Source organism: Micropterus salmoides, unplaced genomic scaffold (assembly GCF_014851395.1).
Source record: "Micropterus salmoides isolate LMB-PRFRI ecotype aquatic unplaced genomic scaffold, ASM1485139v1 Ms_hic_scaffold_1, whole genome shotgun sequence".
Taxonomy (NCBI): Eukaryota; Metazoa; Chordata; class Actinopteri; order Centrarchiformes; family Centrarchidae; genus Micropterus; species Micropterus salmoides.
Window position 1 is genome coordinate 40,498,769 of NW_024040040.1, and position 500,379 is coordinate 40,999,147.

At 40.9% G+C, this 500,379-nt stretch overlaps 19 protein-coding genes, 3 long non-coding RNA genes and 2 other non-coding genes across 37 annotated transcripts; 13 read left to right on the forward strand and 11 right to left on the reverse strand.

The window, feature by feature from the left end:
- Positions 1 to 12,546: 12,546 nt before the first annotated feature.
- Positions 12,547 to 13,259, forward strand: LOC119899783. Its single transcript, XR_005443912.1, has 2 exons — positions 12,547 to 12,667; positions 12,878 to 13,259. It is a non-coding gene; the product is annotated as an uncharacterized LOC119899783 (long non-coding RNA).
- Positions 13,260 to 18,024: 4,765 nt separating this feature from the next.
- Positions 18,025 to 76,290, reverse strand: cunh8orf34 (chromosome unknown C8orf34 homolog). The gene is made up of 15 exons (XM_038727635.1): positions 75,810 to 76,290; positions 63,760 to 63,904; positions 63,430 to 63,561; positions 61,253 to 61,372; positions 60,990 to 61,018; positions 59,934 to 60,097; positions 56,754 to 56,920; positions 39,976 to 40,111; positions 35,409 to 35,494; positions 35,234 to 35,307; positions 28,758 to 28,884; positions 24,658 to 25,148; positions 22,626 to 22,722; positions 19,273 to 19,311; positions 18,025 to 18,457 (listed from the first exon to the last, which is right to left on the reverse strand). Exons 1-15 carry the CDS (start codon positions 75,876 to 75,878, stop codon positions 18,450 to 18,452), a joined length of 1,884 nt encoding a protein of 627 aa, XP_038583563.1. The 5' UTR covers positions 75,879 to 76,290; the 3' UTR covers positions 18,025 to 18,449.
- Positions 76,291 to 76,621: 331 nt separating this feature from the next.
- On the reverse strand, positions 76,622 to 164,120 carry prex2 (phosphatidylinositol-3,4,5-trisphosphate-dependent Rac exchange factor 2). Its single transcript, XM_038727647.1, is given in 42 exon segments — positions 76,622 to 77,688; positions 79,588 to 79,655; positions 82,670 to 82,772; positions 86,090 to 86,280; positions 86,635 to 86,701; positions 96,006 to 96,120; positions 96,275 to 96,418; positions 96,541 to 96,643; positions 99,005 to 99,151; positions 99,310 to 99,407; positions 100,185 to 100,226; positions 101,176 to 101,304; positions 103,537 to 103,627; positions 104,553 to 104,635; positions 105,240 to 105,334; positions 105,489 to 105,668; positions 109,456 to 109,663; positions 109,783 to 110,005; positions 113,846 to 114,007; positions 115,628 to 115,812; positions 116,441 to 116,558; positions 117,969 to 118,105; positions 120,256 to 120,341; positions 120,445 to 120,593; positions 121,655 to 121,747; positions 122,054 to 122,196; positions 124,013 to 124,085; positions 124,866 to 124,941; positions 128,690 to 128,739; positions 128,835 to 128,938; positions 129,951 to 130,051; positions 135,377 to 135,518; positions 136,096 to 136,245; positions 137,752 to 137,855; positions 138,794 to 138,927; positions 141,901 to 142,044; positions 142,046 to 142,063; positions 142,982 to 143,083; positions 145,202 to 145,306; positions 146,858 to 146,980; positions 148,012 to 148,083; positions 163,706 to 164,120. Coding segments are annotated over 42 exon segments (4,842 nt in total). The 5' UTR covers positions 163,844 to 164,120; the 3' UTR covers positions 76,622 to 77,642.
- A 16,291-nt stretch (positions 164,121 to 180,411) lies between these two features.
- Positions 180,412 to 199,549, forward strand: cpa6 (carboxypeptidase A6). The gene is made up of 11 exons (XM_038727662.1): positions 180,412 to 181,364; positions 184,372 to 184,447; positions 190,641 to 190,765; positions 192,990 to 193,104; positions 193,451 to 193,552; positions 193,660 to 193,764; positions 195,301 to 195,411; positions 195,913 to 196,003; positions 197,164 to 197,366; positions 197,557 to 197,641; positions 198,475 to 199,549. Exons 1-11 carry the CDS (start codon positions 181,249 to 181,251, stop codon positions 198,687 to 198,689), a joined length of 1,344 nt encoding a protein of 447 aa, XP_038583590.1. The 5' UTR covers positions 180,412 to 181,248; the 3' UTR covers positions 198,690 to 199,549.
- Positions 199,550 to 200,569: 1,020 nt separating this feature from the next.
- Positions 200,570 to 252,924, forward strand: arfgef1 (ADP-ribosylation factor guanine nucleotide-exchange factor 1 (brefeldin A-inhibited)). Of its 6 annotated transcripts, none has more exons than XM_038727676.1 (41): positions 200,570 to 200,898; positions 220,058 to 220,088; positions 223,757 to 223,913; positions 224,153 to 224,299; positions 225,656 to 225,835; positions 226,342 to 226,395; positions 228,411 to 228,777; positions 229,418 to 229,543; positions 230,496 to 230,770; positions 231,239 to 231,372; positions 233,324 to 233,356; positions 234,223 to 234,457; positions 235,092 to 235,191; positions 235,478 to 235,617; positions 235,758 to 235,866; positions 238,080 to 238,281; positions 238,382 to 238,493; positions 239,726 to 239,931; positions 240,054 to 240,138; positions 240,263 to 240,428; positions 240,916 to 241,067; positions 241,154 to 241,282; positions 241,378 to 241,536; positions 242,011 to 242,155; positions 242,345 to 242,435; positions 242,811 to 242,851; positions 243,006 to 243,175; positions 243,710 to 243,861; positions 244,933 to 245,105; positions 245,308 to 245,468; positions 246,258 to 246,388; positions 246,558 to 246,687; positions 246,881 to 247,016; positions 247,372 to 247,510; positions 247,902 to 247,974; positions 248,199 to 248,358; positions 248,441 to 248,580; positions 248,717 to 248,888; positions 249,096 to 249,234; positions 250,896 to 251,013; positions 251,526 to 252,924. In XM_038727676.1, exons 1-41 carry the CDS (start codon positions 200,775 to 200,777, stop codon positions 251,745 to 251,747), a joined length of 5,916 nt encoding a protein of 1,971 aa, XP_038583604.1. In that variant the 5' UTR covers positions 200,570 to 200,774; the 3' UTR covers positions 251,748 to 252,924. The 6 variants fall into 6 exon arrangements, with proteins under 6 accessions (XP_038583604.1, XP_038583613.1, XP_038583627.1 ...); XM_038727685.1 differs by having other exon boundaries at positions 230,523 to 230,770; XM_038727699.1 differs by lacking the exon at positions 226,342 to 226,395.
- A 49-nt stretch (positions 252,925 to 252,973) lies between these two features.
- LOC119909448 (centrosome and spindle pole-associated protein 1) lies at positions 252,974 to 266,758 on the reverse strand. 2 transcript variants are annotated; one of them, XM_038727715.1, is made up of 30 exons: positions 266,647 to 266,758; positions 266,017 to 266,091; positions 265,844 to 265,922; positions 265,652 to 265,749; positions 265,466 to 265,546; positions 264,708 to 264,809; positions 264,186 to 264,547; positions 263,989 to 264,066; positions 263,330 to 263,421; positions 263,135 to 263,243; positions 262,979 to 263,036; positions 262,356 to 262,666; positions 262,140 to 262,264; positions 261,052 to 261,163; positions 260,770 to 260,878; positions 260,252 to 260,399; positions 260,018 to 260,164; positions 259,868 to 259,938; positions 259,511 to 259,654; positions 259,251 to 259,400; positions 259,060 to 259,158; positions 258,921 to 258,981; positions 258,666 to 258,789; positions 258,009 to 258,148; positions 257,149 to 257,286; positions 256,996 to 257,030; positions 256,817 to 256,880; positions 254,476 to 254,585; positions 254,127 to 254,280; positions 252,974 to 253,639 (listed from the first exon to the last, which is right to left on the reverse strand). In XM_038727715.1, the coding sequence occupies exons 3-30, from the start codon at positions 265,890 to 265,892 to the stop codon at positions 253,446 to 253,448; spliced, it is 3,465 nt and encodes a 1,154-aa protein (XP_038583643.1). In that variant the 5' UTR covers positions 265,893 to 265,922; positions 266,017 to 266,091; positions 266,647 to 266,758; the 3' UTR covers positions 252,974 to 253,445. The 2 variants fall into 2 exon arrangements, 1 of the variants encoding a protein (XP_038583643.1); XR_005445435.1 differs by lacking the exon at positions 254,476 to 254,585 and having other exon boundaries at positions 253,504 to 253,639.
- Positions 266,759 to 266,875: 117 nt separating this feature from the next.
- cops5 (COP9 signalosome subunit 5) lies at positions 266,876 to 271,955 on the forward strand. The gene is made up of 9 exons (XM_038727721.1): positions 266,876 to 267,014; positions 267,116 to 267,262; positions 267,519 to 267,753; positions 268,865 to 268,993; positions 269,410 to 269,475; positions 269,738 to 269,823; positions 270,012 to 270,123; positions 270,830 to 270,978; positions 271,642 to 271,955. The coding sequence occupies exons 2-9, from the start codon at positions 267,126 to 267,128 to the stop codon at positions 271,730 to 271,732; spliced, it is 1,005 nt and encodes a 334-aa protein (XP_038583649.1). The 5' UTR covers positions 266,876 to 267,014; positions 267,116 to 267,125; the 3' UTR covers positions 271,733 to 271,955.
- A 2,201-nt stretch (positions 271,956 to 274,156) lies between these two features.
- Positions 274,157 to 280,475, forward strand: ppp1r42 (protein phosphatase 1, regulatory subunit 42). Its single transcript, XM_038727722.1, has 9 exons — positions 274,157 to 274,265; positions 275,217 to 275,436; positions 275,518 to 275,684; positions 275,802 to 275,940; positions 276,863 to 276,979; positions 278,685 to 278,802; positions 278,987 to 279,118; positions 279,523 to 279,610; positions 280,028 to 280,475. Exons 2-9 carry the CDS (start codon positions 275,305 to 275,307, stop codon positions 280,110 to 280,112), a joined length of 978 nt encoding a protein of 325 aa, XP_038583650.1. The 5' UTR covers positions 274,157 to 274,265; positions 275,217 to 275,304; the 3' UTR covers positions 280,113 to 280,475.
- Positions 280,476 to 281,990: 1,515 nt separating this feature from the next.
- On the forward strand, positions 281,991 to 283,531 carry LOC119909507 (transcription factor 24-like). Its single transcript, XM_038727765.1, has 2 exons — positions 281,991 to 282,655; positions 282,931 to 283,531. Exons 1-2 carry the CDS (start codon positions 282,230 to 282,232, stop codon positions 283,039 to 283,041), a joined length of 537 nt encoding a protein of 178 aa, XP_038583693.1. The 5' UTR covers positions 281,991 to 282,229; the 3' UTR covers positions 283,042 to 283,531.
- mcmdc2 (minichromosome maintenance domain containing 2) lies at positions 282,480 to 295,681 on the reverse strand. Its single transcript, XM_038727727.1, has 15 exons — positions 294,627 to 295,681; positions 294,324 to 294,454; positions 294,181 to 294,240; positions 292,583 to 292,778; positions 292,271 to 292,393; positions 292,036 to 292,137; positions 290,507 to 290,635; positions 290,162 to 290,399; positions 289,855 to 290,060; positions 289,589 to 289,758; positions 289,014 to 289,193; positions 288,788 to 288,927; positions 288,255 to 288,364; positions 287,826 to 288,020; positions 282,480 to 282,562 (listed from the first exon to the last, which is right to left on the reverse strand). The coding sequence occupies exons 1-14, from the start codon at positions 294,721 to 294,723 to the stop codon at positions 287,854 to 287,856; spliced, it is 2,049 nt and encodes a 682-aa protein (XP_038583655.1). The 5' UTR covers positions 294,724 to 295,681; the 3' UTR covers positions 282,480 to 282,562; positions 287,826 to 287,853.
- LOC119909516 lies at positions 284,531 to 287,734 on the forward strand. Its single transcript, XR_005445468.1, has 7 exons — positions 284,531 to 284,678; positions 285,684 to 285,725; positions 285,825 to 285,886; positions 286,121 to 286,195; positions 286,863 to 286,924; positions 287,158 to 287,208; positions 287,392 to 287,734. It is a non-coding gene; the product is annotated as an uncharacterized LOC119909516 (long non-coding RNA).
- Positions 295,682 to 295,754: 73 nt separating the features above from the next.
- sgk3 (serum/glucocorticoid regulated kinase family member 3) lies at positions 295,755 to 311,009 on the reverse strand. 3 transcript variants are annotated; one of them, XM_038727744.1, is made up of 18 exons: positions 310,804 to 311,009; positions 307,465 to 307,519; positions 304,663 to 304,842; positions 304,430 to 304,513; positions 304,136 to 304,208; positions 303,916 to 303,991; positions 303,602 to 303,677; positions 303,229 to 303,281; positions 303,045 to 303,102; positions 302,600 to 302,683; positions 302,376 to 302,507; positions 301,710 to 301,822; positions 300,814 to 300,850; positions 300,266 to 300,352; positions 299,837 to 299,932; positions 299,524 to 299,679; positions 299,241 to 299,330; positions 295,755 to 296,618 (listed from the first exon to the last, which is right to left on the reverse strand). In XM_038727744.1, exons 3-18 carry the CDS (start codon positions 304,756 to 304,758, stop codon positions 296,448 to 296,450), a joined length of 1,482 nt encoding a protein of 493 aa, XP_038583672.1. In that variant the 5' UTR covers positions 304,759 to 304,842; positions 307,465 to 307,519; positions 310,804 to 311,009; the 3' UTR covers positions 295,755 to 296,447. The 3 variants fall into 3 exon arrangements, with proteins under 3 accessions (XP_038583672.1, XP_038583679.1, XP_038583665.1); XM_038727751.1 differs by lacking the exon at positions 307,465 to 307,519 and having other exon boundaries at positions 303,229 to 303,278; XM_038727737.1 differs by lacking the exon at positions 307,465 to 307,519.
- Positions 311,010 to 314,494: 3,485 nt separating this feature from the next.
- mybl1 (v-myb avian myeloblastosis viral oncogene homolog-like 1) lies at positions 314,495 to 327,686 on the forward strand. 3 transcript variants are annotated; one of them, XM_038727780.1, is made up of 16 exons: positions 314,495 to 314,886; positions 317,608 to 317,707; positions 317,993 to 318,064; positions 318,298 to 318,390; positions 319,158 to 319,378; positions 319,469 to 319,667; positions 319,767 to 319,841; positions 320,138 to 320,248; positions 321,311 to 321,544; positions 321,637 to 322,029; positions 322,161 to 322,300; positions 322,496 to 322,610; positions 322,774 to 322,890; positions 323,068 to 323,172; positions 323,452 to 323,643; positions 323,980 to 327,686. In XM_038727780.1, exons 1-16 carry the CDS (start codon positions 314,864 to 314,866, stop codon positions 324,103 to 324,105), a joined length of 2,316 nt encoding a protein of 771 aa, XP_038583708.1. In that variant the 5' UTR covers positions 314,495 to 314,863; the 3' UTR covers positions 324,106 to 327,686. The 3 variants fall into 3 exon arrangements, with proteins under 3 accessions (XP_038583708.1, XP_038583716.1, XP_038583722.1); XM_038727788.1 differs by having other exon boundaries at positions 321,655 to 322,029; XM_038727794.1 differs by lacking the exon at positions 320,138 to 320,248.
- A 2,390-nt stretch (positions 327,687 to 330,076) lies between these two features.
- On the reverse strand, positions 330,077 to 332,760 carry LOC119883296 (SH3 domain-containing kinase-binding protein 1-like). The gene is made up of 3 exons (XM_038693914.1): positions 332,593 to 332,760; positions 331,517 to 331,596; positions 330,077 to 330,809 (listed from the first exon to the last, which is right to left on the reverse strand). The coding sequence occupies exons 1-3, from the start codon at positions 332,758 to 332,760 to the stop codon at positions 330,551 to 330,553; spliced, it is 507 nt and encodes a 168-aa protein (XP_038549842.1). The 3' UTR covers positions 330,077 to 330,550.
- Positions 332,761 to 337,025: 4,265 nt separating this feature from the next.
- On the reverse strand, positions 337,026 to 338,363 carry rrs1 (ribosome biogenesis regulator 1 homolog). Its single transcript, XM_038727804.1, has one exon. It carries the CDS (start codon positions 338,334 to 338,336, stop codon positions 337,275 to 337,277), a length of 1,062 nt encoding a protein of 353 aa, XP_038583732.1. The 5' UTR covers positions 338,337 to 338,363; the 3' UTR covers positions 337,026 to 337,274.
- Positions 338,364 to 358,209: 19,846 nt separating this feature from the next.
- Positions 358,210 to 359,785, forward strand: crhb (corticotropin releasing hormone b). Its single transcript, XM_038714539.1, has 2 exons — positions 358,210 to 358,398; positions 358,857 to 359,785. Exon 2 carries the CDS (start codon positions 358,877 to 358,879, stop codon positions 359,384 to 359,386), a length of 510 nt encoding a protein of 169 aa, XP_038570467.1. The 5' UTR covers positions 358,210 to 358,398; positions 358,857 to 358,876; the 3' UTR covers positions 359,387 to 359,785.
- Positions 359,786 to 360,892: 1,107 nt separating this feature from the next.
- On the reverse strand, positions 360,893 to 366,736 carry trim55b (tripartite motif containing 55b). The gene is made up of 8 exons (XM_038727813.1): positions 365,339 to 366,736; positions 364,750 to 364,919; positions 363,842 to 364,016; positions 363,538 to 363,633; positions 362,605 to 362,838; positions 362,480 to 362,502; positions 361,947 to 362,071; positions 360,893 to 361,855 (listed from the first exon to the last, which is right to left on the reverse strand). The coding sequence occupies exons 1-8, from the start codon at positions 365,465 to 365,467 to the stop codon at positions 361,695 to 361,697; spliced, it is 1,113 nt and encodes a 370-aa protein (XP_038583741.1). The 5' UTR covers positions 365,468 to 366,736; the 3' UTR covers positions 360,893 to 361,694.
- A 349-nt stretch (positions 366,737 to 367,085) lies between these two features.
- Positions 367,086 to 367,158, reverse strand: trnaa-agc. The gene has a single exon. It is a non-coding gene; the product is annotated as a tRNA-Ala (tRNA).
- Positions 367,159 to 367,631: 473 nt separating this feature from the next.
- trnay-gua lies at positions 367,632 to 367,722 on the forward strand. The gene is given in 2 exon segments: positions 367,632 to 367,668; positions 367,687 to 367,722. It is a non-coding gene; the product is annotated as a tRNA-Tyr (tRNA).
- A 12,384-nt stretch (positions 367,723 to 380,106) lies between these two features.
- pde7a (phosphodiesterase 7A) lies at positions 380,107 to 400,212 on the forward strand. Of its 3 annotated transcripts, XM_038727822.1 has the most exons (13): positions 380,107 to 381,141; positions 391,957 to 392,017; positions 393,624 to 393,656; positions 394,894 to 394,983; positions 395,922 to 396,085; positions 396,200 to 396,263; positions 396,796 to 396,992; positions 397,171 to 397,302; positions 397,392 to 397,483; positions 397,634 to 397,778; positions 397,859 to 397,955; positions 398,111 to 398,191; positions 398,279 to 400,212. In XM_038727822.1, exons 1-13 carry the CDS (start codon positions 381,004 to 381,006, stop codon positions 398,548 to 398,550), a joined length of 1,566 nt encoding a protein of 521 aa, XP_038583750.1. In that variant the 5' UTR covers positions 380,107 to 381,003; the 3' UTR covers positions 398,551 to 400,212. The 3 variants fall into 3 exon arrangements, with proteins under 3 accessions (XP_038583750.1, XP_038583759.1, XP_038583768.1); XM_038727831.1 differs by lacking the exon at positions 393,624 to 393,656; XM_038727840.1 differs by lacking the exon at positions 393,624 to 393,656 and having other exon boundaries at positions 394,897 to 394,983.
- Positions 400,213 to 400,379: 167 nt separating this feature from the next.
- mtfr1 (mitochondrial fission regulator 1) lies at positions 400,380 to 405,439 on the reverse strand. Its single transcript, XM_038727853.1, has 8 exons — positions 405,315 to 405,439; positions 404,556 to 404,663; positions 404,164 to 404,262; positions 403,248 to 403,381; positions 402,887 to 403,122; positions 402,477 to 402,729; positions 402,022 to 402,202; positions 400,380 to 401,825 (listed from the first exon to the last, which is right to left on the reverse strand). Exons 2-8 carry the CDS (start codon positions 404,589 to 404,591, stop codon positions 401,778 to 401,780), a joined length of 987 nt encoding a protein of 328 aa, XP_038583781.1. The 5' UTR covers positions 404,592 to 404,663; positions 405,315 to 405,439; the 3' UTR covers positions 400,380 to 401,777.
- Positions 405,440 to 405,719: 280 nt separating this feature from the next.
- On the forward strand, positions 405,720 to 414,507 carry armc1 (armadillo repeat containing 1). Of its 2 annotated transcripts, none has more exons than XM_038727861.1 (7): positions 405,720 to 405,921; positions 406,855 to 407,066; positions 408,158 to 408,249; positions 410,143 to 410,335; positions 410,859 to 410,975; positions 411,452 to 411,526; positions 412,172 to 414,507. In XM_038727861.1, the coding sequence occupies exons 2-7, from the start codon at positions 406,905 to 406,907 to the stop codon at positions 412,361 to 412,363; spliced, it is 831 nt and encodes a 276-aa protein (XP_038583789.1). In that variant the 5' UTR covers positions 405,720 to 405,921; positions 406,855 to 406,904; the 3' UTR covers positions 412,364 to 414,507. The 2 variants fall into 2 exon arrangements, with proteins under 2 accessions (XP_038583789.1, XP_038583796.1); XM_038727868.1 differs by having other exon boundaries at positions 406,858 to 407,066.
- Positions 414,508 to 448,973: 34,466 nt separating this feature from the next.
- Positions 448,974 to 478,281, forward strand: LOC119909621. The gene is made up of 4 exons (XR_005445505.1): positions 448,974 to 449,083; positions 474,444 to 474,616; positions 477,221 to 477,321; positions 477,418 to 478,281. It is a non-coding gene; the product is annotated as an uncharacterized LOC119909621 (long non-coding RNA).
- Positions 478,282 to 493,441: 15,160 nt separating this feature from the next.
- On the reverse strand, positions 493,442 to 495,471 carry bhlhe22 (basic helix-loop-helix family, member e22). The gene has a single exon (XM_038727873.1). It carries the CDS (start codon positions 495,224 to 495,226, stop codon positions 494,420 to 494,422), a length of 807 nt encoding a protein of 268 aa, XP_038583801.1. The 5' UTR covers positions 495,227 to 495,471; the 3' UTR covers positions 493,442 to 494,419.
- Between the last annotated feature and the right edge of the window lie 4,908 nt (positions 495,472 to 500,379).

Consider the following 500,379-nt stretch of genomic DNA (forward strand, 5'->3'; position numbering starts at 1 on the left):
CTGTAATGACTCTTCTGTGGGTCTCATTAGGTCCTGACCCAGCGCTAGGTTCACTTCCCTGCATGATGTCACATCCAGGCCATAGACATCTCAGTGTTGGATTCAGAGCCATGTAACAAATCACTGACATAATGTTGATCCATATTACTATAAATAATACTTTTGTGCCACCGGACTGAAATGACCAACGACCGTATGTGAATAAAGAAGTTGGACCGTGCCTGATTTGAAATCCTGAGGAAATCATCATCAACAGATGGTTTGGTTTCTAAAATCTATCAAGCTACCAGCTATCAAAAGAGTGCACGCACGCACACCCCCCTTCGTTAATGATTGTGTGACTTGAAATGCCTCTAATACAATCAGATATGATTAGGCTCTCCTCCGAAGCCAAAGTAAGCAGCAGTGTCCAGCTGAATGGACGCCATTGAGCAAAGCCTGCGTGTCAAAATGTGTCACTCATCAGTATTTTCCTCCTCCTCCTCCTCCTCCTCCTCAGTCACTCTCCTCTCTGCCTCTACCTCTCCTCTGACAGACAGGTTCAGGGCAGGTCTGGGGTCGACAACATGTAACCCAACGCTGCCCAGCACTCGCTCTCTCACTCTAATGATCTTGGCGTCACTCCCATTCCCAAATGTTGGTTTAACCTGATGTTAATGTGCCCATTCTGCACTTCTGAAACCAAGTTTTGTTCCACTAGGTATATAACACACATCTAGCCTGTGTCACCTCCGCTGTCAACTGTGGTTTTTAAGTGGCACTTAAATGAGAAAGAATGCATTTGTACATCTTTTTGCTCGTCACAGTGGGTAAGACAAATACTAATACCCTGGCGACCTTAAGAGTGTTTTTGGTTTGTGGAACATCCATTTTCTCTATACAGTGATAGATAGGTGCTAGTACTTTTTTAATACCATCTCTTGTTGAAAGACAAGGCCTGCTTTAGGGCTTTACATTCCAAGCAAACTGAAAGCAGATGCTTTTACTTGAACTGACAGTGACTGTTAATATCATTCATTACATTTCATTCCATGTCCCTGTACAGAAATCAGTTATTCTCTTCATCTCTGACGGTTATAAGTCATTCCACATCATAGACTGTACATAAGTGGACGTAGTCATCGTGACGTCACTCAGTTTGCGGACTGCTGTTTTGAAGCCTCGAGTCTGGCCGATAGGGCGCCACCATGTTGATTTTTTGCAACCAGTGGCACCAGACGTGACTATATTTAGACGAGACGGTGGAGCTAACGGCCGTGTGGAGCTAGCTAGCTTGCTTAGCTAGGTGCATCTGTAATTCACGTTAACTGTCATTTTAGGGCTGACAATTTTGTCTAGTGAACAACAGGCTTAAAACTAAATGTACTCACTAGAAAGTGAACAGCCAACTCCTAATACGCTTTTCAATAGCGCTGGTTAAATTTACACAGTGCCGTGGGTGTGAGTCACTGTAGCCTGATTGACAGGTCGCCATGGTAACGACTTGTCAATTATAGATAATCCTGCCCTGAAGCATACTCTGCTTTATGGTCTATTTTTTTATTTAGAGCATAAACTCATTATGAAAGTGTTTACTGAGGTAATAAATCAGCTGAGAAGTAGGGTCATTTTGCCATTATTTGTAATGGAGCCGGACTTCTTTTTGCAACTAGAAGAGTCGCCCCCTGCTGGCCATTTGACAGAACGCCAGTTTCAGGGACTTCCGCGTTCGACTCAGTTTGCTGACCGGAAGCTTCCCGCTTGTTCCACACTTGCTGCTGCTCTCAAAGTCAAATCAACTACCATTGTTAACTGAAAGGGACAGCCAACAATATACTGTCGAAGTGACAGCCAGAGCACTGTTTATTGGTCGTTCTGTCTAAGTTATCAGAGGCAGTTCCCGACCTGTACTGCCATGGAAACTTGCTTGACCTTTCACCCCTGGTCGCGCTACACCTGTCAGCAAGTCACAACTGCACCCTCATCTAATTTTATCCTCACTCTTGAACAAGATCCTGAGATATATAAAATCCTTCCTTTGGTTGAACAACTCACCCCAATGAGGAACTGGAATTATTAGACTCAAGCTAGTGCTAGTCGGTGCCTTTAGTAAGCTATTTATGCGGATTTACCTTTGCACTGGAAGGAGAAATTCCATAAGTATCAGATGCTGCATCAATTGACTTGGTTTAACCTGCCCAAGACCACTACAGTCCCCTCCAAAAGTATTGGAACGGTAAGGCAAATTCCTTTGTTTTTGTTGTTCACTGAAGACATTTGGGTTTAAGATCAAAAGAGGAGTATGAGACAAGAGTTCAGAATTTCAGCTCTCATTTCCTGGTATTCACATCTAGATGCGTTAAATAACTCAGGACATACCAGCCTTTGTTTGAACCCACCCATTTTTCAAGTGAGCAAAACTATTGGAACATGTGACTGACAGATGTTTCTTGTTGCCCAGGTGTTGCCTTTTAGGTTGATTGTCCAAACATTAAATAGCTCTGCATGACTAGTCAAAGTTTTCATCCTTGGTTCAAACCTATAAAGACTGCATTTCCTGTTAGAGAGGATAAACCAACATGAAGATCAGAGAGCTGTCTATGGGAGAAAAGCAAGCCACTGTCAAGCTGAGAAAAGAAGGAAAATCGACCAGAGCCATTGGACAAACATTGAGCATAGCAAGCACAACAATTTGGAATGTCCTGAAAAAGAAAGAAACTACTGATGTACTGAGCAACAGACGTCCAACAGGTCAGCCAAGGAAAACAACAGTAGCTGATGACAGAAATATCGTGAGAGCTGGGAAGAAACCACCCAAAACATCAGTAAGTGACATCACCAACGACTTCCACAGTGCAGGGGTGAAGGTATCACAATCCACTGTTCGAAGAAGACTCAGAGAGCAGAAATATAGAGGCCACACCACAAGATGCAAACCACTCATCAGCAGGAAGAATCAGAAGGCCAGATTGAAATTTGCAGATGAGCCGCAAATGTTCTGCAACACAATTTTTTGGACTGATGAGACCTTTACCAAAGTGATGGAAAGGCTAAAGTGTGGAGAAAGAAAGGAACTGCTTATGATCCGAAGCATAGAAGCTCATCTGTGAAGCATGGTGGAGGTAATGTTATGGCTTGGGCGTGCATGGCTGCTTCTGGAACAGGCTCATTAATATTTATTGATGATGTAACTGCTGATGGTAGCAGCAGAATGAATTCAGAAGTGGACAAACTTTGTCAGCAAGTTTACGGAGAAATGCATTGAAACTAATCGGGAGGAAGTTTATCATGCAGCAGAAAATGACCCAAAGCACACTGCCAACAAAACAAAAGGACTTCAACAGGGGGGAAAAAAGTGGGAGGTTTTAGACTGGCCAAGTCAATCACCTGACCTTAACCCAGTAGAGCATGCATTTCACCTCCTTAAGAGGAGACTGACAGGAGAAACACCCCGAAACAAACAAGAACTGAAAGAAGCTGCGGTAAAAGCCTGGAATAGCATCACAAATAAAGCATGCAACAGTTTGGTGATGTCGATGGGTCGCAGTCATGAGGCAGTTATTGCAAGCAAGGGTTATGCCAAATATTAAATGTTACTTACTTTAATATTATTTGTTCCATTACTTTTGCTCACTCAACATTGCTGTGGTCTAATACAAACGGTGATATGTCCCAAGTTGTTTAACACATCTAGATGTGAATACCAGGAAATGAAAGCTGAAACCTAAACTCTTGTCTCATAATCATCTTTTCATCCAAATGTCTTCAGTGAATAACAAAAACAAAAAGAAATTTGCCTTACCGTTCCAATACTTTGAGGGGATTGTATGTCTGTGCGTCCTGTGCATGTGTTGGTCCTTTGAAGACAATTTTTGAAAGGCCAACCACACAAATCCATATTCCCTCTCCTGGACCAGATACCTTATCATGAAAGAGGGACCTTTGTGCCCCTGTGACCCTGGGAGCCATGCTGTCTAGATAATTTAGCTTCTGGCAGGGTCTCCAATAGCAAATTAGTCCCAGGCATGAGGCTGGACAACAAGTGAAAGACAAACACCTACTATATGACAAAGGTTGACGTGCGCATTACTTAAGGAATACCAGGGGGAGAAATTACTTTTTCCTATTAAACGCAATGTGTTGTACAAAGGTAACGTAGATATAATCATCATATGGTGGGAAAGACCAGCCAACCAGTCATGGAGAATCAGTTTCAGCGCTGTCTCTCCTATTACAGTGCATTGGTATTAACTTCAGGGTGTATTGAGGTTGGCCTCTGCATTAAGCCAAAAACTGTTTCTTGGAGGCACTTTGTTTCTCTTTGAAAATGTGCTGCTGTTTTGTGAATCCCCCCCATGGATCTCAAAAGAAAAGCAGAAGTAGTCTGCTTGGAGAGAAACAAACCCAGATGATTTCTTTAGTCCAGGCTTTGAAGTTTTATAGTACTACAGCTCTATGGAGCCTCAGAGAGCAAGGCCAGGATGCGCCTGACTTGCATTAGACAACTATAATACAGACCACCATTTCATATCAATCTAGCACATGCTCTGGACACACATGCACGTGGTCAGTAAGATCATTACAATTAAAAAATGTTTCCATTCCCAAAGTCAAAAAGGGAGAGCAATTGGTGACAGCATGGGCCAATCACATTATATTGACCTCATCCCCCCCCCCCCATCTGCACACACAACTTTCGCTGCCTGTCTCCAGCATCCTATTCAGACCCTTTGGATGAAAGCCCTAAGTCTTCCCTCATTCAGTAAGATGCCTATCCATTCTAGCTGAGGTTTCCATGTCTGTCCAAACACAGAGAGGCTAGGTCAGAAGAAAAGTCCACCAGATAGAAATCCCATCTGTTGTCCTCATCCATTCTGCGGGTCTGGACATGAGCAAACAGCTTGCTTTCACCACCCTGGCAACGCTTTTCACTTCACACTGGTGAATTGTTTGAGTCCCCACACACACACACACACACACCTAGGGTTCTTGACAGCAGACCCAACACCCTCTCATGAATTGAGAGAGATAAACGTTTTAGTAGTCGCACACATAACAAGACTTCCTGGCTCTTTGTGATGCTGGTAGCAAAGCCCGGAGATACTGACAGGAGGAAACCCCATTTTCTGAACAGATGAGAGCCCACCGGACCTTTAACTATGGCGCAATGAGAATACATTCGATGTGTGCATATGGTAATCATTGTCCAGACATAAACACTTGGCTTATTTTAAAAAAGGTTAAAAACTCTTAAAATAACATATTTAAGATATGCAAAAAAAACATTAATGCAAGAAAGAGTGGTCTTAACCCAATCTCTTTTCATCTTCAATATTCCTCGTGACTTTAAATTTTTTTTTTTACGAAGCAAAAAGGAGCTTTGAAAATGCCGCCAAGCTATTGTTTAGTCTAAACTTGACTTTATTATTGTAAAACCTAAATATATATTTTCACATGTTGAATGTTGACCAGGTCAAAATTTAATGGAACAGGTGCGTAATTTGTCAGTGGTCATTACACCGTTTAAATGCAAAGGCTGCCTCTGTCTCAGTTCAAAGCATCATTCCTCTTTGAATTACATGTCACACAGACACAGAGCAGTGCGATGGGAAAGTTCAGTCCTCAATTGGGGAGTTTGCTTGGACAGATTGGACAAATATTTCTTTTGTGCGGTCGTCTCCTCGCCTCTGTTCGCCCCTGACAGCCACAGAAGAGGGAGTGAACAATCCAAACTGCGCTACATTATGGGCTGGGTGGCTGTTATATCCATGACACATCGCTGTCTCTCCAGCTGCCTGCCTGTTTACACTTGACCACTAGCTGTAGGTATCAATTAGGTTTATGGGGAAAAAGAGGCTAATAGTATAGCACATGCAGAATTAAGGTTTCTAACTATACTACATTTTTCATGTAAAGAAGGGTTTTTGCCTCCCAAGAGAATAACATGTCTAGATAAACTGCAGAAATGACGGCAAAGTGATGACACAAGTACAATAATCAATTTTAACATCATGCTGCAATGAAAAAACATAGGGATCAGTATATGGTTTAAGGTTATTTAAAGGACATATAAATTCAAAAGCACCAACTTTAGCTTGAACGATGACGTCAACGAGGAACAAGCCTGGGTTTAAACTCTATCCTCTTTTCATTCCAAGCAAAACTCCAGCCTTTTTGCACCATATGGGGCCATCTAGAGAGTCAAAGGCTCTGTAATAGCACACCAACTGCAAGGACAAACAGCAGCCCAGACCACATGTTCCTGTAAATCAAACCCCGACTGCTCTTCTGTGTCAGCGTCTGACATCCAGCACTAAAAGCGCAGGTGAGACCACTATGATCACTTTATAGTCCTGCTTCACAACCTGCTCAGCAAAGCAGAGACAGAAAGACGTGGTAAATCTGACCAGGAAGGACCCAAAACTGTACTACCTAACTAATGAGCTACAAGAATTGGCAAGCCAGAGTAACCAACTGCTGAAATACTTTTCCTTAGCTGAGCATCTTAACAACCATCCAAGAAACTTGGACCAAATTAACCAGTAAAGTATGCATCTTTACCTTAAGAGGTTTTTTTTTGTCAACCTATAAAGCTACGTTGAAAGGCAGTATGAGGTAAGTGCTTAAAAATATACTAAAGTAAGTCCCTTCAGGTTAACTTTGACAGTGGGAACAAATTATGATTTTCAATTATTGATTAATCTGACAACTATTTGCTTGATTAATCAATTAGGCTAATAATTTAATCCATAAAATGTCCACCTCTGTTCTTAGTATTTTGTAACCTCACTCTGTACCCTTTACATTGTAGCCTCCTGAAAGGACGGTTCACCCTTAAATTTCACACCCAAAACAGAGGCAAAAAAAAAAAATAAGATAACCTGTATCTTTCCAAACCTGTTAAATGCCAAAGTTTAAGTTGCGTTTAAGTGGACATTGAGCTGTTATTACAGAACATTCTCCAACCACAGATTCTTTTAGCACAAACTAGACATGTGATTTATACCAGGAGATTAACTGCCAGAGCGAGGAACAGGGGCTAACATAAAGAGTCCTTCCAACAAGGCATTAGAAACACTCCAGGAGGAGATTTAGGTAGCCTCCTTCAGCAACATCATCTGTGCCCTCTTGTGGAGATCTGGCACAGTTCAACCTCCTCACACTTCTTCACTGCCTGTTTGATCAGAGGCAAAAAAACAAAAAAAAACGACCACAGCTGCTGGCAAGATAAATTTTCAACAACCTTCTCCTCTTTTCTCTAGTTGCTCTTCTCTCTTTTCTCCCTCAAAACTGTTGGCAAGTCCCGAGCACCTCTCAGCTTTATGGAAATGTATCTGAGAAGCTAGTATCAGCCCCCAAACCCTTCATTGTTTGGCCTAGACTTGAAAGACTCTCAAACTTCAGTGTGCTAAGTCCAACCATGAGCTAAACATTCTCTGACATCATGGAGGAACATTAAAATTGTTCGGGTTATCACTGATTCCTCTTCATTCATTTGCTGGCCCCCTTTTTGAGATGAGCCAGAGTGTGACATAAATATCAAAAGCAATTTAAAGAGGGATTTTACAGGCAGATTTTGCCCCACAGAGATTATGAAAGAGACAGAGGACGAGAGAGAACAGAACAGTACACAGAAGTCATCGGCTGTAAAAAAAAAAATAAAAATAAAATCATAACCGTACTAGGTCCAGAACTGAATGATTTGATAACTGCCTCTTTTAGGTTGTTAATGTAAACTTACGAGGTTTCAAATGAATGGATCACTGTAAAGCATTGGTTTGAGAGAGAGATTTTCAAAAGGCCGTAAATGAAAGCAAGCAGACCTCTCAATTCATAAATATCGGACTTCAAGTAAGACTAGTGGATATGCTCTCTATAAAAAGCTCACAACCCATGTCATATACATTCTGTATAGTAGTGGTGATGTTTCTACCCATTTAGCACAAAGTTGCTTTGGATACCAAAAAGCGGTGTTTCCCTCTCCAATAAATCAATTTTATTTTCATGTTCACTCATGTGCTGACACCAGTAAGATCATGTACTATTAAATCGGCCTGCATGCCTACCCTACATGTTCTATAGACTCACACTTGTGGGTTACAGACTTTTACAAGACAGTACCATTTTTCCGCCCGCTTCTCTAGATCTTTTTGGTCCCTTGTACTTGTAAACAAGGAGGCTGAAAAATTGTTCCAAAGCGGGCGGTTGAGGTAGCCTACCTGCTGTGTAACCTTCTAACAACATTTTCTTTTGAGTCAACCCTATTCCCGTGGTTCAAACTACCTGCTGAGGTTCCAGGAGGTCAATTTAGACAAACACTACATTTACAGACTTTTGATTGAAATGGTGCTCAATAAAAAGGGAGGTTTAAGCGGTCCTTAGGGTGTATATAGTGAAAAAAACAATCTGGGACAGCTGGTTTAGACATCCAGTCATTCTTTGTTGAAAAAAAAAAAAAAAAAATCATAAAATGGAAACCCAGAAAAATGGAAAGCATTTTGTACAGCCAGAGCAAAACACATATGACTCACAGACACAATGTCCTCCTAGCTCTGCTGTAAAAAGTGCAGGGACTTTTGTATATTGATACTCTTAACATCTTAAGCATGACAAACTCCCTCAAAACAACAAATGTGACTTGTTAATGTCTGTCCATCGTGCTCCAGTTCAACCAAGCTGAAACTAATGTATCATGACCCCTGAAAAATTCCACCTCGCACTGCAATGCTGGGAAATTGAGATCAGACTCTTGGCAGCGTTGGTCTTTGATGAGGGGAAACAGCGTCATCTTGGTGATTGGGAAATAAGAGAACCAAACACTTCCAATGCTACACGCACTGTGACAATTAATCTGTCCTTAGCCAGTTTCCCTGCTATGACCTACAAGCCAGAGGCCATCATCAACTGACTGAAGCTAATGCCGATGACAAGTATGTGCAAAAGGAAAGGCAACTAAAGACCACTCATACACCACTTGCCAACTAAAGGACACGACACATAAGAGGAGAGAACAGAGGGAATGAGAGAAAACAGAGGAGCAGCAGGTGTCAAGCAGCTTAAAGCCGTCAACCTTCTTCTGGCATTAGTACAGACATTTTCTGGCCCTCTGTGGTCAGACATCCACTTGAGGTTATTGAACAGAGCCGATCACACAGCTCCTCCTCTCCCGACTGGCCAGTAACAGCATCATCATTCAATCCTTCTCCACCCTTTTCCTGCACGCTGTCCCTTGGAGCCCTGATGAAGTAACATGGACACTACAGAAGGGCCTTTATTGCCAAATCAAATGATTCAATATTATTTCTACCGCTTATGCAGTTTCTATAACGGGAGGTTAAGAGCAATGGGTTATCTAGAACTTAGGAATTCATTACAGTAAGAAAGGAAGGAAAGGAACAAAGGCAAACAGTATTTTGTTAGAAACACTCTTTAATCATTAAAGGTTTCAAAGATCACTTCGAAATCAATGTTTTTTTGTTTTGTTTTTTTTAATAGTGCCAAGGGCAGACATAACCAAACCACAAATGTTCCTCATCATTTACAAGGCCATGGTATCATTTAGATCTGACGATTTATCAACATTTCTTGCGTAGTCTCTCCATCTAAACATCCTACACATATTAATCTCCGCTTAGACAAAAGAAACACAGTAACATGACAGCGCTTTTACTAGAATATGAATCCAATTAGCATCTGTTGGGAGAACTGATGTTGGTTTAGTGTCCTCTGATCATGTTTGATTGGTCATGGCGAATCTCACAGATGAGTAAACACATGGACTATACAGCATCTGGATTAAGATAATAACTATTGCAAAAGAAATCAGCTATGAAGAGGTTTTCGGGAGCCTATCCATGTTCTCACGGTACTAACCCCCTAACCCTAGATCTGGGGAACATATGACCCTGGGAACGTAGCACCATTTGTCATGTTCCCATTATGTGCCATATCAATCTGGGGAACATAGGGCCGACCCCATTTTTCCCTTTTTTTCCCCTTTTCTTTTCTTTTCTTTTCTTTTCTTTAACCTTTATTTAACCATGAATAAGATAAAATCTCTTTTTCAAGGGAGACCTGGACAAGAAAGACAGCAAAACAGCATTTAAATGTTACATTGACACACAAGACGTTTACATTTAAACGTCTTCCAAGACACCTATACATACACTTAAAGAGTCTATGGGAAGCATCTACACTCCTCTTTAAGGACATGTGCATCCAGGGACTGGTACCCTAAAAATCTTTTGTAAGGAGTTCCATGTTGAGGGTGCACAATGTGAAAAGGCAGTATTTCCTAACTTGGAAACAACCCTGGGGACTTTTAAGCAGTGGCCTGCTAGTCGGTGTGTGGTAACTACTGACCGTAAAGTTAAAGAGGCTACAAAAGGTATAATGAGTAATTTTCACAGGATTTCCTTGTAGATAAAACGCACAAATGTAACACTCTCCGTGTAGCTAGAGAAGGTCATTCCACCATTTCATTAAACTACAATGATGGGTAAACGATCTGGCATTTGTGATAAAGCACAACGCTGCATTGTAGGCAGAACGTAGTGTAATCATGTGCTACTTCTACTTAATATTTGGGCAAGACAACAAAAAATATAGATACATTTGCTACACAGAGTAAATGAGCGTGAATCTATAAAAAAAGGTGAGGCAAAGGATTAAGGCTCCACAGACACATCTTACCCAGTTGTCCACCAGCAGCCTCCGGCAGAAGGCTTTGATGAATTTGTGAAAGCACAAAGAAGTATGCTGGCAGCCAATTAGAATAAAGCGGCAGGAGATTGTATAATAAATCACAGCTTGAGTAAAAAGCCATGTGCAGACTCAATAAATTCACTGAAACTTTATATGTTAATGAAAACACAAAAGTTCCGGAGGGATCTTTGGCGCTTTTGGAGTACAGGATAGTGAAACCATCAGCTCTGATGGTGAAACAAAATCCAAGAACAACTGCAGCAATGGAGGTGTTCCATAGTACCCTGAGGGAGATAGAGCTGGATGTTGGAGACAAAGCAGTTTGACAATAGATATGACTGGGTTCACAGTGCCCTCATGTCCCTGCCACAACATTTTGTTTCAATTCCACTCCAGACAGGACTAAAACACATCCACTCAAGTAAAACACAAACATTTCCGAGATTAGAACCTCGCGTTTGAAACAATAATAAGACAAATACGAGCTCAAAGATTCAGAGACGAGCATGAGTTTGGATGAGTCATCTGACCTAGGTCTAAGCCTCACCCACCACAAGGCCTGCCAATGTGCAATACAGAAAAGATCCCCCAAGCGTCCGAGACACTGACCACATCATGGTCAGGGAGAAGAACCATGAATTAGTCTGTCAGGAAGAAAAGGGAGATACAGACAAGACAGCTCAGACTACCGTTCTCACTGACAGAGGTCTCACAAATGAACCTTAAAGCAGGAGTATGCTCAAGCCTCCGGGGCCTCCTGTGACTTTTACAGAGATTTGACAGAAAAGCCTCACAATCAGCCAGAGATCACAACAGGATTTCTGTTTATCCATGCAGTATATAATCCTTCTGGATTTTTCGAACAACTCTTTGGAACATCATGTATTTCATGTGGTTCCAAAGGATCATGGCAAGCATTTGCTAATCCCAGTAGTGATCTTTTTCTTTTAAAGACAACACACCAAGCCATTTCCATGTCATTTATCATTAAAAAAAAAAGAGAGAGACTGACACAGTGATCTTTATGGAAAAAACACTAAATAAACTAATGTCTGTATTTACATATCATGTGTTGTAAAACGTTTGGCCAATAAATGGGCCACAGTAAACAGCTGTAATGTTAGGAAAACTATTCAGCTAGAAAAAACACAACACTTGTTTAATCCAGACAGTATGTCCTTCAACACAAGTCCTGCCAAACCTAACAGCCTCAACTATCCACACAACAATGATGGATATCTTCTGGTTTACAATGTTGGGGTAAGGATGGTCGAGGAGGACTATTTTCATTCTGCTGCCTGTGGTTTAAACAATTCATACTTGGATGTGGAATGGATTTAAGATGTGTTCCTAACACTTAAAACAAACTTACATGCTACTCAAATAAAACACAAAAACCTATAGTAATTTTACATTTACATTATATTTTCACTTTACATGCAGCGTACATGTTAGAGGGATGGATTCATAAAACTACTACACAGCTACAAAATCTGCAAAGTCCCAGTGCTGATTTTTGTTGCTCCATATATTATTGAGCAACAAATAGTATTGCTATTTAGCAATACAGATAAAGCCCAGCTTCTCAAACAGTATACAACAACATGAGTGAAGGCTAAATGTCCCTTGTGGAGAAAATAACAACAATAACATGTTGAAACAGCAAACCCTTTAACAAACAACAGAACTCAAAGTTAGCTTAACCTATCTTACCTTAAAAATGCACTTTATCTTGAAACATGCTGCAACGTAGTAAACGGGGGCCTTTCATATGGACGCTGAACCTCTAGCGTAAAATGCTTACGCTTTGTCACGCTGTCTGAAAGCGTCAGTTATGACGCATTGAGATGACAGTGTGTTGGGCCGTGCATTTGACTTGCAGAGTCAGATACTCGTTCTTCCAACAAATTAAATCACAATCTAAACTATGAAGGGTCGTTAAGACAACACTTACCGGTGGAACAAAGCACCTGGTGGGCCGCAGGTATGTAATCGGTTAACTCAACTTGTTGGGTAGCCGGCAGAAGTGATATATTTAATTTTAACTGAACGCCGTCACTGCTTGAAGCCCGTCATAACTGGAAGAAGAAGAGCAGCCATCTTCTTATAGTTATTATAATACATATTTTTCAAGCAACATTTCAAACAGAGTTGCAACTTTGTACACTTGTTTCAATTCTTCTTTATTGTGCAGCAGGTGGAATATTTTTCATTCTGGTTGGATTGTCTTTGAAAAATCTGGAAATGTCATCAAAACATCCGGAAATTTTATCAACCAACCTGTTCACACCATGGACTTGAAAGTTGTTCCTGCAGCTGCAGAATGATGATAATCACATCATCCTCATGAACCAGAAGGAGAGTGAGGAGTTATATGAGACATAATACAACATGACTGACATGTGGAGTATTTCAAAAAAAAAGGTGCAAGTACATCCATAAATACACAATTATGCAGATCAGCTACCAAAACAGTGCTTTGCTGTGCTGTGTAGTGGCTGGTTATATGACCCCCGGGCCTGGAACCAGAAATGTATTTTTTCAGAACATTGTCAAATAAACAGCTGTAAAACTAACCATGCTCAGATATTCAGAAATATTATTTGAATACACATAATTTCAACCATTTGTTCTAATAGTGGCACAATTTGACCAAGTAGTGATTAAGAAAATTATTATTTTGCTAACAATCAACATCAAATCCCATGAAGCTTTGAAAGTGCAGACATGGCTGCACATTCTCTTATGTGTAATGCACACAGTCAAGCAACTTTTGTTGTCAATCATGGTCATTTTAATCATGATGTATAGGGCTGAAATCAACAGCCAACTTTTGTTGTCAATCATGGTCATTTTAATCATGATGTATAGGGCTGAAATCAACAGCCAACTTTTGTTTCCCACTGATGTTTCTTATTCATCATCAGCTCCCCAAATGCTGTGGGGTTAACAAAATACATGCTTAAGATTGGGGTAATAGTACACCCATCATTCCAGTGGAGCAGAACACTGGCTGTGAACATGAACAAGTCTGCGCTGACAACAAGTTGTGAACTAAGGATCTGCTCAGCAAACAATGGCAGACTTATGTTAAACATTCAGAGATGCAGTAAAAGTTATGAATGACTACACACGTTGTAAAACCAAGTGTGAGCTACTTCTACCTTGGCTTTAAATAACAAAACAGAGCAACACTTGCATGTTGATGACAGACTTAAAGACAGCTGAAGAACAGAGAAGGCTGATTTCATTAGCTCTATGAGAACAGGCTGTTCAAATCAATGAGAACAGAAAACAAAATCCAGATTGATGATTATGTTTTAAATCACCATGAAAAGCGGCCAACCACGGTTGGTTCTGCAGGGTAGTGAAGTGGTAGTTTATCTTGAAGAACTAGCTATTTATTCAGATTGCTTTCTCTTAATAGTATAATCAGAGAAATGTATTGACAGAAAATTGTCTAGACACATTGGCTTTTTATTTCAAGCAACGAATGATACAGACTTTATATGCCTTCAAAGCATACCTCTCTCCCACCACAGATTTATTTGTGCTGTATGTCAGGATAAATCCCAGTCTGTTTAGTTGTAAATTAAGACCTGGGTCAGTCTGCTGACCACTGATGGTGGTCTGGATCTCCCAGTAAGTACAGTAATCTCTGCTGCTATTCCTGGGTGGCCCCGTAAACATACTTTAAGAAGATATTGGAGGTTTTTATACTCCAGAGAGATAGTATTAATCTTATGAAACTTGATCTCTCTGATTCTCAATAAGATGATATATGTAGTTTGAACTTAATGATTATATGTGAGCAGCATAAAATGAACAATCATCTTTGGAATAATCACTAGGAATTCATATGGCTACAATCTGAAATATGATACTATACAAGAGAGATGAGGCATCAGTAATGGTCCCACCATTTCATCATTAAAAGACACACTGAGGCATTCATAGATACACAGAGAGGGGGGGTGCATCAGAGCACTGTCTTTGTGTGACATCTGCGGTAGTAATTTAAGTCTTCATCTCTCAAACTGTCTTGCCTTACTCCAGATCCCCTCATGCCTTGATATTTTGCTGACTTAACAATTGAAAGACGTATGAACAATGAGAAAATATTGATAGTGTAAACGGAGTTGGTGCGCTGGTGATCTGCGGAACAAGAACACATGGCAATCACACTCCCAACTCCTCTCCAACAAAGTGAAAATGGAATAAAATGTAATGTAAATGTAATTCCCCTTTTTCTGACAGGAAAATATTGTTTATAGTGATATAAAGATTATATCAAGGCACCACTGTGAATTGATTATGCCTCTTCAACTCAAAACCACATCCTGTTTGAAATTCATTAATCCACATACCATGTTTTACAGGATGGGGTTTTAAGTGATTAGTCTTCTCACACATCCTTTTTACAGGAATCCACCTCGATGAAATGAGACTGGAGTAGTTTGTTGACCACATCCCGAGAGACAGACTGCAAAGTTGGCAGTGTTGGGCAAGCTACTTGGAAATTTTAGTGAGCTAAGCTACTAGCTATTCTACATTAAATTAAGCTTCACTACACAGAAGCTACGCCCCAGGGAAATGTAGCAATCTAAGCTACATCAACATGGCTAAAGTAGCTTAGTTACATATACACACACATATTATATACACTGCTCAAAAAAATAAAGGGAACACTTCAACACTTCAAGTCAATCACACTCCTGTGAAATCAAACTGTGCACTTAGGAAGCAACACTGATTGACAATCAATTTCACATGCTGTTGTGCAAATGGAATAGACAACAGGTGGAAATTATAGGAAATTAGCACCCCCAATAAAGGAGTGGTTCTGCAGGTGGTGACCACAGACCACTTCTCAGTTCCTATGCTTCCTGGCTGATGTTTTGAATGCTGGCGGTGCTTTCACACTAGTGGCAGCATGAGACAGAGTCTACAACCCACACAAGTGGCTCAGGTAGTGCAGCTCATCCAGGATGGCACATCAATGCGAGCTGTGGCAAGAAGGTTTGCTGTGGCTGTCAGCGTAGTGTCCAGAGCATGGAGGCGCTACCAGGAGACAGGCCAGTACATCAGGAGACGTGGAGGAGGCCGTAGGAGGGCAACAACCCAGCAGCAGGACCGCTGCCTCCGCCTTTGTGCAAGGAGGAGCAGGAGGAGCACTGCCAGAGCCCTGCAAAATGACCTCCAGCAGGCCACAAATGTTCATGTGTCTGCTCAAACGGTCAGAAACAGACTCCATGAGTGTGGTATGAGGGCCCAACGTCCACAGGTGGGGGTTGTACTTACAGCCAACACCGTGTAGGACGTTTGGCATTTGCCAGAGAACACCAAGATTGGCAAATTTGCCACTGGCGCTCTGTGCTCTTCACAGATGAAACCAGGTTTACACTGAGCACATGTGACAGACGTGACAGTCTGGAGACGCCGTGGAGAACGTTCTGCTGCCTGCAACATCCTCCAGCATGACCGGTTTGGCGGTGGGTCAGTAATGGTGTGGGGTGGCATTTCTTTGGGGGGCCGCACAGCCCTCCATGGGCTCGCCAGAGGTAGCCTGACTGCCATTAGGTACCGAGATGAGATCCTCAGACCCCTTGTGAGACCATATGCTGGTGCGGTTGGCCCTGGGTTCCTCCTAATGCAAGACCTCATGTGGCTGGAGTGTGTCAGAAGTTCCTGCAAGAAGAAGGCATTGATGCTATGGACTGGCCCGCCCGTTCCCCAGACCTGAATCCAATTGAGCACATCTGGGACATCATGTCTCGCTCCATCCACCAACGCCACGTTGCACCACAGACTGTCCAGGAGTTGGCGGATGCTTTAGTCCAGGTCTGGGAGGAGATCCCTCAGAAGACCATCCGCCACCTCATCAGGAGCATGCCCAGTTGTAGGGAGGTCATACAGGCACGTGGAGGCCACACACACTACTGAGCCTCATTTTGACTTGTTTTAAGGACATTACATCAAAGTTGGATCGGCCTGTAGTGTGGTTTTCCACTTTGATTTTGAGTGTGACTCCAAATCCAGACCTCCATGGGTTGATAAATTTGATTTCCATTGATAATTTTAGTGATTTTTGTTGTCAGCACATTCAACTATGTAAAGAAAGGAGTATTTAATGAGATTATTTCATTCATTCAGATCTAGGATGTGTTATTTTAGTGTTCCCTTTATTTTCTTGAGCAGTGTATATTACGCATACACACACACACACACACACAGAATAGGCCTAGTTTATATTGAACTAACTTCATTCCACAGTACCAATAGAAGTAAGACCTTCTCCAAACTGTGTGTGTGTGTGTGTGTGTCAGAGCTAAATCACACAAACTCTCCTACTTACTGCTATATCATTGCAGCTAAATTTCCTCATGCAACAAACAGAGAACCACTGTTTTGTGCTCTGGCAACATTGCAACCTAAACATTAATGGCAATGGGCGAGAACGAGAGAGAGAGATACAAATCTCATCTCATGGAAACAAGTTTGTGCGACTACATATCACAGTTTCCTCCTCACTAGAAGAAGGTGTCCAGGCTGGACCCTGATCCTTCTCACAAGAGGTGTTACAATAACTATCACAATAGAAAGTAAACTCAATCGCGCGTCTTTATGCCCCTGCAGCAAAGTCGCAGACATCAGCCCAGGGATCGGTATGTGATGTCACCGTCACACGGAAGCACTTCTGCCGGCTACACACACAGGTTCATGTGTGGCGGTGGCGTCACGTACTGATCCTTCAGAAATGCTTGGGAAAATTTAGCGTGTGAGGAAGCTAACGCGCTACTCGGTCAATAAAAGAGCTTCGTTACTGAAAAGCTATTTGATTCAGAAAATAGCAACGCTACCACCAAGCTACTGAAAAATTTAATTAGTAACTACTTGTAGCGACGCTACTGTCCAACACTGAAAGTTGGCATTGGGAGGTGTACCATACCACAAAACTCAGTAGGCTTTGAATGTAGGGATCAGACTGTGTCAGGCTGGAGGGTGTGTCCTTTGCGTGTGTGTCTTCAGAGCTGACGTCGTCTGTGTAACACTCCAGACAACCACAGTTTAACCAACAAGTGCCCAGGCAAACACACAGGAGCAATGTAGTCATGGTTAGAACAGCGCCACAGTACGTGTGAGACACAAAGTTAGATGGAGCATGTTTCTCAGAAAGACTGGATTACACAGAGACTGTTATGCCAATTTAAAATTTGAATTCAACACCTCTTCTAGTGTTTGCATGTCATAATTCATAATGATCTAAATACAAAAGGAAGCACATAACAAGGTGAGATTCTAGGGTAAAGAACAAAATGGGGACATCATTTTAATTAATACAACAGTATTCCTTTTATTCCCTCCATAACTTGTGTGTTTGTGAAAAACACTAAATTTTTTAACAGTGCATATCAATAAATGCTTTCTTAACATGGGTGTGCTGCCCTCACAATGTGAATATGGACTATGCCTAGAAAAAAACGAGTCCGTTAACAACAAAATGCATCTGTTTCTGGACTCCACATGGAAGTTCAATAGCATGCTATAGAGCAAACAAAAATAAATGTTATATTTCATACTCTGAAGTAATATTTCCACAATTTATCATACAGTTACAGTACAATGTCTATGAAATATCTGTGAAAAAAGTATACAATCTTTTTTTCAATCATATGAATTATAAAAATAATTGTCTCTACACATATTCAAAATGTCCAGTGGTTTGCATAATAGTTTGATTGGATCAGTGTCTCTGGTCTTCATCACTACAGGCCTGTGAAAAATGAAAGACAAAAACATCAGTCTCCTAGAAACCAAAATCAAGACACATTTAACCGCTAATAAGAATAATAACTGGGGCAATTACTATAAAACAGCCATTTAATATCTGAACATGTCATAGACAAACATGAGGTGGAAAAAGAGGCCTGCACAGTGGAGGTTCCAACGACCATATTTCGCAATAAGTTCTGGGAGAGCAGTGATTGAGGCGACTTAAAGCAGCAAGCTTTGAGTTTGGTTGCCGTGGCAATGCTCTGGCGTCTCTGATAGCCAAGCAGCAGCAGCAGCATGCTCTCAGATCTCTCTCCAGGCTGGCACACTGACACTGGGAACTGTGGGCACCTCCAGAGCCACAAGAAGGAGAACCGCAGACAACCTCAAACCAGACAGACTTTCTCCTTCTCCCATATGTTGACGCTGAGAATTGACGCTGTCTGCTGTGTGTAAACTCAGAACCCAAGTGACTTAATGGAACTGGGCAACAGTGTTCCTGTCTCCACACATGGCCAGCCTCCACCAATCACATTTCAGAGCCACCATGTCCTCCATGTAGCCCGTAACTGTAATTGAATGGACCATAAATGAAGGTGGAGGCTACAACAGTAAGTCGCCCATTGGTAGTTATTTGGATAACATGTTGTGGCTCTACAAATGAGGTAACTGACAGACATTGAGGCTCTATAAACTTAAGGCAGTCGCTTACAATAGCAAAACTGGTTTCTGGTGACCCAAATGATACAGCACATTCTGAGGCGAGTGTCTCTCTGGGCTTTAGACAACAAAGCCTCTAACTGTCTACATTCTCACCTGAAAAGACAGATCTCTTATTGGCATCTCGTGCACCACCTGTGAAAAAATTGAGACAGAAAATGTGTCATGTAGAGCAGCATGATGACACTTCAAAGAATAGTTAGGCATTCTGGGAATCAGCCAGTTAGCTTAGCTTTGTACAAAGACTTGAAACAGTGGAAACAGCTAGCTTATCAGCACTTTTTCTTTCTACAGAAAGAACAATTGAGACATAACGTGTTAATTTGTGAGCTTTAGAGTTGCTGGTAGGTGGATTTTGGAACAAGCCAGTGGTAGGCTAAGCTAACTGTAGCTTCATATTTAAACAGATTGTATTAGAGTGGTATCAATATTGTCAGATAACTTTCATCAAGAAAGATTAAAAGCATAACAGTAAGCTGATTCTACACTAAGTCAATTGCACACTTCATTGTTATGTAACTGAAATTAATTCAAACTGAGTGGAAATAGTTTTTAGGGAATACTATGGGTCACAGAACTCTTATGGGATTCCCATGGGATGGGTGTCACTTTCACTATTCTTCATGGAACTGGAACAGGGAAAAAGTCAACAAGTCAACAGGAGTGGGTAGGATGGGAGTCAAAGATCAGTCTTTATATATAAATATGCAGTGCTAATATTCTAATTTTCTGATTTTAATTTTTATTGGGAAAGGGATAGATTTTTTTACATGGGTTTGGGATGGGACAGAAGTAAAAATCCACTCCAGTGTCACCCTCTAATGTAAAACATTACTTTTTCCCCTCATAATTTTTAGTAGTAGTGTAGTGTATATGCTAAGATGGTCAACATGTCCACTAGGTGCAACATATTATGCTTCTGCAGGAATTGGGATTATCACTGTAATGTAATGACAGAAACTACCTTTAAACACTGTAAATATTGAATCCTATGAGCAATCTTGGCAGGTAATATACTGATTTACTTCCACTGTACAAGACGTCAGTGTTGAATTTGTTAATGTGCTGAGTGGAACAGCCACAGCCATTAGGAATAGAACGCTTAGGAGTGCGAAAAAAGACAGACTTCTTTCATCTCGATTGTGGTTTGTGTGGTTGTCTTATTGTGGAAGTTTATAGAATAATAGAAAATAGCTATGGATTTTTCCCCATTATTTAACTCTCACCATACACTTGGTGCCAGCTCAGACACATCTGCTGTGATACTGGGAAGAGGGTGTCACTGCACTAATGAGGTGAAAGTCATATTCATGTACACACATGCACATACAGGTCATTGGACAGTCTCAAATACCTAGAGAAACAGACATGTCCACACTCGCATTTGAATTGAAAAATCGCATTTGAATTGAAAAATCATAAAATGGCTGGAAAATAAAATGTAAGCAAGTCAAAAAAATTCAAGATATTGTTTTTTCACCTTCCTGCCAGAAAAAATTTAGTAATTTTGTATTGATTTGATTTGGGGTAACTTGGATGTCTCAACAAATAGGCAGAAGATGGTTTCTCAGATTGTTACTTTGTAAGTCGATTGTAAATTTAAAATATTGTAATATAAAAATATCGCTGAAAAGAAATCTGATTAAGGGGGTAAAAATGCTCTCTGAAAACAATTTTGAATGTCTAACCCTGACTAATGCAATCACTCACACATTCAATACACACACACACACACACACACACACACACACACACACAAAAACAGATTTCAGCTAACAGTCCTGTGGGTCCTCTCTCACGCCAGAAAGTGCTTGGTCACATCTTGTGGCTGTTCGGTCTCTTTTTCCTCTGTCAGTCTCTCCCTCCCTGTCTCTGAGCCACCTCTAATTCAAAGTGCGGCTCATATCCTTTCTCAGCACATGCCATTACCATGGCTTAGAGCAGCCCCTCAGGGGCTATTAGGAAAATGTATCCATTTATTTTGCAAGATACACATTTGGAAAAACAACAAACCTCTAGAGGAACTTGTCAGAAGGGTTATATTTCCATGTGACAACCATTTGCCTGCTTGATCTTTTGTTTGACTGGAATTCTTGCATCATAACATAAATGAAAGCTGTTTTTTTTAGTACCAGATGCACTTGATTTTCAGTTTGAGTAGCTTGTACTTACTGTTGTTTCCTGAGAAAACAGTGTTAATTTAGGAACATTTCTGAAATCATGGCATATATCATTTTTGGACTCAATCATATATTAACTGCAGATGTTGGCAGATTTGCCCCAGTAGTGGTGGGATGTAAACATGGCAATGCCAGTAAGTCTACTTGTATTACCACTATATTCCCCAGAGGATGAACCTTTAACAGCATTTATCCGTGGGCATACATATCAACTTTGCAGACCATGTCTCATAATAATCTAATAATTATTATCTTGCCATGAGCACATTCATGCTCCAAGAGGGGGAGCTATGGATTTTAGACATTAGAATATGTTTTTTCTTTTAGTTTCACCAAATGGACAATTGTTACACTTTAATTCCCTCTACTGGTAAGACTAAGACTAGCAAAATTCTCAGTACATATTTGTTATGTCCAAAACTTTTGTACCCCACACAGACTTACAACTACTGGTTCTGCAAAAAATATGTAAATGTTAACATAAATTGATTTTTATTTAGTCCAGCTACAATAAAAATTCATACAAACATCTCAGACCATCAGAAGTTTCATCATATATTCACTTATATTAAGAGAGCATTAATTTGACAGTTTGTTAGTGGACCTCAGTGAATTGGGAACTATTAGCCTCTGACAATCAGACCATATTGCCACATACGTTCATGTGATTTATGTACCAGAACAGGAGGTCTGATCTAATTATGTCATGTTCAAAGCCAGAGTAATACGTTGTACTGTATCCCAGCCAGACCACTACTATGACTAGATTTACGACTTTCAAGTAAGAGCCGTTCATGTCTATCGACTGGATCTTGATAGAGATATATTTCTTCCTTGATGCCAGGAAAGAACATTTTACATGACGTTTCCCCCCATGAAACCCCCCAGGATTTCACCCAACTGTGAGATGTGGACATTTTCATGTGTCAGCCCTTGTGCTCCATCTCAAACTTTTACAAGGAATCCTTGCACATTAATCTCCACTTTTTAATAGATCTGTTGCCATTTTAATGCATTAGTTACTCACTGTGGTAAAGTGACATTACAGTAATGAAATGAACCTCACGTCTTACAAAGAAGAAAACTGTGGGAAGGTAAAAACATTAGAGGGGCAATTTGTGAACTGTGGATTCAACTGAAACTTCCAGCAACTAAACTGAACTGTGAATGTTTTCTCTCTTGGTAAATGGAACCTGAATGAGGAGATAAACAATCAAATGAAGGCTTTAAAAAGAAACAAAAGAGAGAAGAGCAAGGTGGGTCACTCACTCTTATCCTGTTCAGGAGGCTCCAGGATGTCACTGTCTGTGTCACTGGGAATATGCCAAGGCTGTCTGATGGCCTGTAACTGCTGGTAAAACTCATCCTGATATGGAAAAATAACAAAAAACAGAAATGATGGAAGATATTGTTAATTGATACAGTAGATAATGGACTGAAGAAAACAAACAAGGTCAGTTTGGTAATTAATCCATCTGTTTGTCCATCTACATATTCTGTATGTGTTCAAAGTCTTGCAGTGAATGAAAGGAAAACATATGTACAGAAATATGTATTCAATCCAGCTGCGAGATCTCTTCAAGCAGTTTTAGATTTCAAACATCAAATCTAAACTAATTTGTAAATGTCCTCACATTCAAACAGACGCATGTTTCCTTTGTCCTGTTTAAGGCTCTAAAGGTATTACATTAAAAGTGAGAAATGACCTCATGAAAAGGAGCAACAGGTCAAAAAACTGAAATGTATAAATATCCTTTCAAAGATGTCAAAAATTGACACACACACACACACACACACACACACACACACACACACACACACACGACATAGCAGTACTAAAGCTGTTTTTTGAATTATTACTACTTATACTTAGTCCTCAGGACAAAACATTAATAGAAAAATTGTCTCACGCTACCTCTACAAAAGCCTTTTTTGTCTTCTTATTTTTCAGTGGTAAATTGATTGTGCCCAAGTACACAAGTAGTCTAGAAAGTTGTAGTCAAGACAGACAAGAAAACAAGCATATACATCTTTTCATTCTTGTACTGTACATCCAGTATGTAAAAAGGAACCCTCTAAAACAGGCCTCTTTTAGGGACTTTACTCCTTGTACATGGGGCCAGGTGGTCTCAATAAAAGCAGACTGGGTGCACTGGTGTTTCGGATAATCTCACTAGGTGTCAACTAGCATAACTGTCTACAGAGAATACAAAGGGACTGCAAAATTCCTGCCCACCATTAATAAAGCCTTTTAAAAGTCTCATATTTAACAGCTCTGCTGTTAAGTAAATCATGAAAGGAATATTAGAAAGAAATACCATTGAAAGTTCTCCTTTTATGCTAGACTCCTTTTTCCACAATGAAATGACATACTACTGTATGGACCTCCATGACTCTCCACTAAACCCCACACGAAGAGTGTGTGTGTGTGTGTGAGTGTGTGTGTGTGTGTGTGTGTGTGTATACACACGTGTGATATTGTGTGTTCTGGTGCTCTCAGTCATAATCTTTCTGTGTAAAGGCTCTTATGTTCTACAGCCAGCTTTACTTGGGCGTTGAGCCTATTTGACACTTCGCACACAAGCTCACTGTCACCATACTAAAACATTACAATAAGGTTGGAGTCTATAACACAGAGTTTATGACAATTTTACTCTCATGTTTTACACACTGAGTGTGTACTTGATCTGTTTTATTGCTAGATAAATCTTACATGAGAGGACTAGCTAAAATGTGAAATCTGATTTCACACCAGGGCCTTCAAATATACTGTGTCAATTAAAGGAATAAAGGTAGAGGAGATGAATACCACTCTACATGTGTCTCCTCTAAATATGAAGCTACAGCCAGGAGATGGTTATCTTAGCTTAGCATAAGACTGGTATCAGGGAAAACAACTTGCCTGGCTCAAAAAATATATACAAGACCCAAGAAAAAATACACATATAATGTGTTAATTAGTGAGCTTTAGAGGTGCAGGTAAGCTTGTTACCTTCGGACAGATCCAGGCTAGCCGTTTCTCTCTGCTTCCAGTCTTTGTTAAACTAATCGAACCGCATTCTGGCTGTAGCTTTATAGCACATTTCCCATAATTGCTTAAAACTGACAGTTACAGCACTGACACTCACAACATTAACCAAAAATTAAAATTAAACATAAAATTAAGATTTATAGTATTCCTTTTTTGGTTTCTTTGGTATAAATGTAACAAGGCCCTCCTAGTTGCCTCTCTGTCAAAAATAATTGACCTTGTAAAGTCTTTGTGGAGGTTACTGGTATAACTCTCAGTTTTGTGTCTTACCTCAGACAAATAGGCCCGTAGGCTGGCACCAAGGCTGTCTGTAGTGCTTAGTCCAGGAGGGGTGAGCAGCGGTCGGGGATGTGTGGGCTGGCATGTGGGTGTCACAGGGCGGCTCCGTGACCTCCTGAAGGTCACCTCTTTATGAGATCCAGAGTTAAAGTTGGAGCGTGTTAGTAAACTATTTGGTGTCAGGGGCCTGCTAGGCGTTCTGGGAGTTTGAGTCCTGCTCCCAGGGTTGGTGGGAGATTGAGTCCGACTCATGACCAGCGAGGTTGGCTTGGGGCTAAGCAAAGGGAGGCCCACACCACAGGGCTTGCCTGAAAGACTGCCAGATGGAGACTGGGGTCTGGAGACCAGGCTGGGGAGAGGAAGCGTGTCGGGTAGTGTTCTGTGGCGCAGAGGGGTATGCAGCAGAGTACTGTGCGGATTATTGGAGCTCCGAGAGGTCATCTTCCCTACTTCTGCCAGCTTGGCCAGGTCCTTCTCAACCTCTGAAGGGTAAAAAAAAATAAGGGAGATAATCCAAGTCAACATCCAGATAAAGTAGCTGAGGGAGTGAGTTGGTATAGTTTCCTCATTTAAATTCTAGTTTTCCTACATATTTAAATGAGAATGTTTAAACTGTTTTATATCTATACAGCTGTAACACAACAATGCCTGTAACATAAATCCCAGATAACTCTGGTAAAAGAGATTCCAAGAGAAAGTCAGGCTTATTTTATTATGTACTCACTCAGAGGCTGTGCTTTGAGTTAAGTATGCTGCATGTCCTACAAGACTGATGATTCACAAACTTTACTGAGCACTAAAGTGGGCGAGACTGCTTGGTTTAATCCTTCTTCTGGGCAATGATGACAATATTTATAGCCTGTAAATTGTGGTGAATCCAGCTTTCTCTGTCAGAAAAGGTTCCAAGTTGATATACAGCAAGCACACTGGTAAAAACATTTTTCCTGTTCCTGACAAAAAACACATTTGTTTGCCTCACTGGTAGTCTCAAAAACATTTCTGTTTGTAAAAGAAGTAACTCTGCCAACTTCTGCGATCAACACCAGGGTAATTTTTTCCGTGTTTTAGGCTTTTGCTCAAAATCTTGGCAATTGGGATTCAACAAAGCAGCCTGGGAGTTATCATTTGAGAGGGATCATTTCAGGAATGACTCACCGGTGTTGTGTATTTCTGGAAGACTGTATATGTGTGACGTTAAATAAACAACAAAAGGAAGCATGACAAGTATTTCACAAACCTTGACTTCCTTGTTTTTGAGCAAACAGCGCTCTCTTCCTATACAAACAACATTTTTCCATGCTAAAATGTGAAGCATATGCTGCTATTCACTGACAAATATCCATGTAGTCAAAAATGTCTGCAATACTACTCTAAATTCAGCTTTAGGATATTATTTACATGGTTTAAAATCTATTCCAGACCGTTTTGTATACATCCGTTTTGTACCGTTTTGTATCCTTTGGGGAGCTAATACATTTAATTCCCTGACATGCATAATTAGATTGTTGTTTCTGTGCTTAATCAGCTCCGATTGTGTGGAGGTCAATCTTTACAGTCAGATACAATGCAAAGCACATACTGCTTAGTGCCGTACCCCTGTGCTCAATCTGCATGTGTACAGCATGACATTGTGTCTGTGTTGCTTTAACCTTCATACATTCTACACATGTTACTTCTCTAAATAACAAGAAGGAAAACTAAAGATAAAGGTTCGTGCTTGGCCTCGATCTGACTGAAAGTTGAAAGATAATCAACTTTGTGGGGTGTTCAGGGCATATCATGACATCAGCTCGTGGCAATGGCAGGACTGCAGTATATAACATTACCATAAAGAAGCTTTGCTATTCAGTTGAGGTTCTGCATGAACAGCTAGATGCTGACCATCAGACCTGCTGGGGTGAAAATGACTCCGGATGGCAGTGAAATACAATATACTGAAGAAAAATTGGTGTAAACGGAAGTTTCGCATATGATGATTTCCCAGTCAGAGCCCTTTACTACCCACACCAAGTCCACCCCGACTGATGTTATCATTATATTGTAAACAGGATATGTTCATTAGTAATCTGTTCCCATAAAGTTGATATTTTCATCTCAGGTTATTTACCAGTATAATGACAAACACCACATGTTTTTGTTCTAAAAAAAATCTTTCTCCGCTCCGTAAATGGTTGCTCCACTCACGTTGTTATTGTAAACCAGTTGCTTCCCCCAACTTCCTGGCATTAATGAGTAGCGTATCGCAAGCAGCTTTATTTTGAAATTGTGTGCAGAAATACTATGAGCCATCTCACAGACACTGATATAAAATGACAGCTCCCGGAGATCAAAGAGGTAGCATCAAAATACATATGGTATAAACCTCTGATAAGTTTACATCCAGCCTTTCAGTAAGAAGAACTGGAAAAAGGAAAAACAGGAGAAAGTGAGGCAGAGAAAGACCGAGACAAGAAGAAATAGAAACAGATCAAATCTTTTAAAGTCTTTGATCAAGCAGCTGTTGCACGGGGTAAGAGACTATAGGACCGCAGCATGCTATGCAACCATTCAGAACTCATACAAACTTTATTAGGTCCCTCCTCTAAAAAATAAACGATCCTTGGATAGATAAATTATGGTAGATATGATAGATAATTATAAATTATGAATACGTTGTAATTAAAACTGGGTACTGAATCTCAGAACCAAAATGTATCTGTATCATTAAGTATTAAAAATACAGTCTTGTTTACATTTACTTCAATAATTTACTTTCTCTAAATCAGGAATCTTCTAGGTTGACTTTATTTGAGCTCATTGAGCAGCTTGCCGAGTTTTGTAAAGTTAAAAAAGGGGTTAAAAATTGTCATATTATGTATGATATAGAAAATTTTAAAATACCAATTCCTAGGTGAAACTGCATTTAAATGAAACTGTATCTAATAATGTCAATAACAAATTTAGTGAGCAGTGTGGAATTTATTTATGTGTTATTAAAAAAAAAGAAATTTATAACAAAAGGCAGACTTGAGGAGATTTCACAACCACATAAATGGGGTTACAATATAAGATAAAAAGTGAGTCTCTGACTCTAAACATGGAAAGTATTAGCAGCTAATAAAGCCTTGAAATAGTTGAATTAGCTAGTTGAACAGCTTCACTGAATTGCCTGGTGGGAGCCCTTGGCCTGAATATTCAGTAACTCAACTAGAAATCAATGCCATGTGAGGACCTCTGGGGCAAAACAGAGTGTGTTGTTAACACACATAGCCCTCTTATAGATCCTCCTAAACACCAGCGTGCTGTTTTGTTCTGTAGGTACTTAGGAAACAAGTGTGTGCAGTGCCAATGTGCAGATGATCAGAGCAGCTGGGACCACTGTATAGTGACAGTAAGTTCCTTAAGCAGGACCAATATGCTTCATAGAAGTCTGGTATGTGAAGGCGCGTACGAGGTCTTTACACACAGTGATGCTGTCAAACAGAGCGGGAGGACATGCATAAGCAAACAAGTGGGTGACACATGATGGTTAATGGCGACATTCCCTCTGATCTCCACTCCAGGCTTTCATCTGATTCATAACTGGATACACATTTGATCATCATGGCAACAAGAGGAGTCTCTGAGTCACCCAGACGTCACATATATCAAAGATAAACCTTGAACTACATTAGGAGTGAATGATTTCCAAAATGCCACACAAATTCCCCAGCACAGTTCAGCTTCAATCACTTCCAAATGACTCAGCAGAGCTAAAGATATCAATTGAACCTATCAGAGCTGGAGTTGAGATGGATTCCTGGCATGTAGAAATGTTAGTTATTTCTGTTTAGTCTTGACACATTTTTAGCAGGAATGAGATTTTAATTAACCCAAGAAAATTCTTTGGCCAAAAACATTGCATACTTTAGCTGGACTCCCCCTCTCCCACTCCTCATAAGTGCTCTCTAAACCTCTATTTCATAAGTCTTTAAGTTTTATATTCCAAAAAAACTATTTGATCTGACTTACCCACACTATTAATCATTAAAGCCTCTAATAAATACAGAGCCTAACTTATATATGCACAAAGGCACAGCACACATACATGCACACCACACAGAGCTGCCTACCAGCGAGCTGTTTGCCCATGTTCTCCAGCTCTTTAGAAAATAGGGAGTCACCCAGTAGCAGGCCTGTCTGCCCGACAGAGCTCCCACCTCTCTGAGCCTTCAGATCAGCCTCCCAGACAGCCTGACGCTAGTTAGAGAGGGGAACAGAAAAGAGAGAAAGTCACATTAGACGAAAGAACCTTCAATTAACTCTTTATATAATTTTCAGCCATTGCTGGAAATATCTGAGCCATATCTGCCGGAAAAAAGGGGCAATTATTATTTTATGGGCTTTAGAAAAACACAAGAAACCACAGCAAGCGCAGATGAAAGCGTAGAACATGCAGTGCACTCTGTTTGGTGTATGCGGGACGCTAGACTGTCAGTAGCGGTTCAAGACATTTTTGTATAACCATCAGTAAAATCTATAGGAGCTTGTATGCACACTAGTATGCCTGACAGCAGCACATCTTGCACCAGCAGTTAAGGAACAGTAAATCAGCCATATTGGATAGTTGAAGAAGAGCACACACCATTCGTATTATACAAAAATAAGATGATCATATTCCAAATCATAGGAAAGAAAATAAATTCTACAATGGCAGATTGGATCACTTATGGTATAGGGGTTGCTTTGGCTCATATTGTTCCTACCTCTTCCTGGCCAAGTGTATGCTTTGGAAAGGGACCTGTTAGAGAGACTCAGGTTGCCAAGTCCTGTAATGGCAGCACGCCTAATCCTCCGATTTATTCCTTTGATGGGACACAAGTGGCCAGATGATCCGTTAAGCTAGTGGACCATGCAGACACAAGCTTCAAGCACAGGTGAGACATAAAATCTGTCAGCCATAATTCCACCTCCTGTAAGTTTGGTTTACACTAGATAAGTTATGATACCTCAGATGCCAGCACTTACATCATTTGATGTGCTAAGCTCTTAATAAGAGACAGAGTTGACTTGACAGAGTGTTGACACATAGTAAGGGTCTGGGAGATCTGGAGATATACATACAGTGCAGTCTTCCAACAAGATATAAAGACAAACATGGGTTATAACAGGCTACTTATTTTATGATTTTCATTTTGAAGAAGTCTGTTTCCAAAGAAGAGGTAGGATGAAAAACAAGTGAAGCTGCTGTCCTCAGATAAAATGATGATTCCCATGGTCTATGGCATTGATCTTTGTACATATACATCTCTTATACATGAGACATTCTGTGGCAGCAGAACCACAACACCACAAGCCAATCCTTAATTACAGTCCTCATAAAGCAGCAAGGCGGGTTGAACATTACAACTGAATCTCCAACTTTATTTCTTTCTCTTTGGTGGTATCCCCCCAAATCCAACAGCGTGACATCATTGTGTCCCTCTCTCCCTCTGGGTCTTCTCAGCTCTGGCAAACAAGGCCACCAACAGATTCCTAGTTTAAGTTTCTCAGATGCATTCACATATGTTTTATTATACTATAAGTCACATTATAATATGTTACAGCTATAAATCTTTTCACCTTAGTAATATTAAAGGGTCCACTGGGCACACATTGGTATCTTAAGAAAGCTCAGAAGGACAGTTGATACATGGAGATTTACCCTTATCAGTCATGTCAACTTAACAGCTTAACATTTGCATTGCCCCTGCCCTCAAGCTCCTCTGTCCACCAAAGGAAAGACTAAAATGTAATCAGGACTATATATCCTGGAGACTGCAGTCCGGACGTTAATGCTGGTGGTGCTGTACAGGCCCATGGCCGGGAAAAACAGGATACACTGAGTCTGCAAGTAATTTACCTCTCTAGATAACATCAATAAATAAACAGACATTACAATCAAAAGATGAAGGTTAATTCATCAAGTTTGGTAAAGGCATACAAATTTAAAGTCAGATGGAAGACGTCAACATGTACAGTGCATCATCATAGTGCATATTAAAAAGTCATGTACAGCAAGGCTCTACACAACAGATAGGGGCAAAAAAACAAACAAAACAATGGACTTGATTACAAACTAAGTGAACAATGAAGTGATGAAAAGTGATTTTCCTTCCACAATGTTTAAAGCAACTATTGTCCTTATCAGCAACAATGTACAAGATGAGTGCAAATGAGAACCTTTTTTCCTTTGTTTGGATGCTTAGATTGGATGCTTTAATCTGCACAGACAAAGAGATGAAAAGGAATGCCTTTTCATCGCCAAACTAAAGACCGGCTATGGTTTTCCAATGACTTACGAGTATATTAATGTCAGTGGCGCAAAGCCCCAGTTGTATAATCTCCCTCCCAGTATGACAAAACTAAAAGACCTAAAAGAGAACAGGGGAAAACCCCTCTGGTGATGCTTCTGCCCAACTAACAAACAAGGGTCTCGGTTCTTGCCAAATTGATTCCATGTTGAAAGCACATAAGACAGAAAGAGAGAGGATGGAAGTCTAGAGTTAAACATTTTATAGTCTGCATGTGTGCAGCTATACGTGTGTGGTCAACAGTAATAATCACCACAATCTTGGGTTTGGTCCAACATTGCCCTCCGAGCAACAAGAACTGTTCGGGATGTGTGCACGCAGTCACAGACATCAAAATGTGATGTTTGAGCCTACAATCTGGCTTTGCAAAGCACAATTGATGGACTTTCTTCTTGTGGTCAGGCAGAGTAGCATAGGGACTAATACTCACACATACACACACACACACACACACACACACACACACACACACACACACACACCCCACATAACACAGCCACCCACAGGAACATGTATACAACAACACAGACACAGGTGAGCAGCATTCCTTTCCGATTTTTCTGCTTGGGCTTCACTGTACACCTGTTTTTGTCTATATATGGTCAATGATTTCAGTCCCTGTTACTTGCAGCAGCCATTTTACCAATAGCTATGCATGCCTCTTAAAAAGAGTAAGCTTGTCCCTTTGGTTCTATGACTCATGTAATACTACAGCACCTTTCTCTAGCACTGAGGATGATTATAAATGTGCACTTTAAATTTTGTATGACTACCACTTCATTTAAGCAAAGTTTACGCTCAATTATGTAAATCTCAAAACCATCCAAAATGTGAAAATCAGACGCAATGACCAACGGCAGCCCAGCAAAGGACAGTTTAACCAAACATAAAAGTTTTTGGTTTTACTGCTTACCAACTCTGAAAACATGCAGGGAGAGATTTTCTTGTTCAAATACATCAGACAGACAGGAATTATGTATATATTTCATTGTCTGTCTTTCCTGTCACATTCCTCTTAAATCATCCAATGAGTTGATCCACTACATTTGACTATAAGAAACAAGAGCTACTGTATGTAACATCTGATTTTGCAGGTGTTGGCCTATATACAGTAGCTTGCATAGCCATGCGAGGCTACGGGATACAAGGACAAACACTTAACTTTTAATGAGCTCCTGTTGTTTTGGCTCACAGCAGAATCACCTAATGGATTTTATGGACTGTATACAGGACTCACCGGCCCAACCACTGAGTTAGCACGGCCAAAAGCAAACAAGATATTGACAATAACACAGATTTTTTTTTAAGCACTAGCAACGACAGGTTCTATGATATACTGTCTATCCCTTGGTAACCGAAGAACAACAAACAGAGAAAATGAAATAAGTATTGTGCCAATAGGAGTGCAAATGCAGGAAATCATAATGTTAGTTGATGTAGCAGCTAGATTGGAATTATAACCTTGAAGATAAACATAGGCAATTCTGATGCTAGTCTGCGGCAACAATCACATTAACAAACAATGTTGTTACAGACCAAAAGCCTTGGTGCCAAACAGTGCATTTACATGATCATTAATTTTCCAAATATGTGTTTATAGTAAAATAGTGTAAAGTTCTAATAGTCTAACCTTCTCACTGAATTAATTATTGGGGTTTTACCTTAATAGTGTCCCAAATATACTTATAGGTGTATTAAACTAATAGTTCTTCGCACCTCTTAGTGGCACTGCTAAGGGAAGGTTTCTGTTCCTTATTATTTTTTTTGTTTGGGGGGTGAGCAAGATACTAGTTACACTACCTCAACTGTGGGACCCATGGTCTGTTCTCGTTTGTTTGCGTCTGTTTTTTCATTTGATGGTTCATGTGCTTTGCCCTTTTGTTTCCTTGTATTGTGTTTTTTTATTGTTAAATTCTGAAAAGTCCACTTAAAGCAATATATGCTTCACAATAAAAACATTTCCATTATGTAGTCTCTCATCCTAAAAAAGGCAGGACATCATCTTTTCATACCAGAATGCATTGGTTAAAGCTGACACCAGCTAGCTCCCATTTTTTCATATTTATGATATGGGCTTGTTGTTGTAAATGGGATATGGTGTTTACATAAAATATTTGAAAAGAAATATAAATGAACCATTAACACACTCTGTAGTTGCATGTGATAACAAACAAAACTGGACAAATCTCTGATTTTAGAGCATAGCTCTCATGCAGAGGATAACCATGCATGTGTAACTGTGGAGGTGCGGGGAGCAGACTGGTGCCAAATATAATAAAAAAAACATACAGTAAATAGTTTGAAATTCTGCCAAAATCCCCCTGGAAACCAAAATACACCATCACAACATCCTTGCCTTGTATCATACATGTAGCATTGCATCACACTAATTATCTTATTTCTACCATACAAATGAACAGTTTCCCCCTGACAGATTTTATGATGGTAACACCCATATAACTCAGAGCTAAATTTGATTAAAACATATCACTTAACACTTACAAAGGAAACTTTAAAAGAATTATTTAGGAAATTTACTCTGGCGATTGCTTTAGGAAAGTATTTGTTTTTATGGGGCAATTATCACCTAAAGGAGCTGGCAAAGGCAGGGGGCCTGTCGGACTAATAATGATAACCATTAACAGTGTTTACTTTCCAACATCATCAACGTTTTACTGGCCAAACCAGGGCAATGTACAGTGCAAGGCATACTCCATTTAACAAAGAAATGTGCTAATTAAAACCTAGAATTACACACATCGTTTCTTTAACATTAAGTCCAACAAGTGAAGAAACAATTAGACACCTTTCAACCAATCCAAAGAACACTTGTGTTCAAAATATATGTAACTAAGAAAGTACTGCAGCATGAGATATATTATATAATAGGTTAATTTATAAAAGGACACACAATCATCTACAGAGGTTTTTATCATACTGTATGACTTTAACCGTAAGCTCATAAAAGCATTTTTTTTCCATAATGCTTAGTGATTGTGGCCCACAAGCCCCTGAAGCACCAGTTAAACTAACAAGCCATTACAAATTGCATGTGCCTTTCAAAGACAGCCAAACATAAGCAATTAAACACAAAACAACCGCATTAGCTACAGTAGATGACAGGAGACATTTGCACTTGCGGCTTCCATATGGGACACATTAGTACCTTGTTCTTAAGTGTGCCAGACAGGGTAACCTATGGAGATGTGGTGTAAGGGGAGAGATGGAGTGCTCAGTCCCCAGTTATTAGCAGCTACAAAATAAAGGCTCCATCTATGTGTGAAGATCAGCAGTGAAGAGGACATTAGATTTAACTGTAAGTTAAATCATTAATCTTAAATCTTTGACTTAGATGTTACTCAGTTATAAAATTCACACTGTCTATCATCTGGACAATCCTTAGTTTTTCACTTGAAACATTTAAGAAAATTAGTATAACAAAGGCAGTTTGATGTTCTTAGGTGCACGGTTTCTCTAATTTCTGGATAGTGGCTTATGTTTTGGCCTAATCCATCAAAAATCCGGCTTTGATTCAATGGGGCCTTCAGTCTCTAAAGGTCTGCTCCCAGTTAGTCTGGAGCCTCTCTGCATCTGCTCCACACACGGAGCAATGCCTTGGCTCCAAACCCCTTTCTTTCTTAAAAAAAAAAAAAGCCGTAAAAAGCCTTGTCTAACACTTAGATTGGGCAATTATAAAAAAAAGGTACTGGCTTTTTTGGGGGGGGTAATTATATAAAAAGTCCCAGCGTCTTAGCTGACCGCTTTATTAACAGCATGTGAGTGTCTGCCTGTGCCTGAGTCTGGTGTGTACCACATTAGGCCTCTATAGATTTCTTCCCCTGGAGCAAGTAAGGTTATCACGCAACGCTCCTATTGAACGCAACTGTGTGTACTCCTATAACCCACTAATATTTAGATCTATTGTATAAAAACTCTAAATCAGCCTCAATTGGCGTTGTGTCACAAGATATTCTTTTCATTTATACCTTTCAGATCGCAGACAAAAGCCCTGAGAGGCAAGCAAAGTGATACAGGGAGGTTTCTAATTGGGATATCACTATCAACTGTTGTGTAAGCTTAAATGCCCACACAAAGATGGATTAGTTTTGCCTAGGTCTTGTCCTATTAACGAAGGGCTTGGGGTGGTTTTGGCTCAATCTCGGACAATAGAGGCTGAGGAGGAGAGAGCGACGTGGTAATTGATGGCTGTAAAGTGATCTTAATTGTTTGGGGATGGATGTAGGGAATACACTTACAGAGGCTGACACTTGAGACAAGGACTCGCATTCCTGCAGCCGTCCCGCCACTGTGTCCACCCCGGGCAATGGAGCTGCTCCAGACGACACACGAAGAGAAGGACAGAGCCAAGCGTGAGACCACAAGAATGTAAAAGCTGGTTACTTTAAATTTGAGCTGTGTAGTGCAACTTACAGGAGATGTCAGGTACAGCTTGTTCAGATATGTGAGGCCTGTGCTCCTCTTCAGATCTGGTGTCTGATAGACTGTCCCCCTGCAACCTAGAGAAACACATACACAACACTGTCAACAATCGCATTCGAGTGCGTTTAAATAATCTCTGAAATCAGCATTTTTTCCACTGCAACCCTGCAATGCATGTTTGGAAATTGAATGCCAGATAACGAAAAGACAAGCAAGTCTCTATCGGTCTGAGGTGATGAGACAAAGAGGAAGTGTTTAGTGAGTTTGTGATCTCTTTTCCTGCAAAATCTGGGGTGATACCAATAAAAAAAAAAAGAGAGAACATGGAGGTTTGTTTTGAGGCACAAATCTCTTCAGTTCTTCATTGCAGCTTCCCACTGGAAAAGAATCTGAAATGGTCCTTAGTTTGTTGATATGAAAGCACAGTAATGCATTCACAGACACATGGTGCAAGGATATAATTGTACACAGCTCACTTGTTTCAGAGGCAACTTCACTCTGCTTACTGAAAAAGCAAAACTGAAAAACCGGTGCACAGATTCTGTTTCTCCTTGCATCATTCGTTTACTGTTCTTAATCATAATGTGTTCTAAGCCCCTATAGCTTTTTTTCCCCCCCAAGATATCTGTTTGGACTGAACTGGAAGCGGGTCTGAGAGATCTGGATGTCTGTTAGGTACAAATAGACTTAAGTTTCCCTGCGATGGGAAAGTATAGGTGTGTGTATGTGGGTGAAAGACAAACAGCGATTGAAATGTCTTTTCAGTGGGAAGATTAACATGTTACTCGTGACTTTTCACTGCATTTATACTCTTCTGCAAACTCATTCGCACATCAGTACAGAATTAAACACAGCATTTATTTTTCTAAAGCATAGTTTTAACGACCGTAAATCATACAACATATTATCTGTAATTACACACTACTTTAGCTCCAAATGCTTTCACTGCATGTTATTTTCATGTCATTGGTGCAACCATTAGCTGAAGACAAAGGAAAGCAATCCATACGCCTTCATGGCACGGCTGCATTCCGCCACGGCCGCAGGGCCTCTTGGTTTTTATCTCTACCATGAGGGTAAAAGCAGAGCACAGCTTTTTAAAAGTGTGCTCTATTTATTTCCTTCTTTATACATCCTTCTCCTTGTCTCTCATTCTCTTTAATGGTCTTTATAAGACCATTAAAAAGCACCCAAGATGACTATCACAAGACCTTCCCATTCTCTGAACAAAAGCTGCTCATAGCCACAAGTCCTGACTACCATTCCCTCAGTACATTCCTGATATGAAAGCAATTAATTTAATGAGAAGTACAAGCCCAAAAGAGGTTTGTGGAGATCTATCCATTTCCTTGGGCCTTGGACCGCCAACTCCGCCGGACTGTGCCCAAGATCTGGAATGCGTTTGCACACAGGAGGTTTTGCGGCAGGAGCACATTGAAAGAACTGATCGGGTGCATGAAGGAGGTGGATGAAATGGTGTGACCACAGCTATAGCCCAAGAGACAGAGACATGCCCACAACACACAGGCCACACGGCACTTTACACTTCAACCAACCAGTATAGAGCCAGAGGAAGCAGTGTGTTTCCAGACCTGCCACTGCTGGTTAGGAGCCACACAGGCTGACTGGACCGAGTGGTGGTGTGGACAGTGCCTGGACAGAAGGAAACGAAAAAGGACAATGGCCTTTGTGTATGAAGGCTGTGAAAAATCTAAGTTTGGGGTCAGCCAGTTCAAAAAGAAAAGTGATACTACCATGCAAGTATTTCTTAATTATGCAATAAAGATGATATACATTATACACAGTATTTCATAATATTTCAAGCTCTTTTTAAACAAAGGGTTTTCTTATTTTAAAGATTTCACAAATTAGCTGAATGAAAATAAACTGACCCCAGTCCTGGAGTCCAAAATTGGCAAATATAATATTTTCAATAATATAATGTTTTCTTAAAATAGTTTTGTCTGTATGATGTTATTGTGTAGTTTAAGCCTGCAGTAAATAATCTACATCTTATGTACATACAGGAGCACTGCTGGAAATCGATAAATGCCTTCACGCTGTGGGTGTGAAAGTAAGCGCCACCTCTCCTTGGCTTTGGGTGGTACATGTTAAAGCCAAGTGGCTCAACAAACAGCGGGAGTGAATACTGTACTACATGCTTTTGAACAAAAATGTGTAATGCACAGAATGCTGGACCTCACATGCTGAAAAAAAGGAGCTGAAAAATGTATTTGCCTGAGGGGTGACTGGTATGTGAGGAATGAGGAACTTGGATCCGAGTTCACAGATCCATAGAGGGACAAGCAACCCTCTACTATCTTTGAGAGATTTATATAATATATAATATTATCTTGGTCATGAATTTAGAGACCTAAACTAACTGTAAAAATAACTTTAAGTTTAAAACTTCAGCCAAAGTGCAAGGTCAGATCTGTACAGTAGTACTGTCTGCAGGTGTAAAACACAAGGGCACTAACTGTCCCACATATGTTAGTGTTCTGAGGAGTCAGTTTAAAGGTTGGCCCCATATCGAGCCATATTTGAAAGGTGTTTCTGGTAATCCCATCAAGACAGAGTGCTTACACACAGAGTATAAAGCCTCTGTCAGAATTGCCCCTCTCCAAAGTTCTCCCTGACCTCTGCCTCCACTAGCTTCTGTTAACTGAGGCATTCTGTGTGTATGCATGCAAGGACATGTGTGGACAAAATATCTGTATGTGTGCATGCATGCATATATTCTGCACAACTCCTGATTTCAGAATTACGTGTCTCCAAAATAGCACAAAATACATACCATGCGTGCAACACTTTTCAAGCTTAGTGATCTGTTTATGGCCCTTACACTCACCAAAAATGACTATGAACGACCACGACTCCTTCGCCAATAAAACTTGGGAAGGATTTTGTGGTCAGGTTATAGAGGACGAAGCAAGAATTTGGACTGAACCAGAAGGAGAGAGGATGACAGAGAAGGAGAACAGATGTCTGACATTTCAGTCACGAAGAAAACTCGGCGCATGAGCCAAAAACGACTCCAGATACAGATGCTGCTTTGCTCTGCTGCTGATCCGACCCAGGGACTCTGTGATAAGCCAAAGGTATAAACTATTTGCTTCAAAAACATCCAGTCGATAAACTGCCAACAAAAAAAATGCACCAATGCCATTCATCCTCCTGTAGAACCTCTAACAACATCCCGCAGCCTGTGCATGGAGTGAAACTGATAAGCAGCGTGAATGAAAGAAGAGTAGGAAACAAACAAATTCCAGACCCCAAACAGAGGAGGCCCGTGCAGGCAGATGTATGCCTGGCGTCTCATCGAACAGATACCCTTTTATCTTTGACTGGCATCAAGGAATAGTCCTGCCCACACCTGCCTATGGTATCACACCCAACGCTCAGAAATTTGAGCTTTAGGACTGATGCTATGGACCAGGGGGTACAGGAAATGTGTCAGAAGAGAAAAGTGATAAAGAGAGAAGGTGTGATAACGGAGACAATTATCAGTGCTTGAGCTGATATGTGAAAACAAGGAACACCGGAATGCACTTCTGATTTGATATTATTCTCTGTTCTGAATGCTGAGGTATGCTACCTCTGATACAGATGCAGAGAGAGTAGGTGGGGGAGTGAAGGGTACGGCATGAGCAGAAGTCATGACTCAGGATCAGAGGTGGGTAGAGTAGCCAAAAACTGTACTCAAGTAAAAGTACTGTTACTTTGCAAAAACAAGTACTCAAGTAGAAGTAAAAATGGTCATCAAAACAACTCCTTGAGTAAGAGTACAACAGTATTTACTCTTACTTATAACAGTAGTTTGCCTTTTTTTATGTGTGCATAATTTGGTCTGCCTTCATCAGGCTACACCAATGATAGTTTGATGCAGACTGCTCGTACACTGTTAGCTTGAATATTTCCATCAGTAGTAGTGGTAGTTCTTTAGCATTTAGGTATATTACGTGTAGCTATTTATTTATTAAACATATTAGAATTAACACATCAGACACTGCTCTCTGTCAGCTCAGTGTCAGCTTAAAAAAAACTAACAAGTACAATTTACTCAAAAAAGTTACTTGAGTACATGTAACTCATTACCACCCACCTCTGCTCAGGATAAGAACAAGTTTGGATGAAGGAAAGAAAATAATCGATTACAGTAATAGCCACAACTTTCCGTTGGATAAAACTTATTTGAATTCATAATAATTTAAAGCCTTAGAGCAATAGTTTGACATTTTGGGAAATGCACTTATATACTTTCTTGCCGAGAGTTGGATAAGAAGATCGATACCACTTTCATGTCTGTCCGGTATATCGAGATACACCTTATGCTAAGCTGAACCAACCGGCTGCTGACTGTAGTCATATTTACCGGACAAACATGAGAGTGGTATCGATCCACTCATCTAACTCCCAAAAAGTCACACTATTCCTTTTAATCCCTGTAAGAACATACTGACTCTACGAGCTGTGTTGTTTAAAAAAAACAAACAAACAAAAAAAAACACACACTCTCTCTCTCCAAGGCACCAGATAAGAGTGTGGAAACATTTACCTGGCACACCTAGAGCAGATGTTGAGTGTAACTTTGGCCTGCGGTTCAAGCTGATAGGAGCTGCGTCCCTGGCTGAACTTACTGCCGGATGGAGCCAGGGCCATCACACCCTCCATCCGCAGGTCATCCAGGTCCTCTAAAGGAGGGAGGGAGCCAAAGAGACACAAGGAGAGGGGAGAAGGAGCCAAGGAACAGGGAGAGAAAACAAAGAGGGAAAGAGGACAGTCATTAATCATGCGTTGGTTTCTTCCTTTTCAATATGATGCCCAGTGATGACAGTCAGCTTAGAGCCAAAGGAGCAAACAAGCACATCACGATAAATAAACATTCTCAGCCCAGCAATGCTGCTGTGCACACTCACATACACACACACACACACACACACACAAAAACAAAGTCAGAAGAAACAAAAGTGTCACAGAGCTCTTTGTTATAGGGGCGATGTGGAAGAGTAGTCGACGACAGCGCCACATCATGGCAGCACAGAAACAGGAAGGGTACACTAACAAGCCGAGGGCGAAGGGGACAAAGAACAATGAAGTTGGCGAGGAAAAATGAGCGGTGAGAGAGAGATGGAGAGCTGGAAAGTTGGGTTACGTCTGATCTCTCCCTGTGTCCTTGACAGTGCGCACACACATAAACCCTCTTCCCTCTGACTCTCAAAAGAGGTCCGTATGCATCACACACACACCAGTATTGTTCCTCTTAACCTCTTACTCTGTTTTTCTCTGCAGCTACAACAGTTGAACACACACACAGATACAGAGATAACAGTTTTTTTTGTCCACCGTTATCCGCTCCGTATCTCTAAATACAGCTGCTCCCTGTGTGATGACATGATCTCCACATGGAAAAATTTAAAGTTTGCAGTTTGGATGTGATACAAGACTAAACAGGATCATCGGCTATCACATCAGAGTGCTACATTTTCAGCATCACAACAAAGAACGTGACACGCTTCTTAAATAGACCCTGCAGCAAAGAAAGCATACATCACGCCAATATAAAGATTTACAAAAGAACAGAATAATAATATTATATATATAATAATATTAAGTCAGTGTTTTCTGTTGCAAAGCAGAGAATTGTAACGGTTCGTTAAATATAACAGAGGATCAAAGGAGATAGACTGGATCAGCCAGACCATTTTGGTTTTGAGTGCATCCTCAAGAGATAAAACATATTGCAGTACTTTCCGTGTTATGAGAATGAATAGCAAGTGGGTGTCTTAGTTGGTTAAGTGTGCTGGTCAAGCTTTTTAAACACATGTTGAGACACAGAACATTTTGACCGGTCACCATAACAACATTTGTCCCATCCTTCCCATCAGACCAGAATCATTCAGGAGCTTTGCCAGTGAGGAGGGTCGCCTTCAGGACACACAGTATATTCTCCCCTCTCTACCATTGTTTCTGCTATTGTACATAACTGTGCAGTACCGTATGGTTCGTGTCTGTCTCTGTGTATGTGTGTGTGTCTCGAGTCATTTGAAACCAACATTGATACTTTTCACTTGGAGATCACGTTACCTGGCCCCTGGTTTGAGGAGAAAGAATGGGCCTCACACCTTGAAAGAGGAGAATGCATGACTAATCACCTGGATTAGATAAGATGACTCTTGCTCATGAGAACTCGCTCCCTCCATCCATCACCGTGGCACAGGGCCAGAAAATCTCACCTGTCTCCTTTGGGTGTCAGGAAATCATTCTGACGAGACACCTAAATGTAGTGCTTCAAGAATAGATGAATGCGCAGTCTGGATTTTCTTATGATTTCACACTGTTTCTCGTGTGTTTCAGCAATGACAGCAGTGTGGCTCTCTCTACAGCTAGCCACTTTGGTCCAGACTGCAATATTTCAACAACTATTGGTTGGATTGCCATGGAATGTGGTACATTTATGTCTGTTAGAAATGTTAGCATGTTAACATGCAAAACTGCTACATATCAGCATGTTAGCATGCTAAAGTTAGAATTCAGCTCAAAGCACTGCTGCATTAAGTACAGTCTTGCAGAGCTGCAGGCATGGCTGTAGACGCTTCTTGTTAACAGATACCACAGCGAGTGCATAAATAAGTAAATTTACCATATTTCACCTCCTCCTCTCTCTCAGCCCGGCTACTCTCTATGCAACTTTACTGCTCTTTTCTAATCACATGTAGAGCTTATCTTTATAATAACCTCATAAGAAGAACAGTGGTGAGTGACAGAGAAATTAAAGGAGTGGCAAGCATTTTTTATTATTTATTAGAATCAGATCATTTATATTATTTATTGTAGGTTGTCTTGACAGATTTCCTGTACCTACGCCGGCTTGCTCTTCTGAACAGCCCGATAGGTTAACATGAGCACCGAAATGAAGCGGGCAGCGCTTCAACCTCTTGTGTGTCTCCAGACAAAGACAATTTCACACCTAGTCTGCCCAGTAGAAAAAAATAGCGGTGACAGGAGATAAATAAGTAGAGGTAACGGAGAAACGAGAGGTCGCGAGGGAAAGAGAACAGCTCATACAGCAGTATTGATTGACAAGCCCTCAGCGCAGCTCTACTTCGTCATCCTTTCATGTTGGACTGAGGGCACACTGAACGCTGCAGTGACTCACTATCGCATCTCGAGGCACAAGTGATATTACAACACACAGAAATCTTTGACATGACGACAGAGCTGTTACTTCTCCACATTCTGTTGATCATGTTGGATAATTTTTTGAATGTTTTAAACTAAAACTCTGGCCAAACCTTACACATTGTACTTTTAACGACAATAAACTGACAAAAGTTATCATGGTGTACTCTGTAATATAGTCAGAACTACTACATGTTGTTGTCTATTGCCAAAAACTATTGGCAAAAGATCTGAATTAATATGTCTATTCATGACCTTCAATCTGGAAGTCAGGAAGTTTCTTGGTTTTCTTACAGTTAGATCGCTAACATTAGTTATGCCACTCACATGGTGTTCAGGCTGTCTGAGAATGAGTGTTGTTTCAGTGTTTCGAGGAGGACAGATACTTTCCAGTAATACCCTTAAGCAGGGCAATATTAAATGTCCCATTCATCACGGTATGCATTGGAGGGGGTGGGGACAGAGAAAGCCACCAGCAATGTGGGCAATTTACTGGTCGTGGGAACTGTTCAAGTTTGGGCCTTCACCTTTTCCTCTTTTCTCCTCGTCCATTCCCACTTCTTCCTCTTGAAACTATTTTCCCTTCTTTTGGCAACTGACTAATGCAGCATGCCAGATTTTCTCTGGGTCATAGCCTGTGATACAAATCATTACTTGACACTTGGAAACATTCAAGTGCAAGATTGCAGCTTTCATGAAATACCAAAAGAATAACTGCAACTGGCTTTGACCCCGAAAGAGAACACGACCTCAGTGTACACAGCTGCTTGTCACCTCAACTCCTGCTTTGTCTTTTGACTTGTTCCCTTAAGGTCAAGATAAAATGACACAATAACGGAGCAAGAACTCAGGAAATGTCAGAAGGAGAAAGCTAATCTCAAAAGGTCACGGAGGTAAACAAAGGCTTTTTTTCCTCTCGAGTGCATCCCACACAGAACAGATTAGTCCGGGTCTGAATAAAATGTAGCAGAAGCAAACAGAGAGGGAAGTGTTACTACTTGTCTGGTTTTGTACGCTTGTTTGTGGATACGGATGAGTTAATAGAAAAAGGTTGCTACTGTACAAGTGCACTTAGCCTCCACTACCCTGGTACACTGTTGCTTCTCGCTGTCCATGTATAGGGTGCTTGGTAGCTTGCAGGTATGAAACGGTGTGACTTTATGAATTTGCCTGGATAAATGTTGGGTAAAAAAAGGTAGAATTGTCTTGAGTTGAATTGAGTTTTTTGTCTCACCGAGGCTTTAGGAGCCGGTGCAGCCCTTTATCTGTGCAACAGCAGTCTGAGTCTCAGCCATGTCACCCTTCCATGAGGCTGAATCCAACTCTGGGTAGGGAGAGGTGACAGATTTCTGTGTTGACACCACACTAAGGAGGGCCTGTGTATAGAGTGCTAAAGTGATAAATATGCGTCTCATGGGTTGGGGTTTGGGTGTTAGCATTGTAAATGACTGCTCTTAAATGCAAGCTAGTATTCTGACACATATGTTCACAATGTATCCTAGAGGCCCGAATATGACGGCAGAAATTGCTTGTTAATAGGCAAGAAAATTTGATTTTTATGGTCTCAAACAAACAAAAACAGATATTTCAGATCAGAGTGCACATTTAATTGAATTAATTAATTAAACATTTTAATGTGTAGCAGATCCTAACTACACTTTAAATGTAGTCATTGAAATTACGTTGAACCAATACATTACACAAGCTGTGTTGCAAGTTTCCAAATCATTGCTCATTCAGTGTGCAGAAGTATTCTTTTCTTCTCCGTGTCTACTTAGTCAAACACATATGACTAAGTGCATCCTCTTGACGTCCCCAATAGAACCCCCAGCATGCCTCCCACACAATACCACCATGATAAGTTTACAGTGTCTCTCCCGTGGGACCAGTTTACCCTGAGACCATGACAGCCTCCCAGGCCTCTGTCTAGACACAACAAACATCTGTCCACACTCGCCCGTTTGTAAGCCCGTCGCATTTCCACTCCCTGGGCACCGGGGCAGCCATGCGTGCTCCCCCCTGTCTAACGATGAGACATGGCAGATAAATAAAATGGGTCTGTACTGGGGGTAGGTGTGGGGGAAATGGAAACTATTCGAGCGATGCAATCCCAACAAAAGGCCTGAGCGATGAGGAATTCCGTGCCGCAATCACTCACTCAAACTGAAAGCCAGAAAGGGGCAGAGCAGGGCACACAGATAAAGTGTTTGTGCGCTTTCTCTTTCCAAGTTTCCATGTAATTTAATGTTGTTTAGATAGCAACGGGCTGACTGGCTCTTTGCTGCTCTTCATAAAGGTTGAAAACAGAGCTGACGTCAATTACCTCTCAGAGTTTGGCTTCACAAATAAATCATTTTAAATATACACCTTCTCGGATGATGTATGGGGTGGAATCATCGAACGCGCTACCCACACGTGCCATGGGGAGACATGCACCCCCCCCCATCTTCCGTACCAAATCCAAGGCATTTTGTCAAGTTCTGTGAGTTATTATGTCTCATGTCTCTAAGTGAAATAATTGAATTTTCCATTCTTTCATGAACAGTGACGACGTCTCACCACATAACACTGGGCTCTAATTAATAGTCTGTTAGTGCTGGATGCCTTGCTCCTTGCGGTGTACAGTCAAGAGCTGCACTCACTCACACAGACCCACATGTGTGAGCAACATATTAGATATAAATAAAAAGGCAGCACATACTCAACCCGACACATACAGTGACACTTGCAGACCTCACACTTTTGTTACCCTCACACATACAAGCAGCATTTGTTTTTCATTAAGCCTCGAGCACAAAGCCGCCACTCGGCGGTTTGTCGTCACACAGACATCTTTGATGTGAGTCGTGGCAGAGACGCATTTGTTTGGCTTTGTAATAAAAACAATATTCCAACTTACATTTCATAATTATGTCTCGGCTTTCAATTGCGCCCTCCTCCCCTCCTGGCCTAAAAATATGTCTGCTAGGCTCCAAGCCCCCACAAATCTTAGGGCAGCAGTAAAAACCCTGATCAGAATCAGATGGGGACACACGTGAGCAGGGTAACATCACAGCTCTGAAGCCTGTGGAAAGTCTTATCGCAGACGTTGGTGCAAACCTCCTTTTAACTCGCTTTCTAACCGCAAATATTGCAGATTAGGACATCACTGTCGACATAGCAGAGCCTGATGTATTGATGCATTACAATGCAGTCATTGTAGTTGGAAATGTGACTTCAGCGGTCTTGTATGTTGGAAATTTCAAAATTACTATAAGAAGGCATTTTTAAAATGTATTACACAGTAAATCTATCTAAAGTTCAAAATTATACTTTTAACCACTTATAAAATAATTAAGTAATCCATCAAACAGGAATGTGCCTGCACAAGAAGACTCTAGAGAGTCTGTTGATGATAGAAGAGCAAGTTTAATAAAACAAACATAAGATGACTGATGGGATAATAGTTGATGTAGTTCAAGCGAACTCTCCTTTGTCTTTAAATGTCTATTTCTTTTGGAGATCTTTGTTTCCCTGCTTGTTTGTGATAAACGTAGATACAGCAACCACATCACTTCACACAGACAGAGGTGCAGCTCGACATTTGCATTCTCTCTCTCGCACACCTGATTACACACCAATTACCGCATGACGACATCGACTCTATAACTCTCTTATCTTGTTGTCTCTTAAATCTTAATCTTGCTGTCTCTTAAATCTTAATCTTGCAGCTGACAGGAGCCAGAGAAAAGTTATGGAACCTTGATTTTTCATTTTATTTTACTTTTTACTCTTGGATAAAGATGCACACAGCACTAATAACACAATGCTTTCATTTACGCAAATCCCTTATCATTCCTTGAGCGTCTATCTGCCATCTTCTGCTTCGAGTCTGGCTACAGTAGCCACAATATAGCATCACCGTGTCCATTCAGCTCCCTCTCATTCAGATTATCTGCTCAGTGCATCTACTGTAAGGCGCTTACACACACCAAAGATACGTAGGTTGGCTGGTGTTTGGCAAAGTTCTGCATAATGACTACTGCTAGATTTATGGTATGATCACAGCAGTCTACTTGCCTATTGATAATTGCTTCCAGTAATACCACCCTAATACCACAGCAATTTGCCTTTCGATTAGTGTATCCATCTGCACCGTGGAGACTTTTACAGGCGTCAAATTGGGCGCAGTTAGTCTTTTACTAGGGACATTCTTTTCCCCCGTCAGGCCGGCGAAACCTTCAGAGGTGAATGCAGTCCTTTCAAGCTTCTATTTCAAGTGAAAGATTTAGTGCTGAGGCAACTCACACCACTGACATATATGTTCTCATCCACCTCCTCCCCTTCTCTCAGTGCACCACGATGATACTGCTGTGTTGTTGTTGGTTTACATTGTTTCCAGGGCAACTGTTGTGTCTTAGGTTGTTTGGGTAAGGATGAAGAGGGGCAATAGGGGTGATGGGTGTGTGTATGGCGGGGGGTGGGGGGCTTGTTACTGCTGCTGGCGTCAGGAAGTGCGTGCCTTGTCTGCTAACTTGGGCAATCTGAATGTTGGCCTAAGGCAGGACAAAGACAGAGCTCTTAGCCATGCTACCTCTGCAATCAGCCCTTCACGTACAGGAATGCACACGTACAGCTACAGGAATGCACACGTACAGCAGGTTACATTACCACAACAAGAGGAATGATAGTAACAATGTTAATAACTGTGGAAAGTAACAAAAGCATTTACTAATATTGTAATACTACTGTATTTCACTTTTCACATTAGCCTATGCTACTTTACACCTCTACTTCACTACTTTCCAGAAGAAATTTTTTTTGAAGAATAGTTTTTGCTCCACTACATTAATTTCGAAATTATACTAGTTACTGTGCTGATTTTACATTTTAAGTTAGTTTGTGGTTTAAACTACCCAACAACATGTAAAACAGGTAAATTTCACTTTTGTCTACAGCTATACTAGCAGCTCTGTGAGGGGGAACATTTAAAAAAATAATAATACAAAAAATTCTCATTCAGCTGACACATTTAGCCAAAGCAACTTATAATCGCTATTTATGTCACAGGTTGCATGCCAGGGCTCTCAAGCCTTACGCATTCACTGTAAGGCACACGTATGTCAGCAAGTACACACGATCACTTGTATTTCTCACTCTGAGAAGTAGGCTAAAGATAAAGCCCACGAAGTTGTCCCACTGTATGCAATTAATGGATCATAATTTTTTTCTGCCGAGTTCATAGCTTTCTCTGTAGCCTACAGCCAAATTCATGCTAACTGATTACTGATGCAGTCAAAAACTCTCCAACCTCTTTGCAACCAGAAGCTTTGGCTTTTTAGCCAGTGGTCAACAAAGTAACTTAGGCCTATTCAGATCCTTTTTTCTTAATAAAAGTAGGCTACTAATACCTCACGGACTGTTATACTATTATATATCATATCATTAGATTATTATTCCTCATGCTTTAATGTAGTTGGTTGAGGTTGAAATATTTTGTATCAGACTGCAATTAATGATTAGTAGAAAGTACAAATACCTATATGTAGCCTACATAAGTAGAGTACTACTCTGTTACTGTCCACCACTGGGCTTAGCTTTGGCTACCTGAAACTAAGGAAAGGACTAGAGATGTTTTTCTATATTTTGGCTCTGGACGGAAAGCGTTCATCCATCATGATAGTGAAAATGGCTGGCCTTGAGCCACAGTGCTTTAAGTGGGAGCCCCCTACCCCTGTCATCAAGCTTTAAAATGTGCAACAAACAATTACAACACAAAACACCATTCAGAAGCTGAAATGTGTAGCCTACTCACACACACAGCTTGGCATACATGCGTAGGGCAAGTTCTACAATCCTACTGTAGGCCTATGTGTATAATATATATTGAGCACTGCTGTTCAGTGGGCTTGTTTGGGGCCAAATTTCTTTTTATTTTCGATACATTTGTATATTTGAAATGTAAGTATATGTATAAATATATCTATAAATAGTCTTATCAGATTTACCCATTGTTATAATTTGTATTTGTTTGGGCCAATTGTGAACTAGGCTATAGGTAAAATTTAACTGCTAGTTTGAGAGAATTGGCTGGGCCACTGCTGCAAATATTTGAGTAGCTCCTCCTATAACATGTTATCTTACTCCAAACTTTTGATAAAACTTAGAAGCCCTGTTGCACGCCTTTGGAGCAACTAGGGGATAAGTGTCTTGCTCAGGAATACACTGGTGGGTGTATCTCAGTGTTTTCCACACCCAATTCATGTGTCTTATCCACTGACCATCACCACCACGGGAGCATGTTCCCAGGGTTCTATGCTCCCATGGTTCCCAGATCAAGATATTTTTTATCTGACACAGTGAAGAAATCTTTTAAAGGGAAATATGTTCTCAGCAATGTTTCGTTTCTTCCCCCTATGTTAAATGTTTAATGAATGTTTCCCTGGGTCACAATGTTAAAATCACCCACCTACAGCTTATACCCTACTGATGTTACACTCCTTGAAACCTGCGCCTTTAAATTTGAGGGCAAGATAGTTTTCTTGACTTTAGACAATAATATCCCCACAGTAGCTGAACTGATTCACCATTCAAACTGCATTTAGTCCATACTAATCTCTTACAATGTTAATTATGCTCATAAGACCCTGCGAATATAGAGATGATCCCCTGTTGGATTGTACTCAGGCACAGTGTTTCAGCTAAATGCTAATGTCACAGTGTTAACATGCACACAATGAATATTTTGACAATGTTGTATTGCTACCTTTATTTAAAAAAACAATCTGAATATTTCACTCACCACTGGTTTTCAAAACATCAGTTCTATTATATCTTTCTCACAGGAAATGTCAAATACACAGCAAGAATTTTCAGGGGCTATTTATAATATTCACAACAAAATTTGTCATTCATATCTGCCTTAACAGCTTTGCTCTGTCACCACAGAATGTAATTTAGTAGGAGTAAGTAAATGTTCAGGCCCCCTTGAGTCCTTAATCACCCTCAGAGGCAAGGGGTATATATGCAGTAGCGATTAACTGATGACAAAGATTTTGTTTTTCCACTTCAATTTCAGGGCGGTAGAGAAAGTTAAGATTTAGAAAAAAAATTGTCTCACTTTCCCTCACCTACTCTATTTGACTTTTTTTTTAAAACCTTGCCACTGTAACATACTGCAGGCAGCACTTGATCAAGGAAGATATAACATTCTCAAACAAAAGAGCCACACACAGGCACTGTAACTCATCCACCAGATACTGCTTTATTCTGTGTATCAAAGATCAGACGTAGCTTTATCATGCCTCCATCCTGTCCCCATCAAATCCTCACCGACACTGAATCAGCGAGAGTGGGTAAAGCTACTCTCAGGTCCTCATCTCCTGTTTCAGGAATCCAGAGTGGGTCAACATACTAAAAGGGTCTGTGGACTCATGGGGGGGGGGGGGGGGGGGGGGATGGGGATTTCTGTGGTGTGGATGTTTCACACTGAGAGAAGCTTTGTTACCCTCTACTGCAATGTACGTGTGTGTGCATGTGAAATTGGATGGTACAACCATCCAACAGGGTCCATATAAGTAGAAGGCATGCGCGCCGAAAGTAGGCGGTCCAAGGGACCATTTCCCAACAACTGGAAAACTTTCATATGCGTAAACCAACCATTTTACTTCGGACTGCCTTCTCAACGATGGCCAGTAACGTTACAAATGTTCGCTTCAAAACTGAAGCTCAAGCATGGATCAATACCGACTTCAAACTTACGTTTTGCCATTTTATGTTGCTTTACTGTTATTTTGCAGGTTAGTCTGTTGAATTTAGCGTTAGCACGTTCACACCTAATATGGCTAGCATTGATTATACACAGGCTGAAGCAATGTTGGAGTACTGAGGTACAGTATAGATAAATTCTGTGAACTCAAGCCTCATTTAAAGCCACTTAAAATACCAAAGTAGCAGGGTGGATGTGGTAAACCTTTTTTTCACATTGCATTTTTTGGAACTTAATTACAATGCTAACTCAGCTGGCTTTGCTGTTACACAAAATGGTAGACTACTTGTTCATGTAAAAGTTCACATAAATTGGAACTTGTTCATGTGAAGTCTTTGGTAGAAGGTAATGTCTGAAAGTGTCTACCAAACAAAACTCTTTAACCCCTTGTGCACTCATGTTCCTCTTTAATTACTCAATAAACAGCCTTAAGGTGAGAGAACCAACTTTAATTCAAGCAACAATATATCACAATATTAAAAGAATTCAGCCAGATATATGGAAACTTTGGAATTGAGTCTTGAATTTAAAATACAGCTCAGTGAGTTTAAACAATTCTTCACTGAGCAACCTGTCTGTAGGGCCTGAAGGGGAAGGTAGAGTTAAAATAGAGAAAGATGTAAGTCTAAAATTCATATTATAGTTTGACTCTCCATCACACAAACATCGATGTTGCTACAGGGTAGGATATACAACATGTACTGTAAAACATAGCAAATTTCTCTATAGTTCCCTTGTATAAATATTAAATGTATATGATATGTTTTCGATACCTACAGCCGTATAAATAACACTTAATATATAAACAAAAGTACATTTTGAGAATTCAAAGGATCTGTCTATGAATGGAATACTTCCACCAAGGATCACGAGAACACTAACTTTACAGTGGGGAACTGGCTAACTTGTCTCATTAACTTACCATAAAATAACACTGCAAGACCACAAACAGGGTGTTTCTCCCCACACACCAAACTAAGCTTGTTTCTTTTGTAAGATCAGTATAAAATTGCGGCCTCACAGTCCAGCAAAAAGCTAGAATATTGACATTTTCCATGGCTTTACAAGAACAAGTGAGTCATATTCATTTTCAATATGGTTTTGACAGTGGTAAAGAGTGAGCACAGAACTAATGAAAACAACTGGGAAAATACAGTGCCATCCCTGAGAGCAGTTAGAGAATCAATAAGACTTAGCTTCTAAGCTGATTTTAGTTTCTCTTTTTGGAACAATCTGAACAAAACAAATCAACCTTAAGCCATGTCTTTGGTATTCATAATTGTATTCAATCTGGCCAACCTTGGCTAGCAGTACTATAAACCATTCCAAGTGAATCTTATTGTTTTCTCATAAGCTCCTTATCCAGGTGCTGGCAAAAACACACCAAAAACCCTTCTGCTCAATACAGACATGGGGATTTGTTGCTAACTTTCTTTGTATCTTCTAAGCCTGCTTTTATTACAGATCTTATTCTCTCACAGAAGTTGTAGTTGCCGCACAGTAGGACAAACCGGTGCTCCTTTCCTGCCTCCCAGTGGATATTTAGCAATAAGTCTTCACTGTAGCTCTGAACTTTACTCGTCCTCCAGAGGTTTGGACATGTGATGACTGATCACAGCCACACCATGGGACCTGTTAATTTCTTGCTAATATAATTGCTCTCCTTTGGGTAAGGTGGATTTCTCTGTACACCCGCAATCAGCACAACAAGGAGGCTCACAATTAGCAGGTGTGATGAACAAACCTCTGCTCAACTGATAATACAACAACTACACGGATAAACTACTGATGTGCATCTGGAGATAACATATGTTCCTTTAGAATGAGTGTAGAACTGTATGGTATAATACTGCAATATATACCAAACAAAACATGGTGGGACTTGCAAAATGCCTTGCTAAATGCTTCACAGAGCTGGACACCTTCATCTAAAAGCTTTATTTTACATACTAGATTAGTAAAGTAAAGCCTATGTATATTTTTTCCCCACTTTACTTCAATTCAAATGTACTTATTTGAAATCTAATACGTGAACTGTTTTACACACAGCAGCTGTAATACAAATTTTAGCCACTAGATGTCATTCTAAGCAAATGCTTACCTAGATAACGTGCTTATAACAATCTCTGGTACTGAAGGTATTGCTGCACGTGTGGCAATATCTTCGTATAAAGCTATGCAACTTATAGCCTTCTAGTGAATATTCATTAAGAAAAGAAAAAAAAAAGCATTATTACATGATTATTATGAAGTTAGAAAAAACAATCCTATGTATGGAGATTCTTCCTAAGATGACTGTAAACACTGCAGCTTCAGTGTATGTAGCTTTTGCTATGTGTTGTGGAGAAGAACTACACTGATTTATTTGATGATCCACTGATTTGAAGTTTAACCTATTCAACAGCAAGCACCCTGGTGTAGCGTCCTTGAGCAAGTAATCAAATCTCTACTAGCTCCAGGAGTAGCCATGTGTTTTAACCTTCATGTGGATAGCAGCAAGGAAAAGAGATTAAATATCTCCTTCAGGGATCAATATACTATCACAAGATCACCCTCCCTGCCAAGGATCATCCGTCATCTTTGGCATGCATTTGGTCATAGCCACAAACTTTGTGCCAAGACCCTCTTTCTAAATGAGGGCCACAAATCCTCTGAGGGTCACTCATTTCTCCAAGTCCACCAGCGACCACATGCAGCATGTTAGCATCGCTTTAATCAACTCTACAGTGGCACGGCAAGCCACTCAGAGTGACAGTCAATCAAGCAGCGGCTGTCCCTGTGGAGAGCACCATGACCAGGCCTTGACAGAGGATCAGAAATGACCTCGCTGCATTATTTCCTTTGAATTACTGCCCTGGACCGTAGTGTAAAAGCCACTGGGGAAACATGCCTGCCTTTCCGAGCTATGATTAAGGGGGGCCATCACAGACCATCAACATCTTGCTTTATGGCTGCATCTTTCACCATTATATACTGATGTCCTGGGTCACAGCTGTGTTTGGCTGAAAGGAAAGCAAAGCCTGGTGTATACATAGTGTCTGTAAAAGATCTCTTAAACTTATTTTGATAGAGCATTTAGAGCAGACAACTACATGGAGAGCAGGAATAGAATCAACTCTGATAAAAGTTTCACTTTTTTCACTGCAGATCCGTGCGACTACTATAAAATCAATTATCATAATACAATAATAAATGTGTCTGAGGGTCACTGGCACAGAAACAAATTTAAAACTGGTAGATGCTGAGACAGAGAATTAATCCAGCCAGACAAAATGTGATGGTCTGTGTTAGTTCTCAGACTCTCAATTAACTGATTAGTCAATCAGATTAATAAGCTCATTTTAGACATAAGTCTTGGCTTTGGTGACTTATTATATAGTATTTTGATATTACATATGCTAAACAAGCAGTTAATTAAGGATAAGGAGGCTAAGGACAATCAGTTGCAGCTCCCTGTAACCTGTAGGCCACTCGGCCACACATCAATAAAGAAGTGTGACCCACTGGATGACCCTGATGAAAAGATCCTGCTAACAAGCATGTGCATCAGTGCTGTGACAGTACAATAGAGAGCAAAGCGATATGTAGCTCTGAGGAGACTGGAGAGACCCTGAGGCACTATAATCGGGGCCTATGTTGTGAAGACACAAGGAAATAAAAAAACACTAGGTTGTGTGTAATTTCTCAAAGAAATACTGTATGTCAGGCATTTGTAAAGAAAACAAGTCACTTTATAATGTTTTATTTGTAGAAAAGCTGACTTCCCAGTCTTAGCTACGGCTTTCCACCATTCAGATTCTGCTGGATTCTTTTAAAGAGCTACTAGCGCAGTAAGTCTTATCAGTGATGCTTTAACTGTGATGTGTGTATGGCCTTCCTTTACAGTAGTGAAAGCTAAGACAATCACCCCTGCAGGTAGGGATTTCTACATAGCAGAGGCAAAGTGGACGAACAGAAAAAGGAGTGCTTTAACATACAAAATAGTTCAGGCAACAAATTCAATTTGGCATGAGGCCTTATACCCTGTGTCTGCACAGACAGGGCGATGGGCTCTCAGACCCTCCACTGAATAAAGGCAAAACAAGACTTAATATAACCAAAAACTCTTTCCACCCCTTTTGTCACCATCTCATCCATCTTGTGTCAGTACATAGAGGTATGAAGGAATGTACACAAACACACACACACACACACACACACACACAATAAAAGAAGCTACTTTGGGATTCTTCAGTTGTCCGAGTGAATACCTAGACTCACTGGCTGAGAGCATCTGGCCAGGCTGTGTAAACAGGAAGCATAGTTTCCATTAACAGCTACTACTAAAGTGCTCTTTGGTACAGCACATAAACTGACTGCGGCTTTGCTCGGCCAGCCACTACATACAGTAAGTACCTCTCTACAGGTCTGCATATGTGCAACAATTGCTCCCCTTTCAAGCTGCTCACTATATTCATTATAAGAACATTTCAACAACTTTCATTTGAATAGTTTACTTTTCCTTAAATGCAGAATCTACTTCTCTCTCAGTAAGAGTTTTTCACATTATTGCATTATTTGTCAGTGACAGAGAGACATAGGAAAGGAAGGTGAGAGAGATAGAGAGACATTAAGCCAAGGGCCCAGGCCAGAGTCCAACCCAGGCCACCGCACTAGGGCTTATCTACTTTTACCAACATGCTTTTCCACAAGAGAAGATTTCCCAGAGAAGATGAACATGGTGCATTTGATTATATGCATGCAGACAAAGAAAATAACTGCATATACTGAGAGCATAGTAAGAGCAACAGTTTTGTGTTTTTCCAGCTGAGAAAAACTTGGAGCTCATTTCTCCCAGTTCTAGTTTAGTGTGCAATGTGGTGCCGCTAAGAAAGATATGATAATTAGTCATTTAGCTGCTGCTTTTATCCAAAGTGACTTAAAATTGATATATATGTTAGAGGTCGCACGCCTTGAGCAGCTAGGGGTTAAGTGTCTTAGTCAGGGACACATTAGGGGATGTCACAGTGGGAATCAAACCCGGGTCTCCCATACAAGAGGAATGTATGATAAATGATATTTACCATTAATGCTTTTAATATTTTATCTTTTTCCAACTATGAAATTGTAAAATCCATTGTGTCTGCAGTGGTAATTCTAACATATTTGACCATATATCAAGTAGATTAAATGAAAAGCAACTTTCAGAAAATAACTACAGTATTAAATGAAGAACAAGGTACAACACAGATACAGATACTGTAGGTATTTTTTTAACATTGCTGAAGTGTTTATCTAGATTTCTCTGTTAACTGTCTTTCCTACATACATATAGCTGGAGACTGTTCTCCCATCTTTTTGATCTTTCCAGGTCAGAGGTGTGTCTGATGCTACCTCAAAGCACAAAAACACTCTTCATACTTTTTAAAACACATCTTAAAGCAATGTCATTGTAGTCTGACTTACTTATGAATGTCAAAGCAGATTTTATCATGAAAAAATGTAGATGATCAAAGTGTTGATGAAAGAGTCAAAACACTAATGAGCTCTGCAAAGAGAAGGACTCATTAAACATGAAATGTCAGCTTTGATTTTTTTTCTAGTCTTCATGTAAGCGAGGCATTTGTCGTCCTACTTGTCTAACTGTTGCGCACGCACACACACACACACCGTTCCCGATGTGTTCCCGGTGTGTGTAAGATGGTAAGAAAACAGGTGTCTTTCTCACACACCAAGTGGGTGTCTGCTGATACACACAGTAAGTCTGGCTCAGAAGCAGGTCAGTACTCTGACTTTGATTAACAGAAATAAATGGTATGCAACTGCACAAGAAAACCTTTCATGTTGATTCTTTGCAGTGCTCTCCCTTTACTCAGTTGGGTGCTTCTGTTAGAGGTGGTGAAATAAGTTTGTTCACTGCAAAAACTAAAATCTTAGTAAGATAAATTATCTTAAGTGAATGCAAAATATACTTGTTTTTTGTCTGACAAGATATTTCTTCTTACCAGGCGGCTTTTATGTTAGAGAATTTCACTTGTTTGAAGTTTTTTTGGCCTTAACTAGCAAGTGAAATATTCTTGTTCTGTTGGCAGATAATTTTGCTTATTTTAAGTAATATTTCCCCCATTTTAATGCTTTTTATTTCTTGTTTTTGAGAGCTCAGTTTTTGCAGTGTTGTGTTGCCCCATTTTGTAGTTACAGTGTCCTTGCAGTTCTTACATATTACCGTGGTTTGTTGTACATCTGATCTTCTGTAACCAGATCACTTCCACCCAACTGAAGTCGCTCCATTTTTGGAAGGGCAGTGCGTAACAGTATGACGTCATTACATCATCAAGCAGATTATTGAGTTATTATTATTATTTTTTTTATGAATTACACCGATATATTGTGAACAATATAATATGGCACACCACTAGTGACATTACCCAGAAGCTCCATGGCATCGTCCTCGTCCTCCATCTCTTCCTCTGTGACGGAGGGGGCAGGGCTATGGACCGAATCAAAGGAGTCTTGGGACAACATGGCTGCCAGGAGCTTCTTGTGATGTTGCTGCTGCTCCTTTAGCCCTTTGGTCTTTGCTTCCATCTTCAGGCTGAGGAGGCAAACAGAAAAAGAGTAAGGAGAGCAGAAAGTAAAAGCTCAAAAATTTTACACTCCTGTAACTATGGAAGTTATAATAACAATGATCTTATAGTAATTACATACTCCGTATCGGAGCAGGCTCAGGCTTTCCAGCAAATACAAAATGTTGCATTTGCCTCATTGGTGTGCAGATGTGTGACTACATTTAAAGTGTGTTTCAACACTTGTTGCACTTGGCAGCCATTCCATGGTTGTTACAGATAAAATACCACACAATCATGTAGCCATGCAGGTGCAGTGTGGTAGCTCTAAAAATAAACCATTAGCAGTAATATTTAGGTACATTAGGTCAAAAAGAGGGCCCGAGCAGGTGAGGTTTTATAAGCCCGTAGCTATAAGGTAAATCCATCCCTATCCATGCATTCGCATTTGTGTCACTGCTTACTGCAGCACTCATAGCAGCATATTGATTAACAGTTCTCAGGCTGTTTTTAAATATTTAATATAATACATGGGTGGAAAGAAATCAAACGCTTCCCTCCATATTTCTTTTCCCAAAAGCGTTATTCATTTCCCAGGTGAAATTGTGTTACCTCTGTCAAGGCCTTGAACATTGAGAACGGCTGAAAAATTACCAAATAATGTCTCCTTTCTATACAGATTCGCTTATGAAGGCTGACTTCTGATTACCTCTACATTGGAGAAATTAATTTCCATATCCCACAGGCTGAGGGCATAGATTAGAGCGGCGGAAGAGTATTAATTTGATGCTTATCTCATTTTAATGACTTCTATTAACAGATAATGGGTAAGGGTCATCAGATGATATTTCTTACACTCTCTGTATGATATTTCTGTGATCATCTGCTAATATGGACAAGGAAAGGTGGTTGGTGTGATTCTGCACATGTGCTTTTTTCACAGCTGTTCTGTTTTTCCTTTATCTAAAACGTACTCTTTTAGGGAACAAAGTTTACCCGTGGTTGCAAACAACCATTTTAAACTGGAAGGTAAACTTTTACATACTGTTGCAGAGAAGAGTAAGTTCAGGACAACAAATCTTACATTAAAATCAGAAAAGTAATAAAAAAAAATATAGAGCCGAGTAAGTTTTATTACTTTTATGTGTTGCACCATATTATGGGCTCATATCTCTTATGAAAATTTTGGGCTCACTATGCCTGCTGGCAGCTTCACCAGTGTCAGCTATTTTTATTTCCCCGCCTAAGAGACCAAACCAGTCATTAAAGACAATAAATATGACCACAAAGTCAAAGTATGTGCAAGACACAATGCTGGCTTGCCCCTCAGGATCACTAACTGTTGGTGTTAAGAGAAAAAAATAACAATATATATCATGAAGGTTAGAATAAGAGAAGTACAGTTTATTGACAGACATGTACAGTCCCATTCCACTGGACAGACTGTCAAATAAGGCATTTCCTTCAATATACTTCTGTCACAGTTGCATCTGATTCCCCATGAGCCCCCTGCACTTATCCATCTAAACTTTACAGCCAATCATACAGAGAGCCACCTGCACCTGTCAGCTCTCCTTATGGTCCTCAGTGGCAGGTGGGCTGGAATGAGGGACAGAAGCAAGAATATTGAAAATGAAAACAGTAAAACTTACTAAGTGAGAGGAGGAAGATGGACTCATTTGACTAATAAGGTCAGATACATGAGAAAATGTGAGGACCCTAGCCTGAAAGTGTGAGCCACAGGGGATGGCCTATTAAGGCTCAAATGGAATTGTAAGAGGGCAGTGCTGGTCTTTGCCAGTTTTCCACTTGCTTAGAGAGGATACGAATTATAAACCAGATCCTACTTTTAACTGGATGTTAAAATTAGTTTTTATACCCCCACCCCCAGTAAAGTACAACCTCCAACGCAGCTCCTGTCAATCTGTTGTTCACCCACTATCTTTGCCTCATATCTCTTTGCCCCCCCCCCCCAGTTTAATACCTCTGCCTCACACAATATCCTAAAACAGATCTTAAAACAGAGACAAAAATAATTTATTTATGGTTTTCCGATCTCCCTGTTTTTCACTTTGTGTCTTGGCCAGAAAGCAGATCAGATGATGAGAGAAATCCCCACAGAATCTAAAGTGGGAGCAAGTTCCCTGTAAACGCAATTCAGAGTTGATATAAATGATCAGATCAGCCAAATACTCCTCCAGTTGATGAGAGAAGGAGCTATGATTATTTTGAGATGCTGCACCATTCCAAACACACACACACTCTCTATAGGTACATGAAACATCTCATTTACAAAACACACAGAGAAGAGCTCATCAGTGAGCCCACACACATCCCTATCTCCCAGCTCAGACTTCTAACTAAGTGATTTCTCCCTATAATCCACCCATACAGTAACTTAATGAGATTAACACTGTGTATTTCAGCTCAGGCCCGCGCATGATTTATGGTTTTATATCCGATCCTCCTCCAATTAGTCACATCAGCAGCTGCAGTGCATGTGACACGTGCGTGCACGCACACACAGTAATAGTAAGATCTTAAAGTCCAAAATGCACCAGGCTATTTTACTTGGATAGTTTTGCAAACACATTTAATATTTAATTTTAATTTAAATAAAAAAGAAAAAAAAAAGAAGCTTCCTGAGAGGGCAACAAACCTTTTAATAGTTCAGTGCATGACGCAGTTATATTGTCAAAGACAGGCCATTTTTAAAATAACAAGCACAAAATTCCTTTGGCCTTGAGCGTACAGAAATGAGGTTAGCTTTAATTTGAAATTGGGTTGAAGCAGTATCATGGCAAGCATGTTTGATCGCGCCTTTGAAATGGGATTATCAAACCCATTCAGATGGGCATTCCTTAGGCAGCAGGAGGACACAGTTAGAAGTCTACTTCCTCATTTTTTAAAGAGCCAACAATAGCTTTGTGAACTTTCTGTTCAAGTTTTAAAGTTTTTTGTTTTTGTCATTTAAATGACTCATACAAACACACGCTTGCACACACTCCCTCATAGACTACACATATAATGCCCATCACCAACCTCCCAGCAGGACTGCTGTCTCCACTCCAGCACACTTCAGTTTTAGCCCGAGGGACGGGGGGGTGCAGCATCTCAGCAGCTAACGGGTCCGCATCCTCTTCTTCCCGACCAACCCACTCCCCCACCACCCGAGGGCGCAGCACTGAGTTATAGCCTCCCAAGTTCTAAAGGAGCAATACAGAAACAACAAGAGGCAAGACAATAGACTAAAGGGGGCACACAGAAAATGCAGATTTAAAGGGGCTCAGAGTGGAGTCAAAACTGCTATAAAACTTTAATACTATGCACTTTTAACTCCAATATAATGAAATTATAAGACTCTTCACAAGACCAAGTGTGTCTATTCTTCGGCACCACAGTATTGTCTGAGATCTGTCTCCCGCCCATTCTGCTCCCAAAGCCAGCCAGCACACATTTACAACCCCGCTCAATGAGCAAATAGGCATCTGCTTGTCTTTCACTAAATCCAGTCTAGGAAGGTATCAAAATACTATTGTCTCTGCATGATCAGAGAAGGCGTTTCGTATTCACTCCTTGCCCTGTCCCACAGAAAAGAAGAAAAATCTCTAGGCTGAGAGCCAAGGATATTGGACACGTACTGCTGCACTGAGCAAAAGGTGAAGTCCCTGTCAACACATATGTTGTGTTTCTCATCCAGACTTATCATTTCCAAAATCGCTCTGCGCTTCTCCAGTCTGGGCAGCCACTGCACTATTGTACTGGGAGAGAATTGGGGCCAGGCAGGGACAAAGACGGAGCTCAGACAAAGCTTCATGTGTAAGATGCACACCAAAGCAGCACGGGAGAGGGAGACGGGGGACATGGTAAGTGAAGTATCACTCTCGCATATCACTCCCATGAGATAGCAGTTCAACCTCAGAAAAAGAGCTGTGCTGCTCCCTCAGCCAAGTGAAAGTGATGAAACATGGCTTTTATTTGATGTAGCGTGAGCGATGCTGCAGAGTGATGAGTGACAGAATTCTATTTTCATTACTGTTACTGTAATGCCAGTGTGTATAGGATGGTTGATAAAAACACTAGTCAAGCAATGTCTACCTGGTCGAGCTCATCAGAGATGGCAATGCCTGCAGAGAAAAGAAAATGGTTTAAAGCACAGAGAAGCATCTAATGCAGCTCAAAACCCATCTTAGGCTGCTTCTGAGCTTACTGGTGGGCTTGTAAGATTAGCCGCGGAATCCAGTTTCCTCTCAGGATTTACAGTGACATTTACAGAAAGATCTACACTTTAGTTTTTTTATGTTAAGATGTATTGAACACAGCTCAATGTTGTGTGTACATGCCGATTTTCAGCCACTCACTGCGTGACAGACTCTCCAGGGCCTTGCCCAGCTTCTTGCTCTCCTGCAGAATGTGGCTTAGCTCATCAAAGTCCCGGCTCTCCCTCCAGTCCCAGGACGGGCACTCGATTGACCGCGGCACTGGACATCACATGCGTATACACAAAACGTACAATTTTTGTCAGACCTTCTGAAAGCGCCATGAAGATTGTAACTTCTGTAAACAGCAACAATAAGTCCAAAAATTCTAAAAAAACAGAAGAGAAAAAAAAACAACAACAAAAACCGCAGTGCGATTTGATCTGTAAATGCCGCAGCTTGATGCATATTTGTCCAAACAGGACTTTATGAATTACTGCAGGATGGAGTGGAATGGAAATACTGGCAGAAAAGTCAGCGCGTCTCTTCTAGAAGCACAGAGCTCGCTGGATGGAGGCCAGGGGACAGTGTCTGTCAGTTTCTTTGATTAACATTCAAAATAACTCAAACAGGAGCAGGAAATGACCCACATACTGTACTGACATCCTGCCCACGTCCTCTAGTGGCATCCCTCAGCTTCTATATGATGGTTCATTCATAAACTGATTCTGACATTTATGAAAATAAAAAAAAAAGGAGTACGATATTCTTCATAAAGGAGAGGGATTAATTGTAGTTCATCCATATCTAATGTTCTTATGCTCCAACACAGCTGAATTTGAATTAACATGAAAAACCAGTGGGTTATGAAGAGATGCCAAACAAATGTACTGGTTGTCTGCTAGCCACTGTGCACTGCTTCAACAGACATGTTAACTAGAATGCACTTGGCATCCTGCATGTGTTTCGTTCAAACATGCATGAAATATATTCTAAAGCAGAGTGTAAGCACCACCCTCCTGTTTGCACACACACACACACACACACACACACACACACACACACACACACACATAAATAAACTTGAATGTGAATATTTGACAGCACTGCTGCTACAAATTTGCCATCCTCTGCTCTTGTTTACCCTGACTAAGCTGCTTGGCATTGTAACAACCATAAACACAGAGCAAATGTCTCTGCCGGAAGTAATGAAAGATTTGTTTTTCCTCCAGTCTGTATTTAGCAAAGAGTGCCTCTCTGTCCTCTCTCTGCTCGCCTCTGTGTGTTGTGCTGCTGCTGCAAAGGCCTGTGCTGTATCTTAATAGCCTAGATTCAGGGTTAAGGATTCAATTCCCGCTGGAGCCGCCCAATAAAGCATCAGTCAAGTAGATGTGAGGCCAAAGCACAGTAACCCTTTGCCAAACTGTACACAGAAAGAAAGAGCAAGCATGTTGGTGTGACCACTGTGTATTTAAGACAGCTTTTGTGTTGTTCTTGCTACACTCCACAATAATGATTGAGCGGCAGTTCTTTTGATTTAAATTTTTCACGAGCTCTGCGCACCAAAACACCTTTGCATGTATTTTTAATGTGATTTGACTTTAAAATGTTGCTTTGAAGGTGTCTTACTCTGAAGAGGGAGCGAGGATGCTGCTAACACACATAACTTAAGTACACCTCGACGTGCTGAGTGTCACTTTCTGACTTCTGTCTCTCACTTGTTTTCTTTCACTCACTTCATGCACTCATCCCGACGCCCGTTTCCTCTTGATTGTGAGAAATGCTCCGACCGCAGCCTAAAATAGACTTGGTCTGGCAGTGACGGAGCACAGTGTTAAATTATTGAAGTAGTCTATGGCTCTGCTTGCTCCTCCATTTGACCTAGCCTCATTGTCTCTCAAATGTCATACTTCATTCAAACATCATAGCTCCAGTAATTTATTATAGCACTAAAAAAAATTTACCGCCAGAAAAATCTCCTCATCTGCATCCATTCGGCATTAATTTAAGAACTTTGCGAACAATTCATCTTCAGTGTGTGTGTAGCAGTGCTGCAGCAAATGTGTAAAAAGTGCCACTTTATAATGAACTCCTCTGTAGGGCTCTGGAAGGCTGAAAGGAGGATGCTGGACTATACACTGTGACTAACTTTAATTAGATATAATTATGTCAAATTAAAAATGGAGATTAAAGTCAATGGAGCGTATAATTGGGATACAAGTAATACAACAAGTATCAAATCCGTGCAGCTTCATATTCTGTGTAAAGTGTGTGTGCAATGTAATCACAAAATAAAAAAAAGAAAGCAAAAAATGTTGCACAAAAAAAGAAAAACTTACAGGATTTGGACTCTGGCGAGGGAGGAGAGATACTTGAAACGGCCAGGTCACTCTTGGATTTTTTTGGTTTCTTTGGGTGGATTTGCCATGGCTTCTCATAGTTGCTGTACTCCCTTCGAGTGTTTTTGCTTTCTGTTGGGAGAGATAAGCACAATATTTGCTCAGAATGCCCTGTTACATAAATTCTAGAAAGTATAAACACAGGTCAAGTTTACTCTGCAAGCTTTGTTGTCTACCCAAATTCAGAATATACAGTATGTATAGTTGGGAGGAGTACAAAGACAAATGTCTCATTCTCCATGCATGTGTGTACATTATGCGGGCACTGACCTGGGGAGCTCTGCGCCCACAGTGCTGCAGAGCCAGAGAGAGCTCTGTGCAGCTTTCCGGGGCTATCTTGCTTGGTCTGCAGGTGATCAATGAGAAAAGGGATTGGATGGTCTGGAGTCTCAGTTATCAATTTGGTCATCAACTCCTACAGGAGCAGAGTAAAGCAGAGAGCAGTTAGATGAAAGCGGCACTACAAAAAAGGAGTGAGAGAGTATTGGGCCAGTGAAGTATCCACCATGCTGAAGTGGAAAAAGGCAATCAATACCTTCAGGCGTTGGCTTTACTATCAAGTGAGAAGAGAACTGGCTAAAGTGGTGAGATAATCCCCTTATCTTCACTACAGTTTCAGGATTTTGCTACACCAAGTGTCACTATCCTAAAAGAATAATAAGTCAAGCCAAACAAGGCAACACTATGTCCCCAAAGATGGGAGCATCTCCCTTCTGTGTCAATTAGTAACAAACATGTCAGAGAGCTCATCAAAATCTGATCAGTCTGTCACGACACGAGGACAAACAAGTAAACAAACACTGCAGCCTTCGGTCAGTCTGCATTGCTAAAATTGTGTTATGGAGCAAATAGACAGACCGTTCCCTTATGTTTTAGGAAATCCAATGAGCAGCATCTGACATATTGGGACTGATGGAAGAAAGGACAAATGTAGTAACGTACTTATCAGGACTGACTAAACTGAGGAGAAAGACACCATTATTTCATTCCCACTGGCAAATTACTTTGTCTTACAAAAAAATAGATTTGAATATTTATTACTGGTAAACATTAATAACTTGACAGTCTGATTACTAAGAGAGACAGAGTTTGCAAGTAGGTAAAGTTATGAAAAAGTTAATTATTTCGTGAGGAGATGACATGTTTAAAAATGGAGGCGGAGAAAGTGATATTCATAGGACAGGAAAATGGACTAATGGAGGAAAGCAGCCAATAAGACGACAAGTGCTGCAGAAGGTAGAAAAGAAGGGAACCTTAGGGAACATTAGGGAGCCACAGTAACAGGTGCTGAGGGTAAAGGCCACGTCTTACTCCCCATGCTAATTTAAAGTCCGTCTAAAGCACAATGGGAGCTCAGCATCAAATTCACCAATCATGTCAGAACTAATCATGTCCTATCTCGAAACTTTCTTCTTTTTTTTTTAAACTGACACCGTAGGTAAATACAAATAAATACATGCGATCTGAAAAGTGTGATTCCCCCCCCCAACAATACCAAAAACTACTTTTGGCACCAAAGCAAAACTGTTTTATTACAGCTGTAATACTTTCTCTCCGAAGCTGAAGTGTGAAGTGAAAAGGGCATATGGCTGGGTATGTGAGTCCGTTTGAGTGTGCTGGCATGATATGGTCTGAGAATGAACTCTGTTTGACCAGCCAGAGCAGCTGAAGCTGACGATTACTGCAGAGAAGCAAAGAAAGTCATTAGTGGACTGCAGTGAATTGGCAGTAATGCATGCCTGCCATGTGTATGTTAGTGAATGTACTATGCATTTCTGTGTAAAAAGCACAAACAGAATTATGTAGCCCCATTCTTTGGTGGCTGGTGCGCGTTTGTCCTTGTGGATTTGCTCATATATCTGTGTGTGCGCATGTGTTTTTCAGGGTGCAGGGAGGGATACAGGGAGATGGCCTGTGTGTGTGTGTGTGTGTGTATTATCGCTGGCTAGCTGTGCTGTCTGTGCTCAGAAAGCTAATCAGGTAATTGGTCAGGGGGACAATCCTGCCCGGCTCCAGTGTCTACAGCAGCTCTGACAGCAAAAAGCATGCGAATGGACAGGAAGTGTGCGGACATGTTTCTCAGCAGACTGCCGGCCTAAAGGAATGGAAAAAAAGTCCTCTGCCTGCACGGGATAAAAGATAAAGTGATCTACAAGCTATGCTATCTAACAACTATGTGATATCTGAGAAATAGCAATATAAAGAGAATACAAGGCCCACTAAGAGTTTAGTAAAGCATCTCTCTTCCAAACTGCAATGGATCTCTGTAGCCTGTGTATAAACCACTAACGATGCTAAGATGTAAAAGTTGTAATTAGTGCTTAGTAGCTCCTGTGGGTAATTTAACTAACCTACCAACAGGAGGTCTACAAATGAAAGTTGTAATTTAGTAGACTATACAGGAAGCCAAACTAGCAGAACTCTGTTAAGAACCATGGGGTTTCCAGGTCTTAATAGTTTTTAGTGGGGAAGGGGTAAAGGAAAGGATGTGCAGTTATTTTTATGGATGACTGCCCAATGGTAATTTTCACGATTGTGTTTCCCAGTGGAAATCACACACTCACACATGCAGATGTAAAGAGAGAGTAATACAGGTGTGAGTTGGATGCATGAAGCAAACCAGAGACAGATGGACAGACAGTGTGGATTCTGGGGATTGTTAGAGAAATGGCAGCACGTGTGGGTGCATCTGCATTCCGCCCACATCTGCACTGTTGTGCCAACATACACTGACTGCACATCCTGAGTGTTTTGCATTCATTATGACACAAGCTGCTGAATGAGCCAATGCACCCGTGTAACTTTGTATCCTTCAGCATCACCAATTACATCATAAAAAGGCAAAGAGACGCACTATAAGTAACAGATCCCACCATATCTGCATATAGGATATGCATACATTACATAAGTCACATTTACAGCAGAGCAAGGTAACCGTATCTGACACTTTCACTTTCTATGGTAATGAGGTGCTTTAAATAACTTGATTCATGTTGGATCAGCCTATGCCTTTTGACTCATAATCATATTTTCTTTGGCAGGGACCATGGTAAGATGTAGATTCAAATTTGGGTCAACATTTCTATATACAAGTAGACTTTAATGCCATTTTGCTTGGAGTGACTTGCATCAGCAAAACAGCATCCCTAGCACATGTTTGCATGGGTGTGGGAGAGAGATAAAGAGAGGCAGAGAGTTTCAGCCTCTGCATCCGTGTACTATAACCAGGCCAACAGGTGGCGTTCGCAACTGAGACATGCAGTCCATATCGGAGCTGATCTGTTGTCTGGGCGAGATATCTTTGTGCCCCAGGCAGTTTGGTTTGGTGGCGGTAATTGACAAGCTGTCAGCCAGCCAAGAGACACCCATGCCCTTGGAAGTACCCCCCCCCCCCCCCCCCCAAGGAGATGGTAACAATACTGATGCTCTCTGCATCCCTGCAACTTGAACACACTCCCCAAATTTAAGGAGTTGAAAAAGGAGAGGACGGCAAACTGGGAGGTTTGAAGGTCAAACACAGGTGGTAGATTGAAGGACAGAGGGAGACATCCACAAAGGAAGTTTCACAGTAGTGTGAAGGGCAGAAAGATGAGAAAAGGAAGAGGGAACACTAAAAGGGTGACGAGTAAAAACAAATCAGAGAGGGGACAGACAGAAAGAACACCCACCCTAATCAAGTCTCATTATGAGTGTGACAAATGCATCCAACCTTAAGATGTGCTTCTCTATTTCTGACCCTGGAGACTTCTGTGAAAAACATTTTCTCATGTGGGAATAAAAGGAGGTATCACAAAGAAAAGTGAGAGAGTAAAGAATAGGTGGATTAATTAATCAGCTCACACGAGTAAAGCTTAGGCCAAGTTGCTTAACTCGGCCTAAGCTTTACTCGTGTGAGCTGATTAATTTCCACCTCAGCTGTTGCAGACTCTTGGTGGACTGTCAGCTAGGGATGTCCGACTGTTTGGATTTGAGGAGACACTGAGCCACTGGCACACAACATATACTCTGCACGAGTCTGCTTTCTATCATATCTTCATTCCTGAGAGGCAGGAATGTTTCCATTACAACCTCCTGAGAGGAGGCCACTGTGTCCAAATATACTGTATGTGCGAGGATAGTCACAGGAATATTGCAGTGATATACTGTACACATTAATTTAAAATGCATCTTCACGTTTGCCTGGTTAAAAATCATTGCCACCTGCAGGATATTCTAAAATAAAAACCTTCAACATAGCGACTCTGAAGCTGTGGCTCTGGTCAGATATAAAACCTGATCTTTTCTTCAGACTTGTCCTTGCATTAAAAAAATTAAATGCAGCAACAGCTCTTCGAAGACTCCCAAGAGGGCTCCCTGTCCCTGTACTAGAGGCCACAGACTGTCATTGATTTACCTGCTGTTTGTCAATGAAATATGGGAACGCAAAGTCATATAACAAGGTACAAAAGGCGACGTCTGTCCAATGTGCCTCATATACAGAAAGAGGTCATCATTGGGGAATAGAGAATGGTGTGATGAACCAATTTAGGTTCAGATGAGTAGAGAAATTCAGAGAGAGAGCGAGAGAGAGAGCGAGAGAGAGAGCGAGAGAGAGAGCGCGAGAGCGAGAGCTGGAAGAGATCCAGACCTTGAATAAGCCAGCAGACAAGAGCAGAAGAGATCATGTGGAAGAGGAGACTGTGGGAGAGGGAATGTCACCTGACCAGCCTGGCCCTACCAGATAAAAGCATCTCTTCTGATGAGTATTATCTGCCACACTGATACACCCAAGAAAAAGATGCCTTCACTGACTCGATCCCGCGACTCTGCCTCAAGTCCATTTTCATCACTGCGCCCATGGTTTGGCCCATTTAATTTCTCTGGGGGTATTTTGAGCATGGTTCACAATTAGCAAATTACTCAACTAATCAAGTGTCATAAAATGTTTCGACCACAATGTGGTAATTTATGTAGAGACAAAACTTAATATTCTTAAGTTATTCTTATATTATTCATAAATGTTTTTCATTAAAGTTAAACATAGTTGGTCTTGATCGTTTTGCTTTGTCACATGTTCAACAGGAAGATCTTTTCTCTCACATTTTGATGTTATTCCTCTATATTCTCATATTTATGGTACTTCTTCCTGTTAATGTTCTCCGTCACTTCTGCTTCCCTACATTCACAAATCTGACGTCACCATATCTGACCAATGATCTATCGAGTCAAACGGTCCTTGGATACTGTTCTTTAAATGTGACTGCTTCCCTATCACCACCATGACCTTCAGGATGTTCCGGGCGTTTCAACTGCGAGTTTCCATCATTCACCTGCAGGCTGTACTCCACCACCAACAGTGACTACACCAAGAAGCTTCACATCTCCCATCTTTCCTAACCCCAATAAATGCTATACACATCCGTTTGGTTTCTTCTTTAAAAAGCAAAAGTTAATCTGTAGGCCTTTTTTCCAATTCTATCTTCATACAATTCTCACATGCCCATGTGTACATAGAGAACATTACTGGTTGTTGCAAAATGCCTCTGCGTGTGCAGAGATCCCTACCTAAAACACTTACAATAGAAGTGATGAGTGACAAAATGCAAAGAAACAGAGGAAATTCCTTACCAAAAAGACAAAGTTAGAAATAGTGCTGTGTGAAATGGCCAAAAATGCTATCACAATGAAAACATGTCATACCAGTCGATAGATAATTAGCATGACGACAAATGTCAAATTTTCATTATTTCTTTCAAGTTTAAAGGCTGATTTTTGCTCCTGAATAAAAATTGAAGAAACTGATGGTTAATTGTGTAGTTAGACTTTTCTTTATGGTAAGAACATGACAAACACTTGATGCCAAACGGTGGATCACTTCACAAAGCTGAGGTAGAACATTCAAAACTATTATGATGAAATCTTTTTTTCAAAAATGTGATGGGTTAATCTTTCTTCAGTCCCTTTTCCTCAACAAAATAACTTAATAGAAAAATTAAGTTCTAATTTGTTCGTGATTCAAATGAAGTCCATCAAACATTTATTTATGATATATTGAACATTTGTTATATTGTAATTGAGGTAATTTATATTGCAATAATTGTCATGTTTTTATTGCCCAGGCCTAGTTAGAAAGATACCCCCTTGATCCAACTTCCTAGGCCTCCTATGAACTATAAAATAGAAAAATGTGGATTGTGGATTCTTAATAAGCACCCATATGTAGTGTATAGTAAGTACACATGTACATGGACACATTTCAATCCCTCTTTGGACAAACACGCAATCAATGGTCACCAGCTGAACAAATATAGGGTAGCTGTCAAGGTTCTGTGTATCAGATGATCAGCTCTCCCACACCACCAGCATGACTATCAATTACACACAGCCATCAGCATCCTGTAAGTGAACATGATAACTTTATTAGCATGCACCATAGCCATTGTGCTCTCTCCCTTTCTCTTTCCCGTACACACTCCCTGTCCCCGTCTTACGTTGCCCGCTCTAAATCTTCCTCATATTGGGATTTCACTCACCGTCTCAGTGCCTTATCTCCCAGATATATTTTGCCTTCCCTATTCCTGTACTCTCCCAGGACCAACCTGGCATAAGGCTGCCTATTCAGCTGCCTGTCTTGTAGTAATTACTCTAACTGTGCCTGAAGAGACAGTGAGTTGTATTAACCCATGCATGACCAAATTGTGTGGCATCAAGTCATCAACCTTGATAAGACCATCACCGGCCCGAAACAAAAAGTGGCATCTAGAAAATGAAAACTGAAGCTATGCTGTAACTGACTTGATGAAGGCTGTGGTTTGTCTGGTATGTGTTTAGAATGTAACCAATGACAAACTGTTTCTCTCCTCCTGAATTTTAATGGTGCTATTCCATTGTCATCCCATGTACCCCAGAGACAATAAAAGTGAAAGGCCTTGTTTCAATTTACACATGGTGCCGTAACAAACTATCACGGGAAATTGCAAATCATTTTACTCTAAATTGATTGTATTGACTTTTAGCATGACTTCACATTTGCTTAATTGTTTTTTTAATTAAAATTAGAGTGAACATCTGTATTAGGATATTTAAACATGCTAAACATAACCTAGATGATAAACTCTGAATAAGTTTAAATCATATTTCAATAATAGACTTAACTATGCTTAGTCATGACAAGGTGATGAATCTGCCTTCATCATACCACTGAGCACCTCACTTCTCAAACTGGACTGTATATCATATGGCCTCCATTTTTCTGTAATAACTGACCCTGCAGATTCTTAAAATAATAAACATAAATGAAATAACAAAGCAACCCACAACTGAGATTAAATTGCTGGGTTATTATTAATATATGTGTGGGAGGTTTGCCAATGACAAAGCTACCCTGTCAGACGAAGTGTTTCCAGGTGTGTGTATAGATGTAATAAGACCTCTGATGGATTCTTCTGATGCAAACTGAACCTCTCTCCTTCTGCTAAATTGTCTGTGTGTGTTTCTGTTAATGCGTCTAAAAAGGTCAAGAACAACAAAGATTTCAAAGACAAATGCCAACTATTTGACACATTCCTCATTTTTCCTTCCTTTTTTTCCCCCCTTGCAGCTGTGCACAAATTATATCCACTGCAGATCGAAATTCTCATATAAACCATTTAAGTAGGAACAAAAAACTAAACTCAAGGTATTGGCTGAACTGAGTGCAAAGTGAATACCAGTGATCTTTTTTTGTCTTTACAATTTGTAAATTTCTACTGTGTAGTAGTGATATCTAGTTTATCACTCATCAGTACTTCATTAATATCAACAAGTAATCATAACAACCCCTGAGTTGAGACCAATACTCAGTTAATAGATATTAATCAGACCTACAGTGAGGAAAATAAGTATTTGAACACCCTGCTATTTTGCAAGTTCTCCCACTTATAAATCATGGAGGGGTCTGAAATTGTCGTCGTAGGTGCATGTCCACTGTGAGAGACATAATCAAAAAAAAAAAATCCAGAAATCACAATGTATGATTTTTTAACTATTTATTTGTATGATACAGCTGCAAATAAGTATTTGAACACCTGTCTATCAGCTAGATTTATGACTCTCAAAGACCTGTTAGTCTGCCTTCAAAATGTCCACCTCCACTCCATTTATTATCCTAAATTAGATGCACCTGTTTGAGGTCGTTAGCTGCATAAAGACACCTGTCCACCCCATACAATCAGTAAGAATCCAACTACTAACATGGCCAAGACCAAAGACACTAGAGACAAAATTGTACACCTCCACAAGGCTGGAAAGGGCTACGGGGAAATTGCCAAGCAGCTTGGTGAAAAAAAAAGGTCCACTGTTGGAGCAATCATTAGAAAATAGAAGAAGCTAAACATGACTGTCAATCTCCCTCAGACACTGGGGCTCCATGCAAGATCTCACCTCGTGGGGTCTCAGTGATCCTAAGAAAGGTGAGAAATCAGCCCAGAACTACTCGGGAGGAGCTGGTCAATGACCTGAAAAGAGCTGGGACCACCGTTTCCAAGGTTACTGTTGGTAATACACTAAGACGTCATGGTTTGAAATCACGCATGGCATGGAAGGTTCCCCTGCTTAAACCAGCACATGTCAAGGCCCGTCTTCAGTTTGCCAATGACCATTTGGATGATCCAGAGGAGTCATGGGAGAAAGTCATGTGGTCAGATGAGACCAAAATAGAACTTTTTGGTCATAATTCCACTAACCGTGTTTGGAGGAAGAAGAATGATGAGCACCATCCCAAGAACACCATCCCTACTGTGAAGCATGGGGGTGGTAGCATCATGCCATGTGTTTTTCTGCACATGGGACAGGGCGACTGCACTGTATTAAGGAGAGGATGACCGGGGCCATGTATTGCGAGATTTTGGGGAACAACCTCCTTCCCTCAGTTAGAGCATTGAAGATGGGTCGAGGCTGGGTCTTCCAACATGACAATGACCCGAAGCACACAGCCAGGATAACCAAGGAGTGGCTCTGTAAGAAGCATATCAAGGTTCTGGCGTGGCCTAGCCAGTCTCTAGACCTAAACCCAATAGAGAATCTTTGGAGGGAGCTCAAACTCTGTGTTTCTCAGCGACAGCCCAGAAACCTGACTGATTTAGAGAAGATCTGTGTGGAGGAGTGGGCCAAAATCCCTCCTGCAGTGTGTGCAAACCTGGTGAAAAACTACAGGAAATGTTTGACCTCTGTAATTGCAAACAAAGGCTACTGTACCAAATATTAACATTGATTTTCTCAGGTGTTCAAATATTTATTTGCAGCTGTATCATACAAATAAATAGTTTAAAAAAAATCATACATTGTGAATTCTGGATTATTTTTTTTAGATTATGTCTCTCACAGTGGACATGCACCTACGATGACAATTTCAGACCCCTCCATGATTTATAAGTGGGAGAACTTGCAAAATAGCAGGGTGTTCAAATACTTATTTTCCTCACTGTAAGATTAAAAAAATTCTGCAGATTCTTTCATACAATTGAAGTGATTCTGTTATGATGACAAATGCCAGACAAGGGGGGATTTTTATCCTTATCCATGCTTGCTGTATCTTTTCATTATGTGCATTATACGGAGTATAACAAAGTATCCTGAATGCAACTTGCTTTAATGGCTATAGTGACTATTATTCTTCATGAACACAGATATGGAAAAGGTCATGCTGCACTGAAACATTCAGTGACTGGGAAAAAAAGAGTAGGTGTTAATTAAGAACGTGAACTTACAAAAATGGGCAGGTGGCTGACAACAATCTCGAGCGCAATTATGTCAATTATTATAGAAGGCGGCTTCATTTTTTGTAGACTACTCCATCTGTGTTGACTTAGCTTGCTATCTCTGCAAAGCAATCATTTCATTAGCAAGGGGCGCGGAAAAAACCCCCCCCAAAAAAAATCAATTCGATGGCAAATCATAACCAACGTCTCATCAGAGTGAGTAAAAGAACCCCCGCTCGCTGTTACACAGACTGTTTAATACTGCAGCTGAGTGCTGGGGGAATGAGGAAGAAGTGATGGTGCTTTGCAGACGAGTGTTTGAGAGAAATAAAGAGAAAGAATAGTTTTTGAGGTAAAGAAATTGATTAGGTGGTGGTGTTTACATAACATAGACTAAGAACCCCAGGGTGTTCATTTGGGATAGATTTGAGAGCTCAGGGGAGGGAACACTATAGACATATCCATACTGCATAGCTTAGATTCTACATAACAGTGGTTGTCTGAGAGAAAAACAACATAAAAACAGGGCACCAGCTGCTTGTGGTGGGTCACCAGCACGCATAAAGTTTACACATTTATGGTTAAACAATTCCAAAGCCTTTTCTAGCATGTAGGGCATCCGATATGGCAGTACATGGAATTTTCTCCACTGGAAGGGAACCCATTAGGCAACTGATCCCTGATACTGATATTTCTACACTGTGCTGTTGTGTTTGGAAATTGTTGGAATTGGAATTGTCATTTTAACAGCCACATTTAAGTGTTGTTCTCATGTTTGAATGATTATCAAACTTTCAGTGAGCTTCTTTTTGGTTTACGTAGTGCAGAAGAACTGCTATATTACTACCTCTGCTGCATCAATTCTCTAGATCTGATCAAAAAGAAAATTACAAGCTGAAATCCAGCCTATTTCTTAGAGCTTTCTCATGAGAAAAGCTTGTTTCTTCACAACTGAATACACACGGATGGGTTTTCTTTGGGCCGTGGGTTTTTTCAAGTGCAACACCAAGGTAGGAGCTACATAATTTTCTCATCAGGAGAGTGGCAGACCCAGGAGAGTTTTCACATAATTCTCCTCTCACACCACCTCTTTCTCACTCCCTTTAAAAAAAAACCTCAGTCTTCCCTGAAGATATACAGAGCACAATGCAGCCTCACAATAGATCAGTCACATTCTAAATACTGTGAACAACTCCGCACCGATCCACAAGCTTGTTGGTCAGAATAAAAACTACGTGTGGTATCTCGAAGGCTGCAATACACATCATGCAAGAGCTATAAGATCATTTCTCTTTGGAACAAAGGTGCTTTTGATCATTAGCACCACAGGCATGACCTTTACATAAAGCACTTTCCTTTAATCATCCTCAGTTGTCACATAAAAGGATACACAAATGAATTGTGCACAGAGGCAAAAAAAAATTGAGAAAACACAGACAGGAGGAGAACTGAGGCAGAGAAAAGAGGGGCAGACAGGTGGAAGGGGAGGATGGAGAGAGGAAAAACAAACAGTGCGAGCACACAGAGGACTGTCATTGTGCAGTTGAGCCTCACTGACTGCTGTGGCCTCTCAATAAGATTTCCCGTCATCTTCGCTGGTTAAACACTGCTGTAGGCATGAGTCTCTGTCCATGGTGCTGAAACAAGCCTCACTAACTGCTCTTCAGGTCTGTTTAACATGCAGTCCTGTTTGTGTGTCTGTGTATTTGTCTGTGGAGCTACTCCATATCCAGCCAACACGCAGAAATGAAACGTCAGCACTTTACAAAACATATCATGTGACTATTGCACTGCACTATGGTACACTTGTTTCCCCAGTTGTCAGTCTTGTTTAACTGAGTGTGACACACTCACAGATCTGCTGCATCTCTGGCAAAAGCCAGTTCAGCTGGACAGTTTGACGACCTCTACTCTGATTATGCCTCACACATGGTCCAGCTTTCAGCAAGAAATCCAATAGCAAACAAAAGGATGAAGTCATGCTCTCCCTTCTGTTGCTTAGATGCCACACACTGAGAACACCCTGGGATGAAAAGGAGATCCCTTGACTTGCAAACAGACAGTGAGGCAGGTAGTTAGTTTGGCTGTGTCCTCTGTAGCAGAGAGATCCAACCCTGCTGTGCAACATGAACTGGCTTCCCTAACTGGCCATAACTTCCACAAACTGTAACAATGTCAAGCAGTGGCAGAACACATCGTCATCTTTTGAAATGCAAACCACTGATGGAAAAGGCTGAGCAAGGAGATGTAAGGGCAAACACAGCAGCAAATATTCCTTTATGTGTTACTCTAATTTCACACGGAGCGCTGTGGGACGTGTCAGGGAGGTATCAGAAACTGTGAAAGTGTAAAATAAACAAACAAAAAAAAGGGTTTGCAATTTTACCATCATTGCTTTAATGTCTACAGTTTATTTGTGTGGTGCAGGGAGTAACAATCCAGTTCAACATTCTCAATTACTCCAGTGTGTCAGCTCACATTGCAGATGTGCGCTCGTATCATTTTGCACAATTCTATATAAAAGCGGATTTAATGCAGTTTGGTGCAAAGCAACGGTGCTTTAAATTGGCTGCCAAGAACTTCAGAGTTCATGTGTGCACTCACCTCAAACAGTGGGCCGATTTTATTCTTTTCCAGATACGACTGAATTCTTGACTGTTGCGGAGACGCCATGAAGAAACTGTTGTGCCTCGCACGAGCTTTCAGCAGGATGAAATCATGAGGTGAGCCAGTGTCATTCGTCCTTCAAGATGCGTCTCGGCGAGTGAAATGTGCAAAAATGTCCCCAAAAGGGGCTGCGGTGGAGCCGCGGCAAGTTCCGACGGGGTTGCGTCAAGTGCGGAGCAGGCGGCTCTGAGCCTGGCTCATTGTGGAGACTCAGCCCGGGACCATCCCCAGTTTGTCGCCTCACTGACTCTCTGGCGGCAGCTTCACCGTAGAAGCCAATGGCACGGCCGCACTGTGACAGAGAATACAAATCTTCCGCTCACTGGCTGCCAGCAGTGTTAACTGTGCCACCGCCACTCCCATTTATCCAGCGGGCGCAGCCGCCTAACCCACCGTGTTCAACGCGATTATGTGGATTGTATTAACATGGAGCAAAATGTCCACGCTAATAGTTTGCGAAATAACACGTGCACTGATGGCGATTAACGCAGATGCAGTGCGTTCTGCTAATTACTGTAAGCAAAGTTGAAAGTTCAAGAACTCTTTAAAAAAATCTGTCATTACCTTTGCTGCAAATTAAGCAGTACAAATAGGCTACATAAGCAAGTTCCAAAATAAATAGTTGCAAAGTTTTGCATAAAGTAATCTGTCTGCTAGACTAAGATTGATAGTTCAATGTATGGTAATACATTCTAACAACAAAACCAAGGTGATTCGATGGTGCACAAAAGGTCATTTTCAAGCGTCCATCGATTGTTATCAATTTTTAATATATTTTACATACATGACAGCATTTTAGTTTACTGCAGCATAAATCAACCATTTTCACCTGGGTTAAACAGAGACATACAGTTTATAGGAAACATTACAGGAGCTTATTGATGCAGTTTATTACCACTTGTTTGTTTGCATAGTAGTGAGCTAGAAATCCATCTAATACATCCAAAGATAAGTAACACAGAGAGACACTTTAATCCTGAGTAGTGTCAATTTAAAATAACAGAATATATCTCATAGCTATACTTCCAAAAACCTATTTCATGTTAATACAGATGGACTGTTGAACATATTCAAATGCATGCATGCAACAGTCTAGAAATCCAAAAGACAATTGAAAACTTTTAGCACATTCGCACACTAAAAATATGTTTATTTACAAGCGAATAAACATCATGCAGAGTGTTAAAATAAAGACACATTCATATGGTTATCCAATACTGAGAGAATTGATAAAGCGTACAAGTCAGAGTTGAAGACAAGCAGACAAATTATTGGCCAATTTGAACACAATACAAAGCCACATTTCATCCAGTATCCTTTTCATCAATCCTATCTTGCCTATTTCATATGCAAATTAAACTAATAACATGAAATGTAAATGTCCCTCATGAAAACAAAAATGATTTTCAGCCAATAATATGCAGGCAGTGAACTGATGGGATTCATTCCATTTCATTGGGCTCATTTAAATGCATTCTCAGAGTATAAATCTTTTGTTTTCTCACTCTGAATCGTTGTCTTGTCAGATGCAGTATATGAAAAAAAAACACAAAATATGTATAAAGTACAACAGTGTACAAATATAAAGTATTAAAAATACTATTTACGGTTTTAAAATTCTATTTACACTTTAGGCAGCTACTCTGGCCAATAACTGTCTTTAATTAGGATGATCCTTCATTGGTGGAAAGAGGACTTTATGGGAAAAGGATGCTTGGGACTCAAAGCTCCTCAAGACTTCTTCTTCAGCATATTCCTGGATGCAATGCATTATGGGTCGCCATCCGGGGGTGGAGGCTGGCACAGTTTGTACAACCTGATCAGAGAAACATACACGCAAAATGGCATTTAATTACATTCCATAAACACAAAGCAATGATCTGCAGATGATCTGTTGAGAAATGTCACTTCTCTAGGCTACAGGTGTTTGTTTTGGTGCAATGGAAGTATAACCAGAAGTTTAGCTGCAGTCTCAGGAAGAAAACTGTCAACCCTGGAAAACATAATTATCCTTAGCAGCGCACATCCAGCTTTGCGCTACAAAGTCAAACAACTATGTTCAAACAGTACAAAATGACTTCAGAGTTCAGCTATTACCTTCACATATGCTGTTGGTAGCAAATCAACTAAGAGCTTAAAAATATGATTTTAAAAAGGTACAGTTCTCGTATGCCTAGTGTTTTAAATGCCACACTTATTATGCAGTGATTACAGTTGTCTGCATTTGTAAGAGTATATGAAACACTGCATACTGTTTGACTTTATTCGTTTTTCAATCATTACAAAGTCCATAAAAACTCTCATCCTACACATGCACTTCTCACAGTCAAACACTCTATGGTTTGTTCTTCCTTAATGAGCAGCAGCTATTACTTTAAAATGACAATGGAATTAATTTGACAAAAAAAGGAAATTAATAGATAAATTACGTGGTGTCAGTGTTCCCTGAAAGGTATGAAATCAGTCCACTTTTGCGGGTAATGTTCAGCAGTGATTTATATGTATTTTCTTCCAAAATATTTTTCAAACAAATAAATGCTCCTATAATGTCAATCTCTGTGTGGTTAGTGTAATTCAGCTTTTTCTAAAGTGCATGTATTTGCACAGTGCTGTAGGTCTGCGTATGTGCTTTTTGTGCAGGACTGGGGCCAAATGGTTCCATTAGAAGGGAGCTCCCTGCACTCAGTAGCCCCAAGATGAGAACAAGGACTGCCTCAGCCATTTGGCTGTGACATATAGGCTTTTGTGTGGCAGGCAGCCCTTTGAACCTTTTAGTGAAATTGACAAATACAATTAAGTAGCGGGGATGATTAGTGTTGAGACATTGTGGTTCGGAGCGCAAAAATGCTGCAATTGTTACCGTTTGAGTGACTGCTGCAGAATATGTAAGTGTGCTTTGTGGATCATGAGACAAGCTGATTGTTCACTGGTCTGTACTGATGATGAAAAGGACACTAAAACTTTAGTGTGAGTTTACCCTGCAGCCATGTGATGTGAAGTTGGTCTCATCAAGGCCGAAAGATGTGAGTGGTGCGATCAGTTATTTAAATTAAGGAAGACAGCAGTGCTATATTAGGATTCAAGAAATACAGCTGATATTGGAATGAATTATACTGAGATAAGAAAAACATTTATGAATAATACAAACTGAAGGTGCTGTTGAAAGTCCTTGATTCAAGTAAGCTCCAACATCAGAGATTCAAGAGTCAGCACAAGCTATGGTATGCAGTGGAATTTTTAAACCCGGAAAGATGCACAATAAAAAATAATTAGCCAAATTAGCCATGTCCGTAACAAAGCCAGCCTTATCACAAACTATCCAGACAATCCCTGTCTATTCACAGTCATAAAGAAAATTTGACCTAGAAGTTTTATGCTTTGATTGAAGACTCTGAAAACTTTCAAAGAAAATTCAGAAGAGTCCCTGTTGCCATATTTATTATGTGAATAACTTTAAACAAAAATAAATGCTACTTCATGCTAACTGTGGCCTATCTTTCTCTCGTTCTAAGTTGATTTTAATGGAAACAAATGGCGGCCAGAAGTGGGGAGATCATTAAAAAACTATACTTTAAAAATACGGCCCGCAGTAATGTATGTGATGTATATGATTTGTAGTTTATGAGTAAACATGCAAAGCTTTCTTAGTCCCTTTAATTGCCTATGCTGATGTTGCCCCACATACCACATAAACAGGGTGTGACTGCAGTTTTACCTTGGGACTGATGACGGTGTGCGATCCCTCACTCCCAGATTCTTGGCAGAATTCTGAACTCTTGCCCCCTAAAAAACAGACATGAACAATTCATGACATCATGGATCAGGCTGAAGGGCAACAGCCAAACATATGAGCTAAGAATAACACCAAAGAGAGGAGAGCTTAAGCATCAGAAACACATGTTTTAAAAGTCTGCTGGGCCCACAGATGAAATACAACTGGACACCATCTTGGCTGAAATATGTCTCTAGTGCTTCATAACATTGAATTTCCCCTTGCGAGTCATTCCTGTCAGGTCTTGAATGACTGGTGGTCACCTATGAGAGAAAGGGATAAGTTCATCCAGCTGCTGTGTATCTTTAGTATCTTTCTTCTTTCGACTAGGTTTGAAAAAGAGCATATGCAGAACAGTCTTTATAAAGAAATAAGAAGATGAACTGTTCCTGTATGTGTTGGTGTGTTACACAGTTTGATTTACGCAGTCAGGAGTATGTCAGCTCTTTGCTAACTTTCCTGTAGTTTGCCTGCTGTATGCAGAGTCGGCAGATACCTAAATGTGGGGGGCTATGGAAGCAACTCAGTCTCTCAATTTAGACATGAACACCTGCACTCACAAATGGTGCCCTCTCTCCTTCTGTGACGCACACACGCGAGCAAAAACACACAATCGAATCATTTCTCATAGAGGAGACGCTGATGACCTCTTCGGATAGAGAGGGAGCGACTGGCTAAAAGTGCATTAGCTGACCTCTCAGTTACAACTCTGCCATTTGCCTTCGTACTGTCTGCCCCGAGTTACGTCCAGATAGAAGGATAGCATCAGCAATTATTCGATGCCTATCACAGCCATCCATTCTGATGCCCCCCTCCAAACAGAGATGTCTCTAAAGGACATTAGGGGACATCAGAGGAGTAGATCAGATGAGTTAGAGACAACTGTGGAAACAAAACTCTCTACTTACTTCAACAAGTAGAAGCTTGATTTACGTATGTGAGATCTCTGAAACTAAAAATATCTGATTGTGCCTATGAACAAATCAAGGAGACAAAACTTCCCGACCAGGCAATGGAACTTTGTCAGCATGATAACGTCAGCATGGCAAAATGCGATTAGCAGGTAAATAGTTTATGCATGTTCACCATCTTAGCATGTCAACATTTGGTAATTAGCAGCAAACAGTTGCGTTTTGTGAGAATGTCACTGGTTTTGCAGGTATTTGGTCGTAAAGTCTTGGAGAAATTGAAGGTTTGACCTGGTGATGGAGCCAAAAGGAAAAGTCATAGGATCACCAAAGTCTATAGGATCCAGCCTTTGGAGACAATAACTGTCTGTAAAAGATTTCTTGTCAATCCAACCAATAGTTAGATTGTAATTTTTTCACATTTCTGCATTGCTAAAACCTGATAGCTGATCTGCACCCAAAACTGAAACTTAATATTCTGCTGAGGCCTTAGAACATCAATGAGAAAGTGAAATAAAAACCAGGGATTACCAAAAAGGAAAATTTTATTCAGTGTTGAATCTAGCTCATTCCATTTCATCTGTCTTGATCATCCCTGCCAAATGTTCTCCGGATTTGCAAATTAAAATACACTGAGCATTTATAATTATAAAAATATAAAAATGAAAAAGAAAGTCTAAAAGGGTGATACCGGGGCTTATCTTCTTAAGATAGTTATATATATTCTTTCTATACAGTCCAAATACTGGAAATTGCTAGGGAGAGGTTTGCAAATCTTGCAAACTGTAATTGGACCCATTTTGCCCAATCACTCATGCATTCTCATTCTCAATGATGTTGTCTGGGCTTGATGGATGGATCCTGCTGAGATCGGATGCTGTGCAGATAACCTTTTTGTGAGTAAGTATGACTATTCACTGAGGAAGAAGAGGCGTCATCTAAACCCAGTGTGATATTCATATTCATCAGATTCATCAGCTGATGTCTGTGAGCAAGGACAGACACACACACACACACACAGACTCCCCACTGCTCTCTATCTGGCCTAAACAATCTCTTCTCAGTGAAGTCTAGGTCAATGATAACGCAAGAAAACAAAACATGTCTAATGACAGACAAAACATAATGAAGAGTTCTGCTCTATCAGGAAGCAATTCTGATGCACCATACCTGAACCACTGTATATTCCATTACAAATATTTCAAACCACACCCTCTACAAGATGGATTTTTTTTCCAGCCACAGTACAGTAGCGCTCAAGGTCACACAATGCACAGAGTTGCATCCTCCTGGCTGGCAGCCCAGTTCTCTGAGTGTAGAAATTAAATGCCTCTCCTCCCGCAGGATCTCAGCCTCACGACTAACCTCCCCCCTCACTGCAAACAGCAATATACCCTACCACTCACAGAACTTCTAATGAGAATCTTGAGATATGGGCCAAGATATGGTCATGGCTGGAGCCTTCTGTGAGGTGAGAATGTGTACGCACTGAGAAAAGTAATGGGAACTCCATCCCTTGAACCCAAATAGACGTGCAGACAAACAAACAAGCTCCAGACTCTCAACCATTCTGTTCAGTTTCTCATTACCTTTTTTTTTTACTCCCTCAGATTCATATTCTAGTTGCAGCGAATGCATATCTGATAAGATTGAAATCAGATAGCGGGGAAAGAGGCAAAAAAAATTATAATGTAGACAGGGGCAGAGCTAATGATTTTTGCTTGTGGACATCAGCAAACACTTCTTTCACCACCCAGAAAATGAACTTACTGCTGGCTGCCTTTAAAAATTCTTAATGAGAGAAATCAAACATTGACCACGGAAGCTAAAATGGCATAACTGCTCCTCTATTGGCACTGTTAAATCCATTGCTAATACTGTTTTGGCAGCCTAGTTTGACTCAATGAAGCATACAGTTTATCTAATGATTTTGGATGCAGAATTTGCGCAGTGGATTGAAGCACACATTCACTCCAAGTGAAAGAATGTCACTGCGGGGACTGAAGCAACAGAAGACGTAGCAGTAATAACAAGAGGCTGAGTGGGAATAAATAGAGAAGCTAAATACACAGTGACATTGTGCATGTGTGTAAAACATGCATGTGCAAAACACATACCTGCTTCCTCATGACATCAGTGGCCTGCATGATGCAGCGGGGGGGCAGGCCGTGGTTTCGGGCCAGCAGGATGGCCTGCTCCAGTGTCACACTCAGGGTGCAGCTGTTGGACAGAGAGGAAAGACATAAGGTCAAGCTCAAGCGTACGCTCTCCATGTGCATATTTATTAGATTCTCACCAAGGGAATGGATCATGCAGAATGTTGCTCATGTTAATGCAGTTTGGGGAAATACAATTTTGTTATGCCAAAGACATAGGGTATTTATCTTCATATTTCACAGATGCTGTACAATCCAAGCATACAGTCTGTATTTTATACAGTATCAAGAAACACCTTCTCTGACTCATCACCGACTCATTCTCAACATGCTTTCATGGCAATAAAGAAGTCTTCGCAACAGATGGAGATTGAAAGCGAGATCTGAGTCTGAAACAGACATCAACTGCAAACAAAAGCATGCCAAAAATCACAAGTCTGGGCTTCATCCAGATATGATGAATCTCTGGCAGAATTCAGTGCACGCATTTTTGCTCTTCTTGACACCTTGTCATTGCCATCATATTCCTCATGCTTCACCTTCACTCATCTCCTCACTAATGAATCATTTCACTTGCCGCTGAAATGTCACTCCCAACGAGGCAAACACGCGGCAACAGGAGAATCCCAACCCTCTTCATCTTTGCTTCAGACCGAGCAGAAAGAGAGGATTAAACCTCGTCTTGGACTTGAGGAGACTTCCCGGTCCCCTCGTCACCAGGATTGATACTTGTTGCAGCCAAGAGAAAAGGGGTCCAAGGACAAGTGAGCGTGTCTCCTGTGGCAGAGGCTGATAACCCCTCACTGGCATAAGGGTGTGATGTGTGTAAAATGAGTGTTGACGTGAGTCTGTGATTCATTAGTTACAGTAAACTTTGTTCCAAGGCATATAAATAGACACAGACAGAGGCAGGCAGACAGCAGCATGTGAATAAATCCTTAGAGAGCCAGTGACAGTTGTCAAGGCTGCTGGTGACCTTTCTATGATAACAAGCTGTACTAGTATATCGATCCAGGGCCTTTTCACTGCAAATTGAACTGTCCAAAGTTCCAATGCTGCCAGGCTCAGTTTCATTGAGTAACATTGCCATGGGGCTGCTGAGAAATCTGGGCTGTTTGTTTAATATCGCCTTCTCTCGTGGTAGGGTTTCACACTGACTGAGACCAAAACGTTTTCTTTTTTTCTAAAGAAGCAAATGTGCAATGAAGGACGTATTGCTGATATTATTTTGGTCAATCACATCCAGATTTCAGTCCCCATGAGTTCCAGATACATAAGTTTATGACAGCGTAATATGATGTGATAAAAAGTAATGAACTCAATAATCATCTTCAATGTGCGGCAAAAGATACTCGAGTAGAAAACTGCAAAAGATGTCTTTCGTAGGCCACCCCAGAATATTTTAAGCACCCATTTTGAGCTCCCCACACCGATAAAAGAAGGGTGGGGGGGAAGTCCCCCACAGAGGATCTTTAAATATCTCTTCAGCTGGAGCAGGATGAAGGAACTGCACAAAATGTGTGTGTGTGTGTGTGTGTGTGTGTGAGAGAGAGAGTGTGTGTGAGAGTGTGAGAGAGAGAGAGAGAGGCTGCATAGTTCCCCTTTTCATTAGGGTTGGTGAGATAGCGTGAGATGATTTATATCCATCCGTTTCATGTTGTTCCAGCCCATTTTCCATTTACACTCCTCCAGAGCCAAGCCAATACTGATAAATGAGAAGAAACAAGAGAGCGACAAACACAAAGAAAGGCAAAGAATGACAGAGAAGGATGCAGAAAGAGGAGGGATGAGCACAGAAGACATGTATACAGGCCAAACATTTTTATCTGAGAAATAACCACATGTACATGCTCAAACTTTTACTTTAAAGGAATAAAAAAACACAAGGAAAAAATGTCAAGTCTTTGAGCGAGCTAGTGCCTTGGAATGTGGATTAGGCTTTGATACCCCCCTGCTATCGTTTTTGTTTTGCTGCCAGTCTGTAATGGTTTCTTGTGGGGGTGACAAAAAGATCTGTAGAAGAGAGGAGCGCAGCATATTACAAACTGCTGATGCCCCAGAAATATCACGCTTTCACTGTTATTAAAACTCATCCATCAAGTCAACTAATCCAATAAATAGTGCCTAAGAAGGCTGCCACACTGATAATACAATTTCCACATTACTAATCTACTGTCGTGGTTTCATTGGTTTTTCAATTATACCAGAGTTAGTTTTACATACAGAGATTCATTTTTAATACTTCAATGTTTGAAATTATACAGAGAAAGCATTGAAATTGGTTTATTCATATATAATCTGTATTCTGTCAATAGTAAGGGGGGATATACATAAACACCTTGACTGCCAAAGTTAATGACACTGATTTCAGGCAAAGCCTTGCTAAGTCACTCTCTTGTGAGTCCAATACACCCATCAGTCTCCAGATTTGGAGGGCAGAACAGTGTTTAAGGAGGAAACCCGTTCACAAATAACCCTAAATATGGCAGGCCTTGTCACCTGCTGTGTAACGGTACACTTAGCCTGCCTGTCTGGGTGAGTTGTGGCTAGTGTGTATAATTGCACAGATAGCACACACACACATATACACACCCAGCCTGTGGGTTAATAAAGTAGCAGCAGTCATTGCACAGACAGGGACTTTCTATTAGAGCTCAGGCAACCAGGCGGCTCCATCCACGGCACTTTATCAAGCCATCAGTCACATCCATCGAGCATGAACGTGCATGCATGTGTGAGCCTGTGCATGTGAGTGAGGCAAAAAGATATGAAAACTGTCATGGGGTAAAGTAAGAGGGTATCAGAGAGATGGGTGGGCGGGTTGAGAAAAAGAGCACTGTAAGAGATGAAAGATGAACGCTGGAACCGGGGATCGGTGGTGACAAACGATCAGGATATTTCTGTCCTAATGCACTGATGAATCGTGCCCTCAGCAGCAGGTGAATTAGGCAGCCATATATAGAATTCAATGAGAATGGAAGTAATTGACCTGTCTCCTTCCTGGGCAAGTTGCTATGCCTACTTAAAAGTCCCTAATCTGGTCTGAGAAACAATGGGCCCTATTAACTAGAATATCCTGCTGGTAATTAATGCAGAGAAACGTGTATTAATAGAAAAATCCCCACGGTGTGTGAGGAGTGCAGTGTTCTCATGAACTTGAGAGGTAGACAGAGGATGAAAGAAGGTGCACAGAACCAGAGAGAACCTGTGGTAGAAGGTAAAGGTGAGAGGAGTGTTAAAGCAAGAGAGATGAAAGAGAAAGGAAAACTGCAAGAGGGCTGTCAGGAAGAAAGAAAGAAAGAAAATGATCAGCAGGAAGGTGGAATTGAGCTGGAGGCAGTTCATACAGTACATGGACAGTACATGTGCACACACACTCACCGATGAACGCCGCTGTTGCACATGACAATGTGTGTGGCTCCCAGCCGTGAGCAGAGCTCAGAGGCCACAGTGAGCAGCCCCACTCCAGAAGCCCCGCAGGCGGTGTACTGACAGGCAGCAGTGCGGCGACAACTGATAAAGCTCTCCATCAGACGGTACAGCTCCTCCAGAGCATTAAGTGGACGCATCAACTGGGCAGAAACAGAAAAAGGAGAGTGGTTAGTGCAGAATCCAACGACTGTCAAGCTTTTGCGATTGTGCTAGTAATGTAGTAACGTTCACAGATTTACAATAAAAACCAGAGCTGCACACTAGAACACGTCAGCTTCCTTAACTACAGGTAATATTAGGTATTTCCAGTTATGATTTGGGAAACATTTGATTCAGTCAATGCCACTTCAGTTGCTTTACAATTGCCATTCTGGGAGTTCCAACATGTTGCACGTGCAAGCACTTCCACATTTCGGCATTAAGATCTAATCCTGTTCTTCAGTTTTTCCATGATGTCATGAATACAGCATTAGGTTGTGTGAGGTTGTTATTACCTTATCTATGAGGGCAGCTTTGGGCGCAGAGCTGGGTGGCATGTTGGACTGATCCAGGTAGAAAGCCCTAGGGGGAAGAACAACAGTTTACATATGGAGTGATTATAAGTGGATATTTGCACTGCAGTGGGAGAAAAACACTGAGTTTGTTAAGTATTAACATACTGCAGTAGACTAACACAAGTTGTTTTTTATTTAGAAGCTGCTTGAAAAAACACGCTGTGGCATTCTTTCCCCTGCACCATTAGGTCATCCAGAGCGCTGGCTGCCTTTCTGGGAAAAGTAGGCCACCTGCTCATTATGGAGCTCCACCATCTGACTATCAATCATGAAAGTAACTTGGGCCCAGCTCAGCAGAAACACAGACTAAGCATCTCTTGTCCTGGGCATCACTCCAAATGCCACTGCCTCATTCATTCATGGAGTACAGTCAATTTGGTGTTATTTCCCTTTTTCGTCCACCGGAGGCAGCACTGGACTGCTGTCCCTCTGCAGACACAGAGGATGTATGCCGCAATGAGTCCATAGGAGGTGGAGTGCTACTGGTGCAAACTCAGCAGTCTGTAACTCCATCAAATCTCAGTAATCCAGCAGTGTGCTAAAAATAGGTACATTACACCACATTAAACCCCTTTGTAATAAAATCACATTCTCCATTACTTCTTGCCCGAAGCAATAATTATGTACAACGCGCACGGTCATCTGTACAGTACACATTTATGAAATTGCAAATAGTGAGAGGAAAGTTCGATTTTAAGAGAAAGTAAAGACAGACTTGTGGGGGGAGGGGTGGGGGGGTTGTTTACAAGAATCAGTGAAGCGGGCCTCATTCATCTGCATTCGCTCTGCTATTAAGTGATTAAAATCAGGCCAAGGAGGCATCCATTATGAGTGTGATATTTCTGCCTGACATAATATTAATGAAATGAATTAATCAGAGCAGAGTCACCACATTCCTGATTCAAGATTTTAAAGTGATTATAAACCAGCCGAGTATTTAGTTAGTCAAGTATTTAATTTACCAAAGTCATACAGTAGGAAACCAATGGGCAGTACCAAGGTATATACAGGACACATGACACAGCCTTTAAGCCACCATTGTACTCTTCCTTCATCCATTTAGGCTAATGAGGCTATGTTTTATGTCTCCAACAGCATGTTTCCTATTCAATTTAGCTCATTCACTTCTATGTATTATGCACCACCTCTATTCTGAGATACAGATGAGTAACCTGACCATTTTATACCTTCACTTGTTGAGGGTTTTCCAAGTATTTAATTCCCATCCAGTAAATTATCCTTTAACCTTCTGGAGTGCTCTACTAAATGACTACAAGCAGAGTTTGCTAAGGGTTCAGATGGAGCTAACAGCCCATGTAATTGGTTCAAGATGGCCTTATCATTCAAAAGATGCTCACGAGCTACACTACTTATAAGCATGGAATACCTCTTCAGTTCCTCTCATACAGAGCACTTAAGCTGACTACAGAACAATCACTAAGGGGTAACAGGCCAATGTTTGGTTGGGTTGACTGTCTGAAGCTCTAAATATTTGATTTTCTCATTAAAGTTCCTACAGTAAACACTTGGCACATTACGTCTGCATGTGTGCGCTATACCTGTGAGTGTGCGGTGTTGCTCTGGAAAAACAAACGGCTGTGTAAATGTAAATTACATCCAGCAGTTTCCAGACAAAACACCATCCTTTTAACAGGTCAAACAAAGAGAGAGCCGAGATTCAGAAGAGCAATACAATGCTGCAGAACACTACGAATACAACACCACAGAAGAGAGTTTGTAGGAAATCAAAGACTTGTCCTGAAATAGTTTCAATTCTGGCTATTACTGCAGATATGGCCTGTTATCTGTCTACTTTTACTGTGAGTCCACTCACCCTTGTCCCTTTTGCTTATCAGTCGGCTATTCAGACCTTTATCTTAAAGGTCTATAATAGAATTTGTCTGAGACGAGTCGACTTCTTGGTCGCCCAGCTCTACTGCATCTGCACGCATTTCTTTATCTGTTTTAGACCAAATAAAAGCACCTCGTCTTGCCCTTGCACACCTCTCACAGAAGCGAGGTCATAATACCCGCTGATTATCTCGTCCTCTTGCTGTATGAGTTGTTCTAAAAATACCATCAGCCACAGCTTGAGGAGCAGGGCGGACTCTCCTGGAGGTCTCTAATGACAAAATAATAGGAGTCTGACTACAAGTGATGTGTGGTTTAAAGAGGACCTGCATTTCATCTGAGCTGATGATGTTTCGTCAGAGGTTTGGAAACCGAGAACTTTAGAAACATTTATTATGGAGAAAAAAATTAATTTTAAGCCCACACACAGTGTGCAAACACAACATTGTGTGGCTAAGAACATATCACATATTCCTTGGGTATAAGGTCTAAGCCCTCTGGGTGTCTATTATTTCTCAGGTTTAAGCCAGTGAACTCCAGCTCCTCCAATTTAATGGCAGGACATCATTGGCCCCCACAGGCTTTTGCCCAAACTTGTTATCATATGTTCTTACCCACTGGCATTCTCCAAGATTAAAGTTAAAAAAACATTTTTAAATCAAAAAATCAAAACTCCAACCCACCAATTGTCAGCCTGTGTGTATCAAAAACAAAGGTTTATGGAAATTTTGTGTGATGGGCTCACCATTCTGTTTGTTCTGTTCAGAGCATTTCCCCGTTCATATTTTTGCTTTCAGTACAAATCAAGAAAACCATAGGTACAGCCTGCTTCTAGCTCTTTCTGCAATAACTAACCCCCACCAACCACACACACACACACACACACACACACACAGACAGCCAATCGTTTTTTTTTTACGTGAGACTAATGGAGAATTTGGCTGCAGGCCAAAGATGACCTGCTCTGTGTGTGGCTTTATTTTATTGGGCCAATGAGAGTACTTATTTCTCTTTGTTTCTGCTTCCTTCATGACAATAGGACACTCGAGGCCCTTTACAGCACAGGAGCATTAGTAGTCAGCTGCGGCGTCAAAGAAGAAGGATCTGAGGCACAGATGTTTTCACAGGAGCAGCGTGGGAATGGGCACATTAGCATTACATCCTCCATTCAAAAAGTACAAAAGAAACAAAAAATGATCCCTGAAATACCTTGGGAGACATGAGAAGAACGTTTAAATTGAGCGTTGTCTGTGGATTCAATTTCACATCTGTTCACTCACGAGGACACAAGTGTCTAGGATTTATGGCATTATATGTGACCCTGCAGAGGTGCATGCTGGGCCATGTAAATCACTCACGCTGCCTTGATGAATGACACTCACCGTTATTAAATCCCCCGCAAACCCCTGCAGTGTGTGGCAGAGCTGCCTCGGGGCTAATAAGGGCGTCCAGGAGCCCTTGCATGCCACACGTTGTTGCTTCTGCACTGACACCAGCAAGACAGTGTGTGAAGTTTGTTAGAGGTAATTTCCTTACCCTATGCCTCTTTCCTATTTACATTTCCAGCCAATATTTATGAGCAGCTTTATGTCAACCACAGTTACAAATAGGGAAGCACGTGCCAGCAGGAAGAATACGTTAGGTCTATGTAAGTAACAATGGCATGTTTAGTTTTTTGGTTCAATAACAAAAACTAAAGACAAAACACATAATTAAATCTCTAAAAATACATTATTTCACACACGTAGAGTGAATTTAAATCAAGGGCTATTTGCAAAGTCATTAGTGTCAGTCAAGGCCAGAAAACAAATGTCCTGTCCTTGACACTAAAAAGCAGATTAGTGTTAATGGGGTCTTAGTGTCAGAGTCAGCTGAAGACATATTATCACTCATCATCATTGTCATTGAAGACACATACAGTTACTACATATATTACAATGTAAAAATAGCAACTGGCTTTAAATGGTGAACAGATTTACGACCCTGATGCTGCACATAAGTAGATGCAAAGTATTCCTGGCTGATTGTTTTTTTTTTTTACTTGCTGAAAGATGAGTCAAGGTCTTTTTTACAATATCAAGCTTCACTAAGTGCAGAACTATCACCATTACATCTGCTCAACGATTGAATCAATGAGAAATGATAAATAGAAGCGAGTCTCTGATGCTCAGCTTTACTAGGCTTTATAAAAAAGGGGTTCAGTGCACACTAGCTGGAGCAGAATGAAGCCCCACCAGCTTCCTCGGTGCTCTGGTGAATTGGGACTCCCAGTGCCAGCGCAACAACTGTAGCATTTTCATCACTTCCTAAACTGGAGGAGCGCAGAGAGAAGAAAGCTCTGTTTATGTTTAGAAAAAAAGATATGACCATATTGCCATTGCCTCCCCGCTGAAGCTGGTATAATATCCATGATCAGATAGATTATAATTGCTCAGATAGGATATTAATAAGATATGGTATTTGTGTTTTCTGTGAGAAAATCTCAAATGACTTCTCAGGTTACAGATGCAGAAATTAACACATTCACAAAGGAATTTGGGGTTCAGTGTCTTACCCATGGATAATTCGAGAGTGAGGGACACGCGGACCAAACCACCAACCTTCTGATAAGATGATGGCAGCTCTACCCCCTGAGCCACAGCCCGCCAATACTAATACATGTCAGCTGGAAGAAGTGGGAACTTGCTGCAGTAGCTACTTCTATATTAATCATTACCGCATAGCCTTGCCCCAGGGAGAAAGAGAAATACCATCAATTATGTGAAGCAAGTACGCTGCTCAAGCTACACACTAGTGGAACTGTTTTGATGTTGAGCACAGCGGTGGGTTTGTGTGCCTGAACAACTTAAAGCGATTTCGCACTATATGTCATCTCTTGTTGAACATATATTGTGGAGGTGTCCTTGGAGAACAAACAACATGATTTACACAAAGCTAGCTGTCAGGAAGACTTTTATATATGGTTGCAGTTGCACATGTGTGTCTGCTTGTGAGGATCAGAAGTGGACACTTGTAAATGTAAGACTAACAAAGCCTAACCTGAGATAGAGGTCATTACCTGATCAGCTAGTAGCATTAATCATGTTGTTGTGCATGCAGCACTTTAATTTGCAGATATACGTTCTGAACGCTAGGTCACGTCTGAACAGGAGCTAGAGGAACGGTCTCTGCTCCAGCCACAGGGCAACAGAGATAAAAGGATGGAGTGAGGGAGCTTGCCACTCTGTTGAAACTGACTCTGACCTGCAGTAAGCATTGAGCATTTTTGCTTAATCAAGACAAATTGCACTGCAGCAATGTGATTACTAATTTCCTAAAGTTGATGGAAGAGCAAACAGTGCACAAATGACCTACATGCTATGCTGTGTGGTAATGATTGATGACTGTTTGACTAACAAAGCTATACACAAGTGTGTAGTTACAATAATACCTACCATTTGTTGGACACTGCCATTCACCCAAATTTAATGCTTATCTTTCAGCCACCATGCCATTATTATACACCATTTGTCAGACTGTGTAGAATGCCTGCAGTGCGAGGTCTCTGTCTCAGCTGTGCCAGAAGATATCGATTTTAAGATGACATGACACACATATACGATTCACCGGCAGACAACATGCAGCACATGCTGGACTTTCTCCTTTGTTCGTCCACAATGCTGTATGTACCGTGCTCCTTAAATCAATAGCAAGGCAGCATGCGAGAGGAAATCCTAATTCCTGAAACCTGTCAATACGAGCAAAGTGAGAGTATAACCCAGGTCTGCAATAATCTCTCCCTTTGAATTATACATTTGCAGACTCCGTTCTGGTTCTCCCCTCTCCACTCTGCCCTCTTCCACTAACCCTCCCTAGCACGCTTTCCTCCTCAAACCCATCATATTCATCGCTCCCCTGAAATCCCTTCCAATCTTTCCAGCCTGCTCTGGCGATCTATATTCCCCTTTCAATTTCAGCCTCTTCCATTCTGACGGTTGTCCTAAAGGAAAAGACGTTTTCTGTTTACAGCATTTTATTTCCTCCCCTTTTCAGATGTTGTTTCTCTCTAGTAGAGAGGAGAAAACTATGCATTAGCAAATTGATCTCACAATTTGGGATAGTAAAAATGAGCGACAATTGCTTTATCCTTCTATTAAATTCAACAATGCCTTCTTGCTTTGGCACCATGAGAAACCTGCAGGAGAATTAAGCAAACAACAAGGCTATGACTAAGGAAACTGTCAGTTGGTACATGAGTTTTAAACCTCTTCTACCTAAATGCACATGTCAGCTGTGATGGTTTATGAAAGCTTGACAACGTGTGTACGTGTTCTGGCTCTACATACCGCTGACTCCTGTGGTATCAGCCATGTGCTTGTGATTTTGGCCCGTGAGTTTATTTTTTGCAGAAGACTGGAATGACTTCATCAGAGCTATGGGTTTACTCGGATCATACTGTATCTAGGTGTGGGTAAGAAAAGCATAAGCCAGAGACAGAGAGGCTGCTGGGAAATCTTACAGTAACCCTTAAGTGGTATTATTTACTGCTCTGAAACTGGATAATGCCCTCCACTGACGTCTTTGCGTCAGTGGAGGAGCGAGACCCAAAAAAAGAAGAAGCAAGTCCTTGCATTCAAAAAAACGCTCTCTTTTTGCTTTGATTGTCACTATGAATTGCACACATATGCACACACACAAGTTGTATCCACTGAAGAACATGACTCATCTCCATATGGTTCCAGGGGTTCCACGGCATAATGAGCAACTTTCCTCCTCGTTAATTTAATGGAGTATAAATGAGTGCTTTTGGGGGGTAGACAACGTTCATGAATCTCTGCCCTGCAGTTCATTCAGTTCAGTATTAGCAGTAGCGTGTGCTGTGCTGTTTCTGTCTGTCAGTCAGCCTCTGGCTCCGGCCCATAGTGTGGGTTTAACCCAACACTGCTGTGGCCGGGCTCCAAGGATAACGAGGTGCCTGAGGTTGGAACGCTGCAACTGGGAGAGGAGTGACATCACAGGCTGGTCTGTGGTCAGCCGAAAGGCACATGGCAGCCGGCGAAAGAAAACTAGCGGTAATATTACATGCAGAGAAACACTGTATTCACCAACTGTTGAAGCCCAGCTGGTAATATTTACTTCACTGCAATTGATACAAGGAAATACTGTGGCTGGGAGCGAACAGCATGTTTCTGTCACCTGCTAAAGTTTTGCTAGTGTTCACTGTATTATTCCACGTGCATATGCATGACTCAGCAGCGATGTTGAATTTAAAGTATTACTTGGAGAGTGATGTGGATAACCCTACAGCTGAAACGATTAGTCCATCAACAGAAAATTAATCAGCAACTACTATTATTATCTGGTTCCAATATGGAAGGTAGGTAGATTCATCTATAATAAAAATAAGAGTTAGAGCCCTAGCTCCTGTTCCCTGTGAGTTATATTATATTTAAGATTATTTGATTATTTTTACTGATGCATGTGTAAATAGCATTTTACAGTTGTAGTTAGAGATCAGAGTGTAGCTTTAAACTACTTTATATACTGCAGGGTAGTTTAATCTACATATAACAACAATAATAACTTTGTGTGTCTTTGCCTTTTTTGAGATATTCTCTTGTCACTATTTCTGTGACTTTTTGAATAGTTCCATCGGTACTCTACATGTGTCAACTCACTAACTAATTTACCCACTGTACTACAGTATATACACTGGAATTCTGTGCAGTTTTAGGCTACGGCATTTAGGGATATTGCAAAGAAGAGTGCATATTTGGAAGAGTCCGGTCTTCAGTTTCACAGTTTCAGTCTAGTTGGGGTTTTGAAGCACACATACCTACCCAGCACCCCTGAAGCTCCCCACATCACCAGGCTCACTCGTTTGCCTGTCAGCACACATCTGCTCCGTGTTACTGCTGAAGCCTCTGCTGTCAATTCAATTAGGCCCTTTCTGCACAGGTCAAACTGTGCAGAGATGTACAGTAAACGTGCATACATGCAATAACACAGGCTATTCTGAATGACATGGCTGAATTCCAGTAAAGCCCTGCATGTACAGTTTGAATATTTATAACACACAAGTGTATGAAGATGATTTAATTTAAAAGGTGCTAAAGGCACATAACATCTGTCCCTGTGGTATTTTCATTAGAATAGTGACATTTAGAGATTGATCATGAAGTCCTTCCTGCAGTCTTCAAACACGGACTCAATAAAACGAAAGAGATACAACAAAATGCCAATAAGCCACTATTAAAAGGTTGTGGGGTCCCAGAGGATCTAGCAGACAATATAATTACACAAAGAGAAAGAAGGACAGTTAGAAATGACCCAGCACAGCTTGGCATCTACAACTGCGCTTTGGGAAATCTGACACTCACAAAAATGAATGCTTGAAATTCTTTTTCACTCCTCAAGCTAAACACTACAAACAAATGGAAAAGATCTACACGGAGAGCAATCCCAGTAAATTAATGTTTTGAGAAGGATCGGCACTGATGAGACACATGACTGCTCGAGCTGTACATCATTCAACCCCCAAAAGCAGATTGTCCCTAAATAATAAGATGAAGTTTTGCTGTGAGCTCTGCTCTGCGTTTAATTATCCACACAATCCGAAGCAGGTGTTTGGTTGCAGCCCACATGTTAACCAGTCACCCTCCTAAGTATTCAATGAGGGATTCAAACAGCTTCCCAAGAGTATGACTGATGCATTCTACTATTATTCAAGATAGTGTCCAATTTACAGACTTCAAGAGAATCAGGTGTAAGTGTGTGTCTATAAATCTATCACACTCTCAGCTTGTAAACCAATGTGCACTGTAACCAATTTAGGACATTCTTAATCACACAGTCGCTAAGATTTTCTCAGTATGAATTCCTAATGTGTCTTGTGCATTCACAGGCACTCACATCCTTTTTATACACACAGCTGGTTTAAATGTGATTTCCAGTCTCTAGAATCACATGGTGGCATCTAATAGGAAACTACATTGATATTCAGAGAGTATACTGTGTAGGTCTGACGCTCACTCATTCATTCGGGGGAGATGAAAATAAAGCAGAGCCTTCATTTTCATCTCCCAGAAGTTTGAGCTTCTTCGTATCCATTTCCACCTCATTAAATTATCCACGCCTGGCCAATCACCAAGGGGCTCGGGCGGGCAGCAAACCAATGGGGTGTGAGGTAACTGAGTGCAGCAGCTGTACAGAAGCACTACATCAGCGCTGGTGACATGCTGGGCACTCTCATCCAATCACTGCTGCCCCCGCTGTGTGTGTTCGCAACCAATCATAAAACATTCCCACTGTGTTTCTCCCAGCCAATCAAGTCGAGGCCCTGCTTGGAGTTGGGAGTCAAGCCCGATTGAATTGGAGGTCGCCTTGATTTAGATTATGATCTAAAGCAATGCCAAATCACAACATGAATATATGATATATATATAAGTGATATATGTGTGTATATGTCTTGTATAACATACCTCAGTCTCTTGTAGTACTGTTTGACCTTATCCAATGAGGCAGCATTGATTTGGGCCTGGTATTCCTCCACTGACACATTGTCTCTGTAGTAGTAACCCTCCATACTCTCCAGCGCTACAGAATGTTCAAGCGAAAGAGTAAAAGATAAAGTGATAAAAGGCGCTGTATATATACAAACATCTATCTGCCAGTGTTTACGATCATCTACAAAGCGGCTGTCATCTCTGCACTACACGCTGACTTAAAGTTCTAACCAGGCTCACTGTACCTTGTGTGAAGAGCACAGGGTAGATTTTGATGCCTCCTCCGTTTTTCAGCCTTTGAGGCAGCTGGGAGAAGTAGAAACTCTCAAGGTAGAAGCAAACCTTCAACGTCTGACGGGTGCCTTCCACCTGGTATGACATGGGCATGTCTGCCAGGACAGAGGAGAAGAGAGGCGCACTATTTCAATTCATTCATTCACTCATTTTTAATCAAACGTAGCATTAGCAGTGTAAAGACTGTAAGTCAAATGAATGCTAAAAGTATACATACTGGCCACCAGTGGCTCCCCTTCAAATTGCTGGAAGTAGAATGTGACCTTCTCCAAGTCAATTAGGGCCACCTGAGTGTCCTCCAACATGGCCTGCTCGTCAGTCTGAAGAGAGAAAGATGGCATACTAGTAAGAGTAGAGGGGGCAAAAGTATTTAAATTATTTTCTTAAATAAAGTTAAAAGTAGCTTCACAAAGATGACAAACTGAAAGGGCAATTTAATTACTTTGTCTGTAGTTCTTTCCTAGGAAAAAAGGCAATTTTTCGAACTGTGTGACGAGATGATTTCTAAGTTTGCTTTAGCTTGTTTGTGTTTGTTCATATCTCTAAATGTGCGTGCGTGTGTGCATGTTTCCATTCCAAACAATCACTCAGCATCCTCACACGCAAACAAGCACATCTGCTCGTGGCCATAGTGATAGCGGCTCCAATATTTAGGATTGTGACAACCTGCACTCCTCCATCATCTCCTCTTTCGTCTTTCGCTCTCCTATCCTGTTCATCCACCACATGCAGAGGGATAAACAGAGCGGTGGCGAAAGAGGATTAGGGCCCTTTTCTAAAGACACATTTGAGTTGGCCCGACATGTGACAAAGGGGTATCCGTCCGCTGTGCATGGGCAAGTTTATCTCACAGGGCGTCACATAAATGCCTCCCGACACACATTCAGTATACACAACAGAAAAACGCAAACACAGAGGCACACACACCCACAGCATCCCCAGTTCGTCTCATGCTGCCTTTCATGTGGTGCCCTAAAAAGGAGCGTGTTGAGATTTCCCTGGAATCACCTGCAGGTACTGAGACTGTGTTTTGTTCCACAGGGACACATGAAAGGGAAATGTCTTGAGAAATAAAGGGAAAGAGAGAAAGAGAGAAAGAGGGAGACAGCACAGCAGGAGGAAGAGGGAAGAGCGTCAATAAGTTCTGGGGACCTAACGTAAGCCACACCCCCTAAATAAACAGTCATCCAAGATACACTTTTAAAGTACTTCCTTTGTTTCTAATTCCCAGTGACAGAAGACAGGAATAGAAACTAAATCTAAAAAAAAAAGTTTTTTCTATCTGGTTGATGATGCAAAAAGCAGTAAAGAAAAACTGATGAAATAACTTTGAAAGAATATATTACAGTCCTTTAACTACTCAAACTGGAGTTTCAGTTTCTGTAATATGTTTGAAGACAACTTTGAAATTACTTAAACGTCTTGGAGGGAAAGGTTAATATGGATTTCAGTGAGGTCGAAGTTGTGTGCTTGGCTCGATTTTAGCAATCCACAGTGGCTGTGGTATAATGAACTCTGCTTTAGATGGTCTTTTCGCTGGACTGACTTCATATTCATGTAGGAGAACAGAGTAGCCTGACACCAAAGCCAAAAGACTGCCTGAGTCTATGAATGCTAAGAAGTTTTCGTTTATCCAAAATAAGATGAAATATAAATTACTCACATGAATATACAGTACTCAATATTGTAGCTTATATTCAAGTTGTGAGTCAGCCCACAAATTGCTTGCATTTTTTGTTTTAATTTTAGATTTGTCAAGGCAGATTTAAATTACCGATATGATTTAATTACTTAATTTCAGAAATCTGGATTCAGTAAACCAGAACAGCTTTCTTTCCTGTAGGTTAAATGTTTTGATATGTTCTGTTCTCTGTATCTACTCAGTGAATGACTTAAGATGCATTGGCTGAAACAGCCTAAAGTTCACATGTCACAAATGAGCAGAGATCGACAGTTCTGAGCTGATCCCCTTCATACGTGAACTGCACGCAGGATGACAATCTGAAATGCCTTAGGCCGTTCAGTATTTTTGCCTTTAAGAAACCTCTGAATGAATTCTCTAATATATTATAAATATTTTTGTCTGGCATCTTTTTACATATCCAGATGATGGTAAAGATGTCTGTTATTTGAGTGACACATGAGGGAGGAGGGCTGTGGGATCTGGCCCTACAAATCAGCGGCACACCTCAGCCATTCAGACCACATCCCTACGCAGTCACTTTGGGCAGACTGTGTAGTGAGCTCAGCACATTTTCACCACCATGCAGCCTGGTAGTGGTATGTTGATTGATGATCTTAAAATACCAACGCATTATTTTTGTTTTTGCTAAGCTATTGCTCATACAAGAGAAGAACAAAAATGTTTAATGCTGCAAGTTTTGTAACCCAGTGATTCATACTGTTTGATAAATCAATTGGTATGCTGTATGTATTCTAGTTTTATATATAGTGCTACACATAATGGATGATGCACAAAGAAAATATGTAATAACAGACTTAGTGTAAGTTAAAGCCAAAATATCTGATGTATAATGAAAATATATGTATACTTAAATGAAAGTTGCCATTTTTTGCCTGCAAAATCCATATGGTTATGTGTGTATACAGACATCAACTCCAGCTTGCAGAGGGTCTGCTGAAGCAGATTAACTGAGAGCTGAGGCTGATCTGGTGCTCACCAGATTGGGGGAGAGGAGGGACTGGAAGTGAAAGAGCAGCCCAGCGCTGGCAATCTGCTCAAGCCAACGGCGGCTGGCTTCGTGGGCCTCCTGAACGTCCTGGGGGTCCGAGCTGTCCTGGTCCGGCTCTCTGCCTACATTGTGGAACTGAGAGCAGACACAAAAAAGCAGGGAGTAGTGAGCTGCGGTAAGGAGTCAAACAAACAAAACAAAGAAGATGTTAAGACATAAGTTTTGCTATTATGTGGATATCTATAAGAGTGGTGATTTTTATCAATTTCAAACCTGTCAGAAATATAATTTACCTGGTTGAGGACAGCCAGTAGGTGCTCTGAGAAGGCACACACAGCTGCAACAAGAGACTGACAGAAGACCATATCTCGACGCAACTGGATCTCTGAGTCTAGAGAGCAAAGAGGACAAACAGTATAAGAAAGTGAAAGGATCAGGCAGAAATAGATGAAAGAAGTACAAAACTCAGTGAGAAAAGTGGTGAGGTAAAAGGTTAAAAGAAAAGGGGAGACAGAAATGAGTAGCATGAGTTTGTTATGGTAATTAAACAGGCATTTAGGTCAGACTCTATCCTGTGGCAATTTAAAAGCTTTCACTAAGGTGATAAAAAGTTTAGGCTTACTTTTTTTTTCCTCTAATCTGCTGGGTGTTAAATTTTCTATCAGAAAAAAATGAGCCTAAATGACAGGTTTGCCCGAGTAGAAAATAATTGGCTGCCATAATTTCATGAGAAATTGGCCCCCTGAAAAAGTTCAGGAATCCACAGAGTAACCCCCTCATAAATGAATAATGTGTCAAACTCTTTGACACTTTTAACCAATCTCTCCACAAAAAAAAAGCCTTTTCTACTTTTTATTTTTTAGTAATTTGTAGCATGGAAAGGAACATATAATAAAAGAACTGTCCTTTCTTGTTTATAAAACTCTATGTTTGAATGTGTGTGTTCTCTGATTTCTATTACTTGTTTTTTTCTTTAAATTTTGCCATGTTTACTTTTCATTTTTGAGTTGCTTCTTTCTTTGACTGTTATTTAAACTGAGCTCAGAATGCTATGTCTTTAAAGGGTATGGTTTTATTAATTTATTTTTTGTGCAAAAGGCATTCATGTTTAAAAATTCAGTTAGTACTTTGTATTTCTGTATGACTACAGGAGCAGAGTAGGACAAACCTGTATACTGCAGTAAGACCAAGAGCAGTCGTGTCTTCACCTCTGAAAAAAATAAAAATAAAAGCAATCCAGTGAGGCAGTGAACAACCTTATATCAACTACCAAAGAGCCTTTCTCCCCAACTGCAGTAGTATGACCTATACTATAAACTCAACCCCGTAAAGTCATAAATAGAGCGATGCTTTATAACTCTTCTGCTCTATCCCAGCTCCACAGCTGTTTATCTTCACATGTAAGAAATAAAAACACAGCATCATAAAAAATAGCCACAGGCAAAGATAATAACATAAATCCGTATTTGTTTACAGTCATATCAGATGTGCAGGGAAACTTAGCAGGACGCTGCACTGAATGAAAAAGCCATCATGGGGAGAGGTATAAAAAAAGCAGTGTACACAGGCCAAGCTGCACATTAATATTAACTCTGCTTATTTATACTCTCTCAGTGGTGACCGCCAGCTCACCTTTCCCAGGAGTGTCATGTGGCTGGACTTCGGTCTGGGCTGTTTGTATCTCAGTGTGTTTGCCTGGGGTGTGTCTGTATGTACATACATGTCTGCATGTGTCTGTGTGTTGAATCTGTGCGCCAACAGACTCAATACCACACACTGGGAATAAATAAGGCTGAACTCCCCATCTAGATTAAAAAAAAAATAAAAAATCAAGGGAATCTCACAGGGTGCAGCCCCTCGATTCACCTCCAATTTATGTATCCCAGGATGGTGTTAGGTTTCAAAGCAGTCTGGGATTGCCTGTACCTACACAACTGTAACAGGAGCTATTCTAATGTATCTAATAAATACATTGAGGTGCACTGGAGAATTGGTCAATTTAATGTACATTACCTCCCAAGCCTGGCATACTTTTTCAACATAAATACTGCATGTGACTGTGCGCACACAAGCCTTAGGCCCTGAACATTGTAATAACAGTTATATGTGTGAGTGTGTGTGTGTTAATAGTGTTTGTAACAGTCCAGGTACACACTGACCCTCAACATATTTTGCAATGGTTTGTGTGAGGGTCTGAACGCTGCTGGGGAGGTTCCAGGGATCCTGCTTGATATGGAGACGCAACTTTTTGGTGCAGTTCACTCTGGGCTCCATCTCCTGCTGAAACTCTGACACAAACACACACAGACATACACAGAGAATCAGCACAGGCCTATTGGAGGTATATGTGTCTAAACTGTAAGGCAAATGTTGCATAGGGAGAAGTGTGTTAATATGACAAGATGCCTTTGCCCACCTCTTGCATTATTAAATTGAACTCACAGATGTTTATTGGCCTCATAAAAATCTCTGTTACTTGCTAAAGCAGTTAGAGCACATCAAACTAAAAAGTACACACAAATTATTTAGGAGATTGAGTCAACAAAACATTTCAGCAGAAAGGATAAGATGACAGATGCCAATAAATTAATACAATCTGCATCTTGCTCTTTTGCTATTCCTTTTTCCCCCACTCTCTCTCCGACCATCTCCATCCATCATTCACTTTTTCATCCTCTATTTCTCCTCACAGCTCAATTACTCTTCGTTTGTCTCTCACGTCAGACAGACCCAGAACCACGCAATATTTCTCCTATTTTATCAGTGTATCGCACAGACCACCAGTGCTCAACAGCCTGCAATATAATCTTCCATGTGTCTGCGGCGGCAGAACATGAGTGTAAAAGCCTGTCAAGATGGTGTAACCCCTCTTTAACCTAGACGGAAAGGCTTGTAAGGAAGTTGACTTTGGATACGAAAGAAGAGATCTGTGATAGAGAAGTGGCGGTATAACAGAGGTTTCAAGGGGGTTTGGAGTGTGTCTTTGTATATGTGTGTGCGTGTGTGTGTGCGTGTGTGTGTGTGTGTGTGTGTGTGTGTGTGTGTGTGTGTGTGTGTGTGTGTGTGTGTGTGTGTCTGAGGGCGATGGAGAGAGTGAGAAATCAGATGCAGGAATGCTCCACTTGTTAGATAATCCCATTTGCTCTGTTATCAACCACACACATTACTGGAGTGGAGATGGATCAGCTCTGATCAAGGCCTTCACGTTGCCCCTTGAGGGCATTTATGCATACAAACAAACATGCACGCAAGCACACAAAACACAAGCGGACCTATTTTCAGTGCAAACACATCTGCACTCACTTGAAGAGAGCCTGAGATGAGAGGGGCATCTGTGTGCTAAATGGGTCGGGGTGTTTGGAAGCTTTACTTATAATAACATGCAGAATAAGTGGCTACTCTGCTCTTTTGCTTTTAGTGATCATCACACTCCATTAAAGTCACTTTCAAGGACATAAATATGCAATTTTTTCATCATATCAGAGCTTATTAAATCATTACATAGTTTATTCAGACCACCACGATGAAAAACATACAGTTATCATATTTGCGAAGCCTGGGAACCACGCTTGCACCACTTACAAAAAGAAGAAAGAAAACGATTGTTGCTTTTGAGCTTGGCTCTCTTCTATCTAATCTTCATAATGGGTTGAGTCATCTGAACAAACTTCCATAGATCATGAAAGGGCACCGTAAGCAAGTTTATATTTGTAGAGGGAAATGATAAGAATAAATTTAGCCCCTTCCAGCAACATTTCTTACATTTTCCTGTGGAAGATAAAATGCAACAATAGACAGTGTGGTTCAACACCAAGGCCAAGATGAGGTTAGGTGGCAAATAAACAAAGTGAAAACAAAACAATCAGATAACCGAAAAGCACAAGAGCTGCTACAGGGGTCACATTTTCCATTGACTGGTAAGTAGCACTACAATAATCGTAAAGTGGAAATGAGTATGCGACTAAGTGGTCCTGTTTCAACACTACGAAGCGCTTCAGAGTGATGGGCAGTGGGATAGCCCTTGAAGGTGAAAAGACAGGAGGAAGGAATGAAGAGAAGAGAAGAGAAAACGGATGGGAATCAGGTTTTTTAGGAGCTTGAATGCCCATAAAATATGTTCCTCCTTCTCTACAGTCACATCTGTGCACACACACACACACACACACACATTACACCACAGGAAGTTGAAGCCCCTATGTACAGGGGGCTGTGACATTTTCAGCGTGTGCTCTGTTTTCTCTCAGTTTTCGTGCTGGTTGGACTCTGGAGTTTTGCCAATATTATCTTTCTTCTCTCAAGCCCACTGTGCCGCCCAGCAAGGCCCAGGAAGCAGGGCAACAACAAAAAAAAAACATTCCTCCATACTGCTGCAGAAGAAAGTGAGATATTTTGCAAGGAGAGTGAAGACTGAAAGACTAACTTTTACATTTCTTGCTCTAAGGGTTTGACTACTAGGTGTGCTGTGAAATGGGATGTCAGATGCTGAGAGGCAGGAGCACAATGCCGTCCCGGTGTTTTACCTTGTAACCCTCTTCCAGGGGTGAAGCACTTTGTCTGCTCGAACGCCCGAGCCACCACTGCTCCTCTCAGCATGCTGGTGATCGAGTCCACCTGAAGAAAGCAGCAAGGGTCAAGTTGGTGCACTTACATGGTACGGTTTCCCACTAAGCAAAGATCAAAAGTATGTGGAGGGAAGTAAAAACCGCTGCCCAAACATGACCAACACCTGCTTCTCTTACTCACACACTCACACACACACACACACACACACGCACAAACACACACGCACACACACACACACAGCTCCAATGAATACAGTTTTCTATGCAGTATGTAAACAAAGCTGGGGAAACTGTTCTACAATAAAACAAATGACAGGAAGCAGCCCAAAAGTGCAGAGACAGCAAAGCATAGTTTTTTATGCCTTTCCACTGTCGATGGAGACATCCTCATAAAGCTTCTCTGTATGTGTGTGTGTGTGTGTGTGTGTGTGTGTGTGTGTGTGTGCGTGTGCTAAAGATTTTATATGGGTAATCAGAGATGGTCATCCTTTGCTTCAAAGGTGTCAGAAAGGTCATGGGTCAGCTTAAGGCTATCATGATTTTCCCTTTCTGACACAATTCCTGTTTTCTGTACACAAAATCTAAATAAATATTTGACATTTCAAAACAACAAACTGCACAAGAAATATGATAACTGTTTTGTCATTGAAAATCACAGTTGAATAATGACGATGCAACTTTTTAACGGGCTGATACATCTTGTACGCGGTCAAAGAACAATCCAATCAAATCACAGCCAATCTATCACACAACACGATTAGACAACACAATAATTAACCTTTCAAGATAACAAAAAAGTTATATGTTTTCCTTAAGGGATCAATAACATATAGAAGATTCAAAATAATTCTTATCTGCGAGATAAATTGGATATAAGGGACGTTCAGGGCTGAGAACTTAAAAAAATCCAAGATAGAGAGAAAAGTTAGGCTTTCCACATCAATCACATCTGTACAGATGTTTAGCTGACCCACCTGGCTAAACAGATGTTCCAGAAAGCTGTGAAGTTTCTTCTGCTTATCATGGGATAGCCACACACTGGAGGGCATCTCATCTCCTGCAGAGGTGAGGTCACAACTTGTCAGCATTAGTCCACTAATGTACTGCATTAAACTCCCGTATGTTTTTTACTGTGTGTTTTCTCACTGTTCAAAACGCCTCTATGATGGCAAATCCAATCGCCAAACCTTTTTTTTTTAGGATAAAGAAAAAGAGGGAATATCTGACATCACACTTAGCAACAATGTGTGTGTATGGCTGTGTGTGTGACAGAGACATCATAAGACACAGAGGGAAAGGATATTTGACAGGATACACAGCTGTGTCAGATGTTAATGACAAATCCAGCTGAGATGTGTGTCAAACGCCTGTCATATCCAATTAAATTCTACTTTGTTCGCGCCTTCTAGTAGGTAAAATCATGCAGTTAGATTGCAATAATGACCCATCACTTACGGGGCTATTTTGCAACACAGTGGGTGACTGGGGTTATGGATTATGACACATGAACTGGGATCTCTCTCTTATTGTCACATAGTCACATAATGCACCAAGTATGACCATATGGACCCTGTTTAATACTTTATATTATTTCTGCCAAATAACTTTTATTAAGTGTAATGTGTGGTGGAGGATAATGCTGTGTTGTTGTATTTGTGTACCTGAGTCCATCTCGTCGCTATGAACGTAGGAGCTACAATGGCTACTGCAGATACTGGTGAAGGAGGCAATGGAGTTTCTGTTGCTATTACAGTCACTGAGAAGAAACAAGGAGATAAATGTTAAGGAGAAAATGTACTTCATCAGTTTACTGCATATGTACTCATTACTCATCTAATTTATTAACTAATTAGTTACCACAATTTTTTAGTTCTGTAAGATCTTTGAGATCTTTGAGATTTTGGTTTTACCTGTATGAGTCTCTGTTGCTGATTGTATCGTGTCCAGAGTCCTCCTGTTCGTCCCCTGCCACGTTAAAACAAACTTTCTTCCCATTGCGCTCCCCCTTCTCCCCCTCACTCTCTGCCGATATGTAACTCTCTGGGGTCCTTTCTTCTGACGCTGGAGGGTGGGTGATGGAGGATAAAAGGCTGATGGAGAGAAATAAGAAAGAGAGGAGGGACTTACTTGACTTACTTATAACAGCTGTGACATTCGTGCAAAACTAACACTTGAGACAGCAGGAAAAGAACAGCTCCTTTGATCAGACTAATGCTACACAGGAAGCTCTTACATGTGTTTAAACACTGTAACTTATTGAACCGTCCATACAGTATGTGCATACTGTACATGTGCATGGGCTCCAACAGCTGACTGAGTGAGCCAAACAAAACCCCAACCTGTTTGTGCTCTGCTTCCGCACAACAGCCTCAGATGGTCCAGGATTCGCATCATATTAATAGGTTCAAACGTGTAGCAGTGCACAGCTGTGTCAACACGCCCCACTGCTAAGATCAGCTCTCACTGTTACCGCTGGCCTGTAGTCTATCAGACGGCTATCAGAAGAGCAGGAAGAGGCCGGCCGGGATATTTTCACAGTTGCAGCAACACATGGTGGCATTTAAAGCTGTATTCCAATAAATGCTAGGCTTGGACTTTTTTTGATCTCTCCCCACGCACACACTCTGTCTGTTTACATTTGAGCCTTATTTTAATTTGTGTCCGCTTACATTTTCCATTGTGTCATAACATCGGCCTTAAGGACATTTTAAAGTGGAGGCAGTGGGGAGGGGCTGCTTGAAGCCATTCAGAAATACGTGAAATAAACAACCTGTGCTGCCAAAATGCATGTCAGATTTTTATGCCTCTTTATGAATTTAAACACCTCCCCCCACCGCACCCTCTCTCGACTGACCCCCTTTCTTCCCATTCACAGGCTGACTAGGCCACAGAGATGCCCTCATTATGGTCCACTCCAGGAGCCACCACAATGCCCCTCCAGAGCAGAGTGGCATTCCATCGCCATGGAGAAGCTCTCCAGGCTCTGTGATTGGCTACTGGTTAATAAAGAATTGAGCGCAGTTTGGGGCCTTTGGGGCGCAAACTATCAGAGGGAGCGAGGGAGACTTACAATGACTGGATCAGAGAAGGGGCTTCAACGGAGAGAGAAAGAGAAAAAACAGAAAGTTAGAGAACGAGAGCAGGCCAAAGCACGACACTGTAAAACGCAAGCAATCAGAAAGATCTCTTAATCTCTCACAGGAAGCTCTTCAACCACTTAGACACATTAAACCATTAGATATCAATCGCCTTCACTGCATCTATGAGTGCATTCACATTACAAAGCTCTACATCAGGCAGTGGCATGATAAGACATTTGCATGCTTTAATCCACACTGAGGTAAATAAGTCGGAGTACCCTATAGTTCTGAAACCACTGCCAGTCAAGGGGATATTAATGATGTGCTCAGAATAAGGAAAATATGTGAAAATGGAGGCGATAAGCGGGTATAGTATCCAGGTAGTCTTGTAGTACTCAAGACTGTTCTTGGTCTCGAGACCGGTCTTAAGACCACCTTTTGATGGTCTCCGTCTCATCTCAGACTCGACCAGATTTGTACTCGGTCTTGTCTCGGTCTCTAAAATAGAGGACTCGGAATTTTATTTCAAGAAAAGTCAAGACCATAACTTTGGGAATATCAATAAATTCCTAACTTTGAACATTTTTGGCCATATCGCCCAGCTCTAGTTTTAATGGGAATGGTAAACATGGAAAAGGTGTGTTAAATAAAGATACTTAAGTTTATTTCAGCTTTTAGTGTTTGTATGTGGGTGTTTCAATGGGTATGTGGATCTTTCAGATCAATTTGAGAAGTACCTATGATCTCGTTCCACATTTTATTGTGTGTCATGTAATGTGGGGAGCTGGTCTTCGTCTTGACTCCGTCTCGCCCTCCCTCGGTCTTGGTCTTGACTTGGTCTCAGTTTGGGCAGTCTTGACAACAACACTAGATCCAGGATGGGAGGAGGTCCTGATATAAAGCACGTTAAGGGGCACATCCACACACAGCTGTGACCCCACAACAAAGGTTCAAAGGTCGCAGCCTCAAAATGGATTCCTCCAGACTCAGCCAAGAAATTATGTAACATCATTCTATGTCAAGTTGTTCTCTTCTTCCTGAATTACTTGAGGATATTTCTAGTCTCTGATGCACGCATCGTAAACTTCCTCTTTTGACACTGAGTTGGGAATGGAGGGGTTGCATTTGGCATAACGCACAAAAGAGCCCTCATAAATATGGCCGCTTCAGTTCATCATTACATCATTACAAAGTGTTGCTGTCAAGGTTAGTCACACCCAGTATAGAGAGAGAAAGAGAGAGAGTTGTGCAGACGGGTGTGTAGAAAGCAAGACATGCAGCAAGACTAAGAGACACAGAAACTGTGTAAACAAAGCAAGTAGCACTGACACTAGTTCAGTCAACAAACAGGTTAATATGCAAATTAACCTTATGAAGAGTTCAGGAGGCTTGAACACACCCACAGAGGTCAAAGCAATGCATCCATACTGCAGCTACTAGCAACACAACTCATATTAGTTCCTGTGAAACAATCCTGCCCACCCACCCACACAGCTGAGTCTTTACAGGCTCCTGTGCATGTGTGTGTAATGTGTCTGCATGTTTAAACCGATAGTGGATAGTAAAGGTCATTATCCCCTGACTAGGCCGTGTCTCTGACCATTTCAATTTGTGTGGATATGACGACGCTAATTTGCACTGACAGGAGCATGACAAAATTTGTCCAGACTCAGTCATTAAGAGCCCTGCTGTGGACTTGACTCATTATTACCACAGTTAGGTGACAGCTCCGCTCCATCTAGCGACTTTTAATGTCACTCTCCAAATGCCGCTGCCTCAGCTGAGGAGACTTCTAATGACTAAATCAATCAAATGATCATCTAAAGATTCATAACACACACATCCATTGTAATCAGTGAGCTGCCCACCAATACAGTAAATACCAACTACTGCAGGCTAAATGTGGGATAGTAAAGTTTCTTATTTAGAAAGAGTATGATCATTTTAGAGGTTTTATGTACATGTGAGTGTTTATGTTTGTTGGTGTTTCCTTGTGTACTTTGCATGCATATATCAGTAGTCCATTGTTGGTGAATGGCATTTCCAGAGGGCACCTGGCCTAATAACACACCCTCTACTTCATTGAGATTGTATTTCCTGTTTGGGGGTGGGGAAGGTAGAACTGGAGCAGTGTTTTCCATTTCCTTTCTGTAGCCTCGTATGCCTCCAAACAATGAACCCAGCATGAGTGGTCAGCCAGGAAACTCTGATCTAGCACACACACACACACACAAATACCATATCTAGTTTAAAATCCTGCGCCTAAATGAAGCATGAGCATAGCTTTGTGCACAAATTATGCTGACATTAGGTAGAGAAGACCACCAAACTGACTGGATGTTTTTCCCTCTTCTGTTTCTCTCTCTCTCTCTCTCTCTCTCTCTCTCACACACACACACACACACACACAGGTGCTCGAGTAATGACCAAAATGTATGCCCTCCAAGTGCCAGATGCTGCACAATGACCAAGTAGGCTGCTAAAGTTACAGCATGTTATATGAGGCAATCTGGTTTCAAACGACATTTCAAATGGAGGCAAATAGAATCTACGGCATGGTCGCTCTTTCCATCATAAACAAAAAGTAATTTGAAGTGTTTCAAACTCAAGCCCATCTAATGAAACATAACACATGGGACATTGCTAGGGGTTCTGCATATGAGAAACAAATATTTGTTACATGTGTGCGTTTGTGTGCATTTTTTTTATTTGACCACTTGAATCTCTACATTCACATGACTGTGGTGAAACATACTTTAAGTATGCATATATGCAGTATGCATATATGGCCACTCACTCATGAATATGGGCACCATGTGTCTCCATCTCCTTGACAACCGTGGTGAGTTTGTAGAGGAGTTTCTGGTAAGCATCCAGGGTGAGCAGGTCTTCCTCTCTGAGCAGGAAGCGAAGGCCGTGACCCTCTGTCCTGCCCAGACTATGACCTGATGGTGCGGCCATAGTGGTGATAGTATGCTGGACATTAACCATGGGATTTAGCTTACCTGGAGCAACACAAAACATGTCAGGGGGAAATAAGACCACTAGTACAAAGTCATTTGACATTTCACACTGACATTGTTCCACTGTGCAGATGTTTTTCATGCTGCCCATTCTTACTCACCCTGCTCAGCACTGCTGCGTCCTCCCTTCTCCAGCGTGTTCTTCCTGTTGTCCAGCTGCACACCAAAGGCGCTACCCAGAGAGGTGGTGGTCTTTGGGTAGGACACCTCCATCACATTGATATGACAGTTTGTAGGGCAGAAGTCGCTGCTATGCAGGGGAGACACCTTGGCCTTAGCTTGCTTAAAGGTGGGCCACGCTCTGTTCTTCAATACCCGAGCAAACTGTTATACATTAGGGGAAAAAAGAGAGATACGGGTGGTTTAATGTTGCTGGAAAAGTGAAAAGATAATTTGTAAGAAATATGAGTAGAGATATTGCACTATAATGGCACTTACTGCAGGGAATGGTTTATAATCAATAGCAATCAAAGATGGGGAATAGGTAGGGGAATTACTTTTTAGAAACAGCAGAATGAATCTTAACATTACATAGCTGTTGGGTACCTCACAGGCACCAGAATGAAATGTGAAACACACTACAGAATATTTGTCAACTAAAGAGTAAAAGTATAAACGCCCATTGCAGAACATTTTCTACATTCCTCCTTTTTTATGTGTCAGCTCAAATATTTAACCCAAATCTAAGATCCAAGACAAACACATGGTATCATCATTGCTCACATATTTGCAGAACTCCAGACCCCATTGTGAGCATTAACCATTTAAATGGATGTGAGCTGAAGCTGGTGTATCACAGCTCATATCATAATGTTGTAAGACTATGTGATGAAATTATGTTTTGCTTTTTTGTGATTTGATTTGTAACTTCAACAAACATCCAGTAGTGAAGTTTAAATTTGTTGTAGAGGAACTGTAGTTTTAATTTAATGACAGTAACATCAAACACACTTTGCACTGAAAATGATGTTACTTCAAATGATATAAAATTCTTTCAGATGCACTAATAGATCCTACATACATTGTAAAATGAGCGCAGACATCCTCCTGGGTGACTTATTGCTACAGAACTCCTAAACTGACCTAAGCCTGCTGTGTAAGAAAACTTCCTTAACATGCTAGATAGCATCTCCATATAAAACTGCAGCTTGGATCCAATCGCTGATACATAATATCACAAACACAATTTTTTCTATGCAACATTTGGGTGTACTTTCCTTGAACCCTCCGTCACAGGGCCTGCATCCTGTCTTGGATCTTACACAGCAGATGCTCTAAGCAATCGGATCATTTTTAGCAACTTGGGATGTCAAGGAACATGCGCATAACAATATGTATATGTCAAATAAGGAACTTAAACCAAACATGTCTTTTCAGTTATCTCAGATAGCTGGGGTATGAAGCTGCTGCTCCAAGTGAGATGATACACTCCAGATGGACCATGAGCTGACCTTCTCTTGAGACCAAAGAGTCTCACCACATCTCTCCTCTGTCTCTAGAGGTTTGTGGACTTTCCAGGCCTCAGGTTAACATTTCTCCTTATATCACTCCCAGTTCTTCCGTCTTTCTTCAATCCCCTCTCTCATTCCTCCACTTTTGCTCCCCCTACTTTCTCTCTATGGGTCTGAGAAGGAATGCTCCAGGGCAGGAGGGGATCTTAAACAGCAAAAGTCCAGGCTGTAGCCGTGTAGAGCTATTTATAAGTGACTGGTAATTAATCCAAGTCCCACTCTAATGTTGAGTCAGATCTTTTCCTTTTTCCCCTCTCACGCACACTTGCACGCATTGGGATGTTTGGCCTATAGACACATGCTTACAGATGTGAATGAAAAGAGATGAAAATACTTTGGCTCTGTCAACAACCAGCTGTAACCTAATTACAAACAAAGTGCCAGAAAATACACTGCATGTCAATGACAAGTTTGCAAGTCATGGACAGACATCTTGGCTAAATATTTCTTCTTCACTCTCAGGGTCAATGAGAGCTGATTACATTTTAGCACAGCAGCCTTCACACTCTGACATGTTTACGTCAGTAGAGTGAGAAAATAAGCATTCATCAATGACATACAGTATCTCACAAAAGTGAGTACACCCTTCACATTTTTGTAAATATTTGATTATATCTTTTCATTTGACAACACTGAAGAAATGTCACTTTGCTACAATGTAAAGTTGTGAGTGTACAGCTTGTATAACAGTGTAAATTTGCTGTCCCCCTAAAATAACACATCACACAGCCATTAATGTCTAAACGGCTGTCAACAAAAGTGAGTAGCCATTTCATGTGACTCGTTCGTGTTACAAGGTCTCAGGTAGGGCTGAACGATTTTGGAAAAAAATCGATTAGATTGTGATTTAGTATGCGATTAATTTTTAAGCTCTTTACGTCCTGTATTATTCAAAATGGACAAGCAGTAAATCAGTGTATAGTATGACCAACACAAGATTAGATTATTAGATAGATTAAACATACACTGTTCTTTCTTGTGGGTCAGGCCTGTGTTATGATGAAATTAGGTGATGCATGAATTATTATTATTATTATGAGCAATGTTGGAGAAGAAGTATCAAATTATAATAATATGAGAAAGATAATTCGAGAGTCAAGTCATGGCATTAAATAATATGATATAATATCATCAGGTCTGCCTATAGACACACAAGAAAAAAAACAGTTCACCACAGTGTGTGTCCTACAGTCTCCTAGGAGTCCATCTTTCTATATCCCAGTAAGCAAACAAAAAATACTCAATGAGGGTCAGTTCAAAAGTTGGCCAACAAAAATAAAACCAAGTGACGCCTCTTGTGTTTAATAGACAAGCTTAGTAATTCTCAACATCCGATTTCCCCCGCAGCCTGTGATGCTGGTAAGCAGCACACTGGCTGTAACCAGGCTGTAACTCAGGACAGACTGGGCCTCTTTCAGACTTGTGCGTTTAGTTTGAAATCCGTTTCACAGATATTTTCTGAGCTGACTGGTGGCTGTGTGTGTGACACAGGCGCCGATCGCCACAATACTTACCTTACTACACACGTCTTTCTGTTGACAATTTCACCCACCACCGCCACCATTTTACCCGCTGTGGCGGGTGCTACTTTCATTCCCTGTGTGACACTAAAGTTTCTGTAGTGTCATTATTCTGTCAAGCTTAAGGCCATTGTACAAAAACAAGTCAAGGTACAGTGTGACGTGCAAAGTTGATGCTTTGTCTGCACACTACTTTACTCTTGGGTGTCATGTGACCAGAGTGTAATCACAGCCTTGGTGATTAGTAAGTCTCGATTTATCACATCGCGAAAAGCCCTTCAGCCCTAGTCTCAGGTGTGAATGGGGAGCAGGTGTTGAGTGCACATGATCAGTGTCATATCCAGAGGTTGTCTTTGGGAAATAGATGTATGAGTGCTGCCAGTATTGCTGCAGAGGTTGAAGGGTCGTCCCAGAAGAAAGCCTCTTCTAAAGATGATGCACAAGAAAGCCCGCAAACAGACAAGCAGACTAAGGACATGGATTACTGAAACCATGTCCTGTGGTCTGATGAGACCTTATTTGGTTCAGATGGTGTCAAGCGTTTGTGGCGGCAACCAGGTGAGGAGTACAAAGACAAGTGTTCCTTGCCTAAAGTCAAGCATGGTGGTGTGAGTGTCATCACACTGTGTCATCTGTGGGTCATCCTCAAACGGAAGGTGGAGGAGAGCAAGGTCTCAAACATCCACCAGCTCTGCGATGTCTTCATGGAGGAGTGGAAGAGGACTCCAGTGGCAACCTGTGAAGCTCTGGTGAACTCCATGCCCAAGGGGGTTAAGACAGTGCTGGAAAATAATGGTGGCCACAAAAAATATTGACACTTTGGGCCCAATCTGGACATTTTCACTTAGTGGTGTACTCACTTTGTTGCCAGTGGCTGTGTGATGTGTTATTTTGAGGGGACAGCAAATTTAGTTTGTGAGGCTGTACACTCACTACTTTACATTGTAGCGAAGTGTAATTTCTTCAGTGTTATCACATGAAAAAATATAATTCAGTATATATTAATATTTTCAGTATGTTTTCCTCACTTGCTCAGGTCCTGTGCAGTGCACGGTAAAGAGAAATACCATCCAGAGCAGAGACACTGATAAAGTGCCTCTTCATTTTTCATCAGAGCTGCACAGGATTGTTACCTTTCGGTAGTTGGTGATACGCCGGTTGATGTGCTCCACCCTCTCACCACACATGGCACTGAAGCGTACCTGCAGCTCCTCCGGAATCACATCACAACTGTAACTCAACCTACCACACATCTGCACCAATGAGTCATCATTACGTGCCAGTGCCTCCAGGATCTGGTCAGAGAAAGGGCAAACAAAGGCAGGGATGATTAACTGATATGCAAATGCCTCTAAAATCCCTTTTGAGACCACCTAATGGGATGTAAATGAATGACCAAGCTCTTTTTCATTGGAAAACAAAAGAAAATTTGGCTGGAGGGCTCTGCATTCCTCTGCAGCATTTAGTGAGCAGTTTAACTCAGATATCTAAAATTTCCATGTGCTATTCATAAATCCATGGAGATAAACCCCAGATTGCAATACATATGCTGTATGAAAGCACTTTCCAGATCAGAGATTAGATATGAAGAGAAAGAGGGACGCACATCTCTTAATGAGATGCCCAGTGGAGGAGAGAGGAAAGCAGTGTTAGCAATATTAAAATTCAACACCACACAGATCTCAGAGGACATCGTGGACTGTCGGGGCAGATGTTTATAATAATAATAAAATTATTTTCACTTTGGAGGAATGGGAAACTACCTATAGTCGGAGGGTATATGGCAAATTTTATATTTTGTGCATGTCACTGGCTTTCATTTAAGATGGTGGTTTTAACGGCTTTTGAACACAAGGGCTGTAAATCTAGATCAGTTTACACAAACTCAACTTGTGATCTCTGGTAATTTACCATGAACAAGAGACATGTTGTTCATCATGGAATTTGGCAGAAAGTCGCTGCGGACTGCTTTTTATATTCCACGCCAGCATGTGTGCATCTATGTCTGAGTGAATCTTCTTTTCCTCTGAGCATCTTAAATCAATAATGATCATTCAATGAACATCACCGCTGGGATGTAAAAAGCATGCACTTAACAGACTGGAGAACCAACATGACTAAAATAAAGCTGTCACTTTTAACTAGCATCAAACCCTTCAGTCTATACAGCAGGAGGGCTGTTTGCTGTATCTGGCTTTACTGGAGTATTCAAATGCATAAAATGACATGGGTTTTTTTGAATTATCAGTCAGAACTGGATTGATTACAAATTCTACTGAGATTTCACTTCCATTCCTTTCCAAGTTCTCCTGCTATCGTGCTAATCTTTAGCTTGGTGAGAGACAGAAGCACTGTTGTGGTTTGTGTAGGTCTTTACTACATGTGAAGAATCCACTTTTTATGCATTTAAGCTTACTATCAATTCAAATAATAAAGGCATTAAAAGTAGGTTTTGACAAACTGCCCTTACACAAAACAGCGCATCAAATCAGGTTAAAGTGCAGATGTATTTTGTGCTTTGATTGTGAATATTACAAAGAAATTCAGTTCAATTTAATTTTCACAAAGTGAGCTTTGGGCCTAGTTGATAATCCAGTTTTGTGGCTGGACCAAACAAATCATATTTATTGAACATCATCAATCAACATCACTGTTTTCAAAAAAGGAATAGTCTGAATCTCACATAATTATATCCAACCAGATGTTCAATCAGCCTAAGGTTCAGGTGTCGAGAATTTTTTACTTGTCATACTATCATTAATTCTGACATAAAAATGATTCCAGCGTGGGAAAGGAACTATAATGTAGTGATCATACTAAATGTGACAATATATCATTATAAAGATATTAGATCGTACTGTTTAGCCCTGTCTTCATGCCACCAAACATTCGGACTAACTGAACAGACAGAATACCTTAGCAGTGAGGCTGAAGAATCCCTTGGGTTCGACCATCTTTTCCAGCACGTGACACTTGATGCCAGCTGTGCTGTCATACTCATACATCACTCCGTACTCCAGGTGGACGTTATCTACTGTCAGACTGACATGGTCCTTCTTCCCGTCGATGATGGCTATAGTGTTGAATTTGTCCATCACCTCTGAGATGATCAAAATACAGAACAAGACAGTGGTGAAATAGATCTCTGGTAATTTGCACGCAAATATTGCAGCAAATCGCAAAAATTATGTACTGATCATGTTCTGTCATAAACACAGAGGATCCTCTTCATCCCTAAAAGTGTTTTCATCATCACACACTCCTCAGTGTGGGAGGTCTCAAACCACCAAATCTGCAGCTCATTTGTAAGGAAGACCCTCTGCACATGGCTGCCCTCCATCACCCCCCGAAAATGATGAGCAATTCCAAGAGCATTAAGTTAAGCGGCCCTGTGCTAACGCAATGACTAAATACAACAATAAATCCTGCGCTGGAGCTGTTTGCTATGAAGGGAATGGCTTTGCTGTTTTACTTTCTCATTGGGATCCATAAATCAGAGGGGGAAATTAACACTTGATGAGCCAGAGGAGTGTTCTCAGACTAACGCACACCAGATGAGCCGGTGTGGGGCTCCAACTGAGTTGTTAAATGGAGAGGGGGCGAGGTGCTCGTGTTCCCGTGAACAAGCCTGTGTTACATCCATAGACACCTTGAGCGTAATTTTTTTTCCCACATGAGTAATTCTCATGTAGTCACTTGTGAATGTGTGCATGTGTGTGTGTGGTCACCTTCTACTTTACACTCAAAGCCGTCTCCATTCTCCTGAGGGGTTGGTTTCTGGTTAGTTTTCTGGTTGTCCTCCTTGGCGCTCTCACTGTTGTTGTACACCCACTTAATAGTATCTTGCTGCATAGGATTACAATAAAGGAATTTAATAATACGTTTATTATTTTTGCATCATTTAAAATATGAAATGATTGAAAGAGGATGTTTTGTCTTTATGAAATGATGGGAACGGGTGGCATTTCTACTGCTGGAAAGATGGGACATGAGAAAAACTAAAACTCTGAACACACATAACTTTAGTGTGTGTGTGTACACAAGCTGAGGTTTGGGTTTGACGCAGCATGTTTCGCTGATTCTGCCCAGATATGGTGTGCAGTGTCACAGTTGAGTTGGCAGAGCATACAGTGAAAAGCCTTCACAAACATATGGGAACACGGTGCTTGGTGAGACCACAAATGCAAACCTATGCCAATCTCATCAATCCATTCTACCGTGCCACACAGCCCCGTGTGCATCTGTCTGTGTCTGTTGTCTCTTCTCCACACCTGGTTTTCTGCCAAGGCTACATGCTGTGCCTGCCTCCTGGTCTGTGGTACAACCACACACACACAGAAAGAGACAGGGAAAGAGAGGGCGGTTCCTCTGTGTCCATACTTGATGTAAACCAGATCTCCAGTAGTGTTGGAACCCTGAAATGCTTCATTAAGTCTGAAGTCCTGACGGGGCTCAATTAAAGTGACACACTACACTAACTCAATCCATGCACACACCCTTGGGTTTCTATTTTGTCACAATTTTCCCACCTTCAACAGGTGGACTGAGATTGCTCTCTCTTCCCCGGCACTTGTCTGCTGTCAACCACTCTCCCAGGGGAAAAAAACTGGCTGGCTTATCTTCCATATATTACTCCATATTTCTCCTCCGTGCCTCCAGGGATCTCACCCACTCTGAGCCCCAGCCACCCCCAGATCCTTTCCCACCTCTCTCTGCAGCCTGCCAGTCTTCCACAGCAGGCCCACCGCTGTGAGCCAGGGGTCAGCGCTGGCGGAGCCAAAACTACTATTATTTCTGCGTAATGACCCAAGAGAAGGAAAGAGGGAGTCAGAGAGAGAGGGAGAGAGAGAAAGAAAGTGATATGAAGGTAAACGGGAGCTAGGAGGTCTGTCTGCTATGTTTTTTCTCACGGTCAACTAGTCATTGTTCCCCTCTTTTCTGCTCTTTTTGTTCCTTTAGCTCTTTTCTGATCTCTCACACTCCCCCTCTTTCTAGTTTCATTACATAGCAATCAGATCAATCAACATGCAATACAAATTATCCAAACTTTCTACCAGTGAGACCATGGGAAATTAAAGAGTGACCTCCAGATCTTTTCTTTTGGGACTATTTCTTCATAGTAATCACATAGATATGTATTTTAAATTTTCATTGTAAATGTATGATACCCTAAATATTGGGTACTGCAACGTCTAGTTGGGTTTATCCTGCAGTTTATTCCCCTTTCTCCTTTCCCTACTTCTCCTCCTGTCTCACCTGTGTGGGTCGTCGGTACTTCCTGCACGCGGTGACATGAGCGATGACGCTGGCATGGCTCTCCTTGCTTACATTGATGCCGTTCACCTTGATGATGCACTGGCCCGGATGGAGACCGGCAATGGCTGCCACCGTGCCTGGCGTGAGACAGAGGAAAGCAAAAAAGAAAGGAGAGGCGTCAAGGGCAATAACTACAACACATTTACTGTACATGCAGGTGAAAGCTGAATCTGAATGAAACAAACACCGGCACATCCCAAAAAATAACACACATCTTCCACATCCTGTACACAAAATGAGGTTGAACAACATTCCTTTTGCGTCTTTGTATTTGCAACTTTGTTTCCTGTTTTGGCAGCTCAGGAGGAGTGTGAGGGAGAGCGTGGAGAGGAGGGAAGTTGTTTATCTGGGGTAGACGAGAGCCTCTCAGAGGGACGTGATTCTGAACATACAAGAACTTCAAGGTTTACAGCTATCAGAAGGAAGTGCATGGCAGACTAAATATTCCTCCAATTTGTTTTTATAGCTCCTTAAACACACACCATGCATACCTCACATTGCAACATATAGAATCCGTATTCCTACGGCGAAATGTTGTGAGAGTTATTTCATTTAGCTGCAGTTTCTCTATTGCTTTAACTGTCTTAGTAAGAAAGTGTTTCAACAGACAGGTCCAATGTACTAAATAATATACCACAAAAACAGGCTACAGTCCAACACAACATTAGGGACTGTTCAGATTTTAAGTACACGAAATGTGGTACAAGATACAGTAGTCTAACATTCGTATTGTTGGGGTTGCATCTCTTTGTGTGTGTATGTGTATCTGTTTTTCAGGTCTCAGGTAGGTTTCTCTTTGGAAGTGTTTTATATTTACAACAGAAACAGCATGTTTTTTGTACAAAAATTGGGATAGTTAAAGCATCATGGGTATAATTACTGCTACTAAACAGGAGAGGAGACTGAGTCTACAGCCAAGTTAGCAGCTCTATGACGCCGTAGTCAGGCACAGCAGTGCTTGCAGCTAAATGCTAATGTCAGCATGCTAACATGCTCACAATGACAATGTTAACATGCTGATTTTTTGCGGGTATAACCACTAAGATGGTGAATATTACCATACTCACCATCTTAGTGTTCGCATGGTAACATTTGCTAATTAGCACTAATGTGGACGTGAATGTCTGAACCATATTTTATGACAAGACATTTTACTCCATACCACAAATGTCAACTTCATGGTGGCGCAAAAGAAAAATTCATCTTTATCTTCTGGGCACCATGAATGTCAATGCAATCCGTCTTGTAGTTGTTGTAGTCGCATTTCACAGGCAGACCGTCCAACTGGCTAGCCTGGCTTAAATTGGTACCACAAACTTCAAGAAAAATATAAATTGATGGCAAAGTGCTCTCAAAGAAATGCAGTGTACAAACATAACAGGAATGACAGCTTATCATTAACAATAGTGCCAATATAAAACATTGAGAATGCAGAGAATTTTTTCTGCTCCTTCTCCTATCTCACCTCACCCTGTCTCTCAGTTTATCTGTCTCTAATTGGTATTACCTGGTCCTGTTGACCTCAGACACCAGGGGACAGCAGCTGTTATGACAATCCAAGGGATTAGTCATCTCCTATATCATCAGCTTTGTCTCGGGGGATCAGAGCATCTACTTCAAAACACAGAGCAGGTTCCCAGGCAACCACATTATCAAGCCAACACATGCACACACACAAACACATATACACACAAGCAGAGTCACACGCATGTAAGCACATACCCAGCACATTTCTGCCCTGCTATCCCACTTAGATTGCTTAAGGGAAAAAAACAAGATTCATTTCCCCAGAGAACAGCCAGACAAGGCCATGGATTGTTTTTGGATTGGACCCTATCTTGTGCCAGCCCTGATAGTGGTCCTACTAAACATGCTGTGTTAAGAGAAAGGAGGGGCTCTGATGAAAAAAATGTTGAGTGCTTCTCCATCACGCAGAGGAACTAAAGCGCTAAGAAAAACGTGAATAGGTACATGGGAATTATTGTGAAGTGGAAAGTGACTGATAACCGGATAATTTAGCAGTTTTGGCAGCACCATTAATGAACCAGCTGAGCCACATGGAGAGAATGAGCGGGGAAATTGTCCTCCTGTGGCCAAGTCACGCACACCCACCGAAAGATTGGTGTGGCAGCTGTTTGCCAGCTGTGCCACAATAAGGGAAAAATGATGGGAGGCCTTTTTCTGATGAAGCCAGACAGCTCGAGTGGTAGAGGCGGCGATCTCTTACCCCTTCCAACAGCATGGACTACAGAAGGACCAAAGCCACGAATCTGGAAACCCAACCCATCAGCCGAGTCTGGGATCTTTACCGTCCTGGGGACAAGATGAGGAAAAAGAGGCAAGCTCATACAAGATGGCTTTGACAATACTTCTTTGATAGGACCTTTGCACATATGCAGATGCAGATATGACTTACTCTCTTGGCTTGGTGCTAACCAGCACCCTGAGGGGTCCCATGCTGTTGAAACACTGCCTGAGGAGAACTTCCACTTCAGAGAAAGGCCTGAGGAACACCATATCTCCATTTATGGCAAACAACTTCTTCCCCACCTCCAGGCCAGCCATCTTAACAATAGAATAATAGAAGAGAAAAGAATAGATGATAAAAAAAGTATTGAGTCAAGCAGCAGGTTTTAATGTCATACAGAATCGCAATGAAGTTTTTGTCATTTTTAGCTTCAAGTTAACTTTTTTAGTATAAAGAACACAAATATTCCCAAAGGATTTCTATATATTACAAAGAAAAGTGTACACACTCCCACTCATAGGGGACAATATGGGATAACTTTTATCTTGGAGTATACAGCTGGATCCTGTTGTGGATTTCATCTTCCCAGATTTAATATTTAAAAAGCAACACCAGTCTCTATGCAATCCAGACCTTCCAGGCGCATTCAGCACTACTTCAGGGCTGGAGGGAATTATGGGTCGTGAGCTCAGATTGATCACATTTGCCTTCAAACCCCTCAGTCTCATTTCCATCTAGCAGATCAAAGATAAATACCAAAGGAGACCTCAAAAATATGGAGCCCTTTAATACGCTCTGTTCCTGCACACACAAAAAAAGCTTCTAATGTTAGCATCAGTGTGCATCACCATGAAGCAGGTTCAGTGTTGGAGCAAACTGTTAAGAGGTTTATATTTTTATGACTGATGATCGAACCACATTTTAACAACAAAAGGCTTCTGCTAACCGCCGCTCATCTGCTATAAAAGAAATCACAGCTTTGCAGAATAACTTCTGGAAAACAAAATCAAATACATCAGAATGATGTTAGTATAAATGAGGATACACTGAACCGCAGTCTGAACATCATAAAGCACAAAACACCCTTGGATCTTGGGCCCTACAAAGTTACAACAGAGATTACATTGACTTACTCTCCACAGTAAATGAAGCAAACCCAAGCACAACATTAGTTGTGTTACACCATGTAATTTTATATAAAACCTGCTTTTTTAAATGAGAAGTAAAACTGATATAGATTTCCTCCTTCACTTTCATATCCAGTGAGTGGAAATTTGCGGGTGGTGCATACATGTACTGTATGTGTGTGTGTGTGTGTGTGTGTGTGTGTGTGTGTGTGTGTGTGTGTGTGTGTGTGTGTGTGTGTGTGCATTCTCACCTCTGCTGGGGAGCCCTTCTCTACAGATTTGATAATGGGGACTCTATTCCTCTCTTCCAGGCTGAAGCCATAGCCTCCATCACTGGGCCTTATCTGGAGGAGAAAAAAAAACATTCACGTCTCCCATCAGAAAAATCCCAAGCCAGCAGACCAAGACACTTTCACGGAGCACAAACAAACACACAAGAAGTAGACACTGGTACAGGCAGATAGCAGCCATGGTAGTATTTGCTCACTCCTCTGAAAAGACTGCTTACTGATGTATAAAATGGACTTTTGCAATGTTGTGAGTTTTCCCTCTCACTGCTGTGTGTAGTGATCATTTACTGTGCCTGTGGTTTGTTCTGAGTTGTGGATATATTGCAAAGTCATAGCATAGTACTGTATGTGAGCGCTCACCAGGAGAGACTTGGAGATGACGTTCTCAACTATTTTCAGGTCATGCTTCATTGGTTTGTGTTTGGTGTTGGAGCCCTCCATCTCCTCATCAGCAAAGAAACGAAACAACAAGGGCTCATCTTTGAATTCACTCTTTTCCAACACTGGAGGAGGTAACAACAAAGTTGTGGATGATTAAGTATCAGACAAACAAACTAAAATGACACTTGCTGAATAATCATATTTTTGGCAAAAAGATTGCTTTTAGACTTAAAGATGTTTGAAAGCCCCTTTATTACAGATCACGTACAAATCACATTTGTGCTGTCAATTTTCAGAAGTTTACTATACATTTTTAGATTACTGGATGAATATTTTCTACTGTTAGAAGTAGCACAAAGGTTTGTCAAAGTTACATTATCTTTCTTGTGTATGCACTGCAGTACCTCAAAAAATATTACGAAACTTTGAGGACAAAATATATGGAAAGTAATAGAAACCAATGGATGATTGGCTCTCTCAGGCATTCATTCTATTTTGGACACATGAACATGTGCAGTTCTTTACATTTCAGTGTTTGGTGCTGTACAGGAGTGGAATAAATAACAATTAGGAATCAAGCATTTTGCATTAGCAAGTTTTTCATATGGAACATGCCCAAGCACCCAATCCCAAAATGAACACATGCACTCGTTGAGAGAAAGGGAGACCCCGCTATTGTAGCAGAATATTACTTTTGGCACTTCTCTTGTATTTCAAAACACTTTGAAATGACTACAGACAGTACAGAACTCAGCTGCCAGGTTACCTGTTTGTTTTAGGATTAATTTGAACATTGCATTTATGAATTTTAAGGCTCTCCATGACCTGGCTCCAGATTATATTTTAGACCTTTTAATCCCTTATGAACCTCTGTTGAGTTTGGCATCTTCGGGTAGGGGTCTTCTGTCTCTTCCAGAGTCCAAGCTGAAAACTAAAGGGGACAGAGCTGGGACGACTGGCTCCAGGAAAATAGGCTGACTGAGTCAGTGTCTTCTCTATTTTATTGATTTTTGATTTCTTGATTATAATTATTTTATTTTTGCCTTCCAAGTATTTTATCATTCACTATTTTCTATTTATTCTTTCTCTCTGTGAAGCACTTTTGTACTTTGTTTTGCTCTATAAATACAGTAGATTAGTATTATTGTTTTTATTATTTTGACTCAACCCAGTATCCACGGCAATATAACTCCTTCAAACATTCCCTCACTTTATTCCCCTCAGGATAAGATATAGCGACAGTAGTTTTAATAGCTACATCCTCAGGCCAAATAACTTAATGGCACGAATGGTAAAAGGCTGTGGAAGTGAGAGAAGGTTTGATGGCTGGGGCTGTTCCATAGAAGTGCTTGTAATTTGTAGTGTGAGGCTTGAACTGTGGGTAGTTTGGAGCGGTTACATCACAGCGGTACAAGGAGACGCGCTGTGACTCATACTGTAGTGTGCATGATGTGAACTTTGGCAGACGGGAAGCGCAGAGAAAAACAAACTCTAACCATGGATACTGACCATTTTGCACTTAAAGAGACAAACATCCATGTGTCTTCTGCCAAGTTCTCACAGTTAAAGATAACCATTCAAGTGCCCTACACTTGGTTACTTAAGTCATATGCACATGCACAAGTATGCATGAAGTTAATGATAGTATGCATGAATACAGTCACCACACACACGCACACATACAAATTAATTCACTGGATTGGAAAAAAATTCTATTCCTGTAGTGTGTCAAAAAGGATCTTAAGTAGAAATGGAAAGAGAACAAGACTGGTTGTGTTCTAAAAGAGGATGCTAAATGCCAGGCGCCCTCTGTGCGGTTTCTCCAAAGTATTCAACTCTCATTTAGTCAATGATGGAAAGAATTCCAGGGTTTGTGAACAGCAGGATCAGAACTTTTTTTTGGTGCGTTGAAATCCTCAACAGTGAAAAGAGTTTTACCGTGATGCATGAAGCCATTGTCGCACAGCTCCACCCCCAAGATCAACGCTTCCTCCCTGGTTCTGCAGTCCCCCTGCACCAGAGGACCCAAGAAAGAGAGGACGCAGTGGAGAAAGGAGAGGGAGAGCATAGTAAAAAAAAGATGAGAGGAGAAAATGTAGAAGTAGAAAGAGAAAGAACAAAGAACATTGTATGTTTAGAGAAATGTCACACTCACACCCCCCCCACCCCTTTGTTCCTGCACCCAATTGCACTAAGGCCAGCAGAGCCGCTTCACGCTCCATCTTGAACACAGCCAAAATCATGTCTAGACAGCATAGTGTGACAGCTCTTGAAGTCCCGCTAAAGGAGCGAGAGCTATTCCCCTGGCCTGGGTCAAACACATTCATATGGACTACAACACCCACACACATGCACTTATATGCACATACAAGCATGTGATGTCTGCCATTGATTCTGTGGTGGTCGCCATATACATTTAATTTCTTTGTTGTCATACCGAACAGAACTTTCAATCTGTCAACTCTAAAGCGTCCTGTCAGAGTCAATAAAGCTCAGCTGTCGAATCAATTCCACTTTTCTTTCTTCATTTCCTTTTGGCTCTGCTGAGAGCCTCAAGTCTAATGGCAAGAAACGCTTTGTTGTCTCAGTTTCTTGCCTCAGTTGCACATTTGAAGTGACCAGCAAAACTGTGCGTGTATATATATATATCAAATGGTTATGTTTCAATGTATGTATTACAGTGTATGCATGTATTCAGGGGGGAAAAAACATGTAAGTAACTTATTACAGTAACAGTAAGTAACAAATATTGCTCATCCGTTACTGTGGATGAAGCAGTTTTAGGGCTTACCTGTGCAATAAGCCAGTCTATCAGCTTGTTGGCCATCACCACTGATTTGTAGGTCCGCAAATGGTAGTCCTTATCCCTGGATGGGCATAAAAGCAGAGAACTTCATGAATAGGATAAGAAAAACAAAATACGACCTTTAAACTTAGACTGTGCCATGCTACTATTCAACTCTGTGATTAACTTCAACTGTAATAAACTCCAATGGTGAACATGCAGAGATGTAATTGCTTGGTCTATTTAAACACAACGCCTAAAAGAGCGCTAATGATTCTCGCTGTCAGCAAGGCACGGTCACTTTTCAAGCACTGGCAGTTGCATCATAAATCTAAGTAAGTTTCTGACAGTCGGTGACAGCAAAACAGCATTCCTCCAAGCATGACTGGTAACGGCCCCTGCAGTATTTGGCCCTGGGGTGCCCTATGTCAGTCTGGTGTTGCTGGTCTCAGTGTTACCCACACCGTCGCACACACCCCGAGAATGCCGTCTGAAATGGAGCCGTGGCTTTCCCATGAACACAGGGGCCTCCTCAGGGACACGTAGGGGCCAAGCTGCAAGCTGGGAAAGTCCAGGACCGCCGTGACTTACTCCACTCCGCCATTTCCACCACATGCAAACACTCACTCAGACACACACACACACACGCTGTCTTGCACACACACAATTCTAGTCAAACATGACATGTGAGCCAAGTTAAAGTCCAATATCAGCTGTATGGGCCTCTTCAGAATGTGAGCCGTGAGAGACCAAAAGCTGCCCTGTTTCCTCCACAATGGAACATTGTGCTACGTAACTCCATTTGACAGCCTGTGCGGGTCTCTGATGAGGATGGTAGTGTTGGTAACTGCCGGTGAAGCGCGTTGCACTGCTGTGCCATGCATAAACCACTTGGACCAGAAAGAGGCAAGAGGCACTCTGTTTTTCTCCGGAATAGGTTAAGGGAGACAGGGAGATTGGGGCTTCAGCGGCTGGTGCACGGTGAGGCTGTCAGAGTGACAAATTGGGTGTAAACAGCAGCCCAGTGGGCAGCCATATGTATGGCATGAGGAAACAGCAGTTTGAAGAGTAACAGAGGGAAAGGTCAGAGAGGTTGTTTTTAACTTGCTGTCCAAAGAGGAAAGCTTGCCTTGACATTTTGTTAGGGGTAAATGGATGATGAAGGAAAATGTTTCATTTTTAAAAGATTTTTTGGAAAATATCATGCATAGGATGCTGAAAGTTCAGCCTTTCATCAACTGTTTCAGTCCTGATGAATTACTCAAGCACAGTGTACCAAAAAAATCTAATACACACACACACACACATCTATACTTCTCAGACACTGAACTGAAATGAGTTTTTCCAATCTGAAGATGATTTACAAGTGACCTTCGCTGTACTGTGTGGGTTTGCAGCCTCTCTATGTGCATATTGTAAAGTCCTTCTCGATGCATTATTAAACATTTAACTGTATTAACCTGTCAGTCAGATCTCCTGGAGTGGATGGATTCACAACTTCCCTGTAAAGAACGCTGCGGTGTCTGGGGGAGGGGGGGCACAGAAGCTGTGTGGGGTTGCGTAGTATACCCCCACCCCACCCCCACTCCGACCTTCGCTTCATCGCTCTTGATCTGCCAGGAAATTATACCTAATTAGACAGGGACCGGTTGCCCTAATTAAACTCTAGCATTCCCAGGGACTGTTATGCATTGTACTTGGCTCTTAGTGAGAACACACGACAGATATGCTAGCTAACAACACACACACAACTCCAGTACACCAAAAAAGAGTTTTTTTACATCAAGAAGTTTGGCCTCAATACAAACGCCAATGCTGACACACACACACACACATAAAATCACCCTTTAGGCTTTTTAGGAGTTGGATCAAACAGAAATACGGAGAAGCTTTTATGCTGGAATACATGCAGGATCAGTGCGCCACCTCCAGCTATGGCACAGTTTTACTGGTGTGAAATTAAAGCTTTTCATCAGGCCATTTCAAATCCAGCATAAACAGGCAACCTTGCTGCGGTGCTTTGCGGTTAAACTAGCAGCCAGCCTGCACCTCAAACACTGTTCATGCCTGCAAATTACTCCTATAAAATGAGATTGCTCCACGTCTAACTCGGTTAGACAAACGGATGTTTCATCACAAGTGCCAAAACTGCTCAAAAAACACCTGTTCCACATTTGGGTTTAAGTGACTATTTCATGGGCATTCTGGATGTTTCTGCTTTCACATGTTTACACTAATTACCCACTATAAGATTCTCTGAGATTGACTAACTGGGAAGTAGTGTATCTGTGTATGTGAATGTACTGGAACAGAGAACTTATTCATATTTCAGTACTGAACTTTTGAAAACAACACTGTTGAACTTACAGACAGATATGAAATGGCTATTTTACATCATGTTGAAGAATTGGAATCAATGTTTGCCTCGTGCAACATGACCCTGTGTCAGGCCTTTCAGAGCACAGGATCAATACACTGTCAGTCACACTCCAGTGAAATATGTAAGACCTGTATTGTAACCAGATGGCCCCTGAAAAAATGCTTTATAATAGAACTGATTTGTAACTGTGATGAATGGCTTGAGTAGTGTGATCCAAACAGAGTGTAGACACATAGCAAAGTGATCAGAAATTAGGTTTGAATTGAGAAACAGGCCAAAGAACTGCCGATATCCTTTAACAAAACAATCACAACTCAAGGTCCACATACTAGCTTCTTCTGAGATTTCAACTGTATTACACGGTCTTCATAGAGTTATTCTTCACGGAATAGAGTTTGCTTAGTTTTCAAGGAGATGGATCTGTTGATATGCAAGCACAGTAGTTGTTTAAATTGCATTCATAACATTATTAGGACATCTCATTCATGTTGATTTACTTACAGTTCAGCAATCAGGCTGCTGAAGACCATGTGATACGGATTAAAACTCCAGAAAAAAGCAGGATAAGCTTGCATATCAACAGATTCATCTCCATCATAACTGAGCAAAATCCTCTGATGAAGATCATGTGATACCACTGAAAGCGTCAGAAAAGGCCTGGAAGAAGCATTGATCTTGGGGGTGGTGCTGTACGACAGTGGATTCATGCATCAAAGTATAGCACTTATCCCTGACGAGGATTTCAAAAGACCCAAATAAAGTTAATTTCATCTATAGCATTTTTAGGACTTCTCGTCCATGTTGGCTTTAAGTTAAGGCTTGAGCACTGCCAGGAACCACCTTTCATGCTGATGAAGACCATGTGATGGGGTTTAAAGCTCAAGAAAAAGCTAGCAAGAAGAAGTTGAGTGGGGATTGTTTTGTCAAAGTACTATTTAGATGGTAAAAAAGGAACTTTTATGCTGACGAAGACAATGTAATGGGGTTGAAACCCACAGAAAGCTAGAAAGTTAGGATTGCTTGTTATTACTACAACTATTTCCAAGGTCCAGAACCTTGTCACATTGTTTACCATACCTTTCCAACAGGCTATAGTTAAAATTAACTCTCAAAGGCACCAATAGAGAGTCATCACAATATTATCCATTTATCGGTGTCCCAAACTACTTGCAACATCTGATTGACTCAATCTTCCTCACCACTTCTGTGTTTTGAGACCAGGCAGATGCACCTGCCAAGCTCCATCACCACCGCACTCAATCACCATCAGTGCCAACTCCTCCTAAGTTAGTTTTAAAAACAATGAGCTCATAGTTCACCGTTATATTTCTCTACTCCACTCTGCTTGCTTTGTGGTGGAGCTATTTTTAGGAGCAAGAGTCAGATGCTAAGCTACTGTAGCCCCACCTGGCTGGGTTGCAATGGAGTGGGGGGGAAAATGTCCACCAACCTGATGACAGGAGTGAAGAGGCTGTGAAGACGACAGAAGAGCCGAACACCCTGGGAAAAACAAGAGAGAAGATTTCAGTTATGTCAGTGATAGGGGTGTAAATTTGATTTATATTAAATTAGGTCAATTAAATTAGCTTAGATACCTTAGATATGACATCATGCATGTCACTTCTGGGGTGGTAGGTGCCATCGTCGTAGCGAAAGCGGTACAGTACAGGCTCAGGTTTGAATTGGTGTTTGTCTGTGACTAAAAATGCAATTCAAAACATGAGGAGGTTTCTGAAAGGAGATGCGTCAGAATGAAAACAAGTGAAAAAGTCTCAAAACCCTAAGGGAGCACTATTCGTCTTGCTTCAAATTTGAAAGCATAAGAGGTTTAAAAAACATATTCAAGCCAAGCAGGGCTGTGTGGTGAAACAAGCTTTCGTGACAAGAGGAAGACTCAAACCTCAAGCGGAGTGGCCACAGATAACGCAGCTGCTCAGAGCTCCATGCTCCTCTTGCTTTAGGGGACTTTGTTGAGGACCCTCCTAACAGTAATAATAGTTGGCTCTGTATTCCTGGCTGCAGCCATGCCGGTTCCATTAAAGGTTTTAATGAAAAGATATTCTCTCATGTTTCACATGGGGACTTGTAACTGCACTGTGAGAGAGCATGGCTCGGAGTTATTCCTCTCTGTCAGGCACAGCTCTACAACCCAATCTCATCGCTCTGTGAGAAAGCAATAAAGCACCCCCAAGTGATTTAAGATACAACTTGGCTTGGGGCCCTGCTCTTTTGAGGAAAAGAATATATGCAAAGCAGTATGCGCCATTTAGTGTGAATGCAAAGCATTTGCCAGCTGAAGCCTCATGTGCTAAATACACTTGTTACCCAAAGCCACAGAACAGCCATTGAACAAATACGACACAAAAATTATGGCAAGAAGAGATTAATGATCATAATCCCTTACCTAAACATTGTGTCAAGGGAGTGTTTAAATGGGGCACCTGCTAAGACATAAATAAGACAGCTGCATCTACATTGTAGGCTGAAGCCAGGGAGTGAAAGTATTGTGAAACTCTGCTTGTTGAATGAGGAACATTCATTGGACATGGCCAGAGGTTAAGTCAGGCAATGGCAGGCACTTGCATTCTCTTTCTCCGTGCAGCACAAAGTAAATTCAACTGTGGTAGATTTGGTGTTAGATCTGGAACAGCAAAGGATGACACAGCAGGTCTGAGTGGGCGAAGAGAATGGAGATAACTGTGAGAACTAACCATGGTGGATGATGCCATTCTCCAGCAGAGCCTGACCCAGGTGAACCCCTTCCTCTGGGTTGCCTGTCTCACCGATTTCCATCAGCCAAGACACAAGCTCACTGGGGACACACAAAAGACAACATTGGAATAATAACACGCACATTCTCACTCAGGGACAACACAAGAAACACACAAAATCTCCATAGGAAATCCCATCACGCCATAAAGGAGAAAGTGAGTGATCAGTGGAGAGAGCTTTGATTTTACTCCTGATCCGTAAATATGAAAAAAGTTGTGACCTTTGCCATCCTTCCAAAGAGAGCCTTTACAACTTGCCACAAACAACATTTACTCTAAATTGATGTGACTATGGCAACAAACACTATCCTGGTAAAGAGGAGTGATTTATTTATTGTAGGGGGCCACAACTGTTCGTTAAAACAACCAGCAAGCTTTAGTTCGTGTGTTTTATCTAGTTTATGTAACTATATTTATTTTCGACAAACAATGCCACACTATCAAAAATTAAGTTGATGTTCGTGATGGAAAATGCAAGATATCTTTTGCTCTGCATCATTTACAGCTGGGACGAGGAAACAACCAAATCAACAAACACAGAATCCGATCTTCTGATGGCCCGAATGAACTAAATGGGATAATTCTCCATAATTTAGTGACTCTGAGAGATTGAGAGAGAGTGAGTACGAGGACAAATTAGGAAAGAGAGAGGGTTGGCAGAGATCTGATTACATCCTTGATGTAGTATCTCTCCATGAAAGCCAAACAAACACGGCCAGTAGGACCACTGGAATTCTGTGGAATTCACTTCCAGACCATGACAGAAGTGGCTGGGTGTCCAGCCAACAGGAGCTGACCCACTGACCAAACACCCCACGTCCACCTCCTTCTCTATCCGTCCAACATCCTACACCCTTTAACCACTCATCCATGGCGTCTTTTTTCTCTCAGCAACAGACCACAGGGGAAAAACACAAGTCTATAACAATGTCAATTTGTCAACCTCTGTACCTTGACCATGGAATGAAAAACACCCAGAAAGTTTGGACTACGCAGTTCCCATGGCCTTGAGCAGATTAGGGTCGCACTTTCATGCAATTTAAATCCATAAGCGAAGCAGGGCGAAATTGTCCAAAATCACTGTAGGCCTACATAATGGATATGACTATTGGCTTTTATTCAGCCTTTAAAGGCCCGAAAAACAAAGTATTTTGTCAATGAACTACTATTAGCAATGGGGTCCTTCATGAACACAAAGTTAGAAAATCTTTGGTTATTACACATCAAAGATTGCTGTATTAATGTGATTTTTTGTTTGTGCTACTCTCACTGGTTTGGAAAGCTGACAAAAAGTTGATGTCACATACATCCCTGCACTAGTCAGGACTTTAAATCATTATGTGACGACAGTACTGATGAAGCAGGCTAGCTGAGTCTTTGACTGTTAAACTCTTTATAACTACTACCCAACAACTGATTTTTACATCCAAACTTTTACTCTTCCTTACATTTTGTCATGAATATTTCATGTTATAGAGAAATACTTTGGATTTGAAACCAAGTTCTCAAAGGCTAAGGAAAAGAACATTTATAGTGGTGCTAATAGCAGAATTTCAGGAGCAGGACCACACATCAATTACGTCATTTCCAGCATTTCCATGTGTATCCACACAACCGCTATTCAGCAACTGCGAGCCTCGTACATCTTTCTGTTTTGTTTATCAATAAATCATTTAATCGTATCTGTTGATTGTGGTCCTTGCTAGTGAAGCAATAGTTCAACAATTTAAGAGACAAGCTTAGTCGTTTTCTTGCCAACAGTTAGATGAAAAGATCGATACCACTCACATATCTGTCTGCTAAATATGAAGCTACAGCAAGTAGCAGTAGTTTAGCTTAGCTTAGCGTACAGATTGGTTCTATCTGGTAACAGGCAGCAAACTATGCTCAGTAGCACATCTAGAGCTCACTTATTAACATGGTACATCTCCTTTGTTAAATCCATACAAAAAACAGAGTGAAAATCTAAGTGTAAAACTGACAAGGAGTCTTATTTTGCTCGCCAGTCATCAGAGATTGTTAACTGTAAAACCGCAACTTGCTTTTGTACAGACAATACAAACACAATATCATGTGTTAATTAATAAGCTTTGCAGGTATGGGTAAGTGGATTTTGTTACCTTCGGACAGAGCCAGGCTTGACGTATCCTCCTATTTCCAGTCATATTCCAGTCATGCTAAGCTAAGCTAACCAGCTGCTGGCTGTAACTTGATATTTAGATACATGAGAGTAGTAACAATCTTCTCATCTAACTCTGCGAAAAAAAAAAAAAATCGTGTTTCCCAAAATGTGAAAATACTACTTAGTTTCTCTATGTCACCTTTTTTTTTTCGATCATCAAATCCCAGACAGTATTTACTTTCTACTCAGCTCCTGCTAAAACATATGGTATTCCACATAATGTCAGAAAGAAAGAGCAGAGGCTGACAAAGACAAAGGGCATTTCTTACAGGATGTCTAACCTTTTCATTGAGCTCTTAAGGTCTTTAATGTGACAACAAGCTGACACTATTGTCTGTCATATGTAGAAGACACTTTGAAAACACTTGGAATCTCTTTTGTTTTTCTGTTTATTCCAAGTTCAAAATTGGATGATAACTGCAAGAGGTGGCTGTCGCACACATTTTCTTTGATGAATTACCCTGTCACAGGGACCAAACCACAAATACGATTGTACCACTTAAAGGGGAGGAGTTCCAGTCCCAAAAATAGCCTTCGGCCTTCAAAATAAAAAGGGAGAAAGAGGAAGCATGGAAAGAGAATAAAGAAAAAGGCATTTCACAATGGAGGGAGTGGGCTGAGTTGAAGCCATAGGCAATGTGGCTTTCATCAGACATACCATGCTGGTTCCAATTCCCCAATTACGCCTACATGTAATCATCTCCAAAGTTATCTCAGACAGGGGAAGTACAGAGGGTCCCGATATGTCTTTTCATCCACAAGTGGTCATCCAGGTGTTGGCCAAGTTGTATAAACAAGGATAGGTTTCCAAAAGGAGCTTCCCTGAGCTGCTTTCTCACCATATGATCTCTTCAGACTAAACGAGGTACCCACATATGACCAACGTTTGATCCCTTTAATCTTTTTAGCTGACAGATCCATTCCTCCCCCAGACCGCGAGGGATCTGGTGTTGTCTGCATGGACCAAAGGAGAAAGTCACTCCTCATTCCAAACCACTATGCGATGTAACATGGCCACAACTATGTCCAATTGGACTTTTTGGTTGTTGTTTTTTTTTTCTCTCCATGCTTTATAAAAATAACAAGGATTTTGAAATGGTTGTTTAAGCTCTTGGTGATTTTCAGTGTGATTATTACCAGTCAAAACATCTCTGTAAAGATTTTAAACAAATGGAAAACATGGGTCATTCTGAAATGCAGTGAGGCGTTTACAAGGGAAATTTGTTATGGGATTTTCAGTCAAGATAGGAGCACAGTTTAAATATCATCTAACCAAGACTGTCTTGAGAAAATATTTTATTTCGTTTAATCACTTCTTAAATTGCATAATGTCATCACTCTATAAAAAGACTTTTGGCTGTCACATACAATTTTCATTTTCAAACAAGGAGAGCTCTTTGGCTGCAACCAGATGTTTGTAGATTTCTTCACCCTGATCCAGTTTTGTAACCTTCCAATGTGGGAAGCACATTATTGCGAGAGTAATTTGTGTTAAATGTGAGAAATGGGAAGAAGAATTGAGGTTACAGATTTTCTCTCAGTTTAGGAGAGCAAAGGGTGCGATTTCCCATCAAGAGTTCCTGTAAAAAGCTAAAAGGCTCAATGAAAAGAAGATTATATCTATATCTATATATTTGGGGATCACATGGTTCTGGTCCTCGTTTGGAGTTACAGTCTGTTGCCCCTAAATATTGGATTTTTAAGTAGATTTTGCAGGAGATCAAGAATTTAAGATTATAATTTTAAAGTAGAGCTGGCCAATAAAACAATAATGACAATTATCAATAACAACATAACAAATGTTCAATAAATAATCAATAAATGTTTGATATAATTAAACAAACAAATTAGCACTTTTTGTTTCTACTAAGATATTTATTTTGTAAAAATAAAGGAAAATGGACTGAAAAAAAGATTTTTATTAATTTTACACGTGAATATTTGTTGAAATTTTTTTTATTATAATTTTTTGAAAGTTTTACCTCAGATTTGTTAAATGATCCACTGTTTGGCATCAAGTGTTTGTGATGTTCTAACCATAAATAAAACCACAATTAACCATCTGGTTTCTTCAGCTTTCAGACAGGAGCAAAAATCTGTGAAATCAGTTAATCTTGAAAGAAATAATGATTTGACATTTATCGTGATAATTATCAGTATGGAATGATATAAAAATCTTTTACCGTGATAAAATTTTTGGCCATATCGCCCAGCCCTTATTTGAAGGGTTAACTTTGGCATTTTTCAACCTTTTTTAAATCTTTTCCACAACTTTTTTACTCCTTACATTCACTTACATCTACTCATGCATGCTTAAAATAGTTAGACAGGTTTTTGTGCAAAGCACCCTTTACAGTAAATGTTCTCACCTATCAGCAAATGGAGGATAGATTGGCAAAAGTAAACATTGAAAGTGCACTGACATAGCTGTGCAAACTCAAGGACACGAATACACGATGAACATCTTACAAGTGCACACACACACACAAAAACACACACACACACACACAGCTGGTGACTGGCATAATGGGCCCTCCACTGCAGTTACCTCATGGATTCCTCAGCAGAGAGCTTATTGTAATCTAACATGGGCGAGGGAGAAAGCAGGCAGTCAGCTGAGCCGCACAGGGATATCTCCCTGTGATTTACGACTGGCATTCAATGGCCAATCCATCCCCAGACACCACACCAATAATCCCTAAATAAGATTCATGGGCTAAATCTGGCTGGATTTGATTTTCCCATGACTGAGACTGCAGATACACATAACACACAGTCTCCTGAACAAAAGGCACCGACGCTTTCTTCTTCCCGGCTGCTGTCTTTAGAAACCCATGTCAATTTAAAAAATGAGAGCAGGGATGGAGATCTATATTACTGTGTAAACTGCTGTGAAGATATTACCATATACTGTAGGTGCTAATGTGACTCATTTAACACAGTGCAAGGCCTACCTACTTGACATCAAATATAAGTACCTATACATCTGAGAATACACATAATATTAGATATTCATTCTGGTTTAATCTCAGAAACTCACAACACAGTCATCCACTTTGACACTCACTTGCTCCCTCACATGTGGTCACACCAATGTGACACAGAGGAAACCACACGGACTGAACACTCAGCAGCTTCCTCACCGGACAAACCAAAGTGTAGAGATGAGCAACTAGAATCTTACCTTCCCAGGAAGCACTTGGGGAAGGTGGTGAGCTTGCGCTTCCGGTCCTTAATGAGGTTACCCTTGGTCATGAGGTTGTAGAGCTTCTCTCCCTTCTCTGACACCATAACCCATGTATCCTGCTCCATGCCAAGCCTCAGACCTATGCAGCAGAGGAGAGAGGGGGCAGAAAGTCTGTCAATATCGTGGCATTAATAATCTTTGCTCTCAGCTCCCAGACTAGATGTGATATCAGTTCCTAGCTAGAGAAAGTTAATGTCCCCTAATTTCACAAGAAAATTAGCCGTGCCTTTTAGTGTCTGCTTATAGTCTTAATCAGGGATAATGACTGACACTATTAAGAGTTTATCTTGTACACAATCTCAAAATGGGTAATATAGAAACTCTCTTTATTGTGTGTTTACCCTGTAGGAGTGCAAACCTGTAAATCTGTTTTAACACACTTCAATCTGCTAGCGTATGACACACATAACACTACCGCCTTGCTCGCTTTTTCTTTCACTCTTAGATGCAGATCCCACAACTAATCAGGGCTCACGTTTTCAATTATCCCGGTTAAATTGTCTTGAATTGATATTCCCAAACACAGCATCAATTCTCAGTTATTTGATTCAAGACAGATGCTGAGAAGGAAAAAAATAAAAGGGTTTCCCCAACTGAGCGCACAGAAAGCGAACCGACCCCCACCCTGATACTGCTTCACTAAAGCGCTTTCTTACTTTTCCTCCGCTCCCTCTCTTTCATGATGGCCTCCAGCCACTCCTGCTTCTCCTCTGGGGTCTTGGCCATGCAAACGAACCACTTGTTCTTGGCCGTGTTGTGGATCTTCCAGCCGTTGTTTACTATGTTCCCGCTGCTGTGGTAGTCAGCTGTACAGCAGGGTAGAAGAACACAGACACAGTTTGACTTGACTAGTTTTAGAAAGTCCACTCCAACAATCTCTGAGGGGGTGGAACAACGCAAGTCCACTATTTTTGACTCATTGAGGCTCAGAGTAGTTTTTCATGTTTCAAGGGTGGGGCCATCAATTAGTGGCTGTGCTGATCTGTAAACAGAGTTGTTGGGAAGTCGGATTCATAGTAAACGAGAGTTACCGCAGAAAACATAGCAATAAGATGAGGCACCACTACAATGATTTGCTTCAGAGAAAATGAAGCAAAATAACGCTGTGATAGTAACACCAGGGCTCATCCAGCCAATAGACAAGAACAGAACACATTATCTGATGAATTAAGGTTTTCTTATACAGTACTATGTGGTCTACTTTCCAAAAAAAAAAAATAAAACATCCATTATAAAACTACTGAGTTAAATGTATCATCTAAGCGCAAACACTCGCTCTAGACTCATTTTTCCCAGCTCTAGTACAGGCCCTTATAGACTCCCTATTGAGTGTTTCATTGATTCTAGCTCTTCTCCTTAATGGGATAAACGAGGGGACACACATGCAGAAGAAGAGCTATCCATCAGCATTATTTACTACTGAGTCTGAGAATACTCCTACCAAGCTGGTGGCTCCTTGTAATTCACCACCTATGCTCAAAAACAGACATTAAGAATAGAAAAAAAACAAAGCAAATGGAAATGACTCTTGACCGTTAGCTGAATCCATCATTATTTCCATCTCTTAGGGAACATTTCAAATTCATCTCCATCTGACCTCTCATTTTCTCCCTCTGAGGGTGTAACAAAAAGCAAACCATTACAATCATCAATTACAATCACATCTAAAAGCATCTACAGTGTGGTGTCCTTTCTATGGTAAGCCTCGAGGGCGTTTTTCAACCTCAAGCAGCAAGTGTGTGCCTGGGAAAAAGTCGCTAAAATACTCCTGTCGCCCTGGATTTCAGATTGAGATCTCCCGCCTGTGGTGCAGAACACCCAGGAGTTACTGCACCGCCAACCTGCCTCACGTGTTTATCCTCCCTCTCCAGACCCAAACCCATCCATCTCTCACCAAAAACACCCAATATTACTGCCCATCTAAGTCTGCTGGAGAGGAAATGATGGCTTCTACAAATATATATGATAATCAGCGGCTATGTGAGGCCAAGAGACACAAGCGCTCAAGTTCACCAAGTACCAGCAGCAGCACAGCCCCAAGGATTTGTAACTATAGATGTCTAAAAAAACGTTTATAGGTAAATCTTATTTTTCCATCGGCGATCCAAGTATAAAATCGCACAGTTCCAGCCAAGGACTATGTTGTCAACCTTCCTGTGTGGGTTATTATGGCACATTTTTAAACCCCTGCTGCCAGGAGTACTAAAATAAAAAAACACATGGATCGGAGAGCGAGCGAGCATTAAAAAGAATCAAACTGCGTAAACATTTATTTGTCCAAAATAAATGTATCTTTTTACAGGACTACTCACCCGTGCCATCATCCACATTTTCCACCTCCATCACCTCGGTGTTGATTCTCCCTCTGAATAAATAGCGAGGCCCCTCTGTGGCAGTCTTGCTGTTTTTTAAACGCCTTGGACAGACAGACAACCACGAGAATAAGCCAATCATTTTATGTTATAATAAGACTAATTATAATGATCTGATATTTGTCAATATGCACTAACCAAATTAAGTGAGGAAAATATATCCAATTAGATTTAAGGTCAGAATAACACATTTTATTTTCTTTCTTCTGCTCCTTTCTTAAGTCGATGAATGGATCTGCTTAATGTGCTACCTGCAGACACTACACTCTCTACAGCACGTACAGTAAAAGCAAATCAAAGCAGGTGAACCCTTCATTGGCGGTGGGTGAACAAAATCTGCCAGAAACACGTAAAATGGACGTAGCAGCATTGTTAGCAGGTGCATCAGTAGCTCAGTGTGCGCAGCACATATCTGGTGAAATAATAGCTAACTTATGCAGAGCAGACTATTCATCAGGTGTTCCGCCTGCAGAAGCCCAACAATGGTCAGCAATCAGCAGTAGTTTCCTGCCTCAGCTTGCACCGATCTTCATAAATGTCATATTAGTTTGTGTATATTTCCTCAGAAACTACCTGAAAGATAAATCTATTTGAAAAAGAACATGCGTCCGTCTACAGCTTGTGGTTAGTATCCCCACCTAGACTAATCACATGTCCCCTTAAAAAAAACTTCCAAATCCTTTTCTCATGTGACTCCTCTACTGCATAACCTTTCTTTCAACTCCTTTACAAAAAACTAAAATGCTTCCCACAGTGCACTGCTCCCTCTTCTTTAAAAAAGTAAAAGAGTAGGCAAAGTGAATAATTTATAAAGTCTATGCTCTAAATGTTCTGTAGGAGTACAGAGACAGAGCTAAATTTAAAATTAGCATAAACAATATTTTTCTTCAGTCTCCCAAAAACAAACACTGTAATGAGAATTTTAAATTCATCTTCTTTGTGGATTTTGTCTGTAGAGAAATGAATAAAAGGGTCAAAACACCTGTTTTTTTTTTTGCAATAGACCAGAAGCTTGTCAAACAGGAAGAAAATCCTCTCCTGTATGTTTCCGGCTGAAATCTTCAGGAGGACGCCGTGCATGAGCATCTCCGTGCACGTATCTGTGATATTTGAGCCCTGCAAACGGACATGTGGACAAAAGGTCAAACAGGCAGAAAAACGTAGAGAGTGAAACAGATGCCTGCACATAGACAGACACAGAGGGGAGTTTGGGAAATAAGTTATTCAAACTAGCAAAGTGTCTATGCAACAGAAAGTTTCTACAAATTATTTCTATACCATTCAATGTCCACCCATAGTGTCTGAACAGGAGGAGGGATTTAAAAAGCCCAGCCTTTCCTGTTCCTTCTCTCAGGGGTCTGTAAAAACATTCCCTGTTTCCTCAGAGCAGATTGCTGTGGGACTTTAAAATATGCAGTCGTTAATAGCTTCTATAGAATAACATCCCGTCCAGTCAAACTATGTGTTGCATTGTCGCGCCTGTTCACCATATTGGTTGGGGTTCCTGCTGCAAGTGATAAAGTGTGCTGTCTTTTCCCTTACCTTGCCTGCTCTGGGAATTTATGTACCACGTTTGATCGGCCCCTCAGAGCTAAAAATAACTCCCATGCGCACAGAGCCGGAAAATGTGCTAAGCATTTCCTCCTGCTGGAGACTTCAGCAGGCCAAAACCTATCCCGCTTTTCCCTTCTTTTTCTCCTCTCCCTTTTTCTCCTCCTCCTCCCTTCCCTTCCGCCGATCATCTCTCACTCTTTTCCCCTCCTCTGGATTCCCTAGTCTATTCCTCTATCTCTTTCATTCCTTCCTCTAAAGTTTTTTAATTCTCTCGCTCTTTCAGAGCCCTTTAACTTCCCTGCCCATGACCAGATGTTAAACTATTTTGCAGCCAGTGAATGTGTGCACACCAGACATGGAAAGGCCAACTTGTCTTGGTTACATGAAGGGCCAACAGCAACATCACACTGCTTCAGACTATAGAGCTGCATTTCCTTAATGGAAGAACAGACACTTCCCCTTTATGTTTCATGCTCCTTAAACAGCCCCCCCACCCCACCCACCGCCCATTTACTTTTTGGTGCAACCTTCTTCAGCTTTTCTTTTTCTCTGCAGCATTTTTCTATCACTCTTCACATCAGTCTTGTTCCAAGCCAGCGCTCCACAGAGAGTGCATTCAGTCAAAAACTTAGGCAACACTTTAAACCCTCAGTCATCTGTTTCATCTAAATTTCAGCCCTCTATTTTTATAGTCAGACAAGTGCCAGACATAACAAATGCAGAAAAGGATAACAAAAAATTAGAAACGACACAGCAGGATATGCCATTAATTAAGGAAAAAGTATGGTAGAAAAGTTTGTGTTGAACTCTGAAGTGGTATTTGTCAATTAGCTTGACAATTTTACTTTAGCTATTCAAACTAAAGAAGCCAAATAAAGCAAACTACACAACTCTAGTAGATTTTAAGAATACTAATTAAACTTAAACAAGAGAACAGAATGTGAACTCAAACACAACTGGAAACTACTACCCGCTCTAAAATTAACATATTTCTATGGCACACAGTGACAAAACACAGACATTCGCAACACTAACCAACTGGCAATCACCGCCCTAACAAATGCTGGCAGTCGTCACCATGGTGACCACGGCGGGCCCTCGCCCTGTCTCTCCCACGCTAGGTGAACCTGCCAGGATGCCCCGGGGGCGGCCAGCTGTAGAGCAGGTCAGCGCTAACAAGCAATCAGCCCGGGCGGAGGAGTAGGAACGGAAAAAACAGCAGCTCTCACAATCACTCCTCATCCCTCCATCATTCCTCCAACACCCACATAGAAATACAAGATGCAACCATCACTCAGTTCTCCCTCCTTTTTTCCTTTTCTCTCTATTTTTCCGCTCTCTTCTTCTTAGTTCCACTCAGTCATTTAGAGCTGCAGAGCCTGGTGTGCAGCACTCAGAGGGTCCTGCTCCAGAATGAGCTAATGTTTACAAATTAATAGAAGTGCTGAGGGGAAACCGCAGAGCACCTACATCCAGGACCATGCCGAGTAAAAGATATGTCACCACACCCAACACTAAGCCTAATACAAGTAACACTATTCTTAGATTTTGAACTGTTGTGTGTGTGTGTGTGAATGTATACAGTACACCTAAACCCCGAAGTGTTTGTTTTGTGACCTGATATTGAGATTATCCCTCCTATTTAATACGTGTACAGCAGAATGTTTTATATACTTCTAATTATCTTTCTAAATCCATTAAAAGCTGTGGGTTTTTCTACATTAATAGGTTCAAGAAGGGTCTCTTTTTCAGGGGGATGCCCATCTATTTATGTCTCTGCAGTATATTTTACTATGAAGCAAAGCAAACTTACTAAAAGCCTTCTAAATGCCCTGCTAACACTATAACAACACTCTAATGTTGTCAGTGACCCTAAAACAACACATTCACATCTCGGTCACATGCAAGGAAGTCTAATGATGATCTGCCGTATCTTGTCTTACTCATAGTACTGACAGTCTGTTCCTGCCTACACTTTAGTCAGAAGCTGACGGGCAATGTCTCTGTCTGCACGTGTCCAGGAAGCCTTTTGGGCCCTTTTTGCATGAAGCACATAAGTAACCCATTCTCTTGCCTTACAGTTACCACCACTGATTTCTCTTAACCAACCACCACTAGGCCTACTGACTCCGTGTTAAGGCATCCCAGAACTCTGGAAGACAACGAATCTAAAGGCAACCCTCGAGACCAAGAAGTGCGGCCTACCTGATGATGATTAAATTTATCACAATAAAGCATAACAGCTTTAATGACAGGCAACAGACTCATCCAAGCAGAAAGAATTTGGCCACAGTGAATACAAGTCATTGTTCCCAGAGAGAACAAGAAAGCTTAAAAGGCTACAATAGTCACGCCACTTGGCATTCTTGTTGAATTGCTGGCGTAGAGCTAAGTGGCTTTAAATAAGTCATGACTTCGAGCTTTGGGGGGGGGGGAAGCTGTGTGTTAAAGGTGACAAAAAATCTACGAGCCCACTCAAAAATATATACCAGTCCAGTATTTGGATGAGATTACACAGTTTAGTTGAGGGCCCACCTCCCAGCCCTCGATATGGGACTGCCATTCCTCCAAAATCTCCAGCTTCTCCATCTGTCTCTTGGCTTCGTTGATGCTGGAGCACACAGCCTTCATTACCTGCAGAGATTCCTGCACCAGGGTGTAGTCGTTGTGTTTCCTAGGGGGTCCTTTTCAGCAGCTCCTGCATTATGCAAAGACCACACAATGTCATCCAAATACACTAGTCACATTCACATGAATACACCTAAACTATGTTTGTAAGATATCAAATCAAATATCTAACAAATCTGAATCATATTTTACATATTTAACATGAAAAGCAGAAAAATATATTCCATTTCCTATCCACTCCATATTTGCTTACCATCCAGTGGTTCCTAAATTTAGTGGTTATAACCCAAGCTAGTGCATGCTACAGTCTAGCAAAATTACCGGCAATCTCTGCATCTATAGTCTAAACACTGTGTTTCAGCATGTCAGGTACTATAGGGCTGATTTACACTGTTCTGCATATATCTGCAGCCAATGATGGCTATCTGTGTCATTTTAGAGGAGGAGGCCCTGGCAGCTGGAAGACTTCAAATGGCTGTGAGTGTCAGATTACCCCCTTATTATTATTACTTCTCTGTGCCCGTGCTGGTGGCTGTTTAGAGAACGCCTGGGTGAATAAATAGATCATAACAATTTGAATGAGATGGGACAGCTCAGATCACCAACTCAACAAGCCTTTGAAAGTGTATTTCATTTCGCTCACGTTTCACATTGGGAAACGGAAATTTCAAAACTAACAACTGAGAGTGCAGGTATGAATGAGCTTAGTCAAAACGTCTCAATGAGCAGCTGGGCAGGAGAGGTGATGATGGGTCTTGTGTTATTGCTCCGATGTGGTTGTGCTGGGGAACTAAAGCAGAGACGTGTCAGAATATGAGACCAGTGTTTCATTAGCGAGGGAGAGGTTGATGTGTATAAGACGGGACAGCCCTAACTAATGACTAGGTTACAGTGGAAGAAAAGGGGAGAAGAAGGTGCCCTTACAGAGGTGGCACAAGGGTGTGGCATCTCCATAATAGATGGTTAGCATGCAAAAGACCAGACTCACTCTGAGCAGCAATGGGTACTTGCAGATCCTCTGAATAGGAGCTACCAGGTAACCCTCCAGTGGGACCTCCGTGTTTTTTCTGCCTCCCAGCAACATGCAGTTCTGGAGGAGAGGAGAAGTTTAACAAGGCTCTGTGAGGCTGAAGTGCTCATTGTAAAGAAAACCACACTGTTAGACAGACAAAGGCTAAAGTCTAACATTTGTTTCTGATTTTAGCCATCATGGTGAAATATATGCGTTGGCCAAATGTATCAGAAGGGGTTGTCAGTAGTATTTCCTAGTCGTCATCAAAATGTTTTGTCTGCGAATCCAAAACGTTGAGCGGGAATCTCGTGGGTGGGACCTACAAAAGACACGTCTGTATTAGCCAGTCTCAAACAAAGTGACAGCTTGGTAGCATCCACTGTAAACACGAGAGGGAGTTTTGAGGTCCGTGGAGAAAACTGAGGGGGAGCAAAGAAAATCAATCCCGTCTTACAGAAACAGACGTAACAGAAAGAAATCTGTTTGAGCTGATGCCCGCAGATTGCTTTTTGACTTCCAAGTGAGCCGTCGTTTGTGAAAACCTGCTCATGCCTGTTTGGCTTATATCCATGAGGTGACTGCTGATACCGATACTGTAACTGCAGAGATGAGTCTTTCGTAGGTTCCAACTACAAGATTTCAGCTCAGCATTTTGGATTAACGAAAACAAAATTTTGGGATGACACTTTTTAATCACAAATTTGAGAGTGTGGATAGTTTTGCTTTCAAACCTATTTTTTGATTGTATAATAAAAGCACAATCGTAACTCCATTAACACAGCCATCCCTAAATTTAGACTGAGACTTTGCAGAAACTAAGCGACAAACCGTGCCTTCAGTCGATCACATGGTACAAGTAGTAGGTTTCAGGTTATGAGGTTAACTGCTAATATTAATTCTCACCTCCCTCTCACCTGAAATTCTGAAGAGGTGCTGAATTACAGTGTAAACAATAAACCAGGCAAATAGCAGCCAGTAAGCCAAAGGTTTAGAGGAGGTTAACGGATATCCCCACCATGGTCACTGCAAGGCCAAGGAGGTGACCTGAGGTATATTATCACATAGCTAGGTGTAGGTTGGAGGGTAACACGAGACCCATATAGCCCTGATGCAAGGCTAGGTCACCAAAGGGTCAAGGCTATAAAGTCCCCATTAAATCAAAGTCAATTCATATCTTTGCCTCCTCTGGCTCCCTAGATTAAAGGCACACATGGATAGTAAATCAGACACAGAGCTCTTGCAGCCACTCTTCTCTGATGGGTTGCATAGTATGTACATGTGTGCTTTTCCTCTCTCACTCAATTAATTATAGTCTTAAGAAAAGGTCATACGCTTCACCAAAGAACCAACCAATCAATACAAGTAGGGCTGTGGTTATACTCTGGTTCTTTTGGGTGTGTAACTCTGCTGTAGATCTCGATTTCAAAATGCTCTGTTTTAATGGAAGTCCTAAAACATAAAGGGTGATGGTGTGTGTGTGTGTGTGTGTGTGAGAGGCAAAGGGGTGAGGAGTGAGAGAGACTAGCATTACAAACTGTCTAACCCTTTGAGAAAAATTTAAAATAATGACTTCAAACCGCATCAAGTGCAGAGCTGTGAGAGTCAATGGTAAAGAAAAAGGGCAAACATTTTGACCTCTTAAAGTGCACACACATGCACTCACACAGCGCAGTTTAGCGAGACAGCAGTAGGGATGTAGTCATCTTTTGTTCTAGCAACATGATGCTCCCCTGTGGACGTGAAAGTCTCTCAGAGTGTCGGGACAGGAAGAGGGAGTCCACCCACACGAGGGGCAGAGTCACATCAGCTGTCAGACACACTGGAACATAAAGTGCAGGGTTTTACACTGTCCAGCTGCCTTGTGTGGGTGACTGTGTGTTTGTGTGTCTAAGAGAGTGTGGTAGGGAGTTTTCATACGCGAGCAGTTCTTAAGTCCAGTTTTGATCACTCATGACCCCACTTGGATTTTATTTGGATGTTAAACAATATAGCTATAGATGAAGATGTATGCTATAAAGAAAACAAGAATGACCTCTGTAACAAATGTACTGCGATTTAATGACACACATGTAAATTTGTATGTGCACGTAACAGTTACTCTGACTTGCACATGAGTACTAACATTTGAAGACTTTACTTGGCTGTATGTACGTTACAAATTGGACATTGTGTGCACGTTTACAGCCCCCCTCTCACCAGTAAACACGTCCGGACGCTCCTGATCTTATTGAGCTCCAGCAGCAGCCTCTGGGCCTTCTCGTGATTCCCGCAGTATTCATCATAAATCTGGAAACGACTCCTCTATAAGACCCACAGAAAGACAAGTTGAGAAGGATACAGTCGGAAAGTAAGGGAAAGAAGATGACAAAGTCAACAAGAAAAGGGATAACGAGAGGAGCGATCATCCTAGAAATAAATTAAGCCACACAGGGCAATAATGAAGACAGAAATACAGACTAATGAAATAAAGAAAATTGAAAGAAAAGAAGGCAGGCAGAGCAGACATGAAGTATTGGATTCATAGTGGTTGTTTTTCTCCACACTCTCCTTTCCATCATGAAATATATAATGTATATAGTGTGCTCCAATCACATCCTGTCATCTGCCTTGCAGCTATATGACCGACAACTCTACGCCAAAGCAATTCTCATGGCATTCATATTCCATTGTCTTTGAGAGGCAGCAGCACTTGGGACCAGACCACACTGCCTTTAAATCACTCACTACAAAGTCACTACAGAGCAGCAAAAATAGTCTGCAGCCATACTTATCAGCCTCAGAAGAAAAAGCTGGTGATGTGGAGAGACATAACTGTCATAACAACAAGCAGGGGCACTTACAAAAACACAACTCTATGATTAACTGCAGAGTATGCCCATGTTCTTGAATCATACTTTCAAGGAAGCCCGTTTATGAACCTCTGAAAAGAGTATTTTATTTGGGCCTGGGAACTGATTTTACTGTAGTCCAAAAGGGAGGAGTGGAGCCAATTTCCAGGCCTAAATGACAAGAGAGATTTTGATTTGAGTGGTCCACTGTCCAGCTGGCTTACTTACCTTTTTGTGTTTCTGTAGTAAAGTTACATTGTGCAATTCTTTCTTGGAAATTTTAGGGCATCAACCAATCACTACAGAAAAGGGAAAATTTGAATTGCAGAATACGGGATAGAAAAAGAAAATGTGTCCGAGTCTTATCTCTGTGGACTCAAATGATCACTCATGACTGAATTATGTGCCTGAGTGATGGGTTTTCCGTTATGCTGTAATTTATAACTGTATTCAGTTATGAATTATATCCCATTTTCTCAATGAGGTCGTCTCATCATAAACCTAACAATACCATCTGTACTGCTAGATCATCTCTCTTTCACCTGTATCGACAGCAGCCCAATACTACATCAGGGCCCTGCTGGCACAGAAAGTCACCTTAAGCCCAACAGAAGGATGGTAAGATTTACTAGACTTTGAAACCTATAATATACCAGCGTGCCTCAAGGCTCTGCATCAAAGAAATGTGATATATAGCAGCGGTGAGCAGTATATCAGAGCCCTATCAAACATACCACAAATGTGAACTGTCTCATCGTGGGCAATCCAGAGAGATAAATTGACAACATGTGGTGTATCTTATCATTTTCAGCAGCACTCTGCAGGACTACATTCGAGCTCTGACAGTAAAGCAGGAGAGAAGTTCGTCAGGATTATTGAGAGCAGAGCATGCATTGAAGCGACTAAAGTATAAGAGCTTGGACATGATGGTGACACAGTGCCTACAAGGTGGTGAGATGACATTCAACTTGCAAGAGAGGGAGCATTAAGTAATGGCGGTCATACATGAGCATGCGTTACTTACAAAGTGCAAGAAGCAGCGCCCGATTTCATGGTGAGCATGAGGGTCAGGCTGGAGTAGCTCTTCCACCATGGACAGGAAGTCTTTGTGAACGGCCAGAATCTCCTCGATGTTGGAGAATAAAGCCTGAGAGAGAAAAAGGACATTAATTGCACTGGGTTGTCAAATAAAACTGAGGATGCATATGTTTCTTTCTCCAATGGTGCTCCTAAGATTGCCCGTATCAATACTTTGGCATATGCTACTTTTTTGTGCCAGCGGCACTCCGCAAGGGAATTTATGAGGCCACAGAATAAAGAATGAGGTTTCTTTGTAATAGGCATCTTGGCTTGAGACGTCTTTGATGATTGAATTTCAAACATTGTTGATAGTTAGCTAAAAAAGGAGCAGATCTTTAAGATCTGTTGTATGGGAGTTTTCCCTTCATGTGGTGTTGACTTCTGGCCTCTTTTATGTCATTTTTGTGGTGATATTAAAAGGACAAAACAACACGCTGACTCTGGATGGAAAAAAAAAGAAAGTGAAATAAAATCAAAGCATTGAAAGCCAGAGAAGTCTTTTACGGGCGTCAAAGGCAAAAATTTATCTTAAGTGATATTGAGAACAGCAGCAAATCTGGTGAAATTTGATCAATGCATTTTGCCTCCGGAGGACTGGATATCATTCAGCTGTTCGGTGACATCACAGCCTGCTGCTGCCCTACCCCGCAATAACCCACGTCATCCAACCCCTTTTCTGAACAGCATGTTCCCAAACAACACATAGCATGGATGAACAAACAGGGAAATGCAGTAAATATCCACTGAATGTGTATTTACCTTCAAAAGTAAGCAAGCTCCATGAAGCAGTCATAGGCGCACTCCCACTGTGAGAGAGCATCCTTTATTATCCTCTAGCCGGAATCATTTATAAATAGATGATATTTACAGCTGCTTCCTGGATCGCCCACTATTTCTTTCTCCATTCAGAACTTGGCTATATTAGGGTTGAAAGAGCACCCCAAACAATGGACCCACTTTATTTAGTTTCCAATGTAATTTCCAGTCTTTTAATGGATCACGTTACTATGAGAAAATAAGGTCTGTGTGCAGTGTCTGAGTAATAGTCAACTTCCCTTTAATAGTTTTCCAAATCTTAATTATAAGATTTCCCCTCACCTTAACAGTTTCCTCTGTGATGTTCTTGTCGATTTTGGTGGCTGCATACTGGTTGAGACGATGTAGAAACACCTGAAGCAGAGCGGGAAAGGAAAGCAACGGTTAACACTTCTGAACTAGCCCCAGGATTAAATTACGTCTGGCGTCTGATCGCTTGTACCTTTAATGAGACAAATAGAAGACTCAAATGTAGGCTTTGTGTGCAGCTGCAACACTTAGCTGCCAGAGCAAACTGGTAACCATCACAGTAGACACCTGATACAGACGAAACACAATCTTTGCACTGGATGAAAAAAAAAACACAATAATTGCAGCACATGGTATTTCAAAGGCGATGTTAAGTGGCTGGGGATGGGAGCTGGAGAGGCCAGCAGTGTGTGAATTGAGATGGATGGGAAGTGCTCTTACTTTCTTCGGTCCCTGAGGATACCGGTTCCCAGGCTGCTTCACTGCACAAGCCCTTGACAACCCATTTAATGCTTCGGGGCACTTTGTGAGAATGGCAAATTAAGGAGGTGTGCTTCGAATGTATTCTTAAAATGTGACTAAGGAGGAATTAGTCATTTTCTGAACTCTGCCTAAGGGAGGGCTTTTAAATAAGAAGACATCCATCAACAGATACCAGACAAGAATCTATATGTTGTTGTGTGCAATGCTTGGAATACAGTTTGGGCAGACAGGAATCTATCTTCAGCAGCAAGCTCTGAGCAAAACCAAATAGGTGGCATCACACTTTTGATTGATGTCCGTAATGCATCTCACGTCAGGGAGGCTATGATGAAATCCAAAGCAAGGCTTAAAAAATCAAAATTTCCATAAAATATAAAGTCTGACATAGTATGAGAAATTGCATTCAATTGCGCTGAATTTCAGCTACATCAAACTTGAAGCAACATCAACATTTCCGATGTTCCTAATGCTGTCAAATTTGAATGAGAGCAGCAGAAAATAAATGTCCTTGGCATAACATCACATAAACATGCTTACGTTATGTGGGGTTTTGTCTTTCTGACTTAATTTCCCATGTCACACAACAAACTTTATTTATCCCCCGAATGACACAAAACGCAGTAAGATAGAAGCAGAGATGAGATCTCTAAGTAGAATAAAGTGTGCACTTGGGATTTTATTACGCCAAACCTGTGGTAAGATTTATGACGCTAATCAGATAAATGAACCAAATGAAAGAAATGTGAGGCAACAAAATGTTCCTTTAACCAACAGTTTGATTCAACCTGTGTCTAGTATAACATAATTTAGAAAACAGAGCTCCCAGAATGCAGCAGGGCTGTCAAAACTACAATTCCAGCTTAATCAATGTCACTGATCACACACAAAACCACTGCCACATGACAGACAGTGTAATATGCCCAGAGACAGTGCCACAATTCAACACATTCTGACACAGAAAAACACATCAGTGGCACAAGGCGTTATTTCATGGTGCAGCATGACACAAACCACTAACAGAAGCTCCGTAAACACAACATGATCAAGCTCTGCACTGAAAGGCAGTGTGATGCATACAGTCACTGAGAAGTTACATCTGTCTTTGCAGTTGACCCTAACCATGGGCATCCCTTTACCACCCCACTGAGGGCCATAATGCCATCTGTCGTCCGGTGCAGCCACGCAGCAGGTAGCCTGACCTGATCAAGCTAACATAATACATCCACAAAGCATGTAAACAGCTTACTTTCAAGAGCGGACAAGCCAAGAATGATTCCTTGACACCAAGATCTAAGTGAGTGGTTGCGACTACAGTACGCTTATTGAAAGGTTTCACTTGATTAATTATGAGCAGATGGAAGTGTGGTTTGGCCAAATCAGTGGTAATGGTAAAAAAAAAAAATAAAAACAGCATGAAAAATGACTGAAATCACCTAAATCACACTGTACTGATGTCACACAACACTTCAAAAGGAACTGTATAAGTGAAGGCTTGAATCTGGGCTTGTGGTTGGAGAAAAAAAGGGGGGCTTAAATAATCAGTCTCTTTGTTGTAGGCCAACTCCACGCTGATTACCATTCTGTAGCTGCTTTGCCTCGCAACTCTGCCACTCACAAGCATTAGCATCTGATTAGCAAGTCTAATATGTACAAACACGGAGCAGACTTCGACAGGCCTTACAGTACAGGACCTTAGCTGAGCAAAAAGTGGTACTAATTTGCATTGAAAAAGAGCTTCCTATTGTTGATGTGTGACATCAAACATGGGCTAATTAGGGAGTCTATCACTTAAGTTTTAATAGTGAAGAGTCTATTCAACAGGAAATAATCACTACATCTGCAGACTAGAGCACTAATTATACTGTATAACTAGAGCTCCGGGTGGGGAGGGGGCTCTACTGCATAACATAAGGAGCCTCACTGCAGATGCTTATCAGAAGTAACAACATAAGAAAACCCACATGGCATAATGGAGTGCAAGAACTCTAAATCTGATTGGATGGAGATAATAAATTGTGTTATCACCCAAAAGATAAGAGAGCATCTGTTTTTGTCGCACAGAAGTGATGGTGTCAAAATTAAAAACATCTTTCATGTAGTTTTCAAGATAAGTACACCACCCAGAAAACAGTTTCAACCACACAAAAGTCTGAACAATTCATCTGAGGCACTGCTCATGTTATTCCTAGAATTGTGGACAGTTCAGACTTGATTTTTGGAAAGGAACATGTCTCTTCCGAAGAGGCCGCCAAGACTGCCTTGTTGATGTTGTTAAGAGACTAATCCTGGAACAGCTCCACGGACAGTGAATGGGAAGCTGACTGAATGACTGGATTTATGGACACTGTAACAGTACCCAGGGTGACTGTGAATATAAGCCCATTTCCAGGTTTGTACAGTACCTGACAGCACAGCAGTACATAAAATGCACAGCTCATTTGCCTAAATGTATTGTATCCAAATATAGAATTTCATGAGTCATCCAAATGCAGTATTGTAATTCAGTGTCAGTGGAGCGCGTCCAGGGTTTGTCTCTTGATTGCATCACGTAGCAGAGCATCTGTTCACTGGTTTAAAGCCTACGGTGCAAGAGAGACAGTTCTGTCTGTGATGATGATAACAATCACTAACTATAAACAAATTCAATTTAAGGGATGTGTTTCAAACCAAAGGCATGAAGAAATGTAGCTGAAGTAGTGTTGAAGACTCACCCAAGACTCAGACTTCAGAGTCCATTTTTAAGAAACACATTTTTGCCATCGTCAACCATGGTTGCTGTCTTTGTCCTCATACTCAGTAACGACCAATTGAATTCTAGAGGGACACATTTTGTTCCCTAGGACTGGATGTGCTTTCCAGCAGGAATCCACCATGTCTGGCCACCAGCCTCTACGGAATCACAAGCAGACTTTGCAATAGCATTGTAAAGCTCAATAGGAGCTTTTGGTGATCCATGTATGCTTTCTGTAACCAGAGATGGACAGACATTTTGAACTGAACAGAAAATACTAACCAACAGGTAGAGTAGGGGAGTTTATAAATATTTTTCTGAGGTTTAAACAGTGTTTTTGTTTGAATCATTGGCATATTTCTAAGATGCTCAGACAAATAATGAGGTAAAGTGATGAGCTCAGAAGACAAAGAGGATAAAAGCAGTGCCTTTCTTACTGTTTTTTTCCACTAACCATTCAAGGAAAGTTGGCCTCATCTCCAAAATGGCATTGCCACTCACGAACACACCAAGACAGACACACACACACTTTCTTTCGGTAAGGGAATTAAGCAGTGGCTGTTCTTTTCTGCATCAGACATTTTCTTTGTACTTGTTTGACATACACTAAATGTTTTTTCTATCCTTAGTCATGTATCAACAGCATTTAACAAGGGAAAAACCTAATATTGTTCCCTGAGGCCCAGGTATAATTACCTGGATTGCCACTCTGATGGCTGAGGGGGTACGACACATTAAAACCCCATTAAAGTTTTCATTATTCCACAGAGCAGATGGGTGTGATTTATAGATTTGTCCAATCACTACATGCAGCCCTCCCCGCCATTAATCAACACAGGCTCACATGCTGTGGGCAACAAAAGGTGTGGTAGAGGAAATCATGGCTGTCCTGCCTGATGCAGTAATACACTAATTCAAAAAAAGAACCTGATATTTAATGCCACACTGAAACTGAAATTAGGTTCAGTTAACAGACCCGCAGGCCACATGATAGTCCTTACCATCACAGACTTACTATGACTGAGCAGTTGCTTCAACAGGGTGGAAACCGTCTCAATCTAACATGACTGATAGCTCGCTCAATAACTGCAGCTCGCTGAAAAAAACTTTTTGCCCAGGAGAAGGGTAGTTGAAATCAACCCCAGCATTTTCTGGCCTACAGTGTCCTACGGGAAAGGAAAAGGGGTAACAGACTGGCTGGAGGGCTGTTTCCATGCCGACAGAGTGTGCACTGAGCCAGACTAGTTCAGGACACTTTGTGAATGGACATCCACCAGATTGGAAAGATACAATTGGCGGAAGGCTAGCCACTCCCCCTGCACATATGTTGATCTCTCTGTCAATGAAACAGATGAATCACAGCAGAGGAGTTTGGCAAAAACTCACTTCCTCAAACACGTTCAACTAACAATTATATAACAAGAGGACAATGATAGACATTCTTATGCTTTAAAATAAAGCGTGTGTACAGTATATTGTGCTTGTTTCCAAAACAAATAGAAAATGCTAGCGGGATCGTTAAGTGAGTGGACAAGAGAATGAAGAAAGTACAGGGGGGAGAAAAAGCATGTCGTTCATCACATCGTTGCTCAGAGTGGAACTGTGATGGGAATACAAATCCTACCCAGACAGGAAAAGAGCCCTAAACAGAGCCAGAAGAGCAAGACGATGCAGCAAATTGCTTTGATTAAAAAAAAAAAACAGAAAGCTATCTAGCTGCTCCCATGCAACAGAAATTAGTTTGAATCAAGTACAAAGCTAGCCTCAAACATCTGCTAATGCATTCAAGTTAAAGCTATTGGAGGAGTGGGCAGGAACACGAGGCCCGTTTGATGTATTACATGCAAAACAGCCATTTTAGGTCCCTGTGGATCAATTGGTTCAACTGTAGAAGACCGAGCTCACCCTGAAATGAAAAGTACTGAGGTAGCTATATTAAAAAGGAGTAAAAAACTTCTTCGGCTACCAAAGTTCAATTGCTTTTGCAATGATGTGGGATCTGGGATCCGATCTGAGTTCACTGGCACTGGTCACCAGTGTAAACACTGGAAGAATGAATAAGCCTTTCTCAGAGTCTATTGGACATACTACCTCTTTTGTTCAATGATGATTCACTGATTTGCTTTGTTGTCGTGATTGGAGAGCTGGCAAAAAAACACACACAACATCCTGTGTATAGTTTTCCACTTTGTACTGTATTTAGTGGTGTAAAAAAAGAGTAAAATGTATAGTGATATTACTACATGCATGTACAGGTAGTTCAGTGTTTTCTAATCCACCATCTGTGGAAGAATCCTCTCCTGTTAACAAATAAAAAATACGAGACAAAGGCCATTCAAAGCCAGAGATGGGAGACACAAACAACAGCTTCCACACGAAAAAGCCCACTGTAGTGAATCACCAGACTGTGAAGGTATGCTCATTAAGTCTTTTCGAGTATGTGCGTGTGTGTGTTTCTTTGACATACATCTGTCCCTCTGGATGGCAGACTAAAAAGGTAAGCACTGTGATAACAGTTAAAGGACAGCAGGTATCAGGTGCGCTAGCAGCTTAGCACCCTAAGGCAAACTCTCAAAACACCTGAGTCTCTGGATTTGCTGTTTGTGCGCGTGCTGGTGAGAAAATGTGAGAGCAGCAGCGATAGACAGAGACAAGGCAGACAGAAAAAAACTGATATAGAGGAAGCACAGAGGGTGAGGAAGACTGGAAAAAAAGAGAGCCTTGTTTGGCCTTCTTCTTAACACGACAAGCCTGCAAGGAGGATATGGTGGCTTTACCGTACTTCCTGCACAGAGCAAGTGTTTTTTAAGCCAGAATTCAACATTATAGGGTTAAATCTCCTGCACAGAGGCATCCAGTACACACACCTATACACACAGACCAAATTCCTGGCAAGCAAAAACTGAACTTCCCCCCAAAAGTCCTGACCAGCGACAGAGTCAGTCTATGATGCTGACAGCACACATCCGAAAAGAGAGAAAAGGCTCTTTGTCGTGATTCTCTCAGACAATCCAGGCCCGTTCTGTCTTCAACAAGTCCTGGTGACACCTCCAGGAGTCATCCTGGGCTTCCCAACTCATTTGGCTAGTTTCCCCAAACTAGTCCGTTTCTCTCCACTGGGAATGTACTGTATACAGGAAACAGACACTATAAATACAGTGGGGAATGTTAATATGTCTATCCTGGGAGTGGCCATTAAGGCTCTTCTGCACGGCTCAATGCAGGGTTGTTGGTTTTAATTAACAACGAAAAACATGTGTGCATTCATTTTACAGGTTCATCTAGTGAACGAAAGCCCGTCTGTCTTCGGAAGACTTGCTCGCTCTCTTTTTAAAATTCAGGCATATGAGCACCAGATGACTCCCAAAAATAAACAAAATACTGTAGGTGAAGAAGCTTAAATCGAGACAATTAGACATAGGTAATGGAATATATCGTTTGAACATTTATTATTTAGAATTCACTGTTGTCTAAGGACATAGAAAAATGCTTCGCTTTGATGTTATTCTTGTCCTTGCAGTGACCCAGGCAATAGATAAACAGCTGGAATGAAGCAATTTATCTAATGAATATGTCTGTGCCCAATGTCTGCGCCTGACTCTTGGTGAGCTACTTACACGGCTAACAGTTGGAGTGAAATGAGCACATGAGCATAAAATGATGCTTGTGGTCATGTCCGCATGTCAGTTCAATTTCACCCACCAAGGCACCAGACACGGCAGGCATCTTCAGTACATAACAAACATCTCTCGACTTGTGAAATTGCAACACACCAGCACCCTGTATTGATCTGCAAGATGACTAAGCAGAATGATCAGTCTCCCAATCTGTGACACACACCAAAGCATGACTTTCACACACCGAGATTGTTCATTTGATTACCATTACAGACTTCCAAATCCTCTGCTGGAGCCCCTCCCCCTCCCACCATCCATCTCAGCAGGACTAGCAAGAAAAAAGAAACCCTGCCGAGTCAGCCTGTCTCACACATCGAACCAGGCACTGTCAATGGAGAATTGAACAGCTACCTTGCCAGTTTCTCCCCGACTCTTACTCTCCCCAAGCACAACTGCTGAGAGCGTGCCCACCCATACAGATACCTCCTCCTGCCAGGGTTCTGCTCATCATGCCTTCTGTTTGTCTGTGAATGGACAGAGTAGGAGGCACCACGCCAACATGGCTGCAACAGAGCAGGTTACACCTTAATTTGGTCCACTTATTCTTTCAAATAAGCAAGAACGGAAACCACTAATTACTGTATATTAACTCCTGCTACCGTAATTAATACTTTTTAATATTTTTAGCTTATATGTATTCAAGTGTTATCAGTAACTACACAGCTGTGCAGCCACTAACAACTATTTAACCTGTTGTGAAGAAAAGATTAATATGGATTTAGGTTGTTTAATGAAGTTATTTTGGCATTTTTATTTTTTTCCCAATTTAAGCGGCCACTGCCTTCCTTTAGCTTTTGAGAAATCTTGATAGAGTTTACTTGATAGCACCTGGCTGGTTGCAAAAAATATCTAACTTTATCACTACAGAAAAAATTATTACCGCATTCACCTTATTGAGAGTTTCGATGATATTTACCCTGTTTGAAATTGTGGAAACTTATGGACTATAACTTTAAACCTGTTCTAATCAATAATTGCATATGAACAATGGATCTAATGACTATGTGTAATGTGAATGTGAATGTGTTATTCTTCTGCCAAAAGCAGCCAATGTATAAATTAGGGTTTAAGATTTAAAAGTGGAAAGTAGAGACTAATTTCTTGTCTATTCCTCAAACCAGATCCAGTCATTACTTTTACAGAGTCACGGACAAATAGTTTCAGAGACTGAAAATAACCTTGAAAGAGAAAGAAAAAATTAAAGAAGACAGACAGATGGACATGAAAAGAATGTCTGCAGTCAAGGCATGCTTAGAGACAGAGAGACACTTGTCTAACTCTCAGACATTCTATGGCTAATCCCATCCAATTACATTAATTAAATAATTTAGAGTTTAGTGGAATTTCCCATCATGTCTAGCTAGGCAGCTGTGGATTCTGAGCCCAGAAGTGCAGGACAGACAGAGACATGAATGACATGGAAACTGTGAGTTTAAACCACAGAGAGAGGACAGGCAAACTTGTCTAAATATATTCTTATAAGCCAAGAGGACACTTATTGAAAAACGTTCACGTCAGATTTAAAAATGTGAGACATCTGCACTAGGGAGTTTGCGAGACACTTTATGATACTAAACCACATGGTTGGTACTTTTTTCTATACAAACAATAACCTTGATTTGGCTAATGAGAAACAGACCAGCCTTTAATTAATTTGTAAACATAATGTCATTTTCCCAGTGTTATACGGAATTATGGCAATGCTGAAGCAGGTTCAAGAGGTTTGGGAGCTAAACTTACACTGCAGGCATATTGATCTGAGCAAGCGTGTGCATGTCTGTGTGTGCGCGCACGTGTGTGTTTGTTCCCTGCAGCAGAGCATGGCCGCTAAAACACAGGCCCCCTTGTGATGATGACCCCTTCACAATCTATGAACATCCTGACAAGCGTCTACCGTAGTCCTGTCACTCTCTACTCTCTCTACATGTAGCACGTAAGCACCATGTGACCAGGCAGCTGGTACTGGCCAAATCAAAGGCTGCCTTCTCCTCTGGGCAACACTTCTGCCTCCTGAGCTGGATCGGCACGATGGATTCAATGCCGGGGTACTTGCAGCCCTATCACCTACGCAATTAAGCTACACGTTGACAAGTGGGCATCTGTGGCAAAAAATCTCCTTTCCCTGGCCCACTGGACAGTGGGGAAAGTGTGTGTGTGTGTGTGTGTGTGTGTGTGTGTGTGTGTGTGTGTGTGTTGAAGCAGGAAACATGCAGCACAATGTAAAGACGGGGAGGGCCAGGAAGGAAGGAAATCCTGCTTGAAAAATTGCCTCTGACACAAAAGCAAAAGAACCTGCTGGAGGGACTTTAACGTTTCTTACACTGACAGAAAGAAGGTGTAAAAGACTGTAACCAAATCATCAATAAAGCAAGCTAGACTAGACAATAGTGTGATTTCTCTGACTAATACTCAACTTTTATTTGCAGCAGCAGTTAGAGCAGGCGTGTTGGTAGACATTGTTGGTTGACAAGTTTTGACAACTTTTTTATATGCCTTACTTTTAGAAATGTGAATGTGTTTTTTTACAAAACATTTTCTTTCAAAAGGAATAGTTCAGCATTTGGGAAAATACATTTATGAGCTTTTTTCTTGCCCAGAGTTAGATGAGAAGATCAATACCACCACATACTTGTCCAGTAAATATGAAGCTAAAGCCAGCAGCTGGTTAGCTTAGCATAAAGACTGGAAACATGGGAAACAGCTAACAAAATCTGCCTAGCAGCACCTCTAAAGCTCACTAAGTAACATGTTATATCTCATTTGTTTGTGGTTTTACGGGGTTATGTGTTGGATTATTTCTTGGTTACTTGACAACCTCACTGTGACAACAACACTCGAGGATGTCACTGCGCCCAGCCGAGAAATAGTCCAGCACATAATCCCAGCAGAATTTTTTGGATAAAGCCAGACTAGCTGTTTCCCCCTGTGTCATATTTACATACAGACATTAGCGTGATATCAATCTCATCCCACTCTCTGCAAGACAGTGAATATGCATATTTTTCAAAATGTTGATCTATTCCAATAACAACAGAAGCCAAGTGTATTAAGGTGAAACATTGTATAAACAAAAGCAGCATTATAGGAACTTTTCCCAAATAAATAAATTCAATTCGACATTTGGCTTTCAGTGCACATTTTGGTCACTACTATTCAGCTGTGTTTCCACCACAGGACCTTCACCCCAGAACTAGGAACCTTTGGAGGAACTCGCAGCGTTTCCACGGTCTAAATTAAGTTCCAGGGACTTTATTTTAACCCCCAAAATCCCCTGCTTGGGGGGTAGTACTTTCCAAAGTACTGGACCTTTCGAGGGTGGGGTTTGCAGTGGTGAACATTTCTGATTGGTCAAGTAGAGGCTTTAAGTCTAGCATTTTATAAAAGCCAAGCTGTTTTGAATCCGTTTTGCTACTACTGCTCATCTCTTTTCCACAGTTGGCTCAATGACATTTGCAAACCAATATATCACAATCAAGACCCACATAGCACAAACAACTCTCGCCAATGTCGGCCTGAGATTGTACGTCTGCATTATCTTTATAGTTTGGAAATAGCAGCCGGTGTGCAGCAAGTCCTGTAGCAAGTGTGTTCACAGCTAACAGTTGAAATGATTAAACTTCAACACCAAAGCTAACATGCAGATCAAGAACCTTAGTGACTACCCTTTGAATCAAAGTACAATAATTTTAATTGTCAGTGAACATTACAATATTCAATATCTATAGTAATTTTACAACATGGCATAACGTAGGCATGCATGTTACTGATTATTTCCCAATGGTAATCACATTTGATACATTCCTACGAAACTGCTATAAAAAATATTTGAAAAGAGGAATGGATAAAATATTGATAGGCATGCAAAACACAGCAGAATTGCTCAACAGGAAAATGAAGGATTATACCACTCAGTACTTTTATTAATATGGGATTCAAGGTTGATGCAAAATGCTCTGCAGGAAAGGGTTCTGTTGTCACAGGGGTAATCCTCACTATCATTCATCTTCAGGCTGACTAAAAGACAGATTTAGCTTTAAGATGTGGTGCTAAACACGTTTACGCACACATATATCACACAATGCATCTACTGACAACATTAAAAATGCGCAAAATAAGCATACAGTGTGACCAAACGGAGACAGAATGCATTTACACTTATAATCAGAAGGCTGCCTGTGTGGTGGCAGTGGTGTGAAATTGAAATGCAAGTGAGACACATCATCAGTTCAGGGGGCCTCACACTGGGGACAGGCACAAGAGAGAAACTGTCTAATCTCAGAGAGGAGAGAAAGAGTCAAGAAGGAAAACATTTCACCTCTCTTATAAACACAAACTTAAATGGAATAAAGCTAAATTAAAACAGAAACAGCGCTAGCCTAGTAGGGATCACCTTCATATAGAAAAAATGGAAAAATACACTTCTTGTCAACACAGCATCCAAAATAAAAGCTGGACTATATGCAGTCAGGGCTCCCTCTGGGACACAGTGGTGTAAAACAAGAAAGAAAGAACACCAGAAAAGATATCTGAGGTATATGAAAGGGTAGAGTACATAAGAGGCAGTTGTGGAGTAACAGTATTATGGGGCAATCAGTGACTCTGACTAAAGTAGGTAATTAAGAGAATGGAGCGATCAGGGCGGAAACAGCAGCCTGTGTGAATACACTTCTCTCTGTAGAATCTCTTATCACCAAATGCAGCCAATTGTGGAGACAAATTAACATAAGCAACACTAAAGGGCCACTGGCGGCCTCTAAGCACTCGCCCTCATGCCTCAAAAGCACCCAGTCCCAACATACGAGCATCACGTCAGCACACAAATATAATAAGGACTGTCTTATCTGATCTGTTGCTTCAAAAGCTGCTTAAATAGCTTAGTAGAATCTGTGCAGGGGGCTATATATACAGTCTCATTACACTGTTGAATAAATCTGTATAGTCATGTAATAATAATAATAGTTTCAAACCACAATTAACTGTCTGATTTCTTCAACTTTTACTCAGCAGCAAAAATCGGCCTTTAAACTTAACGAATATGATCAATGATTTGACATTTATCGTGATAATTATCGATATAGACTCATTTTACATTTTATTTCGTGATAACAATTTAGGCCATATCGCCCAGTCCTACTAGGTAGTAAGTATTTATAGTTCAATTTATCTCACTATATTTAGCATTGATTAAAAACTAAAAGTACAATATCTTATTTCTGCTTTGTTTTTTCGATATATAAATACAACTTGTCTCCATATATAACCTGATACTGGACACACACACACACGCTGAAAGCTTGTGTTTTCTGTGTTTACACATTTTTGCTTGTGTGTTTTCATCAAATCAGGATGCATCAGAATCTTCTGTTCCTGTTTCCATCAGAAAACTAGAGGGGGCTGGAAGTTGGCATGAAGTCTACAGATTAACAGACAGGAAAGGCATAGGAACAAGAGGTCGTGACCTTTCATCATCAGCTGTCTGTCCGGAGCATTTGAACTTTCTCATTGTGCCCCCTCTGACCTGACCTCCTCAAGGACTGACCACGGGCCATATGTTACAAGCCTGGCAGTTCAAGCTAAGATGCATGCAAATCTGAGATATGGAAAATTATATATACAGATACACAAACACACAGGGGGTTCACTTGAACACCTGGGTTTCTAGGAGATGGTAAATGATCCTTCTTAGCAGCTGTGTTCTCCATTAGGCTTGATTCCCCAGCTTCCTGACGGCATTTTCACTGAAAATACGCTACTAGACTTAAAGTGACCACCGACTTGCTTGTTGACAAATAGGCTTTCCACATAAAGCCAGAGAAATATAACAGGGATAAATCATATGCAGCTGTATGTAAAATATGTGAGAATCCACATGTAATGTTTCTTGAATTTCATCCCTACAGATGATCAGGTTTTTTTTTTTTCATTTTCACTTCAATTTATGTAACAGATTAAAAAATGTTTTTTTAACATTACACTCCAAGGTTGTTTCGTAGTTCCAACAGGCTTTATTGTTGGGGAGAGGGCAGCAGCTGAGGGACCACTTAATGCACTGCAAAGCTCTTTGGAATATATTAAGTTAACTTGTGGCTCAGATCTCCCTCCAGAATCTGGACATGAAAGGTTTGTCCCATTGTCCCTTCTTGCATTCTCCTCCAAAGTGCTTATCGTGCAAGCAAATGGCTTTCAATGTATCTCTATCAACAGCAGCATAGACTAAGTCAAGTATTTCATTTGACACTTGAACAGCAAACTGCTCATTAGAGTGACTGTTTACATTATGTCTTGATTTGTTCCCCTCATTGAGACAAGTCCAAGAATGGCTGTCATTTTATTGGCTCCTAGCTGTCCAAGATAAACACCAGTGTCCACCGCCGCCCACTATCTCCTGCTATAATTGTTCATTATGTAAGATAGGCCCTGAGATATTTCAGACAGCTTCCCTAGAAGCCTTCCCCTCACTGTCAGACTACTGTAAACGACATTTAGTACATGCAGTGTAAAAGGCTGTGCATTAGTCCAAAGAAAGTCAACTTTAGACTCTCCAATACTGACACCTTCAAGATGCAATCTGCACATTTTCCCACGAGGTATAGCCACACAATAGCCTCAGACTGTCCTCGGACAAATTGCTCTAATCATCATTGTTCTCCATATTGTTTTCCACTACCTTAAGAGTAAAGTATGTATGAGATGCATTGTGTTTGGGTCCCACGGATCAGCAGCAACAATCTCTCCTCTGCTGTTCAACTTTGGCTACTGACCGGAGCCTCATTGTTCCCCAGCATTTCCTAACCTCGGAGGAATTCCTCCTTCAGGAAATATGGTTTACAAGAGAAGGCACCAAGCCCAGCCACTTGCAGAGACCACCTCAACCCCCCTAATCCCCCCGCACCCCCACCCTTCACCCTCCTGGCAATATCTACTGTGTGATCTGCTGTACCCTTTTCCCTTTCACCCCTCTAGCTATATCCCGTTCAACTCTTTCCCTGCTGGTAGTCGGAGTCCCCTGGATTATCCCACCAGGGAGTCGCACAGAGGGGGGCCGGGTTGTTCTCCATTCTGACCTCTAGACACACAGAAAATTGTGTGGTTTGTAGCTGGTTCTAGTGTGGCAGGAGAGGAAGCGGGGGAGGCAGGCGTGTGTTTGTGTGTGATCAGATGAAAGTCTTCAATATGACTCCTCTCCCCAGTAGGGCTGTCTTTGATCATCCTGAGCATCTTCCACGATGCACCCCAGGACCCCCCTGATGATAAAACAGTAGATAATTTTTTTCTCACTTTCTAGCTTCTTTATCATTATCATCTTCCAGCTCCATCAGCTGTAAGATGCAGCTAAACCAACAATAGCTATCTTTCACTGACAGATCCTCAATCTGACGCATCCATCCCGACTTTCCCAGGCCAGAACAGAGTTGCCTTGTAAGGATCAGTCACTTCTGAAATGAATCCCAGTTCCAGCACTACAGGGGAGATTAAGGAGGGGTGGCTGCATTCCCCAAACCCCCACCACCAGGACAGAGGACACATTCCCTCATGTAATCACCTCCTCCATTTCTCCAGTAATGCCATTTCTAAGAAAGGCTAGATAGAGCTACATCCCCTTCCTGGTCCCTCTGTCCTCCATTGGAAACATCTGGGCAGTGGGAGGGAGGTCAGGGTGTACACATTCATACTGTGATCTGGGAAATAGTGCTCTTAATGACACACAACACAGTGCCCTTTCAACCTGACTTCCCTGCAAAGTTCCCATCGCACTGAGATGCTTACAATGCCGAGAAAATATGATGGAAGCCATCCAAACCCACAGTCCAGATCTTATCTGTGTGACTTTCACTTTAACATCCTCAACAGTCACAGCTTCCTTTGTCAAATAAATACATTGACATTACATTAGGTGTTATTTTATGTAATGCCATTAAGCTGTAGTGCCAGTGGTTTTCATTTGAGTCCACCTGTGCCGTACTTGGCAAAACTCCCCACTTCTGGATTTGATTAAAAGTTAGCAAGGGGAAGCAGCAAAATGCAATCGCACTGTATTTTCTGTCCTACTTGGGAAGTGGGGTAATCATATGGATGTATTAGTTATGTTGTGCAGCACAAGTTATAAGCTTGAATGTGAAAAAGACACGGTGACCAGAAGTACAGATGTCCTTTTAGAAGTGTCCCTGCTTCAGTTCTTCCTCTTCTTTAGTTTAACATGATTGTAAATATTGGAACAACCTGAACTGATACCCTGTAACCACAGGGTGTTCACCATAGTAAACAAATAGAAAAAATATATATGAGAACTTGGTCATTTATTACAAAACTTTTTGTCTGAAAACGCTTAATTTTTAGTTTGATTTGTTTCTTTGATCAGCATTTTTTCTTTCAAATGATCCAGTGCCCAAAATGACCTGAAGTAGTTTCTGATCAGTTATTGCCAGACTAAACACTATGAGCTTCTAACAGCCTACGAGTAGACTGAGAAGAGGATTAAACATCACACTTGCTGTGCAAGAACTGAAGCTGTGCCGTGCCTGCTTTCCCAATTTCACACTTGCAATCTGAAAAGTTATCTCCATCAAAGGGATGGGTTCAGAGAGTATTACAGGTAACACCCTTATGTTAGACACACTGCTCACGTGTTTGAAAGTAGCCTAATAGCAGCATCAAGGGGAGTTTGCAGGTTATTAACATGTAACACTGGAGGACCAGTTCTTGCTCTGGAGCCTGACGCACCATGCATACCAAAGAGACTGGCTGGTTTTGTTTTGTTTGTTTGATGGTGTCATTTACTTGAGTAAAATGTGCACGTTTGTGCCGTCTCTGGTTAAATAGTATTATGAAAACTCACCGAGAGAAACTCTAGTGTCCCAACATAATCCCGTTCAGTCTTTAAAAGTTCATTTAGGACGCACACTCGCAGCCGGAGCTGTTTCTCCAGGTCCTTCCCGCTTTCAGCTCTGTGCTCACTTCTGCTCTCCTCAGTCATTGTGAGTAAATATAATGCAAACCTTATTCCCTTCGGCAGCGCAAGGTTTCACATCACAAAACCGGTTTCAGATGCGAAAGTGTAAAGTTTGCTGCATGGTCCAAAAGTGCACTGGAAAGTCCACGATGTTCCACAATGTTGTAATGGTGGATGAAAACGCACGAACGTTTAGAAATAAAAACAAGTGTGGGGAATTACACAACAACGCGAGATAGCTTCCCACTGAAGGGTGGACAACAACTGGACACCGGTTTGAAAGTTCAGTCCATGTGACTCCCAAAGTCTTCATCCCAATCCAGCCTCCTTTAATGCAGAGTAGGACCCCTGTCAAGTTAGCCACAATACACACAGCAATTTCCGGCTGCTGTTTTCAATATAAAAATACAGCAACCGGTTTTGAGAACAAAAAAACACTAACTCATAGATTGAACCAAATTGTTTTCATGATCATACAGACGATCTAAATTGCAGATGAAAGCTGTTGAAAACAACAAGCTATAAATTAAATGTAAACTGGTATAATTAATACCCTACAATACTTATTCTTATTTTTTATATTATTACCCCTTTAATTTGAAGGGACAATTACTGTACTTCCACAGTTATTGTAGGCATCTCTGTCTAGCTCCTGATTCCTGGACAGGACAAAGTTCACAAACTTCATGTCCTATAATAACCACATAGACTACAGACACATTAGATCATAAACGTGAGATAGTGTAACTTGAGAGGAAATTATATTGTTTATTTCTGTAAAGATATATGAAGATCACATGAAAAGACAGCAGAGCAGCACACCTACAGTTTTTTTCACTCAATTTCACACCACTGATTTTAGGAGTGAAATAATGGGGAAATTAAAGTGTTCCTCACTTGTCTGAGAATCCTCGGAAATCTCTTGGTGCTGCCAGTGCCAAGCTGAAACCAGAGTGAGCGTCACAGTTAACCATGCAAGAGAATGATGTTGTATAACTGTAATTACTTTAATTGCTTTCTTTCTCCTTGTAATATAGCACAGTAGTTGGTTAATGAAGTAATACAATTCAGTCATAAAACCTTTGCTTACATCATTAAGTTGCAAATGAGCTTATCACCTTTAGATGGGGAACGTAATTACATACGCTCCAAAATCATCAGTTTCTTTTAGATTAGTGAAAATTCCAAAAAATACACAAATAACTAAGTTAGGCTACATCTTCACCTATCAAAGAAAGCAGCTGTTTAATGATAGGCCTGCAAGCTCATATGGGCTATGTATGTATATGTGATTGTATTGCAATATGTGCAGCCTATAAGAGCCATGTATCTATTTCTTGTATTTGTGTTTATTTTGACATAATAAGTTTATTGTTCACTGGGAGCAGTCACCTATACTGGGACTGCATTTGATGGGTAACTGTCAGGTGTGTTGCATACTAAGTGAGACATGTTTTTTTTAAACTGTGGCCATGGTGTCTGCAGGTAACATAGCAGTGGTAACTGTGTGATTGATGTGGTACTTGGATTAAAAAAACAAACAAAATATCTGTAAGCTATGAATGAAGAAGCAAAAGCAAAGGTCCACAAAGACACTAAGACATTAAGGAGTCGGCTGATAATTTTTTCAGGGTTTGTTTTAAGCCTGTTTTTGCTAGCCAAAATTTGCATCTCAATTAATATCACAGTTTTTATGTGAATTAAAGATGCACATTGCTAACCAGGCTAGCTAGCTACACCCTCTTATCCAAATGTGGTCACTTCTGGTTCCAAAAAAACAAGATTGCAACAGCTCAAATGCAAAACTCAAGGCTTCAAAATGGTAGTCCACAAACCAATGGGTGATGTAGCTACAAACTTCTTTTCTATGGTTAACAGCACTCTGTTGAGGTACAGTAAAACTCTTTTTATGACATAAAAAGCCTTAAAAAATTAGGCCTTCCTCCTGTTTTGCATAGCCAGTAAGTTCAAAATTTCTGTAAACAATCTGCGAAGAGCCAGACCAAAGCAATGCATTGATGAAAAGTGCCTTTTCTGTCCTGATTTCTCATTAACACCCCTTTTGGTTGCCTGTTTTTCCTTTTTTATTTTGTCTTTAACACAGAACCTCAGTCAACCCATAATAGTAGTTGCTGTGTTTTCACATTGACATAAGTAGGCTACATTACCCAATAGGTGTGAGCAATATGTTTTGTGGACTCTAGAGGGCAATCTCAACAGTGTGTTAGTTACAGTTGCACTTAATGGTGAGGGTTATGAATTGCAACCAGCAGCTCTCAGTGCATTCATGTGCTCCTCGGATGGTCCCATTTCCCAAGTTGTGAAGTCGTTCTTACAACTTCAGTGTGTGTTCATGTGCTCTTAATTCAGAATGTGGAATCAACATGGACACTACTGCAAAGATATGTTGGATTAGCATTATCAGAACATATATACAACATGCTGACATATAGGTAACTCTACATGGACAGCAAACTAACTGTTATAACCATATTACAAATTACATATTTGCAAAATATGTATATGCAATACGTGATTTTGCATGAATCAGACTTCTGTATACTTCTTTGTGTCCCATGTACATTTTATTTCTCTCTTTGCAATAAAGATTTAAGGAGGAAAAAAGGATTCTTATTATTCCGAGCACATGAATGCACCATTACTCACCGCTCGTCCCTCCCTTTCAAAGCACAGGAGAAGCTATGGTAGCCGACACGATCAGTCAAGCTCTTGTGCTAAATAATACGTGTGGGCCTCCATTTGTTCAAATTTCTCTTCTTTTTTTACTTCTAACAAACCAGACGACGACTACTACTACTACTGCTAATGTTACTACTTCTTCTTCTTCTTCATCTTACGTATTCAACGTAGTGACAAAACACGCTCTGTAGCACTGTTGGTCCATTTGGGCTACCATAGAAACATGGCGGCGCAACATGGCGACTTCCACGTAAGGAAGACCCACGGTTTGTGTAGATAGAAATGGCTCATTCTATGGTAATAAAAACGTAAAAGGGTTTGTTATGTAAGCTCTTTATACCACTAAAAACATAGTTATGTTATATTGCATTTCTGTCAATAGATCCTCCATTAAACCATTCATAATTTAATCATTAAAAGGACAATTTTTTTTCAATTTTTTATTGATTTGCTAACTTAATGATGTTATGACAAATAAGTTTATTTTGTCTGTGGTGAGCAGTAGTAGTAGTAGCCTTGTTTGCAATTGGTACACTAAAAAAAAGGCCCAAAAGATGAGATGAAAATTTACATTGCATGTATACAGAGTTTTTACAAGTACCTCCCCCAACACCACTAGGGTCCAGCCATGATATAAATACATTTATGATGGTGTGAATGAGTTCCAGAGTCAAGAAAGGATGCAAGATGATGGATAATTTGTACTGCATGATCCCCTCTGGGGCCACTTAGTGGGTTGAACCGTGCTTGAACTTCCTCCATTACAGGACTTTTTAAAGTGTACTTGTTGTCAGGCAAAGTAACAGTCTTTGGCCAGTCTACCAGCAATCCCAATTCTTCTGTCCCAGGAGCACCACCAGCAGCACCAAAAGCAGCAGCAGCAGAGCAACAGCATGATCAGCAGCAGCACTAGTCACAGCAGCACTAACAGTAGCAACACCACCACCATCTGGAGGAGCAGCAACACAACCAGAAGCACCAGCAACAGCAGCATCACCCAGATTGTGTTTTTACTGTATTTTCACAATACAGTATGTATTGAGCCCCTAAGGGGACAAAAAATATTACTCTTGTGCGCACCAGATATAATTTGGTTTATTTGGCTTTAATTTGTTCAAATTTGGGTTAATGTAATAGGAAAATAAGTTTTGTGAACTGTTTCCCTTAGTGTGTCTCCCTTTTGTCTCCCCTTGGTCACATGAACCAGGCCATATCATACAGTCTAGGTATCAACCTACCATATTTTACCATACTCTCCCACTGTCCTCACGTTTAAACATTTCCCCATAAATCTCCCATATTTTTAACCTCTCTAAAAAATTGATGGTATGTAGAACATTAGCTGTTGTACTGAAATGGCACGTGCCAATGAAACAAGAAGAAGAAGAGCAGTTGGAAAAGAAGTATAGCAGCGCAAGGAATCAAGGATAGATGAACGTGAGAGGTCAAAAAGGCCATGTTGAGGTTTCCTGTGTATTTAATGTTGAGGCCAAGGTAAGTGTAGTTTTTTGTATGTTTATTGGTGGCTAAATAGAAATTGTGTGAAACCTGATTTCTGTATTGTTTCTGAAAGATCATTATCTTAGTCTTTGCTGTGAGGGCCCAGGTCTTACAGAATCTCTGCAGGAGATTATGGTGCTGTTGCAAACCTTTTTTAGTAGGTGATAGCAACACTAAGTCATCTGCATACAGCAGACCTCTGATCTCTGTGTCGTTCAGGATGAGGCCAGGTGCCATGGAACGCTCTAGTTGGTTCGCTAATTCATTGATGTATAGATTGAAGAGAATTGGACTGAGATTGCATCCCTGCCTCACTCCCCAGCCCTGGGAGAAGAGCACTGTTTTTTTTGTTTTTTTGTTTGCAATCTTTATGGCACATTCATTCATTTTTGTATACATGTTCTTAATCAAATCCTGTTTTTCCCCCAATGCCACTTTCAAGTAGCCTATAGAAAAGGTGCCAGATGGAATCAAAGGCTTTTTGGAAATCAACAAAACAGGCATATACCTTTCTTTTCTTAATGTTTAATTCTTGATCAGTTAAAGTCTGGAGGGTAAATATATAGTCCATTGTGTGGCAATTTGTCAAGAAACCAATTTGGCAAAATATTGTGGTCATCAAGAAAGTTGACATGTCGTTTATTTATGATGTTGCAGAATATTTTTCCCAGGTTACTGGACACTCATATTCCTTGATTTATGAATTGGGGTTATTAAACCTTTGTTCCAGATGTCTGGAACAGTTCCAGTTGATAAAATTGTATTGAATAGTTTTAGTATAGCCAGTCTGATTTTATGGTCTGAGTATTTGATCATTTCTTTGAGGATTACATCAATACCACAAGCCTTTTTTCCTTTCAGGGACTGGATGACTTCTGTTAATTCTTGTTCTGTTACAGGGTAATCTAGAGCGTTTTGGTTGTTTTTTATCACCGCCTCCAGAGTTTTCCATTTCATGAATATCTTGTACTGATCATCATTTGATTGCCGATTCATCCTGTTGGGTTTTGTTCAGGTTGTTCCATTTCTCCCAGAACTGGTTGGATTCCAAGGATTCCACAGAATTTCACAGCGTTGCTTCTTGCTGTGTTGTTCTTTCTTTGTTTTTGGGGTGTACTTGTATTGTTTCAGAGTGGCCTCATATTGAAAGCATATGTTGTGGTTACCTGGCTCCCTATGCTTTTCATTTGATAATTTCTTTAAAGTTTTCCTTAGGTTTTTGCATTCAGTGTCAAACCATTTGTTATTGTTCACATGTTGAGGTTTTGGTTAATTTGGATAATTTTCTAAACTCAGATAACACCAGGCATGTAGGTTAGTGGCAGTGTAGCACATATGATCAATTTTGGTAGACTGATACTGGAGAATAAATGAAAAAGACTATTTTTGTTGTGGTGTTTACAATATATGATGATAGTAGCCTAGTTTTGAGTTTAGCTGCAGTAATTATTAATGACCAGGTGATGGCACTCATGTGGCTTTTTCTCAGTAGACATTCTCAGTTCATTGCAATGAATAATATGAAGTTTGATAACATGAAGCCTTCAGAAGAATAAAATCATGTATTTTGACAGATGAGCTACGTTTGACCATGCTTTTCAAAAAAGTTGTTCAAATTAAGTGAAAGATGGAGGCCCCACTGCACATGATGTGTTGGAGAAATACAAATACAGATCTTCAGGTTCACAGATCTTGTCACTTTCATTGAACGTGAAGTCAAGATAATATCTGATTCTGCATCTGTTATTCCGGACTCGCAAAATGTGCTGACTATGTGGATGAATTAAGAGGTAAAGGTAACGTTCCAAAAGAAGCAGCGTAATCCCACTGCTTTTATGTGTTGCTCTCATGAGCAGTTATTGGAGTGTCCATAACAGAAAGAAGCATTGAGGGGAAAAAATCTACTTTCTAAAAGAGAATAGAATCTGCTTTGCCTGCCTGTGTAGTGAACACACGAGCAAGGACTGTGAAAATTGTCTTATTTGCAAAAGCTGTGGTCAAAGTCATCCCACTGTGCTTCATGTTAAGAAAGAAACAAGACTTAAGTTGTCCAAGGGACCGCAAGCATTTGGCACATTATTTTCTTAAGGAACCTGTGGGCATCCAGGGGCCAGAAAGGATGATTGTGTCCTGTTACTGTCTATCAAGGTTAAGTCCAGCAAGGGAGACAAAATGATACGTACAGAGATTGATACGTACCATTTTGAAGTCTCACGCAAGAAAGGAATACTGGAGGAACACGTATAAACTTTCTCTTACACACCAGGGGACAGGAGAAGGTTGTTCCAGCACACGCGCTTAAAGGCCTTGAGAGGTCCACTGAGAGGGATGCCTTCAATTTCAAGATGCTGGTCAAACAAAGGCCTTACAATAGACGTGGCATGTTGTCCCTGCTCAGTTCAGACTTTGAGGTTTATTGCAGTAATTACCCTATCTGGCAGAGTCTTGTAGCAGTAGCTCTGCAGGAAAAGCTGTGGATGGGATGACAACGTACCCCATGACATACAGCAATACTGGACAAAGTTGGAAGCCAGAACAGAAGAGTGCTCAACTCCATTTTGCATCAGCTGAAGAAAAAAGAAGTCTTGTTACTGGGGATGTTGTCAGTGGATTCTACTGCTCCTTGTGGCTCTTGGCTACTCAGCAGAGCACTTGATGAGAATATTCTTGTACAGTCCGTCTGTCTCAAGACAAAGGGTAATATTTTGGGAAGACCCGTGACCAAACTTTGCCTAGGCAGCCTTGGATGCCTAAATGGTGCTTATGCGGCATGCTTGTCTGTAATATAAAAATTTATTTTATTTATTTATGTTTACCTCTAAACCTAAGACAATTGTGTGTTTAATGTCTCTTTATTTGTATTGTTTAGAATTAATTTGTTCTTCTGACATTAACAATTAGGGGCTGGAGTGTAAGAGCCATTTATTTGTTTTCCTTTGTGTTTATTTTGACCATGCCAATACTGTATTTATACAGGAATGACAATGAAGTCAGGTATGTTACATGCTAGGCATGGCATACAGTTTTCTGACTGTGGCCATGGCGTCTGCAGGTAGCGTACCAGTGGTTTAAATTTGGTAACTGTGTGATTGATGTGCTGCCTGGATTTAAGAACCCTTTGTAAATATATGTAAGTGAAAAGAAGCAAATACAAAGGTAAACCTCTGGACATTGTAATTGGACTGTGCAGTTAAGGACAACAATATTGCAGCACCTCAGCAACTGATTGGAAAACCACTGATACGATATGTGTATGTGTTTATGTGAATATATGCATGAAGAAACACACAAAAGTGAACTTAAAGGAGTTATGGATGCATGCATGGATCTGCCTTGCATGAGACCTAAAATCCTTCTCCTCTCATTATGACCACCTCCCTGAACAGATAGTCACTTTACTTTAGTTTCTTTGTTGGTTGTGCTTGCACACAGATGCAAAGATGCTTATATTACACAGACAGCCTGAGGAACAAGATTTTGAGGGTCTGGAACTGGCACCAAAGTTTAAACATTAGGGGCCTCAATTAACCATGAGAACCTTTTTTCTCCATTATGTGATTCATAAGAGACAGTTGAAACACATAATAATAATAATAATAATAATAATAATAATAACAATAATAATAATCTTTATTTGTAGAGCACTTTTCAAAAACAAGTTACAAAGTGCTTTAACAAGTGTAAAGTCAATAATACCCAAAAGACAATAATACACAAACAATACAAGATAAAAGCAAGAAAGCATTGAAAAGACTAAAATACACATTTAAGATAAATATAAAATAAGTAAAATAGAATAAAATAAAAGGGATAAAATAAAGTCCTAATAAGATCGGGAAAGGCTCTCCTATAAAAGTATGTTTTAAGAAGGGACTTAAAAGAGTTCACTGACTCAGCCGACCTGGTTTCCTCGGGCAGGCTGTTCCAGAGCCTCGGGGCCCTGACAGCAAACGCTCTGTCCCCTTTAGTTTTCAGTCGAGACTCTGGAACAGACAACAGACCTCTGCCCGAGGATCTCAAGGTACGTGCTGGTGTGTATGGGACTAAAAGTTCAGAAATATAACAAGGCGAGAGGTCGTGAAGTCAATTCTAAAACATACTGGGAGCCAGTGTAATGAAGCTAAAATAGGACTAATGTGGTCATATTTCTTTGTTCTGGTTAAAAGTCTGGCAGCTGAGTTCTGGACAGTCTGGAGTCGATCAGTAGATTTTTGAGTTACACAAGTGAAAAAGCTGTTGCAATAATGAGATGAAGGCGTGTCCACATAACCACAGTCTTCCACAGTACTATCACAACAAAGCTATATTACTTCATAAACATCCTCTTAATATGTTGTTTGTATTTGACAGACAATATCAATTCTTGTGCTAATCAAGTGTAGTTGATACAGTCTTTCTAACAAAATGACAAATTAAACTACAGTAAATGACCTAAGAAAATTTCTGGTGGCAATTTTCTATTTGCAAATGCATCCTGTCTGCAGCAAAGTGCCTCTGTCTGGTATTTTTTTCAGGTTTCACTTAAGATCTTACTCTTAATTAAGCAAGCAGGTGCTCTTGTGCCACAGCCCATCTTAATAAGCTGATAACTAATGAATCCTGTTTGGATGCAATCCTTGTAGACAACATTCACTTCTCATATTGCTGTTAATGTTGGCTGGTGCAATTTCTTCTGTGAAAAAGAAACTATAAAAGTAAGGACAAACAGAGATGCAAAAACTCAAACAAACGTACAAACAGTGATCAGTCAGACTGTGTTTAAATAGGACCAAATTTTCACTCTTGGGAGCTGAAAGCTGTGCTCAACCTCCATTCTTGCTCCCTGCCAACATCGCAGTGTAGGAACAGTCACTCGCTGAAGCTGGTTAAGTGTTTTATATATTGAGTTAGACACAGTCAGAGTCATTTTTGCGCCTGGGTAAATAGCAGCACAAACACTAAAACCAGCTTTAATTTCACCGGCTTGAAAGAGTCTTTTGAGGGGATTTAAGGGGACCCATTTCAGCTCACAAAAATGATTTATGGATCAACATCACAGCAGGCAGTTCAGTTGACTCCATTCTGCAGAAAATTCCTATTGCATTGGATTTTTTTTATGTGTCAGCAAATTCTGGAGTGTAATCGTTCTATTGGAGCACATTCATCTAAATAGAAAATTAATTTAACTTATGACTGCTGCCTCAATTTATCAGCACCAGAGAGAGACTTTATTTTATGGAGCTATTTTATGTCTCAATTACAAGTTGGTGTCAGTTTCATGAGGTGAGATGAGGACATGGCTCTTAAACTTCCTGCCATGTAGTATACTCTGGTGGTTAAATGTAGCACTGCATGCTTTTAGTCTATTTCCTGATGGTCAAGTTATGTGCTGTACTGTTTCTTTGCTTCCACCAGGGAGCACTGTTGCTTTTGAGAATGAATCAAATGAATCAAAAGAGGCTTTCCATCAAACAGAGCTGTGGATCAGGCCTCATAATAGGTCTATTTATTGACAGAGTCCTTGAAAGTCTGAATGGGCTTGACTCCCAGTCTGACAATAAATGTATTAAATTTAGGTCGTAGTATGAAAGAAGTCAAGAAACCCTGAAGACATTTGCGGTAGACCAACTTAATAATGGTTTTATATTAGCCATTCCAGTGCAGGTAAATTTCCAGACCCTTAGAGTTTATTGCCCCTGACTGTGGAATTAACTTCCATTATTTGTGGTTTAGTGCTGCCAGTGCTTTGCCAAAGGCTGCCAGGAAGTGTTCGGTTCTTCCCGTTGGAAAAGGAGTGTCAGACTGATATGAGCTCCTTTCTTTGATTATTTGCGCTCCACATCAATCATTAATTTACACTGATTATGGACATGTTAGCCCTTATTTCCACCCGTCTGCCTTTCATTGAATCCTTTTATGGCAGCAAAAACTAACATTCCTACATGACCTATCTTCCGTGATGTTAGTCAAGCCAGTTATTGTCTTTTGTTTCAATTTTTTTCCGTCCATTCAGATGGAGGAAACCCACTGAGACAGGGGATATACAATATCTAGATGGAAGCTGAGGTAGGTTATGAAATCAGTTTTTTACTGCAAGCAATGTGAGTCTTTTTATATCCTTGCAACCAAGCTGTAGGTCCACATATGTCTCGTTACTTTTTAATCAGATCAAACCTTTTTCTGGTAGATCTTTAATGCCTGCACAACCTAAAACAGTTGAGAAAAGAAAAACAAGATACTTACCAAGGAAAGCCATTCCCTGTCATTTAATGACAGAATTCCAGTCTTGAGTCAGTTACAAAAAGGCCCCTCATGCTCAACTTTAAGATGTAGTAAGTAACAATCCCTGCATTGTGGTTCATTTGCACTAGTTCATGTTGCAGTGCGCAACAGGCAGTCAAGATAAGTGCTTTAATGAAGTCATTCTTAAAGCTTTGTATCTCACATATTTCCCTCTTTCTGTCATGAGATGTTCCCTTTTACCAGGGAAATCACCTTAGTGACTGATTGTGAAACAACCTTATTTTAGTTGCATAAGTGGGAAAATGCAATCTTGGTGATATGTGTTGATCAAAAGAGAGGGTAGGATTAAGCATAAAACCAAGCTTTTTGGCTGTCAAACTTGAGAGCTACTGTTACTTGATCAGACCAGAATTTCCTAGCAGATAAACAGGCCGCCAGATATCTAATTTTAGCATCATGATCTGCCTTTTCAGGCAAGTACAGCTGAGTGTTATCAGCTTAGCAGTGGGAATTTATTCCAAAACTGTGTATAATTTGGCCACAAAGAGTAAAATATGAAGTGAAAAGCAGACGGCCAAGAACTGAGCTCTGAGGTGCTTCACAGTGAGACAAGAAATAATAATGAAAGATAATATTTTAACCATTTAACCTGTATTTACCCCATTGATTCTGTTAGTGCTAATAGGTCTTACTAGTTTTTATTGCTGCTTTTACTAGTATAAACTGTCTCTAGCAGATCTCTTTCTTTATTGGTGCTTGTATGTTGCTTTGAATAAAAGCGTCTGCCAAATGAGTAAAAGTAAATGCAAACATAACTAAACGAGAGCCAGACCAGAAATGCCAAAGTAGTTCTTGAGACAATCTAGGAGTAGGCCTAGGCTATGATCAATGTTATTAAGCTGTATTCAGGTCCAGTAATAAGGATACCAAAGTGGAATTTGAATCAGTGGTTAGCAAAATTAAATATACCACTTTAGTCAGTGCAGATTCTGTGGAATGACCCTAAAAGCAGTTTGAAAAGGTTAAAAAAGATTGTTGTTACTTATGTGAGCCAAAAGTTGCTGAGACTCAACAACTCTTTGTAATACTTTTGAAAAAGAATGGTAGGACCATTACACTAGTCCATAGTGATCGAGAGATGCTGGATTTCTTAAGTAGTGGTTTAAGCACAGCGGTCCTAAAACTAGTTGGGACAGTGTCAGTTGTAAGCGATAAATTAACAAAATCCAGCTCTGTAGGCCCCAGACATGGCCAGTGATCTTTAAAAATTTTAGCTGGCTAATTTCTACAGAGGTAGCTGGAGATGAGGAAGTAATTTTTTTGTTTTATCGCATCTATTTTACTACATCAGACAGATTGCTACTTTTGAGCAAGTTACAGTATCAGAAAGAAATCTGGGACTGTGCTTGTTGTTACTGATTGAACTGTAAGTCAGGGTGCAGACCTCTTCAACCATCAGTCTAGTATTATACTTACATACTGTGGTAAAAATAACAAGGCATCTCTATAGTGGGCAATCATTAATTTGTACCAGCCATATGGGGCACTATATCCAACGAAGGTTAAAGTCAAGGGCAACTGGACTTGGTTGAAGATACTGGAAGACGTTTCGTCCCTCATCCAAAGGACTTCTTCAGTTCTGACTGACTGGCAGGGAAACTCAGCTATTTAACCTCAGTGGGGTCGTTTGCCAGGGTCATCGATACCGCTGGTTCGTTGGTGTTCCTTGTTGCTGTGACGACAGTCATTACAGTCGTTAAGACTACCTGTGGCCAAGACTGAACGACCATCGTTGGTATCTTCACCTGAGGCCAATAGGTTACATTTGTTGAGTTTCCTGGGAAGTGATGAAAGGACCGCATTGTAAGTGGGGGATAAGTGGTGGCGTAGACCCCCTCCTCTGTTCAATGACAGCTTCTCAGCCCTGGTGTAGATGGCTTCCTTGACACCTCTTTCAAACCATCCATCTTCTCTGTCTAAAATGTGCACCTGGTGGTCCTCAAACGAGTGTCCTCTGTCCTTGATAGATGTAAGTAGACTGCAGAGTCTTGACCTGAGGAGTTGGCCCTTCTGTGTATGGTGCACTATGTTTAATGATTGGAATAAACGCAGTTAAGTATGTATTTATCTGTAGTTGTCCACGTGAAACACTGGTTAAGAGACTTGTATAGACATATAACACCTTCATTATTAAGTAAATTCCCAGGTCTCCCCAGTGTGTACTAAATGTAAGATGTAAGTTACACACTGACTCTTTCGTATCTTGTTTTTTTTTGGTCTAGTCCCATGGTTAAATATTTTGGGAAGGTATTTCAGCAAAAGTAAATTACATTCCCCAGCGCAGCTTTTCTCATCAATATTTTATATTTAATATATGAGGGGACATTGGACTTGTAGAAATTGGGGAATTGGGGATACACCTGTTGTTTGCGAGATATGTCTGAAGGCTTGCAAGATTGGAGAGGAAAGCAGAAAAAATGTTTTGCTACTCAAAATTCCATTCATTTTTACCTTTTCACTCCCTGAAAATAATTTAATAAAGCCGGGAAAGAAATCTGACTGGTTGGGAACCACTGGTGTATGATAATAACCTAGTAATTCCTTAACAACCTTTCTCTTTTTTCATGCTGAATAATGTGAGCTGACTTAATGGTTGAAGCAACAATAGCCCAGGCAACACTCTTCAGAAATCCTCTTCCACTTTATTGACTCTTCTTCTCTAACCGCAGCGCTCTGCTACCAAGGCCCCCTGTTATTCATTTAGCCTCTCAGTCCCAACTTCACTGATTTCTATTACTATAAGCAAGTCTTTGTGCTTTGTAATCTAACCGATAGTAGTCTGTGGGCTGCACATGTCTGAACAAAGCTTAGTGTAAATTATGTTTTAACTATGATCTCAAGATAATCTATGTCATTGAGATTTTCTTCCCCTTAATTCTCCGTTTATTGTGAGAGTGACTATTTCTTCTGGCTGCCAAATTGCGTTGCCGCCCCTTCTACCTCTTTTTTGTTTTTTTGTTTTTTTACTACTCCCCTCTGGGTCAAAAGGTCATAGATGTGCGCTCACAGGGTCAGCTGGGAAGTCTCAGATCCTGCAGAAGCCCTAAAGACATCACAAAGAGCTGCAGTTAGCCCCACAGTTTGACCAAACCCCCCCTGCATCACCACCACAACCAGTGCGAGCCCTGCTCTCAGACTGCACGCTTATCAAAGAGTTCATTCACACCCCCTCAGCACAGTTTGAGACTCAGAGAGGAACACAGTGATTTACTGGACCTCTATGGCACTTTAAGGTTGTACAGGGTTAAACTTTGTTCTGAGAGAGAGCTTGGTTCTTCACCTTCCCACAGACCACAGCCGTGCAGTGCCACATGCTCAGGTCTGCGTTCCTGTGTGTTAAAAACAACACAGAAACCACCGCATTGACTCCCGGCGGTGCCCCCAACCTACGTCTCCATGCCCAACACGCCATGCTTAAATGACCAGGCAACGTAACGGCCTTTACATGCAAGCGTTTTTGCGGTCCCCACAAATCCCTGAACATGATATACATGGAACGCAAAGCAAGCATTTTATGAATATGTTTCTGTGTGCAGCTGTCATGGAGCTCAAAAACACTTTCTGGGTTTGTGTTGTTTTTTTAAAAATCCCTGTACCTTGGTACAGTCAATTTAAGTTCTGACGACATTTTCCAATAAAGAGAAGGATTTTTATGCCATTTAAACCAGAGATGCATTCACCTTCTGAGTCCGCTTTGATGCCCTTATGAAGTGCTCTTCACAGTAATGCACATGTACTATGAGGTAAATAAGAAACTATCACTTCAGCCCTTAAGTTTTGTTGACATTGGCGTTACTTCATAGCAAAATCAACCAACCAGTCTTTTTTTAGAAAAGTAAAATTTAACTCTTCTCATGGGCCTGGACATTTGAGGAAGGTGGCAAAATACTGAAATGATCATAAAACATCCTTAATTGGTGAATTAAGCATTTAATTCACCAATTAAGGATGTATTTCATGTTTTTTTTTTTTTGTCCTATGGACATGCATAATCAAATCCTTTTGTTTACCAAAAAGTCATCCACAGACAAAGAAATGTACAGAATGTTATTCTACATGGCGTTGATACTTATGTTTGAGGTCAGGCTGTAGATCCCATAGAGATCTTACTCCCTGTCAATATGTTAAAACTCCTGCAACAGAAATCTAAACAGACTTATCTGGAATTTGAGTAGTGCTGCACATAAAGTACTGTCACAGATATACAAGACATACAGTCCATTGTGTTTAGACACGTATCCACTACTCGAAACGATAGGGTGAAGTAGGATAGACAGATAGTGCTCCATACCATGGGTAGACCCAGCATGTTGCTGACAAACATTTCTCCAACAACACGCCTTCATTCTGTGATTGGTTTGGAGTGAACATAGCAGGTAATTGGCAAACTGCTACAAATCCTTAAACTCTTATATCAAAATGTGAAAGGAGTGAGTTAATGTGACGTCTTGAATCACAACAAGCATGCAAAGAGCTTTTCATCTCAAAGCCATTGTAGCTACTAGTCACAAGCTTGTTTAATCTTTCAAAGCTTTCTGCGGGTAAAACTAAATGCAGGAGAAGATGAGCCCACTGTTTCTTAAATCCCTTCCTCAAGTCATCAAGATATTTATTGCTCTGTTGATTTGAGCACTTGTGTTCTATAAATATCATTATCTCAACTGCATCAGCTACATCTTTTGTGCATTGAAGTGGGTGTTGTCAAAAACAGCATTCCTGTCCCGCCTAATGTCTGTTTGAGCCAGGACTGAAGGCAACTGTGCATTAAGTGCCATTAAAGTAACCGGGCCAATACGGTGAGTAGTCAAAACATCTGTGCAAACACTGGAAGGACAGGCTATTGTTGCTTCAAATTTAATTAGAAGTGTGGTTCGACACCGTGCAGACACCTCTATCACACAGGAGAGAATCAAGTCCAGGGTGTTATCACTGCTACGAGTAGGTAGTATGTACAGACTGAGTGAAACCAAAAGAATTAATAACTGCCAAAAAGGCTTTACTTGGAGGGTCAAAGGCCGTGTTTATGTTAATATAGAAGTCCCCGCAGCTATTAATCAAAATCCAGTAATAAGTTGTATTATACGATTCCCGGCATAATATTTAGATGCTGTGGTAAAAATAACAAGGCATCTCTATAGTGGGAAATGATCAATTAGTACCAGGCATAGAGGCCACTATTTGTAATAAGCTAAATCTATATTTATCTGTAATTGCAGGCAAAACACTATTTAAGAGACTTGTGTAGCCATATAACGCCTTCATTATTAAGAAAATTAAATTCCCAGGACTATCCATTGCACTAAATATAAGTCACACACTGCCTCCTTTGTATCTTGTTTTTTCTTTTTCTTTTTTGGTCTTCCAAAATCTTTTTGGGACAATATTTCAGCAAACATTGATTACATTTTCCAGTGCACTATAAATCTTTACCCCTTGCTTTTTCTTATCAATATGTAATATATTTAATATATGAAGGGACACTGGACCTGTAGAAATCTGAATTAAAACTTTCAGGGAAACTTTTGTTGTTTGCGAGATAAATCTGAAGGGTTGCAAGATTGAACAGGAAACCAGAAAAAAATGTTTTACTACTCAGAATTGCATTTTCTTTTCAGATTTGATTGATGATTTTTACCTTTTCAGTCCCAATAAAAATCATTTTAATAAACTGAAAAAAATCACTCATCATCATCTCTTGTGCATTAAAGTGGGTGTCCTACCTACTGTCTATGTCTGTTTGGTGGGGAGGGGAATGGAGGGAGCAGGGAGTGTTTAGGGTCTGTTGTACAGTAATTGGGTGTAAAACAGGTGGTGCTCTGTTGACACTGCAGAGAAGCATGTGAAAAATGTGCTGCTGCCATGCAATCACAAAAGGAAAAGGCTGGCAGTTGACTTAGACATTTAATCACTGTATTGGGTGATAAGTAGAGGATCAAACGGAGGCACGAAAAGCCTGGAATAACAGGGAGAGCCACCTGAAGCCCCACAGAGGAGGGTTCCTGGTGGGCAGGCCAAAGCACTGACAGAGCTGGTAGCTGCTTATGACACATGGCACACAAAGCAGGAATCTGAAGATTCAGGAGCTCTATGGACTCTTGGAAGTCTGGATGAACATCTCTCCATTTTTGTTTTCTGGATTCATTATTTTCTTTCTCTCCACACGGGACATATATTTCTTTTGTACTGTTCAAATTTGTTTAGACTACTACATTATGGCACTGTAATAGGATGATCACTGGGACATCCTGTTCTTCTTAGTGTCAATTTATGACAAAAATACATCAGAAAAAGCAATCACCAGTGTGCAGATGACAGTTACTTTAGGAATGTTCATCACGTGTATGTATACAAGGACAAGTGGCCAGCGCATTTGACAGTGACATGAAGGCTCTTAGATATTTTATCAAAGCAAGAAAATAACTGTCTTCTTCAAATGAGCTGAGCACACTAGAAGAACACGCCTGTTGTTCTAAGGTGATAAAGATGAGATACTTGATAAAGTTTCTGTCTCCACAGAAAAAAAACAATGCATCACTTTAAATGTTAAGAGACACATAATTTGCCATTTTTAAAAGCACAGTTAGATTATCCCCACACACAGCGCGCCGGTGATCAGGGATCCAGTTACCAACTTCGCCGACACCGGGCCACGTGACTCAGGTCCTCCTCATTTTAAAAAGAGCTGCAACCCAGCATTTCCCTCCAGAGCTTGAAAGAGGTGGCAAATACTTCACGTGTGCCAGATGACCGACTTTTGCACCTTCTGTGTCAGAGGACAACTACTGGAGAGCGCCGCGCGACAAAAAAAGTGACTTTGCCAGAATCTGCTGATGGTGTGTCGGACCGAGTCATTAGAGTTTGAATCATATTGGTGTTCTGAGAAGTTGGCGTGCACCCTGCAAAAGTAACCTAATCGGTATCTGCCGTCTTTGATCTGCTGGCCAAGGATGGTGCTGGACCATCGGAGCGCATTTCGCGCCTCAGTTTTACTGGCGTGTGTGATAATCTGCAGTAACGTGCTATGTCCCGTCGGTGCCTATCTCTACAACAACCGCTACGCAGGGTGAGTAAAGACCCCCATTCATTTCTGGGGCTCACGAGAGCTCTCATTCTGCAGGAAAAGCCCACTGTCGCTATCAGAAGAAGTTTTTCTACACACCAAGAGACGGGCTTTATCTTTAGTTGAGAGTATGGAGAGAATGAACAAAGAAAGCCTTTATGCCCCCCATCTTCTTCATCGTTTTTGAGACATATTTCCAGTTTGAGACATAATATAACGTTCTCAGTTTACTCTAGACTGATCTTGTTGTATGACGGCATTTGGATAAGACGGTATTGTGATGTGCTGCAGAGAGGCATTCAGATTGCTCGTGATATGCACAGATGACACTGAGAATCCTTGCAGCACCAGTGGCCTGTCAAACTGCTCAAAGTATTCATTTCAAAAATTATAGCTGTAAGAAGGCAGCAACTCCAGACTACATTTGTGTAATTGTTCTAATCACAAGAGAGGACAAATGTGTTACAACAGTGTTTTTTGTCAAACTGTCCTTCTACATCAGGCTGAATGTGGGACACACACCTCTCTAACAGTAGCTGCACTCAGGATTTGACCTTGGTGTGTGAAATATGAGCAATTGGACAAATAGGCTAAGGTATCCAATGGGACCACTTGGATAACACATATAGTAATTTGGGGCATGACTGGGGCATGTAAGGATTTATGGTCTGCTTTCAAAAGACCTTTTGATATCATTTAGCGGCAAAGGGAGACCACCTCTGCTGGAAACCCCCTTCCTCGACTGTCCTAAATAACATATATTTTGGATATACTCCATAAATTGTGATCCTCACACCAAATCTGGTTTGACACAAAAAATCCCAAAGTGCAACATTGTGAATCAAAATAAGTAATCAGTAAATCAGTAATGTGGTGTGTGTGTGTGTGTGTGTTTGCGTTACTCAGCCCTTACAGTGAGTCCTCAGTCTTCAATAAGAAGACCAAACATGTAAAACAATGTAGTTCATTAACAGAGCATTTTGACATTGATGATGAATGGACTGTATTACATCATGAAAACACTACTGAGAGTCAACATCTTGATTTAAGGACCAGATTTTAAACAGCAAATTGCTTCCATCCATAGAGAGAGTACGTCCGTGGGAATCAACAGACTGACAACTTAAGGACAGCTTTAGCTCAGAAAGCCCAGCAGCTGGTAATGTTGATGCAAAGCAAAAGGCTTTTGCCAGGCCAACACTGTAACGAAAACAATCCGTCGTCTTTTAAGGGGGAAAATGGTTCAGTTTGAACTACAGACACTTTATTTTCTCAGGGACAGTGTGCATGGTGCTGAATGCACCAAAACAAAAAAGTCCTATAAATTTGATATGGGAACACACATTTCTCTGATGTTTCCGACAGAGAGAATATATCATACTGCAAGCTTGTTTTTGAAGTTTGAAATCTGTCTAGATTCACAATACTGGTTTTAATCAGTTTCCCCAATTTCTCATTACATCCCAACGGTATTTTTACCTCCAAAAGCAAGGCTTTGAAGTCCATATTCTATCACCGCTGTTGCCAAGTTAGGGGTTGTTGATTGGTATTGTGTTCACTGAAATGGGGTGGCTACTCACACGGGACACCCTGGACACTTTTGTTCCTCAGCATGGCCTATTGCCACCTTTGTTTAGGGGGCCCAACTTCCTGTGCGACACATTGCAAAAAGCTCTTTGAAATAAGCGAAACATTAGAGATGAAGACACCAAGAGAGAGGAAGAAAGAGGTTTAGAAAACATTAAAGTGGACGCATACCCAACCTGGCAGACAGACAGGTAACTGGGCTGACACTGAGAGTCCATAATTAAGAGGCTGCAATGTATTATTGGCAGCGTGTTGGTTTTAAGGCTAAACCCCAGGAAGTGTAATCTGCAGAGTAAAAGCAACACTATGTAAGATTCATGATGAGGATAAAGAGTTGTTGTGTAGCACGGCTGTATAAAAGATCTGGTTTGCAGATTGAGTTAGAAACGCTGTCAAGCTTCTCTATTGACTTACAGTTTGTGTTTCAATGATCTGCCAAGACCAACATGTGAATAATAATAATACTGTGTAATGTCTTTTATATTGAATTATAACTAATGTATTCTACAACAAATGAATTCAGCTTTTCTCTGCAGGTGACTCAAATTAAATTCTTTTTGATTCTTGTTTAACAAAATTAAATTAAGTACTCAAAAGCAGCAAAAGCAGCATTGTTTTTATTCTGACCACAGGTGCTTAAATACAGTTTACTACAGCTTTTTTTAAGCCTCATCTCATTAATGAATTTTGACTAAATAAACCCCAAAAGTGGACCATGCAACACCTTGTACAGTGTCTCTGCCTTCACATTACAGTATTGTATTCATGAATGATTTATTTTCTGTGTATAAACACCACACATTAATATGACAGAAAAAAACAGATCTCGGCAGTCAGTCTGATCTATATATATGTGCCTGTTGCAATGTCAAACACATTGAAGTACTTGATGATACTTCCTAATTCAAATTATTTATTTTCTCCTCAAGAAAAGTTGAATGCTAGACTGTTCACATGTAAGCAGGTGTTTTTCACATCTATCTACAGTCTCAGCCTGCATTTCAGTATATGATTGATGTATTTACCGTATGAAAATGTCAAACAGCTGCTGCTACTGTATCTGCTAAAGAATAGTTCCAGGTGGTACCTGCAGAGCTGGAAACGATGAAACATAATCCTTTAATGATGTCTCACACAGATTGTTTGACTGGGGTTTGGCCCTGTCATCTATAGGACTCTAAAAGAGGAACCACCCATTTTAGCCATCAAACATCTGCTATTATAAGTGTCACCTTCAATCAGCACAAAAGGAGGTTACATTACCTGTGACTTCATGGCCCAAATGTTTTTGAAATCATGTGCACTTAGTGAAAATGGAGCCCTGTTCACAGTTACAGTGAATTTTATGGCTGTAAAATCCCTTTTGGGGCACTTTCATTCCAGTAGTAAGCCGACACTTAGAAGAGCTCTGTTGTTTTTTCAGTGATCAAGTCTTCAGGATAATGCCGGGTAATGATGAGGAGGTGCAACTGCTCAAGAAAATTCTGGGACATATGAAGGTTGGCACATAAACACACACACAAACTCACTGCTCACTATTCTGACTTATTTACTGTAAATTTCTCACACACCATTTGAAATAATTTCACTCAAAAATCTTTTGTTTCATTGTTTTTTGTTGTTGTTGTTGCTAAATGCCACATTAAAATGTAATTTCATGTTGTTATTCTGCTCACACCGGCCGGCTTATGTGGGCTTTCTATGACACTTGTACAGCAGTCACAGACAGAGTGGTGAAGGTGGAATGATGTGACAGAGGGCTGGGGAGAGCGATAAGCAAACAGAGAGACAGGGAGCAGCCGAGTGTGGTCATCTTACACAGTCAGGACATATTCCCTGTCTGAAACACTGAGATACTGTTGATAGGATGCTTTGTATTTGTTTCAGTGAGAAACCCCAGGAGAAGAATGGGGGGAATACAAAAGTTTTTCTTCATAATGATGCTGGATGTTTGGAAACTATATGAACATGTGTTTTGAAGATACTGAAATTAGGGGGGAAACCCTGGAGGACACAAAGGCCTCGCCTCTTTTCCCAGACTCATTTGGGAGTAATTACCCATCAGCCTCAGGAGCATGGGTGACCTTCCGTTGCACATTGTTTTAGTTTGCATAGATTATTTCTATCTGTCCATCCAGGGACATCTCTATCCATTCTGTCCATAGACAGACAAAATATCCACGCATCAATACCAGCACTCGCAGGTTAAATCGGAGCCCCATATGTCAAAAAATCTCAACCATCCCTTTAAATAATAGAGGGAGTGCAATCTTCACATTTTTATGGTGATAAAACAAAGGGTAATGAAGGGCCGTACCACTGAGGTCATGTCCTCTCTATATTTTCGTTGAGTTTGGGGGGTTTAGCAGCCACCAAGATTTCCATTCTACAGTTAAAAACGTACACATTTACAGGCTGATTCCATTATTTTAAGACTAAATAAATTAAAGTCATCGTAGCGTAGAGGGCTATGAAATAATCTCAACACAAGGCCCACTTACTAGCTTTTTCAGAGCTCTCAACTGCATCTCTGTTTTAGCAGCCTATTTTATCCTTTATTACCATCTCACACTTCATTCTATGTCTTTTTCCTAGTAGTTTCCCTAAGAAGTTTCCTGGATAGAAGTTTGTATTAATTATAGGAAAAATAGAGACAAAGCTCTGCGACTGTTGTTTTAGTTAGGAGTTTTGTTGAGTTTATGTAGTTGTTATGTAGTAATGTTCGGAGCAAAAGACAACATAATTGCTAACAGCTATTGAAAAATAAATATGAAAAGTCCAATTAAAACATTTCTGAGACTTTCTTTGGGAGGGTCGCAGAGATTTCACTCTCAGAATTTCTCAAATCCTGGCTACAGCCCTACAGTGTGGACCGTTTCTCCAGTTTGGTCTGGTCCGCTTGGATTGTACTTGTGCAGCCACATGGCTCATTAACAACATATATGAAAGGCATCTATTAAGGTTCATGTCAGGCTTTTGTTTAGTGGTCCAGAACCAATACAGCTTAGAGCAGGGAAAGAACAGAAGAGGTCAAAAGAGGATTCAGGAAATGTTTATGATTAGTTTTGAGGGATACCAGGAGAGAGCCAAGCCGATGGTCAGGACCTGGCCGGAGTTTTATGTACGTAAGGGCAGTGGACACGGTGCTCCAAGGCCAGCCGAGGCAGTGGCAGCTAGTGTTTGGACAGCTGTGGACTTGTGTTTTCAGTAGCTTAGCCACACTGCCATGCCTCCAGTGCCAGAGTCAAAGTTTTGTGCCTCAGGCTATGGCATGAGGTCAAATAATAAACAACTACTGTACACTACAGAATATATAATATAATAAAAAATACAAGAGAATCAAGAATCAGATCGATAATCAACAAAATAAGGCATTTCTTCAAGTAATAATCCAGGATTTTAAAAATTTTGTTTGGCTATGCTTTATTGTTGATTGACATAACATGTAACCTTTATTTTATATTTGCCATTCCAAACATCTGGTGGATAGATCATTCCCAAGAAAAATCCTCTGGTATACAGGAATCAACGTGCTCTGCATTTCTAGAAGCAGCAGCAGCAGCAACAGTTTAGGATAAATTGAAGCAGTCTAAATGGTAGATTGAATGAGCTGTGAAAGCCACCATGAATGAGAGTCTGATCTGCATTAACAGGTAATACAAGTTTAAAGTAAACTTAACAGTTCTGTATAGACGTACTGTTTGAATGGCAGGTGAACTCTGGGCAACCTGGAGATATAAAGACAACAGAATCCTGAATGCACCCAGTAGAGCAAATACCTTCACCAAAGCTACGCATTGTCAAGATAAGGTGTTATTATATGCTTGATTTTCACAAAAAGTTAATAATTACTTTTGTGCGTCATTGTGATCACCACTTCAGCTCCTGGAGAACAAATTTATGGCTGTTAATCCCAGCAACTCAGTTAATCAAACATATGTTTTTAACATCTATATCATCATCTATAAAATAGTGAAAAATGTCAACATGTGATGGCCTCAGATTGCTTGTTTTGTCTATTTATTGCCAAACACCCCAAAAGATGTTCAGTTTATTATTATGAAAGAAAAAGAAAAGAAGCAAATCCTCACAATAGAGAAACTGGAATTAGGTATTATGTGAAGTTATAGTCTCAGAAAATTAATTCATTATCACAAAACGTTGCTGATTATTTTTCTATTGATTGATCAGGTATTTGTTTCAGAGATTAAACTGAAACAAATAGAAACCTCGAGTGGCTCCATGTTGTTTGAGGGGAGCAGTGTCTGTTTCCTTTCCTCTTTCTCAGAAGATTTGCTTGAGAAACTCGCACAATTCAATCTGTGAAACAGATGTACTAATATTTTAGTAAAATCACCATGGCTGCTGTCGTCACCTCCAATGAGTTATTCCATTATTTACTGCCTATGGAACAGTTTCAGGACATCACCCTTACCGTCTGTCTGTTTTGCTGTTGAGGAGAGACTTAAACTGAGCTTTTCTGTATTTAACATTGGGTGGATTTTCTCTTTTAAAAGTTCATCCTCACTTCTTGATGCATGACCAATGTGCAGATCAGTTGACTTGATTCAAATTTGTTTGACTGACCAAACAGGCATAATAATCTGCCCCTAACTAAAATACGCCTATTTGCTTTCTTGCTGAGAGTTAGATAATGCAGTAAACATGAAGGAGATGCTACCCCTCTCAAGACCACAGTCTTCTCGTTAAATTTAGTGTCATGAGTATATAATATAATATAATATGTCACTTATGCCATTTATTTTCAAAAACCGCATGTCTAGCAAATAACAAAACAATTCAACTGCAAAAAGGACTTGTGGCTTTGTGTTTATACAGCAGTGGTTTCCAAACTTTTTAAAACCACAGCATGCCTTGAAAATATGAATTTATTTTCCCATGACGGACTTTTAGCTCTATTTACACTTGAAAATTCACACGCCAGAGAGCAGTTTCTGTTACCATGACAACCAGCAACCCCGAGCTGTCATGTCATTAGCCATACCCTACAGTAACTGCATTATGGTGAAAGGAAATTTTTTTTTTATAAAAATGCACCATGGAGAGAAAAAAGGACAATTAACCAATCTTGTGCAATCTCGTGGCCCCAGAGCCAGCAGCCAGTTAGCTGGAGGACTAGAAAATGTGGGGAACTAACTTCCAGGGGTCTCTGCTGGCTATCAACATGTTGACAACCGAACTTCAGGAAGTCACCGTGAGGCCAGGAAATAAGCTGGCACATAAACACCCCGTAAAACTACAACTTGCTGTTATAGTAGAGATAAAACAAACAAGATACGATGTGTTAATGAAAGAGCTGCAGAGGTGCCAGTAGGCAGATTTTGTTACCTTTGGACAGAGCCAGGTCAGCTGTTTCCCCCTATTTCCAGTTTTTATGCTATGCAAAGCTGCTGGCTGTAGACTCATATTTACTACACAGAAGTGAGAGTGATGTTGATCTTCAACTCTCAGGAAGAAAGGCCTGTTCCTTTTTATATCAGAGCATCCAGTCTCGGGCTATGAAGCATGTGAGCCAGCTAGTGAGATTCAGAAAACGTACAATAGGTAGATCTGTTGTGGTCTGTTTTACTTTGGTGAACTTGTTTTCTTTTACTTGACATATAAACATTGAAACATATAAACGCAAGCAGCTTCACCTCATCTGCCTTAAGTAAAGCCATTCTATTTTTTATTAAACTATAACTTTTCCTTTCTTGTTCTGCCCATGCCAATATTACATCCACCAAAACAACAAAAACTGAATTTATAGCTACCCTGTATACAGACACACAAACAGCAAAAGATTTATAATGCAGACAAAGAATGCCTCTTTAGGGCTCATAAATGCAGCTATAAAATTTTAAATTGAGAGTATTGTTTGTGAGGAGTTGTGTTATCTGGTCTGGGATATTTAAGTGCCTTTTAGGCATCTGTGTTTTGGATTTGTTTGGCTTACAGAAGAGCAGTGCTGAAACATTTGGGGTACTTAACCATTTGGAAACCCCACAGAAGTGCAGAGCGGTTTATACTCGAGGGCACCATACATTCCAACTGAAGAGTTTCTACCCCTCTGGCTCTAACCAAAGTTAAATTAATCTGGTATGCATTCTGTAAACCATTAAACCAATTGACACATTAACAAGCATGTGTGCCAGCCTGCATGTCTCTGCCCCCATGCAATAGTAGAAAATCAAAGCCAGCTGAGGGCGTTCACACATGTCTGCACACTCAGGAGCACTGAATATATAGTATTCTCTTTGCTGTCACTACTGTGTGTATCATTTGCAGATCAGCATTTTCCTATTTACTCAAAAATTCTTCTCCTTTCTTTTAGTTTCTCTGCCTCTCTCTTGTTATTTTATCAGTTTCCACATGGTGTCTGTGTTTATATAGTTGGCTAGCATAGCCAGTGGGCTGTCTGTTTCAGCTGAGGCTAACAGACCTGACTATCACGGTTTGATAACAGCCGCTGAAAGACTGGATTTCTTTTGCTAATATGAGGTCGAACAGTAGAGAGGAAAGCAGAGGGAGAGTAATTTCACTGCGAGTTGTTAATGGGAGTCAGAGTGTGTTTTGCCCCATTAACGCTTGCAGTCATCAACATTCCCCTGATTTAGTCCATCGCTTGAAGGTAGAGATGAGAGGAATGTTAAACCGTCCAGGTCTTGGCAAAACATCTCGGTCATCATCACCAAACGTTTGGAGCTGTTTTAAACACCCAGAAGATAAGATAATAAGGTCGTTCTTGGGGTCAATTCTTTTTCTGAGACATATGTTCCTTAACCCTTAACTTCAGTTTTGTTTAGTTGAATTACACACACCTACAGTATACATGTCAATGATGAAATAGTTATGTGTACTGTGTTGTTTTTTATATAAAGAGAAAAGATGGCAGTCCTTGGATACATGCTGGATTGGTATCTGTGTCAGTGGTGACCTTGTTAGGTGCGTTGGCCAGTGTTCACCCAGAACACAACAGATCCACGTCAAAGATAGATTCATGTCATTGTTATTGCAAAATTCAGCGTTTTTTTTTTTACAGATTGCAGATTTTAAATTTAGGAAAAACAGAGCACTGGTTCTTCTTTTTGTTTTTGTTTTATCAGAACTGGTATCGATCGATAGAGAAAAAGTGGGATTGTTGTGTCTCGGCAGCATCATACATCCTTCATCAATAAATTCACACCAAGTCAGACAAAAAAGGATAAATAAAACAACAAATCAATCATTTACCATCAACCCCTCTCATTACGGTTGGGTGATAACAAAATACAGTGTACCATGAGACAGCTGTAAGAAATGTTGCCATACTGTTTGCACCATGGTAGCTATCCTTTTAGTATCTCTTGGTGTATTAGGTCTTTGAGGGTTGAAAACCAATGAGCACTGCTACTGTATGGATCAATATTGGATTTGTGTATGATTGTTGCACAACTATGAGTAAGTATTTTTCCATGTCAGGAATTGAATTTGCTGGATTAGCCGAAAAACACTCCTCTCAGATTATTTTTGTCCCAGAAACAGCTTCCCAGTTGATTTTCCTGATGATGTATTATATCACGAAATATGCTGATATTGAAAATGATAACGTATTTTAGCTTTATCACCCACTCCTACCCCTTATTGAAAGATCCTGCTGGGTGTTTGTGTCTCTGTAACCACTGATCTAATACATTTGTGCTGTTCCTTTAGGTGGACTTCTGGCAGCCCAACAGTGCTACTCTAATCTGTCAAAATGCCACTGTGGATGTCCATGTGAAACTCAATGACACGCGAGGTTTACATGCGCTCTTAAAGGAGGAACATATTGACTATCGGTAAGACTGGAGTGACCACCGGCCGTAAATACTGAGACATACTGCAATACACATGCAATCTTGCTTGGTTACTCTCACACATTTGGTGATATTGTTAGCAGAGCTCCTAAACCCCGAGACACATCTGTTAGCCAAAGGGTGTTGCAATTACCCAGCTTTCCGCTGCCAGAATATATGATTTGCACATGCAGTCGGCCATAGTTTGCATGTAAAATACCTCATACTTCCTCAAAGCTGGGACACACAAAAACACACAGTACATCAGAGCCCCTCTCCCAAGCTGCTCCCTTTCATCTCTCTACCCCATCCCTCATCAAAATTAACGTTGAAATGATTGAGTTTTATCAAAGAAGCCACAGCGGCAGCTAGAAAGAATTCCATTGTCATCTATGTCCCAAGGGAGGAATTGCAGATCCGAGGATGAGTTTTCCCCCCCCATACTCTGTGTTGATTGACTGAGGATTTTTCAGAAATGGTTCACACAGCAGGGGAGAGTCTTTGGTCGGTGGTTAGGTTTTGAAGGAGTGAGGCATCAACAATTTCATTTTAATCTCACATGTTTTTTATTGTTCTTGAGGTAGTTATGGATACCAATGTATTTATAAGGACCGTATGATGTATTTTAGGAGAGTATGGGGGTCTACATAGCTGCTATGAAAAGAGATCACATCATCTGTTTTAGGTTGGAGTGGAACGTGAAGAGGCATAGTGTCTGATCAGTCTTGAGAACAGTACTGATAGACTGCAGTGGCATAACTAACTGTCAAACAGGGTGAGTGCTGATATAGAAAACAGGTTTGGATGTTGGAAAAGAAGAGGATGAGTGAGAGCAGTTGCATAATGAGTGTTAGGAATGAGTCAACAGCAAATCCAGGACCCCTGATCCACTGCTTCACACCAGCCCTCGGCACCTATGAGACATATTCTATTCACTTACAATGCAGTGACGCTACAGTAGCAAATTATTAAACGGGAACATCTGCAAATGTTATATTCTCACATCAAGTTGGAGTTAACGTTGTGGGCAGAGACACAGACATGTCACCTGTGCAGAAAACTGAAACACCAAAGGACATTTCTCTTACGCACTCAGAAAGCCACTGAGAAACCATCAAACCACCAAATTAAAGATATATATAATTTATATTACAACCACATCAGAGGCCCAATGCAATTATTTTACATGCTATACAAGTCATTACTTTTACAGTAGCAATATGGGTACCGCTTTCTAATTAACCATATTTTGTAAAGGGTTTATTAATGACCATTAACTAATATTTAAATTCATTTAGATGAGAAATAAGTTATTCATAAGAACAATAACAACATTTATGTTGCCATGTTGTGAAACACACTTGTCACGTGACCAAAGTTTCACACAGAAAAATAATTAAAAGCAACTATTCTGACAAACCGACATTTTTATAGCAAGAGTAGTGTCAAACATTCCTGCTTCCAGCTTTTTCATATGTGAAGATTTGCTGCTTTTCATTGGCATATATATCATTGTAAATACATAAATGTATAAAATGGACATTTGAAGACATCACCTTTGGCACTGGGAAGTTGTGAAGGATTTCTTCACCTTTTTATGGATTGAACATTGAATTTGGGAAATGAATCAATAATGAAAATAATCATTAGTTGCAGCCCTTGTTGCAAATCCTTCTTGCTTGTTTATATACTCTTCTACCATAATGTGTTTTTGTCTTTTGATTTAGCTCTTTTACTAAATATGCTATTTTTTGGCACATAACCCCCTCTCCACTCTGCTATTATGAATAAATAATAAACTTCAGCTAAACTTCAAAATAAACTAAAACAAACTGCAAACTTTGCTGGATTATTGTAGTGGAAGAACCCTTTTTTAACAATTACCTAACATTTACACAGTAACTTCCAGCCTGATGGTTTATTATGACATTAGGCTCTTTATTATTGGCTCACTCACTCACTGCAAGAAGTGGATTAAGAGCAGTAACCAGGCAACCCAAAGGGCTTATTAATGGCTTAATACCGAGCTTATCAAATTATTTATTGCCCAATAATAAACACAGTACTTACAAATGATAAATATTAAGTATCCATAATTGGAAAGTGGCAGAAATATTGAAGATGCTAAAATTAAAACAATCATTTCTAGGGAACTCATGCTAGTTGGAGACTTTAATGTTAACAGTGAGTATGGTACAGTGGTTAACTCCCTCTCTTCCATTCACAGGGTGTTTATCTCCAATCTACAGAAGGAAATTGAAAAGCAGACGGGATATCGCTCCTTGCGCAAGCGGAGGTCAGAGTTTCAGTATGACTACGAGGTTTACCACTCTCTGGAAGAGGTAGATGTGAAGCCCACCATCTACCTACCGATTTCTCACTCTCCTCTGTTTTCTAATCTAATGCACACACAAAGTGAACAAATATCCTCACTGAGGTTGTTCTCAAACTCCCAATTATTCCATTCCACAGGTCTCTATCCCACTACCTCATGCTCTTACACACAGAGACACGCACTCTACTTCAGACACTTCACAGCGTTAGAGTGGTTTTCATGTTTTAATTTGCCTGAAAAATAAAAATGCAAATTATATCAACCCTTTTTTCCCTCCATGTTTAACTCTTGAAAATGTTGTAAACAAATCCTTGAATGACATTCACTCTTCTACATTCTTTTCTGTCCTTAAGATCCAGAGCTGGATGTTTGAGATGAACAGAACCCGCCCTGACCTGGTTGACATGTTCTCCGTCGGGAAGTCATATGAGGGAAGACCGCTTTATGTGCTTCAAGTAGGAGAGAACGCACGAGACGCACACATGAAAAATGACATACGGAGACACACAGGTGCCTGCACACTAGTGCTACTCTAAAGCTGATGGTACTTGTCTCCTGTCAGCTAGGAAAGAGAAGTCGTCATCAGAAGAAAGCTGTGTGGATCGACTGTGGCGTCCATGCCAGAGAGTGGATAGGACCTGCCTTCTGCCAGTGGTTTGTCAAAGAGGTAGTCTTTTTTTCTTTTTCTAGTCTGCAAATGTAAATATCAAAACACTACTTCTACTGTGTGCATTGTTTGCATCAGTGCGTGTTTCAGCCATGTCTTAACTGGAACACATATCTCAACACAAGCAGTCTGTGATGTTTTGTCCCTGGGATCTGGAACATCTGTTCACTTGCCATGCACGTTTATGAAAATGCTTAAGAATACCCTTTATTGTTCAGATGTTGAACTTAACCCAGACGTTTGCACAAGTTCCAACACGCCCTTAAAGTCTTAGTTAATACACCCTGAAGCGAGGACGGTACCAGACCAGAGCCTGACTTTAACTGCAAGAACCTTTGATGGCTTGTTTTATATTACTTAGATGCCAGATGAGTGGGAGCATAGTGCAACACAATGACTGCCAGAATGTTAAGATAATTAAAGGAAAGCCTATGAATATGAATTTAGAGCACTGAGTCATAGCCTATTTTAAGGACTTCTTTTATTATATACTTCTACTGACAGGTACTAATATGTCAAACTGTAGAAAATTGTTGAGAAAATAACTGCTTCCGCGTGTGCCACTATAAATAAAGTAGTAAAGCTTAGCTTGTCTAGGGTTTAATGGACTGTACCACTTACAAAACAATGTTATGTTGTGCTCTACAGTCATTGTGTTTGCAAATGCTTGCCTTCCAGTATGATGGTTTCATTATAACTTGTGCTTGAAAGAGACAAACTAAAATACATGACTAGTTCACCTTAGGCCATTATACAGACTCACAAGTTCAGAGAGGAATTCTTCAAAGAAGGAAAAAATAATAGGAAGTGAGTGAATAGGTGAGAGAAAAGACAAATAGCAGCATAAAATCAAAAACAGTATAAATGAAGGGAAGAAAAAACAACAACAATGGAAAACATTTGACTCAGGAAAACAGTCAAAGATGCTCCCCTTATCTCAAGCAGGTGCCCTAAAATGTGAACCCACTCAAATGTAGTAACTGAGGTTAGCCACTGGAGGTCAGGGTGCCATCTTTGTTTAAAGCTTAATGCATATTAACCTTGGCCTGAGACTGAGGAAAGAGCAGGTATTAGCCCAGTACCAAGCTCTCCACATCTATAGTGTGAGTATTAACCTACTGCAGCTGTGAATTAAAAACCTGTGGTAGCATGTGTAAGGTTACAAAATAATGAAAACATAACAAAGTATGACTCTACATGTGACCTACCAAGTCAGCTTACAGTAGCTGACTGGTCCAAACAGGTTAGCTTACTATGTGAATGTAAATGTATGTATATTTATAATGCTTATATGAATACCCTACTGAATAGATGTGTAATAAAATGTCAACGCAATATTTCAACTACTTGATTTAATGTGTTCTCCATAATGAATGCAAAAGGGGAAAAAAGTCAAACCATTAAAGATTTGGTCACAAAAATGGAAGAAAAACTAGCACAGTATTTACATGCAGTTGTATGATTAAACCACAATCTAGATCTGTGTCGTCAGTTTAGTATGCTCTATAATTATACTGTTTTATATCATAATTTAAGGCCCTCAACTCATACCAGTATGACTCTGTGATGAGACGACTGCTTAACCAGCTCAACTTCTACATCATGCCCGTCTTCAATGTGGATGGATATCATTTCAGCTGGACCACGGTACTGTAGGTCTTTGCACATATACAATACAGACTAAATCTAGCTGTTGACAACTTTATTTTTCAAACAGCATGAGTACCAATTTAGCTTGTTGTCTTGGAGGGGAAGCTGGTTTTTAGACACAGTTCTACGGTATTCTGATACTTTGTAAAATGCAGGTGCAAGTACATGTATTCAGAATAACAACTGGTAACACATCACTTCATTTGAATATTTTCAAGGCCGTATACTTTATGTTTTGTGTCCAAGTGGATCACAATTTGGACAGTAATTGAAAAATAGCAGAGCAATAACAATGTGATTTTGCTGTTATGCTGCACTTATTTATTTGAAGTATGCCCCTTGACTACTGTCTACATACCCACTCCTAGTAATAGACCAACCAGAGCTGAGTGAGTGACAGATGGATTATTTTGGAGACGTTAGGTAGCTCTGTAATCAATGAGTCTGACCATCACCGGACACACACAGTGTGTGACAGTGTCTTTATTTGTCCCGCAGGATCGATTCTGGAGGAAAACGCGGTCCAAAAATCACAAGTTCCACTGCAGAGGAGTGGACGCTAACAGAAACTGGAAGGTGAAATGGTGTGGTGAGTTTGATAACGCTGAACTTCAGCTGAGGTCTGAGGAAAATCAACAGAATCTCCTTCTCACACTTACATACAAGTACACGGAGACACACACACTGCAAACTTGGCACGGCACTCCTTGTAGTCTGATGGAGTATTTTCTGTCTATTAATTAGTTTAAGCTGTGTATAAAATATTTTTGTGGTGAAAACAATCCGTGTTTAATGTCATTTAGTCTCTGGTGGGAGGTGGCTGGAGGGTTCAGCTGAGTCATCATCCTTACGGGAGGGCCCTTAGAATAAAGTTGAGAAATTTGCAGTACAAACAGACATATGGAGATGTGGTGTGAGTTGAGAAACAGAAAGAAATTGAAGAGCCAAGTTTTGCATTCTCAAAGGAATCTTATCACAAATGGGCTATTTGGGCACTTCATTTAAAAGCTTTTCACTCTTTTCTTAAAGGGAAGGTGCTGTCTGCGAAATTGTATTATTTTTGCATTTGATAATAAACTAGCAGAGAAAAGGGAGTACAGTAATATATTTGGCAGTGTTGTTTGGTAGTTATGTTTATGTGGCCATACAGTACATGTGTGGTTGAGGATTTATACTTGATGACACTTGATAATGGAAATGTTACATATTTATACTTCAGTAATGTACTACTGCATCATTGCATAAAATAGGACATAGCAAGTTCTAAGATAACATTCAGCCTGACTGAAATCCATGCTTACTAATTTACAATATTGACCAACCCATTGCTTTTACTATTTATAGATATGACTTATTTCTAGACTTACTTTGTATGCAAACATCGATGTAGCCTGTGATGTGTGGGACTACACTGTGAAAAGTAACTGGGAAGTAATTCATTTCATCATCATTTTTCTTCAAGTCCTACATTGTGTTCTATTTTATTTGAGATGCTGTTTCCTGCTAATCATTTTGGAACCTTGTCTTTGGCTTCTGTTATCCTTGGCATTATAATGCAACTTTGGTGATTTCAGTCTGTGTCTGCTTGGTCACTGTGTCTGGATTGTGTCCAGAATCTAAAGAGTCTAGATCATAGCCTAACTGAATGGAATATGACCAAATGTTTGATTTGTGCATCCAAATCTGCAGCTTAATGCATCCTGGTGTAATTAAGAGAATGGCATCCCCCCCCCCCCTGTCCTTCCCCAGATGAGGGTGCCTCCTCTCATCCCTGTGATGACACCTACTGCGGTCCCTACCCAGAGTCCGAACCTGAAGTCAAGGCTGTCGCCAAGTTCTTACGCAAGCACAAGAAACGTGTCAAAGCATATATATCCATCCACGCCTACGCCCAAATGCTGCTTTACCCCTATTCCTACAAGTATGCCACTATCCCCAACTTCAACTGTGTGGTAAGAGATCCTTTTCTTGATAATAAATAAACACGACACATTACACTTTATATGAGATAATATTCTTATCCATCACTTTCCAGTGGCCTAATGCATGGTTAAATGTTACTGGAACGCCTTGATATTAAATCCTACTCTGAAGACATATATAGGATCACTGATAACCTCGCCTTGTGCTTTCACTGTCCAGGAGTTAGCAGCTCAAAATGCAGTGACAGCCCTGTACTCTGCATATGGAGTGAGGTACAGATATGGACCTGCCTCCACAACTCTTTGTGAGTACTGTTCTTTTTCTCTTCATTGTATCTTCCAAGTTTAGAAAATGGGACCAAACTGATGAATTGTCACGTCGTACCTGTTGTTTTGTGCTCTCCTTCCAACCTCATCTGTGGTTTCTTCAATTGCAGACAAGGAAAATGGAAGCTTATTTGTGTTAGGAAGTAGGGAGAAGTGCAGTTTAGTCTTAATGTACTGCTTGAGAGGAGCTAAATGCAGAGATGTGGATGTGGCACCAGTAGGAATGAAATGCTTTCAGATTCACGTTGTCTGCAGTGGTGGAAGAAGTATTTAAATACCGGTAATAATAAAGTAAAATAAAGGTAGCAAGAGCACACTCTAAAAATACTGGATTAGAAGTAAATGTCTTGCATTCAGAAATTTTCTTCTATAAAAGTACGGAAGAATTAGCAAAGTACTCATTTTGCAGAGGGATCCTGTCAGTGCTACAATATTATATAATCAGATCATCATTATTTATGTATTGATATGTAAACTGTACTTGTTGTATGTCATTTTGTACTTGGTTAAGGTGGAGCCAATATTTACAACTTTTTATTAAGTGTAACAATGCATCATATTTTATAAACTGTTCATATACGCTTTGTGTGTAAAATCTTAATCTGAAGAGTAACTAGTAACAGAAGTTGTTAAAGCTGGTGGAGTAAAAAGTACATTATTAGTAAAGTACAAGTATCTCAAATTTTTACTGAAGTACTGTACTTTCAACATACAAACAATCACTGGCATTGTTACTGATTTACATTATGAATTATTACATAACAAAAGACTCTTCTGATTTTCTTATTCTGTTTGTGTAACTTTTTCACAGATGTTAGCTCAGGCAGCTCTATAGACTGGGCCTACAGGAACGGGATCCCGTATGCATTTGCATTTGAGTTGAGGGATACAGGATACTTCGGCTTCCTCCTGCCTGAATCCCTGATCAACCCGACCTGCACTGAGACTATGAGGGCAGTGAAGGCCATTGCGTCAGGTCTACTGAAGAAGTGTGAGACAGACAAGGACAGATTTCCATATATATGACTGCACTGCAGATCCCACCGGAGCTCCACCCTCAGTTACTTAACTCAACACCTCATATTCCTCCCAGATATTATCAGGCAAAGAGCAGAATAGGAATAGCAGAGCATAGATTTTAATTTGCGTTTCCTGTTCTTGAAGTTGTTCACCTTATTTTCCTATTCTGATAAGATATGAACTGATGGTGGTGGGTTTTCTGTGCTAGGAGCGATGAATACTACCAGTGACCAGCCTGTTAATATACAATAAGATCCCACATACAGTGTCAGAGAGCATCCTGCTGGATCAGTGGGCCGTTATGTGTCCCATCATTTGTCCCATGCTAATTCTGTGTTGCTCTTCTCTTACAAAAAATAAATAATGCAGACTTCTCCATAATATAAGCTTTTAACAGTCAACGGTGGTAATGTGAGCACTTGCCATGATACAGCAGCACTTTTTTTAAAGAAACAGCTATGGTTTCAATGTCTTCCAAAATGTTTTATGTTAAACTTTCACAAGAACTGTTTTTAAGGAATATAAACCCATCTCTATTTTTATTCTGGTTGCTTTTTATTTTGAAATTAGTCCTACCAAGTGCCAGTTTAGACTTTCAACTATAAGGTTAATGTACTAATGCCTTTATAACTGCAACATTTTGGGTTGTTACATAATATACACCTGACAATGGTTAGGTCTTGAGTTTGGTTTAAATTGAGATGTTATTTTGTTAGATTTTGTTTTTTGGGAAGAATGACCTGTCACTTCAGAAGCTCACCGTGTCGTTACTCAGGTATGGATCAATGACAGAGTCAGAAATGTTTACTTTTGACAGCTTATGTGCTTAATGTGAGATTCTAATAAATATCTGACTTGTTACAATACACCGTAAATGTTTATTTTGTCACATTAACCTCATCTTTCTATCTCTACTCTACTATCTCTATCAATTTTTCTATAATGCACTTGTAGCCCATAGTTTGTACGTTTGTAGGAATGTTTGATAAACTCACTTACCTTTTAAATTAAGCACAACACTTTTAAACAGGCACTATCTTTCAAACATCCTCCTCTTTTTCTGTGATACTCTTTATATCCAGTCTGATTCTGCAGCTCTGCTCTTATTTATGGATTCAGAAATGGTGGAACCGACACATAAGACATCCCAAAGTTAAAGTGAACTCTGCCGCCCACAACTGCCAAATCTGGGTTGTCAAATTGCCAGATTTCCTGGAATGTATTTTCTGCTGGACGTTGCTAAATGTTGCTCAAGGCTGCATAAACCCATGTAGCAATACTAAACATTTAGGTGGACATATTCGTAGGTGAAGTATTAAACAAAATGATGGTAGGTCTATATAAACTGGTACAATGATAGCTGTAACAAGGATAAAGTTATAAATGGACGTCTAATAGTCAAGTCTAATCAAGAAAATGTAGGCCCATCTCCAGAACATCAGACTGAAGCCTGTTACTACCACTCCTAAACTGACTGAAAAATGTTTTAATGTATTGACTAACTACAGAGAACAAAGAAATCTGAGTAATTAATGTTTTAAGATTATTATTTTTTATGACTGTATTGAAGAGGAAAAAATATGCCTTTATGCACGGGTAGGGGTGACATTAAAAATTCAATTAGAGGCTCTCAAGTGGGAAAAATCTTTTTAGTAAATATTTGTGAGGGAGAGAATCAGATTAAGATTGTTTTCAGAAATCCTGCACACGCTGAAGCTGGCATGCTTGGTTGTTTAATTCATAAAATGCATACATTAATGCCAGTTATTTAGCATGCGACTTCAATAAAGCCATATAGGCTTACACGTGAAGCTTAGCTGTAAGACCATACCCATGACACCTCTCCTCTCTCTCTCCCTGCTGCCTCACTGCGGCCGCCCTCAAACGTACGTGACGTCGTTTCCTCTCCAACATGGCGCAGGAGGCAGGTCGTTAATGGAAATCTGAGGGATTTACCCCACCTTCTGTGTTTATTTATGTTTGTCTGTTAGGGACTCTGCGGCTGACATTTGTAAAGGAATACATCTCCATTCGAGGCGGCTGCAGCCCACCTTGGGACCAGGCACACCTCGCCCAAAATTCCGGTGCGACATGTTTGAGGGCAAAAAGACGAAAAACATGTTCCTTACACGAGCTTTGGAAAAGATCCTGGCCGACAAGGAGGTGAAAAAGGCTCACCATTCGCAATTGCGTAAAGCCTGTGAGGTGGCACTTGGTAAGTTACCTTGTTTTAGCATCACATTTTAGCAGGCTCGAGCTCATTGATTTAGACACGTCATGCACCCTTTCACTTGTTATCCGGTTATTCTGCAACAATGTCGCAGTGTTTGGCGACACGGAGTATTTTCCATTCATTAAATACTGGCAGATGATATTGTGTCATTGTCTTGCCTTACAATTCAGCAAAACCTTCGTTTTTAATTGACGTGGCATGGGCTCCGTGGAAATGATTCCGTATAAAACACGGAAATGGTGCAGGAGGGGTGGGTGTTTGCAACACCGAACCGATGCTGCGAAACTAGTAGCGATGTGAGAATAGGCCGACCACTGGATAGAAAACAAAGTTGTTAACGGCTGTATCCGGCTTCAATATCAAGCCCACAACTACACCTCATACATTCGTCAAGTGTAAACTACAACTATTTAAACTGCTTTGTTTTATGTGTTTAATCCCATAAAGGTGAGATGTTTGTGTCTCTTCCTGGTAAACAAGAGACGTAGTCGTGCCCGTTCAGTGCAGGGAGTGTTGGAAGACATTTGTCTTTCATTACATTCTTTTGTTTATAGGCCAGTTTAATCATTCATCAACACTCTGGGTTCTCCTCTTCATCACTGTGTTGTAAAACTACATGTGAAGTCAGGACAGTGAAAGCAGAAGGTGGCAGCTGTCAGTAGCGCCTCCATGCTAGAACAATGTCAAGCTGTCTGAAAATAATACGATGTTATTGCCGGTCAGGGCTAAAATAAAATTACAATTTTACACGTGATACTGACCAGCTTCCCCAAAATATGAAAATACCGAAGTGATATGAAATAAGAACTAATTAATATGACAGACTTTCTCCTCTTATAGGGTGTTTTTTCTCAGCAGTACAAAGCTGTTGTCGCGTTGACCTCGCTTTTACTTTGAAGTCAACATAATTTAATATCCGGTTTTAACTTAACTTATATATGCTAGCTTTATGAAACTATTTGTTAGCAGGTGTATTTTTCGACACAATATTTAGAGCAATTAAGATACAACCAATATTCAAATTGGATCAGAGTATATATAAATTTACCTTTTTATAATACCAAAGATAATTTTTATTTCACATCCCAGACTTTTTAGAATCTGGCCTGTGTCTTGGAACAAGCTGGGGTTTGTCCTGATATAGGGAGTAATACGACACTACCTGAGAAACAATGAGTCCATGTTGGGCAGCAGCCACACATCCTACCTGCCCCAACAGTTGCTCCTTTTATCAGCTCATTCAGCTGTTGTACGGTTTTGCAATGTCCTCCTTGTCTAGGCGTGCTCTGATGTTTTGTAAAACCAACCCACCCACACAAATTATATATTCCTTCCCCCCCACTTGACTATCTGCAGAGCAACAGAAAAAAACTGGGAAAAAAGGTTAGCCTTCATTGAGAGAGGGAGGCTCTCTCTATCATGCATTCAAAGGGAAAATACTCTCTAAATAAGAATTTGCGTAGTGCTGCTCCAGTTGTTTGTGGAGAGTCAGTGTTGTGTCTTTACCTGGGAATAAGAGCAGAAAGACTTTAATAGATGATGTCACCAGTTGACAACCATTGTAGGTAAATTAGTCACTCACCCAGTGGGTTTTATTGAAATGTAGGTCGTCCAACTGTGAGTCAGAATATAACCATAAACCAGTAAAACCATCATGTCTGTCATATGGCATCCTAGCAGTTGTTCCATTATTTAATATTTATGGAGCAGATCCATATATTTTCTTACATAATTACTACAGTCTGTGTCTATGTTACTGATTGTAATTCACCAGTTAACAACGACTTCTGTTTTAGGGTGTAATTTTCCGTAAAGAAAATCAGTATTAGTCACGGTTGAGGGTCTTCTCAGGTCAGAAAAGGAAAGAATAATATTCAGGAAAAACCCTGTTCAATAGTACAGTGCAAAAATGAAGTTGTGGTACAACATCTTATCATAATTACTTGTCTGTGCTGACTTCACATTGAGGCTCAGTCATACCCTAAAAAAAATCTAAATGAGAATCTCTGCAATGAGCATAGTAGCACTACAGTTGTAGTGCATATCAAAAACAACTGGGTGACCTAGTATACTGAGTGACTTACATAATCCCCTCTAGCTCTTGGGGCGCTGAGACATCTCAGAGAGAGTGCCTGTGCCACTGAAAGTTGACACTGTTCATAACTAAGTATTGTTTGGAGCGTTCCCTTTATTGTTGTAGCCCATTTATTTTTTTCATTTGCAGCAGCCCCTGGTAGGGAATCGCTGCAGGGTTTTAATGTATGGGAATGAGGTATGAGGGTCTGGCTAATGGTGCTTTCAGACCAAAAGCGAAGTGAGCGTCGGGGTGGTGAGTTTACATACAAAGTCAATACAAAGACTCGAAGAGCCGCGATTTCCTGTCGGGTGGCGCGAAGCGATGCGAAGGGGGCGGGGCCGGCGATGCAAAGGCAACGCAAAGGAATTCGCATGTCACGCAGAAGTCTCATGACGCTGAGTCGCGATAGCCTATCAGTGTTGAGATTGACCGTAAGTTACCGAGGCTTCAGTGCGTTGTGTGGAGAGGGCCAGGCAGAGCAGGTGACTGAAAATCTGCTGGCCGGCTGAGAGCTGCTAAACGTGGGGGAGAGAAGCAGGGAGCAGCGCTGCAACTATTGGACAAATAAACCCCCGTAGTCGGATTCTGCTCTGACAACTACGCCGTTTACTCGTGGGAGGAGCTCGGAGTTAACTGCTTTTTACTTTAGTTTTTGGGATTTCAATGTTGATTTATCTTCACTGGAGCTTCTCAGCAGCTAGGTTCCGTGCACATCCGGTTCCAGTGTTGTTGTTAGCGTCATTAGCTCTGTCGGACTAGGACTTCATATTTATATAAAAACCAATTTAGCATAGAATAGCCCTGATCGATCCGAACTCCATTCAGAAAACAGACATTTTAGAAGTTGTTATCCTGCTGTCTTGCTGACATAGCTGACAAAGCATGGATTCATATGTTTAACAAATCTGCATCATGTTGTAGGTATTTTGGCATCAGTTTAATCTGTTTATTGCTATTTAATCACAGCAAAATGTTTACTTTGGGTTCACACAGTTGTAGTAAAGACGAGTTGTGTTTAGTCACGTTATCGCCTTAAAATCGCCTTCTCGCGTTGTGTGTGAACACTTGCAGCGAATGTACTCACGCGAGGAAAGCGTCGCGAGGCAAAAATTCGCGGTTGGTCTGAATGCGGCATAAGGCTACCTTGACCAGTCGTCCCTCCTCGCTCCTAAACTGACCTTTCTCTTGGAGTATCAGAAAGTCACTCGGCAGCAATTTCCCAAAAAGAACACCATCTAAATTTCTCACACACTCTGAACCGCAGGGGTGCAAGGTCGTATTATCTCTGGATCACACCGTCTGCTTCTTTGAGAGGAGCTGTCTGATGGAGAGGAACAGGGAAGGGAAGACTGACGGTTAACTCAAAATATCAAAGGTTTTACATGTCCACCACCTCTCAGAAGTAAGAGACTTTGGGTCATTGTTGCCACACGCTGCTAGCTTCCTATGATACTGGCTTTGTGGATTGTCCCATTGTTTTATTTATTCAACCTGTCCTCTCTGACTTGAGAGTGAGTCATACTGTGAATGTAACAAGCTAAATCAGGGGACTCTGTACAAGCTGCCACACTAAGAGGAGTGAGAACTTGTTTCCAGGCTAGTAGTCACTTAAGGTGTTGAGTCCTGCTGAGCACATGCTATACTGCTTATTATCTCTATCTCCATAGGGTGTTTGATCGGAGGCTCAGCTGCAGTGGTCACAGCAACCTGCAAAAAAATGTTGCAGCTGCGTTCTTGATGCCTCCCTTCAATTTTTGTTAAATGCAGATGCATCTGTTCACATTCTGGAGGCAGCCATCAGAAAGAGAAACCCATCTATGTCTGAAGCTTTGTTGTATACTCAGTGTCTTTTGTTTTTCTCCTCACAAATCACTGAAGATATTTACGTTGTGCATTTATCTTAAATTGAGAGGCCCATACGGTATAGTGCGGACACTTGCCTGCTAACTCTAAGCAGACAAGGAGTAACATGGTCATCCCATTGGATGTTTATTGCCACCTGAGGTCCTTGGTTTGGTCCACCACCTCCTGAGAAAAGCTACATTTTCTTCATCAGGAACTTGTTTACCTCAGAAGTTTCACTCTGGGCAAGTAAGGTACACTTGGCTTCTCTGGGCCTATTTGCTAGAAATGGCTGCTTTTAGTTTTGGGTGTATGTGAGAGCAGGGTTATTTAACTTTATACCAGAAAGTTGTGTTTTGAGTGAGCGTTACTGTTGTCAATGGCTTGTCAGCTTGCTTGCCTGAAAATATAACTGTTTGAGTGCCTGTAGTGTGTTCGCAATGGTCTGGGGAGATTTAACATTCATTAAATCTGGTTGTTTTGCGACATGGGGTGGTCCATGCCCCATCAACAAGCACTTGGTAGTCAGTCCATGTTCCAAGCTGTGAGCGCAAGACTTAGGCAAGATGAGAGGAACTGGACTCTTACATCGATGATGCTTGGTGCTCAAACGCAGTCAAGGTGGATTTGTTTCCCAAATGTCAGACTGTTGCTGCTGTTTACATTCACCCCAGATGCAAATTCAAATAATGCACTGTGGAATGTTTGGGGTGTATATGTGTAGCCTATCTAAATAACCGTATATACTGTTTTATTTTATTTTATATGTTAGCATATTTTAATATAGGCCTACACTTAATATGTTGTGTGTGTAGCATGAAGGAACTACAAAATTAGTTTCATTATGCAGCCTTGTGCTGTGTAATGACTAATAAACCACTATTAGCTAGCTGCTATATTGAATTGGTCCACTGACTCTTGGCATGCATGTATGGTAGTGATTGCTTCCCTTTAATTGATTCATTAGTCCTCATCTCCACTAATTTAATTGACATTATCCTTTTACCCTTTAAAATTTAACTTGTGTTTTGTTATCATTTTCTAGTTTTTGGGATGATATTGAAGCTCCCAAACTTTGGTTAAATCCATTTAAATTGTCCACAATTCAGAAAATATGCTCTCAAATTATTATTATTAATTATTGTAAATAAAGCTCCAGAACAGGGATGCCGAGATTAAGCAGTGTCCTTAATTTATCCTCTGCCACATATGACCAGTAATAATTTAATATTTAAAGGCTTAAGCTTTTTCAACTGTATATAAAAGCTAGCAGAAGTCCTCTCGTCCATGATCAATTAATCATTGACATCCGTATTCACAGTGTACTTCAATTTCAACTTTTCATAATTTAGTAATGTTTCCTGCTCATACATTGGGTTTACTGTAAGATTTAATTTAGCCACATGGTTAGATAGCTACCACTCACGGCACTAAATTTGTGGCATAACTGTGGCAAAACATTTTCCCATCCAAGGTTAAATGAACCTTAAACAAAAGCTGCAAACACACAAAATCAACACGAGTTTACACGCTGTTCTTTTGCACCAAACACAAGGCCACCGCCTGCATGGGCCAGTTGGCAAACATACTTCTGATCATTAAGGATGGCGAACACATGCTCCCCCATGATAAGCTGCACCATAGTCACCACACGCTCACCCATGATAAGCACCAGGCTATAAACAATCCCGTTTGTTAATTAAGGTTTTTACCATGACTCCCAAAAGACCCACACAGCCTTCCCAAAATATGAAGTGCAGGGGCTGAGTGCTGCTGTCAGGGGCAAGCACTCTCACTGAATAATAAAAGCTTCCGTGATTTGTGCACCTGACAACCTTTTTACCAGCATCCTTCATAGTCCTGACAGGAATATATCAACCCAGAAGTTGAAATTAGGCCATTTCATTCTGATTTCCATGCAGCAGAGGCACACCAGGTTACCTGCTGATGAAACTTGCAGGCATTGCTGGGGATGAGAAAGTGTAAATGAGGGGATAGGTGGCAGCCGTCAGCCACATTTTGATGCCACCTTTGTTTGTCGGGGTGCTGTAAATGTTCGTGGCACTATGAGTTATCCGAAGGCTGTTCCACTGTTTGACTAAAACTGGGATCAGATTTATGTGCAGTTCAATTCAAATTCTTCAGACATCTATACCTTCTTCCGAAATGGAGCTAATGCATGCCAGATGAAACTACGTAAGAGAAGCAGACATGCTTTGTGGCACGTGTCTCCTCTTCTAGTCTGTTGTCAGCCAAAGGTGACGTCTTCCAACTTGCCTTTTTGTGTCAGACCACCAGTATGAAACCCAAAGGAATTAAATGTACAGTTAATAAAAACACGAGATCAGCAGGTTTCTTACATTTGAGAAGCGTGATCCAACTAAAGTTTGGTCTTTTTGCTTGATAGAACAGGACAAGAGTCTGAATGTGCTGTAGGTGTTTAAAAAGTACAGTAAATGTGTTGAGACCAATTGTTCCACAGTCAAGTGTGCTGCTACATTTGCCCTGAAGGAAAGGGCGAAATGAGACAGGGTGAGGCCCCCCGTGCCTGGTTTCTGTCTCGTTCCTCCCCTCCAGACTAAGTGCAGACACATAAGCTAGTTGTAACCCTAAAGGTTGACTGGTCTTCAAATAATGAGCAGTGGGGTAGTGAACATGGCAGGGCCTGTGCTTGCTCTGAAAGCATAAATAATCCTTTTATCTATACGGAGACAATAGTTTACGATTTAGAAGGGAGAGTCTGGGTTCCACTTTTTATTTATTTTCTTACACTGATACCTCCATACATAATACATTATTTCTTTCCACTGATGCCTCCTTCAGTTCAGGTGATAAATTAATTATAGCGCAAACAGATGAGGCGAGTGGAGAGAAACCCTCCCCTCCCCCTTCCTCTCTGTTTCTGTTTCATCTCATGTTGCTTGTTTTTATTAATATTATCTGTCTTGTATTGATCTATCATCTGTATTCATTTAAGTAAAGTAGGTGCAAAGCAAATAATACATCACCACTACTGAAGAGGATGGAGGGATGAAGTGGCAGTTAAAAAAAAATAGGAAAGCCTGTGAGTCAGGAGGCAGTGTTCTCAGAAGACATTAGGATCTTGAAGTTGAACTGAAATTAAAATAAATTTTTGCTACTAAATCAGTGTATAATGTGTATTTGTGGTTTGTTTTTGACTTACTCCAGTAGACATGGATCCTGCCTGACTACTTCGAACCCCAATACGAGCAGACAGCTTGGATGATATCTCTCAGACGATCCTTGCTGCCCACGTATCCCAATCCATTGTTTCGCCAAATAGGGCAGCAACTAATGATTACTTTTGTAGTCGACTAATCTGTAAATTATTTATTCGATTATTCGACTAGTCACGATTATTTTTGTCACCCCCTAACCCTAATTAAACAATTTAACTAGTTAAACATCTTTCAAGGGAATTATTGATGTTCAACACAAAGCCTAACTAGCTATCGTTATCATTAAGTGAACAAGGTTTACTACTCAGAATGAACCCTGGTATAAATGCCAGGCGGAAAATAGGGAAGAAGACGAGACAGCGTAGGCTACTGCTATAATTTAGTGATTTACTATTGCACTTAACATGTTTGCTAATACAACTAAAAGAGCGTTCTCTTAGCCAGCATCATCCACGAGATCTCAAAACCAAGAATGCAAAGAACTATGGAGAGGCTGCTCCAAGATAACAGCTAGGCTTTATCACCCAAAACAGTAAGCTCACGATCTGATTTATTAACAAGTAGGTTTTAACTTTATGACCAGAGAATGTTCTGTATGCTACATCACGAGCCAGTTATTTCTTGATTTACTTTAAAATGTTAAACCATTATTCTGATTGTAACAACAGAGGCATGAACATTGAAACTATCTTAAAGTTGTGGCCTTTCCTTTGTCGCTCTGTTGTTGCTGCTGCAGTGGTCTGTGTAACTGGGACCAGAGGGCTCTGTGGGCGTGACTGGCCGGCCGGCTGGCACCGCTAACCTCGCGGGCGCTTGTGGAGCTTCTCAAACCCAAAAACGTTCGAGCACATTTTGGATTCGCCATCAACTTTTGTAAAACTGCCAATATTCAAGTTCCACACAGTTGATTTCTCGCCTCAAATCCTCTCAAAAGTGCATTTAGTGATGAAATAGCGTAGGAAACTTGTAAAAACAAAAAAACGTTCTGCTGTCAGCCTCTTTCTCTGCTGCTTGAATGTTGTTAATGTTTCTTCTTTGTGAGTAGTCTTACAGTTGTGCAGTCATGGCAGAGAGTGGAAGCGATACTGCCCCCAGCCCTTCCTGTAGTGCATTGCAGTAAGAAATGAACAACCAGAAATGTTCTTAGGAAGAAGATTGCTATCTCTCCCTTAAACAGCCTCTCTGTAATGACACAATGAAATTTCACGTCAACGTTTATTTATAATCAACGTCGTCGATTACGTCGAGTAATCGCTGCAGTCCCATCATCCATATTCTTCTCTCTTTCTTGTTGTTTCCCGTGTCACTTTTCCCATGTTTTTTGCAAAACCACAACGACTTCAAGATTCCCAATTACAGGACAGAAATTTGTGTAGCGTGAACAGCACAGCGATCTGACCACTTTGAAAGTTATGTAGTGTGACCCAGGCCGTAGCACACAAGGGAGGTTAACAGCGGGTCTCCTCGCAGCGGCAGCTCCCAAACCCCTGCGAAGGGAGGCTTGAAACTTAAAAGCTGGTTCCACAAATTTGTCCAAAAACTACATTATCTTCTTTTAAAGTATGCAGTAGAATGCACGATAGCTGAAATATCATTGTCGTTTAAGTTTCGTTTCACCAAAAGTGATGAGAATTCAAAATACTGCTTGACTTTAACAGCAAGCCGAAAAAGTGATCTGGTTTCAAAAGTCTCATATAGAGAAAGCTTGGTGAAGTTTTTACTCCGTCATAGCTTGCCGCCAAGCATGCTGGGACCTAAATGAGGGCAGGTTGGATGAGAAAGGGCACTTTGGCTGAATGAGTTGAGGAGGATGCAGTCCACAGCACACATATTTATCTTCCAGTGGCTCGCTATTAATCTCCAGCTTGTGCAGCAGAGTCCTGCACAATAAAAAAAACTCATTCCAGAGGAGAGAAAGTGCAATTCATAGCGTTGGAGCAGAAAAGTGCCAAATCATGTATCAGCAGCGGAGTTATTAAAGATGAATTCATTCAATAACAAAGCCAACAGCTGAGTAATCAGCCTTGTGGAGGCCGAGTGCTTTGTGACTTTTAGGCTAGAAAATGAGAGCCTTGATTCAGCCATGGCAGTGAGACTATTGATTTAAACAAAGGCTTATGCAAGTGAGAGCGAGGGGGTTGGTTAGAAACATATGCACTCAGATGTAAAGCACACATACAGGCATGCTCGCAGAGTGCACACACGATTAGGTAGCCCAGACAACCTCTGGCAACCTTTGTTTCCTTCTTCCCCTCTAAATGTAATTACTGCTGTGCAACCTTTCGTTTCAGCCTGGACAATAGAAATGTCAGGGGTCTGATTTTACTCAGGCTCTCTGTGGTTTTCACAGCTGCCCTGTGTTTATCTGTGTTTAGTAGGAGGTGGAGGTGGACACCTACACGTAGATTCATCCTCAGATTAGACAGTCTTAGTGGCGCAAAGCTGCAGTGTTGTCTTTATAATTATGCCTATGGACATTATCTTACTACAGACTTCTCAAAATGCTGTTGCTCGATGAATGAATACACCGGAGATGTAATGATGTTCACAGCCTGGATAGTGGGGTCAATTTTGGACTCTGAATGGAGAACTTTTTACATCTCACACCATCATAAGGTCACAGTTTATTTCCATCTGAGCCTCCTTTTCTTGTCCCTTCAGTTTGTCGGTCTTATCGTGTCCCACCACACTCACACACCATCTTTCTCTTTACCTGCTTGAATACCACGGTTAGTGGTCCTCCATATCTGGAGACACACAGTTACCGTGACCACCATGTTTTACTGAGGTGAAAGCTATCGGGCCCTGGATTGAATTCTACAAAGTGGTTTAGAGCCAACCATGGGATCCATTCCAGATGCGGATGGGCTCTAAGCTCTTTGAAATGGAAATGGTACTGCAGGAGGCTGGGTGCTCTTTCTCAGTCTCCAGCTGCTCACTCAGGTGATGGAAACTGAGTCAGGGTATGACCTCTAACCTCTCCTCTGTGTGTGTGTGTGTGTGTGTGTGTGTGTGTGTGTGTGTGTGTGTGTGTGTGTGTGTGTGTGTGCGTTTGTAGAGATTGTTGGAAGCCCATTAGAAGGAGTTTCTGTTATCATACTGCAGATTTATTACCCACCCAGTGGGCAGGAAGTGATTAGCATGTATTGAAATCCTTTCCATTTTTCCTTCCCTATGCTTTTCCCTTTCTCTACTTCTTCTAGTCCTTCTCTGGCTTTAAATGCAAAATGCCACACACAGAAAGAACCAAAACATGTCTCACTACAGTGTTCTAATGAGACCTAGCATACTGTAGTAGCCTTGTAATATGAGCACACACATACAAATACACTCGCACAGCACGCGGACACAATCCACGGAGCTGGCGAGAGACAGGTTTTATATAGCTGATTTGTTCTGGAAGCCAGCCTCGTCCTTGTCCCTGCTTCCTCTCGCTCTCTCCCTTTTCTCTCCTCTCTCTATGTATAAACCCGCTGTCCCCTCCCAGCGAGCTGTTTTCTTGCTGCTGGTCTTGTGTTGTCCTGCAGCCCATCTCCAGAGAGCTGTCTGTTTATCTCTGTCCCTCCTGCCAGTGGAGCAGCCGTGTGCAGGCTCTGCTGTGTCTTAATTGATGAAATGTTAGAGCTCTCATGAGATTTTTGCTGTGTGTGTGTGTACTGTATTTGTGCATGTTTGATAGGGATTCTGTGTGTGAACATCTTGCTGGCAGAATATCCACTTATTGAATTAGCGTTGATCCAACAGCTTTATTTGCCCAGGTGTGTGCAGCCCTGTCACTGTAGTGTTGTCTTCTTTAAATGATGATACCATTCAGAAGGGGCTAGGAGAGAGTTCATTAAGTGTATATGGGTACTTTTTTGGATAGTTCTTTGTTAGGCGTCTCTTTTTTTTCAATCCTTTTAATTGATTAGGTTTAAGGACAACAAAAAAAAAACCAATAACATATTCCTGTCACACAGCTTTGCAAGAGAACTGCATGGCTGCATGAACAAATAAATAGCAGCCGGGTATTTAAAATGAGATGTCCACAGTGACAGCATGCATCAGTGAGCAGAGCAAGTGGGGCCCCATTGGGTTGAAATAATGGCTCCATTTCAACAAAAATTTTGCGGATGTACTGTACCTCGGATGAGCTGCTGCTGGATTAAAAACTGCTTTTGGATTGAACATTTAAATCTTGTCCAAACTTTTCCAAAAAGATTCACACTGACAATTTACTCTCCAGGTGTTTATACAAAAAACACTACAAGACCTTTTACAAAACACTAAAGGAAAGCTCTGATGCAGGCTAACAAGAAGAACAAAATCTAGCTTTATATTAACTTCAGGCTACATGGGCAATGTGCAGCTCTATTATGGACCTGTATTAAATATGAACGATGGTGGATAGATAGCATTTGTTTTTAAGAAACATTTTGCTCATTATCAAGTAAAATCGCATAACTTTGCATATCTAAAAAGTTAAAGGTGTGCCTAGTGGATTTTATTTGTAAACATACAGTGGTTATGGTTATATTGACTGTTTCTCAATAAAAAGCAGTGTGTGTATCGTTGAGGTTTGACAAACATTTAGAGTGCAGTTTCTTCTCATAAAGCATTTGGAAGTCTGTTTTTTTATATTTTAAATCGTGCATTGCCTACATCCATGTTAACTTTCTAGCAGCCTTCTTCTACCCTGCCTTTGTTGGCACATAGCTGCATATCTTGGCATGTTACAGGCACCTGTTGATCAGTGGAATATTGTGAAACCATTGGCTGGACTGTAGGCTTGGGAGATATCTATTTCTTCATACCTTTGTGGTATATACGGTATATGACGGTATTGTGTAATTAAACAAAACAATAAAAGCCTATAAAAGTTGAGCTGCTTGCAATAGAAGTAATTATAGCATGTAGCGTACAATGCTGTGTGTCTAATATGTAGTTAGCCTATTTACAAGTATTGCTGGGTTTAATACTTTTAGCGCATAGAATAACAAATACATAGGAAATAAGCACCTTCTTCCATAGATTCTTGCTGCGACTTGTTGCTGCTGGAAAAGTGATGGGGGTTATTGTGTTGTTGATGATGTCAGGCAGTTTTACTTGGTTTCGCCCACCTACGTTGAGGGCGTACACACTACAATGCATCAGCTCAATACAGCATCTCCATATCAGTTTGATAGAAAGAGGAGTGTCTGTGGCGGTATTAAGTTGTATCGTCAGATTTTCTAAATAATAATAACTAATAACTGTGACCCCGCCCAAGTTTACTGGAGTGTACCTGCACACATGCAAGCGCACATGCTCTTTGAGCATATTGCATATGGTAAGCAAAACAGGAACCTATAATTGGAGAGCAGCTGTGTTTCAGTTAGCAAGTTCAGTCAGAATACCCTTTTCTGACTGTGTTATCTGTGTTGTGGTAACTTGCTGTCTGCTAGAAAAGGGTATGATAACATTAACAGGGCAATTTCAGCACTGGTTGTGGTGCAAATAAAGGGTTTTAGTTCTCTTTAGTTAGCTCTGCCTGCCTCCGACTGCCCCTACTTCCCTGTCACTAACAGTGGAATAGTATGGGCCCCTCACCTTGTAGGCCAATTTAGGTTCATTTCATAGAAAACTGAATCCTTACAATGCTTGAAATTACGTCCATTACTTTACAAATCAGACTCTGTGAAACATTACTTTCGGCTGATCCATTATTTGCAGCAAAAGTAACTGATGGCGTTGCATTTGCGTATGCACACGTTACATCAAACCAAACACGCCCAGGGAAGGGGATAGGACCTGTGTTTTCTGTGTTAATGATTCTGGCGAGCTGTCCTTCCTATGGCGGACACTCCCAGCAGGGCGCTCTGCTGCTGCTGGCTGAGGAATGCTTTGTCACGGCACTAAGGCTGGGTGGCGCCCAGGAAGAAGGAGACTCAGAGTGAGCCTGCAAGCAGCTCTTGTCAGCAGCGAAAGGCGGGGAGCAGGTTGTTTAGTCACGCTGCCTCGAGAAGCAGTTGGAAACATGCTGCTATTTTGTTTGTTGTATTAATGGATGTTGTATATTGTGTAGTTTCACCCCCTAGCAAACATAGAATGGTCTTAGCCCCCTCTTTAGTGTGTAAGGTTTAATAAATATGCATGCACAAATCTTAGCTAATACTGTTTACTTTCATCAAGATACATAAACATTTGGAGCAATATGGTGGAGACTGTAATGCTCCAGGGATTTTTGGTTGTAGTTGCTAAATGAGGGGGGGCATTTCTCATTATCTCTGCTCAGATATTCCTTCAGATATTCCAGGGATTCGAATTAGTAACCCTGCTGCAGTCGTGCTTCTAACCTTTGGCTCGGTGTTCCCAAATACTTCCCTTGCTGATTCATCAGCCTTATCTATTACAGCTGCATATTTGCATCCTAAGAGGTTGACTACACTGTTGTGTGCTCGGTATCTAAGCCAAGATCAGCTTTTGCTGTAGCTCAGTGTAAATGTGATTGGAGGGATCACTGATAAGCCCCGTTGAAACATGTATTATACAAAGCACTGCGGAAACCTGTCTCTGCTCACTGACTAGTTCAGCGACTGAGTGTGATGTCGCCGTCTTTCAGTCTAGAGCAGGCTGTGTTTATCCTAGCTCCTCAGTCACACACTGTCACCTGAAGCTGTGAGGCTGTTGTGCCTTTCTCTGTCATAATAACAGCTATCCGTCTCATGGGATTTCAGTAGCTCTCACATATTACACAGTCTTCACCGTACAGTACTAATTGCACGTGTACCGTGTGTGCTGATTTTTTTTTTTGTGGTGTGCAGCATTAGCTGTGCTCCATTACGCTAACAGAGGTGGCATTTGGTTGTCTTGCATGAGCTGACTTCGAGGCTGAGGTGCTGAAGCTTTTTTTCTCAATGTTGTCATTATGTCATGAATTTTTCACATACGGCCTTGTCGCGTAGGTGTCGTATATCAGACTTTGTTGTACTGAGGGACCTAGGCTATTATGTTTCTTTTAATAAGTCTGCCACTAGGGCTGACATGCAGGGGATGTTTGTGCAGAATTGTCTTTACTAGACATGGAGATTTCCAATAATAAATAAAGGAGTATATGTGTCATAATGGTTGGCAGCACTGACTGAGTAACTTCTGTGTGTGTCATGGTATCGAGACAGTAGCTGAGGCTGCAGGGCTGAGTGTTTTATGAAAATTAGGAAGTGTTTTATTTCCCCCATCAGGAGGGACAAAGGTCGTTAATGCTGTAGGTGCTACAGTATCATTTGACAGTGGGGAAGTACCTGACTGGAGTGTCTGCCTATACCCGGCAGCATTCATGCATGTCCATTTCAAATCTCCCTCTGTCCAGTCTTGCCTGGCTTGGAGACGGCAGTCACTCCAGTGGAGAGTGGAGAAATGATTAGCCAGCTTTTGACTGACCTTCTCCCCAGCTTAGATGCAGCTTTAGGGGGCCCTTGAATAGATGACGACCTCAAGGTATATGGGATTCTGTACAAACTGAAACCAGAGTAAAAGGCTCCCACTTGCACAGTGTGTGGCTTTGGTCAGGACTGGATTGGTTAGCTGGCCTTACACTTGCTCAAGTACCAGCAGCAGTACTCCAAATGCAGAACACACCAGAGAAATAGGAAATTTCTACATGTATCTGACCTACTTGTCACTTGATGATGAAAGAAAAGTTAAATGAAGGCCTAAAATGACTTTGTCTCCAAGGGGGAATTTGCTATACTGACATTAATGCTCATTTAATGTCTTACTATTATCTACTGTAAGGATGTGGGTCAAAGTCAGGGTAAGAGGAAAAAGTGCCTTGAAGATGGTGAGAATGGCTGAGAGGATTCAGGGCTCGGCAGGCTGCTCTCCTACATTATGGAGCTTTCAAAGGCTTTGTGTTGAGGCTTGGTCAGGTTTTCAGCTCACAGGAGAGCAGGGAGTCTCCCTCCTAATGTTTCTGGTCAGTGAAGTAGGTGTCTTATGTATGCCACTTCCTCGCTGGGGTTTGGTAAAAGCGGTCTTGCAGCCTCAGTGTTTTTTTTTTTAAGGGGAGCATGGTGAGGGCTAGTAATCGTTATTCCGACATGCTAAGCATCAGCACAGCAATGATGCTGATGGTATAGCAAAATCAGGCCTGTAATTCGGTATTAAATATTAGGATTAAAAAAACTATTGCAATTCTCATTAACAATGCATTTTCAGTACAAATCAATTTGTTTCAGCACTTCTTAGAAAATATGTTTTTAAGATCTAATAGAAGAATTAATGATGTGTGTAGACGGACATTTTTGCAATGATTGCACGAATTTGGGGCTTTGTGGCAGTCTGTTTCAGTTTCACATTTTCAAGGTTTTACTAGTTGATTCACGAAAAAAAAAACAACCTTAAGGGGCTCCTGGTCATATTTCATGTGGACTCTTTTAATTTGAAAAGTGGTGAGCCAGTTTCATCTGCATCACTCGTTTGTGGGGAGATTTTCCCCACTCCACTGAATTCTTGCTGCTGCTGTTGTTCCTACTTTGATTATACCTGGGCCCTGGGACAAGCCAGGGCACAGAACATGGCGTCTTCAAGGTCAGAAGTATTCAGTATGACTGTTGGAGAGCTGAGGTAGAGGTAGAGTCTGGTTAATAAGTAACAAAAGGCCGCCATTTGCAGAAGAAATTCGAAGCTTGTATTCAACAAATTTTTTACCTAACTGGAACTCCACAGAACACCAGAAATATTTGAGGAGTTTGGAGATATTTTATGTATATGAGCAGCTTCAGAGCTTTGCACGTATCACCTTTGTTTTTAAGTGTTTATATAAGTTGGCCACTAAATTAAACTTGTTACTTTTCTTCTACCCACAAAGTATTCTGGGGATTTGGTTTATTTTGGGACACTTGATCAGACTATGATGCCTGTCTGCCACATGGCAAATGCAGTATAAAGCACTTGTTTTCTCTTCGATATGCTATTCATTCATTGCAGCATTTGTGACGATTATATCATGGCTAAGTTGTAAAAAAAAAAAAAAAAGAGAGATGTAAATGATTAAACAATGGTTTAGGTTCGCTTGTGTGTTTGTTTTACCCCCACACACACTGTGTCTGCACTGTTTAACTGTGTGTTTGTTTTGAAACCAGTAACTGGCAGATCAGTTGCAATTCCACTGCTTTAATTTGCGTCTGCCCAGTCCCAGGAGTATCCAGGACTTCTATATCTGTTCTTCCTCATCACCAACCCCAACCATCGTTGCCGTGGTTTCACTGTTCAAATCCTGGGGTGACAGTTCCTCATCAACACATTCCTCCTGACACACCGGGCTAATTATCTAACGGTTGCTTACACAGTCAATATGACAATCCCCTCCCCTCCCATCAGATTGTCTGCTCGTGTGCCTGTCTTCCTGTTTGACGTGCGTGTGTGTGTGTGTGTGTGTGTGTGTGTGTGTGTGTGTGTGTGTGTGTGTGTGTATATATGTGTATGTGTATATATGTATATGTATATATATATATATATATATATATATATATATGTATATATGTATGTGTATATATGTATGTGTATATATGTATGTGTATATATATGTATATATATATATATATATATATATATATATATATATATATATATATATATATATATATATATATATAAATAAATCTGATCTTAAATCACGTGAAGCTAATATTAAAAGTGGAATAGCCTGGGTCAGTGCACATCCTGGGAAAGAGTCCTGTAACATTTTATATTACAAACTACCGAGCTACAGACGGACACAGACACTTAGCTCAGCCGGATAGAGACTAACATACTGCTTTTTTTTTTTCTTCACTGTAGTGTGCAGTGCAGTGTGATATTGCACTACTTTTCTCTTGGGTCCAGTTCTATGATGCTGGGCCTTGTCTTGCACTCCAGCTAAAGTGAAAGGGTGGCTCGGAGAGATAAAAGGTCGGCCTGTTCTAATTATTCACTTTGGTGAAATAAAAACTTGGGAGCTGCTTGTCAAGAATCTCAAAGTTTGAAGGGAATACACAGAGCGAGAGAATTGGAATAATGAATCTTCATTGAGTATCATAAGTATTCATGATAGGGATGATTGGTGCTGGGACAAGTAGTCAATAAATGGATTAGTCAATCAACAGAAAATTAATTGTTTCATTGAGCGAAAACGCAAAACATATGCGTGTTCCGGCTTTCTTAAATATGAAAATTTGTGGCTTTTCTCTGTTTTATGTCTTTGTAAATTAAATACCGTTTGAGTTTGGACTGTTGATCAGACAAAACAAGCAATTTGAAGATTTCCCCCTGGATTTTGGGAACTTCTGGCTTTCAGTATTTATTGACATTTTAAAGATGAATCACAAACAAGTCACAGATGAACTGATAATGAAGATCATTTTTTGCAGCCGTAATGATAAAACAATTGACAAGCGGCACTAAGAGTGGTTGATAGGCATGTACCGTTTAAAAGTCAACTACACCTCTTGCTTAGCAACCAAAATTTATTCATACAGTCTTTTTTTATCAGCTGTGAGACAGCGGCGATGGCGTGCTCAAGAAGAAAACCCATAAAACATACACAGTATAATGAGAGGTTCTCCAAAAATGTTTGTACAATAAAATCAAAAGGTCAAAGCCAATATGGGCAAGTTGTCCTCTTATAAGTTCATTAGCAGTGCCGGGCGTCTCTCAGCAAATCCGCTTCATCAACTCCCCATCTGTGTGTTTCTGTCTCTTATCTCTCTCTGTTTTTGTTCATTCCTGTTAAATCTCATGCTTCTTACACACTAACTGCATCAGTTGGTGTGTGAGAAGGAACTTACATACATATCAGTCAGATCGAATGCTGCCCCTGTTGCGTTGTCGCTGCTGAAGTGCGTTTCAGGTCAAGCATCCATTCCATCCATCGCGTGTCAAACTCTGTGGATATACAGGAAATGTTGGAGTATCTGCAGGGACTCGGAACAGTTTTGTAGACTAATTGTGACTGCATATATGTAGCGGATGTATAAATTAGCATCAGACAGTCCCAAACCAAAAACGCCCCTTTGCTTAGCTTCTCCTACTCAAGACCCCCCATGGGGTAGTACAGTAAAACATGGTTGAAACCAGCCTTAATTTAATTCCACAGTGGTGGTGGAGTGTTAAGTGCTAAATATTTTTGCCAAGTGGATTTCTTTGAAAGGACAGTTAGCCTTCCAGCAGTGAAATAATTGGGCTATCATTATATTACTGCGGTTTTTCACAACCATCACAGGCTGGTGCAATTCTGTAAGGACTTTGCCGATTGCCACTGTGTTTTAAAACGCTTCCTCCGTGAAAGCCCCCTTTAATGTCTATTACCAGTTGGCCACTCATTCGCTCTCTCTAACTCTATTTCTCTCTCATCCCTCCCTCTGTGTGTCTGTCTCTTTTTTTCCTGCGCTTATGTGCCAGTGCACAGCAAGTTCACGCAACTGCTTTCATGCATGGAGATCTGTGAAATAAACACAAACGTTGGCCCGGCTCACGGACACGGCACAGTGTGTGAATAATGATTACATTTTTGGGGGTTACATTGACCAGGCTCCTTTCTGCTCAGTGGTGGGATGTCAACAAGACCATCGCTATGGCAACACAATTGCATTCAGGCGCACATTTTTCAGCTTGAATACTTTTAAACCAAGTGTGTCTCACTCGCTGTATTCATGTGTCTAGAGTACAAAACATGTCAGATATGTGCAGTTATATGTACTGCAAGTGTCAGCACAGCACAGTGTGTAGTCTAATCCTCTGGGATTCAAATTGGCTGCTACGCACACACACACGTCTTCTACTTCCTGAAATGCTTTGAAAAAACTCATCTGATCTGATGTGCAAATACTTAAATTGTGCATTCAGGAGAATATTCTCTAAAAAAAACCCTTTATAAATAAATTGAATCCTCTGTGCTGCCAGGCCTGATATGTGCTCTACTCCCCATGGTATCATTAGCTGAGTAAAATGCAACAGAATTTACATTCCCCAAGGCTCGATTTGACTTACTTAACATCTCTTCTCTCTTTTTTCTTTTCAATTTCAGAGGAAATCAAAGAGGAATCAGAAAAATTAAGGTAAGCAATTGATTAATTAGGTAACACAATAAGGCATTGAGGGTCATTTAATGGGTTTTGTCTCTCTTTCTGCATGCTCAGGCACTGTAAAATTCAGGGCTCAAGTGCAGGCCTCTCTGCTGCTTTCTCCTGTGTTCAGACTAGTAAAGGGGATTAGAACAGTGAGTGTGTGCGCGTGCATGCACAGCCTGTAGTGTGTTTTTGTTTGTGCCTCTCTGCCTGACCTGTTCCCAGCAGCCCCTTGCCTTCTCATTAATGGCTTTCTTCACAAACCCCTGCCTAATGCTAAACTTGTTTATGTGTGTGTACGCGCGTGTGTGTTCACAGTGCTCGTGAATAGGCTGCCAAGTAATGTTGGCATTGGAATGAAATGTAGCACGAGTGCCACCTCTCCTCTACCCCATCCTTTCCTCCTCCTGCCATTCATTTTTACTTCCGTCTTACATTTTTTCCCCCTCACTGTTTCCCCTTTCTGTCGACCTTCGTATTCGCTGCCCATTATTTCTCCCCAGCTTTTCCAATTAAAATTACCAGTTACATCAAAGATAGATAGATGTGGGAGCTATGCACAGCCACACCCAGCTCATACAAACACTGCTGCTTTTGGATTCATCTCAGGTACTTTACAACTGTCACCTATTTTTCATGTTATATAGATGCACTAGTCTAGGTCAGGAATACCAGTATACTTTTTTGTGAGCCTGCAATGCTATCTAAATGGTTTCCCTTTATGCATTTATTCTATAGCATAGTTGCATACAAGGCAAAATGTATATATAGATTTATATAAACTATAGAAATATACATTTTCTGCAAATTCAAATGAGAAACCATTTATACAGTAGATAGAAAGACCCAATGGTTATTAGCACTGGGCAATATTGGCAAGTTTAAAACCCCTACATATTGATAGAGGAATAATATGAGAATCGATATTGGTGCTTTAGGAAAGGCTTTGAAAATTATTTATAATGTGAAGACCAAACCAAGTGAATGATTTCCTAGAGAAAAGGCAATCACTTGTTGAAACTGTAACGCCACCTTAAAGACCTGGACAAGAAAACATTTAAGATCTACTAAACAATATGCACTCAAGGTTCCACTTACTCGCTTGTTCTGGAGCTTTCATCTACACTCACTTGCCACTTCATTAGGTACACCTTGCTAGTTCCGGGTTGGACCCTTCAGAACTGCCTTAATTCTTCATGACACTCTTTTGACAAAGGTGTTGGAAACATTCCTCAGAGACTTTGGTCCATATTGACATGATAGCATCACACAGTTGCTGCAGATTTGTCAGCTGCACATCTATGCAGCGAATCTCCAGGTCCACCAGATCCTAAAGGTGCTCTGTTGGACTGAGATCTGGTGACTGTGGGGACCATTGGAGTGTGGTGAACTCGTTGTCTTGTTCAAGAAACCAGTTTGTACCATGTAATGCGACCTTGAGCTCTGGAAAGGCGCTATATAAATAAAACTTCTTCTTCTTCTTCTTTGAGATGATTTGGTCAGTAACAATACTCCGTTTCCTGTTCTCAGGAATGATGCTCGGTTTGAACTTCAGCAAGTTGTTTTGAGCATGTATTGAGTTGCTGCCATGTGATAGGCTGATTAGCTATTTGTGTTAACAAGCAATTGAACAGGTGTACCTATAAAGTGGCCAGTGAGTGTAGATCATACAGTCAGATCAGGTTTACTCGGTTTACATGGAACTGTTCACGTTCAAACTTTCCCTTATTCTGAACACTTGTAGGACTTCTTGTCAGCTTAAAACCAGTACAGTAAAAGGAATAGAAAATTATTTTCTTGCCAACAGTTAGATGAGAAGACACTCTTGTATCTGTCTGCTAAATATGAGACTACAGACACCTCTAAAGCTCAGTGATGAACAGTTTATATGTCGTTATCTCTATTTAATCCATGCAGTAACCCAATTGTAAGAAGGACATATATCTTGGTGTAGTAACTTCCCGGAGTGTTATCAACACTGTGAGGTTGCCAGGCAACCAGCGGAGACTCCAGGTGGTATTGATCATCTCATCTTACTTTTTGGAGGAAAGCGAATAATTGTATTTCCCAAAATGAACTATTCATTTAACAGTTAGGGTTAGGGTTAGAGAGCAAGTGGACCTTGAGTGGGGACAGGGTTACATTCAGCTATTTCCACGGTCAAGGCCAACCTGTCAAGCTCAACATTTAAGATTCATGTCAATATTACTATAACTAAACACCAGGCAGCATTTAATCTCATATCATGGTATTGATACTGTATTGATTTACAGCCGTACGAATCACTCTTCCCTCCCATGACAAAATAACTACTGCTAGCTTCAAATGAAGCAACCCGTGATAGTGTCAGGAAGTGATTGATGTAGGCCTAAAGCCCAGTTAATGGCCATATTATGTTTTCATAAGCAGGCTAAGTCTGATGTTGGGCTGATTTATAAGGGAGAGAGAGCGGGCCAGCTGACATTAAGCATGGAGTCCAGTAATAAGCCAGAGAAGAAGAGCTCCCTCCAGACATACAGCACAGTAGCTGAGAGCTGAGATGGAGACTGGGTCAAAACATACAGATGAGCCAGTGGAGTGGATGCTCTTTGCTGAATCACAGCTCCACTTTGATCTTGTTGTCCAAAAGGCTTTGAAAATTATGAGAAGGCTCTTAAAATAAATTGCTACATCTATGTATTTATACCGTAGCTTATTCCCTCTCTAATTCCTCTTTAATATTACTAGGTGCCGGTTTCCTCTTTTGTTTTCAGTTACCTCTTGTGTTTTTTTCATCCTCTTCCTTTACTAAGCTCCTCCCTTCTTCTGTTCCTCTCTATGATCTCTTGATCTGCCTCTAATTCCTCTTTAATTCATGCTACTTGATGCCTGCTTCCTCTTTTGTTTTCCAATAGCCCTCGTTATAACATTTTCTCCCCCTTCCCTCCCTCCCACTTCATCCTTCCTCTCTTCTTCTGTTTCTCTCTATGATTGTTCCATGCTATCCTCAGTGAGGTTTTCCTTACTAAGAAGAGCTGAAGTCATCCTTTTTCATTGCCAAGACATAAACAATGCAACCCCTCCCTCTCTATCTGTCTCCCTCGCTCCTATTCCAGCAAGTGCAGTCTGGGTGTGGTGGTTGTTCCTGGGGATGCTGTAGATGCACCGCTACTGAAAGCACTGGTCTATATTTTATGTCTCTGGTCTTTAAAAATTTTTTAACAAAATAGCAAAATTTAGTCAGAGGCCAGGAGATGCTTTGTCAGCACGAACACATGGCAAAGTCTGTGCCTGAATAACAAACCCCTGGGATTAGTGCCCCTCCCTAAGAGAGATCAAGTGAAAAATGATGCAGTCGGGCACTACATTCAGTATAATAAAGATTTTTGTTATTTTGCATTTTCCCAGAGGAACAGGAGGCAGGGCAAGATGTTTTTAGGTTTTGCACATTTAATATCCTGTTACTATGGATGAGAAGAGTTGGTCCTGTACAGTGAAACATGTCGTTTTTTGCACTCACTTTTTCATGCAGTGTTAATCATGCCTGGATGTCAAGGGACTTGATAGTGCGTCAAGTAGATTTCTTTGAACCCTGCTTCTTTTCCAGTGACTCCAGTTGACAGACTGGACCGTGTGATCACTGTGTTTCTCTCTCTCTTTGCGTTTTTGTTTCTTCCTAGTCCACCCAGTGGAGACGGCAAATCAGGTTCCAGCACTTTACCGCCAATCAAATCAAAGACCAACTTCATTGAAGCTGACAAGTACTTCTTGCCGTTTGAGCTGGCATGTCAGTCCAAATGTCCCCGAATCGTCATCACCTCGCTAGACTGTTTACAGGTCAGTGGCAGGATACGTTGGACTGCAGAACCCCAAATGTTTACATGAGTGTTTCTGTATGGCGGTCCACTGTATGGTGGGTTTATTATTTGCAATATCCTTTTTAAGCTCTTATGCCTACCTCAGCCAAGTCATGTTGAGAGACAACTAAAGATTTAATCTCATGACAAAAAAGGCTAGCAGGTCATATTCTCATGTGTCACGAGTTGTCTGTGTTTCCATATGTATCTGCCTTGTAGAAGCTGATAGCATACGGCCACCTGACAGGCAGCGCCCCGGACAGCACAGCTCCGGGCAAGAAGCTCATCGACAGGATCATCGAGACCATCTGCGCTTGTTTCCAAGGGCCGCAGACTGATGAGGGCGTGCAACTACAGATTATTAAGGTGCGCTGCTGTCCTCGCCTTACGAAACATCACAGTTCATCGCACATAGCTTAACCAACCTTCCGTTTACGTTTTAATTTGCCGTCACAAGCACATTACTGTACTCTTTGTATCACTTTGTCATAAAGTCAGTTTTATTGATGTCTAATTAAATTAATTTGCAACACTATAAGTAGCTGATTTTTAGTTATGGCGGACAGTCCTGCTGAACTATTGTTTGAAGACAAACGTGGTATTAGCTTATGAATCAATATGTCATTTGAAAAGACTAATGTAGTTGTTGTGTAATTAATGTTGTACAGAGAGAGGAGCCCTAATTAGGTGATTAAATTGTGAAGTGGAGATTATAGCACTCAGTAGCCATTATGCCACACCAAAGTAAACAGTGTAATTATATTTATAGTATTTGTGACCTTTTTATAAAGTAATTTTGAGTCTCCTAGATTGATTTATTCATTTTTTGGTTGGTTGGTTCGATTGGTCTCTGCTGGAGAATGGCAGTGAGTTGGAAAATGTTGCAGCCAATATAGAAGAGCATTCACAGTTCTTAAAGACTGCCGGAGTGATAGATTTTATTTTAGTGTTGAATGAGCCTCAAACCCCTCACTACCTGTAAAAGCCTTTTATTATCAGAGTGACATGAATTGTAATACTGCTGCAACTTTAACAATATGTGTCTAAGCCAGCATAGTTATTGTTAAAAAAAGTTCCCATTTTGCGTACATAGTCTTTATTTTGTAGCTAAATCTTTATTGTCAGATTTTTGTCCTGTAAGCACTTGGAACGAATGACTGATGATCAGTACTTTTTGTGGTGCCACACTGTGGGGGGGAAAAAAATCCTCAAAGACACTTTTTTTCTTTAAAAATATCTCACTGCTCTATAACTTGATATTGTTCCCCAAATGTAAGATATGTCTGTTTTTTTTCTGACACTGACATGTGAAAAAATATCTAGAGCCTTTATGGATTAAAGCAGTGTAAAAAAAGCCAAGACATATTGACATTTGACAAGTGGTGAGGTTATATGTTCAACATTTTTCCCATGCTCCATTGTACATAATATAATGGATTTTGCTTTTTAAAGGGTACTTTTTGCCCTTATATTGTATATATTTGAATATGAATTTGAGTTTTTGCTAATAACCTGTAGTAACAGCAGAGAAACATAAATCTTTTCACTATCCTAATTGGGTCAGTCAATGACCAATCAGAGGAGTCTTGGCACTGACTTACTGTGTATTTCATTGTACAAGATGCAGTTTTGGTGACCACAATGATCTGTATGATGTTCATTTCAACCTGCCTCTGCCAATTTGACCCCTCCTGTCTTCCCTCTCTTTGCTCTTTCCTCCAGGCTCTGTTGACAGCGGTGACCTCCCAGCACATAGAAATCCATGAGGGCACCGTGCTGCAGGCGGTCCGCACATGTTACAACATCTACCTGGCCAGCAAGAATCTCATCAACCAGACCACAGCCAAGGCCACGCTCACACAGATGCTCAACGTCATCTTCGCACGCATGGAGAACCAAGCAGTATGTCTGACCCTCTGGAAAAATTCACTTACAACACAGAAGGTTGTTGATGTAGAAAGACGCACAAAAATGAGAGAGAGAGAAGGAGAGGGCAACTCCTCCCTTGAGCCGTTCTCTGATTAAATTTGACACTAATCAGACACCAATGGTAGCTGCTTTCAGGATCAAACCAACCAGCAATTTTTAGTCTAAAAAATCTGCATGCTTGCAGTTTAAAAATGCTGCAGCAAATTAGCAATATATAAAACTGTTTTGACATGGAGTTATATCGAATTGTAATATAATGAACGACATTATATTCTGTGGGAAAGCTTTCTGCTTGATGATTTACTCAAACCACCTATTCCTGATTTAATTAAAGTCTACTGTTTGCTTTGTGTCCAGAGGGACATTTTAGGTGTTGCCTTAAAAAAAAAAAAAAGCTTGCTCTAATGTCATCTTTTTCTTTTCGAATGACACTTTTCCCCTCCTCACCTGCCTCCCGCCCCTTCCTTTTGGACACATAGCTTACAAATCACAAGCTATCTTGGTCTCTGGCCTCCAGAAAGCGTGACCGCCAGGTAAAGCGTGCAGGACTGCCGTGACTTGCCTGATCCGAACTCTTAAACTCTTCTTCTGTGTATCTGTGTTTGCGCATTAAGCTTTTTCCTCATCCATTCACACACTCATCCGTTCTCTTCCTTTGCTCCCACACCGCACAGGAGCAGGTATGCTGTATACTTTTTTTTCCCACCATATGCTTGCCGTGGCTTTTGTTGACTTGCCTACAAATCATCTCGCTTTCCTGCTTCAATTTACATTGTGGTTTACATTCACACCTGGGCGTGGCAATTTTTTTTCGCAGGTCAGCTATGCCTGTCTCATTCCTGACAGTTCTTTGTTGTGTTTCTATTCTCCAAAGGCCTAATATAGTTCTTTTAGAACAATGAGCGACTGGTATTGAGTCAGACAAAGATGGAGTAACATAAAGGAGCAGTCAGGGGTAGAGATACAGAGACAAGGCAGACTTTGAGGCAGAGGCCTATTGTTGTGTTGGAACTGCCTGCATAGTGTTGTGTTGCTGTGCAGGGAGTTCCACTTTCTGTTTGTGTGTAGATGTATCCTCCTGACTGCAGCTCAGCATGGTATGATCACACACACGTGCACACCGTTTGTGTCGCTCACTCTCACACAGACTCAGCCTTCAGCATCCGACTGAGGTGGCATTTAAATAATGAGCTTAGTTTGTTTGCGCTGCCTCGCCTGTCCCCTCCAGCCGAGGCGCGTCGTCTGGCCTTGTTACTGTTGCTCATATTCAATACTAATTGTTTAGTTCAGAATGCTGTGTCATTGAATCGAGTTGCTCACATTTAAATGTGACAGTAGCATCAAGATCATTTAATAAGAGTCGAACAGCTTATGGAAGTGTGGTTTTTAAACCAAGACATTATGGGTTTAATAAGAGGAGTTTGTGCATGAAGTAGATGTAGTGAGATTTTTTTGGTTTTCCTTGTGAGGTAAACTATGAAGAGCAGATTGTATAATTAATGTATAAATATTAATTGAAAAGCAAGTCTGCTGTAGACAGAAGGATCACCATCTATGTTTATATTTCCATCTGTAACACATTGTAACACTCTCTCTTTAGTTACTGTGCTTTTTTTCCCTTGAGTCACTCAAGTCCATAATATTTTTTTTTTTTAACATTAACGCCCAACAAATGCACTTGCATTGAAAACACACCTTGGGCTGTTGTTAATTTAGCTTGGCTGAGAGAACGTCCACTGCTTGTAATTGTTTGCTCTCTCTCTTCCCTTTTATTTATTTTTTTACTTGTTTTGGTGTGCAGAAATGTGTAACTGTGCGTATAAGTACTTTTTCAGCAGTAGAGATTTTTACTCATCTCAAAATCCAAAACTTTGCCCTCTACCATGAAACAATCTATTATCTGAAATAACTCAATATTCACTAACATCACATCTTCTTTAGGCCCTAGCCGTGTGCAAATGTCTTGTGACCCACTTTTTGCTCTTGACCTCCCGAGCTAAAGCATAGCAACACTTTCCAGTTCTCCATATCAGGAGCAGTAGTAACACATGTCAGCCATGACGCATCAGCCAGGACACGGCTGCATGAGCCATTTTCCATCAGAATTACCTTCTGCCACCAGCAGACTAAAATAGACCCAGTTCACATGAGCCAGCATGAATCAATTCCACAAAGTTTGTTACATTGCTGTTTTAGAAGTATGTCTTACTTACTCCGTCAGCGTGTATTCATACTTTTTCATAAGAACACATATTTCACGTATGATGACACACTCTAGATTAAAATATATTGTATATAAAAATCAAAAAAACTTTGTCTTTTGCTCATCTGAAAGTGTTGTGGCTCTGCTTTGGGTTCAGGGAATCTTGACAGGTTGTTCAAACTTGTAATTGCTGTTATAAGTTTGTTTGCATAGTCTTAACCTGTCTTTTTCTGTGTGTATGTGTGTGTTGCAAATGCCTGTTCTTTTGAATCCTGAATGTACTGTCTGTATGTGCGTTTTGTTTTTATTTGTGTGTGCGCGTGTGCGTGTCCCACCCCCTCACAGCTGCAGGAAGCAAAGCAGCTGGAGCGAGAGCGTAACCGGCAGCATTCCCCGGTTACCCAGCACACTGAGCCTGACTCCCCCCAGCTCCAGACTCACACCCACCTGCCGGCCAAGGGTCCGAACCAGGAGGCCAACGGGCCCGTCAGCCCTCCGACTCCCAGCATCACCATCCCATCCACCCCGTCCACCCCCTCAACACCTGCCCTGGAGGGCAGCAGCAGGTCTGTGTCTGGGGAGCAGGAGGAGCAGAGGGAGCAAGGGGAGCAGGGGCCGGTCTATGAGAGCCCAGATCCAGAAAATGGCTCTGATTTCTGCGTGGCTGAAAATGAACAGACTGAGGCAGATCAAGCTACTGCAGCAGCGCAGAGTATGTTTTTTAAATTCAAGTATTTTATTGTCCTGTGTTTTTATTATTGATTATTTTAATTATTTCTACCAACAGACAAAGACAAAAATACTAACCTTCTAATACTGTCACATTTTCAAAATATCTCTCTGATAATGACCCCATCGGTTTGCAGTTTTGAGTTGACCCTCCACATGTTACAGTATCTTCTGTTCCAATAGCCTTTTTTAACAAGTAAAATATTTATTATTATTATTATATCTTTTATATCATTGGATATTATTGTTATATCCAGTGCTATTAAGACGTTTAACTAATTAGGGCTCCATACACACTTGATAAACAGCCACAGAAATGTTTAAGATCGCATATTTGAAACATTTCATATCCCGTATGTGCTTTCTGCGCTGGCATGTTTGCTGAAGAAAACATCTAGAGTTAGTCAACACCCTGAATATGCACAATAAAAGCCTCCCGCTCGACATTTTGTGCAATTTCATTCAAAGAAAAGAAAGCCACCAGAACCAGTGTTTACTGTTCACGCATTTGATACCACATTCAGCCCTACAATGGCTCATTCACTGAGAGCCGCTGTAGAATATAAAAATAGTCTGTCAATCACACTGAAATGTGTGTGTTTTCTTAAACTGTGTGTGTTCAGATACAGCAGCCCAGCAGCATCCAGAGGCATGTGAGGAGGAGGACGAGGAGACCCCAAACTATGAGGAGAAAGCCCAGGAGATAGTCCAGAGTATTCTGCAGGAGGTGGTCAATACTGTTGCAGGAGGTGAGATGTCTGTATGCATTAAAGACAGTGGCTAATTCTGCTCTTAAAACCATAGTTATCTTAATTTATAGGCATATTTGTAATACTTATGTTCCAGGTGTCATTCAACTAATTTGCAGCTCAATGAACAACAAGTTCAAGTACTTCAGCCTCAAACACTCCTCTGCTCTGTGTCCAGGGCAGCTCCTATGAGCCCTTTTCGGTTTGCTCACCCTTTGCTGTCGTTGACATTTCTGTAGAATGCACACTTCCCTGCCGAATACCTTTGCAAAATTTAGTGCGAAACCAAGCCTTATGAATTTAGTGATCTAGCAGAATGCAGCTTAGCCGTGGGATCATCCACACGTATAATTTCTGCTTCCATTATTTGCACTTTCCTTTCTTAAACACATATGAAAAAGGGAGAAAGGCTCACTTTACTGATTATACAAGATGCACCTCAGCAAACAAGTGACAAGCAAACTGTGCTTCCGGGCTGGTGTCTTTTTCTGATAACTAACAAGCACCTCTCTGGGTAAAAAATATGTCTGAAAGGAGATGCAAAATTCTTTAAAACCTGCCCTTTGTTAAGAATTACCAGCCTAAGTTCTGCTGACAACAAGAAGGCATTGCACTCTGTCTTTGTTTTTATTAGTAAAAAAGAAAACGCTTTTTATTTCTCTATGGCTGCAAAAACACACACAAAAAATAGTGCTTTGGCTTCCTTAATATACTTTTACCCCTTGAGCCACAATTTGACCAACAGGCTTTAATGGTCAGGAGGAACACTGAAATGCACTAGTATCCTCTCTTCACCTCTCTTTGTACTTGACCAGAACGTCATGTCAAACTCCAGATTAAGACCTGACAGTTTAATGTTGCGTTGCCTGTCATAAAACATGTAGTCCTGTTGGAAGATGCTTCAAGGTGTGTGAGTATCTTTATATTGAGTGTGTCACCCCTGTCAATCCAGCCCCTCCCTGCTCCGTTATCACCACAGGGCACTGCTTGGACCCCACAAACCTCTGCTCTGACACCAAGGATTCCGGTGGCGAGGGCGAGCTGGCAGAGTCGGAGCCCGCTGAAGCGGTGACAGAGAGGACCCAGAGCTCCATGGAGGACGAGGGCACCCTGGGTAGCGACAGCGAGCACGTCCATGCCAACGGCATCCCCGGCACACCTATTTCTGCCAGCTTCACCCCCTCGCTGCCTGATGACAGACTGTCTGTCTCGTCCAATGACACTCAGGTGATGGAGCGACCTGAGTTGTGGGGTCAAAGCTTGCTAAAGATTAATAGCACTTTGCATGTTTGTTAAAGTTTACGTCGAAGTCGATCTAATGGGGAAAGTAAGAGAAACAGCAAAATCATCTTTTCATTGTGCTTGTGCATAATAAGATTGTTAGCTGGAGTTCAACCCTGTCTTCAAACCTATTCAATTATTTTTTATGACGTAACATTTTTGCCTCGCTGAATAGCTGTGCTGGCTGAGAGTACGAGGAAAATTTTCTATTTAATTTAATCAAAAGATAAAATAATGAAATGGATTGTCAACACTTAGACTGTGAGGACTGTTAATCAATGTTAAACGAATCTAATAGACCTTGAGGTTTATAATCATACACTTTTTATGTTTAGTAGTCTGAAGGATCTGAGATTCAGTGAGTGAAGATGTTGCCAACGGCACACTTATTTGACTGTTTTTGTCGTTCTGTAGGAGTCAGGAGCAGCACCCGGCCAGCCGCCAGGTGCAAAATTTTCCCACATCCTCCAGAAAGATGCATTCCTTGTCTTTCGCTCACTCTGTAAGCTGTCAATGAAGCCGCTGTCAGATGGACCACCTGATCCCAAGTAAGACTTCATTCCATATTAGTGCTCATGAATAGGATCACAGTATTATTTGCTCTGTCAATTTTGTTCAGAATTTCAGCTCATCTGACAGTTCGGTCTTCTAAAATTGCATGCATTGTTTCCAAGTATGTGTCTTCTGCACTATGAAGTGAGAGAAATATACTTTACACAATGGAATAATTATGATAAGAAGGCATTTCATCTCCCACAACATGGATTCACTTCCCACATTTGTACAAAGAATAACTTGTGTGTGAACTCTACATTTGTAATGGTAAGTGAAAGTGTTTTTCTTTTTTGCTATTTACACTGTTAATTGCTAGTGCTGTACTACTAGTACTACTGTACTTTTTTGTTGTCAATTTCTTTGGATATACGCTGAAATGATTAGTTAATTATTTGATTAGTCAATTTACAGAAAATGAATCCGCAACAATTTTGCAAATCGATCAATAATTTAAGTGATTTGACTCATTTAAACATCTGACATTGGGCTCTGGGAAATTTTAATGAATATTTCTGAATATTTTCTAATATTTTAAAGACAATTAATTAGTTGTGGCCCCACCTTTGAGTTATAATATGTGTGCATCCTTTTCTATAAAGGCTGTACTATAACCCTTTTAATAAACTGTTACCACTAAATGTTAACCCTTTCACCATTGCTGCTTTACTTGTCTCACCAACACCTTTACACGTGATAAGCAGGTATAACCCAGTTCATAGTGACGGAAACCTAAACATACACACAATTTGTGTCAATAACTTGTAATCACCATTTAAGATGTGCTCATTCCCAAACTTGTTTGAGAATTTGTTCTCTGTCATTTAGATATTTTCGAGCTTTTGTTCCTTTAACACGTCTGTAGTTGAAGGCCATATTCTGCTCTGAAAAGCTAGCTGTATGTGAAACGACTAATGACTTTTGAGAGTAGTAATATATTCTACAGTTAGTGAAGCCCCTGTGAAAGCTGCCCCTGTATTTCTGCTGTAATTATTCTGTGTGAGTGTATTGAGAATAGACGTGAATCATAGTTTATAATGAGGATTGCTCCAGTGATAATGGTAGTGTTTTGATTCACTGAATCACTTCTTGGTTTCATGAGGCGCAGAATCCCCTTTTTAACGGTTTCCTTTTTCAAAGCACCAGAAAGCAGAAAAATAATCTGATGTTACCATCATTCAGTATTGCGCTTGGCTAAAATAGAGGCATCTGATTGGCTTGTCCTGATAGCAATAGTTTTTATGAGACAGAATTTCCTGCGTCTGGTTTCCGTGTATGACTCAATTCACACCGTGTCTGTGGGGTGACTTTGATATTTGTTTGTTTACTATTTTATTTATCTAGTCTTTTCAATTTTTTATGTCAGCTGGCAAAATATAAGCTCAGTCCATTCTTGAATAGCGTTCAGAAATGAATCTGATGACGTTGCAAGAGAGTGGTGTGTGTTTTTGTATCTGATGAAGTCCATGTCAATTACCTCAACACTGATGTTCCATGTCACTGCCAGACAGAAAACTTTTACCCTTCTTACAAGGCTGCTCTGCGTGATGTTTCACCCTCTGCTGCGCATATAACATACAACACTGCACACAGGCTGAAAAGCTGCATTATATATTCTATTCTTACTAGTCCATATGAGAAAAATGGAATTTACTTAACACATATCAATCTCTATACTGCTGCACAAGTGGCTAGTTTTGTTTAATTTGCACAAGTAACAACAAACTCAGTGTTCTCCTTCCTGGGCTGCAAAATTATGGGTAATGTAGTTTTGTATACAACACTTAGGATTAAGATTTATCTGTGCATCCTGTTACCATCACTTAATGTATAAATGACAATAATATACATATGGTATTTTACTTTTAACAGTTTCTCATAAAGTATGTTATATATTACAAATAATTCTTTTTTTTTTCTCTTTCTCTTGTTTTTCTGACTCTATAGACAATTTACCATGAGAATGAATAAGTACTTTACGTAAGTAGCCCATTTGGGGGAGAAAAAAAGTCCATATTTTTGGACACTTGCAGAAGAAGTAGTGACACATTTTTGTTGTGCCACATAAATCCTACTTTGTTTGTTCAACAGAGATGGCAGACATTGCAGAGCAGTAGCCAATCTCAGCATATAAAGTAGCTTAAAGAATGTTTTTTTTGTTTTGTTTTTTTGAGCTCCAGTTTTTCAGTCCTGCTGCTGCAGAAAAACACTTCAGATAAGCTGAGGCTGTACACGCAGAGGGGCTTTGATTTAGTTGCCCTATGATTTCTTTGATGATTTTAACTCTCAGATGGAGAGAGATACAGAATGATGTGGTCTCAGTGTGCATTACACTGCTGCTTCTTTGAGGTGTAACTTTCCTTGAAGGACAGATAATTTGCCCATAAGTACTTTTTGTAAAACTTCTTCCTTTTTATCACTGAATGTATCATATCTCTGAAATGTTAATACTCATCAGATTGGACAATGTGTTCCCAGAGTCTTGAGCAGATGGCTGCAATGAATCCCTCAAGTTTTTTATGCAGGAGCCAGCTTCTTTCCCAGAGCGTTAGTGTACAGTATAGGAGCTAAAGATACAGATATGGACCTGCACTAACTCTCTCTTACTGGATTTTAATTTCATCAATATATTATCATCTCGCTTCCCATTAAAATATTCAGTCTGACTTTATGATTATATTCTGCTAGCATTTTTGGGGAGTAGATGTCAATGTACTGCTGTACAGAACCTTTTCCCCTGATTTTACACAAAATACTTTTTCTGACAAACTTACTTATATGCTGTCTTAACATACATGGAAACGCTGCTTGAACTTCCTCCTCCTCTCTCTTACCCCCTACCTCAGGTCCCACGAGCTGCGATCAAAGGTCTTGTCCCTCCAGCTGCTCCTGTCCATCCTGCAGAATGCCGGGCCGGTCTTCAAGACTAATGAGATGTTCATCAACGCCATCAAGCAGTACCTGTGCGTGGCCCTGTCCAAGAATGGCGTCTCCTCCGTGCCTGAGGTCTTCGAGCTCTCGCTCTCTATTTTCCTCACTCTCCTCTCCCACTTCAAGACGCACCTCAAGATGCAAATCGAGGTAACATATTGAAGATCATTTTCAGGTTTTGGTGTCAGCTGTCATTATTCAGCAGCATGCACTCTGTGTGTTGTTTTCCAGCTCTGTTTTGATTCATAGATGCAGGAAAAACCTGATGAACTACTTGGCTAAGTACAAAAGCCATATTTATATATCCACCCACGCTTCTTGATGTGAAGGAACAGTTTCACACCTTCTTGCAGCATACCGTCTTTCTGAGAAACACGGGAGATTAGAGAGGGTACAAAAATATTAATTGCAACAGGTCACAAATTACAAAAGCAGCACTGTAAAATTCTTCCTTTTAAACATCAGTTTCTACACGTGTACTCATTTCACAGCTATAGGTTTATATTCACTTGCATAATTAAAGGAAATAGACATGGTGGTTCTGTTCTTTTCAGTCTCTTTTCCTGTTGAAGAACACCACATAAAGTACATTTAGATACTGACACTCTTGATTCCATTTCACAGTGCAGCAGGCAGCTGACGCACATGATATAGCATTTGCTGTCTCTGCTGAAGGAAACTCATGTGGGCACCTGGAGAATATTGTGTGTTGTTTTTGGTCATGTCGGCAGTTGGTGGTATTTTTGCCTCTCATCTTCTTTGGCTTGTTGTTCTCTGTCTGCAGGTGTTCTTCAAGGAGATTTTCCTGTACATTCTTGAGACTTCCACAAGCTCCTACGACCACAAGTGGATGGTCATTCAAACGCTCACTAGAATATGCGCAGGTGTGTGTCTGTGTTTCCATTTTGTTGAAGGAAATCTTGTATGTAATTTAATAGGTACTGGTACTTGAATAGTGAGGCAGTAATGGAGGCTTAGGAGAGAAGCCTCTGGTAGATATAAACCAAATGTTTTGCAAAAATACTTTAAGTTACTTTATCATTATAATTAACCTCTTATAAAGGGTACAATTATTTAGGTGCTTGCTTCAGAAAGCAGTGTACACAGTCTCTATTTGTTTCATAGATTCTCACTGATAAACTCCATCTGTGTCCCATCTGTCTCTCTCAGATGCCCAGAGCGTGGTGGACATCTACGTGAACTACGATTGTGACTTGAATGCTGCTAACATATTTGAGCGGTTGGTCAACGACCTCTCGAAAATTGCGCAGGGCCGAGGTGGCCATGAACTTGGCACAACGCCACTACAGGTGATATTTTTTCTTTTCTTTCCCTCCTGAATATTTTGGCATTTGGTATTACTGTTACTGCAGTATTTATTATGTCATTACAGTTATTTAAATGCCATTTAAATTTTTCTGATCTGTTTTTTTCCCACTTCACCTTCTAGGAGTTGACCCTGAGAAAGAAGGGCCTTGAATGTCTAGTGTCCATCCTGAAATGTATGGTTGAATGGAGTAAAGACCAATATGTCAACCCCAACTCCCAGACCAGCCTCGGTAAGACACTGATGCACTGAACAAGTCGGTCTGGCAGCTGTCAAAACGTGAACTGAGAATGACACGAAATGACCTTAATGCTCATTCTAATTCTATTCTATAGTCTTTAGACACATCACTAGCATAATTAGTTTGTGCAACTCTGAATCCCATCATTATTATTGAAGGATGAATTAAAAGTTATTCTTGAGAAGGATTTAAAAAGGGCTTGATTAGATTGCATACAGTGATACACATCACCATATTCAAAATTAGATCACAACAAGATCAGAAGTGGTTTGAATTTATGTTCACAACTTAAGTACAGATGGTACAGGCTCGAATTGTTTGTGTGCCTACAATATTACGCTTTGTTGGCTTGTCCTGTAAAAATCCAGATTGTTCTTTTTCCTCAACAGTCTGTGGAGAATTGAACTTGTGTTGTGGAACGTGTGTGTCAAGAGATGAGACTGCCAAGGTTATAACCAGTGTTTTCCCATGATCAGCCCGTTTTCTTTTGCAGCAGCAGCAGTTCATCATTGAGGTTAACTGGGGTTAGTGTTAAAGCTCGCATCCATCAGTTCGGCTGCAGTCAGTTGTAGGATTGACAGTTGGCATTCATCACAGTAGCTGCCGCTCTGAGAATAAAAGCGGGCGTTCGTCAGCTCAGCTCCAGCCAGAGGAGGCCCACAGGACCAGCACAGGCAGGTTAACCCAGGAGGTTTAGTCTAAAACGGAGCGATACCTGAAGCAGAACCCATCTAGAACATACAGAGCATATCCTGTGTGTGTGAGACTGGCCCCGGGGTTTTCTGCACACCAACGGATTTCTGTTGTTTTCCAAAGGAGGAGCTCGAACTCAGGAGCAAGTGCAACTTTGTGAAAGGGCTCGAAAGATATCCCACAGGCTAGCCTCGGGCTAAGCTGTCAATGCTAACCAGCTGAGGCAGTTGTGTTCTCTCACGGGGATGTAATCTTGCCAAAACTTATGACAACTCATTAGTAGTCTAGCAGGAGCTCATAGGTCAGAATTTGAATTTTGGAAGTTAAATTCCCTCTACGCTGGCTGTAAGGGATTTCAGACGAAGATTATTTTTTTCCTCGTAGAATGGAAGTGCAATATGATTTGTGAATACGAAATGCTGAATTGTGTGTGTGAATTGAGGTACAATATATCACCTTTCACTCTTTGAATTGTCCCTTCTTGTGTCATTTTCTCCCATTTTTGTTTGACTTCAAAGCAAGAGCAGGTAATAGTAGAACAGTACGGAGTGTTTGCTAGATTGTGTTGCTGTGATGGGAATAAATAATTTTAAGCCTGTTGTGTCTGTAGCTTTAGATGATTTTGTACCTGTCTCACATTATATAACTTGTGTTGCTTTTGTAGGGTTTCCTGTTACCCACTTACACCTCATAGATTGTAACAAAAAACATGTATGGATTTAGTTAAACTAATATTAGAAACACTTTTTCTTAACTCGATGTGTAAAAATGCTTATTGTTAATCTTATGAATATGTTATAAAGTATTTCCACAGTACACAACTAAAACTTTCAGCTCATTTTCCCCTTCACCCTCTGTATTCCTCCATTCTCATTACTCTGTATGCATAAGAATAGGAAGCACACTGCCAGCTCACATTACTGTGACACTGTCCTGAATGTTTTAAAGAGTTTCCGATGGGTAATCAGACGCCTGGCCGTAGCACGTGGTTACAGGGGTGGACTCCAGCTGCAGCAGCAGCAGCAGATCCCTGAGCTCGTCGGCAGGCTTAAAAAAAAACAACACCTTTCTTAGCCTTTAAGTTCTGGCTGCTTCCTCTTTGACTGCCTGGAGCTTTTTAGATAACCCAGCTTTTAGAATATCCTCCCCTCCTACCCAGCCTTGCACCTGCTCTGCGTGAATAAGTGTGTTTTCTGGAGTTCGTTAGGCTGTGGTCTCGTGCGCATGTGAATAACACCAGTGTGCATACCCTTCCTGCCAACAATAATCATTAAGAAAGCCTCGGGGTCATCTTGTTCACTGTTTTGCAGTTTCCCCTTTCAATTACTGAGCTCCCTCTCCAGCAACACTAGCTTTAAGTTAGCTCACATTTTAAAGGCTGGCTTTGTGCCAGCACCAGAGTTTCAATTAAAAACTTTCACCTTTGTGATGGTTTCTGGCGGTTGGTTCAGTAACAATACAAATACTCATCCCTTCTGTGTTATCGCATGTTATTTTTTTCTGCTGTTAAGGCCAAGAGAAACCACCAGAACATGAGAGCACAGAGACCAAGGCCCCGGAGACCATAAACCGCTATGGGAGCATTAACTCTTTGGACTCCACGGCCTCGTCTGGCATCGGCAGCTACAGCACCCAGATGTCAGGTACTGACAACCCAGAGCAGTTTGAGGTCCTCAAACAGCAAAAAGAGATCATCGAGCAAGGCATTGACCTGTAAGTTTTTCAACATACACTTAAATTTTACACTTTATTCTGTTGATACTGTAATACTGTATCGGCTACAGTATGTTCTGCGTCTCTGCATTCTACGCAGGTTCAACAAGAAACCAAAGAGAGGAATCCAGTACCTTCAAGAACAAGGCATGCTGGGTACAACCCCAGAGGATCTTGCTCAGTTCTTGCACCAGGAAGAGAGGCTTGATTCGGTAACAAGTCACCCTGTTTTCATTCAATATCTCAGCTGAAGACCCCTTGAAAATCATAGCGTTTTTGTGCTGCTCTCCCAATAAGAGGGACTGCACAACAGAAATCCAAGAGTGGATCAAATGATCTCAATATCCAGTGAAAACAACATGCAAGAAATCACTGTGAGGCAGATTGCGAATGTTTTTGAGGTGTTGTGTCCCAGAAACATGTGTTGTATGTTTCAAACAGAAGACTGGTGTACAAACAAGATGAGCTTCACACAAGCCACAAGGAAGTTTGTGAAGGAGAAAATAAACATTATTTGACCTTTTTATATAGAAATCTCAATGACATAAGACATGGCACACGCAGTTAACTATAAATGAATTAATAAAAAACAGATTTTGAAGAAGAATTTGAAAGAATTGGAGAAAAATAATATGAAGTGTCCTCAATGTGATGATTTGAATTTGAGCTTGACATTGAAATGATTTTATTGTGGCAAACATCGTAATCTGCACTAGCCCTAATGAACAATAGAAAGCTCATTGAACTCCAAAGAAAAGAAAACAAGGGTCTAGCTGCTCAGGAAGCAACAAAATGCTTAACAAAATAGCCAGTCCAGCTCAAGACAAGACAATCAAGAAACACTGCACTTTCTGCCTTTGTGTATCAGCTAGCTACACCACACAGAAGCCACACAGTAATCAAATGCCTGTCCACTGGCATTAAACAGCCACCCAGCCACTCTAACCCAGAGACCTATGAGCAGCGTAAATGTTAACTCTAATGAGGAGCGCACTCTGCCTTGATTGGACAGCGGAGGGTGTCGTGCACAGCGGTGATCAGCATTAAAGGGCGTTCACAACATCTGGTTAGGAAACACCGACCATTGGACGCTGTAGCATCACAGCAACAGCAGCAAACAGAGTGAATAACTTTGAAAGTCTACCATGTATTTATCTAATATACACTGACTGGATAGTCAGGCAGTGGTTTGTATTAGCTTCTAGTGGAAAGTGTGAGTGGTGAAAAGACAAGACAGACAAATAAGTTGCTCCTGTACAATGTTGAAGTCCCTCCCTCTGAGTGTCAATCTCTGAGTCGGTTCAGACCAAATTCGACACATGGCTGTAAGAAACCACATAGCCTTTAGGTTCTTCTAGCAGGATTTTAGACTACCTTCTTCCAATTTACATGTTACAATCCCGTATGTTACTGTAACACTGACCTCTGTCTTTTGCCCTCTTAGACTCAAGTTGGAGAATTCCTTGGGGATAATGACCGTTTCAATAAAGAGGTGATGTACGCCTACGTGGATCAAATGGACTTCCAGGGCAAAGATTTTGTTTCTGCGCTAAGGATGTTCCTGGAGGGCTTTCGGCTCCCTGGAGAGGCCCAGAAGATCGACCGGCTCATGGAAAAGTTTGCAGCAAGATATCTTGAATGCAATCAGGGGTGAGTTTCCATTTCTGTCTGGGAAATCCTGAATTTGATTTTACATGGCCCACATTCAACATGCTGTTACATTAATATGCATTCTGTCTTTCCCTACCCTCCTATTCCCTTCAATTTTAAAGGCAAACCCTCTTTGCTAGTGCAGACACCGCATATGTCCTTGCCTACTCTATCATTATGTTGACAACGGACCTTCACAGTCCACAGGTAAGCAGTCACACCTTAGTGAGGTGGCAACCTTTGGGAATGTGCTTTGACAGTCACTCGCAACATAAATCACATGGACTGCATGAGCAGCTTTTGACCTGTATCCTTGTTGTTGTCTGCAAAGGTGAAGAATAAAATGACAAAAGAGCAATACATCAAGATGAACCGCGGCATCAACGATAGCAAAGACCTACCTGAGGAATATCTCTCAGCCATCTACGATGAGATTGCGGGAAAAAAGATTGCCATGAAGGAGACCAAAGAGCTCACCATGAAATCCAACAAGCACAGTGAGTCTATGGGATGTCTTAAAGATGTAATAAACACTAAGACTAAGATTCCAGTTATCATCCAGAGCCGTTTACCTGAAGTCTTTGTTGCTGTAAACAGCCAATAAAAGTTCAGATAAGGTAATACAGGAACTATTGTGAGCACACAGCAATTAAAAGGAGCAGGGAAGTTACAGTAACCCATTTAGTGGAAGAGTTATATGCACCGCTGGAACTCTTTCTGATGCGTAATGGAAATATACAACAGACAGCGCACTGGCTTGTTCACATTTGCCATTAATTGTTCTCTGAAAAAGTCTATTGTCACATTTTGTCTCTAGATTGTTGAGCTTCCCTTTAACACAGAGATTGTTAAAAGAAAATCTGCAGTGTTTTCCTGGCTGTAAAAAAGCTCTGTGTGTGTGTGTGTGTGTGTGTGTGTGTGTGTGTATGTGCGAGCGACTGTGTATTTCCCTGTTTTTCATGGCCAGTGTTGATTCTCGCTCAGGTGTGGCCAGCGAGAAGCAGAGGCGTCTGCTGTACAACGTGGAGATGGAGCAGATGGCCAAGACGGCCAAAGCTCTGATGGAGGCCGTCAGCCACGTCCAGGCTCCCTTCACCAGCGCCACACATCTGGAGCACGTCAGGCCCATGTTCAAGGTAACAACAAGCAGACACATACTCTATGAGGCAGATACACAATTTCACACACAAATGGCACACCTCATCCCTGTGTTGCTCCTCAGCTGGCATGGACCCCCTTCCTGGCTGCATTCAGCGTAGGCCTTCAGGACTGTGACGACACCGAGGTGGCCTCACTGTGTCTGGAGGGCATCCGTTGTGCAATCAGGATAGCATGCATCTTCTCCATACAGGTACTGCAGTCTGACCTGGATGATTAGTGTCTTACTGTATCTCTTACCTTGCAGTATTTTTGACACACCGCCTTGTCTTTTTGTTTCTGTAACAGTTGGAGAGGGATGCCTATGTGCAGGCTCTGGCAAGGTTCACCCTGCTGACGGCCAGCTCGGGTATCTCCGAAATGAAGCAGAAGAACATTGACACCATCAAGACCCTCATCACTGTGGCCCACACTGACGGCAACTACCTGGGCAACTCCTGGCACGAGGTTTGCTGTTCTCATCTCACTCTAAACTGTCTGTCTCTCACTCGTATTTCCTCACAAAACTCTCACCTCATCTTGTCTTTCTTCCTCATATCGCCCTTTCCTGATTCAAGCAGTAAGCCACAATAGGCCTCAATTTTCTGTTTTTATAACGGCTAAGTCGTTGCTAGGTACAGCATGAAACAAGCAAACACAAAAATTGTACATTTCTAATACATGTATTAAGAACATAATAAACTGAAGTTTTAGTAAATGCATTTTATTTATTTAACATTTGTTGCTCTAAGAACAAGCATTGCTATTTTATTTAACTGTTTAACTGCAGTCATTGGTGTTTGTTGGGATTTTGTGTATTTTACAGCAACCAGCTGGACCTCCCAATACACTTTTTTCCATTCTGGCCCAGGTTTTACTGTCTCCATGTCTGTTACTTTTTGTTTGTTTCTCTAAAAATGCCCTTGTCCTGTCTCTTCTCAGATCATGAAGTGCATAAGTCAGCTGGAGCTGGCTCAGCTGATTGGCACAGGGGTGAAGGCACGCTATATCTCAGGGACGGTGCGGGGCAAAGAGGGCTTCCTTACAACTACGAAGGAGCAGAGCAGTGATGAGTACCTTGGTCTAGGTCAGCACCAATTTAGAAATACATTTTGTGAAGAAAGTCCAATGTCATAGCCGTGTCCTGTTTTTGTTTTCCAGTGGAGTTTTACCTTTTAATAATCGGTCAAAAATCCACTGAATCTGTGACTGTAAAACATGCTCATAAATGACATTTGATTTCGGATTTTGTAATCGTCTGTGCTTTGCTCTGTAGTTGGAGGGACAGTGGACCGTAAGCAGATCGCCAGCATTCAGGAGTCCATCGGCGAGACCAGCTCTCAGAGTGTGGTGGTGGCTGTGGACAGGTACTGGGGGAAAAAATCTGGAAAGCAGACTGAGTGCTCTGGATGAACTCTATGTCTATTTTTTAATATAATTCCATCTCACTGCCCCACACTATGTCATACTGAACAAATTATTATGTTGGTCATAATTTCTAGTCAGAGGAAAACATTTGATTCAAAGTAACACTGCTTAAAAAACACATTGAAAGGCAGTTAAACATAAACCGGTGTAGGCAGTACATTTTGAGTAAACATCATCTTTTTTGTATCCAGTATAGTTCACATCCCCTTATTTTGCGCTTGAATTTTTGTCAGACAATTAAATCTTTGTTGTCTAAAATCTTTCCATGCGATGTGGCTTTTAAATCACAATTGTCGTATGTGTTTCTGCTTTAGGATATTCACCGGTTCCACCAGACTGGATGGTAATGCAATAGGTGAGTCTAGCTGATCTAGCTGTGTACTGTTTTTTTCCCCATCATTGCCCCAAGGACAGGTACGCTCTACTTATTTGTGGTCAGCATGATTCACTTCACCTGTTCAAAGACCCTTTTCTTTGCTCATTGCCAACATCTTCTATCTATTCATCAGTTGATTTTGTACGCTGGCTGTGTGCTGTGTCCATGGATGAGCTGGCCTCGCCCACACACCCACGTATGTTCAGCCTGCAAAAAATAGTTGAGATCTCCTACTACAACATGGGCCGCATCAGGCTGCAGTGGTCCAGGATCTGGGAGGTTATCGGAGACCACTTCAACAAGGTGGGTGAGGATTGTTTACTCCAGGGAGGGAAATCGTGAAACAGAAGCATGTTTCTAAGGCATGGATACAGTGTTATTCTGTTGTATAGAAAGAAACAACAGTGTCAGATATATTTTTTGTTGGGAAAGACGTGTGTGAGCCACAAAGGACTGTTTATGTTCTCTTCCACCTTCTGTTTTACAGAAGGCTGATTTCAGTCACTGATAAAACGCAGATAGTTGCCAAAAAAGCTTTCTGGCAGTTTGGTATTCAAGGACACATCTCTCACTGAGACTCTGCTTCTCACTGAGTAGCTGCAAACTGAGTTTGGCGTGTGTAAAATCAAATCTGCAAAATAGTCATTTATCATGTTGGAAAGTGAATTTTAAGACTCTTCTTTTTTTTTTTCCTGCTGCACCTAGACACTTGTTCAAGACCTTTTGAAGGAACAGTTTGATCTTGGAAAACTGCACTTTGCTTGTTGGATTTAAGAAAATTGGTAGAAATATGAAAAAAGTGTGGTATTACTGACATTTTTAAAAATCTCTGTGCAGGTTGGCTGTAATTCCAATGAAGATGTGGCAATTTTTGCAGTGGACTCTCTCAGGCAACTGTCCATGAAGTTTTTGGAGAAGGGGGAGCTGGCCAACTTCAGATTCCAGAAGGACTTTCTGAGGCCTTTTGAGCACATCATGAAAAAGAACAGGTAAAAAGACAAGTGGTACATTTATCTGCGAGTGAGTGCTTATGTGACTCCCCCCATGTAAATCTGTGTTGCTGGGTGGTGCAAACACAAGGCCTGTACTGTGGCTGTGAGTAGTTACTATTTCTGGGCTGTTTCTCACATGGCTGCAGTCTCTCACTCCCCTCCTCCCCACAACCTTTGTAGCAGCTCTCTGCCTCGTCTGTTATTCATTCTTTTTCTTTCTCTCTTTTTATTTCCGTCTCTACTTTCTCTGTCTTTCTTAAAGCAGTGCGTAAGCTGGTTGTTCTCTCAGAGAAAAGCAGCAAGCCACTGACCCATTTGAGTCTCTTTTGATTACCCTTTCAGTGAATTCATGTAAAAGCCCTTTATTCCTTGGTCTGCCCGAATCAGTGTTGAATGGATTTTGAACAGCTATCAGTTATAAATGATTTTACCGTCGTAATGGTCTGCATGCCGCACGTCAAAAGGCAAGCTGTTTTACTGTAGCACCCCTTTTTCATTCATGTGAAAGCGGAATAGCAGTGTACATATAAATCCACCCACAGATTAAACAGGCTGAGAGCCTCAACAGAGAGGAGATGGCAGGCAGCCATGTAAACCCTGCAGCACAGTGTGTCCATTAGACTCTCTCATGCTGCCCTCCTTTTGTGTTTATGTGTGTGCGTGCATGTTTGTGCAATGATAAGTGGAGGCAGAGTTTTTCTTTCATTCATAACTACTAAGCAATTAGGAATGCTCTTCACTATGGCAACAGTTGCTGTAAAAACATGTCGTGCCGAGACTAGCCGGTACTGGAATAATGATTCTGCCTGAAATGGGACTGAGGATCTTATCAAGAGCTTTTAAAAATAATTGACATCAATAAAGAGATAAATTTCCTTTTTTGTGATTGATTGACTCTTATGACCCCCACCACCACCACCACCCTTCATTGGCTCTTTCTTATGCTTCTTCATCTGCTGCTCTGCCTTTGACTCCTGTCTACTCCTCTTTGTCAACCTTTTTCCTCTTTGTTTTCCTTCTTCCAATTCATTCTGCTCCTCTTCCTCTTACCCCATGTTCCCCGTCCAGGTCTCCCACCATCAGAGACATGGTGGTACGCTGTATAGCCCAGATGGTTAACTCCCAGGCGGCAAACATCCGCTCAGGCTGGAAGAACATCTTCTCCGTCTTCCACCTGGCTGCTTCTGACCAGGACGAGAGCATTGTAGAGCTGGCCTTCCAGACCACCGGCCATATCGTCAGTAAGTCCAGCACACACACAGACACCTAAGAATAACTTAATGACATGACAGCCTCGCTAATTTACTTTGTGAATAGGTTACATTCATCTTGTGGTCATCAGATTTTGATCTCGCTCTTTCTTATTTCCCTTCATCCGTATTTATCTCCCTCCACCTTACCCCTCTGTTATTCTGCCTTAACCTCCCTCTATCCGTCCCCCAGCGAATGTATTTGAAAAGCACTTTGCGGCCACCATCGACTCCTTCCAGGATGCCGTTAAGTGTCTGTCGGAGTTTGCCTGTAATGCCTCCTTCCCAGACACCAGCATGGAAGCCATCCGTCTCATCCGACACTGCGCCAAATACGTCTCAGAGAGGCCGCAGGTCAGTATCAGGCCCAGTTTTATACTGAACAGTTTATTTCTTACTGTAAAGCTGCCTACCTCAGTGTACAGCTGAAAGCTCAGAATACCCGGCTAACACAAAGAGCCATGAAAATCCGGGGAGTCAGGCAGCATCCCACACTCCAGGCTGTCTTTAAAGAAACTATCATCAGAAAGACCCAGAAGATTATTTCAGACCTCACCGATGTCCTCCACCCTGAGTACCAGCTTATTCCCATTAGGCAGAGTCCCCCAGTACAGGCTTAACCGCCCAAACCAAAGCAAAAATAGAAAGCTAGCCAGAGTCTAATGCTGCTTCTATTTCTACCGTACATGTTACAATTTTTCATGTACAATTTATGATGACTCGATGTTGCTGAGGGTGCTTATTCATACTCCACTTATTTTGTAAATTACTACCTCCGGGACAACAAAGTTTATCTTATCTTATGTGCAGTGTCCTCCTGAGCAACACATTCAAAATATTTAATATAAATGTACATCTTAAGATAGCCAGAATACAAGAATGTTGTGCTTAGATTATAAACTGTACCGTACAAGATGAATTAATGGTCAAGTGTGCAGTTGTATATCTACCCCACATCCAATGACATCATCCAGTGTGTATAAAAACATGCCTTGTGCAAAGGTTTACTGGTACAGCTTTGGCACACTATAATAATGGTGAGTGTGTCTCAGGGCACGTACAGTATGTATGTGAAATCTGTTTAGGAGGGTTCATTCTCTCCAGAGGCAGAAAAGATAACAGTGGCTTCTATTTCTCTGGCAGGCCTTCAAAGACTACACCAGTGATGACATGAACGTAGCGCCTGAGGACCGCGTGTGGGTGCGGGGGTGGTTCCCCATTCTCTTTGAGCTCTCCTGCATCATCAACAGGTGTAAGCTGGATGTCAGGACCAGGTAGGCAGCGTTCACTTTAAATTGGATATTTTAACACCTGTTACTTTCAGACAAGTTCAGGTCCTGAGGAGCACTTCTGCACATCCAATGTTTGCAAGGTGGAAAGGGCTTTAATGCGTGTTGTGAAAAAGGCAAATGTCAGACAAGTCTGTGTGTGCGCATTTCCCAGGGGGCTGACGGTGATGTTTGAAGTGATGAAGACCTACGGGCACACCTTTGAGAAACACTGGTGGCAAGACCTGTTCAGAATTGTCTTCAGGATCTTTGACAACATGAAGCTGCCTGAGCAACAGACTGAGGTACGCAAAAGTCTTTCATTCTTCATCCTCTTTGGGGGAATTCTACGCACTGGTGATGTTTGGACACGGCCAGATGTTATATATGATTGTCTGAAATATCAAAATACAATCTCTCAATTTCTCGGCTGCAGTGTTGTTATAGTTTTTGTTGATAGAAAAAAAAATTCTCACAGAGATTGTGTTGCACCCTCAGAAAGCAGAGTGGATGACCACCACCTGCAACCACGCACTTTACGCCATCTGTGATGTCTTCACCCAATACTTTGAGTCCCTCAATGACGTCCTGCTGGATGACATTCTGGCTCAGCTCTACTGGTGTGTGCAGCAAGGTGAGCAACCCTTTCTAGATACTTCCATGTTTATCTTAAAGGATCTTAAGTTTCCTGGTGTCTTTGAGTTTGTGTGCAGTGTTGGGGTCCGGACTTAAACTTAAAGATTGCCTCTGAACTTTTATGTGCTGTACTTTATTAAAAAGATTAATGTTAAGCAAATAATCAATAAACGTTTTTAGTATCTTTGGGATGTTTATTGGCAAATAGATAAAAAGGAAGAAATCCCAGTAGACTTTAAATATAGAAACATCTTAGCTTTTTTTTAAATTTACCCCTTTCCTTACCTATTGTCTCTCCCTCCTCTCTACCCAACCCTTCCTCCACCCTCTTTTCTTCATCTGTGTGTCTGTAGATAACGAGCAGCTTGCCCGTTCAGGCACCAACTGTCTAGAGAATGTGGTCATCCTGAATGGGGAGAAATTCTCCCCGGAGACCTGGGACAAGACGTGTAACTGCATGCTGGACATCTTCAAGACCACCATCCCACACGTGTAAGCTGCCGCACTAAATATAAAGCCAACCTTCTCTTCAAAATCAGACAATAGCTTTTAAAGTTAGATGTAAATAAAGATGCATTCTTAAAGACAGCAGTCGGGTTTCAACAGAGAAAATTCAGAGCTAAATGAAAGTGATAAAGAGTATTATCGGAAAATACTATTTACAATTGTGGATTTGCAATGAATTTCTTAAGTAATGTGATTCTTTGAAAAACACATCAAACAATGTAATGGAAATATCAATCAACAAAGACTTAAAGCAAATTAAGACTTTGTTTAGCGTGATGGATTTCCTAGCTCAGGTCATCTTCTAGCCTGGAAGTTGTTCATTGTTTGTTATTCTGTCCAAGAATGAATGTGATTTAGTGAGTAAACTGTTTTTCAGGCTGTTAACATGGAGACCAGCAGGAGCAGAGGGAGAACACTTGACAACACAGAGCCTGTCAGACAAACAGCTGGTGAGGAAATACAGTATTTTTCTGTTTTGCTTGTGAAGGAATCACTATTTGTTTTGGTACTTGCATGCGTGCATGTCATTTTTGTGAACGTGATATATTTTACTTTGCCATATTTGTATATTACATATTTAATTTCTTATAAATCATTTATAGACCTGTGTTTGTATAATTTTAAATACTCTGTATATATAGGTTTGCAGTAACTTTGCCAACTTTTCTCTCAGGACTCCATTTCCCAGAAGTCAGTGGATATTCAGTCGCGCTCAGACGACCAGCATTCTATCAGCAGTGCCGATAGGGTTGCCTTGGAGAACCGTCGGCAGAGTCAGTACAGCTCAGCCTCAGGCATGTGTGAGGACGGCTCCAGGAGCAGGACCCCAACAAGTAAGCCTGTTACTTTACTCAAAGGCTGACTGCTAGTGTTTTTGTGTGTGTTCTGACGGAAGTTTACCTGTGTGTCCCACAGAGGTCCAGGAGCAGCGCTTATTCTCAGCTTTGCTGATAAAGTGTGTCGTGCAGCTGGAGTTGATCCAGACTATTGATAACATCGTGTTTTTTCCTGCCACCAGTAAGAAGGAGGATGCTGAGAACTTTGCTGCTGCTCAGGTACAAACACTTGTGTTTCTCTCATATAATAACAGAATCAGTTTTCAGTGGTATGTTGAACACTTTAATGTTTTTTCTAAATATCTGTGCGATGTGATTAAAGCCAATAATCTGTCATGTGTTTGTCTTTTTGAAGCGGGATGCTGCGTTTGCAGCAGACGTCCCAGTGGAGACCCAGGACCAGGGCATGTATCGCTACCTGACTTCAGAACAGCTCTTCAAGCTGCTGGATTGCCTGCTGGAGTCGCACCACTTCGCCAAGGCTTTCAATTCCAACAACGAGCAGAGGACCTTATTGTGGAAAGCAGGTAGGGCCAGAAGCATCTGTCTGCATCTTTGTTGCTTTGCTTTTGTCCAGTTGGTCAAAATAAACAGACACTGAGTTATATTGTGATCGGCACTTTACCTCAGGCTGCACTTGATTCTTGGGGCAGTTTGGAGATAATGTATCAGAATAGATACATTTTAAATGTAAACTGTTTAACTGTGCGCATCTGTAAATATGTGTGTTGAAGGTTTCAAAGGAAAGTCGAAGCCCAACCTGTTGAAGCAGGAGACCAGCAGCCTAGCATGTGGCCTGCGCATCCTGTTTCGTATGTACACAGATGAGAGCCGCCAGGACGCCTGGGACGAGGTCCAGAGACGGCTGCTCAAGTAAGAAACAAACGTGACCCATTCATATCCCACTGCAACTGGTGATCTTTCCGTGTTCAGTGGGTGGTAATCATTTGATTTGAGAATTTCACCTTCTCAGACACTTTGATATTAAATATGATTTTTAAGTGGATGCACAATACGTCCACAGAGAGATGCAGTTGTCAGTGACCATCACATTAGCAGGTTAAACGACTGATCTTTGTAATGGTTTCTGTCGTAGTGTTGCTTAATTTTATCCCACTAATGATGTCTGCATTTCTTCCCCATCCCTCATAATATTTTACAGCGTACACTACTCCTGCTAAACATATGTCGGGTGGAACAATACATTTATGTGTGCGTATGCCAGCGAACGTGCCCTCAATTTGACAGAATTCAGAATGTAATTGGAGGTTTTGTTGCTGGTAGTTTCCAATGGAAACGTGATGATTGCTTTCAAAACAGAAACAGAACATCTTTCTGCAAAAACACCACTTGCATAAACTGGTGTAGTAATTTAATTAGGTATGTGCATGAAATAGATGGATATCGGATTATACTGGAAGCCTTTAGGGCAGTTTGCAGTTATATTTGAAGCTCATTTTGCCATCATTCTTGTAGAATCAATTGCATCACACTTCTCCGGGCAGAAACGTCAATAGCCACCTCAGAGGAAGGAGAAATCAAACGACAGGGAGAGAGAGGCTGTTTTTATCACTATCTACAGCCAGTCACTTGTGGCAAAGACACAGTGTGTGCACAGCTCTGCAGCTCTCTGAAAGGGATGCTGTGTGCTGTATAGATCCAAAGAAATCAGCACACTGATGTTTCATTGTTCAGTCAGCACTGCTGTCATCGCTGCATCTTTATTCAGCGACTCACAAACAGCCGTCAGCCCCGTTCTCTCCCAGCCTCACCCTCAAATTGATGAGGATATCCAGATAAACCAGAATCATTGCCTGTCTCTCCTACTTGCATTTATTATTAGAGAGAAGATGAGAAAGAGGAAGGAGGAACGATGGTGCCTGCATGTGCGAGTGGTTCAGAAATCCTTATTCATGGAGACGCTGTTATGTGTCATACCTGTATTTTGCGTTCCTTCTCTCTTTCGCAAACATACGTCATTCAGATGCAACAACAGGCACACATTTATTTTTAAATAACACACACACTTGTTTACCAGAGGCCATGTACAGCGCACACACACAAACACACACACGTTTGATTAGTGCAGGGTGCAAAGCAGATTTGGGAGGCGATTAGGTCACAGATTGCAGCGTAAGGGAGCTGTGAGTGTGAAGGGAGGAGGAAGGGAGAGGGAGATAAATGGCTAACAGATGGTGTTGATGTCAGAAGAGGGCCGCAGGGTCGGGGCAGAAAGGTCAGAGGTTGCGTCAGTTTTCCTCAAGCTTAAACTGTGAGGAAAAATGGCTAATTGTTTTCATAATGGCCTCAGTCAGTGACTTCAATTAGCAGTTACTGAGCGAAAACAATCTTCATCATCCCCATCCCTCCAGTTTTTCATGTGATAAGCGAGGCAGAGAAGCAGATGCTTTCTTGCTGCATCACATTACAACACAACACAGCTCTAAAAGGCTGTTTCTTATTTTCTTTTTTCTTTCATAATATTCTGTATTTGTGTTTCTGAAATGTGTTTCTCTTTTGTCTGTGTGCTGTAGTGTGTGCAGTGAGGCCGTAGCGTACTTCTTGGCTCTGACCTCAGAAAGTCACAGAGAGGCCTGGACCAACCTGCTGCTGCTCTTCCTCACCAAGGTGCTCAAGATCAGCGATACGAGGGTAAGGAGCCGAAACACTCGACGACGCCTTTCCTGTGTGCGCTGGTGTGCAGGGCTCTGTGCACACATGCATGAACATTTACTACTAGGTCTGATATCCAAAAATAACAGACGAGGTGGTTATTTATCGCCATCTTAAGGGTTCAGAGTGTAAAATTGATGCAAAAAGTGGAAGCTTTGTTCAAATCATCATCCATTTTTAAAGCTTGTTGGTGCTTGTGTTTGCATTTAAATATGCTGCGTGCAGCGATTTTAAATTTGTTTACTGGGACGATGTTTGTGGTGTCCTCTTATACTATTTTAATGGACTTTTGCCAGCCAGTCAGAAACCGCTTATAATACAGTACACTCTAGAAAAGTTAAATAATGCTCCTTGTCACTTATAGTCAGTTTGTACCAGATAAAAATGATTAAAGTGCTTATAAGTGTTAAAGTATTCTGTGTAGTACCAAGACATGGGTGTCTGTTTTTGTCTCACTCTCTCTCTTTGTCTCATCCCACTTCCAACTTCAGTTCAAGGCTCATGCGTCCAGATACTACCCTCTGCTGTGTGAGATCATGCAGTTTGACCTCATCCCCGAGCTCCGGGCAGTTCTACGAAAGTTTTACCTGCGCATCGGCCTCGTGTTCCACATCGCACAGCTGCCTGAGCCCGAACCAGACCCTCAGCCGGCACATGCTGAGCAGGAAGCAGACACAGAGGTGGGGGAGGAAGCTGGGGAGGAGGCCCAGTGACGCTGCGCCACAGACAGCCTGGAACACAGAGCTCTACTGAGGCCTCTACCTCAGATCCGTGCGACTGTGTGCTGTGGCTCCGTGTCACCTCAGGGCCCTACACGTGGCTTTTGCCGAACACTTGACTTAAATAGCTGATTGGCTATCTGCTATCACCCACCTGCACCCTTAACCCAGTCACCACACACACACACACACACACACATACAGATGCGCCTATACACAAACAGCCCAGACGGAGTACTTGATATCACGATGAAAACAGTAATGTCTTGTACAAGGTGTAGCGATGTCTCCACTGGATAAAACTACTGATAAACAACTGACAGTTATCCATATCTCTGATCTGCTCAGAAGGAATAAATTTCAAAAATTGTGTGCTTCTTACTGTATATTTAAAAAGCAAAGAATGGATGGTTTCAACCACATGCAAAAGACATATTTAGTAACTATGAAATGTGACGTTTGTCACACATTGATAGTAATGATTCTTCTGTCTACACAGCAGACGGCTAACATTAGTATTGATAGCCTCTTGATGAAACTAGTTGTACAGATCTGCCGCTATGTAATATATTATAACACTAGATTTCATTTATTTTTGTTTATTTTTTTCCTCTGGATTTGCTGCACTTGATCTCTTTTTTGAACACACTGGAGATTTTACTTTTGTGATAATTTATTTGACTGTACCATCTCCTGCAGATTGTCCTATACAGTATGATTTGTAATTGAACAAGACCATGGAAAGTGAAGGGTTAAATTATTCCATTTTATATGTTCTTAGGTTTTTATCAGAGATTGATGATAACTGGGCTACTGAAACTGGAAGATAAGAGGGTAACCTGATGTTAGCTGCTTTTGAGTCACTAGGCTGTTTTTATGTTTGAGTTTAATTTTCACTTTTGTGTACAAAATCAAAAGGTAATAATATATTTAATGTTTTTTTTTTCTTTGGTTTGGGGAAAAGTAATATGTATAGAGAAAAATTACAAATGTTAGCTGTGCTTTAAGTATGAATGGGATGCATTCCTGCTCATGGATGTAGAAAACAAAATGTATATGATACAGCATTGTAAAGTTTTCTATGTTGCAAAAAAGATTATGTACAACTTTCTGTACAATACATCATCTGGCATTCTAATCAGGTTCTAGGTCAATAAAGTTTTGAACTTGGTTTATTTGAAATGCTGAATCACTGACCTCATGCTAGAATTGCTAGCTGTTTTCTCCATTAATGATGAGCCAGGACAACATTCAATTAATAACATTTTTATTATAAAATAAACTGTCCAATGTATATTTATAACTAAAGTCACATGTACATATGTTTATAGTATATTCACAGATATACACCTTACAAAACGGGCTAAGCTCTAAGCTGTTAATTCTGTATTGCAGGATAAAAAGTGCACTTTTCATGATAAGAGAAACTAGCCAAACTGAGTCTTGAGTAAGATGGTTCTTGTCTCAAGTAGAAGGCGTTAATATTTTTACAGGCAGACTCTGGTCTCTAACAAGCTTTTGAAGCTATGTAAGCTAACCAACTCCCACAGTTAATATGTTGGTCAGTGGAAAGTGATTAAAGCAACACACAGCAATGATTGTTCATTCTCAGGAGAACCACCACCCTCATCCAAACAAAGGACTAGTCCCTCTCAGTGCAGTTTCCCATCCTTGGACACCACATAATGGAAGCTATGTGATGCAATGTGTCAGCCTGGGTGGAGCATCCATCCTGCTGTTTGGCTTCTCCCTACTGTCTGAGCGTTTTACAGCATCTGACGTGCCAGGCCGCAGCCAGGGCTCTGTGGCAACAGTCTCCACGGAGACACGCCTCTCCAGGGCAGAATACAGAGACAAGACATCCACTTCATCACCAGACAGCCCCTCTGGAGAGGACAGAGGTTCATCCATCACACATTTCTTTAGGCAATGAGAAATTAAAGCATGCTTAAAATTCGGCATATACATATATTTTTTTGTATGTTCAGGTGTTATCCTTTAAAATAGTTTTTGAAATTTATATTTCAATAGTCCCGCGATCCTGTATGCAGGATAAGCGGTTGACGATGGATGGATATTTCAATAGTTAACATCTGCTTGATCTTTGTTGAAAAGGTGGCAAAGCTTTAGTAAGAGACTGACGCACATGTGGCAGAGACCTGTCAAAAAGCAAGGTAACAGCTGGTTTAAAAAGCCATCTTAAATATAACATACCATATGTTCATTAACTAATGAAAGATGTTAATGGCAGCACTGCTCAAGTCTGTCAGTGGACCAACACTCCTCCACACCCCGACTTGCCAGACTTGTTACGCTTTGGTTTTTTAAGCATGTGGCTTACTGAAATACCTCTGATGCAAACAGTCCTCTCACCTGATCTGCTGTTGTGATCACCAGTGCTAAGGTCTTGTCTTGTGATGCGATGCTGGTCGTGGGCCCTGAGTTTAGACTCAAGGATCGAGCTCGTCACCGGCTGCAAAGCATCTGGCTGGATGTTACGGCCCCTCTGATCCCTTGACACAGCCACCTTGAGTAGAAAATAAAAAGAAACCAGAAGGAAGAGATTGACTACAATTCTCATCCGTTAAATCAGAAAACAAATGGGACTAGATTAAAGCGGTATTGAAAACATCAGAAAGGGATATGGCTCTGGTACTGTAGTGACTCAGATCGTTTTGACCTGAAGAAAACAAAAGACTGTATTTACTGATCGGGACCATACATCATAGTCATGTCTCCTCCGGGGGGCTGACCTCTCCCGTTGCTCTGCTGAGGACTGAGGGGGTCTCTGCTGATGAACCTGCTCCTCACATGCATCACCACTGTAAACATCTGACAAAGCCCAAAAGCCATTGATCATTACACACAAACCTCTTTACAGCTGGACAGAGATTAGGGAAGCTCATTCAGTCAAGATACGTGTAATTCACATAGTCCATTCACAGGCATGCAAACTGGTCAGGGGTAAAAAAAAGTTGAGAAGGATACGCAAGCAGAGAAACTTACAGAGACAGTGTAAGAGAGGTCTTTTTTTAAGCTTACATGTTGTATAGATAACGTGCATTCGTCTACTGCAACAAGAGAAAAATACCGACAGGCAAAGGCGTCACTGTGTTGAAAAGTAGTGGGGACATAAGGGCTCAGATTAAGGGTGTGACAATACACTTAGCTTACTAGATGTAAGCGCCATACTGGTGTCACAAGAACGAGATTTGATGATAAATTAACAGTATTTTATAGAAATAATCAAAGTTTAAATATAATATTAAAGTTGGGGGGTCTGGGTGTCCTCCCCCAGAAAATTGTAAGCACTAAACACTTAATTTCCTGCATTCTGGTGACATTTCCTGTTCTGCCTTTCCTACATCAATTTATGATGAAAATGCTTTTATTTATGTAAAGGGAAACACAAAATTCAGATGGCAGGTGACAATTCAAAATCTATCTAAGTATTACAGGATCTAATGCAGTGCAGGTCTTAAGGGATTCTGTGTTGCTTTCTCCTGTAGATCAACTTTTCTCGTGTAATATTATCCCTGCTGAATTAGCACACATGCAGCAGGATTTAGTCTTCCCTCCTCTTTTGTCATGTTCACAGGAAGAGAACAGAAAATTTGGCCAAATAGAAACCCTGACAAGAAGTTGTTAAAGTAACTGACTGGTGCTGCACGTTTTGGGGTGATTTTATAATCAGTAGCTTGTTTATTCTTATTAAAGATGCAAACAACCCTTTCTCAAATCACTTTCATTGGTTCTTTGCCATTTCATGTTGCAAGATATTTTTCAAACCATTTTTAAAAAACGCTTTTTAAAAAAAGTGATGGGGACATGTCCCCAGTATAAATAACACATGCCGACACGTTTTATCCACCCGGCGGATAGCTCCTTCGGCAGTCTTTTACCGTCCTCACTGATTCAGCTGTCAGACTGTCAGTGTAGCAGACTAGAAAAAAGACCCGCCCTACGCTGCCTCTGATTGGCTGTTGGGTTGAGACATTAGGAGTGACTATTGGTTAGGCACATAGACTGTATAGGCAGAGCCAGGGCCGTTAAATAAAAGCAACTTGTAAAGTTGCAAAGGTGATGCTAGAGCGTAGACAATATAAAAAGTGCTAGAGAGGAGAGGACTCCGTAAATAAAACGGGTAGGCCTAATGCTGCATTCCAGGCAAGTCGGAACTAGAAAAAGTAATATGGAACGCCACTTGAAGTCGTATTTATGTATTTATAGTATGTATTACATTAAAATAATACATACTATTATCAAACAGTAAAACTTGTTCTGCATGTAAATTGATGTAGAAATATTTTATCAATGTAATTAGGTAGCTGGTTACAGTAAATAATCTCTGAAAGTCATTTTCTCTACCCAAAAGTTAATCAGGAAAATGTTAAAAATGCCCAGAAATGTTAAGGAAATATAGAATACAACTTTTTCTGACTTTTTGAGGATTACCAACTGATGTAGCTAGAAAGATACACAGTTAAGGAGTAAGATATATTTATCACTTTGTGTAAAATAAAATGGCCATCCTTTTACTTAATACCAAGTGCACTGCTGAGGGTTTAAATGAGCATAAACTTGCCAAAGAAACATAAGTTTGTCATGCCTGCATTCAGCAAAAGTTTTGGAAAAGGATAGGAGGGGAGTATTCAAAAGCCTCTTCCCTCCCTGCACCAGACTTTTTAACAATTTATCTACCGCCCCCATTCCCAATGGCTGGCACTGTACTATCGCCACCCTGCAGATGGCATAGGTGCCTTGCAACCGGCACTGGCACCAGCTGCAACACAGAGACAGGAGTCACAATTAGACTGGCACAGAGACAAAGGGTTAGATTTGCCTGGTGCAGAGGCTGTTGTGGTGTCGTACTATGACCGTGTGCATTGCTGACCTCCCAAGCCATGGCACCTTTATGGAAAATGTCTGGCACTGTACAAAAAGGCAAGTCCCAAAGCATATTGTGTCCCCACTGATGTAAACACTTTTCTTCATACTTGAAAGAAGAATAAAAGAGGAACAGGGACAGTCTTTACAAACAGACCATGTTTAGCAAGGCGTACCAATAAAAGCAGTCTCAGATGGCAGTGTGGAGTCTCTGTGGATGTAGCACCCAGGTTTGTTCCTCTAAGAGAAGAAATAAACAGAGGCACCAATTAAACACTTACAGCAAGCCGTTAAAGATGTACTTGTCTAGCCTGTCACAATGAAAATGCATATTTAGAATACTATGACCACTCACAGAACGGTAGTGGCTCAGTTGCTGGTCCAAAAAGTCTGTAGCAAAACACAGATCAATGAGTTAAAGAGCACAACAGTTTGAAGCGAAATGTGTGTGTGTGTGTGTGTGTGTGTGTGTGTGTGTGTGTGTGTGTGTGTTTGTCTGCTCACTGACCGTGCTCTTCCTCTCTGTTCAGAAGCCTGATTTTGCGCTGTTGTTCACGGAGAAGTGCCTGTTGCTGGATGTCCAGACTTTGTGCGTCAGTGGGAACATCAGGGTACATGCGACGGACCTCCTCACGAGATGCTGTGTCTGACAAATAAAGGAAGGCACTGTCCCATTTATAATTTTCATATTAATTAGACTCATTTCTAATTGCTCTCTTTCTTACTGTCTCCCACTTCCTCCAGTCTCTGACTGAGCAGCTCCACAGGCTAGCTACATTTTCCCCACATCATTCTATCAAGGTTTGACAGGACAGGATAGATCTGATGCAGCTTTCAAATGTAAAGTTGGCATTCTTCCATAATTTATATGTGGAAGTGATTTGGTCAGTTTGTAACAAACTAGCATTTCTTCCTATTTTGTTGGTCTTACATGCTGGAGCTCTGAGTGTCTTTCAGACCCCTGCATTAACTCGGTCTGGGAACCCATCCAAAGCCATTTGCTTGGTCGCTTGCATTACATTCACTGTTTATGCTGCCAAACTGCCTGTCAGTGACGGACGCCTCCCATGACCTCATGAGATGAGAAGTTTCAGTGTGGCTACATGGAGACAGAGGAATCATAGGGCTGTGGAAAGTCTAAAACCATCTGGCAATGCCCAGCTGGTTTAGGACCGCAGTTATCCTCATCTCTTGTCTTTATATCAACGCCATGACCAAGGCAATTATAGGAGGGTTTTTCAATCTTTTTCTTAAAGTTGGAAAAATTGGTTAGTACAGAAGCAAAGTAATCATGATCTGATAGTAAAGTAAAAATGTTGCTTCATAAAAGCAAGCCATTCACCAATCAATCAAAATGTCTGTCTGTACCTTTGTATTTAAGCTGGCTGAACTCCCTGATATTTTGCATATTAACATGTGCAGCACCAGGGGAAGGACTCCTGGTTGATGGCTGGACAGCTCGCTTGTGCATTGAATCAAAGGCATCTGCTCTGGGTCGTCCTCTGGGCCTACGCAAAGGAGAAAAAAAACCACTTTAGAACAGTACTACTCACATGCTATGTCACATGTGACGTGTTTTTCAAGGTGGTGTGAGCGGGTCATAAGCAGCCACATGTTGTGCTGAAGTTTATGAATCCGTATTAGATCCTGCACTGCAGCTGCCCCTGCGGATCTTGCAAGGTGAAGACAGATGAAAATTTCCCTTTGGGGATCATAGTGTTACACTACTGCAATGACGAGTCCCTGACACAAATCTGAATGGAGATTAGAAGATTGCCAATTTGACCTGGGTCACATTCATTAGCTTGGAGCGCAAGAAAGCCTCCTTAAATCCGAACAGCAAATCAAAATTTGCCATTTAACAAGACATGATTAGTTTTGTGTCTCAACTTTAATGCATCAGGGGGTGTATTAGGTGAAATTGGACCTGAAGGGGTAGAGCACATCTAATAGGTTCACTAAATGGGAAAAAAATTATATTTACGCAAATTACCCCTGCCGCTTAGGAGTGCCTGACTGTAATACCTGGGGGGAGTGTAGTGACTCTCCTGTCGATCTGTCTGGCCCAGCTGAACCTCCAGTTGTCTCTGCTCTTTCCTCAGATATCTACGGAGGGCTGACAGCTCTCTAAACACTTCCTGCTGACCATCTGAAGCAAGTAGAGACAGAGACATGGATGGGAACAATAAATGTTTATGTGGCAATTTATGCTTTACAAGCAGCCATGGATGTGTTTTTTTGTTTTGTTTTGTTTTTTGGCGGGGGGGGGGGGTGTCTTACCTTGTAGCTGGGGTATTTTCACAGGAACGGTTCGGTAGTGTGGTGCTGACACAGAGCGCTCCTGTTGTGGAGTTTTTATGTTTTAGATCAAAACATCCTTGATGTGAAAATATTTGCATCCGTTTAGCAAGTGACTTACAGTCCTGGAGGAAAGTTGGCTCACACCAGAGGAAGGTCTGGAAACCACCACTATTGTCTGCTTCTTTTGCAAGGTAGGGATGGGAGGAGATGGCTCTCGCTGCAAATTTATGAGCAGACTCACATTACTTGACAAAGATGTTCAATAAAACTGCAAGCCAGTGTACCAATGACTATATAGCCTTACCGTACCTCATAACTTAACTGTGCCCTTTTCTCCTCTCTGCCCCTCACACTCTCAGGTGCCTTCTTTTCAATATCTTGTTCCGGTCTCACCCTCCTTTCCACCTCCTGGTGTTGTGTTTTAGGTTCATGGTTCCAGCTTTGGTCTTCCTGCCTGTGCTGCAGCAAGTAAAAAAACAACACTTTCTTAATGGCAAGCTCAGTGTGAGGAGACCCCCTTAACTATGAGGAAGGAGGAGTGCTCTTCATCAAAGAGATGAATCCCTCACCACAGCCTTCTTTTGCTTCCTTTGCTCCTCCTCATATTCCCGCTGTATGCGAGCCCTCTGGTCTTCCAGACGCTTCTCTTCTTTCTCCTCCTCACACCTCATTCGTTCTCGCTCCTCTTCCTGCTTTCGCTTGTTTTCCTCTATCTGTTGGTAATGGTAAGGTTAAGTTAGTTCATTTACATACATCATTTACAAGTGATCAGGAAAACTGAAGTGGTTGTTGCCAATAATAATTCATTCATTTTATAAAAAAGGGAGTCCCACACACTAAAGATTTCATGTTCGGTTTGATTAATGCCTTCCATTAGTATTCAAGCAGCTGCATGTATAGATGGAAGGCTGTGGCCCAGAACCTACCTGTTGTTTTAGGGCTTCTTTGTATTTCCCCTGCATGTGGAGCTGCTGTGGAGTTAGCTGCTCAGTGAAACCTGCAAGGACAAGTGAGACGGAAAGTAATCTATCTATAAAGAAAAGTAATGTGTACTGTGCACAGAGAAACAACACTACCTGACAGTCTATGGGAGAGGGGAGGCCTGGCTTCAGCTCCAGGACTGTGTTCATTCCTCCTCAAAAGGCTGTGAGTCTGTACACTATTCCTGGACACAGGATTCCTATATGACTCCTCGTTAATCCTGTGCATTTGATTCAGGTCACCTGAGGGAATGGAAACATTTACAGGTATCCTAAAAACTGTATTGCTGTAGCTCAGGTTGTTAAAACAGAAAGTGAACGCCAACTTACTAACAAGGTTGCCTTTTTGGTCTTTAATTGGAGCACCTCCCCCACTTCTGCCCCAGGGGTTGTACTCCATCATCTCGGCCTCAATCTTGGCATCATATTGCTCTTTCTCTTCTTTCTCTCTTCTTTTACGCTCCTCTCTTTCTTTGATCTGTACACACACCAAAGGCAGGATGGTTCAAAAGTTGATGCACTCCATCAAGCTCTGGTCTCTTAACTGTCACAATATCTGGTCTTTCCCTAAAATTAGTCAATATCTGGGTTTCCTCAGGTATTACCACGGAGAAAGCAGCCGGTTACACCACATGTCAGTGTGACATTTAACTGATACTGGCTGTTACCCCATAAACAAAAAACATCCAACTATAACCTGACAGAACTAGACTAGACTAAATACACACTACCCCAAACACTTCTTGGTCACAAACTGGCATTACTAATTTGTGAAGTTAGTTATTATATGAAAGCTTGGGGTCTGCTTATGGCAAGCAGACGATATCTTGTAGATATCACCGTCATACCTGCTGTCTGAGCGCTTCTTGGTAGCTCAGTGCACTCTCTCTTCTCTTGGTCTTGTCTGCAGAAAGCTCTCCAGCGACCAGGGGAGATGCTCTATGCTGATCACTTGCTCTAGAAGCAGACAGACAGGGTGACAAATGATGAGGAGGCATACACACAGGAGGTACTGACAGACTCACAGATATTTTGGAGTGACTATATACTAATGTAAAAGCTATCACATAGGAGTTGCAGACATATTAAATTGTGTACACTGAATACATTATCTGATTAAATACACTTGCAAAAATAAAGATGGTAGGATGGACTCAGTGCGGCCACTGGGTCTGAGAGCAGGTGGCCTTTGAGGGGGAATGTGGAAATTCCCAGACTGCTGCACCCCTCCAGGCACACCGTCTAATAAAGAAAATACAAAAATACAAGATAATAAACACAAACAGATTTAACAGTTTCATTAGCTGTCTGCTATCTCACTGTCTGCCAGATATTCCCCCCAAAATTACCATGTCTCTGAGCTCAGACCAGAGTAGAAATCTGGCCGCACAATTAACATGGAAATGAATTAAATGCAACCAAACAGACCAGCTGGATGAAGTGAGATCCATCTGGATCTGCTGAACTCAGATCCAATAAACTGTATATACCCTTAGTTATAAAATCAGTTCTGCTATAAATAACATTTATGAATTGCTAGGCCAAGTCCTCTTGGCCATTGATATGGTGATAAAGTGGCTCCATAATAATATGGTAATAGTTCTCTACAAAGAGCTCTTGGGAGTTTATTTAAGCCAATGTGAATTACTTCCATCTAAGGTGAAAGTGCCAGAAACCGTGAGTCAGTTTATGACTGTGGAGACACTAGACATACCAATGACTGTGGAGCTTACCAGTGTTCACTACAAATGTGCAGACTTTACATTATTGCAGTACTTTAATGTTCTAGATTTGATGTGTTTTTCTTACCTCCAAGCAGCCACTGGTTTCCATTCATTTCCATACAATATGAAAATCAACTTGCAGAGTTTAAATTTTTCTTAAGATGCATTAAATAATCCATAACAGTGGACGTCAGGGCTGCTTTTATTTTTGTCACTATGTTATTGTTGCACTGTTCTGTGCAGACATCATGCCAACCTGCACTTACAGTTGCACTGCTACACAAGGGTTATGTAACCTTTACAGTCAATGTTCATACCACAGTTAACTTAATGAAAACCAGCACCTGTCTTGTGTATTGGAAAAACACAATTCAGACATGCAAAAACATTACAATATTTTTTAAATGGTTAACAGTAATACAAAGTACACATGATTTCTAGTAAAAGGCAAAGAGGCAAAGACATTTCAAATGAAAAGGGTTGTAATACTATACTCTGATTGTAGGGAAGATTAGGATCTAAAGGATTCCTCGTTCCATAGTAGTAATAAGCTGCATCGTATGGAGTCTTGTAATTATTATCTACAGTAGGTGGAACAGGAGGAGGACCATCAGCAACCCTGAAAAACAAAGTCACAGAAACTACAATGAATTTACAGCAGAATGGTTAACTTCATTCATGTACAAGAACACAAAGCAACAGTGATCTACCTCGGGACGGCCACTTTTCCTAGCATATTTGAGAAGTCCCTGTGGTAGTCCTCATTAATATAGTCCAGCGAGGGGACACCTTGTGCAGGCACTGTCTTCCCTGTAACCTGACTGACAGCTGTACTGTAGTCCACATGGGACTTTCCTGGGGGCGCTCTTCGTTCTGTGGCCTCAGTCGGTTTGTCATCTTTAGGCCTTGGATTTGGGTCCTTCCCCACAGCCTCTAGATCTATTCCGGGCTTGTAAGGGACATCTCGTTTCCAGCGGCCATAATGCCGGCTTCCAGCCCCAAACTGCTTAATTCGGTCAGGCTGGAAGAGGTGATGCATCATGACCAAGAGATCCATGGAAGGAAATTAGGCAACAAATATAACAAATATTGAAAACAGACTCAAGACAAGGTGGGGTGATAATATACTTAAAATAATATAATCCTCATGATAGGATAGGATAGGATAAATAGTTTGTGACGTTGTGATGTGTTTATTGAGCAGCTGAGACATTTCTACAAGACTTTATTCAGTCACTGTGAAAGACAGCCTCAAATGCAGGACTGACATGCAGTAAGATGGCATCTTTAGAGAATCATATCATGTACTGCGTTTCTTCCCGTTGTGTTCTACCTCTTTCTCAGGGTCTGTGGCTCCAGTAGCAGCAACCCTCAGCTCAAGCTGCTTCTCCCTGGAAAAAAAAATGCATCCCATCTTTTGTGTCTTGTTGACTCATGGGGATGTGCCAGCTGAAAGAACTCTAAAGAAAATGTTGTTTAAGTGACTCACCTGATCTTGTTCCTCTGCTGTTCAGCAATTTGTTTCAGCAGCTCCTGCTTATACTGTTCTTTCCTCATCTGAGATGCCGCCCGCTCTTCTCGTACTGTCACTTGTGATGCTGAAAAGGGATTTCAAGAGACAAGTTCCATAATCTCACAAGTCAATACGTGTCCAAAAACATCATGCAATAAGGATGGTAGTTACCAATCATTAGTCCAGTAGCAAACTCTGTTTTATCCTTGCTGGTAGCAGGTCTAGATTTTGCAGCAGTCCTCATGCTGTCTAGCATTTGTGGACTATTAAACACAGATACACAGACAGATCAAGACACTCCACGTGAGTCATCCAATCACTGGCAATGTATAAGGGTAACGGCATGGCAATCAGTTCTCCTCTGAGCCACACCCAGCTACCATTTTACATCATACACTGCCTCACATTTTGCCTGCAGAGCTTTCTACATACAGGGATTGAAGCCTCATTCTCCAATCAATCCAGCTCCTCTGATAGAACTGGGTAATTGTTTGCCTGGAGCTGGGCCAAGGCTCACCCTCCATCACCGCCCCATACATTAACAGCTTACTGACAGTGACTCAACAAATGGAAACAATGAAAGGCTTGTAAGAAAAGTGCTGGAGAGCAATAACTGAGTATGGCAGCAATTATCTATACCTGTCTTCTGTTACAGTTACCGTGCCTTGGCTCATTCAATCAGATTATTTTATTGATTGACAAAATACATGTGACTTGATGTTATTAGTTGCCCCAGCTCTGGTGCTTTCTCGGATAATTCTGTTTCAGCCTTACAAATCTCACTGCTGCAGTCGACCAGAACTGTACAGAAAAATAATAACTGTGCTTACTCTGACTTCCAAACCCATTCATTGTTGTTCTGATCTAGAACACCAGGGGCCTCCACCTCCTTTTTATCCTGATGAGCTCTGTAGAGACAGACAGGTGAAGAGTAATTATATTATCATACCTGACCTTCTGTCTATAGTATATATGTACAGTAATAGATGGAAACAGCTCAAAATCATACAACAGAAAAAAGCTACACCTGTTAGCTCTGCGTTCTCTGGTTCTCCTCTCCTCTTTGTACTCAGGCACTGGAGTGTGGCTGTCTTGCCTCCTCCTGTGTCTTAACTCCAACTCCTCCTCTTTGTCTGTGATCAGCTCCTCGTCAGAGCTATACTGCTGCTTTGGTCCATAGAGCTGCCAACGCCTTCGCCCCCGTTGGCCTAGACCCCAAGTCCTTGTGCTTTGTCCATTATCCACTGCCTCTGTCAGAGTGGCAGCATCTCTCCTGGATACAGCACGCTCCCTAGGAGGAGGGAGTATGTTTGTATGGGTGCTGAGGACGGGCAGAGGAGAAGCTGGACAAGAAATGCACCCAGCATCTGAAGCTTGAATCTGTCCAGGCTGAAAGTGAAAATGTGAAAAGAAACTTTACTTTACACCTGAATGCTATAACGGTTTCAAAGGACACAATGGAAATCTTTCTCTACAAACCATGTCTTTTTAAATTACAGTGAAAGCAGATTATCAATGTCCTTGGTTGTTTATTGATTAATCTCATTACCTTTGATGTGACAGGAGCTGGTCTCCTCTTTACCCTTCTGATTTGAACTTGGTCCTGTAGGAAGAGGTTGTATTCTTTTTTTCTCTCCTCTCTTAGTTTTTCCTGTAAGAGAAACAAATTCAAAACCATGTCTTTAAAGCTGCCATCTCATTCAGGTAGGGCACCGGCTAAATTATTCCAATGATGTGTTTGAGTCTGACTCAACACACACAGATTACAATAAAACTTAATATACAAAACCAGCAATATATCTATAGCTGACCTTTTGAATATAAGACACCTTACAGTAACTTTCATTTCACAGTCTCACCTCAGTTTACAGTAACTGCTTGAATGCAATAGGATTTCTTATGACTTAATTACTGGACCCAGGCAGGTCTCAAACTCACAATCCAAAGCTCCGCAGGCTGATGCCTTATCCTTTAGGCCACTGATGCACCATCTTTCATCCTCTTACACCACATTAGTAAGTTTTGACTTGACAAGTCTACAAACCCTTGTAAATGCAAGCAGTTGCTATGACACAAAGCACTGTACAATCAACAAGCTTAAGAGCTGAGACTCTGCAGCGTATCAGCTCCTTAGTGTTGCTGTGAGCAAGTTACATCATGCCAGGGGGGAAAAGTCCCACTTTGATGACCATAGCGTGTTACCCGCCTCCTGTTATGTCACACTTGGAGACACACAAATGTACACAAACGCAAAAATGCACTCACTGAAGTACCCAACCTGGCACACAGAAACACACAGACACACACCTGAACTGATATCTTCTCATCAATAGGTAGGGAGAGGCCTTGGGTTTGTAGACGAGGTTCACTAGTTTTCAGACTATTTTTCTGGAGGAAGAACATGACAAAGAAAGACTGGATAGTGAATCAACAAAATGCAACACAGAGTGAAACATGTCTAATTAATGATAATTTACAAATACATCCTTAGACCTTGGCAACATAATTTTTGTAGTCCAGCTGAAGCTCCTGCTGAAGTTTCTTTTTCTTCCTTTCATACTCAGTTCCCAGCAGCAAATTAAAGCCCAAACCTGGAAAGTATAAAATATATAACATATAAATTGTATGACATAACACTCTAGTCCAAGAATGCAATCTGCCCAGCATCAGAGATGTGCACAATACCTCTGTCTGGATAAGGGGTCATTCCCTGTGTTGCTGATGCTGGAGGCATATCCACACAGGGTTGTTTATATTACCAAACCTTGATTAGAAAACATTCACACATGATGTTAAATATTCGTTGCTCTTTAAAAACAACTACATGGCAATAATCAAAGCATTGATATTTCACATACCTTGATTTGCATGTATGAATGGTGTATCACACTTCAGTGGTGATATATCTTTGGCTGGTTTCTCTCCATGCTCCTCTAAAAAAGTCCCATATTCGTCCATTAATTACTATGTACATCCAACAATGTTAATCACTTAACATCACTTGTAACGTTATACAGGCCTTTTGGTATCCACGCTCAGCTGAAACTCAGCTCTGCCCACCGAAGTCATACATAACATCATAATATGTAATAAATTAATATTTATTGAATATCTTGTCTCGATTGTCAGCTAGGCGCAAAGCATCATTATGTTGCTATGGGCAACCACAACACAAAAGGTCCTAAAAGATACTAACCGAGCAAACATAAAGCTGTAAAGCTATTAAAATATATCTGATGCCCGTCAAACTCACTGTTTGATATTTATATTAGTCGGTACTGGCTTTTCGAGATGTCCTTGGCTGCTGAAGCAATTAAACTCCAGCGGAAATGTATAACTCAGTTAACCTAACGTTAACGTACCAACAAACGCTAGAAATCGAGTAACGTTAACTAAGTTACCAACCGCCCTTAGTGGCCCTTTGAGAAAGACTTTACTTTCAGTAATGAACATTAGCTGCAGTTTTGTCGATTCGTTAAATACCTTACCCCTTACTTTAAAGAGTACAGTGCCAAACATATGAAAACAAAAGCCTTCTTGAGCAAATCTGCTTTTCTGGAAAGCGCCGCCAGAGGTCAGTGCGTCCCCGACTGTTGGTCTACCCGGGACTAAACCATGCATTGTGTCAGAGGGGTGGTTATACTTTAATATGAGTGATAAATACGGTATTAAATCGCTTTAAGTGGAATTTATTGTAATATGTTGTTCTATTTTAATTTTAAAAATGTAATATACTATATAAACATATCAGCGTCATATTTGAGTGACATTAAGACAAACGTCCCCTACGATTGCATTTGGTACATTCATTCACTGTCATGGCGACCTGAGCAACTGGACGTTCGGCCCTGTTACGGTATCAAAATATTTTGGAGAAATATTATATATATCCACCTACTTGTGCGGACATAGGCGTTTTAACGAAGGTTTTCTTTTTCTTTATCTTTTTTCGCTTAGATAATTCATCATGGCGGGGAGCAGCACGGCTCAGAAAACATGGGAGATGTCGAACAGCATGCAGGAAGTTCAGAGCATAGACGAAATTTACAAATATGACAAAAAGCAACAACAAGAAATCCTCGCTGCGAAGCCATGGACGAAAGAGTAAGTAAGGTTACAGAACATGTCATGTGGTATTTAGTGTTTAAGTGATCGTTGTTAAGCTAATATTTTGTTGAATGTTGTGTCACGGTAGTCTATTGTTAGAATACCCTTTATAGCTTGGCTACAAACTAGCATTCGTTTGTTTGTCAACAGCAGTAACGTTACAGTAGTCTGTGTGTGGTGTGTATTTACAAATGTTTCCACTCCTTACCTTAATATACCTAATATTGAATATACATCTTTCTTTGTTCCATAGTCATCACTATTTCAAGTACTGCAAGATCTCAGCCTTGGCCCTGTTGAAGATGGTGATGCATGCCAGGTCTGGAGGAAACCTGGAGGTGATGGGCCTCATGCTGGGGAAGGTGGATGGTGAAACCATGATCATTATGGACAGCTTTGCCTTGCCTGTGGAGGGCACAGAAACTCGAGTCAACGCCCAGGCTGCAGCATATGAATACATGGCTGCCTACATTGAAAATGCCAAACAGGTCGGACACTGACTTCCATTAAAGGGCCTCTCTCAGATTTCATGATTGAGAGAGGGGGAACCTAACTCTGCATAACTAATTGTTCAAAAATACATTACATTGATTTATAGTGCATCACTTTCTGTAGATCTAATTGATTGCAACCAATTTTTGTTGAGACTTGGGCAAATTTCATCTAACTGTTCTACTTTAATGTTTGTAATGTGGACTAGACATACACCTACATAATTTTTGAAGCCAGTACCAATATATGATTGCTATTAACCACAGCACTGAAGCAATATGATGTTATTCAGTAAGATTATATAAATTTGTCTACCATTAATACCATGGTAGCTATCACTTTACTAGCCTTTGTTGTATTAGGCAATTATAAGTTGCAAAGCAAAAATCAGGAAAATTGAATTTGACTGTAGTCAAAAACAAACATTCCTGTCTCATTATTTTATCCATTATTGTTTCTCAAGTGATTTTTAGATGTACTATTGTAATTACATATGCTGTGAAAGTGGATTGTTATCTTCTTTAAAAAAAAAACAAGCAAATGACAGTGAGTATTTGACTGCTGTCATCTTATGAGGAACCAACCATCATTTAAGAGTTCTAATTGTATGTTGCCTGGTAAACAAGTGAAGAGCGTCTGGTGGATTCTAGGATTTAAAAGCTACTGTTGAAGTGACAGAAAGTACATTTTACTGTTGACAATTAAGCTTTGCTTAGATCACTGCAGACACGTTATCTATATCCCACCACTATCTGACCCATATTGTCCAATGCTGTTATTAATTTCTGCACGAGTCTCAGCTCACATAATCATGTAAAATGTATGTCTTCTAGCATGGCTACTACACGGTGGATATTTTGTTTAGTTTTTTCTTCTTCAAAAAATACATCATATGTAAATTCTGTTACCATATTGACAGTTTGAAGTGGCATATTCCTTAAAAGAATGACAAAAGTGCCAGTTACATACTGCACCACGTACTGGCAGCAATAATAGTTTTTGATTGATATTTGCATGTATCTATATTTTTTAAAAATATCTTTGGTATTATATAATGTTCTATTTCATACCTTAAATAATAACCTACATCTATCTCTAATCCCTCAGGTCGGTCGGCTGGAGAACGCTATTGGCTGGTACCACAGTCACCCGGGCTATGGATGCTGGCTCTCTGGTATAGATGTCAGCACTCAGATGCTCAACCAGCAGTTTCAGGAGCCTTTTGTGGCCGTTGTGGTAAGACTGGAAACCATAATCATTTTTTAATTTCAATGTAAATGCTTCATTTACTGTGATTTGTAATTGTACCCCATTTAAATGGTACTCAGGAAAGTTAAGATCTTTTCTGTCTAAGTATGACAATACAAGTTAATGTGGGTGTAACTGAGAAGGGGGTGAGATTGTTGATGTATGAGTTGTAGGTTTCCATGTAGTACTGATTAATATTTTGCTATTGCAACCATATATGCTATTTACACTTCATTTGGTTCAGCAGTGCTTAAATGCCATGGGCGTCATATAATTAAGTGTTTATTTTCAGCTCACTGACAGCCATAGTAAAAGGCTCCTGGTGGCCAGATTTGAGTGGTCCCTGGAGGTTTGAATGACCCCTGACTTTGTTTTCCTGTTCTACTGTATCTTGCTTCCTACAGATCGACCCCACTCGGACAATTTCTGCGGGGAAAGTCAACCTTGGCGCCTTCAGGACCTACCCAAAGGTAAAGCAAGACTGTATATAGCGGCAGTTCTCCTGAGACCATCACTCTGAAAGTAATAAAATAATTTGCAATTAATGATTCTTGTGCTTTTGTGGTTTTATTGTTGTATATTTGTTATGCAAATTAAACCAGAACTGATGATCTTGTAATTCAGTCTATCTCATTACTTTACTCCTTATTAGGGTATTAATTATCTGGTTATGTTACAAAAAAGCTATTGCGTTTGTTGTTATTTCTCAGCATTTCCTCTTTGGATTTTCAGGGTTACAAACCTCCTGATGAAGGACCCTCTGAATACCAGACAATCCCCTTGAACAAGATTGAAGACTTTGGTGTTCACTGTAAACAGTGAGTAGTGATACATATCACAGTGTTGTCGCTATATTGAAGATGTTTACATCAATACTTATAACGTACATATCCTGTAAATGATATTTTTTAAATGTTTACCTTAATTGCAGTGCAATAATATAGTGTACTCTTCACAGCATGACTGTTTACTGTACACACTTGTGTTTTTGCTTAATTTTATGTAGGTATTACGCCTTGGAGGTAACTTACTTTAAGTCCTCCCTTGATCGGAAGCTTCTGGAACTCCTTTGGAATAAATATTGGGTCAATACCTTAAGTTCCTCAAGTCTCCTCACGGTATGTAGGCCACTTCAAAAAGCAAAAGGTTTGGTAATTGTTTGACATTTTGATTTATGGTTAATTATTACACTATAACTCATTGAGACATGTGGTCACTCGCTTGTGATGTTGTGATTTATTGCTGCTTAGTAGCCAAGAGTCCCTGTTTATTGATTTTAGTAATAAGCTTAATTTAAACTTTTTAACAAGGGATATAAGTATTAAAGTTGGACCCAACTCCAGTGATACAGAAATGGCCATGGTTCACTGTGGATCATCACCCCCCCCCCCCCCCCCAGAGTTTATTCCCATTGTGGATGCAGTCACTCTGTCCCGAGCTTGACTAAACAGTCTAAATAGGCATCAGGCTTATCCAAACAGTTAGCTTTTTGGCATTCTGGATGAAGATGAATTGACTAGATGTCAAGAACAAGCTGCTCCCTGACAGGCTTTGTCAGTTGTTACACTGTCACCCTAGTCAGGGGCCCCTGTGTCATTGTGTTTTAATTACCTTTTCCACTAAAAACACAGCCTCACCTTAAGCAAACCTTTCACTGACTTCTTTTCATTCACCACAAAACACAAACTGTTCCTACAGCTTGTTAGACTGATGTGTTGCCATCCAGTAAAATCCTTCGTCTTTGTGGAAAATCTGTTATCTAGCTTTTGTGGGCAAATTATGCATGAATGGGTTTCTGTGTGTTTGTGTTTGTTGGATGGTCAGAACTCGGACTACACCACAGGCCAGGTGTTTGACCTGTCGGAGAAGCTGGAGCAGTCGGAGGCCCAGCTAGGCAGAGGCAGCTTCATGCTAGGGTTGGACACGCATGACAGGAAGTCTGAGGACAAACTGGCCAAAGCAACACGAGATAGGTAAATCTTTTCCTTAGAAAAGAACTTACTAAATTACTAATTTGTTAAATAATAATTCATTATTTTTAATCCTGTATAAAATGTGTTGTTTTCATCACATTTCCACAAATAATTTAAATGAAATTAGGACTGAATCTTCTTTTTCTTAACTGTTTAATTTAGGGCTGCAACCAAAATTATTTTTATCACTGATTTATTATTTTCTCAATTCATCGATAAATATTCTTTGTATAAAATGTCAGAAAATAATTTTAAAAAATGTCCATCATAGTTTCCAAAGAGACGTCTTTAAATGTCACTGTTTTGTCTGACCAACTGTCTGAAACCCAAAGAGATTCCGTTTACAGTGATATAGAACAGAGAATGATTCATACAGTTAATTGATTATCAAAATAGCGGCTGATTAATTTTATGTCGATCGACTAATTGTCTTAAATACGTTTGTGATTCAAACCAACCCAAAGAGCATCCAAACTAAGCCTGTTAATCTGTTCATTATTACTAGTTTCAGTAATATCTGATACACAGACTACTACAACACCATCACTGTTTATTGCTCTTGGTAGTTTACGGATACCGGTGTAGATGCCACATCTCTGTATGTTGCGTCTGTTTTGCTGGGGTTATTGCACTAATCTCCATTTTCACTGTGGTTATTTTTAGCTGCAAGACAACCATAGAGGCGATTCATGGCCTGATGTCTCAAGTCATCAAGGACAAACTCTTCAATCAAATCAACACATCTGCCAATTAAACCTGAACGACGAGCTGAGCTTTGGATTTCACCTGGAAATGTTTTCTTGTGCATGTCTAGCACTTACAGGTTTATGGTTTATGTTTAACTGCTAAGAGTAGCATTATGTGTGATTTCACTTGGGAGTGTTTTTTTAATTCAATTTTTTCTTTTGTCCTAGAAGTAGCTAAGGATTATACAGTCAGGACTCGTGCAAAAAAATAAAACATACAAGAGTGCTGTATGTGGGTTCTAATGATTTTATTTCAGTCTATGTTTGCAACATAGTCTCTGGTGTAACGTATATTTGTCTTCACATCTTCATTCCTATGTAGATATAATTCAGTATCGGTGTGAGCCACTGCGGCTTAGTTTCTCTTCATGCTCTGGCTGTTTCTAAAGATCTGTTGGCATGTAGGGCCTGTGTTATTCTGCAGCCCAACATATGAACACGCCATGGTTACATTAAACGCATAGCCAAACCTAGCACCAGTCAGTCATTCAAGTGGAGCCTGTCACATCATTACATAATGGAACAACAAACTCAAGCTTCTGCATAGGCTCAAAGAGAATCAGCTGCCATGTGTGGGATGTCTCTGTGGAGTCACTCCCAGCACAGTTTGGCTCTCGGTCGTACACGCTCCGGCGGAGTGGCCAGCTCGTCAGGTTATACTGTGGCAGTGATGCAGCGCAGAAACAGAAGCCGTACACACTGGAGTCTATTCACCTAACGTGTCTGGTCTCCATCGAAGCAGACACTCACCAAGTCTGCCCTTTTTTTAACAGACAGCTGCTTTGGCCTGGGTTTGTGTCATGTCTTTTTTTTATGGTATTGTAATGGCTAAATGTATATTTTTGATGTCATGTATTGCAGAGGAGACAGTCCCAGTGGGACAGTGGAGATGTCTGCTTTTTCTCATGTGCATGAGCTTTGGCATCACTTCTTATAATGATTTTCTTTTACCATTATTTAGGCCATGTCTTAAATTGGATGGTGTTCAGTACAGCGGTTTAGGAAGAGGAAACTTATTAGATTATATTTAATGTAATTTGGATTGCTGAATAGGTTTCTGCACATATGGTCTAGTGAATAGCTCATGTTTTTGCCAGATATTTAAATGTATTACATGGATGACTGTCACAGTGCTGAGGAAGTATTTAGAGTATGCACTTCTAAAATAGTTTCACCTAATGTTTGGTCTTTCTTGGTGATTTAAGAATCAGTGAAACATATTGAACTCATTGGACATGTAAATATTGTGATTTTCACCAGATGGACATTTGTATGCATGACTAAAGATGGAATACGAAAATGTATGTAAATTCTAATCAAGTCAAATTGTTCAGCTCTTTTAACATTTAGCAATCCTCTAATTCCAAAGTATGTTCCCCATTACTAAAAAAAGCCCTTACAGATTGCAGTGGAATGTCCACACAAAATAAGGGGGTGAACCACAGGGTGATTTGGCATTGATATGAGAGCAGCAGATTGATAAGGCTCGTGATTCATAGCTATACAGTATTGAGCCCCTATTAGCCCACTAAGATCTGGAGATGTTGTGTTTTGTTTGGCTCTCAGAAGAATTAACGTCACATGCACGGTGCCATGAGTGAAGAAGTTGATCCCAGCTCAGAAAGCTGGAGGTGCTACATTTCCTCTCCGCCATGTGCTCCTGCATAAGTGGAGACAAGTCACTCCCTTACAGGAAACTCAGGTCTTGACATGATGTAGATTAACAACACAGGGGTCACTGGGACAAGTCGGCTGTGGCCCTGATTTGGTGTGTTCCATAGAAAGATTGACACAACAGCTTCGAGAAATGTCATCTTAGCTGCAAAGAGTCAGAAAATATAAACATTTAGTTTAGTGGCTGTGATAACTACTTACACTGCCAAATAATTTGTAATATTCCAGTTGAATTCCTAATATATAGTAGCCTAACTATTTAATTTTCTTCAAAGCCTTTAGAGGATTATAGATTAATAAAGCAGAATTTGGTTAATTGTTCCATGTTGGCAAAAACCATAACTTCTCTATACAAGGCACAAGGTTGTTTATTTGTCATGATACAACAAAAGGTTGTATAACGAAATGAAAGTTTGTAGTCCCTTCATGCTACACACACAGAATTGAACACATAATTAAATGTGTATTAAAATATGGTAACATCAAAATAAAGTAAAATAAAATAAATATGCTATATACCTACAGGTATTTCTGCAAAGGCTATAACACGTATACCCCATAGACACCTTTCACAGTCACACAGGATACACCCAATTATAATGGAATTTATATAAGAATTTATCTTGCTTTTATTTGCAATTATACAATTAAAATGCCAATACATACATTGAAAATTAAATCAATGTACTAATTAATTTAGCAACTATTCGTATTTAACAAAAAATTTGTTAGTTTATTTCGTTTTGCTTCCGTGGTTTCCATAGCGACATCATTGTAGTAAACACAACAGCCTTTACTCGCGGTTTCACTGTACAACTTCTCTGTTTTGCCAGCTCCCATTTAAAATTTTACTGAACACCTCGAGAGGTAGGAGAGTTTAGTTAATATTTTACATATGTCCAAATTCACCATTTAATAAGATGGAATTTCATGCTAAATTTGCTTCGGAAGAAGCTACAGTGCTACGACAGCTTTTAAGCTAGCTATGAATGTAGCCATCGCTATCTACATAATCAGGGCCCATTTTTAGTCCACAACACCCTACTGGATTTGTTCTGGGCCTTCTACAGCCGTCTGGTCCCCATCACCACCTTTTACTCGCTACCTGCATTAACTTTTGTGGACAGACCCTTTTGTCCCTCACGTTTCTGCACCCCGACATCTGAAAATCCTAGTCCCTGTAGAGAGGCCCAGGGGTCTATAAGTTCAATTAGCCTAGAGCTTCTGTCCACAGTTCAGCTCAGCTCTGGTTTATCGATCAGTGCCTCTTGTCTCCTATAACCTCGGCCTGATGTCTTGAGATCAAGTGTGGAAAATACCCGCTGTCACATCTCTCTGCCTTTCTCTAACAGTACCATTGGCTAATTAGCCAAAATTAGCAGGTGTAGAGGTGATGTATAATAATGCCTATTTGCAAAGCAAAATCAAAGTGCAAATTGTCATAGCTCAAAGTCAGGTCAAGATAATAAATAAGTCCCGTGGGTACTGAATGAAGGGAAGTAGTAGAAGCTCTGCTCACTCTGCTTTGGGAATTGCCCGCTTTAATTACAACACAAATTGAGTGGTCACCCAACCTTTGGGTGCTTAGCACGTTTCCTGGAAAACAGTAATGTTTTTTTTTCTGCCATCAATTATCTTTAATTGTGAATTGACAATTAGGTTTTAGGCCATTTAACGTTCTGTGCAAGGTTAATCTTTGCCTGTCATCTGTGATTACAAATGCTGAAGTAATTTGACATTAATAAATAATTATCCAGAGGAACATTTGTTTGCCACCTTAGGTGTACTTCAGCTCACATGTGTCTATTTTTCCCCCAGACAGACAGATCTAGTCGCTGCTGAGGGCTGAATGCTTGGCTGCGTATGAAAAGGATTCTCTCTAAAGCAGAGTCTGTGACCAGCCACCATGGTACGCCTGACCATAGAGCTGATTGCTAAATCTAGAAACCACTTCAAAAAGAAAAGGGGCCTCTCCTTCCCAGAGTACCTCAAGACACTCACCCACCTCCACTTTTCCAGCAAGAGTATTGAAGATATTGTAAGTAGCCATTATTAACGCTGACGTTTTCTGTGCTTTTCTTCCTCCTATAGGTCTCACTTTTAAATTATTTTTTTTCAGGGTGATCTCTCCATGTGTAGAAACCTCACTGTCCTTTACCTATATGATAATCAGATCACACACATTTGCAACCTTGACTTTGCCTCCAACCTCACTCATCTGTATATGCAGAACAACAACATCACTTATATAGATAATCTCCACAATCTGCAGAAGCTCTCCAAACTGTGAGTAGACACGTTTAACCTATTGTTGTGCTGTGCTGTGACAGTCTTTTCAAGTCTGAGGTGTGCGTGTGTGTGTGTGTGTGTGTGAACATGTGTGTGGTTTTTGCTGCTCTGCAGGTATCTGGGTGGAAACAGGATTGCAGTGGTGGAGGGCTTAGACGAGCTCCATGAGCTCAAAGAGCTTCATCTGGAGAATCAGAGGCTGGCACCAGGGGAAAAGTTGCTCCTTGACCCAAGGACTCTCCTCTCACTGGCTGTATGACCTATTTTCTCCACTGTTCAGTACAAAGATAGTATGAGAAAATAAGGACGATCCCCCGTTCCTGGCTTTGGGCTCTCTTCATTTCAAGTTATATATGTTTTAAGCAATCTAAAAGTCGGAGGAAAACTTAATTTTCTCTTTTCATACACAAGGATATATGTGTGGCGTATCAACGTGGTAGGTTATCACATCCAGTTTAAAAGACTGATTTCTCAGAGGTCGGGGATCCATGTAAAAGCAGTATTGTGCTGGGTTTGATGATGTCAAAGAGACCTCTGTTGCTGTCTCTGGTCTGACAAATCAGTCTGGTCTGTTTACTCCGTTTTCTGCCTAGGCCATGGATAAACACACCAAAAGTCTCAGCTTCTTGTTTGTTTGGATAATTAAAGAAATTGCTGTGCAAATTTAAAGAGTTCCAGCTTTTTATAAATGTGCCATTATAGAACTTCAATCCAAGATGAATATTTAGCAACAGCACTATCTAGAGTCTGATTTGGACATGATCCTAGTAGTTCAGGCATGTAAAGAGATCAAAATGCTTAATTCAAATGGATCACAAGTGAAGAAACAGATGTAAATACTGTAAAGTGCACATTTATTTTGGGAACACAATAGTACTGTAGTATGCTTCCTCTAAATATGGGTTTGTAGACAGTAGCATTTTTCTTTGAGTGTGTGTCAGCACAAACAAAATCAACATAAATGAATGTTTATGTGCTTTGTGATTTTTGCCTTTTCCTGGGAAGTTATTTGAATAACTGTAAGGGATAACGTTTGGTGGAGTGGTTCACAGATATGTATCTTTTGGTGAAGTGGGTGGGGTTTTCACAATGTAATATGTATTTGTAATATATAGTCATTGTATTAACAGTAAAATGAACTCTTATCTCCTCATGAATCTGAATTCTTTGCACAGGAATCTCTTTGTGTCCTGAATATCAGTAACAACAACATTGATGATATCAGGGACCTGGCAGTGCTGAAGGAACTCCAGCATTTCTCTGCTGCTGACAATAAATTGCACAATATGGAGGTAATTCTTTCAAAAACTTAACTAAATGTGTCTGTGAAGCCAGTTGCCATTTAAGAGTTTCTTCTATGGTGTGACAGAAGTGGAAAATGACTGCATGCTGTGCAATGTGCAGTCAAAGTAAATAGTACCACATCACAGTGACAATGCATGACATTGCGTATTAAAGTAAACATACAAGCTATTAGTTGATCAGGTCAGCATTAACATTGTTCTGTAGCTTTCTGCAGTGATGTGTGAAATGATATGGAGAACAGGGTTCTAAAGAACCAAATCCTGCAAATCCCGCCATAGGTTCCCAGTCTCCATGACTCGCACAGGGTCAGAATTATTCAACAAATCAGCGAGCCGTTCCCCTGGGATCTTTCTCGCTGACAGCTTTAAACAAGCACAAGTTTCTCTCTTTCCTTGGCTGATTTTTCCTCTCTGCCTCAGAATTCTCTATTTGATACTCTAAACCACCAGTACTTAAGTTTTTAGGGGATTCATCAGAGGCAGAGATATGATTTATGCTCACTGACTTCCTTGAAAAATGACCTGCTTGTTTTTGAGGCTCACTCTCTGATGGCAGAAATCTTTCTGTTTGAATAGATATATTAACTGAAATGGTTGATGACTTCATTAAAAGGGGGGCTTATTCTTCTTTCTTACTCGCATTTAACACCAGGATAACACATTGAAAGCAATTTATAATTGACTGTGTTGCAACGGATACTTTCTTAACACGAGTGATTTTCTTTTGAGAACGTTGATGCAGGTAATTGCTGTACATGTGTCATTTTAGCAGATATCTCCTATAATTTATACAACCCGTCTGCCACTATTGATCCTGCAAGGACAGCCCTCCAAAGGATCAATCTCTTCTTCTGCGCCATTTGCTCGAAATCCAGTGAAAACATTATGGATTTTTAAAATAGATTATGACAGGCAGTCAGCTAGGGTGACAAATGGGGAGCATCTTCGGAGACTGTTAGCTGTGTGCAGGGCAGAGAGGACAGGGGAATCGAAGCCCTGGTCAAATACAGGTTCATAACGGGCCCATCATTAGTCCAGGCGAGAGAGGCAGCCAAGCTCAGTGAGTATCTAGCCTTTGCTGTTCTGCACGCCCCCGCGTGGGGGGCAATTTGGCACTGGGCTACTCTTCGGTGAGGGCTCTCTGAGTGACGGCCCTGACACGATCATTTATCAAAGCCTGGGAGCGCGCGGTGCTCAGGGGTCCCCTCTGAACTGATTGCAGCACGAGCTGGAAAAGTGGAAGCGCTTTGGCCAAGACAGGAAGGCAATGAACAATCAGAGCGTGTCCAGAGAGTATTCATATTTCCAGGCTTGGATTAATGTGCCTTTAGATAAACATACAACTGCAGGCAACTCGCTGGAGGAGCCAGCTTCACACTGCCCCAGGAGGAAACTTGTAGTTACATGACACCGGCGACACTGTTTATTAAAATAGACTGATGTGTTGTTTATGCCCTTTCCATTGGCCTTTGTACTTCACATTACCATTCACTTAGGCCATGTCTTTAAACGTTTTCCTGGTGTGTCTCTGATTAGTAATTAATCCTATTATAAATATGCATTATATTTGTTTAAAAGAAAGTTGTCAATTGTTTCCTGTTTAGTCACTGTGCATAGCTTTAGAGACAAAGCATTGCCATCTGAATCATTAGTGATTGAAATGACAACACAACATGTAATATTGTATTTTCAGGAGTTAGAGGATGTGTCCAGCCACTGGCCTCTGCTGCTTCAAATGGATTTACGTGGAAATCCTGTGTGTAAAAAACCAAAGTACAGAGACCGCCTGATAACCGTGTGCAAAAGCCTCGGTGAGATGTTTTTTGTTTCCTTTTTCAATGGCATCCTAATCTGAAAATGCACTTTATTGCTTTGACTCAACCCAGGCTAACATGCAAGACCCCACTTAGTGATAAAACTAAAATTATACACTGTTCACTTTTCAAATTTCATATCAAATTTGGTTTGATCAATTTCTTTCTTTCTTTTTCATAGAGGTTCTTGATGGAAAGGAAATTAATGAGTTAACCAGACAGTTCCTCATTAACTGGAAAGCGTCCAAAGAGGCCAAGAAGAAAAACAACAAACATATGATGACTGGACCGTGGATCCCTTACACCTTAATAAGTAAGTCACTACATTCTGTACTTTTTAAATCTGCTGTAACAATTTTTTTTACAATTATTCCTCAATCATAATACATGGGATCAAGCATATTTTAACAAATCAGCCCTTTTATTTATTTTTACAGTGATTTTAATTGTCCTCTTCACTGTCTTTCTTTGTTTTTGCAAGGTCACATCTTTAAATTTGTTATTATTTTTGTGTATATAATTAGTGAATTGAAACAGCATAACAACATATTATATTTTCTGTAAAATACGGAAACCACTAAAAAGATTTTTGAAGACTTACACTTAAACTTCACAGTATTTTGTGTGTGTGTTGTGTGTTGTGTGTGTGTGTGTGTGTGTGTGTGTGTGTGTGTGTGTGTGTGTGTGTGTTCTACTGTGACTTTGTTTATATTCCAGATGACATTAACATGGGTCAGGGTCCACATCCTGGTCACATCTACCAGCAGGCTAACGTGCAGAGGTGGAAGCCGCAGCAGTCTCTCAGGTCCAGTATCGTAATTCACCCAGATCTTGGTTAACGCGAGAGAGTGCACATTTTTGACTCACTCTATTTTAACAGTTAACTAAATGATTTAATTGTTGACATTGACATTAAATTCTCAGTGTTACAACCAGCTGCCACATAAACACTTCATGATGAAATGTACAAATTATTACAACTGCTAATAGGTTTGAACTCATTTTTTAGATTAGTTTTATTGGAAAGTGATATCAGGTATTTTACATCACTATGTGTCAGTTATTTTTTATTTATTATTAAGATATTTTTCTTTATTAGCATGCTGTAATTGTCAATCTTTAATGAATATTCACTGCCCCAAAGTATTTGTAGGAGAAATGCTCTATGATTTTTGACCCACGATCTTATAATGTTTATTGTACTTTTTTTTTTATATCACAGGGCACAAAAATGTAAGATTCCTATGAGTGGATGTTTCAATCATGTGGCTGTCTCATCACCCATCTGCAGTCATGTGGATGCTTAAGACAAACCTACCAGTCCACTAAAAATCTCCACCTCCTCTATACGCACAAATTAGCTGGAGCCCAGGACTAATCCTGCCTTGTATGAGCACTTTGCTCACCACAGCTGTGGATCTTTTCTCCTTGTACATGTAGCAACACAGAGAACAGTAACTGTCACCCGCTTGCTGTGATGTCCATATAGCTGCACGCCCTTCACCGTCCCTGCGGTATCATTGATGTATTGGATTATAGTGGTTTAAAAATTTGACTTTTCAATGCAGATTGTAAAATATTTTCATCTGTCTCCTATAACTTAATCCAAGTTCCTATAAATGAACGAATAGGCTGGAAATAATCTAAAAATAAAAGAGTAAAACAATGAATTAATGGCCTCTGCACATTTCTTTCCACAGCTGGTTTAGTTCTAATTACATTTTTGGGGTCTGATGATATTAATAATTGTTCCAACTCAAACTGTTCCTTGCTGATCGTCCCACATGTTCTACACCACGTCATTTTTCTTCTGCATGCATTTCTGCAGATAAGTGAACAGGGAGATGCAGAGTGGCACAATCTAATGATCATTCTGCCCCACCATTACAAGGATTTACATTATCTAAAGCTAACAACATGTGCTTCTGTTTAAACAACTGTGACAAATGATTCAGCCTCTTTTAGAGCAAATACTGTAACAATGCGGATATATTTATTGCCATCATTGTGACTAAATGTTTGAATGAGCTTTTAGGGAGCCACGTGGGTGTGTCACCCCTGAAAGATGCGGGTTATTAGGGAAACAAGCTTACTTAACCTTCTTTTACTTCGCATTGTAATTAGTGGCCCGGAGCAGTACTGTTACTCCATCCTTACAAAAACAATGTTTTCAGTCCGAGGATATACATATTATGAATAATTCCTTTCATTAATTTACCGACATCTCCGTTTGGAGCCCTGGAAATCAGAGTGATTAATTTATGAGTCTCACAAGAATTTCCTCAATGCCTGCATGTTGATTGCAGTGCTGGAGTTTATTTATTAGCTGTTCCAATGAGCTTGCAATTCAAGACACCCTGGCAATTAGTCAAATGTTTTGCATATCACCTTACACTTGTCAGCTTGTCTTCCAGGTCGATTCCAAATAGCGTTTTGAAAGATTAACCTTTATATCTGACCATGACGGGCACATTTTTTCTTTGAGGTAATTTTGACTCACTTTCTCCCCGTTGCCACTTTTTTGATAGGCTTTAAAGAAAGTACAGTGTCAGGTTCGCAGCCAATTACAGAGGGATATGGCCCACCACATATCAGCGTTAAAGGAGAGGAAAGTCCTGCCTCTGGCGTTGAAAACGAGCCTCTGCTGCCCTCTCAGACTGAAATAAGTTAGGAAAGCGAAAGGGCAGTCTTCTACCACTGCGAGGGAGAGTTATGGGGCGAGTGATTAATTACGTCTGAGTGAAATACTTTGCCGCTTTGTGTGTCCCATAAATTAAGGCCTCCTGAGACTTTTACGCACACAGGTGAGGTGTTGGATGAGCGCACGGGGACCTTTTCTGCAGACGCACCACTTTATAAGGATAACCTGGACGTGGACTGGGACTATTCTGCACTGAAGAGCAAATTCTCCAACAAAGCCTTCTTTGGATCGCCTTCATGACGTTTTTCAAGACAGCGCCTTTGAGAGATACCATAGGTAAACATCAGACCGCCGGCCAGAAACTGCGCTCTTGAGTTTGCACACTGGCGATTTGCCTGCAGGTTTTCGGCAATGTCACTGAGCAATCTGCGCAAATTCAGGAGTCTTCAGTGCAACTTTGTACAGCTGTCTGTTCTGACGTTTGGCATTTTTTTGTCTGTTTAATTTGCAGCACCATGCAATTTTACAACAGACATCTTCAATAATGGACTTTAGACCAGACAACTTAAGTTATGGTTTAATACCTAAATACAAAAGCAACAATTTAGAAGTTAAGGCATAAAGGTTACAATAAATAATTCATGTTGTCTCTAACATACACTTGTCAGTAAGCCCATATCTTGAACTCAGTAAAAAGTGCAATAAAATGGCCAGGTTAAACTTGTAAAAGTGGTGTGTCTCTATCCATCTGATGTTATTCTTCAGGTCTGTAAGTGCACCCCGATGGTTGGAAGACAGACACTCCGAATGGACAGCGGTAATTGCTCCGGGGCGGTAGTGGATGACAGCCCTGCATCCAGTCCGAGCTCCAGTCCCAGTCCCGACGGTCGTCGTCGGGAACTCCAGCGGGCCAGGGTGCTGCAGGCCGGCGGGCTCGGCGGCAGGGGACGCCCGGCAGCAGCGAACGCGGCGCGGGAGAGGAGCAGAGTACAAACCCTGAGAACCGCGTTCCTGGAGCTACAAAGGACTTTGCCGTCCGTGCCGCCGGACACCAAGCTGTCCAAACTCGACGTGTTGATACTGGCCACCACCTATATTGCTCATTTGACTCGAACACTACAAGAAGAAGGCACCGAGGAGGGAGAGAGCACAAAACAAACAGAGGCGTTACACTCATTGAAAGGTGACGGCTACCTGCACCCAGTGAAGGTCAGTGATAATAATAATAATAATAATAATAATAATAATGGTATTTCAGTTGGTAATCTGTTTTTGTATACAATTGTGCATCAGTATTTAATTGTGAAATTGTTTAAACAATCTTTGAAAGAAAATTCTCACTGCATGTATCTACATTGCAACACTGATGAGTTATAGGCCTAGTTAGTTGTTGTAACACATTTTCAAAGCATGCAACATCATCCTCGTTGGCCTTGGGGCCTATTTTAGAGGCTGATTTACTAACAAATGAAATGTCTTCACAGAAATGGCCTATGCGATCCAGACTATACGTCGGGGCATCCGGACAGTTCCTCAACACCGCAAATCCTTCAGAGTCAGAGAATCAAGGCCCTTCATCGTCCACCTCCCAGTAACAGGCTTAAATGATTTGTATGAAACGATTTCGTATTTGCATGAGTTCATGCTGTGGCAGCAGCATACGCCTTATTATTGTAGAACAATAGATTTTACTTCCACTAAAGCCCTACCAATAGGAAGACTTTGTAAATTAATATATTATGTGACTTTTATTGTATAGTAGCCAACATTTTGAGAATTATGTTTCTCTGTTGTTATTTTGGCTAATCCTGTTTGCCCTGCATTGTGCAGCTCCATACTTGCCCCCAGGTAGCATATTTTTAGAAATTCCATGGGGTAATGAGCCGGTCATGCTTGAGGTGTGCACTTTCAGTTCGAAACATTTGCACTAAATGCATGTGTGAATAACTTAACATCTGTCATGTGAAGTGGTCTGTCAGAGAGTCAACAATAGAGGTTCTTCATCTCATGTTCCCTCTTATTTTTACATGCATGGTTGTAAGTGTGTTTGTGAATAAATGAATTCAGTGAAAGAAGACGAGGCTTCCGACGTTTTGACAAAGGGCCCTTTTTCTTTAGGTCTATTTAAGAAAATAAAAAAAATAAAAAAAACGAATACTAATTGAAAGTTCATATAGAGCTTGTCAGGGGATCAATTTATTATTATTATTATTATTATTCAACCATTGAAGATTGTTCTTCAGACAGTCGCTTTATTTCTGTGACACTTAGTTACATTGAAATCAATCAAATTAATAAAATAGGCCCACAGCTGTGGTGCTCCCTTGTTCATTAAATAAAGAAATTTCTTTGAATGGGTCATCACCACACAAAATTTTACAGCAGCAGAATGACTGCACCTAAATAAAGAATATGCAGTAGACTTTCAGACTGAGTAGCGGACTTTAGAAATCCATGGGGCTAAACAATAATAAATATATACATACTACACACATCTGACAGTGTTTCAGCCGTGTTTATAGTGTCAACATGTTTAAGTAAGCAAACAATAATTACCTGTATTTGTACATATTAAAGGCGTAAATATTTAGCAAATTAGCCTCTTCATATTTAACATTTCAACAGTGTATAATTTCAGTGGAAGCAAGTGATCTGAAGTTTTTTTTGACGCTCATTAGAAAACGTCTTTATTTGGTCGAATTTGTTAGACTAATTGATCTGATTATATGATGAATTATTTGTAAAATGCATTTACAACTGACATATGAGAACATTCTTAAGAGGAGATAAAGCGTAGTATAAGTTCATTTTAGCCAGTTTGTGGGAAATGAGGGAGGTGTCTAAGTAATTAGCTATAAGGAGCCGTGTCTGTTTTGTCTGCAGTGAGTTGAAGAAAATAAAGATAATCTGAATGCCCACTACAGCTGACTAATTCGTCACAAATCTGCAGCTATTGTGTAATGAAATAGAGAGAATGCATTAATCGGTTAGGCCTACTATCTTATATATGAGCGTCAACGAAATGGGATGTAATTGGTGCTGCCTTAAAAGTACTGCTCAGCTGTACGCTTCAGGAGCTGCAGTGCGCAGCTGTGCAGCGCAGTAAAGGGAGGTCGGATCCGGAAATCCGTCCACTTTCCTTGGAGACTCAGCCATGAGCAGAGAGGTCCCTCGCTTCGTTCCACAGCTGAAAACTAAGAAGCCCGCTTCGTGGTTAATCTTCGATGCGAAGGTAGGTGATAGTGAGGGGATTTATGTGATTCCACAGCTGTATTGTTTGCACATCGCAGACGTGTTTCCAGGCGAATTCGCAAATAGCTCTGGAGTGCTGCATGTTAGCTAGCTAGCACCTAGCTCACATGTCGGCCACGTGGGAGAAAATAGTTAACAGTTGATATGGAGAAGTCTTCATCGCGGCCAACACCAAACACATAAGCTAAAGTAACTTAATATTAATCGTATACTATAACGCACATGGCTAGCGTATATTAAGTTTAACATTGCACGCGCTTTGCTCTGCTTTTAGTCGTGAAACCTAGCTGTGTGACGTAAACGCACGTGGATTTGGATGTGAATTTAACGTAGGGCCTACTATCCCGTTTTTCTCACACCTGTTTTGCATGCAAAACGTCCCTTGTACCCTAATTCAGGCAAATTATGTGACAAAGGTAATGGAACTTTAAGGTCGCCGCGCCAACTAGTAATCCAGTTTTGATGCCTCACTGTTGGACAGATCTCATCCCTGAAGTAATGCAATAAATCATTCTTTCAGACAGTTCAAAAGGGGGACACAACTCCCCCTGTCTCATTCAGCTTCTTACACCCCTGACCAAATCAGGTTGTGTCCAGGGGTCAGCAGCAGAGCTGCTGGTCAGGGAATTGCCCCCTCCCATTATTTCACTGGGGAAAGTCATCGTGGCTCCCCCTGAGGACGTGAGGTCATGGCAGAGGTCATGACCTGCTGTTGAACCCCTACTCAAACCTGCGAGGTTGGCCATGCTCCCAAGCTGTGTTACACTGCACCCTTCGACCTTCGGGTGATCGGTCATCTGTTGTCACTATATTGGCTATTACTTCAGTACGACTTATTGATTCAAGCTGAAAATCAATAGACCACTACTGAGATTCATTATTTGAGGTTTGAAGTCACTGTGACAGACTTGTACAGAGAACTAGCTTTATTTTTTTTAAAGTTATGAACAAGAATTAACTTTGAATATGTATTTGTCTTTTGCAGATGACTATGGCAAATTTGATGTACTATTGTTACACCTGAAGGGTAAGATTAAGGTTCTAATCAGTGTTGAAACAAAATCATAATGAAATAACTGTAAATGAGAAGTGGAATCTGTGTACTCATATTGCGTTTTTATTTCAGATGTCTGGTCACCGCATCCATGCAGATGGCCAAATAATGGTTTTCACCGTGTGGACCTGAAGGTGAGCCTTAAATATTTGTAGTTTTTTGGTTGTGCAGTCCTGCTGCTGGAATAGTGATGACTTCACATCTTTGCCGTTTACCCATCAGACAATAAGGTGGTGAAACTGTGACGAACTGAATCGCCAGCGAAATAAGATCAGTGGAGACTGGTTTTACAAAAGAGTAAATTTGATGTGGATAATGGGATGAAGACTTTAGTTCATATCAGTCCTGTTATGTCTTGTTTCCCTTAGGCTGCTTCCCGAGGGTGTGTGGTGGTCACAGAGATGCACCAGATGTAATCTTTTGTCTCTTGTGCTGAACAGGAGGTGAGTTACTTGTTACAGTATTTTTCGTCTTGTGCTACTTGATAGCACTATGGCCTCAGTCAGAACAGGAAGTGTGGAGTTTGCATATTCTCCCCATGTCTGTGTGGGTTTCCTCTGGGTGCTCCGGTTTCCCCTACCATCAAAAACAGTGTTGTTTGACCAGACACGGCATTTCAATCTGGAGTTGCTCCCCGGGCACTGTACTGTACTGGCTGCCCACTGCTCCCTTGGCGATGGGTTAAATGCAGAGAATGAATCTCGCTACATGTATGTGACAAAGTACCTTTTCTGGAACAACACTGGTCATGGTTTACCCACCAAACATAACAAATAGTGAGCCTGACTTGAGTGACCAGCTCCAGAAATGTAATGTGATTTTTAGTAGACTGACTTTGGAAGGCGTCTTTACATTCTTAATGATGAGCGGTGGCTACTCTTGCAGCTGGAATAGTGATGAGTCAACCTTTTTGCCGTTTACCCATCAGACAATAGAGTGGTGAGAGTTGTGACTACTGAATTACCAGCTGCACCTGTAGTTTTACTACTGACTGATTCCAAGGATCTGGATTTAAAGCAGTTACCGTAGTCACTTGTAGACAGTACATGTCCACCTGACTTATGAAATTGCATAGTTTTAACTTGAACAATCTTCCTTAATCCCCAACAGGTGAGCAGTTGGATCAGAAATGGAACAAAAACACACTTAGCGTTTGCTTCATCTCTTCTGTGGTAAGTATTAAACTACTTTATTTGCTGTATGTGTCCCAACTTAAAAAGACTTGCCTGTTTGCTTTATGTCCTGATTTTTAAAAAGTAATGATGAGTTCACTTTTCGCCGTTTACCCATCAGACCATAATGGGCTGCTGAGATGTGACTTAACTGAACTAAAAGACAAATGTGTAAAACTGTACAATTACACTCCCTCACTGCATACACATTAATTATATTTGTCACTGGTAAGGTTATGGATCCAGTTGAGTGAGACTGTCCGGGGGGAAGCCTCATTTGAAAAGTAAGTAATGAACCCAGCCTCTGTCAGCAAATATTACACTAATAATGAATTCATGTCTAGCTGTTTTCACATCATGCGAATTTTAATATTACTACTTTAATGCTTTAACTTTTTTGTTTATCTTACTCCAGTCTGTATTAATGTGTTTTTGTGTGGGGGGGGGGGATTTTTTCTTCTCTTCAGTGTGCAGCTGTGGCTCGGGAGTCAGACCGGGTTGCCCACTAATCAGAGGATCGACGGTTCAGTCGTCGGCTCCTCCAGGCTCCATGTCAAACTGTCCTTATGCACAACGCTGAACCCCGGCTTGCCCCCGATGGCTGTTCCATCAGTGTGTGAATGTTAATTTGTCTGCGCACATAGGCTCAGCAGCGCTTTGAGTGGTCGGAAGACTAGAAAGGTGCTATACAAATACAGAGCATTTAGTGTTGTGGGAGCTGATCATCATTTAGAGCAAGTCTTGTTCACCAGATTTCTTTTTACATTTGATGGCCTCCATTAATAAAAACCTGTCTGCAAGAAAATACCATAATCTTTGAATTTGTTTTACTTTGTGTGCTATCAATGCGTTGACTATGCAGGAAATAAATGAATGGTAAATGTGATCTTGTGCCACCTACCTGTGTCTTAACCTTTTGTAGAGAAGTCTTACTCCTCAGTGATGTATGTGTCTGCACCTGGTGCATAGGTGTAGATAAAGCGTAAAATATTCTGGTGGAGCTCATCCAGGGTCACGTCTCTCTTGTGCAAGCCATCCACGTCTCCCAGGTTACATGGAAACACCGCATCGGGTGGAATAACGAGAGCCGAGGCCCCTGTAGGAAGAGGCAGAAATCCCTCTAAACTATTTCTGAAATTTTGGCTTACATGGAGCCCTCAGTGCTTATTAATAACCAGGGCCAGGATGAAACCTAGGTATTAACCCAATGCTTCAAACCGGCACAACAATATCACAAGCATTAAATTACTTGACAAAAATGAACAGGATGTGCAATATGTTTATTTTTTTGTACTTAAAGGTATTTGTAAGGAATTGGTTGACAAACTACCATGTTTGAGAGTGACTGAGTTTTCACAGAGGAGAACAGCGATCACAGCGTCTTCCTCCAGTACTCGTGTTCTGAGACATAACTTGCAGTGGGCCTCAGCCAAAGAGATCCTTTAACAGAAAAAACAAACATGAAAAGAACCATATGACTGAACAACTGCCTGGGTAGTTACGGGTTGTTTTTAATGTGATGAATGAAAAGTAATATTGTATGAAGTCTGAAACTGGTACAGGCCAAGTAAATGTTTTGAGATTTAAAGCTCAGTCTGACATTTTTGTCCTGCAGTCAAAACATATTTATTTCCATCGTTATTTTCAGATATTTCACCACAGGGAAAAAGACTCATAAACGTGTCATAACCAAATGAAAAATAGTCATCTGAGAGTGTGCTTTGGATTAGTTTGCCACCTGGTGGAGGATAGTGACATTATACTGGACGACGACTCCTGATCTTAACATGTAGTCTGGCTGTGAGGCAGCAAATGAAGATGGGAAAACTAAAACAGTAAATAAAGTTTTTGCAGATTGCTTACAGAAGCTTGATAGAGGCCACAGACATCTTGACACCCTGACTCTGTGTTCGGACTCTACGGCTGGCCATGTAGTAACCGTGGATTATTTTCTCTGCTCCGGGGCTAAGATCCACTTGCAAACTCCGTGCATGAGCTACCAGCTGGAAAGTGTAGAATTAAGAACAGCAACTGAAGGTTAGTGTAAAATCAAGGCAGTAAATTTGAATAACGAAGAACGTGTGTTAACCTCCTTGTAGTCTTGAGTAGAAAACTCCCAGCAAGATGAGTAGAGGGGGTTTCCAGGGTGTACTGCCTGCTGGAGGGTGTGGACGGTCTGGGCAAGCAGGGCATGCTCCCCCACCATATCCCTACACTGAATGACCAGGCCAAAGGCGTCTGCCAACTGAATTGGTACGGGACCCATTTCCTGCTCACAAAGAAGAGACTGGGGCATCAGTAAGCTGTCGAATGGGCTGTTTTCAAAGTGTTAATCTGCCGAGATGATCTTTGTTTTAGTCAGAAAGTAAACTGGGATCTAAAGCATCTCTGAAACTTCTGTTTGACTACTTACACAGCTCTTATATAAAAGCAAAGTGCCTCAACATCTTGTTTGTCTGTACTATCTACATATAAATCTGAGTTGACTGAAATGTGGCATTTCTTGGAACCGTATACTGTACCAAAAGCTTAAGTTCCACCAAAATAAGACACACTGTTATATTCCTAAAAAATGTCAAGGCAGACCTGCTTGGTGCACACCCCAACCATGTTATAATTGAGCTATATGAAGGCAAAACAACACCATGTTGTGGTTGAACCCACTGCTGTTCCCAGTACGGCACAGTCGGCCCTTCCAGATCGTCGAGAGGAGGGATCCGTGGAGTCTGTGAGGGCCCAGAAGCTGCATTGGACTGGGAGGGACAGCTGCTGGTCAGCATCCTCGCCATACTTCTTCCCTGGGATGAACACAGACACTGTGCAGCTCTCTAGAACTGAGAAAAGAATAGCAAAAGTGGACTAGCTTTTTATGTGGAGCAGTATTTACACAATAACAATAACTTATTTAATTAACCACGTTGGTGCTCTACCTGACTGAATGGCATCCAACCTGTCCTTTTTGTAACAGCCTAGATCTCCCAACATGCAAATGCCACCAGTGGCTAGCAGGGCAGAGCCGGCATGGATGTTAGCAGTGCCTGCTCCGTGTTCGTCTCGCGACAGAGATGCAAACATCTCCCCTGAAGTCTGATGCCTGACCCCACGACACGCCAAGCTCAGGCTGTATGTCATTAATCTAGCACAAACACATAGCTAATAGGTAATGAGGAGGGTTAAATCTCAGGTTTCACATGTCCACCTAAGATGTGTAAAGTTGGGTCATGCAGACGACTTTACCTGTCTAGTACGAGAGTGTCAGAGGTGACAACCAGGAGATCTACATTGTGCAATCTGTCTTTTGCATCTGCTCTAGTCTGCACCAAGCTGAGCAACAAGCCCAGCTTCAAGGTGTTGTAGAGGCCGGGAGGAGCCACGTCCAACCCAAAGGAGTTAGCCAGAGTGGCAGAGAACCTCCAGGGAGAACCGGCTGTGACCTCCAACAGCTCCTGGAAGCTGGCACTGACTTTACAGGGATCTACAGGTAGACCAGTTCAGTATGGCAACAATGCACAATGTTGTTTATAAAATATGAAAATTGTTCACAGGAATCAGAATACACAGTAAGATCATTGACTGCCTTACTCTCTGGCTCCCACGGTTCGACACTATTTGCCTCTACACTCCAGGTAATGCCGGGCCACTGGTGCACATGCGCAGGAATGCCTATCACCCTGTAGAGTCGACCGATTCTCATTGAGTTACACAGCTCATCTGTGCGAACAGGGGAAACAAAGCAATAGCACTCAAAGGGGTTGTTCTGTACTGCCTGGTGATTATTGAAGAAACATGCATGCCACCTACAAACCACTGCCAAGAGAAACACAGGGTGAGGCCTGCAGAACAAAGATTTCTCTGTGTGCGAATTGCACAGCCAGCTAATGAGTGTTCCTTGTACTTATTAACATATATGTTTAGTAATGGGAACCCAGTGTATTGAATTCCTCTTCATGACTGGGTCAACAGAATATGTTAATCCTGGTGCTGAGATTTGCTAAGCTCTCAAGGGTGCTGGATGGACAATGTTATTAGAGGGGACAGAAACACTTAATATCCCACCATGAGGCACTGTGTGCGGCTGGCTGAACAAAAAATCTATTTATTTGAACTCTCCCCCACTAAGTTTTTGTTCCAAAGTGAGCCTCATTTAGCCAGAGAAAATTAATGACAAACCTCAATACATCTGACTGTGTGTAAATATAAGCTATTACAACCACATTATTCAGGACTGGGAGTGAATATAATGGATGAGAATATGATTTTACAAACAAATACTACCCTTAAGTATTAATCTATGGTTCATTGCTTCCTCAGATTTTGACTTGCAAATAAAAGCCTTTTATACCCAGTTACTCAAAGTATTCATTTGTTCTATGCTATGCGAACAAAAAAGGCAAAGTTATTCACAGGGCAGGGTCAGCTGCACAACAGTCTCTGGTCAGGTATGCTCAAGGACACTTCAGCAGAGCGGCTGCCTCCTGACATGGATGCTGGATGCTTGAAACAGCTCCCTGGTTGATGGACAGTCTTCAGCGGTCTCCATATATACCGTACCATATTATGAGAAAGGGTGCATATTCATACTCCACCAGAAGGAGATCAAGTGATTTTGTGCTGCTTAGTTTAGAAGTTGTAAAGGGAAGGAGTCATATCTTATGTTCTGCAGCTGTTCCAGATTAAAAAAAAGACTTGAAGATGCCAAAAAACACACATTCTGTTTCAAAGAGCAGATCAGAGGTGAACCTTATTAAGTTCTAGTTGCACTCGGTAATGTTTGTGTTATCATTTTGTATTCTTTGTTGTTTTAAGATTAGGTTACTCTGATGTGAACTATTGGTATGTGTTTTTACTTTACGCTGCTATTGTTGTTAACTATGATATGTGGTGAAATACATGCTGCTAGTGCACATGTTTCTTCACCTGCCACATTACCCCCGCCTCTCTCAGATGGAAAGAGGCTATTATTATTTGTTTCCTCTAACATTTTAAATTGGTACAGATTAAATTAATCAATCAACTTGCAAGTTGATTTAATTTGATTTAATAGGCAACACAGGCCCGTGTCTGAGCAATGTACAACCCATACACTGTAAACTTATCTGATGTAGACCTACCTCTGAGAAACAGGGTGACAGACTGGTACCTGAGTGGGCTTTTCTGATGGACACCTAGACCATCCAGTGCTTTGACATGGATCAGCTCCACAAGCTGTTTATCTGTCTCCACAAAGACACATTTGCGAACATACAGATCGTAACAATGCATACAGTTTTCTTTTGATCTCTTGCACCTAGAAAACCAATTCAGATATCTCCAGTGCTGTCTGACATTCAGCAGCATTACTCTCACCTCCCAGCACTCTAAACTTCACATCCTCTTTCAGCTGGGAGCTGCAGATCATGCAGCTGAAGTTGTTTCTCACGGTAGCTGACTCTGTGGCTCCAGGTGCATGGACGCGAATGCATTGAAACCCTAAAGTCAACATCCAAGAAATGTAATCAAAAGTTAATCAAATTTTTTGTCTAAGAATGCTATTTGTCTGATAATTGCTTGAAACACATACAATTGTGTGTATACAAACCCAACTGACTGTGATCAGTACTACTAGAAGCTAATACATAAAATGGGTTAAGGGGTACCAATGTGTCTAATCTGCAGTACCTGTAGAGCATGGACAGTCATCATTAATGCAGAGGAACCTGGCCCCCTGGGTGTATTTAGTGACCCTAGTCATGGCAATGACCAGGCCCTCAATGGAAACAGGCCTCATGGGGCCATACCCACGAGGAAATCTACGAAGGTCCAGTGTGTACTCAGGGAATGGAGGCAGGTGTGTCAACTTCAGAATTACGTTGACCTCAAAAGGAACAGTCAGATGACACATTGTTACAGGAGTGAGTTGGCAAATCGAGGTACCTTCTCCTGTCAGGTGCATGCATATACACTCACCTAAAGGATTATTAGGAACACCATATTAATACTGTGTTTGACCCCCTTTCGCCTTCAGAACTGCCTTAATTCTACGTGGCATTGATTCAACAAGGTGCTGAAAGCATTCTTTAGAAATGTTGGCCCATATTGATAGGATAGCATCTTGCAGTTGATGGAGATTTGTGGGATTCACATCCAGGGCACGAAGCTCCCGTTCCACCACATCCCAAAGATGCTCTATTGGGTTGAGATCTGGTGACTGTAGGGGCCATTTTAGTACAGTGAACTCATTGTCATGTTCAAGAAACCAATTTGAAATGATTCGAGCTTTGTGACATGGTGCATTATCCTGCTGGAAGTAGCCATCAGAGGATGGATACATGGTGGCCATAAAGGGATGGACATGGTCAGAAACAATGCTCAGGTAGGCCGTGGCATTTAAACGATACCCAATTGGCACTAAGGGGCCTAAAGTGTGCCAAGAAAACATCCCCCACACCATTACACCACCACCAGCAGCCTGCACAGTGGTAACAAGGCATGATGGATCCATGTTCTCATTCTGTTTTCGCCAAATTCTGACTCTACCATCTGAATGTCTAAACAGAAATCAAGACTCATCAGACCAGGCAACATTTTTCCAGTCTTCAACTGTCCAATTTTGGTGAGCTCTTGCAAATTGTAGCCTCTTTTTCCTATTTGTAGTGGAGATGAGTGGTACCCGGTGGGGTCTTCTGCTGTTGTAGCCCATCCGCCTCAAGGTTGTGCGTGTTGTGGCTTCACAAATGCTTTGCTGCATACCTCGGTTGTAACGAGTGGTTATTTCAGTCAAAGTTGCTCTTCTATCAGCTTGAATCAGTCGGCCCATTCTCCTCTGACCTCTAGCATCAACAAGGCATTTTCGCCCACAGGACTGCCATATACTGGATGTTTTTCCCTTTTCACACCATTCTTTGTAAACCCTAGAAATGGTTGTGCGTAAAAATCCATGTAACTGAGCAGATTGTGAAATACTCAGACCGGCCCGTCTGGCACCAGCAACCATGCCACGCTCAAAATTGCTTAAATCACCTTTCTTTCCCATTCTGACATTCAGTTTGGAGTTCAGGAGATTGTCTTGACCAGGACCACACCCCTAAATGCATTGAAGCAACTGCCATGTGATTGGTTGATTAAATAATTGCATTAATGAGAAATTGAACAGGTGTTCCTAATAATCCTTTAGGTGAGTGTAGGATTTATGGAAATGGGCTTGATCCTTCTGGCTCTTAAGCTATACATAATGTCAGCAACCAAGGGAAGGAAACACCTACACCATGTTTTAATACCTGACTTTCAGTGTGTATTTTCTCAAGAAGTGACAGTGTCTTTATGGCCAGGAAGCAAACCTGAATGGGGAATTAGACACATGTAGTCAACCTTACAGTAGAAGTTTACATTATATTTTAGCTAGCTCACTATTCGCACTTACAGACTTAAACAACGCTGTTGCTCTTAGGGGATCACGTAGAAGACAGTCACCCAACACAGGATCCACCTCTATCACATCAGAGGGATTCACACTGATGCAAAACCTGTAGACTGCCTCAATCTGCTGGGGGTCTGGAAAGCAGCGGCAAACGTTAGAAAAGCTGAAACCCTAACTTACTTTTAACGTTAGTTTACTCATTTTAGCTTTCATGGCTACTAGGTTAAGTACGTTAAGGTTAACACAATCGACATTAGCTAACGTCAAGTTAGTTTTTCTTCTTCCTCACTGCAGGCCCAACGTTACCGTTAAATGGTTTACAGTCTTCGGACAGTTTCTGAAGGCCACCACTTCTGTCTAAATAGACCAGAACTGACTCTTTCAACGATAAAATGTCAGTCATTTTTACTTAACTATACGATAATAATAAATTACTATAAGCTAACGTTACACCGTTCAAATGGGGTTTACAGGTTGCATTGGCATGCTAGCTTCAACTACGTTGCCATGGTGACAAGCGAGCTGTCGTTTGTAAAGGAAAGCCAACTGATGGAGTCCATTACAATTAACTCAAACACCATATCCTCTAACTCCAGTGCTTATAAGCAATTAAGCATGTCCATACTTAACTCAACACATTTAGGCTGATGAAAAACTACACCCCTGATCAAGCCACCTCTGTAACAAAATATTTTTGGGTAGACATGACTACACATATAGTTTTTACTAGATGTTTTGGTATGTATATTTTAAGAACCACTGCATCAGTTTCTGAGGGGAAACCCTACTTACAATAATTGCAAGAAAGAAAACAATTGCCAACTCAGCTTACCAAAAGAAATAGGCAAATATTGATTGAATTGGACTTTAAATATAAATTAAAGTAAAATTATATTGATGAATTAATTAATATTGTATGGTTACTGATTTATAATTGGTATGTACTTTGTTAACACAATGAGGTGTTGCCAAAGAAAACAGTCTCTGGGATGACACACATTACCTGGGGAGAACATTCCAAGATACCTGATTAGGTTTGGTATCCCGATAGGCTATGATATATGGAACTATATTTATTCATCACTAACCATGATTATTGACTTGGCTTTCCATCTATGTGTGGTTTAAAATTGTGAATTTGGTTGCTGAACTTTTTAAACAAAATTCCTGAGCATTGAAGACCTTGACCCACGAGGTGGGTAATGTCACAGAAGGCCTACTCATAAAATGCACAACCTCAACAATACTGAATCACACTCAAAACTAAATTGAAAAGTTGGCATACCTGACCTTATTTTGGCTTACTTACCTACAGTGCAAGACTGATCAGGATGTGATGCGATTAAATGTAATTATTTAATCAAAATATTACAAATGATAGGCCTACATAAAAAATACACTTAGTATAAAATACACAGACACCCTCCAAGAAACTTTCTTTGATATTTTTTTATTACTTTGCAGGAGTATAGGCCTACTAAATTGCCAGGCGTAGCAAAGCATTGTGGATTTATAATTTCTGCAACTGTGTTAGGGCAAAGAACAGAAAAAAATAAACACAACAATCCAATAAAAAAAATTCGCAACAACTGAATGGTAACTGAAGACGTAGACATTTTTTTAAACAAATGTGACCTATACCAAACTGTTATTCAGTGGTCTCTCAAGTAATCCCTATTTCCAGCTTAGTTAAAATGAATGATACATACGTTTGTTTTTACAGTAAATACATGGACAAACACACTTCCATCTGACAGTCAAATGGTGAAGTCCAGTGAATTGTTCAAGTTTTTCAGAAAACTGCTTATTGATTTCATTTAAGGGACAAATTTAAGGCTTTAGAAACAACCAGAAATTACATCAATAGAGGATGGCTGTCCTTAATTCTTTGAAATATCATCTGTTATATATATATATATATATATATATATAACAGATGATATTTAAATACAAATGAGTAAAATATAAAGATTTTTCTGGCACACTTTCTTCCAACCAAAACCTTTTGTAAGTGCTGTTTCTGCTCAGCTGCTTGCTTTGGCTTCATAGAACAAGTTCATCCATGGTATAAATTCTTCCCTTTAGTCAAAAGAAGTTATGATGGTTAAGGCGATAACTGGGAATGTTTCATTGGAAAGAGTCATCAGAAGGTGGGGCGTAAGAGAAGCCCACAAAGGCATCGTCGGCCTCCATTACACTGGCGTTGACTATGGAATGTTCTTGAGACCAACACACGGAGTTGGGGACCATCTCGTCTGTGAACTCAGGATCAAAGTTTGAGATGTCGCAGTAAGAGCTCTGTGAAAACAGTGGGAGAAGAGGGAATAAAAACATGGGTCATATTAGCATTCGTGGAACAAACACAAAACAAAAGGCATGTTTGTTTACAAAAAAATAATTTGATGACAAAATACAATAAGGTTACAATGCTTATCTTGATTTTACAAAGGGCTCAGAGTCAAATATATGTAAAATAAAGTTAAAATTAGTTAACCAAATATCAACAAACATGAGACTAAAAAAGAAAAAAAACAGGAAATTAAGTCTATATTTTATGAAGTAGTTCAAAATATGGTACTTAATTAAGTAACAGTCAGTATTAACTAAAAAAACCTGTGCAATCTAGTGCAATCATATACAATATTGCTGCAACAAATTCTACCTTTTAGTTTTTGTTGACAGATTATCAGTGAGGTGTTCAATCATGTCTGGGGTTATCTTTGAAGTTATGGGTGTATTTTATTGAATTGCATTCAACTGCACAGGTTTACACAATAAGCCTTTCACACTTATTTCACTTTCTTTTGTGTCTGTGCAGCAGACAAATTGGCCCTATCCAAGAATCTCAACTCATAGCAGATGGGAAGATTTGCAACAGCTAGGAGCTAGACCTAGCTATACCGTAAAATGATCAGTAAAACCTTAAGGTCCCTGCCACCACCACTCAGGAGTTTTCAAGTACTCAAGTCTAATTACAGTGAGGAAAATAAGTATTTGAACACCCTGCTATTTTGCAAGTTCTCCCACTTAGAAATCATGGAGGGGTCTGAAATTGTCATTGTAGGTGCATGTCCACTGTGAGAGACATAATCTAAAAAAAATAATCCAGAAATCACAATGTATGATTTTTTAACTATTTATTTGTATGATACAGCTGCAAATAAGTATTTGAACACTTGTCTATCAGCTGGAATTCTGACTCTCAAAGACCTGTTAGTCTGCCTTCAAAATGTCCACCTCCACTCCATTAATTATCCTAAATTAGATGCACCTGTTTGAGGTCGTTAGCTGCATAAAGACACCTGTCCACCCCATACAATCAGTAAGAATCCAATTACTAACATGGCCAAGACCAAAGACACTAGAGACAACATGTTACACCTCCACAAGGCTGGAAAGGGCTACGGGGAAATTGCCGAGCAGCTTGGTGAAAAAAGGTCCACTGTTGGAGCAATCATTAGAAAATGGAAGAAGCTAAACATGATTGTCAATCTCCCTCGGACTGGGGCTCCATGCAAGATCTCACCTCGTGGGGTCTCAATGATCCTAAGAAAGGTGAGAAATCAGCCCAGAACTACACAGGAGGAGCTGGTCAATGACCTGAAAAGAGCTAGGACCACCGTTTCCAAGGTTACTGTTGGTAATACACTAAGACGTCATGGTTTGAAATCACGCATGGCACGGAAGGTTCCCCTGCTTAAACCAGCACATGTCAAGGCCCGTCTTCAGTTTGCCAATGACCATTTGGATGATCCAGAGAAAGTCATGTGGTCAGATGAGACCAAAATAGAACTTTTTGGTCATAATTCCACTAACCGTGTTTGGAGGAAGAAGAATGATGAGCACCATCCCAAGAACACCATCCCTACTGTGAAGCATGGGGGTGGTAGCATCATGCCATGTGTTTTTCTGCACATGGGACAGGGCGACTGCACTGTATTAAGGAGAGGATGACCGGGGCCATGTATTGCGAGATTTTGGGGAACAACCTCCTTCCCTCAGTTAGAGCATTGAAGATGGGTCGAGACTGGGTCTTCCAACATGACAATGACCCGAAGCACACAGCCAGGATAACCAAGGAGTGGCTCTGTAAGAAGCATATCAAGGTTCTGGCGTGGCCTAGCCAGTCTCTAGACCTAAACCCAATAGAGAATCTTTGGAGGGAGCTCAAACTCTGTGTTTCTCAGCGACAGCCCAGAAACCTGACTGATCTAGAGAAGATCTGTGTGGAGGAGTGAGCCAAAATCCCTCCTGCAGTGTATGCAAACCTGGTGAAAAACTACAGGAAATGTTTGACCTCTGTAATTGCAAACAAAGGCTACTGTACCAAATATTAACATTGATTTTCTCAGGTGTTCAAATATTTATTTGCAGCTGTATCATACAAATAAATAGTTTTTAAAAAATCATACATTGTGAATTCTGGATTTTTTTTTTTTTTAGATTATGTCTCTCACAGTGGACATGCACCTACGATGACAATTTCAGACCCCTCCATGATTTCTAAGTGGGAGAACTTGCAAAATAGCAGGGTGTTCAAATACTTATTTTCCTCACTGTATATCTCTCATGTTTATGTAGGGCGGGGCTTTGTTGCAGAGATGTCAATCAAGCGCCATCTAAACACTAAAGAGGAGAGCTCTATGAAAACACCTGTCAGGGTGAAACATGACTGTAAAGGGGCTTTCCAATAATCTGTCTACTTTACAAATCAACTAAAATAAACTATAAAATTGTCTGTAACAACATGAAAAAAATAAAATGACTGTAAATGACACTGCATACAATATATAACTTTCTCTAAATCCGTAGTCTTTAAAAGCAATATGAGTTATGATGTATCTTTCAAGTGCGGGGTACAAATGTCCGAGTCGGGTCACTGTAAAACATCTGATTACTGGGCAAGAAACAAACGTTTACCACATTGGGCGTAAATGGGGGAGGGATCTTCTTCTGTTCAAGGTCATCCCAGTTGATGGAAGAGAAGAAGCTGTGCTCTTTGATCTCATTCTGAAAATGTAGAATATAAGTTGAAAAAAGTCAATTAAGCAAAAGTCATCAGTGACTGTACATCTAACATATTAGCAGCAGTGACATGATGTATATAGATTAGCCACAAGAGGGAGCCCAAAAATTGGAAATTCTGCTGTACATGTAGAGTTTGTATCTGGACAGCGCAAGAGCATTGAATATTCCCACTCACAAAGTCATCTCTGGAGCCCAGTCTATGTGTGCCGTCTTTCTCCAGCAGGCCCTGGAGGAGAGACCAGGCTGTGCTGGATGCACCGGGACGCATCGCCAACGGCTTGTGGAGGATGTTGTCATACATTTCATGTGTGTCCCTGCTGTAGAATGGCGGCTAGGATATAAAAAAAACAACAACTTTAACTTGAACATTAAAATGAATACATCAAGTTCAAACTAAAAAGCTTTGTCTGCAAATGTAGTCTAAACTTCCAACCAAAGAACAAATAATAATAATAATAATAATAATCACTGTCAATGTAAAAACTCACCAGGCCGAAGAGCATTTCATACAGCACTGAACCCAGACACCACCAATCTACTGTATTATCGTATGGCTGCTTCCTCAGGACCTCTGGAGCTAAATACTGGTCGGAAGTAGCACACAAATACATAATAATATAACATTAACTTTGACATTTTGTTTCCGGCTTAAAATAAACCAACCAAATGTATATCAACTACTATTTTTGCTCATAAAAGCCTATTTTCCTCTCTGGAAAATGTGACTCATCCCTACACATACAGCAGTATACACCCAAGACAGAATACACTCACACTTGTAAAATTATTAAGCACGCTTTAATCCAAAAAGTCTGTTAATGATTATTACTTTTTGACACTGAAGGTGAGACTTCTTTGGATCACCCTGATGCAAGTCTGATCAGATACGTAAACATCTAAAATCAGTGCTGCCATACCTCAGGAGTTCCACAAAATGTAGTGGTGGTGTCTGTCTGGGAAATGCCTTCCTTGCACAATCCAAAGTCCGTCAAAATGATATGCCCCTTTAAAGAGAGGACACAGGGATGTTTTTAGACAACATGTGCCACACAAGCCACTCGTTATCCCCCGGGACTGACGATTCTATTGTTGCCCAGGAATGTTGGCTGCGGCGTAGCTCAGTCAGTCCCATTCACTGTTCCCTCACTTTCTCAATAAGGCTAGGCAGGAAAATCATGAGTAAGACTTAATCCAATCACACACATTCTGTCCAGCTGGTGCTGGAGATGACACTGTTGTTCTCTGGTGGTACAAATATGACTGGAAAAGAAGGACATTTGTTCTGTATATGTTATGTAATAAATCTGCAGCCAGCATTTAGGCACTGTAGTTCCCTGGCACTCAAATGAGTATTGTATCTAAAAAAATTAGTTTTGGTACCACCCAGATATATTTAGTGTACTAACTGTAACATTGATTAACAGTTACACAGCAGTGTTTTTGGTTAAAAGACAGGGATACTTACTTCATGGTCAAGGAGGATGTTTTCTGGCTTCAAGTCTCTGAATAAAATTAACGAAAATGAATGAATTTCAGTAAATAAGACACAGCGATTTGCAAACACTGAGATCATAAGTCCAAATTCTTCCATCGCAACCTCACATCCCTGAGAAATGTCTGACCAGCCACCAGAAAAAGTAAAATGTTCTTAATTATATTTTGTATTACATATATATTAATTTAACTATTAATATTTTTCTGTAAATTATATCTCTCTATATTTTGATCTAAATGCTTCTTCAAAGCAGGGGCAGGTAGTAACTTGTTACTAGTAACACATTAGTAAAAAAAGCTTTTACTCTTTACTCAAATACTTTGGGCCAGTAATCTACCATTTATACCTTCGTTAGAACTAGTCTGTTATCTACTATCTACTGTTTTGGTACATAAACCGAAATTAGATGTCATGTAAGGTGTGTGCGTGCGGTTACACAAGAGAGCTTTCATCGTTGCGCTTGGATAACAGATCCGGGCAACGAGAGAAAGGCTAGACATCAAACAAGTATGAAACTTTAAAGAGATCTTATCAATGTATATAATTCATATAGATAAAAAAAGTTAAATAATTGCAGTTAACAGAAATTACAGATTTTCAAAGTGCATTCCCTAGAAATAAGCAATGTTGCACAGAAACTATTTCTAACCTGATGCACAGTAGATGAAAACCCTGCACACATGCACACACTAAATAACATTATAACTTTGAGTAATGTATTGACCAAGTACTTTTACACTTGTACTTGAGTAGGTTTGTCAAATCGATTTCAGTACCCACCACTGCTTCAAAGATATGTCTACAATGCCAGGAATATTAATCTGGTAAAAAAGGATCAGTATCACTTAAATAAACCCCCAACATACCTGTAAACAATGTTGAGAGAGTGCAGATATCCCAGTGCACTTGCCATTTCAGAAATGTAGAATTTTGCTCTGGGCTCTGGAAAGGTCCTCTCTTTTTGAAGATGGAAGAAAAGCTGAAATTAAAATGTTCCATTCGATTATTGGACTGTATTACATGGCAACTGTATTGCAGGAGCATACCATGCCTGCAAAATCTAATAATAAACCATGATATGACAAAAGTTGCAAAATGCTTTTAAGAGCAAAAAATACTCTAATGTATGCATCACTTTTGCCAGTCCTTTATCTAGTTATGTATAAAAATTAAATAATATTATTTAATTTACAAGCTACTGGTCTTAGTAGTCAAGTTATTCAGCAGGGCAAGAGGCAGATTTGGCTTTGGATACAGATTGTTGTTAGTCACTCTCCCACAGTCACACATAGCAGCTTTATAAAGGCTGATCCACAGAGAAAGTCACACTCAAGAGCTGCTTTGAGTGAATGTCGTGATCTGTAATTAGATTTCACACGTGGAGGTGTGTTCACTCGCTACAGTGCTGCTCTGAGGAATTCTATTAAAGCCGCCTAAAACATATTTCCCGTGTTTCTGCCATTCTCAGCTTTTCTTGACTTTGTGACTCACTTCTGTGTGAGTGCATTATTCACCAAACTGAAACGACTCACTTCTCCTCCATTGATGAAATCCAAGACGAAGTATAACTTGTCGGTTGTCTGGAAGGAATAATGAAGCCCAACCAGGAAAGGGTGTTTCACATTCTTCAGCAGCACATTGCGCTCTGCCATTATGTGTTTTTGCTGAGTGGAAGTAGAGTCATTTACTAGCAAAATTATAATTCACATATGCATATCTGAAATGTGGACAGGGTCATATTTGAAAGGAAAGTTACCTCTTTTCTATTGAGAATGACCTTTTTCTGTAAGACCTTGACTGCATAATACTTTCCGTCATGTTTTCTTTTTGCAAGAAAAACCTGCATCACATGGAAGAGAAAGCATGCTGGACATTGCATCAACAGAGTAAACCAGAGCAATACCAGATTGGTTTCTCACTTCCTACATAGAAAGGCCAACACATGCAGAACTAAAACTTGTTGCTACCCCGATACAAAAACAACAGAGAAACACTTTCCAATATATCTCAGGTAACTCAAGTATGACACAAATACATCAGTCAACATGAATATACAAAGTTGATCTGTAAAACAGGTTTCTACCTAATAAAACTATTACACTAAAGACTGTTTATCTAAGCAGATCCATAAATTGGAAACCTGCTCACTCTGGGAAGAACAGAAATTAACTGTACTCTACAGTATTGCATTGTTCACGTACCTTCCCAAAACTCCCTTTTCCTATGACCTTTAAAAAGTCAAAGTCTGTGGGCTTGGCACTAAAATAAAAATTACAGCACATTAATTTCACAACACAACTGGTAAGTTTAAAATGGTTAAAACAGTAAGGCAGCCTGCTTTGTGCTTAAACAGTTTCTTAAAGTGCATTTGAGTAGTGAACCTACTGTGGATTTCCAGAGGGTCCCAGGTTAATGTTTCTGGAGGTAGGGTTGTTCTGCTAAACAGCAGAGAAAACATTATCTAGATTAGCGGTCAAGATGTAACTACAGGCTAACACTGAGACACACTAGATACAGATTAACTGCTGATCTTTATCTGTCCTACAATAACAACATATAAGGGAAATGTGTTTACTATCTGTATTCATTTTGAGTCTAGATAGATTCTATTAGTTGTTACCAAGTACAAACTACACCTTGGGATACAGAGCCAAATGACCTGGCACAGCTGGACCATAACAAAAACAGAGGTGGAGTCTGCAGGAAAACAAAAATATAGAATATATATATACACATTGTATAATGATAAGTCACTTACTTTGTCATCTTCGTCCTCTGAGGCATCTGAAAAGTTTTGGATTTTGTTCATCTGCAGAAAGTTCCTCACATCTGCACTGCAAAGTTCAGGAGTGACCAAGCAGGTAAATAATACAAATAAAGTAACATCAGCAAGTAAAACATCACAAAGCAGAACGTTCTCCATCTTTTTCAATCTAATTCAAGCCAAGCGTGAAGCATAGCTAAACAAATCTGATCTCATTACATTTTTGGATTCAGATTATTGACAGCAGTCATCCTGATTAAGTCAGCAATGTAATGCAATATAATGACAGTGAGAACACCAACACTTACTGGTTGCAAAGCTGAGGATTTGACACTATTTGCTTGATGAACTCGTGTAACCCTGCTCTTCTTTGCTTGATGAACTCTATCGGACAGATGCATATATCGTTTAAAAACCACAATCAAACAACTTGGATCAAGCAGAAAACTGCATTTAGTCTTTGAGCATCAAGTACTTGGATTCTGTCTTGACCCACACGACATACACCAGCCTAGTGTGAACACTTACCGGGGTCAAAATTGTCCCCAAATATCCTCTTGGCTGGAATTTTCAAGTTTACAGATGGAAACTGTTTCCGTAACTGCATTAAATGACAAGACAGGACCACAGCAAATTATGTTAAGGTCTAGGAAATGTCTATGGTCACAAGTTTATAATTATTCTAAATGTCAATGTCAACAGCACGTCACAAAAGCGAGTAAATCAAAGACTAAGGGAATCAAAGACTCGTGAACAGACTTATGGTAATGTGTCAGCTGTCCCTATGGTGTAAAATCAAAATGACAACGTGCCATCACTCACTGTGTTGTAGAGTTTATCAAACTCTGCATAACGCCGGAAGACAAACCATTCCTGTTGTCCAACATTGACTATCACTTTGTAAACCTGGAAAAAGGCATAGAGTCCATGTAAACACAAATAGCAGTATGAAATCCTAATATAATTTGTTGTTAACTTTACAGCAATAACATTTAGAGACTCCTGAAATTTGAAAATCTGAAAGAAAAAAGAAAAAACAGAATCTTTGCACGCACTGTAAAACGCTTTTTCTTGTCTCTCTGCTCATTGTGGCAGGGTATGCTGACATTGGGGAGACTGGGTTGCTCCTCCATTTTGGGGGCTGTTGGCATTCAAGGGTGCAAGGTCATAAAGTAATGTGTCCTCCTCAGGATAAGACTTCAAGTATACAACTGGCCCATCCCCATCCTGGGTCACTGCAGCAGACGGGAAAAGAGAACAGACCACTGTGAAATTCAGGAAGTGAAACTGGTGCACTGCTCTCAACACATTTGAGTCTGCAGTAGTCATGTTGCCTGCATCTGATATGATAAACATTCACCCCCGACTATAACTTTGTAAGCTGTGTTTTATTCATTAATTTGATTCTTCAGTGCTGTTTTTTAAGGTGTTTCTTTGATGTTTGAGATGTGGTGTTTCTTTGATGTTTGAGATGTAACACAGCCCTGTTGATTATCCTGGGCAAGAGCTGCTGACAAGCCTTGAACTACTACATCAGCTCATCCATCAATCTGTCCCCCCATTTTATCATAGATATCTATAGTTATGCAGTGGTCCCATGAGCTGCTTTATTTAAGCTGTGCCACTAGTTGCTTGCCTGCAGGTATCATGCATGGCTTTAGGAAATGGCCCCAATGTCCCTATTTCAGGTTACGTTCTTGTAAAAAGAAATTAAATAACAACAAATTTTTAAACAGCTGTTTGCTGGGGCTCTCGACTGAGACCAGTTGAACATTAATATCATTTAGCAAGTCGCACAGCTCATGTTGTTGTAACTGTCAACAAGTTATTGTGTCACACGTTGGTCTAAACACTCTGCAACAATGTAAATGGACAAATGTAAAGCCAATGGCCAGTTAGCAAATACGTCAACTATTGGTGAGTTGCAATAAAAATATGTGTTTGCATTTAAAGCATTGCTTGTTGAAAACCTCATCTAGAGGTCCCTGTGCTTCCCTGAAGGGTGAAGACTGTAGCGAGCGTGCTCAGGCAACAACACGAGGGGTCAGCGAGCTGCAACATGACAGCAGACGGGCTCCATCCCCCTGAGAAGCCATTTAACTCACTCCTTCCTATGAGCACCAACATCCCATCTTCCCTCATATCTTATTATTGATAATGGAAAACACACTTTAATAGATACATTTCACCATGTTTTCTTTGGCTGTTAATGGGAATGTCAAACTCCCTCAAGTGAGAATTACAATCTTTATCTGTGCAGCCTCCTCCTTGCATTCATTCATCTCACACATACCTAACATGTGAACGCATACAAGCCCACACACACACAGTCACACACACTAGCACACTCTGTTAGGCATGCTGGGTCTGTGACATTTTCCCTTGTTCCGGTCAGTACAAAGGTATTTATAAATAACCTTCTTGGGGTCTTTGAAGCAAGAGTTACAAAATGGGTTAAGGGTAAGAGCCCCGGAGTTGTTCTTCCCCAACATGTAAAGAGGGAAATAAAGCTGACTGCCGAGGTGTAACTGACTCCTTCCCTTGAAAACTGTAGTAACAAAAGGTCAAGACCTCAGGTCCCTGAAGGTGTTGAAGGGGGGTAAAGTTCATTATATTGCAAAGTCTTATAAGTGAATTATAATCAGTTGTAATAGATGTTATCTCCTGTATTTAACTGACCTGAGGGCATTAATTAAAACTATTCTGTGTAGGGTAAATACTAAACACTGTGTGGTCTGACTTAATCACACACACAGAGAGGGATATTTCTTTTCCTTCACCATGAGTTATGCAACGTCTGTTTCTTTACAACAAAGCTCTTTGTCTGTCGCCCTGACTTGCCCATTGTTTTATGTTGATGAGGTCAGCCTTGATCAGTAGTTCTTGTCAACAGTTGTTGTTAACTCTCCCTGTTGTTGGCGCACAGCACATGGAAAACCTACTTTGGGTCAACGTTCTCTGTCTGCGAATTGATCTTGAATGCATCCTGGAGGGATATCTCATTCTGCTCACGTTGGGGTGAGGGGACAGCAAAAGAGCTGGCCCTCTTTAAAATGCATGTGTGGAATCAGAGGGACCTTCATGCCCTCTTCATCACTAGCCTCTTTTTTCTCTTTTGTTTCTACTTTTAACTTTCTTTTAGTTTCATTTTCACATTCACTAAGACAAACCACCAAGAGACCAATAAAGCATGGACATTACTGTATCACAACTGTATTTACTTTTATGCTGCAACTGTTAAGACTTGTTTAAAACTAATGTAACTAATGATCATTTTCATTGGAGTTGTTTGACAAAAACTTTCTCAATTAATTGATAAATTGTTTAGTCTATACTAAAATAAGCCCTTCACAATTTCTCAGAGCCCAAGCTAGCATCTTAAAATGTCTTGCTTTGTCCAAACTAAAGACACAGAGATACACAGAAAAGCCTCACATTTGAGAAGCTGAAAGCTTAAATCGATGATCAAACTGGTTGCTGATGAATTTTCTGTCGATCAAGTAATAGTTTCAGCTCTTGTTAAAACCGATCTTAAAAACACATTATTGTTGGAAATCAATAACAGCTACATGCAGATGACAAATTTTGGCTGTAACTACCAGATTCTTCTCCTCTACCAGCCACTCTAGTGGGAAACACCAGATGTTTTTGTGTTTTCAAAACCTGGCTATTAAATACTGTGCAACTGTGGTTGGTACACACAAAATGGTTGGCTCTTTCTCTGAGCTGCCTCACATCTGCTCCTGTTTTCATGGGCAACTGACTCTGTACGTCACTGAGCAGGACTCGCTTTTTAACATTCCAGAAATAGTTTAGTTCAAGGGAAACATAACCTATAACCCTCCAGTACAACTTACATTTCAGCTGACACTGCTACTCCTTGATGTGGAATGCTGCAGCTCACCATGCCTACTAACAGACGTTTTCAAGTTTGTTATAAGGATTGAAAACAAAGTGTGGAAAGGCATAATGAGTAAAGGTTCCCTAGCTGCAGTTTAAGCCCAGCATGCCAGGGACTCACGCCACAACATGAATTAACTTGTGCTGACAGGCACAAATACACTGGGCTACTACACAGATCAAAAATAGCATTCTTCCTGCTTAGCTCAAACACACATTCTTGCCTGTGGATATCCTATGAGGATGTGGGACATATTGTTTTGTGTGTGTGTGCGGCTGTGTATCATGCGCGACAAGCGATTTTAGCAAGAAAACAAGGCAGAAGTCACCCCACACTCTTAAATCAGATGTGAAAGCTCAATCAGGCATGCATCCACTGATAAACAGAGAGACGCAGACCGATGCAAGCTGAAATGTTTAGTGGAGATAACCACTCTACAGTAACAATAATACAAATATATTATTAACATTAAATGCTCACTTAGATTCGCTTGGAATGTTTAAACTTTGACAATACACCTATATAGTTTCGGGAAATATGTCAAGTGTGGGATACAATTGAATAACAAACATTATTCAAATTCCCAAGTATCTCATTATAATGCAACAGACAGATCTCGGATTGAGGAAGTGCAGCTGGAGAAGCGTGAGGGCCGTGAACTCAGGCAACCCCCAGGAAGTGCAACCGTCCTCAGCATCTGGATAAATTCCTAACCTAACCTGATTGTCCAGACAGCACACAAAACTAACGGGAAATGAGCAGATCACCACATAAAAGAGTTTTTTGTCAGAGAAGGAAGAGAAAGAAAAGGATGATCAAGAAATGCATCCTTCTTGTAACTGCAAATGTGACAACTGTCAGAACACCACAGGAGGAAAAGCATTCATATATACAGTCCCCTCCAAAAGTATTGGAACGGTAAGGCAAATTCCTTTGTTTTTGTTGTTCACTGAAGACATTTGGGTTTAAGATCAAAAGAGGAGTATGAGACAAGAGTTCAGAATTTCAGCTCTCATTTCCTGGTATTCACATCTAGATGCGTTAAATAACTCAGGACATACCACCCTTGGTTTGAACCCACCCATTTTTCAAGTGAGCAAAACTATTGGAACATGTGACAGACAGATGTTTCTTGTTGCCCAGGTGTTGCCTTTTAGGTTGATTGTCCAAACATTAAATAGCTCTGCATGACTAGTCAAAGTTTTCATCCTTGGTTCAAACCTATAAAGACTGCATTTCCTGTTAGGGAGGATAAACCAACATGAAGATCAGAGAGCTGTCTATGGGAGAAAAGCAAGCCACTGTCAAGCTGAGAAAAGAAGGAAAAATCGACCAGAGCCATTGGACAAACATTGAGCATAGCAAGCACAACAATTTGGAATGTCCTGAAAAAGAAAGAAACTACTGATGTACTGAGCAACAGACGTCGAACAGGTCAGCCAAGGAAAACAACAGTAGCTGATGACAGAAATATCGTGAGAGCTGGGAAGAAACCACCCAAAACATCAGTAAGTGACATCACCAGCGACCTCCACAGTGCAGGGGTGAAAGTATCACAATCCACTGTTCGAAGAAAACTCAGAGAGCAGAAATATAGAGGCCACACCACAAGATGCAAACCACTCATCAGCAGGAAGAATCGGAAGGCCAGATTGAAATTTGCAAAGTAGTACAGAGATGAGCCGCAAAAGTTCTGCAACACAATTTTTTGGACTGATGAGACCAAGATTAATCTCTACCAAAGTGATGGAAAGGCCAAAGTGTGGAGAAAGAAAGGAACTGCTTATGATCCGAAGCATAGAAGCTCATCTGTGAAGCATGGCTTGTCATGGCTTGGGCGTGCATGGCTGCTTCTGGAACAGGCTCATTAATATTTATTGATTATGTAACTGCTGATGGTAGCAGCAGAATGAATTCAGAGGTGGACAGAAACATTTTGTCAGTCAATTTAAGGAGAAATGCATTGAAACTAATCGGGAGGAAGTTTATCATGCAGCAGAAAATGACCCAAAGCACGCAACAAAACAAAAGGACTTCATCAGGGGGGAAAAGTGGAAGGTTTTAGACTGGCCAAGTCATTCACCTGACCTTAAACCAACATGCATTTCACCTCCCTAAGAGGAGACTGAAGGGAGAAACACCCAGAAACAAACAAGAACTGAAAGAAGCTGCGGTAAAAGCCTGGAATAGCATCACAAATAAAGAATGCAACAGTTTGGTGATGTTGATGGATCGCAGGCTTGAGGCAGTTATTGCAAGTGTTATGCCACCAAATATTAAATGTTACTTACTTTAATATTATTTGTTTCATTACTTTTGCTCACATAAGAATGCTGTGGTCTAATACAAACAGCGATATGTCCTAAGTTGAAATAAAAGCTGAAATTCTGAACTCTTGTCTCATACTCATCTTTTGATCTTAAACCCAAATGTCTTCAGTGAACAACAAAAACAAAGGAATTTGCTTTACTGTTCCAATACTTTTGGAGGGGAGTGTACAACAACATCCAACTTAGAAATGGTTCCGTGCCGCTGTCCACACCACAGAGCTGAATCACCACCCAGTGTGGGGATTCATTTAGCCAGCCTATGGGGTCTGACAGTCGGAAAACAATTATATGTGGGTGGACATGTCCCCAGCACACACAGCACTGAAAACTACTTCGGTTTCATTTTTGCATGAGCCGTTTGGTAAGCTCACACTGGTTTCACCTGAGGCTAGGTGTGTACTTACACCGGTACAACTTTTAAATCTCGGTACACATCATGTGTATTACAGGAAAAACCATAGCTTTTCCAGCCAAAGAGAGGTGGGAGAGAGGGAAAAAATGAGCCAGAGGAAGGAGGAGCTGAACGAACACACACACATACAAAAATAAAATACCAACACGCACTTTCACACCCGAAAAATGAAAGGTCTGACATGCTCGAACACGCTCTCGTGTGTAACGTTAGTACAAGCTGTAAAATACACAGCAAAAGCTCACAATTACACATGATTTAAGATTCTCGTGTATGCTACACAGCAAGTAAACTTAGCTATCTTAACTTTGTTTACGTTATTTTGCTCCGGTTGAACGTCTCTTTAGTGTTGTGTTCGAAAAGAAAAAGTTAATGTTGTGTTATATAGCTAACAGGTGTCCCTCTACTATTACCTACAAACAACATTTTGTTAATGACATTGCTAACGTTACTAGAGTTTCATGTGCTGGGTAGATATCACCCTAAAGCTAGCCTAACGTTACGTTAGCAAAACGAGAACAAGGTAACGTTAACGTTTATGAACACCACGTACCTTACAGTATTTGATGCGGTGTTCATCTATTTCCGTAGTTCCAGTGGGGATATTTCGCTCTACAGCCTTTAAACTGTCAATACATTGAATATTTCCCCCGTTTTGGTTCGAACACAACCCCCAAACTGTAAGTGTATTTTCTTGCTGCCCGGCGTCTGTCAAGTGACTGAAGCAGGAAACATCAACCTTTCCTGGCCGAAGAAAGTTCCAATGAAATTCGTCACGGGACCTCGGAGCTGCAACCACCACCAGGAATACATCAGGGTACTTCCGGTACTGCATTTCAAAATATAACCAGAAAATAAAGAAAACACTGCAGGTAGCAAAGTGGTGGGATGTTTGTACATTTACTCAAGTACTGTTTTGCGGTACTTTACTTGAGTATTTCTATGCCACGCTACTTACATACATCTACATTTATACTAGAACAGCTGTAGTTCCCAGTTACTTTAAAGGTGAAGGTTTTAATACAGGCTACAAAACGATCAGCTTGAATGATGATGCATTCATATTTATCCATCAGTAAGCTATTATTAATAGTGGTGGACAAAGTACACAAATCCTGTACTTGAGTAAAAGTACAGATACCCTTGCTAAATATATTACTCCACTAAAAGCAGAAGTCTTCAATTTAAATTTCTATTTGGTCCAAAGGACAAAAGTACGTGCTTTAAAAAATCAAAAGTAAAAGGTATTATTAACAATCTTATGTATGTCAAGGGTTGCTGACATGACAAACAGAATTAAAAAATACAGTAGGCAAACTTTCCTATTTATTAAAAAATGGCATTCATTATAAAGAGTTTCCCCTTTCAATAATAATTCAATAATAATTGTGTGTGTGTGTGTGTGTTCGTGTGTGTGTGCGCGTGTATGTGACAAATAATTTCATATATAATATTATATCATTTGGAGCATTGGTTCTTTAGGTACATTTAGCTGTTCATACTTCTGCACTGTTTACTTAAGTAATGCAGGACTTCTAAGTATTTTTTTATATTATGGTATCACAACTTTTACTTAAGTTTAAAAATACATACTCCACTAATGATGGCTGGATCAACCCACTTAGGGTCACTGCATCAATGTATCAGAATCAGAATCAGAATCAGCTTTATTGCCAGGTATGTGTACACATACGAAGAATTTGACTTAGATGATTAGATTGTACATTGCTCACGATGTGCTTACTCATACAATAATACAATAACACAATAATAAAATAAAATCAGACACAGGCAACAGTGTAGACAACACAAATATACACACTATGAACAAAAAACAATATAGACATATTGACAAATAGTGAAGTGAGAAGGTGTACATGTAGGTGGATGTGATATGATGCATACATGTGTGATGCATATGTACACATGTACACGATGGAGCATAGTGCAAAGGATGCTGGAATAAATATGTATTGGAGGAGTTATGTACTTGAGGTAGGTGGATTTGGTATAGAGTATATACAATGACAATATAACAGTATATACAGCACTGAAATAGAGAATAGTGAATAAATAATGGTAGTAACCAGTAAACAAACAATTAACATGTAACATCACTCTGTGCATTGTGTAGACCTATATATCTTGTCATGTCACAGTCAAGTACACAAATTAAATTGATTTATATTCAACATGTATAATTAAATAATTAAGATATTTAAAGACACAGGGCTCATCTAAGACAGGAACTCACACTTATGTAATAATGTAGAACCTGTTTAAAGGCACCATCTACATTGCCTTGAGGTAAATTGTAATTTGGTTGTACATATACCAAAATATATTACCAATACCAGTAAATTACCAAAAACCATACACACAACGAACCTCTCATGGGGTCCTGGGGCATTTGCCTACTTTCCCTAGCTGGTAATCCACATTACCAATTCTACACATTTCCTTTTGCTCTGTAAAAGGTGGTTGGAAGAGCTTTCCCAAAAGAGTAAGTTAAATATAAGTAAAGTCTTAACACGTTAAATTAGTTTAGTATTATAGTCTGTAGTATTTGTATAAGGAAGATCTTTACCTAAGGAATAGGTTAAACATAATGGAAGACTTAACAAATTGAACTAGGCTAGTTTAATTTTGTAGGTTCTAGTATTTGTATAAAAAGACTATGAAAAATACAGTTTGTTTTGAAAGGCTTTTGATTCTTCTCCTATGCCTATCTAGTATTATAAAACGTTTTTGTGATTATGCTTCACCTAATAATTTGCTTTGAATTGACAGAATTCATGCTTTTATTTTCAGCATACAAACAAATTTCCGGTCTTGTTGTGGTTTGCTCTTCTTATGTACAGTCTATGGGTTTGCTTAACACATGTACTTTTTTTCTCTGCAATACCAACATTGAGAAGTGAAACAGTTAAACAGTGTCACCTACAGGTAAAATGGCAGGACCTAAAATCCCCCCAAAATATCCACACTCTAGTTGGACCTTCATAAAAAAATAAATGAATAATAAAAGAACTAGGAATGATTAATACAATATTATCATCATGACTACGTCACAATTATGATAGGCTACAGTATACTACTATATAATAATCAATGAATTACAAGTGACAAGTGTGAGATAATATCTAAGAATTATGAGATACTTCATAAATGTGGCTATCAAAAAGCAACAATTATGGTTTGAACTTCATGAAGTCCATGACTGTCTAGAATGCATACAGACGCATTGCACCACTTATCCCAAAAAAATAGGTCCCGAGTCGATCACCTGCTTTGAGATGACGAATAATAACTAGAAATGTTATGATTGATATAAATCAATAATGCCATCAATAGAAATGTTAATATGCGCCAACATATGAATAAAACACATTTTCAGAGTTAAATGTGTTTTTGGCTTTCCATGAAACCAATAGGATTTTGTCCACAAGGCGTCAGCAAAACACAATTTAAAGAAGCTGCAGACTGTCCTGTGGACATGCAAGAGCTGCCTGTCAAAGCGAAAGGAAATATTGTATCTATGCCAGAGAGTGAATGCTATAAATATTCTCTATTGCTTTTGTCTGAATCTCTGAACATCAAGCCTTCGTTCTCCTCTAACATGATGCAATTATTGTGTGAATCATCATAACCATTAATATCACTTACAAGACACCACAATGAAGAAAATGTCAATTCCAAGGCATTGGCCTTAACAGTATAATAAATTCACAATGCGTTCCAATGTAGATGTGCATAATCTGTTAAAAAATAAGCTATATTTCATGTGCAGTGGAGTTATCTGCTCCTATGAATACCTGTTGCTAAATATTAACAGGGGACAACATTAGAGATTGAATTGGCGCTTGCTCCAGTGAAATTGTAGGGCTGGGAACTCCTTGAAACCCCCTCAAGGGCCCCCGAAAGTCCCCGCACCCCACTTTGAGCCACCGCCGCCTTGATGAAAAGATCCTTTCTGATGCAGAGGGTGACAGCACAGTTGTCTAGCATAACGCCCGCCTCCACAACACGTCAACCAATAAATCTAAACCTCCTTCCATTTTGAACCAATAATACGCGAGCCTCTCCTTAATCTTGCCCAATCAGTTTCGAGTACCGACTCCTCTTTTCACAGCCCCCGTGTCTGACCAATCAGGAGCGAGGCCGCCTGCGCAGATGGGCTGGGCGCGAGAATCGGCGGGATGGACAAAAATCATAACGCCGAACAGACGTACAGACAAGTGAGATAGAAACAGTCCGGAGAGCAGGCAAAGAAAGTGATGTGTTACTCTCTTCTACTTTATATCGGCTTTTATTTTGTGATATTGCCTTTTCGGAAACAAGTCCCGGAAGAGGACACAGCTTACGCGTTGCTTTGGAGAAATGTTATCGACGACGAATAAGGCTTCTACAGAGAGAGCGTAACTTTAATGTTATGGACTGTATATTAAGTTAGCTCACTGGCTAGCCGAAGTGTGCTAGCTAGATGCTTCTCAGAGGAAACCAGCGATGACTGACAGCGATTTCTATGGATAAACATCTATTAATGTGGGATTTTGTAAAGCTGCCAAACACAGGTTCGTCTTTGAAAAGGTTCAGTCATCCTACCGACTGTCATGGACAACGTGAAACCCCGCAGGTGGGTCTAAGCTATAATGCTGTTTCACCATCTGTTCACAGTCACCAGTGCTTCTTTGCACTTCTAGTAAAAATAACTAAATAAGATTGATTTTAGTCATGATTATCGTGATAATACAGTGTGAGCATTCACACTGCATGAGTTTTATCTATGGCAGCATGACGTACACTGCACGTGCACCTGCAGTCTTGCTGTAACAAGGTCCATCTACGGGAGTACCAACAATAGATACTTGATAATTAATAGTTAATAACCTACCTCTCCCAGTAGCCTGAAACATGTACCGGGATAGTGATAAATGTGCTGGAGACTTTAAGTAGAAATTTATTGATTCTAAATCCCGAATCACTATTGTTTTGTAAATGTTGTTGCAACAATACAGTTTAACCTGCATAATAGTTTGCTATGCGACAGAGGCGCAGCCCTTTGCCAGACAGCAGTTATGCAATAGCACCATACACAGATAAAAGCTGCATCAGATAAAATGTTTTCCATCCAAACATTTGTATTATCTGGTCTTCTTGGAGGACTGTGTTTCTGCCAAGAGAGACAAAAAGCCAATGGGTAAAAGTAGTCCAAAGCCCTTCTTTGTTTTTCAAAAACCCTACCTAAGAAAGTACCTGAGAAAACAAACAGATGTGCTGGTTTGTGATTAGACTTGATAAGGTATACTGACCCGTTAAATTATACTTTACTGACATACATAGGTGCAGAGTAATAATTATGTTTGCAATCAAGTGTTATAATTATTTATAATAAAAACACAATTAGTGGTGAAATGAGAATGATGAAAGTGAGTTAACTGATTCCTTAGTCATATATCAAGCTAAATTGCCAAACATTTGCTTGTTTCATTCTCAGTTTTATCTCATTCTAAAATAAATCTTTGGGGTTTTGGGTGGACGAAAAGAAAAGATGTGACATTGGTCTATGGGGAATCGTGATTGGTATTTTTTTTTACTATTTTCGGGCTATTTTATAGACCTAAGTAAACATGTAATTAAAAAAACAATCAACAGATAAACCAACAATGAAAATAATTGTTAGTTGCAGCTTTAGTGATGCCTGCATTAAGCTTGAATTAACTGTTGAATTAACTGTTTGTCTCATGCCCACCACATACTCCTCCCTGTGTTTACATCTGGAGAGAGATGGGTGGGTCTTTCGCAAGCAACTTAGGTTTTGACTTGGGGACCCAAATCCTGTATTTTACAGTATCCTATTTATTCGTTATGACCAATGAAATATTACTAATGCAGCAAACTCTGATGATGAATGTTTGGTGCATTGGTGTCTATTTGTTTTACTGCCACTGAGGCGTTCAGCTGATACTACAATTGTTCCTTTTGAAGCACATTTTAATGATATTCTTATTATTCCAAAGTGGGCAAATAATGTGTTAAACAAAATGCGAAGAGGTTACTAAAGTCTGCATGTTTTTTTAAACTTTCTGAACAACTGGACCGTTAGGACTTTGCCATTCCCCTGACCACACCCCAGAGCACCGCCTCCTCCATCTCAGTGACACACACACACACACCTCTTGAGGTGAAAGAGCCTGTTGATGTGGGATCGCCCCTTTTCCTCCAAACCCCTCACACCCCTCCTTCCTGTTCAGCCATAGGTTCAGACTCACTTCCCCACTTCTCTTTGCTCTGGTGGGGGAATCAGGCCACGCCAAAATTCAATTGCAATGTTCAAGTTTCCACACTGAAGAAGACCTTTCAAACGCAGTCTGGCAGGAGACCCGAGGAAAGCACTGTGTGTGTAGTAAAGTGTGTGCATGTGTGATCGTAAAGGTCTGCTGCACAGCAACAGCTCTTACGAACGGATTACTTAATTTCTCCTACATTTATTAAACTCTTCTCCATTGGCACAAAGAAAGTGTTGCCCAGCAGCAAGTTTTATGGGAACACAAAAGTACAGTGCTGCCTGCCAGCTTATTGTGTCAGTAGAGAGGAATTTTGTTTTCTTGTATGAATACAAGTTGTTTCTTTCTTTCCTTTTTATTCTGACATAGTTTTGCCAAAAGCTGGTGGTCCTCTAAATCTCTAAAGTGGAAGTCCTTTTGTACCCTTTCACTGTTATTATGTCTCACATTGAAACCCACCCGTTTGACAGTCCTATTCCTGTTTACATTTTTTAATTGATCTGTTATCTGAGTGTATATACTGTCTGACTGCAGTGTGAATGCAATATTAGTGATGCGTCAAAGCCAATGCTGTAGTATTTTTTTAGTTCGTTATCATCTATCACCTATAGTTTGTCACTTTTAGACTAAAATATTCTGAAAGCCTCTTGTAAGTGTCATCCATGGTTTTGTGTTTCCTTGTATTTCCTTGTCTTGCTTGTTTTGACTGTGACATTGAAAGAGTAGTTCTAGGAACTACCCACCTTGTTAAGCGTTTTGTATCTTTTCCTAGTACTCTCCTTTACACATGAGAGCATGTGCATTGGCAGGATGTCCTTTACAAGTAGAGGGATTTGCATGTTTGCATTTCCTTAGGCGTATGTTTTTAAAACTAATCAGGATACAGTTTTACTAAGTGTTTGAAATCCATTATAGAATGACAGAAACTAAAGTACTGATACAGGTGACTGCATTAACACTCACCAGATTTATATCACTGTTTCTGCTTATTCCTGACCTTATAAAGACACGTTTTGGCTCAATTTATAAAATCTGCTCTTCTTTTACTCCCTTTCCACATTATTTTTTAGCAATGATGAGGATGAAGAGCTACACTCCACAGACCCAGAGAGTAAAGACAAGAGCAAAGATAAAAAAACCCTGTGCAAAGTGAAGTGGTCCCGAGATGAGGTGAGTTTATCAGAGGCACAAGCAAGGTCTGGACTTCAGGGGGGTTTGTGGGTTATTTGAGTGCATGAAATGGGGACTTTTTTCTGCATGAGATGTGGATTTTATCTTGCAAATAAGGAGGGGTTTAAGTGTGTGCTCCACACATCTTAGGGGAACCTTAATAATTACTGTTATTTTATTCATTAATACAATGAAAGTGGACAACATGCTAATGTAGATGATGGAAGTCCCTCAGGAGGGATATTGTTTTCACTCTGTCTTTTTTTTTTCCTCCCCTCTTCCCAGGATGAAAAGCTGAAAAAACTTGTAGAGCAGCATGGAACTGACTCCTGGAAATTAATATCTAACTTTGTTCAAGTAAGTATGTAATGTAATGTGTCTGCATTGTGTAATAAGAGTACTGCTTTATGCCACATTTGTTCATTAATTAAGCTCATAATTAACAGCATTCCTCAATAGGATGTTACTAACAGTGATGGGAAGTCATGGGTGCAGTGACTGGCGAGGCTGATTTATTTCCCGCTGTTAGGAGTAGGTGTAACTGTGAGGTGTGTTGTAAGGAGGTGTTGTGCCTTGTGCCTCTGTCACAGGGGAGGACAGATGGCCAGTGTCAGCACCGCTGGCAGAAGGTGCTCAACCCAGAGCTGGTCAAAGGACCCTGGACAAAAGAGGAGGATCAAAAGGTAAGAGGAGCTGGGAGTTTCCTTTTCTGGCTAGAAAGAGGGATCACAAAATAGGTAAATAATAGGAGAGACAGAAGGAAGCTGTGGTGAGTGTGGAGAGCAGCTTAGTCTAAGTGAAAGAACACAATACAAACACAGATGCCACAATACAGAATGCGGTGTATCTTTTACCTTCAGACTAAAAGGGCTGTGCACATGCGCAAGCTTACTTCCCGCTAAAACTGTCTTTCCCTTCTTTTTTCACAAAATAAATGCTCCACTACATCATGCCTAATAAAACACAGACTTTCCAAGTAACTAGTTGAGAGCTCAGCCCTTCTTTGTACAGAGTGAAACTCTGATATCTTTCCCGGCTCCGGGTTGAATAATGCATTCCTTAAATGGGTCGTGATTCTTCAAGAATGGCGTCTCATTCCTCCAACATCTTGGCATCATAACAGAAACACAGACCTATCAGTAACAGCCTGGGCTGCCAACGATGACATCACAACATTTTTCCACCTTGAAAAAGCCAAACAAGCTGTGCTGCTGCTACAGTCAAAGCTCTCTAAACACAAGCACTGTTGTTGGCTATAAATGAGAAAAGTAGAAAGATGTGATTTCCTATTTTATGCAAACTTGTAGTTTGAAATTAATCCAATTAGGCCTTACATTAAATGAAAGAAGAAAGCACTACTAGAATATGCAGCAGTATACAGATTATAATTTTCTGATTTAGAAATAAAAACTGTCTACTAACGATCCCGTCTTTGGGGATGTTTGTGTAGGTTATTGACCTGGTACACAAATATGGCCCCAAGCGTTGGTCGGTGATCGCCAAGCACCTCCAGGGGAGGATTGGGAAGCAGTGCCGTGAACGGTGGCACAACCACCTTAACCCAGAGGTGAAGAAGTCTTCATGGACTCAGGAGGAGGACCGAATCATCTATGAGGCCCACAAACGGCTTGGCAACCGCTGGGCAGAGATCTCTAAGCTTCTTCCTGGACGGTAATACAATCTTGTGTGCACATTGCATATGTCTACTTCCAGTATGAGTCATGAAAACTGCTAAACTGTTACTGATCATCTCCCCAACAGGACGGACAACTCCATCAAGAACCACTGGAACTCCACCATGAGGAGGAAGGTGGAGCATGAGGGTTACCTGCAGGATGGCTCCAAGAGCTTCACTTCTTCTCACAGTGGAGTGAAGAGACGCCACCACAGGCCGTGTCCCACTCCAACAGAGCCCCAGCACTGTGATCGCAGTCCCCTGCCTATATCAGGACCCAACCAGGTCCACTTCCCTTCTGGACTCCACCCTATATGCTGTTTTGATTTCTTTTATTTGTTGTCTGTATTGCTTTTTATTTAAGCATGATTCTATGTATTTTAGATGGGGGGATGTCCTTATGATCCTCACAGTGGAAACTTGATGGACAATCTTCCAGATAATTCAGGCTTCTTATTGGTGAGTGTTTGTGGGGGTTTTTGCATGCTAGTGGGACAAACTTGTCACATTCTTTTTTTTTTGTTCTGGACTTTCTGTAGTTATTCTTGGGATTGCTAACTCTGGGCTTCAAATCAAATACTAGAATGTCCTGTTATTTTCACCTAACATTCAATAACATTTAAAAGGGCGTAGATCTGAAATGCTCCCGTAAATATATTATGTGTAAATCTTGTTTTGGTTTTGTCTGGTTTTCTTAACTTCTTCCTTTCCTCCTGTCCTCTCGACTTCTCCTCCCTGACGTTTGTTTATTTCAGCCATCCTGCCTGGATGATCCTGACAGAGAGCAAAGAATTAAGGAGCTTGAGCTGCTGCTTATGTCAGCAGAGAATGAAGTCCAACGACAAGTGCAGTGCAGAGGTCCATGTGTAAGAACACACTCTGAATGTGTGTTTGCATAGTCAGCATAGCCTGCGTGTGTTTGTAGCTTACATACACTGTAAAAAGTAAACTGTCATTTTTAATATTAAATCTTTTATTTAATTCAATATTGAGTCTTAAAATCAAATCAAAAAGAGATAAATAGAGAATATTATGAATTTTCATGAACCAGGTGTTATTTTCTACGCCTGACACTTGTTTATTGAAAACTCCTATATCCTCAGCGAACTTTTCTTTAAGGAAAAGAAGATTTTAAGACTGAAGACTAAATGACTGTGGACTTTTTGCAGTGTATACATGTGAAAACGAGAATGGCACACATGTATGTGTGTCTGTAGCCTGATTTGCTGTAGTGTTGCTATAGTAACTACCTTCCCCATCTCGCTACTCATCCAGACTGGCCTGAAGCTGTGCTTGGTAGCCCCCCCCCCACTCCCCACATTACCATCGTTCCAAACATGAACCTGCTCCCTTATCCCCTCCCGTCCTCACCCCCATATCCCACGCTCAGCCAGCAGTTTGAACCAAGCACTCTCCTCTGTCTATCCTGTTCCTGTTCTGTCTTTCACATTCAGTTCACTCCATTCATGTAATGTGTCATTCTTCACAGTCAGTTAATTGAATGATTGAACAGTGAAGATTGGCCTGATATGTTGTAGTATCACCAATAGGGGTGTGACGATATTTCTTGTTGAGGTGAAAAGCTGTCTCATGATATCAGCGTGATGGAGTCTGATGGTGAAATTAGCATAGAAGATGCCCCCCCGCCACTTTAAAATTGTTTGTGTGGCAGCATTTTGGGTACCCAGTGGAAAACAGTAAATGGCGATAGAGTGACAGACATGACACAAACAATATTTAAGCATATTGTACCCAATATCAAGTTTCATCTTGTGAGCTAAGTATATCGTCACACCCCTAATCACCAATGTTTTCCACATATTCCTAGTCACAGATCATTTTATGCAAATTTACATCTCACAACATTAAGCAAACTGCTGCTGGAGCCAGAGATCTAACCCCAGTGGTCTCTCATCCTGCCCCCTCAGAGTCTGGAGCAGTACTGGTCCGACGACGTGTCAGATGACACACTGACCACAAGTAGTAGCAGCCTAGAGGAGCAAGCAGAGAGGAGGCCCTGGAGGGGCCCTGAGATCCCCCAGGGACCTCCACCACAGCTTCCTGTCTCCCCCAGCAAGTTCCTGGCTGTAGAGGCCAGCACTGTGCTCTCTACCCTGCAGACCATACCAGAGTTTGCAGAGACCATGGAGCTCATTGACTCAGTGAGTAACAGAAGGAGCACTGCGCAGAACAAATGTATCTCAGTATGAATTTGTTGACTAAAAGTCATGAATGTATTAAAGATCTACTGTAGATGTGTTTTGCTCTCCAGGACCCTGCTGCATGGAGCGACATGGCCAGTTTTGACTTGTCAGAGACAGCGACACCGCCCAGGCACAACCAGGCAGGCTACACCACGCTCCTGCAAGAGAGGACAATTGACAATTCAACGGGCTACACAGTCAACACTCCGACTGCCATCTCCTGCCATGATAAGAGCTGTGCTCCATTTGGTGTGGGCAGTGTCGCCTCCCTGACTCCTATCACCTCATCCAAACCCACCCAGGCATCCACTGGGAGGAGGAGGAGAAGAGAGAGGGGTGAATCGTCTCCTTTGTGCAACAGGACCTGCTCCTCCTTTTTGGAAGATATCTCAAATTCTCCCAAGAAAACGCCCATAAAATCACTGTCATTCACCCCATCACGAGTAAATCTGTGTTTCTTTTTTCATTTCACCATAATCCTTGCCTCAGCTGACTACTTCCTCATAAAGTTGATATATTCTGTAGGTTGCATTGGTCATGTGTCTAATATGCTTTGTCTGTCTGTTTCCCCCAGTTCTGCAACATATCAGGGTCGGAGCATCTCAACCTGGATAACCCCGCCCTCACCTCGACTCCTGTGTGTGGACAAAGGTGTCTCCTCAACACTCCGCTCCAAAAAGAAACCACACTTAAGCACCAGAAAGAGAATGATGGGTAAAATATACACACACACATACACATATGTATGTATGTGTATATATATATATATATATAGAAGCAGTACACATCCCAAAAGAATTGGCATAAAAGCCAGAAGCTTGCTATGCTTTGTGGAAATTTTTATCTTAATTTAATGGGATTTTTAGGACAAGAGTACTCTGTGTATAATATTCTTTAATTACTTTCTAGTTTGCGGACCCCCAAATTCCGTAAAACAGTCATGAGTCCAACCCCAAGGACACCGACTCCCTTCAAAAATGCTTTGGCTGCCCAGGAGAAAATGCATGGGCCACTGAAGATGGAGGTAAGAGTTAAAATGTTGCTGTGAACAATTTACCTTTGTACTTACACACTTCATACTTTTATTTAACTGTATTTATGATATCTTTCTTATTTTGTAGAGTATATGGCTGTATGATCTTGTGTTTATATGTGTGTGTGTGTATGTATGTGTCCGTGCTTTCCAGCCACAGCCATTGGCATTTCTAGAAGAAGACATTCGAGAAGTTCTGAAGCTGGAGACTGGAGCGGACATTTTTAACAGAGCAGACATCCAGCCAGACTACAGAGCATGGAAACATAATGTATGTGTAGCAGGCACACTTCTTTTGCAGAAAGAAATTAATGAACTATACAAACCTGCTCTCTGTTATCTGAAGAAACAAATACACATATTACACACAAATACACACATTTTTAAATTTTACTTAACTCAATAATAGTACGTAAGTACAAACTACAGCTCTGTCCTTTGATTTTAGATTGATGGCCCAGCTAGAAAGGTGCGTAAGTCTCTTGTGCTGGACCCCTGGGCCAAAGACTGCCTAAACATCCAACTCTTCCAAGAGCAGCTCAACAACACACAAGTAAGTCACAATACTGGTTTAAAATCATTGGTTCACATCTTGTAACTGGATGGGCAAACTAAGTCAGTAACTACCACTGATTTGTACAAGTGTAGGTCATGTAACCCCTAAAAGAGCTACTCAGTCGCCAACAATAAGCAGGCAAATGTTGAGCCTTAGACAAAACTGTAAAATGTTACTTGAAATAAATTTCTAATAATAGATACTGAATTATATTCAGCATCGTCATCACTTGTATTTTTAATTGAGCTACTCCATTTATTGAACCTTATATTGCAGGTGCCAGATGAAAGTTTACTGACAAACTCTTCACTGATCACCACAATCCCTGAGCGAGAGGAGTGTAGCCATTCTTTGACTTCCGGCCGAGAGGATCCCCCATTAGTCCCCGTTCAGCCTCATCGCTTTACCAGCCCCCGGATGAAGAAGCTTCTTGCTACCCACAAAGCACCAAAGCACTCCACTCTACAGGTACGTGGTCTTTAAAAAAACAACAACGATGACGTCATGTGCATAAATGTTTTTTTTCCCCGTGCTGCTCACCAAAAAACTTCGTATTCTTAAAGTCTAACAAACCTTGACTACCTTCCTCATAAAACATTTGCAAATTTGCATTTACATCCATGTGTACTAGCTTGAAGTCTTCTTCCCTGCCTTTTGTGGTGCATTGTAGCATATCTGAGCGTGTTACTGCCACCTGTAGATCAGTGGAATAGATTGTGTGAAAATCATTTTCACAATGTTGTGCAGAATGAAGGGTAGGCTTCTTTGTCAGCCACTGGTAATTGTTGATTGCCTTATCTGCAGGTGAGTGACTGGGAAGCAGTTGTTTATGGGAAGACCGAGGACCAGCTGATCATGACAGAACAGGCACGTCAGTACCTGAACCCTTACCCGCCATCTGGCTCTACCTCAAGGGCCCTTGTGCTTTAAAGCCGTCCCCTTGCTGCGCAGGCAACACTACTACGCCCGTCCAACAACTAAAACCTCCACTGAAACCTGTAAGAGACAATCCAGTGAAGACAAATGATTTTCTTTTTCTTTTGAAGCAGAAATACCCCGCCAAGGACGTCCACAAAAAGGCACGGCTGCTGGTATTGTTTTCAACACATTTCTATGTCACTGGCCAAGTAGTTTTGTTGTTCATAGATCTGTTAATACACACAACCTGGCAACGTATAAAATTTTGTACAGATATGAAAAGGCTAGATTTTTTTCTGCACTAGACAGTAATGTTGAAACAACCTGCACATGAAGTAGGCGGTAGGAATAGTGTTTATTACTAGCAGTGGCTGCTTCTGAGTTTTATATTGTTAATATATATTGTTTAAATGACAAGAAACATTAATATAACGCTACTTATTGTTTATCTCCTCTAGCTTGTTTTGCTAAACTGCCCTATTGCTGTTATCCAAGAAAAAACACCTACATGCAAAATGTGTAGCTTTGTTTTTGGCACCTATGTATTTTAAAATCGCATCATGGGTTTTTTTAACATGACACACACAGTATAATGTTAACCGTTGCTTTTAAATTAGAGAAACAAAAAATGCATTTCCATGTTGTTGTTTTTTTTGGTGACAGCAGTGTTATATTCCTGAATGCGTATCCATGGTGATGTGAAGTTTGAAATAAGAAGCTGTCAGTATTGCACTACTGAGTTGATTTTGCTGCTGAGAAAAAAAGGAGCAGTGTTTTTAAGGGCAAACTGGATAGCACTTGTTATGGGGTTTTATTTAAACAACACGTTTCCTTTCCAAGGCCATAGTGTCTGTCAAGACATTGGTTGAATGTATTTCATTGCAATGTAAGAACCTCAAAAATGGAAGGGTACCTTAATGTTTATTTCTGTTTGTTTTATTTATTATCTGACAGCTCTAAAGCTTAGATATTAATATAAAATCGGACACCATGAGTTTTTAAGAAGTTTAACTTTGCTGACAAAACAGCCTAAAAACCCTCACTTGCTCTAAAGCAGTTCTCTCTGTAATAGAGGATCAATGGTCACCGTTGCTTCACTTTTCATATCGTCAGTGTTTTACAACAAGCATTTGGTCAAGAAGGATTTACGTTTTATGTGAAGGCTGTAGGTTTTATTTATTTAATGTCTACTAATTTATTTATTTCTAAAAAGTTTTAAGAAAAATTATTGAAGAATTTTTACTGTCTTTTCTCTTTCAAAATCGGGCTACCATTCAGTTTCATTACTCCAAGAAGAACATGCACTGCAACTAATTTTATGTTCATTTCTTTTCCTGATCAGGCAAGAACTAGCAAAGAATCATCATGTAGTTGTATCTGGTGATCTTGTAACATAGAGATAGGTCATTTCTTTCCTTTGATTCCTTCAATTCTTTGATTGTTCTTCGCTATTAGGTAGCAGGACTCCATCTCCAACCTCTAATCGTAGACAAATTGCACTTTTTACTAATCATTTAATTTTGTTCGTGTTGATCAGTGTTGGGCAGTTACTGTAATATTACTTTTCCCAGTAACTAGTAGTGTAATGGATTATTTTTCTAAAACGGTAATATTATTACAGTTACTAATCCAAGTAATGCTGCCTTACTGTGTTACTGAATGGGCCATCCTTGACGTGAGCGCACAACTGTGCAGCAGCTCAGCGGCACCAGACTTTGTTATTTCAGTCAGCTGTTAGCCAAAAAATAAAGAGATTATGAGGGTGAGAGGCGTTCTTTCCACAGCTGTAAGTAGTTACTGCCATTATTGTGTCACAGAGATTGTAAATTCTGTGCAACTAGTAAAAAGCTTTCAAACATGAACAATTCTACATTTAAATATTGAAGCATCTGCTAAAGCAGGACAGTAACAAGAAACTTATAGAAAAACACTCCGGCAGCTACTGACAGTGATGCTAAGACTCGACGGGAGAGAGTGGTGTTATAGTAACGTTTTGTAAAAATACTGAACACTGCTCTTATAAATAGGCTACATGAGCAGAAAAATAGCTTTTCAAAAGTTGGATTTACTTGCTTTACTTTTTTATTTCAGCCAGTGGCGTAAAGAAACGTTATGTTTTATAATTAAAAAAAAACATACTCCTTGCTGCTGTTATGAATATGATATTAGTTAAAAAGTCGTGAGAGACTGCTTTGAAAAAAAAGCAGTGTTTCCCATAAATCAGTATATGGGATAATTGTCAATGCTGACTGCCACATATTGATTTTCTATTTTTTTTACTAGGTGTATTTAAAATCCTAATTGATTGAGGAGCTGTATTGAGGAGCATATATTCGTGCAGCACCTCCTCTCGCTCGCTTCCTCCTCCCCCTCTCTCTTTCCAGGCACCACAGTTATGGTGTCATTCTGTGGGCAACACTGGAAAGTAATATAGTAATTACTTTTATCACCCAGTAATAAGTAAAGTAATATTACTACTTTTTGAAGAAGTAATAAGTAACTAGCAATTTCAGAGTAACTTGCCCAACACTGATGCTGATAATGTAGCTCTTGTCCTTTTTTGTGTGTGTGTGTGTGTGTGTGTGTGTGTGTGTGTGTGTGTGTGTGTGTGTGTGTGTGTGTGTGTGTTAGATGGTTGTCTCCCCGTTTTGTAATGAAAACTGACATTAAGATCATGCTGCTTGATTTTAACATGATTTCAACTCCTGTTCTGCAGAAATGTGTGCTCAAACACACTACATTAAAGCCTTACATTAAACTGGCAGATGGCTCTGGGAAAACAGCTAACACAGAGCGTAAATGCCTCCTGAAAGCAAGACCTCAAACCCCTACCCGCTCGCTCATTATTTGACACTGCTTAAGAACAAAATGCTTAAAATGTCATGTAAATATGCACATATTTGGGTGTGATTCTGAAGAAGTGTACTGCACTGTGCTTCCATGTTAACAGGCTGATTCACGTAACGCATCCAGAAACAAACAAAAAATCTATAATCTGCTGAAGTAACACTAAAAGCTATAAACGATCTTCTTTGTATTATCGGCATTAGTGGATCCAGTATTTATAGTTATAATCTGGATTATCCTGCATTAGGCATTTGAGTGAGAAAAAGAAGGGAATCTTGTCAGGGAGATCAAGTGGAAAGATCAGGAGTATATAATACACAGCTCTAAAACAGAAAGACTAACATCCACATAAGACAAGTGTATTTCAATCTGGTGGCTGAGATGTGTCGAATCTGTATATTATTGTGTTTTACGTTCTGTTTGTTGGTTTGACTTGAGTTTGTACATTTCATTCGTCCAAGTTGATAATTTTGTATGTTAACAACATTTGGCCGTGTAACAGCATAGGTTTTGAGGGAATTAAGTACATACACAGGATAGCAGCAGCTGTTATATACTACTGTAGTTATGCATGAGCAATACACAAGATGCTGGATTTGCTTTAATTGACGAGGTGAATCACAGATGAATACTCGCTCTAGATTTTGTAGCATTTGAAATCATAACCAAGGTACCATAGAAATCCTGCCAACTGTCTTTGTAACCATGTACTTAATTTGTGAAAAAAAATAAATGCATATGTTGAATGACGAGTGTCTACATTTTTCCATGTGTTTGAAATTCAGCAGAGTTTTCTCTCTCTGCCAAGAGCCACTGTACAAATTGTGTGGGTTACATGGTATTTCCCAAGTAATAAAGATTTCTGATGATCATTTAGATTTTCTGACATGCTCACAGCAGGCATAGCAACCTCTTGAGCACTTGCCAAAAACTGATTCCTTGAAAGCCATTTTCTTGAGGGAAGTGGAAATCCTTCACCGTTAAATCGTATTGTGATGCTTATCCCCAGGTGGTGTTGACAGCCATGCAGGTGAAGTGTTTGCTCTGGGGATTTACAGCTGATAGTGGTTTAGCTGACCCCCTGTCATGTGTGTATGTATATGTTGGGATGCTGTCAACTTGGCCTGGGGACCAGGGACACGAGCCCCCTCTACCAGAACAAGAGGCCTCTCCACAGGGTCAGCTGCTGGCCCTAAAGGGGCCCACTCACCCATGACTTAATGCCCCCGGGCTCCTTTGTCCTCGGGGCTGTTGGTTTTACAGGCCCATTCACTCAATTGCCCCCCAAATGGAGGGAGGCAAAGAACGTGACGACTTGTGCTGAAGGAGCAGCAGTGCACATGCATACAAACAATGTGCACATAAACACACGGGCACTGCATGCACGCCATGTCCACTTAATCAATCTGTCCTCCCTTTGCTGTTGTTCTTGTACAAGAGGGTCTTTTGTTCTTGCGTGACCCGCACTGAGAGTTCAAAGATGTCAAGGACCTTTTGCCTCTTAATTGGTTATTGGCAGCAGCCCCTACCCCTCATGCTTCATGCATGTATTAAAGGAAAGCAATTATTTGATTAAAGTGACTTACTGACATGTAGACACATACCTCGGAGTAGACTTGTTAGCTGTACAAAGCTGTCATTGTGAGATTTATTAAAGCTGATTTATATTTTCCATCTTTTTATTTGACTACACTGTAAAACTTGACATGCCAAAGTTTGCACCACCGATTTTTATTATCCAGTGCAGGTCGGCCCAGTATAGCTCCAGTCATTGCGTTAGCCATTAATGGCATGTGTTCATTTTTGTGTCTACCTTGTACACTGCAGACATGAAACAGAGCCTACAGGCGTTTAACCAAATCTCCCCTGCCTTCTTCCTCTGAGCACACACCCAAAAAGCAAACACACAACAACACACACACACACAAACACACACTGTTTGCCTTTGTGTATGCTAGACAGCAGATGGCAGTCCATTATTGGGCTGACAGAGTAGTCATCTGGCAGGCACCCTGTTACCCCCCCTCCCCCATTCCCCCCAAAGACACAGTACAACACAGCAAGGATTGGACACTTTTAGGCGGGAGAGTCCACAGCTCTGGGAGTGTGTGTGTGTGTGTTTGTGTGTGTGTTAAAATTGGACCCTGGCCTTTCCTATATAGGTCACTATTTCCACTTGTGTGTGTGTCAGTGCCGTGTGAGGTAAGTCAGGCTCCCACTTGTCTGGGGACTTGACATGAAGAAACACACACAGTGACCGTATCTATTACTTTATATGTATTACTTTTAACCACCTATAAGTGAGTCCCAATACACCACTTATAGGCACAGGTGAAAAAAGCAGCTGGTACCTTTAAGACAAGTGACATTTCTCCTTTTATACACCTCCTATTTATGCACATATTGTATATTAAATCTCATTAAGGGAAGTACACATACTATCTTTTTTTTACGTCCTGTCATGTGTCATCATCCAAGGGGTCAGAATTTTAATGTGCAAGATTCTCAGTAATTCCTTTCCTGTATTTAAAACTGAGAGTCACATGCTGAAGATAAGCTGTAAACAGTAACGGCAGTTGAAAGGCCCACTCAAATATTCTTCTCATGAATCAGAGTTTGCTCAGAGCTGTCTCTTTGTAATATTTACACCCTTCCCTGTGCAAGACATGCAGCTGAAACACTGGCCCCAGAGTGACTGCCTCCTACAGCCTTTATTACAAAGGATTTTACAACAGTGAATATCAAACGGTGGGGGATGAGGAGGAGTGTGTTTTCTCTATGGAGGTCAAGGCCAAAGTTAGGATTAGGTTTGGTGTTTGTTCCTCTGGAAGGAGGTAATCTACATCCCACCCTATAGAGATCCCACTATGGGGGCATGCTGGGAGGCACCACAGAAGAAGAAGACTACATGCGACGTCTGAGAGCTTTTATGTTGCTGGGGAAACCAGCACAATCCCTGGTCCTTTGGCAAGGCTTTCAGCAGGCCTCAATCACACTTCCTTTCGCTTGAGAGAGTTTTTCTCCCCTACTGCACTGTTAAGGAGGGAGGCCCAGTGTGTTGAAAATGAACAGGAGCTGAAGTATGAGGTAATACACTCAGGCATGTTTCCACAGAAATAAAAAGATGGTAGCCAGCAAGGGTTTACTGGTTTTATAATCATAATTGTTAATGTGCACATTAAGCAGCCAGATATATACATATTAACAGATTCACGTGAGCAGATGAAGTTGTAATTATATTCCAAAGCATAAGCCTGGCATTTGATCTTGCTGAAAAATGAGGCAGAAAACAGCAGCTGCTCAGCTCTCTGTACATCCAAACTTTCAGGCCACGCCCCCATTAGTGATGTCACATCAGGCATAGTCCATCAGAATTAATGGGCAAAACTCCTTCTGTGACATCACTGATTCAGGTTTGGTCTCTTCCTTCTGAAAATGCATCCGAGATGAGAATATCTGATTAAGGTAACGAGTACCTGCCCACATCAGGATATTCAGGACTGGTGTTTTTATATTTTATTGAAGTTACTATGTTCACCCACATACTCCCCCAAAGCAGCCTCACCAAAGTGGACTCAGCTCAGCCACCCAGGACAAAGAGGAGGGCCTCTTAGTCGCCCTCGAAGGCCCCATTGGTGGCTCCCTGGCATTCACTCTTTTTCCGGCACTTTGACAAGATCCTGTGGAGCAGGCTTGGGGATCTGTGTGTCTGAGGTTGGGAGGCCACAGGCTGAGGCAGAGGGATCTGGGGCCTCCGCACCAGGAAAGGGCCCCTGCTCTCGCCTTGGCTCCCATCCAGCACCACTCCTCCTCCCCTCCCTCCTCCATCTCCTCTGCTCCCCCTCCTGAGTGCCTGCAGAATGTGTCCACTGGGGGACAAAGAGGAAATAACAAACACAAAGGCCCTGTTTATTCCTCATGACCCAAATTCCTCTGCTAGCAGACAAGACAGGCATGAAGTTGTATGAGGGCTCTGTGTGGTGTGTGTGTGTGAGTGTACGAGAGCAAAGTTCAGTGGCATGCTGTCCAAAATAAATGCCCCCTACGGTCAAATAAACTGCAAGAGAGATACAGTATCCTATCAAACAATGTTTGTTGCAACACTGAATCAAACTGAACAAAAAAGTCATTTCATATTTGACAACCTATCATAAATATTCATCAAAAGATTTTGATTGCGTGGTCAAACATTTTCATACTGTTAGATGGAAAAGTACAAAGTATTTTCTTTCCCTCCTGCTCCTCTTTGGCTTTAATGAGATGCATTGCAGAGAGATGGGATTGACTAGCTTGTGTGTGTGTGTGTGTGTGTGTCTGTGCACTCCTGCATATATGTGTGTGTGTGTTTGGGGGGGGGGGGGTAGTAATCAGTGTGCTTTGTCAATTAATGAGGGACGAGAGAGGCCACCTGTTCAGGGGCGCTGGGCGGAGAGCAGTGGGATGGGATTTGGGGATGTGTGGGGGTTCGGTGGTGCAACAGCTGCTAGGTGCTGGGTGTGTGCTAGATGTGTTGATGTGTATGCATGCGTTTGTTGCGGGTGGGGGGAATATGTGTATATGTTGTTATGGCACTTACTTTCCATGTATACTGCGTACGCCTAAGTCGTTGTCACAGGCTGAGCTTCTCAGAGATAAACTCCTTCGTAGGGCTCTCACCTGAGAATAGGAACCATTGAGTGTGTTTGAGTCCAAAGCGTCAAAACAGACATCCTGAAATAAGCTGTACACTTCCTCTGGCACCTTCTCTTATCTGGTACTTGTCTACTTGTTAAATCACAGTAGACAGGTTTTATTTGGCCTTAATTTACTTCTTTAGACAGTAGCAGTGCAGAAATGTAAGTTTATTTATTGTGTTTGATTGAACATGTCTTCAGGACATGTTATGGTAAAAAACACATTATTATTATTAATGAATAATATAATTATCTTATTATATTAGATCAGACATTTTATCTATAAGGACTTTGATTATATGCAACAAAATAAACTAAACTAAAACCAAAACATTGCCATTGAGAGCTTTAAAAATAGACATGAATAAAGAAGTTGGCGTTGTTGTTGTATAGTCCTGAAAAGTCTGCTTTAACGGTTTAGTATTTCTTTCTACCTTTATTGATATTGGGTATTCCAGTGATTTATGCAAGGACTGACTTTTAGTCTCTAGCAGTGTTCAAGTGCTGAAAACACAATATACAACATTTCCCATAATGCAACTCAAATAACATCTTTGATCAAATGCCCACTTATTTCTAACACCACAACTCCAGTTTGCAATGCAGGCCTTTGGATAGAAATGTTTGTCAAGCCAAATCTGAGATTATTTTATCCAACTTTTAAAAAATCTCCCACAGAAGACACAACTGTTTCCAGAAGTTGAGTAGTACTCCTCGTGACAAATAAACTGAACTCCATGTGCAAAATCTGTGTAAACTGTGTAAAGATGTAAAAGAAAGTCTTTAGATGTTATTTATTAAGACCCTTTGCTCACAGTAAGAAGCTGATTTAGAAACTAGAGTCTTTAAAACCTGCACTGTTGTAGAAGGGCAGAATAAGAAAGAATAGAAAGTGCATTCTGCCTTCTGACATTAAGCAGCAGCATCAACACAGTCCAGCAATGCTGCATTGCTGAGCTCATTCAGGCAGCCAACCAACCTGGCTCAGCTCCATCACACAGGAGGCGGGGAAGTAGCCCTGTTGGCCGCCCTGCAGCCGCCCAAACCACCTCTCCTCCTCATGTTTGGACAACACCAGGATGACGTCACCTGGAGAGAGCTCCAGCTCATCTGGCCACTGGGGCCTGTAGCTGTACAGCACCACCATCTAAAGGACAGAGGAGGACTTACAGCCAGTCAATTGTTTTTCAGATTGCAAGACACGCTTTCAAATTGTACACAGAATTTAGAAAAAGGTACATTTTATTATTTTATTCCTGTTTTGTTAATACTGATAAAAAGCTGTTGTGACTGTCTACGTCTTCTCTGCAGTCTACAGGTCCGACTCATGGAGAGGATTATGTGTCAAGACTCAGAGACTAACTACAGTGCAGTGAAATAGAAACCCACAATCTGGGTCTCATCTTCATTATCTGTTCTTCCTAAATATGGTGCAAGCTTGTCAGAGGAATTAGATAAATTAAACACATAATGGAGCTACAGGAAATTGATTGACCTTACATGACATCAATGTCAAACTCATATCAATCAATCTCCAGTGCATAGAAGGAAACAAACCCATTTCGTTATCAGCTTTGATTCATATTTCTGCTTTTTAAGACCTACGTGATGTCAAAGCACTGACCTACAGCTAATGGTACATTTTATTCCTGTATAATAGGTGGATATTTTAATTAAGGAGAATGTTTAACTTGCCTTTTCAGCTTCTGCTCTGTATCGATACCTCCCTGTAAACCATTGAGAGTGGAAATGAATCAGCAAAAAAGGTTAGTTTTATAATTTGTCATAGCTGCAAATGTGCATAAGAATGTCTTTACAAAACTGCATGTTCGTGAGTATCTCTACAACCACGACAGCCCACAGGTAGAGATAACAAAGCATCTACCCCATTATTTATTAATCATCTGGCACCGATATGCCACCTTGCTCTCACTAAGCATGTAAATAATGACATGCTGCGCCACACTTTGCTGCAGATATGATTCCACTCACCTTGAGGAGCAAGGACAGTGGTGAAGACTTCAAAGTGTTCATTGCTGTGCATGTAGATGCGCTGCATGTTGAAGATCTGACACTTGCACACGGACCGGAGCTCCTGCACTGTCTCTGCACTACCTTTAAATAAATGCAGCTCACTAATCCACTGCAGCACTGACTGGAGCTGGACACAAGCAACCCTCCAAGGGTTCTTTATACAGTATGTGGGTACAACACACAGGCATGTACAGCACAAGAAAGTAGACAAATACAATCTAAGTTTATGGCATAAAAGTGTTTATTTTTAAGATTACATTCACCAGACACAGATTAATTTTTCATACTTTTCTGCTCAGCAATGGAATAAAAGGCGGTCTTGATGTGAGAGATCACGCTTGACCACCTCATCTTCATGCCAGCGCCTATTGTTCTTTGACCATCTGGTCACACGCGAGGGAAGTTTAAAGGCCGCTGCCACTGCTTGCCGGACGTGGGTGAGAATTCATAATTTTACCTCGCCAAGAGTACTTGATTGATTTAGGGTTATTGACTGTGTCCCATTTTCCAGTGGCCTGGGTGAGCAGAGACAAAGATGAATGGGCTTGGGACGGGGTGGCGGACTGCTCAACAGATGGTGATTGAACCCCCCCCCCCACACACACACACACACACCTCCCCTCTCCCGCTCTGGTGCGATGGAGCTTGGCTGTGAGCTTGTGTCAGCGATTAAAAAGCATCCATCAATAACATGAGAGATCACTCAGGCAGACAATCATATCCGAGCGATGGAAGCTCCAACCATTATAAAAATGACATGTCATGAACTTTAACTGCAGACTTAATTTTACTTTACTTCCTATAACAAATCTATTTAGAATATAGGTGCATTTCATTTCCCCCAATTCATTGCAATCGACGTCAACAGGAAATAAGGTTGAAATCCTGTCAGGAGGGCTGTGAATTAGATTAGTGAACTGTTGAGGTAACACCTGTAAATGGACGAGACAACTAGTAAACCTCATCATCTTTGGCCTCAGTAGTGCTGCAAAACACTTGATTGGACTGCACCCCCTCTGGCTGGAAGAGGAGTCTCTTTCTAAACAGGTTGCACATTAAATCTCCTGTAGAGAACAATTTAATATGTTCACTGATAATAGAAAAATTGTACTTACAAGTCTATTTAACAGATTTTTATATACTTAGGTTGCATCCAAATGTACTGAAGGAGCTTATGTAACGTAGCAATCTTCAACTCTTCTCACTGCTCCTAAATCAGTGTGATGCCTTCAGTCTAGACACCAAAGCCAAAGCAAAGCCTTTACATAACCAAAAATTTAAAACAGTTAAGCTGCTTAGAAATGTTTACGTCTAGCAAGGTTGAAAATACATGACCACCTCCATGTTCAAACGTGTATCTGTTAGGCCAAACCAGGGCAGCTATTATAAATGCACAGAAGAAGCTGTTGCAACTTGCTGCAGTTTCACATGATTTAATACAAATGAAGTTCTTTTATAGTAGGATTGGGTGAAATATATGACATGAAACATTATACATGTGTAAATCATTAGAGACTCATCCATTTATACAAAGATATATAGCCTACCCCTTAAATATCATTAATAAGATCATTACTTATGGCAGTGTAAAATTCTGACGGTGGTGAACGCTTAAAACCAGTGGCATCGAGGTGTAAAGCGTGACGGAAAAATGAGCAGCATCTAAGATTGTTTTCCAGAGCGCTGATTTTTACTAGCGTCCATAAACAAGTTACAAAAGTTTCACAACTCTCACAAAACATGCAGCAGTCTGACGGGTGTAAACGACTCCAGCACAGATGCCACCCAACCTGACCATCTAACACACTACGCTGCTTCCCCACCTGGCTTTTACACCTACGGTCTCTACCAACACCGTACAGTGAAGGGCACAGACACTCCCACGATAACTTGTTACTTGTAAAAAATGTTTACAATTTACCTTACCAATATTTCTATATACAGAATACAAATGACTATTGCCTACTACTGATGAAATTAAATGCATAGTAAAATGAAAAAATACCAAATAAAAGTCAAACTTGACAAAAAAAACTCTACCCACTCCCCTGTCCTCCCTGACCACTTGGTTCAGCCTAACAAGGTAATTGACAGTCCTGAGGCTGAATGCGCATGTGTGCGCTCCATGAAAAATACGCCCCGGAAGTACACATCGTTGTAGGGGTTCCCAAAATAAAAGCACAAGATAACTAAATTGAACTTCGTGTATTAGTCTGTTTTGTGTGTCTTTTTTCACCTTAGTGAAAGGGGGGATGCTTTATAGCTCCCTCACAGATAATATTGGATTTTTATGAGCATTTTCGCATCAATTTTAACCTTGATTTGTCAGGTCTTTAATTACATTTTTAATCAGCCCCCTCAAAAGATTCTGCTACAAGATTATTTTATCCATAACCATTTTCGAAAACTGATTTCTCAGAAAATATACTTTATAATGATGTACAGTACTAATCAAAGGTTTAAATTTACATTATTTCTCAGTTTTGCTGATCTAAACTTTGTTTTTACCTTCTTTGGTAATTCTGCAGCAATGGAAGTAAATGAAGCCTTGAAAGTTGATTCAAAAACAAATTTCTACAGCTGTTCCAGTTTGTAAACACCTTGGAACAGCCTATGTAAATACACCATCAGAAGCTTTATTAGTACAATATTGCATCCAAAAAGGCAATTAACAAAGGAAGACAGACCAGCTGGTCATTGGTTGATCCTTCAGTGAAATAATGAACACAACTCCCTAATTTAATTGTTAATTTCTGAAAATGTCTGTTTTGGTGACAAACATTTTTAACTTTGGCAGTTTGCTTCATACTTTTGTACCATTAAAGGTTTTTCACTGGACTGGAACTAATTGGGACTGTACTTTGGCTCAGTTTTTAAGAGCGCTTCCATACCCAGAGCTCTTACTGCACAGAGCCAGCCGGACTTGTTAAACTCTTAGCTTTTAACACATTGCATTGAATTGCACGGTCAGTCCTCGGAATATGAGCTAAGAGTTCATGCTAATCCCTTGACATACAGACTAATAAACTTACGTACTTACGTCTGGAGAATATCATTAGTAGGCCGGGCATCTCCGTATAGCACCACAACGCTATATCTATAAATGGGAAGTTGTGACACGTTTCACCTTTTATCAAAAAAATCTGCAACTCCTGCAATTTGATATTGCACTTTCCTATATTGCAATTTCGCTAATATTTCAATTAATTAGTCAGCCCTCCTCTACAGCATTTTAAATATATTTCTTGTATTGTGCACTTCTTTTCTTTGAGTGAATACATTCAATATTTGTTGGTGTAATACTATTAATTACACCTGTGACTTTCCTGCATATAGTTTTGAATTTCTACAATTTTGCCTTTAATTAAAACAGAGAAACACAATCACCTGATTTTTAATTTGGGCTGCAGTTTGTAATTTGCCATTAATATTACACATATTAAATCAGTGAGCCTCCATGAATGCTGGGACAGATATTTACAGTTTTGATGACAGATTAAACTAACAGTGAAAGAGCCACAAAAACCCTGGACAGTCCCAACAAGCCACCCATAGTCATTTCATAATGCATCGTTTCAGTCCAGTCCAAGGATGCCAAGGCACAAGGATCCAGGAGGTTTACAGTCCTCAGTGCTTCCCAGGTTTGCCTCTCCTCTTCCCTCCTCCAGCTTTTCCTCCTCCTCCAGCCTTTCCTCCTTTTCCTCCCTTACCTTTCCCACCTTTTCCTTTGCCTTTTCCTGACATGTTGCCTTTGCGTCCTTTCTTCCCTGCGCCCTTCTTGTATTTAGCCGCGGCCTCCTCTCGGTCCTCCTCTCTCATCTGTTTATTCACAGCCTTGGTGATGTCCAGCTTGGGCTTCTTGCTGTCCATCATTTTCAGGAGCTCCAGCTGCTTCTGCTTCTCGTTGGAAAAGTCACCGATGAGGGGATCAAACTTCCTCCTCTTGCCTGTGTTCTTTGGCGGCTTCTCTTTGGGCAGGCGGTCCTGGAACCTCCCCGCGGACGCGGTGGAGGTTTTGGCCACGCTCGCGGCTCTGGTCAACTCGTCTTTGGACTGCTGGGCAGTGGGGGTGAGTCCCACCCCTGGCACTTTGATCTTCTGCGCCCTGGCAATGTTCTTCAGCCGGTTGAACTCATTTTTGGCCACTCTCTCCTTCTTGGCTTTGGCGCGTTTGGCGAACTGGTCCTCATTCGGGTCTGCGGTCTCCGGGACCTCAATCAGCCACTCCTTGGTGTCGTCTTTGGCCCTCTTGTAGCCCCAGCGCCTCTTCCACTCCTTCGCAGTTTCATCCCAAACCAAGTTGGTCTTCTTCTTCTTCTGTATGCCCTTTAGCTTGGCAAACTCTTCCCATTTTGTAGGAGGTTTCGGCCTCGGAGGTGGTTTCTCTCTGGGCAGCGGGGTCGCCGGGTCGCCTAATTTGACCACTATCGCCTCCTCGACCCTCTCCGTGGGCTGTTTCCAGATCTCGTTGATGAGCAGCTGCGTGTTGTCACGAGCTAACGACCGCAGGAAGTCCTCTTTCTTCTGCTTCTTGAACTCCCGGGACTCGATGCGGTTTTTGTCACACGCCAGCAGGTTGCCGATGTCAAACTCCAGGTCCAGCTCTTTCTGGACAGAGATACTTTTCAGTTTCTCTGCCTCTTCTTGCGCTGCGTTAGCCAACAGCTCTTCCACACTGCACGCCGCCATGTTGGTCAGTGCTGTTAAATGCTCCACACGTGTGGAGGAGAAAAACACATTTTATAACTTCCGGGTCACATTTAGCGTGGGGGAAGTTCCGCCTGTGGCCACTAGAGGGCGACATTGTTCCACTTCATTTTATTCTGTTCCCGTCTTTCTGAATTTATTTTTTAATTCATCATTTTAACAGTAACACACTGACATGTAACTATTATGCAGGAGATAATCAATGAAGCAGTGAGCTATAAAATGAATACAATAATAAATAAAGATACATACAAAAAGGAAACAATAAAATAAATTCATAAATTACAAAGACAAATATAAAAAGGTAAAGACAAGGGCCATCTGTTTAAATAATCTTAAAGCTCTATTCTAGACTTGTTTCAAGACATCTACTTTGATCTAAATCTACTCCTTCCCCCCTAAGTGATTAATTCAGAATATGCAAATATTTCTTATGTCAAATTTTACCGTTTTCTGGTCTTTGGTTCATTTTGTCAGATAAGAATTCTCAAAACTCCTTGTCCAGAATCCACATCATCTTGTCAGTTGTGCACACCATAAAAGCAATATCTCATTCTTTTGAAGAAATTGCAAAATGCTTTGACACATTTATGCAAATGTACCGCTGTTTCCTACATTATTAATCGCTTATGTCATGTGGATCACAGTGTATTATGCTGGTTCTATGTTGAATAGTCTTACCCCCCAAAACATCAAGGCACAAGTTTATTGCATAAGTCACTACATACAAAATGGTTGAACATGTTGTCATAATCTCTCAAGCATGTTTTCTAGTCTATTAGATTTTTTATTTTTATTTTATTTTATGTGTCCTGAATTGATGAAGCCATTCGTTATGAGGTGGGTGAGAATCTGTTGCCCGACAAACAGGAAGATCAGCCATAATTTGCATCAGAAAATACATACAGTATAGGCTACACTGTTATACTGACAACATGGCATTTTTTTACTATCTTGTTTGACACATACTTATCATTCTGATGGCATCGACATGTTCATTGACCTAAATATTTACTTTTGAGAGATGGACTAAGGAGCAAGTTACTGGCTTTTGCAGGTGATCAACTGTGTAGTGTAGTGCTGTTTATATGATCTGTTTTAAGAAACGCACTTACTGTTTTGCAAATGTTAAGGATGAATCGAGAAATGTACGATGAATGAAGAAGTTAATATTTTGGAAGGATTTTTAAAAATGCATTTATGTATATAGAATTTACCTAATATCACAATGTTGTGATGTTATAGCCTATTCCAGTTCATTGTTGTGCATTAGAAATAAATTTAATGTTAACTTACTGGCTGTTCTGCAGCTTTTGATTGTATCACATGATCTTCATCAGCAGAGGGAGTTTGCTAAGTTGTCATTGAGTTGCAGAGGTTTAAATTTCAGAACGTTTGAAGCACTTTAAGGACTTCTCATCCATGCTGGCTTAAAAGTTGAGTGGGAAAGTTCATTTTTGGCCTTGGAAACAGCATTTGACAAATCATGCCAATGACAGAGAGACAGTTGAAAGCTCCAGGATAGCTAATGGGTGTCATCAGATTGATTTGTGAACTGCTGTTTCCATGGTCAAGAACCACCTTTCAATCTTAAATTTGGTATCTATATATGGAGTTGCATTACTTTTTAATTTCTACACACAAAAAAAGTTAAATTCTCATATGTTCAGACATATGTAAACTAATTAGTGCTCAGTAGTTGTATAATGAGGTATAGCTAAAATGTCAGTGCATTTTACTACTTTAATGGGCATTCTGACTGAATTGGATGCACAATTTACAACTGAAACAGTTCAAAATACCAAAATACAAAAGTTACATCAGTGACAAAAACCTACAGTGCAGGGACACTGCGAAAACCTAAATCACAATGACAAGCTAAAATAGATATTAATTACTGAATAAAAAATAAAATAACTTTTGAATTTGCATTTCAAACAGAAGAGCAAAATAAAAATATATCAGTCCATATGTTCTTTTTTCCAAAATCAGGGAAGCTTTTTTACCTAAATATACGTTCTTTAAAGCACTGAGAAATTTATTAAGGTCTTCAATGATGTTTTCTTCTCTTTGAGTGTTTGCGCTGTCACATCATTTTAAAGTTATACAGTTGTGATAAACTTCATAATAGGATTACTATAAGTGTTTTCATGAGAGATTAAATTCACTGAAGTATTAATATCCTTCCTTCTCCATAATGTATTCTGTATGTGTTTCTCCCATAGATCCAGGACTCTAATAACTCTATTTTTGTCCCTGTCTCCCCTGATTTGGAAGAGATGAAGGAGGAGGGGTCGGGGGTCCTATCACAATTGACTGTCTGCTGGTTGCTCAATGACGATGGTGTTATTCTTTTGGGCTCCAGTAATTACATTCATAGCCACACTTGCCATGTGAATGCTTTGACAGGCACAGAGATAAGGTCACAAGTGATGCTGTGTTTGGAGATGTGAGGAGGAAATGCGTAATTAGTGGCCCAAAGTCTCTCTCCTGATTTTGAGAAGGCTATAAGGTCTTCTGTGACATGAATGTACATTGTCTAAAGTCACCCAATTTAAACATGGTCCACTAGTTAGCCACTAGTATTGCTGCCTATGTCATCCACTGTCTCCACAAGTGTTTTTTGTTTTTTTTGGCTGACTTTGATCCAGGGTGAATTCAGCCAAACAGGATTACTTTTCCATGGTGTTTCATTTAAGGAAAAATACACATCCCAGGCCGGATAAAGTTCCCTATGAGCTGTGACCATGGAGCAAAGTCATTCGCGCTCTCAGTGTCTGCGTCTCCACAGCTCTTAAATGTGCTTAAAGGATAAGATTTAGAAATAGTTCTCTCCATACCATATTGCTGCTTTATGTGAAAACCCTCCTTGCAGATTTAGTTTTTTTTATTTGTTAGTTTCAGCCAAAGGAGCTCAATCCTCTTTAGCAAGTTGATTCTTTGATTCTTTTATTTCCAAGTTCTTGAAAAATTGACATTTTGGATTTGCAGGTGGGTTTTAATCTGATACTGTGGAACTGACTGAGACCCACCTGAGTTCACAGTGAGTGTAACATACAGTGGTGGAACAAGTACTCAGACCTTTGACTACACCACAGGGTAAAATATATAAAAATGACAAAAATGCAAAAGTATTAGCATCAAAATATATTTAAAGTTCTAAAAGTTTACTTTACAGTTACTCACTATGCATAATGGCCCATTTCAGAATAAGATTCTATTAATGATTACTGATGCAAATAATGTGTGAGCCTGATTTTTATGTTGCAGCTGTCAAAGGTGGAGGTCATTTTATATACTGCTGGCCTTAATCTTAATCTATGAAAATACATCATCATTTATCCAAGGTAGGTTCAAATCAAGGGCAACTGGACTTGGTTGAAGATACTCGAAGATGTTTTGCCTTTCATGCAAGAGGCTTCTTCAGTTCTGACTGACTGGCAGGGAATCCCAGCTATTTAAGCTCTTTGGGGCCGTTATCATGTTGATGGAGACCGCATGGTTTGTTAGTTCTGTAAAGACAGTCGTTATGGTCGTTAGAGCCAAGTCTGAACGACCGTCGTTGACATTGTCACATGAAGCCAAATGTGAGTGTTTGTTCAAACTCCTGGGAAGAGATGAAAGGGCAGCATTGCAAGTGGGGGAGAAGTGGGGGAGAAGTGGTGTCTCAGTCCGTCTCACCTGTGAAGAGATGGTTTTTCTACTCTGGTGTAAATGGCTTCTTTGACTCCTCTTTCAAACCATCTGTCCTCCCTGTCCAAAGTATGTACATTGTTGTCATTAAAAGAGGGTCCCCTGTCCTTGAAATGTCTGTAAACTGCTCAGTCTTGTTTAGTTTGCCCAACAAACAGGTCTGTGAATTCCTTACTGTACTGGACAGCATACACCAGATTGATTTTCTTGTGTTTGGGTGCGCGGTCTTTCGGGTGGACCAGTGTCTGTCTTAGCATGTTCTTGGTTTTAAAAAAAACACAAGGATGTGGTGTTTGTTGGAAATCCTCCTGTGTTTCTCTGATACTCCAAACACATTTGGATTCACAATGTTGTTGCGTTCACCCATAGGTCCAGTTTGGATATCCACAAGCTTTAAGTGCATCCTTCAGGTGTTTGTGCTCCTTTTCTCGGGCGTGGGCACGTGTTGGTATGTTATCAGCTCTGTGATCCAGGGTTCTGATAACCTAATGCTCCAGAGGATGATGGGAGTCAAAGAGTATTGGTCTGTGTGAGTTTCCTGTATACTTCAATGTGGAGGCTCCTGTCCTCTTTAAAGTATACAGCACAGTCCAAGAAGGCCAAACCTTTGTTGCTGACATCCTCTCATGTGACCTTGATGTTACTGTCCATGGAGTTGATTAGTTCTGTGAAGGCTTGCACTTCCTTGGTTTTAATTTTAACCCATGTGTCGTCCACATATCATTACAAATGGCTGACTTCTGTTCCGTTGAAGGAGTTCAGGGCTCTGCTTTCTGCTTTGTCAATGTAGATGTTGGCCATAGGAGATACCGGTGAGCCCATAGCACAGCCATGCTTCTGTCTGTAGAATCCTCTGTTGTACTGGAAATAGGTGGTGTTTAGACAGAGGTCCTGTAGTTTACAGATACAGAAACTAGAAATATAAAATATCTCGATATTGCTCTTGAAAGAAACCAACCAACTTTTAAAAAAATATCTGTTTTAAGAAATGCTTTCTAGCAAGACTGTTCGTCAAACAGTGTATCAAATGTATTACATCACTCTCTACTCTGCATTTCTTCATAGAGAAAGATGTTAGTCCTGTGAAGAACTCTGTGCTTCATTTTTTGTCATCTTCATCTTTAAATACCCGCTCGCTGACTGGTGGCCACCATTATCCGTGCATCACAGGGGGAGAAAAAAAAGGACACTCATTCATGCAAAAACAAGCCAGAGGCTTAAAACTTCCTTCTCCTTCCAAAAGTCAATCACTTAGCATTAAAGACGAGGTGAGAGCGCTGTAGGGCCACATACAGAAGGAGGGCAAAATAATCTCATCAGCACCATCCTGGCATAAATCAGACATGATTAGCTGCTGACAGTTTGCTCGTGTATTTATAGTTGTATTATTACATAAAAGTATTTGACCTGCATGGCTGTAGGACGAGATTATTATTATTTTTTCATATTTGTGCCAGGATTTTGTGGAATATTGTGTGTTGTCTTCAAACAACAACATACTTTATTTATGTATGCTTCAACAGACCATAAGGGAAAGTCTGCTTGTCTATAGGAAAAAAATAAGTGATGTAGAGGAACATGTAGTGGAGGCAGGAGGCTTCAAAATATTCCCTGAATATGCAGTGAACTATAGATCCATGGTAAATATCATGGGAAACAGCTTCACGTGACATGTTTTTTTTTAGAGAGGAATCAATAGGACTGCCTGTTCAAGTTAACCCTAAGCTGCTCATTCATAACAAAAAATCCACATGAATGAGCTGCTAGCTGATAGGCTTAGGCACTTTTGTAGATTGCATTCACTACTTCCTGTTTTCACTGTGAAAGGGAAATGAGCGTCCCCTGGCGAACAGAGTTTAGTTGGCTGACAGTTGAGGTCATAGCCTTTATTGATCTGCTGTGGTTGGGACAGAAACACCATTTGGCCCTGCGCAATGCCTCACAGCTGCCTGCTGCTCCTAAACTACCGCCTGCTCCATGTGGTATCTCACACTCTGAGAAGGACAAGCCAGAAGATAAACTGCATCATCTGTGTGCTTGTTTTTTGCAGGGTAAAGGGGCATCAACAAGGGCTTCACTTTGCTGCATACTCTTATTTTAAACCTTTTAAAACATGACAAAAGAGGGCAAAATGTAATCCAATGACATCTTGCTGTGGCAGGTATTACCCGGTGCTCTGGAGCCAGGTCACAGTGGGTGTGCTGTTTGCAGGTTAGCAGGAAATACAGCTGTTGTCTCCCGGAAGTGCACACCTCGCTCCGTCTAGCTGACTCGAGTGAAACAGTTAATCTGCTCCCCAAAATCTGGCTGTGTTCCTAGAACCAGCATGGAGGGGAGAGTCCTTGAGATATCATTCCAACCACATTACCAGTGTGTGTGTGTGTGTGTGTGTGTGTGTGTGTGTGTGTGTGTGTGTGTGTGTGTGTGTGTGTGTGTGTGTGTGTGTGTGTGTGTGAGGGGGTACACGATCATGCAAGCAAGTGCATGACGTATGTGTGCATGTGCTGCAGTGGCTCCATGCTGGATGTTGGAACCAGACAGAGCTGGTTAGTGCCTGGTGTCATGGCAACTTACAGAGGTCGTCCCTCAGTTTGGTATTCAGCATCACTGTGGGGGCTTATCGCAGTGATGTCATTGGGTACACCCTGTACTCTGTTGAGCTGGGACCTACACCAAGTTGCCTCACAACTAAGAATAATGACGAAATAATTAAAGAACCTTTTTGTCTCTTTTACCAACAGCTGGCAATTGTTTCTAGATTTTTTGCATCAATAGTTAGTCAGGATGTAGGATATACATACAAGTTTCAGCCTTCCCATCATTTCATTGAGTCAAAATTATAATCATTTAAAATACAGTGCAAATACAACCTTCAGTGTAATTTTACTTTATACTCTCTAAAGGTGGAGGCTGCATTAGCTGCTACTAGCTAACACACCTAAATCTCTGTCCAAAATGTCGACGGTCAAGTTGCACTGTGGGTAACATAGGTGGCAGGTTTTGACAAAGAAGAAGAATGTGTGGGATAAAAATGATGGCAAAAGATTTTGATCAGAAGGACAATACCACTCTCATGTCTGTACAGTAAATATGAACCTAAGTCCAGCAGCTGGTTAGCTTAGCTTAGCACATGAAAAAGACTGGAAAAAAGGGGAAACAGCTAATGTCAGCCTAGCTCTGCACGTTTAAAGCTAACTATTTAACATGTAGCCGGTTTGTTTAAAGGTGCAATGTGTAAAAAGTTAGTATGCTAACCAGCTATCCCCAGTCTGTCTTGTCTCTTAATATCACTTTGTACCTTGAGAGGCGATGGTCAGATAGTAAAGCCAGAATCCGGATCAGAGCCGCTGTGTATCACCTCTGTACTGTATTCCCTGTTGTCAAACTGGCTGACAGAGGCAGACTTAAGTCCCGGTCCAGCTGTGATCACTGGGAGGCTGCTGAGCCCCGTTCCGTTGCCTGCTCGCCGGGCTCCAGTTCTGGTGCTCATTTCGGCGCCACTCCCCGGCAGTATTCACCACTGGGTCCCTCACCCCAGGCCTGAAAACCTCTTCCTCACTGCCAGCAGTCCAAATCTCCTGTGCTAGTGGTGTAAAAAAACACCAACACTCCCGAGTACTCCGAGCACCAAGTCCAGGTAGAATCAGGTGATATGACACCTAACTGAGCTAACTATCTTATGGCAATTGGAGTTAGCAACAGAGCAGTGTGAGCTGGTAAGTGAATTCTGTGTTACAAGACAAAAGGTCTGTGTTGCGTTTCCCATGCATCTTTGTGCTAAGCTAAACTAACAGTCACAACAGTAGCTTCACTTCAAAGATACATGAAAGCGGGATCAGTCTTCTCATCTAACTCTGCAATAAAGCTAATAATTGCATTCCCAAAATGTCAGACTATTCCTTTTAAATGAGCTGCACATAATAACTAGTTAGATGAGCATCACAGAGACACTGTGGTTAAATTTGTGCTGTCACAGATTGTGCTAGTCTTTCACCTCATAATCATGTTAAATCTCCACTGGGCACTCATGAGTTGGGCAGTGTCTTTAAATAGCTTGTCATCTTCTTCTACAGCCTGTGGTATTTTTCACATACTTATAATCACATCCAACAACACACACAAACACACAGCGATAAAGAGAGAGAGGAGCAGAAACACCGACTTTTGCCAAACCTGAACAGACTAATGTGTCATCCAGCCCCTCAGGTAGAGCCTGAGAAATCCTCTTTGAAGCTTCGATGCAGCTCCAGTAATGAGGGGGCTGAGCATTGGGCCCCTATGTGAGGGGGCATCCAAGGCCCTTATTGATTCCTCGTTAATTAGTCTGTAGGTGCACATTGGCGCATAATTAGACTGATACTGAACTTAATGAATGCAGATAGCCACTAATTTCTCTGGGGAAATGTTCCTACAGGAAGAATGTGGAATTTGGTCAATCAGATATTATTTTGGGGAAAAGCATTAGTTATAATAGACACCGGTAAGAGGGTGTATATTATTTCACGTAAACCACTGTTGCAATTTAATGAGCTCTGATCAGCCTGTGTGAAAATGTGTCTTCTAAAAAGAAAGCAAACCACCCTGATGACGTACCCTTCACATGCTTTATAAAAGACAAGAGGGCTTTCAGCCATTAAGTGCTACTCAACTTGACGCCAACTGATTTGATGGCAATGGACCATGGGGAATGTAAGAAAAAACCTTATACCAAAAGAAATTGTTTCAAACAAGATATTCGTTCTGACAAGTGACAAATTGGCCTTTTCAGAGATGCACTGAAGACACTGTGGAAGTGCTGTTGTCTCTCTCGTGGGCTGCGAGTCATGCACCGCTGATGTCTCAAGAGGGGTTTGTAGAGTCATCTGGACATTTTTTCTGTTTATTGCACTTCAAAAACTCTTAATCATTTGTGACTGCAACTGGAAAGTGTTGAGTGGGAGATGCAAGTCAGGATGTAAAGGATGATTCCAAATCAGTGACACAGAGGTCAAGTCTAGAGATGATCTTTTTCTTCTTTTGTTACCATCATTTTTACAAGCTGTTTAATTTACTCTACTAGTGGCTATGAAGCTTTTGCATTTTTCCATTTTTCTATGTACCTTCATTACAGCTGCAGCAGGTTATGATATTGTACTCTCTTGTATGACATATTCAGTGCAGATTCCAATATAATCACCAGGGAATTCAACAGGAGCTGTATCAGTCAATGTTTTTGAATGAGTCAGAGGTGCAGTGCTCATTAACAAAAGGGCAGAAGTCACCTTGGTCCACTGATCCTCAGGGCCACTGTCACTTACAGAGTGTCAGTGTGTCACTGGCATGCTAAGCATCCCCGTATGACCAGAACTCATGTTGGAGCAGAAAATCCGTGATGGTAATATACAGTCCGTCTCCTGCTCAAATGACTTCATCCCTCAAAGTGACTCCTGTCAGCTAGTTTGCTTTGTTCTCCAAAAAGTTGCCTGATCAATGCCGTGATTAAATGTTGGTCACGCATCATGCAACCCTTTGGCCTGACGTGATGCAACAGTCCCTAATTGCAAGCTACGTTCACCCAACTGTCCTTTCTTGTAGCATGACAGACGCCGAACAGCATCAGGATCCCAGGGGATGTTCCTGAGCTATAAATAATATGGATCACATACATCAATGCAGGGGCCCTCAAGCATCACTATGCTGGCTTTGATATGTAAATCTAATCCCTGCTTCCCCCACCCCACCCATGCCCTAGAGTTTGAGTAAGTGAAACAATTTGGAAGAATTTCACAACGCACCTCAGGTTGATTTTATCTTTGAGTTAAAGCATCATTCGTGTTAAATTGATCAGGAACAATGAATCCTAAAGTTGACTGTATGTTCAGATTAATGAGTTATGATTGTGAGTCTCAGATTTGCATGTAAAAGCCAATCCCAGGTATTTGCAAGTGGTGTACAAAAAGTAGAAACACCACAGGCTTTATTAAAAGTTTGTGATCTTCAGCATACAAAGCTTAAAAATGTGTGACTGGGCTGCCTTTCAGAAACCACTTTAATCTAATGCCTGTGCACAAAGAAGCAAAACCTGGTGTAAAGAGCATAAAACCTGCACCCCTGAGAAATATAAAGATCTGAACATCAATGAGCCTTTATGGGAAAATTTGGATCTCTGCCTGCAAAGCAGATTCCCCACTCTTTCATCCTTCAAAGAGGAATTTCTTTCCTATTCTATATAAACACACTTTCAGACTGTGACAGAAGAACTGAACCTGTTTTCAAAGGAAAGTGTGAGGCTGCTCCCCTCTTAGGTGCTTAATATTATTTGGTGTTTCTGATATTTTGTGTACTCCAAGTTAGATGTGAGGCAATGGGATTCCCGCTGCTCCGTTGTCATTTTGAACTCACCGGAAGTGAAGAAAGCTGTTAAAATGAGCTGTGGCCATCAAAATGGCCATAGTTAGTAAATCTTTGAGGAAACAAACAAGTTTTTCATTTCCATTATATATGCAGCCTCTACAAATATCTTTAATGGGCGCACCATACACACACACACACACACACACTCACACATTCACTTTTCCACAAACAAGCACGTCAAAGTGAAACCAAACGACACCAGCGCTCGCTGTGCTAATTCTCAGGTTTATTTTGAGTTTGACTTTTCTCCAGATCATGGATAATTCACACTTCAGTTTCATTTGCTCATTGCCTGCGTACATATTGTCAATGGAGAGTAGTGCAGAGTGACAGCCGCTCCATATGTACTCCCAAATAAAACGTGATGATTCAGTGTCACAGATGATTGTGGTTCTTTACATGTCGTCTCAGGCGGAGAGGAGGTGTGCAACAAAGCGGCATCATGACTGTAATTGTGTGAAACGCCTCAGGCTATCTGCAACCCACTTGTGGTTAGTTAGGCTCCTGCTCCTTCTGCCCTGTTTGAAAGTCATTGCCAACCCAAGTTAAACTAAACTATGTCCACCCCGGGGCTCAGTGTTACATCATACAACTCAATCAGGCAGATGGCTGCATATACTTACAGCTCAGCTTGCTTTCTGTCTGGGAGTTTATCAGTGTAAAGTATGCATTGTTGTGAGCATGATACAAACACATATCCATGCATACATACACGCGTTCTGGGATACAAAACGAAACAAAACAACTTGTGCATAGCGGGGAGCGATGGCTTCCAGTTCAATACAGAGCAAGAGATTGGTGTTGTGCCAATATCCAAATCCCTCATCTAATTAATGTTTACATAACTGTGCCTAATGTGATTCCTGCTCGCCACTGTTGAGAGAGGTCAAGGAGCTTGGGGAAGCCCACCTGAGTTGACAATTGCCTGCGTGGGAGTTGTATGCACAGCCCAGTGAACTGGACACATCAGGAGAGATTGAGAGGAGAATGAAAAACCCCACCTTAATTACAAAACACAGCTTGCAAACAGTAATCACAGAGCAGTTCAGTAATCAAATTGAAAGTTCTTGGAAAAGTTGTTGAGTGTTGGGCTATGATCAATGCATATTTGTCCTCCACACACTGATTAAAATGTAAAAGTGCAAACAACAATTAGCTATGTAAATGCAATGGAATTAATTTCTTCTATTTACAGTATCCTGCAGCAGAGCAAGCTCTAAAGGAATCACACCCTCCTGCCATCACAGAGCACTTAGTGAGTTTTTAAAAGGTGGCGTAATTTAATTGCAAGGAATCGAGAAAGCGAACCTAAATTGCTTTCTTGACAGCGCAGGGATGATGAAGACGAACCTCAGTTTTACTTTGTGTGATGTATATTATTTTAATTTTCAAGGAACGCAATAAAAAAAAACACGTTATCAGCTAAGTGAGTATTTTCCCTTAAACATAAAGCAAGTTTAAATGTAGTAATCAATCAAAAGGAGTGTTTGTTTAAGGTTGTCATACTGGCAAGAATATGTGTGTCGTAGCTCTTGCTTATGAATGGAAGCTTTCATGACTACAAAGATTTACTGAGGGGAATGATAGTTAAGGTGAACTGTAAGGTAAAAAAAATGTACTACATGGCAAAGATACAATTTTGGGATATTGAAGAGGTTTTTCTAAAGATTAAGAAGACGGTATAATATGAACCTTACAACAAAGAAGAGATTTAGGAGCTGAGGCAGGATGTGATAAGCGGCTTAGACTACATAGAGGTCAGTGTTAGCAAGCAAACCGACTGTTAAATCAACAGATAGAGGATTCAGTGCAAAACTGATGCCAAGAGAAAAGTAGGATGTGTAGTCGTGAAAATAGACCATGAGAGAGGCAGCTGGGCAGTGAGATGAAGCACTTGAACAAAAGAAAACAGGGCTGCAGAGGTCCTGTATGAAACTAAACAAAAACAAGCAGGATATCGTAAGGTCTGCCAAAGCAGCTGAAGCAGGGACATTAACTGAGGCAGCAGAAAGAAAGAAGAGGATGGAATTGCTTGAAATGACATCGTGGGCAACCTGCAATGTGCTGCCAGGGGTGCAGAAGGTGGCTGCGTGAAGACCGTATGTATCCTCTGGGCTCAGACACAGCTGTGCTTAAACATATCAGGATGCAAAGTCTTTTACAAGGTCAATATGCTTGGCAGCTTAACAACAGCCTGACAGCTGCAATCTAGAGAATATAAACATAAACATTTTTTTTCAAAAACTTTACAGAACAATTGGAAAGATTTTTTAATTACTGGGCTAACTTTAAGGTAGCAAGGAGAGGCTATAGGCATTAGGAAATCCATGTAAATGACTGAGATAATAACGTATCACTTACCATATATGAAGGTATGGATCATTGTTTTCCTGTGAAAACCATGTACTGTGTCTCCAAAATGTCAACTTCTTGTGTGCTGTTCAGCTTTGTGACAATGTATTTCTTAGCTAACCCAAAGGGATGATTAATGATTTATTTTTTTTAAGAAGTAGGAGAATTTTCTCAACACATAAGGAAATGCTGTAATTACCTTTAAGTAGCTTATAGGCTAATAAGCACGTTATTTGCTGGGGCAGTTTGGTTTCTGAACTCTTTCAGGAAGAAGACGTAGAAGTTCCAGTTGTTCCCTATCATTGGTACCATAAGGGCAAAGTGCATGTGCAGTCAGTATGGAGTCTGACTGATACATTGGCTTGACAGAGCTGATAATATCAGTGGCTTTTAACTTGTCACAGATACACTGTTATCAGGGTATATGTTGGCTGGAAAATCGCAGTTAATTAAGAAAATGGGTCACCATTACATATTTTGTTCGCTAGAGATGTAAAATGTCCTGCTCAGTACACATCTTGGTCACAATTCTTCAATAATCAAATTTGAAGCAATAGTTGGACATTTTACCCCACCTTTCGCCCAATGTCAGCTGGGATGGGCTCCAGCCTCCCCACAATCATGTACACAGGACGATGAGTGAGTGAGTGACTTTGACATTTTGGGAAATACTCTTATTTGCTTTCTTTCTGAGAGTAAGATGATAAGATTGACACCACTCTCATATGTACGCTAAATATGAATATGATATGGAGACATTGAGATATGGAGTTCACAGTTTTAAGGGAAGTTATGTGTTGGACCATTGCCAGTAGGCTGTGTAGCCTGTGGACCTTTGCATATTTCCCAACATGTCTAATTTGTCATTCAATGGATCCTCATCTCGTCAAAAATGTTGCTGATATTATGTGTTTATGTAAAATTGTGAATATTGGCTTATTGGCTCGGTGAGGTTGGCTGTGTAGATGACTTTAGAAGGCACTGATTGTGGAAAGGCAAATTCCTTGGGCTAATCAACTAAGCCATCAACATTATTACCCTATTGACAAACCTCTTTCTATGTGCTTGCTACCTTTCCTCAAACATCAAACTTCAGGTTCCTGCACAAACAGCTCAAGGGATGGTTACACCGGCTCCCCTGTATTTCTAAATGTTTGGATGACCTCCCGTCATCGCTGGATAAAGGCGGGACAGTGAAGGACAGTGCAGTTCCTGGCACCTCTTCTCTGTCAGCTGCCTCTCTATGTTGCTCATCCCAAGGAACGATGTCACTCATATTGATGAATTTACAAGACAAGACCAGCTTGGGTGTCTGACTACCTGCCACCCATCTTTACTGTACCTGTATCTCCCTCCTCTTTGTCTGTGCTTTCTGTATCTCTAATCATAAGCACCCGTCCTGTATATTCACTCTCTCTAGAGGGCTAAGCCTGATGTTTAAAGGCTTCTGCCGGAGGAGCGCTCCAGATTAATGTGTGTATCTCTGTTGATTGATTCATTACATTGGTTTTATTTGACTAGTTCAGTTGATTGATGCTGAGCTCTGGAAGCTTTTAAATTATGGCCACTCAATCGAATTAATCACAGAGAACAAAGTTCAATCCAGCAATGATTCTCTTACACACTTTATGCTCTCAACGCCACAATTTTATTTATCAAAAACACATAATTCATTGTACAGTTACAAAAGCCAAAAACACTCCCCCCCCCTAAAGTTTGTTCATTTTTTTGTTTAATTTGTTCCTCTTTTCTTCTATATTTCCTTTGCTCTCCAGAGTGCTGCTGTCTGGTGTATATGTCTCATTTTTGAGTTTGGGCTGCTGCTGTGTGATCAGTGCCTGTTAGCTCCTCGCTGATGATCAGAGAGAACATAGACAACCTACACAAACAACTAGAGAAGAGGAAACTTACTGCAACTTACTGTAGAAAACCTCCAGGCAGCCCCTGATCTTAACCAGCAAAACAGAAAAAAGAAAACAAAGGATGAGTCATTCAATTTACTGAAGGGTAAAACCTGCACAGATAAGGAGGTCAGTTGAGTACGGCATGTTTTTGTTGGGCAGACACGCTTCTTATTATCTGCTGATGTGATAAAGACAAACTCAAGACTATATTTCCATGGTCAGGTTGGTCCCTTTTCTGCACAAAGGCTTTCAAGATATTTCTTGACTCCATTTGCTGCGCAATATGTAACACAACCCAGCACCGCTTTTATTGTTTTTCTCATTAGACTATTTTAAATGCACTTCCTGAAAAACAACAGTGCATCTACGCATCTGATCTAACTGGATCTTCACTGGCTTGCATTCTGTCTAATGTGGTGGAGGACATCCATTATGTGTCCTATGGAGCAAATGCCCAGTGCCATCATCTGAGAGGACTCTAGCAACTTTCAGTCAATTCAATGAAGTAGTCACTGCTCAGAATGAGAACATCACATCTCCAGTTTCTTATAGACAAAGGCCAAGAAGTCAACTCAGACATTATTCGTGTGAAATGCGCCTTTTGACATATGTGTACTCTAACTGGTCAGTGTTGTGTGGTGCATAGATGTGCATTTCTGTTATGACGCTGCCTTGGCTGAACCATAACTTATTGTGACTGCTTTTGTGTGAAAAAAAAGTATCAGCAGACATGCTTGGTTGAAGAAGGGAAGACAAGACCACACTGCCTCCACCTACGCTGACTGTTTTCTCTCATTAGCACTCCCCTTGACAATAAATACATCTTACATCTAAAACTGACAGTATCAGCTCCTCAAAACAAAGCATACGGCTGGGAAGAGCTTTGCCATTCACATTCAAATATCACATGAGGAAAAAACGCTTATATAATAGTGGGCGTAGCCATTTTAATCTGCGTATTAGCAACTTTGCTCAGTCTGATGAACTTGTTTTGGATCTTAACCCAGATGAAAAGTCCTTGTATAAACATATCTGCATTAACTACTGATCCAACCCAAGTGACAGACATCCACAGAGACAGGAAGAAGCCTGTTCAACCATTTCAGCCTTTATGCCTCTGATTGTTGCACGGAATGAGGGTGGCGGCGTTGAAAGAAAAAGAGAGAGATTTTTAAGGTCATTGACGCTCAGTGACAAGCCAAGCGTAAAATCAAGAAAAGAATTTGAAATGTTTCTTTTCTCTGACTGTCTTCTGTCACATTTGGCTGTTTGATAACTGTCAATGTCGATACGTACGATGTATGTCAGTCATTCTGCATTAAGGCCTGGCATTACTCCTGCAGCTGATCACACTTTCAGACAGTATCAGTATTATATGCTCTTATTAAGGGGCTCCTAAAAGCCAATTATGGCCAAAGTGTGTTGTCAAAAAGGAAAAAAAATCTGGGTTACCATTTTGGTAGAATGGCTTTGCCCCAGATTTCTCTTGAGATGGCAATTTTTGTCACATTATGAAGCAGTCAAATCTACACAGTCTAAAAGTGGACATCTCTTTTCTTGTGTATTTGAGTAAAACATTACTCATGTATTACCAAGATAAAATATCACTTAATTACATGCATGTTTTATTCTGATTTCTCAACCCATCATGTTAGTTGTTTTAGGTTTCTTTTTTTAGTCTTGCCTTCTCTGTACTATTGCATTGTTGTGTTACATTATGCATTATTCCTTTTGTATACCTGTATTGAGTCAGATTTTAACCTATCTGCCTTGACTGGAAAGCACTTTGGATCAACTCCTGTCTTTTTTAAATGCGCTACACAAATAAACTGAAACATAAAAACATGCAAAGGCAGAACATTTAGTTTATCCTGAAACAGAACTAAACCCTTAAATATATATCTCATCATGAATTTGTTTAAATTGAGATGTGGCCTATGACTGAGAAAATTTATAGACCTTTTCCTTTTGACCTTTTCCTCACCTGTATATGAAAAATGATAAAATCGCCTCCTGACTTATATGAGATATCGAATTGATTTGAGATTCCATAATTTGTACGACAACGCTGTTTCTAGGCTTCAGGTTAAAGATAATGCTGGCAATATTCTATAGTTTTCTTACTTTCTTTTAAATCCCATGAAAAGACCAAAACCAACAATGAAGCGATCCTTCTAACAGGTATTGCTTGTGTATCCAGTGCTTGATATATATTATTCCTCTGCGACACTGAGCTTCATTATTGTCCAAAAACTATTAAAAACACATTAATCAGCTGCACAGTTGCACTGGGAGACATGTTCCTTCATTAAGATGAATATGGGCAATTTAATTTCCAACCTTCACCATCCCGGTGCTGTAAACAGTAATTAGCACACAAAATGTGACTATATAGTACCAAACAAAGGCAACATTTTCTCTGTTTTGAGTAACCTTTGCTAAAAAAAAGTACAGCTGTTTCAGGAAGTTATTGAGGGTTTTATAAAAATTGAAACTATATAATTGTGACCTGTTTTAAAAGATGTTCAGCTTCATTGGAACAAGTAGGCACCAGCTGCCACAGACAAGGTAGAGATGTCAGAAATTAATAAAAGGTGGGCTGGCAGATTGTTTTTAGAGTTTTATTTGATGGCAATGATAAAATAAAATAGAATGAAAAATATAGAAAAACATCAGACTTATATTAAAGATACGTTTTTTAAATTAAAGTCATTAGGATGCAGTCTCCATGGTTGTGAAATAATAGTAGAGGGATTCACGCATATAGGATTAGAAATACATATATCAATAAATATGTTCCTTTCACAGCCCCTGTGTCAGAAGATTGGCATCCAATATGTGAACAAGCATTACTGAAGCTTCTAGTTTAACACCTTCAGAGCTACACACGTCTGATACATATTGACAGAATGTCCCTTGGGGCTTTCGCTGCATTATGGACAGCTTTGCTTCACATGTTCTCGTGCAGGCTGCACACACACACTGTTTAGTTGCATGCAAACCACAGGAGAAGTGCAGGAAAGCCAGCTGTCTCACATTTAATTTTTCAAAAGGTGATCATGTCAAGAGCTTCAGGAGATTGTCATACTTTATCACTTGCTTATTAAATGTTAAAACATGCGTCAAGACCAATTCAAAGTAGCTCCCAAGTTGCACTGAAGACTATTTTAACTTCAAGTAAACCGGAGAGGACAGTGTCCAGCAGCTTTCCTTCTGCATAATTAATGGGTCTGTTTAGCCTTAAACGGCCATGGCTGAACATGATCACACATTTAATTACTTATATATCTAGTGGGCTGGTTGTCTGAAAACCTTGTGTAGTTTTGTGGTCAACTGTAAAACAAGAAATGCAATTTCTGTAAAAATGTTCCATGTCTTTTTTCTTGAGATTAAAGGGCAAGTTCTCACTTCTATTAGAGAGATGTTCTAATAACAGGTTATATCACTGGACTATAAACCAGAGGGACACCTGAGCTACAGTACTGAGGTCAGGTGGTCTAAGTGTGAAGCCCTGGGCTCTGCAGTCCAAGCAATCAACAGCAGAATACCTGTTCATACTCATTTAAAAGAGCTAGAGTGACCTTGTTTATTAAAATTAGTTTGTCAAAGTTGATCAACACAACAGAACTATTGGGAAAAACACAGCTCAATCCACCAGGGAACGCTGCCCAATTATTTAGAAAGGGACAGTTCGGCGAGAAGCACTTGTCCCTCCTCATAGCAGATCACAATTAGAAAGGCAAATGATCAATTAAAATAATCTGTTGCCATGGAGAGTTTGTTTTTCTGTTTCTCAAAAGCAGTGTCTGCTGTGGAGTTTCAGCATTACTCGATTAGGTCCAGAATTTCATCAATTAATTGTTTTGTATTTTCTACCTGCAGAAAGAGGTCAGAGACAAAGGGCATAATGAGCTGCAACAGCCCCAGAGGAATCATTAAAATATTATCTAATCTAATCTAATCGTCTAAGAGACTTGCTCTAACTGAGGAAAAAAAGCGATAACGTTTTAAGCCTGAGTCTTTTCCGGTGTGACGTCACAGGAGAGGATTTCTTTCCCAGTGATGTGTTCAGGGACAGTGATTTGAAAATGAGGTGACATGAGATGACCACAAGCAGTCACTCTCTCATCTGCCGGTGTTTTCTATTTGTGTCAGCTAACATGTGTTTCTCATGATGGGACCTGACACCTCCCCTCAAGCAGCATGGACCACGAAGAGCGTCAAAGTGGAGAGGCAAGGCTATACGAGAAACTATTTCTCACTGACTGCAAATTACATCCCGAACCGAACTCACTAAAATGTCTACAGATAATGAATTTTGGAAAATGGCATATATTCAGAGTAAAAGTCCACCTCATACCCCATGTCTACATATACACAATCAAATATTTGCCTCTCCTCCCTCTAAAATTGGCTGTTTTTTACTTGAGTGCAGAGTGCGTGCTAAGTCATTTTGACCTCTGCATATACTGTATGTCTGGAACTTAGTTTTTCCCCAGGCTGAATGTCTAGGTGAAATGGATTTACTGTTAAGGATTAATAGGAAGGATTTTACCACATTGTGAAAGATGACTTAACAAATATGTGACATTTATGCTTAAGTGGAAAAGTGCCAACCTTTGCTCATCATTCATTTTAAACATGTTTTACTGTATGTGAATCCACAGACATTATTATTAGTCATTATTTATTTAATTATATTGCAAAATAGCTGAAGCACTTGTAAAACAGACAGAAACAGACAAGTGAGAGTTTTTATCAAGCTGTTTAAGATTCTAATGGCTTGGTTGTCTGATATTGGATTAAGCTCTCCATCTTGAAAGCGTGGCTTGGCGGTGGGCCCCTCTGGAGCGAGGTGGCCGAGGCACCCGGTGGCAGAGGTAGTGACGTACTTATGTGCAGCAGCAATGAATCACTGGGAGACAATGCCCCTCTCTTAGCCTGAGCTGTTTGCAGATGCACTGAATACAACACAGATCAATCGGGAAACTGCTTTGGAATCATTAGTGTGGTGCAATATGCAGAAACAAAGACAGTCCTGCAGATTGCACCAAAAGTGAGTCTGCAACTATACTGATGGTTTCCCAAAACGTTTAGTCTGCTAATTATTCATCATTATTGCATTGTGGCACTTAAGTGTTGTCAAGTTGATTTTAAGGAGCAGTCACATTAGTTTGTTATTTAATAAGGAATATTTTTGTCATGCAAAGCACATTTAAATCTGAATCTGGACACACAATTCTGAAAATGAGGAATGAGCAGGAAAAAAAAACAATCACAAATCTCCTGACTTAATACTCAGTCTTTCACTTATTTTGAGTGCTTTTCCTCTTATAGTCCAAGAACATCCGCAATAATCTGGAAGTAACTCATTCAATGAAAATGCCAGCAGGTGTGGCACCTATAGGACCATTCGGGTAGACGCTCGTGCACGCGCGCGCACACTCACATATGACTCATCTCATCTAAACTAAAGCACTTTGTCAGAGGCGTCCATTCACGTTACACCCATACAAGAACGCGCACTCAATCTCAGCTTGGAGCGCGACACTTGCAGTGGGGTTGGCTATATAAGTCCATTCAGCGTCTACTCTTAAGGTAACTATATACTTTCTTCAAAGAAGTGAAGGAGGGCGGCATCTCGCCAACTACCTGGCAACCTACACGGCTGTAGGCTACTGGACCACTGCTAAAGGCTGAAGGTATGAAAAGCTTCATTTGTTTCATCCATATTGTCAGTGTTTGTCTCCATGCCTTGTTTGGCACTTGCATTTTCTCATTTTCTCGACACAACTTAACTCCAAATAAATCTGATGGAACACATCTTGCGCTCTGGTTTCACAAACGTTTTAACAAACGTACTTAGGCTACAGATCAGCAGGTGGATATTTGTCCTTAGTTGTTGCATTGTATTTTTGAACTTGGTTTTCTTTTATAGAGCTGGAAGCAAATGCATATAGTAGGCAACAATACTCAAACTTTATCCATATCCAGAGCCAAATATCCAACCTCTTTTTACGCGCAAACTATTCCACACAAGCCTGCGTTAAGGCGATGCATGTTTTTAGTGCGTAAATTACTTATTACGCAGCACATTTCAGATTAGAACTGGGATTGAAAATACACACATAACATGACAGGCATTTGTTTTCCTTCTCAGATTCCTGTTGATATCCTGACATGAAGCTCAATTTATTTGGTACCACCGTGATTCTGCTAGTTGCCTTCTTACCCCGCTACGAATGTCGGGCTATTGAGAGCCCTGGCGGTGCCCTGCGCGTCCCAGCTCCCCAAACCCAAAACTCCCAGCAGCAGCAGCAGCAGTCTGGTCCCATCCTGGAGCGGCTTGGAGAGGAGTATTTCATCCGACTGGGCAACGGGGACTCTAACTCTTTCCCATCATCGTCCATGTATCCCGGCGGATCACCTGCCATCTACAACAGAGCATTGCAACTCCAGCTGACGCGGCGTCTTTTACAAGGGAAAGTTGGGAACATCAGGGCGCTCATAAGCAGCTTCGGAGACCGCGGGGACGAGTCGATGGAGAGGGGAAGGAGGTCCGAGGACCCGCCGATATCCCTGGATCTGACCTTCCACCTGCTCCGGGAGATGATGGAGATGTCCAGGGCGGAACAGCTGGCCCAGCAAGCGCAAAGTAACAGAAGAATGATGGAGCTCTTCGGGAAATGAAGACCACTTTCCATTCCGCCAAAGATCTCCTTTCCTCCTTTCTTTTCTTTTCTTTTGTTGCATTTTTACCATCAGCACAAAACATGCTCTGTACAATATAGTGCTGCTTTATCACTCTGTTATTTATAGCTTTAACCTCAAACTATGGAGCGTAAACGGGCTTGACTTATAATGATCCGATTGCCATTTTAATGTTGGTGTCAAATCTGTAGAATTACACCGTTCTTCATGTTTGAGATGAAATACTTTTTAGTTAAAACATGAAATACTGCATTGAGAAAATTGGCATTATGTTTTAGATTATGAATCACTGTATTTATGTTTATGTTTGTTAATAAACTTATGTGCAACCAGTCATTTTCTGTTGTGCAAGAGAACATCTTATATCTATATTTTTAATAAAAAATTAAAAGCAATGCTTACACTTCTCTGTGGATATCCTTACATATGAGTTAATAATAACTCCAATGAAAACTAACTAGTCCCCATTACTTGAACTACTAATCTGATTAACATACTGTCCTAATGTTTCCCAACATATAGATTAGTAATCTTAACACTGGAGAAATTGAATTTAGGTTTACTGGTTCAAGGTAAAAAAGCAAACAGTTAGTCAGAGACAACACAAATGGCCACTGCATGTTGAGTCTTGCCTGCACAAATATTGATTGATAGAGAAACGTTTTTCCAACTGATTATCCAGCCGGATCATCAAAATCTTTAGTGGTGTAACCATGGCATTGCTGTCAAGCCAAATTGTGGGTTAACACCATGCCTCCTCTCTAACGCAGACAAAAAGAGCTGTAACAACAAACAAAAAATGACCAAAGATGTATAAAAGGATGATGTAAGAGTGCCTGCAGTCATGCAGGTGAACATTCATTCTCCTAAACATTTAATCCTTAAGAAGCACGTCTTATAGGGAAGCACAGACAGCTGAGAGATGCGACACTGATGCTACTGCTACTGAGTGTGAAAGACACTGTGTGCATGTTTGTCCATGTGTATGTGTATGTGTATGTGCGTGATGTGCTGATCCTTGACCCACAGTGTCAGGGTAAACTAAACAAGAGCTGTGGGTGTGAGTCATCCTATTCTGTTCAGCCCACTAAGCAACTTGGGGCTTAGTGCTGTACTGAGCCCATTTGTAAAGGATCCAACTCAATCACACAATAATTAGATGGGACTCAGTGGTGGACTAACTGAATAGTGGAATCACAGCAAGGTGAGACCATTGCATGGCAGCAAACAGACAACTGGTGGCCTGAGGCTCGCTGCAGTCTGACATGTACATTAGGTCGTGGGCAGGAATGGTCACAACCATTCTGTAGAGAAGGATCTAACAACTGTCTGAGGTATATAAATGGCACTAATGCCTTTTCTAGATGGATTTCCTTTGACAGAAATAAATGGGGAAAGAGTGTGAAGAAGAGATAAAGGGAGGATGAAAGAGAAAAATAAGTCTTTTTCCATCACACATGGGCACACACAGACACACCAAACGGGTAGGGTGTTACACATAATTTCATTGGTAATTCAGTCCAGGCGTAAACCTGATGTACAGCGACAAATGTGGTAGTAAAATGAAACTAAAGAAAAGCTGTATTTTTAGTTAATCTGGTATCAACCAAGACTTATTTGTGCAATTCTGTTTTAATGACACATAATGTATAATATACCACAATATGGCAAAATGTGATGTTTTGTCCATAATAGGAAAATATACCTGTGTTACACAACAAAGAACACAACATATAATACAGGCTGCTGGGTGAATGAAATACTGAAATGTCACAGTGATAGTTTTTTACTCTACTACCCTACTCATAAAGTTATATTGGTCATAAAAAAGTATACGACAGGGAGGAAAACTGATGGCCTCTTTTCATGCTTCCTAATGATAGTAGTTTAAGCAGTGAGTCGCAAAAGGTCAGTTACATAAAAATCTGTGAGCAACTCTGAATTCTGGAAATAACCAATAGACACCCATAACCTGTCTGTCTTTATGTATGTTAAAAAAAACAACTAAAGGAGGAACCAGAATGTGTATTTTATCAGACACAAAAAAAGATCAGTCAGTATGCAGTGATACACAATCACAACGAAAGAGAGAGAAGAGAATTTAAACTTCTGTCTTCCTTTAGATCTACCTCAGCAACTCCGACTTTCCCTTTGGCCCAGATCTAAATCCGTCTATCTGTTCCCCGATCTGGGAGAAAAAGTATCACAACTGACCTGAAATCAACATCTAGGAGCAAAACCTATCCTGCTCCAGGTTTGGGTGTTGGCTGGGGCCAGTGGTTGACAGCTAGGTCGAGGCAACACTCTTGACTGCGCTTGGGGATGAGTTAATCTGCTGGGGGGCAGAAGGTTGGATAGAGACAGTGCCTCCCAAAACAGTCTGGGCCACATCTTCTTCCTCAGCGCCTGCTTCTCCATCCTCATCCTCTTCATCCTCGTCTTCATCATCTGTAGAGAGGGTAGAAAATAAAAGTCAAGATTACTACAACTCGGAGAAGTAAGCAGTAAATTGCTGCCATCGCCAACTCCGCTCCTTCACCTTGGATGAAGTCAATGCTGCGCAGGGCCTTGCACTCTTTCTTGAACTCGATGTTGTAATGATCCATATTCTCATAGCCGCGCTCAACTTTTTCCAAGTGTGCTGTGCTGGATGCTTCAGCAATCCTGAGTGCAGAAGGGGTAATTAGCATATTTATGGGGGGAAAGAAATCACCATCAGACAATGTAACACTTTTATATTGTCAGTCTGTGATTTTCAGCACATTCCACAAGTTATTCTGAGATGCCACAGCTAAAGACAATGATTTGTTACATTTCACAGAATTACTTTCAGCAGCTCCACGAGAGCAGGTGTGACCTTGCTGCATTAGGCTGCTGGTGCACCAGTGTAGGTGCAGATGTAAATTTGATAAATCACTCACAAACCCAAAAAGGGCAGCAAAAAAACCCCATACCCATTAATAGTTTTTAATAATGTTGAGTGAGAAAGGATTTTTCCCTTTAAATGACAAAGTTATCTTTTTTACACGGCAAACATCCTGTTACCCATTGTCAGTGCAAACATGTACTCACTTTTTCAGGAGAGGCCTTGCGTTCTGAAAGAGACAAGACAAAGGAAGACAAAAGATGAAATACTGATAATTGTAACTGGTTTATGTTAAGTTTGTGCCAAAATGTTGAACCCCATTCAGTGTGACCTGTAGAAATAAAGCCATTTCCGGTTCCTCCATAGTCTGGATCCCCTTCTCCACAATCTTACAGCTCTCCTCCAGATGGTCTCCGTACTGCCGGGTCAGGCCTCGGACATAGTTCACCTTCTCTTCCTGTTCGGCCGTCACCTTCTGGCTCATCTGCCTCTTCTTATCCTCCAGGATGGAGTACAGCTGGTCAAACTTCTCACACACTAGCGTCTTCTGCCTCCGACCATTCTCCTATACATGCATGAGTGAGAGACACGGGGAGACACACACATGCGGAAATATGAATCATTCATCACAGTCTTGCGGATGAGAAATGTAGAGTTTGTAAATGCAAGGGTACAATAGAGTTTAGAATATTCAACACCAAAGATCAAACCAAAGGAAATGAGTTTAATTCAGTTGTTGTTTTCTCTGTACGGTCGTGTAAATACTGTAAACTACTATGTTCTGGCTCGCCTGTCTTCCGCCCATCCTGTAGTGCCATATGTGCAGGGAGGACAGTGGAGCTCATTCTGCATGTCTGTCCTGAGTCACACCAATGAGGGTGACACATGGGGGACTGGAACTATTCCAGCTTCCTCCCTACTATGACCAACTGTGGCACGTGAACCATAGGAAATCTGTCTGTTCTCCCCCCATCAATTACACTGCTCGTTTTAATGCCAATGGCCCGGAGGCAGAACGGCATGCCCTGCTAAGTGCATGTAGGGGAAATCATGGAAAAGCGAGAGGAAGACAGACCGTGAATTTCCCCGTCTCCGCCTTGCTATCTAAATCTCACAGACAGATAAAAGCAGGGAGAGTGACGGTGACAAGGACACATTACATTTGTTTGTACTGTGCAGGTGAGTGCAGGTGCATTAGTGTGCACGCAGAGCGAGGCTTGCTGCGTGAGTGAGCGGCCAGGCGCAGCAGCAGTCAGACACTGACCTCTATGACACGACAGGCTTCCTCGAGCTGACTAACGATGCCTTGCATCCTGTCGTTGTTACCAACCATCATGGCGATCCCGTCACTCAGCTCTGTCTGGGGGGCAAGGACATGGAACAGTAAACACCTGAGATCAAGTGAATCAAAATTAAACACATCTATCTATCCATCTATCTATCTATCTATCTAGCTAGCTAGCTAGCTATCGACCTATTGACCTATCTTTCTTGCTTGCGCTGTCTTTCTCCCCAATAATCTCATGATTGATAATATTCGCAACCACCATGAGTGTTTCAGGCCTCACCTTCTTTGTCTGGTAGATGCTGGTGATGGCTGCCACCTCGCAGTCTTTGTGAGCTCCGAATACCTTACACATAGAGCATGTGGGCACACCATGGGTCACACAGTAGATGTTGATCTTTTCGTCCTCATGAACATCACACATGGGTGTTTCTTCCTTTCTCTCTGGCGCTGGCTTGCTGTTGTTGCGGTTTAAAGAAAACGGGGGTATATTCCTGTCAGGCTGTTCATTACAGTGATATTGATGTGACATGTAGTGTCAGTTTGATAATGTCACAGGTACACATCTCCACAGCATCAATAGTTTATTGATGATTCATCAATCTTGCCTTGCCATGCACATGGACTGTCAGCACTGTAATCAATACATCATTACACTCTGCACTATACAGGTGTTTCTACTTTTTTATAAATAACTCATACATTGTCAGGTCGATTTATTCCAAAAGTCAGTTCCAGATATCAGTAAATTAAAATTTCACTTGGCTACCTAAAATAATGCCAAAAATCTTGATCCAGTATGAGGTTGAGTACCCTGGGTGTATGAGTGCTGTTAATCTTGTGTCATACTACCCTTTTGGCTATACAGCCAACTCCTCAGATTAGGGAAATCATCTGTGTAGATTGATGACTACAATTACAAACATCCTGTCATCCACTCCAGCTCTCTGACTCAGAAGCCACTGGCACAAATGCCACACCTGCAACTACGGTTCCTGCTATCACACCACCAGTTTATCCTTATTCTCCGTCTTGTCTATGCACTGCCCTCGGGGTTAAAGACAACTTTGACTGAAAACCAAAGCCTTTCTCTGAACTGCGAAGGCAAAAATGTAGTGAGGGGATCAGCATTTACCGTCTTCTATGAAGAGACAGTGAACAGATTACATCTGTGTATCTGATTTGACTCACCTGCTGGACTCCTGCTTGAACATGTCAATGATGTTCTCAACCAGCAGGTTCCTCTGCAGCCCGTACACACCATGTCTGTCTAGAACCACCTCGTGTCTGCAGGACGGGCATCGGAAGCGGCCACCAGATGTCAATGAGCCTCCTCTTGTTGGAAGGTATGGATTTGATGCCTGTAAACAGACACAATTCAAACCCTAAATTAGTAGTATGATGGCACCGGGTTTTAATATTTTCATCTCAGTTGCAGGGACTAACACCAAACAACTACTTGATTCAAGATCTAAATGTTTTCTGATTGTAGTGGTTTATTACATTCATAATATTTGTAAACATAGCCTTAAATGTTCATTTATGATTAGTTGTAACACTTAATGTGCTGATTTTCTGTCTAAAGCTCCTCAAATACACATGAGAATGTACAACTGTAACCGATGTCATCCAAATGTAGTTTATAAAAATATCTATGGTTCAAATGACATTGATTGTGAGCTGGACATGCGAGTGTATAACCACAGTGTTCCTCAAGATTATAAGTAATTTCCCCTTGATACTAAAAAATAAATCATTGGCATTTAGTTCAGTTGCTTACCTGGAAAATATCATTGGCACATTTTCTGCAGAGGTTGTGCTGGCAGGGTAGGATAACCACAGGCTTTGTAAACATTTCCAGGCATATGGGACAAATCAGCTGTTTCTCCAAGTTGTCCATGGTATTCATTTTTGACAAACACTTTAAGCAAGACCTAAAACACTACCAAAACTTAATTAGATAAGAACACTAAAACTGGTAACGTTAGTAAAGAGTCCTTCTTTGAAAGCAACCTACAGTGGGCCGTGTCAGGCTGAGGAGTAGGCCTGCTGTTCTTGTCCTGGTGGGTGTGGGCTCCTATCTCGCTGCTGTCAGTTCTGTTTTTAGCAGCTATTGGTGTCACGTCAAAGGTTGCCATTTTTACCCTGCCCATATTTGAAACTGAGCACAGCAGTACTGAACAGCTGCCTACCAGCCTCTACACTGCTATCAGAGGTGACTGGGTGTCTGTGCAGGGTATGTATGTGTTTTAGATGGGGTGAAGGCTTTCCGTCACATTTCAAAATAAGTTGTTGCATAGCTGTGATAAAAGGATTTCGAGGCTTCCAGAAATATTAGGGTTTAAGATGTATTATAAGCTATGGCAAGCTCCTAGCAATTAAATGTAACAGTATGCTTTAACCACAGTCACTGATGATGCTTGTATCTAGAAAAGGTATAGCCTATTAAATAGTCTTTAGATGTGCTAAACTAAGAAATGAGATGTCTTATGTTTACCCTGTTAAATGTAAGCAGGGTGCCTTAGCATTAAATGTTAACCTAATGCTAACTTTTTAAGCATGGCTTTCTGCTTTTAACTTTTCAGATAATCGTCAGACGTTGGCTGGCATCATCCTAGGTTGCCATCAAAAGCGACATCCATTGCTATGTTAGAACATTAGCTAACTAGCCAATCAGCTAACTACAATAGAAAGGGAACAGTGTTTTATAGCATAAAACAAATTGTTGCGTTAATGTAAGTTTCGTTCAGTGGCTAAGATAATAGATCTTTGCACATGGACAGCTAGCTTACCAACCATGAGATTTGTGACCAAACTTGCTTGTAACTTATTCGACTATGAAGGTTTTATTGGAGCAAAACAACTGGCACCTGTGACAGTGGAATTTGTAGTTGAACAAAAGGGCCACGCATGGATCAGTAAATTTAACACAGAAAAATACTAGGATTTGCATACTTATAGATTTTTTTCTCTCCCACAAACACAGTAGTTGCACCTTCTCAAATTCTTAATTGCACCTCTGCATTTGTGCACAAATCACATTCTACAGATAACAAATTAAGAAACTTATACCCTTAAATTTTTGCTACAGTTGTTGCAGTGAATAAGTTGCAAATATCAAAAATGTGAAGTAAGGACAAAATGTGCACATCCGCAAATCAGTATGTGAATTCCCGCAAAGAGAGTTGCACACCTGTAGAATAAAAATGTCTTCTAGTGTAGCCTATGAGCGCAGCAAATGTCTCAGTGAAGTCAAAGCTCATTTGTGCCTGCAGAGACGAGGGGGGGCATTATTCAGAGACCAGAGAACCCTTTCGGCCAATCAAAGGGCGCCGTTTCGCGTGTTTCCTTTATCCTAGCCGATCCAGGATCCAACCCTCTCACTTGAGATGAAACCACTCCCACACATGTATGATGAAATACTCGACAGTATATGACAGCTACAGTAGCTCCACCAGGAAAGTGACCCGTAAAGAAAAACAAATTAAAATCAAAAGAATAGGGGCGACTATTCGTAAAACATACATTGGAGAATGCGGGCATCGATCCCGCTACCTCTCGCATGCTAAGCGAGCGCTCTACCATTTGAGCTAATTCCCCTCGATGCGGTGAAGGAGATTTCATAATTATTTGAAAGTGAATATGCTAAACGTCACATCCTTCATCTGGAATATCATTGGAATGTAGGGTTTCTGGATGTTGACGCTGCAGTACCTCGTATAAATATCACGGTAGTGTAGCGTTTTACGGAAAGATAGTAGGACACTAGCTAACGTCAACAAGCACGTAAGTTAACTGTATCTGCTCGATTAACGTATCTGTAACATTACATGAAAGCCACTGGATCAGTATGACCGCGATTCTTTGCCCAAGTCAAAATAATTTCAGCTAGAGGGACTCGACTTTGCACAAACTAGAGCGAAACTGCATTCGTCCGCTTCTGTACATAAATTTACCTTGTATGCATTGTTAAGGATGTAACTTATCCATAGCCCATTATTATATAATTGGACTATTTACTTGTAACGTCAGACCCTAATAAAACAATAGTGTACGAGTTGGAAAAGCAGCTCCCTTCGATAGCTCAGTTGGTAGAGCGGAGGACTGTAGTGGGAAAATGACATGGATATCCTTAGGTCGCTGGTTCGAATCCGGCTCGAAGGAGGGATCTTTTTTTTTCTCTTTTTTTTAACCCCCACAATGCAATGCGTTTCTGTCCAATGGCAGCGTAATTAGAAAACGCCCTGAACTGTAATTATATCGGTTTTCCTATTTACTTCTTCACAAATAAACCAGGAGTGTGTCTTTCTTTAGAGCCTCATTCCTCACCTCGCAGTATTGAGTGTTCATTGGCTGAAAGTGACTTCAATAAAAATAATAAAATATGATAATGAAAATAATGAAAGTATTACAAATAACTCTAAAGCAACTTCTATGTGTGTGACACTAAATGCAAATATGAACTATCTTGTTTGGAAGACGTGGAAATCTAGTTTCTAACATATTGCTATTTTTTTGTTCTTCTGATTATAGATTTTGAGAAGGAGCTGTAAACATCCTGATTACTAATAGCCACAACAATCTTCTGTCCTCTGAACCCTGAAACAATGACATCTGTAGAAAGGATGAGTAGATATTATTTTTTTCACTCTTACACAAGAAGGTTACATTACAAATGTTCAGCACCGCTTTGACTACTGTGGAGGTCTCATCAGTAAGCATAAATGTTCTGCATTGTTGATATGCATGTTAAATGAAAAAGACCACACCTGCGCGCACTCTGTTCAAGAGGGAGTTTGAAGGTGATTGTTTTATGTCTGATTTGTACTAGTGATGAAACCAAAAATGTATTGTTACCTGAAAAATATGTTGTTTGCCCACCAACTAGAGAGCATAGAGGAGGCGTTGACATTTTTCTGCCCATACTGTTCAGCTGCAACTTATGCAGGGAGCTGGTTGTAGATTTCTCCTCAAAGATTTCTTCTGATGGTGGAGTCTGTACATACATCGGATGGCATAGTTATGATCCTTGAAACTTTTTGGGGTTCCCAGGATTGTTGGTAGGATATTTGAAAGCTTGATTTCTGGAGAAAGAAACTGCAAAGATCAAGGGTGTTTTATTGCACAGCATGGTTAGTATTGATTGAAATAACACTGATTTGGCTGGCAGTTTTGTCCAAAGCGACTTAAAAATGTTCTCTACACACATCAGAAGCAATCTGGGGTCAGTGCTCATGGATAAAGACAGGAGGAGCCCAGGATCAAACTACGATTAATGGATGACCCTTTAAACCATCAGAGCTTCTGCCTCACGTAGTAGCACCATTACTCAGGTTTTCAGTTATTGAGCTGTTCACTATCCATTAAATGTCATCATTCTTGTGGGGTTTTAAGGTGATTGTTACATTTTAAGATATGTCTGTCACGCTCTGCCGGTTGGCCATCCTTTGTGTTGCACTTTTGTGTTCAGTTAGTGTTATTTTGGTCTGTTGGGTTTTGGGGGTCTGTCTTGTCTTTTGTCTAGTGTTCGGTAACCCTTGTCATGTCTGTTACCCCAGTGATCGCTCTGCATGTCTGTCTCTGTTTTCCCCTGCTCTCTCTCTCTCTCTCTCCCTACCTGTGCCTCGTTAGCCTCATGTCTTTCACCTGTGTTGCTCCCGCCCTGCTCGTTAGTCCCTGTGTATATATACCTGGTGTTTCTGTCTCGTCTTTGTCTGGTCATTGTTCATGTTTCCCCCCCGGTCTGTTGTGTGTGTACTCTCTGCCTGCCTGTAACCGTCCTGTCTTGTCTTGTCCTGTCTTGTCTTGTCTTGTCTTGTCTTGTCTTGTCTTGTCTCGTCTCCCTGTACTTTTGGATTTCTGTTATTCAGCCACTCACCTGTAAGTGTGCTCGCTTTTGGTTATATTAAAACCCTTTGTTGAACTATACCTGCTCCGCTGTGTGTCCTGCGTTTGGGTCCTCCAACCTGCCTCCACACCACGATCGTGACAGAATGACCGGACCAATTAAGAGCCCAGCAGACACTCTAACTGAGGAACAGACTGACGTGCTGAGGGAGCTTCTGATGCTGAGGAATATGTGGTATGGGGCTAGTCATGTTAGCCATAAGGCAGCTATCATGTCCCTTGCCTGGAAGAGCCTGGCTGCTCAGCCAGGAGCAGCAGACTCTCTCCCTGGGTGGGTTTGTGACTTCCTCCACACCTCAGCCGATCCCCTAGCCTATGGCCTGATAGCCTGGAGGCTAGGCTTTCCCCCGGAGTCGTCCTTTGAAGGGAGTCGCCTAGCCATCTTTTCGGGTTCCCGTGGTGGTCATCGGAGGTGACCAGGTCACCATCAGCGACCCGTCGGCAACCAACCTGTCCCCCGGCTTGCTAGAACGGCTAGCTGCCTGCCTGATTCCCGGCCCGCTAGCGCTGCTAGCTCCACATCAGACCTGCCTGATTCCCGGCCCGCTAGCGCTGCTAGCTCCACATCAGACCTGCCTGATTCCCGGCCCGCTAGCGCTGCTAGCTCCACATCAGACCTGCCTGATTCCCGGCCCGCTAGCGCTGCTAGCCGCCTGCCTGATCCCTGGCCTACTCCTGCTCCCAGGTCTCACTCGGTGGTCCAGCCGACTCCTGTTCCCTGTGCTCCGTTGGTGGTCCAGCCGATTCCTGTTCCTAGTGCTCCGTCGGTGGTCCAACCAGCACCTGCTTCCCCGGTGGCCCAGCCGACTCCTGTTCCCTCGTCGGTGGTCCGACCAACACCAGCTTCGTTGGTAGCCCAGCCGACTCCCGTTCCTAGAGCTCCGTTGGTGGTCCGACCGGCACCTGCTTCGCCGGTGGCCCAGCCGACTCCCGTTCCTCGTGTCGGGTCCATGGTCCCCAGCCCAGCTGTCCAGTCGGTGGTCGGACCGACTCCAGCTCCTTGTGTCCGGTCCATGGTCCTCAGCCCAGCTGTCTCGCCGGTGGTCCTCAGCCCAGCTGTGCCTCCAGAGCACCCAAGCTTTGGGTGCCGACCTCCGGAGAGGTCTTGAGGTCTTGCCGTCGGCCTCCTGCTCGGCCCCCAGTGGGTTTGCTGCCCACCTGAACTGTTTTGCCCTCCTGGTCTGCTCGGTCGACCTCCGGGTCTGCCTCCTGAACTTTTGTTCACCTCTGGCCACCCGGGATGGCCTCCTGAACTGTGTTTTCCCCCTGATTTGCTCGGCCTGTCGGGTCGTCCTCCGGGACGGCTCCCAGAACTGTTTTGTCCCCTTGGCCTGCTTGTGCGACCTCCCGAACTCTGTCGCCCCCTTGCCTTGCCCTCTGGCCACCCACCTGAGCGTTCCTGGTCTGGCCCTCCTCCTGTCCTCCCTCCGCCCACCCTGGCTCGACCTGTCCTCCCTCCGCCCACCCTGGGCCGGCTTGTGCCTTGTTTTTGTGCTGTTTTGGATTTTGTTGACCGCGTGGAGACGCTCGTCGGTGGGGGGGTACTGTCACGCTCTGCCGGTTGGCCATCCTTTGTGTTGCACTTTTGTGTTTAGTTAGTGTTATTTTGGTCTGTTGGGTTTTGGGGGTCTGTCTTGTCTTTCGTCTAGTGTTCGGTAACCCTTGTCATGTCTGTTACCCCAGTGATCTCGCTCTCGCGCGCTCTCTCTCGCGCTCTCTCTCGCGCTCTCTCTCTCGTCGCTCCATTCTCTTTTTACCGTTTTCCGGAGGTCGCTTTGGTTAATTTCTCTGATCAGAATTGAAATTCTCAAAACTACTTGTTCAACCTCCACATCATCTAGTCACTTGTGCACATCACCCAAAACATCAAGGCACAAGTTCCTTGCATAAGTCACTACATGCAAAATGGTTGAATACGTTGATGCAGTTTTGTCCATTGGGCTATGCAGTGCTGTAAAACATTCTTGTCTTTTTCTTTTCTGTATCCCAATGACATGCTCTGTCAACAAATTACAGTACAACCAGTAATAGTGTAACAATCTCTTGCAATTGTTACTTTGTACTGTTGAAATTGATGTATATGCCATACTGAAAAAGTACAGCCTGGTGCATTTTCAATCGTTATCATCAAAACCTTAGCTATAGTTTACATCAAAAAATACTTACAGAGTGACACATGGACTTTTTTTATTCTTAGGGCCCTTACATGTTCACTGACTTAAATACTTACTTTTTGAGAGAAGGACTATGGATTTTGGGCAAGTTACAGGCTTTTGCAAATGTAAAGGATGGTTTGAGAAATGTACCATAGCGACTAAAAAAAAAACTGTAAGGCCACACTCACACAATGCCTTTCACACAGGCACATCAGAGTCAGTGAGTCATATTTAAACATTTTAAACAGATGTTATCACTGAAAATGAATGAATGTCATTCTCCAGCCCCCCTCTCTCTTTTTCTGTTTCAACTGTGGTCCATCCAGGGAAGACATACCACAGGATGGGAACGACAGCTGTAAAGACACTGTAAGCGTGCATCAAGTTAACACCTTACAGGTGAGAATTCTGTCTTAGAAATATAGAATAACAATTAAAACATTAGTGAAAAAATATCTACATTTATATCCTACTCTTAACTGTAAATTTTGTGATTATTTGTAACTCTGTGTTAAATATAGCAGACTTACAGACTTACTTATCTTTTTCCTATAATCTACTACAAATAATGTTTTCTTATTACTTTGTGAAGCTGTGGGCACACAACTTCATTCAGTATTAATTAGTAGTCTTTAAAAGGTTGATTACATATTCAGTAACAACACGAAAGGACTGCTTAAATGCTCACCATTTAGATTGGCTCCTGAAAGTGAATTCAAATGAGAGCAATTAAGAAGATGTTATGGGTTGTGTCTTTGTGATTAAAGTGACTTCATAATTTTTTAGCCATTACTGTCTGACTCATAACATTGCAGTGCCGGTTGGTAAAATGCAATAAAGATTGACAAATTAAGAGCAGTATGAAGAAAAGCCAGAGTCACTGTGCTGTGAGTTTTGAGACCAGGGGCTGCCAGCTTGGTGTGACTGTATCTTGCTCAGTGGTGGTACATAGAGTTTTGATTATATAGGGCCTTCAGGTATACTGTCGAGGCTGAAGAATGCACAAGGGAGGTATTATACACATGTATTCACTCACAACTGCACACATAAAGGTCTACAAACTCATAATCAAGACAAATGTATATTTGGGACCAGAAAACGGAGCAGAGCAAAGTGTGCCATCTGTTCTTTTGCATGAATATTTCAGTTAGGTGGAAGTCATATTGTATTCATACAGATGGTAGCAGTCACTGCCTGTGATTGAAAAGGTCTTCGTAAGCATTCTCAGAAAATGTCTAGATTTGCTTTTTCACATTTGTCCTGAAAAGACCCACTGAGATGAAATTCTTCACCTCAAAACATCAATTAGGGTGTGATCAGGGATGGAAAAAGTACGAACATACCCCAATGAACTACAAATACTGTCACCTTACTGCAAATGTAATGCTATAGAAAGATAACTTGTAATGACTAGTACAAATCTTCTAGTAATTTTAAAGTTATATCTGAATCATTGTGGACTATCTAGGGATGAATGTTAATAAGTAAATCAAGGTACTGTTACAGTTTTTCTCAGTCGCTTTGGTGCATTTCTCGAATCATCCTTAACATTTGCAAAACAGTAAGTGCATTTCTCAAAACAGGCAGTACAAATGGCACAACACAGTGGATTACCTGCAAAAGCCCATAACTTCCTCAAAATCCTTAGTCTATCTCTAAAAGCAAATCTTTATGTCACTGAACTTGTCAGTGCCATCAGAACGACAAGTCCTTGTGTCTTGTTTATGAACAAGCAAGTCAAAATGTTTAGCCATCTTGTCAATATAACAGTGTACTCTGTAAGTATTTTCGGATGTACATTTTGGCTAAGATTTTGATGATAATGATTTGACAGAGCATGTCATTGTAAGAAGAAAAGAAAGAGACAGGACTGTTGCATGGGATACACCCCTTTGGCTGACGTTCTGGTCTGTTGTATCACAGATTCTCTTCCACATCACAACAGATATCTTCATCAATTCAGGACACATTTACAAAAAAATTCAAATAGACATGTATAGAATGTCTATCTATATATTCATATATATGGAAGCCCTAATCAAATGTTTTTTTACTCATCATTTTCTCGTGATTTCGAGATAACCCTAATGGTAATTGTAGTGTGGTTTGTTGTATTGTTGGTTAGCTCTCTTGGTAGAACATAGGACTTATAGGTTTAAGGTTCTGTGCTCAATTTTCACTGAAAACTAAATTTTTCTCTTTTATATTTTTCATATCCCTCCAACAAAGTTCTTATGAAAAGACATGCTCACATTACTGTAAAGCACGTGCTGGCCTCTGTGCGTTCTTGGTCCACATCCATCAATGGACTTTTAATTTCCCCATCATTCCCAGGCAGAGGAAAGACCTTCTCATTCAGGGGAATCCATGTAACATTACACATTTCCTGACGGCTTTCGGAGCCTTTGAAATACGCGTCGGGAAATGTGTGATTGGATTCCCCTCAGTCTCTTCATAACAATTTTGCTGAAGAGGATAATACACACTAAAGAAGAAAAAGAAAGTCAACAAGAACAGGAATCAAACTAATCAAACTGAGCCCTGTGCTCTACCAACTGAGCTAACCAGTGACACTGGTAATTGCTTTGAAATTATCCTAAAGAAACGCACCTGCCAGCCCCTGTATTCAGCTATGGTTTGTTATCTCGTGATCACGAGAAAATTAATTATCCCGTTCTCACTGTGTATTGTTACTGTTTACTGGTATTGAGTATTGGTATGAGTGTTGCTATTGTGATGTTGTTGTGGTCTATTCTTACTTTGTTTATGGTCCTTAAGAAACAACATTTCGTTTAGCTACAGTATATACTTATAGGCAAAGGATATGGATAAAGTATTTTAACTTTGATTTTTGATAACGTGTTCAACCACTTTGCATGTAATGACTAATGCAATGAACTTATGCCTAGATGTTTTGGGGGGTAAGATTATTCAACAGAGACTGGTATAATTCATTGTGATCAGCAGGACATAAGCAATTGATAATGTAGGAAACAGCAGACAATTGTACATAATCATTTGCATCAGTGTGTCAAGTCATTTGCAGTTTGTTCAAAACAATGAGAAAGTGCTTTTATGATGTGCACAAGTGATGAGATGATGTGGAGGTTGAACAATTAGTTTTGAGAATTTCAATTCTGATCTGAGAAATGTACCAAAGCAACTGAGAAAAACTGTTCAATAGCCCAGGCTTTTCTTTGCTTAAATCTCTTAACTCATATATTCCTATACTCTTTTATTTATATTTATTTATATTATTTTTTCATTTATGTGGGACAGACCTTTAATTCCTTTATCATGTTGATGTTGGTTAATCTGAATGAATCATATTTTGGTGCTCATTGTTTCCATGAAATTAACTAAACGACTGAATTGTGGAGAATCTAACCGATTTAACGATGTGTCGCATGTCCATATTGACAAAAGTTTAAACAATTATATTGGTATGCAAAATCTAAGCAGCTTAGAAACTAGCTCAAACAGCAACCCAGCAGGCTTCAAGAGGTTTTATACATCCAAAGAACTTAACTATAAAATCCAGACGTCTAATTGAGACCTGGGTATATTTGTCATAACGTGTAGCCACACCAAGCCAGTAAAAGGGACAGGCTTTTAATTGAAGTTTTACGGTAATAATGAAGAGTAATGCTAAATGGTATCTGATTTCAAATGTATGCAGAGAACACTGTTATTATCATTATTGGTAATACCCATTAAAACGTCATGGATGGAATTTAAACTTGATTCTTTAAACGGTACAAGGACACTACAAAGCTTTTCAGTTATAGCAACGGGAGTGAATGTGGTTAGTTATTCCCGTAGTTGTTTCCATTGCACACAAAAAAAAATCAGAGATGCTTTACTGTAAACTCTGTGTACTTCAGCAAGTTGAAAACTCAATTTCACTCTATAACCTGTTATATTGTGGCAAATAAATGTACCTACCTACCTACCTACAAGTTGGCAGAATTCATGATCATGTGCAAAACAGAGGTGTTTTTTAATACCTATTATCTTTTTTGAATTTTTAGACTGTGAGCTTTGGAACATCCTTTGACGTGGTTCCAAGTTGTGTACCAGTAAGATAAATCACCATGTACTAAAAATCTAACCAGCCATTGCAAAATAATATCACACATTCAAATGAAAATACAGATATGTTTTACTTGTTACAATCATAATTGTTACACCTTTCCTTTAGTCCTGCTTTGTCACATATCACCAGTAGTTTTCAAGGTTTTCCAACTCATCTCAATTTCAAACTTGGCAACAATTACACACCTTACAGTTTATTCCAACAAATAGCACTATTTTGGGGAAATAATGCATTTTAGAAGCAGCTAAAAAAACAAATCACACATACAGTACAAAAACACAAATAAGGATATATTGAAAAATACTGAATGCACATTTACACTACTGCGACATCCTCTTTTACAACAGCTTCAACCTCCATACTGGGTGTTCATAGTTACCCAGGCAACAAAAGGGACCAATGTAAGTGTATTCTGATCACACTGACCGTTAACATCTGCAGTACATGACGTTATAATCACAATAAGGATTGGTCTAGCAGGGATCAAGGTTGCACAATGTTTTTAAAGATATCCAAGCCCTGTAATGAAACACACTGACCCACACGTGTCAACAGAAATCTTGTAATTCTAAACGAGCTACAGATAATCAAAATACAGTCACAGTGAAAATGCATTTTCCATAATCTACCACACTGTTTCTGGGATAAGCCAGTGTAAGTATAAGTAGGGTTACATATACTGGATTTGCATGATAATGTAATGTGGACCCTCAGCTCTGAAATGCGTGATATCCTGTTTTTAACATATAGACACCTGACAATTAGAAAGTAAAATGAAAGAGCCAGATTTCCACATGGAGTTTTATGTAACATCCTCTCACATACTATGACGTAAGAGATGTCAGTCTGTTGTAACTGGCCCCTCTGCAGTTCATGGTCATGGGAAACAAAGATGCTCTCAGCATTCAAGAGCTTCTCTCAGCCTGGCTTAAACCTACCCTCTGCACCATGAGAAGTGCATTGCACATTGTCTAATCTTTAACACTTAATTCAAAGTGTAGTGAAGCAGGGTGATTTCAACATTCAACAGCTAGGTGTTTACACACCAAAAGCCTGCCTGCATTAAGCATGTTACACTTAGGGTGCAGTAAACATGAAGAATGCTGCCATTGTTATGAGTCCTTTGACATTTACTCTCAAGAATGGTTGTTGAACGGAAGTTATATTTAAGACATTGTTACTTGTGCAGCTTAATCACTGGAATAGTTTTTCTTACCTGTGGGCTGAGACCCTAAGAGGAGAGGATAAAGAGAAAGGTGCAGCACAAAGTCATCATTCAAGTTTTCTTTGACGCAGAGAAAGTGTGAATCATGCAAGCAATTCCTACAGTTTTTGTGGTTCATTCTGTAAATTGGTACGCAGTAAATTATCTGTGACCAAACATGCACCTTATTACTGGAGCCAATCTATTTTCACCAAAGTAACAAGCTTTACTGTCACCATTTATATTTTATTTATTTTATTTTAATGGCAAAAGAGAGAAAGAGAGATGTAACAAAGGTCCCCTGGCTGCCGGACACCCCACTAGGGCTAACATATGTGCTTCAGTATTACATCAATGTTTGAGAATGATATATATTCTGTTGTTGTTGCTGTTACTATTTTATTTTATTATTCCAGCCATCAAATTATTTTTGAAACAAATAATGCCAATGCCAATCAATAACCAATCTTAATGTTAATGCATATCAAAGGCGCATCTTACTGTAGTTTGTACTGAGGAGTTGTGATTGTAGAGGATACTGGCTTTTAACACAGTAAAAGAGTGCTATCTAGTGGTAGGAAGAGGCCAAGTAGATGTCCAATAGAGATGTCGTTTTTTGGTTGATAGTTTTGCGGCAGTGTACTCTATAGTGTAGTTGTCTATATATGGCAGAATAAAAATCTGATATCACTAGACAGTTAATACCTTCTGATTACAGACCAAACTGAAATCCTACTCCTTTAAAGTATACTTCAGATATACTGTAATTAACCTCATTATATATATTTTCCCATACATTTTTGATCCTACACACTCTTCTTGTATGGGCTCTTTTTCACCACAAGGTGGCTCTACATACACACAACAATACCTGTTTAGGTGTTTGTAATGGCGTTTAACACAAAAGTACACTCCAGCATAAAAATCCATTTGTTTATTTTCTAGTTTAACCTGATGAGAATATCCATCTTTTTTAATATTAGCAAGAAACAGGTGCAAATGTAATCAATTAATGTGATGCAAATGTTATATTAAGACAGTCATTCAAAGAGGAAGTGCAGGTACATCATATATAAATTTGATAACATTTGGAGTCAGGAATGTCTGTGTGCATGCATGCATGTGTGTGTGTGTGTGTGTGTGTTAATGTGTGGTGGTGTGTTTGTTTACAGATGCACACATAGAATATGTATGTCAAAGTGCTCAATAGGCATAAAATTTCTGTGTGGGCAATGAAGCAATAGATAATGACTCCTATGATGCTCAGAGAGTTGTCAGAGGGTTAACAGGTAAATCAATTAGGGACACCATGGTGGATTGCAGTCTGTCTCCAGAGAGCTCTCAGCAAGATTCATGGGGAGTGGAGCATTGGGGGCCTCACAAGCAGATACTGTACCTGCCTTGACCCCAAGGGGAATCAGCAGTTATGCAGCAGTCTTACTAAAGCTCCTGAGACTGATGCTAGAGTAGTTAAACACGTGCCATGCTACAAATGGGTATCTGCGCGTGGTGTGTGTTAGTTTGTGTGTAGGTGTGAATGTGGCAAAACAAAGGGCTATGGAGGAATGAATTTACTGAAATGCCTTTTAAATCCCTTTCACTTAGAGGAGTGTAAATTATGTGCTGCCTAGATGCCTTGTGCGCGCTCGCGCGCACACACACACACACACATGCACACACACACGTGATGTGCCGGTCCATTGACGTAGTCATACGCCAGATCTAGCAGTTTTAGAGTTGTCTGGCAACAACAGGTTTGTAAACTGTGAATGCAAAAACACCACCCAAGTGTGGCTGACGTTCTCTGCTCTGTTTGCAGCGAATACCTTCAAGATTCAAGATGTGACATGTTATTAATTTACACTAACACCTGATAAGAAAAGTAGCACTTCAGCAAATGAGTGTATTCTCAACCACAGTGTGTTCTACCATCCAGGGTGATAAGTAAATTAAAAGTACAGTAATTGGGAAGCTTTTTTTCACTTTTTAAAGAGCATTCCAAAATTATATAATTAAGTGTTTTACTCAGGTTTGCAAAGACAAAAGTTGCTGAGAATGAAAAATATGTTTGACTGATCCTCTTGTAGCTCTAAACTAATTCTCTGAAAAGTCGTTTTGGCAGGTATTGGGGAATTGGTGATGACTTGTGTGTGGTAGGGCATGAATTATGAAATGCCTTTTAGGTGAACATATGTAACTGTTACTGTTAGTCAAACCAGCTATTTTTGTCGTTTTCTTTTAGTAGTTTCAAACACAAGTACTGTAAATAAAATCAATAGCACATCACAGTATACCTCTACTTGAGTTGGCTATTCTAGTACCCTTTCCAAACCTGCCACTGTCTAGGACTCATTCGTCATTGTTGTGTTTTGCAGTGTTGCCTGGAAAAGAGCAGGACCTCTTTGTGGGGGGTGTGATTGTGGGGAACTGCATTCAGACCCATGGAAATGGGGTAGGAGGGGATTATGCCTCCACTGGCGCTGGGCCTGACTGTTGCCATGGTTCATCCATTGTCCCCCAGCACATGGGCATGGCACAGAAACCTCCAGTGAAAATGTTCTGGTCTGGTAATGCTGCATGTTTATCTAGAGGAATTATTTGATTCACTAAGCCGCAGCGTGAGGTCAGCTGCACCTTATCATGGTGTATGGCACTATCAGCGCTCCGGTATCTTATTGGAATTTGGTGCAGACAGATAAACCCCAAAACAATGTGTGTAGACAATAAAATGAGTAACTCAGATTCTACTTCACAATACACTCCGCATGTGTCTTGAGTCACCACAAGCAGTCATATGGAGCAAATTGCCTCAGCCTCACAGAGTTCCAGCATTTTGCTTTATTGCCTAGACTGTATTTCGAACTCCCAGTGAGTCTGAGCTCCCAAGTAGTATGAGTCATGAGAGGAAGGTAATCACAGGCAATGATGTGGACCGCTGCAGGGCAAGCCCCGTTGTGGAGGGATACCCTTGAGAAAGTCCACGCCGTCTACAAACGACTGCTCATATAGGTCTTGGGATCGCCCTGGCCGCATAGCCAATCACTTAACTCGGTTCATACGTTGTAAGCACTTTTGTCCAATCAGCGTTGAGGTAACAATATCTGCCTTGACGCTATTGGTCAATCTTAGACAAGGGCGTTTTTTTTGCTCGCTCCAACAGCACCATCTCTGGCAGGTGGTGTGTGCTTTAAAATCATACGGTAGGCTAATGTTTAGGACGGTAGGTAGGTAGTTATAGGGAAATTAACACACTTTAGGGTATTAATTTGTCGTTTTTTGGTTGATAGTTTTGCGTTACGTGCCATTACATTTCCTTTAAACCCAGCGGGACCGCGGTGAATGAGATGAACGTCGGGGTTCCCCTCTCTGAGCCAGAGACTTTGTGTTTTACGGCCAGCGGTGAAACAGACAACCGCTCCTTCATTATGCAGCTTGTGAAAAAAGACGGAAAAGCCCTACATGTTGATTATATTTCGCCACCAGTGTAAGTCCGAATGAGAGAAAACCTCCCGGCCACGGCTGACAAGGACTCACATCCTGGAGCTGCCTCATCTCATCCGCCGGTATTGCATACAATATGATATGACATTTTTTGGAAGTGGTCGTGCCTTTTGTTTTCATTTCGGGATATGTGGTATGCGGATCTGTAAACGCAAATGAGCGGACGTTTTTTCCCCCTGCTTTGAAAATGAGGAAGCGTTTTCACAAAGGACCAGAGAATGACCAGAAGGTCTCGTCGTCCGTGGGCCCGGATTTGAGTAAAATGAGAAGGAAAGGAGCAAATGCAACAGCAGCATGATCCCCCCCACACACAGAATGACACCGAAGGAGGTAAAACGGTGGAGGTAGAGAAGACGCAGCATCAATGAAGGCGATCTGGACAAGTTTTAAGTCGCTCATAATGAACAGAAATACTTTGCAGCTCGATAGCAGATCGTTTCCACAGTAGGCTACTGAAAGATTTTTTTCGGCTTTTGGAGATTTTCTAATTCACAAGTCATCTATCGCATCGCATTCTTTTTCATTGTCTTTGTTATTTATTTTTTTTATATTTTTGATCCGGATCCAGCTCTGACTATTCAATGGAAGTATGTTATCAGCTGCCGGTTTTGCCTCTTGACAGGCCGGTTCCCAAGCATGTCCTCAGCCGGAGAGGAGCCATTAGTTTCAGCTCCAGCTCTTCTCTCTTCGGGGCTCCTGATCCGAGACAGCTGTCACAGGTAAAGAAATTTAAAAATAAAATCTATCCTTGTCTCTATTTAAAAAATAAATAAATAATTTATTCACAATGGGTTTGTTTCTGGGAATCACATTGGACTTAAAACCAGCACCCTTTTAAAACAAATAAATGAATGATCCACAGGAATCTTGCAGGTGGTTGTTGGATGTGTAGGCCCTAACGCACACAGTGAGCAGTGAGCACTCACTTGCACAGATGCACACAACATTTTCTTATCTCTAACACTAAAACACAGGCAGACCAGCCATCTCCTAAAACCACTTTGCATTTGTGCATGTTGCTAACAGATAAAGGCCCTCTTGGCTTACACTTTAAGCAGCGTGATGCCTAAAGTATTCCAGTTTACTCACTGGGACTTGCTACATTTGTCAGAAGGAATGTACCACACCGTTTTTGTTTATGTTTGGCTATGTTAATGTTGACATCCCTTGACACATTGACAGAAGGAACATAAATTATTGAGTCATACTTTAACTTCCTGCTTTCTCAGAGTCTTGATTCTTGAAAATGTGTCTATGGTAAGCCTGCCTCTATATTTCTGCTCTGCGGTGGAAGACAAAAGGTAGACAACAACAGTCTTCATATTATGGAGTCATGTTTTGTTTGTCATGCTTGACTGTGATGCACACAAAAAATGTAGTACAATGCATCTCTAATGCATTAGTCAAGCATTGATTCACGGCTTTGTGTAAGCATGTGTTTAAGATGATGCACTGTCCATTAGGCCCTTGTCCAGTACACTTGCTTCACTAACATTAACACACGTGTGTCTGCAACCTCAGTTCAGAGAAAAGTTGCACATCAAGTCATGAGTCAATGACCTCCTTCCCCAGTGTGTCACACTATTTAAAATGGAGAAACACCCTATTGCTTCAGTAGTTTTACACAAAAGCAACAGGGTATGTTCTTGTCTCTTTGGGTCACGTCCCGCGTCCCGCATTGCATGGCATCTCCCAACACATTAACTAAGCATTGGGTCACTGTCTTCGACTTTGTGAGTGTCCCCTTCAATGGGCCCGTCCATTAGCGCTTTGTGCAAGATGCTGCTCCGTATAACCACCCATGTGTGTCCGCTTTGAACATACCCCCACCCTCGCTGGCATCTCCCTCAAAGACTAATGTATACTCTTGGCTATCAAAGGCCCACTATTGCTCATTCATTCATTTTTGATTTGTTATTAATGTTGCATACTGATGTCATGAAATGTTTGATAAGCTGGCTGGACAAGTCTTTCCTGAGCATCCTTTCACGCCATAACTGCAGCCATTATCCTACCACCCCATTATCATGCTCTGCCTTACTAACTAATCTAAGGGCCTGAAGCTGTCCTGCGCCTTTGTGGTTGCTGAACCTTGCTTCTCAGGCGGCAGCCCAAAGGAGGGATCACTGGAGAAGTCCCTAAACCTCAGGAGAAAACCCAACTCCGCAAAATGCTAGATTGCTCATCATCTGCATACAAACACAAGTGTAAAACTATTGTGTCTCCTGGTCAGGTTCACCATTTCTCAAGTGGGTCAGAGTTCATTTTCAGTCGGTAGGTGTGAGGTGTGCTGTTATCGTGCTCTTTTGTTGTCAAAAAAAGAGGCCATTTTCGCCAAGCAGTGCACTTTGTAGTGTTAAGTGACTTTTCAGTGAAAACAGTAATGGTCTGCATGTCATTTTTGCGGAGACATTGTTAAATCACACATGTTATACAAAAACTTTTTTGCTTTGTGCAAAAACAAAGACAGCGAGGGATTCGGTAATTCAACATAAAGACCTGCTGACATAGTCATTTGTCTATTTATTTTTTTCTTCCTGAACACAGCAGTGTCACTCAGCCTTTGTCACAGAGCAATTACACTTCTACAAATATTGTGTTTCGGGCCCTATTTATGACCATAAGGGTGCATTTGTCCTTGGTGGCTGCTGTGTTTTTGTGTGTGGTTCCACAGGCCTGTTGTTTGTGGAAGCAGTTCTGGACTACCATTGCAGAAAGAGGCAGTTAGGCATGTGCCTGGGCTCTGTGGGCAGTGGTTTGGCTCGCTGCCAGACTCACAGATGGCCGGAGTCTCAGTCTCTTTTCTTTCTCCTGCTATCTTGTTCCGCTCACTCACAACCTCTCCCTCTCTTTCTTTCTCTTTCTCCTCTACCACCCCCCCACCCCCCACCCCCCCCCACACCCATTGATGATAAAGATATTTCCTCTTGTAAACAGAGGAAGAAAGAGTAGGGTTGAAGACACGACAGTCTCAGAAGAATGTGTCACTCTGTGGTCGTGGAATGCTTATGATTGGGTGTAAATATGCTGTTGAAGAGGCGTTGAAAACAGCAACAGCATTAAATAAATGGCCTCATTTATTTATTACAATGCCCTATTGTTTTTGTTACAATGGCTGTTGGCTGCTTGTTCATTAATTCCTAAAAGTGAGGTGGAAGATTATTTGAATTTTGCTTGTGTATATAGTCATGCATGCTGATCCCCTCTGGCTTCTCTGGAGTGAAGGGTAAACACAGGGCTGAGGTAGGTAGATTGGTGCAGAATGAAAGGGCCAAGAGTACGAGACCAGGAGTAGGAAAGAACACAAGAAAGACTCTGGCAGTTCCCCTCTAAACTACTAAACACACATGTATTTGCACATAAAGTTAGTTTGGCATTACTGCACACCTCTCAGAGAGATTGCACGTGGCAGGTCTGAGTTTTTATGTCATGTTGCTGGCTGTCATGATTTGGTACCAGTAATGCATTCACACACACTCACTTGGTTCTAACAAGGCTGTGTAATTGACAACCTTTTCAAAAAATGGGGGGGGAAATCCAGCAGAAAGACAAGAATCAATAAACAGATGCTCGATATTGATGAGGCTTGAGCAGTCACATGGCTTTTGCCGATATTGGAGTAAAGCAGCTCAGACTGAAAACATTGATCTGCTGTTATCTCATATATCATAGTCAGAGATACCAACAAGAGCATGTTGGGCCTCCCATTCTAGATCGACTCCTTCTCATTTTGGATGTTTAAGGACAGGAGATGTTGAAATGTCTGTGCGTAAGGGTGGGAGATGGCGCTGCTTGTTGCATCCACACTATGGACGTTTCTGTGCAGAGCATGATAAGATATACTTGAGAGCTTCTTTCGGAGGGAGTTACTTTGTTGATTTTAACTGAACCGATAAGTTGTTTTTTTTCTGCCCAGTGACATCGGATTGACGTAGTTTCAGGATGTGGTAAGAATGCTGAAGGAGCCGTTCAGACTCAGGCTTGGTGTTTCACAACCTTTCACAAAAACTTTAACTGTCTCCCTGCCAAAGTTAGGTTTTCTGTGCTGTAAGCGAGCTGGAATGCATGGTACTGTTTATTATTAAACAAGGATGTGTATTATTTAGTAAATAAACATGAGCCAAACCTTACACCCTGTCTTCATTTTCACATACACACTCTCCCTGTTTTTCTGACTGTCTGTCTCTCTCTGTAAGGGGCCCCTCTTATCACATGACCATTTTGTTTTTGTGCTGCAGTGTCGAGTGCATTCGGCCGTGAGAATGTGGCTCCACAAATCAACACACTAACGGACACAATGTTAGGGGCCAACTGCTCTGGCAGAATATCAATCATAATTATAGACAATGAGATGAGCCTATAGATGAAGGGGTTATTTATTTAGCAGTGTTTCTAGTTTAAAACACCAAATAGTTTATTTTATAGATTCTTTTGGAAGGGGGGGGGGCTTTAAGCTGGCCCACAGAAGCAATTAGAGCCTGTGGATGATGTTTAAAAATGAATGAAATTCTTGTGCAGGGTAGACAGCCTGTGAGAATATGAAGCATGTCTCCCCCTTCCCCCCACCCCTTAACTCTACTTGTTTTATAGAGCATTGCTAAAAGCGCATTTATGCAATGCCCCTTAAAGCACTCTGTGAAAAGAGAACTTTTTAAGTGTCATTTTAAGACACCTGCCAGCAAAAAAACAAAACAAAAAAACATTGGTGGCGGTCATATACATTACTGCTAAACAAGCATGCTGCTTTGTTCTTTGGTGACAACACTGGCCTGTCATTCACCGGCTAGCCTAAGGGATCCGGCCAATTCACTTCAACCCCGGCATCTCCTGAAACCAGCAGCCCTCTCTTAAAAAACTCACAGCAGCTGGAGTGTGTCAGAGTGGACAGTGTTATCATAAAACAGGTAGACTCCATCTAGGGCTTTTGTGTATGCAAGGGCTGGTACACACACACATTCACTCACTCCAAACATGTCCACGTCTATGGCCTAGCACTCAGTTACTGGAATGTGACGTCTGTCACAGCAGAGTGCTGTAAGAGGTCTTAACTCAGAAGGAAGCTTTCAGTTTATGAGACCGTGCTGAGTCCCGCTGCTTTTATCTTGCGAATTTGTGTGTGTGTGTGTTCCTTTGTTTCTGATATGGCAGTTTAGAGGACTAGTGCTGGCTTCCTCATTTGCTTGGGCCCAGCTGACTTTCTGACTGTGCTATAGTCCTGTCCTCTGCTAAAACCCAATTTTAAAGCTAAATGACATAATAAAGCAGGTTTTATGTCTGTGTTTGAAACAAGGAAGTGTGAGAATGCTGCAGTTTTCACTGGACCATTGAACACCATTTTAAGGGCATCAGACTACAATATCATCTCAATCACAATGCTGTGATGACAAGAGAGCATGTTTTTAAAAAAAGCCACTGGGGTGTTGAGTTCTTGCAACTCAGCCAGTGCCTTTTTTTTTATTTAAACACAATACATTAGTCTGTTTGCTTTGAGCAAACATCACCATAACAATAAGGTAGCTGTTAATGGGAACAAAAAGAAGATGTTCAACACACCTTTACAGGCAGAATTTGTGATATTGTTAGCATCTGACAATGACAAACATTAAAAGCCCTAGGGTTACTCACACAGTTAGAAGTTTTGACATCACATGTTGCTCTGACCATAGAAACCCGAGTGCCATGACCCCAGACAGTGAGACTGAGTTCAGATAAGAAACAGAGCTGTATGTAAACGAGATGGAATTGCAGGGAGCACAATGAGCAGACTGTTATGCTCATTATGCTCTGTTATGCTAGCAGTAAACCCCAAACAGTTTGAATTGAGTTTGGCTTGCTCTCACCACCAACTGGCTGCAACTCCGGGGACCTATACTATGAAGCAAGTTCAACATACCAAGATATATTTTTATTATCTGGCTTCACTAACCCTAACGATCAGGCTAAGCGGCCACACGACGCTGGTTATCGGCTTGGTAAGTAAACCCAGGGTTGCTCAATCCAGCCATCAGTGCGTTTACATAAAAGGAGCGGTGTTTGCAGCAGGTGACCTATCACAAACATGGACAAGAGGTCTGGCAGCAGAGTGGCATATTTTACAAATTAAGAGAAAACTGAATTTGTAAAATATGTATAAAACATTAGACACAAAAGAAGAAGTTAGACACACAATCCAGGCTAAAAGCAACACAGCTACAGCTGACACATGCATGAAGACGGAGGATCATTTAAAAAATCAGATTTATTTTTATTATTATTCATGCCATAAAAAATGGTGGTCTAAACACTGTATATCAACATTTACTGAAAACTCACCCACGTTACCTGCGCCCAGATAGCAAAAGGTAAGGTGGTACATGACCAGTCAGTCATTACAGAAAAGTCATTTCAAACTGATTTGAATACCAAAATATACGCTCAAAATGTTTAGCCTCACATAAAATTTTAACGGCTGCGACAGGCTGTGTGAAATGGAAACGGAGCAAATAAATTTTTTTTTAAATCGTATCTTAAAAGTACAAGCACAAGCCTTTTAGTTGTAGGATAGTGTCTGCATCACCCACAGCAGCCTGTCAAACGGTCTGCAGGATCTTCTAAGAATGGTGGTGTCATTTTCCCAGAGAATTTATTGGTCAGTAGATGGTGCTTTTATAACGTTGATCTCTCATCTCAAACATAACCTGCTCTGTAGCATAAGTTACCATGTCGATGTACCCTGGTAGGAAGTAACCCACCGTCGTAGGGCTGAAAACCCAGGGTTAATCCTGAAGTTGCCTCACTAACGTCAAACCCTGCTTTATAGTACAGGCCTCTGGAGTTACATTTATAAAAAGTTTTATGGAAGTAAACAGGAAAAAAAAAAAAAGTGGCCTGCAACCAATTTGGGACATTGTTAAACAATTAAATGTAACTCACGTGCCTGTACAAAACGTTTCAACAACTTAGGTTGAATTAAATGTGTTGCTTTTATTGTTGTAAAGCCAATATTTTTCCTGTAAAAACATTTTAAGGGTAATTTCATTTGATGTTTATTGACACCGTCTTTACTAATAGTCAGTTTTGTGCAAGCTGCTCACCCACACTTTATTAGGTACACCTGTTCAAATGCTTAACACAAATTAGCTAATCAGCCAATCACATGGCAGCAACTCAATGCATTTAGGCATGTAGACATGGTCAAGACAAATTACTGAAGTTCAAACTGAGCATCAGAATGGGGAAGAAAGGGGGCATACAACATGTCGAACCTTTGAAGCAGAGGGGCTACAGCAGCAGAAGACCCCACCAGGCCCCACTCCTATCAGCTAAGGACAGGAAACTCGGTTCTGAAGGCAAAATGGGGTCCAACCTGGTACTAGCAAGGTGTACCTAAATAAAGTGGCCAGTGAGTGTATATCCCTTTTTGAAATAATGATGCTTGAGCCGATCAGGAGAAGTTTTAATAAAAATGTTTGTATTTATGGCGCTTTCAGAAAGTTATCACTTTCCGAGATTCATCAGAGACGATGGTGATGACTTCATTTTTTAATAGACAAGTGAATCAAATGTCTCCCATTACATCCCACTTTTGCATGAGCCTGAAGTGAACAAAAAATGCCACAGGCCAACAGATTGGTAGAAATGTTAAACCCAGCCCTGCCTTGTTTCATGCCAGAGGCTGTGGGTCAGATGCAAAGTTGCAACCAGCATGGCTCAGCAGTGAGGCCAAAGCATAAGTCCCTAAAGCTTAAATTTCTCTAGTGGCCACTAGACACTGGCACCAAGAACTCTTGACAGTTTCTATTGATCTTGAAATTATTGATGCATTTTTCCTACAAAAAAAAACCCAAACTTTTTTTCATGGTGGCCATTTTGAAAATAATTCATACAGGAGATTTTTAAGGCACAAGTGAGTGTATTTATTGCTTAACAGATTTGTCAGCAGTCAGCCATCCAGCTGTCCTTTAGTTAGATACTTAGATGCTATGACCATGATCACAACCTTGATCAGAACCCATAACAGGGGCACTGTACCACCCATGTTTCCACTTGGCTTGTTGAGATTCACCTCAGCTGTCAGCACCTCAGTTTTTATCAAACAAATGAGTTATTTGTACACTATTCTCGGCGACCAGGGCAAATACCTCCTGCAGCTGCAGTTAAACCTTTCCAGGGCTTTTATTGTTAAGCGGCTGTACCAAGTGTTGAGCACCTTCTCGTTCTTTGTATGAAGGATTCAAATTAAGCTGGTCTGTTTGCTATGGCATCAACTTAGCATGCATTGGTTTTGGTCCTCTGTTTAGCCTTAGTAAAAATGTTGTCAGAGACTCCTCTGAGGATGTAACAGAATATAAACAAGCAGAACATGCTTTTTCTAAAAAATACAAAACAGGCTTATGACTTTCAGAATAAAACATCATTTTACCCTCTAGGTTCTGATGCTAAGTGATGATAACACGGAGGCAGCTCACACATTCGGGCGGAGAGGAGATTAGCCACTGCTGGACGACATTCCTAATGTTTCTAATGATTTAAAGGTGTGATATGCGTGTGCAAAGAGGGACAAAGTGCAAACTTATCGTTGTTGAATATATTACGCATCTGTGACATTACGTTTTAAGTCCTGCCATAGACATCCTGCATTTCTCTCTTTTATTTCACATCACCCTCAGATGTGAAACAAATGCCTGAAACACAGAGTGTACAAAGGGGCTCAAGTTCATGTTGGACCAGGACAGGACTATGGTTTTGTGTGTCTTGGTGCTGTAAGGCGTGGCAGGGGTGTGTGTTGTGGGCAGGCCATTTCAAGAGTACAATGTGACTTTCCCCTCCATTCACAGTGGGAATGTGACATTGACGAAGTGTTTGCACTGCCGCCTCCTCCTTACCAGCTCACGAGGGAGCACATGCCAGTCCACTTAAGTGCCAGCTGGTGGCTGGCCCTATGTGAGTGATTTTGTGTGTGTGTGTGTGATTGCAGCAAGCTCTGGCCAAAAGGTTTGTTTGGGCAAGTGCTGGCAGGGCTGGTCACTATTCCATTCCCATCCCTAGAGCCAGCATTGTACAGTTCCCACGCATGTTACAGTTGATACCAACCCCCTTGTGTGGGTTGGTATCGCACACACACACACACACACACACACACACACACACACACACACACACACACACACACACACACACACACACACACACACACACACACACCGGTACACACACACACAGAGAGCCCATGCTAGATACACACAATCTATAATATTCACACTAACCACTGGTGCTGCGTGTAAACACAGAGGACTGTTGACACTAAAATACAGCTTTGCAGATTACCCACCCTGAGTCAAGCTGTTTGCTAGCCGGTAAAATATTAGCTTTGGATTGGCGGCTGTCATGAGCTTAGAGGACAGACTGTGTGTATGTGTGTGTGAAGGTGATTGACAATAATCCTAAGTATATGAAGTAATTGTGTGTACAAGCCTGTACATTTGTGTTTGCAAGTGTTTGTGTTTGTGGTGTGACCAGTTGACGGCTGTCATTAAGTGCTCCCAATATAGAGTCCGTCAGTGAGCCAACATGGCCAGTCTTGCCGGCTCCCTGTGGAATGGGTAACCCTAGATGAGGGTAGCCCCAGAAGGGAGAGTGGAGAGTCGGCGTGGAGGGGGCTAGGATGTGTGGAGTGCATAGAGAGGTGAGCCAACACCTCAGTGTAGCCTGGAGCAGCTGTCTGTCAACAGAGCAAATATGCAGTTACCACAGTCATACCCGCCACAACTATCACTGTGTTGTGTTAAGACTGCTGCTGCAGCTGCCTCTTGATGAGGGACGCTGTTAGCACTGGATAGTGTTCTATGTGCAAGTAAAGAAGGAACAGACAACTTAGTTTGCTGGGATCTTCATCCAAATTTTGGCAACTTGTTCCCTTTCTGAGGTCAGCAGAAGCATCCTGATGCAAATGCAACATTGATGTATTTCACAGGAGGTTAGTGTAGGGCTGGGCAATAAAAAAATATAATTTTTCCCGTAACAATATAACAAATGTTCAATAAATGTTTGAGTCAATTAATTTGAATCATGAACGAATGAGCACTTAATTTTTCTGTTAGGATGTTTATTTTGTTGAGGGAAAGGGACTGGAAAAATAGATTTTACTTAATTTTACTCGTCATTGTTTTGAATGTTCTACCTCAGATTTGTGAAATGATCCACTGTTTGGCAAAGTAAAGGTTAAAACCACAATTAACCATTTCTCCAACTTTCACTCTGGAGCAAAAATCCACCTTCAAACGTGAAAGAAATAATATTCAGACATTTATCATGATAACTATTGAATGATATGACTTTTTTTTTTATTGTTAGCCCTATGTTAGTGGTAACTGGGGTGTTGTTTTTACTCTAAAACCATGTGAAAAGTTTACAGTACTGCATTAAGCAGTAGAAACGTTTGGTGCATGTTAAGCCAGTATAAACAGTTGAATTATACAAAACGTACATGTCTGATGTTTCCAGTGCATTAATTTTTTTTGTATTTAGTACTCAGGGGTAGACAACCGTGATCACAACCTGCAAAGTAGATGTGGTCGCAACCTTTATTGATAGCACAAGAATGGCACAGGATAGAGAAGACGACCCACTGGTATTGAATGGCAGCTGCCTGGGCCTCTCTCGAGAAGCTGTCCCTGATAAGAAACAACAGTCTTTTTTGTGATTGTCTTGATTGTCAGTAACAGGACACCGACGAACTACAAAGTTACTCACCTCACAAGTCATGCTTACTCTAATCTTGCCTTGCATTCAGCCAGTTCTTTTGTTGTTTTGTGTTTCCACAGCACACATTGTGGAGGAAAAAAATCTAAATCAAATGTCCAAATCTAGATTTGGATCAACTTTTATGGCTCTTACAAGGAAGAAAATGTAAATTTGAAGATGCTATCCAGAATGTTTTTGATTTATATAATAATTGAATACTCTATTGAGGAATGGTATTGACCAGTCAAGGGTTGGTGAGCCACATCTGTCTTGCTTATCAGTTCCACTAAAGTAAATTCAAATTCATTCAAATTAAATTCACCTGCTGACATCAGATCAAGGAAGCATTTTATTTTCAAAATATGGTATTTAAGCTTTCTGTATTTTCAACTGTATTTTGAGGCAGGGGGAAGTCAAGTTTGGTTGGGGCAAATCTATTTGGCTGGGACCCAAAAGTGTGTGTGTGTGTATGTGTGTCCACATAGCACATGTGTTTCTCACATGACTGATAGCAGAGGTGTAAGTGTTTTATCAGGCTGATGATATGGAGCTGGAACATGTTTATCAGTGTAACACTTTGCACACACACACAGCAGATTAGAACTAACATCAGCAACATTACACCACCACCCTCCGCTTATTATGGTCTGTGTATATAAAAAAAATTGCCTGTATTTTGCATTTTTGAGGTTCACTGAAGATCACTTTTGGGCAGAACAACCGCTTATAAAGTAATATAACTGCAACATTATATTGGTATGAACCTTGGGGAGTTTGTTGATGATTTTTCTTTTTTCTCTGTGTTTGTTCAGAGACGAGGGGCCATCTCTTACGACAGCTCCGACCAGACAGCGCTGTACATTCGCATGCTAGGTAAGTGGTTCCCCACTCTCAGTGTACACACACACACACACACACACACACACACACACACACACACACACACACACACACACACACACACACACACGTTTTCCAGACATCAGTAGATTTATCTCCTCCATGTTCATTTCTTAATACATAATGGCTTAAAAAGCAGTGAGATGGGAAATGGATGGATCAGAAATGGAGAGATTATAAAGAGCTGGGGATGCACTAGAGTGCATGTGTAGAGTCCACTCAATCCCTGGCCTTTTGGTAATCTCTCAATCAGAATAGGTTTAGGTTGTGTGTATCTGTAGTGTTAAGAGCCTTTGAAGTTTCATCAGATTTTTTGTACAGGATTTCATTTGAATCCTAAATGGACTAAGGGTTTGCAGAATGTTTTTGTGTTCATGTGCACGTGTCTGTGTGTACATACTGAGCGTGTGTCTATTTGCCCAGTGCTGCCCTCAGCGACTCAAAACAGGATAAGCAGTTTAGAAAATGAATAAGAAGGATGGAGGGCTCATAGCTCTTCCAGGCAGATGGAGTCAAGTGCATCTAAGAAGCAGCCAGATCAGACTTTGCTTCCTAATCAATAGGGTTATTGGGGATAATGATGCGATTAGAGCCTGGGCGTACTCCTGACATCAGTCTGACACACACAGATGTGCCCTTGCATGCAACCGTTGCCACCTTAATTCATAGATCAGATGGTGTTTGGCTGGCAGTGAGCGGCAAGAAAGAAAGAAACTGGAATTGCTCACAGTGATATCCTGTCAGTGTCGTTCATCGATATTAGATTGCTGCTGTGAAGCACAGTGAGTAGGCAGGGAGCATTAAACAGCAGGGACAGTTTAGGGCTTACTGAATGTCTTTGTTCAAATCCAAGATGTTTGCTGTAGTTTTCATATAATGTTGCTATACTTTGTTTCCCTCCAGCTTGATTATGCCCTTGAGTCGACTGCTGCCACGTGTGTCTAGTCACAGTAATGGCAATTTATTGAGCTGAAGGAGCTTTAGCTTTTTAATCATTTTACTTGTCTAAGTATGATGACAGTCTCATACATCACCAGCATAAAGCATCTGTGTTTGTAGATTTTAAATTAAATTGAGTGTGAGGAGAGGCACGCTAATGCAGACTGGTGTTTGCCTGGGCCAGGGTTCAGTGTGCCAAGTTAATGCTGATGTGCTTTCAAATAGCAGGACTTGGAGCTTTCGCCGCATCAGTTATAATGACATGACCTACATCCACCCCAGAGCACCAGCACTAATGCTCCGCTGGGGAAACATGGACCCTGTGACTCTCAAAACCCACTAATCACACAAGCGCGCGCACACACACACACACACACACACACACACGTGCTGAGCCCCTAGCACATGCATCTGCAGATGTGACAGATGTATATACATGTGGGCACACTCACAATCACTGCCTAGGAGTGCATGAATTGTAGTTGTCTTCTGGTCATAATTCATGTTTTGCACGTGAGATGCCACTGATACTGTGTCACTCTCCACATTCATACCAACAACTTTACAAACCGCTTTTCAAAATAATGTTGAGCATCGTTATGCCTTGAATTGTAATTCTTAGTTTTTGGTATTTTGATAGGAGCTTGTGTAGTATTCAAACAGCTGTTTCCAAGTAAGTAACATGCTGGTTGGTGGAACACACCTGTGTGACTGCTTTGATTTTAATTCTTATGCACATATGACACAATTACAAGTGCCATGCTGGAAACATACCATTGCACTGTTTAGCACCTTGATGAGTCTACTGCCATAATAGAGTCTTGTCGCATATAGAGTGTTGCCTGGAACGACAAACTAGCATTTTACTGCATCAGTGTCATAGCACCATCCTGTCACTTCACTACGCTCTCACTGCTCCTGACTGCAGTCTACAAGCAGGCTGGCCGTCGTCTGTTTAGTCCAAGTCTGGAGCTTGTTCCTGTTCCTCTGCCTGACTACTAAAAACAGTCATAGATGGACTATAGATCATTCTCAGTGGCTCTCCGTACTAATAGTAGAGCAGACTGTCCTGACATGGCATTGCATGCTCAGCTGTTTGATTGACTTGTCTGTCCATTAAATATTCTCCTCTGGGGCGTGAGAGTGTGTGTTTGTGCGTGATTGGCCTGTAACATGGATACTATACACCAGACTTGGGTCAAACAGTATTTACAAAATCACATCTTTTTGCTTAGAGTTCCAAAATCATGGATTTTACCACATTTTAACCATACTTCCCCAGAGAGGGGAGGTTCTGCTTCACTTTCAGTGCTAGGCTATAGGATGGATTATTTCCTAATTGTTATGAAAAGCTGAAACATGATGGAGAAGTTTTCCGTCGGCATACAGTAAATGCGTATCCACTGCCATGTTGACTAAAATAAATTTACGCCCCATCATATGAACAAAAATCAAGACTGATTATTTTGCTAGCACTCAATAACTACACCTCCCAAGAGACGGCTATTTCTCTCAAGGGATATATTGCTGTTAAATTCTAATAAAATAATCCATTATTTTGACTTCAAATTGACATCATGCTTAAATTTAAGCTGTACATTTGTAAGTAAGGTTTTATTCATATAGCACTTTAAAATATACAAATAATTTCTTATTAAAACCATTTAGCAGAAGGTATCAAACAGGCAGGATAGTAATTGGTAGTCGATGGTCATTTCACATACATTTGCGATTGACTTATTGTAGTGCTCTGCTCATTGTCCTGTGGTAAAGCCCATCCTTGAGGCCCTTAAGCGAGATAAATTCAAGCATATAACCAAAAATATTTGTAAATACTACTCGGCCTAAAACATTCACACTTTTTTTTGAGCAGCATGAATCTTGAGGAAATAAGTGCTGATTTCTTCTAGGAGATGTGAGAGTGAGAAGTCAGGTTGGATTTGAACCGGAACGAAGAAGCTCCCACCCATACCTGTGCATCGACTTCCGAACTCTTCACAGTGAGTATGAATCACAGCCCATTACCACGGTTCGTCAGCCTTTTTGATAACAACAAGACATTATCAAGCTTTAGCTCCACACACAGTTTGTTCCTCTCCAGCAGTATTGACAGATGTGTGTGCACTGCTTTCATACAGTGTTTCACATCCTGATAACAACCAAGGTGTGTCTTAGTGTAAACTTTTTTTTATCAAAGCTTTGTGAATAGGTGTCTGATAAAATAACCACTTTCACACTCATTGAAACCTTTTTAGAAGACATCAAAGCGCCCGCCTGTGTGTGTGTGTGTGTGTGTGTGTGTGTGTGTGTGTTTGATGTTCTTATATCCCGGTAGGGACTTCAAACTGATGGGGACTTGTGTCACTGTGGGGACAAAAATTTAAGTCCCCACTGGTAGACTGCTTTTTGAGGGTTAAGACTTGGTTTTTGGGTTCAGGTTACAATTCGGTTAGGGTTAGGGTTAAGCTTAGGCAAGTAGTTGTGATGGTTAAGGGAAGGGGCTAGGGAATGCATTATGTCAATGAGATGTACCCACGGAAATAGTGAAACAAACGTGTATGTGTGAGACATTTCGACCCAAAAGTAATCCAACCTCATGCTGACCTGTTTTTGGATTGCAGCCACAGTTTATTCAGACACAGTGCGTGTGTGCGTGCGCGTGTGTGTGTGTGTGTGTGTGTGTGTGTGTGTGTGTGAGAGCGAGAGAGGGACCACTGACAAAGCATGTCTGCTGTGTGATCCCAGACGAAAGGCTTACGAGTAGGCGGCTGTGTCAGCAGTGACTGTTTGTATATCTCTGTGTTGGTGTCAGATCCCCACCGAGTTTGTGTAAGCCAAATGAGTCTCTGAGCCTAATGAGCTTGTGAAATAAACATTTACCAAAAACACTGTTACATATTTTACGCTTTACATCTTTTGTCAATTTGTGTGTGTGCAGCACGACTGAGCTGTGGGTCCACGTCAACGAACTCCGCTCCTGAGAGGAGGGTCCACAGGCTACTTAGCTTCCAGAGGTACCTGCGTTCGTCCCGTCTACTGCGGGGAGTCCCTCAGCAGATCCCCCTCCACATCCTGGATGAAGACTACGCAGGACAAGCCAGAGTATGACACTTACCTTTATCTAATACCATAACGAGACTCATAGAAATGCACATGATTTGCTTTGTGCAGACTTCACAGCGCTAATTCTGTGCTTCTTTTTTCCTTCTCTTGTAGTGCATGCTGGAAAAAGTCGGCAACTGGAATTTTGACATTTTCCTTTTCGATAGGTTGACAAATGGTAGGTAAAATTTGATATGAAAAACTGATTAGAAGTTGTAAGTCATGATAACAGTAAGTAAGTAATGAAGCGCTGACAGGAGAATCCAGAATTAAACCAGCCTTAGAGTCGATGTGTTACCAATAGTGCCATCTGTTGGATGCCAGCAGACACAGAGGCTTTACTGACTGAAGATTAACTTTAATTGAATCGATGACTTTTATTTTGTAAAGGGGAAAAAAACTCAACTTATTTTCATGCAATTTTGGGTCCCTTTTGTTGTCGTTTGCTTGTTTCCAATATATTGTTAATTTTCCAAATGTTATTTGGTTACAGGCCTCAAAGAGCAGACAAGCAACTCTATAAACTTTTCACTTTGAACCTTTACCTTTAACAGTCACATAGAGAAAAATATTAAAACTAATACATGTTTCTGCACCAACAGCAGCCTCAGTAGATAAGAATGGTTCCAGGCAATTCCTCCTTTTTAATAAAAGTGAATAGATACACAAACCAGATAAAAGTAGAATGCTCACTTATCCTCTTTGCTCAGGAAACAGCCTGATCACTCTGACCTTGCACCTGCTGAACCAGTATGGCCTAGTGGAACTCTTCCAGCTGGACATGGTCAAACTCTGGAGGTTCCTGGTCATGGTCCAGGAGGACTACCACAGCGACAACCCCTACCACAACGCTGTCCACGCTGCGGATGTCACACAGGCCATGTATTGCTACATGCAGGAACCCAAGGTGAGACATGCAAACTAGATATTTTTTGGCTTAAGAAACTATCATTAACTCAGCTGGTGATTGTTGGCACGGGAGTCAGTATACAATTTCCTGATCAGAAGTGCTTCAGTGAAGAAGTATTTGTATTTTAATAATCAGTCATCATAATCTTTGTACCACTGTCTTGTTGTGAGTGCAGCTTTCCAAGTCTCTGACCTCCTGTGACATCCTACTGGGACTCCTAGCAGCTGCCACTCATGACCTAGACCACCCTGGAGTCAACCAGCCTTTCCTCATCAAGACTGACCACTATCTAGCTACACTGTATAGGGTAAAACCACATAACGGTCACTCTTTAACCTGCCAGAACATACTAATGAATGTACTCTAGTGGATGATATATTTTCTTTTAATGCGCAGAATTCCTCAGTTCTGGAAAACCACCACTGGAAGTCAGCGGTGGGCCTGCTCAGAGAGACTGGGCTGTTCTCCCATTTGCCTGCTGAGGACAGGTCAGTCTGACACCGGAATGATGCTAAGTGCACAGAGAAAACTGCTGTTGAAAGTGGTGATACTCACTGTGTGGTTTTACAGATAAAATGCCAACAGATGACACAGTTAGTGCTAAACAGTCTCATAATGTTGTCCTTCCCGCCCCTTAGCCTGAATATGGAGAGGGAGTTGGGCTCCTTAATCCTAGCCACGGACATCAGCAGACAGAATGACTACCTGTCTAGGTTTCGCAGTCACCTGGACCAAGAGAACCTGTGCTTGAGCAACGGTAGCCACCGTCACTTCATTCTGCAGGTCGGTTACCTCCTCGTTTATACATGCACTTCTGCATCTCAGCAGGACTCTAATTTTGTTTTTATTCCCATCCCGTACAGATGGCTCTGAAGTGTGCAGACATCTGTAACCCTTGCAGACCCTGGGAGCTGAGCAAACAGTGGAGTGAGAAAGTGACAGAGGAGTTCTTCCAGCAAGGTTATCTTTTTTTCTGCTGCTTGCCTTTTTTCTTTATTTCCCTTACAGTTCCTTTCTTTCTTCCTTCTGTGTTTATTCTCTATAACCAATTAATTCTAGAATAGTAGACCATATAATGACGCACATAGTAATTAGATTTTGTTATATTCTTTAAGGAGACATTGAGAAGAAGCACAAACTTGAAGTCAGCCCACTTTGTGACAGAGAGGCCAACACAGTTGGCAACATTCAAATAGGTAAGTAGTCGTGTTGTATAGTTATTGTATTCAGCTTTCACCTAGGGCTTGTATTCAATCTTTAGCTTTAATCTTCTCCCCCTTCAGGCTTCATGACATACGTTGCGGAGCCTCTGTTTGCAGAGTGGGCCCGTTTCTCCGACACACGTCTGTCCCAGACCATGCTGGGCCACATGGGGCTGAACAAGGCCAGCTGGGGCGGCCTACAGCAAGAACAAACCTCCGTCTCCGAAGAGGTGGAGCCCAGCACAGCCGGCACCGACACGGAAGACGCCGCCGCCCGAAGAGACGACAACATAGCCACAACCGCAGGAGGAACCAGCTCCAAAGAAATACCTCAGGGAAGCAGAGAATCCTGACACTCCTCGTGTGCCCTTTCACCTCAACCTCCTGACCCCAGACCCTGGCCTCAGGGCCTCACCATACACTGGGGGTTGGGTGGGGCATGCAATGGCCTGCAGCCCTGCTGCTGCCCTACCTGATCCTAACACCTTGTTTATGTTTTGTTGCTTTTGCCTCCCATCTTGATAAACCACTGATTTTATTTAATTTATTTAATTTTTAATTCCTCTTTTTTTGGCATAGAGCAATACATAGATACCTCATTTGGCTACTGCTGTATTTTCTTTTAGTTGCTTTGTTTTATTTATTTGTCCACTGTAGTTTTGGCATTACTGACTGAACACATCACTTCTTTTGTTGGTGAACATTAATGGGAAAGCAGTTTAAGAACTGAAGAAGACATTTTTCCTGGTATTTTGAAGTGCCATTTGAAAACAAAGGTTTGAAGAATGATCTGAACTGAAATGACTGAGACAACTGGAGTATTTGGACCTGAAACTCTCCTAAGACTTTAAAATAAAGCCGTGTTGCATTTGTATTGAAGATTCTTCCTCATGTAAAGACAAAAAAAATGTGACAAGCCCAGTCCTTTTGCTGCCTCTACGAAGACTGTTTACACATCTCCTTGTTTATTGTTGTTCTTTCCCTCGAACTGAAGTGAATCATGTCGGCTCCACGGTTTGCCTTCGAAGCACAGATGTGTAGAACCACTCGTTTGAACTGTCATCCCACTGTTGAAGCCATGAGCAGAACCTTATTCAAACACACCAGATGCCATAAGTAACTCCACCTGTGCTACGACGTGTCTTTGCACTCCCAAATAACGATGGTGTTGGATGTGCAGTTTCGTCTCCATGACATCTCCAAGAGACCTAGTGAAGGTATTGTAGAAATTAGTCCTTTTTTGATGATGTTTCCGACTCTTCCAGTGCTGGTTGAACTCGGGGTGGCTTCCCTCCCACACTGGAGATCAGTTACTCACTGCACATGCATCTCACCTGGAACTCCACTAAACGCAACTTGACTCGCTCAGGGTTTTGCCAGTCTCTTATCAAGAGGGAGAGGGAGAGGAGGCGACTGCGGGTGATGCAAGGCTGTTTGTTTTTATTCTCCCTCTGGCTAGGATCTACTGAAGGAGACTCTCCCTCTCCGTAGAATGTCTCACAGCCACATGCAACCTAAAGGACTGCTCGATTGATGCCTTATAACTATGCACAAACTATGCTAAGTGACCAAACCAGCTCCTGTTCCCATCAAGTGCATGGTGTGCTTGTCTTTGAATGCACTGTCCAGTCCCTTTTGCCTTTTTTTGTTGTAAGGAACAACTGCAGCTGTCCTCCTTTTGTTTGTTTTGTACGGAAACAAAATGGTCGAGTGACTTTGAACATTCCATTTCTTTTGTGTTTGGTTTGTCTACTTTTGATTCTGTATAGTGGCACAAGTTGTGTTTAAAACATTTTGAAAGATAACAGGTGCTTTTCTTACTTTAGCTGATATGTATTTTGCTGTTAAGTGCTGTAAGACTGTTGATAAAACTGTTTACAATCTGTTGCGACAGCCATTTTTGGGAAGACTTAAGTGTCGAGCCAGATTTTTTGTAAAGGCTTTGCTGTATTGACCTTTTTGATACATGCCTGTTGCAGTTACAATTTGAATAATAAAAACTGTTGACAAATGTTTCTTTTACGCGGTTACAGCATGTAGTCTAATACTCCAGCAGAAATAGTGTAAACTGTAAATCAGTCACGTCTCAGTTACTTTCTTAATCCTTGTGCATTAACTTCTAACTATTCAGGATCAATTTAATGATGGCCTTTATTTCCATGACAGACATACACCAAAGCAATACAGGCAGACCATAAACTTTTATTTATAGATTTCACAATTCAAGTTAACAATTTTTATAAAGTCTTTTCTACGAAAATCTTGAATAATCACTCAGTTACCACTGAGACACTCAGTCCACCTTCCCTTGTAGACAAATTGTCTTGAACCAGCAACTAAACTGGCATAGTGAACATAATTGGAAATAATGTGCAATCAGTCACTTTGAACAAAACACTGCCTAAAAACCTCACATGATCCCGAGGAATCAGTACGTTCTGAGACACAAACTGAGGCGTGGAAATATGATTACTGGCACAACAGTGTAAATGATACCTTTGGGATACCGATAACAGTGGGTGCCTTAGGACCCATGACTGAAATATGTTGTCAATACAGAGTTAACTACAACAACACTTGTTTAGTAATGTTGAACTGTGAGTCTTACAGGGAAGTGGTTTTGGGATAAAAGGCAAATGTTACCAAAAAGGGCACTGATAAAGCAACAAGTGTACCGCCAATAACCTAGAAATATTAATGTTGCTTAACAGTTACTGTATCTGTTATCCTCACTATTTAAGCATCATACATGGGACATGAAAAAGCAATATTTGGCAGTGCAAGGCAGAATCTCGCAGAGCATCACTGGAATGTCTTTGGCTCTTAAATGCTGATTATAGTACAGCGATAAATAATGTCAACTAAAACTGGGATGCATAACTTTAAACACATAAGCCACCGAAAGACTGGCAACTGGGACACAACTTACACAGGCTCAGTTAGTTAGTATAAAACTGTTTAAAACCCAACTGTAATTAATAACAGACAAATCAACAACATAATTACCTGTGTTAAAATCTTAATTATCTACTTACACCACAACATAAATATAAGGATCCAAGTCTTAAATTAGTTGTCATACATATATAAACATTACAGCACAATATTCCTGGAGTAAGAAAGTGCTCCCTTTCTTCTGTGGTAGAAGAACTCTTCAGCTTTCAGACCCTCTTCAAAAAAACGGGCATGCAACCAATGATGCCATGTGCAACAAGTTTAACAAAAACCGAAGTAATTATTGAACCATAAAACCATTAAACTTAACGATTCTGTAGTGTTGCTTAAACATGCACTCTGTCTCTGACACACTCAGGACTGTAGAGAGTGGACATTTTGACTAACACAAAAACAAAAAGACATTCAGTTAAACAAAAACAATCAGGTGTGTATAACAGAAAGCTGATAATATAAGTTACAAAAGTGCAAAAACAGATGGTCTAGGTGATCATCGGATGCAACACTATGAGATGAGCGACACTTGGAGCATCTAGCAGAATCCCTTGTTCTTCCACAGAAACAGCCGACAGGGTACTTCAAAGTGTCCTGGGTACATCTGGACCTCAAGTTCAGAATCGCCTGTTCAGATCAGCTTCCTCTTTCCAGTTTGTTTTAACATGTGCTGCCCAAACTGTGAACACAGACAGAAGACAGAATAAACTACATAAAACTCTAAAAACCACAAGATCAGTCAAATTACATTTCAAATCTAATGACACATTGATTCCACGTATGATGTTATTCCAGTTAATATCTACAAACACAGTCTACCTAAGTTGAAAATCAGAGCAAAGTTTTTTGTGGTCGAATACAGAACCATTGCTCACCAAAGGGGTTTCGGCTTGAGGTTTCACGGCTGGAATGGGAAGTTTGAAGACCTCCTTGTCTTCTCGTTCACTGTCATGTCGATAACGATGGGCGAACTTGCGCTTCAGGGCCTCAGCAATGAGAGCTGCAGCATCTACCGGCTCGTTGGACTTCACTTTGGCGTCACCTTCCACTGGACGACTATGAAACATACAGTCAGCAGAAGCACTTACACATGCTAATCGTTTGAATTTGATTTTTTGTGTAGTGTATTCATATGATATATGTATATATGATGAGGCAATGATGTGTCAGCTTGAGTTAGATCAGTGATTGTGTCGAACTGTAACACTACACGCCATTACACTACACAAACTCTATAAACTAAAAAAACTTCAGTCTTCACATTCGATCACTTCCAAAATTTATTTTTGGAAGCGATTTTCATTGATTCACTATGCAAGTAGAGGCCTACCTTTTGACTGATCGCAACTTGACCTTGTTCATGTCTTTCAGGACATCGAGCATGCTGGGGATTTCTGCCGGCTTTGAATCCAAAACTGTTTGGCTGTCTGTCTTCTTCCCCCTGCGCTCCTTTATCAAATCAATGGTAGAAAATGTCCGCTGGAGACTTAAGGGGGGTGGCGGTGGTGGAGGAGGAGGAGGTGGTGGGGGAGGGGGAGGCAGGGTGCCAGAGGGTGGAGGAGGAGGTCTCCCCGTGGTAGCAGCTGAGGTGAAACAAAGGAAATGAAAATCTTAAAGCTGTGTAACATGTGAAATTCTGCTGCCATCTAGAGGGACATGTTTGTTACTACAGTAGAAAACAAATCAATGCATTCAGGCCACACAGAGAGGTTTATGTTTTGAGGGCTGTGTATAACATACCTGGCTGTGCAATCATTTCCTGAGCCAGAACAATTTGTGCTATCTGAGCTCTGAGTTTGGCAAGTTCAGTCTCCAGTGCACTGATCTTCTGAATGGCCTCATTGTTGGCGACTGTTGGTGCCTGGGGGTCCGGACTCCCCTGATGCAGGCTTGGTAGTGACCTCTGGCGGGTTAAAGGTTTTCTCTGAGGATGGGGCTGGCGCGCTCGAAACGCCAATCCTGGTGGGATCCTTGATCTGTTTCAATAAGGCGGGATCATGTTTTTCTAGACGCTACTCCAGTGAACAAGGAAATTCTTACACATGAAACTGCAATTCTCCTCTAGAAGACGTTAGCTGACAGATCACGCTCCCGCTCTCACCTGGGTCTACCAAGGAGGTCTTCATCATCCTCGTCATCCCTGCTTATCCAGGCGATATCAGCCAGAGAGGCCACCAAACCATTCTGCCTCCTGGCGCTAAATAGGACACCAGCGTCCTCATTGTACGGATAAAGCTGTCAGACAGAGAAGAGCCGTGTTCAACGTTTTGACAAAAAAACATGCCAGACAAGAGCACACACCCAGACACATTACAACACTGCATTTTAACAATGGATAAAGGGTAGTAGTTAAGTAAAATATAGAAATGGGGGCAGTTCAGAGGGAGGGTGTATGGAAGGCATCTATTCACTGTTAATGAAAGATTTGTGTAGGTCAGAAGGTAGATCAGTAAGTCTTTAATCAGCTCAAGGTTGTTGAAGGTTGTTTAACAAACTGACCTAAAGCAGACATATTGCATTCCTCATAGCTAGGGAGGGTAGCTGGAGGAAGAAGAAAAGAAGAAAAGAGAGAGCACAGTGTTGGAGGAGTCAGAAAAGAAAAGAAATTCAATATTCAGAACGACATGCCACAGAACTGAAATTTCAAAAGGTTGATTTGTTAACAGTTTTGAAACTTCTGAACACACAGTCCGTGCTCTGATGACAAGAAAACAACCCATATATATATATATATGATTTTAACCGCCCTGTTTACGGTCTATAAATGAAAACAGTCAGACAAGCAGAGGTAAACACAAGCTGAAGAGGGTGTGTGATTTGTTGTCACATGACTGCAACTCAGCACAGTAGGGAGAGACAAAAGAGGAATTTGTGTGACAAATTCAAAAAACTTAAAAGAGCAACATGCCATTATTTTAAAATACAAGCTGAACATACTACATTTTTAAAGACTGACGGGTCTGTCTGTTAAAATGACACAACACTGTAGTTATGATGATCTTGCTAAACCTCCTCACCTGAAAATGAACCCTGGGGCAGGGTTTAAGAGGAAGACTAGTGGCTATTCTCCTCACAATACTTCTCGAGGACCCATAGGGCTTGGCTGGTCCAAAAGCCTGCAAAACCAAAACATGAAACACAAAACTTACATCACAAATGACAGGGAAAATAATAATATGCCAAATTTTCTCTATTACAATAATTTATTATTGAACTAACTGCATTGGAGTGGAAACACCTCGAACAGACCTCAACAGTGGGCTTTCAGATGAGAGCCAGACAAAGGTACACTAGGGGTGGTGTTTTATGGACTGTGCAAGACTACGAAATCAAACATTTCAGGTGTATGGAAATAGTATGTTTAGCAGACACTAATGGAGTCAGACATTAAACACGAAGTGTCACATACCAGGTCCATTTCGGTCTGTGCATGGTCTCTACTCATTACTGTAACTGCGTTTCACAAGGGCAGCTGGCACATGCCTCAACACCAAGGGCATCATCACAGAACGGGCATCTAGGGGAAACACAACACAAGAGTGAGAAAATCAGGTTTGATTACATGGAAACACAAAAGTTAGGCATGTCTCTTCAATGTAAACCTGTGTTAACAACATGGTTACACTGACAGCAAACGTCGCCATTTGAGTTGTTTGTTTAGCGATTTTACGTGTGACTGCTGTAACGCAGCTGTAACACATTTATTGCCGAGATTAATAAAGTATCCATCTATCTCACTTATCTATCCATCCATCCATCTACCGTTACAGCGGCAAGATAATCACGACAACGTTTTCAAGCTAATCTTTGCCGCTGTTTGTTTTGAGAGTTCAGAACTTAGTCGCAGCTAAATAAACCAGCACACCAAGAAACGTGTAACTTTAAGAGAGTCAGTCGCAGTTCTGTGACAGATGTGAGTTGATCTCATGCCAAGCCAAATTATAACGTTACACTGGTGAATCTTAACTTTAGCGGGCTAACGTTAACTGATGCTAACAGCGAAAGCGGGCTAGCTAATTTCAGTAAACTTAAACAACCGCTGATAAATTTATTAACGTTACAATATGGCGAAGACACGCACAATTGTAGTTACCTCGAACTACATGTGTTAATGTTATTTATTCATATTCGAAGATCGGTTGGGTGTGAGACTTTCGAGCTAACTTACCGAGTCTGACGCCGCTTGACCAACTTTCTAATTTTTTCCACCTTGTCGAAGGGCGGACATCTACTGTGGGAAGACTCGGGAATACATTTTGAGCCAATTGGACTATGGGGATCACAATAGGTAGGTTGTGATCATGGGACGCCACCATTGGTTTTTTGCATTAGTTGACAGACAAAGTCACCAATTAAAATTTAGATTTAAATCACAACTATCTCATGATTGGGTCTTATGACAGTCGATCAAAGTATACCGTCCAATGAAATTCCAGGAACCTGGAGTGTGCTCGTTATAGTTCTCTACATTCCCCGGCGGGGCTGTGTCCGGGGTTAAAATACAGGGAAACTTGTGGAAAACTGGGATGTCCTGAATCACAAAGCAGCTGTACCCATTGATGTGCCACAAAACCCAAACACTGTGCACGGCTGTTAGCTAGAGAAGCATAGTAAAGAAAGAGGCGCAGGCCTAGCGTTAGTGAAATTATTTTGTCATAGTTTCATTTTGAAAGTGGTGTCGGGACGTAGTTGTTTCTTGTTCCGTCGTTTTTGCATCTGTTGTAACTGAAGTTACCCGGGGTTGTCTCATGATTTTACTGCAAACTGACAAGAAGGTATGCTGTAGTTAATTGTCAAGTAACGTTAGCTAACGTTAGCCTAGCTTAGTTGCTGAATCGCCTCTTTACCACAGGGCGTGATTTGAGGTGAGGTTGAGGGTCGTACTGTGGAAAGCGTCTTTGGGAAAATTCTACTATTAGTATTCTCGTCTACGAAAATTACTTGATTGTGTTAGCAGCAAAGCAAGGGATTAAACCACATGATTTAAAATTAGCCTATCAAAGCATGCTAGGTTAACGTCCTTTGTTATTTCATGAGATATCTGTAGTGTTATCAATGCATATCAGTAAAATCAGTAACTTTTGTATTACAAGAGTCAGTTAAGTTATCAGTCAAACTGTTAAGCAACGCATATTAGAGGTTATTGTTTATAACGTTATATATCCCCCAACAGATCCGTGAAACGTGGTCTAAGGGAATGGGATAGCTGTAAAAGTTTAATAGTTAGGTCATTCCACCGACACTTTATTTTGCAAGGTGTAACCTAACATTATTCTGCACCAAGCTAGGAAAAAAAGACAGTACAAGTAGCTTTTGAGCTGTGTTGTACTTAAAACGCATTTGTGTTAGTGTTGCAACAATAGGTCGATTCATATTACATTATTATTATAAATGTATTTGTAAACAACTAAGAAGAAGGTAAAAAGCTCAAACAAGTGCTGGCTCCAGCTTCTCAAATGTGAAGATTTGCTGCTTATCTGTATTTTGTCTTATTGCAAATTTAATATCTTTGGGCTTTTTACTGGTTGTCAGCAAAATAAACTATTTGAATAAATGAACTTGGACTCTGGAACATTTTTACCCATTTTCATTTCAAACAAATCATTGAGAAAATCTCCTGGTTAATTCATTTATGGAATGATAATTAGCCGCAGCCCTAATATGTATAATGTAAGATCCCTAATTTACCTCATCTTTTTTCCCCTTAGTAGAGTGAAGAGGTTGGTTTAATGTGCGTGACGTCAAGACAAGAGGCACCATGAGTGCGGAGATGGATGCACTGACTGTTGTGAACCAGCTGCGAGATCTTGCTGCAGACCCCCTAAACCGAAGAGCCATTGTAGAAGACCAAGGCTGTCTACCAGGCCTCATCCTTTTTTTAGACCACCCCAACCCACAGATCGTCTACTCTGCACTATTGGTAAGTAGCATCCATTCATAGTATGTTCTTTATTTGATCACGGATAGGACTCTCCACAACTCAGATAGTTACTGTTGCACAAAGGATAGGTTTGAATACACAGGGCTAGTGGTTGAGCGATATGTTTTTCTCTATAGCCAGTGCCGATATTTAGAGAGCAGAGCGGCCGATATATAATGCTGATTTCAAAACAAAGAAAAGTCATTTATATTTCCAATATTCCACGGAGAGAGTACAATCTAATATACATGTTATCTTAGCCAGTAACATATGGTTGTAGATGGAATTTTAATTAATTAATGAAATAGAAAAATACATTGGGTTATGCTGTAGATTACAGAACATGACTGGTGTTTTAAGGAGAGACTGGTTCAGTTTGTCAGAAGTGATGTCATTCAACTGCATTATTGTCTACAGTATAACAATATATATTTAACGATGGTGACTGAGGAAATATAAGGCTCAAAAATAACTTTGTCACCACCTTCCCAAAACTCACAATGGGGAGCAATAACATTGTTCCACAGCAGCCACACTGACAAGGCTGTTTGCAGACATTTATTGTATATCTACCTTGTGAGTGCAGGTATTGGCCGATTACCTCAAAATGCAATATATTGCACAACACAAGGCTGATTATTCAGTACCACCATACAAGTAGAGAAATTACTTATTCAAACATTCTAGTATACAATTTATCTACAGCAGCTGTTTAGATAAAATTTGTCCTGGTTGAATAACCAGTTGAGATCCCTACTGGTTCTGTAATTAGGTGTTTTCTGATCGTCATATTCTGTCGCCCCCTGCTGTCCAGCAGCATAAGAGCAGGTTTCACTGACTGACTGAAGGCCATTTCTCCACGTCACTGTCACTCTAGTTAGAGTACATGTTTAAGTGGCTTTATGTAAGAGTTGCTCCTCGACAGGAACTCGTGAAGTACAAACACGGGGTCAGTGCATGTGCATTTATCATAGTTATGTAATATTTTACCGTTGCACATGCTAACCCAATTTAAAACCTCTCTTATGATATCACAAAGGGTCTGCCAGCTTTTAGCGCTGAATAGATAACGTTTGCCCTTGTCCTTGCAGGCCGTGCGCTACCTGGCAGAATGTCGAGCCAACAGGGAGAAGATGAAGGGCGAGCTGGGCATGATGCTGAGTTTGCAGAATGTCATGCAGAAGTACAGTCCCTGTCATCACCACATCTCACACACACATGCTCAGTGTGCACTTTCTTTACATAAAACCTTAACCTAGGATTTCTTTTGTTTTGCACAGACGATGTGTGCCAGTCTGCAGATTTTCCAGGCAGGATTATGTCCTTTCATTTGCCATGTCAGGATGAATGTGATTAAAGCTGAATTAAAATAAACAGTAAAATTGCTGTTTCTGCACTACATAGATTTTAATGCATCTTGCCACCTCTCTGCATTTTTCTTGATGAGTCCATGTGCATGTTTTTACTGATGCGAGCTTATATTTGCTCTTGTCTTGTTGTGGAGTTGACGGGTTATTTTTGCAGAGGTGACTCATTCTCCACACATGGTATATTTTAAGCATATTTTTTTGTTGCTTGTTTTTAGTCTTGTATTGTTTGAAGGCTTCTCTAGAAGCATTGGACTCAATTTATTCTACAACTCTCTAAAAGAACACGATGAACACTCTGGTCACCCGTGGGTTTGAGGTGGTGTTGTGCTCCAGATAGTTGGTCTTACCCGAGGGTCTGTGGCAGTTTTGCAAAGTGACTGCTGTTCATCATTGGCACCCTGATAGGAATAGCCCTATGTTAAAGTGGCCGGCTTGTAGGATTTTGTCCCCCACCCTCCCCCACCTTCCTTCGGCAAAGCTTTTGCATGCCCTGGAGTGCGCCAGTCACTTCAACTAGTCAGGGGTGGCATCAAGAGGAGCCCTGCAGTAACAGCAGCAGCTTTCTGTGCTCACAGTCCAGTCGATCTGACTTTGGGTAGAGGTCGATCATAGCTGAACAGAGTGGGAACACTTGGCTGAGGGGGGGAGCGTCCAGCGTAGTTGCACCAAACAGGTGTGAATCCCATTTGGATTCCTTCATCTGAAGCTCAAGAAGTGTTACCTCTTATTCAAATCCTAAAAGTGGTGAACAGATAAATAAATCAATTGAAGAGAGTGTTGGGCTTGCTGAAAGGCTGACAGGCCTCCACAGTGCCGGAGCAGGAATGTGTCGTACAGCGCCGGGGAGCACCAGGCTCCCAGAAGGCAGCCATGCCAGACAGCTGATGTCGTATGTGGTTATTATAGAAGGAGTGATGACTTGGTGACACATTAAGCAGTTTAGCCTGCAGGGGTATCTCACGATCCCTCACAAAATATCAGCAACTGCAACTGACCTCATGTGGCTTTTTCAAAGAAAGCTGCTGCCCACAAAATATTATGCTCTGCTATGGATTTTTTTTTTTTTTTTTGTAAAAAAAAGTCAGTAAAAATATGACTGAAGTGCAGAATAGGCTTAATTAGCATGAGTTTAAATGTTGTGTGATGGGTAGCAGTGCAAAGAATATTATGATGAACTGACTCAATGATGTGCAGTATTTCTAAATGTGTACTATGTTTAGTTGGTGGTATGGCTGGCACTGTGCCCCTGAGTCCTAAGTCTTCAGCATCAGACCAGGAAGGACATGGTCAGAGTCAGTCTACATCCATTGGAGCTTATAAAATGGGAGCTTAGTGAATTTATTTCAGTTTTAGGCACTACTCTTCTCTTCCACAGAGGGATATTTGTCTGCCTTTACATAGGTATTTCTATCTTGCCTCTCAACAGAAATGTCTTGGCACAGCTATTTAAAAGTGGTCAAGATTCAATTTACCTTGTCTTGACATCAATTATACCTACATTCAACTGCATTGCACCTTTAGTATTGTTAAAGACTTAGAAATACAGTACGACAACACAACAGATAACTTCAGTTCTCTTTGATTTGAGTGGAATTGACTACGTGTGTGTACATAAACCACATTTGCCAAATTAAACAACATAAGTAATATTTCTTTCATGTCTGCCCCTCTAATCTTTTTTTTTTTTTTACTTTCTCTCACCGAAGGAGTACATCGCCTGGGGAGACCAAACTGCTGGCCTCTGAGATCTATGAGATATTGCAGTCAGCTGGTAAAGAAGAGGCCGAACAGGCCGAGGCAGCAGCCGCCTCCTGCCAGCGCAAAGCCCACTTCTTCCTGGGATCCAACAACAAGAGGGCCAAAACGGTTGTGCTGCACATTGATGGACTGGATGACCCTGTAAGTGTTCGCAGAGTGTTTGCATTTGGGATTCAGCATGACGTACTGGCACGCACTGATCATGCTCAGACATACCACACGTCTGTTGATGCACAAAAATCTCTTTTTGGGGCATCGTGTTTACCACTGTCATTATCGCAGTGTTTTCACTGCATCGTAGCAGTGTCTTATCTGGCACATTACAGGGGGGGTGGAGGGGTCAGTTTGTAAATGTCAGCCATTGAACAGCAGGACGTTGAGATTGAACCTGAATGCTGCTCTGCAGGAAGCTTGCACCTAGCCAGATTACATTACAGCAGACAGACGGCCTCTGGTGGGCTGCATAGCTATCACTACAGCAGAAACACACATAGTTATGAAAACTGTATTTCTCAATAGCATGTTGTATGGAGCAATTGAATACTTTATAAATTTAAGGCCCACATTTGGTTGTATTAAACTGTTGGTGATTTTGCGTCACCCACATTTCCAACCTTATACTGTATAATGTACCTTTTAAAATCTGTTTCCTGTCTGTTGTCAGACTCGAAGGAGCCTTTGTGAGGAGGCGTTGCTGAAGATTCGAGGGGTCATCAGCTTCACCTTCCAGATGGCCGTCAAGAGATGTGTTGTCAGGATCCGTTCTGACCTCAAAGCCGAGGTACGTGTCTGCTACTGATTGCTGATGATATTAAAAATGGGGAAATCTGCTTAAAAAGGGGATAATGTGCCACCTCAAACTATTAACTTTATCATTGGTGTTTAAATCTGGCAAGTAATTATAACATGTAGCTTGGTTTACGTAAAATGGATGAAAATGTACTTGTAACAAACCATATATCAGCTGTACCTGTATTGGTTGGATGTCTAGGGCATAACTTTGACATTGGTCTTGTTAGCAAAAGCAGCAAAAGCAAAAATTTGCTGATACAAGATAGCTGACTAGTATGTTGTCAACCTGTGGTGGGAGCAGCATTGTCATTGTCGCTGCTTGTGCACTTTATAGTTGATGACTAACAACAGTATTGTGCATTTACATTCAATTGACCAAAAGTATGCGATTCATTTTCGAGCTGCATACAGAAAAACAAACAATCACAAATGAAATCAGAAGTGTTCTGTTTTTTTTAATCACAGGCATTGGGCACAGCAATCAACTCCACCAAAGTAATGACTGCTCAGCAGGTGGTCAAGACCGAGGATGGAGGAGAGGTAAGGACAGCCGGGAGACAGAGATGTGAGAGAGAAAACAACTGTAACATCTGTATTGTTTTCCTTAGATTTGCTGTACACAAGATGCATTATATTTTTTTCACCTAGAACAAGTCAGTTGATAATCAGTATGCTCACTGTATGTTGGGTCTATCTGTGTACAGGGAGTGTAGCCGCCCTTGCCTGTGGCTGAGCCTTATTCACGCTGACATGATTAGCTAGTCACATCTCTGCCTCAGCCTGTAGGCTAGTTTCTTTTTGCCAAGCACATGGCCAGTCCTAGCTGTACCTTTTTTTTCCAATTTTTTTATTTACAGTTGTGTATTCCCAATTTGGAGCTTGTAACCAAATTGTAAAGTGAAACGGCTAACGTTTAACAAAAACTGAGATTCCAAAGAGTTTGTTTTCTAATAATCTGCAGAGAAATGTAATAATTGTTGCTCACATAATCGAAAATACTTGGCAATGGCTGCTTTAATTGTCATAAATAATGTGGCCAGCAGGGGTCAGACCTGCCTCAGTCATCCAATCTGACTCCATATGATGATTATTTGGCTCTGTAGTCTTTAACAGCTGTGCTTTACATTAATCCGGGAATACATCTTTGCTTAAATATATAAATATTTCTTTTCTGTTTTTGTGCAGCGGATGGTGCCATTCCAGGAGGACTCGGAAGTGCTGGTAGAGGAGAACACAGACATCCCAGACTACCTGCCTGAGGAGGAGAGTCCATCCCAGGAACAGGACAAGGCTGTCACACGCGTGGGCTCCATCACAGACGGCATGGGCTGGCTCAGCACGGCTGCCAACTTCCTGACGCGCTCCTTTTACTGGTGACCACTTCCTGTGCTTCTCTCTGTGCTCCCTGTTTTTTCTAAAGTACCATCCAGCTGCAGCCTTAGCATCTCTCAGCCTTGTCCCGGATGAAGCCCTGCCACACGGCCCCACACTAGTCTAGACTCCCCCCTCTGCAAAGCGCACAGAGCCTGGCCACGTGTGTGCAACAAGTACTGGACTGCCGAGTGGAACCTGCAATAACTTTACCTTGTGTATATATGGAGCTACAAATCCCACTACTGGCTGTGTGTGCATAACTATATACTAACTGCATATGTATCTCACGAGACCTAGCCAGAGGACTTTTAAATCAGCCGAAACCAAATAACATTCTGGTATTGCTTCATTGGCAGCGTTGACATATGGCAGGCATATTTAATTGTTCTGAGGCTGATTTCTGAATACCTTGAAAATTGGGAGTTCCTTTTTTTTGTGCATGATTTTTGGTCATTGTCCTTTTTACTATATATATTTTTCATTCTTAAATTCCCTAATTAAGCCGATTATGTCTTTTCCCTCGTTCAGTTTTATTAGCATGCTATGAGTCTGTTGTGCCAATCTTGCCTGATGCCTAGATCTGTGATTTTTGTGTGTGCCTTTTTTGACATTTATTTTTTTAATTATTGTTTCATCATTCATTTGAATGATTTGAGAGCTCCGAGCATGTCAGATGTAACATTTGTGCTTCTCAGGCGGACCTTAGCAGCAGCACAGCAGCAGCCTGGCTTCTGCCAGCTTTTAGCTCAATGGGACGTCACTTCAGTAGAAATAGTAAACTTAGACACCAGCAAGAGCCCTCAGCCAATTCAGCCACTGGCTCACATACATTAGACTGTTTGTTACTCAAAGAACAACTGTTTAGCTAGTTATATAATTAATATAACACCCTTCACTGAGTTTGGTTGTGTCTGTTAAAAATCAGGACTCGTTGGATGATGCTATAATGTAGGAAAAATCCAATGTCAGCTCTGCAGTGGTGGAGAATTAACTGACCGCTCCTTGTATTATTTGCACAGACTTTAGGCTACCTCTGCTTTCAGCTCTCACATTAACATTATGTTCTTCCTGTAGTTTTAGTAAAACCCTAGATCTGCATGTGAAAGACAAACCTATTAGCTGCCTGCTTGTCAAATACTTACCTGTTATCTGACTCCCACCGACATTGTTACAGTATTGTAGCCCACCTGTACAGTTCAATTTTCAGTTTAGCCAGCAGTGTCCTTAAAGCAAAGATCATGTTGGTACACGCTCTCACATGAATACAGAGGACTCCCTAATGCTGTCACATGAGCAGCAGTGATATACTGGAACAAGGGTGTGGTTATGTACATTTTGTAAATGATGCCTGATTCCCTAAAATCTCAGACCTTACATGTGAAGGAAAATTTTGTTCTGTTTTTTTTTAATACTGATTTGCATTTTTAATGTCGGAAAATGGGATAAGAAGTTGTAGCAGCTAAGGCTAACGCTCTTAGCGAGTTTTCTCCTTTTCTTTAGCCGTTACAAGCCCAATGACTCACACCAGGTTTAATTATTCTCTCCTCTGACTTGTGTAAGTGTCATTAACAATTATTATATACACTGCTGACCAGGCGACTTTTATTGTTCTGATGGTGCGGAGACGTCACAGTTGGTTGAGGTCAAATAGATAAAGGACTGGCATAGAATGACCCGAATAATTTGAATTGATGGTGGCTATTTTCTGGAAGAGCAATAATATTTTTTGCATTAAATGTAGAGATTATAAATCAACATAATTTTTCTAATCAAAGGCATGTTAAACGTTAGGAGCATCATCAGTATTAAAGTTTCTACTTTGTCTGTTTTGCACAGAATTAATCTCTTAAATTCATGTAATTTCATTTTTAATTTAAATTTGGTGTCTTAGCTCATACTGCAGAGAAATACTTGAACATTGTTTCTTAGAGCTGTCCTTATGTGTTGATCAAAGTGTAAATTTCCCTTAAATGTTAGTTGAACCACATCTGTAATGTTAACAAAAAAAACCCAAACTCAAAACTGTAACTTCCTGTATACAGACTTCATGTGTCAGTTATCAGATGTAATATATTGTAATGCAGATCTTCAAACTGTAGATTCACATACACTGTTAATGGAAATGATAAACTTAAAATCAAAATTTGTCTGGTGCTTTTTATTTTTAGCGCATTTTTTTGTGGCCAGTTATACTGAATATGATAAGATGGTCTTGACCCGTCTTTTCTCAGCATCCCTCTCATGGTACTCTTTGTGTTATGTGGTCACACTAGCGCTGCAGACCGTACTTTGTCAAATCAAACTGCTGAAGGCAACAACCATTCTTAGTAGAGAGAGAGGGGAAATTCAGTTTTTCTTTACTGGTGCGTAAGTGAGGTGCCCCAGGGCGATCCCGTGGCCTGCCCACCACCTCCCCAGCCTCTGTGCTGGTAGGCAGGAAGAGGCAGAGCCAGCCCCAGCTGGAGGCCCTGGAGCCACTGCTGATGCTGATGCTGCTGCTGCTGCTGAGCATCCAATGAAACACTGTGCCAAGCTGGAGGGGAGGCCTTCACCACCCTACTGCATGGAAGGTGACTACAGCACATTTAATGACTGATTTTGACAAAACATTTTTTATCTGCTTAGGCCATTTTAAGGTGAACCATTTAAACTGCATTAAACTAAGTATTTTACATTTTTATCTTGGACCCATCAGACGTTTGTGTCATTTAAGTAAGGCCTTCTATTCCAATGGATGAAGAGGCCAGTTTTTACCATGGCTTGGAAATAATTTAATTACTCTAAACCTGTGACTTGTGTAACTCAGGTATACATTCACTGCACAGGTCGAAGTAAAACAGACCAAGCTAAATAGTTCAGAGCTGCTTAATTAAACAACAAGCTGTGCAACCTTTTTAGGGTTAACCGTCTTATATCTTTTGACAATATAATCTCACTTCAAGGTCCACTTAGTGGCAGCTCCGAAGCTTCTCGATCATATCACATGATTATCGTCAGCATATGGAGATGGCCCTAAGATGTTTGAGAAGTTTAGATGCTCAAATGTGCATTTTTTCTGAGGATGTAATGGACTAGTACTCTGCATCAAGGGGCTGCCTGCATGCACAATACCTAATATTGTATGTATGATTTGCAATAGAAGAGGCCTCTGAGCTCAGACTTCTCACTTATCACCACTAGAGAGAGACAGTAAGCCTGGCAAGGAACAAATTATAAAGTGTGGGGTCCAGAGTATAATGTAAAAACATCCAATGAAAGCACTTGTTTGTAATGACATGACCTGAGGTTCCTAATGCTATGGAGAGCCATGCTGAAACTGCATTTCCATTTGGTCAGTTTGAGCTTGGGCAAAGAATCGTCATAACCATTAACACACTGCGACCATCGGCATGCTTTGTTCACCTCAGACCATAATATCTGTAGATTAATGCAGCCATAAGGTTGTTTTTAGTAGTTAATATAGTGTGCACCTTTCTCCGCAATGCCTGAGCACTAATGTGAAAAGCAATTTTCAGTTTTAAATTATTTTCCTCAAGGGTTCATATGCTGCCTTATAATGATATTACTCCTCTCAGAATTTTTTATTTTTTTTTTGTTACACATAAGGGGATATCCTCCAGAGAACATAAAGGTGGCACTCACCTCTCATTTTCAAATTAAAGTCATAGCTAAGTTCACTTTCACTCCTCCTTGAATAAGCAGTTCCCCCTGTTTCATTCAGATAAAACACAATCAGCCTGTCTTGTGCACAGCCCTGGCCCTCTGCACGGCCATATCAGCCCAGCTGCATGTGCATTAATGTTCTGTCAGTATCACCTTCCCACCTGTGTGTATTTGCATGGTTAATCTGCCCGCAGGGGTGGGGGGAGAGGGCCCTGATGCAGGGTAGATAGGTATGTCTCACGGCCCCATGGGCCCTTGAGGAATTTTATTGGAGGTTCAGCTCCCAGTCAATGGGATCAGCCGTAAATCCCGCTCAGAGTGTGGCAGGAAATGATGTGACTCCAGCAATTTATGTCAAATAACTTTTGAGGATGTGTGAGTGTAGCGATCAGCGCTACCGGGGCAGCGATAATTCTTCGGCAGGGGGGCCCCGGTGAAGATTTAATTGAGACATTTTTCTTTATCTGGAGCGAAGCGCCGGAGCCTTGTTGTTGTGTAACGAGATGTAATGTCTCTCTTTATACTGGGGTCAACATCCAGGATGAGGGAAGGTCACGGACTGACTGTTTGAGCATCCAATTTACTCGCATAATACTCTGCTCCACGGGGAGCTGGGTAAAGACACACAGTATTAAGTTACATAGTCCACATATCACGGACAGACATGGCGCCCTGTGCTGTGGAATACAATGCCTCCTTATGATTTTATAGCCTATGTGGCCGGTGTGAGTGTGTAAGGGAACAAAAAATGTTAAGTAGCCTAATGTAGTTGCTCAGTCTAAAAATCTTATTTAGGACTGTGATCACATTTTTATTTGTCTCCATGGTGGAAGACTCTAAGGCACCTTTTATGAAGGCTAATGAATATAAATGGTTAATATATATGTTTACTACTTTTTCTAGATCAGTTAAGAGCTAGTAATAAAGACAGATTTTAGGTTGGCATTAGGGGGAAAATCTCATTGACATGTAGGCTATTTATGCATTCTGTTAGTTAACCATTAGGCCTACATGTTCATTGGTTTCTCACTTTCTAACAGGTCATTGAGGCTGCAGATATAACTGTTAGTATGCCTTAATAAAGGGTTGCACTTATAAATGTTAGTTGCACTTATGTTAGTAATCACCATGTCTGCTAATGTGTTGCTGAATAATGGATTTTGGTCCCAGTCATGTAAAGCCCTTTTCCACGTGGTCAAACCATGCAACTGCTCAGAGGGATTTACACAACCTAGCAACCCTAAACGTTGTTATAACTGATATATAAAAGCATTACATGATTTATTAACTTCAAAACAGCCTTTAGTCACAACTTATAATCCCTCAATAAAGGGTACCTTGGGTAAGTATTAAATAAGTCAGTGTAAATATTTTGCAGTAAAAGTTCTGCATTAACAATGCACTTTATACTCAATAGTAATAATACTCCTAATGCAGAAAGGCTCCTGTCAGTATAATATATTAGAATACTGGATAATTATTATTGGTGCATAGCCTATAAGCAGCATATAATGTTGGTTGGTGAGTTTAACTACTGTTGGTAGTGTAATCTGTAACCATCACATTTTGTACGATGATCATATGTCTTGTTGCTATATCAATCTGCAAAGTCAGATTGAATTTACTATTAAAGGATAGCCTCTCGAGATGCATCATCTCATTTTCAAGAGGGTCCTATGCCAGACAGATGTAAAGTGATGGAAGAAATATTGAGATTCTCTGTAATGTACAAAACAAATTAAAAAAGACTTCATGACAAGTAAAAGTCCTGAACTAAGTGCATACAGAGGTATCAGCAAAATGTACTTTGAGTAAAACTACTCAGAATGGATCAGAAGGGCCTCTGTCACTGTTGTAAAATGTGATTATTAATAAAGCATTAACATGTAACATTTTAATGTTGTAATTCTCCTGAATAATTATGTAACCCATTTTATAAAAACATAAGTTTTGTAAAATCTTAATCACAAAGTAGCAATCCACTGTACTGTAAAGTTACTTCAGTAGGTGTCAAATAACTGTAGTGGAGTGCTTCTAAAAAGTAGTGAAGTATCAGCAGGTCTACATGCAGTAGCCTTGTCTCTCACTAGACTACAAGGTGATAGCCCTGAATTAACAACTTTTTGCATTATAAAATCAGGCCATCTTATTTCTTTAAAACAAATTGAGTCTTTTATATCTTGCATTGTGCATTTGTGTGCGTGCTCCTCCTCCTGCAGCAGCAGCTTGCATTTGGGCCTTGATGAGATGCACGCACACACAGGCGGCTCATAATTGTGGCTATAGCTCATTATTGTCCCCTGGATGATTTGGATCCGCTGGGGGTGCGGGGGGGGTGGGGTGGAAGTCTCGTCCTCTGACACCGCCACGTCCGCCCGGCGACAACCACTCCAGGTACTGATTGGTGGGATGAAATATTGCCGGCGAAAATTAAAAGGTCCCAGTGTCAAAATAATTCATGATATGCATATCTTCCCGGCTTGATGAAATCGCTGATATCTGGATTAGGCGGATAATAAAAGCGATCAGGCTACAGTTAAACTGTTTCAGCAGCGGCGGTGGCGGGGGGTGGGGGAGGGGTCTTCTTTATGTGTCGAGAGGTGGGCTGCAGGGTCAATATACAACAAGTGGTGTGTGCGTGCGTGGGTTCGTGCGCGTCAGCCCCTGTCAGTTTGTGTGCGGTCCAGTTCACCACACAGCCCAGACCTGTGATTTGAATATCCGCTGTAATTGTCCCAAAACGGCTCATCAGTGGATCTGCCTGCTGCCATTAGGGCCCAACAATATGGTGTGACATTCAAATTCCCCTCAATGACAGGTTATTAGGAGCCCCAAGCAGCCTGCACATAATTAAGCACCGTAACGCTGACCTGTAATATGAAGTGATGGCTCAGTGGTACAGTGGGCAAGAATGAAATAGGTGCTTTGTTAAAACACAGGTGAAATCTGGGATTTTTTTATATATGCAACAGAGTGAACACAAAAGGAAGACAGCTGTCAATGTAAAATTCAGCGCAAACTTATATAGAGGCAAATAACACAGGCTGTAATTTTATAACTGGAAAGAAACTGCATACCAGCTGCCATGGCAACAGCTGACAGATTAGAGAGTGAGATAATCATAGTCATCAATACTGCTCAATATCACCAAAAGTAATGAATTTGAATCTTTTTGCCTACGTTCTGTTCCTCTATAAGATCATGTCGGTTTATGTTACACAATTTACTTATACTCCATTTTTATCCGTGGTCATGTGGAGCTGTGTGAACAAATCTTATAGTCCCCCAAAAAAAGAGAAAAACAAACAACCTGAGAAAAAAAAGAACGTGTGACTTTCATTTGTGACACTAAAAAGCCTATTACACAACTTAAGACATTCTGTCTGAGGCCCCCGCTTTCCCCATTAGAACAAGTGGACGTTGTGATGAGCAATGGACCCATCTGCTGTGCCCTCTCCTCCAACTGGTGTGTGAAGATGATGCAGTCTTGTAGGTGCCATTTCCAAGTCGGGATATAATACCAGTGGTACCTGGAAAATAATCTAAAAGCAACAAACAGTTCAGTTTCAACTTAAGGTACGTTATCATGCTTTTGAGGTGGACATCTGTCACATCTCTGTTTATAGCATCAAAGTAATCTTTTCTGTTGTTCAGATAATGTTTTTAATGGGGTTTTGACTCATGTTAAACAATTGAAAGTGCACAAGTTTTATGACCCTTCTTCTGCTTCTTTAATTGGACCCAAAGCTCACCTTCACATACTGGAGCAAAGCAAGTCTTTATGTTAAACTGTAGGCCAGAGGCCTATGTAATGGTGGGTTTGTGGCAGGGTTGCTGAACAGAAGGTCTGCACTTCCCTCCCTCCCTTCCTCCCTCCATCTCTCTCCCTTTCTCTCTCTATCTCTCTGCTCCCCCCCACCCCCCCTTTTCATAACGGTGGCAGATGGCTGCAGATGAATCCCTCATAATCATGTCAGGACGGCTCCTCCGATCCCAATTCATCTCTTTAAACACATTTCATCAGACGGAGAATTACACAAAGATAAAGGCGGCCGGCAGACAACAAAAGCACACAAAGATTGTCCTTGCAAACAAGTGTTCTTAGTCCCTAACACCACTTAATCATTTGTGCTCCTGTTATTGCTCCTCACCCCCCTGTGCAATCAGCTATAGCCCATTTTCCTTCTCTCACTCTTTCACTTTTTATTTCTGTTTTTCCATACTGTTAATTGTCTTCATCCCCTCCTACTGTCTGTCCTTATTAAGCATAAATCTCTCCAATAAGCATTCCTCTCATTCCTGTCACTGGCTTTTGAAAAAGACAGGTGTGTACAATCCTCTCCTCTCCTCATTGATTCCTGGTTTCTGATGGCTGCACTTTTTGGAGGGGTGATAATTTGCGACAAAGTGAATTGTGATCCCCCCCCACCCCACCCCCCACCCCACTGTGACCCTGTGTCACCCATCCGCATGATGCCGTTAATTGTGGATCAGGTGAAGTTTGTCTCACCTCATTTCAGGGCCATGCTCTGCTAGGGCCATTCTCTCCACTCAAAGGCCACATAATTTCACAGCCTCCTACTTCTCATTAATCCCTCCTGAGTGGCTGCTCTCCGAGTTCCAGATCACAGATTTGTTTTGCTCTTGTTTTCTGACTCACTGCCCTTCCTGCCCCACCCACTCCTCCCCTCCGTCTTCATATTAACCTCTTTAGTAAGACCCTCCCCAGCTCTCCAGTGCGCTGTGGTCTTCACTGCATGCTCATTGTCATATTTCCTCCAACTACTGTCCTGTAATTTCACAATCCTTCCATTTCACCAACTGTTTGAAAACCATGTCCCCCCTTATATCCTCCCACTTTCCATCCATTTCTCCCTTGTGAGATCTCTTTGTTCTTTACCTTTGGGATTGAAGCTCCATAGTCTGCTTTGTGAATAAAGTGGACACAAACATGCGATTGTGGTGTCTGCTTGCAAAGCCAGTATCACCTCTCCTTCCAAAACAACTCCACACCCAGCTGCATTGTACATTCATCTGATGAAACCTGCCATCTAATAAATATCAAGTGACAAATTGAACAAAACAATAGGAACTGAAGGAAAGCTGTGTGTTTGTGTGTCTCGGCACACGTGCACGTGTCTGATCAACACCACAGTCAGACTTCCTCATTCCTTCCCTCCTAAACTTTTTTTGTTGATCCATAAATTATTCATGAGAAAAAGCTGAAGATCTCTCATTAACATAAAATAACAATTTGCTAATTTATGGAAACTCCTAATTACTTGCCTTATTTGCCACGACCATATTAAATATTCATAAATATGTGATTATTTCTTTGATTTGACTGTCGTTCAGTTTAATCTACTATTTTTGCTCAACAATAGCGGCGTGCCAGCTTGTGCTCTGTGTACCAACCAAAACAAAAACCCTGGAGAGAACAATGAACAATATCATGCATTCAGAACAGGAACCTCTATTTTACATGATCCATATGCTAATTTAGTGTCTTTTGAAACCCTCTCTATATGTGCAAGATCTTCGGCTGCTGATGTCTCAGGTCATATTGTGAATTGAATTAAATGTACTTTTTTTTTAAACGTTGCACATCTGGGACTAAGATCCCTACTGACAGATTTTTCCGGAAAGAAAAGCTGATATTTAGCAAACTATATGATCAGCAGCAGGCTTTGAACAGGGAATGACAAACAAGAGCAAACCTGTTGTAAAATATACATATATATATATGTAGTATAGCACAGAAATAATAAGGAAGAACAAAAACTAAGAATATACAAGCTTGTAAATCGTTGTGTGGCCACAGCTTCATTTCATTGCAAGTCAAAATCAAAAATGCATGCATTCATTTGGCTTCCATCCAGAACTAATCATTTCATTTTCCGTTCTGCAGCCTGGAAGTCAGCTTTCACTCCAGTTCATTTCGATTTACTCAAAATTGAAAAACACTGAGAGGGTATGCAAGAAAAGATGAGTCTATCTTTGAATATCTTCTCTCATCTTTATAGCAACAAACAGTTGTCAGAGGAAGTCTCAGCCAAGTTCTTGGGAGAAAGCGGAGTCTTGGATCCCATCTGGGACGGCTAGATGAGGTCTCTTGCTGTCATCGCGTCTGTTGTCAAGGCTGCATTTAACCTCAAATTTATGACTTTGTTATATCAGAATTAATTACAGATATTTCCCCCCAAAGTGAGTGACGTTGACGAAAATGCTAAGCACAGGCAATTTAGCTCTATTTGCAGATTAATTTGGGCCCACCTGTGATGCTTGGTGTGCTAAGTAGGTACATCAGTTTTAATTACAGACCTTGCAGAGTGGGTTTAGTTAAATTACGGTATTAATTATCACATTTACCAAATATCAGAGTGACAAACGGTTGTGGAGAAGCACTTCCCTCAAACCTCCTGTTTCTCCAGATGATGGCTTCACTTTCGTCCTTCAAGCAACCTTCAGACAGGTGGGTATGATGGAAGGCTTTGTTTCTGAAAGAGAAGCATCTATCTTGATTCATCATCTTCCACGGACTGCCAAAATGTCACTTCTGAAGCTCAAAACTAGAGTTTTATGGGTTTTGACATTTCACTCTTGCTCACAGAATAAGGTCTAATAAAAAGTTTTCGTGCCGTATGGTAAAATTAACCACAGTATTTGGAAAATGAAGAAAACACCCCACATAATTCACAGTAGTTACTCCCATTATAGAGGGAGAATAAGTGGCCTTTGTCCACATCATTACCCTCTTCATTCAGTCAGCTACATTAATCTCCTCAAGGATAATATGATTCGTGCTTGGCTGCCACTTCACAGGTCTACATCTGTAAAAGAAAATAACAACCTTTGACCCATGGGATCATTACAAATATAAGACATATAGAACCATGAGTGATCAGTTTAAGACATTAATCTTCTGCATGTTTATGTGAGGTCAACGTCATAGTTCACAAAGCAATTACGAAAATAGGTGCAGCTTTTGGGGATGGATTTAGCCATTGTAATTTCAAAAAGATAATAAATATTGACACATTGTATTACCTAACGTTCATAATTTAAAGGAACAGTTTCATATCCTGGGAAATATGCTTATTTGCTTTCTTGCTGAGAGTTTGATGAGAAGACCGATACAAATCTCCTGTCTGTGCAGTAAATATGAAGCTACAGCCAGCAGATTAGCCATCCAGCGAAGACTCCAGGAAGACACTGCGCCTGGCCAAGTAATAGTTCAGCACATGACCTCACCAACATGTTGTTTTTAAATTTGCCACAAATTGTATGGATTGAACAAACAAGTTAATAGTCTAATGGATTTGTATTCTTGGCTGCAGTAAGCAGCTGTTTTCAGTGAAAAGTAGGCTACTAAAAACAAGTACACTACTTGCTTAGCACCAAATGGCAGATATAAGTTATCAACTAGCTGAGGAACAAAGTGGAGTGTTTAGCAGCTAATGGTGCGTTCCATATACTTTGGAAGTCGGAGGTCGGAGCTAGGAGTGACGTCACAAACCAAGCTGACAGAAACCTCGCTCGGCCAGCCGTTGTATACTAGTCAGGTGAGCTATTGTTACGCTGGTTGATAAAAAAAAGTGCATTGTGCGGTATTTACTCATACTAAACACTGTAGCAACACGTCCACAGACAGCAGTTGGACAGCACTTTGTGTATGAAAATTTATATGAGACACATAAGTGCTAATAAACAGTATAAACTACAGTTTTTACTAACTGTTGATAGTCAGAGCAGCCATCTTGGATCACAAAGTTGCGGTAGTGCGGTTCTCTTGACTTTCCAATTTGGAAATCTGATTTAAGGGGGCATTCCCAAATTTCTGTCTGAACTTGAAAATCCCGACTTCCCATGTCAAATGGAACATCATAAAAATCGAGATATTCACCTCAAGAATTGGTGAAAACCAACACACAGCTTTTAAGGGAAGAATATTGGAATTTGCCAGGTGGCAGGAAGACTCCAAATGAATGCTAATGTTGCTCCATGTCTGCTGGATGTGTAAATAAACAACTGTTTGCTAACATGTTTGGCAGATTAACTTAGGCAGTAGACAAAAAGTTAGTGAGCTTTAAATATGTGTGTTGGTAGGTAGATTCTGTAATAACAAGGGGAGTTATGCTAAGCTAAGCTAATCAACTACTGGCTGCAGCTTCATACCATACAGACATAGGGAGGGAGGGTGGCATCGATCGTGTCATCCTACTCTCAGCAAGACAGCAAAGAAACATATTTCCCAAAATTATAACTATGCAAAACTGTACAAATACAATACTATTCCTTTAAAAAGGACAAGGCAAAGTAAAGCACATGGTGTTCAGTGAACCCCACAGTAACTATCTAAGCTAGGAGACAGACACAAGAGCTGTTCAGAGGTCCTAGGCAAAGCTGAAATGTGTCCAGGACTGGAACTGGAGAGAGAAGGCCCTCATTTAGCCTTTGGCTGATGTTCTCTCCCACCAAAGTACTATATTAATCATAATCACAGACCACCATTAGACTATGTCATTCTATTAAAGAAATCACATTATCATACATTTCATTAATTAAACTCGAACCCAGTCCATCCACTCTGAGGAGCGTCCCATCCAGAGGGTAAGAGCAGGAGATGGAGGAGGAGGAAGGTGGCAGAGGGCAGGACGCTTCACCACTCCACTCACCATCTAACCAAAGTGAAATCAAGGGGATAGATTTGCATGTCATGGGCATGATGTGGTGTAAGTCTAGAGGCTTCGACAATGGCAACTGATGATGAAGGTGGTGTGGGGATCTGGAAAGCCAAAAAAAAAGAAAGAAAAATCCTTCTGATAAGTGTCTGCACAATGGAGAAAAGCAAGAGGAGGAGATGAAGCTGAGGAGAGGACCGACTCCCTCCTCAAATGTTAATCACTGGCCGGGTCACAGGGGGATACTGTGAGGATGTGGAAGGTGCAAGGCCTCCTCCCTGACACAAACCCACTTCAAGTGGCGTTGAGGAGACACTAGTGTTACTGATACCTCTTGGACAAGGAAATGTGCGCTTGTTCACGCCTAGAATGCAGCTCAAGGCCCTGTTTAATATAATTTCTCAGCCTCTGAAATTAGGTTTTAGATTTCACCTACGCAATAACATCCAGATGAACAAAGGCAATGAGAGAAACATTAACATATGCAATTGCCCGTGCGGCCCACACAGATTTATAAGACACCAAAAATACTGTTTTGTCAAGATCTAATGTCCCAAACTTGACAAATACAATCTGACACAAAAAGTCCCTTCCCGAAAACACAACTCAAGTTTTTATATTCATCCAGCCATAAGAACTAATTAGAAATAGTAACTGAGCACACCAATATCTTTAAGGTAAACTGAGTTATGCATATTTGAAAATGGAGTTACAGGAAAATATTGTGAAATCCTTCCGTCAGTATGATTGCTCTGCTGAGATTCATCCTGGCTTCACATCAGATAAAACAGTTTTCTGAATAAAATGCGTGCTATTTGCTGAAAGTCAAAGTGAATTTCCATATTTTAACTACATACAAATGAGCCAGCCAGATGAATTGTCTCTGGTTCTCCAGTAGCCTCCCCTTTTTCTAACATCTTCATCTTCACGATCTATTCCATTTCTTTATTTTCTCTTTCTGCATTTCTTTACTAGAGAACCCATTCACTTCTTTTTACTCCATCTGCCTGTCTCTCTCCCTCTGCCTCTCCCTCTCTCCGTCTCTCTGGGTCTGATTAGCATGTGTAGTGTATGTTCCGTCACGCTGTAGTGTTGACCTGTGCTGTCATCTCCCTGATTACCTCCCTGATTCACTTTCCTTGTTTAGTAATGTGCAATCAATCATAATCAATTAGCCAAAATGTTGAATCATTAAAATCATTATCATTAATTAAAATAATTATCACTTTCTGCCAATGCTTCATTACCAGTGTTGTCTAACGTGTCTGCCACACACCAGACTTTCCTGTTCCTGCTTTTTTCTTTCAGAAGTCAGATTTCTAAAGTTCTTTTTAAAGCTCTGTTGATAGCGTGTGCACGAAACAATCAGTGATTTCTTCACTCTTGATAAAATTTGTAGATTTTGCCTACTGTGCATATTTGACAAAACTGCAAAAGGTATGATTAATTATATGTTCCAAAATATATATAACCAAAGCTTTAATTGTATAATACTATTGCACAGAACTATTTCTCAAAGCGGTTTGTTTGAAAGTCTGGGCATCATCGTTTGTCTAAAAAACTCCATAAACAGTTCTTCTTGACATGATCTGAAGTGTTTTCTCACTGTCTGGAGGTTTCTGCAGCCTCCTCTGCAGCGCTGCTTTCTTTCTCTCACGCTTGACCAGAAACTGTCTTTTCTTCCACCTCAGACCAATGCAGGCCTGTTCTTTAAAAGGACAGAGCAGAGCTGAGATAGGGGAACCTTAATGATGTGTAAACATCCAGGGAGAGGCAGAGCTCTCGTCTAAAAAGCCCCGAGGGGAGAAAAGAGAGGCTGACAGACATGCAGCTCACTTAGTCCAGCACACTACCTCATCCCGAGTGGTAATTCCAGACGATTGTCAGTCCGCTTCTCCTCTGTGTGCCCGTTGAAACCTGGAATAGACCTGTCACTCCCTGACCCTCAATAATTGCTCACGTCGAAATTTCCTTGAAAGTGGGCTGGGGACCCTGAGGGTGTGAAGGGTGCAACTGAGTGCATGTGTGCGTTAGGAATGTGTAAGAATCTGTGTGGGCGTCTGTTTTTCCAGCTCAGCCCATTGGGCAAAGAAGGGTCTCCTCGCTCCCCTGCCCCGACACTGTGGAGGAGCATCGCTCACTGCCACCTGGGGAAAGCAGGCGTCTCATTGGGGTCATGCCACCCCAGTGGAATGTGAGTCAAAAGGAAATGGGCCTGAACATTGCACAGTATCCCCAGTCTGAGCTCCATTAAGCTAGGCATCCTCACTCTGGGATGGATGTCCATTATTACGCACAGCACAAGGGCCATCCATTGAGCTCATAGTCGCTGTGTCCTACATCACTGCACTAAGGCTAATAATGAGCCTGTAGTGGCAATAAAAAGAGTGTTTTTCCATTCGTTGGCATTTTTGAATTGTCAAACAAATAAAACCCTTTTGCGACTAAAATGGACAAATCATACACTAATTCTTCAGTGACTTACCCTCTGTTACTAAATCAATATCCCTCTCAGTGGACATGTCTGCCTGGCTGCTCCATCCCTCTCAGCTTGGTCGATGGCACCGCCTGGCATGACGGGGCGTCCTGCAGAGAGAAACCACAGAAAACAGGCTGCATGGCAAGAGGGGTCTCAGACCATGTGGTTCACCCCTCTCTTCCTCCACCAAGAGGCCCCCCCACACGGATCCTTCGGCAGAGCCCATCATGACCACCTGATTGCATTATTCGCAAATGATCGGCAGGAATGAATGTAATTGTGTCTCATTAAGGGCTTTGAAGTGTGACAGGAAGCGATTGAAAATGTTTTAGTTTTACCAAAAGAGGACGGGAAATGTCTTCAAAAGCAACATATGTGATACATTCTGGAGCCACGGTCACATATTAAGACAAAGACATTAAAAAACACTATTGTTAGAAACATAGATTTGAGGAAAACAAGTGTGCTGGAACAGATTAGGATAAAACTACTGTGCTCGTTTGTGATTTGGCAGCACAGCAATTCTTTCATGTAACCACAAAACTCTGTACATGGCATAGAAATAGTTTCACAAGAACAAGAAGTCACCAGAGAAAGACAAAAAGACAGCCCACTCAGTCCTGGCTGTCTCCACCTCTGCCTGTTTATGATGAAGGGCTCTTTTTGGTGTGAGAGTGAAAGAGACAGACTGGGCTGGCTGTCATGTCATAAAGGATGCAGTCAGAGAGAGCAGACATGATTTCATGGCTAATGATTCCCACACTAATATCAGTGTGGGCTGCAGAGGGGATAACCAAGTTGAGCTGTCTTAGCTCAAATGATTCAATTAGGCCAGCTGTCCCTATTTGTCATGGCTCAACTGGCTTCTAGATTACCTTTCCAGAGTGCATACGTGCCTCTGCATTGAACTTACCAGCTCAACAGTTTCAGAAAAAAACCCCAGAGAATAAAGAGAGAGAATAGGGCAAAGAAAGGAAGGAGCAGTGGAGGGGAAGAAATGAAACAAAGAATGCAGTAATAACCACATTATCCACTTAAACGCTGAGGCCAATTACAGAGATAAATGTGACTTTTTGTTTTGCAGAGGATCCTTGTGGTGAGATCAGAGGAGAGCCTCAGATCGCGCTATAGTGAATGAAGAGATGCTATACATGGAAATCTAATCACTAAAAGCATGAGAGACAACAGCAGAGACAGTGTGAAGGTCAAGAGATAAACAGACAGAGTAAAGAGAGGAAAGGTAGAACTCACTCTTTTCTTCCTTGTGTAGAAATGTAAGATTATTCTAAAGCTGACTCAAATATAAAAATATAAAACGACACGGAAATCATCAGAAGAGAAGAGATGTCCATACAGTCCCGTTGCTTCACCTTTCCTTCTCTGAGCCCCAATTAAGTGCGTGATAAGTATTAAATTCAAAGAAGCATTAGAGTCGTTAGTGTTGATTGAGTTGATGACTCTGAGGGCGATGTCTTCTTCCTTTCGCTTTAATGTAGTTAAACATAAATTTGTGTCAACTAACCTCATCAGATCCAATTAACACAATTGTCAGTTGTGGGTCAGGGAGTAGCAGACGAGGCTCAGCATACTAAAACGGTAAAATGTCTTGTCTACTGAAGGTAATTAGTTATGTTAGCATTATTAGTGCTGTCAATTTTGCATTAATATAGAACCTATAAAACAAGGGAACTTTTGTATATCTCCACACGAGAGGTAAAGCTTGATTAGACGCGACTTCTTACAATTGAAATAAAAAACATCCCATTAAAAGCAGGGACATAACATGCTCTGCTGTGCTTCCGCAACCATGAAAACACAAATTATGTTTCATTCTTCACTTCTTCGTGGCTAAACAACAGCCCTTTACTGCGCTCCGCAGAAGCCAACATTAATACAAAAAAATAAAAGGTTTTATCCTCGTGGGAGAGATCTGAGCCACTTAATGGGACAGTATTCCTTAAAGATGCTCTGTGTGCACTTCCACTGTACTGCTTATGGTTGGATAACTATGTGAGTTGAGATAATGAGAATACACCACTATGTACATCTGGGAAGCTTCTCGTCTTTGAAAATATATGAATGATCTTTGTTCCTTAAAACAATACATACTGTGCTCCATCACATCACAATTAAAAATAAGATGTTATCTCAGCAAATATTCATTTATTGTTTATCACATTATTGTTTTTTATATTGTATAAACATTGTTCATATCTCACTGTAAATGAGAAACTACAAAATAAAGTCTAGATTTCTGACTTGATTTATGTCATCACTAAGTTTAGTTCTGTCTTTAATTTGCGCTCTAGCTGAGATAAAATTAAAAGCACTAACTGCTCTAATGCTGTCGCTGGTGCATTCACTGGTAACTGCAGATCTGTGTTTGTTAGTCCAGTCATTTTGTCTCCTCCTGTGCTGAACTGAGCGCGGTGTAGAACGAGGGCAGCCCCGTCTCTGAGCTGTCACAGCTCTGACTGGGATCAGCCTTATTACAATGATTGAGAGAACAGGCCTTTGCAGCAAAAACACCATGCGAAGGGAATAGAAAGGCCACATTCACACAACCGAGTTCACACATTTGTCTTCATTTATCCAATTCTGTTCTGTTTTGTCAGTTTTGTGACCAAACAGTAACACAGTCATACAGTAAGTGGAGAGATAACAGGACCAGATATTGCCAGAGGTCACAGAATTGATACATAAATGGCAGTGCTTCATGTTGCAGTAGGTCTTGTTAGCTGAGGTCCCTCGGGTGCTGGTGCTTTTGACCCTTTTAACACTAACAGTGTGATGATAGTGACATTTAATGTAATGAATCACTGATTGATTAATGGCTGAAGAAATTGATTTAGAACACGGTTGGTCCAAAGAGGGAACATACGTATATATTTTTTTAAATCGCATGGTCCTCAAGGGCTTTTTCATCCATCTACGTTTCTCCTGACTTTCTAACTGTAGTTTTGTTAAATGGACTCAGAAATGAATGATTTTAGATTAATTTAGCATATGTTGTCAGCATGCTATTTTGCTGTTGAGATCTTTACCACCTGGGCCAAATAGTGACTAACACCCATACTCGACATGCCCAGGAATACAGAACGTCATTACTGCCTTATCTTTAGAGATGGAGCGAGGTGTCAATGACACTTCTGCAGCATGCAGGCAGCAGCTGAGCTGTGAGATGTCCTGGCACACAGCACAGTCTTCCTGGCCAGAGCCTTGAAGACAAACACCCAGAATCTTTACCTTTTAATTACAGGAATATTCATCGCTTATAGTTTCTACATAGGATAGTTTTATTATATCCAAGTACATTTTTGAGAGTTTAGCATCATGATGTTTTCTTATTTCTTAAAGAAAATAACGCTTTAAAGGAATTGTCCAACAGAGAGAGGAGATAGATACCACGCTCAAATCTGCGTGTCAAAAATTAAGCTAAAGCCAGGAGACAGTTAGTTTAGCCTTGCATAAAAACTCTGTCAAAAGGTGCAGTTAGGTCCTGGAAAGAAATTGAAGAAATTGTTCAGCACATAACCACCATAAAATCACAGCTTGTGGTGGTTAGACTTTGGTTTTTGTGAGATATAGAATCACTTATATCAAATCGCACCGCCTCGGGTACATTGACTTTGTATGCAATTGCGTCACTTCTAAAACTAAACTCTGTCTGAGCACACAGTCAGAAAAAAAGCGAACAAGCATGATTCCTATACAAACCATTTACAGTGAAGTGCCTGAAACATTTTCTTGTATGACAAGTGACTATGTGAAAAGAAGAAATGGGATGTGTGACTTCAACACAAGTTATTTGCTAATACAAATATGTTCATTTAGCCAACTTAATCAGCAAGACTTTTACCAAATACATTGACCCCTCATTTTTAATAAAAATATTACCAAACTCTTCACATGCGATCTAGGAAGAAGGCACAGGATGTTATAACCTCACGTCCTTTCTGTTCATGCACTATGTTTGCTACCCAGTATTCATCCTCTATCAGAGTGCTCTGCCCGGCTGGAGAGCAGAGAGACAGAGGACTTGTAGAAAACCTCTTCACCTGCTCCCTTCACCCCCTCCTCCGCTCCTCAATGTGTACCTGCAACACTGGGCTGCACTGCATCATGGGTGCAGCTGAGGCCATGCCAAAACCCAATTTGGAACGTGTCCAGCACTTCATTGGAAAGTAATGGTTTTCACTGAACTGAGTTATGACCAGCTGTTTGCAGACAGTCTGTGACATACTGATGGAGCAGAACACCGTATGTTGCTTTCCAAATCAAATGATACAAGGAGTGTGACAGTGTGGAGAAACATCTGTCATTAGCAATTTTCAGCACGCTCCACTAATTCTGGACAAAATACGCCTAATGAAGTTACTGCAGGAAACTTCAAATATTGTCAGTGCAACAAGGCCATAAGAAGCCGGTGCTCACCAAGGCCTGTAATCTGATTCATTTGTTGTGAGAAAAATACAGAAGGAGGAGGGTAATTGTTTTTGATCATGATGTTTTAAAATGCAAATGGAAAACATTCTTCTTTAATCCAAGAACAAAAACCCCAAGAAATCAAGGACGAGATGGTGGCTGGCTTTTCTTTATTGATGTCCCCTCCCTTGTAGTGGCCCTTCATAGATGGAGTTCCCGTATGGGAGGACGCAAAAGCTTTGATGGGCCTGGTTTTCAAGTTCAGTAACCATATATACATGAAACTGATGATGCTATTTCATCAGCAGAAACCCCTCTGTTCATTGTAAAGAGGATCAATTTTTTTCCAAATGATCTCACAGGTTATTTCTTTAGTGAATTTGAAATATCTACAGAAAATGTAGTAAATAAAATGAGTAAAAGTTTTTTAATTTCTCTGTTTTTAAAATAAAACAGAGCTCTTGATATACTTTGGCACTGTGACAGAACTAAATAAGATTGCCTCCTCATTGCCTTTATGGTTCAATACTGAGTTGAAATGTAGCCTATAAGTCTACTGACAATATTCATTTGGCTGCTCTGTGCTTGTAAGTTCCAAGAACTGTCCTCAATTTATTCAGACTCTGCTGGATGAGAGGGTTTGTGACAGGCAGCTCTACTGAAAGTGGTCCTCTACTCCAGAACAGTTGTTGTAGTGAGAAGTGTTAGAGACGGGTGGGCGTCTGGACCCAAGTATGCTGATCAAACACGAGGCCTGTGTCTATCTGGCAGCCATCTCCTGGTGGCAGAAGGGCCATAAACCCGCCTGTGTTAATTCTGCCGTAATTATCATGGGTGCCACATGTTATGCAGGATGTCCTACCACTGCAGATCCACTCAAAAGTTTGCAGGGAAATCCTTCCACACTGCTTAAAGCTGTGGCAGACGAGCGGATGTAGAGGGTGACAGTTGGCTATTGTGATTAGAAAGGGCTGCTCCTGGAGCCCTGCCCCATATCTCATTTCCTGTCGTGGCCCTTTGTAATGATGTGTTTTATGCGGTGCATGTTGGTGAATAACTGGCTGCACTGAGATGACAATAATCACCCATAATGCCCCTAGGGAAGGGGCTGCCTCTCTCATGGACAACATTAGTCATAAATATGCAAAACGGCTGCTGTCCTTACTGCTTGCTATTTTGCAAACCTGCTTTGTTTCAGTTCAAGGTTGCTCTAATCGTATATTTAAAAATAGGTTATTTGAAAAGATATAATCATTAGCAGTAGTTGATAAATTTGATACCAAATGAGACTCTTCAGTGTTACAAATTTTGCGTTACTGGAAATCAGACGATCTTACACAAGGATGCACAAGACTAAACGAAGCTCAAGCAAAATAAGAAGGTTTATTTGGTTGAGCAGTTTAACATTTACCCAATAATTCAGCTGTTCACAAGTCGGTAATCTTGCCATTACCCATCACTCTCAGCCTCAGTCGTCTTCTTATTGTCAGAGCTAATAAGTGGTCCTCTCCATTGCCTCATCTTGAGTCTCGGCATCCCCCAGGAGAGCCACAAGCAGCCCTTCTCAGCCTGCCTGGGCCGTGCTTTGGCAGGACTACACGGTTTAGCACCCTGAGAAATCACACACTCTCTCCCAGTCAGCGTGCAGGGCTTTGTGTCTCTCCCATCTTGACCTTCTCCCACTCCTGCGCTCCTGTCATCCATCTGTCAGAGCAGTGCTTACTTCCTGTTGTCCTGTGATTCTGACAAGATCACCCACATGCTCCCATCATGTTGTCTGTTCACAGCGAGACAAACTGCACACACACAGCCATTGTTTGCTACACATAGTATATACGGAAAATCATCGCTTTCACATATTTGCACACACACACACACACACACACACACACACACAATCAAACTGTCTATGCAGTAGCACACACTCTGTGATAGTAATATCAAACCTTCTGTCTTACCCTCTCAGCACTTTCATCAGTATTATCATATCTTTCTGTTTCCTGGGCTCTTAGCAGGGAGAGCAGGGCAGTGACATCTCAACATGTCTGTCAGGTTTGTGGATGTCTTCCTGCCTAAATCTGCTGACGTTGATTTGTGAGCATAATGCCTGATTATAGGATGGGTGACAGATAAATTTTATCAAAATTAAGGCACAATTAAACATTTCATCTACGCTAATTACTGGCTGTAGATTTGGCAAGATGACCATGTGCTGTAGGAAATCAGCAACCATAACACATTTTAATGGGGCACAGCTGTCTTACAGCTTGGTAATATTTGCACAGTGCACCAGAACTGTAATTTATGAGACAGAAAGAGGGAGAAAATCTGCATTGGATTGAGTGCCAGAATGGACATGGAATTTATATTCTTTAACGAGGTTCGGATTTGATGCTGCTGGTTGTTTCGTATTAAAGATTGATGTGGATGCTGTGATGTCTTGGTGCATCTGGGAAGAGACAATTATTTGCTTATGTGTCCACGGTTTATGCAAATGTTCACTAAACTAATGCTAATGTTGGATCTTGCAGCCCCTCAGTCACACTATTAATATTATTTTGAGAAGCTCACTGCAAGAAGAGGAAGGTAGCGGTTTTTTGAGTGGGCACACTATGCAGGCACTGGACAGACTTGATGGGTTCACGCTAAAGTAATCAGCCCCGGTATCCACTTGTGCCAAGGAATAAGCCTGGGAAATTCACCAAAATGTGGGAACAGCTTGGGAACAGATTGATGCAGAAGGGTGAAAAAGGCTGAGAGTGAGTGTATGTGTGTGCTGAAATGGGTGTGTATGTGTGTATGTGATCTCAGAGCTAATTCCAAGGCAAACAAGAGGAAGCTTCTTCTAAGTAACTCAGCTCTGGTGTGCTCCAATGGTATGTCTCCAGTGAAGTCTAGCACAGCCTCTTCAATTATATGGAAGTTTGGCCACCAAATCCTCTCTAAAACAGATAGTTGATGCATTGTGAGGAATGTGTATGTGATCAATTTTCACCCTGTTGTTCACACAGATGTTTTATGTTTAATTTTCACCTGAGTGGGGACTGAAGGTTAGGTACACAGCACCATAACTGGAAGGTGACCTCTGCAGCAGCTGGTGTTCTCACACACTGACTACCTACTTCAGCAATGCTGCTCCAGTATGTTTGTATAATAGTATATAGCATATAGCCCTCAGTATATGGCCCTCTTTTAATGCATTTGGTTACAGGATGGCCTTCCAAAGCAAAACAATGTGACCACTTAAGATATTTCCTGAATGATTTTATATCACACTCACCTCAGCCTACTAATATCATCCCAGCATTGTTTCACCAAGGGTTCAGTGCACCGGGCAGAGAATGAAAAGGGCTCAGTTGGACTGTGCTGGCAAGCTGCAGGCTGTGTTTGGTTGGAGCCCACTGAGGTTAATTTAACTGCTGTTTTCTGGGTGACACCTTCAGTCTGTGACAGGCCTGTGAGGGCTGGGTGCTTGTGGCACTTTCCATGATACCCCACCGATCTGTACTTGGGCCCAGTTCAGGTGCTGCTCAGTACAGTACAACCCCTGAAGGCCCCAATGACCTTCTTTCATCAGCGATTATTTTCATGTTTAGTACGGTGACATTACGGTGCCGTGTGGTCATTTAGCTGTCAGATGCTCTGTCTCTGTGATAGACTTGTGGCAGGAAGCAGTCAATGTTTGACTAATTGTTTCACATGACATTTCAACACATAACATGGTTATAGATTGAGCTGTAATGGTTCTCTAGAGAAACGCTCTTTCTAAATAAATATGTATTTACAGTGTTTTGTCATGTTACCTTGCCTTAATTTGACCAACGTGATGCCACAGACTGTGGCCACAGAGCGTCTCTGCTTTGCCCTGAGCTGAAATGTGACCACAGGCTGGCTTAGAGTATGTCAGTTTGTGCACTGTGCTGGAGACTGAAGAGGGGGCTTACCCTCACAGATAACCGGCTGTTGTCCTAAAAGAGCAGCACATTGCTGTATCGCCTGAGGACGGAAAATCAGGGACAGCAAAGGACAATAGAGTGCATGCTTAATGTTCTACTGATATCAACCCACTCTTTTGACAAACAAGCAGTGATTTCATGGGTTTCTAGTACTCACACAAAGGAATTGTGTTAATTTTTTTCGCAATGGATACGCTGCAGTGAAGATTCTGAGACATTATTTATGCAAAGTAGTGTTTCTTCACTCATTAGGTCAGCTTTGCGCTTGAATAGTGCATCTTTGCTGAGGGAATCCAAACATTAGATTAGATGTAATTGAGAGAAATGAAGCCATGCTTCAAGCAGTTAAGCCTTTTGCATTAAAGTGTGCACTGAAATGCTCTTTGTTAATCTCTGATCAAGTGGGATATTACCTCTCATGAAGAGCTTGGTAAATGCTCATTAAGGCATTACACCGTAAATGCCTGAATAATTATGAATTCCATTTCTCCTCCCTATAAAATTGCACAGTTTACCAAACAGTGAGCAGCATTAAAAGTGATTGAACTTTAGGGTTCTAAAGGAGCATGACAAATGTGTGGTGACGTTACACATGTCAGTTTTTAATCCTGAACATACTCTTCACCCTCCTGGTCATGCAGTACATATGTCAGGGATAGGGACAACAGCCTCCTGCCAATGTCTCATACCAAGCTGGATCTGTTTGCATCAGACTCATGCATGAACGGACATTTGTGCACACAGACTCTGTTGCACAGCATAGTGCTCTGACTTTGTATTATGACAATTTCCACGCACACACACTGATGCCTCTTTAGAAGCACTTATTAGTGTTCAGTGATCAGTTGGCCCATGTGGCCTCACATAACCTTTGCCATGATCCTGCAGCATCCTGTCAGCATATAATGTAAAGATGTGACATCGTCAGAATATGTCAATACTCCTAGATGTCACACATCAAATGACAATGTCTATTACATGACAGTTTGTTACCAAGACAACGAATGTCACCCATTCCCACCTAACATTTTGCCACATGCCATATTTCCCATTATTCAGGATTAGAAACAGGTGTTAGTGTGTGTCTGTGTGTGTATGCAGATGCATTAACATAATCATCACATGCCCTGAGTAGATCTGTGTTTGTTTTTTTGACAAGTGGTCCTGAGTGCTATGTATGTATGTGTGTGTATGTGTGTGTTGTCGTAGGCCAGTGACAGCTGAAGAAGAGGACTGTATTTGTGGAGGAACAGCATGGCTGCAGAGAGGAGTGGAGATCCTGAGGGAGGCCTAATGGTTCCACTCCTTCCTGCACAGAGATAAAGACTCATAATAAGCGTGTATGCTCACCATCTGGCCCTGTGCATGTGGCCCTTATGGAGGCGAAAGCAGCGCAATCTGTAAACGATCAGGAGCCATGGCGCTCCCCCTAGAGAGGCCGCCATGCAATCAAGGTGACAGATGGCAGCACCACTGCTGTGGCCTCATGGAGGAGATCAAAATCACCTTCAATAAACTCTGACTGGAATGGGCACAAGCCCCTCAAAAAGTCAGTTTGTCAGTCAAACTGTGGCAGCTTGCTGAAACAGGGGGAACACACAGCGGTCCGTCCGTCCACCGCCTGATTTCCATATTTTCCGTCTGACTGAGCCTGAACTGTGATCTTTCTCCAGTTGTCCTCTCGACTCGTGCCGGCGTGGGCGAGCTGGCTGCCAGAACTAGCAATGCTACTGGGGGAAAATTGAGAACATGATGCTGCTAATGTGGGGCAATAGGACCGGATGGTGGCAGAGAGACATTAAATAATCGACTGGTGCTCAATTTTTGATATGACAGGGCCCCCATGATTTGCCTCACTTTGTTTATTTAATTACACATTTACACACAGACACACACGCGCAACCACGTGAAAATCAACATCATTATACAGTGTATAAAACAACACATCACCATAAAATAGCTGTACATTCAACGGAGAGCTCATACTGAATTCCTATCCTTTGATATTTTTTTGTTTTAACATCTGATGAAGCAGCATGGTCCATCCTCCGCACCGTGTCTGTATCTGAGTGTCTGTGTCCTGAGCATGGAGACAGAAATGCTTGGGAATGCTATTTCACACATCCCCTTCATCTGATGTGCAGCTTCTGTCAGTGATGTGAGAAAAACAGCCTGACTCTCCAAGCTTTTTTTTGCACCAGTGCAAAAGTTCAAAATTGAAGCGCCATCTGTTCAATAAAACTAATCTAGGCAGGGAGAGTCGCTTCCAAGGCTGTCCTGATTGGATGTGTTTCTTGTCTTTGAACTCCCTGCCACAAGGTCCAGAATCAACCCAGGCTATTGTGATTTGCAAAAGAAGATGCAGCTATGTTTCCACAAGTTGTAAATAATTAGTTTTATATATTTTCTATGCTTTTAAAGTTAATCTTTTTTATCGTATTTAACATTCCTCTGTGTCCATAGTCCCTCTATGTTATTAATTCAGCTGCAGGCACTTTTATTGTAGATTGTATATCTGAATTCAGACTCTCGACCATCTTCACTCTTTATTTCTAATGAAATGAGAGGCCCTAAGTACTTTCAGAGAAAATCAATTGTCCTCTCTTCCGCTGCAGCCCTTAAACACTCACTTAGTTAATTGCCACACTTGTTTGATTAATTGGACAAGTTCCGTCGTAGTCTCTCTTTACCTCCCATGTTTTATAGAGGTGTCCTGTAGTGCTCTTAATCATCCACTTTTAAACATTTTTACAAATGTTAAATATGTGCACTTTAACTAATAATTAGATCAATTACACTAATTAGTATCATAAGTTGAATTGAAAACAGTAAAGTGGCTTTCAGGTTTCATAGTGTGCTGTCTTTTTGACTCTTGTCTTAAATCTGTGACCTGTGGCGAAAATGTACTGCAAGGACATCAGGGCTCCAGTCATCCCACTTAAGGTTAAAATAATAATACTTAAAAATTCGCCCAAATTGAATTGGTTTTATTTTGCCAAGAGATATATGAGCTGTAAGACTAGAGCCATTTCATTATTGTTATTAGTACTCAATAATGTTACTGTTGGTATGTAATTGTGTCATAAAAATAAACAAATTGAATCATGTAGCTGTGGTTGGGCCATGATTTATCAAATTAATAAATATTGTGTTTTTTATTTTTTGCATTTATTTTTTGCGTACACTGTCATGAAACACTGTCTTACAGACTATATGTAGTTTTAAGGCCATTATAATTTTAAGCCATACTAATTTTATTTTAATAGTTTTATGGTGCATATTCACAAATGAATGTATTAAATGATATGAATTTAAAACTGCAAACCTCAGCTCATTTTTGCAGCAAGTTAATCTGGCCACGGAGTGAGTTTTTACAAAGAACAAACATTACATTTTGACTTTCATCAGGTGGTTCAGTGGTAGCCAGTAAGCATATAACTTGCTTTTTCGTTATTACTTTAAGTGGCTGGTAGTGGGCGGGGCTTGTCAACTCACAGGCGTGCTAATGGGTGGCAGTTTTGAGGCCATTTTGAACCGCTGTTTGGAAAACTGTGGCCCAATCCCAATTTCCCCCCTAAACCCTAAACCCTGAACCCTCACAGACTTTACTGACGTCACTTGCTTCCTGGGAACGCGCCTCAAAGTCTGTGAGGGTGGACATTGGGATTGGGCCTGTGACTTATGCTGCGTTCCAGGCAACTTGGAACTCGGAAATTCCCGATCTCCAAATGGAAAAACTATCCTGGAACGCCACTTGAAGTCGGATTTCCTACTTGTGAACTCGGAGAAAAAATACGTACCCCGACTTCACCAGTAGCAGCTGAATGACGTCACAAAACAATGGCAGCTCCTGTGGAAGCAAATGGTAGGCTAAACCATAAACTAAAAGGCAACAAAAAGTATATTTGTATGTATTTAAATTAAAATAAATATATATACGATCATATAGTAAAACCTGTTCTGCATGTACATTGATTATTACCTATTAGGTAACTGGCTACAGTAAAGACTCTCATAAAGCCATCTTCTGTGCATAAAAGTTATTGTTAAAAATGCCAAAACATTAGGAAGTGTAATCTACAACATTGACTGACTTGAGGGTTACCAACTGATACAGCTAGAGGGGTACACAGTTAACTAGTAACCTATTGGCTATTTATGTCTGTTGTTGCAGTTAAACTGCCATCCTTTGAAGTAACATCTAAAACACTGCTGAGGGTGCAACTGTGTGTCCAAGTTGTCACGGCCAGCCATGGTTTTCGTTCACTTTCGGCGTCATGCACCACCATGCACCTGGAAGCTTTGAGGTCGGAAGTCAGAAGTTTCAACTGGGAAAAATCCCAGTTCCGACCGTCTTGAACGCAACAATATATCGCCAATTTCGACATGAACGAGCGCGTCTCCTGATGGAGGCCCTTGCTTATAAGGTTAGCCTTTACAAACACCAACTCCAGGTATGCTACAAACAGCTGACTGCCCTTTATTTTTCTAACGTCCATTATAACTAATTTAATCTAAAAGAAAAAGCTACTCACATTAGCACTACCAACACATAAAATCAGATTATCTGACATAACTGCAGCCTTGACCAATTAAAAAGAAAGCATGACGTTTTAACAGTTAGCAAACCTGCTGTACAGAGAGAGTTAACTTGTCATCTTGTGCAGTGAAGCTTTGTTGTTTTCTAAATTCACATTTTCAGTCATCTTGCAGAAGATGCACCGGATCTCGGATTAGTGGCATTGTTGATGCTGGACTGGTGAAAATGGAATAGATAAGATGGTGGCTTACTTCTCCAAGATAGAGCTACAGCTCTTTACTATTTATCATATTAATCTGATGATTGTTTAATTAATAGTTTTGGCTTTGATTGTGGTTTCCAGGTACGTCTGGTTTTCCTCCATGTAAAAAGAAGCACTTGTGCTTCTTTGGTTGTCAGGCATTTTAAGACCTATGTGAGCAGCAATGGAAATAATTTGGTAGTATACACAGATCAAAAGCCATTCATGTATTTGTTTAGAGTAAGTTTCAGCTATATAATCTGAGCATTTATCCTGGTGGGAAAATGGTGATCAGGCACAGTTTCTAGAGAATAAAATAATAAGACATGGGTGTGTTTTGTAAATGGTTCTCCTTGGGAGTGGAACTTTGTCAATTAGTTCCTCCTTGAAACACTGCACACTAGTAAGAATAAGTTGCCTACAGCAGTATGTACAACATTTTGCAGTACAATACATCTAGTGTTTGGAGTAACTGGTAGGATTTACTTAATTATTAGAATTTCCTTGGGAGCAGATAAGATTGGTAAATCATTTTATAAGTAAAGAATTATCAAGACAAGATCAGGTGTTTGGGTCAGGTGACACAATGCAATGTTTGGCTCATTTGATTTCTTTGGCCTTGTTAAAATTCTTTGGTGGTTTACACTGTTCTGAAGAGGAAGAAATGTGATGGCAGGTTTGAACCCAGTTGACCCCCCCAGAACCAAATCTTCCCTTTAAGACTTAATGAAGAAAATGTGAAGAAGGGCAATTGGGTTGATCCTGAGTGGAAATTTTGGCTTTGGGGTCTTGTATGATTGGATTAAATCATACTGATTCATGAGTGAGCTCACACAGTTCCCATTGCTTTGTCAGATGAGGATTTTAATTTGAGCCACACCTGATGGATGCTGGTAATTTATGCTGATTAGAAATAAAGCATCATATTTTCCTTGATCAGCCCCCACCCATCAGAACAGGAGAGGATTTTTCCAGAAGGATATAAGGAGAGCGGTTGATTAGTTATAATGTGACCGCAGTACCCCACGGGCTGAAATTTATGTCCCCCATTTGAACCGTGGCTGTGTGTGCTGTATACATCAGGTTTGTTAATGAAATTTGTCGCCAGGAGGGAGTCAGTGGCTGCGGTCGACACATAACTGTGTGAAATCTAACCTTTCAAGTCAGCACTACTTTAATTGTAATATTGGTATTCCCCGCATAAAAAACATGATGCATTGGTCTCCTTTCTGGATTATTGCTTTCAGACTGTTGATAAACTATTAGAAATAATGAAACTGGGTTAGAGTTTTATTTAATTATCGTTAATATCTGCTCTGTTGATGTTACACAAGCTTGGATGAAAAGCAATTTGTTTTACATGGGTGACATCAGCAGTGGCACACTACTTTACTTGCTGATTGTGTGTGTGTGTGTGTGTGCGGTAAAGTGAGTTCAGTGCTGTGGTGCAGTAGCATGTGGAGCTGTGTATGCTGCTGTCCTCTCCGTCCTGTCTGTGAGTGTATGACTGACAGGTGTCAGGCTTGTCATGGCCTCCCAAGGCTGCTGTGGGTGAGATGTGCCGGGACAGGGGGAGATGGAGGAGAGGGACGGCGAGAGAATCTGTCATTTCATTCAGGCTTTCCCGTATATGACACGCATCCTCACCCCTGTATTGTCTATCAGCATCAGCAGATGACTGGCAAAGGAACTGCTCCGCTGCAGACGGGTCCACATCAAGACTGTGTTTGTGCGCTTTGGTACTGTATGTACTTGAATGGCTTATACAAGTGTTAACACATGAAATGATGCCGTGCCACCACTTTGCAAGATCAGCATATCCTCACAGTGATGATCAGACGTTGCAGTGTTAGCTATCAACACAGTACAACTGAGCCTGCTGCCCCTTCACTGCCCTCTCGCCTTTATACTCACTCACTGACTCGGCTCTGGCCATCAAAATGCTGACTGCTTTCCAAAAACTTGATTTCACAAATGGAAAAACAGCATCTGCTTTCCTACAGCTTCACATATGGCGGCCATAGCTGCTCATATGAACTGAAGCAGGTAAGCAGGGTAGGGGCTTGGCCTCTGGGGACCTTGAACAGAGGGCCTGGCCCTGGGGACTCTGTTGAGCCACTGTGCAGTGACAGCCACGCCATCCTGACCCAGATGAACCTGCATATGAAATGAGGCCACTGAGTTGGGGACCATGAACATGGAGGAAAGTAGAGGATGTACATCAATTTTGTGGTACGACACTGAAAGGCAAACCTCCTTGGAAATTGGTGATTATAATTAATAGATGCAGTGGCAGGTTTGGCCAAAGACCAAGGAAATATCTGAATCTAGGGGCTCTTTTAAAGGGGATATATCTAGTTTTTCAGTTAAATCACTTACTAATAAGTCAAATTTTCACTGCCCTATTGTCAATGGGCTGTAGCCTCACTTAGAAATGAAGCACATGCCTGTTATCTCTGTTGATTGGAACAGTCACTATTCTGCTTTTAATGTGAAGGCACCAGGTCGGGATTTGTCCTGTGCGCACTCCTGAGCCTCTTTTCAACTACAGCAACATCACTGCAGCTAATGACATGCAGTCCACTAACACCACAAAACAACCGGCTCCCAGCAAAACAAAGACTCCAATAGAAACTCTACAAAAGGATAAAAACAACCATAAAATGTTTATATGATGATGCCTGTCAAATCAAACCAGAATTAGATGTTGTCTTGTGAAAACAGTCAACATCAGAAAGACTGGAGTCACGAGATGTGTAACATTACGTCTTTCCATATTACTTGAAGCGGTTTGTTTATACTAGCCTTGACGCAAGGCAGAAGCAACCAGCTTCACTAACTGTTTTGTTATCATCCAATACATGTAAGTTAGCTATAGGGCTGACAAATAGTTGAAGATTCGATGCTTCGATGGGTGCAGCCTGATTCGCCCCCTCGCAACTGGCGCGCACAAAAAAACACATGATTTGAGTCGACTATAGGCAGGACTTGACGATTCTGATTCGACTATGTAAATCCTTAGTCGGGGACAGCCCTAGTTACAGTAGCTATGCTCACATTGCTGAGCCTCCGGTGAAAGATACACAGCTGGTTAAGTTAGTTACTGAAAAGCAGGCAGGCTAGCTAACACTGGCGTATCACGTCAGCAAAATGCAAAAAGCATGGATTAGTTCAACCTCAAGCTGATATAAATATTACTGTAACGTTGCAGTGGGACCTGAGTTTCCAGCATGTTGTGTGAAGCTGTCTCCCTGTCTGTCTATAGCTGCTGTCACACTGCCTTTTTTTACCGGGAATATTGTGTCAATATGCGGCTTGACGTAACAGAGACTGTAAATGTCTGGTGAAAAGTGTCCGCGTTGGTTGTGGGATCTCTGTATGAAAGTGGTTGTGTTTCGGATTATGCTCGCTCATGAGTTCAAGTTCGCACGCGTACGAGCAAAGCGGGAAGCCATTGGTCAGAGAACTGAGTCGAACATGGAAGTCCCTTAAACCTGCATTCTTTCGAACAGCTAGCAGGGAGCGACTCTTCTGGTTGGAAAAAGAAGTTCGGTTCCATTAGAAATAGTAAAATGACCCTACTTCTCACCTGATTTATTCCCTCAGTAAACACTTTCCTGATGAGTTCATGGTCTCAGTGGCGTTTTCTCCCAGAAGCCAAGGAAGCCAGGCTTCCCCTGTTTTTATCAGACTCTTTTTATTATTTCAATAAAAACACAATGTTTATAGTTTCGATAAATCTTATAAGCTGTTGCGGTCATCTCTTCCCCATTTCTCACTATCTTACAGTAAGTGAAACAGTGCCCCTCTAAATGTTACACGTTGGATGTGTGGTGAAACACTATATTGCGCCACCGTAGACTCGCCTTCAGTCTGACTACGCGAGGAGGCCAGGCAGAGTTGGCATCCCTTTGTGAAAATTTTTTTTAATGATTAACCAATCAGATGAGGCCACTGTCATGCCACTGCCTAACTGTGATTAGTCAGGATGATGCCAAGGGAAGCCAGCCGCTGTCTGGCTTCACGCCAATAAAATCACAGCATGCGATCAACGTCATTCAGATGAAATAACGGGAGCTGTTAGCAACTTTAGCTGGTGCAGTTATGGAGGGTGGAGATTTGGAGTTTTTAGTTATAATAAATAGTTTTACTAAACTACCGCAGGAATTTAAGATTAAATCTGACGGACGACCAATGCCAAAACTGGAGCTGGGCGTGGGGAGACAAAAGGGGTTTTGGACGTTCAATGAGGAAAACTATATTCGTACAGTGTGGCAAATGTTAGCTAGTAGCGGCAAACTTCAACTGACTCTGTTGTTGTGGAGGACGAAAAGCCAGTGGGAAATTCTATAACTTGGTTATTGACCACTTCACCATTATGACAGACAGGAGAATGCCCTTCCTTTTCAAATAGGGTGAATGAAATGTTACCTCCTGCTCTCTCTGAACTTAACTGAACTGCAGCTATTTGTGCAATTTTTAATGTGGTTATATTGTTTGTTTTGCTTTGCTTGCCTGGATTTAGCTGCTGAATGAATAGTCAGTTGAAGTAACCTTATTGTTTTTACTGCATTTGTGTACGCATAGATAATAAGAACCACAGACAGCATCTGCCACAGGGCACTGGGCCAGGTTAGGCTACCTGAATAATTGTCTATACTCTGATACTGATAACAGATCTTTACAGCATATTTAAAGTTTGATTCAATTTTGTGTAAAATTATACCCTGTAATAGCACAATACATTATATAATTGCCCTCCAAAAAGGACATCCCCTCTCACCTGGCTTCCCCAAAAATTTACTTATAAAGCAGATTATGCTTCAGGGCGGGATTATCTGTGATTGACAAGTCGTTACCATGGTGACCTGTCAATCAGGCTACAGTGACTCGTACCCACGCACTTTTTAAATTTAACCAGCGCCATTGAAAAAGCTTATTAGGAGTTGGCAGTTCACTTTCTCTGTTGAGTATATTTAGTTTTAAGCCTGTTGTTCGTTAGACAAAATTGTCAGCCCTGTTAAAATGACAGTTAACGTGAATTACAGATGCACCTAGCTAAGCAAGCTAGCTAGCTCCACATGGCTGTTAGCTCCACTGTCTCATCCAAATATGGTCACATTCGGTGCCGCTGGTGCAAAAACTCAACATGGCAGCGCCCTATCGGTCAAACACGAGGCTTCAAAACGGCAATCCACAAACCAATGGGGGCTGTCACTATGACTACGTCCACTTCTTATATACAGTCTATGGTACAAGCACACACCTGGTTGCATTCTTAAAACCGCACCGCTAGTGGCCGCTAAAAACTACTTATTACCCCTTTAAAGGGATTTTGTAATATTGAAAGATACATCATTTGAAAACATTATCATTGTTTTCTTGTGAACCGCTGCACTTTGGTGAATAGGAAAATTGTAATACTAATACTGGAAAGTGTAGTGTGTGACTGTCTGCTTTTTCTAATCTGCTAATAAATGTTGAACATTTTGTTGCCTTTGGTTTGTACTCCTAAGTAGCTTATAAGAAGGTCGGAACTGTAATGTCAATCTAAAAAAATAACATCTACATCCATTGTGTTCTTACTGCAAAAATAGCAGTTTAAACAATAGTAGGTGTGACAGTCTGATTCATACCACTGAGGTTATCATTAATTAAAACTTTCAGATGCAAATTTACAGTGGCAACCTGCAGCTCCAAGGTTTGTAACTGTTTGGTTAAACAATACAAGCAGTGGAGAAGAAGGGATGCTGCTTGTGCTGCAGTGTTTACAAGGACAGTGACAGAGGTTAATGAAGGGGAAGTGTTTGAAGCTGTATAATTAACAACTTTGTGGACTGCTATTGTTAGCCTTCTAGCCATACTTGCGCCTGCACTTTGTGTTTATGTTAACAACCCCTTCTATTCCCTGTCCCCTCCTGCTTTTTTCCCACACCATGCAAGTAAATTTTGCCAGGCGAAATCCATGGTGCCCAATCCTTGGATCTTACTGCCTGAGGTATTTTATGTGTAGTCATGTTATCTTGCTCTTTGTGGACTGCGCCCCCCCTCCCTTTCCTGGCGGCATTACCGGTGATCACAGCGTGACAGACCGTCCTTGGGGAGCCAGGAGCACCGTTTACAACTCTTTTGGTGTCAATGCTGCCTGTCTGCTCTAATTTCCACATCACTACTGTACCTCCTGCTCTTGCACCTACTCAGGACATGCACATCTATTATACAGACGTGGGAGATGAGTCAGTAAATGCTGGTCGATAAATACACTGGTAGCCTAGGATTTTAACCTTGCTCTCTATAAACAAACATAGAGATGCGCTTGATGCTCACATACACAAATTAGATATTAGCTATCAGTTGGTTAAATCATTACCAGTTTCCACCTGTAGGCAACCAGAGAAGAAATGTATAATGATTCCTAATTGCCTTGTTAGTATGAAAACAAAGCAGCATTTTTTTTTCTTGTGCTGAAGGGCTAAATTACCAGGAAACAAACAAGTGGAGGGGAACATGTGAATAGGGATGTTTTTACATGAGCATCTGTGGATACAGCTGCCGCTCGCTCTGACCATCCTGCCTTCCCCTCTCTGTTTTTCTCAGGCTCAAACAAACAAAGCCAAACAAGACAGCAGCCTTGTGTGCTTGCTTTGGGTAAGTGTTAAAATCTACAGACCCAGTTGTTTATGAGACCAGTTAATGTCTTTTTATATTTTTTTGCGAGCACTTGAGAGCCACATCCATCTACCTCTTATGATGTTCCCCTGTGGCACGTTTCCCCTTTTTATGAGTTTGTTTTTATTTGGGGAACACTGAAACAATGAAACAGCACTACTATATTATACTAGTAATAGTGTGGCAGATTGAAGTTACCACCAGCTATCCTCTAATGATGTTGAAAAATGTCACTTTTGGGAATTTGTTTCTTCTACAGTAGAGCACAACTTTACCAGGAGCTGCCATGCTGATGATGAAACGCACACTCACTTGCTACAACGGTCTATCTCTTACTTCATCTCTCCTCACGCCTCCCTCTTCCTCCCCAGAGAAATGTGTTTACCTCGGCAGTCACCTGCCACTGCGGGAACCAGAATGAGATTCAGGGGCCTTTTGTCCCAATCAGCTTTTCCTATCAGGCTAAATGCTCTCTGGAGACGGGGCTTATTACATGACACGATCCTCCGAGTAGATAAATGGTCGTCCGTGTCACAAGCCGGACCCCACTCGTGGGGCGGTATGTGGGGGTGAGGAGACAGACAGCTTGGGGCCCAAGAGATGAAAGGAGCCCACAGCCGTATTGACGTTTTAATCAAAAACAGTTAGCACTGAATCAGTCTGTTTGCAGGCAGGGATGCAGGGAGGCTTTTCATTGGTCCCCATTGAATATATGCAAGGATTGAAATGCAGACCTTACTGACACATAATTTACCTGCTGTCAGTCTGTATGGGCCTGTTTTATCATGAGTATTGTAACCCCCCCCCCCCCACACACACACACACACACACCTTCCCTTCACATCTTTTTGCCACTTGTTTCAATCTCAGCTGTTTATTGCAAATCGCAAATTACTTAGATACTCTTTTAGGGTTTCTGTGATGAAGTTAGTCTGAGGTGAGTTCTTTTAGTGAGTCATTGTGACTACACTGAGGACCGCAGGTCTATGAAGGTATTTTTGTGTCTTTTTAATGCAAGCAAAAAAAAATGTTTTGAGAGCATATTTTTCGCACTGCAATCAAAAATTAGGTTTGTAATTAAAAATAAACAGGCCTTTTTTTGTGTCACAAAAAGTTTTAATTTATTAACTAATTTGTCCTTATTGATTGCAAGTTAAAAAGTTTTCCATGCAAGTCAGAAAGTTTTGCAAGTTAATAAGTTTTGCAAGTCAAAAACAAAAAAGGTCTAAATTAGACATTTTATTGGTGGTTTGACTGACCAATCATGGGTTTGCGTCGAACGCCTACAATCCCCTGGCTCCGACGGCTCCGTCCACTTTCTGGAGACGGAGCTGTAGCGTGTACAAGCCTTTTTATATACAGTCTGTGGTACAGGCTAGATGGAGGTAAGTTGACGTTGTGTCGCTAATTTCAATAGAAATGCTTTTTAAATAGCATGATTTAATGATTATTTATATTTACTGTTGGCAAGGTCACGGAGTCTATTGCTGTCTCCTTTTTTAGAATGACATATAACAGTTAGCTATTGTTAGCCGTCTTGGCATGAAGCTTGACTGGCAGTGCAGCACTGGATGTCCTCATCATCCACTGTGGTGGCAACAGCAGTTAAGGTTAGCTCATTAACTACCAAATTAACCAGCATTAAGCAATGCCAAGCTGTGCTAACGATGCTAACATAATGTGAGTGTATGCTAGCCGAAGTTTTTAAACCAGCATGCACGGAGGTCAAGACGTAATACAGAAGTGTTAATATAATTTAGAGTGATAATACTTTCGACAAGTAATTGACTTTACTTTGCAAGGTACTATAACAGGGTGGTCAGGGAGAGGATTTGCGGACACTATCAGAATCAGTGGCTGTACCTTATGAAGACTGGTACCTGGGCTGTAGGGCGAGTTATGTAAAGCTAGATTAGCTAGCAATATGTGTGTGACAGGTGCTTCTTATTTTGTGTCTTCGCTCTCCGGCTGCATGTATTTCTAACCTGTTGTCTGTCTCTCATGTAGGACTTGTGACGGCCCCTGCTTAGTCTACTTCCACCTGATATGGAGCGCCTGGGCCCAGTTAGGTAACCCTAACGCTGTCATATGTCTATCTATGTAAAGCTTTAAGCTTTTAAGTTTTTTAAGGGTGTTAATGTCCAGTAGTGTTGGTCATGTAGCCCTTTTTATAAATAGTCCTCCAAAGTCAGAACAATGCCGGACAAGTAACTTAAAGAGTAAGTCCACATGAAAAACATAGATACATTAATAATGTAGAAGTCTGTTGCACCTCTGACCGCACCCAACATCCCATTCCCGTTTTCAACTGCGAGCTGCAACGATTAATTGATAAGTTGTCAACTATTAAATTTATCGCCAACTATTTTGATATTCGATTTATGAGTTTGAGTCATTGAAGACAAATTCTCTGACTCCAGCTTCTTAAATGTGAATATTTTCTGGTTTCATTACTTCTCTTTGACAGTAAACTGAAGATCTTTGAGTTGTGGATAAAACAAGATATTTGAGGACGTCTTCTTGGATTTTGGGAAACACTGATTTTTCACAATCTTCTGACATTTTTTAGACCAAACAACTAATTGATTTATCGAGAAAATAATCGACAGATTATTGGATCACTGGCGGAACAGCCACCAGGGGCAATTCGGGCTATCATGTGGTCATAAAACCATTATCAATGCATTGATGCATCGAAATGTTATATTTCTATAAATTAGTTCATTTTTCACTGTGTGACTACTTGATACTGTTAAAACGGCATATTTTATATTTTATTAACAATTTCATATTAATAATAATAAACTTTTACTTCCATTATCTTTTAGTTTAGCTAGACAACTTGCTTTAGGGGTTTAAAAGCAGAAAATGTATACTTTTTGGTAAATGTAAACACTGAACTGTGGCATAAATCTTACTTCAACAGTTGAAGCCCTTAAATACTCACATATTGTCAAGAAGAAATAATCAGTAATGCTCCATCATTTATGATAGACAGACTCTGTGACCTTGCCAACACAAAAATACCTTCATAATCATTAGACTTTGACCTGTTAATAATTCCTTAACTGCAGTTTGAACACATGAAGGCACATTGTAAGTAAAGCACTTTGACCATATGCTTTAGTTTTCTCTACGATGTACAGCAGACTCACTATAGGATATTACTGTGGAACAATCTGAATCTGCAGTGGGAGGCTGCCTGGACACTGTGGGGTTAAGAACTCGCCTCCCAGTGTTTTTGTGTCGTTCTGCTAATCGGCACATTTGTTTGTTTTGAAGTGCATCACTGCTGACTTGAATTTGCACTGAGGAGTTTCAATCACAGGTTTATTAGCAGCCATCATGAGAGCCCAAGCCATGCTCTTTCCCTAAACTTAGTCATTTGTATGCTTAATTCACAGTGTTGTCACACCATGAATGATTAGTGTTGTAAGAGCATGAAACATTCACATGCTGTAGGTCGTTTAAAGTCAAGAAATTTAGTATACAGGATTATAGCAGTTCAAACATTGTTAGCATTTTTCTCTTATAATCATGGGCATACATGTATGATTCATTTCCAGTGTATTTTTACTCTATGTGCTGCATCACAGTATGAAATATGTATCATAACATTGTGGTGTTGACTGAGCATAGTCCCATTCTGGTTCTTATGAATGTCACCTCGGTTTACCTCTGTCACATCTGATTTCTCCCTCAGGATTAGTATGTTTAGAGAATGTTGTACACCGGGAATCTCAAACATTAGCATTTCTGTTAAATGATTAATTTTTCATGCTTTAAATTCTGAGTCAGAAAATGCAGCGGAGAATTTTCCACACTCGGGACAACACAACTAATTGTTAAACTCACTCCTCTGGATTTTAAAGATGTTGTCACAGACTTTTCATCAAACATTAACACATGGTGCCAATGATTTCATGCAGTTTGCTCTTAACATCTCGCTTTTAATGACGCTCTGAAAGAAAACATTAAAACTAATCATAAATTACAAAATGATAATGACAGGACAGAGAGGGAGAACAGGCTCTGCTCCCCGACCGGTCATAAGTTGATCATCTTAAGCTCCGAGCTGCAGGTAGGCGGTGACAGCTGCTTAATTTGGTTTTGTCACCGGGGTGACTTAATCCTGTAACGGGCCCCAGTGACAGCGGCCTCACAGACGGTTGAGAGACGGAACGGCACTCTGGTTGCCCGTTTATAGATGCAGCAATAGAAACCAAGGTCACTTTAATTAACTGCCAAATTACAATTTAAACGATAATACTAATCACTCACTTTTGCGGTAGCAAAAAGCTACTGGCTGTCATGTTAATTTAAGGCTGTGGGGGAAAATGGACATTTCCACCTCTGCCTCACAGTAGGGCCTGAGTCTGTGCTGCAATGTTTTCATTTGCTCTGTGCTGCCACTTTCCCAGATCAAGAACAGGGTGACATAATGGTTTTCCTCAGATTTACCTTGCTGTAGTCTGTATTCCAGAAATAACCGTCTCTGTCTGTTTGTGTTGATTTTTCTCTCTTATTCGGTCTCTCTTCTCCTCTCCCTCTTTACTCCCTCTGAAGGATTTCAATTAGACACCACTGATGCCTTTGTCTGTATGGATTCCCTGTTGTTGGGCTACAGAGACTAAAGGGCCTCACTGCTGCAGACTTTCACTGTTAAGTGTCTGGAATTGAAGTGAATGGCACGTTCAAATCCACGAAGGCTCACTTTGTTTATTGCTTTGACTAAATATATTGAATTTAAACGCATAATCACAGACAATTTCCACAAGTAAAACAACAGGAAATTGTCTGGAATGGTCACTGCTGACTTTGAGACGTAGCTTAAAGTTGTGATTATCAATGCAGCCCTGTTTTGAATTTTAGTTTTGGATAGCAAAAGTTAAAAAAATTGTTATTTTCCAGTAACATGCAGTACGTTGTGTAGTATACACATTTTAATACAACACTGAGTACAAGAACCTCCCCTTTAGGGATGGAAATTTCTTTGGATGGAAGTTTCTTTCACTATCGATTTTAATATGCCAGTTTTCTTCTTGATTATTCATTTTGTCTACAAAATGTCAGAAAATTGTGAAAATTCACAATTTCCCAGACTTCCGACTTACAAATTTGTCCAAGCAACTGTCCAATTCCCGCCGATATTCAGTTTACTATGGTGAAAGAGTAGGAAAACCAGCAATTAGTAACATTTAGAAGCTGGAATAAGTAATTAAAATTGTTGCAGGTAAAGTTTTTGTGCATTGACTAGTCAATTAATTGACTACCCAGTTCAGCTCTCCATGACTTTGTTTCCCGGAGCTTTCTTTTGTGGTGGACTGTCACGCAGCCTAGTTGGACGCTGTAGAGGCTAGGTAAGTTCCAGACCATGGGATATTTATTCAAGCCAACCTCCACCCCATTACAGTTACTGCCCATCTGCCACTGCTGCCACTCAGAGCCCTCCTAAAGGTTACTCATTTACATATTGGGGGTGGGGGGGGATCCCACTGATAACAGACCTTCAATCAATCAGTGCTTCATGATTAGTCCCATGTAAAATCCCAGCAGTTGGTTAAAACTCTGCCTGCTTGCCTCGTTGCCACTTTTCAAATGAGGTCGTGGAATGCCGCGGCAACTAACTGGAAACAACTGAATGGAAAAATTCATAATTTCTCGGATAAATTATGACGGGGTGCCTGAAACTGATTTATTATTGTGATCGTTAGCCATATGGCACAGGCTGCATCCCCCCCTCGTAACATTCAAAAATGTGCGATTACAGGGCTAGGTCAGAGCAACCTTTACCATTGCACAAATGAATCTCAGTCTAATCAGAAGGGAAGGACAATGGAGAAATTCACTTGTAATTTTTTAAAATTGTATTCACAATCAAACAGAGGAGGATATAAATACCACTCATATCACACAATCTTACTCAGCAGACAGCATTTGCAGAATTATGTAGATGTTGAAATTGTTGGGATTGCATTTTATTCTTGACCATGCAAGCAAGGCGTATTTAGGAGCTGTTCTGGAGCTTTCTATCATAACCACATGATCTTCATCAGCCAAAGGCGTTTACTCAGTTGCCATGGAATTGAAAATGTTAATATTTGCATAATTAAGCATGTTAAACCTGCAATAATAGATTTTTTTGGCAGCTTGAGGGCAGTGGAAACCATCTGTAAAAAAGCTGATATTGGAACTAGCAGACAGATGACTATTTACACATTGAGCAGACACAGAGCAACATTAGCATTCATTTGGAGGCGTGTTTCTGTCCACCTGATGGATGTGATGAAAGTCTCTATCTTTGGTTGTTTTCCCTTTTGTGCGGAGCAGGTTGTGTACAGTTGGATTTTAGAGCCTTTTTGCTGAAAACTGTTGCCTGACGAGTCTGAAAGCAATGCTATGAGTGGGGTGAGACTGACCCAGAACTGTAAATATGTGTCCCACAAAACCAAAACTATAAGCTAAAAGACACTAAAATGCTCGATATTCGAGTTGCACACATTGTTTGATCCAAGGATATTGATTACAGAGGTGTTTTGATTGAAATGTTATTTATTAAGATAGTTTGTTGTTGGTCATATGAATCCAGTTCAGACTCTGATAAACCCCTTAACCAAAATGTAAAAATTACAGTGGGGTGTAATATTACACATTTAATGACCTTGTGTTGAGAATTATTTTCTAAAATTAGAAAATTGAGACTGACAGTGATCTCCATGTTCCTTTTGTCACTGAGGGGATTAATGGACAAGCCAACACGATACTTTATTAATGAAATCCTTTTCGGCCTTGTTCTAGACTCTGTCATCTTTTCAGAAACGTTCCCTCTTGAGTCCTTACCCCTCCTTCCAATTGTACAAGCAATTATACCAAAAGTGAAAAGCTTAAGGAAAAAAATATCCTATTTGTAATTATTTGCATGTGGCCTGCCAACATTTACATTATCATCTCTGTCTCATAATAATTGCCTGCTTCGTCCCATAGGCTCAGGGCAATGTTGTATTAGATTGTAATCTCCAACACTGTTTCCTGACACAAACTTGATGTGTCACTGTGATTGGCATGGAGGAGATGACATGACAGAGCTGGTTTTGGGGGACTGACAGATAGTTGGCAGGTTAAGGCTCCCCTGTTGGGTGCTGTGCTGCCTCAGGACAGTCACCTGTCAACTCAGGTGAAGGCTCGTCATAGCTGATGACTGGGAGCAGCAGAGTGGATATAATGGGACGAGCAGACTGACACAGACGTAGTGCAGGACTCTCTTTGTCTGTGGGCAAAGGAGTAGACCTTGCTTCAGTCAAGTGTGCCGCTATGCTGAATAAAGACTATGAAGAGTTTTAACACTGTGGGTGATGTGCTGGTATTATGTCCTGAGCACACAATTGATCCAAGTAATGTTCAGATGGATAATGTTTATAGTCTGTCGATCACTTAACACTTACGGAATAACCATACAGTGATTGTCGTAGGAATAAGAAATTACAATATTATAATAACAGTTTTTGGTGTATGGATGTATAAGATCAGTTATGTGTTTTATATGTGATCCCACAGTTAAGTACAACTTACTTGTGTTTTTGACAGTTCACTCTCGTAACAGTTGGCCCGTTGTTGCCTTTTCTAAATATACAACACTTAATTGTCCAAGAAATTCCGAAAACTGACTCCCATTTTGCATTCTTTGTCTGACATTATCAATGCAACAAAGTTTTAACGGAGAAAATCCACCAGTGAAATGAAGGTCGGTGCTTGTTTTTATGTGTTTGATCATTTAAGTGCTTGTCTGTGATTTTTGGGTTCTGGGGGCGTGTGTTTGTGCCGACCCAGTCACTGTTGCCGTTTTTTTGTTGTTGAGTTTCCTCAAAAGACCGTTCTGCCAAGCACGGAGGGAGCATGTGTCCATCAAAGTCAGGCTGATATGAGGCGTGAGGGCTGAGGCCCGCTCGCGAGATGGAATGGTGGGACTGACTCATACAGAGGCTCAGGAATCAGCATGTCACTCTCAGCACAGCACACTGCCACAGTGCATCAACGCACACTGAGTCTACGGAGAAACTTCTGGACCACATTCAAATACAATATGCAAAAGTACCAAGTGATGAGCAGGAAGAATATTGGTTAACAGTAAATAACAATATGTAGTGTCACTGTTTAGTCAGAACATTTTAAAGATGTGCCACATGTGCTAGAAGATGTACCTAAAACCACAATAAACTAGCCTTTTTGCACATCCTCTCTTATTTGATGAATTTCTCATTAGAACAGTATGTTGATGTGAAAGAAAGGTCCGTTAAGGTGCAAAAGATAGTATTATTTAATGTGATACGATTTGATAATGCTTGTCCAGGTACTCACAAAGTCTACTTAATTCAAATTAAACATCAGCACATCTACACCTCATCTTCACATGAAAGGAAATTATAAAATAAAATCATCAACATTACACTATGAAGACTTGAAATGCACCTAATTACCTTAAAATGTAAACAGTTTAAAACACATACTCCCACATGTCTCAGTTAAAGCCTTAAATCAAAATTCACCCTACTTATTTCAGAGAGCATTTGGTCTGCTACAGAGGGAAATCATATCTTACGAAGTTAGATTTTTATCTAAATAGAGAATGTTTTTTTAAATTTGTCAATTAGACCGTTGACTGTTGTTTGAGCTAAAACTGTGGACAGAGCTGTTTCATTCAGTGTAATTGAAATTACACTGGCTTTGCAGTGTAAGAGCTTTTAAGTTTTTGAAAATGTATGATTATAACTATCACAGGAGCTCTGACGTTTTTCCCTCGCATGCTCGCAAACTGCACACACACACACTCACTAGCTGGTGCTCACCTGTCCACTGTCCATCTACTCTGTAGTAGCGGGTATCTGTATCTACCTGTCAAATCACCTGCTCAGTCCGAAACGCCCCAAGCGTCCCATCAGTAAGGCTTGTCAGTTATTAGGTCCGATCTGTATTCTTAACTTCTGTCAAAGCAGTACCTTCAGTCTGTCCTCCCAGCCTCTGTGAAGAACCGCAGCAGTGCTCAGTAACCTGGATATAATCTCTAACCTGCTCAGATTACGTAGCTTCTTGGCCAGATACAGAGGTATACCATTTGAGTGTTGCTGCTTGACCTGCACGTTGTCAGGCAACCTCAAAGGTCCTGAGTCACGTTACCCCTGAAGCTGTAGACCCTCCCTCATTTGATTCATTCAATTTATGAATTATGGATTGTTTCACTCTGAAAGGTAGAGCTTGGATGGATTTAATGTTGGTAGAGGAAACCATGAAAACCAGTGACATCTGTAAGCAATAACTGGGGAAAAAAATACTTTGCATTTGTGACATAAAAGCATTTAGTCTCGACAGCTCCTGGTGAAACAATAATATATGCAATATTAACTAAATACAGCAGTAATCAAAGGTAATTGTGTGGTAATTACAGCAGAGTCCCTGGATCACTTTGTGAGAAGCTTGTTTTCATCGTGTCTCTGTTATCACACATTGCTGCAGGTGATTTTTTCATCCACTCCGTTCAGGGGCAAACTTCGAAAAGGACATCTGCATCGTAAAAAGTGAGATATGCACTTGTATTTGTGGGGAGATTAGTGTTGTTCTAATGTTAGCACTTGGTACATTTGGCTAAACCTTGCCACAGGAAGGTTGATTCCCGCTAGTGAAGTGCACATGAAGGTGCTACCAACATTTTACTGAGGGGTCGATTTAATCAGTGTGCAGTCAAGAAAACCACTCGTTAATTAATGAGACCTCCATGAGAGATCTGCATCACGCCATAGCCTTGCAGATTCAGAACTTCAAAACAAAATAGCGGTCAACAGTGGTTGCTTCAAGGCTGTGCTGAGTATTTATTTGGTGTTTTATTTAGTGTGTGTGTGTTTTTTTTCCTGATCGCAGGCCCAACTGGGGGCATCTTAATTCTCTAAATGACTTTTTAAGTAGTGCCTCTGCTCTGTGTGACCCCACTGAGTGACAGGCCATTCTAATCCTTTTGCACAAGGGGAAACAGCCTTTATTGCAGCCTCTGGTCAGTTTGTTTTGCCCCAGCCCACAACATACGGCATTTAACACTCTCATAATTAAGTAGCTGAAGCCAAAGTGGTCTGCCCAATCTGAGGCCATCGGCTGGAGCTGATTGACAGATGAGCAGAGTTCCTGCTGAGGTCCTGCTAATGTTATACATAAAGTCTCGTCTTTTACACACAATTATTACAACAGCTGTGAACAGACCTGAAAGTGGAGAATTTGGAATTAAATATAAATAACTTAATAATATAAGGTCAGTTAAGCACAGCGAAATTAATGTATTTGACGAAGATAAGCACTCATACAATAATTACATGCAATATCGGGGCGTCTTGACAGTGTCCCTGCTTGCCGTTTATCCTGGTCTTTTCTAGCCAACTGCGTGAAGGATACTCTGCCTGTTTCCCCACCCAAACTCTAGGTCCCATCTGCTCACAGAAAGGCACAACATTTGTCAAAGTAGACTGGATAATGGCTTTGGCATCCTTATTATAATCTCAGCATAATCTTCATTTGTCCACTTTTGGCATCGGGACACTTCTGGGTTTGGGAAATCGGTCAGGACTTTTAAGTGTCCTCGTTTCGTTTTCATTAGCTCAAATCTAGGCATGAAAGCTCATTTAATTCCAATTTAAAACATGATGGTTCTGTTTTTTTTCAGTGGCACACAGAGAGCTGTGGTTGTTTTCCATCCTGCCGTGATTAGCCTGAATAAAACTCCCCAAATTAAAATGGTCGTAGAAATAAGGCCTCATCAATCTGAAAGTCTGATTGTACTTGTATTTCGGGGTTATGTATCCATACCATGGCTTCTTTCTGACACATCAAAAGGCATTCTCTCATCACATTCTCTCATTATAACAGTTACTACAAGCAAAGAGTGCAACCTGTGATAGAGTCATTTGGAAAATGTCCTGCTATCAGTGAATAGGGATATAACCGTAGAGAAAGCAATATTCGACTTCATGCGTGTAAAGACAATAGAGCGACAAACTTCATATCGTGTCTCTCCATTAAGATAGTGGCTCTCAGCTGACTACTGCTCCCCCTGTATGTGGGTCACAGACACCGTTCCCAGCTGTGCCTTTTGCCATGCCCGCCAACATCTGCTCCACAAAAACAATATCCAGCTTTTAGCACTCAAATGGAGGTTACACCATATGCCAGCAAGCCACTTAGTTTCTGCCAGGGGAGCTGGGGCCTGGCCACACTCGTCGAGGTAACAATGAAGGAGAGCTCATTTTTCTCTTCTTTTTTTCCCCACCTTATTTGTTCATTCTTTACCTGTAGCTCTCGTTTTCATTCGTACCTTAATCTTTTACTGTCTACTCCTTCTATTTCCTTTTTGTGTAAACCCTTCTCTCTCATTCGTGCTGTTTTTGTCTGCCACTCCTCACTTAGGCCATCAGTGTGTGCCAGTGTGCATCTGCTCAAGGTGCTTTGGCAGCATCACCTTTTGAATATTAATGCACCACCTAAACAACAGTTTCCTTGCAAGGTCTGCCACAAGGTCTGGTGAAGTGCGTGTATACACTCGAACGTTTCAGAATCATTTTGTTGTAACACTGATTCCTTTTTAGTGTACACTTTGCACATGGGGGGGATTTTTTAACCTCTTCTACATGCAGTTCTTTCTTAACTTCTCCTTTTACAGAACTGTAAGACTGATTGCATGAAGAGCAATTTAGCCATTTAAGACCAATTAAGAGTGCAGATCTGGATAGTATGGGCTGAAGTGCTGCTCACTATGCTGAAAGGTGATAATGGATTTTTAATTAAATATGGGAACCAAAGGTCCCAAAATGGAGCTTACAGCTAACCAAGCAGTTAGCATTTGGTGACTATACAGACAAGGTCTATTATTGTCTCTCTGGCCTTGAGTCTCTTCACTTCCTGCTTTGCTTTGTGGTCTAGCCGCTCACCAATCTTTAGCAGATACCACAACAGCTTCTTTTTAATCAGTCAATCAATGTTCGGTGGCAAAAAAGGCAGATTTAACCACACAAAATGTAGGATCAATTATGTAAGTGTGAAAACATTATTTTGAATGTGCTGCTTTGTTCAAACAGTGACTTGACATTTAATTCATATTCACAGCTGGTGATTATTTTGTTTTACTTCTATCATATCATAATTTACATCAGTTAAGTGTAACAATGTGTTTTTTTTAGTACAGCAAACAACACACTGATGTTTTCACACACAAACTGACACTTTAACATATTGTGCCAATGATTATCTTATTCATCATCCCATGTAAGCTCTTGTCCTTGTACAGTCTTGGGCAGGGGGCAGAGGAAGACATACAGAGCAACACGCTCAGAGGGGAGGGTGGATCCACTGAGGAGCTCTGGGACGGCAGGTCGGGGCTGCCTTCTGCAGGTCACGGTTTCACTTGTGGGTATTAATTTGGGAGGGACCAGCACACAGCAGCTGTGTGTGTGTGTGTGTGTGTGTGAAAGAGAGAGAGATAGGGCTGTTAGAAGAGCTGGTAAGCAGTGAGAAATCACCTTGGCAGGGCCTGTACTGTATATCATACTAGGAGCTGATGCCATTCATGAATGCTGATTAGAGTCTACTGGGGGTTTAATTACTTTCTGCTTAGATGATATCGCTGTTTGTGGTTTGAATGTCCCAGGGGCAGTTTGTACAGTCTTTGAAAAAGATGGAAAATGTATCTTTCTTTTTTTCCCTTCTAGAAAACATTTTTGAGTATCATCTACTTACCAGCTGGTTGAGCTTAAAATGATAACAACACTAATAAAAATCAAACCGAAAGGCTATGTTGGCAACAAGGATATATTTTTACTGTTGAAATATAATTGTAACATAGCACCATACTGTGCCTTATTTTCCAAGTTGTTTATACCCACCTCTAGCTTGTATTTATTTAATCCGATTGCTATTTTTTGTCCAAATTCACACATTTGTCACATTTATTTGATCAAATCACATCCGTCTCAGAGTCACTGCTTGTGTCATAGAAATGCCAGCGCTTTTGGCAACGGCAGCAGATTTCTGTCGGCGTCTATCTTTGAACACCTCCCACATCATGTTCTGAGGAAGCGATTCCTATCCGCTGCCAAAGGGGTGCAGTCCAACAACAAATGGCACTGGATAGGGGGCTGGAGCGGAATGGGGGGGGGGGGGTGTTCTCATCCACTGACTGTACACTCACCACAAGTACTGAAACCAATCTTGAAGTAGTCTTTTCTTTGGAGAGATGTAGTAACTTGGAGCAGTGATGATGAGTAGTTGTGTTGCCATATTGATTGTATGCACTTCCTTGGACAGTCAGAGGAGGGCAGTGCTTAAGTGGAAACAAAGCCGTAGCTGTCAGTGTACAGTGTACAGTCAGCTTCATACTATACGTGTGTGTGAAGCTGTGTGTGAGTATATGTGAAGGTGTCATGTGTATCCTTGTTTATATTCTGTGAGCCGTGTGGGTCTCTCACAGGTCAATAAGAATGTGTGGTCTGCTATTATCTGCAGTGTGTTACATGCTGTTGGGTGTCTCTGTTGTGCTATACATTACAGTAAGTAACACGGACAAACTAGCACAGAAATTATGGTAATGATCACAGTGATTATGTTAATTTGACTTTAGCAGTCCAGTGTAATGATGCTGAGCCTACATGATTATTAATTGGATCACAACATGTTAGATCACATAATGGTTAAGATATGCTAGCGGTCTTATATGAATTGTCTGTATCAAAAAAAACACACACCAAAATCAGAAGTAGTCATTTTACTGTTTTATCATTGATGTTAATATTTCAGTTGTCCTAAATCACAAATATATTGAAATGCATTTATGACAAATGTTGCTGCAAGGTTATAATTAAAATCTTGGTTTAGGTATTTTTCAATGTTGAAGCAAACTTGACCTCTGTTTAAACCAGAGCTTGATATGATGTCTGTTACATTTTAAGGTAGGAAGTAAGTGGCTTTTATTTTTGTGCCAGCTGTGACCTCTCTTAGAGACAAGTTTTAAAGCCATTGCATGACTGCTCAGAATGAGAGTGAGACCTCAACAAATGCGTTCAGCCAGTAACCACATCTGGGTGTGATGCATCATGAAGACCTGTCAAAAAACTTTGATCCTGATCAGTGTGAAAAGTGTAGACAAGGATGTAATATTGAACGTCCAGATGGTTTCTGGAGCAGAGACAGACGTGCTGTGGCTTGGCGTTATCTTTAATTCATATCTGCTCAGCCGTTCTCCCCGCATTGTTAGGCCCTGTCTCTGGGCACTGGAAGATGTGCAACTAATTTAATATGGGGGAACAAACAAACTAAGTTTAGTCAGTGTCACTTTGGCTGGCACTCCAGCTAATTTGTGTGAACAATATTGTGTATGATATAGTGCAACACGGTGAATGCTTTCTCTTACAATTGGAAATGACTTTTTGGGGTGTGTTGCCAAGAGCTTGATGATGATGCTCAGAAGCCCAGTATGGTTCACGCCTCACTGCTTCAAAGTAACGGTTAAGCTCTTTTTAATGATATGACACACACCATTATTGTGGTTGACTTAGTCTCATGTACCTGTATATGCCTTATTAAATTACTTCTTGTTTATTTATACAAAGAATAAAGTGGTGAAAATACAAAATATTACACACATCTATCTTTTGATTGGTCCTGTCTGAATCCTGTGGGGCCTGAAATGCAACAGTCATCAGTCTGTAGATTTCATAACTTTAAACAAAGGGCTTTAGAACTGTGAAATAGAGCTTTACATGCAGGACAGTGACACTCTGTGGTTTAACCATACAGGTCAGGAGACACACTGCTATCTATTATGGTGTAGATGTGCCTGTATGTGTGTGGCACTTTGATTGACATGACGTGAGAGTTCCAACAGCAGAACAGCACATAAATGCATGTGTATGAGTGGAAATGCATGAACAAATGCATTCCGTGATGCGTGCTATACATCTCATAATTAATTATTCATGATTTTTTTTTGTAAATAGTATTGATACACTATCTTTATTTGATTCATTTTCAGTGAGGAATACAATTGCAATGCCAACATTGATCAGATGTTGAGATGATGAACTTTCTCTCCTTGGAGGATAGTTGGCTTCCAAAATTCAATGCATCTGCTTTTCAGAAGCAAACTGACAAATGTATGTTAATGTGTTGGCAGGATTTAAAAAGTGAAATGAGGCAACCCATCTTTTCAGATCAGTCATGTGTCACAAAGCCAGAGCCTCAGCTCTTTCCTCTCTCCTCCATGGGGCCGGGATGACCTCAATAATTAAGTGACAATTTTAAAATGCATTTCTAATTTTCTACCAGACTGAAAAGCTTTATTATGGAATAGCTGACAAAACCCCTCCCCTTGAATGGGGATGACTCCTGGGCTTCCACTAAACTGGTCATGAATGCACGAACCATCTGTTTTTCTGGCCGTTTGTCAGTGTGAGCGTGGCGGAGGCAGCTGTCGGAGTGGCCCCGGTTTGAATGATGGAGCACACAACCTTTGTTTCGCTCTGCAGTGGCTTTGTGAGCTCTGGCTCGTCCCGCTCATGCTGCCCTGCACCGGAATAAGGCGGGAGATAGTTTCTGTTGTCGGCCCACCAGTCACCACCAAGTTGCCAGAAAGACCTAGTCAGAGAAGCGAGAGATGGACTTGGAGGAAATTAAATGAATGAGTAGAATGAATGAGAGGGAAAGAAAATGAGAGAATGGACAGAAGGGATGTGGCCAGAGAGTTAAAGAGAAGGGAAGGTGTATGGCTGGTGAGTGCATTGTGTTGGTGAATGAGGATCTGGGGCATTGTGTGCCGGCCAATCTGTAGCTCAGTGGGTGAGGTTGTCAGGAGCCAGAGCCAAGGATGAGGGCCAGAGGGCTAGGAGAGAAAGGTGAGAGCAGCCAGCAGGGCTGAGGAGAGTGGAAGCATGAAAAAAGAAAAAAAAAGAACAAGAGCAGAGAGAGGAAAGAAAGGAGTATAAAAAATAGATTTATTTAGGTTTCATGGAAATGACGTATATTCTAGAGAAATTGTGGCACTGTGTGTCAGATTGAGTTTTTATAAGAACATAAACTGAGAAAGTTGTGGCAAAGTAGTGTTTAAAAGGGGGTGGTTGTTGTACGGGCCTGTGTTGAAAGGGGGCCTCCAGGTTATTACCCATTTAAAACGTAATTTCCTGGCCACAGTATGCCATTTATATTTCCAAATTAAAGGCCAGCACTGGATAAGCACAGCATATTGGAGGATAATTGAATTCTTATCATGCACAGTGTTCTTCTGCTCTCTCCGCTTTTATTTATCTTATTTGTCTTATTTGTTAGGGTGATTCCCTAAGACAATTTTACCCCCTGTGCCTTGATAGGATTTTACTTTTATTAAGATATTGACAATGACTGTTGTCCCCTGTGTGGGTCAACCTCGGCCAACATGACCTAATTGCATACATTTGCCTGGCTGATGCACTTGACCGGAACAGAGAGGCTGTGATTTTAGAATACAGGGTCAACCCGTGTTGCGGTGTGAGAGTAGAGGATGTGCAGTGTGTGTGTCTTACATCACATGACACTGGGCCAACATATGTCAGCAATATAATACCATTCTCATAAAGGTTTGGGTAGAAATAGAAGTTTTTCAATTTCAGAACATTTTATTTATCCCCATGGGGCAATTGCGAGACCTGTAGATTAGTACAAGTTAAATAAAATCATCTTAAGAACACCAATTAGCTGTTGCAATCATAGTCATAGGGCTGCATTGTTCTGTCATTTTCAGAAACATCATTTATGAGATTCAGCCATACTTGTAAAACTTCTAGCCATTGTCGAAGTCAGAGTTACTGACAGAAGTTGCCTGAAGGCGCCAAAGAATATTTTGGCCAGCCCCTATTACGTGTGGTTTTGCAGCTGAATGGAAGAGGAGCTGAAAGGGTCTGTTCGTTGTGTCACAATGCAAAGCTTATTTCACATGATTTGCTGTTTAGTCACAGACTTATTGTGTCTGTGTGCTAAGAAAGTGTCTTTTCTTGCTGTGAATGGTTTAATGAAGTGGCATGCATTATCCTTTGCAGTGTATTATTTGTGGAACGCTCTAAGATCACTAACAACAGATGGTAAGTAAGATGATAAGATAAAGAAGTTGATGGGTGTATGGCAAACAAATTGCAACTTGTTTTATGGACTATTAAATGTAACACTTTTGGCAAACAGGGATTTTCTTAATTATATCAGCATACTTAGCATTGAAATACCTGCACTGTTGGGCTGTATGTTACATTTCAGTTGGTCGTGTGTATACAAATATAATATTATTGTTGTTCTTATTGCATCCTGGACCCTTGTAATGGTCCCGCGATGTGGCCTGGTAGAGCTTATGGTGGTAGAGTAGAGCTTAGCAGAAAGCAGTTGTGTTCTCTCACACGGCAGTCTGAGCATGGCGTTTTTCTGTAGCCTCGAGGCAGGCAGGCACCCAGCGCTAGCACTGCCCGTGCCCGGCCCCTCCCCATCTGTGTGTCACGAGTCAGATCTCGTTAGGGATGACGGCTCTCTGATGTGGACAAATTGTCACTAAGGGGGGACCTGGAGACCGGGAGAAACAGCTTTGGCTACTTCGAGGGGAGAAAGTGTAGAGGGAAATGCGTGTCCAGAGGAACCCCCCAGAGACAGTAGAGGGGTAATTCTGTAGCCTGCTCCTTGCTGTGAGGTGTGGAGTACCTTTGGGGTTTCATCCAGCCGCGTGGTCTCATGTGTAACTAACTGTATGTCTGGGTGCTCATAGCAGCCAGGAGGTCTGGTAAGGTATTTAGCTGCATGTCCTGTAAGATAGTAGGAAAGAACATTAGCATCGCCATGATGGGTCTCTATCCTTTGCAGAGATGTTGAAAATCAGTGTGCCAAAGGCTTGAAAATGAAAGCATACCCCTTTTATTTAATGGGGCCACTCCAACAAACAAAATAGCCCCTTTTCTCTTTCAAAATAGATGCTTGAATTGCATCAGGTGCAGATTCTCAGTTCAATTGTGTAGATGGAAACCTCCAATAGACTGCCAAGCAGTCATTCATGATCTCACACTTTTGTCTCTTAACCTCAAAGGCCCCTCGAAGGCCCACAATAGGCAGTGTGGTGACAGAATGGCCCCTCTTTTAATGGTTAACGGGCCAAGAGAGGCCAAGCATCAACACCAGGCTTTGAGAGTAGGCTGGATAAGCATATGGAGCTCTAAATAAAATTCAGATCAAGCACAATAATAGCTGAGGTCTGCTTTGTGTTGGGGCGGCATGGTGAAAAAAGGGGGCGGAGTGGAAAGTTAGATACCCATAATACAATTGTGAAGCATCAGCAAATGAATGTATGCCTCTCTAATGTGGCATGCTTTTGAGTCTAGAGGAAAATTGCAGCAGCAGTGTTATTGTCAGGGACAAACTCTTCAAGCACTGCCCTTTATTACTCTTGAACGGTTGGCTTCAATGAAGCCTCATCATCTGCCCAGAGTTCTGATCCTAATCAATGATACTGACAGTTGACAGATTTTCCAGGCTTGCGGTCTTTTGTTGGAGGCTGATGACCTGAAAGGGCTTGGGTGGTAGGGCAATGAATAAGATGTTTAAAGCTAATAAATAAACCCTCCAAAAGCTGTGGGGTGTCTGTGTGTGTGTGTATGCGCGCGAGTGTGTTTATTGCAGAAGAAAGGGTGTGGGGGGATTTTTCTCTTTTCCTTTTTTCCTCACTCTTTTTTTTCACACTTGCAGAATCTGCGGCCTTTGAAGGACTTGTGAAGCCGAAGGCGTCCCGTTGCTCAATCAAACAGATTAAGTCAGTCAGACAAGCAGCGATCTGTCCCATTCAATAAAGTTACTTTTGTCATGCTGGATCTCAGAGGGCCTCATATATGCATAACACCAGGCTTGGACATGTCACTGTCTTATCACACTGTGATCAGGCTATGATGGCTATGGGTTTTAGTTTGTGGTTTTTCTTAGGTTTTTGGATAGTGTATATTTTTGCACGTACATGGAAATAAAAAAAAAACGTGTTTTATGGGAAACAGTATATCATTATGTCACTATTATTTTTAGACATGTTCAGACATTTCACAGCGAATCTACACAAAAAATAGGATTAAACTGAAAAATTAAAAAAAAAAAATTCTTAACTGCAAAAAGGTGAGTACAGTGTCTCTAAAGCATGGGCGACCCAGTAATGAGGACATCTGTTTTCATATGGTCCTTGACACGTAGCACCAGAAATTTGATGTCATCCTGTCCAAACTGGTACATGGCTGGCAGACAGCATGGCATCCTGTGATTGGTTCTGACAAGCCAGTGACAGCTCTGGAGGTGAGGAGGGTGCATGACAAAGGGCAAGCAGAGGGTGAGGGGAAACGGCGTCCAGCTATAGGTCTGTTCCTCTGTCTGTCTGCCTGTCTTTTCTGCCTCCTCTACCCACAGCCCCCTCTATCACCCCCTCTCCCGTGAACACTCACCCTCCACCGACCCTCATAAGCTGACCAATCAGAGTCCTAGATATGACGTCCTTGCTTCAAATGATATGCCGTGGTTTACTATTTAACTGGATTTTGCTAGTACTTGGACCACAAGGTAGCATAGTATGTTTTGAGGCAGATTTAATGAGCATTATCAGTCAATGTGATGTATGGCTAGTATTATATGAAGATCCCTGATTTAAAGATGGCCACCTGCCATTATAAAAATCAGGGGCTGCTATGCTTTTGCACACAGCTGAGCTCTGCGGGAGCCAATGAAGCCTCGTTGTCATTGAGCGTACAACAGATTTTTTTGGCAGTGATAGTCCTTTATCGTTTTCCCCTCTTGCGGACGTAAAAGGGAAATCCTCTCTTTTATAGAAGCGCCATTTATTAGTGCTGCTAATGTAAAAAGGGCCCCTGTTTAACACACTGACATTTTATAGTAAGGCATGATGACTACATCAGTAGTTTGTGTCTGTTGGGCTCACAAGGCAAATTGGATGGCTGTTTTCTCCTCATGTGGCCAGTCTCCAGTGTGACCTTGCATTAGTGCATATGCTCACAGCAGGGTCACTGGTTGAGGGCATGATCTGTCAGCCTTTGTTTATGAAAGGCAGATAGTACAAGCCTGTAAGATAACATATTTCATGCAATTAGTGGTCTACTGTACTGCATTACAATTTCACAGTAAACAACATATATTTAAGCGTAGTTTATCTTTTCATCCATTTCTTAATGTAATGCTACAGTAAAGAGTCTTTTTGTTCTGCTTGACTTTTTGACGATGATCTATTATACGTTATACAATTAACCATCACATTGAATTTACACAACTACATTATATACATGAAATTGTGAAAAATATGTGGCAGTATATTGTACAAACAATCTCCCACATTATGGCGGCAACAAATTATTTGAGATGTTTACTTGTCAGAATGTCAGAAAATTGCACAAATAAACAACAAAAAAGACCATCACAACTTGCCAGAGAACACGGTGACATCTTAAAATGTCTTGTGTAGGCCAACCAACAGGAAATATTCACATTTGAGGAGCTGGAACCAGGAAATCTTTGCTTGTTACTGCACCAATAAATTGGTTAATATATTAATTGATTATTAAGTAATCGTTTCAGCTCTACATTAAAGCAATTCCTTTTGTCCTACAAAAACACCAGTAACCCTCCACAGAGAATTTACACAAAACTACAGTATATCGTCAGTCGTGTTGTCATGATTCTATATGAACAATCTTTTCCAAGATCTTTGAAAATCTGTGAAAACTAATGTTTCTGATGAAGATGTGTACAGGTTGGCTCTGTACACTTCCTAGGTTGAGTTTGATGTTCCTATTATTGAGATGGTTTCGATATGATAGCAATAGGTTGACAGATTCTGTCAGTGCGGAGTCGGCAGCAGCTCTGACGGCTGGCGCCCTCTGACAGTCGCTCTGTAAGGCTTGGTAACCAGCCTTTTTCCTGGGAGGTGTTTACTGTCACTGTGCGTTGTGGGTGCCTAGCAGCAGTATTTCTCCAGGCTGTCAATCTCCACAGACACTAACCTGCCATGTTAGATTTGACCTCCACAGGGGAGATTACTGTCTCCAAGCTTTGGAGGCATCCTTCATTTTCCCTGTGCTCTGTAGGGATACCTGGGAGAGACTAAACAGCAAGCACGCAATATTTACATACATTCAGATTAGACCTTAAATCCCTAAAATATTATTTCATCCTGGAAATAATCTCTGCTACACTGTGAGCAGGGATTTCTTTGTCTGACTAGCAAATCAATCATTTTCAAGGAAAATGCAGCACAACTGTATCACTAATTTACTTTATTTCAAAGAATACCATCTTCTGATGTGCAGTATGTGTTACAGGAATGTTGGGTTGTGTAGTAGCTCTGCATATACTGGTTTCTGCAGAGCAGCAGAGATGAGTTTTGGATAGGGACACTGGCTGTGAGTTTGATGTTTGATGCAGTATGTATGTGGGAGTCGTCAGAAATGCCTGTTAATTAATGGTGTTGCATGACAGCTCTCAGCACAACCAGTAAAGGCTCCAGACTGAATTAGCTTTTAATAGGTAGTATTTTGGGATAGGATATTTTTTGTAGGGATAGGATATTGTGTGTGTGGTGTGAAGCTTCTGATAATTGTGTTTATTTTAAAATTTTCACCCACAAAAGAAACAAAAAAATAAACAAATAGGTTCATAAATCTACTGAGCTATGACAGACCATAGGGGAGAGCGGGGTGAGTTGAGCCAGTTTTTACTTAACGTGAGGACATGACAGTAAGGTCTCCAACTGAAATATGTATATATATTTTAGGATGTGGTGCATCCCTGGGAATAATCAATTTTGTCATCCAGCAGTTTTATGGTAATGTCATGCTAACAGTATAGCCTCATATTGTAACTTCCTAAAACACTAACACATGCATAAGATTTTTTCAAACCTGTCTGTAATTGTTCAGACACAAGAATCAGGACTCCTTCAACATAAAAAAACACTTTGAACAGTATTTTGATCTTAAATGTGCTTATCACTTATGGGCTTCTCTCCATAACAGGGTCAGTAAAATGATTAACTCTTCAAAAATGTGTATTCATATAACCAATTTTGTCTATGGTAGGTGAGAAACAAGGGGTTGCTCCACTTTTCTACAGGCTCAAATCACCCCGCTCTCCCCTATGGGACTTTGACTCGTGACTTACAGATTCATGCTTTTTAACTTTTATCATGTCTCATACGAACTCTATCTGATCAGGTATTGTCATCCACGTTATACAGTTTCTTTGTCAAGGGAAGGTGCTTTGTCAATAGATCAAATTCTGATTTTACAAAGAGTCATTTTAGGGTGGCACTCTTTGAAGTGATTGTGGGGATTTGGTACTTTTGGGACAGTTTTGTTCACTTGATCTTGCCATGTTGAGTGTGGCCACTACGCCAAAGTCACCTCACAGACTAGTGCTGTTCTTGGGGGTTTACTAGAAACAGGGAAATAACTAGCCTAAGCTAACTGGCTGCTGGATATAGCCTCATATTTACTGAACAGACACGAGAGTGGCATCACTCATCTAACTCTCAGCAAGAAAGCAATTAAGTTATTTCCCAAACTGTCGCACTATTCCTTTAAGGTATTTGTATCAGGGATACAGTTTAGATTCCTTCTAAAGCTCACTAGAGACCTTACCCGCCTGGTTCAGGTTGTGTAAGTCTAAAACTGTTAATGTCTTGTCCAGCTTGAAGTGAAGATACACATGCTGAACAAACTGCTGCGCATTTATCTGCAAGTCAGACGTGAGTCAAGATCTATCACTTGGGGACATGGGGAATGAGCTACTAGCTACTGATTCATGCAATATACATTACAACAAACATGGTCTATGTAATTTCTGCGCTCAGTTATTACCCTTAATTTGAATAATGTGTTTTGGGTTGAAGGTTTTTACATAGAGGTTAAGTATCTTTGTTTAATTTTGTAGGAAACTTTGATTTTGTATTCTGATGCTATGAACATAGAATTTTCTTATATCCTCTTTAAACATGTTCTGAGTGTCTGGTTTGGATACAGCCGCCCTATCAGTGGCTGGTTCAGCCATAATGATGTTGTTTAAGATGGGCTATCGCACACAAATTTACAGCTTCATTCTTATCATAAATTGACAGGAGCACTAAGAACGGTGGTTATACAGTCACATAAAACCTCCAGTTATGGCCTGTGTTCTGTTTAGCCCTTGATAGAAACGTGGCGTTGCTTCCTGGTGTATTTCTGACCATGGAAATTATAATATGGAACAAAGATTAGAATGAAATTATTGTGGCCGGAAGGCATTTACCCGCCGTGCTGAGGCACACTACACAGGGTTAGGGGAGGGGGGAAAAAACCCTGGTCCCCAAGAATAATGATAATGCATTAGGCTGTGAGCGTGCTGGTATTATTGCTGTACATTATGTATGTTCCATTTATACTACCTCACACAGCCCAACCGCTGCTGACGGATAGGTCATTACTCCCCGCACCGATGAACACTTATCAGGCCCCACTGCTGTTTATGGCCAGAATGAAGAGCACTTGTCAGTCAAGGTCACTGCTTTGTGTGTCCTCTTTAATAGTTCCTTCTTCACAGTTGTTGAACTTTGTGTGCTAGCTCAGGCCCCCCTCTAAGTGGTGAGATAGTTGGTGCCGGCTGCTTTAACGGGGAGATTCAGTCTTTTATGTAGTGTGGAGGGGCGTCCCTGCTGCCGGTGTTAACAGCCGCTGTGTGTTTGACCAATGGAGGTTCTGGAGAGGTTTCAGTGGTCTGAACAATGTTGAATTATGATCGCTGTGTGAGTGACTAGCATTGATGTATTTGTGTGCCTCAGAGATAATAGGAAACTGAGATAGATAGAGATCTATATATCTGTTAAAGTGCTGTGCGTTTGAGCTGCTTTTTGCATGGTTGCATGTGTGTCTGGCCGTGTGTGTATGTGTGTGAAAATGTATGATAAGTTCTGGTGACAGGATCCTAAGAGCCTGCTCTAACTGGAGGGCCAATGCTAATGCATGGCTGGTTGCATTACACCAGCTAGTGCTGAAATCAGAAGTGGCCTGCAGTACAGGATTCGGCCCTGGGACACAAATGGATTTTGGTTGCCTTGGATTCTTTTAGCCTCAAGCCTCTAATATTTGTCATTGCTGCACAATTCGTATCTCTGTATTTTGTAGCACTATAGGCCAGCGCAAGCAGAGACACGCATGCACTTGTTTATTCAGGCTGCTGAGGTAAGAAGGCTTGCCCCGTAGTAACTGTCGTTGTTATTTTGTGTTACGCTCTGATCATGTTTTTCCTTGCCGTACTTGTTTTCTTTACCACAAAAATAGTCATCATTCAATTTGCAATCACTTCTTTTATTAATAAAAAATCTTGCTTAATTTGCAGTGCACACATTTGCAGCAGTGTCTATTCTCATTAGATTTTTGTCATGAAGACATTGAGCAATAATTAGTCAAATTTAGCAAATGATGAATTAGATTTCTTCAAAAGATGTACGATTAAATCACAGGTTACCGCTGTGTTGTGCCATGCAGGCAATACTCCTAACGGTAGACTCACAGTGTCACAGGAGGTTCACATGGACGTTGTTGCCTTTGACATAAACAAACTAGATCTCTGAAAATTACTGACTCTCATCTTTGTCACAAAAGTCTCCCTTCATCTTCACCCTCTGTCACAGCCTTAGTTTGACTCTGTCATAAATCCAAATGGGTGAGCTCCACTGTCGAACCCTCAGCTGTAAAAATGAACAGTTCCTGATCCTCAGCTTTGATGCAATGCTGACAGGAGTCACTTTGATATACTTGGGAGTATGAAATTTCGATCTGTCGTGTTTTTTTTTTTCTTCCCGAGGCTTCATCTTTGCAGACATTGGGAGCTGTCATTTTGCGACACCCTGTGACGTGGGTGACACTCAGCTGACATGACAGGTGCTGGACAGCAGACACACTCCTAGGCGATCTGGCAATATTTCTTCAGGTGAAGTGCCGAAATGTGTAAATGAATTATCTATAAATTTATCTCACTGGATTTTTTTTATTTTTATAAATCTCGACAAAAATATCACAAGTATCATACACTTGTCTACTGGATGTGTGGAAATCTTCTGAAAGATAAAATATCATCATATCATTAGTAATCCATGCTTTGAATTTTGCAGATTTGTTGATTTGGTTATTATTTGCTAATATTGGCATGCTAATTGCAAGTTCTCTTAACAAATGTAAAAGTTTTATTCATACAAAAAATACATCATCATCTTGGGGGATCTACATGGATAACGGCATTCAAAATTCACAGTGGTATAAATTTCACATGTCTTGCTAAATTCCTCATGCTCAAGTGATGGCCACTGCTTAATTGCACTTGTGCCACGAGACCTCGTGATATTAAAACGCAACGATATTTCTCGTCGAGGTGAAAAGCTGTCTCATGATATCAGCATGATGGAGTGTGAGGGTGAAATTAGCAGAGAAGATGCACCACTACTTTTAAATCGTTTGTGTGGCTGAATTTTGGGTATCCGGTGGAAATAATAAACAGCAACAGAGTGACCGACAAGACACAAGATGTAAGCAACATTTCAATGCACCTGCATTTTTTTGCATTTTGTGACTTTCATTCGAAGTCAGGACTATTTTTCTTGTCATAATTTTTGCCATTGAAGATTTCTTAAAAATAGTGTTAAAATATCGTCTCATCATTCTTGTGAGCCACGCGTATCGTCACAACTCTAGTACTAATGCACTCCTTCATGCTTCAATTCCTTCATGTTGTCTTTTTCCTATGTTTTACTTTGCCTATATGAATAATTTGTGGTCTCAGATTCAGCCTTCAGAAAGTCTTGAAACAAACTGATTTGTAGAAAAATGTATGAAATTATCATGCCTTATTAGCAAATTGTTTAGTATTTTAAGAATTTAAGGTCTTATGACTCAACAGCAGACAAACTGGCTTGTTAAGATGGAATATTTGTTGCAGTGTGTACTGGGATGTAGGCTGCAGTGCTCTGTGGGAGCCCACAGGGTGTATGTTCACAGTGTTTCCTGGATTAGACACCTTGGTATGGCCTGTGGAGAGATGTTCGTAGTCCGCTGTTCACACAATCTGCCTGCTACAGCTGAGCTGCCCTTTGCCAACAGGCCTGGAGACAGGACAGACAGATTTAGATCCACATGTCACAGTTCTCTTTTGGTGCAGCTCAACAGTTATTGTTTTCTTGGTTTATGCCATTATAATTTAGGAAGATTCTTCTTAGGACGAATGAGGATATTCTCGCTTGTGCATTTGCCCATGAATGTGTCTAGGGATATACAAATTGTTACAATGTTTATGTAACTGTTTTTCAGCAAGTAATTACAACAAGTGAGCGTTATCAGTCCATCTGTGTGAGGCCAAGTACTTGTACCAAAGTCAGTTAAAGGAAATCAACATTTCAGAAGTCGCTACACTAATTATGTGTCTGTGTGCCCATATGCATATGTGCTTTTACTTTTATTGAGTGTTGTCTGATCAATATGTTGACGTATTGGTTGCTGGATAACCTGGCAGTTCTGTCACAAACGGCACAGTTCACAGCTTACAAGGCCTATTGTTTCACCACACACGCACACACAAACATGTTGACATGCTCATCTGTCACTAGGAAAACCGCCACAGGCTGTGGCCTTGGCACAAAGACATTCTCTGAGCTGAGTGAAGATGCTTGGAGCCAAGATGCACCCAGTCAAAATGTTAAGAATTTCAGATGCCAGAATAGACAGGCGCAGGCGTTGATTTGAGGAGAAACGATGTTGAAGCAATACTGTAGATATATATTACAAAGATGTTTTGCTTGTTTCTGACAACTATGTAAACTCACTGGTTGGTGGTGTCGGGGCTTTGAAAACGGAATTAAATAAATTGATTACTCGAGGATTAAAAGCATTAAGCTCTAACACCTCTTTTTCAAACCGTTCTTTTCCTCTGAAAGTGCCTGCCAAAAACCCTTACTGCCTCTGAAATTAAATCTCCAAAAGAGCTAGAGCAAATGCAGAGCTAATGAGACACCATGTGTACAGGGTGTGGTCAAGAAGGATTGTTTACTTCTAAGCAGGAGCTGTAAGTAGGCATTATTATCATTATTTTGCATCTGCATTCGTTCAAGAAACAGCTGTTAAATTTTGAGCGAGATTTAAAGTGGCAGGGCCTGGAGTTGTTCTTGTTCATTCAGCTAACTTAGCCTTGACATGATGGCTTCTGGCAGAGTTTTGTGCTGAACTCAACATCTGTGACAACCGTCAGCACCACTGACCAGTCCTCCCTCCCTCCCACTGTCTCTTTCTCTTCTGTGTTTACATATTTCTCTTCGTCTGTCCTCCATCTTTCCCTGCCTTCCAGGATTGCCCAGTTTGGGGGGTAAAGACCAACACAGAAAAAGCGGGAAAATGGGAACCTCTGATGCCACTAGATCAGTTTCTTCTGCCAGTATCCATCTCCATCACTGCCACATCAGCTGGTCCCAAGGTTGTGAGGTCATCCAAACATCTGGCCCCTCCGCCATGTTTTCTAAGGTCAGTGGGTAGCATCTGTTTATGGACCCCGGCACCTTCAATGCCTCTGACAACGAAGAGCACGCTGAGAAAACTAGACAAAATGCTTTGATCAGTCATAAGTGTTGACAAGCTGTAAATCTGATGTAAGTAAACCTGCCACTGTGCCTCTACACATGGAATTGTTTTCTCAAATAATACAAATATTAATAATCAAAAACACAACCACGTAATAGTGTTGGTAAAATCGTAAGGCTGGCATTATCCCAAATTATTCTTCTTATTTGTGAAGTAAGTTTAAGTAATTTCGATGTTTAGAAATGCCGTGTAAAACCCAAACCAATAATGAACCGATCCTATTAACAAGTATAGTCTGTGTGTCAAAAGCCTGATAATATCTTATTCCTCTGTGCCATAGAGCTCCATTGTCTGTTTAAAAACACATAAATAAGCCATACTGTTGCACTTGGTGAGAAGTTCAGCTCAAATGTAAGTCGCTTTGGATAAAAGCATCTGCCAAATGAGTAAATGTAAATTTAAGTTCCTTCATTAACATTCATTAACATGAACAATGTAATTTATTTTGAGTCCATTCCATACATCCCGTCCTGCTGCCATAAATACTTGAAAGTAGTCCCCAACAACTGCAATCTTTCCCTGTGTTTGAGTATTATTTCCTAAAAAATACAGTGCCCAGCAGTTTTAGGAAATGATTAGCCTTTTAAACTTTATTTGTCATCTATTTTTAAAGGCTAACATCTTCAGAGAGACTAAAGCGTTTTGGGATTTCTTGGTATTAAGAAATCCTTTAAGACTTAAAAAGACCAAAACAACTAAATCACAATTGCTAATACTACTCCAAAAGTATGTCAGATTAGTTGCATTCGATTTCTGCGTATGTTGTGTATGTCTTGATTTCCTCCTCAACATGTTAAATCTTTTTTAACAGTACCCTTACAGTTTGAGCTCAGGTGAGTTGGCCCAATGTTTTTTATTGAAAACTGTCATCAAATAAAAATTCCAGACTGTTCTCTTGGAGTTGAGTTTGTAATTGTGATTGTTTCAGTGTTTCCCTGGAACGTTAACATTATTTTGTCCAACCCATGTATATGACATACAAACTTGTGGCAGATGTTTACAATGACATGTCACTGTCAACTGTTGTTAGCAGAAATATGAATCTCTGAAATGGAACAGCTGAAGTGAAGAAATTTAGATACTTTCAAGAGGAGTTGCGAGGTTTTCACTTAAATGATGATACAGTGTCGTCATAATCCTTCTATCATACAGTATGTATGACCCTATCCATATCCCTATAGTTCATTTATAAAGACAGAAAGACTTCACTTGGCTTATCCTTACAAAAACAAAACCACTGTTCCAGCTGATGCAGGTTTATAAGCCAGGTGATTTGGTAGCAGGCACCTGTCCCTTTTGTGTCTGGTCCCGGTGAAGTTTGAGCAGCAGCCGGTGCTGTGATGTCAGGGGCTCTTAGGGGTCAGGACAGGAATTATTGAACAGAGGGTGGCTGACAGAGGGAGCTGGCACTGGGAGCAAACAGATGTTGCAATCATAAAGAAATACACAACCTCTGAATTAAATATGAAGAGCGGGGGCAGCAAGAACAGAGGATGCTGGTGACTTTGCCTCTGCTTCTTGGCCACAGTGGTTCATTGCGAGTCAAAGCACCACTGATTGTTGTAATGAGAACTAGTTGAATTTTCTCAAATGATGCTGGTTTCTTAAAAAGTGTTTGAGAGAGGCAACCAAAAGCTTTAATAAAAAAAAATTCTTGCAAAAAGACAGCTGTTCGGAACATACTGTAGATTCATTATTCAGAGGCAGAGGGTCTCTGGACGCAGCATGTTATGTCAAAGTGTTTTAAAGCATTTACGCCACAGCAGCTCAGTGATGAAATCTGTAAAAAAGAGAGGAATCTGACAGAATGTCCTCAGAACCTTGTTTTTACCACAAGTGTTTTGTTTCCCCGTCATTTTTACAGAGATTCTCACTCACAAGGTATTACAAGTCTGTCTGAATATTTGATGGGAGCAGAAACCATTTCTGTCTTTACTGAGAGAATAGGACCTTACTGAGACAGTTCAAGGTCTTCTCATCCAATAAATCATGTTATTTGGAACTGGACTCCAATTCTTCTAAAACGATGCAAGTGTAATAATGTACTGGATCTGTTTTTATTTTACTAATCCCATGTAAAACTTTGTGTATAATAACTGATGAAAAAATTGTAAAAATCAATACATTTTGGCTTCTTTGCTGTAGTTGGTACTAGGAGTGTCCTATATGAATAAATCTTTATCAAAATATCGATAATAATTTTCTGGAAAATGAATTGTGTATAAAATAACCACAAGGGAATGTCAACTCCAGTTAATATAATGCCAAAATTCCATCACATTAATGCACAAATGATGCTTAATTCCAATACTGCCCACACTGACCTTAAAGACACAGTGGTTATAGGGAAACGCTACCGCAGCAAAAACAAATGTATATCATCTCATGGTATAGATAGTTTGAACTTTAAGCATGTTCAAAACTACAGCACAAATAACAGAGAATTTAATGTCACACTTGTGATCTTGTTTCACGTCTTTTTTTCAGTTAGCACGCAGTGAAAATGTCATCAGCCTACAGCAGTGGCTTTCTCAGATGGACAGATGCCACCTGAAAAACCTGATCTTTTCTCACCGGAACCCAACATAGTAAATGCACTTCTTTCAACAATTTATTATCTAAAAACATGATGTATTTGAGCCTTAAATCCTCCGCCGCATACCTCTGTTGGTTTATCTCTAAAGTGGATGGTCTTCTGCCAGTGAGGCCTGGCTCCGAGTGCTTCAGTGTCAACACTGAAGAGCGAGGGCCAGAGGGGTGATGTAAGTATTGATACACTCCTTGAAATCACTTTGTCACCGCCAGAGATACCAAGCTGCAGTAGCGACACGATGGCAGGAAGATGATTGTGAATTCTTGGCAGAGGTTTGAGTGATGCCATTAAAAAGGCAAATGTGATTAATTTTTAGTGAGAACGCCCTCTTCTTGGTGATTGTCAGCGAGGTCAGGCTAAAGGGATGTGACACAGAAATTACTCTTCCTCCTGGCGTCTAATGTGACTCGTCACTCTGAGGAAATATCTGGGAGAAAGGGAGACTGACAAAAATGCTCTCATCTAATAGACTAACTATTTGTCCGTGGGGTAATGTGGCGGAGATCTAGCTCAATAGCGCTAAGTGATCTATTGCTTAAAGACCAGACATCACTTGTGATTCAACACAAACAAAAGTGTTTCTATCTCAAACCGTTGCTGAGGGTTTCATCACATTTGTATGGATGAGGGACAAAAGCAATTTAAAACAATCAGGGAAGCTGTATTACTATAGATATAGTACATTTTCCTTGTATAGGACATGTTTTGACATTTTAACATTCTTTGTGAATTTCCTGTTATGTGTCAGTGTTGTCAGGGTTTTCTTTAAACCTGTGTGAACTGAGACAAACCCCCCTGCGGAGTGACATTTTCCAGGCGACACAATAACGCAGGTCACACTTTATCCCGACCCCCTCATAAACACAGAAGGGCTGCAGCACTCCTTCTCTATCTGTTGACGTGCTAACAACAAAAGACAGCTCACAGGTCACAATAAAGGTTATGTCTTTATTGATTTCATGCAGTTTTGGGCAAATGCTTTTTACAAATGAACATGTATAATTATTGGTATATGTTGGCTGCAACTGTGTGAGCAACAGAAATCCTACCAGGAAGCCATTTCTTATGGTAATTTAAGGTAATTTGGCTTTTTCTTTATGCCTCTGCATGCAGATGTTTTGTGTCTACCAATACATCCAAGCTTAATCACTGGTACCAATGCAGGCAATGTTGCTTTGTTCAAAAGAAGGGAAACATACAGTAGGTTTTATTGTCTACAAGGATACATTGATGGGTTGACTAAACAAATAATTTGAAACCTGCAATAACTGTTTTTACAGCCACATGGGGGCAAAGGAAACAAACTATGTAAACAACACTATATTTTGAACCTTCTGACAACTTTTGACTGACCTTTTAAGTTGATATGGCGGACTGTTATATATGTAACTGTTATATGGGTTGGGTTTAAGTTCACCGGATGAATGTAATTTCAATAGTCACTCTCTTTTGAGCTCTGTTTTTGATCTCCGCCAACAACACCTGGTCGAATATCAAAATGTAAAAAATCACAATGATCACAATGTTGTATCCATCCATCCATCCATCCATCGTCAACCGCTTATCCTGCGTACGGGGGGGGGTGGAGCCAATCCCAACTGACATCAGGCGAAAGGCAGGGTACACCCTGGACAGGTTGCCAATCCGCGATGTTGTATGTGCTTGTGAAACATTTATACAAACAGATACATAAAAAACCCCATGTATTTCTGTAGCTTTGGGCAGAGCTGAAACTGACCCCCCAGACATCCATGAACAGAGCTAAACTATTGATCGGATAAGTCAGTTTACCTTCAAACTGTTCACTTAGACATAAAAATGTCAGTTTAGAGTTATCCAAGAAATTGGAAAATTGTAAACTGAACTGTTTACTTTATAATTACCAGTTGTGCTCTCTGAAAACAAACATTCTTCTGCGTGCTGAATCGATTATAAAAGTCATATTATAAGCCAGATGAGATCACAATAGCTTAATCCCCTTTTGCTTGTAATCTTGGTTTAGTCTTTGGTTTGTATGTCCTCCTCAGGAAATTGCTGTCTCACTGCTACAGTCTGGCAGGGCAGGCTCCTGCGCACAGTGCTGTAGTTTACTTTGTGAGAAAACCGCTCACGTTCTTGTATCCCATTACCACGACCACCTTGAGATAAATGGCTCTTTCTCCCCTCTGCCATAAGGTTTTATATCAAATGACATGTGTTGAGTATCTGACTGCTGGTTATATTGTTTAAGCGGAAATAAAACAATCACTTCTCAAGCTGAGCGCCTGCCTGTGGTGTGTAACTGCTGGCCAACCTATACACACTGTTTATAGATGTAAGGAATAGGACAGTGGCCGGTGACAGGTTAACTCTGCTGTGTAAATTCCTGGGCCGTGTATGATGTAGCCTGTGATCCTGCAATCCCTGATTAGATCTGAGCTAGTAAATATCCTGTGATTAATCAAAAGGGCTTGTTCTGCGTGTAGCGCCCCTGTGTCACCTTCACAGCTGGGGAGCAGGGCCACTTTGTTTACCGCACACTACCTCCATCTCCTCAGTCCCCATCCTTATTTCATCACAGCCCACAGTGGGCCAACATAAGGCTCCTGCAAAACCCAGTGCTATGAAAATAGTCTGAATTGTAAACTGAGATTAATATGAAATGTTGTAGCAGATTTTTCTGATTGTGCATGATATTTCCGTTTAGATAGTGTCACACATGTATATAAAGGAGCTTTGTAATTTTTAATTTTATCAATAATCCTGTAAAACAACACAAACAAACAATGAATCGATCCTGCAAACAAATATTGTCCGTTTAGTAGTAGTCAAAGCCTGGTATTGCTTATTCCTCTGTGCATCTCCATTGACAAAGCTATTAAAAACACATCAGTGAGGTGATATGCTCCTTCATGAAGATGAACAGGGGCACTGTAGTTTATTTTGAGTCGATCCCACATACACCGTAATGTCTTCAAATAACACCAAACACCAAATGTGTATTAATCCACAGCTGAAAGTAGTCCCCAACAAATGCACTATTTACTCTAATGATAGCTAAATCTACCGTGTCCAGCTTTTTTAGGAAGTTACTGTGCTTTTAAATAAAATAAAGAATTTTTTTTCGTGCTACAGGAAGTGTTGGGAACTTTGAAAGTGTTGCAAGACGGACTAAAACATTGTTGGCTTTGGCCTTTTTAATGGGATTTGTTGACAATAAGAAATATAGACTAATGCCAGGCTTAACCTTTAAATGCAACATAATTAACACCCAAACAGAGAATATCCCCTGGAAACGGCTTTGCTACAGGCTCATTACATCCATGAAACATGTTAAAATGAAGGCCAACATGATAATGGGTGATTATAGTAATTAATAGACTGAACTAATTACTTTAGCTGGTAGAGATTCATTTAATGCTGAAGAGTGGTGTGTGTTTGAGCAGAGCTTGTCCAACTGAAACTGAACATTTCTAATTAACCATCCTGCTCTGCTAACTTACAGCGGCTGTGACATTATCTGATAAGTCATTCTTTCAGTTGCTTTGTTTGTTTTAAAAAAAAAACCCTCCTGTGTGGAGTTTGCTACACCTCCTGAGAGAGACTTTTTTTATCCTTGAAACAGTTCACTTGGAAAATGCATCCTGATGCGCAGACTTGTCAACACAGTCTTGTCCACAAAGCGTGATTTAACTGATTGAGCCCCCCTTTTCACCCCCTTTGACCCTTTGATTGTCATTCGAAGACGGTGTAAGGGACATACATGTCATGTTAATAAAGACATTAAACCACATGTACCCCTCCACCACAGAACAAAGTCCGGACCTGTCTGGGAATATAGATATCTAATTGCTTTTGCGTGGTGGTGCAGCAGAATTGTGCTTCCCAGATGTCACCTCTGCCAAATCCGAGTGCACGTCACTGTCAATAGGCCTGAGAAATCTCCCTAACAAGCTTGCGATTACATAAATCTATCGCCGCTCTGGATATTGCACCAAAGAAACTGAACAACTTTCAAGGAGACTTCATGTTTGATGTTCCAGGGCTTGATTGCATTTTGAAAAAAATAGAAACCCACTATATTGGGAATGTGTCCAAACAGTCTAGGTTTGCTAATTTTGTCATAGTCAATTTCATAGTGCGGCCGTGAGAACGGGCAGCAATGGAATGAAGTTCCTGAGTGCTTTGCAGAGGGGCGTGAGTGGGTTTGACAGGCCCAGTGAAATATGCTCTGCTGTACCTTTTTCCATTACAGGAGCGGGGACCCAGAATGCAAATCCAGGGGTCCTCTCTCAAGAGGTCATTATAAAAGTGACATATCAAACAACTGGCTTCAAGTGGCAGACACAATCTTACAATACTGCTACAACAGTGTTTTCATTTTTTAATTTGTGATATTATTATGGGGGGTTCTTCACACTCACATTTTCAGGATAGAGCTGTTTTGTTTTGAGCAGCTCTCTAAAGTCAATGTTTAAATTTAGCCTCAGCGCTCACCATGTTTAATATCGCACAAATCCTTGATCATCACAATAGTAACCACATCCTTAAGAGAGTGACTGATAGACTGGATCTGTCTCATGGCCTTCTCTGAAGAGGTGATGAATTGGCTTAATGGTGAGTAGACCAGAGAGCCACGCTGAGGCGGTGGGGTGTGGGGGTGAGAGGAAGCATTAAATGACATGGTTTTATAGCCTATCAGCATTGTCATACCCCCGCTGTAATTTCAGCGTCTTTTTTTTTCTGCACCATAAGGCGGGTTGGATGTTCAGCCCTAAGCTCGGTTAAACACACAACTCTCACATACCTGGTACCTCGTGATGCCGTGTGTCATCGCCAGTAGAGAAAGTTGACATGCTGGAGCACTAACCACGAGGCACTCAAAAGTTAGACCTTTAGAGAGGGCAGTCTGTCTCTCTGTTAGTCCGTCCTCCGCATTAGTCCAGGCTGAAAACAAGTATTACATTGATTGTCATGAAATACTGTTCAGACTTTGTGTTCAGTGCTGATTAGCTAATCTTCCCAGGACCTGAGGTGGGAGCCCAACACTGACACCATCATCAAGAAGACCCAGCAGAGAATGTACTTCCTGCGTCAGCTCAGGAAGCTCAACCTGCCTAAGGACCTGCTCCAGTTCTACACAGCCATTATCCAGTCTGTTCTCTGCACGTCCATCACTGTCTGGTTTGGATCTGCCACCAAAAAGGACAAGGACAGACTACAACGTACAGTCAGGACTGCAGAAAAAATCATCGGTGCCAACCTGCCCTCCATTCAGGACTTATACATTTCCAGAGTCAGGAAATGGGCAGGAAACATCACTGCAGTTCCATCTCACCCCAGACACAACCTGTTCCAGCTCCTCCCCTCTGGTAGGCGCTACAGAGCACTGTACGCCAAAACCAACAGACACAGAAGCAGTTTCTTCCCACAAGCCATCACGCTGATGAACATCTGATTTCAGACTCACAGTGTCAGGAACAGTTCCTGTGCAATAACCCAGTAACTCTGTCTCTAATCAGTCACCTCTTTACTGGTTTCCACTTATTATTTATTTATTCACCATTCTCTATTTCAGTACTGTTCATACTATGTCATATTGTATATACTGTATACCAATACACCTACCTCAGGTCATAAGGTCATAGGTCTTTTTTTTTTTCTCCAGCATCCTTTGCACTATGCTCCATCACACTTTGTACATGTGTACATGTATGTGTACCTGTATATCATATCCACCTTCAACATGTACATAATGAGAATAATAGTTTACTCTCGCATCCTTTGCACTATTTGTCAATATGTCTATATTGTTTTGTTCATAGTGTGTATATTAGTGTTGTGTATACTATACTGATTTGATTTTATTATTTTGTTATTGTGTTATGGTATTTTTGTACGTGTAAGCACATCATGAGCAATGTACATGGGCAATGTAATGTCAAATTCCTCATATGTGTACACATACCTGGCGATAAAGCTGATTCTGATCTTAGCATGCTAGCATACTAAGCTCAGATACTGATGCATGGTAAACATTATACCTGTTTAACATCAGCATGTTAGCATTTATTGTAAACTCTTCTCTTTAGTCCAGTTACTACACTGCAATTCGAAACTGATTTTGCACATATTAAATGCATGGAAAAGTTGTAAAAGTTTACATCAAAGATACTTTCAGAATGTTGGCATGTTAATCTTAGCGTTTAGCTCACAGCCTGTGAGGCTCCTCACATGCGCCACTGTAGAGTCTACAGCCACTAGAGCCACTAGAGTGGCTGTAGACTCTTAGACTTGTTAGCATGAAGTAAGAAAGCCAAATAGGTAATGAGGTCTGGGGATTTGTCCATAGCAGTGTGAAGCAACATATAACAGGATCATGTTTATTTGAACTCACTCCAACATGCACACCAAAAGCCGTAAACAGTGAGACTCATTAGGGTGATATTTTCCTGGAGTATTTACCACCCTGCTTTTCAACAAAAGTCATTATTTGTGATAGATTTGCAGGCTGATTATAGTGATATGCTCTAATTTGTAAATGTGTGGGGTGCACCTGTCAGCAAGAATCATTTGCAAATAACGACCATACACTGAATAAGTAATGACCTTTCTAATTTCAGTTGACTTCTTTATCGTCTGGTTTGTATTATTCTGCCATTTCCTTTTGCTGCAGATTGATTCCTCCTTTCAAACCTTGTTTATTGTCATTCCTCCCCTTCTGTATTTAGTTGGTTGTGTAGAATAGACCTGAACTGATTAGTTGACTAATAGATGAGTTAATTGACAGAAAATTCATCAGTAACTATTATGATAATCGATTATTCAAAAAAAAAATTCTTAGACCTGAGACCTTTGATGCTTTTCTTCATCATATATGAGAATAAACTGAATATCTTTGAGTTTTGGAGTGTTGGTTGAATAAAACAAACAATTTGAGTATGTCATCTTGGGCTTCAGGAACTTTTATAATGAGTATTTTTCACAATTTGAAATTAAAATACATTGTTCTTTTTTTTTCAAGCTGAGATTGTTTTCCCCATTACCTTAAAGTAACTCAAGTATTTGGTATCCAAAGTCAGAACATTTTGATAGGAACAGTGAAAACATACTGCACGCTTGATACTTATTTGGACACAATTTTTAACTGTTAACTGTTATACTAAACATGGAAAGTGTGGAAATCATAAAACCTGAGGGAACAGCAAGAGAAGGAGCACAAGGGTGGGATAACTGGTTTCCCATTAAAAGATACTGCCCCGTAATATTACAAAGGCCTTGTCGTAATACATGACAAGGGGGTATGTGACCTTCAGCCATTAAACCATCCTGTTAATTGTCTAATAATAAAATGTTTTTATTGGGCAAAAATCCTTTAGTATAATTGAATTCTGCCTGCTTTTCCCTCATCTTATTTTTCTTTTTGCTGAGACTGTGATACCTCACCATTAGTGGTGATTGCGGCTGTAACTAAGCTCCATCCGTCCATCTACCTCCCCACTCTCTTCCCTGCAAACTTAACATTTAAACCACTGTCATTACAGCACAGATTACGGAGGCCTATTGGTCCTCATTAGCGTCCACTGATCCTTGGCTGGGCCCATGTTCTAACATCTTTTAATTAGCATTCTGGAAATCTAATCAATGTAATAACTCAGAATAATCTCCCCTTTTGCACTTATTTTCTCCCACTCTTTTATTCCAGGATGTTCTTGGCTCGAAGGCTCAAAGGGTGATAGAACCTTTTCTGAGGCTGCCAGGTATGTGACATGAGGGTTGAGGAGACCTTGAAGTGCTCATAGTTGAAGGGCAAACTGGATCACTGAGTGGATTTGACTGCACTCCGTATTGTTTTTTTAAAGCATGTATGCAGTTATAAGGCTGTAGTGCTGTGGAGGAACATGAAAGGCCTTTGTATACCTGTTAGTGGCAGATGTAGATAGAGGGCTGTGAGTTTTTCTCTAAATGCCCTGTAAAGCCTTCAGTCCCCAGTCAGGCCCTGTGGTGTGATATGAAGTGAAAGCCAAGGCGGGGTTTGGCACCGGACGGCCATTTTGTGTCTGGTCTGATGCATGGTTTCACTGGGTGTCACTTTGGCTACATATCAGAGAGTGGCGGCGAGCAAAGCTGCAGGTCTCATTAAAGCATGTTTACTGCAACAGTTGCAGGGTGAATATGAATTTTAAACAAGTTTACAGAGGTTATGGCATCAAAATTCTGTTTATAGATGATTAAATCATAGTGTTCCTGTCTTAAGTGTAATATCTTGAAAATGCAGATGACAACATCCATTTCCTCTGCCTGGAATAAAGTAAAGGACGCCTGCTATTAGGCCATTGTGACTAGCATTCATGTGAGAAAGAGCAGTCTCTACCAGCCTGGTATTCATACACCTTTGTGTACAGTAAAGTGCTGTTTCGATGCCAGGTATCCAGGGCAGACATTTTGGCGCAGCTTTGGCAGTACAGACAAAGACGCCCGGGTGTGATGGGACACAGACCTGCCATTTCCCAGCAGCACTGGCATGCCTCTCACTGTAGAATGATGAATGGTTTCACACACATGCCACACATTTGCTCATGCACACATATCATACACATACACACATGCAAATGCATACAGGCAACCTGCCTGGTCAGGTCAACCAGGCTTTGACATTGCATCACACACAATCACGCAAAGACAGACAAGCGTCCTCACTATAGCGCTGCATTATTCAAAGCCAGGTGTTGGAGGAAGGGGGAATAAGGTTGTGTTTATTAGCTGCTCCCTTGGTGTTCTCTAAATTGCCTTGTTTGCTCGGCACAAGCACACAAACAGATGCTGTCCTCTCTGCTCTGGGTAATTCTCTGGGTCTCTGGGTATTTAGCGAAAGGCCTACCATATCACACACACAGCCTCATTTGTGTTTTTGCATACAGTCTACGCTTACAAACGCACACATTAGACCAGGCTACTTGAAAAACACATTTGCGTGCTAATTTTGCACTGACATTCAGAAGTACAATCTGATTCATGCAAAGAAGACATTGTCTCTCCACATAAGTAATTGGAGTACCCCATATAGCAAACCTCACAGTCCCTAACCCTCTCAGCGACACAATTTCACTCTTATTAAGAAAATCTTCATTTAGGAGGGACCAATGCTATCAGTCGAAATTAATCTGCTTTGACTGATCCCTAATGTGACCACAGTCATCGAGTAATTATTGTCTGGATGGCTGTGCACCAGCCTCATAACCACTGTCCGCCTCCTCCCTCCCCCACAAAAAGGGGCTAGTCTTGGTGTGTGAATCCCTCCGCAGTGGGCTGGTTACAGTGGGTACGGCAGGCATGTCATTTGTCGCTTGATCAGTGAGTCGTGATTAGCCTGCCCTGTATTATTGTGATTAACGTCCACCCGGCGGACGACTGTCCTGTTGTCACCAGTGATACCATCTGAGATCTTGAGACTCTGGGATGAAGAACCTGGTAGTATGGCAACACAAAACTGCTCACTCTGATGAGAGCTGCTTCTCTAAAATGCGCACACACACACATTTCCACTTCTTTCCTGTCAGTCACAAAATCGAATGCATGTAACGAGTTCAGCGCTCTTTCTCCATGCAGCTATGTTTTGTCTGTCTGTCTGCTCAGATTAGTTAACCCACTACCTCTTCTGCAGCTTGTGTGTTGTATAGTATTTCCATCAGGCCGCATGCCTTATGTGTCTGAATACACTAAAATCCAGAATTTCATCTTTCTTCTCTCCTCCATTTCCCTCTGTCGTCTCGCACCTCCTCGACCAACAAAGTCGATTTAACCACGGCTGATTATAGTAACGAAGGCAGTCCAATAGAATATGCACGTTCTCACTGTACGTCAAATTAGATCACAGCAAGGGGGGGGTGGGGTATGCTGACCCCCGTCTCTTCTCCTCAGACAATCGGTCGCTTACACAGAGGGAGCTTTTGAAAACAGGCCTGTGGACCAAGCTGTAGTTGATGGCGCACTGCTACAACGCACAGAACAAAGAAAGATATTCAGGGAAAGTGAAGGGCTCAGATTAAATTGAGAACTTGATCCTAGAGTGTGTCAGAGAGAAAAAAAAATGTGCCTAGTTTGAGAGGAAATAAATTGATTTGCTTTAGCATGTGAGATTTGTGTGTGAAAATGTGGCACTTCAGAAGCAGGAGGAGACTGCTTTGGTCTGTGCATCAGCGTTGAAAACAAGTAAATTTAGAGATAAAATATTTGTGATGCTGAGATTATGTATTCCTAATGGATCTGAGTTCTTTTTTTCCCCAAATGTGTGGTTATTTTTATTGAAGTAGCTTTTTGTGCGTGAGCCTCTATGCGTTTCATTCCTTTTGTAATTACTCGGCTAAACTCAGACCCCCTTCTCATGGCTCTTGTGCATACGCTGGTGGAAAAGAGTCAGTTTTGATTACAAAGTAAACGCTGCAGCATCAGACAGGGGGGTAACATGCTGATATGCATTCTATCTGGATGATTTATGCAAATTATGCACATTATTCCCGCAGGAATCTCTCTTCTCAAAGTGCCAGGATAAATTGCCGGAAATTAGCCATAAAATTCACTGTGCAGGGAGTGCGAGGTGAAGGCCGCCGTGGAGCCAAGGACATTGGGCTGCCGTGGTTACGCTTGGCCTGGCCTGCCTCCCCCATGCTTGGCATTCATGGCTGTTAAAGACCTCTGCTCAGACAGATACACTGAAGCCTCGCGTAGCTCTCAGCACATCAGGAAGATCAGCCAAGCAAGTGTTACACTAACGGCCCAGGGTTTCATGCTCTAGTAACATGACAGATTTTCAACAGAGGGAAGCAGATCGTCTGTTTTTTCTTTCCACATTTTAGATTGAAATCCACTTTATAATTCCACATTCCTAGAAAGGATGCAATTTATTGTAACTTAGTAAATTATCTCAAAACCAGTCAGTGTTTGGATTGTTTTCATGTCTGTTTTGTGCCTTTAACAATATAACAATATAGTTAACCTTGTTTGTAAAGCATCTTAATCTTTAGATTACACTCTAATCAGAAATCGGTCCAGCAGTCAGGTAATGAATAGTTGTTTGAACAACACGTAAACAAGTAGCTGTCACTATCAGAACACACAATTCAAGTAGTATTAGACAGTAGCTTCTTTATAGCTGTAACCGCACCTCACTATTGGTCTTTCATTTGTCTCGTGATCTCCTGACTGTGTGAGGGGAACAAAGAGAAAGTGTACGTGTATATGAAATGAGCAGTGAGTGATTCACGCTGTTATTGTGTCATCCGCATGTCTTAATTTCAATCTGGAAGCCAGAGTTAATGAATATCAGAGACTGGAGATGAAATCCACCTCACCTCCGCTTTAATGAACCCTGAGAGGGTCAGGATCTGCATATTGATCAGGACAAGTGAGCCCTGTCCATGTACACTCATCCGTACACTCAGACAGAGACCAAAAGCAGGGATTCCAGCAAGTCCATGATTTGTTTGTCTTCTAGTTTTCATTACCCTTTTAAAAGCTTTGACTGTGTATGAAGTTTGCTGTGGATGTGTGTCTGAGTGCATCTGAGTATCATGCTGTTTTTGCTGTTCACATGATCCATGGAGGCTGCTGGGTCACTGTGAGCTCTACATCCACTCTAATCAAACAATGGCACATTATCTGAATGTTAAGGAAAGTTCACAGCTGTCTGAGGAGCCTGGAGTTCAACACAACACAATTTAGTGATCTGATTTTGTTTTAGCATTTTCAGATGTATGTAAATTTTGATCATGGTGTAAGCTATTTCCCTTTCAATTTCAGAAACCGAAGGGAAAAACACCCAAGCTCAAAGTTTCTTTTAAGCAAAAGCACCATAAAATGTCGACAAATCAAATGAATTGTCTCCCAACAGCGTTCATAATTTCATTTTGTTCGGTGCAAATATTTGCACAGTGAAAGCACTTTACTCCATTGCACCTATTTTTGTTTGCTCAAATCCAGAGTGAATTGTTGTTGTGGAAAAAAAAAAACAACCTGTACAGTGACGAGAGCCCGCTGTGTCCAAAACAACACCACAAATTACTGCGCTCTGCAATGACACGTTTTAATCCCAGAGGAATAAAAGAACATCAGATTACGGCACAAAGACAGAGCCATCGGTAAACAGGGATTAGAGGATTGGGAGAATAATCTGATTAATATGGAAGCAGTTTGAATATTTGAGATGTTACCCAACAATTGTATTCCAGATGAGAGGATAATCACACATTACTACGTCATTTATTGTACCCTGTTAGAGCTTTCAGAGATAAACACGCCACCATATGTTTACCTGACCTCAAGGCTGCCTCGGAGAAAAAAACATTCCCACTATAATGAATTAAGAGCTCATTAGGCAAGCAGGAAAACAGTTGGAAATGTACATTAAATGTCATTGATTGTGAAGAAAGTTGTCAACTTAGAATGTAGTTCAGGTTACTTTTTTTTTTATTAGGTTGTAGCCGTTCAGGTCATACTGTCAGATTTCAGAAGTTACAGCACTATGTTTCTAAACACACTCTCTGGGAAAATCACTAATTGTAATGAAACTTTTTCATATTGAGCAAAAACAGAACAAAACACTGGAAGAGACAAGGATGACAAAAGCAAACCAAAAGAGGGTTGCGGGGGCAGTTGTTTGAAATATCGATGAAGCTTTACAATGTTATGTGTTTACAGATTATGATATAGATAATCTTTAAAGTATCAATAAAGTTTAGAACCTAGTTGTAGCTTTATTCAGAAAAGTCTACAATATTTTCTGCTATGTTTTTAGGGGAACCTCTAATTTAAGGTGCTGCATCACTTCTCTCCAACGGAGCATGACTAGAGGCTCTTGGGATTTTCCAGTCCGATACAATTAACCTAGTAGTGTGACAACGATTGCTGCCATATATTTGGCTTCAGTTAAGTGGCTTTTCTTGCCTTATATCCCAGATACAGTAATCGGCGGATCTGGTTGTATCAGGTGTCCAAAAAATATCTGACTTTTTTTGAAAAGAGAGCTCCAAAAATGTGATCATTTAACACTATGGCAAAATAAATGAGCAAGGGAGGTGGGGAGGGATCTGCACTTTTAGGTACATTTTTGTCAATTTAACTTTAGAGAAATACAATTAATGAAGTGCCTTAAACTGCATCAGGCTGTCTAGTACAAGTTGAAGTTCTAGAGCCCCTTCTCATTACTTCTCCATAAATCCATTGCCTGCTGATTTTAAGAAATCTGAGGGATTCTACAAGTTATGAAAGGTATTCCTCCTAAAGCTGAGAGGTCTGGCGAAAACAAAGAATACTTTAAAACCCATAGTGAAGATTAAATAGTTTAAAAACATTGGGTGTGTACTTAAAATAACCAGAAATGACCCCTTCAGTTGTACAGTTTTATTAACATTGTGTCTGCACAACACAAAGACAACATTTTGCTTTGCTATCAGTAGCCTGACAAAAGTGAATAACCACCCAGCAGTTGATTTGGTGCCTCAGCCAGTGCAGCACATATATCTTTATACACAGTGTATGACACTGCATGGATGAGTCCATTGCCCGAGTTTTGCCTGTTACTGATATGAAGGGGACATTTCAATTCAATACTCTTATGTATATTTTGACTTTCATCTTTATCATCCTTAGCATACATCACATCCGCGTTATGAATAGGCACCCTGCTGGCCCTTGATATGGTAAATTGGACATTTTATGGTTTATGAAAAGGGGTGTTTTTTATCTTCCACTTTTATTCATGAGCCCTGAATCTTGCTGTAAACGCCTTTAAGACAGATTCAGGCTTTATTAGACTCATGAATAAAAACGATGTTGCCTATTATGACTACTGGCTGTGTGTTGGTGGCCAGTGGAGAAAAGCTTGAGCCCTCCCGGTTTTATCTTTCCATGAAACTTCTGAGTGCTGTATCATTGCCCAGGCCAACCCATCCGCATAACATTTCTGAGACCCTTGTGTGTACATGACATTTCACCAGCTTGCAGTGATGGCTGAAACACCACCGAGTATCTAGCAGTTCCCACATCAAGATGAGATGATGGTGTTCGATTTTTAACATCTTACTTAAAATCCTGTTGTGCTCCACCTAAATATCGTCATCCCCTTGGTAGTTGTAACATTTTTCTGCCTTTGAACTGATTTTTTTTTGTGCTGTGGTCTGTTTTCCTGTTGGATGCTGTATTCTGTTTTACACACACATATGGCTCTGTCTCACCCCTGGGGAATTTCCTCTTCTGGGCTAATGTGAATATTAGTATGGGTTAAATGCTCCAGTCATTTGTGCATTAATGCACATTGCATAATTAATGTTTTTTGTGAAGTCTCAGTTACCAAACAATGTGTTTGTGTGAAAAAAACGTGACATTTCTGTGTCAAAACTTAAAATATCAGGAGTTAAATCCTGAAACGAGATGATACCCAACAGGAGCAGCTGACAGGATTTTTATGCCAGGGCTGTTTTGATGTCTCCTGATTATTTCCAGTCTTGATTAAGAGCTGTTCTGTGAAGATCCAAGGCATTCAGGAGTGTGATGGGATTAAATGGGACACTGTAATGACCCTGTTGTCGGAATGGCTCATCATACAAAGCTGAAATTGGAGACTGGTGAAAACCACGGACCACTGCTGAAACAATATCATTATTCTCCACTTTTATAAAGAAAGAGATAAAGATTTAGTTATGAGAAGAAAACATTGATTAAATGTCTGCCATATTATTTTTTTTAAATGCAAATGAGTCAGTTGGGAGAATTGAAATTATATTTCAATATATTGTCTGTTCCAAAAACAGTTATAAGTGACTTTTTATGTTTCAACATTTGAAAAGGGATGTTAAGGAAATAACATATTAGGTGGTCCTTTTGCCCTCAGAAATTCTTTAATCATCCGCAAAGAATTATTTAATGTCTACTGTCCACTTGCCAAGTTTGAACTAAATCCTCTCTGCATTGAATTTAGATTACCATTTGTTGCTACAGAGCTGTGAATCTTTGCTTCAGTCTTACATTATTATTAAGAGTTACACTTAATGGTTGAAAATCTACAGTAAATAAAAGCAATACATAAATTCATCTGGTGCAGAAAAAAAATTAATTGTATGTTTCAAATCTGTTGCCTCTGTCCATGGTGCTGAAGTCTTCAGAACACACACACAGGCTTCACTTTTTATGTGACAAAGTGTTCAGTATTAGCAACTTACACCTCAGTAAAAACTCTACTTTTATTAGGCAATAACAATAGAACTTAGACTGTGGCTTTTATGCAGCCTTCGTGCATAATTGGAAATGGTGTTCACTGTGTTTGGCCTAAGTGTTTCAAGTGCTTACATCTGATTCAAAACGTCCAAGTTGATTTCCTATCTAAATTTTAAATATATACATCCAGAGTGGCTGGTTGAAGGACTGACATTATGTAAAATATTTCAGGAGTATTTTAACACTTCTGTTGTTTGGCCCTCATCGAAATGTTTTGATATGGACGTGCTTCTGAGGAGGACAAAGGGCCAGTGCAGCTGATGGCTCCGTTGTGATTAAAGACACCAAATTACGGCAATGAACAGCGTCGTAATTACATTCCTTAATCACATTCTGGAGGTCTAATTGCCTTAACGATGTGTTTCATTATGTGAAGCCAGGTATTACAGTAGACGGCTTTCACACACACTTGTTTTCGAATTAACATATTACACACCGTCATGGAAATTGTTTTAATAGTCACAATAATGGTCGCCGAAGTTTGTGTTTTTTGTTCGAGGAGCACAAACATAATCTTTCTGCCTTGGGGCAATATTCGCCCACGTCTGGCCTTCGCTCCCAAGACTTGGCGTCACTTACAGCTCAAGAAAAGAAAAGTTACCGGTTTCGATGGAGCAGAAAATTAGTGAGCAATTCTTTCTCAGTGTACTTGGCACCTGGTGAGAGTCCGAGACCGAAAAATAAGAGCTACATCACCCTCAGAAACAAAAACGACGAGTTATATAATAATAGCCAATATAATAAAAATAAAAAAAATTCACGTTGAGAAGTTAAGTGTATGTATCAAATACAAAATAAAAGATAAAGTCAGTTTACTCTGATTCCACTGACACTAAACTTCACCCCAGATGAATAATCAGAAGTACTTGTTGTTCAAAATATTTTAATAAAGCTTTTCAACACTGAAATACATACAAATGGACCTCTTTGCTCATATAATAACCAAAGTATCTACAATAATCCACAGCTTGACCTGACAATGCGATTAATCTGAAGACCTCGATAATCTTGTGTGAGAAGGAAAAAAATGCAAAAGATACAGCAGCTAAGAAAGACTACAATGTGCAATGCAAGCAAAATATCCAATATAAATATCCAAATTAATAAATTACAAAAGACACATCAAAACACCTGATAAACCTTGGTTCAGGTTTTCTAAATGTTTCTGAAATTGTATTATGTCATATTGCCCCCAAAAAGAACTGTAATAGGCGTGCGCAACTATTAACAAATGTCTGGATTTGCACATACATATCAGACTGGTTAAAAGATTTAACTTGTCATCTAATTAATTTAACTTTCCCTTGTTCATGACATTCCACGTGCTCAATAGAAAAGTTCATGAAAACAGGCCTTGGACCAGTAAGTAAACAGCAAATGAAAGAAAACCCGCAAAATAAGAAAAAAAGAGAGAGAGGAAGCAGCAGAAGTGAGGTTGGACTAATGCTCCAGGAAGATGTCAATCTATTCAAGTGAAAAAGTCGCAGGTTGTCAGGTCACCCAAATCTCCAAAAGGGTCCATAACAGAGCAAGTGACCAACAACTCACTCAACACTTGCAGCCACTCTTACAGGCCTGTACTGTACTTCTGTTTGGTCTTCATTGCCACTCATACCAGCACTTTAAGGATGATTTATATACACAATCAAGTATTGTTTGAACAAAAAAGCGCGTTTTGAATGCATTTAGTAAATATTATAAAAGTATTCATCGGCATTACTTCTTTGTCTCTAGCGTCCTGACTTCAACAACAGTAGCCTCACAGGTTTCCCCTCTCCAAAAGTGTTCTTAAAAGTGGTGTCTGTTCTCTCATGTGCTTCTTCGTGAGACTTTGTCAGCCGCAGTTAAGGCTTGTCAGTGCACTGTTTGCAGAGGCTGGAGGTGGCGTTGTTGAATAGAGCACATTTATCGGGACAGGAGGACGCAGCCACTCCGGTGGGGAAGGGATATCCAGGCGGCTGGTCGTACGCGCCCAAGCCGGGTGCTGCGAGAGCGGTGGTGGCCGGTATCGAGGCGGCAGAGATGGCTTGGCCCTGGTTGAGATACGCCACTAGCCGCCTCATCTCCTCCAGTGCCTGCGCCTGCATGAGGATGTAGTTTTTTGCGAGCAGCAAAGTGGCAATTTTGGAGAGTTTCCGCACTGACGGGCTGTGCGCGTAAGGAATGACCGCTCTGAGCTCATCCAGCGCGTCGTTCAGATCGTGCATCCGTCGTCTTTCTCTGGCATTGATGTTTAACCTCAGTGTTTTCTGCTCTTTGGTTTTCTTACCTCCTTCTCCTTTCCCCGCTGGCACCGTCCGCCCGTCGGCCAGAAGGACCATGTCACACCTGCCGTCACTGTCATCGTCGGGGCTCTGCTCTCCGCCGCTGCTCTCTGCCACCGAGGTCCTGTTGGCGCTCTCACCGTAATTGACGCACAAAGATCCGGTCGGCAGACCCAGCGGTCCCCCTCTACCTCCTGCCAGTCCTCCCGGCTGAATCGGGTCTGGATCGGTCTGGTCAAAGCAGCTGATTGGCGACTGGCGGTCTCTGGCTGGTAGTTCAATGCCGGCCGACGACCTGAAAGGGTCCATTTTTTTAGTGGACACGGCGCTGAGAGTTTTGTGAAAAATGTCCCCTGCGCTGCCGTTCAAGTTCATCCTTCTGTCCATAGCCGTGTGGATTCCGCGGTGTTGCAGGCAACGGTCGCTTCTGGAAACTCTTTACGCGTCTGAGTTTCTTCCTCTGTTTGTCCTTTACGAGTTTAGTTGTGTGTCAGTGTTAAAGTTGCAGGCTGGCCCGACTTGTCAGCTGAGGTGTGGAGACAAGGAGGAGACTCAAGTAATAAGTGCCTCTCTCTCTCTCTCTCTCTCTCTCTTTCTCTCTCTCTCTCTCTCTGATTCACCTTCGCCGGATCTCCGCGATGATCCTCGTTACGCACCAGACGCCTCAGTCTTTTTACATCATTATCTCAAGGCGGGTTATTAAAAATGATTCGCCTATTGGGATAGAGACACCTTCTCCCCCTTTCACTCTCTACCCAATCAGGTCAACGTTTTAATTAATGGCATTTAAACGATGACAAACAATACCGCGTGCTCTCCCTTTGAGTGTGTGTGTGTGTGTGTGCTCAAGTCCCTTTTATAAGTGTGTTTTTTTTAGAAGGCCCTCGAATCACGGAGTGGCTTTTTTCAGTGATTCTCTTGTGTGACATTCACGTGTGTGTGTGTGTGTTTCAAGAGAGACGTTACAAATCAAAGTACGTTTGCCTTTAGTCAATCTCTTATTTAATATTGGGAGATTTCATTTCAGTCAGGACAAATCATTCAAACTTTATTTACCGTGTTTGTGGATTTTCGTTCGTTTGTCACTATTGCATTAGCTCCCCCTTTATAAGTGTGACACAAGACCTTCACTTGAATTCAGCGAAAGAACAAGCTTATCGTTATCAAACTTGACAGGAGACTGTTACAGGCTTGAGTTGCATTGAGCGTTTCTGAAATCACGCAACTAGCAAATACCTTTTCTTTCATTTTGCATGTTTGCAGGTTTTTATGGCAAACGTCCTCCAAAATGAACACGATAATCTATGTTTCACTGTTGTAGTATGTATCTCAGTTTTCCCATGACACCGCCTGCTCCTCTACTAAGTTTTACTTGTGCTCATACTGCCATCTACTGGGCAATATTGTGTAGTATACCCCTAATGGAAAGTCAAACATCATTGAGATCGTCTTAAGCTTTATCCAGCTTTATTGAACCACATGACCCCTTTGGCATGCCATCATTACCAAACGCATGTGGTATGGAAAAGAAAATCATTAGGCCCACATTTTTTTTAAACTTTGAGTGAACATCTTGAGGTTTCTAATTCTACTGAATGTGTCAATAACAAGTACAGGAGGACATGTAAAAATACATCCAAGTCTTCTGTTTTAAGTGCAGAAGCAGCCATAAACAAACTATTTGAATAATATATTCAATATAACCATGAAAAAGCCTCACCTGAGTGTTGGGACAAGCAGATGCAGAATGTAAGTGATGCTGTCAGACATCGTGGAGAAATATATATTTTTTATTCTAACTTTGAAGCTGCTTAAAGGGCCACTACACTCTACACTTGAAGATCAATTTACTAAACAGTTGTATACTGCCTTCTAACCTGGTGATTGATGCCATCACATATTAACTCAGATTGGGCTTCAGACCTTAGCTTTTAACGGCAGAGCTTGCATTGTGAATTTGCAGGCAAGTGGGTTCTAATGAAAGTCACTGGAGTTGCAATTTATGTCACATGTCCCTCAATATTTTGAAAGTACAAATTTAAATCACTGGAGTACTAAAAGAATCCTAAAAGGTTTGGGGATAAATTTAGCTCATGAGTTTATAGCAACCGTTGCGTAGTGTCTGAGGACAGAGGAGCTGTCCATGGTGCTGCTAGCTCCACGGTTTACACCTGAGCTACTTTCCATTTCAAAGAAACTCCACAGGTGTCTTCACTGTAGCCCAGGGAACCCCACAGTGCACTAAGATTCAATGTGACCAACTCTGTAACTGCTTGCCCAGGGAGCACATTCTTCAGGCTTACACAAAAAGCCATTTCAGTAATTACTCTCCCCTAGAAGCTAGATACTAGCTGCAATGCATTAAGGACAAAAATCTCACTCTGCCTCTAAGTTGCCATGGCCAGTTACCATGGCATGTGTGCTGCACACATTAAAGGTACCTTTAGCAGTCATTACAATTTAGCCCGGCCAATTGAAAGCACAGCGAATATGGTGTGGATTTTTCGCCCCCTCTGAGATGGTACCTTGGCAGCTACATATTGTGCAGTAAGAATGGAGCTTTGAAGAAAAGTCTGCTCTGCCTCCTTCAGTATGTTGCCCTAAAAATGACAAAGTTTGCCAGAAAAGAGAGTTTTTTTCCGAATGCATGGATGTCCTTTGATAATGTGACGATACTGAGAAATGTAATGTAAAAATCTTCAGCTACATTCTGTGAAACTGTTGTTAATTAACTCAATGTTTGTAGACGTGTTTGTCAATTTCAACTTCTGGTTAGCTGTTTTATAACCTTTAATCAAAAGCTGTGACTTCTCAAATGGTTAAAAAGACATCTAAGTAAGTTTTCACTTGACTAAAATGTAGACAAAATCTGGTCAGTAACAAAATGATTCAATAAGAAACATTGTTGACTTATTAGCAGAGTTTGACTCAGCTTCTTAAAGACAGACAAGTCCTGTCTAGAAAGAATAAAGGCATCAGTGAGGATAAAAAGGGGGGTTTCTGATTAAATCCCAACACCCTCATACATGTATTTTTAAAAATGACACAGGTCGAGTGCTTATCCTCTGTCACATTCACATTAATGCTGCCCACCTCCCTTATCACAGTCTCTATAACATTTTGTAAAATTACTGATACTTAACCTCCTCCTTCAGCTGTTAGATTGAGCTAACCAATACAAGTCTTGGAATCGTATTTGCTGGTTAAATGTTGAGTCTTGTGTTTTCTCAAATAATTGAACACACTGGAAATGCATGCTGTCATTCAGAATTACTGCTATATTTTATAATTTGTTGGGGCTCAGTGTTCATGTCAAATACATTCTTTGCAGCTGCATCACAAACACATTTGGCCAGTACTTGCTTAATAAATTCAAGGTCAATGTTTTAGTCCTTTTCCAGCATATTTCAATTAGCGTATGTTCGGTCTCTGGGCTCGGGCTCCATGAGAGGCCATCGGGGGCAGAATACTTGAGGAGTTATGATCTAACGAGTGGCAGAGACAGCCGCTTCATCCTGAGACAGCAAGAGAACACCTTCATGGCCAATCAGGTCTGGCTAATGAGACAAGATGGGCCAGGATGGTGCCACAGCCATTACAATCACAGTCTGTCAGCACTTTGGTAATGAAGAGACCATTGAAGGCAAAACTGTGTAAGAAAAGAGAACAAGCATCAATTTAGATTGGGACAAACGAGAAGTTTAGCCAAAAGGAGCATGACAGGAAGTGTTCTAAACATTAATGAAACTTCCAAACAGACAGCAAGATTTATAGACCTCTGTGAGCTTAAGGGTAGTCAGACTGCACCACATGCACATAGCTCAGCAGAAAAGTACATAATAGTTTTAGATCTTTAATCCACTTTCCATGCACTGGGTTTTGTTGCATGTTCTTTCATCTTACCGCCCTTGAAAGTGGATACATAACTTTCAACATGCATCAAGCGCTAGTGATGTCTAAAAGTATTGGAATTTAAAAGCATCTAGTACTAAGTACTAAATGCATTAAAAGGATGACATTTTATCACACATGACTGTCCATTTTGCAGGTTTTCCTGAGTCAGACTGATTACAATTAATTACAGTGTAATTTTCAAAATTTGCTCAATTAAAACGAATCTCAAACCAGCTGTTTTCTCAACGTCTACCACAAGATGGCACTCAGTGACTTCTAATGGGAAAACCAGTTCACGCTGTAGAAGCTGAGGTTAAAGCAGGAGCATGAGAACATGCTTTATGGCAGACTGGTGGATTTCATTCAACTTGAAGATTTTGGTTATCAGTGGAAGCCAGGCTCTCGGGCTGTAGAGACCTGATATGAAAATTAAATTTTGTCATTTGGTGCTCTACATGGAGACCCGCCATATTCCTGACGTGGCATTTAGGCTGTTCTATTTATTCTGTATGCGACCAAATTTCAGTTTCATGTTAACCCCTGACCAGGTAAATGTTGGCGCTTACTTCTCACATTGTTGAGATTGTGGATCAGTGCCTCCGCCCTCTTTCACTCACGTCATTTTAAAGAGTGTAGCACTTCATGACACGCACCGCAGAGTAATGCTCTTTTGCTGTACTTCTTGTGCCTTTTATCTAGAACTCTAACTAGCAGTAGATCTCTGTTCATTTAATTATGTTCGAATAAACTCGAACTCGCATTTTCTCTCACCCCGTTCGATGTAGCGTTGATTGTTTTCATTACTCGTTGCTTATTTGAAGGATTAAAGGAAATAAACATTAGTGAGGTGCTGAAATGATTGGATAAATCTCCCCCTCCCCATTAGGCCCCTTTTCCATCCATCACTCCCCCGCCGCTCTTGGCTATGATATGCACATGCTCGTGTCATTAATCAAGATCTGATTATTGTCTGCTGTCAGCGTGTGCAAAATGGAACCTGTGTCTTTCTCTACGTGCTGCACTTAAACCTGCAATCATGAGTGACACGAACAAATTCAAAGGTTTTTTAAGATGGTGGGAAGTGTAGCTCCACGAATCTCATCAGTGTCTGTTGTATGTCAAATTCTCAACTCAGGAAGAAACAGAAGCCTCCGTCATGTGTGCGGCGCCCCTGAACGCCACTAGGCGACAGACTATGAATGGAGGATGTTATTTCATCCAGCGCAAATGCCGTAGGACTCTTTCAGCTACTGGACTGTATTCATCAGTTCTGTCAAAATGCTTGTTGGGCAACGTTTCCAAACCTCTTAATATCAATTTAAACGGACATTTGAGTCCGTATCTGCAGAGATCCTTAGCCCACCTCCTCATTTGCATTCCACACTGGCATATGGAAGTTAATATGCAGATCAAATAAATCATAATTTAATATCCTTGTCATGCAAGGCCTTTTAGGTTATTGCATGATGGCGATAATGGACCTGCTTCACTGCGAAAACAACCTAAAAAGTAATGGTTCTCAGAGTACATGGAAGAAAACTGTCGCTAAAATAAGACGCTGGCCTGTACTGCAGATCTGCTTCACAGTATAAGCAACAGTAAATTAGATTTAATGATCAAATGTATTTTTACGTTATGGTGAAAAA

What these genes read in the sequence shown, in the direction of transcription:
- mybl1 (XM_038727780.1), top strand. Translation starts at nt 314,864, where the DNA reads ATGGACAACGTGAAACCCCGCAG. An exon ending in CAAAAGAGGAGGATCAAAAG is followed by an intron (nt 318,391 to 319,157) that starts GTAAGAGGAGCT and finishes ATGTTTGTGTAG; the next exon opens with GTTATTGACCTGGTACACAA. An exon ending in TGTCATTCACCCCATCACGA is followed by an intron (nt 322,030 to 322,160) that starts GTAAATCTGTGT and finishes TGTTTCCCCCAG; the next exon opens with TTCTGCAACATATCAGGGTC.
- mcmdc2 (XM_038727727.1), bottom strand. Translation starts at nt 294,723, where the DNA reads ATGACTGACATTTTATCGTTGAAAGAGTCAGTTCTGGTCTATTTAGAC. An exon ending in CGAACCGTGGGAGCCAGAGA is followed by an intron (nt 290,400 to 290,506) that starts GTAAGGCAGTCA and finishes GTCTACCTGTAG; the next exon opens with ATCCCTGTAAAGTCAGTGCC. An exon ending in GTGCCGTACTGGGAACAGCA is followed by an intron (nt 289,194 to 289,588) that starts GTGGGTTCAACC and finishes CTTTGTGAGCAG; the next exon opens with GAAATGGGTCCCGTACCAAT.
- cops5 (XM_038727721.1), top strand. Translation starts at nt 267,126, where the DNA reads ATGGCGGGGAGCAGCACGGCTCAGAAAACATGGGAGATGTCGAACAGC. An exon ending in AGCCTTTTGTGGCCGTTGTG is followed by an intron (nt 268,994 to 269,409) that starts GTAAGACTGGAA and finishes TGCTTCCTACAG; the next exon opens with ATCGACCCCACTCGGACAAT. An exon ending in GTTCCTCAAGTCTCCTCACG is followed by an intron (nt 270,124 to 270,829) that starts GTATGTAGGCCA and finishes TTGGATGGTCAG; the next exon opens with AACTCGGACTACACCACAGG.
- cpa6 (XM_038727662.1), top strand. Translation starts at nt 181,249, where the DNA reads ATGGTGCTGGACCATCGGAGCGCATTTCGCGCCTCAGTTTTACTGGCG. An exon ending in CTGGAAGGTGAAATGGTGTG is followed by an intron (nt 196,004 to 197,163) that starts GTGAGTTTGATA and finishes GTCCTTCCCCAG; the next exon opens with ATGAGGGTGCCTCCTCTCAT. An exon ending in ACCTGCCTCCACAACTCTTT is followed by an intron (nt 197,642 to 198,474) that starts GTGAGTACTGTT and finishes ACTTTTTCACAG; the next exon opens with ATGTTAGCTCAGGCAGCTCT.
- trim55b (XM_038727813.1), bottom strand. Translation starts at nt 365,467, where the DNA reads ATGAATACCATGGACAACTTGGAGAAACAGCTGATTTGTCCCATATGC. An exon ending in TTCAAGCAGGAGTCCAGCAG is followed by an intron (nt 364,017 to 364,749) that starts GTGAGTCAAATC and finishes CCGCAACAACAG; the next exon opens with CAAGCCAGCGCCAGAGAGAA. An exon ending in AAATGGCTTTATTTCTACAG is followed by an intron (nt 362,503 to 362,604) that starts GTCACACTGAAT and finishes TGTCTCTTTCAG; the next exon opens with AACGCAAGGCCTCTCCTGAA.
- LOC119883296 (XM_038693914.1), bottom strand. Translation starts at nt 332,760, where the DNA reads ATGGTGGTGCTGTACAGCTACAGGCCCCAGTGGCCAGATGAGCTGGAG. An exon ending in GTGTGATGGAGCTGAGCCAG is followed by an intron (nt 331,597 to 332,592) that starts GTTGGTTGGCTG and finishes TCCTATTCTCAG; the next exon opens with GTGAGAGCCCTACGAAGGAG. An exon ending in GTACGCAGTATACATGGAAA is followed by an intron (nt 330,810 to 331,516) that starts GTAAGTGCCATA and finishes TTTGTCCCCCAG; the next exon opens with TGGACACATTCTGCAGGCAC.
- arfgef1 (XM_038727676.1), top strand. Translation starts at nt 200,775, where the DNA reads ATGTTTGAGGGCAAAAAGACGAAAAACATGTTCCTTACACGAGCTTTG. An exon ending in GACCACCGGCCATATCGTCA is followed by an intron (nt 245,106 to 245,307) that starts GTAAGTCCAGCA and finishes TCCGTCCCCCAG; the next exon opens with CGAATGTATTTGAAAAGCAC. An exon ending in GTCCAGAGACGGCTGCTCAA is followed by an intron (nt 249,235 to 250,895) that starts GTAAGAAACAAA and finishes TGTGTGCTGTAG; the next exon opens with TGTGTGCAGTGAGGCCGTAG.
- ppp1r42 (XM_038727722.1), top strand. Translation starts at nt 275,305, where the DNA reads ATGGTACGCCTGACCATAGAGCTGATTGCTAAATCTAGAAACCACTTC. An exon ending in GCAAGAGTATTGAAGATATT is followed by an intron (nt 275,437 to 275,517) that starts GTAAGTAGCCAT and finishes ATTTTTTTTCAG; the next exon opens with GGTGATCTCTCCATGTGTAG. An exon ending in CTGCAGAAGCTCTCCAAACT is followed by an intron (nt 275,685 to 275,801) that starts GTGAGTAGACAC and finishes GCTGCTCTGCAG; the next exon opens with GTATCTGGGTGGAAACAGGA.
- bhlhe22 (XM_038727873.1), bottom strand. Translation starts at nt 495,226, where the DNA reads ATGGACAGAAGGATGAACTTGAACGGCAGCGCAGGGGACATTTTTCAC.
- LOC119909507 (XM_038727765.1), top strand. Translation starts at nt 282,230, where the DNA reads ATGGTTGGAAGACAGACACTCCGAATGGACAGCGGTAATTGCTCCGGG. An exon ending in GCTACCTGCACCCAGTGAAG is followed by an intron (nt 282,656 to 282,930) that starts GTCAGTGATAAT and finishes ATGTCTTCACAG; the next exon opens with AAATGGCCTATGCGATCCAG.
- rrs1 (XM_038727804.1), bottom strand. Translation starts at nt 338,336, where the DNA reads ATGGCGGCGTGCAGTGTGGAAGAGCTGTTGGCTAACGCAGCGCAAGAA.
- sgk3 (XM_038727737.1), bottom strand. Translation starts at nt 304,758, where the DNA reads ATGCCAACAGCCCCCAAAATGGAGGAGCAACCCAGTCTCCCCAATGTC. An exon ending in AATCCTCAGCTTTGCAACCA is followed by an intron (nt 303,678 to 303,915) that starts GTAAGTGTTGGT and finishes TGAACTTTGCAG; the next exon opens with TGCAGATGTGAGGAACTTTC. An exon ending in CCCCATTTACGCCCAATGTG is followed by an intron (nt 296,619 to 299,240) that starts GTAAACGTTTGT and finishes CTGTTTTCACAG; the next exon opens with AGCTCTTACTGCGACATCTC.
- pde7a (XM_038727822.1), top strand. Translation starts at nt 381,004, where the DNA reads ATGGAAGTATGTTATCAGCTGCCGGTTTTGCCTCTTGACAGGCCGGTT. An exon ending in CGACTTCCGAACTCTTCACA is followed by an intron (nt 394,984 to 395,921) that starts GTGAGTATGAAT and finishes GTGTGTGTGCAG; the next exon opens with CACGACTGAGCTGTGGGTCC. An exon ending in CATTTGCCTGCTGAGGACAG is followed by an intron (nt 397,484 to 397,633) that starts GTCAGTCTGACA and finishes CCCGCCCCTTAG; the next exon opens with CCTGAATATGGAGAGGGAGT.
- mtfr1 (XM_038727853.1), bottom strand. Translation starts at nt 404,591, where the DNA reads ATGAGTAGAGACCATGCACAGACCGAAATGGACCTG. An exon ending in GGAAATGATTGCACAGCCAG is followed by an intron (nt 402,730 to 402,886) that starts GTATGTTATACA and finishes GTTTCACCTCAG; the next exon opens with CTGCTACCACGGGGAGACCT. An exon ending in CTCAAGCCGAAACCCCTTTG is followed by an intron (nt 401,826 to 402,021) that starts GTGAGCAATGGT and finishes CTGTGTTCACAG; the next exon opens with TTTGGGCAGCACATGTTAAA.
- crhb (XM_038714539.1), top strand. Translation starts at nt 358,877, where the DNA reads ATGAAGCTCAATTTATTTGGTACCACCGTGATTCTGCTAGTTGCCTTC.
- LOC119909448 (XM_038727715.1), bottom strand. Translation starts at nt 265,892, where the DNA reads ATGCCTCCAGCATCAGCAACACAGGGAATGACCCCTTATCCAGACAGA. An exon ending in ACAAAAATTATGTTGCCAAG is followed by an intron (nt 265,547 to 265,651) that starts GTCTAAGGATGT and finishes TTCTTCCTCCAG; the next exon opens with AAAAATAGTCTGAAAACTAG. An exon ending in GAACAGAGAGGAAGAGCACG is followed by an intron (nt 257,031 to 257,148) that starts GTCAGTGAGCAG and finishes GTTTTGCTACAG; the next exon opens with ACTTTTTGGACCAGCAACTG.
- armc1 (XM_038727861.1), top strand. Translation starts at nt 406,905, where the DNA reads ATGAGTGCGGAGATGGATGCACTGACTGTTGTGAACCAGCTGCGAGAT. An exon ending in TCGTCTACTCTGCACTATTG is followed by an intron (nt 407,067 to 408,157) that starts GTAAGTAGCATC and finishes TTGTCCTTGCAG; the next exon opens with GCCGTGCGCTACCTGGCAGA. An exon ending in TTGATGGACTGGATGACCCT is followed by an intron (nt 410,336 to 410,858) that starts GTAAGTGTTCGC and finishes GTCTGTTGTCAG; the next exon opens with ACTCGAAGGAGCCTTTGTGA.
- cunh8orf34 (XM_038727635.1), bottom strand. Translation starts at nt 75,878, where the DNA reads ATGGCGTCTCCGCAACAGTCAAGAATTCAGTCGTATCTGGAAAAGAAT. An exon ending in GTGGGCGCAGAGCTCCCCAG is followed by an intron (nt 63,562 to 63,759) that starts GTCAGTGCCCGC and finishes CTCTCCCAACAG; the next exon opens with AAAGCAAAAACACTCGAAGG. An exon ending in ATCTGCTCTAGGTGTGCCAG is followed by an intron (nt 35,495 to 39,975) that starts GTAAATGTTTCC and finishes GTGTTTCTCTAG; the next exon opens with GTTGCAGGGGGACAGTCTAT.